This window comes from Diabrotica virgifera, chromosome 7, assembly GCF_917563875.1.
Source record: "Diabrotica virgifera virgifera chromosome 7, PGI_DIABVI_V3a".
In the NCBI taxonomy this organism is placed as follows: Eukaryota; Metazoa; Arthropoda; class Insecta; order Coleoptera; family Chrysomelidae; genus Diabrotica; species Diabrotica virgifera.
Window position 1 is genome coordinate 238,499,784 of NC_065449.1, and position 473,531 is coordinate 238,973,314.

Sequence of the window (473,531 nt, forward strand, 5' to 3'; positions counted from 1 at the left end):
AAGGCTACGGTGAGGTTTCCTTTCTCTGTCTTGCGTTAGATAAGCGGTTATATCTTTTTGCAAATCGAAGAATAAGCTACTTCGACGACAGGGAAAGAATGTTTTGTAAATTTGGTAAATAATATTTAACGCAGCAAACTCATTGGGATAAACGACACATAATTTATTTCCATTGATATAGTTTAAGACTTCTGAAGACTTATCGCAATGTTCTTGGGATAATTGCATTTTCAAGACATTTAATTCATGAAATAACTGAGCACCGTCAATATCTTTGGACTTTCCATTTCCTAAGATCTTCACAAGAATTTAGTATATATATTTAATTAGATCAATCAGACGAACAGCATTACGTGAAACGTGCCTGGAAAGTGAGACCTAACCTTGAATCTTGTTCCCACAACGTTCTCTCAAAAGCTCTGGTAGATGCTAAAAAAATTCTACTTCCGTCTCTCCATATAAAACTTGGCCTTATGAAAAATTTTGTTAATTTTGTTAATTTACAAAAAAAATCGAGCTTTTGAATTTCTGAGAGAAAAATTCCTATGTAGATTCGTAGATATATGTGAAGCCAAGCTAAAGACGGGCATTTTTGAAGTTACTCAGAGCTCATGCAAGACTTTAAATTCTAAATCTATTATTAAAAACTCTTTGTTCAACTATAGCAGGCAAGAACATGAGTCTACTGTAGAGGAATTCATTCTGAACTTAAATACTCTTGGAGTAAAACAGTGGAAGCAAGGATAGGCACTTGATGTAGGCACCCTGTAGATCTAATACATACCATGAACACTACCTGCACTTAATACAAATTTTATTGCTGTGTGGAATAACAGCCTATGTTCCTTATTTCAATAATACCTATACTTTTTTTAATGTAAGATAGCAAAAAGATTTGACCTAGTTGAAGAAAAATATGCATATAAAATCACCTATAAAACTCTTAACCTGACAAAAACAGTTTTGAAACGCAGGCCAGTGTTAAATATCAATTTTCGAAAACAATCCCTATCGGTGAAGTAGCTTATTCTTCGATTTGCAAAAAGATATAACCGCTTATCTAACGCAAGACAGAGGAAGGAAACCTCACCGTAGCCTTTCGGGTGGGAGATACCAGACCAGCCATCGTCAGCCACGTTCAATCGAGACCTGGATGGTCTGGAAGACGTGTCACAATATTGTTTCACCGCGAGTGTTGTTATACTGCACCCACCAACGTTTTTCGCAGCAATCGGTGAGTGATTTTTTTCTAAAACCTAATGATACATGATAATTCTTACGATTTATAGTTCTTTGGTTATTGGGGCATATACGGCATATTATACAATAGATTGACGTATGTCCTACGTAAATTATCGTCTTTTTTGGTACGTCTTTGTCGCTACTCGCTGCAGCTACTTCTTGAACGTAGCCTTGTGATAACGTTATCAGTTGGAGTGCGCGGCAAGTGGGGGGTATTGGGGGGCGTTTAACGTAGCATTTAAAAGTAGAACAGAAGCAGAAAATACTTGCATCCGATTCTTCAATCTATAAATAATTTACCTGTTGCAACTATATCCATATCTACATAAATATTATGAAATGGTTTGTTTATCAATAAAAAAATATTCAACGTTTTTAAGAAAGCTATTTCTATAAAAAGAAGTTTGTTTATATTAAATTTCATTGTTATTTTATTTAACATTTGGACCAATCTCTAAGTGGTATCACAAAATGATGATCAATATCGATATATGTCTTGCTTTCTTAAGTTATTTTTCCAACATTCTACTTGTACATTCAGTTGTTTACATTTCTCCTTTATTCTCCTATTCTATCTATTCAACTATGTTTTAAGTCTTAAGCAAAAACAGTGTTATCTTCAAGTTTCATACATTTATGTTCAACATTGACTTTTCACGACAGCACAGAGCACAGCAATTGTAATTATGATGTCCTTCACTGTTCTGAGAAATCTAATTTTCCCAGTTGTATTTTAGAGTTAAATACACCGGTTTTTTTAAGCTAGTGTTGCTTTCCTGCCTCTAGTTTTGGATGTTCGCTTAGTTTAATTGGTTTTCTTTCATAGCTTCACAGCTTCTCTCTTTTCTTTCATTCCTTTGGTATCCACTGTAATGTCTGTAGGTAATACATTTTTTGGTCATCTACCTTCTGTCGTTCTGCGTTCTGCTTACATGACCACCTTTTTCTCCTTTAGGTGCCGTTTCTACTGGATGTTGGCGATGACATCTTAAATTCATCTCTATGGTTTTTTTTATTAAGGTCTATTCCTGTTCAATCCTTGATCTTACGCAGTCAGGTTATTAGTCGTCTGCCAGGACCACGCTTTCCATCTATTTTTCCCTCCATTATTAGTTGAAAGAGAATAATTGAGCGCAAAATACTAAGGAAGATATTTGGACCAACCTAATGCAGCGATGGTTCGTGGAGAATTAAAATGAACTACGAGCTGGATGAGCTAATGCAGAGCGAAGATATTGTTAGATTTGTAAAGTCACAAAGACTAAACTGGCTTGATCACTTAGAGAGAATGCCAGAAAATCGAGCTGTAAAAGTAATTCAGAAATGGAAGTCCCCAGGAAATAAAACAAGAGGAAGGCCACGTAAAAGATGGATAGATGACGTAGAAAGGGATATTAAAACCATGAACATCAAGCAGTGGCGAAGGAAAGTACTCGACAGGGCAGAATGGAAGAACATTGTTAAGCAGGCCAAGACTCACAATGGGCTGTAGCACCTTTAGAAGAAGAAGAAGATTAGTTGAAGAAAGTTATATCTCTCATCTCTCGAGTTTGAATATATGTCCAAGATAAGATGTTTTCTCTACAAGCTCACGATCTCTATTCATATGTCTTAAAACTTTTTCATTTCTAACATGGTCAGTCCATGGAATTTTTGGATGCAGCGGAATACCTATCCAGATCTCAAAGTTTTCCAGACGTCATAACGGGCTAATTGTCAGCGTCCAGGCTTCCATGCCATTTGGTGGAATACTGTGTATATGTTACGGTAAGAGTAGATAATTGGTAATTGTATACAATTACCGGTAATTGTAAACAATTACCAGGGCCGACGGTAAATATAGGAAATTATTTTCAATTATCTACTTTTACCGGTAATTGTATACAATTACCAAGGACCAGCGGTAAAAGTAAGTAAAATGATTAAATAAAAACAAACAATAAATTCCAACAGCTATTGAAGAAGTAATAGACTTGGCGTAATAGACTTGGGAAGGTCGAGGCTCTTCTATAGGACTGTAGCACCATTCATGATGATGATTGAAGACTGAAGAAGTGTGATTTTTATTGAACTGAATTAAAAACAAGAGACATTTTGTTTAACCTGAATTGAGCTGTTTTACCTGAATTAATACTACTACTTTACTTATACTTACTATTTGTTGTGACATGGCAAACTCTCATGGAACTTGGAATTACACAACTTTCCATTTTTTACATTTTTGCACTTATCTGTATTACATTTACTTTTGTAAGCACATCGCCGATAGCCTTGCCCACCTGACGAAGACGTTTTTCTAGCATACCTATTCGCGTAATGAAATGTTTAGTTTTGGAACCATGTCTAGAGAAATGAATGATTCTTTTCAGATGGTAAATTTATTTCTGCTATACAACTGTGGAAGTCGCCCTTCTTTAGTACCAAATTTGTATAATTCATTTTCAATATTCATAAAAACAGCAAAAAATTTCTAAAATCACTTCGTGCCCTGTTAACCTCAGGCATTCTTAATCTTACCGTATCACCGACAGGAGGAAATTTCAAGTTTGACATTTTAAGCATTTTCTTCGCTTGCTTTTCAAGACCTTCTTTTGCACATGTTCGCGTAATTGCAACAGAATCTCGCCTATCTGAAATTTGATTAAAAAAATAGTTCTTCTAGAATCGCAACTGATGGTTGCTCAGGTTTTCCTGGTTCTTGTTCTATTAGAAGCTCATTTGGTTCGTCCACTTCCGCTACTTTACGTTCTTCAGAATCAGGACCTGATTGGGTTTCTTCTACTTGTCCTTCTCCTTCCAAATCTTCTTCAGTCGAAATATTTTCTAGAGCATCTTCTGGCAGTGATGAAGTTTTGAAACCAATTTTGGCAGGAACCTCAAACATAGCTTCACACGGAGCTGCACTGATAACAGAAGGATAAGCTGGGTTCTTGGCGAATTGTACAGATCGAAGACCTTCTGACAACTTGTTTGTTTGGTTGCTATTCAACCAGGAACTTGGTATATTTTCAATGTCTTTATTCGCACGTTCAACAGATTCTTGTGACTGACTGTGTATTGGCCTACCGTGCACTATTTTCAAATCTTTCCACATGGAGCACAGTTCTTCCAAAATTATGTTGGAGAATTCTCGTCCATTGTCGCTTTGAAGAATGCTAGGAGCTCCAAAGGCACAAAATATGTCAACAAAAACTAATGTAACTTCTTCTGGACGTTTAGATTCAACGGTCTTAATTGTACAAATTTTGTTAAGTGATCTTGGTAGACAAAAATGCACTTGAATTAATTATCTGCTTGGGATTGATTATCTATAAAATCTATTTGACATCTACTATTCATTTCTCTTTGACTGTATATGAATTTCTTACTTTTACCAAGATCCCTGGGAAATGTATACAATTACCGGTAAAAGTAGGAAATAAAGGGTTTTTAAATAATATTTCCTACATTTACAGCCGAATCTGGTAATTGTATACAATTACTGGTAATTGTGTACAATTACCAGATTATCTAATTTTACCGTAACATATGTATATACTATTTTATCATACGATATCGTAGAGTTAGATCAACATCTCGGTTGGTGAAAAATTGTTAAATTTTCAGGAATGCGTTTCTGTCCTGTTCTCTTTTACATTTAACTTCTTGTTCTGAGACAACATCCTAGATATTTAAACTTTTCAAAGTGTTCAATTAGTTTGTCATTTACTAATATGCTTGTTACTATTGTTTCTCGTGACCACTGTTTTTCTTATCTTAGCATTAATTTTAAAACCATATTTTTCACCCTCACTCGCTACCTTATTCGACAAATTTTGTAGCTCTTATTAGGGTCCGGCAAGTAATACCGTATCTTCGGCATATCTGATGGTATGTATTAACAATTCTTCCGTTGTCTTTAATACCTTTTTGTGATATTAACCTTCCGTGAATTACATTCGGTCTGTGAGACGGACCACTTAGAGTTTTTACGATTATATCCAAATTGTTTGTTATGTATCTTCGCCGCCATCAGTAGCTGTCTGATTCAGGTGCCTATTTTTAGTGTTGAAGTTTGAGTCTTTAGTTTGAGTCTAAAGTGATTATGCAATTATCGACAAATTTTGTCTCAGAGACCGATATTGGACGTGACATGCTCGATGAAAAAATATTTATATTAACGAAACAACGTGCGAACAAGTGCTGATAATTTAGTAACCCAATTGCCAGAAATAAAAGGTGAAGCTAGGTACAAAAAAAACGGCAGTAGAAAAATTGAGCTTGTTTTTCACAAATGAGATGTTGTATAATTGTTTTTATTTTCTTTGGTATTTTGCTAATGTTTAAGAGGCTTAATAAATTAAAAATAGGTATCATATCATTCTTGTTTAATTTCACTCCTTCAAGGAGTAAACACAACCCTGCGTTTGAAAGTGTTTCAATGGAAATGGACACATTTTTTTGTCGGTCTCTGAGACGGATGTTAGCTTTAATGTTCAGAAAACCTATGTTAGTTGCGGAAGGTTAAAATCAGCGGATGTTTATGGTCTAGTCTAGTGTCTCCCATCTCCTTTAACCATCTACAATAAGTTCATGTCTGGTTTTGGTTCTTTCTTTTTTGTTTTGATTCTTTTTAGTTTATTTTTAAATTTAACAACAAGCAAGGTGTGGTTGATGGAAACATCTGCACGGGGTAGGTTTTTGCTAAGGAATAATTATGTAGTCTATGTGATTTCTATAATGCAATTTGCTTTATTGTCTTGTGGCAATTTCCATTTGTAAAATATGCGAGATGTTAGTTTGAATCATGTATTCATAACAATAATGTTCTGTTCTTGATAGAACTGCAGTAGTCTACAACCTCTTTCATTCCGTAGTCCAGTCCATTCTTACCAATGATGTTTTCAACTTTACCTTTTCCCACTTTTGAATTGAGATCTCCCATTATTGTTCAATATCAGTATCTCAGTATCGGTTGTTGGAGCATAGACTTGTATAATATTATATTAATGCTGATTGGGTTTCCTTGCAGTTGTAGAAGTAGAAGTGATAGATCACATTTGAAACGCTTTTTTCTATAGGTTCGCTTATTATGATTCCGATACCATTCCAGTGCTGCTTTTGGTGATTACCTGTGCTAACTTACATGACCAATCCGTGTTAATTGTTTCATTTAAACTTCGTCTAGGATGTCTTTGTTTTGATCCATTTTTCGTTCTATGTGTATGCAATAACGAAAGGGTACCGAACAAATTAAATTTTGGTAAAATTCCATTTCAGTAGTTCCTAATGAGCTGCGTTAGATTTGTAGTAAATTGTAATATGCAACACCTTGGTTTATATGGAGTAATATCCGGGATAATATAGCGGGAGTGACTAATGTCTCCCTTCCCTTTATATCAATGCGCATCGGGAAATTTCTGATCGTATCCCATAAATTAGTTCATAGAGTGTGAGTAGTGACATCAGAAGCACCTGATTCCAACTTGATTCCCCATTAGCTACAATTAGTTTACCACTAAATATAAATCCCAATCTCAGCATAAATAAGGATTTATATAATATTAAATAATTGCTTTTTGTGGCGTTCTCTTTCCGTTCCTAATCGCCACTCCTTTCTATTGTGTCAGTGTTCCTCTCTTAAAGGGCCTAGCCGGGTAAGATGATGAAAACTGCCCCCAACTCGATTCGAATTCCATATAGGTCACCGTTAAGCATATACAGGGTGTCCCGAAAAGATTGGTCATAAATTATACCACAGATTCTGGGATCAAAAATAGGTTGATTGAACCTCACTTACCTATATACAATAGTGCACACAAAAAAGCTACAGCCCTTTGAAGTTACAAAATGAAAATCGATTTTTTTTTCATATATCGAAAACTCTCAGAGATTTTTTATTGAAAATTGACATGTGGCATTTTTACGCCAGCAATATCTTAAAAAAATTAAGTAAAATTTGTGCACCCCATACAAATTTTATGGGGGTTTTGTTCCCTTAAACCCCCCCAAACTTTTGTGTACGTTCCAATTAAATTATTATTGTGGCACTATTAGTTAAACACATTATTTTTAAAACTTTTTTGCCTCTTAGTACTTTTTCGATAAGCCAGTGTTTATCGAGATATTTTGAATATTTGTCGAATCCACCACATATTTGTATATGGTTAAGTACGGTTATAGAGACCTGTTAATAATCTGAAAATTTATTTATAATTTACATTTTTAGGTATATTTTGAAAAATCTCGATAAAAGGTGACTTATGAACAAAAGACTAAGAGACAAAAGTTTTAAAAACACTGTGTTTAACTAATGGTACCACAATAATAGTTTAATTGGAACGTACACAAACATTAGGGGGGTTTAAAGGAACAAAACCCCCATAAAATTTTTACGTAAATATATTGAAAAAGAAGCCGCATCTCAATAAAAACTGGCTTATCGAAAAAATACTAAGAGGCAAAAAAGTTTTAAAAACGTTGTGTTTAACTAATGGTACCACAATAATGAATTAATTGGAACGTACACATAAGTTTGGGGGGGTTTAAGGGAACAAAATCCCCATAAATTTTTTATGGGGTGGACAAATTTCACTATAATTTTGTTTTAAGATGTTCCTGACACAAGAATTATACATGTCCATTTTCAATAAAAAATCTCTAATAGTTTTCGATATATTGAAAAAAATCGATTTTCATTTTGTAACTTCAAAGGGCTGTAACTTTTTTTGTGAGCACATTTGTACTAAGGTAAGTTAGGTTCAATCGAACTATTTTTGACCCCAGAATGTGTGGTATAATTTATGACCATTCTTTTCGGGACACCCTGTATAGTGAAACCCACTTTCTGAAATTTTTAGCCCCCTAGGGTCATGTGACCCATCTAGAGCCTAATTAGGGTTTTTATGTTTTTATTTTTTATCTCAGCCGCATCGAGAACTAGCGAAAAACTTTAAATAAAAAAGTTGCAAGCTTTAAAAAGTTCTGTCCAAAAAATTTTTTTTTAATTTTTGGTGGGAAATTTACTTTTTAGAACGATTTTAAAATTTTAAATGAGTATAAAAAATAACTAAGACAATCGTTTTCACGAAAAAAATATATAACGTGCATTTTTGCATAATGTTTCACCCTGAATTTTTTCAAAATTTTAAAATTGGTGAAACGTACCTTTAAAAATAAAAAACCGCATTTTTCGTTTTTTTTTCGTTTTTTGATACAGTTTTATACATGTATATTTTTCAAAAAAGGTAAGTAACACCGTCACTAGAATAGGTAAAAAACTGAAAAATAATTGGGGTTTGCTTAATAAAAAATTTTTGTAACGCCATCCATTTTCAAGATACAAGGGCGTTGATGAAAACAAAATTTTACACATTTTTTACGATTTTGCCCAAACTACTGGCAACATTGTAATAAAACTTGGCGGATTTTAACTTAGACAAGGAAAAAAGAGAGGACGGATAACACTAATTTAACACACACGTTCCAAAAGTGAAGCCAGTTTTTGGTTTGTTTGTCACCAAAAACATGGCGGTCACGTCAAAAATAACAATGGGTTGCCAGTGGTGGGTGTTCGTTGAAGGTTAAAATTTCATAAAAAATAAAGTAAATCATCATCTAAAATTCGTAATAAAAACATAGTATGTATTGAAACATATGTACGTAATATGAGCAACTTAATAAAACATTTACCGTACACAAATTCTTCATTTTAAATACATTTCATGTTTTTATTTTAAATACTCAATGCATAACAATACCCCAAAGATAACGAGCGATCCACAATTATTGGGATCAAAGCTACCCGTGCAAAAAATTACGTATGTCTTGTTTTAATCTGAATTTATATCACTGGTTTATCAATTAATTTTGATTAACATTATAAAACATAAAAAATCAGTCAAAACCAGAACTTTAATCAAAAATAAAAAAGAATTAACAAAATTATAAGTAACAATAATAAATAAAATCAAACAAGATCTCTACATAACCTTACTTTTCTTGTTAAGTTGACGTACACTGCAAAGTTGACGTAAACTGGAAAGTATACCTGAATTAAGAATAGACATGCACTGTATAGCTATCTCTGTCGTTCAGAGCCACCTATGGTGACAATAATTTTGGATCACACGTTACGTCGATGATCAAAATCTCTGGTGTCGGTTTGGCTTCACTTTTGGTCATAGGATTACTCGTCCTCTCTCTTTCCTTGTCTAAGGATTTTAAGAGGTAGTTATTGTGCATGTTTTGACATACAATTAAGGATTTGATATTCATCATTGGCGCGCATAGGGGTAATGGTCTGAACTTTTCAAAGAAAACAAGATAGTACGCCACTGACATATTTCAAATTAACAATCATTTTTGAATTCCTCGTTCAATTTGCGATAAAAAACTTTCCTCTCATTTTTTCATACGACGCGCCGTTTTGCTGCAAAAAATAAAATATCTTACTTAACGCTTCCAAAGTATTCGAATTAGTTTTTATAATGGATATATGTACGAGTTTATGTACATAGATGTAGAAACTACTAGAAGTTCGAATACTTTGTAAGGTTTAAGATGTTTTATTTTTTGAATAAAAATGACGCGTCGTTTGAAAAAATAGGAAGATAGATTTTTTGTCACAAATTGAACGAGGAATTCAAAAAAGATTGTTAATTTGAAATATTTCAGTGGCGTACTATCTTTTTCTTTAAAAAGTTCAGACCATTACCCCTATGCGCGCCAATGATAAATATAAAATTCTTAATTGTATGTCAAAAATGCACAACAACTACCACTTAAAACTCGCCAAATTTTATTACAATGTTGCCAGTAGTTCCGGCAAAATCGTAAAAAATGTGTAATTTTTTTTTCAACGCCCTGTATCTTGAAAATGGATGGCATTACAAAAAATTTTTATTAAGCAAACCCCAATTATTTTTCAGTTTTTTACCTATTCTAGTGACGTTGTTACCTTTTTTGAAAACTATGTATAAAATTGTATCAAAAAACGAAAAAAAAAACCGAAAAAATGCGGTTTTTTATTTTTAAAGGTGTGTTTCACCAATTTTAAAAATTTGAAAAAATTCAGGGTGGAACACTATGCAAAAATACACGTTATATATTTTTTCCGTGAAAACCAATGTCTTAGTTATTTTTTTATACTCATTTAAAATTTTAAAATCGTTCTAAAATTTAAATTTCCCGTCAAAAATTTAAAAACAAAATTTTTTCGGACAGAATTTTTTAAAGCTTACAACTTTTTTATTTAAAGTTTCTCGCTAGTTCTCGATGCGGCTGAGATAAAAAAAAATAAAAACATAAAAACCTTAATTAGGCTCTAGGTGGGTCACATGACCACTTAAGGAGCTAAAAATTTCAGAAAGTGAGTTTCACTATATATGCTAAACGGTGACCTATATGGAATTAGAATCGAGTTGGGGGTAGTTTTCATCATCTTACCCGGCTAGGCCCTTTCTTTCCGACGTCGCCTTGGAGATGCCCTTTATCAATGTAGTTGCTGGTCTTCCTCGTTTTCGTTTTTCTATGGGGGTCCATTCTATCACTTTTTTGGGGATTTTTATTTCCACCATTCGTCTTACTTGTCCGTACCATACTAGCTGTTGTTTTTCCATGTCATCTATGATTGTTCTTTCTATTTTCATTTGTTGTCTAATGTCGTCGTTTCTTATGTGTTCTAGTCTAGAGTCTAGATCTTATTGCTGATCTTCTCCAAAAATCCATCTCAGTGGCTAGTCTCTTTGTAATTTTTGGTTAATTTCCAGACTTCAGCTCCATAGGTTAATACGGTTTTAATATTGTGTTGTAAATTTGTTTTTTATTTTCTGTTCTTATTTTTTTTGCCACAGTACCGAATTCTCTTCTCCTATCACCTGTTTTCCCTTTACTATCCTTTCTTTAATATTTTCTTTATTTCATCTTCTACTATTAGTTGTTTTTATTCCCAGATAAATAAGGATTTACCTTTTATATATTATTATATTTATAGTAATAAGCAATAAGTAGGTTACCATTTACTATGGAACGCTAGCACATTTGTCTAAGACTGTTCTCCTTGAACCAAATGATACCGAACTGTTTTGAGATAAGAATATGTTTAATCATCGTTCTTTTGTTTACAAGCAATGTTATCGAATTTCAACGGTACCTAAATGATTTAGAAAACCAATAAAATACCTACCTATTGGCATAGAAACAACAATAATAAACAGAAAAAAATATTGTAGGTAAATTAATTATAATTCTGCTGTGAACTTTTATTTCTAACAATGTTATTGTTATTGACCCTAAGTTATATGACTATAAGCATTTTTCTAACCAGAAACAATGAATTCAGGAAACAATTTCGTTATCAGGAATGATCCACGTGGCGGCTTCTATAAGAAAATGTAAAACAAGAAATACAATAACATCCTCTGTCTAATCTTGTGTCTTTGTGAGGATTTTGATAACAATTTTATACATATAGGAAGAAATTAGTTGCAAAATCCCAAAACAAAATTCAATTTTAATATGTAGGTACTCTTCAATTTTAATAACTGCCTTAAAATTAAAACAGATGAAAAATGGAAAAATTCCTGGAGACACCGGAATAACAAAGGAGATGGAGCTGGAGGTCAAACTATTTTGGAGGCGGTAAAAATTTTAATGAACAAGTGTCTCTTTGGGGTGTTATTCCAACCTCTTAGAAAAATGCGCAGGTACTTTTACTTACTTTTACTTCATTTGGCATTTGTGAATTACATTAAAGGCATTCTATTCAATAGAACTCTGGCCCGTATTAGAAGGATTGAATAACGCAAGTATTGATTCGAGATATAGAATACTCCTAAAATACATATATGACAATGCAACTATGCAAATAAATGTATCAGAAGGTCTAACAACAAGCAAAATAAGAACGGAGAGATGAGAGAGAGGGAGACACTATCTTTCCAAAATTATTTACTCTTGGTTCTTGGTTCAAGAAGTTAAATTGAGAACAACGTGGAATTAAAATTGATGGCAGATTTTTAAGTCATCTTTTGCCAATGGCCTCAAAAATATGGGCTTACAAGTAAACGAGGAGGAAATTAAGATGATGGCATCAACACCCAACAATAGAGCCAGAAACATCGGTCATCAATTCACGGTTGATAACTCTACCTTTGAAGTGGTGGACAAATTCACATACTTAGGCTCCCTGATCACCAAGGAGAACGTCATGACGAAAGAAATCAAGCGAAGGATAATCCTAGCAAACAAATGCTATTTTGGACTGAGTAGACATATGAGAAGCAGAAACTTAAGCCAAAAAAACAAAAATATCCACATACAAAACCCTTATACAACTAGAGATGCATCAAGTCAAACTAGTTTGATTTTACTCAACAAACTTGACTTGACTTGAAAATCAAACTTTTTTTATAAAAAAGTTTGACTTGACTTGATTTCGATATGTGTAGGTTTGACTTGAATTCAAACATCTTCAAACAGTTTGAAAAGTTTGAATATTACGCAACGTGTTTATTTTCAATTTTAAATGAGACCGCCTACGCCTTTGTCCAAAATTTTTTCTTGACAAATTTCAATAAACATAGAAATGTATTAGGGAGCGTTCAAGTATTACGTAACGCGATTTTTGAAGATTTTTAACCCCCCCCCCCGTAACGCACTCTTATGGAAGTGTAACTATTGCGTAACGCAATTTTTGAAGATTTTTGACCCCCCACCCCCAAACTGCGTTACGTAATACTTGAACGGTCCGTTAGCTGATATGATATTTAAACCGCAGACAGACAAATAAAACCCAATAAACGCGCTAGTTAGGATAATTAAGAAAGCTTAATGCATATTTCGAGGGGTTCGAGCGAAAACCCGATAAATACCAAAATTATGAAATCCGGTATTTTTATTTCTGCTGTAGTAAAAACACGTCTCCTACCACTAGTAAATGTTATTATTTGATATTAACATTTTTAAGCACAATATCTAATAAAAACCAAACATGGTAAAAACCGTTAACTCATATTTTCAAATAACACCAACCCGACATATACCTTTACTGATAAAAATACTTTGTTGTAAACATATTTATAATATGAGAATCCGGTAGAATCATTTATATTCTTTTTCCTGTGTAAAGTTACTAATTTTATTAGAAACATTTCTAAGTTAAAAACTGATAATTCATTTTATCGGAGACGAAGATTACAAACTTGTTCATTTTGACAAAATATATTCATGCGAAAATCCGATAAAGAATTTTAGAATATGATAGTTTATTAAATTTCAGCACACTTTTTTCCTGCGAAAACCCAGTAAAAGATGGCGTAAATTGACAATTGAATATTACGAAAACAAAAAAGCGGTTAGAATGGGGCTATAATTATAATGAAAAACAAACTCAGAGCTTCCCAACTACCACAGCAAATCAATTGTAGTAAATTTGAATTTAAGTGTACTGAAAAGTTGTCTGACAACTATTGAAACTCTGTAAAAATTACTGGAATCTAGTAGTAGTAGTTTAGTCTAGAAAAATTTTTATTTTGCACAATATAACTGTTAAACTAATTTGGACAAGACTTGTCCCTAAAACTTCCCAAAGAAAGGAACGAACATTTAGTAAGAAATGTTTCTTTCCACTAGCTTACACCATGAATGAATTCCAGTGTGTCAAAAGTTTTTTTAAAAAACGCTGTGAATATTCTCAAATGATATAATAAATGCTATAGCTAACAGTGATTCTACTGTATGATATTCTAAAGAGGACAATAGCGGAAAACGGTAACCAGTTAATAAAAATATCTCAGAAGATATTGGTTTGAATTAAAAAAAAAACCTCATACTCTACGCCCTAAAAGGCTAAAACAAATTTCATCCCAAAAACTAAAAAGCAACCACAGACTTACCAACTCCGGGCAATTTACGAAAGTTGTATAAAAGTGCCTTTCCAATAAGTGAAGCAAAGAAAACCGATTTGATAAACATGTGCCAAGAAAATATTTTCCAGAAGAGGTGCATGCTTGAATAAAAAATTTAAAAACCGGTAATTATATCGTAGATCGAATTCCAGATTCCAGACGTAATGATGTGAGAAGAATCGGAAGAAAACACATTTTACCTTTTAATTTTGTAAAAAGAATGCAGATTTATTTATTTTTGTTGGAATAATATACAATTAACTTTTATTTTATAATTGAAAAAATTCAAATGTTATACTCATTCAACGAGGTAAAACCCGATAAATATCACGTTTTATTTTTTTTTGTAAAGACGTTTTTATAAATTAAACTTATTAAAATTATTCTAACTAAATATTCAATTCTCTACCATTTGGCTATAACAAATATTTGATAAAACTTCCTATGACGATTTTAAATCTTCAAACTTCCAAAAATCTTTAATCGCGATTATCTCTAAACAATGGTTTTGTTAGTTATCGTGTTTCCGCTCGAACCCCTCGATTTATACATTAATTTTTTTAAAATGCAAACCCAACATTTGTAGCTTCTATCCGAAAAAAATTTAAATTGTAGATATAAAACCCAATGGTTAGTTTTGAATTTTAAGGAAATACCAAAGAATATAATACAGCAATACTTTTGTATTGTGGTGTTTTCGAGGGAACTTGGTACATCTTAATACCAGATGTTTTTGGAACTGGCCCTAAGATAAATAAATGCCTTTTTTAATAAAAGAAAGTCATAAAAATTCCAAATCATTTTATTTTGAGCTGTTTATTGAAAAGCCCGATAGTCTTTTTTTATTATAAATTTTAACCCTTAAGAACATTGGCGTAACATGTTGCCTGTCAAAATGTTCAATGTGTTTTAAATGTATTAATTTTTTTCGAATCCTGTAAAAACTAATAAGTATTTTTGAAAAATTTAAACGCAGAATGAAAGATTACATTATTTCTGAGGGACGAACATCCCCGAAAACTTCTATAATGTTTATTTTAATAAGTTACAGGGGTGAACATAACAGGGAAAATTTACTGTTATTTTTAATTGCAAATATTTCATTCAAAAGAAATTTTTATTTATTCTAAGGGACTTTCGGCCCTCGGCCTGGCTTCACGCTGTTCGATTCTGTCATCATAAAGAGTTTGAATGCAGAAAGTTTGAATCAGAAAGGTGTTTCAGAAAAGGTAACACCGTCTCTAGCATAGGTGAAAAACTGGAAAATAATAATTGAATTTGCTTAGTAAAAATTTTTGTATAACGAATAATATACGATGTTGCCAGTAGTTTCGGCAAAATCGTAAAAAATGTGTAAAATTTTTTGTTCTTCAACGCCCTGTACCGTGAAAACGCATGCCGTTACAAAAAATTTTTACTAAGCGAATACCAATTACTTTTCAGTTTGTCACCTATGCTAAAGATGGTGGGACCTTTACCTATCCTAAAGTTATATCGATAAAACGGAACTTGCCAGCAAGCAGTTCTAAGCATACAGGAATGATTTTCAAGAAATTTAAATTTACGACCCTATTTTGATTATAATCGCTTCCTGTATTAAGTTACTTTTATGTGGCACTCATTGTATTATTAATTTTCTTATCTTAATTGGCAACTAACATGGCAATCTCGACAAAAAAGTATATCTACTGTGTTCAAACTCTTTCAAACTAGTTTGACAAACAGTTTGAATTTTCAAACCTGTACGATTGACCAGTTTGACTTGACTTGAATTATTTGTCAGAAGGATTGACTTGAGTTTGACTTGAAATTAAGTCAAACTCAAGTCAAGTTCAAACATTCAAGTCAAACTTGTGCAACTCTATATACAACCAGTGTTGACATATGGATCAGAGGCATGGACCATCTCCAAGGCAGATGAAAACCTTCTGCTTATATTTGAACGAAGGATCCTGAGAGAAATATTCGGTGGCATCTGTGAAAATGGAGTTTGGAGGAGGAGGTACAACTACGAGGTATACCACAGATACAAACAAAAATTTGGTGGTAAAGACGTAGTATCTCTTATAAGAATATGAAGACTAAGATGGGCAGGACATCTAGCAAGATCATAGCAGAACAACTCTCCTAGAAGAATCCTTATGTCGCAACCTGTCAGAAGTAGAAATAGGGGTAGGCCAAAACTCAGATGGAAGGATGGTGTAGATGAGGATGGAAGAAAAATAGGAGCAGCAAACTGGCAACGGTTGGCAATGGATAGGACTGACTGGCGTAATAGACTTAAGAAGGTCGAGGCTCTAAGGCTGTAGCACCATTGATGGTGATGATAAAGATTTGCCAATGACATAGTACTCATAAGCAATCATACAGAAGAACTAATCTACATGCTAAAGGAGTTTAAACAAGAATCTGAAAAAATCGGTTTAAAAATGAATTTAAATAAAACAAAAGTGATGACAAATCAAGATATTTTTTTTCTTCTTTTATGGCCTTTGGGAACTGCGCCCATTTTGTCAGCAACACTTCTTGAAATCGACGCCTCACCATACACCAAGACCATTACGAATCCATCTCCGAATCCATTACAAAAACAATCCAGGGTAGGTAAGGGAAAAAAAACTTTTCGCACCCAGATCGTTCAGGGTGACTAACCACAGACTAAGTAGGGATAATACGGGGTATTATTAATTTACACGACTAATTTTATAATCTAAAGTTTCAATTTACACGACTTAACACAATCTAGAAGAATCCTAAAGATTGACGGTTTGTTCAAAGCTAGTAAGTTCATCAGATTTTATTATATGGGGGATAAACGTTTTCTTGCAATAGTTGCATATTCAGTACATTTCTTTTTGTCACATATTTGTCACATTCAAAAAATATATGATCCAAGTCACCTACTGTATTGCAATTTTCGCACAAATCTGACTGTATTACATTTATTTTATATAGATTTGCGGGATAACAGGCATGGCCAAATTTTAGTCGAGAGATAGTAACAATATCGTGTCTTGAAAAATCTAAATTTTTATGCCAATAATCTGTCGGGATTTTCGGATGTAAAAAATCAAGATATTACAATCGACTTAGATGGAAGTGAGATCGAAAGTGTCGAAGAGTATACAGGGTGTCCCAGACTAATTTAGCCACGTTATATCTCTTAAACGAATAGAGATTTTCGAATGGGACAAAAAGTCATATATTCTACTTGTAATGCACTTTAATATGGCGTACAAAAAATCATCCCCTAAATATTCATCCCTTAGTTACAACCCCTAAATTTAATTTTTTTAATAGCACCTGTATATTTTTTTATAGTTTTGGATGTGGTCTTTTATCGTCTATTCAACACATTTTTTGAAAATAAAACCGGTTCGTAAATAACCAAGAAACTATCAGTTTATTTTCGTTAATTGTGTGTCCCAGATTAATTTATCCAGGCTATATTTCTTAAACGAATAGAGATTTTCGAATGGGACAAAAACTGATCCATTTCATTTGTAATACACCTTCATATAGCGTACAAAAAAATTCATCCCCTAAATATTCATCCCTAACTTACAGGGTGCTATTTTAAAAAAATAAAGTTAGGGGTTGTAACTAAGGGATGAATATTTAGGGGATAATTTTTTTCTACGCCATATTAAAGTGTATTACAAATGTAATAGATCAGTTTTTGTCCCATTCGAAAATCTCTATTCGTTTAAGAAATATAGCCTGGATAAATTAGTCTGGGACACATAATTAACAAATCCAAACTGATATTTTCTTGGTTATTTACGAACCGATTTTATTTTCAAAAAATGTGTTAAATAGGCGATAGAAGACTACATCCAAAACTATAAAAAAATATACAGGGTGCTATTAAAAAAATTAAAGTTCGGGGTTGTAACTAAGGGATGAATATTTAGGGGATGATTTTTTTCTACGCCATATTAAAGTGCATTACAAGTAGAATAGACCACTTTTTGTCCCATTTTGTCCCATAGCGTGGCTAAATTAGTGTGGGACACCCTGTATATGTATACCTAGGTCACACGATCAAAGTAGGGAAACAGAATCAAACGGCAGAGATAACTAGAAGAATCCGAATGGCTTGAGCAGCGGTAGGAGTGTAGGAAGACTCAGTGATGTGTTTAAAAACAAAAAGATACCAATAAATGTAAAGAAAAGGGTATTCAACAGTTGTATTCTACCAGTTATGACCTATGGAATGGAGACCATGACACTTACAGAGATAGAGGTCCCGTCATTTGGGAAGGCACTAATTTGTATATTATTGTACTTGTATAGAGGTCAAAACTTGAAGTTTCTGCCGTAGCCACGCCTAATCATTAATATACATTATAAATCATGATTCGGCATGACACATCATGACACTACTAAACACAATTTGTGATTCTGGGGAACAGTTTGGTTTAACAATAAACATAAAGAAATCAAAAACAATGGTTATCCGTAAGAGGGGTACAGTCATAACAAGGACCCAGATAAATAATGACGATATTTGACAAGTGGACAAAATGAAATATTAGGAGTCTGGATTATGTCCGGATTACATCCGAAATTCGATCAAGAATGGAGCAATCAAGAGCAACCTTTTTAAAGATGAGGAAATTACTGAGTCACCAAAAACTCAATCTGCAAATCCGATATCTGATGGTAAAATGTTATATCCACTCTATTCTTCTTTATGGTGCCGAAACTTGAACTGTCAATGTTGAGTTAATGAGAAAGCTGGAAGCTTTTGAGATGTGGCTTTTTAGGAGAATTTTGAAAATACCATGGACCGATCATATTACGAATGAAGTGGTGTTGCACAGAATGGGAAGAGACAGAGAACATTTGATTTGACCACCAGTAGAGGAGAAAAGCAGAATATCTGGGGCACATACTTAGAAATGATAAGTACGAATAATTATTACAGCTGATTATGAGAGTAAAATCGAAGGAAGAAGGGGTCCTGGTAGACAACAAATATCCAGGCTGAAAAACATTCGCGACTGGGACTTTTAATTAAGAAAAGTAGAAGATAGAGACGAGTTTGCAATGATTATAGCCAACCTTCATCAGTGGAGTCGGCACTAGAAGAAGAACAAGAATGTATCTACATAATTCACGTGTTAGTGCAGTGATACTCAACCTGCGGCCCGCGGGGCTCATGCGGCCCTCTAGTGTTTTTTATGCGGCCCGAAGCCTAACTAAAGGGCCCTGTGATCAAATTATTTGTCAAATTTCACGTGTTTTCTGTAATTATTTGATAGTGTGCCGATGTGTTTGAGGTGTGTTTGGGAGTGAGGCAGAAAATTTAATCACCTTAATTTTAAATTATATTGAAATTTTTAAGAACTCTGATTAAAAAACAAGGTATTATTAACTTTTAATAATAATTTAATAAAGTTAATGAACAAAAAATACTCATTTTAAAAATAATCAATATTTATTTACTACATTGCAACGACCCATTTAGTAATTACAAGGAAAATTCAGGTCCGGATTAACAAAAAAAATTTTTTAAATAATTGTGACCCTGAAACAACACCCTGTATATTAAAATTTTCAAAATTCGTCTGCAAATTTAAAAAGAGCATAAAAACTAAATTTAATTGCTCGCTTCAATTTTTTGCGCAGACAATTTAATGACATTAATTTTGAAATAATTATATCGAAATTTTTGTTTTGAAAGTATGAGTTCTTAAAAATTTCGACATAATTTCAAAAGTAAAGTCATTGAATTGTCTGCTCAAAAATGGAAGCTCCATTAAAGCTCTTTTAAAATGTACAAACGGATTTTGAAAATTTCAATATACAGGATGTTGTTTCAAGATCACAATGGATTTAAAATTTTGTTTAATCCGGACCTGGATGTTTCTGGTGATTAGTAGTTGGGTGGTTTGGATTCTAAATGTGACATATGTGTACCAAATATCAAAAAAATATACAAGTTGGTTCTTAAGTTATGGGTCCAGAAAGAAATGGGCAACATCGATAAAACACCCTGTAACTCGGTTATAAAGTCGGTGGAGCAATAAATTTAGTTTGTGTAGAACCGCCTCATTTACCTCTATTAACCATTCAAGTATTTCCGTTTCCCAATGAAACACCCTGTATATTATTACTTCATCTTGATTGCGGCCCGCAAGCTGTGGCAATAGCTACTATGTGGCCCAGGAAAGAAAAAGGTTGAGTATCGCTTGTTAGTGAATAGATACAACAGATAAAAAAAGTTAATTGATTTTTTTAACATTTTGCAACATCTGCTAATATATCACACCTCGCCGCTACTGAACTCTTTTGTAATTAACTTCTTTAAGTACACCCATATGATATGTATACAAAACCGAGATGGATCATGTTGACGAGACTTCAATAGTTCGAGTGGGCGAGTGGGTCTCTTTCACACCAGCTGGGCTCTGATAGTGAATATGCATATTTTAAAATATATTATGGACTGTAGTCCAAATATTTAAACATTTAAATAAGTCTTTTGAATAAAACATTGTAGAATTTTTAATTTTTTTAAATAATTCATAACTCCTTTGTATTCTTCTTGTAGATACATCGGATTCGGTTTTAAAAGAAAGCAACTGATTAATTTAATGGTGAATAATAAGTGTAATTGAATAAATAGGAAGTTGGACAATGAGCTTTTTGAATAAAACACTATCGGAACGTAATATAAAAGCAATCATTTCATGTTTTACAAACTTGGTAAAAAGACGACAGGGTCAGTTGATTACTATAGGTAGACACACACTGATAGAATCAAATTTTTGGCAGAGTTTAATTAAATTTATAGCCAAAAAAATAAAAAATACCGCCGCTGGTCTTGATGAGTTCACAATATAAACAATAACAATATCTGTAAATGGTATGACATTAATCTTTTCTTCTTCTTTAAGTGCCGTCTCCTAATCAGAGGTTGGATATCATCATCACTATCTTTACTCTATCTACAGCTGCTCTGAAAATTTCTATAGAACTGCATTTAAACTAGCCACTTAAATTCTCCAACCATGACACTTTCCTTCTTTCTATACTCCTCCGTCCTCTTATCTTTCCCTGTATTATCAGTCTTAGTATTTCATGTCGCTGTCCCCTCATTACGTGTCCCAGATATTGTAACTTTCTTATTTTTATTGTGTTTATTATTTCGCATTCTTTGTCCATTTCCCATCAATACTTCCGTGTTCGTTTTCTTCTGTATCCATGGTATTCTAAGCATCATTCTGTAACACCACATTTCAAATCACTGTAGCTTATTTATGTGTTCTTGCTTCAACGTCCAGCTTTCAAGTCCACATTGCAGCATCGAGAACACGTAGCATCTCAAAGCTCTTACTCTCAGTTTGTCTATCCTGGTCCTTATTTCTGTTGTTTGATCATTTTTCTCTGAAATCCAGGTTCTTAGGTATTTGTATTTATCAACCCTTTCTATCGGTACATTTCCCAAATATATGCTTCTTTGTATGTTTGTTTTCTTAGTTATTATTATGTATTTGGTCTTTCTTATATTCATTTTTAGTCCATATTCTTCACAGAAATTGTTTGTTTTGTTTAGTAGTAATTGGAGTTGTTCAGAAGAGCTTGCCATAATCACGCTGTCATCTGCATATCGTATGTTGTTAATACATCTTCCGTTGATTATTATTTTTTCAATTTGAGATAGTAATGCTTCTTCAAAAAGGCTTCACTTTATGCATTAAAGAGTAATGGAGACATAATACATCCCTGCCTAACTCCTCTCATGATTTCAATTTCGATTTCAATGATTGGTGGTTGAGACAAATAGACCAGTAGTTCAGAGAAATAAGGAAAACAATATCCTGTTGGTGACACAACCCCCTCCAGGCCGAAACCAAATTTTTTGAGTAGTACGGACATCTATAATAATAACCTATATGTTTCCTGCAGCCGATTTTGATGATATACATAGTTATAAACAAATGAAGAGAAAGACGGTAAATTTTCGCTTTTTCGTCTATTACCAAATAGGTCTGGATCCCGCGTATGAAAAAAAAGTTGATTAATAGCAAGCTGAAAATTTGTTAATAGCTTAAGGGTGTCTAGTCGAATAAACTTTAATATATGGGAACACTGAAACAGGGGTAGTTTTAATTGTGGAACAGGTTAAAAATTTGGAACGGTCACAGCACGAAAACGGCACATTTATTTTGTCCGACAGAACAGACTTAAACTCTCCGAACAGAGATTAAACTCTCATGAAAAAATCAGACTGCTATTTATTACCTGTCATAATTCCTGTCATTTGACATATTCTACATGTTCCACTCATTAAAACGCCCATTTGGTGATAAATAGCAGTCTGATTTTTGCATGAGAGTTTAATCTCTGTTCGAAGAGTTTAAGTCTGTTCTGTCGGACAAAATAAATGTGCCGTTTTCGTGCTGTGACCGTTCCAAATTTTTAACCTGTTCCACAATTAAAACTACCCCTGTTCCAGTGTTCACACATATCAAAGTTTATTCGACTAGACACCCTTAAGCTATTAACAAATTTTCAGCTTGCTATTAATCAACTTTTTTTTCATACGCGGGATCCAGACCTAAAAAAGTTAGCATTTTAAACAAATTTGAGAGTAAGAAACTCATAAATCGTAAAAAACTTTAATATGGCGTTCGCTGAATATGTCTATCCTTATTGGTTGCTTAGAAAATTGCAAAATAAGTCATAAATTTTGAGTTTTTTAAATATTCATAGTTTATGTAAAAATTAACTTAGAACCTTCTTACTACACCAAATGATGAGACTTCTGATAGTTAAATCTAACCCTAAATTTCAAAGCAATTGGTCAAATAGTTTAAAAGTTGTTTAATTTGTTTATCCCAAATTAATTTTTTTTGCAACACTATAAGTCAGAAAATGATGAAGTTACAGTAATACTTTGGATAGTTTATGAAAGAAGAAGATTTACACTATTAATTTAATAAAAAAAATGACAAAAATAATTCTAAATGTTGCAAAAGCATTTTGCAAGAACATGTAAATTAAAAAAACGGGGGGGGGGGGCTAACTTCTTCTCTAATTGTCTTAGGACAATAATTGTTTTTCTTTCTAAATGTGTATAAAAATTTAGTCTTTCTAAATATGAAAAAATAACTTTTCTACGGGTAACGGTTAGAAAGTTATTCTAATTGTTTATAAGTAAGCAAAAAATCGACATGTTTTTGCAAAATAATTTTGCACTGTTTAAAATTACTTTTTGTCATTTTTTTAAATTAAGTTAATAGTATGAATGTTCTTCTTTCATAAACTGTCCGAAGTATTACTCTAACCTCATAATTTTCTGACTTATAGTGTTGCAAAAAAATGAATTTGGGATAAACCAATTAAATAACTTTTAAACTATTTGACCAATTGCTTTAAAATTTAAAAGTATTATAATTTAAGCACAAGAAGTCTCAGCATTCCGTGTAATAAGAAGGTTTTAACTTAATGTTTACATAAGTTATGAACATTTATAAAATCTCAAAATGTATGACTTATTTTGCAATTTCCTAAGCAACAAATAAGGATAGACATATTGAAGTTTTTTATATGATTTATGAGTTTATTATTCTCAAATTTTTTAGAATGCTTCAATTTTTAGTAATAGATGAAAAAAGCGAAAATTTACTGTTTTTTGATCTTCATTTGTTTATAACTATGTATATCATCAAAATCGGCTGCAGGAAACATATAGGTATAGGTCATAGGTTATTAACATAGATGTCCATACTACTCAAAAAATTTGGTTTCGGCCTGGAGGGGGATGTGTAATGGTGGTCAAATATTGCCTGTCTCTGTCTCTTCCCATTCTGTGTAACACCATTTCATTCGTAATATGATCGGTCCATGGTATATTCAAAATTCTCCTAAAAAACCATTTCTCAAAAGCTTCCAGCTTTCTCATTAAGTCAACATTAACAGTCTGTCAACAATAGTGTTTAGTAGCGTCTGCAGGTCTTTCTCACTTTCAGCGATAATGACTGTATCGTCGGCATAACAAATGTTATTTATATTTTCTCCATTTATCTTGATGCTCCTCGTAACATTCAACGTATCTTGGTAAGTTCAACGTAACATTCAACGTATCTTGGTTTGTTTATTTCTAGTGCATCTTTATTGTGATTTTAATATAGTATACTTGCTGCAATTTAAGGCCAAGCTATTTCCTATTTTTAAATAATTCATGATTTCTTGACGTGATAAAAACATAATTTTTATCACGTCAAGAAAACCCTTTAAAATTTTAATCCCCTCCAAGTATTATCAGAGCCTCAAAACTCTGACACCATTTTCGACACCCCTTTATATTTTAAGGATTCAGATGAATTTTACAAGGTCCTTGGATCATACCCTAAAAAACCTAAACCCATCACACCTTTATCATCCAATTTGAGTCCCAAAGATGTGCGTTCATTAATAAGGCAAATTCCCATCTCACCTGAATGTACAATAAAGATAAAATTTGTAATATGTTAAACTTGGATTCGGGCGAATTAGTTGATTTTTGCTTTAGTTGTAGAAAAGGGTTAAATATACCTACGTTATTTTCGTTAAAGTTCATTGCACGTCTTCAATGATATTTTTACAGCGCTACAGGACAACCAACTGTATACAGTATGGTGCAAATGAAAGGAATAAATTCGTTATTTTGTAAGTTGACGAATCTAAGGAAAAATCCCGAAACAAGTCGATTTTTATTTTTAAATTGTGATTTTTTGGCATATATATCATACTAGTGATGTCATCCATCCGGGCGTCATGACGTCATCGATGATTTTTTTTAACGATAATATGGGTAGTGTGCTAGCTCAGCTTGAAAGGTTATTTTTCCTCTGCAGTTTTTTTTCTTCTTTCTGGTTCATTTTTTAAGTTTCACATGTATTCAACACCATTGACCTCACTATTGTTTCCTAAGTTCGAATCTTGGCTGTCCTAGACATGTTTTGCCTTTACTTTAAAAGTGCGTTTATACTCCAGGGAAATAAGCTAGAATAGACCATGTTCGGGACACTCAAAGATCCAGGTAGCTGACTACTTTTTTAGTTATTGTAGACCTATAGGAAGAAAACCTACCTGTTTCCTGCCTAGAGTTCGCGTTCGTTTTTTAATTATTAACAATTTAGTGCAAAAATCGCAATTTTTTCGACTTTTTGCACCCCATTCAAAAGCTAAACAGTTGACATAAAACTAAAAAATTTAATTTTTTAGAACATTGAAAAACCTTCAAAATTCCGATTTTTGAAAGTTAAAAACTTAATTTGTTGCTACGCAAACTGCAAAATAAGTGAAATTCGTTATTTGTTAATATATTTTTTCTACGAGCGTGCAAAAATGTCTACTTTCGCGCACGCATTTTAGTTTAGAAAGTTTTACTTTTCCGCACGCGTGTTACTTTTCCGCACGCGTTTTACTTTTCCGCACGCGTTTTACTTTTCCGCACGCGTGTTAATTTAGATATGTTAATATGGCCTTAAAGTAATTATAATACATGCAATAAACTAATATTTAGATATTATTTACTAATTTATTTCAAATAAATCTTATTGTGTTCATGTTTTAATGAAATTAACGCGAGAATTCGATGAAATAAAATAATTTTGACATAATATTCGAAAGTCAAATCAGTAGACAATAACAGTGGTTTTGAATCGTCGTCATGGAAACCAAGATCGTCGTCATGCTAACCAATTATGCTGAAACTTTGGTTTTGACAACCTTATCAAAGAATTAATTTTTGTATGTATTTTCATAAATTAATTGATTAAGATTTGGTCATTTTTTAAAGACTCTTAGAAAAAATATTGTTCCTAACGCTTGTAGAAAGTCCCTTTTCCGCACTCGACTGCTTGCCGAACTCCCGCTTCGCGTCGTTCGGCAAACTGCAGTCGCGTGCGGAAAAGTATGACTTTCTGCACTTGTTAGGAAAATAACTATTTTCTACAACCGTGTTAAAAATGCAATTTTTAGCACTCCATACGAGCGTTAAAAATCCTACTTTGAGGCACTAGTGCTTTAAAAAAATTTTAAGGCACTGCAGTTCGTATTGACCGTATATGCAATTTTGATGTAATGTCAAAAAAATATAAAATTGGAATGTCAGTCAAGTTGAAGTAAAAGTTTTTGTAGATATTGTCCTGCAATTACGTTTGTAGAAAAAATATTGTATGATATGCGTGTTAAAAAGTACATTTTTAAGGCACTCATGTGAATTGCAGAACTCGCTATCGCTCATTCTGCAAACTTTCACATGCGTGCCTTAAACGTGTACTTTTAACACTTATATCATAAATAACTATGTATTACTAAAAGTACTTTAGAACTTTAGTGTTTTACCCAAAGTTCGGTATTGGGGTTCTTAACAAACCCTCAAACTTTGAGACCGATCCATGAATTAGTTTAAAAGTTATGTTTGTTTATCCCAGAGACCTTTATTTTGCAATAACATAAGACAGAAAATAAGACAGAAGATAGGGCAATTCTGCGTATGTCAAATGAAAGTAAAAAAGTGATACTATCAAAATGTACTAAAAAAAGATTATCTAATATAGTCAAAAATCCTAATGCCAAATTTTTGAAATTTTGTAGTTTATAAACAATTAGAATAACTTTAATAATATTGCCCGTAGAAAAAATCATTTTTTGCACGATTGATCATTTTTGACTGTTTACCGTGACAGATTTTACGTCAGTAGGTGACATTTACTAGCAACTCGACGGTAAGTAATCCAACTCGACGGTAAGTACTCCAACTCGACGGTAAGTAATTCACTTACCGTCGAGTTAAAAAATCTCTTAATTTTAATTTATTTTATATAATTCTTCTCTTCTACAGGCACCAGATATTCCCAATATCATTGCGACCTACAAATTATGAAAAAATCTTCATTAGAGTATTTCTTTTACCTAAACTAGCTTATATTACCTTGTGAACTAGAAATTCTTCATCCGGTGCTTCCATCAGAAATTTTTCAAATTGCTCCCGTGTAAAAATGCTCGCTTTCTTAGGCCTATAGCCAACATTTTTTCTCTTCAAATACGCGATCAAAGTTGAAAACTTGGAAATATCAATGCCATCATAAAGAAAAACCATAAAGAAAAACGGTGGATTTAATCATTGAATATTCTGCCCAGAGGCTTCCAGGAGCTTTCAACTGCATATGTCTCTGAACGAAATATGCCAATAGAGTCTTTTCTTCGATTCTTAAATTCTTGCCTTCGCACCATTTTTTAAAACTTTGGTAGGTATTTTGATAACGGATTTTGGATTTTTCGGGAATAATTGCGGAACACCCTTCTTCCCAAGCCCGTTCAATTTCTTCAAATTCACTTTCGCTCATATTTTAATTTATAATAATCAAAATTGTACTTAAAATTATTAACAACTAAATAAAAACTCAATTCTCCATTGTTGTTATGCACCCTAGTTACTACCTAACAACCAAAGTATCTATCTTGATAAAATGAATGAAACTAGTCAATATGACGAAAATGTTTAATTTTATAATTTATAATGGTATCAATCGTGCAAAAAACGTTATAAGCATGTCGACCGTTAAGGGTAACCGATCTCAGACAATAATCTCAGACAAACAATTGTCTTCGATCGGTATAAAACCCTTACCGTTCTCCATACTTAATATACTATTACACATTCGAAAAGTTGGTATTTTACACGAAATTTTAAAAATGTAGTTCGATTGGTGACTAGTCGTGGTAAGTGAAGGGGGAGCTGGGAGCCGACAAATGCACGAGTTTAAAAACTAAAAAAGGCAACTTAAAACTACTATCATTTTCTATATCTCGGGATCTACTGAATATATTTTTATCTTTCTTTTTTAATTTGTATGTAATTTTTCTGTACATTACTAAAAATATGAAATTTGTCTATTTTCAATTTGACATTTATTAATTAATAAACAGTCTAATTTGTTTAAACAATTTTTGAAAAAATAATTTTTTACCAAAAATCCATGTTTTTAATCATACTATCATTATTAATCATAGAAAAAGTTAAGGTATACTTTAATAAATAAATTATCTTCAATAAATAATTATCTAATAAAAGTAATTTATTTATTAAAGTGTACTTTAACTTTTTCTATGATCATTAATGTAACTATGACTAAAAAATAGATTTTGGTAAAAAATATTTTTTCAATAATTGTTTAAACAAATTAGACTGATTATTAATTCATAAATTTATAAAAAAAATGGCATATTTGTAATGTACGTAGAAATTACATACAAATTAAAAAAGAAAGATCAAAATCCATTGAATCTATCCGGAGATACAGAAAATTGTATTAATATGAAATTGCTTTTTCGGTATTTTAACTCTGTGGATTCGTAGGTTCTTCCCCCTAGTAACCGTTTGAACTACATTTTTAAAAAATTTTTGGGGGTGTTGTAAAGATACAATGTTTGTGCAAATTTTTAACAAAAAATACAAATCCCATTCTTTAAAATGGCATCAATGAAATTCCTTAATTATTATAAACAAATTAGCTGTGAATTAAAAAAAACACATGTCTAACTTTGTACCAAATGAACCCAAGCTAAATTTTTTTGGTTTCAGCCACTAAACAAATCAATAAAATATTAACAATAGGCGAAAGCCACAAAAAAAAATATTAGTAACAAAACCAAAAAAGGGCATGAGGGGCCCACATCCTCGAGCGCCTAGTCGCCGAACTGGACATAGCCCAGAGCGGGGACTCGGCGCCCGAGCAAGCAAAACAGATCGAAGATAAGTCACTAGAGATAGCGGGAATAGAGCGCCTCACGCTGGCCTGCATTGATCGGGGTAGGATTTCATATGGGAGTCCGTGTACCCAAGACTCCCATATGATAAGCACTTTGCTGATTGAGAGCCCCTATAGCGCATCAGAGTGCTATCGGGGGGTAAGTGGATGGTCTGGAGCATTGAAGCGGGGTGGAGTGATTCCTGCTTACGGGAGTTAATCCTCCTCGCCCCAATGAATTGTATCACCCGAATGTCATTCTCTAGGGGTGAGCAAGTCTCTCAGGCTGGGTTAAATCACTATGCTTGCTTGCTTGCTTGCTAAATTTTTTTATTTGAAAATTCGTGTTAAGATACTAGTTAGCTTTATATATAAAAATATTGTTCCTACGGACAATATTTTTAAAGTTATTCTAAATGTTTATAAACTACAAAATTTCAAAAATTTGTCATTAGCATTTTTGATTATATTAATTAATTTTTTATCTTTTTTTAATACATTTTGATACTATCAGTCTTCTACTTTCATTTGGCAAACTCAGAATTGCCCAATGTTCATTATTTTCTGTCTTATGTTATTGCAAAATAAAGGTCTCTGGGATAAACAAATAGAATAACTTTTAAACTAATTAATGGATCGGTCTCAAATTTTGAAGGTTTGTATTTTCATTTATTTTGCAATTTGCGAAGCAACAAATTAACTTTTTAACTTTCAAAAATCGGCATTCTAACGGTTTTTCAATGTTCTAAAAAGTTAAATGTTGTACTTTTATGTCAACGGTTTAGCTTTTGAATGGGCTGCAAAAAATCGAAAAAATCGCGATTTTTGCACTAAATTGTTAGTAATTAAAAAACGGACGCGAACTCTAGGCAGGAAACAGGTAGGTCTATCTATAGGTCTTCCTATAGGTCTACAATAACTAAAAAAAGTAATCAGCTACCTGGATCTTTGAGTGTTCTGAGAAAATCCTTATTTCTCTGGACTATAATACAGGGTGATTGATTAGTAGGGTAAAGCTCAATAGCTCCGCTATTTTAGCCACCTTTGAGCTTCACATTACAAAATTAGTTAGAATGTTACAGGGTGTTCGATAACACAATGGCAGACCAAACTTATGTTTTTTTAAATGGAACACCCTATATTTTATTTTAAATTCGAAATCCTGTTAACTTCTCCATGACAAAAATATAAAGGTTTGTTATGTTATACAGGGTATTTACAAAGTTATAACCAATTTTATATGAAAATCGTAACAAGTTCAACTCCCTGTATAAATAAAAATAAGCAAAACAACAATGGTTTATTAATGACATATTTTTTAACGTATTGTCAAAATTTTCAAGAATGGTCGATATTGCTAATTTTCTTTATATCAAATACAGGGTGAGTCAAAACGCAAGTACATTATTTTCTCAGTAATTTTAAATGGAACACCCTGTCTTTTATATCACTATTGAAAAGTACCATTACCGTACTTTAATTTTTAGATAACATTCCCTATGTCTAAATTTACTAGTTTTCGAGATATTTTCATTTTTCCATGGACCAGTAGCGTGGCCACCCAAATTACCAGAATTTAATAAACTGGACTGATTTTTTTGGGGTTACGTTAATAATGAAGTTTATAAAATACCTCCAACAACAAGGGATGAGATGAAAAATAGAATACAAAGTGTATTTCGATGTCGTGTTAATTTACAAATGCTCCGTAGAGTAAGTAGCTCATTCAATGATCGTTTTTAGGCGTACATAAATGTGTTAGGAGATAATTTTGAACACCTTATGTAATTAAATATTAAAAATATTTTATTAAAAGTAGCTTCTAATATTCTAATTTTTTCAATCATGTTTTTTTGCAAAATGTATTACTGATAAATTATGTTTCGTTCTTTATTTGTTACTTGTTACATTTACATACAAAAGTAGTGTTTAATTGTCTTAACAAAATATTGTATTTTGTGTTTGTGTGTTTTTTTTTGTAAAATTTATTACTAATTTTCTTTGTTTATTTGTTGCATTTACATAAAAAGATAGTTTTAAATTGTTTCAAAAATGTTGCATGTAGTGGTTGTGTTTTTGTTTGTAAAATGTATTACTAATAAATTATTTTTATTTATTTATTTGCTACAGTGTTACATTGATTACCGGATTGATAAATCGGTAATCTTCAATTGTCAATTCACTCATGGCTTACTTAAAATTTAGATAAATTTAAACACCTAAAATAATTTGCTCTGAAAAATGAAAATATCTCGAAAACTAATCAATTTGGGCATAGGGAATGTTATATAAAAATTAAAGTACGTTAATGTTACTTTTCAATAATGATATAAAATACAGGGTGTTCCGTTTTACATTCATCATCATCATCCAACCAATTCACGTCCACTGCTGGACATAGGTCTCCCTCAATTGTTTCCACACTTCACGGTTTTGTGCTGATTTTTGCCAGTTTTTACTAATCCGCCTGATATCATCTGCCCATCGTGTAGGCGGCCTTCCTCTACTTCGTTTATCTTCTCTTGGTCTCCACTCCATCAGCTTTCGTGCCCATCTTGAATCTTTCAGCCTGGCGACGTGTCCTGCCCAGTTCCATTTGAGCCTGGTGATACGTTCTACAACATCTGCGATACCGGTTGTTTGTCTGAGATCTTCATTTCTTATTTTATCCCGTAGAGTTACGCCCAGCATGGATCTTTCCATGCGCCTTTGAGCAACCCGCATTTTCGACGCTGTTGCCTTGGTTAGAGTCAGTGTCTCTGCTCCATATGTCATTACCGGTAGCACACATTGGTCAAACACTTGTCTTTTTAAACCGATCGGTATACTGCTCCTAAATATGTCTCTCAGAGCTCCGTAGGCTGCCCAAGCAAGAGTTAATCTTCTTTTTATTTCGCATGTTTGGTTATCTCTGCCAATTCTAATTTCATGACCCAAGTAAATGTACTTTTCCACTAGTTCTACTTCTTGTTCGCGTATAATCAGCTGCCCGCTAGGAATCAGATTAGTCATAAATTTAGTTTTAGAAAAGTTCATTTTCAGGCCTATTTTCAGGCCGTTTTACATTACTGAGAAAATAATGTACTTGCGTTTTGACTCACCCTGTATTTGATATAAAGAAAATTAGCAATATCAATAATTCTTAAAAATTTTGACAATAAATAAAAAAAATGGCATTAATAGACCATTGCTGTTGTGCTTATTTTTATTTATACAGGGAGTTGAACTTGTTACGATTTTCATACAAAATTGGTTATAACTTTGTAAATACCCTGTATAACATTACAAACCTTTATATTTTTGTGATGGAGAAGTTAACAGGATTTCGAATATAAAATAAAATATAGGGTGTTCTATTTAAAAAAACATAAGTTAGGTCTGCCACTGTGTTATCGAACACTCTGTAACATTATAACTAATTTTGTAATGTGAAGCTCAAAGGTGGCTAAAATTTTTGTTATTAACTTTTATTGCTATCTATTACTATAGCGGAGTTATTGAGCTTTACCCTACTAATCAATCACCCCGTATGTAAGTAAAGTATTGAAAATTTCTCATTTATATCAACGAAATATATTTATTAAGTAACGTTGACCGCTAAAACCATGCTCTTAGTGTTAATATTTCTTTGCCTTTGTATAAAAACACTTTGGTTAACGACTGATAGTATTTACTTCTCGCGTACCTAATCAGTAGAAACGAAAGAATTCTTATGGTATTTACCGGAAACAAGGCGAGGAAACCCTTGTCCCGACCGCACATCCGCTACAAGCAGACTCTTATCAAAATTGCACACTCAACAGAACAAATTAAAGCCGTTTGAATATTACGATTATTCAGATCTTAAAGAAAAGGCTTCCAATAGGTTGTTGAAGATGTTGTAACAGTGCTCAAGCCCTTGGTATACAATTGAAATACAAGTAAGATGCAAGAACAGTGTAAACAACATATATGTAAGAACAAAAGAATTATCCAAATCTAGTGAGAAAATCGAAGATTCTCCGCAAGCTTACAGGCTACAAAAAGCGCTCTCAAAAGAGATGCAGTAAAGAAGAAGGTGGAAGTAAAACTTCCAACCTTTGTGAAAGTGCTGAGATCTTGATGAAAACACACTTCCTCGGTTCTAGTGCCTCAAAAGCACCGAACTGGACAGAAGAAATACCTATATAATCATACCCACACCGAATGACTGGCATCTTGCCAGAATATTAATTAGTGAGGAAAAAGTAAGATGGGCCATATCGTGCTTCATCCCTTTCAAACTTTCAAGTCACCAGCGCCTGACGGCATATATCCAGCCCTACTAGGTTGGGGACTGGATATCCTTTTGCCACACCTTGTGGGAATGTTCAGAGCCTCCTTGGCTCTGAGATATATTCCTAGAAAGTGGAGAGGTACGTGTGGTCTTCATACCAAGACCAGGTACGATGGATTACAGCCTACCAAAGTCTTTTCGACCAATTAGCCTAACATATTTTCTCTTGAAAACGATGGAAAAGCTATGCGAGAAGTACATAAGGGATGAAGTTCTGGTTCACAACCCACTTCACCCTAATCAACATGCATATATGTACTTCGGGAAGATCTACCGATACTGCATTACATCAAGTAGTGGGAATAATGAAAGATCGCTGGATAATAAAGAATCCGCCCTTGGTATATTCATAGACATTGAGGGAGCGTTTGATAATATTCCCAACCATCACCCAACAGCTCAATGTTAGGAATGTCCCCATGGCTCCAATAGAGTAATAAGTATAACTGTAGAAGACGTTTCAGTTAGAGGCATGGATGCAAATAGAGGCATGGGGGGGGGGGCGAAGTTTCATGTCAGCTAATATACATATTTTTATGTTTCAACAATTTTTTTCTTTAATATTGGACCTTGTTAGGGGGGGATTTCCCAATTTTCCCTCCCCGTAGATCTACCACTGCTCTGAAGGAATCATTCATTACTTCAATTATATACAGGGTGTTCCATTTATTCCATTAAATAAAATCGATGACGTCTTAACATCGCCTCGTATAACTGCAAAAAAAATTAAATGTAAAGTTTGTTTGGCAGTAAATGGTTGACTTCAAATAGTACCGACTATAAACATCCTGGGTTAACCGATAATAGTATAAAAGGCCCGGTTTCAGGTAAAATTTAAATATGTTTGAATGTTTGTTTTTCTATAATCTTAGCAATTAAAGTAATTTAATTTATTTTAAAACTCATTTGAAAACATTAGTTTTGGGTATATAAGGCAAAACAATATATTTTACATCCGTTTTTTTTGTTTTTGTCGTCGTAATTATTGTAAATGTTGTAGATCCTTTGCTTTATTATAGGAGTACCGTCTAGTCAGTAGTCAGTGTTAATTGTCAAAAGACCAACTCTGTCTACCTCGTTTGCTTATCGCTCCGGACCGGTCTTAACAATGGGCCAAGTCAACGGCGTAACCAGGATGATCCTAAGGGGGGGGGGGGGTTACAACTTCAAACGGGCTTGATTTGTCAGCATCACATAATGGTGTTAAGCGTATAGAGCTCAAAGTACATACCAAAGGGGGTATAACCCCCAAAACCACCCCCTGGTTACGCCTATGGGCCAAGTCAGATAAATTTAATAATATTTACGACCGCACTAATTGAAGTTAACCATTTACTGCTAAACAAACTTTAAAACCTGCAGACCTGTTTTTTATCAGGAACAAAATTATGAATTGTATGCGTTACTGTTAGGATTTTGGGACACACTATATATAATTGAATTTTGGCAAAATGTGAGGGGTTTTGCCACTCGGTATTCAAATGACTTCTTTTCGTGTGAATGATTTAACTAGGAACAAGAAGTTAGACCTTTTTCATGAGTGTCAATTCAACTTACTTATCTCTAATTGCTGTTAGTCGTTAACAAGGCGTGTGTTACACTATTACATGCATAGAGTCTATCTAGTTCGCTTTATCAGGGCCACATGTTAATGTTCTGTTCAACATTATTGCCATTCCAAAAGTAGAACACTGAAGACGGGCGTCATAGGGATGTAGGTATTTAATTCAACTATTTAAAATATGACATGGCCTAATTAGTTTATAGACCAGGGCGCATCTGTAAAAATATTAGTACATTTGGACGTTGAGAGGTGACTCAAATTTTTTTGCAGAAATTGCTTGAAAATAATTCAAATAATAATATTTGAGTTATCCTCCCTCTCAAAAAGGTCCGGAACATTGTTTAAATAATCAAAATGTCAAAAAATTAAGGAAAAATTCGATTTTTTTCTTCGTTTTTTGATTATAACTTTAAGAATATTCATTTCCGAGAAAAGTTGTATTGACATAAAAGTTGTGTAATTAAATTTCCTACAATATAGAGTTAGTTGAAAATTTAAAAAATAGTCACCCTTGTTGCAAAATAGCAATAATTGGGAAAAAACTATACAAAAACAAGTATTCGCATTTTACGTTTTTCAACCATTTATGCTAAACTTAGGACCTTCAAATTTCACCCAGAAAAACTAGATGATACAGTTAAACAATACTGTAAATTTCATTAAGATCGGTTCAATAGATTTTGCAAAATAAATTTTGCAATCCAGCTTCCGCAAAAAAAATTCATTTTTTCAAACTGTTACAGGACTGAAAATAAAGCAGATAGCAAGTTGAATTTTTTTTTGCTTATAGAAATGTACTGTACCTTTCATTTGCAATTTGCAAAACTAAAATCGATGAACCACCACGGTGTCAGGAATTTTTTTAAATAAACATTAATTATTGGTGTTGCGCGCAGGACACCGGATAGTTTGCTCTGATTGGGCATTCCACTGACCTTTGATAATTATTGATACATTTTAATTTTTATTACATTTCGATATAAACAAATAAATTTGTTTATTGCAAAATAAAAACACATACTCTATCCTTTGAAATAACACTTTTTTTAGCAAAAACTTTGTTTGTTCATATATTTTAACTTGAAAATAAAAGTTTATTATTTTTAAACACATACAATTGTTTAAACAATATTTCAAAAACAATAATAAAGTTAGTTTGATTTTTGTGGAATTAAAATATTAAAATACAACAAAATATAGAGTAAGAAAATAATGTATTAGATGAAGATTGGAAGAAATTTTGGTGGAAATCAACTTCATGTGAATCGAACACCGCTGTCCTGCGCGTAGCACCAATAATTAATGTTTATTTAAAAAAATTCCTGACGCCGTGGTAGTTAATCGATTTTAATTTTGCAATTGCAAATGAAAGGTACAGTACACTTCTATGCGCAAAAAAAAATTCAACTTGCTATCTGCTTTATTTTCAGTCTTGTAACATTTTGAAAAAATGAATTGTTTTTGCGAAAGCTGGATTGCAAAATTTATTTTGCAAAATTTATTGAACCGATCTTAATGAAATTTACAGTATTGTTTTACTGTATCATAAAGTTTTTCTGGGTGAAATATGAAGGTCATAAGTTTAGCATAAATGGTTGAAAAACGTAAAATGCGAATACTTGTTTTTGTATGGTTTTTTTCGCAATTATTGCTATTTTGCAACAGTGGTGACTATTTGTTTAACTTTTAACTAATTCTATATTGTAGAAAATTTAATTGAGCAACTTTTATGTTAGTACATCTTTTCTGGGAAATGAATACTTTTAAAGTTATAATCAAAAAACGAAGAAAAAAATCGAATTTTTCCTTCATTTTTTGACATTTTAATTATTTAAACAATGTTCCGGACCTTTTTGAGAGGGAGGATAACTCAAATATTATTATTTGAGTTATTTTCAAGCAATTTCTGCAAAAAAATTTGAGTCGCCTCTCAACGTCCATCTCAAAACAGATGGGCCCTGGATTATTATGTGTTTGTGTTTAAACGCATCAAGCAAAAAGAATAATTAATACGATCAAATACGGTGTTGAACACTGTGTTTCAATACGTGGTTTTTGTTTTTGTGAATTATGAAGACTTGGATGAATGTCTTGATTAACATTTTTACATCGGTTCATGGATGATACATCCACAAGCCACAACAATTTTACCCGATGTTTATTTCCGTAAAATTTCAAACCATTTTATTAAAACACTTTGTCTTCGTCCTTGAAGAACACTCCATACCACAAAATTCATGGGATACCTATCGTTGATTCGATGACTATTGATGAAGGTATTGATGAAGATGAAGAAGGGTTAAAAGATGACCTTAGTTAATAGTTTTTCTTAAGATCTCGTAATCAAGCCCCACTTGTGTGAAATTATTAAATAATCTGAAGTTCTATAGGTTTATAGGTTGCTGGTTCATTGATTATAAAAGGTAATTGCGTACCCTCGAGATTGCTTCTTACAAGGTTTAAATCTGCCCAATAAATCGAAGCGAGGGAAGTAATTTTAATACATTTGTTTTAAATGAAAACTCAACAAAAAGAGATATGTAAATATAAATATATGAAAAGTATAATAATAATAATAAGAAATACTAATCATAGGTATATAGGTACCTACTAGATACTTTTGTTTTTGCGGATGGTAAAATAGTTGAGATTTTTCTGATAAAATATCGCTTCTATTTTATGTTTTCTTATATTAACACTCTTACTATTTTCTGTGTTGTACCCTTTACGTAATGGTAATGGTAGGATGGTTTTTGGTTTTTCGTCTTCTGTTGGGTGTTAAGTCCTTATTTCTTCTTTTAGAATTCGGTGCTGGATGTGAAGAAGCCGTTTGGAATTCAAAAGAAAGCAGTAGTTTCTTGTGGTGCGTATTGTATGTGTACCAGTGGCGTAACAAACTCCGTCGAGGCCCCCCGCAGAATTGAAAATGGGACCACCTTTAAAAAATTACTAAATGCGACATGTGTAACAAATACCTATATGTGTTACAGCCCAGTAAATCAACGTAAAATATGGCGATACTGTGTAATTTTCAGTGTCACCACCGAAGTGATCAACTCAAGACTTTTTGAGTAAAAATGTTTATTGTTCAACAAAAAAACCACGTTTTTGGCGATTTTTCGCAAATAGTTCAAAGAGTAAGTATTCGATCGAAAAGAATATTGTTAGCAAAAATGTATCTTGCTTATAACAAAAATGAAACAAAAATGAAGTCTATCGACCCAGTAAAAGAAAACTTGTAGCTCATGAAAAGTTTTTCTTATTCGTCAAATTTCAAATCGAATATTTTAACGTGAAGTAACCAAAAAATGAAATACTGTTCGGAGAAACTCATTAGAACTTTTTAAAGTGTTTAAAAGAAGCTTAATTTTTTACAAAGTTTCTAGCATCAAAACTAAGCCAGTTACGCTCAAAATACAGTTAATCCCATTTTTTGGTAAAATATTGTGAAAATCTTTCCCTATTTAGCACCCCAAATGAAACTAATCATTATCGCCTTACAAATTACCTAACTTTTTTATACGACCTGTAAGTTTCACCGGTTCAAAGTGCTTATTTTTAAAAGGATTCTAGTTGAAGGGCTTGAACGAGTCACTAGTCACGAGTATATGCAAATTTTAAACAGCCATGTCTTAACCAATTTTTATCTTACAGAAAAACAAAATAAAGCCAAAATATTTATAAAAGCATGACCTACCTACATTTCTTTACTCTTTGACATTTTTCGTATCACTAATACTTTTTAAGTTATTTTGAAAAAAAGACATTTTTCCAAAATAAAAAACCTTTTAAATTTTTTCAAAAATAAGAACATCGAACCGGTCAAACTTACAGATCATAATATAAACAATAAATACTTAAAGTAAATGGTAAAGCGCTAATGATAAATTTTATTTAAAAGGGGCCAACTTTATTTTGAGCGTAACTCGTATAGTTTTGGTGCTACAAACTTTTATAAAAAATAAAAAATAAAGCTTTTTTTTAAACATTTAAAAAAGTTTTAAGAGTTTTTCCCGAAAATTGCTTCATTTTCTGGTTATTTCAGGTTGAAATATTCGATTTTGAATTGGACAAAAGAGAATAATTTTTCATGAGCTTCAACTGTGCTTTTACTGTGTCGATAGACTTCATGAATAAGTACACCATTTTCTGTATCTTATAAGCTACATTTTTGCTACAAATATTTTTTCGATATCTAATATTTAATTCGATAAATACTTATTTTTGAGTTATTTGCGAAAAACCCGTCTGAAAACGTTGTTTTTTTTTGAAAAATAAACATTTTCACTCGCAAATGACTTGAAAAGTATTAGCATAGATAAAGAAACTCTCTAGAAGAACAAAAGTTGCTTATAATTAGTTAATTTATACATTTCCGGACTTATTTTAAACGTATGTTTTCACCCCAAGAAGAGGTGTCACCCCCCGAAGTAAAAGCAACCAACGGCATAAATCCAACTTTGAAGTGGAGTGTAACTAGAACCTATATCCAAGTTGTCAAGCAAATACGTCCGTCGTGACGCTGATAATTTCACTCCAAAACTGTCATTTACTGAGCTATTGGTGTATTCATGCATTGTTTATGACGACTTACATTTTTCATCTTTATTGGTATAGAATAAAATAGAACAAAAATTACTAAATGACTACATTAGTATTATTCTATGAGATGAATAACTTTCTTCGTGCACTATCTACTATCAGCGAATATATCTACAATTTTCTTAATTCGGATGGACCAATTCATTTTCAATACTGCACTGCTTAAAAAACGTATGTATGCAAATAATATAACAACACATTTTTACATATATTAGACAACAAGATGGGGCCCTTGACATATTGGGCTTCATTCTGCGGGGACCTCTGTTACGCCTCTGGATAATTGTATCGAAATACTAAACGTAGGTAAAGATTAAACAGAAAACCCATTTAAAGATTTAGAAATATTGTTCTAAAATTCGGCAAATTGCAATTCTCAAATCTTTCAATAGTCACGTACAAAGTCTTTCAATAGTCTTTTAGTTTATTGTCGTTACCATAAAATTTCGGTAGGCTGGAAGGGATTAAGTTTCTAGATATTATAAGATGGTTCACTTGGCAAATAGGTCTATTTAGAAATTTACGTTTTTAATTTTAAACACACAACGTAAAATAATATAACAATAACAGGTTTTTACATAATATCAGATGACAAGATGGGGCCCCTAAGCGATTGGCCCCCCCCCCCGCAAGCTTCACGCTGCGGGGGCCTCTGTTACGCCCCTGATGTGTACGTATAAATTCAACATAAACAAAAAAATTATTATTCCTTATTGTTCTTTTATTATTTTTCTCGAAGTTGGTAGAACTATAAACATTACTAAGTATACCAAGAACATCGTTTTTTAATTATTTTATTTTTCATGGAGTATCTATCCATCGGTGTTCCCTGGAAGTCTGTTTTCTTTTGCAATATTTATAAATTGATAATATAGAGCTTTGTCATATCCTTCGAAAGAAATGTAAAGAGTGAAACAGGATATAGGGTGAGGTTAATTTACTTAAACTAATTACTGACTATATATTGATTAGATAACGGTTCCTTGAGGCGGCAATGAAACCCGATAGGAAAAAGAAATATGGTTCTTGAAAAAGAGACTGGTATACGAGGTGGTGTCTAAATATGACACTGCCCATAAGCCCTGTGATCGGTTGAAAAATGAATATAGGAAGTATAAATAATAAATATGACCACAATATACAAATTTTGATAATTTTATATTAATTTTATACAAATTAATAAGACGGTAAATATTGATAATTTTGCAGATGTTCCTAATTAGTCCAGAGAAATAAGATTTTTCTCGTGACACATCCCCCTACAGGCTGAAACCAAATTTTTTGGGTAGTATGGACATCTATATTAATAACTTATATATTTCCTGCAGCCGATTTTAAACAAATGAAGATCAAAAAACGGTCAATTTTCTCTTTTTTCGTCTATTACTAAAAAGTGAAGCATTCTAAACAAATTTGAGAAAAAGAAACTTATAAACCATATAAAAAATTTCAATATGACGTTCACTGAATATGTCTATCCTTATTTGTTGCTTAGAAAATTGCAAAATAACTCATAAATTTTGAGATTTTATAAATGTTCATAACTTATGTAAAAATTAAGTTAGAACCTTCTTATTACACGGAATGCTGAGACTTCCTGTGCTTAAATTATATTTTAAATTTCAAAGCAATTGGTCAAATAGTTTAAAAGTTATTTAATTTGTTTATCCCAAATTCATTTTTTTTGCAACACTATAAGTCAGAAAAGTATGAGGTTACACTAATACTTCGGATAGTTTATGAAAGAAGAACATTTATACTATTAACTTAATTAAAAAAAAAATGACAAAAAGTAATTTTAAGCAGTGTAAAATTATTTTGCAAAAACATGTCGATGTTTTGCTTACTTATAAACAATATAATAAATTTTTAACCATTAACCGTAGAATAGTATATTGTGCAACAAGTGCAGAAAGGTACTAATTTCTCACGAGTTTGAAAAGTTGCGGTACGAGCGCAAGCGAGTGCCGCAATTCAAACGAGTGAGAAATTACCTTTCTGCACGTGTTTCACACTATACTTTTTCTACAAGCACAGTTTTTCCTAAAAATAAAAATCACAATTTCCAAACGACGATTAATTATAATAGGTACCTATGTGATAAATTTTAAACTGTATTTAATTAATACCTACTAATCAATTTAAATTCCTTATACCTAAATAAATTGCACAGAAATCAGTTAAAAAATTAATGCACTGCCTTAATTTGTTTAAATTTAAACAATTATTACACATTATTGACATTATATTTATGCAGTCACGGATTTACACAAAACCTACTTCATTCGACGTCTCTTGCACAGGTTGCTAAATCCTTATTGGTTATTTGATAATTATAAAATGTTTAATAAGAATAAAATTGTAAAATAAAACAGTTGTAACATCCATAATTTAGTTTCTATGCTATAGTTAAATATAATAATTGTCTTATAGGTTATATATTTGTCTAATAGTCCTGTCGCCAGGGGGGGTACAACGGCCTCCTGTATTCAGATGGACTTACCCAAGTTTTTATTATGTATTTTGCCCCGTAGAACACGAATTTTTTGGGTAACAGTTGATCCGGATGTCGATAAGATTGTTATAAACAAAAAAGTTGAGGAATTACATAACAGCGATTTCTCGCAAAACAAAACATGTTTTTGTATTTTTTGTGCCATTCTAACCAAAAAATGTTCCTACAAGTTTTTTCGTAGGATGCATAGTTTTCAAGATAAACGCGGTTGAACTTTCAAAAAATCGAAAAATTGCAATTTTTGAACCCGAATAACTTTTGATTAAAAAATAAAATAGCAATTCTGCTTACCGCATTTGAAAGTTCAAGTCAAATTCTATCGGTTTCGAATATATACATTTCTAAAAATTTATGTGTTTATTGCTAAAAAAAGCTATAAACACATAGTGTTTCCCGTGCCTAATACATGCGTTTACATGCATGCTACGTAGAAATAGCCTCGCTTGCACTTGTACCTACTCTACCTACTCATTCGATTTTAAATGAGAAATCATTGAAAACTTCAATCCAGCACTAGGTGTTTATACTTTTGTTTAACAATAAAATAATAAATTTTTAGCAATGCAAATAACTAAAACCGATATACTTTGACTTGAACTTTCAAATGCGGTAAGCAGAATTGCTATTTTATTTTTTAATCAAAAGTTATTCGGGTACAAAAATTGCAATTTTTCGATTTTTTGAAAGTTCCACCGCGTTTATCTCGAAAACTATGCATCCTACGGAAAAATTTGTAGGAACACTTTTTGGTTAGAATGGCCCAAAAAATACAAAAACATGTTTTGTTTTGCGAGAAATCGCTGTTATGTAATTCCTCAACTTCTTTGTTTATAACAATCTTATCGACATCCGGATCAACTGTTACCCAAAAAATTCGTGTTCTACGGGTCAAAATACATAACAAAAACTTGGGTAAGTCCATCTGAATACAGGAGGCCGTTGTACCCCCCCTGGCGACAGGACTATAAAGTTTAACCACGGATGTAAACAGAATATAACGTTACTCAGAATGCGGTAGACCACGGATGTAAACAGAATATAACGTTACTCAGAATGAGGTACGGTAGTCAACTGTGCAGAAAAGAACTTTGCGGCACAGAAACGTCACTTTGCGGCACAGAAACATCACTTTTCTGCACACTAATGTCAAATATCTTATACTGTGAGAAAATATCAAGTTTGCTAACATAAAACCGTGCAGAAAAGTGCACTTTGAATAGTGGTTGTAGAAAAAAATTATTGTTTTATATTTAGAAACACTGAATTTTTATACACATTTAAAAAGAAAAACAATTGTCCTAGGACAATTAGGGACGAAGTTAGCCCCCTTTTTTTAATTCACATGTTCTTGCAAAATAATTTTGCAATATTTAGAATTAATTTTTGTTATTTTTTTTAATTAACATAACAGTGTAAATCTTCTTCTTTCATAAACTATCCAAAGTATTACTGTAACTTCATCATTTTCTGACTTACAGTGTTGCAGAAAAATAATTTGAGATAAACAAATTAAATAACTTTAAACTATTTGACCAATTACTTTGAAATTTAGGGTAGATATGATTTAAGCACCAGAAGTCTCAGAATTCGGTGTAATAAGAAGGTTCTAAGTTAATTTTTACATAAGTTATAAAATTTATGATTTATTTTGCAATTTTCTAAGCAACCAATGATAATAGACATATTCAGCGAACGCCATATTGAAGTTTTTTATTCGATTTATGAGTTTCTTACTCTCAAATTTGTTTAAAATGCTTAACTCTTATGTAATAGACGAAAAAAGCGAAAATTTACCGTTTTTTGATGTTCATTTGTTTATAACTATGTATATCATCAAAACCGACTGCAGGAAACATATAGGTTATTATTATAGATGTTCATACTATTCAAAAAATTTGGTTTCAGCCTGGAGGGGGGTTGTGTCACCAACAAGACATTTTTTCCTTATTTCACTGAGCTAAATATCTTCTTTTTCTTCGTTTTCGGCGTTTTACATACCGATACATGCATCGTAACATTATTATTCACCATTGCTACAAACTAGCTAACAAGAAAATAATATATTATACCCCAGAAAAAGAAGCCGAAAAATCGAAAAATTACTAGCCGCTATTTTTTAACTGTAGTGGGAACACGCAAAATAGAATTTTATTTTAGTGACGTCACGTTGCCTAGCAACCGTCGATTCTTCCATTGTGAAATTCGATTTTGTGACGCCAGCCAAATAGAATTCTATTTGGCGTACTCTCACCCCTGGAATATCTGGGGGAATATCATGGTTTTTTATAGCAATTAAGCAAAAATGGTGAAAATCCACAAGGAAAAAGTTTTCCTGTAGTTGGCTGTATACCATATAATACAAAAAAAACCAATAAAATCCTTTATGAAAGGTAGGTATATATTTAAAATCCCTAAAAAGAGCTTCATCACAGAACTAGTTTTCGATTGGTTGAACAATCATCATTAATGCTTACGTGATCTAACATACTAACCACCAAAATACAATATTACAAAAATATGTGGGTAAAAACCCTTTAAAAGTAATCCGTCAAGGAAACATCGATGAAAATGCCAACTTAAGCATGGATGTTTAAAATATTCCATGTAATACGCTCTATACGCTCTGAGCTCTGATTCGACTAGTTCACATGATGACAGTATGGTAGCAAGTGGCATGCTTAAGTTCGCATTTTTCATCGATGTTTCCTTGACGGATATATTTTTGTAATATTGTATTTTGGTGGTCAGCATGTTAGATCACGTAAGCACTGATGATGATTGGTCAACCAATCGAAAACTAGTTCTGTGATGTAGCTCTTTTTAGGAATTTTAAAAATATACCTTTTATAATGGTAGGGGAGCCCAAGCGGGGATTTTTGCAGTTACTCGAGCGCGTCAGATTATCATATGGGGAGAAACCTGGTGCCCTTCAGATGTACCTCCACCATATATTTGCCCTTAACACAGGGGAGTTCGTTAAGGGGGGCCCGAAAAAAAAATCTATCCTCAAAAATACTCGAAATTGTCAGATTAAGATAAGGTAAGTTAAGTACATGCAAAAGAGTGTATGTTTAAAAAATCTGACGATTTGAGCGGGGCGTAAGGAAATGGGCGAGTTAAAAAGTTTCACAAAAAAAAAAGCGAATAAATCGCGAAATGAACGTTAGATCGAAAAACTAAAAAATACGTGTTCAATACTTTTCAAAAATCTATCGAATGATCCCAAACATGACACCTCACGGAGAGGGGTGGGCGTAAATTTAAAATTTTAAATACAAATCCCGCAATATTTCGCAAAATAAACATTAGATCGAAAAACTGCAAAACACACTTAATCAATATTTTTGAAAATCTATCGAATGGTACCAAACACGACCCCCCACGGAAGTGGGGTGGGGGGTTACTTTAAAATCTTAAATAGGAGCCCCAAATTTTTATTCCAGATTTGGATTCTTTACGTAAAAATAAGCAACTTTTATTCGAAACATTTTTTCGAACTATGGACAGATGGCGCTATAATCGGAAAAAACCATTGTTGGAAATGGAAAATTAAATTAAAAAATGGCAAGCGCCCACTAAAATGGAAAACTTTACTTAACTTTTTTTTGTTTTAGGACCTACTCTTCACAACCCAATAGGTCCCCAAAGCGCTCGAGTGACTGCACATTTAGCATACTTTGCTCCCCTACCATAAAGGATTTTATTGGTTTTTTTCAAAAAAGTGACTTTTTCATTCATTTAAATATTGTGAAAAAACTACGAACTGTGGATGAAAAAAATTTTTTTTATAACCTTTCAGATTTTTTGCAACACATTTTTATTTTATAGTTTTTTTATTTACTTGTTATGTTAGAAATATTATTTCTAACAATTATTAAGCTAATTGGTTCTCACCAAAGCCATAAATTCCACAAGAACAAGAAACAAAAACCCACGCATTACTACACCCTTCTTCGAGGCACTTACGAGTGGAAAGTTATGTTGCAAAATTTTTTATCGAGTTATCACGGAAAAGGATAAAATGTTAGATTTTTCTAACGGTGCGACTGCTGCCGGGTTAAAATAAACCTCTGAGAAATTTATAAGGGAAAATGAAAATGTAGTATGTCAGTCTTTCAACTATCTCTGAGAAATTGTTTATTTTTTATAATTAGTTAAGTTTCATTGTTAATGTCGTTATTTTATACGGTTTAGCAAAAAATAGACTCAATAGGACTTAAAAACAAGTTACATTGATAATAGAACTGAACGAGAGTTCAAAAATAAAAAAATCCCCCGATCAGTCGGTGGGATAAAAGAGTCGCATCGTAAAGGGTAGTTTGACCAAAAATATAAGGTAATAAAAAAAGGAGAAGGATATAGAGAATGGGTTTCGAATAGGGTTCGGATGTGGTCATTTGTCGGGAATTGTTTGCTAGTGAAAAACGACACAATACTGTTTTCTGGTTGAGAATTGTAATGTGTAGAATACAGAACGCTTACTGAGATATATCGCATAATTTACATCTGATATCAATCATATACGATTGATTTTATTCCTTTAACTCGTTTATTCATTAAAATCGACAAGGACCTGACAAGGAAGATAGTAAAAATAAATTAGTTTTTTCACACATATGTTATATCACATATCATAAAAATAGTTTTTAAAAAATATATAAAAAAGAAACTAATGCCAAAAGTGTAAGAAGCTTCAAAGCTTTGAAGCCATTGAACGCCGTAACCAGAATGATCCTAAAGGGTTACAACTACTGGAGGGTCTCTGGGAGGTATGGAATACCCCCAGATAAGAGCGTATAGAGCTCAAAGTACATCCCAATGGGGAGGGTTATAACCATTGACATATCAAGCGTAGACTAGGCATACTCACCAAAAAAGCGTAACGCGGAAACAGCATGCAAACAGTCGATCGCTGGTCTATCTATCTCTTTTAACCAAGCGATCCCGCGCATGTGACTGACAAAGATGGCTAGACCACTCAATCCTATGTTGACGTTACACCAGAGAACAACGACCACACGTTACACCTCGATGTATTGAGTGGCATATCCCTATCCAAGTCTATCCTTTTACTTGTCTCTGGTTATAACCCCCTACGCTAACACCATTGGCCGGGGCGCATATTTACAGATGCTAGCGTGTGTAGACACTAGGGTGTTGAAATCAGTTAGGGTTTGGAAAAACAGTACATTTACAGATGCTAGCGCGTGTTGACACCACGGTGTTGAAATCGGTTAGGGTTTGGAAAAACAGTACATTTACAGATGCTAGCGCGTGTTGACACCACGGTGTTGAAATCGGTTAGGGTTTGGAAAAACAGTACGTTTACTCGTTTACAGATGCTAGCGTGTGTTGACACTAGGGTGTTGAAATCAGTTAGGGTTTGGAAAAACAGTAGTGTTGAACTTTTTTGTTAGTTATACATGCATATGCTAACGGCTATTGACATTGATTTTATATACCTACTGCTGTGGAAAAATATTTAGGTGATTTAGGTATTAATAAATAATTAAACGTTGTTGGGATATAAACAATAATATATTAACACAAAAGAACATCATAAAAAATGTTGTTCTGAAGCTATCTCCTTGTGGCATTTTTATAATTAACTATTTAGATGGGAAATAAGCCACAATTAAATTGAAAAAAATAATTTTATTAACGTTTCGACGCCCAAATGGAGTGTCGTGTTCAAAATACAAAATACTACTAAATTAAACAAAAATGTTGTTGCTTAGTAAAAAATTCTTCTAATAATTAAAGACCTAAGTGAAAGAAGGAGGTATGTTACAAAGCCTACCTTTTTAGATATAGGCAGTTAAAGTTTTTATTCCTCTACTTTTATCATAGAAATCTTGTTTGTGTTATTTGGTTTTATTTATATTGCTATAAGCATTCCTTTACATATAATGTTGATGATTTGTTTTGATTTTTAGTATTTTTTCTAATAATAAATAAAAACTGTACATACCGCCTTCTTCCATTAATTTTAGTTTGTATAACTATCCTTTATCTGAATGGATGAAGGGGGTACGTAGCATGAAATAATGCTCTATATTCAGTTTTACACAAATTAATGTAATTGAACACAAAATAATTTTCTTCTTCATGTTGCTATGTTCATGTTGGCTATCAAACTGGCTATGGTAATTTTGTTAATGGCAGCTCGGTAAAGGAATGCAGAGGATCTGTTAAACCATTCTTACAGGTGTCTAAGCCATGACGGTCTTCTGCGACCTGGCCTTTCTTCTTCGACCTAGCGTTTCTTCTTCCGTCTACCTTGCCTTTTTTATTAATAGCTACCCTAGCCTTAGCTACATTAAAAAAATTAAACAAATTAATAAAATTAATTTTTTCAGCCTGTGTACATTATTTTAGGTTCTTTTGATCATTGGAAACAAAAAAGGTCTTTGGTAATTTTTCTCCAAAGTTAATAGTTTTCGAGTCATAAATTCTTCCATTCAAGAATTGTATTCTACATGTTACATACCTCCTTCATCCACTAGAATATCTCTTATTAAGCTTTTTAGAGGTACAGTAAAAGTGGCATAATATGATAGTTAAGTTACATAACACCTTCATTCACTAAGAAACTCAAAAGTCTAGAAAATGTTACATACCTCCTTCTTCCACTTAGGTCTTCAATTTATTTAATCTGACTGATTTATATTGGCAATTTAGACATATATTATATATTTTAAAGTATTTTTTACTAAGCAACAACATTTTGGTTTAATTTAGTAGTATTTTGTATTTTAACAACGATATCCAATTTGGGCGTCGAAACGTTAATAAAATTATTTTTTTCAGTTTAATTGTGGCTTATTTCCCATCTAAATAGTTAATTATAAAAATACCACAAGAAAATAGCTTCAGAACCAAATTATTTTGTATGTTGTTCTTTTGTGTTATTTGTAAATGTACTGTTTTTCCAAACCCTAATTAATTTCAACACCCTAGTGTGAACACACGCTAGCATCTGTAAACGTACTGTTTTTTCAAAACCGAGGCAACAAAAGGAAAAAAGGAAGCAGAAACCTGATGAGAAACATCACAGAGAAGCAACCTAACGCTAAAGGGCATGGATCTGCTCATTAATCTAATATGTATTATTTTTTATAATACACTTTTTAGATGGGAAATAAGCCACAATTATACAGTGAGCACGGTAAAGGTTGGAATAAATTAATTTTCTCAAGAATGGACGATTTTGGAAAAAAATCCAGAAACAGGTCAATTTTTATTTTTAGATTACGACTCTTTGACATATATATCATACTAGTGACGTCACCCATTTGGGGGTGATGACGTACGTCATCGATGATTTTTTAAATGAGAATAGGGGTCGTGTCATAGCTCATTTGAAAGGTAATTCAATTCTCTATTCAGTAATATAAACATTAACATAACTATTTATACAGGGTGTCCAAAAATTTTTTTTCGAATTAAATTTATTGACACAAAAAGAAGAATCTGTGTAATTTATTTAATTCAAAATACATTTTACTGCTATCAGGAAACAGGAAAAATGTTTATTTGACAAATAAATATTGTTTTTTACTTAAATTCAATATTAAAGCAGCCACCTACCTACCTCTTGATATTTTGAGCATTTAATTTCAACACCCTAGTGTGAACACACGCTAGCATCTGTAAACGTACTGTTTTTTCAAAACCGAGGCAACAAAAGGAAAAAGGGAAGCAGAAACCTGATGAGAAACATCACAGTGAAGCAACCTAACGCTAAAGGGCATGGATCTGCTCATTAATCTAATATGTATTATTTTTTATAATGAACTTTTTAGATGGGAAATAAGCCACAATTATACAGTGAGCACGTAAAGGTTGTAATAAATTAATTTTCTCAAGAATGGACGATTTTGGAAAAAAATCCAGAAACAGGTCAATTTTTATTTTTAGATTACGACTCTTTGACATATATATCATACTAGTGACGTCACCCATTTGGGGGTGATGACGTACGTCATCGATGATTTTTTAAATGAGAATAGGGGTCGTGTCATAGCTCATTTGAAAGGTAATTCAATTCTCTATTCAGTAATATAAACATTAACATAACTATTTATACAGGGTGTCCAAAAATTTTTTTTCGAATTAAATTTATTGACATAAAAAGAAGAATCTGTGTAATTTATTTAATTCAAAATACATTTTACTGCTATCAGGAAACAGGAAAAAATTTATTTGACAAATAAATATTGTTTTTTACTTAAATTCAATATTAAAGCAGCCACCTACCTACCTCTTGATATTTTGAGCATTTAATTTAAGCGAAAAGCAATGATTCTTTTTCAAATACATTTCAAAAACATTTTTTTCCGTTTTCTAAGTGTAGTAAAATGTATTTTGAATTAAATAAATTACACATATTATTCTTTTTGTCAATAAATTTAATTCAAACAATTTGTTTTTCTACACCCTGTATAAATAATTATGTTAATGTTTATATTACTGAATAGGGAATTGAATTACCTGTCAAATGAGCTATCACACAACCCCTATTCTCATATAAAAAAGTTATCGATGACGTCATCACGCCTAAATGGGTGACGTCACTAGTATGATATATATGCCAAAAAGTTGTAATTTAAAAATAAAAATTGACCTGTTTTGGGATTTTTTTCCAAAATCGTCCATTCTCGAGAAAATGAATTAATTCCAACCTTTACGTGCTCACGGTATAAATAATTTTATTAACGTTTCGACGTCCAAATCGGGTGTCGTTTTCAATATACAAAATACTACTAAATTAAACAAAAATATTGTTGCTTACTAAAAAATACTTTAAAATGTATAATATATGTCTGAATTGCCGATATAAATGAGTTAGATTAAATAAATTATTAGAAGAATTTTTTACAAAGCAACAACATTTTGTTTAATTTAGTATTATTTTGTATTTTGACGACACCCGATTTGGGGGTCGAAACAATAATAAAATTATTTTTTTCAATTTAATTGTGGCTCATTTCCCATCTAAATAGTTAATTATAAAAATGCCACAAGGAGATAGCTTCAAAACAACATTTTTTATGATGTTCTTTTGTGTTAATATATTATTGTTTATATCCCAACAACGTTTAATTATTTATTAATACCTAAATCACTTAAATATTTTTCCACAGCAGTAGGTATATAAAATCAATGTCAATAGCCGGTAGCATCTACGCATGTATAACCACTAAAAAAGATGCTTTCAACACTGTGGTGTCCAAATCTGTTAGTATTTGTAAATGTACTGTTTTTCCAAACCCTAACTGATTTTAACACCCTAGTGTCAACACACGCTAGCATCTGTAAACGTGCTGTTTTTCCAAACCCTAACCGATTTTAACACCCTAGTGTCAACACACGCTAGCATCTGTAAACGTGCTGTTTTTCCAAACCCTAACCGATTTCAACACCCTGGTGTCTACACACGCTAGCATCTGTAAATATGCGGCCGGGGCGCGAATATCCGCACCGCGTCCGAGCCAGGCTGGCCATGCTGTCTCTGCTCGGTGCGGATATGTGTGTCCTGGCCGTTATGTGTTGCTGACAAATCAAGCCAGTTTGAAGTTGTAACCCCCCCCCCTTAGGATCATTCCTGGTTTCGCCGTTACTCGAATAATGGTTATTGACTGATTTTGTAATGATTATAACATAAAACTCCAGGTGAGGAGTTCCACCCTGGGCACCAGGTGCCTCGGAGACCATCGACGTCATAATATTCGTGCTCAGAGACCCCCAAAACCCCCCAAGTAATGGTTATTGACTGATATTGAATGATTATAACATAAACCTCCAGGCGACAAGTACCGCTCTGGGCACCAGGTACCTTGGAGAATATTGCCGTTATGAAATTCGTGCTCTGCGACCCCCAAAACCCCGAGCAATGGTTATTGACTTATTTTGAATGATTATTATTATAACATAAAACTTCAGGTACATAGGAAACCATCGCCGTCACGACATTCGTGTTCAGCAGCCCCCAACATTGAAAAATTTAACTTATTTCGAATGCAAAATTTAACTTTTAAAACGAATGCAAAAAATTGCTTGACGATTCATCTTACCGAGCAAAATTTCTATTCTTTGGGCTTTTTAGTGCTTCTTCTTCTTCATGTACCATGTCCTTTCAGAACGTTGGTTACCATCATAGCTATCCTAATTTTATTCACTGCCACCCTAAATAGTACTTGTATCAACACCATACCAATCTCGCAAGTTCCTCAACCATAAGGTTCTTCTTCGTCCTGGACCGCGTTTGCCTGCTATTTTTCCTTGCATAATATTTTGTAGCAACCTATATTTGGGACCTCCCATTACATGTCCGAAGTACTCCAGCTTTCTCTGCTTGATGCTTTTTATGATCTCAGTAGTCTTGCTGAGACGTTCTAGTATTGTGGAGTTTCGAATCTTCTCCACCCAGGAAACTTTTAAAATTCTTCTATAGCACCACATTTCGAAAGCCTCAAGGCGATTTAGATCGATTTTATTCACAGCCCAGGACTCGACACCATAAAGTAAGACCGAGAACACGTAGCAGCGAAGTAGGCGGATCCTCAATGCCAATTTTAGTTCTCTGTTACATAACACCTTGGGCATCCTTCTAAAAGCGGCTCTAGCCTGCTCTATCCTAGATCTAATTTTGCCGTGACTTTCTGCGTTACAATTTAGTTGCTGTCCAAGGTAAACGATTTTATCAACTTGCTCAAGTTTGGTATTATTTACATATATAGACGGTTTTATATGCTGCTGTTTACTTATTACGAGTATTTTGGTTTTCCGTATGTTCAAATCCAGACCTGCCTCCCTACAACTCTCAACGACACTATCAAGTAGTGTTTGCAGATCTTTTTGACTATAAGCTAGGAGTACTATATCGTCCGCATATCGCAAATTATTTATGACTTCACCGTTCACAAGTATTCCTTCTTGTTTTTCAGAAAGAGCTTTTCTGAAAATTCTTTCGGAGTAAACGTTGAAAAGCAGTGGTGACAAGAGGCATCCCTGCCGTACTCCTCATTTAATATTAACAGCCTGTGATTCCACACCATCTACTAAAACTGATGTTGTTTGATTCCAATATAAATTTGCAATTATTCGAACATCTCTGCCGTCCAAGCCTATGTCTTTTAGAGCTTCGATCAATATAGAGTGCTTAACACGATCAAATGCTTTTGGAAGTCAATAAAACAACAGTATATGGCTACAGATATATCTCGACATCTTTGAGCAAGTACGTTCATTCCAAACAATGCTTCTCTCGTTCCAAACCCGTTACGGAAACCAAACTGTGTGTCATCCAGGTATTCCTTTAGTGCTTCGTTGATTCAAAAACAAATTCGACAAAAATGGCTTTTTATTATCTACTAAAAATGAATAATCGTAATAATGTAGAATGAATTTTGTCCACAAACTAAACTCGTGGTATGATAAGATCAAAAAACTATTTCATAAATGTTTTAATCCATGACACCATCAGGATACTTCTTGTATATTGAACTAATGATAAGATAAGATCCATATATCTGTATTTTTCTTTCTACAACTTTATTACCATAGCCACGTTTGGTGATGTTGATTTTTGGTGTGTTACACACACTTAATCCAAGATAAAGTGATTCTTTTAAGTAAAAAAAAAACATTAGTGAAGTAATTATTTTTTCCTTAGATCGATTTGTATCTAATCGATAAATCTTATAATAGCATATAAGTACAAAAATGGATGACTTTGTAATATTTATTGTGAAATTTTCACTAATACCTTTATGATAATTTGCAAAAGTGCAGGTGTTAAAATATTTGTTAATGTTGTTCTGAAGCTATTTTCTTGTGGCATTTTTGTAATTAACTATTTTTAATAGGAAATAAGCTACAATTTTACTAAAAAAATGATTTTATTAACGTTCCGACTTCCAAATTGGATGCCGTTGTCAAAATAAAAAAAATATTAATAAATTAAACAAAAATGTTGTTGCTTAGTAAAAAATTCTTCTAATAATTTATTAAATCTGACTCATTTATATCGGCAATTTAGACATAGTAGAAGACTTTAAAATGATATTGCCAATATTTATGAGTTGCGTTCTTGGGACGACTTTACTAAAAGATAGTTCATTCAATTACATGAAATCAACCCTAACTCAAGAATATCCGCCACAAAAAAACTCATAGTATGTGATCTCTAAATCTAAATCTTTAAAAAGACAACCACATGCAACAATGACAGTAAAATTCTCGCGTTATAGATTCCATAGTAAATCACGAGGGAAAACCAGGAAAAAACCTCGTGATACTATCCCGACATCGTAAGTATTAGGTCTTACTTTAGTTAACTCTCAAAACTAATACCAAATTCTGACCTTAATACGTACATATTATGTTATTTTAAATTATAAAGTTTTTTCTTACGCAGAAATACAATTTTTCTAGTAGTTTTATCTACTTTACTAAGTCTCAGGGCCAGGGAGCAGTCATATTTAAGATCTTTATCAACTTTACACTAACTTGAAATATTCTTACCACAACTCTCCCTTACTTCCTTGTTTGTAAAACAGACAGAAAGTGTTATCCAAAAATAATAAAGCCAACAAATGGAACCAGAGGGAAAAATGAAGAAAAGATGCAGAGCTCTGATAAGGCGATACAATAAAAGAAAATCCGAGATAACGAAGAGAAGTTTCAAAACAAAGGTAGGTATTAGGTCTTTTTACAAAGAAGCAACGAAGACACAAGGGGAGTATAAGAAAAATAATACGTATTGAAATTGAGATAAGGGATACTACTAAATGATGCTGATCATGTAATGTATGATGTATGAATTGAAAAATTTCTTCGATGTGTTGTTAAATGGAAATGACGAAGGGGAAGAGGCCGAACAAATAACTTTTGTTTAACAAAAACAAAGAATGCAAAATTATCCTTAATGGAAGGATAGAACAAGAAATATTGGACAAATTTCAAGACTTAGAGCAGAGGTTCCCAACCAGAGTGCCGCGGCACACATCATAAATAAATTTCTTTTTGATTAGAAATATTTGTAACAAGATTTATTGTGTATTATATGAAACATTGTACATGGTTTGTTGTAGTAGGTAATTTACTGACGTCATCTAGGTACTTTTCTTACCTATATGGGCGGCGAATAAAATAGGTTGATTCAATTTTTCGGAATACATTCTACAGATAAAGATATTTGATTTCTTAATCACATAAGTGCACTATTACAAAAGTCAATGTTTAGTTATCACATATTTTAATTTATAAAGTAGACAAATAGATGTCACAAATCATATTGTAATATCCAAATTTACTAATATTAAGGAACTGCTTTATACTAGTACACTTTAGAAGACCAAAAATATTTTTTTTTTCAAGAATTTTTTTCTCATCACATATTTTCATTTGTAAAGTAGACAAATAGATGTCGTAAATCATAATGTAATATCCAAATTTACTAATATTAAGGAATAGACCAGGGTAGAAAAATAAATATGAGCGATTTCAGGGTAAAAATCAATACAGGTATTTGAAGGTGCTAAATGGTAGGATGGATATAGTTAATTAAAAATACATACAGAGGTACTCGTAAATCGACCTCATTTTTTTATAAAGAAAGGCCAAAATCAGAAAATATGGTTTTTTGTATATAGCATTTTTAGTATCATATTTACAGCAAAAGTTGTTTTACGAAAGTTGTGTACCATGAAAAAAGGATTAATTTGAATTTTTATAAGTTAAAATCCATAAAGGATTAACCGAGATAATTGCAAAAAACCACGTTTTTTGCACTATTTTGTAACTGTTAATAACTTTTACCAAAAAGGCGGCAAGGAACTTACTGTACCTTGGTCACGAGGCAATTAAGTGCCTTTATTAGTGTATAAAATTTCAAGAAGATCTATTTGTTAGTTTACGAGTTATGTTAAATGTTTATCCCAGACATCGAATGTTTAAACAATCATTGTTGCCCTAAAAGTATTTTCAGAGCTTTTTGGCAAGGTGAAATGAGGTCTTAAAGAGTCAAAGTACTAAGAAAGTTAAAAAAAGAATATATTTGTTTTTTAAATGTTGTTAAACAAGTCGCTAAAAAATGATGAGTTTTTTCCTTATAAACAATTAAAATATCTTTGTTCTTTTTTCTGATAAATAATTATAATTGATTTTATCAAAAATGTGGTAAAAAAACACACATTAAAAAAGAAATCCAACTTTCTAGGACCAGTAATAATCAAGTTATATTTTTTTTTTGAAAAATCACATCTCTATTGTTTATTAATATTAAGAGTCGAAATTTTTATACAATGGTAATAAATATCGATATTTTATATTTCATTTGATAAGTACGGAATATCTTATATTTAAAAAACGAGTAATAACCCTTTAAAGTGAAGTTACACACGCTGACTGAGCTGGGACCGTGTGATGGTGAAGATTGTCGGAGTCCAATTTCGCGCGTCAAAATTTTGCTATAGAAATTTCAATTTGGAGCGCTTGAAAATTTTTAAAATATCTCAGCTTCCAGAGAACGTAGAGCCTTCATTTTTTTTAATTGGAGTAACTCGACGAAAGAATAGCAACTAGCTAATTTCCATTTACTGGAAAAATCGGAAAATTCTGGAAAATGCACTTTTTTATTCAACATGCATTTACAACGTTAACACATATAATTTCATAAATATTGTGATAAAATATTATAAATTTGTGAATAAATATTAAAATAAAATTATAGTATATATCTATTTATATACAGGGTGGTTCATTTTATTCGCCTCGGTGTCTGTACGGAAAACGACTTGATTAAAAAAAAATCTTCATAGAAATATACCCTATTAACACTGCAATGTAAAAATAATAGGTTTGTTCTAGCATCAGTTTCAAACGGTTTGAAACCATCAGCGAATAGTGTACCAGCGCAAGTAGAGGGGATAGCAGTGGTGACTGTATTATGTTCTCTCACTGACCAACTATTTGCCTACGGTTTCTGACTAATTTCACTGTTTGCTAGAACAAACCTAATGTGAATTATACAGGGTACTTCAAAAAAGAGTGGTATATCAAAGATATATTTTTTTATGGAACACCCTACACCTGATGAAATTTTTAAATTGCCCTTAAAAAAGAAGCTAGACTATACCTAAGTACAGGGTGTTTTGATTTATTTCAATTTTAGAAAAATGTAAAGATTTAGAAAAAAAATAAATATTTACAAATCTAAGAATCGGTGACAATTTTTTCTTGGTTCTTCATAATAGATTATTCAGCATATTTAAACAGATGTTTATTGTAACAAAATTTATAATTACTTAATCGTACATTTTTGATTTAAAAATTAATTGAAAACAAAAACGTTCTCAAATTAAAAAAAATTATGTATAGACTATAATTATTCATCTTCGTTAATTCTACACAGTTTTTGTACAGGTTCATTAATTTCTTCCACATTATCCATAATTTCTTGAAATAAATCAATTGTACAGATGACACTGGCGAAAAAAGATGCTACAACCTTTTGACAGTTATTATAGATGACGAAAGTGGAAGTTGAAGAAGATTTGTTACAAAAAATTAGGGATAATGTTGAAGAAATAAGAAATTAATGAACCTGTACATAAACTGTGTAGAATTAACGAAGATCAATAATTATAATCTATACACACATTTTTTTTTCAATTTGAGGAGGTTTTTGTTTTCAATTAGTTTTTGAATCTAAAAATGTACTATTAAGTAATTATAAATTTTGTTACAATAAACATCTCTTTAAAAATGCTGAACAGTCTATTATGAAGATCTAAGAAAAAATTTGTCACCGACTCTTAGATTTGTAAATATTTATTTTTTTCTAAAATTTTATATTTTTGTAAAAATTTAAATGAATCAAGATACCCTGTATTTAGGTATAGTCTAGCTTATTTTTTAAGGGCAATTTAAAAATTTCATCAGTTGTAGGACGTTCCATAAAAAATATATCTTTGATATACCACTCTTTTTTGTAGCACCCTGTATAATTCACATTATTTTTATATTGTTGTATTAATTGCCCTGTATGTCTATGAAGATTTTTTTTAAATCAAGTCGTTTTCCGTACAGACACCGAGGCGAATAAAATGAACAACCCTGTATATAAATAGATATGTACTATAATTATATTTTAATATTTATTTACAAATTTATAATTTTTTATGAAAATATTTATCAAAATATTGTAAATGCATGTTGAATAAAAAAGTCCATTTTACAGAATTTTCCGATTTTTCCGGTAAATGAAAATTAGCTAGTTGTTATTCTTTCATCGAGATACCCTACTTAAAAAAATGAAGACTTTACGTTCTCTGGAAGCTGAGATATTATAAAAATTTTCAAGCGCTCCAAATTGAACTTTCTATAGCAAAATCTCGACGCGCGAAACGACTCCGACAATCTTCCCCATCACATGGTCCCAGCTCAGTCAGCGTGAGTAACTTCACTTTAAAGGGTTATTACTCGTTTTAAATAGAAGATATTCCGTACTTATCAATTGCAATATAAAATATAGAAATTTATGATCATTCTGTAAAAATTTCAACTCTTAATATTTATAAACAATCGAGATCTGATTTTTCAAAAAAAAAGTATAACTTGGCTATTATTGATCCTAGAAAGTTGATTTTTCTTTTTTAATGTGTGTTTTTTCACTAGCTTTTTGATACAACCAATTATAAATATTTATCAGAAAAAATAACAAAGATATTCTAATTGATTTTAAGGAAAAAACTCACCATTTTTTTATCGACCTGTTCAACAACAATTAAGAAACAAATATATTATTTTTTTTAACTTTCTTAGTACTTTTAGTCTTTAATCACTCATTGCACTTTGCCAAAAAGCTCTGAAAGTACTCCTAGGGCAACAATGATTGTTTAAACATTCGATGTCTGGGATAAACATTTAACATAACTCGCAAACTGACAAACATATCTTCTTGAAATTTTGTACACTAATAAAGGCACTTAATTTCCTCATGATCAAGGTATAATAAGTACGTTACGACCTATTTGGTAAAAGTTACTAACATTTACACAATAGTGCAAAAAACGTGGTTTTTTGCAATTATCTCGGTTAATTCTTTATGGATTTTAACTTGTAAAAATTCAAAATAATCGGTTTTTCATGATATACAACTTTCATAGAACAACTTTTGCTGTAAATATGATACTAAAAATGCTATAGGCAAAAAACCATATTTTCTAACTTTGGCCTTTGTTTATAAAAAAATGAGGTCGATTTACGAGTACCTCTGTATGTATTTTTAATTAACTATATCCGCCCTATAATTTAGCACCTTCAAATACCTGTATTGATTTTTTTCCCGTTTTTATTTTTCGGCCCTGGACTAGAACTGCTTTACTAGTACACTTTAGAAGACCAAAAATAATTTTTTTTTCAAGAATTTTTTTTTAGAACCTTTATTAAAAATGAACATAAAACTTTTTACAGATTAATATCTAACTCTTATAGAGTATAAGAAATATATCTTTTTTCATTTATGCACGTGCGCTAATATTGTAGAGGGCGCAAAAGTCGAGGCCTCAAAAAACGATGGCGGACAGTTAATCTCAGGATTGGGATATCTGAAACAAAAAAATCGTACTGAATTTGAAAAAGGAAGGTTTCTTACGTGACAATTTATCACAATTTGACCAAAAAAAAAAAATAAATATTTTTTAATCATGAAAAATTGAAGAAAAACGGGCGATTTTTTCACAAATTTTTTTTAAAATTTCCGTAAAATCTTTTTTTTGGGGAATTTTTCACTAACGGTGGTAAATTATTACGTAAGAGACCTTCCTTTTTCAAATGCCATACGATTTTTTTGTTTCCCAGTTCCCAATCCTGAGATTAACTGTCCGCCATCGGAACTACTTTTTTTTCGAGGTCTCGACTTTGGCGCCCTCTACATTAACAGTGTGCGTGCATGAATGAAAAAAAGATACTTTTTTGTATTTTCTAAGAGTTAGTTATTCATATGTAAAAAGTTTTATATTCATTTTTAATAATGGTTCTGAGAAAAAAAATCTTGAAAAAATGCTTATTTTTGGTCTTCTAAAGTGTACTAGTACCTTAAGAAATCGATATTTTCTGACTATAATTTTTGCATCATTTTTTGTTATCAACTTTAACTTGAATACTATATTAATACTTCCACAAATAACAACAAAAGAAACTTTGGAACATTAAAAATCAGCGACTTATCTAACCGAAATGTTAAAATAACACTAAAGGGAAAATGGGAAAAAACGGGATGAGTAAAGCAGGACTTGTCAGAAATAGATTGTCTTGCTTGAATTGATATAGGTACTTAAGTGAGAGATTGGAAAGAAAAACCGAGGGAATGGAAAAAGTGGATGAAAATAACTAAAAGTAAAGATGATTCAGATTTGAGTACAGAATAGGGCCACTACTTTGTTTATACGTATTTCGATTTCAACTTAATCTCATCAGAGCACCTGTGTAGAAGCACTAAACTGGAATCAAATATTTTCATCTTTCGATGTAATTATTAAAATAATTACCAAAGATGCAACTAGCACCATCTATGAATCATAAGTCAAAAGAGGCAGGAACTAAACTTACAATTTTTTTGGGTATAAAAGGAACTAATTCGCTAAATATTATCATCACGGTGAACGGCAAGTCGTGAATAATTATAGATTCTCTTGTCCAGTATTTCACCACTCTGTTCTGCTTTATTTTTCCATCTTAAAAAGCGCAGAGGATAAATAATTCGAATTTTAGTTCCTGCCTCTTTTGACTTAGGAAATAACTTAAAGTTTTTTGAAGCCAGGGGCCTACATGGCCTGTAGCGCTTTTGTATATACAGAGTGGGCCAAAGAAAACAGTCCACCTCGATATTTGGCATCATTTATTAGATTTTAAGGAAGTGACGAAACAGGTCGATTTTTGATCTAATTGGGACACATTTTTACGGTACATACATTAATTTGTCATTTGTCAACCCCCTCCCTTCCACTTCCCCCATCCCTTATTTTTAAATAGGGAGTAGGGGTCGTGTGCTAGCTTATTTTAAAAAGGTATTCAATTCTCTATTCAGTAATATAAACGTTAACATAATTATTTATACAGGGTGTCCAAGAAAACACTATTTTAATTAAATTAATTTACACAAAAAGAAGAATGTATGTAATTCATTTAATTCAAAATACATTCTACTGCTGTCACAAAACAGAAAAAAATGTTTTTTGATAAATAAACATTGCTTTTCGCTTAATTTCAATGTTCAAGCTGCCACCCATCTGCCTCTTGGTAGGTTGAATATTGAATTTAAGCGAAAAACAATATTTATTTGTCAAATAAACATTTTTCTCTGTCTTCTGTCAGTGGTAAAATGTATTTTGAGTTAAATAAATTGCATACATTCTTCTTTTTATGTCAATTAATTTAATTCAAAATAATTTTTCTTGGACATCCCGTATAAATAATTATGTCAATGTTAATATTACCGAATAGAGAATTGAATAACCTTTCAAATGAGGTAGCACACGACCCCTATTTCTTATTTAAAAATAAGGGGTGGGGAAATGGAAGGGAGGATGTTGACTAATGACAGATGTATGTACCCTAAAAATGTGTCCCCCTTAGATCAAAAATCGACCTGTTTCTTCATTTCCTTAAAATCTAATAAATACTGCCAAATATCGAGGTGGACTGTTTTCTTTGGCCCACTCTGTATAATATAGAAAGAAAAAAGAATGTGTGTGTACTTTGTACGCACGGAACAAGTTATACTTCTATTATATGATTTCAACGAAATCAATATGTTTTAAACAGTTTATTTATATTTTATTTAAATATTAAAGTAATTTTAATACTTACCACTTTTAGTCCGTTCTTTAACGGTAAAATATTGCAAAACCTCTAAATTTTAAAGAACCGCTTGGATTGACATGAAATTTGGCATACACATAGCTAACAAGTCAAACAAAAAAAGTGATATTGTGCCGATAGGTGTTTTTGCCCTGGGGGTGGTTTTCACCCCCTCTTGGGGGTGAAAAATGTTCGTCCAAAAAAGTCAGGAAATTAATAAACTAGCTAATTTTAAGTGACTTTTGTTCTATAGAGTTTTTTCGCTAAGTCAATACTTTTCGAGTTATTTGGCAGTGAATATGTTCATTTTTTCAACAAAATAACCACGCTTTTAGACGGTTTTTCGCAAATAACTCAAATAGTAAGTATTTTGTCGAAAAAATATTCGTAGCAAAAATATAGCCTGTAAAAAATTTAAAAAAATGGTGTATAAATCACGTCTCTACACATAGTAGAAGCACAGTTATAGCTAGGGAGCGGATTTATATGCGATCAATTTTGATGAAATATGCGCATATATATGCAGTAAAAAATTACGAAATATGCGCAAAATATGCACAAAAATTACAAAAAATGCGCATTTGGAGAAACCACAAATTTTCTGTTCTATCTATTCTAGGGGGTTCTTTTATAGGGGGTGGGCGGCAATCTTATTTATTATCTTTCAAATAAAATCATTATCTTTTATATATGCAATTTATTCACATTTTTTACAAAAACTGATACCAATTTAAAATAAAACAACAATAACACTATCTTCGATTATAATTCAATACAATGTGTTTTTCCAAATTTTTTACGAGGAAACTTTTTCTTTGATCAGATAAAATATTTTTATAACTTGAAAAACTCTTTTCAACATTAACAGAAGTAATTGGGGCGTATTTAAAATAACTTGTTAAAACCGAGAATTCTGCACCAAAATCAATTTCAAAATTTCTTAATTAAGTATTTTTTATGGGAAATAAGCCACAATTTCACTAAAAAAATGAATTTATTAATGTTTCGAAGCCCAAATCGGGTTTCGTTGTCAAAATACAAAATACAAAATATATTTTGACAACGAAACCCGATTTGGGCTTCGAAACGTTAATAAATTCATTTTTTTAGTAAAATTGTGGCTTATTTCCCATAAAAAATACTTAATTATAAAAATGCCACAAGGAAATAGCTTCAGAACAACATTCAAAATTTCCATTAAAAATTTCGCATATGTTCTCCAAAGTTTTAAAGCCGTTTAAAGACGGGATCTGATCTAAAGCATGAATATTTCATTTTCCGTTAGAAAATCGTAAAACTATGGTTAAAGGTGTAAATTCTCTTAACAATAGGGGATTTAAAAGAATCACCAGAATTATAGGTACCTACTAAATTGGGATACAAATTGTACTAAATATAATAAAAGTAAATACAATTCGGATTTCCCGGTAAACCGTCACTTTAACATTTAACATCCTACAATCATTTCATAACGGTGTACTATAAGCACTATAAGTACTTTGTGTAAAGATTGGGTATTTTCTAAGAAAAAATGAAAAGGCAGTGAATCAGCCGTCTCTCTTCAGGTAGTTCTCATTAATAGATACGACAGCCTGTGCGGGGAAATATTACGTGTAGAATTAAAAAATTAAATTTTTTTTTTGACTTAAATGTTCTTAAATAGGCTCAAAATATGCATGGTTCTTTAAAAATATGCAAAATTTAGTAAAGTTCTCAAATATGCGAAATATGCATGCAATATGCATTTAGCATAAAATCCGCTCCCTAGTTATAGCTAATGCAAAATAGGTTCATATTCGTCAAATTCCAAATGGAATATTTTAACGTGAAATAACCAAAAATAAAGCACATTTCGAGGAAAACTCATTACAACTTATTTAAAGTGTTTAAAAAAGCTTCATTTTTGTTTTATAAAAAAAAATTTTAGCATCAAAATTAAACAAGTTACGCTCAAAATAAAGTTAGTCCCTTTGGGTTTTGATAAAAAAATCGAGAAAATCACCCCCTAATTAGTATCTTAAATGAACTTAATCGTTACGACTTCACAAGTTTCTTGACTCGTGTATATATTGTTTATATGATCTGTAAGTTTCATCGGTTCAAAGTCCTTATTATTGAAAGGACTGTAGTTAAAAGGGGTTGAACGAGTCACTGATCACGAATGTATGCAAATTTAGAAACACCAAATCTTAATCAATTTTTGTCTAACAGAAAAACAAAAAAATTCATCATATTCAGAAAAGTAAATCTGACTTTTTTTGTTTTTCGAGATTTTTAGTATCTCTAACAATTTTTAAGTTATTTTGAAAAAAAGCATATTTTTCAAAATTTAAATTTTTAAAAATTTTACTTTGAAACCAAATTTTTTCAAAAATAAGCACTTTGAATCGATGAAACTTACAGATCATATAAACACAACATAAGTAAAATAATTTGTGGAGCGGTAACGATTAATTTCATTTAAGTTGCTAATTAGGGGGTGGTCTTCCCGATTTTTTTTGCAAAAACAAAAGGGACCAACTTTATTTTGAGCGTAACTTGCTTAAATTTAATGCTAGAAACTTTTTGTAAAAACAGAAATAAAGCTTTTTTTAAACACTTTAAAAAAGTTATAACGGGTTTTCCCCAAAAAGTGCTTAATTTTTTGGATATTTCACGACGAAATATTCTATTTGAAATTTGGTGAATATGAATCTATTTTTCATTGGCTATAACTCTGGTTCTGCCGGATCCAGAGACCTAACACGTACACCGTTCTTTTTACTTTTTTATAGGCTATATTTTTGCTAAGAACCTTTTTTTCGACAAAATACTTACTTTTTGAGTTATTTGCGAAAAACCGTCTAAAAATGTGGTTATTTTGTTGAAAAATGAACATATTCACTCGCAAATAACTCGAAAAGTGTTGACTTAGCGAAAAAGCTCTATAGAACAAAAGTTACTTAAAATTAGTCAGTTTACCCATTTCCAAACTTATTTTGTACATATATTTTTTCACCCCCAAGAGGGGGTGAAAGTCACCCCCAGGGCAAAAGCACACATCGGCACCATATCACTTTTTTTCTTTGACATGTAAGCTATACGTATGCCAAATTTCATGTCAATCCAAGCGGTTCTTTAAAATTTAGAGCAAAAACCGTGAAAGAATGGACTATTTCCAAAAATTTTTTTTAAAACTATACCAAAAATTAAAATAATAAAAGAATAAAACACACGCAAACACATTGAAAAATGAAACAAAGAAATGATTTCTGAACAATAATTATTGTTGAGAAAATTTTTAACTAAATACGTATTTTCTGAAAAAAAAATATATATAATAAATAAATATACCTACAATCATAAAATGTATAAAAAAAAAATAAAAAAAAATAAAAATTTGCATTGGAAATTGAACCTGCGTCTATCAGGTTGTTAGATTATTTTGAACTCACCCCACGCAGAATTTAACTACCGAGACATGTGAATGAACTGGGAAGATATAGCAATTAAATGTTTTAAAAATTTTTTGATAGTTGCTTATTCTCTTAGTTTAATCAAATAAGTTTGATTCTTGTGGAATTAAAATACGACAAAATATCAAATTATGTAAATCAAAGCATTAATACCATTAATACCTACTAGCTAGGTAGGTACATTTTCCAAATAGGTACGTAATTTGTAATTTTTTTATTACAATACTGAAACATTTACAATAAGGTACGTACCTGTTGCTTTTAAAAACTATTTAAAAAGTCACTACAATTATAAACTAGCTTTTTGTCTCACAACACATTTGTTTATCCATAATTTCCATATTATTGAACAATTATGACAGATGATTTTAACACCCAATCAGATCCCGTATAACGTTTGAGCGACTAATACCCAGAGACATGTAAAGAAAATAGACTTGGCTAGGGATATGCCACTCAATTCATCGGGGTGTAACGTCGATATCAAGTACGGTGGCTTAGCTATCTTTGTTTGTCGTGCAGTGGCGGCTTGTCAGGGTCGGCAGGGTCGGCAGTGCCGACCCACACATTTATGGACACATTATAGATTTTTTTAAATATATAAGTTAATCAGAGTTGATGATATTCGTTTCTGTGAAATAAAGAAAAATATCTGTGAGATAATACAGACTAAATTTTATTCATTGTTTTTAAAAGAATTTGAACGATCTGATACGTTAAGTGATCCCTGTGCGCTGTGCGTAAGAGACTTTTCAAATTAAGGATCCTAGCCATCCATACACCCGACTGCGATTGTTAGACCAGTGCAGATAGCTCTAAAATGGACCAAAAAAATAAAAAATTAATAGCAGGATAAGACCAATTCCAAATGAAAGTACACATATTAGATAACATTTGGAACATTTTTCACCAAATCTGGATGAGGGGAACATGGGTTGGGGGAGCGTTTTTAAACTTGCGGCAAAACGGCACATCCTATCGAAAAAAGTTAAATCGCAAAGTTGTAGGCAATAAAAAGATCTACAACTTTTGTAAATAAACATTTTTCACATAACCTCAAAATATCCGAGAAAATCGGAGAATTCGATGTTTTTGATTTTATTTTTTTTCTCACTGAAAATTTTTTTTTACCAAATATGGTGGAAACTTACCTCTTTCTGTCCCAAACACGCTGTAATTTTTCTGTATAAAAATATTTTTTAAAACTCTTGTTTTTTATGTTTAAGGGAAAATGTAAGCATTTTTTCAATTGAAAAATCTCCCGAAATTATTTTAGCTTTTTTAAAGAAGTTGGCAATTTTTTGTTTATTGAAACCTCTATTTTCTGATGGTGTAAAAAAATGTATACGTTACTGTGGAAAATTTTGTCACAAAAGGCAAAAATCGGAAATTTATTTTCAACCTCTCACCATTTTCAGATTCTCAGACGTAATATAAGTTGCATAGCGAGCAGGAACCAACGAACCTCTGTTAAAAATTTACTACACTAATGCCGTTGTCTGCGATTTGTAATTTTGTGAATAAATTATAGTTAAAAAAAAATAAAAAACACGCTTTTAAAGCACTAAAAATTTAAAAATAAAATATTACTAGCTTTAATTTTAAAAGTTATTTTTAAATTTTTAGTGCTTTAAAAGCGTGTTTTTTATTTTTTTTAACTATATTTTTTTTAAAAGTCGGCCTACTTACCTATAAACTACATTTTTTTTAAACTTTTTTCTCATGAACCAAATTAAAAGTCGCAACAACTTTTTTAACGAAAAAGTTTATTTAATACAAAAAAAAGTAATTATTATAATTTTAATGGCCAATTTTTCATCAATTAATTAAGTTTTTGCTTCTTTGATGGCATTTCTTCATCACATTCGGTAATGCTTACAGATTCTGCAGTTTCCTCTAAATCTTCTAGACCATCATGCTCTTCGTCTACATTTTCTTCATTTGGCGTTGGTTTCTCATCCATAATGTCATCATATTCATTAATATCAAAAAAAAATGGTTTTTCGACATTGGAGCATTTATCAGAAGTTCAATTTGAACATAAATTGGTACATTTCAAACCATGCTTTCGGCACCCACATTTTTGACTATTGCATCCAGTCTCACAGCTGCAGCAAATACTTTTTAGTAATATTTCTGGAATTGGAATTAATTCTGCATTTGTGAATATGGGCACAATGCCACGTTCATGTTGCTTCCAGCCCCAATTTGTTGCCGTCAGTTTGTTACCCATCCAAGATTGAATCTGATGGTATGCTCTGTAACAGTGTTGTTCTGCTGCGCCTTCAGTTGGTGGGAGATTAGCTAGTTTAAAAGAAGTTTTTACTCTTGCTAATTGGTATTTGTTAAATCTTAATTGATTCAAACTTATATTTTCATTTCTACATTTATAAATTGATAGAATTAATTGTAAACCATTTTTGGCGATATTTTCTTTACTTGCATCTTTTTTGTAGAAAATATTGGCTAAATGTGACAAGTTTTTATTGTCTAATAATGCTTTCACTATGTTTTTCTTTCCTTTTCCTGCAAAACCCGATATTGTATCGCAACCCGAAAAACAATGCAGAAATGCAACGATATTTTTGAAGAATTCATATTTAAAACTGTACGAGGTAAAAAATTGATCTTTTATATTACCAGAACCTACCTTGAGGAAATAAGTGTCATACTTATGAGTATTGAATTTATTCAAAAGGACCAAAAGATCAGTATCTTGAGCCACAACTATGATAGTTTTATTACTATCTCTGGCAATTTCTATCGACGTCTTAATTATGTCAGCATCGGCATCTTCTTCTGATTGCTTACAATAAAAGCCTACTGACTCTAATCTTTCAAGTAATGTTTTTATTATTTTATCTTTGTTTTTTTTTGTTAGATAAATAGAATTTTCAAACGAGCTAAAATGTTTTTGTCAACGTCAATCACATTTTTTTGTGCTTTAATATGTTTTAATAAATTTTCTGTTGTGTCCTTATTTTGAACATATCTCACTTTTTCTTTTTGAACCTTACGGATAGGCACACCGCACAAAAAGCATTTAGATTTATAATCAAAAGTAAGAGCGTCTTTATTAACTTGTTTTCCTTTCATTGCTTTTATGTGCCATGAATCAAGGTATTTAGTTATTAGAGCATCATCATTATAATTTTTCTGACAACTTTTATGAATAAAAGCTGATGTCATATTTGCAAATTTTTTGTGTCTACTGTCAAATATTTTTTTACCAGACTCCACTAAACGTTTCAAAGCATTTTCTTTTATTTTATACAACTGCTTATTATCTGCCTCATTGCAGATTATACAAACAGATTCTTCCATATCCATAGTGATAATCTACAAATACAAAATCATGATTTTACAATTTTCTCTTTGATTAAAACTAAATTTGCTTGTGCAAAAGAAAGAAATTATTGTTTTTTAATATTGTACTGAAGTACCTATTTCTAATTTATTTTGAAATATATTGTATTAAATTATTATTAAAAATTTGTTAATTAAAAAAATAAAAAAATTTCAGGTTATTTTAGTCATACTATTTATGAAAGTAAATGATAATATTTCATTGATTAATTGAGAATAAGACACAGGTAGTATTTACCTTTTTATGTGGATTCCACAATTTCCTTTAAAATAAATAAATTTGTCACTAAATTCTTTTCACAAAATTATGTTTAACACGTACGTTTGATTCACTGTGGCCCGGTACTTTATGTCTCGATTAACAGCCCGTTAGTTAACGGAGGTTTAATCGGGACCTCTTTAGGGTCTCTTGCGTTGTAATAAATGCAATTATAATTATTATTATACTTATTTATAATTATAATAATACTTGTAATTGCATTTATACAACGCAAGAGACCCTAAAGAGGTCCCGATGAAACCTCCGTTAACTAACGGGCTGTTAATCGAGACATAAAGTACCGGGCCTGTATGTGTCATCATGGTACACATAATGGCCGCGGCGCGGCGTGGCGTCTGGCTGGGCTGCACCTACTCGCTATGCAACTTACATTACGTCTGAGAATCTGAAAATGGTGAGGGGTTGAAAATAAATTTCCGATTTTTGCCTTTTGTGTCAAAATTTTCCACAGTAATGTATATATTTTTTACACCATCAGAAAATAGAGGTTTCAGTAAACAAAAAAAATGCCAACTTCTTTAAAAAAGCTAAAAAAATTTCGGGAGATTTTTCAATTGAAAAAATGCTTACATTTTCCCTTAAACATAAAAAACAAGAGTTTTAAAAAATATTTTTATACAAAAAAATTACAGCGTGTTTGGGACATAAAGAGGTAAGTTTCCACTATATCTGGTAAAAAAAAATTTTTTTTTCAGTGAGAAAAAAAATAAAATCAAAAACATCGAATTTTCCAATTTTCTCGGATATTTTGAGGTTATGTGAAAAATGCTTATTTAGAAAAGTTGTAGATCTTCTTATAGCCTACAACTTTGCGATTTAACTTTTTTCGATAGGATGTGCCGTTTTGCCGCAAATCGTAATTAACCGTTTTCACCCCTAAAAGCGCTCTCCCAACCCATGTTCCCCTCATCCACATTTGGTGAAAAATGTTCCACATGTTATCTAATATGTGTACTTTCATTTGAAATTGGTCTCATCCTGCTATTAATTTTTTATTGTTTTTTTGCTATTTGCACTGGTCTATGTGTGAATTCATGGCCCGCTTCGGCTAGCCGTACCCAGTTGACCATTTGCTTGTAATAAGACGCTATGGAATATTAGCCGATAGGCAACCAATTATACATTCCCCGTATTTATTTGAATGACAAGTACGGCAGAAAAACAATCTGCCGAGCACAGCGGTGATCTGCAAACGGCAACAAAACACGTACTTGGACGTTGAGATTTAATTTGGACGTTGAGAGGTGACTCATATTTGTTTGCAGAAATTGCTTGAAAATAACTCATATAATAATATTTGAGTTATCCTCCCACCCAAAAAGGTCCGGAACATTGTTTAAATAATCAAAATGTCAAAAAATAAAGGAAAAATTCGATTTTTTTCTTCATTTTTTGATTATAACTTTAAAAGTATTCATTTTCGAGAAAAGTTGCACAAACATAAAAGTTGCGTAATTAAATTTTCTACAATAAAGAATTAGCTAAAAATTTTAAAAATTGTCACCCTTGTTGCAAAGTAGCAATAAATGCGAAAAAATCATAAAAACAAGTATTCGCATTTTACGTTTTTGAACCGTTTATGCTACACTTAAGACCTTCATAATTTTACCCAGAAAAACTATATCATGCAATAAAAAAATACTGTGAATTTCATTAAGATCGGTTCAATAGATTTTGCAAGATACATTTTGCAATCCAGCTTTCGCAAAAAAATTAATTTTTTCAAAATGTTGCAGAACTGAAAATAAAGCAGACAGCAAGTTGAATTTATTTTTACGTATAGAAGAATACTGTACCTTTCTTCTATATGTAAAAAAATTCAACTTGCTATCTGCTTTATTGTCAGTACTGCAACATTTTGAAAAAATTAATTTTTTTTTGCAAAAGCTAGATTGCAAAATTTATTTTGCAAAATGTTTTGAATCGATCTTAATGAAATTTACAGTATTGTTTTATTATATCATAAAGGTTTTCTGGTTAAAATATGAAAGTCGTAAGTGTTAGCATAAATGGTTGAAAAACGTAAAATGCGGATACTTATTTTTATGTTTTTTTCGCAATTATTGCTGTATTGCAACAAGGATGACACTTTTTAAAATTTTTAACCAATCCTATATTGTAGGAAATTTAGTTACCCAACTTTTATGTCAGTGTAACGTTTCTCGAATACTTTGAAAGAATACTTTCAAAGAGAAGTGAATACTTTGAAAGTTAAAATCAAAAAACGAAGAAAAAAATCGAAGTTTTTCTTAATTTTTTGACATTTTGATTATTTAAACAATGTTCCGGACCTTTTTGAGCGGAAGGATAACTCAATTATTATTTACAAGGAATTTTCAAAATATCTATTAGACAAGTTCATTAAAAATTATCCATCATTCTTTATTCAAATAAAATAAGAAAATGGATTAACAGTTTTATATGCTGATCTAAATATTTTCGGAAGGTGGGATAGTTACAAAATATGTTTAATTATATATACTGCAATACATTAGGTACAACAAACTGTTCCCGAATTTAATAAATTATTGTGCTCAAATGTGGGCAAATTCTGCCTCAAATGAACGGGATTTCTCTTGTCTCAAAAAAGTCAAAACGTATTGTCGAAACACCATGAAACAAGAGAGAATGTCAAACTTGTCTCAAATATCAATAGAAAAAAACTTTTAAAACCTCTCCAAAACAATAATAAATTTTACAATGACGTTATAACCCATTTTGCTACTTCGAAACAACATAGACTAGAGTTAATTTATAAACAGGTTTACAAAAAAAATACAAAAAAAAATAAAAAAAAATAAAAACAAAAAATCTTCTATGAAATTGAAGCCTTTTAATTAGATGGCATACCTATCTGAGGAGACAAAACCTTGCCGACCCTGTCCCTAAAGCCACGAGCCGCCACTGCTGTCGTGCGAGTGTGAGCGTATCTACCAAGAGGTGGGAGTAAAGGAACGACAGTGACACATAGGCGGCGGCCATCATATGCTAGAGAGAGAAAGCTAAGCGCCGGTAGAGGGAGATAGATAGACCACTGACCCGAACTGCTCCGCGTTACGCTATTTTTCCGAGTTGACCAAATCTATGTGTATAATATCTTTGCTAATACCATACGTGACCATACTATCGGTGTGCGCATGCGCCCGGCAAAATAAAAATTCACCCTCGTGCCTAAAGAAGTATAACTTCAAAAATAAATAAAGAATATACATATACCTTAAATAACACATAATGATTTCGAGAATAACCTTGAAAAGAAGATTGGGCGTCACAGATGAATGAAAAGTTAAAAAGAAAAAAAATGAAAACGAGACTTTACAAAATCACAGATCAGATAATTGGTAGTAGTCCAGAAAGCCACTGCGCATCCGCTAGGAAAAATATTCTAATTCGGATTTTTTGCACAATCTTACTCAAAAAGGACTCCTTTTAACAAATTTGCATGTTGCCAGGACCAAACGGTGGTCAAAAATTTTTTAAACGTTTTTTTTTGTTTTTTTCCTAAAATTATTTTTTTTTGCATGAATAAAAGTTTTTTAGGTTTTTTGGATCATTCCAAACAGAAAAGGTCTTTAGTGACTTTTCTCTAAAAATGATAGTTTTTGACATATAAGCGATTAAATATTGAAAAATTGCGAAATCGGCCATTTTTAACCCTCAAAAACTATGTGAAAAAATTAAAATTTGAATGTTGCCAAAGTTGGTAGATACTCTTTAAACATCGATTGATGAAATCCCGAAGAGTTTTTTGAAATACAATATTCAAAACTCCTTTGTTTTTTAATTTCTAATCACGCGTGCGCGACACCGTTGCATGTGTATACAGTATGGTGCAAATGAAAGGAATAAATTCGTTAGTTCGTAAACCGGCGACTTTAAGGAAAAAACCCGAAACAGGTCGATTTTTATTTTTAGGTTATGATATTGTGGCATATATGGTATACTAGTGACGTCATCCGTCTGGGCGTGATGATGTAATCGATGATTTTTTTTAAGTGAGAATAGGGGTCGTGTGGTAGCTCATTTGAAAGGTTCTTCAATTCTCTATTCAGTAATGTAAATATTTACATAATTATTTATACAGGGTGTCCAAAAAATTTTTATTAAATTAAATTATTTGACACAAAAAAAAAGTAGAAGGACACCCTGTATAAATATTTATATAAATGTTTATATTACTGAATAGAAAATTGAAGACCCTTTCAAATGAGCTAGCACACGACCCCTATTCTCATTTAAAAAAATCATCGATTGCGTCATCACGCCCAGATGGATGACGTCACTAGTATACCATATATGCCACAATATCATAACTTAAAAATAAAAATCGACCTGTTTCGGGATTTTTCCTTGAAGTCGCCGGTTTACGAAATAACGAATTTATTCCTTTCAGTTGCACCATACTGTCGGTGGAAAATAGTGTCGCGCACACTTGATTAGCAATTAAAAAACAAAGAAGTTTTGAATATTGTATTGCAAAAAACTCTTCGGGATTTCATCAATCGATGTTTAAAGCGTATTTACCAACTTTGGCAACATTTAAATTTTCAGTTTTTCACATAGTTTTTGAGGGTTAAAAATGGCCGATTTCGCAATTATTCAATTTTTAATCGCTTATATGTCAAAAACTATCATTTTTAGAGAAAAGTCACTAAAGATCTTTTCTGTTTGGAATTATCCAAAAAACCTAAAACAACTTTTTCCATGCAAAAAAAAATAATTTTAGGAAAAAAACAAAAAAAACGTTTAAAAAAATTTTGACCGCCTTTTGTTCCTGGCAACATGCAAATTTGTTAAAAGGAGTCCTTTTTGAGTAAGATTGTGCAAAAAATCCGAATTAGAATATTTTTCCTAGCGGATGCGCAGTGGCTTTCTGGACTATAGAGAATAGTACAAAAAATCATTAGTTTGAATAGGAATGTAAGCTAATAAGGCAACAAAGCAAATATTAAACTACAGATCAGAAGAACGAGAACATTGATTAATATACATGTACATTTTAAGACAGAATAGACTGTAATATTCTATCGTTTTATTATTTTTTTCTACACAAAATTTTTATTGGTTCAGGAAGGCACAAAAACTTATTATCAAATTAATCGTTGAATCGTTTCTAGATTTTCGTTTATTTATTGTTATTAATTTTGAATTACATTTTTTTTTCACAAAACCACTAAATACTTGTCTTTATAACGAGTCATTTTGTTTTGCGAATATCTGGGTCACACTGTACAATACAGCAAAGAATTATTACGAAGAGTGTGAGTGTGAACGGTTGATATAATTTGATGACACAGTCACTCGGCTTCTTCCATCAACTCGTTAACGTCTTTTAATTGAGTACAAAAGGTTATTGATATTTGATATGCCATGCCGTCAAAGACAAATTAGTTCTTTTGTATTGCGATCACTGCTAAAGTTGTATAGTTATCATTTTTGGTAATAGGATAAATTGAATAGAGTGGATGTTAAGTTTTCGTGTGATAATATTAAAAATGCAGAATATTGCAAATATTTTTCAACGCTTTTCTTTAGTTCAATCGTTTGGGTCAAATCTTTAGACGTTAATTTGACTGCTTTTTCTTAAATGCAAATGAATGAAAATTTACAGACATATGCATGTCGCGGGAATATGTTTAAATAACAAGAATGTGTGTGTACTTTGTACGCACGTAAGAAGTTATACTTCTACTACATATTATGTGATTTTTAAGACAATACCAAAAATTTAAAAAAATAAAAGAATAAAACGCACACAAACACATTGAAAAATGCCACAAAGAAAAAATGATTTCTGAACAATAATAATTGTTGGCAAAAATTTTAAATACGCATTTTCTGAAAAAAAAATTATATAACAAATATACTTACAATCATAACATGCATAAAAAAATAAAATTTGTATCGGGAATTGAACCCGTGAATTTCGTGGCGCTTTGATTCGTAATCGAAGCGTAGACTCACTCGTCCAATCCCACATTATTTATCATGTGAAAAAATACGGTAACTGAACGTTTTACTGTTTGACAGTTGTTTTGAAAATTAAATTATGTAGTTTAAATTTTGTGGAAGAAAATATAAAAATATAACAAAACAGTAAGAAAACAATATATTAGATGAAGATTGGTAGAACTTTTGTTGGTAATCAAATTAAGTATGTAAATCAAAGCATTACATACCTACTAGATAAATAAATCTACGCCAAAAAATCATAATTTAAAAATAAAAATCGAACCTAATTTGGGATTTCTCTCTAAAATCCGCATTCTTGAGAAAATAAATGTATGTATTTCAACCTAATCCAAATGTATAATTACAATATGATTATAATAAAAACTACTTACCAAATTAGAATGAGTTTTCTTTGTCCAAAATAGTCCAAAAGTACAAAAATATAGGTATATGAAAACTATTTAAAAAGGCAGTATAACTATTAACTAACTTTTGTTTGTTGTTTCTTTTCACACAAATTTTAAAAGGCAACAACCATAAATAATCTAACTACAGCTGTGCCACAGCCGCCATATTGAATAATTTTTGACATGTCATTTGAACATCCAATCAGAACAAAGTTATAATGCGCATGCGCCCGGTCGCTAGGTTTTACCATATAAAAATTCACCCTCTATCGCCGGTAAAGAAGTATAACTTCAAAAAAAGATTTTAATGGAAAATGCTTAAATTCTCTTGTTTTTTACAATGTAGAAACTTGAAACTTTTACAGATTGTAGCTAATTATATGAACTATACATACTTTCACTTTTTACGTTAATTGTTTAGGCCAGAAACAATTAACTTGGGCCCGAAAATGTTTGAGGAAGGACAGGTTTACAGGAAGAACTGCATTGCGAGAAATTAACAGGGTCTACACCGTGCAATAGTAAAGCAGTAGAAGAGATGGAAAGACTACGAAAACTGTAATAGGTGTAAATAATGATTTTGATTTAAGAAATGTATGAAGAAATTAAAGAAAATGTACAATGTATGTATCAAATGTTGAAATAAATGTGTCTATCGTATACATACATCCTTTTTTAAATGTGACGATATATTTTAATGTTTAAAAAGTGTAAGACTTAAAAGTAAAAAATAAAAAATATGAAAAAAAAATTTTAAGAAACGCTTTTCTTTAGTTAATAAATTGTGACTAAAATTAAAAATATTATAAAAAAATCAATTAAAAAGCAAAAATAACAAAAATTCAAACTCGAAGGATTATTAGAAAAAAAAACTGTTACAGATTAAATATACAAAAAGCTCACACATTCGTTAAAAAGTTGAAAAATCGAACACATTCGTTACACAAAAGCGTTAAATATTTAATCTATCTAACACTTTTTTTCGAATAATCCTTTGAGTTTGAATTTGTTTTATTTTTTGCTTTTTAGCTGATTTTTTTATAATATTTTTAATTTTAGTCAGTCGTAACTAAAGAAAAGCGTTTCTTAAGAACACACAGTAGCGATCAACAGGTAGCAACAAACGCGGTCCAAGATTGCGAAAGTTCTGCGAACTTTCAAAAGTGAGGCAACAGTGCGTCGGTAATTCGACACTAACAGTGACGTTTATACTATCAAAAACTAGTTATTTATGAAAAAGTTCGTGAAGTATGCTTTTTGCGAACGCACGCGATTTTTAGAGCACGAGCGACAACGAAGCGAGTGCTATACATCGCGTAAGTTCGCAAAAAGTACTTCACGCACAGTTTCATACAATATTTTATCTACGATAAACAAATAAAAAAACTGTAACTCTTCGTCACTGGAATTCATTTCTATTCTAGAATTTTTAGAACTTTGACATTTAAAAATCCTAACTACTTTCAAACCACAAAACTGTCAAAAATTTTGTCGTAAGTCATTGTTCATATTGTCATCACCATGACAACGCGAAAATTAAGGATATTTGATTATATGAAAGTGTGCCAAAAAACCCATTGAAAGTGTGCGAAAAAGTAAATCCCATTTAAAATACATTGTTACTTCACGCACACTTTAAACCCTTCATGCACTGCTATCTATAATGACAGTTTTCACAAACTAAAAACTTGTACATAATATGACATAGAGTAGGTAAAATAATTTTCCACCTACCTCTACCGAAAGTATACTTTTCCGGACCTGATTGTAGGGAGCAAAGTTGTACTTTTCCTCCCTAGGGAGGAAAATATTTTTCCTCCCTAGGGAGGAAAAGTAAAAGTGACGTCATAATATTTCATTCATGAAATATAACTTATTGACGCCCTGTATAATATCTATTTTCTATTACGGAGTATCTATACATTTTAACGTTTATTTATAAAACATCCTGTATTTTGCAGAATGGTAAAAAACAGTAAATTGTTATTTTTATTTAACAATGTTTACATTAATAATTTGACTTATATTTGACAGCTGACAGTTATATTGTACCTACTTGTTGTTTTAGTTCTAATAAATTTTGTTGGTTAGTTACATAAATAAATTAAGTAAAAATGACAAAATGACTTGTTATTTGAGGAAGGTGGAAAAACCATATGTATAACATGGGAGTAAAGTGCCTTTTCCTCCCTTGAATGATTACTGCCCTCCGCTACGCGTCGGGCAGTAAACTTCATTCTCGGGAGGAAAAGTTACACTTTCCTCCCTTGTTATACAAATAGCTATTTCCACCTACCTCTACTGAAAGTATACTTTTCCGGACCTGATTGTAGGGAGCAAAGTTGTACTTTTCCTCCCTTGGGAGGAAAATATTTTTCCTCCCTAGGATGGAAAAGTAAAAGTGACGTCATGGTATTTCATTCATGAAATGTAACTTATTGACGCCCTGTACAATATCCATTTTCTATTATTACGTAAGTTTCTATACATTTTAACGTTTATTTATAAAACACTCTGTATTTTGCAGAATGGTAAAAAACAGTAAATTATTATTTTGATTTAACAATGTTTACATTATTAATTTGACTTTTATTTGGCAGTTGACAGTTATATTGTACGTACTTGTTAGTTTTAGTTCTAATAAATTTTGTTGGTTAGTTACATAAATAAATTAAGTAAAAATGAAAACATGACTTGTTATTTGAGGAAGGTGGAAAAACCATATGTATAAGATGGGAGTAAAGTGCCTTTTCCTCCCTTGAATGATTACTGCCCTCCGCTACGTGTCGGGCAGTAAACTTCATTCTCGGGAGGAAAAGTAGCACTTTCCTCCCTTGTTATACAAATAGCTATTTTATACACAAAGGCGCGAAATGTTGCCAAGTCAGTGAGGTTCGATTTCTTGTTATACAAAAATCGATTTTTAGTAGTTCCAATGTGACACAAAATCTAGGCACGGGATAAAAAAATTTATCTGAAGAAAGTGTATTTTTTGTCTTTCTTAATGGCGGTACAGGCTCCTTTTTTCAATATTTTATTTAGTTATAGAGTTATTTCCACATACTAACATATTTCTGAAATTGGGCTCTGTACCGCCATTCTTTATTATATTACGAATATGTGTGCCAAATATCTCGACAAAATATTCAAAATTAGAGCCACAATCTTGGAATGCGTTTGTTGCTACCTGTTGATCGCTACTGTTTGCTCTTAGAATTTTTTTTTCATATTTTTTTATTTAATGGGTTTGAATAATCTTAGATAAAGCTCTTCTCTCGTTTCTCCTTTCCTTTCTACAATATTTTTAATTATGTGAGTATTGTCGTTAGTCTGTTCCCACCCCTCCCCCGAATACCGATTCGTATATAGAGAAACATAAGAGTACGGATCTTACATAGAAATAATGAAAAAGCATATTATGTAATCTTCAATTTGCTGTAGTTATAGCCAACCTTCAGTAATGGAGAAGGCTCCTTAAGAAGAAGAGTCTCCAACGAACTAATAAACCATACGATCTCAACGATAAAAACAGACCGGCAAGGCAGAAAAGACACAGAAACTAACTAGTAGAGTACTAATCCGAATAGTGATGAGAAAACATGAAAAAGTAGTCACCAAGTAGGAAACAGGACTCAATGGGTTGACATAGCACTAAGCTGGTAGCTTTAGGCTATCCAAAAGAGAACAGGAATTTTTTTCCTAGGCACTCCAGATGGAGCAACCGAGATTCCTGAGCGTCGAGGCCGTGTAAAGTTAGGCACGCGATGGGTGGTTAGACCCTCCGGTTGACTAAAGACAAATAAGCAGAATTATTTATAGTGAGGAAGAAAAAAGGAGACTATTTCATTGGGAGCATAAACTTCGTAGCGGATATAAAGACAAAATTCTTCAACAAGCGTCATATTCTTCCATCGAGGACGCTTCCTACCAGTGGTGTAACTATAGGGTGGCAGGCAGGCCACCAAGTGTTAGAAAAAGTATCAGTGGACCGCGCAAGAAATGGAGTGACAATCTTCCATAGAGGCAACAACCCATCAGGATATAAGCAAAATTGCTTATATAAAGGGGGAAGAAGAAGAAGATCTTGGGTTATAGACCTCGCAATGCTGCAAGTAAAAAGAATATATGTACGAGTAAGGCAAACTGATAGGCAACTCGAAGCGCAAATTGAAGTTGTACGGGATTGGTGGAATCAAAATCAACAACGTTGAAATGTCGATGTAATTTCATCTGGATTGTGTTACGCCAGTGGCTAAGTCAAAGGAAGGCACAAGGGGAGTATAACTGATCCCATAATATATTGGTTACCAAAATGGACCAGATTCTACTTACTCGTTTTTCGACTCTTACATATGTAAAGACAGGAAAACGTCTGTCGAGTCAGCTAGTTTAATTCAAAAATTCATCATCATCATCATCACGTAGCGCTACAACCCTGGGTGGGTCCTGGCTGACTGTACAACTTTCTTCCAATTTGTTCGGTCTTCCATCAACCTAGGGTCAAAAGGGATGTTAATTTTCCGGAGATCTGCTTGGATGTTATCTCTCCATCGCATTCTGGGACGTCCGAGTGGTCTTTTGCCTGTAGGAATCTCCTCCCATACCAGTTTTACAAGTCTCTCGTTATGAAGTCTGTGCACGTGGCCTGCTCATCTTAGTCGCTGTGATTTAATTTCTTGGACAATATCGGTGTCATTGTAGAGTTCTTTTAATTCTAAGTTGGTTCTGATCCTATACTGGTTTGTGTTAATGTCGTGGTGAGGTCCGAAAATTTTTCTAAGTATTTTTCGTTCAAAACGTCTGAACTTTTCTTCTTTTGATTTGGTCATGGTCCACGTTTCGCAACCATATGTTAGTACAGGTCTGACGACGGATTTATAGATTTTGATCTTGGAACTTCTTGTAAGATTTTTTGATTTTATAAGCTTATCCATTGCGAATAGACAGCGATTTGCTGATTGAATTCCGTTTTTTATTTCTTCAGTAACATCGTTGTCAGCTGTGATTATGGCCCCCAGATACTTAAAACGTTGTACTCTTTCGAAATTGAAGGTGTTGACAGTCACATTTTGTCCTATCCTGTCTCTTCGTGTCGTTCTCTTCATTAATCCTCAGCCCTACTTCGCTTGTTGCTCCTTCCACCTTGTTAAAAATGACTTTTGTGGATAGGATGGAGTCTCCAACGAGATCAATGTCATCTGCGTATGCTAGTAATAACTTGGGACCTTGAACCGAGAGCAGTTCTGTTTTTATTTCGGCCGACCTCATGGCTTTCTCTAATACAAGGTTAAAAAGTAGTGGAGATAACGCATCACCCTGTTTGAGTCCACTGTTGATTTCGAAGCTGTCAGACAGTTTATTATTTACACGTACTTTTGATATTCCACCCTCCATACAGACTTTAGTCATCCGAATGAGTTTCTTTGGTATTGAGAACTCCACCATGGCATTCCATACTTGGCTTCTTTCTACGCTGTCATATGCCTGTCGAAAGTCTATGAAGAGATTGTGTAAGGGTCTGTTATACTCCCATCCCTTTTATAGAAGCTGTCTCAGCGTGAATAGTTGATCTATTGTGGATCTGTTTGCCCTAAAACCGGCTTGATATTCTCCTAGGACATTTTCAGCATAAGGGGTTAGTCTACTAAGAATTATGTTTGAGAGGATTCTATATGCCGTGTTTAAGAGAGAAATTCCTCTGTAATTCGCGCATTTTGTTTTGTCCCCTTTTTTGTGGATGGGCACTATGATGTTTTCCTTCCATCTTGCTGATATCCTTTCTTCTAACCATATCTGTGTTATTAATTGGTGGACTTGGCGATGTAGTGTTTCTCCACCATATTTCAGAAATTCAGCTGGTATCTCGTCCGTACCCGGCGCTTTGTGATTTTTCAGCTTATTTAAGGCCTTTCAGGTTTCTTCAAAAGAGGGATTTTCGACGGGCATGTCTGCTGTTATATAGATCTCTTCTGTGTGCTGTTCTTCCTGTATGATGTTTAGAAGGTCCCTGAAATACCCTTTCGATTCTACTGTTAGTTCTTTATCGTCGATTATCATATGGCCTTGATTGTCTCTCAGTGTATGGATAGAATTGGTTCTATGTCCTCTTTTCTCTGTGGAGATTGCTTTATAGAATTCTCTGGAGCCTGGGTTGGGTCGGTCTCTCTCCATAGCTTCATATTTTTGTTGTTCATAGTTTATTTTCTTTGGGCGTATCATTTTTCTTGTTTCTTTTCGGCAGTCGTCGTATTCCTTTTTACTTTTGTCTGTTTGTAGTTGTATCCATGTCTTCCTTACTGTTTGTCTTTTTTCCAGCTGTTTCCGACATTCATCGTCATACCACTCCATATTGCCCTCTTCTGCCTACTCCTTCCAAAGATCTTGTCAACTGTCTTGGTTATTATTTCGGCAGTCGTTTCCCACAGCTCTTCTATATCATTGTAAACTGTTTCAGAGTTCAAGGTTTCTTCAAGTTGTTCTATATATTTTTTATGTTTCTCTGTGTCAATTCAAAAATTCTATTTTGATAATGATTTCCGACCTGAATATCGAAATAAACAAATTATTGTGTAACTACGGACTAGGGTTACTCCAAAATATATAATTATTAAAAACAAGAAAATAATTTCAGAATAACATTATTGGATTTTTTTCGCTTGGTGTCTCTTGCTGACGGACTCTTGTTTTCTAGCATTCGATATAAATAATTGTTGGAAAGGGTACAAAAAGGCACGGAACGGTAATGGCAGGCGAATGTGAAAAACACTTTTTAATATTTAACTATTTGTATCCGTTGTATTCCGGAAAACTAGGACAATTCAATATCGCTGCTAGAGTCGGTTTATTCATAAAGAAACCGCCAATGTAGCACGATAAACTCTTGAATTTATTTGCCGAAGCACGAAGCACGCACTTATCAGTACATAGTTTTGTTATAACAACTTTTGGTGTAGATTATAATAATATAACGGGCTGTGCGATGGAATATGAGTTAAAATATAATATGCTATACGAGGTGTGAAATGAAGACCCAAAAAGCAAATATTAGCAAACATATAATAAAATCTAGATCTAGATAATCATAGCTATATCAAAAGAAGAGAATGCGCTCAGCTTTGGCATCCCTAATTAGCACCGAATGGGTTTATTAAGTATTTTAAGGATGCTTTAAAACTATAGAATAAAACTAAAATTAAAACCGATTGATTTTTAAGTAAACTTTAAGGTTGCAATGAAACCGCTTTCAGCTTAAAAGGACCCACACTGAAAGAGGTCAACACAACCAAAAATAAAAACGTTTTAAAACTTTGTTTTCTTAAGGAACTGGTTTTAAATCTGCTATGAAAGTGCTTTTAAAACCATGTTAAAAGACACTTTAAGTGCAGGCAGTTTTATAGCAAACTTAAAAGGTTTCTTAAATGGAGACTTTTAAAGACAATGTACCATATTAAATGATTTTTTAAACCCATATACTCCATATAGGCCAACAAATTTTTACATGTGTTATGATACGTATTTGTAACCATAAAATAATAAAAGTAATTTGTACTTTTTTGTACAGTATTTGTATGTACAGTATTTCGGACTGACAAGGTAGAAAAACACTTGAGAACCCAACTTTATCGATAATGTTAACAAAAATAGGTCTAAATAACTCACGCCCCCTAAAATTTCTGACTTTTGGCGGTTACAAAATAATAATAATAAAACAATTTTAATCTGAAAAATATTAATTTGAAAGAAAAATAATTTTATCTACAATTTTAATGTTTTAATGTTAAAATAAATCGAATTTATGTCTTTAAGTCGCTTATTTATAATTTTTATGTAAGCTTCATATCGTAATCTATCATGGCTTTTAGCATCTCCAGAAAGCAATATGGCCGAAAACCAAATAAGACTATCTGTCTATCGACAGAGAATTGTTAAGATCAAATGGTTTTATTTTACACCTTTCCAAGAGCATATATCCTACATAAAAGCAAGGTTGCCTTGGAATTAAAACCGTTTAGTTTTAATGCTGCTGTCAATAATGCCACTCGGTTTTAATGTGAATCTAACTTTAAAATCGAGGCGTCGTAGTGCTGTGTGTGTTGTATTCTTTGAAAAATAAGCCGTAATGACCAGTTACTTTATATTTTAAGTACTTGCGACTTATTCCTTCCATACTAACTGTACTTCCACTTTTTACAACACACTACACCACTGTTTCGCTCTAACACAAATGATCGACCATTTCGGACATTAAAGAAGAGGGGATGAGTTTAGTTTTAACAAGAAGCATAGTTTAGTCTTTACGATATCCAAATTGATTCAGTTAAGAGCGTTTGGTTTTAATATAGCCTAATAAGTTCTTTTAAGAAAGCAACTTTAAAGATAACTAAAAAAATAGTTTTAAGACATATGATTTACTGACATAATAGTCTTGAGATCAAGTATGTAGTTTTAATAATAGGTTTTATTAGTCATATTAGGAGAATCTTTAAAACCGCAATAAAACTAAAAGGTCACAAACTAGAATTTAATAAAACCAAATAGTCCGGAAGTTCTTCATAAAACTGATTAGTATTAAAGTAAACTAATAATAAACCATTTTAAAACTACAATAAGACAAATTATCTATTATGATGAATTAGTCTTATTTGATACTCTTATTAGATACTTTAAAACTAGCGACAAATGCTTAACAGTTTTAACGTTCTTGCAGTATATCTACAAGGTAACTTTAAAACCATTATCTTCTTATTTACCACAATAAAACCTATATAAACCTTAAATAAAACTAAAATGTTTTTATTGTGCTACTTGGGTCGTAACGTAAAAATCTAAAAAAACAAAAAACGGCATCGGCCACCCAAAAAAATTAAGAAAACACTAACAAAAGGCGCAAGCCACAAAAAATACTAACAACCCAAAAAAAAATGGGAAAGAGAAATTCTGGACACTAGAGATAGCGGGAAGAGTGGCCCACACTGGCCTGCATTGTTCGGAGTAGGCTTTCGTATGGGAGTCCTCGTACCCAGGACTTCCACATGATAAGCAGTTTTCTGATAGAGAGCCCTATAGCGCATCAGAGTACTATCAGGGGGTGAGGGAGTGGATGGTCTGGAGCATTGGGGCGGGGTGGAGGATTCCCGCTTAAACGAGTTAATCTTCCTCTCCCAACGATTTGTACCACCCAAATGTCATTCCCAAAGGGTATGCAAGTGTCTCAGGCTGGGTTAATCAGTATTGCTTACTTGTATAAACAATTGGAAGCCAAAACCGGCCAGATATAATTTCGGTTTAGAAACGGACTGAGAATTAGATAGGAATTATTTGGTTTTAATCTCTTACTTAGATGTTTAAACGGCCAAAAAGTTCCAGAAGAGTTGAGACAGACACAAAAACACAATCAACACATTATAGAAGAATAGCAGTAATAGGTACAGACAATAGGCAGATTATACTCTAAAATAATATGAAACCTAGTAGAAGTAGGCATTAAAGACAAACAACCGGAAAAACACCCAGGGCTAGACGATTCCTTTTCTTCTTCTTCCTTGGCTCTGTAACTCTAAGTGAGTCTTGGTCGTGTTTAATATTCTTCTACACTCTTACCGGTCTTGTGCAGCAATCTCCCATTGTTGCACCTCCATCTTAAGTAGATCACTCATTACTGCATCCTTCCTTCTTTTTCTTGGGCGGCCAACTGATCTTCTACCATCGGGCCTTTCCCACAAGGTTGTATTTAGTAGTCTTTCAACTTTCGATCTCAGTATATGTCCTGCCTATCTTATACGATTTGCCTTGATTTATCGTACTGTTTTCATCTTCATAGAGTGCTTGGAGTTTCTGGTCATGTCTTCGTCTCCACTCTCCTGTTATCTCTTCTCTACAAGACCCAAAGGTAGACCGGAGGAGATTCCGTTCTAAAACTAATATATTGATGCTGCTGTTGATGTGCTATTAAAGTAAAGTCCGGATTATAAGTATGATAGAAAGGTCAAAATAAGCACTTACATAAGCAAAAAAAGTAGCAAAAATAAGCAAAATTTTTATGAAATAAGCAAGGTTCAAGAAAAAAAATTGTAAGTAAACATGGATATAATGATATAAATATGAATAAAGGATATTAACATTAAATTACAAAAGTGTTAAGCTATAATACCTATGTATAATAAAAAAAATCGAAAAATAATTAACATATTATAGTGATTTATGAAACAGTTCGTGAAGTATGCTTTTTGCGAACGCACGCGATGTTTAGAGCACGAGCGACAACGGAGTGAGTGCTATACATCGCGTAAGTTTATACTATACCGACCGCAGTATGTTTCTCTACACAATCACGGTAATCAACTGTGAAAAAACTAGCTTTAGTAAATTCAGAGAGACTTTTCGGCGCTGCCTCTCCGTCTATATTTTTGTATCTTCTTATTTTGTCTAAATGTGTGAAATAGAAAATCTTATAACAAATCAAAACCAAAATCTTATAAAGGCACACAGATCCTTCAAAAAAAAGTTAATATCTTAACAAATTCTTCGAATAGAGGCTGTAAATCGTAAATCCCCGTGTAGTCTGTAACCAAGCGGTGTTATAGAGCGAAAAGTGAAATTCACGTCCAGCAGGAGTAGCAGGACTGAATGGTGCGTGGGTGGCAGTGGCAGGAACTCATGAATAACTTCTGGAAAGGTAGCAATTTTTATAAAAGAGTAAATGGTAGAGATGTGACTAAAATGCATTTGTGTCGCGCTCTTTGGAAGAGTGACAGTCACACTGAACATTTTGAACCGGCAAAATAACGCAAAAGATGGAAAACATAATACATTGCGAAACAAAGAGAGATAAAACTAGTGGAGGTGGAAATTATCGTTATAAACGTATAAATAATTAACATTACATTACCTAGTTTCCTACCTTTAGACGTATGTGACAGTATTTTATAAAATTCTACTGTCACAGTAACAGTTGTAATACTTCTCTGGTACGTCTAAAGGTGGGAAACTAAGTAATGTAACTTTAATTTATACGTTTACAACGATAATTTCCAACTCCACTAGTTTCATCTCTTTTTGTTTCGCAACGTATTATGTTTTCCATCGTTTGTCAGTTATTAGCGCGCTCATCACTGTATATATTTTCTAATAACAGATTCTCTAAAATTTTGATTTTTTTTCTAAAATTTGAAATATCAAATATTTTATTTTTAAAATTTTTCTTTGTCGATCGCTTCTAATTCCGTATTTTGTTGTCTTCGAAATCTTCTACCTGCTTTTCACCACTTTGTTCTTGGTATAATACCCAATTTTCTTTTCCTTCTAGCGTTTTAATACTATTCTCTTAAGTAATATTGTTTCTTGCACTCGTTCTAGATGACTCAGCGTCTGAAGCCGCATTGTTTTAATTTTATTATTATACTCGTAGTTATTCTTAGCCTTTTGTATAAGCTATACACTTGTTCATTTGCTTGTCTTTTCCATACAGACTCTATTTTTAAAACCCTTCGAAGCAGTGGCGGCTCGTCAGAGGAGGCAAGGGAGGCTTAGCCTCCCCATAAATTTTTTACACACGCTACACTGTTTTGTTTATCTTGAATCGCGAAAAACAACAAGCACTCTCACTATTATACAACGTGTAAATTCCATATTATCACTAAATATCCATACGCACGGAGCATTAGCATTAGAACGCATGATTGCGTCTCAGTTTTTTTATTATTATTGTAGACAGGACCCTGGGTTATCCCGAGATGCATGAACGGAGCCGAGAAGCCGGCCAGCCTCCGTTGCTAATGCTCCGCGCAGCGCAGCAGGCGTTTAAGGAGACCCGGTCTCCAACAGTGGCATCTACGGTGCCATCACACGCTGCCCGGAGATTTACCAACGGGGGATAACTAGCTTCTTGGCTCCGTTGCCGTTGCGTGCATCTCGGGACAACGAATTTTAGTGTCCTGACTAAAAATAATGAAAAAAACTAAAAGTTCGAATTTTGTTATGAAATTTGGTATTTGGAGTTAGAATAATATTTGGAACAACTTGTTCAAATAACTTTTTCCGATATTTGTAACGCAAAGCAAAATATCGGTAATTTATCATGTTTTTGGATTCGCAGTAGGCCGCGTTTAGAATTAAAAAAATTCAGTTGAGTATCTTAAAAAATGTGAACCTTCAACCTGTATGGACTGCAAAACTTCAAATCTGTATTTATTTTGATATGCATATCTACTTACAAAGATGGAATTGTTAACAAATAAACGACACAAACTTTGGTATTAAACTTTTACAATTAGACTAATTATTTTTAAAATGATATGATATTATGAAATTATGAATTATGATGATACATATTATGAAGTGTAAATTAAAAATGGTCAACAAATGGGGCCTTACATTACATTTTTTTGGCGCATTTTTTTGCTAGTGCAAATTTGTCTAGATATTTTAGAGTAGATATAGCCTCCCCTATTGTAAAAATCACGAGCCGCCACTGCCTCGAAGTATTTTTCTTTTCTTTATTCGAATTATCTCTATTTTTTCGTCCTATTTTGTTCTAAATCCATGTTTTCCAACCATACATTAGTTATTTGGTCACTCTAATCAGCTCTTTATGACTTCATATCTGTGGCTCTTCTTGACTTCTGGCTTCACATTATCAACATAAGCCAGACACTAAGGACTTCGATTAAGTAAGGTTCCAGGTCATCCGTCTCTTATCCTTCTACTCTTAGTTACTATTACTATATGTATTTATTGTGTCCTATAGTGTCATTTTCACCAATCTCTTTAGTTTTTATGACACTTAGTGCGATGCCACATTATGCGTTTTGACCGGATGCGGTGGAAACGCATCCGATCCCAACGCAACCGCACCGACCTGTGACACTATGCATTGTCTGATGCAGTTTGTACGCGCGTGACGATGTCTCAAAACGCATACGTTTCCAACGCAACCGGACCGACCTGTCACACTATGCGTTTTGACTGGATGCGGTGGAAACGCATCCGGTCAAAACGCATAATGTGGCATCGCACTTACATGTTTCTTTAAGCTTCAGTAAGGTTCTTCTTCCATAGGCTGCTTTGGAATGACTCGGTATATGAAAAGGTCTATGAAAACCTTCTTATAGAACTCTGCAAATTTGCTTTCTGGTGTTGTTTCCGATTTTTTGTTATTCACACTTTTTTGTGGCTAGTACTTTATACGCTCACTACATCTTGTAGTGCTTTCATGATAATTACAGCAGTCGTAGATGTTTTCTTTCTTATATGTTGGTAGAACTGCGGATTTGCTCTAGATTATGAGCATCCTATTTCCCCCCAACTTTCTTTTTGAAGTTATACTTCTTTAGGCACGAGGGTGAATTTTTACATTCCCTGGCGCATGCGCACACCGACAGTATGGTATTAGTCGCTACATCTTTATGTAGCGCAAATAAGGTGTGCGTGAAAAGAATATATTATTAGTGTTTTTAGTAAATATATTTATTATAATTTTTGTGTCTTTGGATTTGTCTTCTTCGGGAATAAGATATTTTATAATAATAGTAAGTATATTTAAAGTATTTTTGTATACTTCACTTAGTCTATTAAATTTGTCAGTATGTATGAGAAATCTTGTAACCTGTCACAGCAAAGGGAATATAGCTCAGTGGTAGAGCGTGTGACCGGAGATCGAGAGGTCCCCAGTTAGAATCCGTGTGTTTTCTATTTTTTATTTTTGGTATTGTTTTAATAAAATTTTTTGGAAAGTAGTAAGTAAAAATTAATTTAATCTTTAAATAAAATTCAAATAACCTGTTGAAAGCATATTTATTTCGTTGAAATCATATAATAGAAGTATAACTTCTTACGTGCGTACAAAGTACACACACATTCTTTTTTTAGTTCCATCACATGGTTCCAGTTATTTGGCTTCCTAATAGATTTATGTACACTATTCTTTAGATAATAAATTAATTATTGAGAATTCGTTGCCTAAGTTACCCGTGTTGAGCTGAGGGCTGAGTCAGCCTCCCCATTTAAAAATTTAAACAGTGTCCATTTAAAAAATCACGGTCAGGAAATTCATACAAATTTTTAAAGGAATTCTTCCCAATAAGTTACCACGTCTCCCATCGCTATTTTTATGTAGAATAGGGCCGAGGATTTTGTCTGAAAAGGGATCACCTCGCCATCGGGAGCCACGCGGCTGTTACCGACCGAACCGTCATCAAGGGAGGCCCTGGCATGGCACGAAAGAGCAGAACAGACTCCTTTATTGATCGACTCGAGTGTGTCTCTTCGGCTGTTTCTGTTGCTGTTGGTGGCCCTGGGCACAGCCATCCTCGACGTTTACAAACGGGAATTCTTTAGTAGTTTGCAGGAAGAAAAAAAAAATACTGAATGCGTTATGTACATTTCTTTGGTATTTAACATCGGAAAAGTCTTGGGATATTTTGAGAAAGAGACGTGATTTCTTCTTTAATTGTTTTGGACAAATAATAATCGATTTGTAGTGATCAGTACCAATTAATATAGAACAACAAAATTTGTTGAAATGTCAAAAGTAACAAGAATACCTGTTACTACAATTAAAAAAATAGGTGATCAAAAAATATGGTCTAACTAAAAAAAAAACAAAATTAATAAAAAGTGTTAATTAATTTTCTCGAGAATGGGCAACTTTGGAGAGAAATCCCAAAACAGGTCGATTTTTATTTTTAAATTATTATTTTTTTGCATAGCCATCATACTAGTGACGTCATCCATCTGGACGTGATGACGTAATCGACGATTTTTTTAAATGAGAGTAGGTGTCGTGTGATAGCTCATTTGAAAGGTTATTTAATTATCTATTCAGTTATATAATCAATCACATAATTATTTATACAGGGTGGCCAAAAAAAAAACAATTTTTCAATTAAATAAATTGTTGCAAAAAGAAGAATATATTGTAATTTATTTAATTTAAAAAACCTTTTACTGTTGTGAAAAAAACAGAAAAAATGTTTATTTAACAAATAATAGTATATTATGCAACGAGCATTTAATGATGGTCATTGTGAAGCGAGTATGAGGAATACGAAACGAGCCGTATGCGGCGAGTTTCGTATAGAGTACGAGCTTCATAATGATAATTAAATGCAAGTTGTATACACTATTTTTTCTATGATCATTCACAACAAAAAATATATTCAAATTGATTAATTTTGTAACACAAACAAATTAAGTAGTTTGTCAGTTTGACAGTTTGTTTACATATTGAGAACTGCCAAAGGGTATGTATTTGACTCGCCATTGGTCACTGCGCCTGTACCACCTTTATCGCGGATGCCATATCGCGATTCTATTGGTTAAAAATCTGTATCTTAATGAAAATCTGAATCATAATGAAGTTCATTATGATGCAGGTAGTGACATCATAATTGATATATTATAGTATGAGAATAGAAAAATATTGTTTTCCGCAAATCGCCAGGAAATTTTGACATTCCTGTCAAAATTTCTTGAAGAAAAAGTCAGGACTTCCTTACTGTAAGGAAATGTCATTTCCTTACTGTAAGGAAATGATATTTCCGTACAGTTGTTAGTGTTCTACATAAATGATAGAAAATTATTAATAATCCATAAAACGTCTGTATGCATTTTCGTACTTTTCTCTTGATTTCTTTGGCAATAATTCTAATGAAGCAGTATTCACTGCCTCAACCAGCTCTGGAGGAGTCCCAGGAATGGAAATTTCATCATCACTTATCATTTTACTTTCGAGAACACCAGCAATTAAATTTATAAGCGTCAAGTTTGACAATTCAACCTCAATACGTTTCCATAGTAACCCAAGTAATTTTATTAGGAATTTCAAAGCACCATTTATTTGGGAATAAAATTATCGCGTTTTTTTTAAATCAATCAATATCTGTCGAATTTTAAACGATTTGCGGAAAAATAGTATGTTTACCTCGTAGGAAAAGCCACATTCCTGGACTCTGTGTTGCTAAGTCTCGGCTTGCGCCTCGACTTAGCAATCTTCACAGTCGTCCAGGAATGTTAAGCTTTTCCTACCCGGTAAACAATGTACTATTTTCGCCTAAATTCAATGTTAAAGCCGCCACCCACCTGTCTCTTACCAGTTTGATCATTTAATTTTAATTTAAGCGAAAAGCAATGTTTATTTGTGAAATAAACTTTTTTTCTGTTTTCTTACAGCAGTAAAATGTATTTTGAATTAAATAAATTGCAATATATTCTTCTTTTTGCATCAATTTATTTAATTCAAAAATTATTTTTTGGCCTTCCTGTATAAATAATTATGTTAATGATTACATTACTGAATAGAGAATTAAATAACCTTTCAAATGAGCTATCACACAACCCCTACTCTCATTTAAAAAAATCATCGATTACGTCATCACGCCCAGATGGATAACGTCACTAGTATCATAATGTGCTCGAATTAAAAATACGTAACGGTAATTTTTGTTTTTAGGTTACATTATGCAGAAAATAAGTTTTTTGCCTGTCCTGTGAAATTGTAATTTAATGAGATACGAGGTTTTCACACTAAGCCATCGTTACCACTTTTGTCGTTATGTTTTACTCACAAAAATCTACAGGATGAGCAACTCTACAAATGCAATTGAACTTAAACGACCACGTGAATTTACTTTTATTAATTTTAAAAGTCTAGGGAATAAAAATATATATTATAATGTGTGTTGTTAAAGGCCTAGTATTATTGATCTCGTTCTCAACAATGTCCTTCTGTTATCCCTGGATACTCCCACATGTGTATAGGAGGAGGGCCATCTGCTTTTCCTTCTTGCTTTTCTCTGTGACAGTCGAAAGACTGAAAAGCCGAGGGCTATTCTCTTCAACTTTAATATTTATACTGTATGTCAGGCCCAGATCAAGGTGGATTAAAGCAGGCTTTATATTGTGGCTCTTTCTTTATTTGATGCTAAATGTCGCGGAGGTTTCTGTAGTGATGGACAACTCAAAGATGGAGATACTGTTTGCTTTTGTTGTAGAATATTTATTTGACTATACGCAACTCTTATAGCAGATATATACAAGACAATGAAAATCTGTTATTTTTCGTCTTTTTTGTTAAAGGTATTATACGGGATGAAGTCTACTACAAGATTAATTGGACGCGGAAACATCTTTTGGAATTATTAGGCTCTTAGCTTTATTAACAGCTTTGTAAGGACTCGATGATTAAGGGGACATGGTTATCTCTTGACATAGGGGTAAATAATGGAATATTTTATAAATCATTTAATTATTGAAATAGAAAATGATCATCGATTCTGAAGCTAACAATATAAAATAAAAGACAGCAGCTTTATTTGTTTGTTTCAAATAGTTCTGCCATTTCTAGTAGTCTTTGTGCTGTGGCTTGTCTGTTGTGGTATCGGGTCTTGTTTCTGATGCATATATCATTATTGGTCTCGCACTGGCTTTATAAATTCTTGATTTCATCTCAGTGTTATATTTAGGTTTCGACATACAGTGTTATTAAGTCATCCTGCCAGTATATTTGCTGTTTGTACTTGATTTCTCACTTCTTTGTCCAGGTCTCCGTAGTGGACACAGTGACGGCTGGTCAGAGGAGGCAAGGGAGGCTTAGCCTCCCCAGAATTTTTTTACGCGTGCTACACTGTTTTGTTTACTTTGCTATTTTGCTTCGCGTTAGAGATATCGGAAAAAGCTATTTGAACAAGTTATTCCAAATATTATTCTAACCCCACATAACAAATTTCATCACAAAATTCGCACTTTTAGTTTTTTCATTATTTGTAGTCAGGATCCTAAAATCGCAGAGGATTCTGCTGCCCGGAAAATCTCACTTGCTAATGCTCCGCGCAGCCCAGCAGCGTTTAAGCATGGTAGTTTAAGGAGACCCGGTCTTAGAGCTGCATTATCGCTTAACGCACACGCTGCCCGGAGATTGGGCAAGGGCGGCTAATCGACCAGCAGCCTCCTCTGCGATTTTAGGATCCCAACTACAAATATAATGAAAAAACTAAAAGTGTGAATTTTGTGATGAAATTTGTAGTGGAGTCACTGAAGGTAGATACGAGCTATTACCTCCGATTTCGTTGAACCTCCATCGATTTGCATGAAAATTGGTGAGTGGTTAGAGGATATCTCAAGGAACAAAGGTGACATGGTGCCAACTTGCGCTTTTACCCTGGGGGTGGATGCCACCCCTTCTCGGGGGTGAAAATTATTTTATTAAAAATAACCGCATAATTCGATAGAGGGACAAACTCTAAGCATAATTTGTTATATGAAGTTATTAAAATAAATCAAAACTTTTTGAGTTATTAAAGATCAAAGATTTTAATTTTTCTTGAGAAAAATGCATGTTTTTAACCGATTTTTCATCAATAACTCAAAAACTGTAAGTTTTTACAAAAAAGTTATTGTTATCAAAATTGAAGCTAATAAAAAAGGAAATAAACCCCTTACTAGAAAAACCTTTTCTTGTTAACTAAAAGTGAGTTAGAGGTAATTGAATGTATATTTTTTTTTCGGCGAGTAAAGTATTCAAGCTGAAATAATGGGAAATTGATGCATTTTATAACATAAACTTATTAAACATTTGTCAAAGTACTTAAAAATATCTATCAAATGAGCCCCCGAACATGTTGATAGCGTTAAAATTTGTGCCCAAAATTTTTTCAAAATTTATCTTTTAAAAATTTTTCCAAAAAATGTTATTGTTTTTTTAATAACTCCGTTCATGTTAAAGACATCAAGTTCATCTAAACACTGTTTGAAAGCTAATTACAAGTGCTATTTAAGCACGTTGAACCTAATCTTTTAAACCCCTTATTTTTTTTAAAATAAAAGGTTAAATGGCCCCGTTTGCATGGTTCCCACAGCAAAATTTAAGATTTAAACGTTTCTATCTCGGTTATTTTTACCCTATAGAAATAGTAAAACAGGTAGAATATTTGGTACAGAAAAAACTAAAATTTAATTATATATAATTTTTTACGAATATTGAGTATTTTTGGAGTTATTATCAAAAGAACATGAGAATTAAAATAATTTTAAAAATTATGATTTTCTTAAATTATATCTTTTTTCAAAAAAAAAATGCATTCTAAACCGGTCAAAATTATCGAAAACATTACTTATGCTAATATCAAGAAGTTCTTATAAGGATTACTATAAATTTTAATTTTTGTGGAAATGGCGTATGTTTTATTTTTAACTTTTTCCTAAAAAATTCGAAACGGTTCTTTTATTTTCATCACAACTTGCTCAATTTTGACGCTATTACCTTGTTCTGAAGCTCATTTGATAGATATTCCGAAGTACTTTTACAAATGTTAAACAGGAATATTTTATACATTGCATCGTTTTCCCGTTATTTAAGCTTGAATACTTAGATTTGAGTACTCGTCGAAAAAAATACACATTCAATTGCCAATAACTCACTTTGAACTAACATTAGTTTAGTTCTTTATGTGAGGAATGTATTCAATTTTATATTATCTTCAATTTCAGTAATAATAACTTTTTTGTAAAAGCTTATAGTTTTTGATTTATACGTGAAAAAAAACCGATTTAAAACATGCATTTTTTTACGAAAAAATAAAATCTTTGGTCTTTAATAACTCAAAAAGTGTTGATTTATTTTAATAACTTTATATAACAAATTTTGCTTATAATTTGTCCCTCTATCGACTTGTGGTATTATTTTTAATAAAATAATTTTCACCCCCGAGAAGGGGTGGCATCCACCCCCAGGGTAAAAGCGCAAGTTGGCATCATGTCACCTTTGTTCCTTGAGGTATCCTCTTATTACTCACCAATTTTCATGAAAATCGATCAAGGTTCAACGAAATCGGAGGTGAAAACCTTCAGTGACTGCACTATTGGTATGTGGGATTAGAATAATATTTGGAACAACTTGTTCAAATAACTTTTTCCGATATCTGTAATGCAAAGCAAAATATCGGTAATTTACCGTGTTTTTGGATTCGCAGTAGGCCGCTTTTAGAATTAAAAAAATTCAGTTGAGTATCTTAAAAAATGTGAACCTTCAACCTGAATGGACTGCAAAACTTCAAATCTGTATTTATTTTGATATGCATATCTACTTACAGGGATAGAATTGTTAACAAATAAACGACACAAACTTTGGTAATACACTTTTACAATTAGACTAACTATTTTTAAAATGATATGATATTATGAAATTGTGAATTATGATGATATTATAAAAAATATAAATAAAAAATGTTCAAAAAAATGGGGCCTTAAATTAGATTTTTTTGGCGGATTTTTTTGCTAGTGCAAATTTGTCTAGATATTTTACAGTTAGGTATAGCCTTCCCTATTGTAAAAATCACGAGCCGCCACTGGTTGGACAGTGTAATTCCAAGGTATTTTATTTCCATTACTTGTTCAACACTGATGCCATCAATTTCTATTTTACATCTGACTGGTTCTTTACTAATTACTATTGTTTTAGTTTTCTGAGATGAAATTGTCGTATTGAATTATTTTGCTCTTATGTTAAAACTGTGGACTGATCTTTTCAGACTATGTTCATATTGGGCTATCAGTATTGCGTCCTCTGCGTAACAGAGTATTTTTATTTCTTTGTTTCCGATTCTGTATCATCTTCCCTTGTTAACGCTTTTGATAATTTCATCCATGAGTAAATTGAAGAGCACAGGACTAAATGAGTCTCCCTGTCTTATTCCACTGCCTGTGTCTATAGGTTCTGTAAGTTGTCCATCTACTCTGGGTTCCAGGTTGTTAGTTTTTTCGATGTTTTTAATAGTTTTTATGATACCTAGGGGGACTCCTCTATTATACAGAATATGGATTACATCTTTGAGTCTTACTCTGTCAAATGCCTTCGTCAAGTTAATCACACATAGAAATGCTGGTTTATTATACTTGTTGGTCTACTAAAGAACGGAGGTAAAGGAACTAATAGAACCAAAACACTTAGAAAAAGAGACATGGATCGACTATCTAAAAAAGCTCTATGCAGAGGAAGAACAAATGATGTTAGAACCTGAAACAGCAGAAATTACCACAAATAAAGATATTCTACTATTCAAAAAAGGAGATAAAAAGCAGAAAGAAAAGATTAGAGGATAAGTTTAGCAGATGAACAACAGGGTTTTCGTATTGGAAGATGTGTACAGATGCAATATTCGTCATAAAGAAAAATACTGAGAAATCACTAGAGTATTATAATTTAAGATTGTTAATTATATAATTCAGGATTGTTAATATGAGAACGTTGTTGTTTAACTTTTGTGTAATTGTTTTGAAACAAAATACAAAAACGTTGTTGTTTAATTTTACAACTTTACTTCTTATACAATGAAAATAATACTAATTCTTGGTTGTTTAGAAACCTGTCCGCTAGCGCTAGTCTATAATAAATTACCTACTTTGCCCACATAGAACTCAAATAAGTTTGATTTAATCCACCGACCCATGTATGAAGACGATAAAATCTTGAATTTGAATAAGGTTAGTTACTTCTTAGACAGCAAAGTGGAAGATCTTGGCATTCCTCGCGACGACCATTTAACCAATTCTGTGCTCAAGAATGGCCTTCGCTAAAAAGGAAAGAGGTTGTCATCGCAACAATTACCAGCACCTCCTTGACATTATGTTAATCTCGAAAAAGAAGATGATGCAGTTTAGTTTCTTTATCTGTGGTATGCCGCCCATGTGTACAAATCTTTTTCTCTAGTGTTTACTAAAATGTGAGAGGTTACGACAAATATTTTAGAAATAAAACATTAAAAACTACGGATTTTAAACACTCACATTTTTGCGACTTGGTCATAAAACATTTAAACCGTCTACACAATTAAACCGTCTGACAAAATTACTTGACTGTCGGGGCTGACGACGTTGGGTCTGACTGTTTGGAGGGTGTGTGTGTAGGCTTGCCGCACGACTTACTTTTTTACTTTTTCGTGTCTGGATCCGACTACAGTTTTTCTGCCCAATATCGAGCTACGTCTACACCCTTTGTACTTGCGAGCCATAAATCATCGAGGGTGCACTGTGATGGGCAAAGTCTGCATACTCTCAGATGCTCTACGCTCTGTATTTCCCCACATTCACAAAGTGCGTCGTTACCTGTCTTGATGCCCCATTTAATAAGGTTCTGTTTTACAGGGGCAACACCTGCGCGTATTCGGTTGAGTGTCCGCCAGGTTCTCCAGTCCAGGTTCATTCCATTTGATCGATCTGGATGTAGGGGGAACAGTTTGGGTGGTTTGACGCTGACATTACATTGGCGTTATTGCACATGGCTCTTTCACCTCTGCGGGATCGCACGACAAAAATGAGAGTTGCTAAGAGTTGCAAGATATTCCCTTGCCTTTGAGGCCACCATGTTTTTGACAATTTTTTTTTTGAGTTTTATGGACCTAAATAACCCAATTCTTTATTTTTCTTGCAGTGGTTTTGGTGAGCTTTTTAAATTAGTAACAATTCAAGGCCAAAAATGCCCAAAATCCAAATGAATTTGGAGGTAATTATTTGATAAAACACGTTTTAAGCGTTAAAAGGACTATTTATGAATGTAATCCTTTTAGAGTTTTATAAATGAAAATAGTTTATATCCTTGTGAGATCGGTACTCACAGGGCCGCCCCGTCTCCCATTTTAAGATCTGAGAACTCTAAAGATTGCCAACTGGAGAAACAAAGCAAAGAATAGATCAGAATATCGAAAAATTATAAAACAAACCAAAATTTATAAATGGTTGTCGAGCTGATGATGATGATTATGGGAAGATAAAATTATAATAGCAGGAAAGTAAAAAACGCTGGACGGAAGGGCCGCCCGAGAACTTTATCGTACCGATCTATTATCGTTTTGGTACTAGATACTGGCATTCTATAAAAATAACAAAGTTACTCGTTATTTTGATATTTTAGAAACACCTACTGTACTTAAAAGTATTTTTTCTACAACCGTGTTAAAAATGCAATTTTTAGCACTCCATACAAGCGTTAAACTGCGATTCGTATTGACCGTATAGACAATTTTGATGTAATGCCAAAAAAATATAAAAATGGAATGTCAGTCACGTTCAAGTAAAAGTTTTTGTAGATATTGTCCTGTAATTACGTTTGTAGAAAAAATATTGTATGATATGCGTGTTAAAAAGTACATTTTTAAGGCACTCATGTGAATTGCAGAACTCGCTACCGCTCATTCTGCAAACTTTCACATACGTGCCTTAACCGTGTACTTTTAACACTTATATCATAAATAACTATTATGGTTCTACGCATCATTAATTCCTGCATTTGAGAAAAGGTTCGATGCCATATTTCGGGGACACACTATAGATGTGTAGATTATTGCATAAATCAATAGAATATTATAGTCATACTTTCATTTCAAATTAGTTCATTTTTCTGAGAAATTAATAGTTTACAATATTTTTGCATTTCATTCTATTTCGATTACGCCAGTCAATGCGCGAGATTAAGAACAAGATATTATCTCCAAATTCTATCCTACTGCATGGATTTTAATGAAATTTTGGGAGTAGCCCAATCTCCTAATTCAAAGTCTATCCTATATACTATGGCGCTTTTATCATGGGGGAAGTTCCAACCACTTCTCAGGGGTGAAATATTTTTATTTTCGAATTACATGGAGAAAAAGGAAGATTTTTAAGAAAATTTAAAAATTCATTCTATAATTTGATTACATTTTTTACAAAAACCATTCATTTTAAACCCGTTCAACTTTTTGAAAGTAGAAATAACACTATATTAAAAGGTATTGTAGAAGGAAAACAATGCATTTAAATTATGGTGGATGGGGAGTTAAATGTATATACTTTTCATTTTTCCTTAAAGTACATTAGTCATATACTTTTTTGCACCATATCTCGCTTAGTTTGTAAGTAACCGACATTTAACGGTGCTCGTTTTAAAGGCCTTTTCAAACACTACAAAAGGTGTTGGTAGCATTATACACCTAAAACCTACCGTTCCTCTGTTATTTCAAGTTGAATACACCAATTTGAGCATGCACCAAAAAACAAACTATTTTCACCTACCATATCTCTTTTTGTATTATAAATAGAACATTTACGAAGGAACGAATCTCTTTATATTTATAATCTAAAAAATGTTTTATATAGTGTTTTTAGTTCGATGCATAGTTTTTAAGGTATTCACAAAAAATCCGTCCGAAAAGGTGTCATTTTTCAATGAAAATGGCCAATTTTCAACTACGCATAACTCAAAAAGTATTGAGTTCTCAAAAAAAAGTATAGACCAGTTTTTGCTTAGAAATAGGTTCTTTAGCCACTTCCGTGCTTACTTTGACCAACAAATTTTCCACCCCCTTGAAGAAGTGGGAACCGCCCCAAGATAAAAGCGCCATAGTATATAGGGTAGATTTTGTTTCTTGAGCTATTCCCTACTTACTGTGAAAATATCAAGTACATCAATGTAGTAGGATGGAATTCGGAGCCAAATACCCTCATTGACTGCCCTGCAATAATGCTCTGCTATGAACGCGTGAGAGAGGACACACACAAGATTATAGCAAAATTTCTATTTACCGTAACTTTTCGAGTTTTTGAGCTATAGCAGCAATGAATTTTATGTCATTGGAAAGGTAATTTTGCATTCTTCCAAAATATGTTAAAATATACAGGGCGTATCTAAAAAAATTAAGATTTTTTATTCATTTCCGGTTCAACCGGAAGCCATATTTTTGGTAAAATTTATTGTGAGAATAGATAATAAAGTACCATATATGTTTGCAAAATTTCAAATTTTAGTTTCTATTAAGAAGGAAGTTACGGGCACTCGAATATTTTTTTATAAAAAATTTATAACTCCCCTCCTATGGGGAGTTAAGATATATGACTAATGTCATTCAATTTACTGATAGGATATCAAAAATATATCAAAGAATAAAAAAATTCCTTAGAGCCATTTTTGAGAAAATCTAGTTCAAATTTATGTCAAAATTTGACCCCTTAAATATAGGCATCCCGTAACTTTTTCTGAAAAACGATAACAACCTTCTTATAGCACCATCTTTAGGCTATATAACGACTTTTTCAAATTAAACTTATCTTAAACAAGTTTTTAGATAGATAGGGAAATGTGTCGAGTGGGCGGTCGGCCATGTTGGCCGCCATTTTGAATTTGGAAATGTCAAATTCCGTATTTTTATTTACCTATCGATGAGCTTACTTTGAGTTGAATTTCATTGATTTCGGTCAAAATTTGCAAAAATGGGCCCTAAATAACCCCCCTATTTCGGCTCCCCTTTGAGAGGTTTTTTTTAAAAGCTTAGTTTCTCGACAAAATTCTGTTAAACTAACTCATACCGAATTTCATCAAAATCAGTCCAGTAGTTTTTGCTGGGCGGTGGCGACATACGTACGTACGTGCATACTTCCGACATGTTTTTTTTATTTGCTTTTTAGACTCAGGGGGACTCAAAACGTCGAAAAAAAGTGAAATCTGAAAAACATTTTTTTGCACGATCCTATAACTTTATTATACTATACTACGTATATAGTACGATAAAGTAAAAAACAGATTTTATCTACTCTATCTCATATTATATATTAGTTTTTAGTTTGTGAAAACTGTCATTATAGACAGCGGTGCGTGAAGGATTTAAAGTGTGCGTGAAGTAACAATGTATTTTAAATGGGATTTACTTTTTCGCACTGTTTTTGGCAAACTTTCATATAATCAAATATCCTTAATTTTCGCGTCGTCATGGTGATGCCATGTGAGCAATAAATTACAACAAAAGTTTTGACAGTTTTGTGGTTTGAAAGAAGTTAGAATTTTTAAATGTCAAAGTTCTAAAAATTGTAGAATAGAAATGAATTCCAGTGACGAAGAGTTACAGTTTTTTTATTTGTTTATCGTAGATAAAATATTGTATGAGACTGTGCGTGAAGGACTTTTTGCGAACTTAGGCGATGTATAGCACTCGCCCCGCTGTCACTCGTGCTCTAAACATCGGGTGCGTTCGCAAAAAGCATACTTCACGAATGTTACATAAATAACTATTTATTTTACTTAATATTAAGATGAAAGCTACAAAACAAGACATTCTAATCTACAATTATTTCACTTATTGAATAAGTAGATTTTATGACCATTACACAATAGGTATATGCCATATCATCATGTTTATTATTCCCTCAAAGATAAAAAGTGCTTACCTAGCGTTGAAAGCAATAACTTTCAAGTTTCCTCAAACTTTTATACTTTTATGGTTTTCAATAATTATTCATAGCCACGGATTTTCTTGTTTGTAATATGCTTTTTACTTTAGATTGCTCTCTGAACCATAATAATATACATCATTTTAGATTATTTTTCTTCATAAAGAACTCTTAAGCCGGATCCACATCAATAAAAATTTATGTTGTACGTTGTATTTGAAACAAATTTGCTCGTGTGCGTTGAAATTTTTTGGACTGTGCGCCGCAAGGATTTATGCAAAAATATGTTTGTGACGAACAACGCACGCTATCGGTCGTGCTGTCGGTTTTTCAGTCGACTTCAAAGAAATTTTCGCCGCACAGCAGTTTTAAATGTGAACTTGATTATTCACTTGTCGCTAAGTGAATTCGGCGGTACAACACACAAAATAAATATTTACGTCGTAAAAATACTTGACCTGGGCTCGGATTACGTACACTCGATACGCATCGTATCCGCCATGTTTACCGTAGGGAGTGATTACAAAACCTCTTTCCCTACGTTGTCGATGCGAGTCAACTCGAAGGCACTGCTCGATACCTACGACCCTGTCGAGTTGCCAACTCGAACTATTTATCTCTCTCTGATAGATCGCTGATCTCCTATAACGCTTTCTCTCTTGCCGGTCCAAGTATAAAAATTAAGAAAAGTGAATACATATGACATAACCTACTTACTTCATACTTTGATTTTTTCAATTTAAAAATAATGTAAATCGTTAATCAAACAATATTTAGATTATACGGTTTTGATAATAATTCTCATGTTTTGAACATTAAAAAAATATATTGTTTAAATCTCCCAGTGAGGTGTTATTACACTCATTACACGGACAGAAGTTCTCTAATACATACTTATTCCTATTTTAAAAATATGTGAAGGAAAGCTCAGACAGAATTCGATGAAGTGAATAGGTAGTTAGCAGTGACCATTACGACCTTTAGTAATATTTTTATATAACGTCTCCCATCTTTCCCTGGCCATTTAATCTTTAATAACGGTAAAAAATCATAATCTTAAATTCTACTCAAGTTCGAAAATCATATATTTATATATCTAGGTACAGGTTCACTGTATCATCCTTAGAATATAAAATAAACGTTTATAACAATTAAATATGTAATAAAAACTTTATTTTATATTCTATTGTAATAATTATTGAGGTTAATGAGAGAAATTCCTTGACATATAACGTGCACATTATTCCATTTGTTCGAAATATTATCCCGTAGGTTCAAAAATACGAGAATTGCCGATGATTTTCTGACAGTCTACTCGAACCCAGTTCGTAATCACCTTTTGTCTTCGATGTGTATTCGCATCGAGTTTGCCTACGGTTCGTTTTGCGATCTCGCATCGAGTGTTCGTAATCCCGCTGCAGATTTAAATTTGTGCAGCAAATATTTTTCTGTATTTAAAAATACAACACACACACAAATTTTTATTAATGTGGATCCGCCTTTATATTTCTAAATTTATTTAACTTGAGTCAAAAATGTTTGCTATAAAACCGTATAAGATCTATCAATTTTGTGTTTAGTAGAATAAGTAAAATTTTTAATAAAAAATCTTTTATAAAGGATATATTTATTAAAAACAACCCTTCGGGCTACATCATAGAACGCTTTCGGAATGAAAATTCCATCTTCAGTGTTGCTACAAGGTTTACCTACTTGGTTATAGACACTAAATACATGGGAAAAACCCTTTAAATGTTATCAAATTGGTATTATCTTTTTGTTTAGTTTAGTTGGGTTTAGTTTGGTTGTTTGGTTTGTTTGTTGTCAGTAACATTGTTCCTGATAAGATTATCTTCTTCTTCGTGTGCTTCATCCTTTAAGGATATTGGCAATCATCACGGCCTATGTTATTCTGTCTGTAGCGGTTCTGAAGAATTCTATTGTTGTTTTCACTCAACTGCTTTAAATCTCTTTAAATTTCGACCAAACCTCTTTCACCGGTCCTCTTTTTCCTTCCACTTTCACTTGTATAACCAATCAACGGCGGATCCAGCAACCTTGTAAGGTGCGGGCAATGAAATAAAATTTTTCTCGTGGCTGGCGTACACAGGATTGATCGGGTTGGGCTGTTATTTTCTTATTCTTCATGTACCATGTCCTTTCAGAACGTTGGTTACCATCATAGGTATCTTAATTTTATTTATTGCCACCCTAAATCAACCATGAAGTTCCTCTTCGTCCTGGACTGCGATTGCCTGCTATTTTCACTTGAATAATATTTTGTATCAACCTATATTTGGGATCTCTCATTAAATGTCAGAAGTAATCCAGCTATATCTTCTTGATGCTTTTTATAATCTCAGTAGTCTTGCTGAGACGTTATAGTATTGTTGCGTTTCCAATCTTCTCCACCCAAGAAACTCTTAAAATTCTTCTATAGCACCATATCTCGAAAGCCTCAAGGCGATTTAGATCGATTTTATTCACAGTCCAAGACTCGACACCATACCATACAGTACGACCGAGAACACGTAACAGAGAAGTAGTCAGATCCTTAATGCCAATTTTAGGTCTCTGTTACATAATACTTTAGACATCTTTCTAAAAGCGGCTTTTATTCGGGGGGTTTTATTAAATGATCAAATTACCATAACATAGCACCAGCAATGGCTATTTTCATCTGGTCTCTGGCATTGAATTGAATAGATGGCAATAAACAGATTTATTGTGGGACTTTTTCATTTATTATGTTCCAAAGACTTTTGGCGTTCGATAAAGTTCACAACGAACACCTGATGAGACTGTTGGTAGAGAAAAACTTGGATAAAAGGGACCTCAGAATTATCTTCAATATTTACTATAACCAGAAGGCGAATATTAGGGTCGAACGGGAAACAACCGAGGAACTCGAGATCAAAAAAGGCGTAAGGCAGGGATGCATACTTTCACCAACCTTGTTTAACTTATATTCAGAACATATTATAAACAGAGCCCTTGCTGACCAAGATATAGGAGTTAAAATAAATGGCACTTTAATAAACAATTTGAGATACGCTGATGACACAGTATTAATAGCAGAAACTCCGGAAGATCTCCAAACACTGATAAACAGAATAGTAGAGTGCAGCGAAAAGTTCGGTTTATCACTTAAAATCAAAAAAACAAAAATAATGATGGTGTCGAAATCTCCACAAAATTTTTCTGACATAACCGTACATGATCAAAGAATTGAGCGTGTTAGAAAATATAATTACCTGGGAACTGTTATTAATGAAAACAACGACAACTCTGAAGAAATCAAGATCCGAATAGAAAAAGCTAGAGCTACTTTTACCAAAATGAAAACAGTTTTATGCGGAAGAGAGCTAAGTTTAAATCTTAAAATTCGCCTCATGAGATGTTACGTGCTGTCAGTTCTTTTCTATGGAATGGAAGCTTGGACACTGAAAAAGATCGATACAAGGAAAATAGAAGCATTCGAGATGTGGATGTACCGCAGGATACTGAGAATATCGTGGACAGAGAGAGTGACAAACATGGAAGTGTTGCGAAGGATGCAGAAAGAAAAAGAACTTGCGCTTACTATTAAAAAGCGCAAACTGCAATACTTGGGACATATAATGAGGGGACAAAAGTAACAGCTACTACAATTAATTATTCAGGGAAAAATAATAGGTAAAAGATCCATTGGCAGAAGAAAACATTCATGGTTGAAGAATTTAAGAGATTGGTACAAGTGCAGCAGCTGCCAATTATTTAGATCTACGGTATCAAAAATACGCATAGCCTTGATGATAGCCAAACTTCTGAACGAGGACGGCACCTGAAGAAGAAGAAAGACTTTTAAAAGTTTTCGATTCCAAGGAATTCTGCCATATTTATGTTTCAGTTATCAACAGGACACAAAATTCACTATTTATGTTCAAACGTAATCTCTTTCTTAAAAACAGTGGCAGTAGACACCAGGCCAGGTCTCAAGGAGGGGGCAATTGACTCCATTGACACCCCCTTGGATCCGCGCCTGGTAACCAATCGTCTCAACTCATAATAATATGTTTAATTTCTTAGTATATGACAAAAGTAGCTCATTTTTTTTTCCTTCATGGTGTTGAGTACTTCTTTTTCCTTTTTCATCTTTAATGTTTCCGTGTTTGTTACATGTATTGTTCATGATATTATACACATTCTTCGAAAACACTAAATCTTAAAGCTGTCAAGTCTTTCTTAAGAAGCTGAGTCGTTAATTGTCCAGGCACAACTCCATATAAAAGGACAAAGAATAGGTAGCATCTCATAGAGTCTAGTTCTAATTTCTATTCCCAGTTTTCCATTGCATTATATCTACTGCTTTCATCTTATTGAAAGCGTTTCTGGCCATCTCAATGTGTCATTTGATTTTAAGGGTGACGTCCCATTATTCATTTAGCTCACATCCCAAGTATTTGGGTACTTTATGTAAAGCTTTCCTTTAACGTAGATTGTTTCGTTTTCAATCTTGTTTATCCTGGCAATCCTGATTTTTGTTTTTTTTTTGAGTTCAGAGTCATTCCATACCTCTCGCAGTACTGCGTAGTGCATGCGTAGTGCGGTCATTCAAAATTTGCATCGCTTTTCTGCTGTCAGCAAGGAGAATTGTATCGTCTGCATATCTGAGATTATTGATTATTCACTAATTTTCCGTTAATTGATATGCCTTCATTGATGTCTTCTAAGTTCCTCTTTAAGCATCTCTTCTAAGCATTTGTTTAAAAGTAGAGGGGATAGTACATATCCTTTTTGGACTCCTCTTCTTATAGGATGTTTCAATTTCAAGGTCATTTACTTCATAGCAACGTGAAATTCCCAACTAGGGGTTTGCTGGCACGGAGAGAACCTTTCTAAACTGACCTTATGTAGCAACAGCAGTTTTCTTAGTCCTGCCATTTTTTAGTTTTCTTGTGTAGATTAAATAGATTGTGTCTCTTTTGAAGGTCCCGACCTCTTTGCATTTCTATGCAAAGTATTTTTCTTTTATAGTATTTTTACTACAAAAGCGATATTACGTAGGTTAAAATTTTTGACGTAAGAGAACTGTCAAAACGTTAGAATGTGACTTTTCATTACAGTTCTCTTACGTCAAAAATTTTGACCTACGTAATATAGCTTTTGTAGTAAAAATACTATACCTGTATTTACACACAGCACGTAATTCTCTGTTTGCCAGCCTGTTGTTGAGATGAAAAGCGGATACTTCAGTTTTTGTAGTAGTTGGTTGTAATCTCCATTAAAGTATTCGCTAAGGATGGATAGGTTATTCGTGAAAGTCATTTCTGTAGATTCTAAAGATTGGTGGCTTGTTGCAAGGGTCCTGTCATCAGTATATCCAAACTTCCGTGATTCGGTTGCAGGCACGTCAGCAATATATGTAGAGGCTGAAAAGTAAAGGGGCAAGAACAGAACCGTACAGAAGGCCATTATTAAGTTTGATCTGTCTACTCGTCTCCTTTCCTATTATGACCTGGAAGGTTCTGTTTGTCAGCATGTTTCCAATGAGCTTAATTATTTTTCTAAAGTGGATAATACGAGCCAGAATCCCTGTCTCCAAACAGTATCATGCTGCTGTTAGATCTATGAATACTGTTGCTGTTTTTTGTTTCTTTTGAAAATTAGCTTCTATACAAGTTGCTAATGACAAGACTAGGATAGAGCAGGCTAGAGCCGCTTTTAGAAGGATGTCCAAGGTGTTATGTAACAGAGACCTAAAATTGGCATTAAGAATCCGCCTACTTCGCTGCTACGTGTTCTCGGTCTTACTTTACGGTGTCGAGTCCTGGACTGTGAATAAAATCGATCTAAATCGCCTGAGGCATTCGAAATGTGGTGTTATAGAAGAATTTTAAAAGTTTCCTGGGTGGAGAAGATTCGAAACTCCACAATACTAGAACGTCTCAGCAAGACTACTGAGATCATAAAAACCATCAAGTAGAGAAAGCTAGAGTATTTCGGACATGTAATGAGAGGTCCCAAATATAGGTTGCTACAAAATATCATGCAAGGAAAAATAGCAGGCAAACGCAGTCCAGGACGAAGAAGAACTTGCGAGATTGGTACGGTGTTGATACCAGCATGCTATTTAGGGTGGCAGTTAATAAAATTAGGATAGCTATGATGGTAACCAAAGTTCTGAAAGGACATGGTACATGAAGAAGAAGAATGACAAGACTTGGTCAGTACAGCTTCGATGAGGCCGAAAGCTTGCTTGTTCAGTGGGGACATTTTCAAGCAACCCGTGACTGTTGAGGAGAAGCTTTTCTAATAATTTATATGCCATGCTGAGTAGACGGTTCCAGCAGACAATGCTTTAGTCGAACTTCCACTTTAGCGAAGAGTAATGAACCAAACCACATCTTGCGAATATGTTTGTCACAACAAAATAGGCATGTCGGTCCGAGCAGCATGCCACTGTGATAATCGATAGTTAATTGTTTTATTTTCTTTGTTTGTCCGTGAGTCCATCGTCGTAATGAAACACCTTTTGTTTTCGTTTGTTGGTGTTTAAAATGTGTCGACATGCGTGGCACGTGATTGCAAAATTTATAGATTTGCTAGTTGGTTGGTCAGCTAGCTATTTTTGTAAAATTTTTTCAAAAACACAAGTAATTGTTCTACAAATTGTCTTGAGAACTATCTTAGGCCATGTTGAGGTCTTAGGACATATACGGATTTTCGGAACCGGTTGTACCGGGTGTCCACTTATATTTTCCCCCATTTTAACTACCTATAACTTCTAAACGGCTCAAGATAGAAATATGCGGTTTTCGCTGAAATGTATTATTTTAGTAAAAGTTTTGTCTGAATGGATTGAATTTTTTAGGTAAATGACCATTTTTTATATCGCTTTTAAATAAAAAAAGAATGTGTTTACTTTGTACGCACGTAAGAAGTTATACTTCTATTATATGATTTCAACAAAATCAATATACTTTAAACAGTTTCTCTACTACTTTCCAAAAATTTTTATTAAAACAATACCAAAAATTAAAAAAACAAAAGAATAAAACACACACAAACACATTGAAAAATGCCACAAATGATTTCTGAACAATAATTGTTGCCAAAAATTTTAATTAAATACGTATTTTCTGAAAAAAATTATATAATAATATACTTACAATCATAAAATCTAATATCAAAAAAATAAAAAAATAACAACTTGCAAAGCGATTTCCTAATGCACCACCTTCGCGTATACTTCATGTGGGAATATACACAAACTAAACGTTTACATCATAAACTTTTTGACATTTTGTTTATTTATATATTATGAATTTAATCAAATTATTAGTTTGATTTTTGTCGAAATAAAATACAACAAAATATAGAGTAAGAAAACGATATATTAGATGAAGATTTGTAGAAAGTTTGTTCGTAATCAGATTATGTAAATTAAAGTATTGCCTACTAATAGGTAACTTTATTTTTTTTACATTTTCCAAATAGATAGGTATGAAGATAATTTTTTATTGGAATACAACTGAAACATTTAGAATTACGTACATGCGGCTTTTCAAAACTATTTAAAAAGTCACTATAATTATAAATTTGATTTTATTTTTGTCCTCACAACACTAAAAACTAATATATACAATATTTTTGTTTACCGATAACCTCCATATTGAACAATTATTGACAGATCATTTCAACACCCAATCAGAGCCCGTATAACGACTAATACCATACTGAAGGTGTGCACATGCGCGCAGATTTATAAAATTTCACCCTCAATGAAATCGCGCCTAAAGAAGTATAACTTCAAAAATGGCGGATTTTTGAAAAAAAAAATACGTTGTTGACTTTTTTTTATTAAAACACCCAGTATATTTTTTTGTAACTTGAAAAAATGGTCATTTACCTATCCAGGGATATAAAATTTTTTAAAATCGGTTGTCAAATGAGTGAGCAATTAATTTTTAAAATGAGAGATGCAATGTGGAAATCACATAACATAATATCAATTTGCTTATTTATGTTATTTAGGTATGTGATATCCACGTTGCACCTCTCATTTTAAAAATTAATTACTCAGTGATTTGACAACTGATTTTGAAAAACTTTATATCGCTGGATAGGTGAATGACATTTCTTTCAATTTACAAAAAAAATATACTGGGTGTCCCATTTAAAAAAAGTCAACAACGTTTTTTTAAAGAATCCGCCATTTTTGTTTTCGTATTTGAAAGCAATATAAAAAATTCAATCCATTCAGACAAAGCTTTTACTAAAATAAAACATTTCAGCGAAAACCGCATATTTCTATCTTGAGCCGTTTAGAAGTTATAGGCAGTTAAAATGGGGGAAAATATGTATAAGTGGACACCCGGTATATTATATAATATACTAAGAATTTCCACAGTTTTCAATGTATTCCTTCACTCAACCCTCCTCTCCAGTTTTTTCTAGTTGGCCAATCCCGTTCCTGCAGATTTCTTCTTTCCATTGCTTCGTCCACTTCATCCCTGAAAGATCTTTGAGGTCTGCTTCCGTCCCTTCTTTCTAACGGGATCCACTCTGTTATTCTGTTTGTCGAACGTTTTTTGTCTGCTCTTTTGACATGTTCGTATCAGTTAGTCTCTTCTGTTCTATGTAGTCTATAATATCTGAGTTCATTCCCATTATTTTCTTAATCTCTGTGCTATCTATTTATTCTAACTCTTTTTGTTACTCTGCAGCTTCTCCTTAGGAATTCCATATCTGTTGCTCTTATTTTGTTTTTGGTTGTCTTATTTATTATCGAATTTTCACACTCATAAGTCAGGATATTTCTTGTCATGGTGTTATAGATTCTTCTTTTTCTTTTTATCGTGATGTTCTTATCCCACAGTACCAGCTTCAATTTTTGGATGCTGTCTATTTTTTAAATCTTCTTCAGTTGTTCCTTTATTTTGATATTATGAAACCTAAATTTATGAAATAGAATCAATTTTGACGTACGGATCTGAATGTTGGCAAATGACAATGAATGAAAAGAAAAAACTGGAAGTAGTAGAAATGGACTATCTGAGAAGAGCGTGTCGGATATCTAGACTTGATCACATCCCAAATAAAGAAATAAGAAGAAGGACAAGAAGAATCTACAATACCGTAGATACAATAGAATCCAAACAACTTTTATGGTACGGGCATGTAATGCGAATGGATGATGAACGATGGCCAAAACAGGCTTTAAACTATGTTCCATGGAATAGAAGAAGAAGGGGAAGACCAGCACTGGAATGGAGAGAAGGAATCAGAGAAATAATGAGAGATAGAGCCATAAATGAGGAAGAATGGACGGACCGAAAAAGGTGGAGATCGAAATGCGGGATGCGGCAGAGGCTGTAGGACCCCCGTAGATATGTATGTATGAAACCTAAATACTTGTACTTGTCTGTTCCTTTGATTTGTTTACCTTCTCTATTTCCAGCTGCTTTATTTCTGTATTCTCCGTTGTTAGGTATTCAGTTTCCTTTAGGTTTTTATTTCCATTTAGGCCAGGGTAATAAGACAAAAATATACCCTGTTCGTGACACTTCAGCAGCCAGGGCACTGAAGCGTTTTTTCGACAGGTAATACCTATAGGAATAAATTATAACTATTTCCTGCGTAGGACCTGGCGGCCATTTTTATTTATAAACAATTAACTGTCAAAAAATGGCATTTTCCCATTTTTTTAAATCAACGGAAAACAGTGAAACTTATGATTTTTTTAAAACAAATATCTTCGAGAATATGGAAAAAGCTTTAAAATGACGTATTACAATGTTTGATATACTCATTTTTTATTGTTAATATAATTGCGAAAAAGGTCGGAATTGCAATAACTGTTGTAAAAATTAGTGTACAGCTTTGAAATTTTTGTCAAATGAGGGTTTTTTGGTGCTTAATATGTGGTAAAAATTTCAAAGCGATTCATTCAATTGTTTAAATTTTTTTCAAATTTTTTATGCCAGAGAGCATTTTTTTGCAATAACATAAGTCAGAAAAAAATGATCTTAGAACCATTCTACAGTTGTTAAATGAAAGAGCATGAGCTACATTTTCAACATGGTTTAAAAAAGTGAATAAAAAATTCATTTATTAGTAATAAATAATTATGCAAAAGTCTCGTCAATTTTTCTTTATAAATTTTTTGAATACCTTTTTCCAAAAAAATTAACTTTTTTGCCCTGTTTTAAGTGCACAACTACCAAGTAATGTTATCTATATCATAATTGACAAAAAATTGTAATAAATATGTATAATTTCTTATATAACAAAATAAAAAGTTTATAAGGAAATATTTACGATACTTTTGCATAATTATTTACTACTAATAAATTCATTTTTTATTCACTTTTTTTAAATCCAGTTGAAAATATAGCTCATGCTCTTTCATTTGACATCTGTGTAATGGTTCTAACATCAGTTTCTTCTGACTTATGTTATTGCAAAAAAAATGCTCTCTGGGATAAACAATTTGAATAAAATTTAAACAGTTGAATGAATCGCTTTGAAATTTTTATTACATATTAAGCACCAAAGAACCCTTATTTGACAAAAATTTCAAAGCTGCACACTAATTTTTACAACAGTTATTGCGAAAATAAGCTTTTTTGCAATTCCGACCTTTTTTCGCAATTATATTAACAATAAATGAGTATATCAAACTTTGTAATATGTCATTTTAGAGATTTTTCTATAATCTCGAAGATATTTGTACTAAAAAAACCATAAGTTTCCCTGTTTTCCATTTATTTGAAAAAAATTGAAAAATGCCATTTTTGACACTTAATTGTTTATAAATAAAAATGGCCGCCAGATCCTACGCAGGAAATAGTTACAATTTGCTCTTATAGGTATTACCTATCGAAAAAACGCTTCAGTACCCTGGCTGTTCAAGTGTCATGGAAAAAACCTTATTACCCTGGACTAATTTCATTCTTTGTATATTCCTGTTACAGTTTTCTTATCATAAAGCTGAGGTCATCTTCGTTTTGTGGGATGGGATCACTATTTGGTCGTCAGCAAAACTTAAAGTATATGGGTATTTGTTTCTTACTGGTATGCGCATTCCTGCGCACTTTCTTTTCCATGGTTTCAGGGTATGTGGAGCAGCCCTGTAGTAGTTCCTTTGTTGTCTTAAATGGACTGCATATTCTATTGCCGTTTTGATAGCTACTTTGTATTCTTGTAGTGCTTTTATTATTTTTATTAATATTCGTATAACTTCGATGTCTTGCATTGCTTTCCATAGCTTGGTTCTAGGTATCGAGTTATAGGCCTTCTTAAGATCCTCAAAATCCAGATGGACGGATCTATTTTTGACCATTCTTGTTTCTATTAGTTGTTCGAGTTAGTTGTTGTCTATTGTAGAATCTGTTGTTTACAGCCATTATTTACAGGATACACGGTCTACACGGATACACGATACAAATTTTAGGGTCTAACGATTCAAATGTATTTTTGAATTATGTTATTGCATATACGTAATATCTTGTATATACCTACATAAAAAACATTATGAATACATCGTATCATTTAAAAATGTCAGTGAACAGTGAACAGCGTTGTTTAGATTTAAAAACTATTTAGAAATCTTGTTTAGAAATGACCTGGATAATCGAAACCCCAGCGTTCTTTCTTTAGATAAAAATAAGCCACTGGTTGTGGATGACCTTATATTCTATTTAGAAAGATCATCCTAAACACTAAACAGTTGCTTGGCTGGATGCCCGAAGTGCCGCGGACTTGTGCAAAATATTATCATAAATGCCAGATTCACTCCACTACCCAACATAGACGGAAGAAATGGGGGAATGTTGGGCTGATAAACATCAATAAAAAACGAACATTTTTAGGAAATTATTACTTTACAAACCAGATATTTTAGCACTTACATATGTAGATAGAAGCAAATTGTAAAATGAATACGAGGATTCCAGGGTAGCTTCTTAGTGGATGTATTTTTATTATTCAATAGAAATATTTCTTAACGTTGGCGGATTGTGAGTTTTCTTCGCTTTTTTGTACATACTAAGATGACTTCCTTTGTATTTTATACAATAGGTATCGTTGGAGTATAGAAAGAAGAAGAACATTCTGGTTGAACAACCTCACAACTTTGTTCAACGCAACATCTGTGCAACTTTTCCGCGCTGCTGCAGATAATATAAAGATTGCCAAGATGATCACCAACATTCGTCACGGATAGACACATCAAGAAAAAGATCATTTGAGTACTTTCCATTTTCCATCACCTCCTTATTTGTATCTCCAGATCTCTGTATTTAGCGATCTTCTCATTATACTTAAACACTTCTTCTTCTTTTTGTATAGACATGACTGTCTGTTTTTTCAATATGCCTCTAGTAAGTTGTCGTTCCATCGTTTTCGTGGTCTTTCCACTGGTCGTCTTCCTACTGGGGAACCGTCTCTCGCTGTCCTGACTATCCTATTTGTTGCCAATCGGCTTATGTGGTCATTCCATTCTATTCTTCTGTGTCTTACCCAGTTATTAATGTTATACACCTTGCATCTCTGTCGTATATCTGTACTTCTAGCTCTGACCCATAGAGTCTTACCATCGATTTTCGAAGGGTTTTCATCTCCGCTGTTTCTAGCAATCTTTTTGTCCTCTCTGTGTCGGGTCGTGTTTCTGCCGCGTATGTCATTATTGGTCTGATGACTGTTTTGTAAATTCTGCCTTTCATTTCTTCTCCGATATTTTTATTTGTCCATATTGTGTCATTCAGGCAACCTGCGGCTCTGTTTGCTCTATTCACTTGATCTTCCACTTCTGCTTCGAGCCTTGCGTAGCTAGATAGTGCAGTGGTTCCCAACCTTTTATGTCTGGCGACCCACTTTCTGATGTCTTTTCATATTCGTGACCCATCCCTCACCCATGATGATATATATGTACGTTATTCAGCTAGTGGGTGCCGAACTCTGCCCGCGACCCACTAGTGGGTCGCGACCCACCAGTTGGGAATCGCTGAGATAGTGTGATGCCTAGGTATTTAAACTCCATCACTTGTTCTATTATCTGACCTTCCAGCTCCAATTTACATCTTATTGGATCTGTTGTTATAACCATGCATTTTGTCTTTTGTGAGGAAATTAACATGTTAAATTTTCTGGCGATTATGTTGAATTGGTGCAGCATACGTTGTAAATCATCTTCACTTTGAGAGATTAGTATTGCATCGTCCGCATAGCAGATTATTTAGTTGTTTTTCTCCCATTTAATATCCTTTTTTAGTTCTTACTTTTTTTTATTATTTCGTCCATGATCAGGTTGAACAATAAAGGACTCAAGTAATCCCCCTGCCTTATCCCATTGCCGGCTTCAATTGGGTCAGTTAGATCATCTTCCACTTTTACTTTTATTGTGTTGTTCTGGTAGATGTTTTGGATCGTTTTAATTATTCCTAGAGGTACCTCTCTCGAGTATAACAAATGGATAACGTCCTTACTTAAACACGCAGATTATTATTATTATTAGCTTAGGCAACATCAATGGGTGTTGTTCTGAACAATTCAGTTTAGTTAGTTTCTGAAATAATATGGGATCTATCCTTTATATGTCACTGATTGGTCTGCTAGGCCCGGGAAATGGTTGGTTTGGAGAGTTCCCATTTGTTGTATAGCTGTTGGTGAAGTGTATTTTTTGCTGAGTCATGCCGTTCTTTATGGTCAGTTCCGACAAATCCTTGGCAGCCTCCCGTAGGATGTTGTTAGGTTCCCTAGGCATTGATTGCAAATCGACATTGGTCGTTTTGCAACTTGAGAGTCTTTGACGATATATTTTAAATCATGTTTGCTTGGAACTACCTAATCAGAATAACAAGTGGAAAACCCTCTGTTTCAGTAAGCATATTTTCTTATGACAACTAATAATCCAACGCAGGATTGCCTACATTGTAGCGGCTGACTTCATAGGGATGTCGCTAATGAAGTGGGTTTCCCCTCTATATGCCTTTTTTCTTTCTTAGATAGATATTGTTGCATGGGTTCGATGTTTTGACCATCAAAATAATTGAATTCTGTGAGTGAGGGCATTTTGCCATTCTTAAGAAAAAAATAACTAATAAAATATCTCGATATATTTTATAACCACTGTTAAACCAACCTAATCAGTCTTTAGTAAAAACCTTAAGTTTCAAATTAATCAGTAATTTACGGTAATCTAACAGGAAGTTATGATTAACTTATCTGAAGAATATAGTGGTTCTCATTAAAAAGAGTTTGGTATATGGAATGTGTTTATGTTGTAGCCAACCAATAATATGTTTCATTAATCAACCACATTCGGTGATATAAATGTGAAGAAGCGACCTTCACGCTTCTATATCCGCAAGAAATTATGCAAGGATGGTGTATTTGCTACTGATAAAACTTACTCAGTGTATTGTTAACACACTACCTAATAATTTATTTAACAATTATAAAAACACTTTCTAGGCCAATATTTTGTTTACAAAAGAAGAGTACTTTTTGTAATACTTGGTATATTAAAATGATTTACGACAACCTATGACAAACTTTAACCTCAGTATATATTAAATTTAAGAAAATTTCAACAATATCATCATCATTGGTGCTATAACTTTAAGGGGGAGCCTCGATTTTCCCAAGACTATTTCACCAGTCAGCCCTATCCATTGCCAATGGTTGCCAGTTTGCTGCACCTATTTTTCTAGCATGAATCATCATCCTGCCATATAAGTTTTGGCTCACCTCTTTATCTACTTTCCACTTGCTGTGCCGGTCCTTCCCTTCTGCCCTTCTTAGTCTTCCTATTTTTATGAGAGATATTACGTGTTTACCACCAGTTATCTGTTTGTTTTGTGGTATATCTCATAATTGTGCCTTCTTCTCCAAATACCGTTTTCACAGATGCTACCGAATAGTCCTCTCAGGATTCTTCGTTCAATATGAGCAAGAGGTTTTCCTCTATCTGGGAGATGATCCATGTTTTAGATCCAGATGGCAGCACTGGCAGTAGGTATAAGAGTTTTGTAAATTATTATTTTTGTTTTCTGGGTCAAGTTTCTACTATTTATGTGTTTATTTAGTTCACACTAGCACTTTTTTAATAGCAGTAGCAGTTTTCCCGTCTGGCGATCTCCATGTTCCTTGGTATATTCTTTTCCGTTGGAAGAACGTGGTCACAATGATTATATTTCTTTGCTTTGGGAAATTGCATGCACGCCAATCAGTGGCGTAGCTAGCCCCAGAGGGGCCCCGTAACAAAGTATGTCGCGGGGCCCTTTTCCTCGACTGATATGGGATAGTGCTAAAAAATGATCAACCAAAGAAGCAAAAACGCTTGGATAGGATAGAATAGAATAGAAACATGCTTTATTGTCATTGAAAAGTTTACAATTTTATGGACAAAGCTTACAAAGAGTCGAAAAAAAAACAAAAACAAGTAAGTAAGTACCTACAGTTTACTGAAATTACATAAATCGTCAATATTGCAAAATAAAAGATACCTAATGAAATAAAACAAAAACAATATATTGCAAACTTTAAATAAATTGCAAATTCCACAATACAACCTTAGGAACTGATAAGTTCTGCGTATCACACCCAAATATAGATAAAAATACTTTAATTACTTGTACATAAGGGTAACTGTAATTTCTTAGTTATTCATTAAGAAACTGTTCTATCGATAAAAATATGGTCTTTCAGATATTTCAGGCTTTTGTTATTTTACAGAACTTGGGGATATACTTAGATATGTTACAGATTTAAATTGTAAAGGGAGATAGTTGTATGGTTTTTTGCAGAATATAACATTCAACAATGGTTGAATTTCTGGTTGAGTAGTCATGATTAGGTCTTGTTACAAAGGCATTTAGTTGTTTACAAATTAAACAAAAAGTTTCTAAAATAGGTATAGAATATAGAAGGAATAAGTGTTAAACTTTCATGGTCTTTGGAGTAGCTTCTGCATTTTGTTGCTATTTTGAGGCCAAACAGATACCTTATTGCTATTTTTGTAATTTAAAAATAATATCGGATTGGGCAGCTATACTAGAACTCCAAAAAGAAAGACCATATCGAAGATGATGCTCGAAAAAGAATATCTTATTTTGAAAGTTGCTAAATTGATTTCCTTCGAAACAGATCTTGTTGCATAGCAAGCTGAGGCTAGTTTCTTACTTAACAAACCGATAAGAAAATACCAAGAAATTTTACAGACTCAACGTAGTAATCTGGCTGTTATTAAGAAGCAAGGGTTAAATAATGCTACTTACTGTCGTATTCACCTTAAAAGAGAATAAATTATTAGCGTCAGACCAGGATTTTATTGTTAGTAGATCAGAAATTATAGTTGCATGAAAAGTTGCAATATTTGAGTTGCTCCCAGTAGTACTGGTAAAATGTTTCCATCGATTTGTAAATTAGTGATCCCTGATAGTGAACCCTGTGGTACCCCACATACCATGTTTTTGAGAAAAAGTCCGTATCATTTTTGCTCTAACCAGGTGTTTCCTCGAAGAACAAATACCTCGAATTTCGCAGAAATTTATATAAATAAATACAATATATAGATAAACAATAGATTACAGGAAAATATACCCAAACAATACACACTGTTTCAAATATTCAAAGGTAAAGCGATTAGGTACTAAAATTGCAATTTGGCATTATACATTATGCAGTGTCTCACATACAGCCAAACGATGAATGGATAATGAAAAGTAGCTTGAAAACAAGAAAGCTATGTTGTTATGGAATATCGGCGAGCGGCGGCAATTAGATACAGTTGAGTCCGCGAGTCTTTACCCGTGCGTCATCATTTAAAGCATACGAAATAAGTCGGAAATTTACTAAACACAACGGCAAATGGATATTATTCCGATCACGGGTTATTATAAAATTTGACGTTATCAAATAAATAGAATGTCAAATTTAAGTTTTGCTTAAAAATTTTGGTGCATAATTACAGCTACATTTGAAGTAGCTTAATAAATTATTTTATTATAATTGATTAATAAATAAATAAACAATTAATAAAAAAATTCAATAACATATTTTCTTTTTGTTATTTTATTCACTTTGGCGGAACCTTAAACACAAGCATTCAACTGTGTCAACAATGAGGTTAGCTTTGTACGTTGTCAAAATTTATCGTTAAATAACATAAACTTATTACAAAATTTCTAACTCCAATATAAAATTAGTTGTGAAAACAACTGTTTGTATACTATAAAAAACTTCAAAATGCAAAAATTCGACAAAATAACAGCAAAAAATTCAACAAACTGACAGCCACAAAAGTAAACAAACCAAAACGCCAGAAATTGTACTTAAAATATGTGAAGACATCCCCAATCGTCTTTCTTTGTATCTATCTCTTTTCAATACACTGAGTCTAAATCGTTCATAAAAATAACATGTGTTTTTACTTAATAACAGGCGGCAGCTGGTTTGTCATTAATTTCATGCGTGCAAGAGAATGATGCTAAATAAAAAGTATGTGTTTTATCTCACCAGGTATTAATGACGCACGGGTAAAGACTCGCAGACTCAACTGTATGCATACATATAATTTATATAGATAAAGAATCCACTACACGAAAATGGGAAAAACCATACACACTGTTTCAATTCAAAGCGTTTTAATAGTGAAATTGTAGAATATTTTGTTCATTTTTTAATGGAACTTTTGTTTTGACATGCCGCGCCGCGCCGGGGCCCCTGAACGTCGGTGGCCCCGTATAATTGATACGGCTGATACGGCGGTAGCTACGCCTCTGACGCCAATGGTGAACATAAAATTCTTAATTGTATGTCAAAAATGCGCAATAACTACCTCATAAAACCTACCAAATTTCATTTGCATATCTCAACCGGTTTTAGAGCAATAAATAAATCGTCAGTTTGCAAGAAAAAATTCAACGTCCGGTATCTCGGAAACGGAGCATTTGCGGACATAATATGTTTAAAAAGCAAAACTATCATTATTTTTCCATGCAGAATTACCTCTTAAAGTTTATCGCACTTATTTAGAAACACCCTGTATTGATGAAGAACATGGCTATTTGTTAAAGTACCTAACTTTTTTATTATCCAACATAAGGAAATAAATTAATAAAAAATGTTAAGAAAGCTTTAGGCTACAACAGAGTCTTAATTTAAATATTTTATATAGGCTAGAATATTCCACAGGGTGTTCCAAACTTTAAGGAAAAAACACAGTATGATTGTTACACCCGATATAAAATGACATTTACCTGTCTAGCAACAATATTATTACACTGATATTCTTAAATAATAAGGCTACAACATACAAAAAAAATTACTCAAATCGGACAACTGGTTTAGGAGATTCGAGAGATCAAACATGTCTCATTTTTAAGTTGTTCTTTTAATTTTGCCGGTGTGTGTATTTAGAGCAGCGCGCGGTATAGTCATAGTCATAATCCAGAATCCATGATGATTTCCAACCTTCGATACCTAGACCTAGAGGATGGAACTTGAAGGAGAAGAAGCTATCCATTGAGGAGACATAAAGACTAAAAAAGGATTTGTTGATTCGTGAACAAATATTTTGATATTATCGACTGATTTATTAGCCTGTCCACCGTAATATTAATTCTTGAAGATATCCTTCAGTGATTTATTTAACTATCCAACCAGAAAATCAACTTTTTCGTTCCTTCTCTCGTGTGAACTGATCTTTTTTGTAACTCCACCCATCCATATAGATAGTCTCACTTCTAGGACATGCATTCATTATTTTTTTGACATTAGCATAATAAAAGAATAAAAAAATATGAAAATTTTTTTTAAGAAACGCTTTTCTTTTGTTACGAGTGACTAAAATTGAAAATATTAAAAAAAGAATGTGTGTGTACTTTGTACGCACGTAAGAAGTTACACTTCTATGATATGATTTAAACGAAATTAATATACTTTTTATTTATATTTTGTTTAAATATTAAACTAATTTATACTTACTACTTCTCAAACATTTTTATTAGAACAGTGCCAAAAATTAAAATAATAAAAGAATAAAACACACACAAACACATTAAACAAGCCACAAATGATGTCTGAACATTAATTGTCGAAATTTTTTTTAACTAAATACGTATTTTCTGAAATTACAATTATATAATAAATATACTTACAATCATAAAATGTATTAAAAAAAAACAAAAAAGAAAGTTTCTATTGGGACTCGAACCAGCGCTGATAAGCGCGGTTGGTATTGGAATTCATTCGCCTTCAACGCTTAGCCACGGACACTATGTGTCATTATTTACGAAGATCGACTAACTAAACGGATTAAACTTGTGGTATTTTGATATTTTGAAAATTGATCAAATTATTTTAATTTTGAATTGAAATGATTTAGAATTGAAAAAATACAACAAAACATAGAGTAAGAAAACAATATATTAGGTGAATATTGATAGAAATTTTGATGGTAATCAAATTATATAAATAAAAGTATTACATACTATGTATTTTGGCAGATCAAATAGGTAGGTTTATACTCATGATACATTAACAATTATTACGTACCTGTTGCTTTTAAAAACTATTTAAAAGTCACTACAATATTATAAACTTTTTTGTTTCTGTCCTCACAACAACAAAACTAATATATTATACATTTGTTTACCTTTACCTTTACCTCCAAACCACAGCTGTCCTACGGCTGCCATATCGGATAATTTTTGACATGTCATTTGAACATCCAATCAGAACAAAGTTATAATGCGCATGCGCCGGGCTGATAGGTTTTAACATATAAAAATTCACCCTCTATCGCCGGTAAAGAAGTATAACTTCAAAAATCCAAAAGGCAAAAAATAAAAAAAATTCAAACTCAAAGGATTATTCGAAAAAAAAACTGTAGACAGAGTAAATATATAAATATCACACATTCGTTAAAAAACTGAAAAAATCTTACACATTCGTTAAAGAAAAGCGAGGGGTGCGAAAAGTACAAAAGTATCTTATCCTCAAACCGTTTATTCGATGAAGACGAGCCCCACACTTTTCTTTAACGAATGTGTCAGATTTTTTAAATTTTTTAACGAATGTGTGAGATTTTTGAATATTTAATCTATCTAACAGTTTTTTTCGAATAATCCTTCGAGTTTGATTTTTTTTATTTTTTGCCTTTTAGTTGATTTTTTTATATTTTTAATTTTAGTCACTCGTAACTAAAGAAAAGCGTTTCTTAAAAAAATTTTTTTCATATTTCTTTATTTTTTACTTTTTAGTCTTACACTTTTCAAACATATCGCCATGTTTAAAAAAGGATGTATATGATAGACACATTTTTTGCATTTATTTCAATATTTAATACATACATTGTACATTTTCTGTAATTTCTTCATATATTTCTTAAATCAAAATCATTATTTACACCTATTACAGTTTTCGCAGTCTTTCCATATTTCCATCTCTTCTAATGCTTTACTATTTCACGGTGTAGACCCTGTTAATTTCTCGCAATGCAGTTCTTCGATGCGTAAGCCGTCTAATGATCGCACTCTGCTCAATGCAACGTAAGCCTGTCTTTCCGCGCAAACACTTTCGTACCCAAGTTAATTGTTTAGGGCCTAAACAATTAAAGTAAAAAGTGAAATTATGTGTAGTTCATACAATTAGCTACAATCTGTAAAAGTTTCAAGTTTCAACATTGTAAAAAATAAGAGAATTTAAGCATTTTCCATTAAAATCGTTTTTTTTTATTTAAACAATTAATAAACATAAAAAATATTTATTGACTATTCGTGTATTGTTCCCGGGAATGCATATGTCTGCAAATTTTCATTCATTTGTATTAAAGAAAAGGCAGTCAAATTAACGTCTAAAGATGCTTTGGTGGCCTGCATTGATGAAATAATTGATGAGGACCCTAAAGCTAAGAGAATCAACATTTACACAGATAGCCCATCGGCTATTCTGGCTGTAAAGAACCCTCTCACCAAATCAAAACTGGTGAGAAACTGCAAAGATCTCCTCAATAACCTGGCAAAAGACAACAAAGTGTCTTTAATATGGGTGCCGGGTCATGAAGGGGTGCATGGGAACGAACGAGCAGATATGTTAGCGAAACAAGGCTCGAGAAAAACTTTTGAAGGCCCAGAACCTTTCTGTGGCATCACTAAAAATGCTATGAAAAACGAGGTTCAGAAATGGCTGATAAAGAATCATCAAAATAAATGGAGAACCACTCAAGGGCAAATCCAGACTAAAAAAATAATCAAGAATATTGATAAAAAACTCTCGAACAGTTTGATGAACCTCAATAAACGAGAGATCAAAACGGTCACTGAAATGGTGACTGGATATTGTCGTTTAAGAAATCACCTATACAAACTAGGTAAGGTGAATGAACCATGGTGCAGAAAGTGCGAAATGGAAGAAGAAACTGCCATACACATACTATGCTATTGCAGTGTGCTAGGTGATGTAAGGCAGAACTTCACTGGTCAAATGAGGTTTGAACCAGAAGAGATCTTAAAACTACCAATAAGAAAACTGTTGGCCTTCGTTGAGGCCACAGGACTTATTAAAGTTTAAGGAGAAGAACAGGGTTTGGTACAAAGGTCTTATGACCAAGTGCCAGAGACTAACGAGTCTCGCCTGAGTTAAGAAGAAGAAGAAGAAGAAGAACGTCTAAAGATTTGACCCAAACGATTGAACTAAAGAAAAGCGTTTAATTATTAAAAATCTTCAGGAATACAAAAAATATTTGCAATACACATTCATTAATATATAAAAAAAAATGGTAATATTTGGTAATGAGAATGTCTAATTTTGAAATAAACCAAAGTTTCGTCGACCGTGAATGGCCGAATATTGGCAACTTGTTGATAGCGTAGGACGTCAAGTCAGTTTTCCGCGTTTCCGACCACGGCACGAGGCTACATTATATGATAATTTTAAACTATTTACCAGGGCACGACGGCTTTCTCTTTTATCCTTATGAATCCTAATGGGATGAAACTTTAAATGTCCGATCTCCAGGGACTTTTGTGCTCGTCTGGAGTTGGCACGTATCCTTTTCACAGGATTTCTGTCACATCCGATTGCGGAGTGGCCTCTTTGTTGCTTCAGCACGCATTGTAATCTACGGCAGGTTTACTGCTTATATATGTAAATATTCTAAACATTACGTTCTACTAAATTAATTGTTTTTTACGTTTGATTTTCAGAGGTGTAGCAGATAATTATTTTCTACGTTTCGAGGGGCTCATAGGGTTTGTAAATATTTTCTAATTGTCTACTTGAATTAACTATTTATAAAATTATATACAATAAAACCTCCGTTAACCGAAACATTTTTAACCGAAACATTTTTTAACCGAAACGGCTATATAATAAATATAGCTACAAAACATCGTTGTCGAAGGAAAACACAAAAGAAAATTGAAGATTAAAAAAACAACGTTTTAAAAACATGTTCATTTTTCTTAATTTTATTGATTTGTTCAGTATTTTCATATTAAGAAAACATTACGAAATCACCTCATAGAATTTTTTAAAACCAACATTGACCAAGAATACTATGTAATTTGATACAAGAAGAATACAAAAAACAATGTTATTTTTAACCGAAATTCTTTTTATCCGAAACGGCTTTCCCCAAAATTATTTCGGTTAACGGAGGTTTTACTCTACATAAATACACAGACAAATATAAAGAAACTGTGTTAAATATATAAAATGACTGGTATATATTTTATTTGTCGTATTTTGTTAATCTTTCTAAGGTTTTAATGATAGATTTATTAAAATCAATTAGAGACGAATCAAACGAAAAACAAACGATCGAACAGATTACAGAAATAATTCAAAATGTAAAGGTTAAAAATTTAAAAGCAGATCAATTAACCAAGAATAAATCATGGATGACAAAAATGAGATCCTGAAACTAATGGACGAAATAAGGCTAAAAAAGACAGACAATAAATATAATAAGAAGAAAAATCAGAGAAGCGAAAGAAAAAGAAGCAATGGAAGAGGCGAAAAAATTGAGACTCTAAGCCAAGTTAAGGAATTCACAGGTGGACTAAGACGACCACAGAAAGGAAATCTAACTAATTCTGGCGAAAACATCATCTTGGACAAACAGAGTAATTAGAACGAATGACTAGAGAAACTGTTTCAAGACCATTGAGATAACACCTTTGAGCCAGAAGAAGAGGTAAAACGTGGACCAATAGTATTACAGCAGGAAGTTTATTCTGACAAAGCAGCCGGCTTCGATAATATACAAGCAGAATTACTCAAACTAAGGGACAGCGAATCAATAGAAATAATCACAAAGATACTCCACAACATATACAACTCTGGAGAAAAAACAACAGAATGGCAGAAGTCTGAGTTTATGGCACTACCATAAAACCAAGAGCCAAAATATGCGGAGAATACCATACGATAAGCCTCTTGAGTCATCTAAAATAGTTTCTAAAGATAATTAATCTATAAGAGAATTTACCAGCTGTATAAAAGTCAAATTTCCCTCAAACAGTTCGGGTTCATATATCCTGTTGGTACGAGAGATGCTTTGTGCTCAGTATACGTCTTATTCCAGAGATGCAGAGACCTCGATTGCGACGTATACGCATGTCTAGTGGATTACGAAAAGGCGTTTGATCGAGTACACCACGCTAAGATGATGCAAATACTGCAAGAAGCAGAAATTAACAACCAAGATCTGAAAATAATTAGAAACATTTACTGCAAATCTCAGAGTTAAAGGTGAACACACCGAATATGTGAAAATCATGCGTGGAGTGAGGCAAGGCTGTATTTCGTCTCCTCTAATCTTCAATCTCTTCTCTGAAAGAATATTTATCAAAGCTTTGCACGAAATTGCAAAAGGCATGCTACTAAACGGGTGCTGGCTCAACAACATCAGATATTCAGATGACACGATAGTATTTGCGGAAAATCTAGAATACCTACCTAGAAGTCCTTATGAACAAAATCACGTATAGACCAGGGCGCATCTGTAAAAATATTAGTACATTTGGACGTTGAGAGGTGACTCAAATTTTTTTGCAGAAATTGCTTGAAAATAAATCAAATAATAATATTTGAGTTATCCTCCCTCTCAAAAAGGTCCGGAACATTGTTTAAATAATCAAAATATCAAAAAATTAAGGAAAAATTCAATTTTTTTCTTGGTTTTTTGATTATAACTTTAAAAGTATTCATTTCCGAGAAAAGTTGTACTGACATAAAAGTTGCGTAATTAAATTTACTACAATATAGAATTGGTTAAAAATTTAAAAAATGGTCACCCTTGTTGCAAAATAGCAATAATTTCGAAAAAAACCATACAAAAACAAGTATTCGCATTTTACGTTTTTCAACCATTTATGCTCTACTTTCGACCTTCATATTTGACCCAGAAAAACCTTATGACATAATAAAATAACACTGTAAATTTTATTAAGATCGGCTAAATAAATTTTGCAAAATAAAATTTGAAATCCAGCTTTCGTAAAAATTATTCATTTTTGCAAAATGTTACCGGACTGAAAATAAAGCAGATAGCAAGTTGAAATTTTTTTTTGCATATAGAAGTGTACTGTACCTTTCATTCGCAATTTTGCAACATTAAAATCGATTAACATCACGGCGTCAGGAATTTTTTTAAATAAATATTAATTATTGGTGCTACGCTCAGGACAGCGGATAGTTTGCTCTGATTGGGCATTCCAATGACCTTTGATAATGATTGATACATTTTAATTTTTATTACATTTCGATATAAATAAATAAATTTGTTTATTGCAAAATAAAAACACATACTCTATTTTTTGAAATAACAATTTTATTAGCAAAAACTTTCTTTGTTCATATATTTTAACTTAAATAATAAAAGTTTATTATTTTTAAACATATGCAATTGTTTAAACAATATTTCACAAACAATAAAAAAATTAGTTTGATTTTTGTGGAATTAAAATATTAAAATACAACAAAATATAGAGTAAGAAAATAATATATTAGATAAAGATTGGAAGAAATTTTGGTGGAAATCAACTTGTGTGAATCGAACACTGCTGTCCTGCGCGTAGCACCAAAAATTATTGTTTATTTCAAAAATTTTCTGACGCCGTGGTAATTAATCGATTTTAATTTTGAAAATTGCATATGAAAGGTACAGTATACTTCTATAAGCAAAAAAAATTTTAACTTGCTATCTGCTTTATTTTCAGTCCTGTAACATTTTGAAAAAATGAATTTTTTTTGCGAAAGCTGGATTGCAAAATTTATTTTGCAAAATCTATTAAACCGATCTTAAAGAAATTTACAGTATTATTTTACTGTATCATAAAGTTTTTCTGAGTGAAATATGAAGGTCCTAAGTATAGCATAAATGGTTGAAAAGCGTAAAATGCGAATACTTGTTTTTGTATGGTTTTTTCGCAATTATTGCTATTTTGCAACTAGGGTGACTATTTTTTAAATTTTTAACCAATTTTACATTGTAGGAAATTTAAATACGCAACTTTTATGTCAGCACAACTTTTCTCGGAAATGAATACTTTTAAAGTTATAATCCAAAAACGAAGGAAAAAATCGAATTTTTCCTTCAATTTTTGACATTTTGATTATTTAAACAATGTTCCGGACCTTTTTGAGAGGGAGGATAACTCAAATATTATTATTTGATTTATGTTCAAGCAATTTCTGCAAAAAATTTGAGTCACCTCTCAACGTCCATCTCAAAACAGATCCGCCCTGGACTAGTATTACAGTTAAAAATATGTACTCAACATAAACGTAAAGTAAAGAAACTCAGGATAATTAGAAAGAAAATTATATCAGAAGGTCCACTCTACGCCAACCAAACTCTAGGAGAAAGGGTGATGCGCTACAACTCCCCGGCACCATAGTAAATGAAGAATGAATAGATAAATTATAGAATGGAATCCTGCAACAAGCAGGAGATAAAAGCGCGCATGGGGGCCTTCTTCAAGAATCACAACCTCTCTCTTGGTATAAAAGTAAGAATGCTGCCATGCTACATCTTTTCTGTCCTTTTTTATGGTATTAAATCGTGGACCTTAAACGAAGATATGTGTAGAAGATGATTTGAGGTATTTGAGATGTGACTGACCGAGTCACAAATGACTGTGATCCTCAGAAAAATGAAGAAGAACCGAGAGGTACTGACCACCACCAAATCTCGAAAGTTGGGCTGCAGATTGGACGCTGTAGGAGCTCTAAACAATTGAGTAATTGAGTCGTAGAGGGTTTTACGGAAGAGGACTTGTCGGTTCTCTCTAGAAGAAGAGGAAACCACTTTGCGTGTCTGGTGTTAGTGTGACGGTCTAACAAGGTTGCAGTGTCTGGAATTCAAAAAGTAAAAACCTATATGAAAGGGCCCCTCTCAAGGCTGTGGAAACTCATTAAGAGAAGAGAATTAAAGTTCTATAGACGATACCCCTCGATGAAGTATTGTTTTAAATATAAATATTTTTGAATAAAGACGACTGCATTAGTTCCCAACAGTTGTTAGTTTATGAACAAGAAAAAAAAAACCCATTGAATAATAAAACACTGATTCATCATCCCACACTTCTTATTATTTAGTTGTCGCGTTCAATCAAAATTTTACGCAGCAATAATCTTTATTGTTTTCATAAATTGAATTTTCACCAACGATTGTTTTCATCAATCATTCATTTGGATTATTTCTCGTTCTTTTCAATACTTATATTGGTTGTTCACGCCCCTAATCATCCTTATTGATACCACTTGTATCTTCTAGTTTTTCTGCCACTTAGGTCTATTAGTTCACTAAGCGGTATTGATTTCCAACGCCATTTTTCTTGGGAAGACCTATAAGTAACTGTATAGCCCTGACCTAGAGTTCGACAGTCAGGTTTCATCATCAATTAAGTTTAGTACGATTTTATTTAGTTAATTGACATAATATGTCGTTTAGTATAAATAAAAACACGGTTTTTTCCGTTTTTGCTCATTAATTCTACAAGAGTATCTCTTTTATGTAAATACATAGAATCATTGTTTACATTACATAATCAAAGTAGAGTAGAAGGCTTATGTGACTACAATAATAATGAGGTCTATACACGTTTTGTATGAGCTACAAATTTCAGTATTTATTCCCATTTTCTGCTGTTATTTTTCACTTTTTGACCTTTGGTAGTTTTAGATTTGAGTACATACTGCAGTGATTAGCGAGTTTGTTTTTCCTTATCTTTACTTTTTCCCAATATTTAGTGCTTTTTCCTTTTTGTGTCCTTACCTTATTCGTAAAAAATATATTCACTTTTTTATTGATATCAGAAATGCTTCAACTTCTTTTCCTCAGATTTTTTTGTTTGAAATTAGCTGCATCAGCTAAACTGGTTATTAGCGGTTGGAGCTATATAGTTATATAGTTGTAGTAGTATAATACTACTTTAATTATATTTTATAATTATATGTTATTTTTTTCAATGGGGGTGGAGAGGCGTCATATATATAAGGCATTTCTTACCTTACTGACAACCTCCCCAGAAGGGAAAGCCGAAGCATTCAGAAATTCGCTTCAAAACAATTTTCAAACGCCAGATAACCCGAACTTTGATCGCATATTTAAATTCAACACAGAATACATTGTAAATGTTACTCTCAACCACTACATTCCAGTCTATGATCCTATCATGGACCCCCTCACAGACAGGGAAACGGAGAGCTTTTGCCAAATCGGCAAAAACAGCGCTCCCGGACCTGATGGCATCAACCGAAGGTGCCTCAAAAAACTTCCAGAGAGTATCATTCCTCTTCTAACTAAAATATTCAATGCATGTCTCAAAAACAGCCACTTTCCTACTCCTTGGTAAGTGGCCAACACCATCATGCTTTTGAAAAAAGGCAAACCCCCAACCGACGTGGAATCCTATAGACCAATCTCACTAATCAATACTCTGGGTAAAGTCCTTGAGCTAATCCTAAAAGAGAGGCTCAATGACTTTCTCGAAAATCACAATATCATTCCAAAATTCCAATATGGATTCCAGTCAGGTAAATCTACAAAACATGCATTAATAGATTTCACCACCAAAGTTACTCAGGCCATCAGCGATGGTTCATTCGCCATAGCCACATTTCTGGATGTGCAGAAGGCTTTCGACCAGGTCTGGCACGACGGGCTTGTTCGGAAACTTCTGAACATCGGGCTACCATTGCAATTTACCAGGATTGTACACTCCTACCTTCACAACCGTACTGTCAGAGTTAAAATAGGCGATCAAAAGTCCACCCCCTTCACTCCACAAGCTGGAGTTCCCCAGGGTTCAGTCCTAGCGCCGCTGTTGTACATCATCTACAACAGCGACATCACTAACCAAAATATCCCAGGTACTCGGCTGTTTCTCTATGCAGACGACACGACTCTGCTCTCAACTACCTCTCGATACAACCCAAGACTCCTCTTCAGAAGAGCCCAGGCTCTGTTGGACGGCGTCGGCGAATGGTGTTGTAAGTGGAGAGTCACGCTGAACGCGAACAAAACAACAACAATTGTGTTTCGCGCCCCTTCTGTGTCAAATAGAATCATTCGCAATGAAGACGACCAATATCCTCTGAGTCTGTTGGGAGAAAGGCTTGTCGTTAGCCCGACTGTGAACTATTTGGGAGTACTGTTTACCAGGACTCTCAACTGGGACGCAGATCTAAAGGCAACTTTAGATAGGGTAAGGAACAGGGCCAGACTTCTCAACGCTCTCTCTGGAAAAATTGGGAAGACACACAAGAAGACTCTCATTCACACTTACAAGACCTTTATTCGACCCGTCATGGAGTACAAGTCATGTATCTACTCTCTTTGCTCAAGACAAAAACAAGAGAGGTTGTTGAGGACAGAGCGTAGAGTCTTGCGTAGATGTAACTATGAGCACTGGCGATATCCCTCAAACGAAATCCATAACATCTCGAACACCCCCAAAATCACCGAGAGAATAAACTCTCTGAACAGGAACTTCACAATCAAAGTAATCAACGGCCCCCCTTCCGACACCCAAGAATCTCTCAAATGTTCCTGTTCATCTTCCGGCCACGTACTCCACCGAAAGCCCAAACGCAAAAAGATTCATGTACCGTCCGCTCTAATGCAAACATGCATTGACGAACTCCCGGTGGAGTACGAAAACATCCTTGAGGCTACCCCGTTAGCCTACCGTACCCACCTCTAACATTTCCTCTTCCCTACCCCGAACAGGGAGAAGTTGGTTTTTTGCGGTTTCCCAACTTCATTGCACAATTATACCTGTTCGTCCCAAGAAAATAGCCGCAACTATTTTCTCCACTCGAACGCTCACTGTCCACGCTGCGCTCAAAGCCACCTCCTGACCGCCGACGAGGGACGCAGGTTCGCCTGTCGTTGTACAATGGTTTCTAGGGAGACTGGTCGAGAGCAAAGCACGGACAGTACACGTAAATGTCTATGGAACCAACAACAATCCATCAAACTTTCTTCTCTGTTGACTTCTTAGCCTTCTGGACACCACCGTCCGGCATAACCAAGGATCCAAGAACACCAGGACACGGCGCTTGCCCCAGTGTGTTTTTCGGACTGTTTGCTTTTGCTGCCAACTCTAAACATTCACCACAAACCCTGAAGAGGACAAAATCCTAAACGGGGAAGCACATTGAACGCATTTCTTCTGATCATTATCCAGACAAGCAAATCAAACAATGTAGTAGTAGTAGTTACTGACAACCTCCTCTTCTCACGTGTTTCATTTCAGTTTAAGCTGGCATAAGCGGTCCTTATGAGAGGTGAATACTTCAAAACACATATAGACCAATGGTGGAGATTGAATTGAAAAGAAATGTAATCGGGTACTTTCGTTATATTCTGTTTGTGTTACGCCACATTTTCATTTCTAATATGGTCGATCCTGGATACTCGGCACGCTCTTTTAAGAAACTCCATTTACGTTGCCTCTATTTTCTGTATACATATCTCGATGTGAAAGCTGCCAACATTCTGACCCAGAAAATCAGCTCTACCAGTGTCTAGCTAGTCATGGATATTAAGTCTCCATTTTTCATACTCTCTTTTTAATTTTCTAAACATATAGTTCATATACTCTTCATCATCCGCTAGTACCTCCTGGTCGTCTGCAAAAAACAAGGTTGTCAATTATTGACAAATTTATTCATCTCTATTGCCATTCATATTTTAAATATGGTTGGAGACACACAGGACCCCTGTTTGAGCACTTTTGTTACTGAGAATGTTTCTGATATGTCACTTCCTTGTTTGGCAGCACTCTTCGAAATTTTATAAATATTAGCAACATATCGAACATATATTCCATTAAGGCCTATTTTCTTCAACATATGAAAGAGATTTTTCGAGAGAGCCGTGTTGTAAGCTTTCTTTAGATCAACAAATAACAAGTGTGTTGGTAGGAATACAAATAGAAATATCAAATCAATACTATAGTCTATAGACCATATGAAACAGATAAAAGAAAACTAAAAGAAAAAAGATATTGAAAGAAAGTCCTTATACAATTTGGACAAATATGTCTAGTATTATTAGAGATACCGCAATTAAAACACTTAGGAAAAACTCAGGAACGAAATCTGAGAGTAAAAAACTTGATGGTGGTCAAACAAAGTTCAAGAAAAGAGCTGCAAGAAAATGAGTCGAATACAGACCTCTAACGTAAAAAGAGCGAAAGTAGCAGTGATAAAAGCTAAAGCAAGCAGAAGCGTAAAAAACTCTATACGATCAACTTGGTACTAAAGAGAGTGATATTATAATAAAAGATAGCGAGACATAGAGAAAGGACAGCAAAAGATTTTAATCAGATTGGATGTATACGGCACCTAAATACTAAAATATATGTAAATTCATGAAAAGTATGTCAAAAAGCGTTGGAAAAATATTTTGACAATTTATTCAACGAAAAATTCCGCAGAAAACCAGTTGAACGGATAACTGATAACAAGTAACACATATACATATAAATCAAATCAAACATCAAATTATTAAATTGCGATTAAGTGATAATATTAACAAAAAAGCACCAAAATTAGACATTTACGTAGAATACAAACAAAAAAAACTACTTGGGGAGATTCTACGTATCTATTCAGTCAAGAATATCTGCCTTGGGACATTGCCTACCCTGTCTTTCCCCTTTCTTTCTTTATCACAGGCTTTTTGCATCCATTTCGGTCCATCATGTTGTTTTATGTTATCTGACCTCCTAAGTTGTGGTTGTCCTCTCGGTCGTTTATAATTCCATAATCTCCAATTATTTTGATCCATTTAGTATTTGTGCCTTAGGTCCAATAAATTTCCCTAATATACCTATTTGCGTTTTTATATTTCGTCTTTCGTCAGCTATTTCTTTTTCTATAATATGATAGTTTGATATTCTCTGTAATAGTTTGGCGACAAAGTATCTCCCTGCCCCACATTTCTGTCAATTTTTATCTTCTCAGTCATGCAATGAAGGTTTACAGTAGTTGCATTTTTTTGTTAATAGACTTTTCAACTATTTTTATAGAGTTTTAAGGCACTGTAGATGGCCATTTGTTCGTGGCCTAATAGAAACCACATGTATTGTTATTTCATAATAATAAACTATATAAATTTAATAAAAATAAATAAAATAATTTTAATAACAAATAAGGTAGCATCTAAATATAAGATAGAAAATGATATAAGTGTGTTACGTATGCAAAAAGAATTAAGTTTTGTGCAAAGCTCCATTCAGATTTAAACATTTATGAGGTATTGACCCCCCGGAGTAAAACCGAAAGTCCCCAACGAAAGAGAATCTCATTGATATACAACAAATAACAGTACAACTGTCGTAACAAGCAGTAGAGCCAGCGTGTGTGCGTACGATTATTCAGTAATCTTGATATATCACACAAAATGGCCTACCCCGAGGCACTGTGTCAGAGTGCCGTGTAGACCGGTTGTGTTTTGTTTTGCTATATCGAGCTCGAAGCAGATGGTCGCGACCGAATAAGGTTCCACGGAATCACTGTCTTAATTCTTAGAATGATCGATACTGAAGAAGAATTATTTATAAAAGGACGAAGGACATCTTCGGGTGAAAAGTGAGAAGGGATTGACGGTTGGGTTATACACAGCACGTTATATTTATGTTTATTTAAGGTTTCGTATTTTCCTCCTGCGGGTTTTAACTTTACAAAGTAATTCGAGAAACTGCTGAGAATTCAACGTAATTTTGATCTTTGGGAATAAATTTCTTTTCTACATATTTATGGGTTTATTTCTTAATAATATACAGCAATTACACAACTATTGCTCTTCCTCTATGCATTCAAAATCCTGCTACACACTACAATAACACAGGCCAACGATGAAAAAACTTTTTTGATAAGATTACCTCTATCTTATGTATTTTAGTGTGCTGAGTCCGAAAAGCGCATTAAAAATGCTGTATCACCCACCATTATTTCACAATTTAACATTTAAAATTGCATAATTACCTTTGAAACCAAGATGACTACTAAGGAAAAAGAAGCTTGTATTGCATTCAAATAAGTTGTAACCAAGTTTTTACAGTCGGAAAAATGAAAGAATACCCATAAACGAACATATAAAACACGCTGTATTTTCCTGTCATTATGTCACAAAGAAAATTGCCCAGCGCAAGTACATGTAATAATAATTATTACATGTACTTGCGCTGGCCAATTTTATGTGTGACACGGTGACAGGAAAATACAGCGTGTTTTATACGTTCGTTCATGGGTATTCTTTCATTTTTCCTACTGTAGGTAATGTGAAAGACTCTAACTACGACCTTATAGTAGCCAATTTATTAGATAAGTTTTTTAAAATATTAGATAAGATTTAAGATTTGGGATGTCAAATGAGCCTCAAATTCCACCTTTTGCACTACCATCTTGATTTTTTCCCTGAAAATCTGGGTGAGGTTAGTGAAGAACTAGGCGAACGATTCCACTAGGATATTAAGGTGATGGAGAAACGATACCAGGGACGTTGGAACAATAATGTGATGGGTAATTACTGTTGGTCACTTCATCGGGAACAACAGAGTGCCTCGCATAGAAGAAAATGCTACTTCAAAAGTTTTAAATAAAAAAGAGAAAGAAAATACAAAAGAAAATACTCCTGAAATTATTGCATATACCTATACTATTACAAAATAAGAATTAGATAAAAGGTTTTATTCTAATAATGTATAATTTAAATGTATTTAAATGTCCAATGTCATATTGTGAAAAAACTGTGGGTGATACGTAAAATCTAATTTCAGATTCTTTTTTAGCGCCAAAAAATACGTAGGATTCACATAAGCTTGTAAGAAAGTTTTATAAAAAATTTTTTTTGTTGGCCTGTGTAATCAATGAACGGCTAAAGAACCTTTTACTTCCAGAGATTGCCGAAGAACAATACGGATTCGTACCAGAAAAAAGAGTGCGTGAACAGATATTGAACATCAGATCTTCTTCTTCTTGAGCCGTCTTCTGACGAAGTTTGGCAATCACTTTTTTAAACGCTTCTCTGTCTTTTGCAAAGTGAAATATCTGTTCAACACTGAGGCTAGTCCAATCTCTGATATTCCTCAGCCAAGGTTTCTTCTTTCTTCGCAAGCCTTTTTTCCCATCTACTCTTCCTTGCATGATGACGTGTAGCAGAGAGTATTTATCGTTACGAAGTATGTGGCCCAGATACGATGTTTTTCTTATTTTAATTGCGTTCATAAGCTTCCTGCCAAGTCCAATTCGTCTTAACACTTCTTCGTTTGAGACTTTTGCAGTCCAAGAAATCTAGAACACCAGATAGGTAATAGAAAAAGCTATGAGACACAATATATATTATCAAAGCTGCTCTGTTTCTTAGATTACACAAAGGCTTTCGAATCAGTGAAATGGGATCCTTTTGGATAAGCCGCAGTCTTCTACTTCCAGAGATTGCCGAAGAACAATACGGATTCGTACCAGAAAAAGGAGCGCTTGAACAGATATTGAACACCAGAAAGGTAATAGAGAAAGCGAAGGAACACAATATATCAATGCTGCTCTGTTTCGTAGATTACACAAAGGCTTTCGATTCAGTGAAATGGGATCCCTTTGGAGAAGCCGTAGAAAAGCGTCGTAGTAAAGGAAACTCACGTCCACGAACAATCCATCGTGGTGCCCGTCTTGCAAAAACCACATGTTTTGTCTTAGGGTGGGAGTTTATATCCTCTAGTAATTCGTGTAAATGTTCTTAAAGAAAATCTAAGTACAGAGGTCCATTTAAATTGGTTAGCAGTTCCAAAGGACCTATTCAGTAGTCACATGTTCATGTTAGACCACACCAAATGAAGTCGTGCTGAAAATGGGTTTCTCTCTTAGCATGAGTATTTTCAGAATCTCAAAAATGATTATTTTTCCAATTGATTATTCCTTGTCTGATAAATGTTGTATCATCAGTAAAAAGAAATGTATCCAGAAAATCTAGGTTGATATTTTGTTTATGTGGCTAAAATTGAGCAAATTGTAGACACGCAGGTAAATCCTGATGTAGTAAATTCTGAATAGGAGTGTAATGATATGGATGCAGTTTTTTACTCTTCAATATTCTAAAAAAAATAATATCAGATTGGGAAGTTCTAGGTACTAGAGCCTAAAAAAGGAAGACCATATCGAAGATGAGACTCGAACAAAGAAAAATATGTATGGAAGATGCTATACTAAATTTATAATCAACATGCAGTAGAAATAAACAAACCAAGACACGTTAAATGCTACTAGGAGCACTCCCGAATCATAATTTACAATGTATATACGTTGTAAATCCCAAATCATCATTTCCAAAGTTTATACATTGTAAATTAAGGTTCGTAAGTGCTCCTAGTAGCATTTAACGTGTCTTGGTTTGTTTATTTCTACTGCATCTTGATTGTAAATTTAGTACAGATTGATTTCCTTCAAAATAGATCTTATTGCAAAGCAAGCTGAGGCAAGTTTCTTACTTAACAAATCGTCAAATCGAGAATCTACAACTAAGACACTGAACGTTCTTAATGAATCACCCTGTATAATTAGGCAAGTGCAAATGCTTTTCATAAAAAAACTGCAAACAATTTGGGAAATAACATAATGTAGATGTAAAAAATGCCCATAAAAGATATCTGAAGGAAAAGATTTGTGTGTTTTTAACAGAAATAAGATCTAGGAACGTATGGACAATGTCACTGTTTGTGTGATAAAAGAGAGAACCTTTTAAAAGACTATCGATCAAATCCAGAGCGAGTAAATCCGTAGAAAAGCGTCGTAGCAGTAGAACGAGGCCGCCAAGAAGCATTGTTATCCATCGAAGTCTACCCTCCTCGTCGTCCATCGATTACAGGATCAGCCGTCAGCTGCCTACTTTCTGGGCCTATTCCCGGTAGCAACGCGATGACCGACGATACCAGAGGTTGGGAGTGCTGACGCAGCCGAAGACGCTACAGGCGGTGGCCAACACTGGCGAGGCAGAGGAGGCAGAGATACAGCCACCAATTTCTGCAGTATACTCGAGGCCTTTGGGCCAGTAAAACGTGCGTGTTTCTGTTTCTCTAGTTTGATCTCATCGAGTTCCTCCTGGTCTGCGCCAAGACACAGACGCGCATCGACGATACACTTCTTGGTCGTCCCTACCGACGAGGTTTTTCCTCTTGCGACATCATCGAGACACACACCCACTCTGAACCACGAGGTATTTTAATTATCAGTAGTTCTGTAAGTTTGGGTTTCTTTTACGCCTACAGCTACATACTACACTATTTTAAACTCGCTGTATACCAGAGGTTGGGTTCACTTGCGATCAAATTAAAAAGTCCAAATGACTGAAATCAGGACTTTTTGGTGGCCATCCAAACTCACTTCCACGACCAATCCATCGATGTGAAAACTGTTGATTTAAGTATTGAAGAACTTCTAAAGAGTAACGTGGTGGTGCCCCGTCGTGCGAAAACTACATGTTTTGTCTTAAGGTAGGAGTTTTATCGTCTAGTAATTCGTGTAAATGTTCTCGAAGAAAATGTAAATATAAAGGTCCATTTAAGCAGTTGGCAGTTCCAAAGGACCTATTAAGTAGTCACATGTTACACCACACCACATGTTAACCTTAAAGTCGTGCTGAAATTGGGTTTCTCTCTTAGCATGAGGATTTTCAGAATCTCACAAATGATTATTTTTTCAATTAATTATTCCTTGTCTGGTAAATGTTGCATCATCAGTAAAAAGAAATTGTTTCCAGAAAATGTAGGTTAATATTTTGTTTATCTTGCAAACATTTAGCAAATTGTAGACGCGCAGGTAAACCCTGAGGTAATAAATTCTGGACAGGAATGTAATGATATGGATGCAGTTTTTCCCTCTTCAATATTCTAAAAACAGAGAATTTGATTATCAATATTATAATGTTATAACAATAACAATAAATTACTTTTTTGTAATTTAAAAATAATATCAGATTGGGCAGTTCTAGGTACTAAAGCCCCAAAAAGGAAGACCATATCCAAGATGAGACTCAAACAAAGAATAATATGTATGGAAGAGGCTAAATTGATTTCCTTCGAAACAGATTTTATTGCATAGCAAGCTGAGGCTAGTTTCTTACTTAACAAATAGAGAATCTACAACTCAGAGATTGAACGTTCTTAATGAATGACCCTGTATAATTAGGCAACTGGACAACTGGAAATGCTTCTCATAAAAATACTGCAAACAATTTGGGAAACATAATTTATGTGTTTTTTAATTGAAATTTAACGATGTCTAAGCGTAAAATTTTTATTTCGAAATATGTAGAATGTAGATGTATATCCCATAAAAGTTGTCTGAAGGAAAAGATTTGTATGTTTTGAACAGAAATATGATCTGAGGAACGTGTGGACAATGTCACTGTTTGTGTGATAAAAGAGAGAACCTTTTAAAAGACTATCGATCAAATCCAGAGCCAGAGCTAGTGACTCCGTAGAAAAGCGTCGTAGCAGTAGAACGAGGCCGCCAAGAAGCGTTGTTATCCATCGAAGTCTACCCTCCTCGTCGTCCATCGATTACCATTACAGGATCAGCCGTCAGCTGCCTACTTTCTGGGCCTATTCCCGGTAGCAACACGATGGCCGACGATGCCAGGGGTTGGGAGTGCTGACGCAGTCGAAGACGCTACAGGCGGCGGCCAACACTGGCGAGGCAGACGAGGCAGAGAGCCAGCCAGCGATTTCTGCACTCTGCAGGTCTGCAGTATACTCGAGGCCTTTGGGCCAGTAAAACGTGTGTGTTTCTGTTTCTCTAGTTTGATCTCATCGAGTTCCTCCTGGTCTGCGCCAAGACACAGACGGGCATCGACGATATACTTGGACGTCGCTGCCGACGAGGTTTTGCTTGTTGCGACATTAACGAGACATACATTCACTCTCAACCACGACGTAGGTATTATTATTATCAGTAGTTCTGCAAGTTTGGGTTTCTGCTACGCCTAAGGCTACATGCTATTATGCTCTTTTAAACTCGTTGTATACCAGAGGGTTGTATACCACTTGCGACCAAATTAAAAATATAATGGACCGAAATCAGGACTTTTTGGTGGCCAAGCAACTTCACTTCCACGACCAATCCATCGATGCGAAAACTGTTGATTTAAGTATTGACGAACTTTTAAAGAACAATGTGGTGGTGCCCCGTCATACAGAAAACCACATGTTTTGTCTTAAGACAATAGTAGTTATATCCTCTAGTAATTCGTGAAAATGTTCAAAAGGGCCTATTCAGCAGTCACATATTATACCATACTATAAATTAACCTTAAAGTGGTGCTGAAAATGGGTTACTCTCTTGAGTGAGGATGAGGATATTCAGAATCCCACAAATGATTATTTTTCCAATTAAATATTCCTCATCTGGGAAATGTTGCATCATCAATCAATTTAATATTTTGTTTATCTTGTAAAAATCGAGCAAATTGTAGACGCGCAAGTAAATCTCAGGAGTGTAATTATATGGAAGCAGTTTTTCCTCTTCTCTAAAAACTTTCTTGTAATTTAAAAATATTATCAAATTGGGTAGTTCTAGATATTTACTAGAGTCCCAAAAAAAGAAGACCATATCGAAGATGAGACTCGAACAAATGAAAATACGTATGGAAGATGCTAAATTGATTTCCTTCGAAACAGATCTTATTTCATAGCAAGCTGAGGCAAGGTTCTTACTTAATAAATCAAGAATCTACAACTCAGAGATTGAACGATCTTAATGAATTACCCTGTATAATTAGGCAAGTGGAAATGCTATTCATAAAAAATACTGCAAACAATTTGGGAAACATAATTTATGTGTTTTTTAATTGAAATTTAACGATGTCTAAGCGTAAAATTTATATTTCGAAATATGTAGTTGAATATCCCATAAAAGATGTCTAAAGGAAAAGATTTGTATGTTTTTAACAGAAATAAGATCTGAGGAACGTATGGACAATGTCACTGTTTGTGTGATAAAAGAGAGAACCTTTTAAAAGACTATCGATCAAATCCAGAGCGAGTGAATCCGTAGAAAAGCGTCGTAGCAGTAGAACGAGGCCGCCAAGAAGCGTTGTTATCCATCGAAGTCTACCCTCCTCGTCGTCCATCGATTACCATTACAGGATCAGCCGTCAGCTGCCTACTTTCTGGGCCTATTCCCGGTAGCAACGCGATGGCCGACGATGCCAGAGGTTGGGAGTGCTGACGCAGCCGAAGACGCTACAGGCGGCGGCCAACACTGGCGAGGCAGAGGAGGCAGAGAGCCAGCCAGCGATTTCTGCACTCTGCAGTATACTCGAGGCCTTTGGGCCAGTAAAACGTGTGTGTTTCTGTTTCTCTAGTTTAATCTCATCGAGTTCCTCCTGGTCTGCGCCAAGACACAGACGCGCATCGACGATACACTTGGACGTCCCTGCCGACGAGGTTTTGCTTGTTGCGACATCATCGAGACACACACACTCTCAACCACGAGGTATTATTATTATCAGTAGTTCTGTAAGTTTGGGTTTCTTCTACGCCTACGGCAGCATACTATACTATTTTAAACTCGTTCTATTAGCAAAGGTTAAACGAAGGTTACGCGGTACTTCTTGTGGATGGCCTATTTTGTGCGTATTTTGAATAACAAACCGTCGACGTCATGTCATGTGCTTTGCTCTTATGCGTCCGGTGCGATAACAATATTGTGTATTTTCCACCGTTTGATACGCTGTCGCCGAATGCTTGTTGCAACTTTACGAGGGTCAGTCGCTTTCTTCTTCACGCATTAACGTCAAATATCGAAGTGACAAGCATACGTAGTGTAAATCAACAAAATAAATTGTCAGCACATAGTTCATTTGCATCTACAGGGTGATTTGTATTTGAAGATCGGTTTGAATATGATAATAGGTGTAGTTCTCGTATTTTGACACCAGTTCCAGAGTGTTTATGTTTATAATATCGGTCTTTGTTATCTGTGTGATTTTCAATTTGTGTTTGACCAAATAAAATTACCAAATAAAAAATATAAAATTTCAACATTTTATATGTATATGTATAGGGTTTTTCAACGATACTCATTTGTTTCGAGCTTCTGTCATATGTCGTATATTGATATTATACACAGATTATACAACACGATAGAAGCTCGAAACCAATGAGAATCGTTGAAAAGCCCTATTGCTTGATACTGTATGATACAGTGGAAGTGTTTTCTCTACTTTGCTATTGATTTCTGCTTCTAGAGATCCTGTTCCTCTGACTACTTCTTTCCATATTTCCAAATTTTTCTGAAGTTTTTTTCAGTTTTTAAAATTAGCACCAAATCGTCAGCAAAATACTTCTTCGGAGATTTCTACTCTGCTGATTTACCCTACAATCAGCTTTATACTTCTTGTTGTCCATAGGCGTAACCAGGGGGGTTTTGGGGGTAATAACCCCCCCCCCGTTTGGATGTACTCTGAGCTCTATACGCTTAACACCATTACTATTCCATACCCCGCAGAGACCATCAAGTAGTTATGTAACCTTCACAAGGGCGTCATTTGATAGGATCGGGGGGGGGGGGGCATTTGCCCTTCCCTGACCCTGAAAATGACTGAAATTTACAAAAAATAGATCAATTTTGTATTATGTTTGCATATAAATTTATATATAATGCTTGCCCCCCTATCAAAATTCCAAATGACGCTCCTGAACCTTCCCCCTTATCATCCTGGTTACATCTCTGTTGTCATTTCTTAAGAATTTCGTCTATAAAGATTAGAAATAGTATTGGAAGTGCTCCTCCCTGTCTTAAACCTCCATTTACTGTAGGTAAACTTATTTAAGGTTGAATTATTACTAATTACGTCAGTGTTGTACTCATTGTATATTTTTTGTATCATTCCTAGTGACTTGTTGTCCATTACTTTTTCTCTTCAAAATCTATCGAAAGTAGTGTGAATCAACAAAATAAATTATCAGCAAATAGTTCATATACAGGGTGATACGTATTTGAAGCATTGTGTGAATATGCTAATAAGGTGTAGTTTTCTTCTTTTGACACGAGTTCTTAAGTGATTATGTTTATAGTATCGGTCTGCATCTTATTCCTGCTTTTGTCACTTTAAAATGTACATAAGAGTGTGCTTTTCAATTTATGTTTGACCATTTCATTTGTATTTAAAAAATATACAACTCTAATATTCTATTCTCTATAGCGTATTTTATAAATTACAAAAAGAGTTACACTAAAAAGAGATCTAATTTATTCTCAACGCTTCTTCTTCTTTACGTGATATCTCCGCGACGGAGGTTGGCAGTCATCACGGCTATTCTGATCTTAGATACTGCTGCTCTGAATAGTTCGGTTGATGTGCATACCATTCAAATACTCAAATGTTTAAACCACGCCAATCCAAACTTAAGATTTCTTATAAATTCTGTGTTAAGTATGTGTATGGTTTTAGGTACATTTGTCAAACATTATTTTGTGAAAAACATGGAGCAAATCTAAAAAAAACTTTAATTTATTTATGCAATAACTTGGTTTTCCTATTATACCGAGTGTTAAAATGTTAAAATCTAAATTAATAATAATTGACAAACCTCATTACACTGTCAGCTGTCAAGGAAGATAAATTATACACAACAAAAATATCTTCATAAAAATACGACATGAAGTAAATAATGATCTTGACTTCTTTGGAAAAAAATATCTCCCAAATTTAGCAATGACATTATTGTTAAGAACTACAAACAATAGTTGAAAAGTAGCTTTTTATTATTGAACATAAATATATAATAATTAAATATACCTGAGTGTTTCTCCTTAAAAAGTTTTAAGATACCTATTGTTAATTTTTGCTTTTGCAGTCTATATTTAAAAATCAGACATTTTAAAAGTATTCAATGCAATGCAAAGAATAATTTTATAGAACAATAAATTAATTTATTTAATGTAACACCTTTCCTGTTAGCCTGTTTCCATTTATAATGAATAACACACGACACAGGTTTACAAAAAAAAATAAATTTTGGACTATTTAACGAAACCATATAACTAGGGGGTTGTTGGGGTCGCTGATCACGAATCCGGGATCCTCTGACCTCTCTCACGTCTAGCTCAAGGTAAAATCAAGATAAATCGGCACAATCGCTCTGAAAAAGTATATTAGGGGGTTTTTGGGGTCGCTGATCATAATACTGGGGTACGGTGTGCTCTAGCACGTCAAATAAAGGTCATTTCAAGGTCAAATCAGGACAAGTCCACAAAACTGATATGACCTTGAAATGACCTTTGCCTGACGTGGTAGAGCTCAACGGACCCCAGTTTTGTGATCAGTGACCCCAAAAACCCCTAATATACTTTTTCAGAGCGATTGTGTCAATTTATATTGATTTGACCTTGAAATGACCTTGTGCTAGACGTGAGATAGGTCAGCGGACACCGAATTCGTGATCAGCGACCCCATAAAACCCCTAATATACTTTTTCAGAGCCATTGTCGATTTATCTTGATTTGACCTTTACCTAACGTGATAGAGGTCAGCGGACCCCGGATTCGTGATCAGCGACCCCAAAAATCCCCTAGTCATATCCCCTAGTTTTATCAAATAGTCCAAAAATTTTTTTTTGTAAACCTGTGTAATTAGCATTTCAAATCGATTGCTTCAAAACGTTTCTGATGATGATCCTTTCTCTGCATGCTATTATTTTACATTCTATTGAGCTATGTCCGGTTTCATTCATACATGCAAAACTAACCTTCTGGATATTAGCTCTTATCTTTGTACGAGGTTATTGACCTGCTTCCTTATCATATTTCTTAAATTTTGCCATCGAATATTTTTGTACCAGGCTTCTTTCCGTTGTACCAATGCTGACTTGAGATTTTTTAATGATTTCAAAGAAGGTGCATTTAATTTCTTGTCTGTGAATACTTATTATGTTGTAGTTTCAAATATTGTGTACCAGTTTGCGTTCCCAAATATAAAGGATGGTTCATATTCGGTAATTCGATAAGTCATATAGGGTGTCCCGAAAAGATTGGTCATAAATTATACCAGACATTCTTGGGTCAAAAATAGTTCGATTGAACCTAACTTACCCTAGTATAAATGTGCTCATAAAAAAAAGTTACAGCCCTTTGAAGTTACAAAATGAAAATAGATTTTTTTCAATATATCGAAAACTATTAGAGATTTTTTATTGAAAATGGACATGTATCATTCTTATGGCAGGAACATCTTAAAACAAAATTATAGTGAAATTTATCCACCCCATAAAAAAATTATGGGGATTTTGTTCCCTTAAACCCCCCCAAACTTTTGTATACGTTCCAATTAATTCATTATTGTGGTACCATTAGTTAAACACAACGTTTTTAAAACTTTTTTGCCTCCTAGTGTTTTTTCGATAAGCCAGTTTTTATCGAGATGCGGCTTCTTTTTCAATGTATTTACGTAAAAATTTGATGGGGGTTTAGTTTCTTTAAACCCCCCAAATGTTTGTGTACGTTCCAATTAAACTATTATTGTGGTACCATTAGTTAAACACAGTGTTTTTAAAACTTTTTTGCCTCCTAGTCTTTTTTTGATAAGTCACCTCTTATCGAGATATAGCTTCTTTTTCAAAATATACCTAAAAATGTAAATGATAAATAAATTTTCAGATTATTAACAGGTGTCTATAATCGTACTTAACCATATACAAATATGTGGTGGATTCGACAAATATTCAAAATATCTCGATAAACACTGACTTTTCGAGAAAATACTAAGAGGCAAAAAAGTTTTAAAAGCATTATGTTTAACTAATGGTAGCACAATAATAATTTAACCGGAACGTACACAAAAGTAATAATTTAACCGGAACGTACACAAAAGTTTGGGGGGTTTAAGGGAACAAAACCCCCATAAAATTTTTATGGGGTGGACAAATTTAACTATAATTTTTTTTAACATGTTCTTGCTATAATAATGCCACATGTCCATTTTCAATAAAAAAATCTCTAGTAGTTTTCGAAATATGGGAAAAAATTGATTTTCATTTTGTAACTTTAAAGGGCTGTAACTTTTTTTATGTGCACATTTCTACTAAGGTAAGTTAGATTAAATCAACCCATTTTTGACCCCAGAATCTGTGGTATGATTTATGACCAATCTTTTCGGGACACCCTGTATATCAAAGAGTTTTTTGGTGGTTTAGTTAGAAGATCCAGCTTATATACTGTTTTGGTCGCTACTTCCTGGCCTTTTCCAGTTCAATGAACTTTTTTCATATCGTAGTTCTTAGATATTGTCATCAGATATATTTTGTACCAGCTTCCGTTCCTAAATATGAAGGATGGTTTGAGTTGTTGTGGTGATTTAGAAGGTTCTTATTATTTTTGTGTAGACATGACTCCACTAAGTTGTTCCATCATTTTCGTGGTCTTCAGTCAGGCTCAGATTGAAAAATAGAGGTCTTAGGGAACACCCCTGTCTTATCTCATTGCCAGCATCAGCTCTCTCTAGGTCTTCCTCTTCCAAAGCTCTCTCATGACGCACCGAATGCCATTTTACCATGAAATTGCTGTTCTTCCTCCTCTTCTTCTTTGCTGTGGTACATAATTTAACGCATTTTTGGCCAGCGTTCTTCTCCCATTACCATACGTGCTGATACCACAATAGCTGCTTTGTTTTAATCCTGTTTCCATTAAAGTATTTCATTAACCAGCTTATCTAACATTCAGATATCAAATAAGTTTTTGGTGGTTGAGGAGCTCTAGTTGAAATAGTCTTGTGTTCGCTACTTTTTACCAGTTCATTGGACTTCTCCCCTATCCTTATTTTAGTGTCATTTCCTAAGTGCAGGTGAACCTCAGATGTTTTCTGCAAATTCTTTTTTCTTTTGGGATGTTCTTATTAGTTTTTCAAGTTATAATCCATCTTACTGTGTTTAGCCATTTATTTAGCCAGATATTTAGCAATTTGTTTACCAGATAGAAGAAGAAAAATACAACATAAACAGAGTTAAACATAAATAACAAGGCAAACAACAAGAAAGACGTAAACTAAGATACAACCGATAGGCCGAGGCGTGAACAACCCATGCTAATCCGGCAAAGAATGGGAAAAACCGTACTTTACCGTAATAATTTTGTAATAGATGTTGCATATAAAGATTACATCTTATCTTTTTCACGCAGGAATAAGCAGATAATAAACACAACTCGTTATTTTTACAACTCGATACAATTCACAGTTTGAAACGAATAAAATATTTTTTGATTCGACAACTTAAAAAGCCATCATCATCATCACAGCCACCAACCGTCACAGAGGTACAGCAATGCATATCGTCATACAACATTTATTGGTAGTTTATTATGGTGTGTTGTCTAAATTACGTTAAATTTAAATGTTACCAGAAGATTTTAATGAAATAAAAAATTATTTTTTTATAAGAGTATAGTAGAGCCCGCTAACAGAGCTTCTTTTTATCATCATCTTCTTCCTCTTTATAAGCAATTCTGCTTATTCATTGGCGGATTTTTTGCGCAGTCGTCCGATACCTACTTGTTCTATCGATTGCTGATTTATCTCTTGCTATTTTGAATACACGGATCCCCCCATTCTGGGTCGTTATTCCATTCTTTTTTTCTATTTAGTGTTCATTCGTTTATACACCGTACGTTACATATTCTTCTATTGTCTTCACTCATCTTTCGATCTCTTAGCGTACTTGTCGGCTTCGTTATTTAGTGTTATTAAGGCATCCTGCTAGTCTATTTGATTTTTGTACTTGATCTACCACTTCTTTCTCCAGGTCTCCACAGCTGGACGTTGAAATTCCAAAGTATTTTATTTTCATTGCTTGTTCAATACTGATACGACCAATTTCTACATCTGATTGGTTATTTGCTGATTACTATTGTAGGTTGCTATTTGAGGTTGGTGTCTTATTGCGCGGCCTACGTCTATTGGTTGTGTAAATTGTCCATCTATTTTGACTTCCATTTAATGTTTTGGTAGATGTTTTCAATAGTTTTTATGATATTTAGAGAAACTTTTCTATTATAGAGAAGGTGGATTACATCTTTGAGTCTTACCCTGTCAAATGTTTTCTTCGAGTCAATCTGACATAGAAATGCTGGTCTATTATACTCTAGTGATTTCTCAGTAATTTGCTTTATAACGAATATTGCATCTGTACACGATCTTCCAGTACGAAAACCCTTTTGTTAATCTGCTAAACTTATCCTCTGATTCGCTAGTTTTTCTAAAATTTTAGCTGTTAGTTTTAGGGTAGTATTTAATAAGCTTATACCTCTGTAGTTTTCTGGCTGTTTTTATCCCCTTTTTTGAATAGTAGAATTAGTTCGCCCATTCTTCATTCTCCCTGTGTTTTATTGTGTTTTATAATTTTGTTAATTAATGTTATTATTATTGTGGCTCCACAATATTTCAGTATTTGGTTTGGTATTCCGTCTTTCCAGTGTTTTACGAGAAAACAGCTGGAGGTAGCATAGAAGAGTTTAGTGAGCTATCTAAGAAACTCACTCGGGCTGACAAAAGTTCTCTCCTTCTGCCAGATCTCTTGCAAGTACTGATTGACAGAAGGCTGCTCATTAAGCAAGTTAAATATTCAAATCTTCAACAGTTACTCAACTATGTATCTCCAATTTACCATGAGTTTTTCACAAATCTGCGACATGATGATCAACAAGCTGGAGAACTAGCAAAGTCAGAAGAAGCAGAAGTCAAAAATGACGATATGGATCACCATTAAGACACTGATGTCAATGAACCAACCATAAGTCAATTATTATGTACTAGTGTTATGGTAAAGAATAAATTTCTATAAAAACCTTAAGATCTTTTTAGCTGTTTTACCTTTATGATGCATTTCTTAGAAGTAAAGGGGTACAAGTGCTAACCTAAAAATAGCTCCAAAATGAGTAAAGTTAATAAAAGTATGATTTTTGTTACAACTAAGAATAATAATGCCTACAGCTACTAAACCGGAGAAGAAAAACTAGCATTAAAAATCATGGCAATTACAGTAAAGGCTCAACTTTGAACGGCGTTTACTCAAAATTTACTTTTTGTCACTTATACCCCTTTACTTCTACGGTCCTCATATGACATCTGACTATGGAGCTCTCACTAAAAGATAGATTAATATAATACGACGGGTCCAGAACAAGCTACATACTAAGAATTATGGTTAATGAACCTTACTCTTTTTGAAAATATACTGATGACCAGATAATAGAAAACATTACAATAAATCATAAACAATGATTCTTGTGGTGCAAGAGCTTGGAGCTATTAAGCTCCAACAAGAAGATTCAATGGAAGAGACCTTTTTAGTTGCTAGCGTAGTGATAGTGAAAAGCATAATATTGTATAATACTATACAGGATAAAAGTTGTGTAATTTATTTTTTCTACGAGCGTGTAAAAATGTCTACTTTCGCGCACGCATTTTAGTTTAGAAAGTTTCACTTTTCCGCACGCGTGTTACTTTTCCGCACGCGTGTTACTTTTCCGCACGCGGTTTTTACTTTTCCGCACGCGTGTTAATTTAGATATGTTAATATGGCCTTAAAATGCAATAAACTAATATTTAGATATTATTTACTAATTTCTTTCAAATATATCTTATTGTGTTCCTGTTTTAATGAAATTAACGCGACAATTCGATGAAATAAAATTATTTTCACATAATATTCGAAAGTCAAATCGGTAGACAATAACAGTCGTTTTGAATCATCGTCATGGAAACCAAGATCGTCGTCATGCTAACTAATTATATTGAAAGTTTGGTTTTGACAACCTTGTCAAAGAATTAATTTGTGTATGTATTTTCATATTAATTAAATTAATTGATTAAGATTTGGTAATTTTTTAAAGACTCTTAGAAAAAATATTGTTCCTAACTCTTGCAGAAAGTCTCTTTTCCGCACTCGACTGCTTGCCGAACTCCCGCTTCGCGTCGTTCGGCAAACTGCAGTCGCGTGCGGAAAAGAATGACTTTCTGCACTTGTTAGGAAAATAACTATTTTCTACGAGCGTGTAAAAATGTCTACTTTCGCGCACGCATTTTAGTTTAGAAAGTTTCACTTTTCCGCACACGTGTTAATTTACATATGTTAATATGGCCTTAAAGTAATTATAATACATGCAATAAACTAATATTTAGATATTATTTACTAATTTATTTCAAATATATCTTATTGTGTTCCTGTTTTAATGAAATTAACGCGAAAATTCGATGAAATTAAATTATTTTGACACACTATTCGAAAATCAAATCGGTAGACAATAACAGTCGTTTTGAATCATCGTCATGGAAACCAAGATCGTCGTCATGCTAACTAATTATATTGAAAGTTTGGTTTTGACAACCTTGTCAAAGAATTAATTTGTGTATGTATTTTCATATTAATTAAATTAATTGATTAAGATTTGGTAATTTTTTAAAGACTCTTAGAAAAAATATTGTTCCTAACTCTTGCAGAAAGTCTTTTTTCCGCACTCGACTACTTGCCGAACTCCCGCTTCGCGTCGTTCGGCAAACTGCAGTCGCGTGCGGAAAAGAATGACTTTCTGCACTTGTTAGGAAAATAACTATAATAGACTTTAGGGAATACAACCGAGTTATTGAAAGATTTTTGTGATATTCTTCTCAAAGCATATCATCTAAAATTTGCTTACAATAAATTATTGATAAACCTTATTTCCAAATCGAACATGCTTGCTATCTGTCTTCAATGATAATGAGAGCTGGCACCATCGCTATATTAATATCAATAAGTCGAGCAAATTCACAAGAATAAAACGTGCGACGTATGTAGCTTGTTATTTCAAATATGCCAACTGCAAGAACCGTAACTCCTTCTTCTTCATGTACCATGTCCTTTCAGAACATTGGCTATCTTAATTTTATTCACTGCCACCTAAGATAACATGCTTGTATCAACACCATACCAATTCAACCATGAGGTTCTTCTTCGTCCTGGACTGCGTTTGCTTGCTATTTTTCCTTGCATAATATTTTGTAGCAAGCTATATTTGGGACCTCACATTGCATGTCCGAAATACTCCAGCTTTCTTTGCTTGATGCTTTTTATAATCTCAGTAGTCTTGCTGTGATGTTTTAGTATTGTGGAGTTTCGAATCTTCTCCACCCAAGAAACTTAAAATTCTTCCATAGCACCACATTTCGAAAGCCTCAAGGCGATTTAGATCGATTTTATTCATAGTCCAGGACTCGACACCGTAAAGTAAGACCGAGAACATGTAGCAGCCAAGTAGGTGGATTGTCAATGCCATTTTTATGTGTCTGTTACATAACACCTTGGAAATCCTTCTAAAAGCGGCTCTGGCCTGCTCTATCATAGATCTAATTTTGCCGTGACTTTCTGTTTTGCAATTTAATTGTGTCCAAGTTAAACGATTTTATTAACTTGCTCAAATTTGGTATTATTTAAATATACAGTGATGAGCACGCTAATAACCGACAAAATAGCTTAAAAGATGGAAAACATAATACATTGCGGAACAAAAAGAGATGAAACTAGTGGAGGTGGAAATTATCGTTATAAAAGTTTTAATTAACATTATGTTACATAGTTTCCCACCTTTAAACGTCTGTGACAGAAGTATTTTATAAAATTCTACTGTCACAGTGACAGTTTTCATACACTTCTGATACGTCTAAAAGTGGGAAACTATGTAATTAATGTTATTTTAGATAATGTTAATGTTATTATAACGATAATTTCCACCTCCACTAGCTTCATCTCTTTTTGTTTCGCAATGTATTATGTTTTCCATCTTTTGAGCTATTTTGCCGGTTATTAGCGCGCTCATCACTGTATAAACGGTTTTATATTCTTAGTCCAGAAAGCCACTGCGCATCCGCTAGGAAAAATATTCTAATCCAGATTTTTTGCACAATCTTACTCAAAAAGGACTCCTTTTAACAAATTTGCATGTTGCCAGGACCAAAAGGTGGTCAAAAATTTTTTAAACGTTTTTTTTTTGTTTTTTCCTTAAATCATTTTTTTTGCATGGAAAAAAGTTTTTTTTAGGTTTTTTGGATCATTCCAAACAGAAAAGGTCTTTAGTGACTTTTCTCTAAAAATTATAGTTTTTGACATATAAGCGATTAAAAATTGAAAAATTGCGAAATCGGCCATTTTTAACCCTCAAAAACTATGTGGAAAACTGAAAATTTGAATGTTACCAAGGTAGGTAGATATTCTTTAAACATCTATTGATGAAATCCCGAAGAGTTTTTTGCAATACAATATTCAAAACTCCTATTTTTTTAATTGCTAATCAAGCGTGCTCGACACTATTTTCCACCGACAGTATGGTGCAAATGAAAGGAATAAATTCGTTATTTCGTAAACCGGCGACTTTAAGGAAAAATCCCGAAACAGGTCGATTTTTATTTTTAAGTTATGATATTGTGGCATATATGGTATACTAGCGACGTCATCCGTCTGGGCGTGATGACGTAATCGATGATTTTTTTAAATGAGAATAGGGATCGTGTGGTAGCTCATTTGAAAGGTTCTTAAATTCTCTATTCAGTAATGTAAACATTTACATAATTATTTATACAGGGTGTCCTTCTACTTCTTTTTTTGTCAAATAATTTAATTTAATAAATTTTTTTTGGACACCCTGCATAAATAATTATGTAAATGTTTTTATTACTGAATAGAGAATTGAAGAACCTTTCAAATGAGCTAGCACACGACCCCTATTCTTATTTAAAAAAATCATCGATTACGTCATCACGTCCAGATGGATGACGTCACTAGTATATCATATATGCCACAATATCATAACTTAAAAATAAAAATCGACCTGTTTCGGGATTCTTCCTTAAAGTCGCCGGTTTACGAAATAACGAATTTATTCCTTTTATTTGCACCATACTGTCCGTGGAAAATAGTGTCGCGCACGCTTGATTAGCAATTAAAAAACAAAGAAGTTTTGAATATTGTATTGCAAAAAACTCTTAGGGATTTCATCAATCGATGTTTAAAGAATATCTACCTACCTTGGCAACATTCAAATTTTCAGTTTTTCACATAGTTTTTGAGGACTAAAAATGGCCGATTTCGCAATTTTTCAATTTTTATTCGCTTATATGTCAAAAACTATCATTTTTAGAGAAAAGTCACTAAAGACCTTTTCTGTTTGGAATGATCCAAAAAACGTAAAAAAACTTTTTTCCATGCAAAAAAAAATAATTTTAGAAAAAAAACAAAAAAAAACGTTTAAAAAATTGTTGACCACCTTTTGGTCCTGGCAACATGCAAATTTGTTAAAAGGAGTCCTTTTTGAGTAAGATTGTGCAAAAAATACGAATTAGAATATTTTCCCTAGCGGATGCGCAGTGGCTTTCTGGACTATCTGTTATTTAGTTATTACGAGTATTTTGGTTTTCTGTATGTTCAGATCCAGACCTGCATCCCTACAACTCTCAACGACACTATCAAGTAGTGTTTGCAGATCTTCTTAACTAGAAGCTAGGAGTACTGTATCGTCCGCATATCGCAAATTATTGATGTCTTCACCGTTCACACTTATACCTTCTTCTTTTTCAAAAGCGGAGTAAACGTTGAAAAGCAGGGGTGACAAGAGGCATCCCTGCCGTACTCCTGTTTTAATATTAATATCCTGTGGTTTCAAGCCGTCTACTAAAACTGATGTTTGGTTCCAATACAAATTTGCAATTATTTGTATTACCGTGTTGCTATGACCCTTACGACACGGTAATATTGGAGCTATTCAGCTTCTGCACGACGACTCAAGAGATGACACCTTTTTAGCTGCTAAAATAGAGATAGTGAAAGGCATATTGTATAATACAGGATAAAAGTTGTAAAATTTATTTATTAGACTTTAAGGAATACTATTGATTGTAAATTTAATGAAAAAATTCCTCTTAATAAAAGGTATATTTATTTAAAAACCCTTAAAAGGGTCACAAATGTGACAGAACGTTTTAGCTCTCTAAAACGAGCACCATCAGTGTTATAGGTATGAGATTCTGAACCACCCAGAAATACAGAGGTTAAAATCTTTTAAATGTTGACCAAATGTCTTACATTGTTAAATTAAATATGTAATCCAAAGGATGGGCCTCTATATGACTCGTGTCTATAGGTTGCTCAGGTTGCTAGGTGAAAATTAGGTCTTCACATTAAGAGCGGTGAATAGCAACTCACTTAGTTCTGTGATATTTGTGGCCCTTTTAAGGGTTTTTAAATAAGTATACCTATTACTCAGAAGAATTTTTTCATTAAATTTACTTGTAACTAAGGGTATACAGTTAGCTACAGGAAATTCTTCGTTGTGGATTTGAATACTATTGAGTTATTGAAAGATTTTGTGATTTTCTTCTCGAAGCATATCATCAAAAATTACTATCAATTAACCTTATTTCCAAATCGCACATGCTTGCTATCTGTCTTCAATGATAATGAGCGCTGGCACCATCGCTATATTAATATCAATAAGTCGAGCAAATTCACAAGAATAAAACGTGCGACGTATGTAGCTTGTTATTTCAAATATGCCAACTGCAAGAGCCGTAACCTCTGCACGACCTTTAATAATGTACATACTTTAAAATTATTTATACTTTATACCCGTAGGCAGAAAAGAAACCCAAACCTACATGACCACTACAAGTACGTATTTCTTGTGGAATTTTTCTTCGCAGTACAATAATATATCAAGTGATGGCATCACTATAGAATTTTACGAAGAATTATTAGAATATGGAATAATATGTAAAAAATATATCAATATTCCTTGTTACAATTGCATTTATAGAAACAAGTTTTTAATGGTACTTATTTTATTATTGTTTTCCATATTAAGAATATATAAATCTTAGGTATTCGAGATCGACTAGTAAAAGCTGTATTTTCCACTATTAAATCAGTATTGTATTACCTACCATTCTGAACGTAATAGTAAAAAGGAAAATTATTGACATTCTAAATATAAAACAAAGATAAATACAAAAAGAAAATGAAAACATTAAATTGGCCAGTAGGTTTGCTCTTCATCCAGAGCACTTCTTCTAAGGTGCCTATCTTCTAGATATGTTGGCTGATCTGATCTCAATGTATGATATGAGGGAGGGTAAAGGATTTCTTTATTTGGAAGGATTACATTGAGTTGTCCCCGTTTATTATTTTGTCCTCTTCAGGGTATGTATTGGATTTTGTTAGCAGGCAGCAAAAACAAACAGTCCGAAAACACGCTGGGGCAAGGTGTTGTGTGGCCTGTGTGTTGCTGGAAGGTCCAGCTAACTATCAGAGATCAGAGAAGAAAGTTTGATGGAATGTGCTGTTCTTTCCATTGACATGTGTGTGTACTGTCCGTGCTTTGCCTTCGACCAATCTTCCTAGAAACCATTGTACGCTGGACAGGCAAGCCTGCAGTCTTCGTCGGCGGTCAGGAGGTGGCTTTAACTTTAGGCATTGCGTGGACAGTGATTGTTCAAGATGTTGGCTATCACATTGACCCATCTTATTCTATTCTCAGCAGCTCGAAATAAATCAGTTGACGTGAGACCAGTCCACTTATTAAGATTGGCCATCCAGACGAAGTATGCCAATTTTCTGTTCTTTACGGTGTTAATAATTTCGTTACCTTTTCTTAGCCTTTGGAGAATAGTTATGTTAGTGGAGTGATGTATATATGAGGCCCTCAACATACGTCGGTAGTACCACATTTCAAACGCCTCTAATCTTTTTATGGTATTTTCTGTAAGACTCCAGCTTTTTACTCCGTAGAGGAGGACACGTAAAAAAGACGTAACATCTGAGAATTCTTAGGGCACTAAACGACCTAAATTTCTTTACAAAAACATTACTTGATTTTTTGGAAAAGCTGTTTGTTCTTACGCCACAGTTTGCATCAAATACATAATTGCATCACCATTATGTTTGCATTCAAACATCCAATGATGCATATCATCAGCATAGCCACTGCAATTGCAATGGCAAAGTTCTGACTCGAATAGCTTCATTCTATAGAATTTAGTCTTGGCAGTACCATAATTAAAGAGACATATTATAACAAACATGGAATAGATTTTTCTATAGGGGTAACTTCTGAGGGCAAAAGGCTGGCTAGGTAAAACAGGATGAATTTTGGTATAGAGTTTGCTCTAACACTCAACATCTCGATTTTGTTTTAGACTTTTCTTGTGTGTAGCTGTTGGATCGCTTCTATCTAGCCAAGTTATTTCTGATCCTTGTAAGATCGCTCTTTAGCAAAAGTCTGTTTTGGTGTTACCCGAAATACCAAAGTGTCCTTTTACCCAGTCGAAAGTTACAGAAGTATTATTCTTCCAGCACCTTTAGATGATTTTCTAAAATTTTGGTGACAAGACTATTTTTATATAAATGTTTACGTCAATTTTCTAAAGTTAATAACGCAGACCTTGAATCTGAAGGAATTACATCTTGGTAGTTACAAAATTTTTTTGTTGTCAGCCTATTCTAGAACTTGATAAATTGTAAACATTGCATTGGAGCTAGAGGGTCAGATAATAGAACAAGTCATGGAGTTTAAATATCTAGGCAGCACACTATCTAGTTAGGAAAGCTGGAAACAGAAGTGGAAGGTCACGTGAATAAAGCAAACAGAGAAGTGGGTTGTCTCAATCAAACAATATGGAGAAATAAACATATTGGAAAAGAAGTGAAAAGCAGAATCAAAACAATCATCAGACCAATAATGACATAAGCAGCAGAAACACGATCTGATACAGAAATGATAAAAAGAATGCTAGAAACAGCAGAGATGAAAACCCTTCGAAACATCGATGGTAAGACACTATGATATAGAGCTAGAAGTGCAGATATACTACGGAGATGCAAGGTGGACAACATTAATAACTGGATAAAAACAGAAGAGTAGAATGGAACGACCACATAAGCCAAATGACAACAAAAAATAGAGTAGTAAGGACGGCGAAAGACGGTTCCCCAATAGGAAGATGATCAGTGGGAAGACCACGAAAACGATGGAATGACAACTTACTGGAGGCACATTGAAAAACGAACAGAGTCATGTCTACACAAACAAAAGAAAAAGAAGAAGCATTTTATCTGAAGCATTCGATAACGTAAAATACGAGCTAAAGATAAAATATTTACAGAAGAATAAGAGCTAGTTTCTTCAAAATATCTAACTAGATTTATTGAGACTTTGGTTCTATTGTTTTGTTTGGTCTGTTGTTCTCTATGGACTCGAAACGTCCACTCTAGAGATAAAGGGCCTGAAATAAGAGGCATTTCAAATGTGGGTGTACTGAAGAATTTTTAAAATTCCTTGGACTGTACGAAAAACAAGTGATCAAAAAATTTTTTGAGAACAAATAAAACAAGAAAACGTATTATTTAAGTCATTTGCTACGTAACGAAAATTATTTCGTTCCTCAATTGATCATTAAGGGTAAAATAGAGGGGGAAACGAGGTATTGGAAGAAAAAAATTGTCCTAGCTGCGTAATATTAGAAACTGGTCAGGAATCGGCTTTGAATAATGCGTATAATTGAAGACAGAGAAATGTTTGCCACCATGACAGCTAACCTTCACATGAAGGCTCACGAAAAAGATGACTTTCTTTGCCAAAATTTGAATCATTTTTTCACCCTTCCGGACTAATCTTGAACTTAAACGGTCTTCTAACGTGTTGAACAGTAAGTTTAAAAATGCTTTTTTTGTTGAATCACTGCGATTGAATCATCCTCAAATCCTATTGTTTAGCCAATGTCCTTGACATTGCTTATTGAGATCGACAGTTCTAAAAATCAAGAAGAACGTGATGCTAATAAGATTTTTATCTTCAATTAACAATACTACATTCTGCATACATCGGACAACTATTAGCAATATATAAATTATACATAAACGTTTAATTTCTTCTTTAAGACGGTGTGATTTTCCTTGGCGAATGCCTTACATAATTGGTTTTTCCTTGCCATCTAATCATACTCCTTCAAAGAATAATTGATCTCGTGTATTCTTTCTATATCATCATCCTTCAAATCACATTCCAATTAATTCTCTATCACATTTGTCATCAAAATCTGCATCTAATGGCAGAACCATTTTCAAAATTATACCTCACCTGTCCGTTGCTATATATTTACTAAAAAATCTACCGAACATCTAAAAATTATCAATTTCCTTCCATGTGCGTTACAAAACCTTGACAATATCCTCAAGAATAATGAAATGTTTCATGAATATACATACTTTGGGAACTTGTTAACAATGGGTTAATGTAGAAAGTCGGCAACAACAATTCTTAAATAATAAGTTTGTATAGTATTTTTACAAAAAGTAATGTACTTGGATGAATATGTATATGATAAAAGCTCTTTTACATTTAAAGGGTGAATCAAACGCAATTGCATCAGAAACAATAGTTGAGTAATAACATTCTTATGCACTACTTTATATTGAAGGAAAACAATTATTTTCTACAACGAAAATTATACAGTATGCATTTCCTACGACTGTGGAAAAATACTGACTTTTACAAGACAAGATTGAGGACAAGAGAGGCTCTGAACGTAGACGTATATCCTGACTGGACTGGTTTAACGTGAACTAAGCTATTTCGAGCTGCTGTGAATAGAATAAGATGGTAAATGTGGTCGCCAACATCACTAGCTCTTTCACTGCGCATGACACGGATCAGTGTCAGTGTCACGAATCCGTGACGCATGCACTTTCTCACTTTCTTTGAGTGAGCTTATATGGGCATGTCTTCCAGCAAAATTTAGCAGTCAAAGGGCTACATCACTATCTCTTTCACTGCGCATGACACGAATCAGTGTCAGACTGAGTTTTAAGTGCGCGTGACACGAATTCGTGACACATGCACTTTCATTGCCAGTAGGAAGTGAGCTTCTCGGCATGTCTTCCAGCAAATTGTAGCAGTGAAAGGGCTAGAAGATAGGCACCTTCAAAATTAGAAGTGAAAAAAGTATAAATATGTGGCACTGTTTTCTTCTTTTGGCGTTATAACCCTAAGTGGGTCTGTGTCTACCTGAGTATGTCACATTACTATAGGAAAAAAATAGTGGGTAAGAGAGGTCTAGGAAGTAAAAAGATGTCATAGCTGCGTAATATTCGGCAATGGGCAGAAATCCACAGTAATGAACTGCTTCCCAATGCTGCTAAAAATAGAATAATGTAAACCTGACTAATCTAACATCTCACCTGACAAGACAATGTATGGTGGACGCCTGAAAATCTAACAACGATAAGGAATGGCGATTTTTTAAACCGCGAAGGTTGCTAAGAAGTACGACAGTTCTAGAAGTTCTACAGTCCTAGGAATTCCTAGATACATACCTACTTATTTCTGTCTTATTAAAATTCAAAATCTAAAGATTTTACCATATCTCAATCACAGACGAAATATCAACTTTTAGCAACTAAGACACGTGTTATAAAACGAGTGTGGTAATAAAAAGAGACAGAAGATCGAAATAGTTGTTGACAAATGTTTCGTTAATGCAAGTATGTATTTAAAACAAACTTCTTAATTTTCATATAATGGCCATTAACGTTATCATTAAAATTGAAAGACCGATAGTACGTCTGGTTCGGTTTATTTTAAAAACAGTTCGTTCTTCTACATTGCGTATAAAAGTTATTTATACCGGGTGTTGCACTGGTAGCTCAAAGATAATTGTATAAAAAAGAAATGTGCGAAACGAAGATGTACACATGGCGTTTGTAGACCTTAGGAACGCATACGACACCGTGCCAAGGAAAGAACTATACAAAACGATGACAAAAATATGGATACCAGCTAACTAACACAAACAATCAAGAACATATGCAGGGAAATGAAGTACATATATAAAAATCGAAAACAAGATAATTGCCAACTTCAAAACAACAAAAGGACTACTACAGAGATGCCCAACATAAAAAAAATCTCGACGAATTGGATTGAAACAGCACATAATCATCATCATCCAACCTTCTGCGTCCAAAGTTTAACACAGGCCTCACCTAATTTCCTGCAGTTCTGTCCGCCTTGAACTTCCTGCAGTTCTGTTGGCCTTGAACTTCCTGCAGCCAATTCCCAGCTATTCTTTTCATGTCGTCTGTCCATTATGTCCATCATCTCCCCACTACTGTTCAATCTATATTCAGAATGTATCTTCCAGGAAGCTCTTGAGGAATGCGAAAGCGGCATCAAAGTAAATGGTACCTGCGTCAATAATATACGATATGCGGATGATTCGGTCTTAATAGCAGACAATATACATAGAAGACCTCCAAAACCTTCTTAATAAAATTGGAGAACATAGCGAGAACATGGGACTTAGCATCAACATAAAAAAGACGAAGTTCCTTATAATCAGCCGTCAATTATGTCAACATCAAAATTCAAGACTAGCATAATATAACAACCAAGATGTAGAGCGCATAAGAAAATTTAAGTACCTGGGAACATGGCTATGTGAGGACTGGATGTCGGATATGGAAATTAAATGTTGGATAGAAAGGGCCAGAAGTGCATTCATGAAATTCAGAAACGTCTTTACGAACTCTGACTTTGACCTGAACCTAAGACTAAGATTCACGAAATGCTATATATGGTCGGTGCTCCTATATGGCATGGATCGCACAACAAATGGACCGCACAACAAATGAAGAAATCCTGAGAAGAATTGGTACAGAACGACAACTGCTATACACAATTAAACAGAGAAGAACGGCATACCTGGGGCACCTAATTAGAAACGAAAGATACCAGTTTCTGCAAACCTTAATTGATGGAAAAATCGAAGGAAGAAGGGGAGTGGGCAGGAAGAAAATGTCATGGCTCCGTAATGTCAAACAATGGACAGGACTAAGAAACATAGGAGACCTAATACATACTGCAAGGGATAGAGAAAAATGGTCAAACGTGATCGCGAACATCCATTAGTGGATTGCATAAGAAGAAGAAGAAGTCTATCATGTAGGTGGTCTACCTCTACTTCTTCTACCTGCTCGTGGTGTCCACACTGTAATTTTTTTGGATATACCGCTTCTCTTTCATTCTGTCCATATGATCCGGCCAGTTCCACTTCAGCCGTGCTATTTATGTTCTATGCTTATGTTATGGAAAGTGTTTCGGCGCCGTAAATCATGAGAGTAGAATTGGAACCGATTGGAAGTCGAAACGTCAAATCAAAGGTAAAATGTAATTCTCATTACAATCAATTGTGGTCTAAACCCATTTAAAATAATAATAAAATAATCTTAATGAAATTATCTCGTCATTAGCCAAAAATAAAAAACAGAAGAAAAAAAAATTAAAAAACAGTGTACAGAAGAATCAAGAATGGAATCGAATTATGTTCAGTGACGAGTTTTGTTGTTGATGAACGAAGAAGAGATCACAGTATAAGAACCATTTTGAAGCCGGATATAATTAAATATCGCTAATAGATGTCAAAATATGACACACAGTTAAAAAAAGATAAACTAAAAGTAAAAGATGATTCAGATTTGATTTCAGAAAGTGCTTCTTACTGCTTCTACGGAGGTGCTCTGAGGAGGTTTAAGAAATCGAAATGAACATAAGCAAGCATGTACTGGAAGCTCTATTATCTGAATCATCTTTTACTTTTAGTTTATTTTTATTCAATTTTGTGGGTATAAAGAAACTAGTTCGCCAAAGATTATTATCACGGTGAACGACAAGTCGGGAATGCAATTATTATAGATTCTCTTGTCGATTAATTCATCACTCTGTTCTGCTTTATATTTACATCTTAAAAAGCGCCGAGGATAATATAGGCTATTGATTATATTCAAAATAAGAGAGCTAAAGGAACTGCAACGTTAATGGGATTTTATTATCTCAAAGAGGCAATGGACCTCTATATTTGAAAAAACCGCGGAGTGCTACCATTTAAATAGGTGCGTTTTGAGAAAGGAATTAGTCCCTAGGCTCAGGGTGAATTAGGGTGAGTTCTACGCACTTTTGGTACAAACACGTCTACAGGAAGATTGTTCCAGGTTAAATTTACTATCGAAATATCACATTTTGTAGTCAAAAATATTTTTTTTACAAAAATATATTCAAAAGAAAATCAAGGAAAAAACCCCCAAGAAAGCAATTTTGTTTTTTGCCCCATAAATTTTTCCCTCAGGGATATAGGTATAGGTATTGCTTCAGCGAAAAATAACTTCAGTCCTTTCTCTTTAAAATGACGTTTAGTAGAAGTCACTAGGATTTATATTTTCCGAAATAGAATTTTTCAAAGTTCGCCGCTCACAGCATTTTTAGGGCCATTTTTCCCATTATTTCGCAAACATTGTTCTGTAACTTTTTTCTACGCATTTCTAGATATATGTAATGATACATTTAGTAGAAATAGAAGTCAATTATCTTTAAAATGATCTATTGTATAAGGCTGTGCGACTATTTTTAAGCAAGTTATGCTTTTTCAAGGTTTTATACTTTTAATGATTTTTGATATTTTTTATGATTATTGTTTAAATTTCTTATTATGACTTTTTTCTTGTACATTTAGATATATACATTGTGCAATAAAGAAAACTCATTTTCTTTACTTTAAAATGGTGTATTACAAAAAATTCTAGGACTATTTTTAAAAACAAGATATCCGTAGGATATCCAAAGGTAATTTGAGAAAAATTTTAAATTTTTTTATTTTTTTCAATTAGAAGAATATAGCTGCATATTAGGTATAACTTAATAATTAATTATTATTTTTAATTCCAAATAACTTTTCTTAATAACACTTTTCGATATTGTGAAATATAAAGGTACTTCACTCTTGAGCGAAATTCATATTTTTTAACACACCTCGTACACTATTGATAAAATTTTATATCTGATGATTGCATCTCAGGTTTTAGATTATGCAGAGCATTTTATAAAGATTTTTTTTTCATAAAGTTAATAATAAAAAAGTTTCCATATGGTTCCAGCTTAGTGGGACCTGTGGCATGTGTATATGTCACATTTTGAGAACGCATATCTTGTTTAAAAATAGTCCTAGAATTTTTTACAATACACCATTTTAAAGTAAAGAAAATAGGCTTTCTTTTTCATTGCACAATGTATATACCTAAATATACAATAAAAAAGTTATAATGAGAAATTTAAAAATAATCGAAAAATATATCAAAAATTATTAAAAGTATACAATTTTCAAAAACCATATCTTGGTTAAAAATAGTCATACATCCTTCTACACTAGACCGTTTTAAAGGTAATTGATTTTTCTTCCTGCTAAATGTACCATTGCATATAACTAAATCTGAGTAGAAAAAAGTTACAGAGCAATGTTGCGAAGTAACAAGGAAAATGGGTCAAAATCGCTGTGTGTAGAGAAGTTTGAAAAATCATATTTTGTAAACTATAAATTATAGAGACTTCTACCAAACACAATTTTAAAGAGGAAGGATGGAAGTTTTTTCTTTCTGTGAAGCAATGCCTATACCTATATCCCCATGGGAAAAAGTTATGGGGCAAAAAACAAAATTGCTATCTTTCGTGTTGTGTTCTTTTCTTTTGAATATATTTTTGCAAAAAAAAATATTTTTCACTTTGAAATGTGATATTTCAATAGTAAATTTAACCTGGAACAATTTTCATATAGACGTGTTTGTACCAAAAGTGCATAGAACTCACCCTAATTCGCCCTGTGCCTAGGGACTAATTCACCCCTCTCTCAAAAACGCATCCCTTTAAATGGTAGCACTCCGCGGTTTTTTCATATTTAGAGGTCCATTGACTATATTAAACAATAAAACCCCGTTAACGTTGTAGTTCCTTTCTATAATATATAATCGATAGCCTAATAATCCGAATTTTAGTTTCCGCCTTTTTTGACTGATGGTTATAAAAAATAAGAACTTAATATGAATTATGATATACCCCTTGCTGATATATTTATACAATTGTGTATATTCAAAATAGTTCAATATGTACTAGAATATCTTGGTTTATTTCAACATTCCGTTCCATAATTCATAAAGATATTATACATAGCATAAAAAGGCCACAAGTTCAAGTATATCCTTGTTTGATTACAACTAGGCCGTTCTTACATTATTTATGAATAAGCCTATGAATGCGTAGTTGAATTATCAAAAAAATCTTTAGTTTTCAATAAAATCAACCAAGGCCCCATTGCGTTTTGTAATGGTATCAAATCAAGTCACTATTTAACAATCGTACTATATCTAAATTTACAATTTTGACCTTAATCTGGTTGACACAGAAGCCAATTATTATACGCAAAGCTTATTCGTTTTGAAAATGGCGGTGAAATTACGAGTATAGCTACAAAATAAGCAGAGCTCAATTGAGGTTTTTTGTAAATGGACTGGATATGGTTTTGTAGTCTTTTTCCAAAATAGAAGATTGACATCCTGAAGTGAAATATACGTCAAATGTCATTCAGTACTCATACTGGTTGTTGGGAAGTAAAATTATAGTCCCAAGGAGCTGGGAGGGGGGAGGGGGAAGGGGCAAATCTTCTCATTTTAAAAGTAAAATTGTTTCAGCTTTGAAAAAAACTTACAAAATTATTTTATCTTTATTTAAAAAAAAGTGTCCATGCATATATGGGTAAGCATATTCAAGCCGAAGAAAGCATATCTTGTTGCCATACCATTTTTAAAGCCAAATTGAGTGTCACTAATTTCATATTCAAGAATCTTAAAAATTCTGCTGAGTATTATTTTCAAAAATGTTTAACGTGTGTATGATTCATTAAAGCTATTGTTCTGTCATTCAGTAGGTTGTTGCACTTGACTTTTTGGGACATTGCCACAAAGATCAGTTGCAACTGTTGCCTGGGGATTGCGGCTGTATGATTAATTAAAGAGTTCAACCATTACATCAACAGCATTTTCATCGATGAGTTTTAATAGTTCAATGGACACATCATCTGGTCCAGTAGCTTTGCAATCTTTTGTGTTTTTGGTGATCGAGACTTCTTCTCGTAATAATGGTGATCCCGTATAACATGTGGTTTCTAATGACAATTCTTATCTTTTATCATTAAATAGTTTTTGGATGTAATTCGTCTAATGACATAATCTCTGCTTTACATCAGCGATAATATCCTCTTTATCATTTTTAAGGATATTCGTTTTTGTGCTATTTCTAGAACCTGTCACTTCTGTGATTATTTTTTGTAGATTAAAGCTATTATACATTTTATCCAGATCTTCTATTTCCATGCATCTGTTAGAGAGCTTCTTCGCCTCTCGAATTTTCTTTTTGATGTTTCTCTGAATTTCTTAGTCTTACTCCAGGTCTTTAGGTTTATAGTTTCTTCGTTCTTCTACATATAAGTTCAAGGATTTCTACTGTCATCCAAGGTTTTTTTTCTCCGAGTGCTTTGAGAGTTTCTATTTCAACTGACATAAGAGCTTACATTTTTCGCCAGTTATCAGTTAACAGTTAGAGTTTCAGCATTATCTTCTATGACTTTTCTTAAGCTCTCGTTTATTTTAAATTTCGTTTCCATATGTGTTGTCTTGTTTGAGCCGCCTTGTATCTTGTAACTTTACTAGCAATAAAAATGAGTTTTGCATCGACTCAGCAGTAGATTATAAGGTAATTTATATTTAAAACCAATGAAACACTTGATAATTTTCTTGAAAATTTTCCTTTGACTAAGGTCAAAGAAAAACAGGTGATTAATCTCAGGCAGAACCCAAGTTGCTAGTTAAAACGTAGAATATATTTTTGGGTTATATCCAAAATTCTATGAAAAGAAAAGTATTGGCAATAAATTTGATGTAGTCTCAAATACGTCGGACGTACATACTTTCGTATATCTCTGTAATAACAATTGGTTAAAAATAGACAGATACTCTGCTTTTTCGATAAGTAAAATTCAAGATTTGTGTTTCAAGAGGAAAAGACTTCTGGAAGGAGAGCCAAATAACGTTTTTGATACCGGTCTTGCCATTGACGACATATAGTTTAATAGCAGAATTTTCAAAGATAAAGATAGTACAGTCATTGAAGCTTTTTAGCTCAGAAATTTTTTACTATAAACCTATTTACATGAAATTTTGGAATTAGTCTTATCCTACCCTTAACTTCAAAAGTGATATTGACCCGAACTCCGTTTTCACCCTTGGGGTGGTTGCCACCCCTTTTCGGTGGTGGAATTTTTTTTCAAAATAACCTCAGATATCTATACAATACCTAATTTTAAGTAAAAACTGTTGTATAAAGTTTTTTCAAAAACCCAACACTTTTCAAGTTATTGGCCATTGAAAGTTCGGAAATTTCTCACGATTTTCAACAGTTTTTTGCAAATATGTCCAAAAATATGCATTTTAGCGATAATATTATACAGAACAAAATTGTAGCAGGTAAAAAAATGAACAAATTTATTTTTTAAAGAGTGTTCTAAGTGCAATATTAAGAGAGATATTGAAGATCAAAGCCGTTTTTTGTTTTGTGTGAAATTTAATCGATGTATTCAATGCCATCTAGCGGAGAGCGAATAAATTTTATGCATGCTAATGAGAAAGGATTATATAGTGCTTAAAATAAGCTTTAAAATGAGCACTTTTAAAAGTCTTTTGTGGGTAAAATGAGTGAGCTGTAATGAAAAAAGGAGGAACCTCTAATGTTTTTTTTAATCAATGGATTTCAGAAGTGCCATTTTCACCAAAATTAAAATTAATTGTATTCCGTCTAGAATCAACTTTAATATAATCAGTTTGATGGATTCTAGCAGTTTCGCTACTTTGGAACACATACCTTTTAAAAAAATCACGATTTTAAGAAAAAAAAATTTTTCGAATTTAAAAAAAAACACCTTCTTTTCATAGTATCTCAAAAATAATGAAAGATACGTAAAAAAGTGTAATAATAAAAAAATAGGTTTTTTTTGACAAAAATTTTTATTTGTTTTTTTTTCCTATCAGACAAAAATTGACGAAGATATGATTGATTAAAGAGCGCGCGGTAGCGCAACCACAGTCTCTCTCGAGCCCTTTGACCCTTCACCGTTTCAAAATAAAAGGTTTTTCACTACATATTATAATGAAAAAAGTTGTAGGAATGATGTTGATTCTAGATGGAATACGATTGATTTTGATTTTGGTGGAAATGGCACTAATGAAATCCATTGATTTAAAAAAAAACCATTAGATGTTCCTCTTTTTTTCAATACAGCTCACTCATTTTACGTTCAAAAGACTTTTAACGGTGCTCACTTTACAGCTTATTTTAAGCACTATAAAATCCTTTCTCATTAGCATGCATAAAATTTATTCGCTCTCCGCTAGATGGTTTTGAATACATCGATTAAATTTCACACAAAATAAAAAACGGGTTTGATCTTCTGAATATTACACTTAGAACACTCATTAAAAAACCAATTTGTTCATTTTTTTATCTGCTACAATTTTGTTCATAATAATATTATCGTTAAAATGCATATTTTTGGAGATATTTGCAAAAAACTGTTGAAAATCGTGAGAAAATTCCGAATTTTCAATTGCCAATAACTTAAAAAGTATTGGGTTTTTGAAAAAACTTTATACAACATTTTTTGCTTAAAATTAGGTCTTCTATCGATATCTGACGTTATTTAAAAAAAATTCCACCACCGAAAAGGGGTGGCAACCACCCCCACGGTGAAAACGGAGTTCAGGTTAATATCACTTTTGAAGTTGAGGGTACGATAAGCCTAATTCCAAAATCGCATGTAAATCGGTTCATAGTAAAAAATTTCGGAGGTAAAAGCCTATTTTACGCTTCAATGACTGATACAATTTATTTTAATCATGAATCTGCACATATGACTGAATTTCAAATGGGTTGAAGAAATAAAATCCAGACTTACAATCCATTTTATTGAGTCAAAAGAACTACCGGGCCTGTTTCAGACATTACAATTTATTGTCCATCTTCAGGTCTTTGGTGTATGTCCCCTAAAAATTATGCTGGTTCAAGGAATATAGTGAAATAGACGCATACTAAGCACTCATTTATGCCATTTTACTATATTCCTTGACCGGCATCATTTTGAGTTGACCTCATCGAAGGTCTGAAGATGGTAGGGTCCGAAACTGGTCCGGTCGTTCTTTGGACTCAATAAAACACATTGAATGTAAGTTTCAATTTTATTTCTACAACCTGTATATTTATTTTATTTGTTTACATAAATTACTTCGATAACTATGGCCATTGGTACGTAAACACTGGTATTCTATAATACAGGGTGATTGATTAGTGGGTTAAAGCTCCGTAGGTCCGTTATAGTAATAGATAGCAATAAAAGTTAATAACAAAAATGTTAGCCACCTTTGAGCTTCACGTTACAAAATTAATACGAATGTTACGGGTGTTCGATAACATAGTGGCAGACCAAACTTATATTTTTTTAAATGGAACACCCTGTATTTTATTTTATATTTGAAATTTTCTTAACTTCTCCACTACAAAAATATAAGGGTTTGTTATGTTATACATGGTATTTACAAAGTTATAACCAATTTTATATGAAAATCGTAACAAGTTCAACTCACTGTATAAATAAAAATGAGCACAAAAGCAATGGATTATTGATGCCATATTTTTTTATTTTTTGTCAAAATTTTCATAAATGATTGATATTGCTAATTTTCTTTATATTGAATACAGGGTGAGTCAAAATGAAAGTACATTATTTTCTCAGTAATTTTAAATGGAACACCCTGTATTTTATATCACTATCGAAAAGTACCATTACCGTACTTTAATTTTTATATAACATTCCCTATATCTAAATTTATTAGTTTTCGAGATATTATGTTTATTTTTCAGAGCAAATTATTAATTACGGGTCTAAATCTTTCTAAATTTTAAGTAGATAAGCCATGACTCAATTGTCTAAAACTGACAATTTACGATTACTGATTATCAATCTGGTAATAAATGTAACAATGTAGCAAATAAAGAAAGAAATATAATTCATTAGTAATAAATTTTACAAAAAAAACCACAACCACAACATACAACATTTTTGAAAACGGTACTCACCGGAGGGACCGCAGACGTTCGGGGACAATTAGCGTCTCTTTGCAAAGACAATGACGTCGACTTTGCAAAGTAACAAGACACTTACTCAACACACACACTACACATGACACTAGGTACCTAACTGCAAAAATTCACCGTACCTACCATGCCAATGGCCATTAGTTGTCGAGGCATTAGCTAAATAAAAAAACATTTTTGAAACAATTAAAAATTACTTTATTAGTTATAAATTTTACAAAAAAAATCACAAACACAAAATACAACATTTTGTGAAAACGCTTAAAAACTACTTTTGTATGTAAATGTAACAAATTAATAAAAAACGAAAAATAATTTATCAGTAAAACATTTTACAAAAAAAACATGAACATACCTACAACATTTTTGAAAAAATTAAAAGCTACTTTTAATAAAATATTTTAAATATTTAATTAAAGTTGTTCAAAATGACCTCCTAACACATTTATGCATGCCTAAAAACGGTCATTGAATGAGTTAGGTACTTACACTAAGAAGCATTTGTAAATTAACACTTCAAAATACACTTTGTATTCTATTTTTCATCTCATCTCTTGTTGTTTTAGGCATTTTATAACTTTCATTCTTAAAGTAATCCCAAAAAATCGGTTCAGTTTATTAAATTCTGGTAATCTGGGTGGCCACGCTACTGGTCCATGGAAAAATGAAAATATCTCGAAAACTAATAAATTTAGACATAGGGAATGTTGTATACAAATTAAAGTACGGTAATGGTACTTTTCGATAGTGATATAAAATACAGGGTGTTCCATTTAAAATTATTGAGAAAATAATGTACTTGCGTTTTACCCTATATTCATTATAAAGAAAATTAGTAATATCAATCATTTATAAAAATTTTTACAATAAATAAAAAATATGGCACCAATAAACCATTGCCGTTGTGCTTATTTTTATTTATACAGGGAGTTGAACTTGTTACGATTTTCATATAAAATTGGTTATAACTTTGTAAATACTCTGTATAACATATGACATACCAAACCTTTATATTTTTCTTTGTAATGGAGAAGTTAAGAAGATTTCGAATATGAAATAAAATACAGGGTGATCCGTTTAAAAAAAACATAAGTTTGGTCTACCACTATGTTATCGAACACCCTGTAACATTCTAACTAATTTTGTAATGTGAAGCTCAAAGTTGGCTACAATTTTTGTTATTAACATTTATCGCTATCTATTACTATAACGGATCTACGGAGCTTTATCTCACTAATCAATCACCCTGTATATATTAAATCTCAGATATAATATAAATAAGTCTATGGCTGGTTTTGATCAATTCCATGGATAATGGTCGATATCAAACAAAATCCGTTCACACCACGAAAAGTGTGCCCAAGCGCTCTTCAGCTGGAGAAAGAAGTTATTCTTGCTGCGATATATCTCTGGATATTTAATAAACATCCGAACACATATGTGCACATATCGAAAACCAGAGTCATGAAGAGGTGAAGCAGAGAAGAACGAAACTTTTTTTACTGATTTTGGAGTGCTTGATTCATTAACCCACGATAAATTTTATTAAGAGTACCCTGTATATATGCTGTTTGCTACAGTTTTAAGTATAGAAATGTTAAAAAACACATTACAGGTGTAAAGATAAATACTATACTATTATACTATGTATACAAGTGTAAAGTAGGGACCAATTCAATGTATTTGTGCAAAAACGTTATAGAAATAATATTATAGCTTATGGCAAGAGATACAAATGAATGAAATGACATCATGTTTGTCCTAGTTCATTTTTCTGTTAAACTGTTTTACTACTCTAAATCTGAATGTAATTAGAACCCATACGCCCAATTTTTTTAAAACGATGCGATATTTGTCGTTTATTTTCCAACGCAAGCAGAACGTGGTACAGTTTATGCTCACAAAAGAAGTATCCTCAAGAGAGGCCCCCTAGCGAGCCAGATTACCAGAGATTCGAGACCAATGAGTCACAGATGACGTGTCCCGAGCTTCGGCGAGATCTGGGATGGCGTGGCGTGTCTTTGAAAGCGGAAATAGGAGAGTAGCGAGTTTAGGGCGTAGTAACGTAGGTACAATGTGTACATCGAGAAAAGGAGTTCCTTCTGCACAGGTATTTCGCGAAAAGCGTTCACATAATATAGTAATTTACCAATCTTATATCTGCAAATTTCGATATAGTGGAATTTTTCTTCAATTATTTTAACCCTTAACTACTGACATCAGAGCCGTGCCGTGCTATGATGCGATGAGGCAGTCGCATCAGCTGGCATCACAAGGGGAGCAACATAATCAGTAAAATCAAAATACAAATAATTAAGCCATTCAATAATAAAAAAATACTACATATAGAACCGTAAAGTGTCAGCCGAAAATATTCAACCGGTGAAGGTTTAACAGAACTTATTTTGACAAATTTGGAAAAGTTAGGTGTTGATTTAAAACGGCTCAGAGGACAAGGCTATAATAACGGGGTCAATATGAAAGGAATAAGAAAGAGTGTGCAAAACAGAATACTTGAAAAATATCCTAGGGCGCTTTACGTGCTCTGCGCATGCCACTCTTTGAACTTAGTCATAAATGACGCAGTGTCTGCTTCTACAGAAACAACAACCTTTTTTGTATTATACAAGAACTGTACACTTTTTTTTTGGTTCTACAAATCGTTGGGAAATTCTGAAAACATTTTTCACAACTAACTCTAAAACCGTTGAGTGCTACTAGAAGGTCAAGTCGAGTAGATGCATTGAAACCTTTCAGATTTCAATTTTCTGAAAATATATGATCATCATCATCATCAGTAGCTCGACAACCCTTTTTGGGTCCTGGCTTGTTCTAGGATTTTCCGCCATTCGGTTCTGTTCCTTGCTTTGTTCTTCCAGTGTTTTCAAATCTTGTTCCACTTGTTCCATGTATCTAAGTTTGGGTCTTCCCTTTGACCTTCTCCCTACTGGTCTTTGCCGCATTATATGTTTTGGTGTTTCGGTCTCCAACATCCGTTCAACATGGCCCATCCAGCGCAGACGTCCGATCTTTATGGATGTTATGACGTCGGGTTCGTTGTATGCTGCGTATAGTTCAAAATTATATCTTCTGCGCCATACGTCATTTTCTTTCACCCCCTTATATATGTGTCTGAGGATTTTTCGTTCAAACGTACCTAATAAGTTCTCATCGCTTTTCGACAGTGTCCATGTCTCTGATCATATATAAGGACCGGTTTTATTAGGGTTTTGTATATTTTGCATTTGGTTTTTCTCGTGATGTTGTTAGATCTTAGATGTTTAATTAGTCCATTATATGTTTTATTAGCAATATGTATTCTTCTCTTAACTTCTTCGCTGACATTGTTATCTGCGGTAACTAGTGAACCTAGATATGTAAAAAAATTTACGCTTTTGATGTTATAGTCTCCTATTGTCAGATTCTGTATTCAGATTATTCAGTATATATATTTGGTTTTTATTTCATTAATATTTAGGCCACTGTTTTGTGCCACTCTTTCTATCGCCTTAAATGCTTCTATCATTTCTCTTTTGCTTCTAGCTATGATATCAACATCATCTGCAAATGCCAATATTTGTACACTTTTTGTTATTATTGTTCCTCTGGTGTTGACTTTTGACTTTTTGACTCTCTAATTATTTTTTCTAATGTGATGTTTCTAATGTGAATAGAATACAGGATAGGTCATCTCCCTGTCGTAGGCCCGTTCTAACATGGATTGTATCTGTTAGTGCGTTTTGAATTCGAATTTTGCTTTGTACTTTAAGTGTTTCTTTTACTATATCAATGAGTTGAGTTGGAATATTAAACTCTTTCAGGGCGTGGATCAGAAATTCTCGATGGATACTATCATAGGCACTCTCAAAATCAATGAAGAGATGATGTGTGTCTATATTAAATTCACTAGTCTTTTCCAAGATTTGCCTCAAGACGAAAAATACGGTCAAATACTGTCAAATATTGTGTATGAGCGATTGAGACCATATGCGGAACAAATAGTTGGGGGATATCAATGTGGTTTCTGCAGGCAGAAAATATATGATGCCTTATTCGAAATAATAGAAGACATCAACAAAGATTCAGAAAATAAATTTCAATAATGAGGATTAGTGAAAAATATGAAAAATTATAAATTTATATGGGGTGTAGGTAGTTCTTTGGCATGCTATTTTATTTAATAAATTCAGTCTCGAAGATGTTGCAACATGTAATAACTGTCAGATTATGTAAAAATGTTGTCAGAAACTATAGAAAAAATGAAAAGTTACAGACATTCTAGCTATGACCAAATGAAAATTACTGCTAATGAAATTGCAGAAAATCTAGATATAAGTTCCGAATTTCCAGTTGAAAATGAAATTTGAACCAGGAAAAAAAAAGCGTCAATTTGATTACGAAAAATCTGTGGATCGGCTCTTAACAGAGGAAGATAAATTTAAAATAAATTTTTCCATCTATATGTAAGACATTGCCATTAATTCTTTGATTGATCGATTTTCGCTTCTAGAAACTCATAATATTTTAAATTTTTAAATGACACATATTTTTAAATTGAGGGAAATAGATGGTAGAATACTAGAAAAAAATATTGTATAAATCTTCATCCAATACTTTCAATAAAAAAAGAATGGGATATAGGGCAAATGATTTTCTAGAAGAATTGCATGACACCCATGTTCCAAAAAATGATACCATACTCCACATGAAAAGAGGTTTTGAAGTATTTGTGCCAAAATAACCTAATTTATTTATACCCAAATGTAGTTGTATCACTAATAATTTTATTAACACTCTCTGTCTCGGTAGCTAGTAAGGAAATAAGTTTTTTCAAAATTAAAAATGATTAAAAACTATTTACGAAGAAAACTAAAAAATTGGCACTCATTTCAATAGAGTCCTCACTATCTGCTACTTTAGATAACACCAATCTGATTGACGAGTTTGTCAAAATTAAAGTCAGAGGGGTAAAATTGTAATTTTTGTAAAAGTTATTTAATGTTAATACATATTTCATTTAAACATACCTACTTCATTACATAAAACAGGAAAATCAAACAAGAAAATTCTATAAAACTCTGAATAATGCAAGAAAGGAATTCAAACCAATGCTAAGACTATGTAAGGATAAGGAGGGGCACATACTCAATACAAAAGAAGAAATATTGAAAAGGTGGGTGGAACACTATAAAGAACTACTTACCATCGAAGTAGAAGATCCAAATCAACCAAACCCAAGAGCAACCAACAATACACCATTAGAGCCCCCATCAATTCAAGAAGTACGGGATGCAATAAAACACCTAAAAAATAATAAATCTCCAGGAAGGGATGGTATATCCGCGGAACTTATTAAATATGGAGGCGCTACTCCGACTAATCAAATATATAAAATAATACTGAGAGACTGGAATGAGAAACAAATCCCGGAAGAGTGGTGTATTGGAATCGTTTGCTCGCTACACAAAAAGGGTGATCAATTGGAATGTAGAAACTATAGGGGAATAACCCTCCTTAATACAGCTTACAAAATATTTTAGAGTATCTTATATGGTTGCCTAAGTGCACATTCAGAGGAGCTGCTTGGAGAATATCAAAGTGGTTTTAGGCCTGGTCGATCAACGACAGACAGATCTTTGTGCTAAGGCAAATACTGGAAAAAACCAGTGAATTCAATATCGACACATACCACCTTTTCGTAGATTTTAAATCGGCCTATGATAGTGTCATAAGAAATAAATTGTATGAAGCCATGGATGAATTCCACATCCCTGATAAACTGATAAGATTGGCTAAGGCTACAATGCGTAAAGTCGTTTGCAAAGTCGAAATACAGGGCGAACAATCACAGGCGTTTGAAACAAATGTTGAGCTGCGACAGGGAGATGCGCTGGCGTGTCTCCTCTTCAACATAGCTCTGGAAAAGGTCAGAGATGCACGAATAGACAACAGAGGCAATATTTTTAATAAATCATCCCAAATTTTGGCATACGCAGATGACGTGGACCTAGTTGCCCGCACAACACTCAAACTAGAAGAAATGTATGCCACCTTCTCAAATGCCTCAAAAAATATGAGCCTGAAAGTAAACGAGGAGAAAACTAAGATGTTGGCATCAACACCCAACAATAGAGCCAGAAACATCGGTCCCCAATTCACTGTTGATAACTCTACCTTTGAAGTGGTGGACAAATTCACATACTTAGGCTTCCTGATCACCAAGGAGAACGTCATGACGGAAGAAGTCAAGCGAAGGATAATCCTAGCGAACAAATGCTATTTTGGACTGAGTAGACATATGAGAAGCAAAAACTTAAGCCAAAAAACAAAAATAACCATAATATGGTTATATTACGGTTATTATATTATAAAAAACCCTTATCCAACCAGTGTTGACATATGGATCGGAGACATGGACCATCTCCAAGGCAGATGAATACATTCTGCTTATATTTGAACGAAGGATCTTGAGAGGAATATTCGGTGGCATCTGTGAAAATGGTATTTGGAGGAGTAGGTACAACTACGAGGTATACCACAGATATAAACATATAATTGGTGGTAAAGACGTAGTATCTCTTAGGGCCAATTTCTCATATCGAGTTCAACTCCAGTTTAACCTGAAATTCTAGTAAACGTCAGTTTAAAGTCAAAATCGTCTTTCTCAATTCACGTTCAACCGATTGCAGTTTAAACTTGAACGATGCTTGAACGGTGGAATTCGGCCGTTCAAAGATTTCAGAACTCAGTTCAGATGATTCAATGGACTACGCATGCGTTGTATTAACACGAAACGCTGTCATATAATAAATATATCCTATTTTATTATATTAAGCCCAACGATAAATGATAACATTATTTTTGTTTTTATAATATTTATTTATAATTATTAAAATGACTATTTGACTATAAATACTTAAATTTAACTTTATTCAAAAACAGCATAAAAATTGTAGTTCAAAATGGCGACAGTTTTTTACCTTTTACCATCTATTGGCATTTCTCGAAAGCTGTAGAACGAGCGCTGACATGAACCCACAATGAGAAATGCATTTCAAACAAAACCACAGATCACGGGTGAACCTGGTTCAACTGAACCATAGATTAACGCAGGTATGAGAAATCGACCCTTATAAGAAGACTAAGATGGGCAGGACATCTAGCAAGATCATAGCATAACAACCCTCCTAGAAGAATCCTTATGTCACAACCTGTGATGAAAACTTAGATGGAAGGATGGTGTAGATGAGGATGGGAGAAAAATAGGCGCAGCAAACTGGCAACGGTTGGTAATGGATAGGACTGACTGGCGTAATAGACTGGGGAAGGTCGAAGCTCTTTCATAGGGCTGTAGCACATTGATGATGATGACATTTTTCATTTAATTTAAAGTATGTTGTGTAGGTTCATTTAATAAAAATAAAATTTAAGTTTCAATAATATTTAGGGGGCGGCATTTCGAAGACTTGCATCATATTGAAAATATGTACCGCACGGCTCTGACTGATATGGATTTTTCAAGACGTAGACTCTGACATGCGGTACATTATACCGCTACCTATTCTCCTTTGTTTTCAATATGAATTTGTCTTATATCACTGTATTTGTTATTTACATCAACTACGGAATTATTCTTCACACTGCGGTAGAATAAAATACCTTCTGCTCCAAATAAAATGAACTTTATTTTTCAAGAAAATTATGAATGAGTCCGTAATATTTAAAAAATGGTGGAGGTTCTTACAAAATCCTCTATAAAGGAAGTGAAAAAAGTCGTATATTAAAGTGTGGTATTTTAATTTCCTTAGCTAAGCGCTTTCGACAAAATTGTCATCATCGGAGCTAATGGTCAATGTATATAAAAATAAGTACCACTACTTTGAGTCGTGTGTGTGAGCATCGTGTTGAACATTGGATATTATAAAATATGTGTTACAATATGTAGATTAAAAGCTTCAGTTGTCTAGTAAGTAGGTAGAGTAGAAGTGGTGGTACCTACTTATTTTTGAAGTAGAAAATTCAAATACTAGACGGAGAGGCAGCGCTGAAAAATCTCTTTGAATTTACTAAAGCTAAATTTTTCACAGTTGATTACTGTGAGTGTGTAGAGAAACATACTGCGGTCGGTCAAGCGAAACGTAGAACAGGGGTTACTGAGAGGGTATCAAAGTTGCTTTCCTACGAAGGTAATTAAATCCATTTACTGAAAATCAGTACACACATTCTAAATTGAATATAAATAAAAGTTATTATAGTCGGTCAGCTGTATGATGGGACAGAGCCAGTCGGTCGGCCCCAATGAATGTACAGGGTTATTCACTATATTTTGACCCCCTTGCAAATTGCTTTATTTACAGAATTAGAAAAAAATGTAAAATACAAAAGTTATTCGATTTTTTAATTATGATTTTTTGACATATTATATATCGTACTAGTGACGTCATCCATCTGGGCGTGATGACGTAATCGACTATTTTTTTAAATGAGAATAGGGGTCGTGTGCTAGCTCATTTGAAAGGTTATTTAATTCTCTATACAGTACTATAAACATTAAGATCATTATTTATACATGGTGTCCAAAAAAATTTTGAATTATTAATTAAACAATATTTAATTAAAAAAAATTTTTTGGACACTCTGCATAATTAATCATGTTAATGTTTATATTCTATCTAGGACAAATCACTAGATTAAATAAAGAAAATCAAACCGAAGAAATAAGGAGAAGAATAAGATTGGCCTGGGCATCATTCGGAAAACTGTCTTATATTCTAAAGAACAGAAAATACCCGCAATACCTAAAAACAAGAGTATTTAATCAATGTATACTCCCTGTTCTAATATATGGCTCTCAGACATGGACGTTTACAAAAGAAAATATGGAAAAAATAGCAAAGACAGAAAGATCCATGGAAAGACAAATGCTGAACATTAAACTATCAGACAGGAAAAGAAACGAATGGATCCGTAACAAAACAAAAGTGAAAGATGTCTCTACCCAAGTAGCAAAGCTTAAATGGAAGTTCGCCGGACACACCCTACGGCAGAAGGATGAAAGATGGACTAAGATGATTATACATGGGAGACCGTGGAACCACAAACGAAAAAGGGGAAGGCCACAGATGCGATGGTCGGATGACCTGAAGAAACACACTGGGTCAAATTGGATGCAAATTGCCCAAGATAGAGATGCATGGAAGAAGGAAGAGGAGGCCTATATCCAAGGATGGATGTTTAGGGCTGATTAGATAGATATAATGTTTATATTACTGGATAGGGAATAGAATAACCTTTCAAATGAGCTAGCACTCGATCCCTATTCCCATTTAAAAAGATAGTCGATTACGTCATCACGCCCAAATGGATGACGTCACTAGTACGATATATATGTCAAAAAATCATAATTTAAAAATCGAATAACTTTTGTATTTTACATTTTTTTTCTAATTCTGTAAATAAAGCAGTTTACAAGGGGGTAAAAATATATTGAATAACAATGTACATTCCCTGGGGCCGCCGGACCGGCTCTGTCCCGTCATACAGCTGACCGACTATAATAACTTTTATTTATATTTAATTTAGAATGTGTGTACTGATTTTCAGCCTTAGTAAATGGATTTAATTACCTTCGTAGGAAAGCAACTTTGATACCCTCTTAGTAACCCCTGTTCTACGTTTCGCTTGACCGACAGCAGTATGTTTCTCTACACAATCACAGTAATCAACTGTGAAAAATCTAGAGTAAATTCAAAGAGATTTTTAAGCGCTGCCTCTTGGACTATACCTTTACACACTGTAAAATACGATTTTTTACATTTCCTTTATTCATTCAAGTGTGTACAAAATTTATCAGTCTTTCAACTACAAAATTCTCTATAACCTGAATTACAAAAAATACTTAAGTAGTAACTCAAAATTGATTTATTGGTAACTCAAAAATAGTAAAATAGTGCTTTCCACTTGAAGGTAGAACAACTGGATGAACTTGCTGCTATACTAATAGCGAAAGAATACACTGGTCTGTCTTCAACTATAGAAACGTAAACATTAACATGCGGTACGTGATATCGCAAGAAAACTTTACGTCAACGTATCTCAAAGATTAAACCCTACTAATACTGCATCAGTTGAGAGCAGGTACAATTACACACCACTTGAAGGTACACAGATGGTGTTCTAGAAATCTTTTACAAAAAAGGTTTTATAAAAGTCAAAATAAAGACACTAAAAGTGTTTTCTTAAGGGATTAAAAGAGACTTCTTAAACGAGGCAATGAAGCAGTTAAACGCCCAAAACCTAACAAATTTTTGCAGTTGGACGAATCTCAATGAAACTTTTTTTCATTTGATTCGTAATTGACATAGGAAACTTTGTGAACAAAAATGATGATGATGAAATAAAAATTGCATCATTGAACAAGGAAAATGCATTTTCCAAAATGCATTTTGAAATGTTGAGAAATAATTAATTTGTAATTCGGAAATAATTGAACACAAGTATCATGACGGCGACGGTCTTCGATGCACCTGGTACTCATAATGAGTCTCTTCTAGAGTTTGATGGAAATTCCATATAAAATCAGTGCAATCTCTTAGGGGTTTTGGGGACGCTGATCACGGATACCATGACAGCGATAGTCTCTGATGCACCTGGTGATCAGGACGGGCTTCAACTCTGGAGTTTTGTTGGAAACTAGATACAAGAGAATAGAATTGTTCCGTGGTGTGGGGTTAGTTGCGTATAATAACCTTATTGTCCACGGAAACAAATAAAATAAAAGTAATAAATAAAACGTAAAACAACTGTCAATAATGTACTTATTTATTTCGGTAAAAAGGCGTGCTTTGTTTATATCTCGTAAGGGCTTGTTATTCTTTTGCCGAGCGAGGTGTTTTGACTGACCGGACTGCAAGTTGTGGCTGAACTAAACTACAAATATTAATTTGTCATTATGTGGTTTTACCATATGACCAGACATGCGATAATTTATTAGATCTGAAAAGCTGAGAAGGCATTTTACCTGAATAGGGATATATTTCGTTTCTTAAAACTGAACAGGCCCTTTTATGCATATGGTTTGGTATATTATCAGCGGAAAAAATGTGAATTTTAAATGGGACGTCTTATTTCGTTTTGAGAGAAAAGTTATTAAAAATTAAAATTAGCAAAATAGTAATTGAACCAGTCCCGGACTAAGAATCTTGAGGCCCCTAGGCAACCCAAGCTAGGAGACCCCTTAAGAAACTTTTGTCCTTTCCCTCCAAAAGCTTGGATAATCTCCTCCATCTCCGAGCGGTATTCCTTTGATCTTATATTAGTGGACTTTTTGTAGATTTATACTTAAATTTTTGTTTCATTTTGAAAAACTTCTTGCTTGAAGAAAAAAAACAAGAAATAGTCAAGAAACTGTTAATTTATATAATTTTGCTAAAATTTTGCAATAAAAAATTATTTTAGTTTTTTTTTGTTATAGTTATCAATAAACGAACGATTAATTTTAAGGTATAATAATTTTTCTAATAATGAAAAACAAAGAAGGTCGTAGAAAAAGTATAGTATTCTACTCACGTGTAATGGCTATTACTCAGTCTGATGAATAACGACACTCGCCTTCAGCTCGTTAAATTTATTTATTTATTTATTTATTTATTTATTTATTTACGGGCGAACCCATTTTACAAAATAAGTACAATTTTAAAACAAGTACAATAATTTAAAAAAGTACAATTAACATGTCAAAGGTTTAAAACAAAATAAAACACTTATAAGCTAAAAATTACAAGACAATTAAACATGAAAGTACACAGACAAATAATATAAATATTAAACATAAAAAGTAGGTACCTACATCTGATAATAACTGTCGTCAAGTGACATTTGACAATACGGCCTTGAATCTATTTAAGCTGTAGGAAAAGTCGAGTTCCTGAAATTGATTTGCAATTCTTTGGCTTCGAGATAAGAACGAATAATGAGCATAATTTGTTCTATGCATTGGTACAGAAAATGAAACCAATTGTCTTGTCTGGCGGTTGGGAACTGCGAAATTAATTTTGGCTAACATATCTGGGCAGTCGATTTGTGAGTTAACCAGCTTACCTAAATAATAGAATTAAGTCGTGATGTAATCGACGGCTTTTTAATGTAGTAATATTTAGCATCTGTAAAATATCGTCATAATGCATATACTGGCCAAGTTTAAACGCAACATGTCTAAGGAATTTATGTTGCACATTCTCAATTTTATCACTATACAACTGATAATAGGGAGACCACACCAAAGAGCAATATTCCAGATGAGATCTAACCAACGAACAATATAGAATCTTTAATGGTTGGATGGACGTAAAATCAGAAGTAACTCGTTTGATATATCCAAGAAGCCTCAAAGATTTGTTAATTATGGTTTTAAAGTGCTCATGAAAAGTTAGTGAGGTATCTAGCCATATTCCAAGATCTTTGATTACAGTTTGTGATGAAAGAAGAGATGTATTAATACTGTAATCATATAGTAAAGGGTTATTAGTTCGATAAAAACGCATGACATGACACTTACTTGTATTCAGTTCCATACCATTATTGATGCACCAACTTTGAAGTTTAGTCAAGTCGTCTTGTAATTTTACAGCATCTTCACTTGACCTTATTACAGAAAATACCTTTAAATCATCAGCAAATAGGAGTACCACACCATGGTGAAAACTTTTAACTATATTGAGGGTAATGCTAGTCTATTTTGTGCCGGTGACAGTTTTTAATAAATTTAATTTTTGAAAATGACCGTTCGCCTGTTGCATTTGTAATTATTAGCGTAAGATAAAAATTCTTATAAGCTACTGACAAATTTCGAAACTTCGATTCGAATTTGTTCTCATAAATAACCAAAAAAGAATATGAGGCAGGAATAAATTATTTTCGCTACAAGTCATGAAGATGGACTATAAAATATTTGAACTGCAGTAGTTCATCTTAAATTTCAGGTTCAATATCAGTATAGTTTTCATGTAGTTTTGAAGCATACACCTTTATTTGAGTATGACTCTGTTTTGGAACAACAAACAAAACACCAAATACTGATACTGAGTTACTGACTCGTACGCTATCAGCTGACGACTCAGCTCAATCATTAACTTATTCAAAATTGGTAGATTCGTTTCAACCTTTAACTTTTCTCCACCCTGTAGAAAAACTTCATTGTATTTTCAGAGTATTGTAGATCGCAGGCTCGTAGTAAGCAAAAATATCTCTTTGGGATTTTAAGAACTCCAAAAGTCATTTTAGAAGCTGAACTGCAGTTTCAAGTTCAACCTCTTCTCTCTGTATGGATTTACCGACAGCGTTGATGAGTTCTAAAATTGTTGCGCAGAACTCATTCATTATGAATGTTTCTGTTTTGACATTTCTTTCAACAAACACTTAGCCTCAGGAACTGTTTCAGCTTTCTGATTAGGGTCTTCAGCAAGAGTACGAAGAGCAGATTTGAAGTTGTAACTTTAGACAAAGCTCTTGTTGCATCAGCCCTTGCAGTCTATCTAGTGCTGCTTGTTCTTTTAAGGACAAGGTTTCGATCGTAGCTTCCCAACGGTGGGTAGAGGCTGAAAAAAAGTTGTACTCGGACTTAACAAATCCAAAATACGATAATGCTCCAACGGGTCCAACGTAACTTTTAGCAGCACTTACTCCAACTAAAGCGAGTGTGCAGCACAAAAAATGTAAATTGCAAGTTTGTTAATCAAAGCCCAGCCTGGAGACTATTGTATTTGCCTTGCATGTAGCGAAAGGCATGGGTAATGAAGGAGAGGGTAGCGAGGCGAGGGGGCGCTGACTCATTCGTTGTTCTTGCTCTTACTATTTTTTTAAGAAACCGTGCAGACTGATAGGCAGTACTGTTTCTTCAACCAAACGGCATTCAATAGCGACTTATTCTCACAACATAGGCTTTCTATGTGAACAAAAGTATGCATTGTAATGTAGTTTTATACGTCCACCATCACTTTTATGGTATTGCGCGATATTTGAATTTTTCAACATAATATGATTTATAGTTTTTATTTAATTCGAATTATAACTTTTTCGTTTTGGGCCCTGCGAGACCCCCTATGGGACCGAGGCCCCTAGGCAACTGCCTACTTTGCCTATTGGTTAATCCGGCACTGAATTGAACCGTGTTGCCACAGAATGAATAGGTATTATACAATCAAAATTCCTCGCGCTGGGCATAATCCGGTCAACTTAGACATCAAAATGCTTGGCAAATAACAAAAATTGCCGGAGAGCCAAATTTTGGTGGAGAGCTAGGGTATACCATAACAAATAAAGTTTAAAAAGTCCCCATCGATCCCATGTGTGCGTCAAAAGTTATTCGGGGTCAAAGGTCAAAATTTGAGATTTTTTGGATTTTTTTCGAAAACGGAAGTTTTATCAAAAAAAAACCTCAAACCAAAGTTGTAGATCTTAATATTCTCTATAAAAATTGTCCTTACAATTTTTTTCCTAAGAGTTACCATTCCTGAGATATCGTGATTTTAAAAGTTACTTTATACATTATATGCACATATAAGCCACGTATATATGTGGCCCTTAAGACAAGTATAAATGCCTATTTGTGTCTCTTTTATATAGTATATTATACTATTCTGAAAATATTTCTTCAAATAGTAATCAGTCCCAAACTGAATTTCCTCTATCCACGTGGCCTTAAAAAACATTTGGCTATACCATTGTATAAAAAAGAACAGATTGTCTATTATAGGCAATGGCTACAGTATTGTCCGTAGGTCTGGTTCATAATATTATCTGTTTCTTTTAGTGCTAAAGGTTCAGTTCAAGTGAATATAAGTATGTACTTATTACAAGCGTCTACCATTTAGTACCGTTACCGTTATTTGGCTACAAAGCTAAACAAGCTAAAAATGACGCAGATGTGCTTATAATTGAGACAGCAATTGAAAAATTTAAGGCAACAAACACAACAATTGTAGTTGGTGAAGATGTTGGTTTGTTGGTACTGATTACTGCAAGGACTCCAGTAGATAAAGTTATTTATTTTCTGAAACCTGGAAGGGCTGAACAGCGAACAGAGATATATCTTCGAATAGTTTATCGGCTTATCCCAAATGCCAAAAGTACATTTTATTTTTACATGCGATAACCGGCTGCGACACTACGTCCGCAATGTACAGAAGGGGCAAAACGTCAGTACTTAAATTATTCGAAAAAAAAAATATTTGACTGACTGCTGTAAAGTTTTTACAGAACTTGATACTACATCGCAAACAAATAATTACGGAAGGAATTCGCTTTCTTTTTGCGGTTTATGGAGCTCCAAAAAAATTATTTGTCTTGATAAATACCGATACTTAACTTTTGTAAACAATACGCAAAACAAGAAACAAGTACAACTATCATGTCTTCCTCCAACATCAGCATCTGCTTTTCAACATTTGTATCGAGTATATTATCAAGTTCAAACATGGCTAGGCAATGAACTGAATCCAGAAGACTGGGGTTGGAAATTAATAGATAATACTCTGGAACCGATTAAAACCTTACTCCCACCTGCTCGAGAAAAACTCCTTAACACTATTTTTTGCAATTGCAAAAAAGGTTGTAGTGCCAAATGTGGATGTAAAAAAGTCGGGTTGCTGTGTTCTCTAGTGTGTACCAACTGCCAAGGACAGTCTTGCTCAAATGTCCAGTTTAGTACAACAGAGGAAGACTCCTGTGATTTTAATGAAGAGACCAATGACTCAGTCACATTTGAACAATTTTTGAATATCCAGCAAGAGGAAGAGGAAGAAGATGAAATCGAAGAAGACTTGACTGTTGAAGTAGACTTTCAAGAATATGAATCTGATTAAAATATCTAAAAAGAAATCAAAACAATAGTTAACCTAATAATCAATAGCAATATCAATAATCAATATCAATAATAAGGTAATATCTAGAACTTGACCGGTATTGTTTCCTTAAATTATCCTAAAATTGTCAAGACAGTTAGTGGAGTAGGCCTACAGGGGGAACCACGGTAAAAAAACGCGCCGAGTACACTACCTCACAGGTGGTGTGGAAACGTGTGCATATCATGTATAATGTGACTCTTTGAATCGCGATATCTCAGGAATGGCAACTCTTAGGAAAAAAATAGTAAGGACTATTTTTGTAGAGAATTTTGAGATCTACAACTTTATTTTAAGGTTTTTTTTTGATAAAACGTTTTCGAAAAAATCCAAAAAATTTCAAATTTTGACCTTTGACCCCGAATAACTTTTGACGCACACATGGGATCGATGAGGACTTTTTAAACTTTATTTGTTATGGTATACCCTAGCTCTCCACCAAAATTTGGCTCTCCGGCAATTTTTGTTATTTGAAATGTCTATATAGACCGGGTTAGCAGTGAGAACTGCGGGTGATAAAGTACCAGGGAATATTGCAGACTGGATCATGCTGGAGAACACTGAAATATGCTTATTATTTTATTCCCGTAAAATAATTTCAAAATTAAGACGTCGAGATAAAAACTCGCAAACAAAGTCACGAATACTTTCTACCTTGCTATAATAATAAAACTGAAGTCATTTCAATTTTTTAAAATTAAGAAATAATATAAAGTAAAGGAAATAAGATAACACATTTGTACATAAGTCATTAAAATTATTACTGGACGGATAAGTTATGCAACAATCAACATCTTGAAGCCAAAGATAATAAAATAAAAATGTACTGCAGATAAAAAAACAAATAAACTCTTGTTTAATGTCTTATACGATATGAAGAATGTTTGAAATTTCACAATTAATTACTAAGTCTAAGCAAAAAATCGTTGATGATAAAATATATTTCAACTATGAAAAAACACAGTATAATTGATTTAACGTGCTTTAATATCTCTGTATGAGATTTAGAGTTTGCACACGATATACCGATTACACAAAATAACCAAATGCAGACGAAAAACAAACAAATTAATGGAAGTAGCTCAACAGTTTGGGATCAGAACAAATGACAGGCAGGGCCGGCGATAACGGGCCTGCACAGGATGCACTGCAGGCGGGCGCCCTTGTTTGGAGGGGCGCCAAAATGGGCTTTTTTCTGCTGGTGTGAACAAAATATTAATTTAAAAGAATCTGAAGGGCGCCTATGCTAGTGTTGCAGGCGGGCGCCTGATACTCTAGCGCCGGTACTGACAGAATGGATGGTACAAGTAAAGATGTCAATAGAAGAATAATATAAAAAAAAATTGGAAAAATCTAACACGTTCGTTAAAGAAAAGCGTGGCTCGTCTTCATCGAATAAACGGTTTTCGCACCACGCTTTTCTTTAACGAATGTGTTAGATTTTTCAATTTTTTTTTATTTTTTGCTTTTTGTTGATTTTTTTAATGTTTAATTTTAGTCACTCGTAACTAAAGAAAAGCGTTTCTTAAAAATATTTTTTTCATATTTTTTTATTTTTTACTTTTTAGTCTTACACTTTTTAAACATTAAAATATATCGACATGCTTATTAAAATACATAGGTATAGGTATGTATAAAACATATGATGTACAAACATGAAAAGTAGTCGGAATCGGCAAAAAATTTGAAACTTTATTGTTTATTTATGAAGCATAACATAACGTAAACAATTAACGTAAAAAGTGAAATTATGTATAGTTCATATAATTAGCTACAATCTGTAAAAGTTTCAACTTTCTTCATTATAAAAAATAAGAGAATTTAAGCATTTTCCGTTAAAATCGTTTTTATTTAAACAATTAATAAACAAAAAATTTTTTTATTGACTATTCGTGTATTGTTCCCGCGAATGCATATATCTGCACATTTTTAGTCATTTGCATTGAAAAAATGGCAGTCAAATTGACGTCCAAAGATTTGACCCAAACGATTGAACTAAAGAAAAAAGCGTTTAATTAATTAATACGACAAAACGAATTCTAATGTTAATTGTAGCACAAAACGTCTCTATCGGTGGTAAACTACGATAAAAACACGAATTTTTTTATTTCGAGTTTTGGTTGAAGTTTTGTTTCGTATCGTATTGAAATTTGACACGAATAAACACCGATTTATATATAAACAAATATATGAGCGAATGTTTAGACTGTCAAACTAACGTCAGAACGTGTATGTATCGATCTGTAAATTGGTGCCGAAACTTGTAATTATTACTGTAAATACTAGTTATTAAAATTAGTTTTCGCTCAAATAGTGACTAATAACAATTGTGTTACGTGTTAATCATCAAGAACAAGCTGTAACGTCAGTCAGTAAGAGATGTTTTCCTTAATAATCTTCCAACTTAAACCCATTCAGTGTCAAACTGTCAATAGTTTTTCACTGTTGCTATCCCGTCCCAACGGACGCCAACGGTTAGGCAACCAGTATTGCAGTGATGTATCCAAGGTTATCACTTATTTCCAGACATCTAAAGCGTAATATAAACAAATTCAAGTTACTTTTGACTACATGAGTAACAATTTAAATCAATGTTCCCACACTGTTAGCATCACCATGTCTGGACCCAATTCTTCCAGTAATCTTACTAGTTCATATGCAACTGCTACTATGACGAAACAACGTCCGAAGTATCCCAAGAAGACCGAAGCAATTTTATAATTAGTTGTACGTCTCTATAGTATCCAATGATTGTAGGTACCTATATCCAATTTTTTTTTCATAATTTTTACCTAATGTTACTTAAGATTTAGAAATTAACTGTTATAATAATTAGTTTTAAGTCCTTATTGTAATTAATTATTGTATAACCAATATTGTTTGTGTCAATGGCCATTGCTGCCGAGACACATAAATTTAAATAAAAAAAATATATGAGCGTTCAAAATTTGAAATGTTATTGTTTATTTATAAAGCATAACGTAAACAATTAACGTAAGAAGTGAAATTATGTATAGTTCGTATCATTAGCTACAATCCGTAAAAGTTTCAAGTTTCTACATTGTAAAAAACAAGAGAATTTAAGCATTTTCCATTAAAATCGTTTTTTTTTATTTAAACAATTAATAAACATAACATTTTTTTATTGACTATTCGTGTATTGTTCCCGCGAATGCATATGTCTTTAAATTTTCATTTATTTGCATTGAAGAAAAGTCAGTCAAATTAACGTCTAAAGATTTGATGCAAACTGTTGAAGTAAAGAAAAGCGTTTAATAAAAAGCGAATAAATACAATATTGTTGAATGCACAAATCCAGAAATATAACGAGTGAGAGAAAGCTGTGGTTATTCCCAATGAACGCTAAAACTGTGCTTCTTTACAGGGCTGAAAAACAAAGCTTCAAATCTTTATAATAAATCTTTATAAATCCTGGCATAAAATTTATCATATTTTTGGTATCAAATTACTTCAACATGTCTAAAAACACAATAGCTTCTTCTTCTTCTTCTTCTTCTTTTTCTGTATTTCATCGTTTTTGTGGTCTTCCCATTGATCGTCTGAACTGTGCGTGAAGTACTTTTTGCGAACTTACGCGATGTATAGCACTCGCTCCGCTGTCGCTCGTGCTCTAAACATCGCGTGCGTTCGCAAAAAAGCATACTTCACGAACTGTTTCATAAGTAACTACTATTATCAAATCTCCGATTATATAAAAATATGAATGTGTAACGAAAAATCTTGATTGCAGAAAATTTAGTTGCATCGCGTTTTCTTCGTGTATGTTGAGGATGTAGAAGCCCAAAGGCAAATCGGGGAAGCGTCAATAGTAGAGTAACAGACTAAACGGAGAAATTGAATCACATCGCAGTGCTGATGCTGACGCTGAAGTCCCGATGATGAATGTGATGAATATGTAAACATATAAGGCGTGTGCAAGAACAACTCATGCTGGTTTCAATGGCTGCTTTGTCCGACATTGAAGAGAAGAACGTTTTACCTCTTGGCTTAATATAGTTATGCATAATATGTCAGATTCATCGTATTTATAATTATTGCTCTAATGAAATTGCAAGGATTTTCCATTATTATAGTCCAGTCGCGTTAGACGAATAACAGGCCTAACCTTGCATTAGGAGTTGCCCCAAATTTTATTTTTCTAATCTTTAGGGAGGGTTAATATTAGTATAAATTTAAAATCTCGACTGAATTCCACCGTTGCGTTAGCCGCCATCTTGATTTTAAACGAGAACCGTTTTTGCTCAATATCTCCGCCATTTTAAATTTTTTGAAAAAAAGTGTAGAAAATGAAATTGTTGAAAATGCGATTTTCTATAATTTCATGCATTATAATTTTTTTCGTGCGGTCGAGATTTTCCGAGTTATGAGGGGAAAATAGTGACAGTTGGAGCATAATTATTGAATTATTGAATTATCTCGTTTACCTTTACAACAAATATGTACCTATACAAAAATGAAGAGAAGTAAATTCTACACAATTTTGATCTCTTTCATTTTTTTGCTAAAATTAATATTTAAGGTAGTACGTATGCGGTAATGGCGCGAGCGTAAGACCGGATTGATTTTATAGCAATTGTTTTTGTTCAATATCTACGCCATTTTCAACTAAAATTGTTCAAAATATAATTTCCTACAATTTCTTTTTAACAATTTTTTTCATGCGGTTGATATTTTCCGAGTTATATGGGAAAATAGTAAAAAGTTGTGGGGGAAGCATAATTATTGAATTGAATTTTGTTTCCGAGCTGCCCCAAATTTTATAATTCTATCCTTTAGCAGAGATCAATATTAGTGTAAATTTAAAATCTCGACTGAATTCCGCGGTTGCATTAGCCGCCATATTGATTTTAAATGAGAACTGTTGTTGCTTAATATCTCCGCCATTTTCAACTTTTCGACATAAATGGTGGGAAAGAAAATTGTTGGAAATACAATTTCCTACAATTTCTTTGGCACAATTTTTTTATACGATAAATATTCTCCGAGTTAAGGGTGAAAATAATGGAAGCGGAGGGGAAGCATAATTATTGAATTGTCTCATTTATTATTAACTTTACGACATAATTGTACATAAACAAAAATAAAGAGAATTATATTTTATACAATTTTTGAAACTTCCAATGAAACGTCAACCAAACTAAGTATATAAAAGACATAAAAAGACATTAAGTTCACTTAATTTTATTAACTAGCGGGTTTTATTGGTTGAATTTGTCGGTCGATATTTTAAGTTTTATGTCAGCTAATATATCGTGATGTTTCAACAATTTTTTTTAAATTTTGGACCCTGTTGGGGGGAATTTTTCCATTTCCCCCCTTGTAGACCCGCCACTGGTTCTCGAAAAATTGTAGTAAATCGTAATTGCAACAATTTCAGTTCTTACACTTTAGTCGAAAAGTTGAAAATGGCGGAGATATTGAACAAAAACAATTGCTACAAAATCAATCAGGTCTTACGCTCGCACCTTTACCACATACGCCCTACCTTAAATATTGATTTTATCAAAAAAATGAATGGCATCAAAATTGTACAAAATTTAATTCCCTTCATTTTTGTATAGGTATATATTTGTTGTAAAACTAATAATAAACGAGTGAATTCAATAATTAAATAATTATGCTACAACTGTCACTATTTTCCCCTCATAACTCGGAAAATATCGACCGCACAAAAAAATTATAATAAATGAAATTATAGAAAATCGTATTTTCAACAATTTCAGTTTGTACACTTTTTGTCAAAAAATTGAAAATGGCGGAGATATTGAGCAAAAACGGTTCTCGTTTAAAATCAAGATGGCGGCTAACGCAAAGGTGGAATTCAGTCGAGATTTTAAATTTATACTAATATTGACCCTCCCTAAAGATTAGAAATATAAAATTTGGGGCAGCTCCTAATGCAAGGTCAAATGCTATCCCGACTGGGCTATTACTTTAATTATTAGTACAAAGAATATACATATAGAAAATCACAGAATTTGGCGACGGGAAGACAAAAAAACCTGACACTTTATGTCATTTTCTGTAACCGCTTAATCATAAGTATAAAGAAAAGAGTATTAATTAAAATAGAGGAAAAAGAAAAGAGAATAAATGTTTTCTTGAATAATTTATTCAAATATTCGTTACCATATTTGCAATATACGAATATAGGTGAGGTGCATTGACCTGGGGATGGTCAATGCATATGGTCATCATCACCATCAACAGCTATTCCATCCGTCGTCGGATGTAAGTCTCCCTTAGGTGTGTCCATTCATTTCTGTTCGTTGTTTTTTGCATCCATTCGTGGCCAGCCATACGCTTGATGTCTTCAGTCCGTATTGTTTGAGGTCTGCCTCTATTTTGTTTGCCCTTGATCGCCATTAGAGAATTCGCTTTGTCCAACGGCTGTCTTTCATTTTTCCTATGTGTCCTGTCCTGCCAGCTCCATTTTAACTTGGCAATCTTCTGGATCACATCTGTTAATATTGATAGTCTTCTTATCTCTTCATTAGAATTACGATTACTGAGCATAATGTTGCGTTATTCATTCCTTCTTAATACGTGCCAGAGTTCTATGAAATCAAATATCGAATGCCTTATTGTAATCCACAAATGCCAAATGAAGAGATTCATTGTATTCATTACACTTTTCGATAAGTGTCCGTATTGTTTGTAGCCGGTCTATGGTGCTATAATCTTTGCGAACTCCTGCTTATTCAAGAGGTTGGTAACTATTGAACTTATTTGATAGTCTGTTCTGTTGGTAATTATTTTGGTAAGCAATATGTACGGATGTGGTAACAGGCTTATTGGTCTATATTTTCGAGTTTGTGTTTGTTTCCTTTCTTGTGTAGTAAAAGTACCTGCAGATTTTGCTAAGAGGTTGGAATGGCACCTTCAAAGAAGCACTTGTTCATTAAATTTTTAACTGCCTCCAAAGTAGTTTGCAGTAGTTTGACCTGCAGCTGTAATGATCTCTTTTGTTATTCCATCCTCTCCAGAAGCTTTTCCATTTTTCGTCTGTTTTAAGACATTTGTAACTTCCTAGTTAGTAATTTATGGTAATGTTTCAGATACTGCATTTAATATTCTTCGTTCTTTATCGTGGTTTTCGGGTTTTGCTTCGTTGGACGAGTATAATACTGTAGGTATATTATTCTTCAACAATATTTTTATTTAACAATAAAACACTGAAAACGTTTGTTTTCTATACTTCCACAAAATTTATTATGACTATGTGACTACAGCTGTTTCGGCAGAGTGCCTTTCTTACTTAAGCAAATATATTAAGACCAATAAGCGCCGAAAGAGAAAGCAACTACAGAGTGGTATTTACAAACTAACTTGTCGTGACTTTCCGAAAACTTACATCGGTCAAACTGGCAGAACCTTTGACAAACGGATAGGAGAACACAAAAGGGCTTTCAACAATAGAAAAACAGACACTTCTACATACGCACTTCACCTTCTAGATCATAATCATTCTTTTAATGAAGAGTTTCAAATTCTGCATATTCAAAATAAAGGCCTTAAGCTATCTTTATTAGAATGTATGGAAATTAATAAATTGAAAAATACAGATATAATTCTGAATGACCAACTCGAGACAAACAGCTCCCCACTCCTCAACCTCTTCAGTTAAAGACTTTAAAAAGGCACACACAGTAAACTAAATCACTTGAGAAAGGCACTCTGCCGAAACAGCTGTAGTCACATAGTTATAATAAATTTTGTGGAAGTATAGAAAACAAATGTTTTCACTGTTTTATTGTTAGATAAAATGAACTTCCATCAAGTAACGGTCGAATCCATCAAATAATATTTTTATTATCTGTTTTTTTTTCATGTATTATAGTGATTCTACTTTTGTATTTTATCTGATATCTTTGTTGTCGGCCTTTGCTTTTTAAAGTTTATAACACTTTCATGCTGTGGTTTTTCTCTATAATATTTTATTTATCTTTTTGGTTTTGTTGTCCCTGATGTCTTGTCTTATTCTTTTTCTTATTGGCTTTATATAGAAATATATTTGATTGTTAATGGAATATAACAAGAAGGCAATTAGCTACGACAGACGCCTTCTAAAGGAAAAATAGACAAAGAAGCTAAGAAATTAAAGAAGAATTGGGAGTATCGGCGAATAAGATGGGTAATATCACATAATCAGCATTAATTAGTTTATTTGGGAATACCATGTTGACATAATGCCAGATGAGAGATAGAAGAATTCAGCAGAAGACCAAACGGCTTCTATTGTCCTGGAAATAGACCTCTATAAACTCCTTCCACCGATCTCTCTTTCTGATCAACATACTGTGACGAATTACCGACAGCAAATAACAGGTTCCGTCTCAACAGCTCGTTACGTATGAAGACATCTGGAAGGATGACTCATCAGACGAGCGAGGAAAAGATTTCTCGAGAAAGATCGCCTACGCATTACTAAAGTTGGGCGGTTCCGTTTTTCTGGAACGTTCAAGAACATGGCTTGTATTTTTGTATTCAATAGAAATAAGGATGGAATTTTTAGGAGTAGTTAGTCTGTAAAATAAATTCGTCTGTAACTTGTATAAATAAATTCGTATCAACCAACCGAGAGTATTATTTTAACCGTAAGCATGCTACATTATTTTCAATTTGTTCCAGCTATTTTTTTTATGTCATGTAACTCGTATTATTAACGAATTCGTATTATTAAAATAAGAAGAAGAAGAATATGTTTTCTGTGCTATAATTATTTTTATTTTTGACTGATGTTACACACAATATATGTGTATAGACATAGATTCTATAACTTCTTCATAAACTAATCTCTGTCCTATGAGATAAATTGAGATAAATTTTATGAATTTTTTAAACAAATTATTCAATAATTATTGTTTGGTTCATTGAAAATCAACCTGTAGTTTTTGCCGTATAGCTCATTTCTTTGTTTTAGGATTTCACTAACCATTATCTACCAACAAATATCATCAGGTTGTACAAAATAACTCGTTATCTTATCTATTCTACACCAAATATAGGTATATGTTATCACATTTCGAAATAATTTCCTACTAACAATACCTACCTTATTAGACCAGTTTGTTCACAATGATGGAGTAAATAAAGAATTGGTATTTCTATAAATATTATTTTTAGAAATATATGTTGTTAAAAATTTAATTGACGAGTTATCGCAAATGATGTTATGTAGGTTTAAGTAAAAATTAATCAATATATAAATCAACTATTCAATTTGCTTTAATATAAACAATATAATTTTAGCAAAAATGGGAATGTTAAAGAAGATTTATTTATCTAAAAGAATAAAACGAAAAATGAAAACATTGCTTTCGATGATGGATGCCTCGTACATCTTCATCCACTTTTGGATATAGGCCACAGAAGTTGTTCTACCGATCTCTGTCATGTACTTATCCGTTATTTCCTGTTCTGTCTCTCATATGACGCTACAGCCCAAGTCGGGGCCTGGCCTACCCCAGCATCCACCTCTGACCCTGGCTACTGTCCTCCAGCAGCTGTCTTATTTGGTTATATAAGTCTTGCGTCTTCTCTTTTTCTTTCTTCCTCGCATTTTTCAGTTATTCTAGCTCCTAAATATAGAAATTCTTCTACTGCCTCTATTTGGCCTCTATTAGTACGTTCTTTAAAGGTAAAATATTGCAAAATCTTTAAATTTTAAACAACCCCTTGGAGTAACAGGAAATTTGGCATACGCATAGCTAACATGTCAAAGAAAAAAGTGATATGGTGCCGATGTGTGCTTTTGATATGCTGGTGGTGAGTTTGACCCCCCTTTGGGGGTGAAAATATATGTTCGAAATAAGTCCGGAAATGGATAAAATGACTAATTACAAGCAACGTTTGTTCTATAAAGTTTTTCACCAAGTTAATAGTTTTCGAGTTATTTGCGAGTGAATATGTTAATTTTTCTACAAAATAACCACGTTTTCAGACGGTTTTTCGCAAATAACTCAAAAAGTAAGTATTTGGTCGAAAAAAAAATACTTATCAAAAATATAGCACGTAAAAAAGTGAAAAACATGGTGTATATATTAGGTCACTATACCTAGTAGAAGTAGAGTTATAGCTAATGAAAAATAGGTTCATATTCGTCAAATTCCAAATCGAATATTTTAAGGTGCCATTTATTTTTGTTTAAAAAAAAATTTTAGCATCAAAAGTAAACAAGTTAGCTCAAAATAAAGTTGGTCCTTTTTTTTGGTAAGAAATCGGAAAAATCACCCCCTAATTAACATTTCAAATGAACTTGTAACCACTTCACAAGTTTTTTACTCGCGTATGTATTGATCATATGATCTGTATGTTTCATCGGTTTAAAGTCCTTATTTTTGGAAGAGCTGTAGTTAAAAGGGCTTGAACGAGTCACTTATCACGAGTGTATGCAAATTTAGAAACACCGAATCTTAACCAATTTTTGTCTTACAGAAAAACAAAAAAATACAAAATATTCAAAAAAGTAAAGCCGACTTTTTTATTGTTTAAGATTTTTGGTATCTCTAACAGTTTTTAAGTTATTTTGAAAAAAAGCATTTTTTTCAAAATTAAAATTTTTAAAAATTTCAATTTTTTTCAAAAATAATTGAATCGATGAAACTTACAGATCATATAAACACAACATAAGTAAAATAACTTGTGAAGCGGTAACGATTAATTTTATTTAAGTTGCTAATTGGGGGGATTGATCTTCCTGATTCTTTTTTGCCAAAACAAAAGGGACCAACTTTATTTTGAGCGTAACTTGCTTACATTTGATGCTAGAATTTTTTTTTTTATAAAAACAGAAACAAATCTTGTTTTAAACACTTTAAAAAAGTTGTATTGTGTTTTCCCCAAGAATGCTTTATTTGGATATTTCACATTGAATTATTATATTCGGAATTTTTCGAATATGAACCTATTTTTCATTAGCTATAACTCTGCTTTTGCTAGGTATAGAGACCTAACATATACACCGTTTTTCCACTTTTTTATAGGCTATAGTTTTGATAAGAATATTTTTTCGACAAAATGCTTAGGTTTTGAGTTATTTGCGAAGAACCGTCTAAAAACGTGGTTATTTTGATGAAATATGAACATATTCACTTTCAAATAACTCGAAAAGTATTGATTTGGTGAAAAAACCTCTATAAAACAAATGTTGTTTAAAATTAGTCAGTTTATCCATTTCGGGACTTGCCTTGGACATATATTTTTTCACCCCGAGATTTTTCACCCCAGGGCAAAAGCACACATCGGCACCATATCACTTTTTTTCTTTAATATGTTAGCTATGCGTGTGCCAAATTTCATGGCAATCCAAGCGGTTCTTTAAAATTTACAGCAAAAACCGTGAAATAATGTACATACTATATTTGCTTCATACTCTCACAACTTTGTATTTCTTTTGATTTAGCTGCAATTCTATTTTGAAGACATTTTCCACCATTCTACTCAGTATGTCTTGTAGTTCTTTTTCACTGGTTGCTATAATTGCTAGATCATCCGTATAGGCCATAATTTGATGTCCTTTATACTCGTATATTATATCACCTTTACGGTTCATATTACTATCTCTCACTATTTTCTCAAGCACTATATTGAACAGTAAAGTTGATAGGGGGTATCCTTGCCTTAATCCGGATTTGATGGTAAAGTCTTCAGATAACTGGTCTTGAACTCTCACATTACTCGTTGTTCCTGTCATTGTCATCTTTACTAGGTTAATTTTTTTTTGCCATAGTAAATTCTTCTAAAATATTTATCAGCTTATGTCTTTTTATGGAGTCGTATGCTTTGCTGAAATCAAAGAAGAGAATACATAGTTGTTCTTCTACCCTTTCTGAAACCTGCCCGGTATTCACCAAGTTATGGTTCAACTATTTTGTCTATCCTCTTTTTTTGTTAGGGAAGCTATAACTTTGTATGTTACGTCTAATAAAGAAATTCCTTGATAGTTATTAGTACATTCCGTACTATCGCCACTAATTGGAATTATCTTTCCATATTCCCATCTTTTTGGCATTTGTTCTTCTTGCCAAATTTTAAGTATTATACTGTATATTTTATTTATTAGTTCTTTCCGTCCGTATGTTAAGTTCTCAGCATTAATTCCATTGCTTCCTGGACTTTTATTATCCTTTAAATTTTTGATAATTTCTTCTACTTTTGATGTAACTGAACTACTGAAGCATTTAATTCCTTAGTGTTACTGAAAACAATGCAATTAGCGAATCTAAGATGGTATAAGTAGTAGCAGTCGTTATTTTCTTTATCATTCCAAAACGATATCTTTAATATGGATTTTTAATCATCTCAATATTTTTCATTAATTTTATACCCGTTCTATTCCCATCTCTTCTGTTTTTTCTTCTTCTTCTTCGTCCTCTTCTTCTTCCTGTTCCTCTTCCTCGTCATCTTTTTCTTTCTCTTCCTCTTCCTCTTTTTCGTCCTCTTCCCCTTCCTTTTCTTCTTTTTTTCTTTTTCCTCTTCTCCTGGTGCAGTATAGACTGGAGGTTTGCGATCACTATGTACATCAAAATCTTCCCTATTTTGCGCCGCCCTTAGTAATTAATTGTGTAACAATCATGACTGTCCAAGCCTGCGAATTCATGATAATGCTCTTGAGTCTAAGCCTCTTCGGCCTTCCATTTCATTATATTATTAGTCCTAGTAGTATATTTGTCATTTTTCATTATGTTGCCTATATAGGTACAAAGTAGTTTTTTCTTATTTTTTATTTTCTGATGGGTATTTTGAAGTTGAAAGTTAATTTGGCCGTCGATCGGACGGCCAAGTTGACTGAGGCGCAGTCGATCGACAAGTTTAGTGGATTTGCGATCGTGGTTCGAGCCCCAGCCTGTTCATTTGAAATTAATAAAGTGGCCAACGTCTTAGTATAAAATTCAATAGAATCTACGACTTGGTCTGGAATAAACTGGCGTCTGATCGGCCTATGAAGGAGCGGTACGGTAAGGGATAAGGACTTGCGGCTTGGTGATACTCCTCCATAGATTCCTACCGCAGGGCGTTGATGCCTAATAACGGTGTATATATTATATATACAGCGTGTCTACTTAAGTTGGAAACATATGGGAAACTTTTTTATTATTAATTTTACGAAAAAAAGATATTTTTCATAGAAAGTTCTTTATACCCTAGAGCCCCTAATTCAATCATCAGATATCAAACTTTATTAATATTATACGAGGTATGTTAAAAAATGTGAATTTCTTTCAAGAGTAAAGTACCTTTATTTCTTTCAATATCGAAAATTCTTATTATGAAAAGTTGTTTGGAATTAAAAACTAAGATCAAATATGCAATTACATGCTTCTAATTGAAAAAAAAAATATTTTACAAATTTTTCGCAAAGTGGATACTTAACTTCGTTTTTATTTATTACACATATGATAACTCTTTTATTATTAGTTTTACGAAAAAAAAAATTATTCTTTATAAAAAGCTCTGTATGTCCTCACACCTAAGATGCAACCATCAGATATAACATTTTATTAATTTTATACGAGGTATGTCAAAAAATAATATGAATTTCACTCAGAAGTAAAGTAACTTTATTTTTCACAATATTGAAAATTGTTATTAAAAAAGTTGTTTAGAATTAAAAACTATGTTTTAATATGCAATTACATCATTCTAATTGAAATATTGTGAAATATAAAGGCATGGGCGCCCATACCCATAAGCAGGGGGGGCGTGGCCCCCCCTAGCTTTTCAGTTGCTGTATACTATATATGGTTATCCAAAGTATACAAAATATAATGTGCAACATCTTCACGTCTGCCCCGCTCCTGAAAATTTTTATATGGGCGCCCGTGTATAAAGATACTATACTCAAGAGCGAAATTCATATTTTTTGACATATCTCGTATAAAATTAATAAAAATTGATATATCATGGTTGCATCTTAGAATTTAGACCTTGCTGAGCGTTTTATAAAGAATAACTTTTTTTTTTTTTTTCGAAAAATGAGTAATAAACGAGTTATCATATTATTTGTAATACAAAATGAAAACGATGTGTATTCATAACTTTGAGAAAAATTTGTAAAATATTTTTTTTTCAATTAGAAGCATGTAATTGCATATTTGATCTTAGTTTTTAATTCCAAACAACTTTTTATAATAAGAATTTTCGATATTCAGAGAAATAAAGGTACTTTACCCTTCAACGAAATTCATATTTTTTTACATACCTCGTATAATATTGATAAAATATGATATCTGATAATTGAATATTAGGTTTTAGAGCATGCAGAACTTTTTATGAAGAATAACTTTTTTTCGTAAAATTAATAATAAAAAAGAGTCCCATATGTTTCCAACTTAAGTAGACACGCTGTATAAAGTTAATTTCATATAATCGAATGAGCTATCCTCTAATAAAGTCGTCCCAGAAATGCACCTTAAAACCATTGACAATATCATGTAAATCGTGTACTTTAAAATGCAAGGTCCCCCAATGGAAAGTGAATAATAGACACATCATATAGTTTTTGATTCCATATAAAATATTTTTTAAAAATAAATAATGTATTGTCTCTTATTTTCAGATCAGAAAGAAGAAATTAAAACTTGGAGAATTGTAAGTTTTTATATTTTATTATAATACTTGCTGACACGGAATTAAATAACGTGTCAAAATTCAATAACTAAAAATTAAAAAAAAAAACAAGAAAATACTCATAAATTTTATGGCAGAAAAAAGTTGAATCAATTCAATGTTTTCGGATAAACAATATTTTTATTTATTTTTGCGGCGCGTAAGTCCTACAACGATGACGGTTTTCCGGCGCGCGAATAATAAAATTGTCCGTAGCGTAACATGGAAACTCCACGTTTATTCCGCAAACAATGTGGGACAATGTCCCACTATTCATATTCGTTATCTACATCATTGCATTTGTTGCAAATATAATATTTCTTTTTCATCCGGCAATATGTTATATTATATTTTTGATAATTCTTTAATTTTCTTGTATGCATGAAAAAACTGAGATGCAGAAAAGAAATAGTTTTAGAGCCAACGTACAGTTGAATACTAGTTCAAAAAATCGTAGAACAGACAGGGCCGTGCGGTCCTATGATGCGGTGAGGCAGCCGCATCAGGCGGCATCACAAAGGGGGCGGCATAATCAGTAAAATCTAACATAATAATGGATAATTCAACATTATTGGAGAGAAGTTTTGAAAAGAATTAGACTTTTGGCCCTACAATGTTTAGTTTTTCGTGGACCAACTGATCATTTGTTTCAACCTAATAACGAAAACTCTTTTAAGTTAGTACAATAATTGCTCTCTGAGTTTGATCCAGTAATGGAAGAACATATCAGGATAGTTCAAAATGAGTCTAATACATGGTTTGTGACTTATTTAAGCAACAGTAGGCAAGATGAATTGATCAGTTTGATGGGTAACATTATTTTAAACAAAATTGTCGAAATAGTAAAAATCGCCAAATATTTTTCGATAATCGCCGATTGTACCCCAGACGTAAGTCATATTGAACCATGGACGTATAAATAAAGATATAGCGGATAAGCTTTATTTATACGTCCATGTATTGAACAGCTCGCATTGACGATAAGAGTTGTCGCTTTTAATTCTTGTCAGAACAAATAATAATATCGAAGAATTTTTTATTGTTTTTTTTTAAGCTAGTGATTCAACCACTGAAGGTTTAACAGAACTTTTTTGACAAATTGGGAAAAGTTAGGTCTTGAGTTAAAATGGCTTAGAGGACAAGGTTATGATAACGGGACCGATATGAAAGGAACAAGAAAGGATGTGCAAAATAGAATACCTACTTGAAAAATAATATCCGAGAGCGCTTTAGCTGCCCTGCGCATGCCACTCTTTAAAATTAGCCATAAATGACGCAGCGTTTTCTTCTACAGAAACAACAACATTTTTTTTATAATATACAAGAACTGTACACTTTTTTTCTGGTTCTACAAAGCGTTGAGAAGTTCTGAAAATAACATGTTTCACAACTAACTCTAAAACCGTTGAGTGCTACTAGATGGTCAAGTCGAATAGATGCATTGAAATCTTTAGGATTTCAATTTTGTGAAATATGTATAATGATGCCTTATTCGAAACAATAGAAGACATCAACAAAGATCCAGAAACTAAAGTCAAAGCACGAGGATTTGCAAAAAATATTAAAAATTATAAATTTATATGCGACGCAGTTCTTTGACATGATATTGTATTTCAAACAAATTCAGTCTCGAAGACGTTGTAACATGTAACTATAAATTTGTCAGATTGCGTAAAAATGTTGTCAGAAACTATAGAAAAAATGAAAAGTTACAAACAATCTGGCTAAGACCAAATGAAAATTATTGTTAATGAAATTGCAGAAAATCTTGATATATGTTCCGAATTTCCAGCTGAAAATGAAATTGGAGCTAGGAGAAAAAATCGCCAATTTAATTATGAAAAATCTGTGAATGAGTTCTTAACAGAGGAAGATAAATTTAAAATAAATAATGTTTCATCTATATTTTAGACATTGCCATTCATTTTTTGATTGGCCGATTTTCGCTTCTAGAAACTCATTATAAAATTTTTAAATTTTTATATGATATTTTCAATGGAGGAAAACGGATGATAAAACACTAGAAAAATATTGTATGAATCTTCATTCAATACTTTCAACAGAAAAAGAATAAGAATCGGATATAGAGCCAAATGATCTAGAAAAATTGCGTATATATATCTCAAATGATACCATACTCCATGAAACCTTCTTTTTAAGGTTTTGAGATTTTGAACAGTTTGTGCCAAAATAACCTAATTTCTTTATACCCAAATATAGTTGTACCACAAAGAATTTTATTAACACTCTCTGTCTAGGTAGCTAGTGGGTAAAGAAGTTCTTCAAAATTAAAAATTATTAAATCGTCTTTATTCGTCGTTATTCGTCTTTCAATGCCAGATGGCGCTAGCCACCTACTATCATCACTTCAGTTGCAATGGGTGGGAAAACCTCTCGATACGAATCATTTAAAATATGGAGAACAGTGCCTACGTTCCTTCCGATGAAGGCTCCAATAAGAGCCGAAAATCGCGATTCAAGGGACTGGACTGCACTCCGTATTCTAATTGAAAAGTAAGATTGTTTTGCCTTCGCATTGCAACTGAATAAAAATGGTATACATTTTTATTTTATAGTCGTATTACTCCGTAGAGTAACTAGGTGCATTTTTCCGTTGGAACTTTACCAGCTGCAGACGGGGGATGTGAATTGCATAGTGTAGAATTCCTTCCCTCTCGTCTTCACTGCAGCATCCATTTGACTTGCAAATTGTAGAAGTCTTGGAGGTGTCACCAGGAAAGTGTACCAATAAGTTTTCAATTTAAAAATCTTTTAGTAATATTTTTAATATTTTCCATATTAATAATTTACTATTAGGATTGAAAACTACTTCGTCTATTAAAAACTATTTACTAAACTCCATAAGATAAACAAAACTAAAAAATATAGTACTCATTTCAATAGAGTCCTCACTAGCTGCTACTTTAACCAATCTGATTGACGAGTTTACCAAAATTAAAGTCAGTAAGAAGGAGAAAATTGTAATGTTAGTAAACATTATTATTTAATGTTAATACATATTTCATTTCATTTAAAGTATGTTTTATTTTTAAAATAAAAGTTTTCCTTTATTTTGTGTAGGTTCATTTAATAAAAATAAAAGTTAAGTTTCAATAATACTTAAGGGGCGGCATTTCGAAGACTTGCATCATATTGAAAAGATGTACAGCACGGCTCTGAGAACAGATAAAATAAAACGAGATAAATCTGTCATAAATTTAACTGAATGAGGTCGCAGAAACTAATTTGACAAATTTGACTGAATCTGTGAGTTAAGTGTTAAACTGGCTATATAAAAAAAATCTATTGTAATAAAATTAGCGATTGGAAACATCATACAATAAAATTATTTTAGAGTGAATAGATATAATTGGGCGATCGGTTTTATGGTAATCAAATCAAAACATTGATAATCAAATATTTTGCTGGAGTGTTTATATTTGTTTATTACCGCGTTTAACTCTTTGTTTGCTTGTATATTATAAAAGTATAGACGCTTTACTGATAATTTTTAAAATATACCTTGCGACGAAAAACAACAATAAAAAACAACAATCGGTTGAAAGACAAATATTTTTGATAGAGTTGATTAAAATCAAATTAATCAAATAAGGTATGGTAGGGGAGCAAAGTATGCTAAATGTGCAGTCACTCGAGCGCTTTGGTGGCCTATTGGGTTGTGAAGAGTAGGTCCTAAAACCAAAAAAAGTTAAGTAAAGTTTTCCATTTTAGTGGGCGCTTGCCATTTTTTAATTTTCCATGTCCAACAATCGTGTTTTCCGATTATAACGCCATCTATGCATAATTCGAAAAAATGTTTCGAATAAAAGTTACTTATTTTTACGTAAGGAATCCAAATCTGCAATAAAAAATGGGGGTTCCTATTTAGGATTTTAAAGTAACCCCCCACCCCACCTCCGTGGGATGTCGTGTGTGATGCCATTGTATAGATTTTTCAAAAATATTGAATAAGTGTATTTTACAGTTTTTCGATCTGATGTTCATTTCGCGAAATATCGCGGGATTCGTATTTAAAATATTAAATTTACCCCCCACCCCTCTCCGTGGGAAGTCATGTTTAGTATCATTCGATAGATTTTTAAAAAATATTGAGCACAAATTTTTTAGTTTTTCGATCTGTCATTTATTTCGCGAATATTCGCTTTTTTCTTGGGACTCGCCCATTTTCTTACGCCCGGCTCAAATCGTCAGATTTTTAAAATATACTCTCTTTTGCATGTATTTAACTTACCTTATCTTAATCTGACAATTTCGAGTTTTTTTAAGGATAGATTTTCTTTTTCGGGCCCCCTTAACGAACTCTCCTGTGTTAAGAGCCAATATATGGTAGACGTACATCTGCAGGGTACTAGGTTTCTCCCCATATGATAACCTGACGCGCTCGAGTAATTGCAAAAATCCCCGCGTGGGCTCTCCTACCAGTAGAAATAAGTGTCATTTATTTCATAATATTATGCTCCACAGTTTTCACCGTGTTCCTTCACTCAACCATTCTCTTCAGTTCTTTTTGTTTTGCCAGTCCCCTTCCTGCACATTTTTCTTGCCTTAGCTTCGTCCACTTCATCTCTGAAAGATCTTCGGGGTCCGTCAGTCTTCCTTCTTTCTATCGGGTTCCACTCTATTCTGTTTATCCATCGTTTTTTTGTCTGCTTTTGTGACATGACCGTACCAGGTTAATGTCTTCTGTTAGATGTAGTCTATTATATTTGAGTTCATTCCCTTTCTTTTCTTAATCTCTATGTTTTTATATTATCTATTCACTATTCCATAGTATTTTATACAAATATGTTACATCTATTATATACTATATTTTATACTATTCTTGTTACTCTGCAGCTTCCTTAGGAATTTCATGTCTGTTGCTCTTATTTTGTTTTTGGTTTTCTTATTTATTATCCAATTATCACATCCATAAGTCAGGATATTTCTTGTCATTGTGCTATATATTCTTCTTTTTATTTTTATACTAATGTACTTATCCCACAGTTCCGGGTTCAATTTTCGTATACATTCTCTTGTTTGTCCTAGTCTATTTCTTACATCTTCTTCAGTTTATCCAGTCTGTAACGTTTATACCGTTTGGATATAAAAACGTTCTCAATAGGCAAATAGTGCCACATTATTTTCGCCCATAAACATTAAAAAAATGGTGCAAACCTTGAATTATCCATCTCTGTCCGTCCGTCTGTCTGTCCGTCCGTCTGTCTGTCCGTGAACATATAGTATGGCAAATTAGGTGTCGAATTAGAGCTTATAATTCAAATATGGTATAAAGGGTAAGAAATTTGTGCATAGTTCCCTCCAGTTTCTCACTTCCAGAATTTTGATATCTCTCATGACCTGGTCCTCCCATCTCTCTCTGGGTCTTCCCCTTGGTCTTTCAGTTTCTGGTTTCCATTTGGTAATCTTCTTAATCAGTAGGTCGTTTTTTTCTTCTCTCTATGTGTAATAGCCATCTCAGTCTTTAATAAATCTAAATGCGCTTTAATAAATCTAACTGTGACGACAGACTTCAATTACTATTTTGCTAATGTTAATTTTTAATAACTTTTTCAAAATGAAATAATACGTCCCATTTTAAAATTCACAAACCATATGCATAAAGGGCTTGTTAAATTTTAAGAAACGAAATATATCAGTATTAAGATAAAATGCCTTCTCAGCTTTTAAAACACCAGATGTTGATAGCCTGTTCAGTTTATGTAAGGGAAACGCAAATTCCATAATAGATTACGGGACGATAAAGGGGCAGCCTCGTTATGTCAATAAATCAGTCTTCAATTTCTTTAAAAACCACAGAAATGTAAAATATAATGTTTTTAGTTCATCCACAGGCAGTCTGATACAAACCCTCGTCCCGCAAAGAATAGCAAACCCTCTTACGAGACATAAGCACGTCTTTTAACCAAAAATAAATAAATAAATTATTGTTCCGTAAACCACCCACGGAAAACTAACTATATCTTCTCCCTTCATTATGTCTCTTAGTTCATGGTTCATTCTTCTTTTCATTTCTCCCTTTTCCATTCCTATCGGGCCCATAATCCGTCTGAGGATTTTTACCCCCGTTCCATATCAAGTGCCTTTTTTAATAAAACGTTTGCAGGTTGTTTTTGACTGACATAAAAGTAATGAAAGAAATGCAAAAAGCTTTTTTCTACTCATACATAATGGTTATTTATGAAACAGTTCGCGAAGTATGCCAACACCAGATGTTGATAGCCTGTTCAGTTTATGTAAGGGAAACGCAAATTCCATAATAGATTACGGGACGATAAAGGGGCAGCCTCGTTATGTCAATAAATCAGTCTTCAATTTCTTTAATAACCACAGAAATGTAAAATATAATGTTTTTAGTTCATCCACAGGCAGTCTGACACAAACCCTCGTCCCGCAAAGAATAGCAAACCCTCTTACGAGATATAAGCACGTCTTTTTAACCAAAAATAAATAAATATATTATTGTTCCGTAAACCACCCACGGAATACTAACTATAGCTTCTCCCTTCATTATGTCTCTTAGTTCATGGTTCATTCTTCTTTTCGTTTCTCCCTTTTCCATTCTTATCGGGCCCATAATCCGTCTGAGGATTTTTACCCCCGTTCCATATCAAGTGTCTTTTTTAATAAAACGTTTGCAGGTTGTTTTTGACTGACATAAAAGTAATGAAAGAAATGCAAAAAGCTTTTTTCTACTCATACATAATGGTTATTTATGAAACAGTTCGCGAAGTGTGCTTTTTGAGAACGCACGCGATTTTTAGATCGCATAAAATTTTAAAAATCGCGTAAGTTCGCAAAAAGTACTTCACGCACAGTTTCATACGATACGATAAACAAATAAAAAAAGCTGTAACTCTTCGTCACTGGAATTCATTTCTATTCTACAATTTTTAGAACTTTGACATTTAAAAATTCTAACTACTTTCAAACCACAAAACTGTCAAAACTTTTGTTGTAATTCATTGCTCATATTGTCATCACCATGACAACGCGAAAGTTAAGGATTGTCACCATGACAACTCGAAAGTTACAAACAGTGCGAAAAAGTAAATCCCATTTAAAATACATTGTTACTTCACGCACACTTTAAACCCTTCAAACGCTGCTATCTATAATGACAGTTTTCACAAACTAAAAACTTATACATAATATGACATAGAGTAGATAAACATTATTTAATGTACATTATCCTCGAACCACGGACTTCCTTCAACATCAATAACTGGAGAAGCATCTTGCAAGTCAGTTCTTGGCACAGTGCTTTGTTGAAAATCAACAACAACGGTCGAGTGTAGCGCGTTTGAGGAAAACAATTTTTCTTCTTCTTGTAGTGCCTATCTGTTTCGGATGTTGGCGACCATCATAGCAATATGTACTTTCAACACTGCTGCTCTAAAAAGATTTGTGGTTGTGTTGAACCACGTACGTAGATTTTTCAGCCAGGAAATCCTTCACCTTCCTGGTCCTCGCTTTCCTTCTACTTTTGCTTGCAAGATTAGTTGCAGCAGTCCATATCTTTCACTGTTCCTCATGATGTGACCGAGGTATTCGATTTTGGCTGTTTTTATTGTGATTATTGATTAACAGCTCTTTTTCTTTTTGTATTCTCAGAAAAACACCCTGATTAGTAATGTGGTCGGTATAAGATATCTTCAGGATTCGGCGATAAAGCCACATTTCAAAAGGCTCGATTTTCTTCCAGGTGGCGTCTGTGAGAGTCCACGACTCAACTCCGTACAACAGTATGGACAGATATAATATTGCAATAACCTGATTTTTATGGGTATCGACAAATCATGAAATTTGAATAACTTAGCCATTTTTTGAAATGCAGATCTTGCTTTCTTTTGTGAGTAAAAAAAATTACACGTGATATATTACTACATACCTCCTCCCCTTGTGATATTTACTGATTTTTTATGGACCCCTCCCCCTCTTCCGAGCCTCATGTGATTAATGGATAGGCCCTTATAGTATGATAAACTTTTTTCCTTTATGAAATACACTCACAAATGTCATTATAAACTGATACACCACAATGTTTGATCAATTATGTTTCCCACGTCCGTTTCTGTAGTAGCCCAATAAAGAGATTACACATTTTGTCTAGTCTTAAACACCTGTCTATTTATTAAAAAAGAATGTAATAGGCTTGGCTCCCGCATACCAAAAAAAAGTATATTAATAGCAAACTGAAAATTTGTTAATAGCTTAACGGTGTCTAGTGTCTAGTCGGACACACTTTGATATATAGGAACACTGGAACTGGGGAAGTTTTAATTGTGTAAGAGGTTGGAGGTTTCAAATGTCAGACTACGAAAACGTCCCATGTATTTTGTCGGACAGAACTTCTAATTGATTTGTTACCCTTTCATTAAACATTAATTTCTCTCATTTGACATGTTCTACGTGTCGGACTTGTTAAAATGCCCAACATATTTGTCGGACAAACATTTTTTCATAATATATTATATAAAGTTTGCTATTGAATAAACTTAAAAACAACCTGCTAGTTTTCACAATCATAAACTTGTCATCAAAAGTTTGTCCGACTATACACCGTTAAGCTATTAACAAATTTTCAGCTTGCTATTAATCAACTTTTTTTGGTACACGGGAGCCATACCTATTATGTATATTATAGGCATAGGCTATACAGTCTAATGGGGAAAACGTGTGAATAACTCACCGCAAATATTACATAAAGTATTTATTGGTTTGTGTTTATACATAAATGGACAACATTTTCAACAAATTTCGTGGTTTATGTAAACTTTGATCATTATTCCGATAATAAAATGGATTAGTTGTTTTGTTTTTTGTTATATTTCCATATTAAAAAATTTATTTAAACACTGAAAGCGTGAAGTAGTAAATACCATTCTATGTAAATGGCTACATATACACTCGACAATATTTCACTCGAGAGTCTTTTGAATTAGAAGTTTTTCGTCTACCCTGGCATCTTCGTCTACTCCTCTTGCAATAGACAACTCTTGGCCTACCTCTTTGTCTACTTCTTACCACCTGAGACATAAACGTAAGGATTCGTCAATTCGTCTAGAAGGGTTGTACTGCTGCGATGTTGCTATATGTTCTACCCATCTTAGTCTCCCTATTTTTTATGCATCTCATCATTTTTTATCCACATGCATCTTCCGAAAAATGCTTAGGTATCCCACTTGATGCAAGACTTGAAGCACTTTGAAGCACTAGATCAACCCATAATCTGTAGCGACATTTCTTCTGTATTAAATGGTACTTGGATGGAAGGAATTTAAGATGCTGAATATAGAGATAACAGATTCCGGCTTTACGTCTCATATAGAGATTTTACTAGGTTCAGATATTGCAGAGAAGCTCTATATCGGAAGGAGGCGTATTTTAAGATGTGGACTGGTAGCTGTAGAAACCTTATTGAGCTGGACTCTGATGGGAAAAGTACCTTTAGATCAACCGGACAACCATGCCGCAACGACTATTTCACTTTTTATTAGCAACGCGTCGATTAGTCTACTGTGGGAGTTAGATGCTTTGGGCATCAATGATCCAGCAGAAAGGAAGACGAGGGAAGAAACAGCGCTAGCAGCAGTGCAACTTTTCTTTGAGACGCTTACAACAGATTCCAAAGGGCGATATGAAATCAGACTGCCATGGTTAGAAGGACATCCGGCATTACCACGTAACTACCAGATAGCTAAGAAGAGGCCGGATAGAACGTTGAAGAAGATAACCAAAGGTGGCATCTTGAAGTCTACGGCCAAACATTTAAGGAGTGGGTGGATGAAAATATAATCAAGGAAGTGTTTGAGGAGCAGCCAAATCAAGAAGGTCATTATTTACCCCACAGGCCAGTAATTAAGCCAATTAGCGCATCCACAAAAATCAGGCCAGTTTTTGACGCCTCGCCTAAAGAAAAAGACAAAACTTCTTTAAATCAGTGTCATCTCAAATCAGACATTTTCTTCGTTTTCTTTGGATAGATAATGCCGGGAAAGGAAAGGTTTACCGGCACTGTCGTGTGGTATTCGGGATCAGTAGTAGTCCATTTTTATTAGGAGCTTCACTGGAGCATCATTTTTCTTTGATGTTAAGAAGATGTACGTCAAAACGACTGTTTCAGAAGATATCATTATAAAATTGTCCGATAGTTTTTACGTTGATAATTGCGTTACTAGTGTTGCTAATGAAAAGGAACTAAGAACTTTTATAGAAGAGTCAAATATAATAATAATGTCTGAAGGCAAGTTAGATCTCAGAGGGTGAAAGTATACAGATCAACCCTCAATAAATAATTTCAGATGTCAATAAATTAAATTTTAAACTAAAATTATGGCTTTATTCCCAATAAAACAATAAATTAATTAGAATATCAACAAAATGCCTCAGATTAATTTAATCAACACGTTAAAAAATTAACAAAGCGGAAGATCGTCTGCTTCCGGTGGCTAATCGTCTTTGTAACACGCAAAGCAATATTAACAACAGTTATATAAGGAAATAATTGGTCAGGCCAATCTTAACTACATTTCTTCGCATAATTTACATCCTGACCTTGAAGACGTTGCCCACTGGCTTAAATCTACATTTTTGTGTGCTTTTGTTATGTAAGGTTAGTAAGTAATTTGAATAGATTTTGTTTTATTTACGAAAAGTTATATAAAAATATGGTAATTAAGTAAAGAAATGTTATTTACATAAAAAATTGTTTTAATATTATTATTATCATTAGTTCTTTTGTTAACATTGTTTTTTTTGTTGTTAAGTTTTTTTTACTTTTTGTAGAGGTCTTTCCAATGCTATTGCTCATTTTTTTAATTGGCGTTAGTTATCACTTAACCTTAACCCGCACATGACTCTGCTTTAAACCTAAAATATTGCACTGCCTCAACAGGGTTTACGCCAACTCAAAAGGTTTTGTTTTCCTGAGTCTTCCCACTATTCCATTCTGGTCCAGGAGCTCAGGAGCTAAGTATTTTCCACATTTACATGGTTACGAAGTCAGTTTTCCCTCTTTCTTTGCAAGTATAGGTACTTTAATCACATCTTTTTTCCATTTTCAACTCATGTCTCTGTAGGTCTCTATAATTCTTACGTACCAGGGACCATTTACAAAAGCAGCCCTTAGTACTTTATTCTGGAAAGCTTGAATCATTTTGATAGAGCCTGTCACTCACACATCCACAGACATGTATGCCATAATATGCCCATACCTTTTTGTAGAACTAGTTTATATATCAAGACCAAAAGCTTATATGTTCACTGATGGGTATATGGTATATCAGTTCCATTTAATACAAAAATTGTTGTTCTATTATTTTTTTTTGTTGGTAAAGTCTACGTATATTGATTTGGTCTCATTGAGTTTGAGACCATTTCTTAGTCCATGCATTAATCTAACATTGAGCATTTTTCTTTTACTTTAATTTCCTTATCATCAACAGCTAAAATGCTTATGTCATCAACAAACGTAGCAGTTATGGTGGTATTTATTACCGGTATATCGTAGGTCTATAGTAGATAAAGTAATGGACCCAAAACACTACTTTGGGGTCCAGCATCTATTATATCCAGACTATCAAAAACCTGGACAGCATCCAGAAAGACTGCTGAACAATTGAACATACTCTTTTTTTAGAGCTTTTTCTATTTGATCAGTGATTCCATGGACCTGATTTCTGTGGACCAATGCAGAGGCATTGAGACGAATTGGTAGAGATAGAATTTTTAACAATTGTTAAAAGGAAGAAAGCGTCATATCTGGGATATGTTCCATATGATAAGGACAACTACAGCTTATATTGGAAGGCAAGATTGAAAGTTTGGGCAGAAAGAAAAAAATCATGACTGAAAAATGTAAGGGAATGGCTCCAAATACAAGAAGCTGCAAACATAATACATGCTGCACAAAACAAAGAAATACATCGTTTGATGGTTGCCAACCTTTGGTAGAAGACGGCACATAAAGAAGAAGCCAAATGTCACATAAACAAGAAGCCAAATGTCAAATATCAGACCACATGTTTTTCTAGGAATCATTTAAAACCTTCTTCGAGGACAAACCTCTCTATATCTACCTCTCAAAATGCAAATAATTCTACTCATTTTAACGAGATGGCATTTTCAGGATCTTTAACAAGACCATGCTCTGGTATGTACCTGGATGATAGGCAAATTATTCTTTGATGTAAGTATCCACTATTTATATATGGTATTTTTTTCTATTGAGGACATTTACCTCTCTTAGGAATAAAGTTTACTTCTCTTCATTCTTTTCTGGAGCGATACCTATTTCTTCTGAAAATTTGTAGGACTTAAAGCTAATGGTAGTCCACTCAGTTCTGTTCTTTGTGCTATCAATCAGTCTTTTCTTTACAATAAATATTGCACCAAGAAACTGATCATTTAAAAGCTACCTCATGACTTCCCTTTTGTTTTCTGTAATCACCTGGTTTGGCTTATGCTTTTGCTAAATCCATCGCAATCAGATACTCGGTCGATAAGACTTTAAAATATTCACTCTTTAGAAGTGCGTTTCTGGGATGATTTCATTTTAGTACGAATTAATTATCCTGAACGACAAATGAAGTAATGCAGCATCCAAAAGGAAAATCTGGAATAAATCCAACATATACCTAATGAGAGGTTCCAAATATAGGTTGCTACAAAATATTATGCAAGGGAAAATAGCAGGCAAACGCAGTCCAGGACGAAGAAGGACTGTTTGAAGAACTTGCGACATTTGTATGGTAATTGATACAGTCACGCTATTTTTAGGATGGCAGTGAATAAAATTAAAATAGCTATGATAACGTTCTGAAAGGACATGGTAGATACATGAAGAAGTAGAAAGACACATCATGCCACAAAGAAACTTATAGTTTCCATTAACTCCATATTTATTGTATAGGTACCTATTTTATTTTATTTTTATGAAAATATGTTTCTTTGTAATTACATTGTTCAAAAACATGTTTCTTCCTTTCCACGCGTCATCTTAGTTTCTATTATTTACTTTCAAACCCTTTATATATCTTTTAGTAGTTTTCCTAAACTTTTAGTACACAAAGAAGATTGTTAGTTATGTAAGTATATTTGACATTAAAAAGAATTTAAGCGAATCAGTTAGTTGTTGATAACAGTTATCAGTTTTCATTTTTTTGTAAGTCGTTATCAACATTTTCTTGTGCGATATGTCGTGAGTACTTATATGGTATGGTAAATATTCTTCATTACATATACCTTTTATAAATTACGTTTTGGTATTCGAGCGTATTTGCTTAGTTGTTATTTAAATGTAAGTGGTTTGATTATCAGGTAACGACTAGATTAAAAACAAGAATTCCTTTTGTGGATCATTGCACGTTGCTAGGTAAGTACCACACCTCGCCGATAGATGGCTGTGAGTGTTTGATAAATGTTAACAGTACGGTAAAACCTCGATAGAACGGATCTCTATTTAACGGACTTCGGATATAACGGACAAAAAATCCGTTTTCTAAACAAAAAAAAATTTCCTAGAAGGAAAAACAACAAAGACAGCATCTCGGCACCGCTTTGTGCTAACGCCGATGGATCGCATGGATTGGCTACTATTAGTACTACAATAATTATAATAATTGTTGGTAAATCTCGTAAACCTAGTGTTGTCAAAGATATTATCATCAAAAGGCATCATCTGCCCGTTTCATATTATAGCTCTAATAGGGCATGGTTCACCAGAGATGTTTCCAAAAATTGGTTTTTTAAGGATTTGTACCTGCAGTGAGAAAATTTCAAGAGAAGAAACTGGAAATACTGCCCAAAGAGGTGAAATGTTTATAGATTTTAGGCAACGCTCCTGCTTATCCCCCAGAAAATATTCGACATTCAGAAGATGGCAACTTTAATTGTATGTTTTTGCCAACAAATACATCGCTTATTCAACCTATGGATCAGTGAATAATTTTGGCAACCAAACAAATATGTTGCAGAAAGTTTTTAGATGAAGTAGAAAAGTAAACAAGTAGCAAACAATAATTGTTTGCTACTTTCCTGTTGCCGATTCCTTTTTAACTTACAGATTTGTACACTGTATCTAAATACAGTACTTAAATATTTTCAACAAAACAATTTTTTATTGATTTTTAAGCTATTTTTATATAACGGACATCCCGTCCCCCCAATTACTCCGTTATATCGAGGTTTTACTGTACAAATGTTTCTGTGAATTTTGTATATTCAATGTAACATTTTCAACTTGATGGCCTGTCACAATATGAATACAGAATAAAATACCATAGAAAAACAGACTGACACACACACACACGAAAATAAATCCCAGCTCCAAGAAAAATGAGATTCCCTGAGTAAGATATTCTCTTGTACGAAGATCAAAGGAGTCACACCTCGTGAAGACAGTACCTTCCCGACCCACACCTCAACTACTGTCCAATTCCTTACGTTTTCTTTTTAACCCTTTGGATATGCCACTTATTCATTTTGTGTGCTCGACCGCCAAACGATTGACCAGGTTTTGTTCTTTCTAGTTTGCTGTTCTTGCACTAGGCCCCGTCCAGGGTTTTGTATCACACACAGTAAATCTGTAAACAGTGTTTAATTTCCTCGCTAGCTGATAATCCAAAGGGTCTAACTATCAAGCCCATGCCTGGGCTTATACGACCTCAATGATCAGGAATTCGCGGTTGAGATTCTTGTAGTTCTTGAAACATAATATTATTAGTGGAAATTTTACTGTCTTTTTTGAAATCACCTGAAGCTCTGGAACACAAAGAATGATTAGTAATGCAAAACATAAATCATAAAATAAGGTGTTTTTTGGATATTTTTCTTATTTTTTCATTTTTTCCCTAACCTAATCTTACATAACTTATCTTAATTATCTTCTGCTTCACTTCGCTAACCAGGTCAAATCTTTTAAATCTTTCCTATCTCTTGTTTCAATTAGTTGGATCAATGAGCATCTCTTGAAACTGTGCTATTTGCAAATTGTGAAATTGTCATTTGCAGGAATTTTCCTGGACATCTTTTGTTCATGTATCCATCTGGCTCAGGATTTGATGTTAATGACTACTTACTTAGCCGGGACCGACAGCTTTACGTGCCCTCCGAAACACGGTAGCGGCTCAGTTAAATTACAAATTAAAAAATTGCTTGAGTCTGTGCCGAGGTCGAACTCAGGCCACCCGGCTTGGTAAGCCAGTACCTAGCCAATGAGCTATAGACACCCCTCAAAAGGACAATTAGTACATGGCTAAAATAGAGTACAATCAAATAACTCGTTAACGCTTTCTTATAAATAGCATAAAAGTATCCTTCACAAAACAATTAGCAAAACATACTAAACCTCGCTTGAAAAAACATCTTTAACGATTCCATTCTTTAGTTAGTGGTGTTTTAAATTCCGTAAAAAATCAGCGTGAAATTGAGCCAATAAAAGAACGTCATCGTAGTTTCCATAAAATTAAAGATACGGTGCATATGGTTCGAAGGCACGGATTCTTTATCGGTTTCGCGAAATTTGATTTGTTCTTAGATTCATTCCAGTTTTCTAATAGTGCATTTTATCGAAACGCGGCCTTGAACATCATTACATTTTATAATAATTATAATACAACTTACGAGGTGCTGATAAATTGTTGGTTTAGTCAGAGACGATAGATATATTATAGTAGGGGAGATAAGTATGCTAAATTTGCAGTTACTGAGTTGTGAAGATTAGGTCCTGAAACCAAAAAAAGTTAATTACTCAAGAAATAAAAATCTTTCTTTGTGAATGGTATATAATTTATTTAAAAATTGTTTCTAAAAAAGATCCAAGTTGGACTCAAAGTAGGTACATCACAAACAAACGTTTTCGGACTAATCCTTCTAATGTAGCCTAGATGGCTAAAATGTTACATTTGAAAGGTCATTCGACCTAACTCAGTAGCTATTTTCAACTGCTTTGGATCTGGAGTAAGTAAACACATGTTTTAATTTTCTTTAAAAAAGTCAAAACAGTCAAAATGTCAACTTTTTCAATATTATACAGTGGTTTAGTTATTTCTAGGTCTAACCTGATGATGGACTGATTAGTCCGAAAACGTTTGTTTGTGATGCACTCTGTGATGTACCTACTTTGAGTCCAACTTGGATCTTTTTTATAAACAATTTTTAAACAAATTATATACCATTTACAAAGGAAGATTTTTACTTCTTAGATAATTTTTATTATGGTATACACCCAATGAGAGGGATTCATTCCTTTTTATATTAAAAAAAGTTACGTTAAGTCTTCCATTTTAGTGGGGACTTTTCATTTTTTAATTTAATTTTCGACATCCGATTTAAGCTAACTTACCTTAGTACAAAGTTTATAATAACCGAGATACAGGGTGTCAAAGTTAAACTTTTTTTTTATTTATTATTGAATATTTCCTGACAGGTATGAGATAACAACATGAAATTTGGTATGTGGGGGTTTTTTGGGTCGAGAAAACTAAATTCCCTACCAAAAATTATGTATTTCCTAGAGGGCGCCATATACGCCTTTCAGCACTCATTTATTACGTTCAATTTTTTTTTATCCCTCACTCTGTATAATTTTGATATTAAAATTTTTATTCTCCTATTAGTTTTACGTAAAAAGGTATACTTCTTTCATCTCCCTAAACTCAACCGTTTTCGAGATAAACGCATTTTAAATCTGCGATACACCATCATTTTTAGCATAATATCATTGTAGTTCCACCCGAAAAATAACGAAAAATAACCATAATAATAATTGTGCCGGTTCTCAAATTTATGTAATTGCATCGCAAATTCAATTTGAAGAAATTTGCGATACATTTTTGGATAATTTTATGGTTTGAAGTTATTTTTCGGGTGTAACTACAATGATATTATGCTAAAAATGATGGTGTATCGCAGATATAAAATGCGTTTATCTCGAAAACGGTTGAGTTTAGGGAGATGAAAGAAGTATACCTTTTTTTAAGTAGAACTAATAGGAGAATAAAAATTTTAATGTCAAAATTATACAGAGTGAGGGATAAAAAAAATTGAACGTAATAAATGAGTGCTGAAAGGCGTATGTGGCGCCCTCTGGGCAATACATAATTTTTGGTAGGGAATTTAGTTTTCTCGGCCCAAAAAACCCCCAAATACCAAATTTCATGTTGTTATCTCATACCTGTCAGGAAATATTCAATAATAAATAAAAAAAAAGTTTAACTTTGACACCCTGTGTCTCGGTTATTATAAACTTTGTACTAAGGTAAGTTAGCTTAAATCGGCCTATTTTAACCTCAGCAACCTGAGGTTAAGCTATGGCCCATTATTTACCAAACACCCTGTATAATAATAATATAACCACAGCAGATGTTGATGTTGTGTTTTTGGAATTTGCTTCTGGAATTTCGAGGCTTTTCGATACTAAATTGATGCATACGTACAGAGTACAGAGTCCGGGGGGTTCTCAGGGTTGATGAGTATGATTATGATGTAGGTGAAGGCGTGTGGAGTATGCGGTGCCAAAGGCGGATACAAATAAAAGACAATATAATAAAAAATATTGTGTGTGTATTTTGTATGCACTTAAGAAGTTATACTTCAATTATATGATTTCAACGAAATAAATAAAATATACTTTAAACAGTTTATTTTTATTTTATTTAAATATTAAACTAATTTTAATGCTTACTACTTTCCAAAAATAAAAAAAAAGAATAGGAATGGTCCGGATTTGAACCCAAGACCTCTCGATCTGTAGCCGAATGCCCTACCAATACCGCCACGAGATCTCTGTTTATATAGTTTCTCGGACATAATGACAATTCACGGTAACAAACAGACGATGTGAAGTATAATAAATATAAAAATCTTTTAATAATACTTATCTTACTCCTGAGGAAGACAAATCCAAAGACACAAAAATTGAATCGTTTATTTCAGAAAGGGGTCAAGTCACAAAAACATATATTAGATCTATAAAATCATATATTAGATCTATAATTGATTATGGTAGTATTCTATATGGCTCAGCTTCTAAACATATTTTAAACAAAGTAGACGTTGTACAAAACTTAGGACTCCGTATCTGTTTGGGAGCTATGAAATCAACCCCAAATAAAGCTTTACATGTAGAAGCTTTAGAAATTCCACTCAATTATAGAAGGAAATATCTCAGCCAGAAATTTTTAATGAAAATTCGTTACCTAAATATCGGTCTTTACCAAAATATTAACAAGCTGAATGTAGCGGATTTAACTAATAAATACTGGAAGCTAAAGAACTCTCCTCCCCTTTGCGAGGCTTTTCGAGATCTGTTAAATTTTGACTGTGATTATAACATGATTGATAGTTTTGGACTCGAAGATTTTCATTCTTTTTTACATACAGTTAAATTAGTAAAACCAAGTTACCATGAAAACAGTAATATTAGCTCTAACATCTTAAGAACATTCTTAGATAATTGGCCAGATTCTATAAATATATATACAGATGCATCTAAGACGTTAGTTGGCACTGGATGTGCCTTTTTCATACCTGCTACTAAAACAGAAAAAATATTTAAGTTAGGCCATGATTTTTCTATCTTCAGTGCTGAAGCCATAGCAATTTATGAGGCCCTGCAATATTTTAAAGAATCAGAAGATATATCTGCAACAATTATTTCCGATTCACTCTCTGTTCTTCTTGCTATTCAAACTATAGATTTTCCCAATAACAATTCAAATATTTATATCCTACTAATTAAGAAAATCCTTTTTGAAATTCATAAAAATAAAAGAAGAGTGAACTTTTTATGGGTTAAGGCTCATATAGGACTAACGCATAATGAATATGTTGATAGGTTGGCTAAAAAAGCCATTGAATATGGTACTTCACATAATCGTAAGTTTTGCATATCTGACTTAGTTAACACTATTAAGCATCGAGTTAAAAATCAGTGGAGTCAATCATGGCGAGATCTTTGTAAACAATCCAAATCTCAGTATTCACTGATTCAACCTTCTGTTCCAAATATATATTGGTTTAAAAATTACGTAGTACCTCGAAGATATATAACAACATTAATTAGAATGAAGTTTGAACATGCATGTTTCCCTCTACATCTAGCAAGAATTAAAGTTTTTGATTCAAATCTTTGTACAGAATGTCAGAAGGTTGGTGACTTAAATCATACTTTCTTTGAGTGCGCAAAATATATTCCATGCACATATAATTTAATCCAAGATTTAATAAAATGTAATGTTTTTCCACCTTTCAATGTATCCTATCTATTGTCTCTGAACAGCAAGAATATATATGATTGTTTAATGAAATTTATCTGTGAAACTAAAATTAATCTCTAAACTTGTTAATCCTGATAATTTGGTATATTATGTACATATGAAAAAAGAAGAAGAAGAAGAAGAAGATACATAATGGAAAATGTGGTGAGCAACTTGGACAGTCCATAGCGGCCAGCTTTTGAACTGAGTAGAGAGCTGTAGAAGAGTTTGCTATGGAACTCTAAGGACCTCATTGCCTTCCTTATGTATGAACAGAAAACAAAAAAAAAAAAAGTTGTGACTGGCTAAATGACACCCAAGTCAATGCCATAAAAAAACAAAAAAAAAAAAAAAGTCACAAAAACCTGCTTTTGAGAAAAACAAAAAAACGTGTTTACATTCAACAAAAATTTTATTTATATAAAATAAAAATTCTCACTAATAACCTGTAGTGTTTTCAAAAAGTATTGTATTTTTCAAAAATTTATCTTGTTAATTTGTTTAAGAAAAAAATAAATAATTTTTTGCACTTGGCCCCTTTCTGTAATAAAGTTGGTGTTTACATTCAACAAAAATTTTATTTATATAAAATAAAAATTCTTACTAATAACCTGTAGTGTTTTCAAAAAGTATTGTATTTTTCAAAAATTTATCTTGTTAATTTGTTTAAGAAAAAAAAAATAATTTTTTGCACTTGGTCCCTTTCTGAAATAAAGTTGGTGGTTACACAATTTTTAAGCAAGGAGTCATGCGTTGTTTGGCCTCTTTCTGCACTAAACGCTAATTTCTCTGCGCTGCCAAAGCAACACTATGGCAGCAATTGATTCCTTTCTGCAACAAAAGCTGTATTTACGTTTAAATTAAAAAATTTCACCAAAAACTCATTTTGTCAAAATTAGTCACTTGACCCCTTTCTGAAGTAAACGATTCAATTGTAATAAATATATTTACTAAAAACACTAATATATTCTTTTCACACCTTTTTTTGCACTGATATATACATAACTTGAAAGATTTAGCAACTAACGCCATACTGTCTGTGTGCGCATGCGCGCAGAATAATAAAAATTCACTCCCAATCGCGCCTAAAGAAGTATAACTTCAATACGCCTAAAGAAGTATAACTTCAATAATATCGTTTTTTCTTAAAAACCAGACGGTGGGGTTGAAGCAATTGCTGCCTAAACAATTTTTATGACAACCAGTAAAAGCATGTAAAAAGAGGATGTTTAACTGTATGAATTCGGATTGAGACGATAGACTTTTGAAAGAATATAGGTACAGCTTCCACTTTTTTTGGCGTAGGTGGTTTCAACATGTAACTTTCTAAATTTTTGACAGTCAAAGCTAGAAATCTACAACGAGAACGAACATCTCTGTATTCTCAGAGACAATTACAACTTTGTTGCAAGCTGCAGCAGTGTCGCCTGCATCCATTCCATTGATATGAAGAAGATGAAAAAATTCCATTGCTAGACCGAGTACTCTGCATCAATTTAGTGGCGGAAAACCTCGAAATTCCAGGAAATGAATCCGAAATTCCGAGGGTCGGTTCTGGTGTCATATTCATTGTCAGCAACCCCAAAAACCCCCGAGTAATTTGTTTGCATCAATTTAGTGCCGAAAACCATCGAATACCCAGAACATGACGTGCCTTAGCAGAAACACTGGGCACCAGGTGCTTCGGGGGCGGTTCTGATGTCATATTTGTGTTCAGGGACCCCAAAAATCCCCGAGTAACAAAATCTGGCCCTTAATATACTAATTTTGACATGTTTTCATAAAATTCGATATGGCCCCAAAAATTTCATGCACTTTTGGATGCATTTTATGCACTGTAAATGCAATTATCCATATCCACTCATTTTTCTGAGGAATTAACTTATTAAACACAACATTAAAATTAACAACCAAAGTGATAACAAACAAATTGAATGAAATTATAACATTAGCAGAAGAACAACAAGGTTGTAGGTCGGGAAGGTCATGCACGACGCTATATTTATAATGAGGCAAGTTCAAGAGAAATCGTTGGAATACAACAAACCGGCATATTTATGTTTCGTGGACATTAAGAAAGCATTTGACAGGGTCACATTAAAGGACGTTATCCATTTGTTATACTCGAGAGAGGTACCTTTAGAAGTAATTAAAACGATCGGAAACATCTACCAGAACAACACAATAAAAGTAAAAGTGGAAGATAAACTAACTGACAGAATTGAAGCCGGCAACGGGATAAGACCTAAGGGATTCCTTGAGTCCTTTATTGTTCAACCTGATCATGGACGAAATAATAAAAAAAGTAAGAACTAAAAAAGAATACCAAATGGGAGAAAAACAACTTAAAATAAATAATCTGCTATACCGACGATGCAATACTAATCTCTCAACGTGAAGATGATTTACAACGTATGCTGCACCAATTCAACATAATCGCCAGAAAATTTAACATGTTAATTTCCTCACAAAAGAAAAAAAACATGGTTATAACAGCCGATCCAATAAGATGTAAATTGGAGCTGGAAGGTCAGATAATAGAATAAGTGATGGAGTTTAAATACCTAGGCATCACACTATCTAGCTACGGAAGGCTCGAAACAGAAGTGGAAGATCAAGTGAATCGAGCAAACAGAGCCGCAGGTTGACTGAATGACACAATATGGAGAAAGGCAGAATTTACAAAACAGTTATCTGACCAATAATGACATACGCGGCAGAAACCCGACCCGACACAGAGAGGACAAAAAGATTGCTCGAAACAGCGGAGATGGAAACCCTTCGAAAAATCGGTGGTAAGACTCTATGGGACAGAGCTAGAAGTACAGATATACGACGGAGATGCAAGGTGTATAACATTAATAACTGGGTAAGAAACAGAAGCATAGAATGGAATGACCACATAAATGGCAACAAATAGGGTAGTCAGGACAGCGAGAGACGGTTCCCCAACAGGAAGACGATCAGTGGGAAGACCATGAAAACGATGGAACGACAACTTACTAGAGGCACATTGGAAAAACAGACAGAGTCATGTCTATACAAAAAGAAGAAGAAGATGACTCATTTTTCTATCGTAGACTTTTTTCCTGACGTCATACTGAACACAATGTAAAAGGTTGCAAGCTATATAGGTGCTGTATTTAAAAATCGATTTATTCCGGTGATTTTTGTTCTAAACCCCCTGGTCTATATATCATCTATTTATTAACACTCGAAAAGTCAGCAAACTTTAGAGTTTAATATCGACTCCCAGGTTCGAATTCAAACAGAACAATTTGATCTCCCTGCGTACACAATATAGATGACCGTCGCGGCGATGCAACTTCATCGGGTGACCTTTGCACGTTTCGAAACTAATGAGTTTGACATTGAAGAATTGATACAACAGTGAATACGACTACTAGTTTCTAATTATGTCTATAGTTAATGGCCCACCAATTGTGTCTTTCAGGTGCGATGTCCAATAATCATGTAAGGATACGGTAATGCAGAAGGGATGTAGATCGCAAACATAAAACACTACGTTACTGCTGACGTAACGTAAACCATATGTGTTGTTGAGGTCTTCAACGTCTAATGCAGTTCATCTTAAATGGTGTTTGAGAATTTATTAGTTGTATGTAGTTGTAACTTGATATTGCAATAAATCATTAAAGCTTTGTTTTGTTGTGAGTAAACTATCTCTAGAGATGTATTTTTAGCACAAGTAAAAAACGTGATGTAAGGTATGTACCTGCTCTCATTTAAACTACTATTCATAAACATTAAAATAAACATGTTAAGGCACGTATCCACTATGTTCGCGCTCCGCGCTCCTGCAACAACTGCTCATCATAGTGGATTAAGTTAAGTGGATACGTTCGCGCTGATACCGCGCAAAGGTGCGTGCTCCGCCTAAGCTCTCCAATCGGTGGCGGTTTGGTTTATAGGTAGAGGAGTGCATGCCGTATCCATTGGAGAAGTTGCAGGGAGCGCGGAGCGCTAGTGATTCGCGAACATGGTGGATACGTTCCTTTAGTTCATTGAATGGCTACATTAAGGCACGTATCCACTATGTTCGAGAACCTCTTGCGTAAGAAGAGCGCAAACATAGAGGATACGTGCGTTTAGAGTTGCATTTTTGAGAGGACGGTACTCTTATTAAACTTTTTTTCTGTTGATACGTTGATTGGTGCTTTTCTGTGCGATGCAAGCGCACGAGGAGGGGTAAAGATTGTGGTGGCGGAAAGGGTCTCTAATAAATGAATAATAACATTGGAATGTTCAGAAAACGATAAATTGATTTAAAATGATATGAATAAGTAAATATACAGTGTGTCCACGGATGGGGTGCCCAAGAGGAAAAACTTTTTTATTTTCAATTTTAGCGAAAAATGTCATTCTTGATAAAAAGTTTTGCTTGTTCTAAAACCCCATAAAATGAAATAAAATTCAAGTTTTTCAAATCTTGCTTAATTTTATAGCCAATTTTATGTAAATCCCTATAAATTTTTGAACTAAGTTCGAAATTGTAACAATAATAACTTGGGAGAACAACCCTTTCGCTTCTCTGGATTATGAAGCCAGACTTTGTCGTTCTCCTTGAATTATCAAATTATTTATTAATTAAATAATTATTAGTCCAATAATTTTAATAATGAAATTTAACACAAGATAAATTCTTTATTGAACGCTTAACAATGTCGAAAAAAATGACAATTCGCAGATTATTTATCGAAGTTGACAGTTACTAAGCTACATTGTGGCTTGGCAACACTAGATTATTGTTACGATTTCGAACTTAGTGCAAAAATTTATAGGGATTTACATAAAATTGGCTACAAAATTAAGCAGGATTTGAAAATCTTGAATTTTATTTCGTTTTATGGGGTTTTAGAACAAGCAAAACTTTTTATCACGAATGACATTTTTCGCTAAAATTGAAAATAAAAAAGTTTTTCCTCTTGGGCACCCCAACCGTGGACACACTGTATAATAGAAAACTATAAAAGTCTAATGGTTCGTTTTTATCGTATTTTTACGGGTAACCAAGAACCCCGTCAACATCAGGGCGCTGTAAAACCCAGAAGAATTAATAAAGTTGTACAAATTTGAAGTGAAAATTATTCTTCGAAGAACTCTCTATAATATTGGTCTAATGTCATTTTATTATAGAATGACTAGAAAAAAAGCTATAAGGAACAAAAAAATGTCTTCAAACATTGTTAATTTATCTTTGTAAATTTATTATTCTCCATGTCAGGATAAAAACTAATATGAATAAAGTTGTAAACAATTTTTTGCTACATATATTTTCAAAAAAATTAATTTCTGTAAGATTGCGGGAAATGGCGCGAAATTCCTTTGCACCCCTTTTTCCATGATGGCGGCCAGCAGACATAGGTGACAACCCCTTATGCCAAGATGGCGAGTATTCGAGAACCCGGTCAACTTGGGAGAAAAAAATTAATGAAATTATACAAATTTGTAGTGAAAATATTCTTGAAAAACCCTCTACAATATTGATCTGATAGAAGTTTATTGTAAAATTACGAGAAAAAAAATTAAATGCCCAAAAGAAAATTTCTTCAAAAATTTTTAGTTATTTTTGTTTATAACTTTTTCATTGTCCATTTAACGATACAAAGTAATAGAAAGAAAGTTATAAACAATTTAATTTGTTACAAATAATGTCTTAATTGCACATGGCAACCCCACAAGCCATTGATTAAAAACTGCACAGTGTGTAGTAGTTTTTAATCAATGCTTGAACGTAAGCTTATATTTACCCCCAACACATCAAAAAAATAAAATTGCTCCCTCTAAAAAAATGCACGTTAAAGCCAAAAAAATACATACATATATAAAAATAGGTATGTTTTTTGAAGAGTTTGAAATGAACTGCTATGGAGATATTCCTGCCATTCTGTAATTCCGTTTGTTTATAACCAGTATAACCACTAACTATGTCGTCTGAAGTCTCACCAATGCGATGTACTGTCACTTTCGATGGAATGTTGCATGTGTATGTCATAATAAGCCTACTTTTAATGTCTACCGTTGATGATCATAGACAACCTACTACTATTATAATATACTACTCGCTAAGGAAACTCATTTGCATATTTTGTGAATATGCCAGTGCGTGGTAATCATACCAAAGTCGATTTAGTTTATTGTTATGGGCATTTAAACATACAGTGTGGCACAAAATTATTTAAATCGCATGCTGCAGTACTTTAATAGAAGAATTACTCCGATGCTTTATAATACAATATAATTGATGCATTCAAGTTCAAGCTTAACAGACCTTGATGGCCTAGGGCTAAAATATAATTGAATACAATATATATGAATATTATAAAATATAATACCTATATATTACGGAATATCAAATTGGGTGGCTTAATGACCAATCATGCTCCTTGTCTGCTAAATTGACTTACGATTATTCTCCTCCATTCACCACTGTTTGTTGCTTTGTCTTCCCAACCATCGATTCCGTCTTTTCTGAGATCGTCCTGTACGCCATCAAACCATCTTTGTCTGGGTCGTCCTTTTCTTTCTTTCGTGATTGAGCCCCGTTTTAGGATCATCTTTGGCATCCTCTTCCTTTCCATTCTCATTACATGCCCCATCTATCTCACTCTCTGTGACTTTATGAAACGGCTGATGCTTTGTTCGTTATACAGTCCCTCTAGCTCCCTGTTATTCGTCGCACCTAACGTTTCACCGTGTTTTTGATTCCATATATAACTCTGAGCATTTTCCTTTCACATCTTTCCAATTTCTCCGTATTTACTTTTTTCTTTGTCTATACTTCGCTACCATACGTTACTGTGGGCCTTATTACCGTCTTAGATATCCTTTACTTTGTTTTTCTCGATACATATTTGGATTTCATCACGGTTCTTAGGCTTCCCATCTTTTTGTTTCCTTTTGCCAATCTGGCATTTAGTTCCCATACTTCCTACCCCCAGATACGTAAAATGGACCACTCTTTCAAAATTATATTCCCTTGATTCATTAAATATGAAAGTAAACTGTCCCTCTTTTATTATGTACTTTGACTTTTCCTGGTTCATTTCTAGGTCAAAACATTTTGCCTCCTTTTCTAACCTTTTTATAACATTTCTTAATTCTCTTTTTGTTTTCGTTAGAAAAGTAGGTAAGATCATCAGCAAAGGCCAGACATTGATGTTCATTGTTGAAGATGGTTCCGGTCGTTTTAACTCGGCTATTTGTGATAATGTTGTTATCCAATCATCATCATTATCATCATCATCAGTGGTGTTACAGCTCTTTACGAGCCAAAGCCTTCTTCAGAACAATCCTCCATTCGCCCCTGTCTCTGGCAACTCTTCTCCCTGATCTAATTCCAATGAATTGTTGTTATCCAATACCAAGCTAAAAAGCACCGTGGATAACAGATCTTCTTGTCTAAGAACTCCGTATACTTCAAATTCGTCCGATAAGAATCCTGTCCATACCACGGTACACAGAGAACCGGTATGTTCGCACGCATGGAAGGCGAACGCGTGACGTCATATGGGAACCTTAATTTTCATCCGGCAATGCTAAATGAAGGGGTAATATTGTTCGAATTTTAAAATTATGTAGCTATCATCGCTTTTTAAATAAGAAATTGTATTTTATATTCTTTTTACTGTCATTTTCCAATATGCATTTATAATTTAAACATGAATTTCCATTGAAAAATAAAGATTTTAGGTATCTGTTGTCCAATATACATTTACCATAGTATATTAAAAAGATAAAACAGAAATAATATAAACATTCACTTTACTTCTAGGTCTGTAAAAATATTCCACATAAAATTGTGTCTACTTACTGTTATTCTAAATTGTTGAAAAATATTTGACTAAAAATAAAAACTTAACCACAAATCAATTAAGAAATTTTAAGTTTTAGATGAAGTACTTAGAACCAATTACTTGATGACTTTCAAATTTTATTTACAAAATAGAAAAAGGTTGATTTTAAGTTAAACCATGTTAGTAATCAAAAAATTTCAACTGCGAACATTTTATTAGACGGTAATATACATACATATACAGAGTGGGCCAAAGAAAAGAGTCCACCTCGATATTTGGCAGTATTTATTAGATTTTAAGGAAATGACGAAACAGGTCGACTTTTGATCTAAGTGGGACACATTTTTACGGTACATACATTTATCATTTGTCAACCCCCTTCCTTCCACTTCCCCCACCCTTATTTTTAAATAGGGAATAGGGGTCCTCTTCTAGCTCATTTAAAAGGTTACGCGATTATCTACTCAGTAATATAAACATTAACATAATTATTTATACAGAAAAAAATATTTTAATTAAATTAATTGACAAAAAAAGAAGAATGTATGTAATTTATTTAATTCAAAATACATTCTACTGCTGTCATAAAACAGAAAAATATATTTTTTGATAAATAAACATTGCTATTCGCTTAATTTCAATATTCAAGCTGCCACCCATCTGCCTCTTGGTAGGTTGAATATTGAATTTAAGCGAAAAACAATATTTATTTGTCAAATAAACATTTTTCTCTGTTTTCTGTCAGTAGTAGAATGTATTTTGATTTAAATAAATTGCATTCATTCTTCCTTTTGTGTCAATTAATTTATTTCAAAATAATTTTTCTTGGACACCCTGTGTAAATGATTATGTCATTATTATGGACAAATGGCAGATGTATGTACCGTAAAAATGTGTCCCACTTAGATCAAAAATCGACCTGTTTCTTCATTTCCTTAAAATCTAATAAATACTGCCAAATATCGAGGTGGACTGCTTTCTTTGGCCCACTCTGTATTATGTATGTATAAAATGTTCGCACTTTAAATCAATTTTGTATATTAATAAAAAAAAACAAATTTGCGGGAAAGGTTTTATTAATAATATTAGAATTAGTATAATTAAAATCATTTTTTAAAATTAGAAAATTTATATATCTTTTTGTCAAGTGCTCTCTGGCAGTTTTTAAAACTTATTTTTCTGTTAACATCCCTCATTCTAATATATGTTCGTGTTCTGCACATGCATAATATCACCTCAAATGGCATTATAGTCTCCGTTTTAATAAATTACTATAAAACTAATAGCTATATTATAATAGTTTTAAAAATACACAGTTATGCTAATAAACAACAATTTGTAACTAAAATAATATAGAATTACTTCACTCGTTAACAGCTTAATATTTTAAAACCGCCTCAATCTATTCACTTTCAACGCCACCACATACGAAATAATGCATCCAAACAATAAGCAAATTATCTCTTAGGTTCCCACGTGACGTGCTGCGCGGCCGAACCAAATTTGGCGACGACAATCGGCATACCGGTTCTCTGTGTACCGTGGTCCATACTACCTACATGCTTCCGTGTGCTATTCAGAGTTATTCTTACTAGCCTAACCAGTTTTATACCCTCACCATAGATTAAGATGGTTAGGGCATGTTAAAAGTCGAGATGCTAATCGCCGAATACAAAGATTAGCAGTTTTTCAAGTTTTCCTGGAAGGAGTAGAAGAAGAAAACCTTAGAAGGCTTGGTGGGTCTTCAGCTTGGGTCTAATACACTTCACGACAAAATAAGAAATAATGAGATATGAAAAATAATGGGTATTAAAACAACAATAATTAACACCATTGAAGCCTAGAGTTTGAGATGGTATGGGCATGTAAGACGTACGAATGGAGACAAATGGCCAAAGAAAATGATGTAGTGGAGACCCTTGCAAAGAAGAAGAAGAAGAAGAACAGGACGCCGGAGAAAGATATGGCGGGAGATATATAATTAGAAATTCCATTTAAGATATTATATTTATTTTAGAATGAAATATACTTACAATAATATTAGTTATTCAAAATAAATACTTTCTGAATATCTATTTTTAACACGGATGTTGATGTTTTTAATTTTATATCAGCTTAATCAAGCTATAATTTATAAAATGTAATTCAAGCCATCAAGTAGTACACTAAATAGTATACCTAGTACCTAGTATAACAATAAAAATAGCGTTCCATGTATAGCGCAGAGTTATTTTTGTATTCGTTGCCAAAACGTATTTTTAATTATGCAGCCACCACATAAACATCATTATTTTTATTAGTTTACATACCCTTACAGGATAATCAACAAACCCGCCCGTGCATTTACTATCTCTGACAAGCATTTAACATTTTCTTTTAAATTTAAATCGTATGACGTTTCACCGCGGCCAGCTAGACGAAACTTCAGGCTTGATGACCTCTAAAATGAAGAATGTCACATTGATTGCATAACATCGTAGACATATGAGCCGCCAATCGTGAAGGACATTCTTCGGTAATAGTTTTTGGTGTAATTTATCTCAAATACAAGAGAATCATTAATAAACACCTCCGCCATCACAAGAAGCATCTTTGTGGTTCGAGATTTACTGGAAAAGAGGTTGTTGAAAATCCTGATTTTGACATTTCGCCGTACAAATAAAATGTCCCTTCAAGGTATTTATAAAAAACATTCCTTTTTTACGAAAATCTTAAAGAAAATTTCGCATTTTTCCAAATTTTATATTATTTTTATTAATATCAATTCGAAATTAGCCCGATAGCTACATTTATTTACAAATATAACATATTTTCTGTATGTAAGTCATAGACGATGATTACGTTGTCTAGGTACTCCTAGAAGACCACTTTGAAGAAGATGTTTCAGCAAAAGACTGGACAAGAGTTCCTCGCGGTATTAGGAGAACATATCTGTAAGTTGGTTTCATACGCGAGGAACAGTGTCGAGTTAAAATTAAACGGTTGTTGCCAGATTTACATTATGAAAATACGACTGTGTGAGAGATAACATAGTGAGTTCTATAATACCGGGTGTCCACTTATATTTTCCCCCATTTTAACTGCCTATAACTTCTAAACGGCTCTAGATAAAAATATGCGGTTTTCACTGAAATGTTTTATTTTAGTAAAAGTTTTGTCTGAATGAATTGAATTTTTTATATCTCTTTCAAATACGAAATAAAATATGGCGGATTTTTGAAAAAAACGTTGTTGACTTTTTTTTAATGGAACACCCAGTATATTCTTTTGTAAATTGAAAGAAAGGTCATTCACCTATCTAGCGATATAGTTTTTCAAAATCGGTTGTCAAATCACTGAGTAATTAATTTTTAAAATGAGAGGTGCAACGTGAATATCACATACCTAAATAAAACTAAGTTATGTGATTTCCACATTGCATCTCTCATTTTAAAAATTAATTGCTCAGTCATTTGACAACCGATTTTAAAAATTTTTATATCGCTGGATAGATAAATGACCGTTTTTACAAGTTTTTAGGTAAGTGACCATTTTTTATATCGCTTTTAAATAAAAAATGGCGGATTTTTGAAAAAAAAAAACGTTGACTTTTTTTATTAAAACACCCAGTATATTTTTTTGTATCTTGGAAAAACGGTCATTTACCTATCCAGCGATATAAATTTTTTTAAAATCGGTTGCCAAATGACTGAGCAATTAATTTTTAAAATGAGAGATGCAATGTGGAAATCACATAACATAATATCATTTTGCTCAGTTATGTTATTTAGGTATGTGATATCCACGTTGCACCCCTGATTTTAAAAATTAATTACTTAGTGATTTGACAACCGACTTTGAAAAACTTTATATCGCTGGATAGGTGAATGACCTTTCTTTCAATTTCCAAAAAAATATACTGGGTGTTCCATAAAAAAAAAATCAACGTTTTTTTCCAAAATCCGCCATTTTTTTCGTATTTGAAAGCGATATAAAAAATTCAATCCATTCAGACAAAACTTTTACTAAAATAAAACATTTCAGCGAAAACCGCATATTTATATCTTGAGCCGTTTAGAAGTTATAGGCAGTTAAAATGGGGGAAAATATAAGTGGACACCCGGTATATTCTAGAAATTTGGTTCTGAATATTATTCTGACACTTGTTTATGATGGCACCTTGTACTAGGCCTGGATCCCGCATACCAAAAAAAGTTGATTAATAGCAAGCTGAAAATTTGTTAATAGCTTAACGGTGTCTTTTTAGTCGGACAAACTTTGAAGTACGGGAACACTGGAACAGGGGAAGTTTTAATTGTGGAACAGTTTAAAAATTTGCAACGTCAGATTACGAAAACGCCCCATATATTTTGTCGGACAGAACTTCCAATTGCTTTGTTACCGTTTCATTAAACTCGCATGCAAAAATCAGACTACTATTTATCACCAGTATAATTCCTGTTATTTGACATGTTCTTCGTGTTGGACTCATGAAAATGCCCACTTGGTTATAAATAACAGTCTGATTTTTGCATGAGAGTTTAATGAAATGCTAACAAATCAATTGGAAGTTCTGTCCGACAAAATACATGGAACGTTTTCGTAGTCTGACGTTCCAAATTTTTAACCTGTTCCAGTGTTCCCATACATCAAAGTTTGTCCGACTAGACACCGTTAAGCTATTAACAAATTTTCAGCTTGCTAATAACCAACTTTTTTTTGGTACGCGGGATCCAGGTCTATACTTCATTAATATATTACTGGGAATTCACAGTTTAAAAATCACAAATATCTTATTTTGATCAAACTGCTTAGAAAGCTGAATCTGTAACACATGCTTCTTTTTCTTCTTCGTGTGCCTCATCCTTTAAGGACATTGACGATCATCACAGCTCATTTTACTTTGTCTACAGCTGTTCTGAAGATTTCTATTGTTGTTTTTCCACTCAAGTGCTTTAAATTTTTGAACCTGGATGTGCGTCATCTCCCCGGTCATATTAAAACGTTTTTATACACTTGGCTTGGTTGGTATCACGGACTCCGCAAATTTTGTAATCCATTTTAAAAATAGTTCTAGGCTAACTAGGCACTTGAAATTTTCAGAATAGCTCAGAGCTGACTAACAATGCAATATTTAACTGATGTTGTATGGATAAATGGATTTTTTTAATTTCAAACTATTTTAAAAATGTGACTAATGCTATGGCATTTGATTTCCATTTTAACGTAAGTTAAGACATCGAGAGATGGTAGTTCCGTGGTAGAGCGTTAGACCGGAGATCGAGAAGTCCTGAGTTCGAAACCTGCCTGTCGCTTACCTTTTTTTAATTTTTTTAATACATAATTAAAAGTTAATATACTTAAAATTCATATTTTATAAGTTAATTATTATATATGCCATTTTAAACAATCGTGTTATTATAAAAAGTACTTTTTTATACTAGTGTAATTTTTGGAATTATAATCTGGACCTCGGAGGTAAACTACACTATGTTATTTCGAGTAACTGTGTTTAGCGTGTGTTTGCAACAAATTTAAGAGCACTTAGGATGTTAATAAAAATCTGATATATCCCATAATTAATAATTTTATATTGGGTCTTATAAATAATAAAAACGTTTTATTATAAAAAGTTCTTTTTTATAAAAGTGTAATTATTTTTCCTTCCACTTTCCCTTATATAACCAAACGCATCAACTCATATTTTTTATTTCTTAGTATGTGACCAAAGTAGTTCATTTTTCTTTCCTTCATATTGTTGAGTATTTCTTTTTTCCTTTTTCATATTTCTTAATATTTCCGTATTCGTTACGAGTTGTGTCCATGATATTTTCCATATTCTTCTATAAAAACACGTCTCAAAGCTAGCAAGCCTTTTTTCAGTTGGGTTAGTAATTGTCCAGGCTTTTACTCCATATGATACGGTAGAGAATACGGTGCATTTCAATGCTCTAGTTCTAATTTCTATTTCCAGTTTTCCATTGCATATTACTGCTTTCATCTTATTGAGAGTACTTCTGACCCTCTCAATGCTTCCTTTTATTTCAAGGCTGAGGTCCCATTATTCATTAAGCTCAAATCCCAAGTAATTGTATCTGGGTACTTTCCCTAAAGCTTTTCCTTTAACGTAGATTGTGTCGTCTTCAATCCTGTTCCCATCATGATTTTTGTTTTTTTTTTATTGTGTTCAGAGCTGGTCCATACCTCTCGCAGTACTGCGTAGTGCGATCAACCAAAATTTGCAGCCCTTTTCTGCTGTCCGCAAGTATTTTATCGTCTGAACATCTGATATTATTCACTAGTGTTCCGTTAATTGATATGTCTGCATTGATCTTGCCAGTGCCTTTTTAAACATCTCTTCTGAGCATATACTAAAAAAGTGGAGAGGATTACTCCGTTTTTTATAAGTATCTCTTTAGATTTTTGTTGGTCTACTCATATTATGGCTTTCTGATATCGGTATAAAGTAATGATTCTCACATCCTCATCATCTATTTCTGTGTTCCGTAATATGTTTACAAGCCTTTTGTGTTGTATTTTATTGAAGACTTTCTCAAAGTCAACTTGACATATTATGAATATTCACAGTTGATATCTCAACACCGTTCTATGAGTAAGTTCTATACAGGGTGAGGCAAATAAAGGGCCTATTAGAAATATCTCGAGAACTAAAGGCAACAGAATCATGAAAATTGGAATAAAGGGGTTTTAAAGGATGATCTCTATTAAATGAAAATATTTTCATTTCTTTGCAACTTCCGGTTATACCGCAAGTTGCTTATAACTTCGTTTTTTTAAATGGGACACCCTGTATATTTTTACATTTTTGGATTCTCTTCGATGTCTTCTTTCTTAAAATATAAGGTTTTGTAATATTATACAGGGTATTTTAAAAGATAATTACGTTTATTTATTAATTTCGTAGCAATATTCACACCCTGTAGAATTGTAGTAGTTTGACATCTAAAACTCTACTTACGTTAAAATGATTTTTAATATACTCTACTATTGTTAAGAATCATTAGTATAGCTAAATTTTTAATTTTAGTATACAGGGTTGGTCGAAACTCGGAATGAGTATTTTCTGAGTTTTCTTAAATGAAACACCCTGTATTTTAGTATTGTAATGAAATGATATTTTATGGTACTTTTTTATTTCTTAAGCATTCCCTATACCTAACTGCTTTAATTTGTGCTTAATTGTTAATCGCACCAACAATCTTAACTACGTAGGTATTTCGATAGCTAAACCATTATTGGTAATTTTAAGGACCAATCTGGATTAATATGTATTTATTTCTGAAAAATTATTTGGGATTGAGTATTTTCACGGCCAACCTAATAAAATTTTACGTATTTTTTGTTGCAATTAATGTTTAGCTTGAATCACCAATTACTCACAAATTAAAGCAGTTAGGTATAGGGAATGCTTAAGAAATAAATAAGTACTATAAAATATCATTTCACTACAATACAAAAATACAGGGTGTTCCATTTAAGAAAACTCAGAAAATACTCATTCCGAGTTTCGACCAACCCTGTATACTAAAATTAAAAATTTAGCTATACTAATGATTCTTAACAATAGTAGAGTACATATATTAAAAATCATTTGAATGTAAGTAGAGTTTTAGATGTCAAACTATTACAATTCTACAGGGTGTGAATATTGCTACGAAATTAATAAAAAAACGTAATTATCTTTTAAAATACCCTGTATAATATTACAAAACCTCATATTTTAAGAAAGAAGACATCGAAGAGAATCAAAAATGTAAAAATATACAGGGTGTCCCATTTAAAAAAACGAAGTTATAAGCAACTTCCGGTATAACCGGAAGTTGCAAAGAAATGAAAATATTTAATAGATCATCCTTCAAAACCCCTTTATTCCAATTTTCATGATTCTGTTGCCTTTAGTTCTCGAGATATTTCTAATAGGCCAGTTATCTGCCTCACCCTATATACCTTTAACTTCAAAATGGTGCTAGTTAGGTTACTTAATTGTTATAAACAAAGTAGCTGTGAATTAAATAAAAAAGTGGATAACTTTGACCGTAATTAACCTAGGCAAAAAGTTTTTTTTTTGAATATTCGTGTAAAAATACCTGCTTTTCAAATCTCAAAGTAGTTTTAGTCTACAGTCAATATTAACAAAGTTATTCAAATTGTTTATAAGCCAAAAATGAATCTTCTTTAGTAAAATGTTTTCGGTATGATTAAAATGACTTTTTAATTATTTTTTTAAATACGTTGAAAATATAACCATTTTTCTTTCATGTGGTTTCCACAGAATTGCTATATCATTATAATTTTCTGAACAATAACATTGCAAAAAAGCTCTTTGGGATAAACAAATTGAATAAAATTTAAACTAACTGACAAATGGTCTTAAAAATTTTTGTGCATTATATGAACTGTTTGATTCAACTTTTCATGCAATATGAAAGTCTCAAGGTCATTTTCGCAAAAGTTATAGCAAATTTTTTATTTTCGAAATTTTAGTTTTATTTTGAAATTTCCGAAGCAACAAATGATCGGACCAAAATTCAAAAACTGCCATTTTAAACCTTTGCTTATCTACTAAAAGAAGGATACTATAAATAAGATAGTTAAGAGGAAACAGCAGCGATCAACAGGTAGCAAAAAGAATGGCGGTACAGAGCCCAATTTGAAAAATATATTAATATGTGGAAATTACTCTGTAATTAAATACAATATTAAAAAAACGAGCCTGTACCGCCATTAAGAAGAACAAAAAAATACACTTTCTTCAAATAAACTTTTTTATCCGATGCCTAGATTTTGTGTCATTTTGGAACTACTAAAATTTTTTATTTCATTAGTAGATCCAAAATGACACAAAATCTAGGCATCGGATAAGAAAGTTTATTTGAAGAAAGTGTATTTTTTTGTTCTTCTTAATGGCGGTACAGGCTCGTTTTTTTAATATTGTATTTAATTGCAGAGTAATTTCCACATATTAATATATTTTTCAAATTGGGCTCTGTACCGAAATTCTTTATTATATGACCAATACGTGTGCCAAATATCTCGAAAAAAATATTCAAAATTACAGCCGCAATCTTGGAACGCGTTTTCGCTACCTGTTGATCGCTACTGTTTCACCTTAATTGCCCTATTTTTACTTGTGGCGATTTAAACGAAAAAACTGTCATTTTTGACCCTTATTTGTTAATAACTAAAATTCTCGTCCGAACTGTGACGGGCATTTTTGTATTTATAATGTATTAGGTATATAGTACCCAAAAAAAAAACACTTGCAACCTGGTTGCTCAAGTGTCTCGAACATGGTATATTTTTGCCCTATTTCCCTGGTGTAATTGCAAGAAACAGAGAGTTAATGGAAAATGTGATCGCTAACATCCATTAGTGGATTTGCATCTGAAGAAGAAGAAGGGAGTTCGACCTCTAGGTTCTCCATATAGAACTCTAGTTGGACTGAATTCTGGTTGACCAGAACAAATTTCTGTGGTTGTCTCACCGGCTCGACCTAACCGGCAACGCTGTTGAGATCGCAGCCAACTTAATTATATTATTCAAAACAAGCGACGCAAATAGTTGCCAACCGCCTAGAATCACCAGCAAGACTTCCTTGAAATGGTCGGACTCGACTGCAAAGTACATTCTGCATACATATTTTCATTGTAGCTAATTGTTTTTTACGGAAATCACAGGCGTTTTTCAAATGCAGATTTCCCAGAAGTCTTATTGTTTGTTAATCATTTGTGGGTTAGTCGATTAGTGAATCACTACGATCTACGATGCATGTACTATTTTCCTTCCTCGAAATTTTTGTAAGCAGATCCAGAGAACAAAACCGCAATGCATTTCATGTGGTGGAATGTTATTATTCTGTATAATATAGCGTCTTCGTTTCAAAGGTTGGCATTCATTAATGTCAAGTGTGTCTTTTAAGATGGTTGATCCAAATGAGTGGTTATTGAAAGCGTTGAACCATTTCTGCTGATTTTTAAATCATTGATCTCTTCTCTGCCTTATTAAACTGATTTCTTCTTTTCCCTTCGTTTTTGCTTCTTTTCTCCTAGATTTATGCGATCCTTCGAGAGTTGGAGAGCTCGCCATTTGTTTTGATGATTCCTTATCAGCCATTTCTGAACCTCTTTTTTACAAGCATCTTTAGTGATGCCACAGAAAGGTTCTGGGCTTTCAAAACTTTCTCTCGAGCCTTGTTTTGCCAACATATCTGCTCGTTCGTTCCCATGCACCTCTTCATGACTCGGCAACCATATTAAAGACACTTTATTGTCTTTTGCCAAGCTATTGAGAAGGTCTTTGCAGTTTATCAGCATTTCTTGATTTCTTGAGTGGGTTCTTTACTACCAGAATAGCCGCTTGACTACCTGTGTAAATGTTGATTCTCTTAGTTAGCTTTAGGGTCTTCATAAATGATTTCATCAATGCAGGTCACCAAAGCAAAAACTTTAGCCTGGAACACAGTTGTATGTTTACCTAGGCTGTATAATTTATTATAGTTACAATGTAACATGCTTGCCCAAAGACTCCTGATCCAGTATCATGGGCTGGGCAGTTTTAGATCCATCAGTGAACCATATTAAGTCCCCACCAATATTTGGGACTTTTTGTTCTCTAGATGGTATAATTATTGTGTTCATTATAAAGATGGATTGCTCAAGTATATATATTTGCTTTGTTTTCAAACTATTGAATGGAATTATATCATGTCCAGAAATTCTTTCACAAATCAAATTTGCTGTTCCACAGAAAATGCTTCGACAAAATAACTTATTTTTTATTGGCTTTCATGCAACAAATTATGGTAGACACTCATTCATGGATCGATCCCTAGAGTTTATGTATAGAGAAGATAGATTGGATGTGTTTAATAACTCTTTGCAGTCATTTAAGAGAACTGTTTTGGAAATATGTTAATGTTATACTAGTTAATGTTATACAGTTTACTAGTGATAACTTACATACCTAATGGATTTATTATTTAAGTAACTTTTTGTTAATTTTGTATGTGTAAATATAATATGTACCTTTTAAGCTTTTCTTAATAGGATGCTATTTAGACTAGTTTTGATATAGCCTTTAATCAAAAATGTACTATTATTTTTTTGTAATGGGGGTTTCCCGCCTAATAATAAAATAAAATAAAATAAAAAATAAAAAGTATAGGCCCAATAGTGTTTAAGTCTCAGGATGGTCATGAGGGCTACCGCCGAAATATAATTCCAGCAGAGAGATATCTGTTATAGCCTCTAATGAAGCCGTTTCTGTAATTGCTATTTGTATGGTGGTGAGAGGTGTTACACAAGATTACAAAGCCTTCTTTCTCCACCAAAGCACTGAATCACTGATTTGTATAACCAACAGATTATCTTTGGTTTCAATCTCCAGGTTTTCCCTACAACTCATCTGCAGGTCCATAAGAGTCACTTAGCCCCATTGGTTATATTGATATAAGTATTCCGATTAAGTTTCGAATCCAGGGCTATCCCTAGATACTTAACCTCATTGGTTCTTTCCAGTACCTCTCCAAATAATTTCAGTTCACTCAGACCACTAAGCTTCCTCTTATTTGTAAAAGGCTATCAATTTAGTTTTGGAAGGGTTCACGGAGAGGTTCTCTATGTAATGAAGGGCATATCGCATCATATCGCATATACTTCTAACAATTAAGAGAAGAAAACTGAGATATATGGGACATGCGGTGAGAGGAGATAAATACCTAATAATCCAGGTCATTATGCAAGGAAAAATCCAGGGAAAAAGATCCACAGGAAGGCGACGTAACTCATGGCTGAATAACCTTAGAGAATGGTTTGGATGTAGTAACAACGAATTATTTAGAGCCGTAGTCTCAAAAGTAAAAATCGCTCTGATGATTGCCAACCTTCGAAGCGGAAATGGCACCTAGAGAAGTTAAAAAGATGTGATGTTTAAAATATTTCTGGATTTAATTTCAGGCATCACAAGACTCTCTCCACGCGGGTTGCAATGTCCAATAAATTTCGATGTTGCAATCTCAAGAATTTGTCTGTATTGTTTCAATCCTTAATGCGTCAAGTAGGTACCTACATTTTTTAATTCATAGAAACTTCAAAACTTATACTTAATTTTAATTAACCAACCATATCGTTTTTTCTTTGACGTTACCCATAAACTGTTCTATTTAACATAATAAGAATGTATTTCAAGTCGCTAATGAACTGATAACATTCCCCAAGTCAAATTGTGGTTCTTTTGAAATTCGTTTTTAAAAGGCGATAAAAAACGAGACCTTCTGCTCCGGTGTCGCGCTTGGTTTAAATTTTGACATTAAAAGACAAGGAAGAACTGATTAACATTGATTAGCAAGTCTAACAGAAACGTAATGTATATAAACATAAACACATGAGTTCTTTGAAGGTCAGAAGAGCATATCATTAAAATATGTGTCGTGTATAACTAGGTGTAAACCAGTAGCGGAACAAATAACTAGAAGACGTAATCTACTCGAACTATTCAAAGTGAGCATGTTTAATTGCTACTATTGTTATATAATAAATAAATTTTCTTCTCTAGGTGCCGTCTGCGCTTCGAAGGTTGGCAATCATCAGTGCGATTTTTAATTTTGAGACCGCGGATCTAAATAATTCATTGTTACTGCTCTACATTCACAATCAAGATGCATAGTCCAGGGTAATAAGGTTTTTTCCATGACACTTGAACAGCCACGGTACTGAAGCGTTTTTTCGACAGATAATACCTATAAGAGCAAATTGTAACTATTCCTGCGTAGGATCTGGCGGCCATTTTTATTTATAATCAATTAAGTGTCAAAAAATGGCATTTTTTACTTTTTTTTTCAAATCAATGCAAAACAGGGAAACTTATGGTTTTTTTAGTACAAATATCCTCGAGATTATGGAAAAAGCTTTAAAGTGACGTATTACAAAGTTTGATATACTCATTTATTGTTATTATAATTGCGAAAAAAGGTCGGAATTGCAAAAAAAATTATTTTCGCAATAACTTTTTGGCTTTTAGTACCTACTGCACATTTAGGAACGACTGCACATTTAGCATACTTTGCTTCCCTACCATTATGATCATGCCAACATGCCATTAATTGTAATGCCTATGTTTTGTTCATCCATTGCCTTACTTATTATGTCTTCCGAGTATATATTAAATAATATTGGTGAAAGTATACACCCTTGTCGAATACCTCTTTGTATTTCTATTTCTTCTGATGTTATGTTTGCGATTCTCACGTATAATTGGCGGTAAATTTAAATTCTTCGTCAATTTTGGGACACCTTTTAGTGTGCTGGTAGTGAATGAGTTTCAAACCCTCTTGAGCAGAAGCCACTGGAGATATAAACGCGATACACTCAGTAAATATTTGCCAATAAAATTTTAGTAATGTCGCCTTCGTACTTCGTAAACTATCTTTATATGCTTAAGGAAAAATTTGTTTAACGCAAGTACATTAATGTGCTTATAGAGATTGTAGCATCCGACCTAATTCGTTGCGTAATTTGGGAGTTTGCGTAATCTTTTACAACAAACACGATAGAAAATAGACCACAGACGAAGAATCCAAGGTCTTTATTTCAGTAGCTGCCATATGATTTTCTGTAGTTTGTATGTTTAGTCAATTGGTGTGGTGATAAAAAAGTAGAGCAACACTGATTCTTAAAACTGTGCATAGATAATATACTAACTTCTTCGCTATAATGGTTATTAATTTGACGAAGGATAAACAGAAAAATAGTACGTTTTTTAATGGGATTAAATAGGCAGGTAATAAAAAATGTATCAATCCATGATTTTACGTTGAAGACAATCACTATTTGCCGAGAAAACCCGACCTTTAATCGTTGTTTCCGAGAGAATAGAATCCAAATATCGGTTATCAGGCCATTGCTTTGCATTAACAGCATTTTTCTCATGATGAAAGGGTTGCCAATGCGAGTCCATTATACTACTGGATATAGGAAATGAGTCAATACTCGCAATCTTAGAGTTTGTACGTTTTTTAATAATTGTTATACAATCATGGGGCAACCGGTTTCGAACAATATATGCTTCATCTTCAGGCCCAGTACATAGAGTCTTCACATATACAAACTACTAGCTAAAATTAACAAAAAGACAAAAATGTACATACATATAAAAACATAAAAACAACTATGTCTTGGTATTGATTAAAATACATACAATAATGCAAAACAACTGTGGAATATTGAACTTAGTAGTCCATAGAGTGTATATTGAGACATTCTGCTATTGGGAGTGACCAGTCTGATCAATCCTTAAGTGGTTAAGGGTTGATGGAGTCTTGACAAGAGGGTATATGATCAAAATACACATAAAAGTTTTTTGTAATAGCTATGTAATTACATATATTATCAGTATTCGGAACTGTTCTACAGCCGTAGAACAGGCTGTAGAACAGTTCCGAATGAAGTAGGTACATACCTATTACAAAAAACTTTTATGTGTATTTTGATCATATACCCTCTTGTCAAGACTCCATCAACCCTTAACCCCTTAAGGATTGATGGTAGTATATATTAAATTATATACCAAGCAATTTCCATTAGACTTGGTCCCATTGCCCCAATATTGTTTTACCTGGCACTGGAGTAAGACACACAAGAAGACTCTCATTCACACTTACAAGACCTTTATTCGACCCGTCATGGAGTACAAGTCATGTATCTACTCTCTTTGCTCTAGACAAAAACAAGAGAGGTTGTTGAGGACAGAGCGCAGAGTCTTGCGTAGATGTAACTATGAGCACTGGCGATATCCCTCAAACGAAATCCATAACATCTCGAACATCCCCAAAATCACCGAGAGAATAAACTCTCTGAACAGGAACTTCACAATCAAAGTAATCAACGGCCCCCCTTCCGACACACAAGAATCTCTCAAATGTTCCTGTTCATCTTCCGGCCACGTACTCTGCCGAAAGCCCAAACGCAAAAAGATTCACGTACCGTCCGCTCTAATGCAGACATGCATTGACGAACTCCCGGTAGAGTACGAAAACATCCTTGAGGCTACCCCGTTAGCCTACCGTACCCACCTCTAACATTTCCTCTTCCCTACCCCGAACAGGGAGAAGTTGGTTTTTTGCGGTTTCCCAACTTCATTGCACAATTATACCTGTTCGTCCCAAGAAAATAGCCGCAACTATTTTCTCCACTCGAACGCTCACTGTCCACGCTGCGCTCAAAGCCACCTCCTGACCGCCGACGAGGGACGCAGGTTCGCCTGTCGTTGTACAATGGTTTCTAGGGAGACTGGTCGAGAGCAAAGCACGGACAGTACACGTAAATGTCTATGGAACCAACAACAATCCATCAAACCTTCCTCTCTGTTGTCTTCTTAGCCCTCTGGACACCACCGTCCGGCATAACCAAGGACCAAGAACACCAGGACACGGTGCTTGCCCCAGTGTGTTTTTCGGACTGTTTGCTTTTGCTGCCAACACTAAACATTCACCACAAACCCTTAAGAGGACAAAATCCTAAACGGGGAATCACATTGTATGCATTTCTTCTTAACATTATCAAGACAAGCAAATCAAAACAATGTAGTAGTAGTAGCACTGGAGTATGCGGTTAGGCAAATGCAAACTGGACGAGGAAACCTACTGACCAACCGAACGGTTCAACTGGCCGCTTATGCCGATGATATTAATATTATGAGTAGAACATGAACAGGAGCGCAGGAAACATACGCAGAGTTAAAAACACAAACAAAAATGCTAGGTCTGGAAATTAACACAGAAAAAACAAAAATAATGACAGACGAGAAGAAATATAGTCCCACAAAACATTATACATGAAGATGACATTGAAACGGTTGGAAAGTTTACATACCTGGGAGTAGAAATATATGCCGACGGATCAGAAGATGGAGAAATACGGAAGATAATAACGCAGGCAAACAGAGCTTATTTTGCCCTCTCCCATATATTTCGGTCTAAAAGTGTCCACCGAAATACAAAGATGAGAATATATAAAACCTTAATTCGACCAATAACATGCTGTGGGAGTGAATCCTGGATCCTGAAAGAAACATCCAAAAACAAACTCGACACATTCGAGAAGAAAGTGCTGAGGAGAATACTAGGACCTGTGAGGGAAAACGGAATCTTCAGAAGTCGATACAACAACGAGCTTTATCAACTTTATAAGGAAACACCCCTGTCAGACTTCATTAGAGTACAAAGATTGCAATGGGCCGAACATGTGATAAGAATGGGAGAGGATAGGCTACCAAAAAGAGCAGTGAATGGTAGAATGCAGGGAAAGAGACCGGTTGGAAAGCCAAGAAAGCGCTGGGCAGTACAGTGAACAGCGACGCACAAGCCCTTTTAGGAGTCCGTATATGGAGAAGAGCAGCCACAGACAAGCAAGGATGGAGGCAAAAAATAAAGGAGGCCAAGGCTCAATTTGGGCTGTAGTGCCGTAGAAGAAGAAGAAGTGTCCACTCGTTTATACCCTGTAAGAACCTTGTGATATAATACTTTTTTCATTGTGTTGCCAGGCGTTAGAATGAACAAAGTGGATGGTTTGACTACACATTAATCATCATAATACACACAACTGGCTATAAGAGAATAGTATATTATTCAACGAGCATGTAATGATGGCTATTACTCACGATGATGAAGTTTGCGACACGAGCCGTAGGCGAGTGGCGTAATTCATCAGAGTGAGTAATAGCCATTACATGCGAGTAGAATACTATACTTTTTCTACGACTTTTTTTTATTTTACTTAGTAAAAAATTTAATTATCAGCTACTCGAGATTTAAATTATTATAATTTACAAAAATACCTAAATGCTATTTACCCCTAGTACGTGGCTGAATAATTGGTTGCCTACTATTACTAAATTCATATCCTATTTATTGTAAAAATACAACTAGAAATAGTCACTATAAGTTCTATTCGTTTGCGAAAAATTATAAGCTTAAATTTGTACTTACTGTCAGTGAATCTAATAAATAGGAAATGGCTGTTGTCGGTGGACGTATTTCATAATATATAGTTATAATGTATATTTACATTTAACTATATATAATATAATAATATATAACTATACATAATATATGTTTATAACATATTTAACACAATATAACTTGAAAAACAAACACAATATTAGTTATAAATTCCAATTAACATAAACAAAATGCGCTAATGTCACTGTCACTAAATTAAATGATAAACGTCAAAATTTTTAGTAAACAAGATATAAACGGACAAAATATACTGACATTGTTACAGTTAAAATTCCTTTAAAAAATTTTCGAAGTTAAGTATTGGTATAAATTACAATAATTATAGTATTAAATAAACAAGTTTATGTAATTTTATTTGCAGTTTATATACGATTAATATTAAAAGAGGCATGCGCCACTTGAATCTAACTTCAGCCCGTGAGTAATGACCCGTGAGTAACTTCAGCCCGTGAGTAATGAATTATTACTCACGGGTACAGTAATAGGTGCTATTATCTATGAAAAAATGGCGAATAATGAGCTTGTTATTAAACGGTCGTAGAAAAACGTTTATTTTCTCCATTTAGTACAAAAATATTCAAGGATGGGCCTTGTCATGGATTTATTGTCATGGCGATTGTAAAACGAACCGGATATTATATTCGTTTAAATTTGAATGCCAGTTCGGTTGGTATCATTGGAATTCATGGAAGGAAAAATTATATTTTTTCTAATCCCCTCACTCCTTATTTGGTATCTCGGTGTGTTTCCTGTAATTCTTCTGAGTATTAATTTCTTTTAAAGCACTCTCTGTGTTTGGCTGTACCGGTTCTTATTTCTGATGAGTACGTCATTATTGGTCTTAAATTGGACTCATAGATTCTTGAAGTTTCAAGGGAGTATTCAGCAAATTGATACCTCTGTAATTTAAAAATTATTTTTGGCTGTTTCTTATCGCCCTTCTTGAATAATAAGATTAGCTCGCTTGTCCTACATTCTTCTGGTATTATTATTGTGTCTTATATTTTGTTAATTATTAATGTTTTCAGTTGATCCGTCATTGCCTCCCCACTCCCCACCATATTTCAACAATTCATTTGGTATCCCATCTTTACCTGCAGGCTGTAGCTTTTCTGTTCTTTAGTTTTTTAAGAATTTTCAGTGAAGAAGGATAAAAGAGTAAAAGTAGGGAAAGAAAGATAACAAAGAAATATACCTACATGAAAAAAAGGTTGAAAGAACAAGGATTGGAACTCAAACATCTCCATTTAGAAAGGAATACCCTATACTCTGCTATCGGGACATATCAATAATATAATTTCTACAAGTTTTTTCTAATTAACTGATTCACTCTGTAGTCGTAGGCCCTGAAACAGATAAGGTTTACGTTAAGCATACAGTTTGGACAGGAAACGCAGCTACAGGAAATGACTGACGTAGACAGGGCTTGTACCGTCTTAGTCTTAAGATATAGATGACCCCATGACAAGTTATCGATATATATTTCCGTAGCGCACAAAAATATTTCAATGTTTAAAGAATTTAAATACTTATGAAATTTCAGTGTTTCGTGGAAACGTGCTTTAACCGCATTGGTTAATAACGTTCAATAAGAAATCTACATCTTCAGATTTTTATCAACTCGCCATGAATAAGCCTCAATAATGATGGTTTATTTTCATTGTATGATATTTGGTAAATGCTGATACGCCACAAGAAAATAATCTTCAAATAATATTAATATTATGATGCTCATTCTCTGCTGGGTTTAATGTAATTATTTGTAAATAATGTCTGTTCTGCTTGTTTCACCTTTATTGTTTATGTGGTACAGGGTCCCAGGGTTCCAAGTTCTTTGTTCCATGTTCCATCTTTATATCTTTCGTTATGACTATTTTATACTTTTTGGTAGTAAAATTGAACCCGATATTGTGGGATAAGGAGTGGAGTCCGATAGCAAAAAGGAAGAGAGGCAGACCCCGAAGATCCTTCAGAGATGAAGTGGACGAAGCAATGGAGAGAAGAAATCTACAGGAAGGGGACTGGCAAGACAGAAAAAGCTGGAGAGAACGGTTGAGTGAAGGAATACAGTGAAAACTGTGGAAATCCTTAGTATATATTATATGGTAGTAAAATTACATGTTTTTTGTATTTGTTATCAGGTTATCTACATGAAGGACATTTGCGTTGTGTGATAACCGTTAAAAACTGAAAATAATAAGAACTCAAGATCAACGAAATAAGACAAACTGGAATCTTGACAAGCTAAAAACAGAAGAAGTAAACAATAAATACACGGAAGCAAAGAAACTACAAACGATAGAAACTAAAGATATAGAAACTGATTGGAAAAGAGTGGTTTGATGAAGAATGCAAAGCCGAGAATATAGAGAAGAAACAAGTATGGATGACATGGATAAAAATCGGAACAAATGATAAACTAAATGAATACAAAAGAAAAAATTAGAAAGTGGCAAAGCAATATAAAAAGAAAAAATCAGGATAGATTAAAGAGAAAATGGAAGCAACAGAAGAAAATAACAAAACAAAAAAAAGGTACTACTATGTTCAAAACAATGTAACAATAATAGAATAACAGTAAGACCTAAAATTAGTAAAGAAAACTGGGGAAAGCATTGTTCTAAATTGTACAAAATCAAACAATGCAGGAATATTGGGATGCAAAGATAATGGATGAGAGAGACGAAGAAAAAAACGCTGCTACATACAAGGAAATTATTGACAGTGAAAAGGTTGAAATCAGGAGAAACAAACGATAGAAACTAAAGATATAGAAACTGATTGGAAAAGAGTGGTTTGATGAAGAATGCAAGGCCGAGAATATAGGGAAGAAACAAGTATGGATGACATGGATAAAAATCGGAACAAATGATAAACTAGATGAATACAAAAGAAAAAATTAGAAAGTGGCAAAGCAATATAAAAAGAAAAAATCAGGATAGATTAAAGAGAAAATGGAAGCAACAGAAGAAAATAACAAAACAAAAAAAAGTACTACTATGTTAAAAACAATGTAACAATAATAGAATAACAGTAAGACCTAAAATTAGTAAAGAAAACTGGGGAAAGCATTGTTCTAACTTGTACAAAATCAAACAATGCAGGAATATTGGGATGCAAAGATAATGGATGAGAGAGACGAAGAAAAAAACGCTGCTACATACAAGGAAATTATTGACAGTGAAAAGGTTGAATTCAGGAAATGTCACACACAGGACAGGATGAAATCAACAATGAATTAATAAAAAATGGAGAACTGATGTACCGAACTTATAAACTAATAAAAAAATATATGGATATCAGAAAATATGCTGAAGTGGTAAAAGGGCATAGTCAACGGGTCAAGTACCATACTAGAAAACATTACAATCAAGTTTCTTCTTGTCAATTGACCTTTTTTGGATCTTCAGTCAATTTCAAATTATTTTTAGATTGTCTTTAATACATTTCTCATTTTATTGTAAATTTCAGTTTTTCAACATTTTTTTTAATTTAAATAATCTTAATTTCATATACAGGACAGATGTCAACTGTCAGCTATGGTTGAAAAAGTTTATTTTTTGGCTGTCAGTCAATGAATGCAGTAATGGTTTTTCGACCTTCACATTCAAACTAATAGATTCAATCTCCACATTCAAACCAATAGATTCGACCTCCATAATCAAACTTTCAGAATTTATCAAAGCCATATCAACAAACATGACAATATGAGAGTGCGCGGCAAAGTAGCGCACTGGACTCAACGCCAGTGCTTTTTTATTTACTTACTGTCTGACCAACAGCAAGAACTGCCATATATGCTATATTGACTACAACATGCTTAGTTTGAAATAAGAAACAGCTTCATACCAAAAATTTTCGGATATATCCGCTTTATCAATGTCCGTTAAAAAAGCTTTCAAATGAAACAACCGGATATATCCGTTTGAAAGCTTTTTTAACCGACACTGATAAAATTCTCGTGCGAACGAGGCCTTAAGCTCAAATCTGGAACAAAATCAGAAACAATCACTCATCGCTCATCCGGAAGAAAAGTGACATAACTCAAAAAGTGCATAATTCCAGTTATTTTCTTAAATTGGCTCCGAAAATCCCATACTTTTTTTGTCACACTTCCAACTTTGTAAGATAGCGGTAGTGTCATTATTCTTTTGGCGTAAAATGAATATTTTATTCCGGAACAATGACACTTTTCAGTTATGCTCTGACGTTCGACGTCAACGTATAGTTATTTATCACGAGAACCGTTGTATTTCGAGAAGTGTCCTAAGTATTATTCGTAAAAGTGACTAATATTTTAAAAGAAAAGTTTTTTCATTTTGCTTTTTACACAATTAGAAACATTCACTTTTCCATATTCTTTTTTAATTTATAAATTATTCTAGCAGTTACCTTTAAAAGTTGCATTTAAATTAAGATCTAAAAATCCATTTTTGTCTCCCCTGAAAAACGATGTTTTTGAGTTGTGACACTCTTCTTCCGGATGAGCGACATGTTTTAACAATATAATTATGCAGAAAACACATACACGTCGCAAGTTTATGCAATATAAAGCGAATCGGTTTCAAGCATCGTTACATTAATTTTGTTTGAACTAGGCAAATGGAAATGTTAATGTCATTCATCACCTTTCGTGATTTTATTGCTTTTGCAGAGCAACCATCGACACACATTGATAATGCTGATTTAAAAGCCAACCGGAAATTGTGAAAACGTGACAGCAATACAAATAACGAGATTCTTGATATTTTGTTAACAACAATTCAGACGACGTTCAAACTTAATTAGTGTCGTTATTTGAATGATCAGTCATTAGAATTTAAAATATTGATCGATGTTTAACTAGTGTGCAAAAAGAAACCATTTCTGCATAAGATTCATGAAAATGAGATTATATAAAAACAAGTCTCTGCCAAAGAATAAATAACTATTATTGCTAATTTTTATCTACAGATAACATGTGTTGTCTTAAACAAATTATAGAGAAAAGTTGTGACAAATAAATAGTTACATATGACTTTTGTAGACGTTGAGAAGGCATAATGACATAGACCCCCTAAATAAACTACGGGAAGTCCTGGGCACATCAAACATTGATTAGCGCTCTCAAAGATCTATATTATGGTTCAAACTCCCACATTAAATTCGGAAACCTGTTAATTGAAAAATTTGCAGTTACTAGGGTCTCGGACAGGGATGTTGTATCTCTTCGACCCTGTTCAAGATTTATATCTCTGCAGCTTTGAAATAATGGAAACAGTAAGTCAAAGGAATGGGTATACAATTAAACGATCAGGATTGCATACCTATATACTTTACAGTTTGCAGATGATCAGGTGGTGATCTCAAATGGCAAAGATGACATGGAATATATGTTTAGAAAACTAATTGAAGAATATCAGATTTGGTAATTAAATATCAATTTAGAGAAGACAAAATATCTCTCAATTGGCGCTGAAGCAGAACAACTCGATATCGACTACAATCATAAAATAAATGCATGTGATGAATGATGAATATAAATACCTGGGCGTCATCTTCGACCGTAGTGGAAAAGACGATCGAGAAATAGAACATCGAATCATACAAGCACGAAGAGCTATAGCATGCCTAAACGGTGTTCTATGGAGCAAAAAAATATCTAAGAAAAAAAATTGAACATTTATGAGACAATATGGTTAAAACTAGCCTACTGTGTGGAGCCGAGGCATGGAGAATAACCGAGATATATAAGAAAAAGATCAAAGCCACGGATATGTATGCCATCAGAAGATCGATGAGAATAAGGAATGAAGTAATAAAACAACAAATGGGTCTAGAGGACACTCGGCACTATAGTTGAGGATATTGAGTGAAAACAGCTGATATGATATGGACGTGTGAGCCGAATGGGTGACGAAAAATTGCCTAAAAAACTAGATGTGTCAACCCCCAAAGAAGAAAAAACGAGGAAGACCTCCACAAAGCTGGAACTCAGGGAGTTAAGACGCTTTTTCTGGCTAAACAATCTAAGCACTTGGTTCAGCTGCAGTTTTTCAGAACTTTTCAGAGCAGCGGCAACGAAGATTCGAGTCGCTATGATGGTTGCCAACCTTCTAAGAGGAGACAGTACGTAAAGAAGGAGATGGTGTACCTACTCACTTGCGGATTCTTTCTTAATAGGCGTTCTTGTGGTATGTACAGAATGTGTTATATTCAGGTATTCAGCTCACTTGGCACCACTGCAGATATATCAGGGTATAATTGTTGTAATTTGTTTTGAAATTGTAATTTCCGTCTTTCTATTCTACTTTTTGTTCATTTTCTAATTTACAATTTCAAGTTTGGGTATCGAATTTTTTGTTTCGTCTTTGTCATGTTATTTTCAAATTTTTATCTTGGGTTGGTTTTCACTGGTACCACGCCGGTCACCAGTGTTGCAGTGTTCTCCATACTGGTAACTTAAAGTTTGCACCACGGGGCATCTCTTCAACAAGTGGGTAGTCAGCTAGTGAACCAAGTGACATATGGTGTCCGGGGATTCCTAGAGATCCGAGTACATTAGTCATCGAATGGGCTCTTAGAACCATGAACAAATTTAGCATTCCAATATTTTATTGTTGTTAATAGATAATAATATTATGTACTTACGTTGAATAAGAGATGTCAAAGGCTGTAGCTTATTTCGAAAGAACCTCGTAAAGTGGCGTCTCTTTAACGAAATCACGTACTACAATAATAATTATAATAGTACAGTATTATTTTTTATTGCCGTATTTGCAAAATAATGACCTCCGTCTGCTAATAGGTAATAAGTTCATAGAAAAAAGTAATTTGAAGATCAATGGATGGTATATATAGCTGTCGGTAATTTTACATACACATTATTCTTTCGACTTTGAATTCTTAAAATTATTTTTATCGTTGCTACGCCAAAGTAGTTAAAAATTAAAATAAATAAACAATACACAATTAATATTATGAATTCGACCTTCAAGAATTATGTATCGCTCGTTGTATTGTCTGCATAACCAACCGCAGTCTTGTTGTTAAGGACTATTTTTTTCAGGATCAAAATGCAAGTCTTAAATCTTTTAAGGATATGTCTCATCACGTTTGGTTAGCAGTTTTATTGTGTTTTTATGAGTGTACTTACGTAAGAACCTAACAAAAAGAACCACTAATGTTGGAAATTAATATACATAAGCGATTCCAATTGTTCCACAACTATGCAACAAATGTTTGTTTAAAAAACTCTTAACACCGAAGTAAAACAACTTCCATGTATGTAATAGGTATATTATAAATATCCTAAAAAACCTCAATGGATTGTATAAAAAGTGTTCAGAACGAACGTTTTCGGACCTATCAGTCCATCATCAGTGAACTCATATACTTGCGAACTAGCCCCAGAACCAAACAATGGTTGTAATTATAATTCAATCTACATGCTAGTGTGTTGAAATTAAGAAGGCATAACGCAGATGTTAGAAGATACCTCTGGGAACATGATGAACCCCTAAACGAAAAGGTTGATAAAGTAAAGATACAACTTAAGACAACAGATCTCCCCTCCTCAACCTATTCTGTTGAGGACTATTAAGTATAGAAAAAATACGTCACTTGAAAAAGGCACTCTGCCGAAACAGCTTTACCTAGTGATAATAAATGAGTAATAAATTGTATGGAAGTGTAGAAAACAACAATTTTGAGAGTTTTATTCTCATATAAAATGAACTTCCATCAAGTAGCTGTCGATTCTATCACTTAAGAGATGAATATATCTATTGAGTACAACAAACAAAATAATAACGGCCCTCATCAGAAAAAAATTTCATTCAATTTATGGAAAAAAAGTTGGAGGCTACTATTAAGTTTAAAGATTCAGTACAGATCCATTACAGATTCGATCCACATTAAGTTAGCACAAAATATAGTTGCAATAGAAACAGGAGTGTGATAAGGCGATTCCATGTCAACCACACCATTTAACATAGCAGTAGAAGGAACAGTCAAGGCCACCGTAATTAAAGGAACTAGAGTCCACAAATAGTAGCATGTGCAGACCACACAGTTCTTATGGGAAGAGATAAGGAAGAAGCATTAACAATCCCGGCAAATAAAGCACGGAGAAAGAGAAGTGGTCTAGAAATTAACGAAGGAAAGACAAAATATCTAATCTGCTCTAGAAGAGAAGATAACAAGACAAAAGAAATCAAGAACTGAAAATATACAGAGCTACAATCAGACCAGTAGTGACATATGTAGCTGAGACAATCTGCCTCATAACGAGATAAAGAAATATTAAGAATATTCGAAAGGAAAATCCTCAGAAGAAATGGGCCGGATAAGAATGGAAAAAGAGAGAAATGAGAAGAAGACTGAACCATGAACTAAGAGACATATGAAGGGAGAAGTTATAGTTAGGTTTATTAAAGCGCAGAGACTGAGCTGGCTAGGACAAATACAGAGAAGGAAAAAATACCTATTCATTAAGCAGGTCACTAGATGGAAGCCAGAAACTGAAAGACCAAGAGGAAAACCTAGAGAGAGATGGGAGGACCAGGACATGAGAAATATCAAAATCCTGATTCCAAATTCCCCTAAAATAAGTGGAAGAAAATTGTAACGAAAGCCAAGTCATACAACAAACTGTGACAATACACAATAAGAATGTGGAGTGATTCACCGTAATAAGCGAATCAAAGAGCTCTAAATAAGAGCGGCAAACATTCCATCAGGAATGAAAGTCTTAGTGATGATTTACTTACTTACCCCGTGGCGTTACGACCCTTCGTGGGTTTTAGCCGACTCGACATGCCTCCATTCCTCTCTGTATTGATCAATCTCCATCCAATGCTCCACGCCCACAGCTTTAAGGTCTGCTCGATTATCTCGCTATCGAAGTCGAGGGCGTTCACGTGGTCGTTTTCCAGTTTGGATTCCTTCCAATACTAGCATTACTGCTCTTTTGTCAGAATGTCTTCTGATATGTCCTGCCCATTGGAATCTTCTGGACTTTATTTCTTTTATTGTGTTTATTTCTTTTATTTCTTGGTGGTGACGATTTTGTAAAAATTAGCATTTTACTGACTACATACTATCGACGAAGATTCTTTAATCACTTTGTCAGGAACCACGCCTTCGGTCGCTATTTCTTTCGATTTTTTGCTTTTATTATCAATTTTTACAGCTATTAAGATCAAGATGTGGACCAAATCCTCATCAAATATGCGATGTTTTTAAAGTAAGTAAAACTTCAAATATCTTTATAATGGAAACGACGAAACCTAAGCGACTCCATTTTCAAACAAATAAATATTTAGAAATAAAATCTTTGGATTTCTTAATTCGGAAACAGATTCTCTCTTATACCTATTCCCCATCCTTCTAAAACTTGCAAGGAATAAAGGGTGATGAATGCAGAGATATGGGGAGTCTATACAGGGTGAGGCCGATAAAGGGCCTATTAGAAATATCTCGAGAACTAAAGGCAACAGAATCATGAAAATTGGAATAAAGGGGTTTTGAAGGATGATCTATTAAATGAAAATATTTTCATCTCTTTGCTTATATAACTTCGTTTTTTTAAATGGGACACCCTGTATATTTTTACATTTTTGGATTCTCTTCGATGTCTTCTTTCTTAAAATATGAGGTTTTGTAATATTATACAGGGTATTTTAAAAGATAATTACGTTTTTTTATTAATTTCGTAGCAAAATTAACACCCTGTAGAATTGTAGTAGTTTGACATCTAAAACTCTACTTACGTTCAAATGATTTTTAATATACTCTACTATTGTTAAGAATCATTAGTATTGCTAAATTTTTAATTTTAGTATACAGGGTTGGTCGAAACTCGGAATGAGTATTTTCTGAGTTTTCTTAAATGGAACACCCTGTATTTTAGTATTGTAATGAAATGATATTTTATGGTACTTTTTTATTTCTTAAGCATTCCCTATACCTAACTGCTTTAATTTGTGCTTAATTGTTAATCGCACCAACAATCTTAACTAAGTAGGTATTTCGATAGCTAAACCATTATTGGTAATTTTAAGGACCAGTCTGGATGAAAACCTATTTCTGAAAAATTATTTGGGATTGAGTATTTTCACGGCCAACCTAATAAAATTTTACGTATTTTTTGTTGCAATTAATGTTTAGCTTGAATCACCAATAACTCACAAATTAAAGCAGTTAGGTATAGGGAAAGCTTAAGAAATAAAAAAGTACTATAAAATATAATTTCACTACAATACAGAAATGCAGGGTGTGTTCTATTTAAGAAAACTCAGAAAATACTCATTCCGAGTTTCGACCAACCCTGTATACTAAAATTAAAAATTTAGCTATACTAATGATTCTTAACAATAGTAGAGTATATTAAAAATCATTTGAACGTAAGTAGAGTTTTAAATGTCAAACTACTACAATTCTACAGGGTGTGAATGTTGCTACGAAATTAATAAAAAGTAATTATTTTTTAAAATACCCTGTATAATATTACAAAACCTTATATTTTAAGAAAGAAGAAATTGAGGAGAATCCAAAAATGTAAAAATATACAGGGTGTCCCATTTAAAAAAACGAAGTTATAAGCAACTTCCGGTATAACCGGAAGTTGCAAAGAAATGAAAATATTTTCATTTAATAGATCATCCTTCAAAACCCCGTTATTCCAATTTTCATGATTCTGTTGCCTTTAGTTCTCGAGATATTTCTAATAGGCCAGTTATCTGCCTCACCCTATATAGTTACACTCCACAACACATCAATTCAACGAAGCAAAAATCAACAAACATGTTTCCTAGTACTCAATATGTGAGTAAAAACGCAGGTAGATAAAGGCATTTAATATTTAATTTCGATTCAGTGATCACTACCATCTCTCTATGGACCATTTCGAACTTTTGTTCTTCTCAGGAGAGCTTTTAATGATGCTATGAATCGAAATTAGGCATATTTGCCAAGTATGCCAATTACAAAGAAATAATTAACATTTAGACGCACTCGCGACCTCTATTAAAGAAACGACGAAATCCAAGTGACTCCATTTTCAAACAAATAAAATATTTAAAAACAAAATCTTTGGATTTCTTAATTCAGAAACATATTCTCTCTTATACCTATTCCCCATCCTTCTAAAATTTGCAAGGAATAAAGGGTGATGAATGCAGAGACATGGGGAGTCTATATATGTCTCTGCATTCATCACCCTTTATTCCTTGCAAGTTTTAGAACAATAAGGCCGAATTAAGAAATCCAAAGATTTTATTTTTAAATATTTATTTGTTTGAAAATGGAGTCGCTTGGGTTTCTCCGTTTCTTTAAAGAGGTCGCGAGTGCACCTAAATGTTAATTATTCCCTTTTAATTGGCATACTTGGCAAAGATGTCTAATTTCGATTTAGAGCATCATTACATGCTCTCCTGAGGAGAACAAAAGTTCGAAATGGTCCATAGAGAGATGGTAATGATGTCTGAATCGAAATTAGATTTTAAATGCCTTTATCTATCTTTATACTGTTATGAGAAAGACATTGGGTACAGTAAATATGCCGCATCGTGTGCTAACAGTTTTAGAAAAAATATTAACGTTCTCCGCGTTGTTTATGGAGCCCACTCCACTTAATAAGGTCAAAGAGTTCTTAATATATTTTTTCCTTCGCTCCTAGTCGAAGTCTAAATTCTAATTCTAGTTTCTGTAACATATTGGCCAGAGAGGTCTATTAGCACAACTATTTCGTCTGTGGCCTATTTTCTTCGATTCGATAAACTGCCAGTGTGTATAATACTTCGTCGGTGTGTGTGACTTATGTAACTATACAACGCACTAAAATAGCAGTTATATGTGTATATACTCGGCTTATAAATTGTTGGAGCATCTGTTTATTGCTAAAGATAATTGCGAATGGAATTCGTCCCTGAAAATTGCATGTGTGTGTGTGTGTTCTTCTTCTACTGTTTCATTGCCATGTTATAGTCACTTATTTTTATCTATCTATAGGGCGACACACGCCACGCGCTACGTTTTTTTACTGTGTTTTGGCGAGATGAGCGGAAAACGTTGTTGGATTACCGCATTTCTGTAACATCTTATTCTCGGCTTTGAGATCCTACAATACAATATAAAGATAAAGGGAATTGCATTTCAGTAATTTTTGATTTAATTACAACTATCTGCCTTCTAGAAGAGTGAATTTTTAGAGTTTTTATATCGCTACTTGAAAGAAGACTGTCATATGTCAAAATGTGACAGTTTTTAGAAATGACCGCTTAAAAAATCGATGTTCTGCTATTTCCTTGTGGCATTTTTATGATTAACTATTTAGATGGGAAATAAGCCACAATTAAATTGAAAAAATAATTTTATTAACGTGCGACGCCAAATCGGGTGTCGTTGTCAAAATACAAAATACTACTAAAATAAACAAAAATGTTGTTGCTAAGTAAAAAAATTCTAATAATTTATTTAATCTGACTCATTTATATCGGCAATTCGGACATGTATTATACATTTTAAAGTAGAAGACGTTAAAATGATACTGCCAATATTCATGAGTTGCGTCCCTGGGACGACTTTACTAAAAGATAGTTCATTTGATTACACGAAATCAACCCAACTCAAGAATATCCGCCACAAAAAATCATAGCATGTGATCTGTCTTTAAAAAGACAACCAAATGCAACGGTGGCAGTAAAATTCTCGCGCTAGAGATTCCATAGTAAATCACGAGGGAAAACCAGGAAAAAACCTCGCGATACTATCCCGACATCGTAAGTATTTGGGCTTTAATTTTTGTTTAATTTTATATTATTTTGTATTTCGACAACGACACCCGACTTGGGCGTAGAAACGTTAATAAAATCATTTGTTTGGTAAAATTGTGGCTTATTTCCTACAATATAAAGAAAATTGTGCATTTCAGTAATTTTTGATTTAATTACAGAAGAGTACAGAAGACTGTCCTATGTCAAAATGAGACAATTTTTAGAAATTATCGCTTAAAAAAATCGATGACCTTTAAAAATGTCATAAAATTTTACCCATTAACTACAAGTGCAAACAGACTAATGTTTTGGCTTTGGTTTGTACTAGCCTGTAAAAGGTTATTAGTCCAGGAACCGAAGCTTTTCACCTCGCAATTTTTACAGAATGGATCGATTTGCTTGAAAATATAAGAATAAGTAGTGGACAGTCCAATGATTAAAATCTATATGATGCCGAAAGGCGCTTTTACCGTGAGGGTGGTTGCCACCCCCTTTTGGGGGTGGAAATTTTTTTAATATATTTTGGCCGCAAAACTTGATAAAAACGTTGATTCTAAGCAAAAAATGTTCTATACATTTTTTTGATAAAATTAATAGTTTTCGATTTATTCGCTATCGAAAGTGTTAGTTTTATATCGAAAAAATCAATGTTTTTAATAATTTTTCTGCTAATAACTCCCAAGTTCTCGTTTTATCAAAACAACTTTACTTAACAAAAATGTAGCTTTTGAAAAAATAAACAAAACCGTTTTTTAATTTTCTTATATTATATGGTAGCTCTTCTTCGTCAAATGCTAAATATTGTAGTTTCCAAGTCAAAAGACGGGAAAACTGCATTTTTCGAGGATAAATTGTTGAAACTAATTTAAAGTATTTAAAAACATCTATCTCCAGAAATAGAAAAAAGTCTCTAGCTCAAAAATTAAGTGACTTATAATGAAAAGAATGTCAGTCCCTATTTTTTTCAGCGAAAAAGTGATCGGAAGCAACCGCCCTAATCACCACCCTAATTAAAATTAGTCATTGACCTTATTTGGTCTTCTTTATTTATGTATTACTAATAGGTTCTAGAAGATTGACCGGCCTAGAATGAATGGTTTAAAAAAAATGGAGTTAAAAGGAGTGTGGAAATATCTAGCGACAGGCATCTGTGGCAAGAATCAAAACAGCAGGCAACGAAAGCAGCGAGAATATCTGGTTTCCTGAGGGATATAATCTGGCGGAATAAATATATGAGCACCGAAAGCAAAGTCCGCATTTATAAGACATGTGTTAGACCCGTACTGACATACGCAGCTGAGACAAGGGCCGAGACAACAAAGACCAAACAAATAATGAGTACAACAGAGATGAAAACCCTAAGATCCATAAGAGGTATCACACTCAGAGATAGAATACGAAACGAAGACACATTGAGAGAGCTAGGCGTTCAAGACGTAGTGAGATGGACAAGAGCGCGACGACGCATGTGGAGAGACCACGTAGATCGGATGGACCCTGAACGTATGGCGCATTGGGCGAAAACACAGAAGCCCAACACCAAGCGACCCATAGGAAGACCCAAAAAACGATGGTACGAGAGTTGGAGCTCCGGATCGCAGCAAAGACTGTAACAGAAGAAACAGGACATAGTCCTATTACAAGAAGAAGAAGAAGAAGAAGAAGAAGAAGAAGAGTTAAAAGCGAATAACGAATTTTTTAGTTTGGAAAAAATGGCTTTTTCTTCAGAATAGAAACATTAGCTTCAGAGATACGAAAAAATGTTTAATAATATCGAATAAATCAATGTTTTACCAATTGTACTCATTTACGATTCACTCAATTTTTGCCGTAGAAAAAATTTTTTTAAACCAAGTTCTTGGGAAATTAATAACCTACAATTTCATATTTAAACATTTTTTCGTATCTCTGATGCTAATCTTTCTATTCTGAAGAAAATTGCATTTTTTACCAAACTACAAAAATTCGTTATTCGCTTTTAACTCTAGTTTTTTAAAAACTAATCATTTTAAGCCACTCAAACTTCTAAAATCTATTAATAATACATAAATAATGAATAAGGCCTATGACTAAAAACACCCCTAACTTACATTATTATGCTTCCAATTGGATTTCTCCTTTTTTTTTCAAAAAAATATATTGATTTTTTAACCGTAACTTTTTTATTTTTTATCTTAGAAAGTTTGGTAAAAAGAATTTTGTAGGTTTTTACAAGATCTATAAGCATATTATTATTAAATCTTTTAAAAATCCTCAGTCGCAAAAAGAGGTGACTTTGAAAGGGTTGGTAAAGATGGTTTTTGCATGTTATTACAAGTTTTAATTGTCAATAGTTCACTGAATTTTTGCCGTAGAAAAAATTTTTGCAAACCAGGCTCTTGGGAATTAAATAAGCTACAATTTCATTATTAAACATTTTTTCGTATCTCTGATGCCAATCTTTCTATTCTGAAGAAACAGCCATTTTTTCCAAACTACAAAAATTCGTTATTCGCCTTTAACTCCATTTTTTTAAAAACCAATCATTCTAGGCCGGTCAAACTTCTAGAACCTATTAGTATAATACATAAATAAAGAAGACCAAATAAGGTCAATGACTAATTTTATTTAGGTTGGTGATTAGGGCGGTTGTTTCCGATAACTTTTTCGCTGAAAAAATAGGGACTGACATTCTTTTCATTATAAGTTACTTAATTTTTGAGCTAGAGTTTTAGTTTCAACAAGGTATCCTCGAAAAATGCATAGTTTTCCCGTCTTTTGACTTTGAAACTACAATATTTAGCATTTGACGAAGAAGAGCTAAAATATAATAAAGTATAGCTCGATTACTATTAGTCTTAAAGAAAATTAAAAAAAAACGGTTTTGTTTACTTTTTCTAAAGCTACATATTTGTTAAAGTTGTTTTGATAAAACCAAAACTTTTGGAGTTATTAGTAGAAAAATTATTAAAAACATTGATTTTTTCGATATAAATCTAACACTTTCGATAGCGAATAAATCGAAAACTATTAATTTTATCACAAAAATATATAGAACGTTTTTTGCTTAGAATGAACGTTTTTACCAATTTTTGTGGTTTTTACCAAAATATAATAAAAAATTTCCACCCCCGAGATGGGGTGGCAACCACCCTCATATTAAAAGCGCCTTTCAAAATCATATAGATTTTGATTCTTGGACTATCCATTACTTATTCTCAAATTTTCAAGCAAATCTATTCATTCTGTAAAAATTGCGAGGTTTTGTACTATTTTAAGCTTCATTACTTGGACTATATATTATAGTCAATCCCATACTTTATTAATCCTATCTTAGATCAGTCAACATTTTTTGGTTGTGACTTTCTTCTTAAAAATGTATTCTAGGATTAATAATTAGATGTTTTGGAGATAATTCACTTCTTTATTAAAATTGTATTACGTGTTTTTTTTACTATAATGTATATTTGTCACAAAAATAAGCACAAAGACGCCATTGTATAAAAACTAAAAAACACTGCCACCCTGCAGTAAATTATTGTTAAAAAGTACTTGTCTTCATTTGAAAATTGAGACATTTTTATAATTGGAAATAATTCCAACCGAATTTTTTTTAAGATAGTGATACGTCGAAATCTTTTGAAGATAATTTGGTTTAAAATTTCAAAAGTTCTAATAATGTTATAAAATACTGACATAACTCAAAATAAAACTCATTTTAAACATAACCTCATCTTCTTTACTCCTCCGCCTAAGTGTCTTCTCTATTGAGGTTGGCTATCAATATGACAAACTTCTTTACTAGACCGACACAACTCAAAATTATCAGTCAGATTATTCACAGAAAGTATTGTATTATCTTATTGCGCTTTTTAGAAAGGATGGCATACCTGTTTAAAAATAGTGCATTGTTCGTAAAATAAAATATTATAATACTTACTTGACTTGTTTTTTAATACTGACATAAATCAAAAAGATGCAGTGTTCCACAACATAAGTACATCCACTTAGCATGATATCTGGGAAGCAACTGAAATGCATAATAATATGACAATGACCCTTTCGAAATTCGCATTTTTCTGATGTTGCAACGATTGTTTTCTAGTTTACAAAGTCTGTAGATGAACTCTTCTTGTGATGGTATGTAGTTTGACTCACACCGTTTCTTTGGCCGCTCATCATGTTACCATGTCATGTCATACAGCTTATAGATTGTATTAATTAATTATTTCTGGCGTTATGCCGTCTTTACCGAATGATTTATTATTTTTTAATTGTCGCAAAGTCTGTTCCACTTCCGCTCTCATTGAAGGTTGCATTTCTGTCTGACTAAAATCTGGATTGTGATTCACGATTTCATCCAGCACTGTCTCCATACTTCAGCAATAAAATAGTGTTGACACCTGTTATTGTTTTCCCGTCATTAATTATTATACTGTGTATTTGTAGGTTGAATTCTCTAAGTAAGCATATACTTTAATTTACAAAGTTCTCTAGGTTTATTATTGTTTGCATGTTTGCATTGTTTGCATCAAAAATTTTGAGATTTCCTATAATAAAAAATCTGTTTTGAAAATCACACAAACAATACAGTTATACAGGGTGTCCCGAAAAGATTGGTCATAAATTATACCACACATTCTGGGGTCAAAAATAGTTCGATTGAACCTAACTTACCTTAGTACAAATGTGCTCATAAAAAAAGTTACAGCCATTTGAAGTTACAAATTGAAAATCGATTTTTTTTTTCAATATATCGAAAACTATTAGAGATTTTTTATTGAAAATGGACATGTATCATTCTTATGGCAGGAACATCTTAAAACTAAATTATAGTGAAGTTTGTCCACCCCATAAAAATTGTATGGGGGTTTTGTTCCCTTAAACCCTCCCATACTTTTGTATACGTTCCCATTAATTCATTATTGTGGTACCATTAGTTAAACACAACGTTTTTAAAACTTTTTTGCCTCTTAATATTTTTTCGATAAGCCGGTTTTTATCGAGATGCGGCTTCTTTTTTAATATATTTACATAAAAATTTTATGGGGGTTTTGTTCCTTTAAACCCCTCAAATGTTTGTGTACGTTCCAATTAAACTAATATTGTGGTACCATTAGTTAAACACAGTGTTTCTAAAACTTTTTTGCCTCTTAGTCTTTTTTTGACAAGTCACCTTTTATCGAGATGTGGCTTCTTGTTCAAAATATACCTAAAAATGTAAATTGTAAATAAATTTTCAGATTATTAACAGGTGTCTATAAATTGTACTTAACCATAATATACAAATATGTGGTGGATTCGACAAATATTCAAAATATGTCGATAAACACTGGCTTATCGAAAAAGTACTAAGGCAAAAAAGTTTTAAAAACATTGTGTTTAACTAATGGTGCCACAATAATAATTTAATTGGAACGTACACAAAAGTTTGGGGGGGTTTAAAGGAACAAAACCCCCATAAAATTTTTATGGGGTGCACAAATTTCACTTTAATTTTTGAAGTTATACTTCTTTTCGCGCGATATGAGGGTGAATTTTTATATGTTAAAACGTACTATCCGGGCGCATGCGCATTACAACTTTGTTCTGATTGGATGTTCAAATGACATGTCAAAAATTATCCAATATGGCAGCTGTAGCACAGCTGTGGTGTGGACGGTTGACGGTTTGGTTATGTATGGTTGTTGCGTTTTAGAATTTGTGGGAAGAGAAACAACAAAAAAAGGTTAGTTAATAGTTATACTGCCTTTTTGAAGTTATACTTCTTTAGGCGCGATTTCATTGAGGGTGAAATTTTAGTAATCTGCGCACACAGGCAGTATGGAGTTCTTTACTAAATGTTTTAATTTATGTATTTATCAGTCCAGAAAAGGCGTGAAAAGAATATATTAGTGTTTTTAAATATATTTTTCTACAAACGTGTTAAAAATGCAATTTATAGCACTCCATAGGAGTGTTAAAAATGCTAGTTTAAAGCACCGGTGCTTTAAAAATTTTAAGGCACTGCAGTTAAAAGTGAATTGTCAAATTGTGAAACGTCAAAATATTTATATTTCATTTAGTAACATTAATAGATATTAATAATACCTATTTACGAATGTTTCTTCTAAAATTTAGGAATATATTAATTTTATAATACATTTAAGTATGTAGTAATTTTCTTTACAATTTTTACTTACCAATTTGTTTGGTTTATACCTAATATCGCCTTTGTCTAGCAAGTGTCTGCGTAGATTAGCGGTATGTTTATTTAGCTACGGACCTGTTAGTACTTGGTTCGATTCTCACATAAGGATTTTTTTGTTTATTATTAATGGTTATTGACATCTTAGACTATTATTATATGGACTTGTAAATGATTAAAAATAATTAAAATAATTAATCGGGATGTTGCCAAACTATTTACCGGGTTGCAAATTTATAATAATTGCCAAATGAACTTTTGAAATGAATTTTTCTTATGCACAAATGCAATTTCAGATTTCTTATTCACTATAATATTTCACAAAATTTCCTGACATTCTCACGAATCCAACGCACCAAACTGCATTAAAATCCGTCTTACTGCGCCAAAAATCGAGAGTAAGGCCTTTTTTTGTGCTTCAATGCCTCGACTAATTCGGCCAGAGATCGAGAGGTCGTGAGTTCGAATCCAGTGCAATCCTATACTTTCTTTTATTTTTTTGAAAGCGGTAAGCACAAAATTAGTTTGGTGTTTAAAAAAAATTAAAACAAACTGTTTAAAGTATATTTATTTTTAAGAAATCATATAATAGAAGTATAACTTCTTACGTGCGTACAAAGTACACACACATTCTTTTATTTTTAAGATGTTGCTGCCATAAGAATTTCACATGTCCATTTTCAATAAAAAATCTATAAGAGTTTTCGATATATAAAAAAAATCGATTTTCATTTTGTAACTTCAAAGGGCTATAACTTTTTTTTGTGTGCACTATTGTATATAGGTAAGTGAGGTTCAATCAACATATTTTTGATCCCAGAATCTGTGGTATAATTTATGACCAATCTTTTCGGGACACCCTGTATAATTCAAATATTTATTTAAATACCATTCATATGCAATAGTCTTCTATTATTTTCTAATGTGTTTTGCTAACTTTTTACTCCCTTTTTTTATAAAGTAGGAAAGGACTTTCATTGGAAACGGGTACTTTCTTTTTAAAAGTTATATATTTTGCAAGTGCCATGCTGGTTTAATGGATCCATCATCAATGTTTGTCTTAACGGCCGCGATGGCTCTCATGATCAATTACGGTGAAATATCGATCTAGCCTCGGTGCATCGTATTAACCCAGCAGACCTCTACTTTTCATATGGAAATGCGATTTTAATTGTCTAGCTACTTTTTGTCATGCTTGGTCTATGTCTATTCTATGCGATAGCGGGGTAACACGATTGACTAAAAAAATAAGACTTCTTTACCTATATTATTTATTTTTTTTTGTAGTAAACTGTTAGTAATAACGAATAACACTAAATCAAATGCATTAATAATAAATATAAAATATTAGATATTTATAAAACAAAAATAGGGAGTATCACACTAATCTAGCTACGGAAATCTCGAAACAGAAGTAAAAGATCAAGTGAATAGAGCAAATAGAGGCGCAGAATGACTAAATACAATATTGAGAAATAAAAATATCGGGAAATAAATGAAAGGCAGAATTTACAAAATAATTATCACACCAATAATGACAAACGCGACAGAAACAGGTCCTGGCACAAAGAAAACAAAAATATTGCTAGATAGCATTTTTTGTATACCGATATGCTAGACAGCATAGATGAAAACGGAGATACAAGGTGGAGGGAGGGCATGATTGACAACAAATAGAGTAGTAAAGACAGCGAGAGACGGCTCACCAATAGGAAGACGTTCAGTGGTAAGACCACGAAAACGATGGAAAGACAACCTGCTAAAGGCACATTGAAAATTTACAAAATTGTCTACACAAAAAGGAGAAGAATGTTATAGAGACAATTTATAGGGACAACTCCGAGGTACGCTTTTATAAAGTAGATTTAGCTAAAACACAGTAAGAACAACAGGCCCGCTTAAACAATCGAAACAATACGAAAAATATATTTTTTAATTTTACAATTTATTACTATTACTATAAAAATCTTCCCAAAAATATACCAACTAGTTCATGTCCACGTAATGCTGTTGAACTTTCAACCAAGCAACGTGCGAATTAAAGAGGAATAATTTGTACAATAGTGACTAACTTCAATAAAAAAATGTTTCTTTCATTTAAAACTTCTCAAAAGAAACTTTTAAAAAGCTCGGATCAAATGAAAAAACTTCATTTATTACACTATACTAAATTTACAGTCAAGATGCAGTAGAAATAAACAAACCAAGACACACTAAATGCTACATTTACATGGATTTACAATTTATATGTTACCGTTAAAACCCGATTTCAGTTAAAACCCGAATTTACTAGGAAAAACTAGTTTTAACTAAGCGCTTTAGACAATTCTAGTTTTAACTAGTCAAAACTAGATTTGACTGCTAAATTCAGTTAAAACTAGAAATCCCGAACAAATTTCATTTAGTGTAGTTTATACTAGTTTAAACTAGTTTTTACTGAATTACTAGCGAATACCAGTTGCGAGAAGAGGCAAATACCATTTGGCGTTTTCGGGGTAGGGTTACAAACGGTAACAAACTAGTGTGTGCAACTGTCGATTTATCAGCATCGGTTTTATTGGTAATATTACCATTATTACACTACTGTGTATTATTCACCATGAGTGATAATGTCGAAGATCAGGTTGAGAGCAGAGATATAAGAACTTGGAAAGAACGTTTTTTGGAAAAGATCTTACAAAAGGAACAGACCGAGAAGAAAGAAAGTCACTACAATGTTGTGACCAAAGCATGTATAATAAATTAATGCCCGAAGTACAAGATGCGGAACTGTCTGCCCAGAAAACACTAAAACGATTTAGAATTGTTGAAGTTGGCGAAATAAAAAAGTTGGCTTCTAGAATTGAACCCATCAAATATTATGTACCTGCTGAAGACATTTTTGACATAATTGAAGCAGCCCACGTTGCTATTGGTCATGGAAGTTGGGATAGGTTGAAGACTGAAACCGCCAGAAAATACGCAAATATAACAATTGGTATGTAATAGTATATTAAGTATGGAGAACGGTAAGGGTTTTATACCGATCGAAGACAATTGTTTGGAGGAGGAGCGGAGTGACGACTCCAATTATTGTCTGAGATCGGTTACCCTTAACGTTCGACATGCTTATAACGTTTTTTGCACGATTGATGCCATTATAAATTATAAAATTAAACATTTTCGTCATATTGACTAGTTTCATTCATTTTATCAAGATAGATACTTTGGTTGTTAGGTAGTAACTAGGGTGCATAACAACAATGGAGAATTGAGTTTTTATTTAGTTGTCAATAATTTTAAGTACAATTTTGATTATTATAAATTAAAATATGAGCGAAAGTGAATTTGAAGAAATTGAACGGGCTTGGGAAGAAGGGTGTTCCGCAATTATTCCCGAAAAATCCAAAATCCGTTATCAAAATACCTACCAAAGTTTTAAAAAATGGTGCGAAGGCAAGAATTTAAGAATCGAAGAGAAGACTCTATTGGCATATTTCGTTCAAAGACATATGCAGTTGAAAGCTCCTGGAAGCCTCTGGGCAGAATATTCAATGATTAAATCCACCGTTTTTCTTTATGATGGCATTGATATTTCCAAGTTTTCAACTTTGATCGCGTATTTGAAGAGAAAAAATGTTGGCTATAGGCCTAAGAAAGCGAGCATTTTTACACGGGAGCAATTTGAAAAATTTCTGATGGAAGCACCGGATGAAGAATTTCTAGTTCACAAGGTAATATAAGCTAGTTTAGGTAAAAGAAATACTCTAATGAAGATTTTTTCATAATTTGTAGGTCGCAATGATATTGGGAATATCTGGTGCCTGTAGAAGAGAAGAATTATATAATATTACTATGAATGACATCCAACAAACCGATGGTTTAATGATTGTAAAAGTACCCAATACAAAAACGAACATCCAGCGTACTTTTACAGTCGTTAATAAACCAGACGATAAAATTCCATATTTAGAAATTCTGCAAATTAAAATTAAGAGATTTTTTAACTCGATGGTAAGTGAATTACTTACCGTCGAGTTGGAGTACTTACCGTCCAGTTGGATTACTTACCGTCGAGTTGCTAGTAAATGTCACCTACTGACGTAAAATCTATCACGGTAAACAGTCAAAAATGATCAATCGTGCAAAAAATAATTTTATATCAATTTGTGAGATCTGCCAACGGAAGAAGAGCAAAGCGAAGAGGGGTCTTGTGTCGAAACCTATATTGCATTCAGAAATGAATAGTCGCTGTTAGGTAGATTTGATCGATATGCAATCACAAAAGGATCACGGCTACAAGTTTATTATGGTTTATCAAGATCATTTAACAAAATTTGTTTTGTTGAGACGATTACAAAGTAAGAGGGCGGACGAAGTTGCTTATCAATAATTAACGGATATATTCTTGACTTTTTACATTCATGCATTTTACTTTCCGATAATGGCCGAGAGTTCGGTAATGCAGTTATAAATGCGGTAATGTCATACTGGCCTAAGGCGAAATTAGTTCATGGAAAACCAAGGCACAACCAGAGTCAAGGTTCAGTAGAGCGAGCTAACCAAGACATCGACAAAATGTTAGCAGTCTGGATTCAAGACAATAACAACAAGTGGTCAAAGGACTTGCGTTTTTTACGTTAACGATCTTGTCCAGTATTTTACGTTTCAGAGAAATTATTTACAAACAACCAGAGCAGCAAATTATTTACCAAGTTTCAGTTGAATCTAGAAATTACTAAAAAGTTTAGTAAAAACTAGTCTTGACTGAAATATGTTTAGTCTCAACTAGAATTAACTGAAAATATTTGCTAGTTCTAGTTTTCACTAGTTAAAACTAGAAGTGTCTAAAGCTCATAGTTAAAACTAGTTTTTCCTAGTAAATTCGGGTTTTAACTGAAATCGGGTTCTAACGGTAACATATTGTTATGATTTACTTTTTATTACTTTAATATCAATTAATCTTTATTTGATTACTCCAATTAATTATTTAATCAATTATCCAATTGTCGCAAATCATACAAAAAAATTAAGAAAGAATCTCAGGGTGCCTTTTTATAATACAAAAAAAATATCTAAATTATTTTATGTTATACTTATCTTCTCTCGTGGTTTCAGTATCTCTTAGTTGGTTCTAATCGGGAAAAAATGTTAGGAAAAGGAATTAAATAGAAATATAAAATAAGCATACAGAATTTTATTATCAAAATCAATACTCTAAAAATCGATCAAATTTAAAACCTGTGGACACAGCTGTCTGAATGAAATTTTTACCACTTAAATTTATTCTAGTTAAAAGAACAATTTATCGGTTTGTTCCCGATGACTTTGATAAAACAAGCTAAACAAACAAATTTAGGTATTCGCAAATTACCTATACTTCCTATTTACTTTTTGAAATATTGGAATCTTAATTCATATGCTTTTACTCAAAATTTTAGTTTCCGAACATAATAATATCTTTCACATAAATTGACTGACCTTTTGCTTCACTCACTCTGATGTCTTCTCTTGACCCAAAACAGCTCTCCCTCGTTGACTATGTTAGGCTACCCATCAAAGCCCTCTCCGTTCTCAAGCTTCAAATCTATCAGCATACCAGCACCAATTCTCCAACAAAACACAAACTCCAAAAATTCTCTCCTCTCCTTCTCACAATAATACAGAATCAAAGAGGTATTTCTTCTCAATTTGATCTGTCTCTCGTTCCACTTTTCAGCTCTATTCTCCACTATCAAAACACCCACTGGTACTTGCTATCTAACTATCCACGAAAACGTTGACTGCTGTTCAGCGATGCCAATCACATCATGAGTTCCTCTTTCCAAAACTATCTCAACATTCAAAACAAAACTTTCCCCATTCCAAAGTGCCTAGCCAATCAGAAACATTTATCTCCCCACCTTCTTTTTTTTATTTGAAAACAAACAGTCATTCTCTCAAAAATATTCCTACCCAAACTTATGACTTTCCGGAAATTATCTAAATATTCCTATCATTAAACAAACATATTTAAAATTCCAAACTTTCTTTACCTTAATTTCCTAAGAACTAATTACTATGGCTATTGGCTTCGTGCATAACAAAACACCGTTATAATCTCCAAATACCCTGAACAATTATGGTCTATTCATATCACTTTCTTTCCTAATGTGTTCTATTTTTCAGGGAAAAAGCTTACTAACGATAAATCACTTCTTAAAAACTACTTATAATAAATAGTTACAAATCAATGTACAGGGTGGATCAAATTTATGTGCCCGCGTTATATTATAAAAATTAAAATTTTTATTCTATCTTTGATTGATAGATTGATCCACAATAATATATACATACATTGTATTTACAATGTATATACTATACATACTACTACTACTTTTTAATTTTGACATAAAATTCGATATGTTTTTTGTTCGTAATGCCCTGGTCTATTCGGAAATAATTCACTTTTAACAATAAGCATCACCACTGTTTATAAAACCAGCAAACATAGACAAAGTTGGCCTATTTTATTTTTCTGTTGCGACCTCTTTATTGAAAAAAAAAACTTCCACAATAGCCGTAAAAATAAGGTTTTCCAATACGTTCCACGATATTCATTTTCATGGGTTGCTGGGCTCCGGCCTTGTTCTAATTAAGCATCAGCATGACACGGAATGTACAACAGTGATGTCTATTTGCTTCTCCATGACGCTTGTTTGTTTCTAATGCTGCAGAATCGTGTGTCATTGAAAGAAGTCTCATAAAATGAAAAGTTGGCCACACACGAATATCGCTGATATCGGCGTACAGTGCATATTTGAATTAATGCGTTGAGGTTTGTTCCAATAATGTCCTGTTACCTTCCTTGTATACCGTAGGCCCTAGATATAGCAGACTATCCTGCTATAATCCCAAAGCCGCGTCAGCGGTATAAAACGGGAGACTATTATTATTAGGTTTGTTCCAAAATTGTCATATCTGATGAAGCTTAGAATAGCGCCAAAATGTTTGTATAGGGATTATTAGCCGTGGCCCAGTATATAGTTAATAATTAGTAGGAAGGATGTGATTGAAAATATCACATATAGTGCGGCAGATTCGTGCAAATATAAGAATTGTGCATTTAATGATAGAAGCATATAATTTCGACCACATATACTACACATATAAAGGTTCCAAATTAGATACGAGGCCATCTCAGATTTTAACGTTTACAAAAATGGCGGGCATTCAAAATGGCGACGATACATATGTGACTAATGGCACGATAAATTTTGAACGAAAAGTCCGATTTCAACAAAATTTGGTATATAGGTTCCTTTTTTGATCGAGCTCCTGAACCGAAAGAATCAGTTTACCAGAAGTTGTGTTTTTCCTGATTTTTTATGCAAAAATTTGTTGTTTTTTTGTTAATTCTTTCACCCTGTATATATTAATTTTACAAAAAGGTAATACCGGCATTGAAAAGAGCGTAAAAATATTGTTTAGGAAATATTTTGAACCGTGGTTAATTATATATATAGACCGGTCACTCTAGTATAGAGTATAGGTCGCTCAGGTTCATGAGCTCTTTTAATCCATTTCATGCGGTGGATTGGTCCGCATAATTCCTCTTCATTATCCTTTATAGATTTTCGTGTTTTTTTGCTTTTTCTGTAATCTGTTTCCATTCTTTCCTATTCTGTATTTTTTCTCTCCAGCCTGTAATTTCCATATTGGATATATCCTCTCGCAGTTGGTCTTCCCATCTTATTTTCGGTCTTCCTCTAGGTCTGTTTATTACTGGCGTCCAATTTGTTATCTGCCTAATTAGTGCATCTGCTTCTCTTCGTTGGATGTGGCCAAACCATTTTAACCTTTGTGCTTTAATGAATCTCACTATATCTTCTCCTTCCATTAGATTTCTTATTTCGTGATTCATCAGAATTCGTATTTCTCCTTGATCTGTTTTGATTGGGTCATGTATTCTTCTAATAAATTTTCTTTCTATTATTCTCAGTTTTTCTTCATCTTTTTTTGTAAGGCACATTGCTTCTGCTCCATAAGTGATGACTGGTCTAATTGCCGCTCTATATATCTTTGTCTTTGTTTTCTTGCTTAGGTTTTTATCTTTAAGTAACTTGTGGTATTTCCAGAATGACCTATTCCCTGCTTTAACTCTTTCATTTATCTCTATGCTTCTTCTGTTTTGACCATCTACTATCACTCCTAAGTATTTAAAGCAGTCAACCCTTTGGAATACATTATCACTTATTCTTATCTCTTTTATTCTATTTACTTGGTCTTGATTTCTCGTACTTATTAAGTATTTTGTTTTTTTCTGATTAATTATTAACCCCCTGATTTTTGCCTCTCTTGTCAATGTTAGCAGTGCATCTTCTAGACTTCTCTTGTCACGGGATATCAACCCTAGGTCGTCTGCATACCCTATTATTTGTGTAGAACTTTGGATTATTGTCTTTTTGTTAGTCCTGTGTTTCTAATTACTCCCTCCAAGGCTATATTAAAGAGCGTTGTCGATAGGCTGTCACCTTGTCTTACCCCGTGTTCTATGTTGATATTCTTCGTTTCACCATCCACTGTTTTGACCTTTGCTGTTGTGTCCATCATTGTCATTCTGGTCAATCTTATTAATTTTGCAGGTATATTCATATTTTTCATTTCTTTTAATAGCTGTTTTCTGTAGATGCTGTCGAAAGCCTGCTGGAAATCGTGGTTAATTACCATGTAATAAATGCATAACTTGTCTTTACATGTACCTATGTGCAGCAGATCCGTGCAAACATTATAAGAATTATTGTGCATTTAATGGGAGAAGCATATAATTTGAACCACATATACTACACATACAAAGGTTCAAATTCAGATATGAGGCCATCTCAGATTTTGCCTTTTACAAAAAAGGCGTGTATTCAAAATGACGACTATACATATGTGACTAATGGCACGATAAATTTTGAACGAAAAGTCCGATTTCAACAAAATTTGGTATATAGGTTCTTTTTTTGATGTATAAGATCGAGCTCCTGAACCGGAAGAATCGGTTTACCAGAAGTTTTTTTTTCCTGATTTTTTTGTAAAAATATGTTGTTAATTTTTTCAATTCTTTTACCCTGTATATATTAATTTTTCAAAAAGGTAATAACGGCGTTGAAAAGAGCGTAAAAATATTTTTTAGGAAATATATTGAACTCTTTAGTTATATTAACTACCATTTAATAAATGCATAACCTATCTTCACATGTAGGTACCTATGTGCGGCAGATTCGTGCAAATAATAATATAAGAATTATTGTTTATTTAATGGTAGAAGCATATAATTTAGACCACACATACTACACATACAAAGATTCAAACTTAGATATGAGGTCATCTCAGATTTTGTCTTTTACAAAAATGGCGGGCATTCAAAATGAATCTGCTGCCCATAGGTACATGTGAACATACGTTATGCATTTATTTAATGGTAATTACCATAACTAAAAAGTTCAAAATATTTCCTAAAAATATTTTTACACTCTTTTCAATGGCGGTATTACCTTTTTGAAAAATTGATATATACAGGGTGAAAGAATTGAAAAAGAAAATATTTTTACATAAAAAAAAACAGTAAAAATACAACTTCTGGTAAACCGATTCTTCCAGTTCAAGGCCTCGATCTTATTCATCAAAATACGAACCTATATACCAAATTTGATTGAAATATGACGTCTCGTTCAAAAATTATTGTGCTATTAGTCACATATTTATAGTCGCCATTTTGAATGCCCGCCATTTTTGTAAAAGGAACAAAAACTGAGATAACCTCATATCTAAATTTGAACCTTTATATGTGTAGTATATGTGAACCAAATTATATGCTTTTAACATTAAATGTACAATAATTGTTTCACATATCGGCTGCACTAATACCTACATAGATTAAATAACACAAAAAGTGCAAAACTGAAAGTATATCAATTGGAGATAATTATTTTTTAACTAATTAGGATATGCAGTCCCTACAGTCGAAAAGAAATGTAAATATTTTTAAAAATCCAAAAGGATTACGTTCAGAACATTTTCGGACTTATCAGTCCATCATCAGTGAACTCCCTGTCCTTGCTAAATAGTAAATATTTTTCTTTAGGTACCGTGTTCGTACTCAGACGTTGTCCGTCATCATGTTTACAATTTCCTGAAATCTTTCTCTATCTAGTGCTGCGCCAAATAATTCTTCTACTATGGAACCATACCATTGCCTAATATTACGCAGCCATAAAAGTTTCTTTCGGCCAATCCATCTCTTTCCATCCATTTTCCTTCTATTAGAAGGTGAAGTAGATGGTATTTGGGTTCACTAATTATAGGACCGAAGTACTTCTTCTGTTTTTCTTCTCTTTATGATATTTATGAACAGACGTTCTGAATTCATCATTTAAAGAACATCTTCGTTGGAAGTGGAAGTGTGTGAAAACCACGATATTTTTATGATCCGTCGATAGAACCACAATTCGAAGGCTTCTAATTTCTTTAGCATTGTGGTTTTTAATGTCCATGTTTCACCTCCATATAATAGGATAGACCACACATAACATTTCAGGATCTTCTTGCGAATAAGCATCTACAGGTTTCTATTACATAAAACTGGTTTTCAAGTAATAAAAGCCTTACGTGATATTTCGACTCTGGTTATCACTTTATCAGAGTCACAATTTACATTTAATTACCTGCCAAGGTATTTAAAACGCCACAAGGAAGAATTTCCTGTAGCTGGCTGTACACCAATAATTACAAGTAAAATTTATTAAATCTTTTTTTTTAATATATATTAGTTTAAAGAGCCCCTATAGGACTACAAACATAGAAACAAAACGTTTTCGCTCTGTAACAAGAGCATCATCAGTGTTACAAGAACATGGTGAGCCACCCAAAAATACAAAGGTTAAAACCTTTTAAAAATAGACAAAAGTCTTATATAAATGTAAACATAGTAAAATCCAAAGGATGGATATAATTCCTATGGATGTGGCTTTAGGGAAACATATGACTCCCACACGTGGTAAGTGGGTTACTAGGTAATAATTAATTAGGTAATTATGTTATAAGAGGTGACAGGCAACTAATCAGAGGTGACAGGTGGAGGTCTCCACCAAAAATGGCACCTCCAAGGCTTCTATAATTTGCAAGCCAAATGGATGCTGCAGTGAAGACAAAAGGGAAGGAATTCTACACTATGAAATTCACAACCCCCGTCTGCAGCTTGGTAAAGTTCCAACGGAAAATGCACCTAGTTACTCCACGGAGTAATACTAATAGAAAATAAAAATGTAACCATTTTTATTCAGTTGCAATGCGAGGCCAAAAATGTCTTAATTTTTACTTAGATTAGAGAGCGTAACCAGCACTCTTATCGACGATTTCACCTCTTGTTAGAGGCTCTTCAGAGAATGCGTAGGTTGCTTTTCTCTAATCCAGTAAATTTTTCGACATATATTAGTCCCACACTGCAACTGAGGTGAATGGATTAGGTGACTAGCGTCATCTGGCAATTGAAAGATAAAGTTTAAAAAAAAAACTTTATCTTCGCATTGCAACTGAATAAAAATGGTATACATTTTTATTTTATAGTAGTATTACTCCGTGGAGTAACTAGGTGCATTTTCCGTTGGAACTTTACCAAGCTGCAGACGGGGGTTGTGAATTGCATAGTGTAGAATTCCTTCCCTTTTGTCTTCACTGCAGCATTCATTTGGCTTACAAATTGTAGAAGCCTTGAAGGTGTCACCAGGGACATGTACCGATAAGTTTTCAGTTTAAAAATCTTTTAGTAATATTTTTAATATTTTTCAATATTATTAATGTTGCTATTAGGATTGAAAAACTTTATCTTTCAATTGCCAGATGACGCTAGTCACCTAATCCATTCACCTCAGTTGCAGTGTGGGACTAATATATGTCGAAAAATTTACTGGATTAGAGAAAAGCAACCTATGCATTCTCTGAAGAGCCTCTAACAAGAGGTGAAATCGTCGATAAGAGTGCTGGTTACGCTCTCTAATCTAAGTAAAAATTAAGACATTTTTGGCCTCGCATTGCAACTGAATAAAAATAGTATACATTTTTATTTTATAGTAGTATTACTCCATGGAGTAACTAGGTGCATTTTCCGTTGGAACTTTACCAAGCTGCAGACGGGGGTTGTGAATTGCATAGTGTAGAATTCCTTCCCTTTTGTCTTCACTGCAGCATCCATTTGGCTTGCAAATTGTAGAAGCCTTGGAGGTGTCACCAGGGAAATGTACCAATAAGTTTTCAATTTAAAAATCTTTTAGTAATATTTTTAATAGTTTTCAATACATATTATTAATGTTGCTATTAGGATGGAAAACTTTATCTTTTATCTTATCTATTAATCATTATTTTATGGTCAGTTCGTTGGTCGATTAAGAAATTTCGTTCTGGTATTGGAATATTTCGGTTTCGAGGACAGTTGCAATCTCTGAACTCTAAACATTTGCAAGTTGCAATATTAAACAATTTCTTCGTCCTTCCTGCCTTCATAAGGTTTCAATAATACTTATCGTGGAAAACTATAATAATTCTAGCCAATATTGTTTTGTGTTCTACTAACTTATAATTGAAATTGAGTGGGAGAGTGAAGGTCGACTCCTGTGACAGGTTATAACTCTTTGGTTGCAGCGTTAGGTCGGGGGTTGGCGCGAAATTCAAAATAGATCAATTTAAGTAGCCTTGGGGCAGTTATTCTGATAAAAATAGAAATAAGCGTTATTGAAGTTTTCGATTCATATCCTAGAAGCGAATTTCAAAATTTGAATCACGTTGGGGCAGATGTTGAGTCAAAATATAAAAAAATGACAATTAACTTTTCCAATCCTTTCCCACAGTAGCGTCGATTCCGCACCCCGCGTTTGTAAAAATTGTTATTTTATTTTTCTCCATATAACAGCGCTTCACCCCACAGTGCTGATACAAAGGTCTTACGACCAAGTGCCTTACGAGTATCGCCTGAACTAAGAAAAAAAGGAGAAGACAACTTTTATATTTTGTGCAGTCATTTCATTCCTTTAAAGAAATTATTAATATGTAATATTTTTTATTTATAATGTAGCCCAGAATGATGAGAAATCTCTTTGGAACATTAGATAATTTTTTTGTTATTTTTGTTGTTCTTTTTGTTTATATATGTCTTCAAGTTTCTTTTGTAAAATTTGAGTAATCATTTACTTATCTAAAGCACAAAACAATTCGATTAGCCACAGAAAAATGGTAGGTCCGGAGCTGGCTATGTGTCTAATGACATGTTATATTTTTTGATTGCTTCTATTTAATTGTTTGCTGTAAGGTTTCTTAGTCAAACAACCAAAATTGCACTTTTATAGGTTCTCGTATGTATCTATCTTTTCCCCGTTTATTCTTAATTATCTGTATAAATAAATCACTAATTGATCATCATAATTGATCAAAATTGCACTTTTATAGGTTCTCGTATGTATCTATGTTTTCCCCTTTTATTCTTAATTATCTGTATAAATAAATCACTAATTGATCATCATCATTTTAAATTTCTTTCCATTTTATATTGTTGAAATACGAAACACTCCATTTATTATAATGTTCAATTTAAGTACATTATGTGTGATTCTAAACTCATAAACGTAGTAATCAGGGTCTTAGTGTATGGACCGCTATACAAAAGAAGTCCTATAAATTGTTCATCTTTATTTTAATTTGCACAGTGTGATATTAAATCTTCAAATTAAGTAACACATTAACTTATGAGTGTGTACTTGAAGCTTAACGACAGTGAAGATGGTAGCGGCTATTAAAAAAATCTAAGAAAAGGCCTGGGAGCAGACTATTATGTATAGTAAAATTACATTAAAAAGCAGAAAAAAGTTTACAATCTCTTATTGTGGTAATAAACAATCTGCGGTGGTTGTATTTTATTTTGACAGGTAAAACGAGGTTATCAAGACTTTACAAGGTTTCAATAATATCCCTGGTATTAGTACATTTTATTTTTTTGGTAAATTTTTAGCTTTTCGTACATTTCGAATAGAATTTCGAAAAATAGGAAGAAAAGTATTCCAAAGGGTATCTACTGTAAATTCTTCTATTTATTGTTTATAGGCTGTATCACAAATGTCCAATGTTAGCAATAATTGGCATGGCAATAATTGTTATAGTGGTTTACTGGTATATAGGAAAAATTTGCCAGCGTTTCGTATTTTGACCCAAAATCTCGGAATGTTTTTCAGCCAAGAAGCTTGTTTTCTTCCTACACTCCTTCAACTTTATATTTTCCCTGAGAATGATGAATTGATGGAAAATGTTCAGGTCCGTAACTACGATGTTAGGGGCCCCGGGCCAAAGGTGATCTGGGGGCCCCCTGCTGGGGGGTCTGGGGGCCTACGCCCCAGCGAAGGCGGGGTCCGGAAAAATGTTTGATATTTAACCGCTTGAAAACGCATTTTAACGGATTCTATGACTTAAGTTTCTTGAACCTACATTATTGCTATTTTAGTTGACCAACACAAAAAATTTTGAAATCATCTTATTTTTTATTCGCTTTAAAAAATTTAAAAGAAAAACAACAAAATGAACAGATAGTAAAACAAAATGAGATAATATAATGAAACAATAAAAAGAAAATTTCTTGAAACTTCAAAACCGAATGGAAAATATGAAGATATGAAGGTTTATTTAGAGAAAATGCAGGAAGAGGTAAATCAGATGGCTGAGGAGATACATATAATTGAAAAGGTGGAAGAAAAATTCAAGAATGTGGTAAAATTCGATATAAAAAAAGTGGGTGAAAAATTGATGGAGATAGGAAAATGTCAAAAAGGAGGAGACCGTCGGGAAGTAATTGTATACAGCTCTAATGAAAGCAGAATTCTATTTGACGAGGATATTAGAAAACGATATCCAGTACCTTCAGCTGTGACACTCTCGAAGGCGAATACCGTCACTGCTGTTAGATTTATTATGCTGTGATACTGGTAGGGCTGATTCCAATGTGCTCATTCCATCTTACCCTTCTTTTCAATATATGGTACCATGTGGTTCCGTTCACGTACCAAGATGTGGTCTGGGGTAAATTGGTTAAGACAAAGTAGCTGGGAGCGGGGCCGCTATTCCGGTTGCATTTTAGTTTTTATTTCACCAAAATAACTCATTTCCTCAGTAACAATTTATATCTTTACGAAAGGTCTCGGGGGCCCCAGCTTAGCCCGGGCCCCTCTTCCAATGGCATTTTAGATTTTATTACGCCGAAGTAACTAATTTCCTGAGTATTAATTTAAATTTTTATGTTAAGGTCTCGGGAGCCCCAGCTCAGCTCAGGCCTCAGGGGCCCCTTCTAAGGGTTCTGTTCCAATTGCATTTTAGTCGAAAATACTAACTTCTCCAGTGAAAAATTAAAACTGTATGTTCAGTTCTAGGGTGCCCCTGTAAGGTCTTTTTAAAATTGTGTCATTTGAAAATATTGATTTACTGATTTTTCTTTGCTTCATTTAATTTGGGTTTGTTTTGTTAACTTTGTAATTTTAAAATTTTTTAAGATTTTCTTGTCAATGTTCTTATAATTTATACATTATATTTTTAATACTAGTACCTACAATTTTTCTCAAAATTTCAATTATTCAAGTCATTCATATTTTGACGTTAACTATATTTCGAAGCACTCTGTAGACAGTTAATATTCCCTATTTAACAATATGAATTAATCTTCAAAATTCAGCTCGACATGGAGACGATCTAATGCTCGTTGGGATCAACAATTGTATGTTAATTCCAATGATTGACTCTTGGCCCCCGGCCATTTCCTTGACCTCTTTTTTCCTTTTCGAATTATTAATGTACAAGAACAAACCATGTCGATAATGTCGGAATATTAAGAACGATTGATAAGACTGTTTGTTTTGATCATTAATGGACATGTAAATATTTTATTGTATGTAGGTAAAAGCTACGTGAATGGGCAAAGGTTGGGCTTACTTACGGTGTTTTTCTAGTAAAAATATAAAATCACTTATCACAAAAATGTTTACTATTTAATTTCATTTTTTTTTTAGTTAAGTTAGTGTTTTCTAGTCACTGTCAATCATATAAAAAGTAGCATTGAGTGCTTTTAACTGTTTTTGTGTGCTTACAAATAGTACATTATTTGACGGTTTTTGCTGTAAATTTGAAAGAACCGTTTGGATTGACATAAAATTTGGCATACGCATAGCCAACATGTCAAAGAAAAAAAGTGATATTGTGCCGATGTGTGCTTTTGCCCTGGGGGTGAGTTTCACCCCTTCTCGGGGGTGAAAAACATACGTTCAAAATAAGTCCGAAACTCGATAAAATGCCTAATTCTAAGCAACTTTTATTCTATACAATTTGTTCACCAAGTTAATACTTTTCGAGTTATTTGCTAGTGAATATGTTCATTTTTTAACAAAACAAACAAGTTTTCGCAAATAATTCAAAAAGTAAGTATTTTATGGAAAAAAACCGTTGTTAGCAAAAGTATAGCCTGTAAAAAGTGAAAAAAATGGTGTATACATGAAGTCTCTAGACCTAGTAGAAGCAGAGTTATAGCAAAAAAATAGGTTCATATTCGCCAAACCTCAAATAAATATATTTCAACGTGAAATAACCAAAAAATGAAGAACTTTTTGGAAAAAACTCATTACAACTTTTTTGAGTTTGAAAAGGTTTATGTCCATTTTTATAAAAAATATTCTGGCGTCGAATGTGAGCAAGTTACGCTCAAAATACAGTTGGTCTGTTTTCATTTGGCATAAAAAAACTGGGAAAATCACCCACTAATTAACAACTTAAATATAATTAATCGTTATCGCCTCACATGTTGCTTTATTTATGTTGTATATATGATCTGTAAGTTTCATCGATTCAACTTACTTATTTTTGAAAAAAAAAATGGTTTTAAAATGAAATTTTTAAAATCTTTAATTTTGAAAAATATGCTTATTTAAATAATATATTTTAATATTTAAATATAGACCAGTAAGGATCTGTGAAAAAACGTCTATTTTTGGATGTGAGAGGTGGCATTCGGATTTTTGCAGATAAAGTTAGGTGACACCTTCAGTAATAATAATTGACTTATGCTCCTTCTCAAATATGCCCGGAACATTAATAAAAAAATTAAAATATTTAAAAATTTCGAAAAACGTCGATTTTTTTCTGCTTTCTTTGCTTATAACTTTAAAACGATTCGTTTTGGAACAAAGTCGTAAAGAAATAAAATAAAGATAATTGAATTTTGTATGATATACGACTGGTCAAAAATGTCTTAACGTATTACCTTTTCTGCAATATAGCAATAAATACAAAATAAGGGGGCAAAATACGCCTGTTGTTATTCAATGTTTTTAACCACTTTGGTGGCACTTAGAACCTTACTGATTCACTTAGGAAATTCTTTGGAACATACTTAAACCGTGTACCAAATTTCATTAAAATCGACTTAATAGATTTTGCATAATAAATTTGCAATCTAAATGTTTTTAAAAAAGTTCAAATTTTTTAAAATCTTTCTGAACAAAAAGTAGACCATTTAGAAGTTGTCTAATTTTTTTTACATATAAAGAGGTGCTCTAACTATCTAATACACTTTACAGAATTAAAATCGGATTATTTAAGGGGCCTCAGCAATGTTTTAAACTTATAAACAATTTTTTGGCTTATAAACAAATAGCTTTGTTTAATAATAAAAAAATTAATTTTTAGCAGTGCAAATAATTAAAACCGGTATAATTTGACTTAAACTTTCAAATGCTGTCAGCAGAATTGCTATTTTATTTTTTAAGCAAAAGTTATTCGCGTTCAAAAATTGCAATTTTTCGAATTTTTGAAAGTTCCACTGCGTTTATCTCGAAAACTATGCATCCTACGAAAAAACTTGTAAGAATATTTTTTGCTAAGAATTACCCAAGAAATACAAAAAAATGTTTTATTTTGCGAAAAATCGATGTTATGTAATTCCTCAAGTTCTTTGTTTATAACAATCTTATCGACATCCGGATCAACTGTTACCCAAAAAAATCGTGTTCCACGGGTCAAAAAATACATAAAAATCTTGGGTAAGTCCATCTAAATAAAGGAGCCCGTAGCACCCCCTCCTGGCCATAGGACTAATTTGTTTATAAGCCAAAAAATTGTTTATAATTTTAAAACATTGCTGAGGCTGCTTAAACAATCCGATTTCAATTCTGTAAAGTGCATTAGATAGGTGGAGTGCTTCTTTATATGTAAAAAAATTGACAAATCTTTGTATGTTCTAGTTTTTGTTGTGCAAGATTTTAAAAAATTTTAATTTTTTAAAAAAAGTTTAGATTGCAAAATTATTATTCAAAATCTAATAAGTCAATTTTAATGAAATTTGGTGTACGGTTTTAGCACATTACAAAAATTTTCTAAGCGAATTAGGAAAGTTCCAAGTGTAACTTAAGTGATGGAAAATCATTGAATAAAGACAGGCTTGTTTTGCCCCCTTATTTTATATTTATTGCTATTTTGCAGCAAGGGTGATAAATTAAGACATTTTTAACCAATCGCATCTGATAGAAAATTTAATTATCTTTGTTTTATTTCTAAACGACTTTGTTCCAAAATGAATCGTTTTAAAGTTATAAGCAAAAAAATAGAAAAAAATACGAAATTTTTTGAAATTTTTAAATATTTTATTTTTTTTATTAATGTTCCGGGCATATTTGAGAAGGAGCATAAATCAATTATTATTAACGAAGTTATCACCTAACTTTATCCGCAAAAATCTGAATGCCACCTCTCACATCCACCTAAAAACAGATCCTTACTGGTCTAATAATAATATTTTAAAAATATGCAAAATAACTTAAAAATTATTAGTATGTAATACCAAAAATCTCAAGAAGTAATTAAACGTACGTTTTGCTTTTCTGGATATTTTGGACTTTTTGTTTTCCTGTTAGACAAAAATCGGTTATGCTATGACTGTTCAAAGTTTGCAAACACTCGGGATTAGTGACTCGTTTAAGCCATTTTAACTACAGCCTTTTCAAGAATAAGCACTTTGAACCGCTGAGACTTACAGATCGTATAAAGAATAAATAAGTAAAGTAACTTGTGAAGCGGTAACGATTAATTTTATTTGATGTGCTAATTAGGGGGTACTTTTCGCGATTCTTTTTACCAAAAAATAAAAGGTACCAACAATATTTTGAGCATAACTCACTTACTTTTAAGGTTAGAAGTTAAAAAAAAATAAACCTTATTTTAGACACTTTAAAAAAGTTAAAATGAGTGTTCCCGAAAAGTGTTCCGTTTTTTGGTTATTTCTCGATGAAATATTCGATTTGGAATTTGACGAATAAGAACCTACTTTTCATTAGCTAGAACTTTGCTTGTACTGGGTCTAAGGACTTAATATATGCACCATTTTTCATTTTTTTATAAACAATATTTTTATTAAAAATATTTTTTTCGACAAAATACATACTTTTTTAGTTATTTGCGAAAAACCGTCTAAGAACGTGGTTATTTTGTTTAAAAATGAATAAATTCACTCGCAAATAACTCGAAAAGTATTGACTTGGTGAAAAAACTGTATAGAACAAAAGCTGCTTAGAATTAGTCAGTTTATCGAATTCCGAACTAATTTTTAATATATACTTTTTCACCCCCGAGAAGGGGTGAAACTCACCCCCAGGGCAAAAGCACACATCGGCACAACATCACTTTTTTTCTTTAACTAATATGTGTATGCCAAATTTCATGTCAATCCAAGCGGTTCTTTAAAATTTAGAGGTTTTGCAATATTTTACCGTTAAAGAACGTACTAAAAATCTATAGGTAGTTCCAAGGATTGCGTTACTTTTTATTTAAGTAAATACTTGTAAGTTGGATTTTTCCTTGCCAACAGTCTTAAGGTACGTTTCCATACGTGGGTGCTCCATGCTCGGTGTAGCAGCTCCACATATTGGATACGTTGCTGCCGCTCGGCGCTCACCCTCTTCAATTCAACCGGTTTGCGGTTTATAATATGTAGGGGAGCGCATGCCGTATCCATTTGAGCAGCTACACCGAGCACGGAGCACCCACGTATGGATACCTTAAGCTTCCGTGGAGGAGGGTCCTGAACCGTCTAGGGTCCTTTCATTTGAGAGATACAGAGCAAAAAGAACAGAGACAGTTTACTTTCATATCTAATGAATCAAGGTAATATAATTTCGAGAGAGTGGCCCATTTTACGAATCTGGAAGTTATTACTGAAGAGAAAGGCCAGAAAGGATGGGAACTGAATGCCATATTGGCAAAGGGAAATAAAAAGATGGGAACCTTAAGACCACTGATGAAATCCAAATAATAATGTATCGAGGAAAAAAGTTTCCAGTACCTTTAAAAAGGTAAGTAAAGGTCCAGTAAAGGTACTGGAAATGGATATAAGATGGCAGAAAAACAAATAAAAATCCTCTGTTGTGCTGAGAACGCAATCTTAATCTCCGCTAACGAGGATAACCTACAGCGAATGGCACAAACTTTCAATACAGTGGCGAAGAACTACAACATGAAAATATCAACAGCTAAGACAAAATCCCTGGTAGTGTCAAGGCAACCCATAAGATGCAAATTAGTAATTAACAACGAACTAATTGAACAAGTCTCGAGATTCCAATATCTGGGAGTCGAAATATGTAGTTATGGAGATGTTAAAGAGAGCGTCCGAAAGCAAGCAAATACAGCCAATTACGTGTCAGGATGTCTGAGGGATGTCATCTGAGAAACAAAGATATGAGGCTGGAAGGGAAAGTACGCATATACAAATCATGTGTAAGACCGATCATGACGTACGCGATAGAAACAAGATGTGACACAGCAGAAACCAAGAGGATACTGAGAACATCAGAAATGACGAAATGAAAACGTTGCGGTCAATAACTGGGAAAACACTGAGAGACAGAATACCGAACTACATAATAAGAGATCTCTGTAACATACAAGATATAGTACGGTGGGGAAGACAGAGACGACGAGAGTGGAATCAGCATGTGACGAGAATGGACAACGAGAGAATATCCCGTATAGCCAGGGATTCGAAGCCAACAGGCAAGAGACCAATAGGAAGGCCCTTTAAAAGGTGGCGAGATAGCTGGCAGTCAACATCACAGCTACGAATACAAGTACTCTGGGCTAATTAGCAAAATACAAGGAAAAGTTATTTACCAGCAATTTTATTGCTGGAATCGAATCTTATTATTGTATGTATTAATAATATAGGTATGCAAAGTCCGCAGATAGTGTGCTACTTTTTTTATAAACAAAATGGCGCCCAAAAATCGTGTTTTTTTCAATTTTTGCTCTATAACTCCAAAGATTTTTCTGTTTTTCCCGATTCACTTCGACGAAAACTTTCCCCGTAAAAAGCGGGTTTTTCCAACAAAATCTTTAATTTTCAACTAAAATTTTAGATAAGTAATTGTTAATCAATAATTAAATAACTTGGTAATGTAAAAGCCCTTTTTGTATAGATTATAATTCCAGAAGCCGATGGAAACTTAATGAACAGTTTAGCAACAATTGAATTGTTAATTAAAAATTTACGGTCGCTATAATAACGACAATAATTATGATGCATAAGAATAACTATGATTTTTTCATAAAAAGACACTATACCTATCTAATGTACTTTACAGAATTGAAATTGGACTATTTAAGCGGCCTCAGGAATATTTTAAAATTATAAACAATTGTTTGGCTTATAAACAAATAGAATATCTCGGAAAATATTAAACTAAATTAAATTGTAAAAACGGCATTCGAAAAACAGCGGCAGGGACCTTCTTTTAAAAGAAAAAATGTTTAATTATGATGAGTAGTTCCTGAGATACAACCGGTCAAAGTTGACCAGAATTTACGGCAAAGATATAAACAATAGGATCATAATTTTCAAACCATCACCTTTTTATTTTTGTCCTCTTTCTCCACACCAATTTTCATATCCTTAAAATGCTCATAACATATATTATTATAATAAAAACTATCGATAGTACGTGTGAAAATTGTCAAAATAGCAAAATTCCAATCAAAAATTAGCTTGGAGAAACTGTAACCCTCAAAGTTCAAAATCGGTATACGTTAAAAAAATGCATTTTATCGGCTTCCCATGGAGCAATTTCCTTCATTCTTTTTTTGTTCCCAAGTAACTCGAGTAGGGCCATCGAACTAACGCATTATTAAATGTCAGACTTGCTTTCGTTTTGTTATAATAGATTAATTTATTTATAAGAACCGAAAACTACATATTTTTTCCAGTTGTAGGCTTTTTTTTACATAAACTTACTACAAATGTACCTTTTAAAATTAAAAACATAAATATTCTCATTTGAAAGCTGTATAATTATTTAAACAATTTTTATTTAAACAAATTAAAATTTTGTGTTATAATAAATAAATTAATTAATTATAACAAAACAAAAGCAAGTCTGACATTTAATAATGCGTTAGTTCGATGGCTCTACTCGAGTTAGTTAGGAACAAAAAAATAATGAAGGAAATTGCTCCATGGGAAGCCGAGAAAATGCATTTTTTTAACGTATACCGATTTTGAACTTTGAGGGTTACATTTTCTCCAACCTAATTTTTGATTGGAATCTTGCTATTTTTGGCAATTTTCACACGTATTATCGATAGTTTTTATTATAATAATATATGTTATGAGTATTTTAAGGATATGAAAATTGGTGTGGAGAAAGAGGAAAAAAATAAAAAGGTGATGGTTTGAAAATTATGATCCTATTGTTTATATATTTGCCGTAAATTCCGGTCAACTTTGACCGGTTGTATCTCAGGAGCTACTCATCATAATTAAACATTTTTTCCTTTAAAAGAAGCTCACTGTCGCTGCTTTTCGAATGCCGTTTTTACAATTTAATTTAGTTTAATATTTCCCGAGATATTCTATTTGTTTATAGGCCAAAAAATTGTTTATAATTTTAAAATATTCCTGAGACCGCTTAAATAGTCCAATTTCAATTCTGTAAAGTACATTAGATAGGTATAGTGTCTTTTTATGAAAAAATCATAGTTATCCTTATGCATCTTAATTATTGTCGTTATTATAGCGACCGTAAATTTTTAATTAACAATTCAATTGTTGCTAAACTGTTCATTTAATTTCCATCGGATTCTGGAATTATAATCTATACACAAAGGGCTTTTACATTACCAAGCTACTTAATTATTGATTAACAATTACTTATCTAAAATTTTAGTTGAAAATTAAAGATTTTGTTGGAAAAACCCGCTTTTTACGGGGAAAGTTTTCGTCGAAGTGAATCGGGAAAAACACGTCTCTATGCAGAATTTAATTGCGGTGAATTTTTATTTGGGTGTTTTTGGTGTAAAGTTAAAATCTTTGGAGTTATAGAGCAAAAATTGAAAAAAACACGATTTTCGGGCGCCATTTTGTTTATGAAAAAAGTAGCACACTATCTGCGGACTTTGCATACCTATATTATTAATAAATACAATAATAAGATTCGATTCCAGCAATAAAATTGCTGGTAAATAACTTTTCCCAAAAATTGCCTATTCTCTGATAATCAGCCCAGACTAAAGCTCAAAATCGGTTAAGAACAGAGGCCTAATATAAGAAGAAGAAGAAAGGAAAAAAAGTTAAGTGACAATTTTTGACTGATTTTATATGATGAAGCGGAATGTTATAGGTAGGTAATCTTCATTTGGCTTTCAGAAGATACCATAATAACATAACTAATCTTTGGACCAAATTTGCACGTGGACAACGCGGAGGGGTTGAACCGTAGATGAAAAGTAAAGTTATTGACTCGCCAAGGTTGGAGACGGAAGTGAAGTTAAAAATGTCTTTCTCCTCGCGTAAGCAGCCCTTTTCGGAAGGAATTTTCCCGCAAAAAATGGTTTCTACTTGTGACTTAAGTACGTTGGGTTGTTATACGAGGGAACGTCCGAAATTATTTTTTTGGACGCGAGTTAAAATACGTATTTTAACAAAGATATCACAACCAAAATTGACAAACTCAACTGGAGCTTACCAGGCCACACTGCTAGACAAAAAGACCAACGTTGGAACGCCACAATATAAGATTGGAGACTTTAGAAAGGTACGCGATCAAGAGGAAGGCGAAGAGCACAGATGAAATGGCTTCTTCTTCTTGTGCCACTCCTATCGGAGACTGGAAATCATCAAGGCTCTCCTGACCTTGTTTACAGCTGACCTAAAAAGTTCATTAGTGGTGCAGCCAAACCACTCTCTCAAATGCCGCAACCATGACATTCTTCTGCGGCCTGGATTCCGTTTTCCTTCTATTTTTCCTTGCATTATATTTTGAAGTAATGCGTATTTATGTCCTCTCATCAGGTGACCCAGATATTCGAGTTTTCTTCGTTTTGTCGTTAACAAAATTTCTGGGTCTTTTTCTATCCTTCGTAATACTTCAAGGTTTGTGACTCTTTCAACCCAACTTGTCTTCAGCATTCGACGGTAGCACCACATCTCGAAACTTTCAATATTTTTTATGTTGTTCTATTTGAGAGTCCAGGCCTCTACACCGTTTAATAGCGTGTTAAATACGTAGCCTCTTAGCATTCTTAATCGTAGAGGTATGCTTATATCTCTGTTGCAGAAGAATTTTCTCATCTTTATGAAGGTGGCCCTGGAAATTTCGATACGTTTTTTTATTTCATTGTTTTGGTCTCCAGTTTCGTTGATTAAAGTTCCCAAGTATTTGTAACTTGATACTTTTTCAATTTGAATGCCGTTTGTATTGTGGTTTATACTAATATGTGCTGGTTGTGTCATGTTTTTACTGAAGACCATATACTTGGTTTTTTTTATATTGATGTTTATGCCATAATTGTTGCAAGCAATATTTATGTTTGTAAGTAATCGTTGTAATTCTTCTACTGTTCTTGCAACTAGTACAGTGTCGTCCGCGTATCGAATATTATTTACAACCTCTCCATTGATTACGATTTTACGATTTCTTCGTTTGCTTGCAAAAGGGCTTCCTGGCAGATGCTTTCACTATATACATTAAATAGCAGTGGTGACTAAATGCATCCCTGTCGTACTCCTCTAAGTATTTCTATTTATTGCCTGTGATATCTCATTTTCTATTTTGATGTTAGCTTTTTGATTCCAATATAAATTGAGAATTATTCGCAGATCTTTATTATCTACGTCTTTTCTTTCAAGAATGTCTCTTAGCTTATCGTGGCGTACTCTGTCAAACGCTTTTTCAAAATCGATAAACCATGCATGTACTTCTTGATTAACATCTCGGCATCTTTGTGTAAGAACATTCAAACCGAAGAGCGCTTCTCGAGTACCTAGTCCTTTTCTGAACCCCATCTGTGTATTACTAATATCTGAATCCACTTTTGATAGACTCGGTTGTGGATGATTTTTAGAATGGCTACATGAAATGGCTAGATGACATTAAAAAAATAGCCGGAATAAATTGGTATGTTGCTCAGGATAGAGACCGATGGAAAGAGTTGGGAGGGGCCTAGGTCAAAAAATCGATGACAGAAGGCTCAGAAGAAGAAGAAGAATATAATACGTTACTTGATAAATTAATTAAGATAGGTAGGATAGGGAATATTATGTATAGGAAAATATATTGTAAAATAAATGAGCAAAATTGGTGTATCGGCCCATGAGCCTTAAAGGGTCCGCACAGTCCGCAGTCATAGGAAAAAAAACTTGGAAAAAAAATCAAATTTAGGATGGTATATTTTTGCATGTTGATTAATTTGACAACTAGTGCACATAAGGTTAGAATATTTTATGTCTCTTTTTATATATTTTAACCTTAAATTAGTTTTTACCTACACGTGGATGGAATTAATCGCTTGTTTGTATAAGTAATTTTTTCTCTATTAGTTTTAGCTCATATAATTTTTTTATTGCAATTTACTATTACGGCTTCGTTCAATATTTTAATTATCTACTGATAGGAATATTGATCAACGTGTCATTTTATTACACGCAGTCATTTTTGGTTAAATAGATGAAGATATTGGTTCTAAATTGTCATCATCATCATTCTCTTTGCCTTATCCCTACGCGGGGTCGGCTTCCCTAATTGCATTTCTCCACACAATTCTATCTTGGGCCATATCAATGTTAATCCCCTTTACCAACATGTCCTGCCTTATCGTCTCCCCCCAGCTCTTCTTTGGTCTTCCTCTCCTACTCCTTCCAGGAATCTGCACTTCAGCTATTCTTCGTATTGGGTGGTTAACGTCTCGACGTTGAACATGACCAAACCATCTTAACCTATGCTCTCTCATTTTGGCATCAATTGGTGCCACACCTAGACTTCCCCTAATATACTCATTTCTAATTTTATCCTTCTTTGTCACTCCACTCATCCATCTAAGCATTCTCATTTCCGCCACATGCATTCGCTGTTCCTCTTTCTTTTTCACTGCCCAACATTCAGTTCCGTACATCATAGCTGGTCTTATGGCTGTTTTATAGAATTTTCCCTTCAGCTTCATTGGAAATTTTCTGTCACATAACACACCACTCGCTTCTTTCCACTTCATCCATCCAGCCCTAATTCTACTGCATGCATCTCCATCTATTTCTCCATTACTCTGTAATATCGATCCTAGGTACTTAAAACTATTGCTTTTTACAATCATTTCACCATCCAAAGATACCATTTTATTTGTAGTAGCTCCATCTTTAAATGAACATTCCAAATACTCTGTTTTTGTCCTACTAAGTTTTAAACCTTTTTCCTCCAGAGCTTGTCTCCACTGTTCCAGTTTTTGTTCTAAGTCTCTTTCACTATTTCCTACTAACACGACATCATCAGCATACATTAAGCACCATGGAATGTTACCCTGTATTTTCGCTGTTATCTGGTCCAAAACTAATGAGAATAAATACGGACTAAGCACAGAACCTTGATGCAATCCTACTTTCACATGAAATTTATCAGTCTCTCCCACACCTGTCCTAATACTAGTCGTTACTCCCTCATACATATCCCTCACAATCTTTACATATTCACCAGGGACTCCTTTCTTATTGAGTGCCCACCACAGAATCTCTCGAGGAACTCTATCATATGCTTTCTCAAGATCAATGAATACCATATGAGCGTTTGTTTCTTTACTCCTGTATTTTTCCATCAACTGCCTTATAATGAAAATTGCATCTGTTGTTGATCTACCCTGCATAAAGCCAAATTGATTCTCGGATATTTCGGTTTCTTCACGTATCCGTCTATCAATTACTCTTTCCCATATTTTCATGGTGTGGCTAAGCAGTTTTATAGCCCTGTAGTTTGTACATTGTTGTATATCTCCCTTGTTTTTGTAAACAGGTACCAGTATACTGCTTCTCCATTCGTCTGGCATTTGTCCAACTTCCATAATTCTATTAAATAGACCTGCTAGCCACCTTGTTCCTGTCTCTCCCAATGCTCTCCATACTTCCCCAGGAATATCATCTGGTCCTACCGCTTTTCCTTTCTTTATTTTTTGAAGCGCTTGAGCCACTTCCTCGTTGGTTATTTTGGTGACCATTGCTGCTACTGTCTCCGTTGACTCTACAGGCTGTCTGTCAAATTCTTCATTTAATAAGCTGTCAAAGTACTTTCTCCATCTCTTTTTGACATCCCTTTCGTGAACTGGTTTGTATTGGTTCTAAATTGTAATATCTGTATATGCTGGTTTGGAATTTTTTGTGTTCTTATGAAAGAATGAATAAAAACCTTATTTGTGTCCTTGTTAACTACCGTTTTTATACATCAAAAATTATTTAAATTAGGCAATGCGTTTTTTTATTCTTCATCCTTAATTTGAATACCATGGTGCTTACAACTATAATACTTAATTTAATTTAAAAGACAAACTTAGCAATTATTATTTAAATATAATACCGCTAGAAGTATGTAATTATATTTTTTATTCTCTTAATCAGCCTTGAAGAATAAATAAGAAAATAATGCTCCAATTTTTTTCTCAAACTTATGCCATTCGGCAATAAGTTTTCGAAAAATTGTGGCATTATTGTCAATTTATTCTCACTCTCTTGTGATATTAATGTTGGGAATTTTTTTCGATAATTTCCCGTCAAGTATTACGTCAGATGCCCTTTGTTGCTACGCAAAAATGAACATTCAGTGACATTAATGGCAATTAATGTTTTACAACTTGTCAAAGAGAACACCATGAACAGGTTTAGCAAATATTCAGGCCAAGATATCAATAAAATATTATATGTAGATAAGGACACACCCTTAAACTTGATAAAAATAATAAACTTAAAGATAAAACCCATAACTAAATTAAAATTCATGGTGACGTTTCAATTATTACTTTAATCATCTTCAGAATAATAAGCTTCTTGAGCGGATGCTTTGAAATAATTTTAAAGGAACAAACATAATTAATGAAAACGTAAAAAATGACATTGACAATCATTGGGTTAAGTTAATAATTTCAAACACGCCATGTCTTGTTGCGTGTTTAAGGGTGGCTTCAAAAGAAATATGGATAATGCCTCCTTGATGCTGAGTTCTGTTGGAGAACTTGCATGACCAATGATTGAGAAGTCCTTACGACTAATAGGCTGGTCAGAATCAGTCATATGTTGGAATACTGCTGAATTTGGAACTGTTCTTGATCGTCTTCCTAAGTGAGGAGTGATTCCTAAGTGTTCGCAACATCTGACATTAAAGTGACGTCGAGTCTTCCCGACGTACGTAGCTGCACAGCTACTACATTTGAATTGGTATATAATGTTAGATGCGAGATCACTAGGAATCATGTCTTTCACATGGAAACGAGATCCTATCCATTCCAAAGTCGTGAAAGCAAATCTTAATTCTATAGAGGGAAATGCTTTTTTAATTATTCTACGGATGTTGCGTCGGATTTGTAAGCTGTGGTAACCAGTATATGGAAGTTTGATATAGATCTTTTCTTTGATTTCTTCTACTTTGTTGTTTGGTTGGAATTTGTTATTGAAAAAACGTCTGATGTATCTTTCTAAGAAGTTCAACGAAAAACCATTTTTACTTAAGATCATCTTTATGTTTTCTAATTCTTCATGTAGGAATTGCCAGGTTGAACAGATAGTGAAAACGCGGTGAACAAGTATATTGATTAAACTTGTTTTGTATTTGTTGGGAATGAAGCTATCTGCGTTTATATACAGGCCGGTGAAGGTTGGTTTTCTGTATATTGAAGTGGAAACCAAAACCAACCTTCACCGGCCTGTATATAAACGCAGATAGCTTCATTCCCAACAAATACAAAACAAGTTTAATCAATATACTTGTTCACCGCGCTTTCACTATCTGTTCAACCTGGCAATTCCTACATGAAGAATTAGAAAACATAAAGATGATCTTAAGTAAAAATGGTTTTTCGTTGAACTTCTTAGAAAGATACATCAGACGTTTTTTCAATAACAAATTCCAACCAAACAACAAAGTAGAAGAAATCAAAGAAAAGATCTATATCAAATTTCCATATACTGGTTACCACAGCTTACAAATCCGACGCAACATCCGTAGAATAATTAAAAAAGCATTTCCCTCTATAGAATTAAGATTTGCTTTCACGACTTTGGAAAGGATAGGATCTCGTTTCCATGTGAAAGACATGATTCCTAGTGATCTCGCATCTAACATTATATACCAATTCAAATGTAGTAGCTGTGCAGCTACGTACGTCGGGAAGACTCGACGTCACTTTAATGTCAGATGTTGCGAACACTTAGGAATCACTCCTCACTTAGGAAGACGATCAAGAACAGTTCCAAATTCAGCAGTATTCCAACATATGACTGATTCTGACCACCCTATTAGTCGTAAGGACTTCTCAATCATTGTTCATGCAAGTTCTCCAACAGAACTCAGCATCAAGGAGGCATTATCCATATTTCTTTTGAAGCCACCCTTAAACACGCAACAAGACATGGCGTGTTTGAAATTATTAACTTAACCCAATGATTGTCAATGTCATTTTTTACGTTTTCATTAATTATGTTTGTTCCTTTAAAATTATTTCAAAGCATCCGCTCAAGAAGCTTATTATTCTGACGATGATTAAAGTAATAATTGAAACGTCACCATGAATTTTAATTTAGTTATGGGTTTTATCTTCAAGTTTATTATTTTTATCAAATAAAATATTAGTTAAATGATTTAAAAAACAATTTTATTCATGAAAAAATCTTACCCAATTACACTCGAGCTTTTAAAAATTACAGATTTGTTTTGCCCTCGTGACCGTGACACTTTGGTCGTGACACTTTGACATAATTGAAATTAAAACTATTAAAGTGTCATTCGATAATTTTGGAGCTCTTGTGTAATTACTACTGACAATGCAATTAATAGTACCTAAATTTGTCTTCTTCTCTAAATTTGTCATGTTGTATATCATAAAGGATCGCTATAATTAAGATTACTTCACTTTATTTTATTAAGTTCGCTCGTTCGCTGATATACAGAGTCGGTATTTTCTTATCGATGGTATGCGCTTTTAATAAGAGCAACAAAGAGATATGTATTTATTATACATTTAAAACGGGTTAAAAGATGTGGGGCGGCCGAACGTGGCGGAACTAGGAATGGTTACCAAAAAATTTCGGGTCGTAGGTAATGGCTTTGTCAGACAGTGTTGCCAAAGTTGGAAATTATCAAAAGAAAATATTAAAATAGAAAAAATAATATATTTAACTTTTTGTAAATAGATATAATAAACAAATTATTTAAAAGTAAAAGAATATTGTTTTCGCCAATTTAAAAAAATGTGAAAACGTTGAATTATATTTCAACGTTTATTTTTTTATTAGTTTTTTCTTTTAAATAATTTGGTTAGTACCTACACTATTTGTTAACAAAAATTAATATAATATGTTTTCTACTTTAATTATGCAAGTTTTTGTGTCCCAGAGACTTTGTAAACACAACTTTTCCGTCATAAGATCAGACAGAAGGACAAATGAGGTGTAAGAGTGAAAGCTCTTAACCCAAGGATGTTATTAAAGTGAGAAACTTGATCGCACTTCCGGTTTGAGCGTTAAAATTGGAAGTATTATTTTAAAGTCGCCGAAATAGTACAAGCGACATATTATTCGACGCGCCGTAGCAAGATGCTTCCGGTATTATTCAAGTCGGTCCGTCCGACAAAAAAATAGAATGACAAATGATGTGTCGAATGAGAGCTTATAACCCAAAGATGGCATTAGAAGTAAGAAATTTGACCTCGGACTTCCGTTTATAGAGTTACAACCGGGAGTACGGTTTTAATGACGCCGAATTAATACAAGCAATGTATTATTTAACACGCTTTAGCAAGACGAAAACAAATGTATTGTCGTATTTCGGCGATTTTAAAACAGTACTTCCGGTTGCAACTGATACCATCTTTGGGTTATAAGATCTAATTTGATACCTTGTCTTCGTATTGCTAAAGCGCATCTAATAATATGTCGCTTGTACTATTTCGGCGGCTTTAAAACACTACTTCCAGTTTCAACTCTGCAACCGGAAGTGTGAAGTCCAATTTCTCAGCTTTAAAACCATCCTTAATTCGACACCTCATACTTACTACGTGGCGTTACAACCCTTCGTGGGTTTTAGCCCACTCGACAGCATGCCTTCACTCTTCTCTGTCTTAGACAATCTCTGTCCAGTTCTCCAAGCCCGTAGCTTTCAGGTCTCCTGCTATATTATCTCGCTACCGGAGTTGAGTGTTTTAATAACGTAGGAGTTATATTCGATAGACAGACGGACAGACAGACTTGCACAAAGCCGGAAAAATATAATGGTTTTCGTCTTGCTAAAGCGCGTCCAATAATAAGTCGTTTATAATATTTATTGGGCGACTTTAAAATAGTACTTCAAGTTTCAACTCTAAAACTGGAAGTGCAAGGTCAAATTTCTCACCTTAATAAGATCGTTGGGTAATGAGCTTTCATTTGACAGCTCATTTGTCCTGTTTTATCTAATGACGGAAAAGTTGTGTTTACAAAGTCTCTGAGAGAGACAGACATGCGTAATTATCTAACAAAGTAAAAAAAAATAATACAGTGATGAGCGCGCTAATAACCGGCAAAATAACGCAAAAGATGGAAAACTTAATACGTTGTGAAATAAAAAGAGATGAAACTAGTAGATGTGTAAAATTATCGATAGGAACCTATAAGTTTACATTACATCAGGTACCTACATAGTTTCCCTCCTTTAGACGTCTGTGACAGAAAACATTTAGAATTTTATAAAATTCTCCTGACACGGTTAGATTTGTTATACTTCTCAGATATGTCTAAAGGTGCGAAACTATGTAATGTTATGTAAATTTATAGGTTCCTATCGATAATTTTACATCTCTATTAGTTTCATCTCTTTTTATTTCACAACGTATTATGCTTTCCATCTTTTGCGTTATTTTGCCGGTTCTTAATAGCGCACTCATTACTGTACCTATATTATTTTTTGGGAACAAATAAGTACATCTACTAAACAAATTATTTAAAAGAAAAATATAAGTAAAAAAATAAACGTTGAATTATAATTCAACGTTTTCACATTTTTTTAAAATGGGTGAAAACAATATTTTGTTATTTTTAAATAATTTGTTTATTATATCTGTTTACAAAAAGTTAACTATATTATTTTTTCTACTTTAATATTTTCTTTTGATAATTTCCAAATTCGGCAACGCTGTCTGACAAAGCCATACCTACAACGCGAAATTTTTTGGTTTAAATGTATAATAAATGCATGTCTCTTTGTTGCTCTTATTAAATGCGCATACCATCGATAAGAAAATACCGACTCTGTATACCACCCAGTATGTTATACTGAAAGTTTTCTTATTTTAACCATTCTCTCTTCAAGAGATTTTATAGACTTAATTGATTTAGTGTTAGCCGATTAGCTATGTAAGAATTTTCTCAAACAAACGCTCCAGAAAACGTCCGAGTTGTTTTACAACACTCTTCCCACCGAATCATCACACCGATTTGAAATCTTTCAAAGCACCTCTTCTGTCCTACTTAATACCCAAAGGAAATACTTTTTTAGTTATTGCACAAAATCGATGAGCTTTCAGTGGGTTGGTACACAAAGCACTAGTTAGAAAAAATGGATCGAACATTTCTTGTCTTTTATAACATCCACCGGCAAATTATACCTAACCTGAATTATTTATCACAGCGCAGTTAGTTCCAGAGTTGTATTCCAGGAGAGTTAGTTAAAACCGGGACAGTGAGCAAGGGGATGGATAGAAAATAGCCCGGGGAGTGCTAAAGTAAATTTATAGATAAAATATAGAGTTAAATACAGAATTTTGTAATACATAAATAAAAAGAGAGGAATTAACTTATTAAACACAACATTACAATTAACACCCAAAGTGATAACAAACAAATTTAATGAAATTATACCATTAGCAGAAGAATAACAAGGTTTTAGGTCGGGAAGGTCATGCACTGTTGCTGTATTTATAATGAGGCAAGTTCAAGAGAAATCGTTGGAATACAACAAACCGGCATATTTATGTGTCGTGGACCTTAAGAAAGCATTTGACAGGGTCACATTAAAGGACGTTATCCATTTGTTTGCTCTAGGAATAATTAAAACGATCGAAAACATCTATCAGAACAACACAATAAAAGTAAAAATGGAAGATGAACTAACTGACCCAATTGAAGCCGGCAATGGGATAAGACAGGGGGATTCCTTGAGTCCTTTATTGTTCAACCTGATCATGGACCAAATAATAAAAGAAGTAAGTACTAAAGAAGGATACCAAATGAGAGAAAAACAACTTAAAATATTCTGTTATCCAGACGATATGCAATACTAATCTCTCACAGTGAACACGGGCGCCCATATAAAAATTTTCAGAGGGGGGCCAGACGTGAAGATGTTGCACATTATACTTATTCATACTTATAATACTTAGTTAACAGAAACCGAAAAGCCAGGGGGGGCCACGGCCCTCCCTGCCCATGGGTATGGGCGCCCATGACAGTGAAGATGATTTACAACGTATGCTAGTATGCTGCACCAATTTAACATAACCGCCAGAAAATTTAACATGTTAATTTCCTCAAAAAAGACAAAATGCATGGTTATAACAGCAGATTCAATAAGATGTAAATTGGAGCTGGAAGTTCAGATAATAGAACAAGTGATGGAGTTTAAATACCTAGGCATCACACCATCTAGCTACGGGAGGCTCGAAACAGAAGTGGAAGATCAAGTGAATAGAACAAATAGAGTCGCAGGTTGCCTGAATGCCACAATATGGAGAAATAAAAAGATCGGAAAAGAAATGAAAGGCAGTATTTACAAAACAGTTATCAGACCAATAATGACATACGCGGCAGAAACACGACCCGACACAGAGAGGACAAAAAGATTGCTCGAAACAGCGGAGATGAAAACCCTTCGAAAAATCGATGGTAAGACTCTATGGGACAGAGCTAGAAGTACAGATATACGACAGAGATGCAAGGTGGACAACATGAATAACTGGGTAAGAAACAGAAGAATAGAATGGAATGACCACATATGCCGAATGACAACAAATAGGATAGTCAGGACAGCGAGAGACGGTTCCCCAATAGGAAGACGATCAGTGGGAAGACCACGAAAACGATGGAACGACAACTTACTAGAGGCACATTGAAAAAACAGACAGAGTCATGTCTATACACAAAGAAGAAAAAGAATATAAATAGAAAGAAACACCACTCTTCCTCTTCTTCTTCTTTTTCTTCTAGTTCCATGACCTTTACCGGTCACAATGATGTAGTCGATTTTTCGTACCATTGTCTTAGATTTTTCAGTCATGATGTTCTTCTATCAGGATCACGTTCACCTTGGATCTTTCCCTGAATGATCAGATGTAGAAGATCATATTTTTTTAGGGTGTCTCATCATAATGTGACCGAAGTATTCCAGCTTGCGTCTTGTGTTACTGTGCTGTAAATCCTGCGAAATTACAAAATCATGGAGAAAATCTCAAGTAATAGCCTTGTTAAAACCAGAAAAGGACTCACGAAATCCCAGTGGTTACAGACCTATTTTCATTTTGTGTCACTTTTTCAAACTATACGAGAGACTCTAACTCGTCAGAGTAGAAAAAAAATGTAAACAATTTTTGCACCGGTGAAGTCCTCGCATTAACAGAACACATTGAAGAGGACTTCAAAGAAATACTAAGTATTTCTAATTTCGGACTGAAACCTCTGAACAGGGGCTGATTTCGTATTTTTGACAGCAGGCTATGACACAGTGAGGCACAAGACGTTGCTCCAAAAATTGTATCATACTCTCAATGACTACTATCTAGGTAAGTTCGTATATTCCTTACTGAAAAACAGACCTTTTTTCGTCATGCTAGAGGGCAAAGTAAGTAGGTGGAGTATTCAAAAGAACGGCCCCCACAGGGAAGCGTTTTAGCACCAATGCTTATCAATATATTATAATATATACTGTTATGATTTACTTTTTATTACTTTAATATCAATTAATCTTTATTTGATTACTCCAATTAATTATTTAATCAATTATCCAATTGTCGCAAATCATACCAAAAAATTAAGAAAAAATCTCAGGGTGCCTTTTTATAATACAAAAAAAATATCTAAATTATCTTATGTTATACTTATCTTCTCTCGTGGTTTCAGTATCTCTTAGTTGGTTCTAATCCGGAAAAAATATTAGGAAAGGGAATTAAATAGAAATATAAAATAAACATACAGAATTGTCTTTTATTACCAAAATCAATACTCTAAAAATCGATCAAATTTAAAACCTGTGGACACAGCTGTCCGAATGAAATTTTTACCACTTAAATTTATTCTAGTTAAAAAAACCATTTATCGGTTTGTTCCCGATGGCTTTGATAAAACAAGCTAAACAAACAAATTTAGGTATTCGCAAAATTACCTATACTTCCTATTTACTTTTTGAAATATTGGAATCTTAATTCATATGCTTTTACTCAAAATTTTAGTTTCCGAACATAAAAATATCTTTCACATAAATTGACTGACCTTTTGCTTCACTCACTCTGATATCTTCTCTTGACCCAAAACAGCTCTCCCTCGTTGACTATGTTAGGCTACCTATCAGAGCCCTCTCCGTTCTCAAGCTTCAAATCTATCAGCATACCAGCACCAATTCTCCAACGAGCCAGGCCTTTTTTTAACCAGTACTCGATTCAAACAGACTCCAAAAATTCTCTCCTCTCCTTCTCACAATAATACAGAATCAAAGAGGTATTTCGTCTCAATTTGATCTGTCTCTCGTTCCACTTTTCAGCTCTATTCTCCACTATCAAACACCCACTGGTACTTGCTATCTAACTATCCACGAAAACGTTGACTGCTCTTCAGCGATGCCAATAACATAATAATCTTTTCTTTTTCAAACTGTCTCAACTTTCAAGCTTCTCTTTCCCCATTCCAAATTCCCTAGCCAATCAAAAACATTTATCTCTCCACCTTCCTCTCTTTTCATTCGAAAACAAACAGTCATTCTTTCAAAAATATTCCTACCATCATAATAATTACTTTCGGGGAATTCTACAACATTTACTCGGGGTTAAACAAAAAGAGATTAAAATTCCAAACTTTCTTTTAAACTATTTTTCTAGAAACTAATAATTACCTCTACCTGTAGATTCTACCTTTCCCGTAATAAACAATCTTTTTACATTATAATCCTAAACACATCTTCCTTTCACTTTAATTATTCACAAAAGTCTTTAATTCTTCATCGAAAAACTAATTAAAGGAGAAACCCACTTACATGCTCGCTAACTTCTAATAAATATTTACAAATCAATATACAGGGTGAATCAAATTTATGTGCCCGTGTTATATAAAAATAAATTTTTTATTCTATCTTTGATTGATAATTTGAAACACAATAATACAAACGACCAACCCATGCCGACTGAAACCAAGCACTTCCTCTATGCTTCTCGATCTCTGGAGGAAGAAGAGAAACTGGAAACTGCCTTAAAACAATGACGGCGTATTAACTGCAGAATTTCCTGAGACCCAATCCTTCTAAAACCCAAGTCTGCGCCTTTCAATTTCGCGCAAAGTGGAAGGAGAAGCCTTGGAGTAACTCTGGAGCGGTCCTTCACCTACAGCCAACACTGCATAAAAACGAAAGGGGAAGTAACAACTAGAAACAGCTTACTTAGAAAGCTAACGGACAGTAAATGGGGTGCATATCCTGGTGTTTTAAGAACAACGGCACATGCACTGTGTTTTTCAACTGCTAAATATGTTTGCCCCGTTTGGGTTAGATCTGTCCACACCAAACAAGTTGATATTGCGCTAAATGAGACATGCAGGATAGTAACGAGGTGCATGAAACCGACGCCACTCTCAAATCTATATAAAGCAGCGGGTTTTGCAGAACCCTCAACACGCAGAGGTGTTACAGAGCACTGAGCACATAGAGAAAATTAAACAGATCGCGGGCGAGCGGCATGCCCTATACAAAACTCGAACACCACGAAAGCGACTACAATCCAGGAAAAGCTTCCTTGAAACAGTGAAGGATAAACCGCCCGAGTATTTTCCTCTTCCACAGGTTCAATGGATCGGCTAATCCCTGGACTCTAAAACGTGGAAAACTATGAATAGGATAAGAATGGGGGTCACTCCAGTAAAATGAAACATGGTAAAATGGGGAAAATAGACCAAGATGATGTGAACTGTGACTGTGGAGAAATACAGAATGTGAAACATCTTCTTACATGCAGAAACTGTTATCATCGATGTACCCTCGAAGATTTGTGGCTCGGCAACAAAGATGGAACCGACGTAGCCCGATAGAATCTAAACATTCCGTATATGTGTTTTGCACCTAGGACACTTGTCTATTGGTTCTTTGCGGCACGCAGCCATATTTCAACCAATAGGCGGCGAGGTGCCAAACACGTATACGGAATGTTATTTGGTGAGAAATTCATATACGGAATGTTAAATATGCGTAGACCAAAAAAGACGACTTTTTATTAAAGTCGGGTAAACGGGGATTGATTTTAAAATATTTTTTAATGTATTATTAAAGAAAAATAAAACAAGAAGTAGCTAAATTAGCTTTTGGCGAAAAAGTTCAACCTTTTTCATTTTATAGCGCGCTTGCAGGATCCAGTAAATATATTACAGAATATGTATTAATACAGCATGAATAACATTGATGTAAATAATGTTAGAGAAGATATTCTTTTAAAGATGAACCTTCTAAAAAATAGTTAAAAAGGCGTAACAATTATTCTTCCAACAATGCAGCAAATCAAACAAATGAAACTAAACATGGCGAAGGACATTGAATTTCTCATAAATATTACATTTAAACCATTTAATTTTTTTTAATTATGTAAATATATTTTGTTTTATTTCCTATTGCACTGTTTTATTTTTCTTTAATTCTTTAATAATATATTAATAAATATTTTAAAATCAGTCTTCTCTTAACTGAGTTTAATAAAAACTCGTCTTTTTTGGTCTACGAATATTTAACATTCCGTATATGAATTTTGCACCAAATAACATTCCGTATACGTGTTTGGCACCTCGCCGCCTATTGGTTAAAATATGGCCGCGTGCCGCAAAGAACCAATAGAAAAGTCCTAGGTGTCAAATACATATACGATGAGTCCTTCGAATCTTTCTTTAATATTAATAAATATTTTAAAATCAGTCTTCTCTTAACTGAGTTTAATAGAAACTCGTCTTTTTTGGTCTACGAATATTTAACATTCCGTATATGAATTTTGCACCAAATAACATTCCGTATACGTATTTGGCACCTCGCCGCCTAATGGTTAAAATATGGCCGCGAGCCGCAAAGAACCAATAGAAAAGTCCTAGGTGCCAAATACATATTTATACGGAATGTTTAGATGCAGCCCGCAACTGGGCCGAATATGTACGAATGACATGTCCAGACACGATACAAGTAAAGTAAGTTGGAGTTTTTTTGTTATACATTAACCCCAAACTTTCTGTGGTAGTTCGCATGTTACACATTGGCGCCCACCGTTTCAGATGAGTCCTTCGAATCTCTTGTACACGTTTATATAGTAAACTGTCATTATTTTTTCATGCAGAATCACCACTTGAATTTTGGCGCACTTATTTACTATCACCCTGTATAAAAAACAATGTTATCGTTCGTTCTTGTAATATACAAAAATGGTATTTTATGCTTCAGTGTAATTATTGAGCTATTTTGAATTATTAATATTTTAAGATTTCTCCTCCCCTGTTCTCTTTCGAGTCCATTACTGTTATTGTCAGGGAGCTTCTTGCGTGACGGGTATATGCCGTTTTAACCTCAACCAAGGACTGTCAACAAATACGACTGTTAGGTTTGATTGTTCGATTCCAGGTCAACAATGGTCTCATTTATTTCGAATAAATGTCATTGGGGGAAAGAAAATCTGCAATTACATTAAGATAACATTGATACAAATATTGTTGTTTTGAATGGGGCAGATATTTAGTCACAGTTATTTGAAAAGTGTTGTCAAAATACAGTTTTGAAATAAATAAACTGCTCTATCGTTTATTCTTGGACCAAACAAACCTTTTATTGCAATTGAATCTGAAATGGAGCCGCGCAAAAGACGGAGTGACAACCTTCCATATAGGTATCAATCCGCCAATGAACAAGCAGAATTGCTAAAATAGCATGAAGATATTTTCATCTTTCATAACAAAAGACCCCGTAGAAACTTTAGGGGAAATGGCTCTCTGTCAAATGTTCTGAAACTTTGGATTCTGGTAGTCCTTGATGTGTAGACCAAAAGACTCAATGGGCCCCTAGTAGTCCGTTCTTTAACGGTAAAATATTTCAAAACCTCTAAATTTTAAAGAACCGCTTGGATTGACATGAAATTTGGCATACACATAGCTAACAAGTCAAAGAAAAAAAGTGATATTGTGCCGATATGTGCTTTTGCCCTGGGGGTGAAAAAATATTCGTCCAAAGAAAGTCAGGAAATCGATAAACTGGCTAATTTTAAGTAACTTTTGTTCTATAGAGTTTTTTCACTAAGTCAATACTTTTCAAGTTATTTGGCAGTGAATATGTTCATTTTTCAACAAAATAACCACGCTTTTAGACGGTTAATCGCAAATCACTCAAATAGTAAGTATTTTGTCGAAAAAACATTCTTAGCAAAATAAAGCCTGTGAAAAATTTTAAAAAATGGTGTATATATCACGTCTCTACACCTAGTAGAAGCAGAGTTATAGCTAATGAAAAATAGGTTCATATTCGTCAAATTCCAAATGGAATACTTTAACGTGAAATAACCAAAAATGAAGCACATTTCGGGGAAAACTTATTACAACTTATTTAAAGTGTTTAAAAAAAGCTTCATTTTTGTTTTAAAAAAAAATTCTAGCATCGAAATTAAACAAGTTACGCTCAAAATAAAGTTAGTCCCTTTTGGTTTTGGTAAAAAAATCGAGAAAATCACCCCCTAATTAGTATCTTAAATGAACTTAATCGTTACGACTTCACAAGTTTCTTGACTCGTGTATACAGTGTGTCCACGGTTGGGGTACCCAAGAGGAAAAACTTTTTTATTTTCAATTTTAGCGAAAAATGTCATTCTTGATAAAAAGTTTTGCTTGTTCTAAAATGCCATAAAATCAAATAAAATTCAAGTTTTTCAAAACCTGCTTAATTTTGTAGTCAATTTTATGTAAATCCTTATAAATTTTTGCACTAAGTCCGAAATCGTAACAATAATCTAGTGTTGCCAAGCCACAATGTAGCTTAGTAACTGTCAACTCCGATAAATAATTTGCGAATTGTAATTTTTTTCGACCATGTTAATAGGTCTGGATCCCGCGTATGAAAAAAAATTGATTAATAGCAAGTTGAAAATTTGTTAATAGCTTAAGGGTGTCTAGTCGGATAAACTTTGATATATGGGAACACTGGAACAGGGGAAGTTTTAATTGTGGAACAGGTTAAAAATTTGGAACGGTCAGACCACGAAAACGGCACATTTATTTTGTCCGACAGAATAGACTTAAGCTCTCCGAACAGAGAATAAACTCTCATGCAAAAATCAGACTGCTATTTATCACCTGTCATAATTCCTGTCATTTGACATTCTACATGTTCCACTCATTAGAACGCCCATTTGGTGATAAATAGCAGTCTGATTTTTGCATGACACTTTAGTCTCTGTTCGGAGAGTTTAAGTCTGTTCTGTCGGACAAAATACATGTGCCGTTTTCGTGTTCTGACCGTTCCAAATTTTTAACCTGTTCCACAATTAAAACTGCCCCTGTTCCAGTGTTCCCATATATCAAAGTTTATCCGACTAGACACCCTTAAGCTATTAACAAATTTTCAGCTTGCTATTAATCAACTTTTTTTCATACGCGGGATCCAGACCTATAAGCGTTTAATAAAGAATTTATCTTGTGATAAATTTCATTATTAAAATTATTGGAATAATAATTATTTAATTAATAAATAATTTGATGATTCAAGGAGAACCACAAAGTCTGGCTTTATAATCCAGAGAAGCGAAAGGGTTGTTCTCCCAAGTTATTATTGTTACAATTTCGAACTTAGTGCAAAAATTTATAGGGATTTACATAAAATTGACTATAAAATTAAGCAGGATTTGAAAAACTTGAATTTTATTTCATTTTATGGGGTTTTAGAACAAGCAAAACTCTTTATCAAGAATGACATTTTTCGCTAAAATTGAAAATAAAAAAGTTTTTCCTCTTGGGCACTCCATCCGTGGACACATTGTATATTGTTTATATGATCTGTAAGTTTCATCGGTTGAAAGTCCTTATTATTGAAAGGGCTGTAGTTAAAAGGGGTTGAACGAGTCACTGATCACGAATGTATGCAAATTTCGAAACACCAAATCTCAGTCAATTTTTGTCTAACAGAAAAACAAAAAAATACATGATATTCAGAAAAGCAATTTTTGGTATCTCTAACAATTTTTAAGTTATTCTGAAAAAAAGCATATTTTTCAAAATTTATATTTTTAAAAATTTTACTTTGAAACCAAATTTTTTCAAAAATAAGCACTTTAAATCGATGAAACTTACAGATCATATAAACAAAACATAAGTAAAATAATTTGTGGAGCGGTAACGATTAATTTCATTTAAGTTGCTAATTAGGGGGTGGTCTCCTCGAATTTTTTTTGCAAAAACAAAAGGGACCAACTTTATTTTGAGCGTAACTTGCTTAAATTTAAAGCTAGAAACTTTTTGTAAAAACAGAAATAAAGCTTTTTTAAAAACTGTAAAAAAGTTATAATGGGTTTTTCCCAAAAAGTGCTTAATTTTTTGGATATTTTACGTCGAAATATTCTATTTGAAATTTGGTGAATATGAATCTATTTTTCATTGGCTATAACTCTGGTTCTGCGACATCCAGAGACCTAACGCGTACACCATTTTTTTTTACTTTTTTATAGGCTATATTTTTGCTAAGAATGTTTTTTTCGACAAAATACTAACTTTTTGAGTTATTTGCGAAAAACCGTCTAAAAATGTGGTTATTTTGTTGAAAAATGAACATATTCACTCGCAAATAACTCAAAAAGTGTTGACTTGGTGAAAAAGCTCTATAGAACAAAAGTTACTTAAAATTAGTCAGTTTACCCATTTCCGGACTTATTTTGGACATATATTTTTTCACCCCCAAGAGGGGATGGAAGTCACCCCCAAGGCAAAAGCACACATCGGCACAATATCACTTTTTTCTTTGACATGTAAGCTCTACGTATGCCAAATTTCATGTCAATCCAAGCGGTTCTTTAAAATTTAGAGCAAAAACCGTGAAAGAATGGACTATAGCTCCAAAAAGTCATGGTTTTAAGATATAAGCCTCTGAGGTTATACCTACAGTGAGGACGTATGAGTTTGAATTAATTCATTTTCTCGAGAATTGGCGACTCTGGAGATAAATGCCGAATCGGGTCGATTTTTATTTTTAAGTTATAATTTTTTGGCATAGATCAAGGACTACCACAATCCAAAGTTTCAAAACATTTGATAGAGAGCCATTTCCCATAAGGGTTCTGCGGGGTCCTATAGCATTTAATACTTTCATTAAAATTTCAATCTTGATGATATAAGATATAGAATAAATACTTCTGACTATGTTTCTCTTAATAGGTAACTTGCATAAAATTTTAAATTCGAAAAAATGGTATACCACAACAGAACATAATTTAGAACCTGTATCAAAAATAAAAAAGTTTTGTTTGTCTTTCGTTTGGCCCCTAAAGACGACTAAAAATTCAACTTATACCAGCCACCCCAACGCGTCGTGACGTCACAGGGTTGTATATTTACATTCTACACCAATTGTATATACAAGGTGTCCCAAAACTAGTGGAACGGTCGAATATTTCGCGAACTAAACATTGGATCGAATAACTGAAAAATACGTGTTCAATAATTTTCAAAAATCTATCCAATGACACCAAACACCAACCCCCCACTACACTCCCTAAAGGTGGGGTGGGAGGTAACTTTAAAATCTCAAATGGAAACCCCCAGTTTTTCTTGCAGATTTTGATTCGCTACGTAAAAGTAAGTAACTTTTATTCAAGATATTTTTTTAAACTGTTGATAGATGGCGCTATAATTGGGAAAAACGATTTATCCTGATACCATAGGTAAATTATAGAAACGGTCTAATATCTCACGAAATACACCTCCAAATGACAAACTAAAAAACAGATTTTTAATCTTTTTCGAAAACATTTCGAATAACACCAAACGTGACCCTCCAACCCACCCCCTGGAGGTGGGGTGGGGGGTAACTGTAAAATCTTAAATAGCAACTCCCACTTTTTATTTTAGATTCCGATCCGTCATGAAAAATTAAGCAACATTTATTCGAAACCTTTTTTAGAATTGTTAATAGATGGCGCTTTAATTAGAAAAATACGATTTATTAGCGCCATCTATCAGAAATTTTAAAAAATGTTTCGAATAAATGTTGCTTTATTTTTTATGACGAATCCTAATCTGCAATAAAAAGTGGGGGTTGCTATTTAAGATTTTAAAGTTACCCCCCACCTTCAGGGGGTGGGTTGGAGGCTCATATTTGGTGTTATTCGATAGGTTTTCGAAAAAGATTGAAATCTGTTTTTTAGTTTCTCATTTGAAAGTGTATTTCGTGAGATATTAGACCGCTTCTATAATTTACCTATGGTATCAGGATAAATCGTTTTTCCCAATTATAGCGCCATCTATCCACAGTTCAAAAAAATTTCTTGAATAAAAGTTGCCTATTTTTACGTAAAGAATCCAAATTTGCAAGAAAAACTGGAGGTTTCCATTTGAGATTTTAAAGTTATCCCCCCACCCCACCTTCAGGGGGTGTAGTGGGGATTGGTGTTTGGTCTCATTGGATAGATTTTTGAAAATTATATAACACGTATTTTTCAGTTTTTCGATCCGATGTTTAGTTCGCGAAATATTCGACCGTTCCGCTACTTTTGGGACACCCTATATAATTTTAAATTAGACATTATAAACGTCAGTAGAAGATACAGTTATGTGACGTTACAACTGTTTTTGATCGTTTGAACTATTCATAGAAAATTTGTACTTTTACAAAATGGTTTTATTTTCAATAGTAAACCTTCTTTCCTTTCCTTCAAAAGTTGTTTTAAACTGCAATCTCAACAAACTGGTATATTTTATTACAATGACATACGATAAATGTCATTAGAATATAAATATTTTTTCTTTATTCCCCGACGACGATCTGGCTAAATACCCAAGTAGGTGGAGGCCAATAAACTAAAGAAGAAGAAGAAAAATATACGTAAATATAACCATAAACTGAACCACATAGTCAAACTCTGTGACGTCACGGGTCGCTTGAACTATTTTAAGATAAAGAAGACTAAATTTGTACTTCTAAATTATTATGAGTTTTTGAAGCGTGAAATTTTGGAAATCTCATTTTTATACAAAACCTAACATCATTATGTAATAAAAAAATGTGGAAGTTCCCTATTGATAGTACCTACATGACAGTTGTTAAGGAATAATTACTTCAATCTACAAACAGTATTACAATATCTAACAATAAAACACTGAAAACGTTTGTTTTCTATACTTCCACAAAATTTATTATAACTATGTGACTACAGCTGTTTCGGCAGAGTGCCTTTCTCAAGTGATTTAGTTTAAGTTTACTATGTGTTTGCCTTTTTAAAGTCTTTAACTGAAGAGGTTGAGGAGTGGGGAGCTGTTTGTCTCGAGTTGGTCATTCAGAATTATATCTGTATTTTTTAATTTATTCATTTCTATAGATTCTAATAAAGATAGTTTAAGGTCTTTATTTTAAATATGCAGAATTTGAAACTCTTCATTAAAAGAATGATTATGATCTAGAAGTTGAAGTGCGTATGTAGAAGTGTCTGTTTTTCTATTGTTGAAAGCCCTTTTGTGTTCTGCTATCCGTTTGTCAAAGGTTCTGCCAGTTTGACCGATGTAAGTTTTCGTACTGGCAGAACCTTTGACAAATGGATAGCAGAACACAAAAGGGCTTTCAACAATAGAAAAACAGACACTTCTACATACGCACTTCACCTTTTAGATCATAATCATTCTTTTAATGAAAAATTTTAAATTCTGCATATTTAAATTAAAGGCCTTAAGCTATCTTTATTAGAATCTATGGAAATTAATAAATTAAAAAATACAGATATAATTCTAAATGACCAACTCGAGGCAAACCTCTTCAGTTAAAGACTTTAAAAAGGCAAACACATAGTAAACTAAATCACTTGAGATAATCCCTCTGCCGAAAAAGCTGTAGTCACATAGTTATAATAAATTTTGTGGAAGTATAGAAAACAAACGTTTTCAGTGTTTTATTGTTAGATAAAGTGAACTTCCATCAAGTAACGGTCGAATCCATCAAGTATTACAATAAGTTTTAATTTATAAATAGAAACCTCTTAAGAACAATAACGTTTAACTAGCCGTCGGCTCTTTGACTATTTATAATATTTCACGATTGAATTGATTAGATTAGCGAGAAAATCATGAACGACGTTTCTAACAGAAATTCTTTTGGTTTGTTTCAGGCAGCCGCGTAAGTGCTGTTAGCATGTCAGTGCCTTCGATGGTACATCGAGCAGGGTCCTCGCTGGTAGTGCGCAGCATAGTAAGCGGCGACGCTCTCTACGATCGTGACGACATAGATAATATCCTCGACGACGCCGACGACGACGCTCCACCGGGAAACCACGACGACGCCGTTAGCGAGCATCTCAACAAAGAATTGCCCGACTGCAAAGTCAAAAGAAACTATACGTGCGTCGGCTGTGATTTTTTTACCCAGAATCCTCGCGTTTACTTGTACCACCTGCGCGATGTTCATAACGAGAAAGTGAAGATTTACGAGTGCCCGAACTGCATTTACGCCTCCAAGCATTTCCAGAAGCTGCTCAGACACACGAAGATGGTACACGATGACTCCCCCGCGTCGGTCGCGATCAAAAAACCGCACACCGACGATGGTTCAGCGGAGGAAGACTCCCATCCCGTCGTGTTTAAGTGTTCGGTGTGCACGTTCACCGGAAAGACGCCCGCGATGCTCGCGAAGCACGAGCGCGAAGAGCACATCAAAACGAAGTTCTTCCGGTGCTCGAAGTGCACTTATGTAACGCACATCAAAGCGCGTTACACGAAGCACGTCAAGTACCATTCGATGCCGATGATTAAGTGCGAGATGTGCGATTTCAGAACTCCGTACAAATGGAACCTGGACAGGCACTGCAAGAACCACAACGGGCACGGGGCCTTCAAGTGTTCGGCCTGCAATTTTACCGCCGATATCAAGCAGAGTTTGACGGTGCACGAGATGAACCACCACGTGCCTCCGGTGGGCCAGGCGGCGGGCCTGGGAGTTGGGAGACGGCGCAATAAGGTCGGCGCCAGCGATACAACCCTCGCCGAAGAGGTCGGACAGCAAGAGCGACAAGCGCAAGCTCAGGTGAGTCTCTTCTCTTATTTTTTTTGTTGTCTTTCGAACGATTTTTTCTCTTGACCGATGAGTTTCGTGAAAATTGAATTTTGTCCACATAGACAGTTATTTTTAGCTTTTCGTATCCTATAAGCAGCTTTCGGAAGAATATTTTTGCGTAGTTACAAGTTACCGCTATAATCGGTTTTATTTTCAAATGTTTGGTTTGTAGACAAAAATAACTTTATTATATACCTTTATTCGGTTTATTTTTATCTAGTTTGTATCTCTATTATGTTTATTTTTTAGGTGTTGTTTTTCTACAATAATATCTCCTGGCATTATTATTTTGTGAGATTTTACCAATAAAAATGAGAATTAAAAAACAGAAGAGTACAGTATATAGAGCTTTTCCTCAATTATTTGCTTTTTTCATATATGCCTAAGGAATTTTTAGTCCTTGATTGTGGCAATGATTCCTTGATTGAATTGTCAATTGAATAAATGTATGTCCTATTTTTTGGTTTCTCATACATAAATTCATAGGTTTTTTATTTATGTCTCTGCTATTGTTTTATATGAATTAACCACTTGTTGTACCTTCCTTTATGTGCTTGTGATATATTATTTAGGAATGAACCAAGTTATAAGTAATTAAAACTAATGCAGTTTCGAACTTTAAATTTCCAACTCGGAAGTTAGTTCCCTTCAGCTCTCTCTTCGATTTTTCCATATCCATGATCTTTTGTACTATGTAACGAGTAACGATATTTGCTGTCACTTTTTGTGTTTAGAGATAGTTTTTCACCGGAGTAATGAGTTCAGTGCGCTTTTCCTTTTTATAATTCGTTCTTCGATTTTTGTTTCAGTGCGTCCATTTCTTCCCAGCTTTGCCTCCAAATAGATCTATATTCGGAGCATGATGAAATGGCCCTTTACCGTCCAAGTTAAATTCATCTTTTTCAACTCTTCCTGTGCACATGTATTTTTGTATATCTTACTGGTAATGTGCGATCACTCCTTGATCGTCAGCTTAATGAAGCATAAAGCATAATATTATATACAGTCGGAAAAATGAAAGAATACCCATGAACGATCACATCAATCACTTATTTTGTATTTGCTGTCTTTTTCTATAAATAACAAATGTTTGTTATACCGGCTTATATTTTCCCCCATTTTAACTGCCTATAACTTCTAAACGGCTCAAGATAGAAATATGCGGTTTTCGCTGAAATGTTTTATTTTAGTAAAAGTTTTGTCTGAATGGATTGAATTTTTTATATCGCTTTCAAATACGAAAAAAAAAATGGCGAATTTTTGAAAAAAACATTGTTGACTTTTTTTTAATGTAGCACCCAGTATATTTTTTTGTAAATTGAAAGAAATGTCATTCACCTATCCACCGATATAAAGTTCTTCAAAATCGGTTGTCATATCACTGAGTAATTAATTTTTAAAGTGAGAGGTGCAACGTGGATTTCTCATACCTAAATAACATAACTAAGCAAATTGATATTATGTTATGTGATTTCCACATTGCATCTCTCATTTTAAAAATTAATTGCTCATTCATTTGACAACCGATTTTAAAAAATTTTATATCGCTGGATAGGTAAATGACCGTTTTTTCAAGTTACAAAAAATATACTGGGTGTTTTAATAAAAAAAGTCAACGTTTTTTTTTCAAAAATCCGCCATTTTTTATTTAAAAGCGATATAAAAAATGGTCATTTACCTAAAAACATGAAAAACGATCATTTACCTATCCAGCGATATACATTTTTTTAAAATCGGTTGTCAAATGAGTGAGCAATTAATTTTTAAAATGAGAGATGCAATGTGGAAATCACATATCACTCACATAACATAATATATCAATTTGCTCAGTTATGGTATTTAGGTATATGATATCCACGTTGCACCTCTCATTTTAAAAAATTAATTACTCAGTGATTTGACAACCGATTTTGAAAAACTTTATATCGCTGGAAAGGTGAATGACTTTTCTTTCAATTTACAAAAAAAATATACTGGTTGTTCCATTAAAAAAAAGTCAACAATGTTTTTTTCAAAAATCCGCCATTTTTTTTCGTATTTGAAAGCGATATAAAAATTCAATCCATTCAGACAAAACTTTTACTAAAATAAAACATTTCAGCGAAAACCGCATATTTCTATCTTGAGCTGTTTAGAAGTTATAGGCAGTTAAAATGGGGGAAAATATAAGTGGACACCCGGTAGAAAAAGACAGCAAATACAAAATAAGTGATTGATGTGATCGTTCATGGGTATTCTTTCATTTTTCCGACGGTAGTTAGGGTTGTGTCGTCGTTTAATGATATACCCATTCCATAGCATAATCTTCTCCATTTCTTCAGTGCCTCATTCAGGTAGATTTTAATTTTTAAAATCGGTGTATTGCTTTCACAAGTGTAATATTAGCGTTTCAGTACTTGAAAGTTGGAATATCTCGGACATATTACACGTGGAGAAAGATACAACTTGCTCCAATTGATTATGCAGGGAAAGATTCAAGGAAAAAGTAGCATAGGGAGACGCAGAATATCGTGGCTGCGCAACCTGAAAGAATGGTACGGATGTACATCTCATCAAATGATTTTTTCAGAGCAGACGCCTCTAAAATCCAAATAGCGATGATGATTGTCGACCTCCGATACGGAGATGGCACTTAAAGAAGAAGACTTGCAATAGTCTACAAAGAAAATTGTGTCATAAGCTTTCGTTAAGTCCAGAAACAATAAATGAGTTGGTTTATCCCTATAGCCATTCTTTTTTCATTTAGTTGGAATACAATGTGGATATGATCGATGTAAGATAGTCCAACTTGAAATCCTGCTGTATTCTAGCTTAAGTGGTTCATATTCGTTTTCGACTAGCGTTTTCATAACTTTTCTGTATAATCTACGAGAATGCTGGTAACTAAGATGCAGCTGTAGTTCTTACAGTCTGCCTTATTTCGTTATGAATCGGTGTTATTCATCCTTCTTTCCAGTTTTCAGTTTTCAGGTATATTATCTCCGTTTAAGTATATATTAAAAAGTTCTGTCAGCATAGTAACAAGTGTTGGTCCTGCATGTTTCAAAAGTTCAGCAAGAATTCATTCTGATCCATAAGCCCTTTTATTTTTCGTGGTTTTTATGAGTTTGACAGTTAGATCACTCCCACGTTTTTGGTTCATGGATTTAATATCTTCTGGGCGTTGATGTTGACGGTTTGTAGATTTGTCGTATTTATGTCTTCTCTCCTTAGATATCATACGAATCTCCAAACCTCGAAAGCTTGCTTTTACATAGACATGATTCTACTTCCTCGCATTTTCGTGCCCATGTTTGGTTTTTATGTCTTATAAACATTCTTTTATAAAATCTTTATTGATTGTGATATTGGTTTTTATTGTGTACTTCTTCGTCTTCTTCTTCGGCGCTAGCGATACAACCTTCGCCGAAGAGGTCGGACAGCAAGAGCGACAAGCGCAAGCTCAGGTGAGTCTCCTCTCTTATTTTTTTTTGTTTTTCGAACGATTTTTTCTCTTGACCGATGAGTTACGTGAAAATTTTTTCCACATAGACAGTTATTTTTAGCTTTTTCGTATCCTATAAGCAGCTTTCGGAAGAATATTTTTGCGTAGTTACCGCTGTAATCGGTTTTAATTTCAAATGTTTGGTTTGTAGGTGGATAGACAAAAATAATGTCATTATATACCTTTATTCGGTTTATTTTTATTCTAGTTAGTATCTATATTATGTTATTTATTTAGATATTGCATTTTGAAAATATCTCATGGCATTAAAACTTTTTTCTGGAGCTTCTGGTTTGTGGGATTTTTATAAATGGAGAGTATGGTACCTCTAACTTTTATTCAATCACTTTCGACTTTCATTTTTTCGTATACCTATCTAATGAACTTTTTATTCCTTCATTGTGCTAAATTGTCAACTGAATAAATGTTTGTCCTGTATTTGGTTTCTCTTAGTAATTTAATTTCATACCAAGTGTTTTATTTATATCTCTTATATTATAATTAACCACTTGTTGGACCTTCCTTTCAGCTACGAATTCTTCTCAGTAATTATTTCGAAATATGAAATAAATGTTTTTTAATATCTTCTAGTTCTAATACTCTTCTACTTCTTCTAGTTCCATAACCATTATCGTTCGTTCGATATGATGTTGGCTAGCTTAGTCGCTATCGTGACTTTATTGACAGCAGCTTTAAAAATAATGATGTAGTCGATTTTCCGCACCATTATCTTACATGTTTCAGCCATGATGTTTTTCTCTTAGCAGGATCATGTTTACCTCAACTCAGCTCAATTGAGTGCCGAAAACTCTCGAAACTCCAGATGACGTGCCTTAACAGTATTAATATTAATAACCCTGAGCACCAAGTGCTTCAGGGGTCGGTTCTTCGTGTTCAGTGACCTTAAAAACTTCCTGAACAAGGAAATCTGGCCCTTAACTTATTTTGACATGTTTATACACTTTTTAATGCATTTTATGCGCTTTAAAATGCATTTATGCATGTCCATCCATTTTTCTATAGCAGACTTTATCCCTGATGTCATCCTGAACATAATGAAAAAGTTGTAAGCCTCTGGGCGCTATATTTAAAAATCAATTTATTTTGTGCTAAATGCCCTGGTCTATGTCGGACCATTTCAAAAATTGATTGCACATATCGTCCCTGCCATTTCCAACTATCGAATATGAAAAGTGGTACTTTTCAGGAGAGCAAAATAACTCTTTTTTAGAGACTCCTAAATCAGCGCATTGACAAATGGGAAAATTTTTATATTTTTTGTATGTAATGTTTAATCTTTGTTAGATTGATAACAAATTTGAACTGCTTATCATTTTTTTCTTTCCAAAAAATCACTTCGTTACTTTGCTTTTTGTATTAATCAAAGATTTGTTTCGGTCCGATGATTCAAAGTAGCGAATGTATAATAGCGAATAACTGTATAATCAAATAATGAAAATCCGTTAAAATGAAATCATAAACTGCCTCACAAGAATTTCTGGGAAGCGATAGATACTGAAACAAAATTCGCACAAATTGTAAACACGTGCATTTTATTCTTCTCGGCAGTTTAGCATTTTCGACAGATTACAGATTATAATTGAATAACTGTTGAATAAATTACAACACAAACTAACGAATGTGACACATTCGACATTAAGCGTTGTACAAATAATATACCTTTAGTTATATTTATACAAAACAAAAGTATCGAATATAACCATTTTCGTCAGTTTGCAGTCAACCAAATAAAAAATGTTCATATTCGATGGTTTAAACAGCATATTTCCCGCGCTCCTAATCAAGCTACAATAACGAGAATTTGCCACAAGATGTATCACGTATAATGCGAAGGTAAGGTATCGAATCTGAAAAACCCTATTTTCACATTCGATAGTTAGAAATGGTAGGGACGATATGTATACATTTATTTCTCTGCATATCTGTGTCAGTACTTAAACAATGACTGAATGACTTGAACAAGACTTCTCTGTATCCAAGCCCCAAGTCACTACTAAATCCGAATTGAGTACATATTGCTATTTCTCTCGTCTAGTGTCCTGTATATTCTGCTATATGTCACTCGGAAAGATGTTGTTACTTGTTACTGCAGGAATATTTTCAAAACGTGTCTCACCACCTCACCAGACTTATTGTCCGGTAATCACTGCATGTCTTTGCACGATGTTTTCTTGGTATTGTGTGCTATTGTGATAAATAATGTAGACTTAAGCCAATCAGTTGGTATAATAGTTCATTGATATCTAATATTCTGTGTCCGTTTTTGTCTTCTAAATTTTGGGAGAGTACTTTCCATTTGTTTCCGGTGATCTCTTTTAATTTCTTGTGCAGGTGAAATATATCGTGTTTCTTTTCAATAAATGTATATAATATCGTGTTTCTATGAAATTGTGTTTTGGCATGTCTTATCTTTTGCTTGATTATTTCGGGGATCCTCGTTTACTAATTCTTTACCTTTATTTCTGACGTTACTTCTTGGGTCTAAAAATATTAAGACGTATTTTTCAGTTTTTGGATCTGATGTTCATTTCGCGAAATATCGCTGGATTCGTATTTAAAATTTTAAATTTACCCCACCCCTCTCCGTGGGAAGTTATGTTTGGTATCATTCGATAGATTTATGAAAAATATTAAACAAGTATGTTTCAAAAATGTATAAACATTCTCAATTTCTTTGCAATACGAAAATGCAGCAGCTGCATAATACTATGGTCAAATCTGAGAGTGCAGGAAGAGTCTATACCGGTTTCGGGGGTTGTTTCCCCCTCATCAGTAGTCCCATATCCTCCTCTCTCAGATTCTTCCACGTACCACACTTTGGGCCTTTCCGAATTGCAAAGAAAGAAATGTCACGGATGAACTAGGGCCATCTACCGAAAAACAAAGTAAGTTATCAATCGAAGTAGCACAGAAAACGACAAAAAAATATCGTCTTCATACTACCAGATTGACAACAGGTGGAATACTTTCTTTGGTTACACCTCCTGAGATTTTCAAAATTTATAAATCATACAGGATGCCGAGGAAATTAAGATGAGAGAATTTTAAATACTTCACAACTCATCTGCTCAGCGTGGTAAACGCTCCAACAAAAAAGATTCCTTAAGAGGATCGGTACGTTTTTTCGGCTGCAATGCTATTCAAATGGGGATTAATTTTTTTCGAATCCTGAGAAAACTAATAAGTATTTTTTAAAAAATTTAAACGCAGAATGAAAGATTGCGTTATTAGCGAGGGCCCAAAGTCCCTGAGAACTTCTATAATGTTTATTTTAATAAGTTACATACAGGGGTGAAAAACTAAGAGAAAATTTAGTGTTATTTTTAATTTCAAATATCTCATTCAAAATAAACTTTTTATTTATTCTAAGGGACTTTCGGCCCTCGGTAATAATTTAGTCTTTCATTCTGCGTTTAGATTTTTCAAAAATATTTATTGGTTTTTTCAGGATTCGAAAAAAACGAACACAATGTCCGTGGTAATTTTCCAAATCTATCTTTGTCATACAACACACTCAGTCGAATAGAATATTGTCAGTCAGACACTGACAATCAGTGACAATTTTAAATAATTGTTTGACATGAATCGGGAATATTTTTAATTGTTGATTAAATAATATTGATATATTAGACCTGGATCCCGCGTAAGAAAGAAAAGTTGATTAATAGCAAGCTGAAAATTTGTTAATAGCTTAACGGTGTCTAGTCGGACAAACTTTGATGCACGGGAACACTGCAACAGGGGAAGTTTTAATTGTGGAGCATGATAAACGTGTCGTCCTGACAAGTTTATGATGGTGAAAAATAGCAAGTTGTTTTTAAGTTTATTCGATAGCCAACGTTATGTAATATATGCGAAAATGTTTGTCCGACAAAAATGTTGGGCATTTTAACGAGTCCGACACGTAGAACATGTCACATCACAGGAATTATGTTGGTGATGAATAGCAGTCTGATTTTTGCATGAGAGTTTAATGAAAGGTTAAAAAAGCAATTGGAAGTTCTGTCCGACAAAATTAATGGGAAGTTTTCGTAGTCGGACATTCTAAACAGGTAAGATATAGACAAAAATGCTGGTGATAAATAGCTTTCCGACAAAGACGAAATTTAATAAAGTAAATTATTCCTTAGCAAGAATGACTGTTGTCGGAAAAAAATAAGGGGTAGATTTTGTAGTCGGACAATTTAAAAAAATAATTTTTGAAATTTTAATAAGGGGTGATTACTCTATGTCAAAAGCACCTGCAATCAATTACAATCGATATCTTTCGATTTATCTCAACATCATTTAGATACCTCACTGTAATACATTTATAGTAGATCAGGCAAATTATATTATGGATTGGGTGGTCTAGCTATCTTTGTCTGCCACATGCGCGGGATCGCTTGGTTAAAAGAGATAGATAGACCACCTATCGACTTTTTGCACTGTATTCCCTGTTTACCCTTATGTCTATGAATACATTTCCATTTAAAAAAAACTGTCACTTTTGACAATAATTCATAATAAATTGCAATCGTAACTTCAAATTTAAACTAATCGATTTATTTTGGCAGCAAATTATTTCTTGACCTGTGACATATTAATTACATTATTTCATTTGTAGAAAGTTGAGAAAAATTACGTTATACAATTTTAGTAATAATTTATTTAGGTACCCTTTTTCAATCAAGCAAAGCATTAAAGCACTAAGAATGATATTCAATAGAACTTTCACAATAATTATCTGGCAACTGAACCTCATGTAATTGATGACCAAGTATTTTACTAACTTTGTAAAATGTTCGAAAATTACTCAAAAATGTTCCGTTGAATGGTTTCACTTTTGATTTGGCGACTTAAAATTTAAACTGTTGACACTCAAAAATAGACACAAGAACACTCCATAGTTAATATAAATTTTAATTTCCAACACACGTGGCAAACAGAAACTCAGAGACCATGTACTTTCAAATACTACTTTGTATAGCACAAAGTGTCACACTGACAAATGCAGCCTTCTAATACATACTTCTAAGCATAATGTGTCATATTTACGTATATTCTTATAAGCACCGAAGTTTTAGACTCTTCACATTTTTCAATGTCGTTTACAGGGTTAAGATTCGAGTATGAAAAAAAATGTATACAACGTTTTTTATAGGAAATTTTCCGTACTTTCTGATGCACCTAATTAGAAAACCCTAAGAGATTTCTTTCACATGTTCTTTGACATTTTTTATTGTCGTTTTGAGAATATCTAGAACAAACTCCACCCAAAAAAATAATTGTTTTGCAATATATACATGCATTGATACTTACCTCACTGTTTTTGGAGTGTGCATGTATATATATATGCACATGCAAATATGTGAATATAAATAATAATATACAACTAAAATAGCTTTATCAATATGTGACTAAGTCATTCTGAAAAAATGTTTTTTATTTATTTCCTTCGATTTGCCCAAACTTTTTGTCCGACATATAACTTTTTGCCTTACAAAATATAATTTGTACATAAACAAATCAAAATTAGCTTGTTATTTATCACCAACATTTTTGTCTATATCTTACATGTTTAGAATGTCCGACTAGGAAAATTTCCCATTCATTTTGTCCGACAGAACTTCCAATTGCTTTTTTAACCTTTCATTAAACTCTCATGCAAAAATCAGACTGCTATTCATCACCAACATAGTTCCTGTGATGTGACATGTTCTACGTGTCGGACTCGTTAAAATGCCCAACCTTTTTGTCGGACAAACATTTTTTCATATATTATATAACGTTGGCTATTGAATAAACTTAAAAACAACTTGCTATTTTTCACCATCATAAACTTGTCAGGACGACACGTTTATCATGCTCCACCGTTAAAACTTCCCCTGTTCCAGTGTTCCCGTGCATCAAAGTTTGTCCGACTAGACACCGTTAAGCTATTAACAAATTTTCAGCTTGCTATTAATCAACTTTTTTTTCTTACGCGGGATCCAGGTCTATATAGTGTAGGTATTTGATAAATAATTGATTTTAAAGGTGAACTTTATAAAAAGTTATTTATTGTGTATTATTTATGGAAGATAGAAGCAGAGAATACATCAAGATATATTCTGTGATCCAAGTATTTTGTTGTTAAAGATGTTCAAAATTGTAAGCGTTCCATTTATTAAAAAAGTTTCCGTTAAAAGTTAAAAGTTATTCCGTTTATTAAAAAATCACTTTAACACTTTTCCTCTTTTCTCGATTGAGTATTAGTTTTTATTGTAGGTACATATAAATTATTACAATCACTGAATACACAGCTAGTGAAAAAATTATCACATTTATTAAATGAATTAATAATTTGCAATTATAAAAAAATAACAGTTATCCAAGAACATTCAAAAGCCATCTCTTTAAGCTAGTTATGACATTGTCAAGTAGAATGGCATTCTAGTAATATGTACATATCCATACCAGTTTGAATTTTACTACACGTAATTTGCCATGTAAAGACAGAAAAGGTAGGGATAGCCGTAAAATATTTGCGAATTATGTACCCATAGCCTTAATACTCAAACACAAGAGTAAATGAATTAAAAATGTATAAACATTCTCAATTTCTTTGCAATACGAAAATGCAGCAGCTGCATAATACTATGGTCAAATCTGAGAGTGCAGGAAGAGTCTATACCGGTTTCGGGGGTTGTTTCCTCCTCATCAGTAGTCCCATATCCATTTTCCTCGGCATCCTGTATGATTTATAAATTTTGAAAATCTCAGGAGGTGTAACCAAAGAAAGTATTCCACCTGTTGTCAATCTGGTGGTACGGAGGCGATATTTATTGTCGTTTTCTGTACTACTTCGATTGATAACTTACTTTGTTAAGTATGTTTCAGTTTTTCGATCTGATTTGAATTTTGCAAAATATTTGCTTTTTTGTGGAACTTTGTGACTCACCCATTTCTTTACTCCTTGCTCATATCGTCAGAGTTTTAAAATTAATATAAACTGTTCTTCATGTAGGTACTTAAATTAACCTTGTCTTAATCTGACGTTTTCAAGTTTTTCTAAGGATAGATTTTTTACAGACTGCCCCAAAGCACGCCCTCTATTTAGAGTCCATATATGGTAAGGGTACATTTACAGGGTACAAGGTGATTTGATACAATCTCCCCATGTGATTTTCTGACGCCCTCGAGTAACGCGCTAAATCTCCGCTTGTGCTCCCCGATCATTACCGATTTTTCTTGTGTAAAGTCATACCGCGTTGGCACATTCTATTAATTAAATCTTGGCTGTATACAGAGATAATTAGAGTTGTCGATTTGCATATGTATATATTTTATTAAGCATTGTGCTTCTATCTTTCAATTGTTAAATTAAAGTGTGACATATTGCCTACTGTCAATATGTCGTTTAAAATAGTTATTTATCAAAAGTATAAATTTTTATTCGACTTTTTAATTAACAACTTATTAAACATAAGATTCACCGTGAAATTTATGTGATAACGGCATATCGATATCTTATTAATTTATTTCATTTTATTATCCCACACGATTTTAAAATGAAAGAAATTTTTCAAGAAATTAAAGTTTTAATGTTTGTCTTTGTATATTACAATTAAATACAACGGCTAACTCTCAGACTGCTTTCAACAGCTTTGAGGCCTTTAGGACTGTATCTGGGCATATGGTAAGACGTAATCATTCTCTAATTTGTAATGTTGCTATGTCACGATCTCCTTCTTTTAGCATCATAACCCTGGATGGGTCTTTGCCTGCCTACCTATGTTCTTCCATTCGGACCTCTCTTGTGCCCTTCTCCATAGTCTTACATTCATAGTTTTCAGGTCGTCAACCACGTCATTCAACCATCTCGTTAGTCTTCCTTTTCTTCGTCTTCCTAACGGCTTCCATTGTAATATTTTCTTTGTTGTTTTTGTATCGTCTTGTCTATGGACATATCCCAGCCATGACATTTTTTGAGTTTTGGACACCTACAGTTCCACCCTCGTATTTAAAAATTTGAGTGAGAGGGAGTGGAGGATTTTGTAACTTAATGCTGGTTTGTAACACTTCGCTACCGCATTAGTTTGATAAAAACACTGGTGTCAAAAATCGTAATGTATTTATACTAAACAAAATAGCTACATGAAGATATGAGGGTAGGTGTCCTTCTTAAATGTCTGTGTAGTTAAAGTCTGTAACACAACCTAAATAAGAACTTTGAATGTTTTATAATGTAACGAGCAATGTATCAGCTCTTCGCTAACGCATTTGCTTATCGCGTGATGACTTATCGCACGTAGCCCCACGTTAACGCACTTTCTTCACCAAGGAACTGAAGCGACTTTTTAGAGATTTGTGAATATTATGCACTTATAGTCCGAAAAAGGTTATGTTGCCCCGTCATAAAAATGTATTAACGTTAATTAAAACATATGAGTATACAGAGTGGGCCAAAGAAAACAGTCCACCTAGATATTTGGCAGTATTTATTAGATTTTAAGGAAATGACGAAACAGGTCGATTTTTGATCTAAGGGGAGACATTTTTACGGTACATTTGATAAATAAACATTTGTTACTACCAAGAGGCAGATGGGTGGCAGCTTGAACGTTGAAATTAAGAAAAAGGAAATTTTTATTTAACAAAAAACATTTTTATCTGTTTTGGGACAGCAGTAGAATGTATTTTGAATTAAATAAATTACGTACATTCTTCTTGTTGTGTCAATTAATTTAATTAAAAAAAAATTTTGGACACCCTGTATAAATAATTAAGTATGTTAATGTTTATATTACTGAATAATAGAGAATTGAATAACTTTTCAAATGAGCTAGCACACAACCCCTATTCCCTATTTAAAAATAAGAGGTGGGAGAAGTGGAAGAGAGGGGTTGACAAATGACAGATGTATGTATTGTGTCCCCTTAGATCAAAAATCGACCTGTTTCGTCATTTCCTTAAAATCTAGTAAATACTGCCAAATATCGATGTGGACTGTTTTCTTTGGCCCACTCTGTATAGACCACTGTGACACTGATGAAAAGGAGGCTATCCAGGAACGTGAAGGGGATTCTGAGTCAAAACAAAGTGCGCTAGAATCTGGAGACAAACATGACATTGAAATACATAGAAGTTGGAATCATAGAATCATAGAAGCTCGCTTCAAGGGTAAAAGAATAAAGTAATTCATTCTTGAAAATGGCATGGAACTCAATTATCACAAAAAGAGAGCCAAACATTTTAGTCTGACTTCCAAAACTTAGGGGCTTACTTCTCTTAAATTTTAAGAAACGGGTTATTAACAAGTGGTTTTAGAGGCTTTCTTATAATCAAACCAATCCACTCGCCTGTCTTCGTAAAGTTTTCATGCCAAGAGATATGGATTTTAACACAAAAACATCAGATCTATATCTGGTTGTTTATTCCTTTAATCAAATTGCTATTTTCAAACAGTGTTGAAGTCCGCGGTTCCAAACGATTTCGTAATACATATTCCTTTGTCTCTATCAAAGCGTGTGTCCTGAGCGGCTGACTTTCAATACTTTTAGTGTTTGCAAGTCTATTTTTAAAAAGTTCAAAATGTAACCTACTTGTGTCGGTGGCATAACTTTCAAAATATTTAAGATTCATTCCCAACGAATTAAGAACTCTTTAATGGCCACTTGTAAATATCATTTAAGTGCTTTTTTAGTGTTGTATAGAGGTTGAGCCAGTTCAAATATGTCTTAGAAAAATAAACGGATCAATCAATATAGTTTTTACAAATAAAATAGTTGAATATGTTTTTTTTTTTATCTATTTAAGTAAACTTTTACTTATTTTTTTTCATTCTAATGGTATATAAAACAACATAATGCTATTCTACATACCACCAGAATGAAAACAATGGGAACCTTCTCTGGTTACACCACCGAGGCTTCTACAATTTGCAAGCCATACGGATGCTGAGACTAAGGAACATGAGGGAATTCTACAATTTACAATTCACGTCCCATCTGCTCAGCGCGGTAAAGTTCCAACGAGAATGGTTCCCTTCATACTCCACACAGAGTAAATGTAAATCAAAAATGAATAACCATTTCCAATTTCGTTGCAAAACACAGCCGAACCATATTCTAGTCTAATCAGAGAGTGCTGCAAGCACCCCTACCGGTTTCGAAACTTATTAGTCTCTCATCAGGAGGCACATTTGCTAGCAGTTGCCGCTAGAGCATCTATGCCATTTCGTTCGTTGCAATCCGGGACTGCACGCTGGGGTTTGTTTTGGTTGGATCAGGGAGAGCAGCATATGTGCCTCCTGATGAGAGACTAATAAGTTTCGAAACCGGTAGGGGTGCTTGCAGCACTCTCTGATTGGACTAGAATATGGTTCAGCTGTGTTTTTGTTTTGCAACGAAATTGAAAATGGTTATTCATTTTTGTTTTACTTATTTTTCTTATCTGCTAAAAAGTCCATGCCACACACCATACCTGGTCTTACAGTGGTCTTGTATACATACATGACTGCAACATTTTAGTCGACTTTTCTATTTATTTACATTTTTTATCCAGTACTGTGTAATCCATGTATTTTTCCAGTTTTTTCCATAATTCTCTTCCAAAAACTGATTAGAAAGTCCTTAAATTATTCTTTCCACCACCAGAAAAAAACCCAATATATTTTGCTGGATTACATATACAGTATATATCAACAGAATTAACCAAATGTAAAAAAGAAATGAATATAGCACTTACACAGTGATGTGGTGACTACCTAAAACTTACATCGGTCAAACTGGTAGAACCTTTAGCAAACGTATAGCATATGAAATGTAGCGTATAACACAAAATGTCTTTCAATAAGAATAAAAAACAGATTCTAGGTACATATTTCAGCTTCTAGATCATGATCATTTTTTTATTGACCAATTTCAAATTCTCTACATTTAAAATAAAGGTCTTGCTATCTCTTTAGAATTTATGAAATTAATTAATTTCAAGAATATAGATGTAATTGTGAGTCACCTACTTGAGACAAACAGCTCTCTCCTCCTCAGCTCATATTCAGTTAAAGACTATAACCCTAATAACACCAAACATTCCATGTATGTTCCTAGAATGTATACACGGGACATTGAAATCATTCCTGGAATGCCCTGAAAAGCACAAGAACGTCCCCTAAATGTCCCAGGAAAGTCCTGTGTCAGCATTTTAAACATTGAGTTGAATGTCTTGTTGGAGCATTCCAGGAATGTCTACGAATGTTCTTTGGACATCCACAGCATATTTTTTAGACAGCCCCTGGATATAGTCGCTGATGTCAAATAATACCTCCGATTTGTTTTTTCATGAGTTTTGTAAGAGAGACTAAAAACTTTTTTACAGTCACCTCCTGTTTTCATATGATATTTTTTGACATGTTTTGTAGTAAATTCAACTATCTATTTACTACAAAACATGTCAAAATTTACATGTGAAAACAGGAGATGACCCTAAAAATGGTTTTTCGTCTCCTACAAAATTCATGAAAAAGCAGATAGGAGGTATTGTCACATCACTGACGATATAACAAACGTATATGTGGCCATACCAAATAATACATCATAAATATAAACATTTTTATTGCACAAAATATTGTCATATATTTTGTTCCATAATCATCACTACGATGATGATTCATTGTATTGAATTGTACATTACAATTACAATCTGGTCATTACTGACCAATGAGCAATTTTAATTTAACCTAAATTACTACTGTCCCTTAAAATGAAGAGCTTACCCCTTAGCGTCTCCTATCTAACCTAACAAGATCGTGCACTATTTTAACATACACAGGCACACAAGCACTATGCTCTGCTTTTCACTATCACCTATCACTCAAACTAGTTCAAAAGGCTTTGTCCTCTTCAATCTTCTAGTTGACCCAGTAGTATCGAGGAGCTGGATTTCCTCAATATTCTCGTACTTATGAAGTTTTTGCTCGTGACTTCCTGCCATCTTCTTGATGATTATATCCAGGTTCCATTTCTAGGTCCTTATGGAGATCACTGTTATTCACATACCAAGGAGCATATACAATTCTCAGTATTTTGTTCTGGAATCTTTGTATAATTTTTATATTACTTAGTCTAGTAAGTACACCCCCACAGTGGGCATCCATAAGTCCATACATGTCTTAATATTTGTTTATAAAGTAATAACTTATTATGCATCGACAATGTGAAGTTTCTTCCAACTAGCCAATACACTTTTTCTTTTTACATATATCTTTCTTTTGCCTTTCATAGCCACAAGGCTCTACGTTTCCTTCCTGGTTTTTTGTAGACCACTTTTAGCTGATTCTAAAAAAAAATTAAAATGGATGGTAATTTTTCTATTCTTTACAATTAAACATCAAAAGAAATAGGTACTATTTACGGGTAATAATATGTATAAATAATTCGTTTCATAAAGAATAAAGAAAATTGAAAACGGATTTTATAATACTTACATCATTGTTTAAACAAAAGAGATCCAGCCAGAGCAAAACTAACATACAGAACAGCAAAAAAGCCACTATATAATTCTAATTTCCATTTTCCATCCAATCATAAATTTTTAGGTTATCATGAAATGTGAAAATGTGATGATCACGCGGCACACGACCCTACTTACATAGAACACGCGCGGCAAATTTAAAAATGAACGCATATTGAATAGTAAATGGCCTCACTTAAAATATAGGACATTGGTAGTATGTTCATAGAATGTCTTGTGGTAACATTCCACGAATAACTTAATCAGATGTTCACCGAATGTTCCTTGAATGTCCAGGACATTCAAACATTAATCGAACTTTAATAGTACATTCCTGGAATGTTTTGTGTTGTTAGGGAAAGTGTAGACGCATAGTAAAAATACATCACTTGATTAAGGCACTCTGTAGTGAAAATATAGATGGAAAGTAGAAAATGAAAAGTGTAGAAAACAAAAGCTGTCAGCGTTTTATTCTTAGATAAAACGAACTTCCATCAAGTAACGGTGGAATCCATCACTTATACATGGAAAAAGCAAAGTTGCAATCCACGGTGGAGTGTTTGAAATAAAGTACAATCCGACAAGCGAGTGCTGGAGGGTGACCTTAATCGCAGGTGTCACAAATGCGTGGTTGCCGTATCAAAAATTTAGTTGGGATCTGAAAATTACGTTAGTAGACGTAGTTTCAATTTGTTCTACGTGCAACCCGCCAGCACTCACTTGTCGGATTGTAGTAACATGGAAGTCGTTAAGCGACAAGAATTTGAAGAGAAAATTAGGGTCAAGCAGAAGCAGTTCTACATATCTAACAAGAAGTTCATGTTAAGAACACTGAAACGAAACGTTTACAGGAACAAATGGAAAACGTTTGGCATAAGGAAGACCAAGTGCCTCCAAAAATGATTTGAAAGAAAGTTACCGCAGGAACAGTCCTAAGATCTAGAAACTTGGTCAAAAGAAGAACCCAACTGAATTACCAATTACCGGATGTACCAATTAACAAACTTATTATAAAATAAAGAACCTCTCTAAATATTAATTTTCTAAAGGAAAAAAGATTTTCGCGACACACTTGACGTACTTATGCGAAAAAATTGTCATTAAAAATCGCGCAAAGAACATTATGAACGATTGTGAGTTCGTGACCATTAATTTTTAATCATTCTAATTATTTTCATGGACCGTATTTACACGTCCCTACACGAAAAACGTGCCAGATTTTAAGTAAAAAGCAATGGTAAATATAACTATGAAAACACCACACCGTACCTATCTGCGAAACGATTGTGAAAATATGTTGATTTCTGTTGACACTCTACACGCAATGACAAACGAATTTGAATTGTTACGCTTGACTGAAATGCATGTCCGACCATATATATTTTTCATTAGAGAATATTTTAAAAATAAAATGAATCTTTAATCGTTGGTGACAGGTGACAGTTTTAAGAATTACCCGGTTTTGGTTTTATTTTCATGGATTACTTACATAAATATACTGATCTTTTTACGTGCCGTCTCTAGAGTGATGGCCCTCTTAAAATCAGGGAAGGATCCGGCAGACCCAAAGAGTTTTAGACCTGCCTCTTTTGTGTCACCTTTCAAGGCGTTCGAAAGAATGATATTGAATCGGATAGCAGGATGCAGACCCGGAAAGTACTGCTGCAGTCAAATCCTTAATCTCACCCAACGTATTGAAGATGGTTTTAAACGGAAAGCAATAATAGGAGTAGCGTTCATAGACCTTGCTGCCGCCTATGACACAGTTAACAGTTAACCATCAATAGCTGCTAGCAAATCTCTACGAAACTACAAAAGATTTCCGGCTTACAAAGTTAGTGTAATGTCTCCTCCAGAATACATGCTTTTACGTAATGCTCAAATCCGAGAACAGTCGGTGGAGGGGACAAAAAAAAATGGGAACTATACCTGCGACTGTGGCGCACTTCAGAATAGTCACTATTTACTATCATGCACAGAGATGAGAGATCTGCACGGAAGAATACCTAATTTTATCCATGATGAACTCTTTTCGAAAACAAGCAGCCTCAGTGTAAATAGTCAGATCTATCAGCTCAGATGGCAGCGTCAAAATTGAGATAAACTTTATTGTAAAGCCCGCACTTCACTCTCGCCGAAGTCGATCGAGGTTCAACAAGAGAGTGTAGACGGCCACCTTGTGTAACTTTGCCTCACTTCGTTCTACTTCCATTCTCTGTCGGTCTGGTCAAAGGGATCTTTGTCGGTATCGCACTTCCTCGCGAAGTAGAACGAGTGTGTAGAGAGGGTACTTCGGACTTCGGCCAACTTTGGCGAAGTAACTTCGCCGAGAGTGTGGAGCCCGTTTAACGAACAGAAAAAAAAATATTCAAAGACATCGAAGTGCTCAACAAATTTTCGATAGGAAGCGACCACAGATTAATTCGAGCAAATATACAATTAAATGTCTAATTGGAAAGAACCAAGATGATCTTAAAAACAATAATAAACAAATGGATTCATCCAGAAAACAACGATCTGTATGAAGATACACTTACCAAACATATACAAAACTTTAAATAATAAACAAAGATGTAAACATTACTACAGATGACCAGCGAAAGACAAGTTCAGTCTCTGCCAACAATCATAAATCAGGGATCAGAAGAAATAACACCATACGAAGTAAAAACAGCACATTTAGAAATGACAATTTGATCGAGGCAACCAAACTAGATGGCTCGGAGTTCACCTGTCAGTTTGCGCTATCTCAAATATATAAATACCTATGATGATTTATAAATTTTTCAGAAAAATTTTCAAAAAAGACTGGAGGCTAAGTTAATCTATCAGCTCAGAGAACAAGCAGGATTTAGATCGGGGTACAGAGCACTAACGACCACTTACTAGTGATGAAGAACCTGATGGAGCAATCTGCACAATACAATAAACCATTTTCATTGATATTCGTGGACTAGGAGAAAGCATTCAATACTATAAGCCATCAGAAAATGTTAAAAGCACTGGTAGAATGCGTCGCTACACTAACATAATCTAACATATCTACCAAAAAGCATAAGACTGTCTGAACAAGAAACAAATAAATTCTGTATACAGCTAGGAGTACGACAAGGAGACACCGTCCCTCCAACGCTATTCACAACACTTGTAGGAAGGTAGATCTGAACGAGTATGGTATCAACATAAATGGAGAGAAGCTCAGTCATTTGAGATTCGCAGATGATGTTGTACTTATAGCCAACCGTGTGGATGTTGCAGTAATAATGTTGGAAAAATTATATCACGTTTGGTAATCAATCATCTTTCCTTTGATCATAACATCTTTGTCTCTTGTATTTATAAGCCATTTTTAAAACCAAATTGAATGTTTTTTGTTTGCTCCACTTCACTGAACAGCATTTTTGTGTATTTTGCTTCTGTTTTTGTAATTGTTCTGATTCATTATAAGTTTATTGCTATCTAGATCTCTTTTTAAAATCCTCAAGAGTCTATTCTCCCGTATAACTTTTTCTATCATTTTCCTGTTCTATTTAGTAATGTCTTCTTTGGGTTTATTCCAGATTAGTGCATTGACAATTTTTTAACCTTTTAATCGTTCTTACATGCCACAACATTGCATCGATTCTGTTTGGTAAAATGTTGTCCTGATATCTGGTCAAATTACTGAGTATTTATTTTTATCCATTCCTCAATAAATATATGCAAGCAACAAAAGTAATATTCTTTTAAAAATTCTTGTTGGCGAACGCGCAGCTTTTGATAATTCTTAAAATCACAGCAACGCAAAATGTAGATCGTACCAAGGTGATTCTATTTTCCAAATAAACTCATTCTTAACCAGAAATATCTTGAGTGTCCGCCCACGGTATGACGAAAGCCAAAGAAACTCGCGAAATAGGTAGCCTGTATATAAATATATCTCTTGGATAACTTCACTAAACTATTGAGAAATTATATTCTCACTCGTTTGTGTGGCGATCTTTTAAGAATCCAAAAAAGATTTGCATAAAATAAAATCTAGGTTTGGGGGACTGAGCCGCGGAAGTCTAGAGCCAATTTTATAGACTTTTTATTGTTCGTTCTTTAAATATATCATCATGACAACGAGAAGCTCTGCAATATTTATTATTTTGTTGTTCATTTTATTTGTGCATAAAGTTAGTTTTACTTTTTCAAGATTGAATTGTGAAACTACCAGGAGTATTATTTTGCAACATATTCTTAATATAAAGGCGGAAATACATATCCGCGCCGCGAACTCCGCGCCGTGTGTGCGCCGCGCGTTCGTGGCGCGGTTATTGTTTGTTAAAATTTTTCATTTTGACGATCCAGAGGAAACTTACGAACGTTTAGTAATTGTAGATAATCATGTCTCTGTCCTGTACTTCTACTACATCTTATTTTGGTATTGTTCTGAAACTATTTTCTTGTGTCATCTTATGCAATTTACTATTTTATGTGGAATAAGCCACAGTTTGGGAACATTTCGGGAACTACCTTTTTCGCTTCCTGGCAACACAAATATAATGGTAGGGGAGCCCAAGCGGGGATTTTTGCAGTTACTCGAGCGCGTCAGATTATCATATGGGGATAAACGTGGTACCCTGCAGATGTACCACCACCATATATTGGCTCTTAACACAGGGGAGTTCGTTCAGGGGGGCCCGAAAAAAAATCTATCGTTAAAATATTCGAAATTGTCAGATTAAGATAAGGTAAGTTAAGTACATGCAAAAGAGTCTATATTTCAAAAATATGACGATTTGAGCGGGGCGTACGGAAATGGTGAGTCAAAAAGTTTCACAAAAAAAAGCGAATATTTCGCGAAATGAACGTCAGATTGAAAAACTAAAAACTACGTGTTCAAAATTTTTCAAAAATCTATCGAAAAATACCAAATTTGACCCCCCACGGAGAGGGGGGGGGTCAAAATTTTAAATACAAATCCCGCGATCTTTCGCAAAATAAACATCATATCGAAAAACTGCAAAATACACTTTATCAATGTTTTTGAAAAATCTATCGAATGGTTCCAAACACGACCCCCCACGGAGGTGAGGTGGGGGGTTACTTTAAAATCTTAAATGGTAGACCCCGTTTCTTATTGCAGATTTGGATTGTTTGTATAAAAATAAACAACTTTTATTCGAAACATTTTTTGAATTATGGATAGATGGCGCTATAATCGGAAAAAAGATTGTTGGAAATGGAAAATTAAATTAAAAAATGAGAAGTCCCCACTAAAGTGGAAAATTTTACTTAACTTTTTTGGTTTTAGGACCTAATAATCACAACCCAATAGGTCCCCACAGCGCTCGAGTGACTGCACATTTAGCATACTTTGCTCCCCTACCATAATATATCTGCTTGTTCCTACAACCAGAAACAAAATTAGAGAACTATAGGTACTTCCAAGTCATGCGATACCTTTTTCGTTTTCCGGTGACACAATTGTAATGTATCTGCTTGTTTCAACTGCGTAGCTTCACTAGAAACGAAATTAGAGAACTATAGGTTCTTCCAAGCCCTGTGTTAACTTTTTCGCTTTCCGGTGACCCAATTATAACATATCTACTTGTTCCAACTCCGTTGCTTCACCAGAAGCGAAGTTAGGAAACTATAGGCTCTTCCAAGTTGTGCGTTACCTTTTTCGTTTTCCGGTGACCCAATTATAATATATATGCTTGTTCCAACTACGTTGCTTCACCAGAAGCGAAGTTAGAAAACTATTGGGTCTTCCAAGTTGTGCGTTACCTTTTTCGCTTTCCGACGACACCATTATAACATATCTACTTGTTCCAACTCCGTTGCTTCTCCAGAAGCGAAGTTAGGAAACTATAGGCTCTTCCAAGTTGTGCGTTACCTTTTTTGTTTTCCGGTGACATAATTATAATATATCTGCTTGTTCCAACTCCGTTGCTTCACCAGAAGCGAAGTTAGAAAACTATTGGGTCTTCCAAGTTGTGCGTTACCTTTTTGGCTTTCCGGTGACCCAATTATAATATATCTGCTTGTTCCAACTCCGTTGCTTCACCAGAAGCGAAGTTAGAAAACTACTGGGTCTTCCAAGTTGTGCGTTACCTTTTTGGCTTTCCGGTGACCCAATTATAATATATCTCCTTGTTCCAACTCCGTTGCTTCACCAGAAGCGAAGTTAGAAAACTATTGGGTCTTCCAAGTTGTGCGTTACCTCTTTCGTTTTCCGGTGACCCAATTATAATATATCTGCTTGTTCCAACTCCGTTGCTTCACCAGAAGCGAAGTTAGAAAACTATTGGGTCTTCCAAGTTGTGCGTTACCTTTTTGGCTTTCCGGTGACCCAATTATAATATATCTGCTTGTTCCAACTCTGTTGCTTCACCAGAAGCGAAGTTAGAAAACTATTGGGTCTTCCAAGTTGTGCCTTACCTTTTTCGCTTTCCGGTGACACAATTATAATATATCCGCTTGTTTCAACTGCGTTGCTTCACTAGACACGAAGTTAGAAAACTATAGGTTCTCCAAGTCGTGCGTTACCTATTTCGCTTTCCGGTGACACATAATATATATCTGCTTATGAATGTTTTTTTGATATTGATAACTATTTCCGAAGTGAAAGTAGAAAGGTAAACTTGATTTCAAACTCGAATTGTGGCTTATGCCCAAATAAAATAGTAAATCTTATTTTTAATACATGTTATTTTTAGTACAACAATGAACTAACATTTTTTAAAAAGGTCCGCATGTACATTTTTTTATTTCAGCTTCTATTTCCGTTCAGATCGGATTTAAGTTGTTTCTTTAAATTAAATGGTTCTTTATTGAGGATCCCACAATAATGATTTTCCACGGTAAACATCAATTTCCTTCCGACAGTTCCGACCATTCCATTACTAACAAATATTCAACTCATGCGGGCCAAAACCAACAAACCACTCGCAAACCTGTCCAGATACGTATTGCGAACCATCAAAGCGTTTGTTGAAAAACCGACAGAATTTAGATCGTGGTGCGCCGTGTGCGTGCCGTTTGTGGGTCACTTGAAAACACGTACTAATCTGACGAACACGCTGCGCGCGAGCGGCTCGCACACCGAGCAGAGCGCATATGTATCTCCGCCTTAAGGTGTACCTTGTTTTTCTGCCATTTTAATTCTATTAAAAGGGCTTTTTGCATACATAGTTGCAGACTGAACCGAGCCATAACCCATCTTGAACTGATTGACGACGCACAAGCTGGCTTCAGGAAACATAGGAACACCATGGACCATGTAGTCGAGTTTGCTCAAAAAGTCAAGGATGCTTTCCACCGTAAGATGTCAACAGTTGCAGTGCTAGTAGACCTCAAAGCTGCATATGACACAGTATGGAGAGGTTTGCTGTTACACAAGATAGCGAAGTCTGGAATTGACGGTAAACTGTTCAATTGGATAAAATCTTTTCTCGGGGAAAGGTATCAGAGAGTCAAATTTCACAACCACTGTTCCAAATTCAGACTACAAAGACAAGGGCTGCCACAAGGAGCTGTCATCAGCTGTCAATTGTTCAACCTAATGATAAACGATGTGCTCGCAATGATTAGAAAGACACCTGGTGTTGAAGCCCTCCTGTATGCCGATGACCTCCTAATATGGGCATCAAGTAGCAGTCTGAAAGCGCTCGAGGGAGTAATGAACCAGGCTCTCAAAAATCTAGAAAAATGGGCGGATAAAAACTGCCTAACTGTCAGTACAACCAAAACCGTATATCAAGTACTTACCCTTTCAACAAAGCAGACTGCTGTCAAGCTGACATACAAAGGAGTCGACCTGGAAAGAGAGGATGTAACAAAATACCTGGGGGTGTACATAGATAAGAAAATGACGTGGAAACCTCAAATCGACGACATTGCAGAGAAAGCCACAAAGAGATGTCGACTGCTCAAACGTCTCACAGCAACAAAATGGGGCGCCACGTAAGATGTCTTGGTAGCAACATACAAAACCTATGTCCGGCCGATACTAGAATATGGGAGTGAAGCTACAATAACTGCGAGTACAAACACCACCTCCAAGCTTGAAGTCGCCCAGAACACTGCCCTTCGCGTCATCACCGGTGCTCCAAAATCAACACCGATTACATCAATGGAAGCCCAGACCGGAATTGAACCAATACAATGCCGCAGAGAGCAACACGCGTTAACCTTCTGGGAAAGGCAAAGACGAATACTTCCACAAAAATGGGACGAATATAGACAAGCAGCCTCACGTCTTAAAACACAAACCACTCCGCTTACAGTAGCAAATCAAATCATGGAAAAATACCACATTGACCTGTCGAAAGCCGCCCCCTTCCCAGCGCAAACTACACTCGCCCGCTGTCTACCAAACACAGAATTGCGTCTTGAAAACCATAACGACCCGAAGCACTTATCGTCAGACATTGTCCTAAGGAAAGCCGCCCTAGAGACGATACACACCAATTACCCAGCGCATGAGTGGCTTCACATCTACTGCGATGGCTCCTCGATGCCGGACTCGGGAAGAACAGGAGCAGGATATGTCTCAACGTTCTCCAAAGGCTCCATAGCTGTGGGTGTCCCTCTCACCAACTATGATGGCGAAATTGCTGCTATACACGAAGCCGCTAAAAGTCTCGAGAATCTCCAACACCCCCAAAAAGTTGCCTTCTTCATCGACTGCCAAGCCGCAATCCTCGCACTGTCGACAAATCGATATACCGACTGTGCCCAAACAATATCTTGCCGCGTCCAACTATCGAACTTGCTGGAGATTTATTTAGCGTATGGCTCAATACATGGAATAAATACAATAATAATTGTAAAAAAAACGTACATAATTCAAAAATACAAACATAAGCTTATATAAAAACGAACATAGACAAAATACAGATAAAATATAAGATAATACAAACAGATAAGGTTATATCTTTAAGTCGAGTTGAGCTATCCATTCAAGGCCTGCAGGCGTAGTTTTGAAAAAGTCTTTTGGGTCTCCTCGGTACGCCCTCAATTCACATGTCTCCACTATGTGTTGGATGGTTTGATCTGGAGCACCACAGTCGCAGCTGGAGGTAGGCTGTTTTCCCCATTTATGTAGGTTGTGTGCGCATACTGCATGTCCCGTTCTAATTCGGTTTAGGCTCTTCCATATGTTTCGTGGCTGGTCGAAGCCATCAGTCTTTTGGACTGGGTCAATAAGGTTGGATACTTCAGGTGAGGCTTCCTCAGTCCACAGCGTGCGCCATCTGGAGGTAACATTGAAAGCATCTGCCGTTAGCTGTTGGGCTGTTCTTATGGGTGGTTTTCTGGATGGGAGTCGGTTTGCTGCTAAACTCGGGATGTCTTCATGGATTGGTAGTTGCAAGTTGCTATTTACTTTCGAATACTCCGTTATCAAGGCCTTTTGTCTTCGTAGGATAGGCGGAGGTATATGGCTAAGGATGGGAAGCCAATATAGTGGAGTAGTCTTGATGCAGCCACTAATCATTCTCATTGCTATATTAAGCTGCGTATCAACTATCTTCACATGACGACTATTTAGCCAGACCGGTGCACAGTACTCTGCCACAGAGTAGACCAAACTTAGCACAGATGTTCGTAGTGTGTCCGCAGATGCGCCCCAGTTGGTACCACAAAGATTCTGGATAAGGTTATTTCTACTACTTATTTTTTGTGCAGTTATTTGTAGATGTTTTTTAAACGAGAGAGTCCTGTCCAAGGTAACCCCCAGATATTTTGGGTAAGGTTGGTAGGGTAGTGCTACATTTCTCATTTTGACCTCTAATTTTTGGTTTGCCTGTTTGTTATTGAGGTGAAAACAGCTTACCTCAGTTTTATTTAAGTTGGGTATCAGGCGCCATTTTGTGAAGTATTCATATAGTTTGTTGAGGTCGTTTGTCAGCACGTTTTGAGTAATTTCAAACTGTTTGTGTTGTACTGCTATTGCTAGGTCGTCAGCGTAGCCAAACTTTCTTCCATCAGTGTCAGGTAGGTCCGATATATATAAGTTGAAAAGCATCGGAGCAAGGACTGATCCTTGGGGTAGTCCATTATTTAATTTCCTCTGTTTGCTTATGTCATTACCGTGGATTACCTGGAAGTATCGATCAGAGAGCATGTTGTTTATTAGTTGCAATATTCTTTGGCATGAGATTAGTTTGGTTAGTTTATAGAGGAGTCCCTCCTTCCAAACTGTGTCGTAGGCAGCTGTCAAATCCACAAAGACTACAGCCGTCTTTTGTTGCTTTTGGAAGCCTGCTTCTATATGCGTAGTTAGACTTAGAACCTGATCTGCGCAGCTTCGATTAGGTATGAAACCTGCTTGTTCGAGTGGGATATTTTCAAGAATTTGTGGGCCTATTCGGTTTAGGATAAGTCGTTCCAGCAGTTTATAGCAGCAACTGAGAAGTGCTATAGGACGATAGCTTTCAACTTTATCGTGGGGTTTATTGGGTTTTAATACAGCAATTATTTTGCTCTTTTTAAAAGCTTTTGGTATGTTTCCAGTTTTAAGGATCAGTGAATAGAACGCAGCCAACCATTTTCTTGTCCTTTGACCGCATTGTAGTAGGAACTCAGGATGTATCCCATCAAAACCAGGCGCCTTGCCAGTTTTCATGTCTCGGAGGGCTGATGTTATTTCTTCGTTGGTGAATTCGTGGGAGAACCTTGGGTTATGTCCGGATGTTTGACGTAAGTTGTTGAGTTCCTTTTTTATATATTTTGTATGTTCTTTGTCACGTGGAGCCCTAGATAGGGTCACTATTCTGCTAGCTATTTGGTCGGGGGACAAAAAGTGGGGTTTTCGAACGAGCGGGGCACTTCCCCCTAGCTTTCTAAGTAGGCTCCAAGATTGTCTGCTCGATCTTTTAAAGTCCATTTTCTCCGTTGTTTTTATCCATTTATCTCTCCGGGCTTCATTTAATGTTTGCAGTAGGTCATTAGCTACATCTGGGTTACCATTCTCTATATAGTCATTGTAGAGTTCTTCACATTCATTATTCCAGCCTGGGATATACTCTTTGCGGTAACCTCTTGGTATACACTTTTTTGCAGTTGATATCACTGCACCTACAAATCTATCGTAGCTTTCCGGTGTGGCTGGAACCCATCTTATAGTTTTATCAAGTTCAGTAGAGAATTTTTGCCAGTCTGCCTTCTGAAAATTCCATCTTGGTCTGGGAGTGGATCGGACTATCGGGACCTGGATGCCTACTTCATATATTATTGGACGATGTTGGCTGTGTGAGAAATTCTTCAGGACTTTTCTTGTTATATTGACAGGTTGATTTTGAGAGTTTTGGGTTGAGAAACAGAGGTCTGGGTTGTATTCCTTTCTCCACGCTGCGGATCTAAATGTTCCCCTGTCTTTTGCATTAAATATTAGACTAAGGTTGTTTTCTTCTGCCCACTCTACAAGTGCTTCGCCGTTCTGGTCATTGCTGTGATATTTCCACATCGTATGATGGCTATTAAAATCTCCCATATAAACTGCCGGATGGTAAAGATGAGGTAGTACTTCTGGAGGCCACTGGGTTTCTGGGGGCTTGTATATATTAGCAATTGTAAGTTCTTCGATTTTTACTGTAATGATTTGAATGTTTCCACTGGTACTGGTGTCCACTAGATGGGCATTTTCTATGTTGCTGCGGATGTATGTTATACAGCCGTATATATGGTGATATGTTACACCAAGGATTTCATATCCTGGTACTTTGCCCCTACGTTTTAGATCAGTTTCATCACCTACATGAGTTTCTTGAATGGTAGCCACGTCAATGTTATTTTCTAGCAGAATTTTAGATAGTACCTCACACTTTGATTTACTAAGTGCCTCTATATTTAGTTGGCATGTTCGGAGGATTGGTCCAATGCTTCTTGTCATATAGTTCTGAGAAGAACTAGTTTTTGTAGCTGTTTCCATGTATATCGATGACTAGGAGATCTTTAAGAGATAGACTAGTCGCCAACTATCGCACTAGCTCATTTAGCATTACCCAGGGTGCACGTGTAAAATTCTTTTACGGACGCGAGCTAGATTACACCCCGGATTACTTGCTGGAGAATGGGTGGCTGATTACTTTACAATGGATCCCTAGTCATGTCGGTGTTGAAGGGAATGAAGCGGCGGATGAACTTGCAAAAGAAGGCACTACTCTTCCACAGCCCCCTAGCTTCCAATCGTACACATCAGCAAAGTCCACCATTAAAAGAGGAATCAAAGCGAAGATAAAAGACCAGCAAATTCAAGCCGGTGCTGGAAAATCTTGGGCCCACCTAATAGAGTCACCAATCCCTCACAACTTGCCGAGACCCATCAGTGTAGCCGCGTTCAGAACAACTACGGGGCATGACTACCTGAAATGACAACTGTCCTCTATGTAATCAGCCCCAGATGGATGCTGCTCACCTCCCAGAGTGTCCAGCCCTGACAACAGACCCACCCGAGGAGGATGAAGATCACCTACGAGAAACGGCTCGTCTATACTGGTCAGCGCGCCGCCAAATGGCTAACATGCTAAGGGTGGGCGTTGGCTAGTAAGTAAGTAAGTAAGCATACATAGTTGCTTCTTCTTCTTCCTGCTTCCTTGATATTCTTGCACTTGTTCCATATTCTTGTCGAATATCCAGGATATCACTCCGTTCTTCATGTTCTCCGATTTTTAGTAATTACCTATGATTATTACTATAGGCCGAAGATCACGAGGAAGCTCCCCTACAAGATGGATCGATCAAATTACAGGAATATGCAAAAGACCTATCTATGCATGAGTTAGAAGAAATGACCAGAGACAGAGATCTTTGGAGACGGACAATACACGACATCACGTCGACCACTACACTCCCTCCAGGGGGTCAAGATTGAAGAGAGAAATGATCACTATGATGAAGCTTATAACAATTTGGAAAAACTCAACCATAACAGTGCGTCCTGGAATAAGAGAGATAAAGATTTTCATAAGTATTACAAGATAAATTAATAGATGTAAAATAATATCCAATATTGAACTGAGTCAAGATTGTGTAATATCGACTAACATTTACCTTCATTGTTTGTTTAAATATTTGGTGTTCTAAATATTGAGCCATGGGTGCTGAATAAGCAACCCGTGGATGATTGCAAGAACATAGTTTGATTGTCAAAAATAATACAATGAGAAATCAGAATAAACTTGGTGTTCGTCGAGTGAAGATGTTTTATTCTCCCTTAACTACTTAAAATTGAAAAGAGCCTGACGTACACATACCAGTATAAATACAATATATATTAGATGGCGATCCTGGCAGGATCGCCATATGATGGTTCCTGTTTATCTCAACCATCTCAGATAATTGAGGGTGGTTACCCCCTACCATAAGGGTTGATGAAGTAACAATACTCACTGTAGATTCATTTATTGGTACGTTGAAGTAACTACGGTAAAGAGCTGGTGGTATATTATTTAGTAACTGTGATGTTTACTCGTTGGGATCTCAAATACCAATGACTAATCTTTTCGCCATGAAAGTAGAACTCAAAGTCTAGTCTGGTGAGCATCGCAAATTCCATCTATCAGCTAATGCATAATATCTATGGGGGATAGATACTTTACCCCAATTTTCTGAGATGGTTCAGATAAACAGGAACCATCATAAGTGCACACAAAATTAAAACGGTAAGAGCACTGATTTTTCCCACAGCTGAAGAAAGCAGATAAGAACAAAATAGAGGCTTTTGAGATGTGGGTATACCTACGCATGTTAAGAATATCCCGGGTTGAACATCGAATAAATATGTCCATAATAGAACAACTCGATATAAAAGATAGGTTGCTTCCACAAATACAACAGAGATACTTACAGTATTTTGGACACATTGCCAGAAGAACAAACAATGGAAAAACTTATCATCAAGGGCAAAGTTGAAGGAAAAAGACCGAAGGAAAGATCTCCAAGCCGTTGGGTGGATCAAACAAAAACACTGATCAACCGAGAAATTCCAGAGTCCGAACATCTAGTCCAGAACAGAGAACGATGGAAAGAAATTATAAAAATTTGATGGTGTCACAGTCACCACATCCCTCTAACGTTACTGGTCTGTGCTCTCCCATTCTACATAAGTAAGTGCCTGTTCCACTTCTTTGTTTGACTAGTATCATCGTTTATATTCTTCTTGTTACACCTTTGCCTAAGATCTCGATACGTTGTATGCTCCACCGTGATTTTCCTGTGATATCTGATCCTGTTACTCCCAACCACATATACTCAGTGTTAGACCTGCTAACCTTAATAGCCTAGCCTTCCCTCTTCAATAGCCCTTCTCCAACCGTCTAACTTCTTCTCCAATATTTATTTGCTCTCCTTCACCAATACGATATCATCCGCAAAGAGCGTTGACCCAGGAGCCCCCTCCCTTACCTTCTCTGTCCTTACTTTGGTGTAAGCTCCTTCATACATATCCTTTACGAGCCTTACGTACTTCTCAGGAACCCATTTCCCTCTCATACATCTCCATAACTCTAGTCTGAGAAATGTAGCTCTTTTTCTACTAGTAGTATTTTTCTATTAACTGTCTCAAAGCAAACTAGGTATTCGTTGCCCTCCTTCCTAGCACAAACCCAAACTGTTCTTCTCCTACTGATCCCTCCATCTTTAACCTTCTGTCTACAGTTCGTTTCCAAATTTTCATTGTGTGTGACATTAACTTTATCCCTCTATAGTTCTTATTGTCCTAAATGTCACCTTTATCTTTAATACCATCACGGTCTCTCCCACTCTCCCTCCATGAATTGGACATCCTTTCTTCCTCATATATTCCTACCAAACTACAAAAATATTCCAAAAACCTACCAAACTTCCACACTTGGTTACCCTCATCTCTCGTTATCCCCATTTAAGGTCCTGCCTCCTCTGTCTCTCTTCTGGTATTCTTCATTTAAAATTTAAAAGGAAAATCCCTGTTAACTCTTTTCTTAATATAAAATAGATACCTACTTTGTCTATTATAAACGGTAAAAAAGAAGAAAAATAATTAAAATTGTGCTGCTTATGATTATATTAATTATATGCGTATTTACGTTTAAATGTTTGTACCTACATCTCTATTTTTTCGTTTCTAAACAGTTTAGCTAATGGTGTAAAGATTTGAAAATTCGCCGAGTCTCTGTTTTTCTTTAGTTTTAGGCTGCGCTATTTTTAGCGTTTTGGCGGATTTGTAAACACTGACCATCCTACAGACTGGGAGAAGTCAATTTATTTTTGTAAATCGCTTCCTTTAAACAGTAGAGAGGAAATTTTTTCTTTAAAAAATGATCACTACTATTAAGTGTTATCTCTTCTATAAAAAAATTAGAGGACCCTGCAATCGAGATTAACAACTTTTAATAATAATCATGGAAGAAGCTTACAGTCACCTGAGTCACCTGACAAAAAAGTTTTTCTACTTTCTCTTTATAAGTAATTTTGCTTTTTAGTTGGCAAGTTGATACCTCTATGGAAGATTATCCATCCCCATTTTTTGCGCGGTCGTGCGATACTTGTTCTACCATTTAGTGATTTATCTCTTATTATTTTGGCAAATCTTGTCTCTTTCACTCGGGTTATATGATTATGACAATCTCTTATACTGTTCAGTTTTCACTCGTTTATACACAGTACGTTACATTTATTGTAATGTATTTACTCCACTTTCAATATCTCAACCTATTTCCTGTAATTCTTCTTAATATTCACATCTCCGCCGTTTCCAGTAGCTTTTGTGTGGCTGTGTCAGGTCTTTCTTTGGCGAATACTTAATTATTGGTCTTACTACTGTTGGGCTTTATAAACTCTTATCTTCATCTCAGTTCTAATATGTCGGTTTCGCTATATTGAGCCATCCTGCCAGTCTGTTTGCTTTTTGTGCTTGATCTCTCACTTTTCTCACCCGGTGTCCATAACTGGACGAGGTAACTCCCAAAGTATTTTATTTCCAATATTTGTTTAATACTGATGTCATCGATTTCTTTATTACAGCTGGTTCCAAAAAAAACTGATACGACCCTTATAGCGTATTTTGTAGAAAATTGAGCAGTGTACTTTCTTCTTCTTTTTGTTTTTGGTCTCGCTGCAAGGCAATTACCAGCACGATTTATAGGCGATCTTGATGTAGTCTGGCTCTAAGCCATATCAAAATCGCTGACTATGTTCTTGTAAAAAGCTTTTGATGAGGTGTGATATAATGAATATGAGTTTAATTATATTTAATTGATTATATTTTGAAGGATAAATACTTATTATTTACATACTGTCACTGTCACTGCCAAATCTTAAAATTTGTCAGATAACTTCAACCTCAAAAAATTGCTGTTTGTTTGTTTATTTTATTATTTGTCTGTCATAATAAATATAATATAATGTCAGACCAATCATACACTGCTCAAAATGATCAAATCTTACTAAGAGTCGTATCAGTTTTTTTAGGAATTGGGTGGTTCTCTGCTGATTACTATTGTTTTGGTTTTCTGAGTTGAGATAGACATATTAATTTTTTTTACTCTTATGTTAATTTCTGGATTAGTCTTTATTGATTACCTTCTGCGTAATAGACTATTTTTTCCTTCTTTGTTTCCATTGAAGAGCATAGGACTTAATGAGTCTTATTCAGTTGCCTATCATCAAAATATCCCCCTTTTTGTTATTGATTAGCTTTAACAACTTGCTTCGTATTTGATTTGGAAAAGATTTACTGGTCTCAACTTAGATTGTGTAGAAGAATATCCCTGTCTCCAGCTTTGAAATAATTGCTCTCTAAATTCCTTTTATCGGTGCAATTTTTGTTCTTTTTCTATAATCATGTTTACCTTCCTCTGTATGTTTGAGCTATTCTTGTTTTTTACTCCAGCTTGTACTTTTTTGCAAATTGACGTTGTCATAAACTTAATCCAGGTAAAGTAAAAATATATCTCTTGATCAAAGATACTAAAACAAAACGATGTTTTTGTGTTGTTGGTTTAATTTAATTGAAAATCCCTCGCCACTTATTTCGTTTCAAAATATATGATTCTTTGTTCTAAGAAAGAAGTATGTACTATTATTTGACTATTGCAATAAAAATTTGTTGTTGCAAATTCCAGACTTACATTTTCTTCGTCTATCAACATCTGGTCTTCGTTAATTTGCTGTGTTTGTTCAGAGGCGCGATAGTCGTCTTATGCAAATGCTAAAAATAAGGATTATGCCATTACTCTATCATATGGTAAACACATTTTGAAAGTCATTCGAATTGTTATAGCTTACGAAGAAATAATGTACCTACTAATAGCAACAAATCCATAGAAGGACAGGAAATATGTTTTTCGAAAAGATTAACTACGAAAACGTGGGAAATCCTCCCAAGGTCGCAATATGTTGGTAACTATAACTATTACTATTATTATACGGGATCTGTTTCTTAATTATAGTTCTTAAACCAACAGGTTGAGCATATACTTTTTACTATGGTTTTATGCACGAGGATATTGTTTACACTTTATGGCCACTTAATTATAAATTACTATCATTTTATCTATATGGTTAATTTGCTTTAAAAATATTTTTTTTAAATATTTTGCTTTAAGCTCAAAAATAAAGCAAGGGAAAGTCGGCAAAAAGTAATAACGGCTCGCCGTTTAATTGTCCAGTTAGCTGGAAGACACCTAACCATTTCTCACCTGCAGCTCCAAAGGCAGCTTTTGGAAGCTACAGGTATAACTGTTTCAGTTAAAAAGATAAGAAGAAGAGTTTGTGCCAGGAAGTATACAGCAGGAGACAGTTATGGGTTCCCGAGTTATCCAGGTAGCACAAGGTTGATCGCCTAAATTGCTGTCTTCACCACCAAAACTGGAACATTGGGAATTGACAAAATGTGATATTTTCAGAAAAAGTCAGGATTTGTGTAAAATCAGATGACCCACGAAATCATGTACTTAGTGGTCGAGGAAGACAAGCAAGAACGAAAACTGTCAGATCTGTTCACAAATATACAAGGGGAAGTATAATGTTCTGGAGAGGAATTATGATCCGTAAAAAAACTCCTTTAATTTTCATCCAATCAACTTTAACTGCTCAAAGGTATGTTGATAACCTGTAGTTAGGCTCTGGAGAGGTGCAACAGGAGAAAATTTAATTTTCATGCATGATAATGGAACTCCACGTCCCATTAGAGTGACTAGAGACATCATTGAAGCAGAAGGTATCCCTTGTTTGGAGTGGCCTGCTTGGTCACCCGAGCTTAACCCTATAGAGTATTTGTGGGATATGCTTAAAAGAAAAATTAGAGCTGCCCGGGATAATCCACAAAACACCGCACGGCTAGTACAAGCTGCTCTTGAAGAATGGAGCAACCTGCCACAACAAACTGTTGATACAGTGGAACCTCGATTAACCGTCACCTCTGTTAACTGTCAGGGTCCGTACATAAGTTGTATTGAGTACATAAGAAAAAATTTGAGTCATCAATTCATTTTTTTAGCATTGCGATAAGCCAAACGAAATTCACTGAAATGTACAATGCGGTAACAAATGAAGTTATGGCTGAATCAACTGTTTTGTTTTCGTTGCCTAAAAATGACTTAAAGGAATGGTTAATTTGTGATGAGGACGCAAATGGCTATCGATACTGACAGATGATGGAATAGTTGAAATGGCAAAACAGAGGCTGACGAAACAGCTTCAGAAGCTGACAAAAACTTGGAATTTGACAGTGGCGATGTCGATGATGCTTTGCAACTGACAAAGATTTGTCTAAAAAGCTAGAGAAGCTGCATCACACATGCAACCATTCATCAAGTGGTATTCTCGACAAGAAGAATCCAATAAAGTAGATTGCATGATTTTACGTCGATTAAAAAATTCAGCCCTTGCAAAATGTGAAGCATCAGTAAAACAAACAAAGATTTCAGAATAGTTTAAACCAAATTCGACAATATTAACACGAACACAAATTCCTCTTATTGTATTATCAAACATAACGAACAAATAAAATTTGAGAGTTGTATTATCAATTTTAACTTTTTTTAATGTTCTGTTAACCGTCTTTTCGATTATCCGTCATACCCTTGGTCCGGTGCCCTGACGGATAATCGAGGTTCTACTGTATGTAATTTGGTTAGAAGCGTGCCCACGCAAACCGAAACTTGCGTAAGGACTAGAGGTGACAACACTGACTACAAAAAAAAAACAAAAAATAAATAAATAACAATTTAAACATTATTCGTTTTATATTGAAATTTATGGTGTTGACTTTAAAACAACTAGTTTCAATTTGTTTTTTAAATACTTTATTGTTTTATTTAATTGTTATGTATTTGTTATTAAATTGCTTTAAAATAAATATTGTTTGACTTCGTCTGTTCGTTTCTTTAAATTCGCACGAAATAATAAGATATATCAGATGATTCCATATAAAAATAAAATAAAATTTTTTTATTTTTAATTTTTTTTTGGGGTTTCCTTATAAGTTTGGATTCCATATAAGTTTGGTTGTGTGTATACAGGGTGTCCCGAAAAGATTGGTCATAAATTATACCACACATTCTGCGGTCAAAAATAGTTCGATTGAACCCAACTTACCTTAGTACAAATGTGTTCATAAAAAAAGTTACAGCCCTTTGAAGTTACAAAATAAAAATCGATTTTTTCCAATATATCGAAAACTATTTTTTATTGAAAATGGACACGTATTATTCTTATGACAGGAACATCTTAAAACAAAATTATAGTTAAATTTGTCCACCCCATAACAATTTTATGGGGGTTTTGTTCCCTTAAACCCCCCCAAACTTTTGTGTACGTTCCAAGTAATTTATTATTGTAGTACCTTCAGTTAATCACAACATTTTTAAAACTTTTTTGCCTTTCAATATTTTTTCGATAAGCCAGTTTTTATCGAGATGCGGCTAATTTTTTAATATATTTACATAAAAATTGTATGGGGGTTTTGTTCCTTTAAACCCCCCAAATGTTTGTGTACGTTCCAATTAAACTATTATTGTGGTACCATTAGTTAAACACAGTGTTTTTAAAACTTTTTTGCCTCCTAGTATTTTTTTGATAAGTCACCTTTTATCGAGATGTGGCTTCTTTTTTAAAATATACCTGAAAATGTAAATTACAAATAAATTTTCAGATTATTAACAGGTCTCTATAATCGTACTTAACCATATACAAATATGTGGTGGATTCGACAAATATTCAAAATATCTCGATAAACACTGGCTTATCGAAAAAGTACAAAGAAGCCAAAAGTTTTAAAAACAGTGTATTTAATTAGTGGTGCCACAATAATAATTCAATTAGAACGTACACAAAAGTTTGGGGGGGTTTAAGGGAACAAAACCCCCATAAAATTTTTATGAGGTGGACAAATTTTACTATAATTTTGTTTTAAGATGTTCCTATCATAAGAATGGTACGTGTCCATTTTCAATCAAAAATCTCTAATAGTTTTCGATATATTGGAAAAAATCGATTTTTATTTTGTAACTTCAAAGGGCTGTAACTTTTTTTATGAACACATTTTTACTAAGGTAAGTGAGGTTCGATCAACCTATTTTTGACCATAGAATCTGTGGTATAATTTATGACTATTCTTTTTGGGACACCCTGTATATTCGGTGGTCTCCTTGTTTTGGGATTGTCACTATAATCCCTTCTTCCATTCTTCGAGCATTGTTTCCTTACTCTATTATTCAATAACTCTATTAGCTAATAAACTAATATTATTATTTGTCATTGCCTACTAATTAAATCTAATAAGTTATAGCAAAAAAAAATTAAAATCACTGGAAAATTGTCTATCAATTTTATATACAAAATAATGATAGCTTATTAGTAGCTCTAAGATGCTAAGACAAATTAAGGGGTTATTCCTTTAATAAGCATGTTTTATAATCTACACACAAGTTGATGTATGCTCTCGAATAACACGTGCTGACATTATGTGAGATACGAACCGTGAATTCGCCATTAGCTAACAATTACAATGGATGCGAATGCAATTTCTACGTTTTCTAAAACCAACTATAAGTTTTAAAATGATTCTCTACTGATAAGGTGCAATGTGTGTTACATAAAAGACACATTTTCAATGTAGACACGTGTGTTAAGACTTCTGCTTTGATTTTATTTATTTATTAAGGTTACGTTGGCTGTGGATCTGTATTTAGTAAGGGTGAGTGGTGGGTGTATCTAAAGCTTGTTGGAATTACATACATACATAATTTTACTAAATTACTATTTTACTAAATTACTACAGCTGTTTCGCTGCAATATGCAACTAACATCGAAAATCTCTGCCAGTTTAAAATACATATACACCTATGTTTTAACATACTTTAGACCTAGAAAATAATATTACAGAACGATATACTTAACTAGGTGCTGCGCAGAATGAAATTTCTCACCGTTGGGCCAAGTGTTTTCCATATTTTTTAGTAAAAAAAAACGAACATTTCTCATATCCGGACGCCAATCCGGACATGTCTTTCAAATCCGGACTGTCCAGACGAAATCCGGACGTATGGTAACCCTAGGTATAGGAAATGCTTAAGAAATAAAAAAGTACTATAAAATATCATTTCATTACAATACAAAAATACAGTGTGTTTCATTTAAGAAAACTCAAAAAATACTCATTCCTAGTTTCGACCAACCCTGTATACTAAAATTAAACATTTCGCTATATTAATAATTTTTAATAATAATAGACTATATTAAAAATCACTTGAACATAAATGAAGTTTTTTATATCAAATCAGTACAATTCTACAGGGTGTGAAGTTTGCTACAAAATTTATAAAAAGCCGTAATTATCTTTTAAACTACCCTGCACAATATTACAAAACCTCATATTTTAAGAAAGAAGACATCGAGCAGAATCCAAAAATATAAAAATGTAGAGGGTATCCCATTTGAAAAAACGAAGTTACAATCAACTTCCGGTATAACCGGAAGTAGCAAAGAGACCAAAATATTTTCATTAAATAGTTCATACCTCAAAACCCCTGTATTCCTATTTTCATGATTCTCTTACCTTTAGTTCTCGAGATATTTCTAATCTAATTCTTTATCTGTCTCACCCTGTATACAGCATATCTACTTGAATGTACATAATGAATCTCTACATCTACACAATAGGACAATCATGAAGAATGTCATAAAACGAGAGAGAGTGTAAAACATATAATAGGATGCTGGATACAAATTATATTATCTAAGAATGTAAGAACTGATACCTGTAATTTAGGAATGTCTTAAACACTAACGATTCAAAAAGCTATCCAAAGGTACTAAGAATTTATTAAAGAGGGAAAATATAAATAGAATAAACAAACTAGATCAAAAGAGAAAAAAAATGTAATCGTAAACAAAATTCTCAAGCTACAATATTACTTACTAGTAAGTATTAATTACTTACTAGTATAGTTACTATAAGTCTTTTGAGTGTCTTTGTGCAATATTGTCCACTTACGTCACTATCACGAAGATCCTGAATGTAGAGATGTGGGGATGTGGCAACCCTGAGATCTAGGGTTACCATGAGAATTATGCGAAGACTTCTGGCGCTTGTTTACACAAAGGTGGCACAAAACTTATAATTAATTGCTCTTATACAAAACAGGGCAATCTTTGACAGATTAAACAGCACTGAATCCTTGACGGGTTTTTAAAGGTGTTCTGCCAACTTTCAACCAGGTCTTAATTTGTTCTGATCTGTGGACAAGTGCCCTGGTACTTGGGGAGTCTTTGCTGAAGACTACATATTTCTTTTATGCACGAAACACTAAAGGCGAGATTACATGGTTCACTTTTGCCTTTCAATTTGAATGAAGCAACCAAATTGATCCATGTAAACATAAAAGTAAATCATTTCATGTCATCGAATGTTGTCGTTCAATGGCGTTGAAAGAATTGAACATGCTCAATATTTTCACTTTTAGCGTTCAATCTTCAACGCGTTGAACGAGAAATGAATGTGTAAACACAAGAATTGAACGATTCACTTTTACAGCGGATTATTATGGAAGGAAGAGTACACGCCTCAGTTCTTTGGAACATTTGAAAAAGTATTGGTATCTATGGAATTATAAAACGAAGGGTTATAAAAGCCGATATTGTCGTGGAAATGCTATTAAATCGCTAATTGAATATTTATTTGAAAATTAGTGGTATAACCGAAGAAGACATAAAATTTAAAATTAAAAGTATGCGTACTCGTTATATTTGTGTGTTAACAAAGATACAACGATCAAACAAAAGCGGTAAGGCTTGACTTCTTAATATCCAGGATCGCACCAACCAACGATGGCATTTCCTTAGCTACTTTTTCGATAATTCTTTTATGCAACTCCTAAACATGACTTTCAACGACATCTTTCGAAGAATATGTATTGAACAGTTCACTTTCCAGATAACGTGTAAATAGCATTGCTTTTATTTTTGCTACATTCAACCAGATTCAATTTGATTGAACCGTGTAATTTCGCCTTATTGCTTTCATTTCTAATACATTCGAGGAAAAGATGGAAGGACAATGTGTACGAAGACCTGAAGAGAAGTAACATTGAGAGATGGAAAGAATTAGCATTGAGGAAAGTAACATTGAGAGATGGAAAAACTGAAGTGTAATTAAATTAACTTTATAAGACTAAAGTAAAGTGTAATCAGAAATGTAAACATTTTAGCCCTAGGCCTACAAGGTCTGTTGAGCTTAATAAATAAAATCTGATCCATTCAACCAAAGTGATTCAATTCGGTTGAACCAAGTAATTTCACATTTCACATTAAACACTGTTGTCATTTATATATAATGTTGGCAATGGCAATGTTGGCAAATTATTGTCAAAAGTGTAGTTAAACATCTGCTGGTAAATTAAAAATACAGTGCGTCCATAAAGTAACGCATAAATTCATTATTAGCTATAAACAATATTATAAAAAATCCCGAAACAGGTCGATTTTTGTTTTTAAATTGCGATTTTTTTTTACATATATCATACTAGTGACGTCATCCATCTGGGCGTGATGACGTAATCGATGATTTTTTTAAATAAGAATAGGGGTCATGTGATAGCTCATTTGAAAGGGTATTCAATTCTCTATTCAATAATATAAACATTAACATAATTATTTATACAGTGTTCAAAAAATAATTTTTTTAAATTAAATTAATTGACACAAAAAGAAGACTGTATATAATTTATTTCTTTCTTTCTTTCTTTCTTTCTCCCCTTCCTTATACCCTATCAGGGTGTCGGATTTGGGATCGCTATTTTAATTTACATTCACCCATCTCTTCCATTCTTTTCTGTTTTCCGCCATTATTTTTAATTCCTCGAGTGATTTTCCTTTAACTTTTCCCGCCTCTACTATTTGCTGTATCCATTTTTTCCTTGGTCTGCCTCTTTTCTTTTTGCAATGTTCCTTGCTTCGTGGATTCTTCTCGTAATTATATTGGATTGCATCCTCATCAAATGCCCATACCAATTCATTTGTCTCTTTTTTAGTTTATTCATTATTGGTTCTTGGTTGGCCATTCTCCTAATAGTCTCGTTGCTTAATCTATCCCATTTTGTATTTCCAACTATCCTTCTTAAATGTCTCATCTCCATTGCATTTATTCGCTCTATTTATTTAATTCTAAATACATTTTACTACTGTCATAAAACAGAAAAACAAATTTTATTTGAAAAATAAAACATTGATTTTCGCTTAAATGAAATGTTCAAACAGGGGAGTGGCAATTTTAACTTTGAATTTAAGCAAAAAACAATATTGATTTGCCAAATAAACATGTTTCCTGTTTTTTGACAAAAGTAAAATTAATCATTAATTAAAGTTTCAATTAATTTAATTTAAAAAACGTTTTTTTGGACACTCTGTGTAAATAATTATGTTAATGTTTATATCACTGAATAGAGAATTGAATACTCTTTTAAATGAGCTATCACATGACCCCTATTCTTATTTAAAAAAATCATAGATTACGTCATCACGCCCAGATGGATGACGTCACTAGTATGATATATATGTCAAAAAATCGTAATTTAAAAATAAAAATCGACCTGTTTCGAGGATTTCTTATAATGTTGTTTATTTAGCTAATAATGAATTTATGCGTTACTTTATGGACGCACTGTATTTTTAAATATGTAGTTTTATTATCTAAAATTGTTTTTTAATATACAGTAATCGTTGGGGCAATATCGGCCTGTCTTAATAATCATTTAATATTCTTTAACATTTTCTATTCTACAAGATACTCCCATGAAATTAAAGATCCCTTATAGCGAGATAAAACAACCTGTTGAATGTGTTACAGAAACTCAAGGAATTTTATAAACAATCCAAAGATTTCAGAGTTTTATTTAAATTATATATTTATTGTCTTTACCGGAAGTTTTCTGTATTTTTTAGCACTTCCGTCCATTTTTTAACTCTATGACGTACCTAATGATAGCTTCAAGGATGCCCATCATCAAAATATTTGTACTAAAATTACATAATAAACAATTAAGGTTGTATTTTAACTCTTTATTTTAATATTCTTTGCGTCTTGTAGGATATTTGCTTAATAAAGAATTAGTCCATTCACTCACGGTAAAATATTGCAAAACCACCTAAGTTTGAACAACCGCTTGGATTGGCATGAAAGTTGGCATACACATAGCTTTGGCATACACATGTCAAAGAAAAAAAGTGATATTGTGCCGATGTCTACTTTTGCCCTGTGGGTGAGTTTCACCTCTTCTCGCGGGTGAAAAAACGTACGTTCAAAATAAGTGCGGAAGTGCATAAACTTACTAATGATTTTTTAATTATGGTATACAGCCGGCTACTGGGTATTTTGCCATTGATTTTGTTTTAATTCTAATTAACTTTTGTTCTATAGATTTTTTTTGTGAGTTATTTGAGAGTGATGTTCATTTTTCTACGAAAAACCACGTTTTTATACGGTTTTTCGCAAATAACTCAAAAAGTGAGTATTTCATCGAAGAAAATATTCCTAGCAAAAGTATTGCTTATAAAAAAGTGAAAAAAACGGTGTATACTTAAAGTTTGTAGACCAGAAGCAGAGTTTGAACTAATGAAAAGTAGGTTCTTATTTGTCAAATTTCAAATCGAATATTTCAACGTGAAATAACGAAAAAATTAAGCACTTTTAAAGTGTTTAAAAAACCTTTATTTTTGTTTTTCAAAAAAGTTTCTAGCATCAAAAGTAAGTTACGCTCAAAATAAAGTTAGTCCTTTTTCTGGTAAAAGAAATATCGTAAAAATCACCCCCTCATTAGCAGCTCAAATAAATTTAATCATTACCGCTTCACAAGTTACTTTAGTTTTATAAGTTTCATCGGTTCAAAGTGCTCATTTTTGCAAAAATTTGGTTTTAAGTTAATTTTTTTTAATTTTGAAAAAAAAATGCTTTTAATGCTTTTTAATTTGTAATTTATTAGTGATACCAAAAATCACAAAAAGTAAAAAAATGTAGGTTTTGATTTTCTGAATATTTTGGATTTTTTGTTTTATATGGCTGTTCAAAATTTGCATACACTCGTGATTAGTGACTCGTTCAATCTCTTTTAACTACAGCCTTTTCAAAAATAAGCACTTTGAACTGATTAAAGTTACAGATCATATAAACAATACATAAGTAAAGTGCTAATTAAGGCGTTATTTTTACGATTTTTTTTACGAAAAAATAAAAGGGACCAACATTATTTTGAGCGTAACTTACTTTTTTTGAAACACGTTAAAAAAGTTGTAATGAGTTTTCCCCAAAGTGCTTTATTTTTTGGTTATTTCACGTTTAACACGTTGACGGACAGTGCGTCAAATTTATAAGCAAGTGACACTATATGTATTTTTTGCAAAGTAGAATAGGAAAATGCAACGTCTATAGACGTTGTGTCACATTACATCAATCGAAATTAGACGTCTATAGACGTTCTGTCCGTCAACGTGTTTATTCGATTTGGAATTTGACGAATGAAAACCTACTTTTCATTGGCTACAATTCTGTTTTTACTGGGTGTACAGACTTCACGTTTACACCTTTTTCACTTATTTATAAGCTATTAAGCTATGTTGTTGCTTACAATATTTTTTTCGATAAAATACTTACTTTTTGAGTTATTTGCGAAAAACCGTCTAAAAACGTGTTTTTTTTTTGTTGAAAAATTCAGATATTCACTCGCAAATATCTGAAGACATATTGACTTACTGAAAAAAACTCTATAAAACAAAAGTTGCTTAGAATTAGTCAGTTTATCCAATGCCGGACTTATTTTAAACGCATGTTTTTTCATCCCCGAGAAGGGGTGAAGCACCCCGAGGGCAAAATCACACATCGGCACAATATCACTTTTTTTCTTTAACATGTTCGCTACGTGTAAGCCAAATTTCATGTCAATCCAAGCGATTTATAATTTGGAGGTTTTGCAATATTTTACCGTGAGTGAATGGACTAAACAATTACGGTTGTATTTTAACTCTTTATTTTAATATTCTTGGCGTCTTGTGGGATATTTGCCTAATAAAGAATGCTTTATTATGAATTTGTAAATATCTGAAAATATAAAAATCTTATGCAATGAAAGATTGAAGTATGTTCTTGTCGTTAAAATGTATGACGATATTGTCTTTATCTAGTAATTAAAATATGCAATTAAATTAATCTTACTCTGGACGTCTTCTTTAAATCTGCTAGTCATTGTACGAGGATTGATCAAATCTAAAGAATTTTATAAACTTGATATTTTTAATTCCATTGATATTTATACGTTTTTCAAGTAGTTTTCTATTATTTATGCAAGGATACAGTTACAGACATTTTTGGAAACTTCTTCTCTGAAAGTCTGTAAAAGAAATAAGAATACAGTAGAAAACATTAGATTTAAACCATCAACGCAAAAATTGGGGATAGCTACACTGACGAAATGTTCATACAATGAGGAGTCAGACAAGGTTGCATTTTGTCCCCAACATTGTTCAATGTTTACTCTCTCCATACTCTCCAAATAACAAAGGAATAGTTAAAAAGGGTACAAAAAAGACAAATGATGATGAATACAAGGGCGCAACAAAAAGATGTATAAACACGTCTTGTACAAAGAAGCATTCGAAGATTTGTTACAGAATTACTCAGGTAAATATAATTCTTAGTACATATAAAGACCAAGTTGGAGGTTACCAACAAGTTAAACAGTAATAAAATATCTTTTTTCTTTTTTTTTTTTTTTCAACCCGACCTGTGGGAAATGTCCACCCTTTCGAAAAGAACATTCGGGTGTAACAAATTCATTGGGGCGAGGTGTTTTGACCCGAGTTGAAAACAGGGATCACCCCACCTCGCTCCAATGCCCCAGGCCATCCCTTTCCCCCCATAGCACGCTGATGCGCGATGGAGGCACAACTATCGTAGCCAAATGCTCTTCACAATGGAACCCTGGGTAATAAGATTCCAATGTGGTGCCCTAATCGAATGCAAAAACTAGGCCAGCGTGATGCGCTCTATGCCTTTATCTTCTTACTTACTTATCCGCGGGAACTAAAAATTGCTTGCTTGGACCCCAAGTCACTGTACCAAGCCCGACTGAGCTCAGTGTGATTTTTTTGTTGGCTTACGCCTTTTTTATGATTTTTTTTATTTGTATATTGGTTTTACCTGATCGTCTGTCTGGTATCTTGGATGACTTCTTGGACTACCTTGGTCACTATGTTGGTGACTAGTCTGACCAGGTAGTCTTCGTCTGGGAGGATCGCTGTGGTGGCTTGCTGGTTTTTGCCTTGTGTGGCTTTGGCATAGGAGACTCCGGTTGCCTGTTGTCGTCTATTGGTCTGTTGTTGTGGCCTCTGTTGTGGTGGTCTGCTCCAGGTTGGACTTCTTGGGCATCCTCTGTAGCTTGCGGGGTGACTTCCTTTGCAGTTAGCGCAGGTTGCCTTTGTTTCTCTGGGTCTTTGACACAGCTTCGTGGGGTGATCTTCTCCGCATTTCACGCATTTGGGGTGTTTGTGGCACGCGTTCTGTGCATGGTGGAAGCCCTGGCAGTTGAAGCACTGCGTTGGCCCTGTCGCTTTTCTTAGGTCTTCTACCTCTACCTTCATGTGGCACAGATTGGTGATCAGCTTAGCCTTTTCTACGTCCTCACGATTCAGAGTCAGTACGAACATCGGTAGTTTCCTTTTGGGGCCGGCTCTTGTGGTCATATTCTTAGCTGCTTGGCAGACTATTTGGTGTCGCGCTTCCATCTCTTCTTGGATTTCCTCCTTTAATAAAATATCTTCTTCTTCTCCCTCCTCTTTATATTATTTATCCTGCTTGTTCATTGGCGGATTGGCACCTCTATGGAAGGTTGTCACTCCATCTTTTGCGCGGTCGGCCGATACTTCTTCTTCTACTAATTGGTGATTTATCTCGTGCTATTTTGACCACACGTGTCTCCCCCATTCTGGTTATGTGGTTGTTCCATTCTTTTTTTCTATTTAGTGTCCATTCGTTTATAGATTGTACGTTACATTGTCTTCTAATGTCTGTACTCTTCTTTCGATCTCTCAGCGTATTCCCTGTAATTCTTCTCATTTCTGCCGTTTCTAGTAGTCTTTTTGTTGTGGCTGTATCGGGTCTTGTTCCTGATGCATATGTCATTATTGGTCGTACACTGGCTTAATAAATTCTTGACTTCATCTCAGTATTAATATGTCGGTTTCGCCATAAAGTGTTATTAAGACATCCTGCAAGTCTATTTGCTTTTTTACTTGATTTCTTACTTCTTTGTCCAGGTCTCCGTAACTTGACAATGTAATTCTAAGATATTTACATTATTGTTTAGGTACTTCCATAGGTACTATTGTTTTAGTTTTCTGGGATGAATGTCGTATTGAATTCTTTTGCTTTTATGTTAAATCTGTTGACTAATCTTTGCAGACTATGTTCATCTTGGGCTATAAATATTGCGTCGACTGCATAACAGAGTATTTTTACTTCTTTGTTCCCTTTCCTGTATCCTCTTCCTTTGTTGACACTTCCTTGAGTGACACTTTGACAGTTTTAATTATGTGAAAGTGTCACGAGGGCAACAAGTCGATAATAATTTTAGAGATCGAGTGTAATTCGCTGAGATTATTTCATGAATAAAACTGTATTTTTAAAATCATTTTAGCTAATATTTTATTGATATCTTTACCTGAATATTTGCTAAACCTGTTTCTTGTTGTTCCCTGGGACAAGTTGTAAAGCATTAAGGGCCGGTTGTTCAAACGCTAATCAAGAAGTTGATTATAATCAAGTCCCATCACCTTAACAACCTTAACAAGTTCAGACCTTAACCAGACCTTAACAACCATCAAATAACAAAATTATGATAATTAACATAATTGATCGATTAATTAATTATTAGTTATTAATTAACATAACAATTATTAACATAATTGATTAACTAACCAATTAATCTCATAATTGTAATCAATTATGTTTTCAGCAACCCAATCAAAGTTGACATTGACAGTTGGTGACAGTAATTAAATATTTGATAATGATCAGTTGATTCCATTTTTGATTAGCGTTCGAACAACCGGCCCTAGTTGTCATTAATGTCACTGAATGTTCATTTTTTCGTACTAACGAAGGGCATCTCACGTAATGCTTGACGACGGGATATTATCAAAAATTATCGCTGTAATTTTTATTTCTATAGCTTTCTATTGGTCAGAATCTCCTATAAATGAAATAATCACAACAATCAATCTAACAACTATTATTATAATATAAAATATTTGCACAAGAAACTGCGTTTACATAATATATGGTAACTAAATTCTTGTGAATAATAAAAACGTTTATAATTAAATGTGCATACAAGTTTGAAATTATAATCATATAAATTTATTGAGAGGTAATTAGAAGATATAAAAATATAGTTTCAAAGTCTGTACAATGTACAACTTTCTTCGTATGCCACGTCACAGGTGATAATGGTTACGGTTAAAGTCAGACTGTTTTGAACTGTAGAATTATTCTACGACGAATTATTTTTTTCATCAACCTTGGTTTTGAGTTTTGATCTATATTTCAAATTCCCTTTATATTTTAGGGGAGTGCATATAGATTTTCACTTCGGAAAATATCAAACAAGATAGAACTTTTTGTAATTTCATTAAGAAATGTTTAATAAACAACATATCAAAAAGTTCTGCTCGAGAAGTGGCTGCTTCATTTTTTATTAAACAAATGAACTACGAAATTAGATGTTTTTTTAAATAACTCCGAAAATATAAATTTTAGAAAAAAACTTACTTGACCATTGAAAAATTCAGAAAATTTGACAAAAAAAACCTTATATAAAGAATTTTATAAAATTAAATCTGTATCTTCTATAATTTTTTATTTATAACGCTAAACATTGGCGCACTGTAAACTAGCGTACGGCGAAGTGCATGGTTGAGTTAATTTGATGTAATTCTTTAACTAATGGATCAAATGAAATTTTACAAATTAACATGAAAGAAGAATAATTAAGCTATCTTATGGTTATAATAGAAAGAAATTAAAAATATGGTCATAAGTACGGTGTGGGCGGAAAGTGAGCCTTACATGAATTTTGTGTAAAATGTGTAACTAATACAATTTTTCGTATAAAACACTCAATTTTGCACAACTTACCTTTCAAGCATCTTACTAAATGATGTTTCATTGAAAAAAAAATCTCAAAAATTTAATTCAAATGATATGACGTCTCAAAAAATGTAATTTTTGAAATCTTCGTAGTTGTATAGAATTACCACCACTTTAAGACGGTGTTACTCAAGTTTAAACGGATCTATTACAGTTTTTATAAGTACTTTTTTAAAGCTTAGGATGTAATCTTTAAAATGCACTAAATTATTTTGCTTTAGAAATGAAATAAACTATTTATTTTTGAGAAAATTAAGAAAGATAACAAAAATGTAATACAAAAACCGAAAATTACCAGCTAAAAAAATGTTTATACAAAGTGATCAAAACTTTTTTCTGTAAAACTTACCTAAAATACATTTAATAATAAGCGTCAACAATAATAAGTGTTCAGAAAAAAAAATTTTTTAGCTCTTATACAGTATGTCTGCGTAACTTGGAACCTATTGATAACTTTTTTATTATCAGTTTTACGAAAAAAAGTTATTCTTTATAAGATACTCTGCATCGTATATAACCTAAGATGCAATCATCAAATATTAAATTTAATTAATTTTATACGAGGTATGTCAAAAAATATGAATTTCACTCAAGAGTAAAGTACCTTTACATTTCACAATATCGAAAAGTGTTATTAAGAAAAGTTGTTTGCAATTAAAAAATTTGTTTTAGTGTTCAATTACATCCTTCTAATTAAAATATTGTGAATAATAAAGGCACTTAACTCTTAAGAAAAATTCATATTTTTTACATACCTCGTATAAAATTTAAAACATTTGATATCTGCTGGTTGTATCTTAGATTTTAGACCAGGAAGAGCATTTTATGAAGAATAACTTTTTTTCGTAAAAGTGATAATAAAATAGTTATCATAAATGTAATAAAATGATGATGAGTATCCGTAATTTGAGAAAAAATTGAATTTTTTTTTCAATTAGAATGATGTAATTGTATATTTAAACATAGTTTTTAATTTCAAACAACTTTTCATAATATAATTTTTTGATATTCTGGAATATAAAGGTACTTTACTCTTTAACGTAATTCATATTTTTGACATAACTCGTGTAAAATTGATAAAATTTGATAATATGATGGTTAAGTTTTAGATTTTTGACTATCCAGAGCATATTATGAAGAATAACTTTTTTTCGTAAAATTGATAATAAAAAAGTTTTCCATGTGGTTCCTAGCTACGCATACATACTGTATAAGAGCTTCTTTATAATAATTTTCAAATTGCAATATCATATTCGGATTCAGCATAATCAAAAACAAAATAGAAACATATTTGATCAAAGTAAAATGATGAATTTAACGATATTTTTAAAATTATTTATACAAAACAATTGTTATTCTTTAAACAATTAATAAACAATTAGCGGCCAAATCTGCGAGTAGAACTTTTTACTTTAACATGTATATAGACTAACAAAAAAAGTTTTAGAAAAATATAAGCTTGTTTGAATTTTTCCGAAACAATGCATGTTTTCGTTCTAATTGCACTCCCCTATTTGTGCTGTTTGTTGAGTCATATGCTTGCATATACGTCGACGAAAATACATGTCATGTTCCCAGGCTTGGCTCAAAACTTGCTTAACCGTGAACTTGCTTGGTCGATGGTTGATCTTCCTTGAGGTTGTAGTCTATGGTTAAGTGTACTGGTAAATATTTTATATCTACAATATAGCAAGGCGATTCCTCTAAAGTTTTGACAGACCAGTTTCTTTTTTATAGATTGCCGAGGTGATCCTCTCTTTCAATTCTTTTGACACTTATTCTTCTCTATCTTGTCTTCATGTTCCATGTATGATCTCATATATATCCTTTTAATTATATCCCCTCCTCCTGATTGACCAATTCTGCGCGAATTCTATCACATTCAGACCCCTTTATATTTTTCTACATTTTGATTGCCCTTTCAACCAACGATGATCCTAGGGGGGGGGTTACAACTACTGGAGAGTCTCTAGGGGTATGGAATAGTAATGGTGTTAAGAGTATAGAGCTCAAAGTACATCCCAATGAGGGGGCGTTACAACCCCCAAACCCCCCTGGTTACGCCACTACTTTCAACCTCTTCTATCGTTGGCGGTTTTGTTGTCTCATTCTCTTCATTTTCTGTTTCTTTCAGTAGGTCATGTTCTGTATCTTCTACATCATCATTGTAAGAGTTTTCGGTCAGCAGTTTTTCCAAATAAGTATGTTTTCCCGGTTTTTTTTTTTAATTTCTTCAGTGTTGCTGGTTATTTCGCTGTTTTTATTACTGGCCAGACTAGTTTTTGTGATTAAATGTTTGTTTAGGTGTTTTCTTTTTGTGTCTACAATTTGTGTCACCAAGGTCTGCATGTTCGACCATTGAGGCAAATATTTGTAATGTAAACTCTCTTCACTCTTCACGATCTAGTCATGACCACGGTCGTGAAGTTCTTAAGATTTGTTTCACCACGAGTGTGCATCTTGCTCGTGATTCGCTACCCATATCAACGTTATATGTGTGTATTGACAAAGAGGGGACGGCATTAGATAAAATATCAACGTTATGGCAGTTGAAGAAAGAAATGAAGCACATAATATATTTGACTAGAACTGATATATTACTAAAGAGAAAAAGGTATAATGGCAGGACGCTTTTGACATTATAACCTATGAATTTTAACACGGACACATTTTAAGTGCCAACGACGGCATTATGCCTTTGCATCACATTTCTACCGCGATTATCGTGATATACAACCAATATTGTATGTATTGTATACCTAAGTATTATATATTTTGAGTGTACCTAACTAATACCCCCTCTACTGTCATCGCACGAGACACCTCTGCCACAAATAAATAATAATGTTATTCATTATCCAACGTTAGTATTTCCTATATGATATTTATTCACCGCATCAAGTGAATTATTAATATGAATCATTTCGCTCCTCGGTCAAGGTCTCGAACTGCATTACGACATACGTAACATAACATTTAACGCATTATACGCCGGGCTTTAGTGCTTTACTATTTAGACGATTTTCGAGCGCGGCGAAAATTCGAAAGCCGCAGAACGCAGAACGAAAAACTCATCGTCAGTCAGTCCGACGAAGTTGGCGTTCTGTGCTTCAATTCAAAATATCGCGCGGTCGCGGTCGTATTTTTAGCACGCTGTTTATTTTCAGAAGACACGGGAATATTAAAAACGCGAGGAAATAAACATTATGCAATAGGTACTTGTTGTAATGCATGTAAAGTGAAGAAGTGCTACAGTGGCAGGTTTTATTAGTACAATAATGTTTTTGTGTGAAAAACTTAGAAATACAAATAAATGTAAGTACATACTACTAAGTCCTGTAGAAAATAATTATATTATTATTGGATACTACTGCTAGTGAATTTTATCTTCTCGATGTATAATAGGTTTTTCTCAAATATTTTATGCACATAGGAAGAGGAAGATATAATTATATTTATAGGCTGTTGTATTCAGGTCATACATGTCTATAATATTATCTCTGTCAATAACTTGTCTTTTCCTATACCTTCTTTTCTGTCTCCGAAATTTTGGATAGCTCCTTTTCCACCTTTTACCCGTTACCCCTTTTCACCCTTTACCCCTTTTTTTCGTTGTAATATGTTTAATGATATCCGTTGAATTATTCTCTCCTATTTATTCTAGATGTCTGTAAACTTGTTCATGTGTGCCCTCTGCCTGCTTTTATTTTCTTTTCCATAGCTCTCCTTTTTTATGTGTTTTTTGTTCTCGATTCAAGCAAATAGTAGAGTTGCATGTCAGTACATTTTAGAAGAATCCTACACCCTACACATCATTCGTTGGCTATAGTTAATCTTAAATCAATTTCTGTGGAATTTTAATTTTGTTGTTAATATTCTAACCCTTAAAGGATTTGTCCAAATATCCTTATTTGACAAGTTTATTCACATAATATATCTTCAATATTATTTAAGGACGATTTATCTTCTTCGTATGTATTACCCCTTTGATGGACGTTGCGTTGGCGATGACCTTTGCAAATTTTTCCTAATTTTGCGATGTCCTTATTAGTTTCTGAAACCTTCTTCTCCATTACGATCGCCTATTAATATGAGCTCTTCTGGTCCGTTTTTCGCGGGGTATCATTCCGCCTTTTCTTCGTTTTCCTGTTATCTTCCGTCTTCCTTCACAGGTGGTTTTTCCTATTTTCTATTTTTGTTCTCCAGTTACGTAGCTTCATTCTCTTGGTATCTTTTCTGACCTGATCTTCCCATCCGCACTTTGGTCTCCCTCTATGTCTTGTATTTGAAGGTTTCCACTTTAATATTTTCTTTATTAAAAAATATAATATATCGAATTTCTACCATCAACTTTTATTCAAAAAAATTAATTTCGCGCGTCTATCTAACATTCAAAGTCGCCGGTCACTTCAAGCGTTGTTTTTAAGAGAACAGTTCATTGCAACGAAAGTGTTATCAAACATGTTTGTTCAAAATTCTCTTAGCTATATTTCTTGTTTAATTTTCATTTACATTTTGTTGTTTAATGATGTTTAATCTACATTTTTTCTACGGCGTACGTACAGATTCTTAGGAAATCGATGATTTCCGTTTTCCCCCTACTGGGGGTTTAGGGGTAAGACCTAGGGTAGGAGTGGCTAGATTTACATCTACAAAACAATTACCCAAGTCCTTTGAACGTGTTCTCAACGATAACATAGTCCTACAAGATAAACATATTTGTTGCCCGTATTTTAAAAAAGACTTTAGCTGAAGTTTGAACTCTGGATGTAACTATGAAATAATTTTTTCCTACCACCCCTGTTTTTCACAAAGTATTTCCTTCTTTATGTACCATGTCCTTCCAGAACGTTGGTTACCATCATAGCTATCTTAATTTTGTTGTTGAGACCTGCTTCCTTGCATCTCTCAACGACACTGTCAAGTAATGTTTGCAGATCTTCTTGAATAGAAGCTAGAAGAAATATCTTCGAGGATAGGAAGTACCATGCATATAAATGCATGGGTGCATGTAGACTGTATAATATAGTAAATTTTCTTTTTAGACAGGCATAATATGTATATCAACGGTTTTTTGTGTGGAATAAAAATAGTAAATTTCCTTCTTTTATACCAAAGTAAAGTAAAGGAAAAATGCTTTATTGAGTTAGAACTAAGTGACCTAAAAAGAAATCATGTATGTTGTGGCAAAATAGGATCCCTAATGATTACTTTAGCAAGGAAAAGTAATTTTTTAATGATCAATGAATAAAAAAAATGCTTTGCATATGTAAAGAAAAATGCCTCAGATAAGTATGCGAAATATTTAGGCAGCAATATCAGAAAATTACAGGTTAGTGATTCAACATTGAGGCATTCATAAAAAATGTGATTAATAAAATGTGACGGTTTAAGGCATCATGGAGCCCTAGGCGTCTATAAGAAGTACGCCCCTTTATAGCGGCCCTTTACATTAAAACAAATTTGCAAATATTTATGTTGTTTTGGGAAGTAACTACTACAAAAATAAATTACAATGTAAAAAAATCATTTTTATTGTAAATATTTTGTATTGTCCTTTTCATGATCATTTTTCAGTGCGTAACAAATGATAGGAAAAAGGGTAAGTCCGTGATAATACACATTTATGACATTTATTCTAACATGACATTTTAGTTAAATCTGACAGTTGTCACATTTTATTTTCAATTTGGAATAAAAACCAATCAAATGTGTTTCTTGCATTTATAAAATGGTATATTCTTTGATTTGTATAGTCTTATAAATTATACAGATTATATTGGTAATATTATTATCTAATTTAAAAAAAATTATTTTTTTATTATGGCGCCATCTATCGACAACTAGAATAACTAGAATAAATGTTATAAAAATGTCACCGACGAAATGTAATCACCGACGTGCCTTTTTTTCTGTCACGTACAATTTAATGCGTTAGAAAGAAATCGAAAAACTGTGACGCACTGAAAGATGATCATGAGAAATACTGTATTAGTCATATTATCAGGTGATACAGAGCTCTCAGTTTACTGGGTCAAATACTTTGCTATAATCAATGAAATACACAGACTTAATGATAAATTCCCTGGATTTTTCTATCTTTCATAGATTTGTGTCCTGTTATGAATTTATAAATGACATATATTGTCAACTACTGTAGAAACAAACGATGCATAAGATTTTCGATAGTTTTCAAAAGTCATTCAAACGATTTTCCGTAGCTATTGATAAGCTCGATTGAAAGCATTTATGTAGGTCGACAATAAAAAGTGTTATGGCGGCTTTAAAACAACTATAAACTCGATAACACTAACACTATCGTTAAAATTATAGAAAATATAGGTTTGCAGCTATGAATACGTTGACGTTTTGCTTTTAGTACCTATCATTGCATACTTCAAGGGCAATCTTAAACACTTGTGGTTTTGATATTCACACTATCTGAGATAACTGTAAAGATAATTCGAAAAGGGTGGTTCACTAATAAAATATGTCACATGATACAGTTGTAAATGATAAATATAAAAAACTTATTTGGAAGTATCAACACGAAACTGATTAATATATTTTATTCTTTAAAATACTTAAAATAGTTATTCTGCTCCTCCTCATCTTAAATTCTTAAAAAATCTTTCCATCATTCTCTGTTCTGGGCTAGTTGTTCGTCCTCTTGATCAGTGTTTTTATATGACCCACTTAACGGCTTTAATATCTTTCCCTCGGTCTTTTTCCTTTAACTTTGACCTCGACGATAAGTTTTACCATCGTGGCTGTTCTTCTGGCAATGTGTCCGGAATACTGTATTTCTGTTGCATTTGTTTAAGCAATCTATCCTTATTAAGTTGTTCTATTAGGGAGACATTTGTTCAATGTTCAACCCAGGATATTCTCAACATGCGGCGGTATACCAACATCTCAAAAGCCTCTATTTTGTTTGTATCTGCTTTCTTCAAAGTCCATGTTTCAGATGCATCCGTAGCTATGGGAAAAACAGTTATAGTTGTGGTGTATTTTCAAAAAATATAGGTAGTAACTAAAAGTAAACAAAAAGAAAAAAAAATAAAAGAATCTGATAAGACAAAACAAATTATTTTACAGTTTTTATTGTTTTTAAAAATATTTGAAGTATCTTAAATCTTTTACTTATCCAGACTGTTTTAGAACTGTAAACAATCTCGTAAAAAACCAGCAGTAAACAGAAATATAACCTTGATGTGGATATGAAGCAGACTTCTTGGAAAGATTTGGAATGGTTTTTAAATGTTTAGAGTTAAATACTGTAAAAATCGTACTACACGAAAAAATCCCTTCCTCTTACACCCTCAAAGATTGAAATACTCTCAAGTACTCAAGTATTGGAAAATGGCGGAAATCTCGGCTTTGTTGGAAAAAATATTCCCATGAAATTATTTTCATAATCACATCCATGAGACATCCCTAAAATAAGAATCAAGATGTTACCTTAGACGTTTTTTTAGGTTTAGTGACTCATTCTTGACAAAAACTGTTTGAATTAAAAAAAGCGCAAAAATGATCATTTTCGAAGTTCAAGTACTTCGGTTAAACTAAAATTTTTGAGATTATTAAGTACCTAAATTTAAGTTCAAACGTTTCTCAACAAGGTTCCGATACATCAATTCGGCATATTAAATTTGAAAGTACTTTTTTTAAATCTTAATAAGTATGAATTTCTAATAAGGCGTGGACAAACTCTAATAATAAACCTGCTGCCAATGGACGAAGTAGCTTCTTAATTCTTAACACTTCTCCTTTCTCTAGCGCTGTTATAATCCTCTGTGGTTTTTGACCTATCAACAAATCAATTCCATTCCCTTCTGTTATTAGCAACTTTTCTTCAATTCCGAACTCCCATAATCTTTAACAGACTGTATACTTTAATTTGGCACTCATCTCACACCGTAGGCTCAAAAACCGAGTCAAAAAACGTATAAATTTTCTCAATAAAGCGTCGGTTTCGCGTTTTTCTTTTTTGTTGCGGCCTTTGAGGCGAGATCGAGAACTTTACAAGCTTTTTAAGTGAGTGGTTCAAAAACGATCGAAACAACAGCGTTTTGATTGATTTTATTATCTATTAAAAGAAATATAATGCATCAGAAACAAGACCCAATACAGCCACGCAAAGACTACTGGGAACGGTAGAGATGAGAGTACCTACTGACAATTACAGGAAATACGCTGAGAGTTCGAAAGAGGAGTGAAGACATTAGAAGAACGTACAGTGTATAAATAAATGGACACTAAATAGAAAAAAAAATGGAATAACCACACAAGAATAAAAAACCGCTAAACGCCGTAAAAATGAGTGGCGCATACAATATTCCAGCTACACAAGATCTGATATGAATATTACGTGGCGCGAAAATGTATTTTCATTTTGATGCAAAACAAAATTTTAGTTTTATTTTAAAATATTTTTTCATAACATTTGCTAAATTTGAAGTAAACGCGCCACAAAAGAGTTTCAAAATTCAAACTGTATCAAAGTTTACTCTTCAATCGTTAATTGGATTATACTTTTGTAGCTTAATAACTTCTAAACGGCTTAACCGATTTTGTTCACCAAACATGAGTTTGAAACGTATTGACAAGTAGTATCTTATGCATCTAAGGTCAAGTATGATAACTGAAGCTATTACAGGAATTATTGAGCTTGAAAAACCGTTTTTCCCATAAGAAATAGATTTGATCATACTTAATGAAGCTTATAACTTAAAAATTCGAATTTTCCCGGATATAAGGTGTACACTGTTAGATTCGTCTAGACTCCTTCTACAAACGCTCAGTTAATTCGTAGGTTAAAATTTTGAGTAATTGTCGAAAAACCAAAATTTTTAAAGTTTAGTTTTTCAGTTTTTCGGCTGTACTGAGCCGTGTGTATGTCTGATCCTGACAGCTTAGACACCATTTGAAAGCTTAACTCAACGCTATTGACTTGGTATATTTACTGTTCTCCTGTCTCTTCTTGAACCGAAGATATATACCGCCAAAAAATATGCCGTTTTGTACCTACCAAGTCCTATAGCTGGCTTATGGGTAGTCAAAACTCACAAACTACACCGGTTCTAAATCGGCCCTCACCCCCTCTTCAAACACAGAAAAAAAATTCAGATCGGTTTAACTTTTCCACACACATACATACATACATATCCACAAACATTTTCCCTTTTTTAAATAAAAATTGACTCATATTTCTGAGCTCGGTAACTTTTGAACGGTATAACCGATTTTCAAAATTAGACATGCGTTGTAAAGGTAATGATCGCTTCTATTAGAAGCCGCAAAGGTCGGAGTTAAATTCTCGAAGGTTTTGGGAGTTTTGGGGACGAGAACGAAAAACAGACCCTAAATAGGAAGGGCCGTAAAATCCACACCCTTGGACCAAAATGGATGGTTGACATATTAATGGGTGAGTCTTTTCCTGAACTTTAATATGGGAGTTGGCCCAATTTTCAATTCAGTCAGATTTAGAAAATCGAAAATTTCGTGTATATATAGTGTCGCGTGTAGGGGGTGTAGGTGTGCGCCACTGGCGAGAACTGCCATTCTCTGGTAATAAAATTATTAAAATTAAAATTATTATAAAATAATATCTCTCCTCTTTTACTAATCGGTATGTATTTTATATTCTAAAATATATACCGATTATTTCTTAAAACATCATTCGAGAACACCATGTCGCCTTCAATCTATCGAAGGGTTTAGAGACTGTCGATTTCTTTAACAGATACAGTAAAATTATAACCTAGATCTGCTTATCATTCTGAAAGTTAGAAGATTTATCATCTCTTCAGACGCAGATAAACACGCAAACGAAAAAGAATTATGATAGATTAGGATACGTTTGTCCATTGTCCATACGTTAGGTCCATTTTCCGTTGGAATTTACCAGCTGAACAGACGGGGTCGTGAATTGCAAGTTTTTGAATTCCCTCTTGTCTTCTTCGCTTCAGCATACATCTGGCTTGCAATTTTTAAAAGCCATGGAGGTGTCACCAGGGAAATGGACCAATAAGTTTTCAATTTAAAAATCTTTTAGTAATATTTTTCAATATTATAAATGTTGCTATTAGGATTGAAAACTTTACCTTTATGATACGTTTGTCTTTCTCGTATTAAAAAGTAGAGAACACTGATTATCTTTGTTATTGCTATCTTCTTTTTCGAGTAGTTAATAAAACAGCTGCCTGGTTGATCCTGCCAGTAGACATATATGTTATGCTTTAAGATTGAGCCATCCATGTCTCTAATAACCAATGCAATAATTGAAGAAAGAAAGGCAGACCGAGATTAAGATCGAGCGAAGTGGTCGACAAGGATGTAGTAGCAGGTAATAGCGAGAGAAACAGACGAGTTAAAGCATTCTTCTAAACTACTACATTTCGCAAATATTAATGTGAAAAAATATTTTTTAGATGGTGAGTTGGCTGATTTATGACAATGTCACGCAAAAAGCACTTTTTTCAACAACTAAAATTGATGAAATACTACAAATAAATAAAACAAAGTAGCTTTTATTGATAATTAAGATTTTTTATAGGTCGTAACACACAGTATTTAATTAATGAGCTTTTGTTAATTGTATTTTTTTAAATTAGAGGTTAATATTGGAATTAATCTTGGATAGTCAAGTCGTCAGATATTTGATCTCTAAAACGACACAAACAAGCTGAATTTTGCTGTGGTTGTCAATTTTGGCGCCCCAAAAAAGATGTAAATCTAGCCACTCCTATCTTCTGACCCCTAAACCCCCAGTAGGGGGGAAAACGTAAATCATCGATTTCCTAAGAATCTGTACGCCGTAGAAAAAATGCAGATTAAACATCATTAAACAACAAAATGTAAATGAAAATTAAACAAGAACTGTAGCTAAGAGAATTTTGAACAAACATGTTTGATCACACAAAAAACCGTTGATATACATATTATGCCTGTCTAAAAAGAAAATTTACTATATTACGACACCCCTATCGAACAAGGTGGTAACTCAAGTTACATCTTTTTTCAGATTTCAACACAGGCGAATTCAGCAAAAAATTGCGCACACGTCAATATAAACGACATAGTTTAATTCTCAATAGTTTGGCTAAGAAGTTGTATTTTAAGTTACGTATGCCATTTTACTCCATTTTAGCTTGAAGAAGGCAGTAACACTGGATACTCCCTATGTAAAATATTTACTTTCTTTATACTTGACGATTAACAAGGTTTTTAAATGAGTTACAACTTTGTTGCACGTATGTTTAATTTATAACGTATTCAAACATATGGTGCATCTCATAAGTCAAATTATCGAAATAAAAGTAAAAACGGATTTACGGAGTTTTTTTCCTTTTTGGTAGATGCGGTGGACAAAATAAGTATCGAATAGTGTTTGCTACGTACTTCTATGTAGTGAAAAAGTTTAATATTAACATTACACATGTATTTTTAGAAATAGCACATTCACAAAACGAGGGTGATTCAATGCATGCCCTTACAGAAAAACAGAAAAAATATTGAGTCGTATATGCTCCACACCAATGGATAACCATGATACGATATGCCAAAGCATCAGGCAAGCCTAAATCCGTAAATGAAATAAATCAGAAGCAAATTCTAAATTTTAACCCATTTAAGGGCACACATGTTAATTTTGAAGTAGATATTAATAGTAAAAGAGTGAAGTAATAAAGTAAAATGGTTTAAAATTAAATATTTACAGATACGCAATAAAAATGCGAGAAATTTGAGATATTTTATACCATGATTTTTTAATATTGATAGAAGCTGTGTTGAATATTATTGTTATTGTAAAATTTAGAATTTCCAATTAAAATTGTGTAAACTGCGAGTTGATATTTTGTTTAAATATACCATAAAAACTAATTTTCTCCTAGCTATATTGCAAATAACTCAAAACATACAACCTTTTAATAGTTAAACGGGAAAAATAATTAACACGGAGAGTGTAAAATGGTTGTTAGGCGAGTTACAACCTTTTTCTACGAATACTCATGTTTAATCTCAAGGTTGTATCTCAATCAAACTGAAGATTCTCAATAGCTAATAAAATTACAAAGCATACATCTCACAGTAATCCCTTATTATGTTATAAATATCATATCACGTTAGTGTAAAAGGGTCTAATCATTTCACTACAAATTTTTAAAAATTCTTGTTTTCGTTTTTTGCCTCTCCTGTAAAATCGCTAAAAATGAGTTACAACCTTGTTCGATGGGGGTGTCGATTATACAGTCTACATGCACCCATGTATGGTACTTCCTATCCTCGAAGATATTTCTTCTAGCTTCTATTCAAGAAGATCTGCAAACATTACTTGACAGTGTCGTTGAGAGCTGCAAGGAAGCAGGTCTCAACAACAAAATTAAGATAGCTATGATGGTAACCAACGTTCTGGAAGGACATGGTATATAAAGAAGGAGATAATTTGTGAAAAACAGGGGTGGTAGGAAAAAATTATTTCAAAGTTACATCCAGAGTTCAAACTTTAGCTAAAATCTTTTTTAAAATACGGGCAACAAATATGTTTATCTTGTAGGACCCTGTTATCGTTGAGAACACGTTCAGAGGACTTGGGTAATTGTTGCTTAGAGTCCCTATCACGTATAAGTGTTTAGTGTTTATTAGTAAACTTGGTGTTTATGGTCAAATTATCATTATACATTTTCACATATTGGTTTCTGTTACTTTACTATTTTACGATTAGCTGTTAATATTACGTAAAACAGTACTGAATTATACAATCATTCAAATGAGCAGTCATATTTTAAAAAATGCTACTTAAAAATTAGCCAAATTACCTAACAGATACTGCTATACAATTGATATATTAACAATTTACTTAGAAAATGAGTTTGAATCTTTTGTGCACGTGTAGTGTTAATTGAAAAATATGCTTGCATTTTTTTTGGTTTATTATCGTAACATAAATAAAATATTTATGGCAGGCAAGATAACATACCAGTATACTTTAGATAGTTTTTTGAAAATATTATTCTTTGTCCCCATTGGAAGCACAAAATGGAACATGAGTTTCTGTCGAACAAAAATTAGGTTAGGTTCTTTATGATCAGATAATAATGGTGAGTAATTTCACAGTTTCTTTCTTCTTTCAGCAAGCACTCTGTGTAAGGTATATCGGTTGGACTGTAGACCGACTGTAGACCTTATTCCGTCTTAATCGCCGCCTTTCTTCTTTCAGCCAACGTCTTCAGTCCTTTTTATCCTGCCATTCTCCATCTCGAAGATCTCGTCTTTCCTTAACCTCGTCCACTTCATCCCTCCGTGATCTTCGGGGTCGACCTGTTTTTCTATTTTCTTATCGGGCTCAAATCTGAAATGTTTGATATTCCCCTTCATATTCACCTAGATTAGTGTGTTTTGTACTACTGCCATTTATGAAGGAAAGTTTTCACAACTTTTATTTTCAATTTATTTTTTGCCTGTCAAAACGTAAAGTGATGCACAGCGGAGTAGGTTTTTGAATCGCGGAGTAATTTACAAAAGAGAATGGGAACATCTGTTGAACGTTTCTCACTACGCACAAGCACGCTGACGTGAAGCTGTTGCAAAGTGAGTCGAAGGTAGGGATATTCAACATGTAGTACGTTCTTTAAAGGTAAAATTGACATGAAATTTGACATACACATAGCTAACAAGTCAAAGAAAAACAGTGATATTGCGCCGATGTGTGCTTTTGCCCTAGGGGTGTTTCACCCCCTTTTGGGGGTGAAAAATATATGTTCGAAATAAGTCCGGAAATGGATAAAATGACTAATTCTAAGCAACTTTTGTTCTATAAAGTTTTTTCACTAAGTTAATACTTTTCGAGTTATTTGCGACTAAATATGTTAATTTTTCTACAAAATAACCACGTTTTCAGACGGTTTTGCGTAAACAACTCAAAAAGTAAGTATTTGGTCGAAAATAAAATTCTTATCAAAAATATAGCACGTAAAAAAGTGAAAAACATGGTTTATATATTAGGTCACTATACCTAGTAGAAGCCGAGTTATAGCTAATGAAAAATAGGTTCATATTCGTCAAATTCCAAATCGAATATTTTAACGTGCATTACCAAAAAACGAAGCACTTTTTTGGGGAAAACTCAGTTTAACTTTTTTCAAGTGTTTAAAAAATGCTTATTTTTGTTTTTTTTAAATTTTAGCATAAAAAATAAACGAGTTAAGCTCAAAATAAAGTTGGTCCCTTTTTTTGGTAAGAAATCGGGAAAATCACCTCCAATTAGCATTTCAAATGAAGTTAATTGTTACCACTTCACAAGTTTTTTACTCGCGTATGTATTGATCATATGATCTGTAAGTTTCATCGGTTCAAAGTCCTTATTTTTGAAAGAGCTGTAGTTAAAAGAAACACCGAATCTTAACCAATTTCGTGTCTTACAGAAAAACAAAACAATACAAAATATTTAGAAAAGTAAAGCCGACTTTTTTTATTGTTTAAAATTTGTGGTATCTCTAACAATTTTTAAGTTATTTTGAAAGAAAAGCATTTTTTTCAAAATTAAAATTTTTAAAAATTTTATTTTAAAACCAATTTTTTTCAAAAATAAGCACTTTGAATCGATGGAACTTACAGATCATATAAACACAACATAAGTAAAGTCACTTGTGAAGCGGTAACGATTAATTTCATTTAAGTTGCAAATTAAGGGGTGATCTTCCTGATTTTTGTTTTGCCAAAACAAAAGGGACCAACTTTATTTTGAGCGTAACTTGCTTATAGGTCTGGATCCCGCGTATGAAAAAAAAGTTGATTAATAGCAAGCTGAAAATTTGTTGATAGCTTAAGGGTGTCTAGTCGGACAAACTTTGATATATGGGAACACTGGAACAGGGGCAGTTTTAATTGTGGAACAGGTTACAAATTTGGAACGGTCAGACCACGAAAACGGCACATTTATTTTGTCCGACAGAATAGACTTAAACTCTCCGAACAGAGATTAAACTCTCATGCAAAAATCAGACTGGTATTTATCACCAAATGGGCGTTTTAATGAGTGGAACATGTAGAATATGTCAAATGACAGGAATTATGACACTTGATAAATAACAGTCTGATTTTTGCATGAGAGTTTAATCTCTGTTCGGACAGTTTAAGTCTATTCTGTCGGACAAAATAAATGTGCCGTTTTCGTGGTCTGACCGTTCCAAATTTTTAACCTGTTCCACAATTAAAACTGCCCCTGTTCCAGTGTTCCCATACATCAAAGTTTTTCCGACTAGACACCCTTAAGCTATTAACAAATTTTCAGCTTGCTATTAATCAACTTTTTTTTCATACGCGGGATCCAGACCTATTACATTTGATGCTAGAAATTTTTTTTATAAAAACAGAAATAAAGCTTTTTTAAACAGTTTAAAAACGTTGTAATGTGTTTTCCCCAAGAATGCTTCAGTATTTGGATATTTCACATTGAATTATTCTATTTGGAATTTTTCAAATATGGACCTATTTTTCATTAGCTATAACTCTGATTTTGCTAGGTATAGAGATTATATAAAGACCGTTTTTTTTCACTTTTTTATAGGCTATAGTTTTGCTAAGAATATTTTTTTCGGCAAAATGCTTACGTTTTGAGTAATTTGCGAAAAACCGTCTAAAAACGTGGTTATTTTGTTGAAAAATGAACATTTCACGTGCAAATAACTCGAAAAATATTGATTTGGTGAAAAAACTCTATAAAACAAAAGTTGCTTAAAATTAGTCAGTTTATCTATTTCGGGACTTAGCTTGGACATATATTTTTTCACCCCCGAGATGGGGTGAAACTCACCCCCAGGGCAAAAGCACACATCGGCACTATATCTCTTTTTTTCTTTGACATGTTGCTATGCGTATGCCAAATTTCATGTCAATTCAAGCGGTTCTTTAAAATTTACAGCAAAAACCGTGAAAGAATGTACTAATGCTGTATTTCCGATAATTTTGCGCTTATCAATCTGAAAACATTTACAATCATAAAAAAATCAAAAGTTTCAACATTTTCAAACCATACCTTCCCCCTCCTTAAATACAACAAAAAGTTATGCAATTATAATAGTCTCGGTATATAAATTTCAATTCCTACATATATATTTCTTTTGTGTATTTGCTTAATATAAATTCAAATATCATACGATAAAATAGTACAACTGAATAAAGAAGCGGCAGCTACTTCAGCGCACCGGTAAAAAGAAAAATAGCAACTTGTGCTTGAAAATATATCGCGATCGGCGGTTTATTTTTAGAGCTGTATTTATTTTGAGAGACGACTTCGAGAAAAATTTTATCCGCGAGGAAGTAAACATTATGCAATAACAAAACGATTGATTTACATATTACATATCAATTTAAAATTTGTATACTTTTTTTATTATCATTGTGTTGCGATTGCTGGAGATCTCTTTAAAAAACTATATTTTTTTATTTACAAACTCGCATCAGGCTATATAGCTATATAACATATATAAAATAAATGTTATGTTATTCGTTTAGTAGGATGAGGGCTGCTTATTTGATTTTTGTCTTTTTCATATCTGTTTCCAGCCATGTTTGCATATTTATCTGTGATTTGTCAAAATCCCTAATGTTTCATGTTCGTTAATCCTGACGTTTAGTGGTCTTGCAGTTTCTCCCACGTAGAAATATGTCTTGTGGTTTGAGTAATGTTTGCAGTAGGTCATTAGATGAAATACAGAGTGAATTGCTAGTCATAATTGTACAAAATTTGAGGTACACCTATTTTGGGATACAGAGATTCCATATTTGATATTTGCAATGTTGCCAGATTTGCCGTTTCTCTTATATTACTAGTAACTTTGGTTTTTCAAATTCATCACCCTGTATATTCATATAAAGTCATTATTGGAATCTCATATTCAATACGAGTTCAACCATATGTAACACTTATGATTTTATGTAGTCTGTAAGGTCTTAAATAATACAATACATAAAACAGAAGTCTGGCAACGCCTAATTGTCTCAATAATTTTTTTAATATTAACTATTTTCAACTAAATTAAAACGTAACAATTGATAGATTACAATACTTTTTAACATAATGGTTACTTTATCAAGTATTCAAAATGTGCTCCATTTTTGAGTTGACCACATTTCCCCATGATTGTCTAGAAATTATTTGAGATTCATCGATAATTCGTTGCCTTAGCTCTGCAAGACTTGCTGGTTTAGTTTTGTAAACTGAATTTTTCAAGTATCACCAATAATCTTTAGGATTGAAATCAGGGGAACGTGGAGGCCATTCACTTCTACCTCGTCTACCAATCCATCGTCTGGGAAATATCTCATCTAAATAACGCCGAACATTTACACCAAAATGAGCTGGAGCTCCATCTTGCTGATACCATATCTGATTAAAATTGGCCCCAAACAAGTTTCTCAGTGTAGGTACAATTTCATGTCTAAGTAACATTTCGTAACTATCTGACGTTAAATTTCCTTCGATAAAAATGGCACAATTAACTACCTACTATACCTGATCATACATTTAATTTTTGTGGTCTTTGAGTATGGTTTTCACGCATCCAGTGTGGATTTACGTCACTCCAGTACCTTAAATTGTGTCGATTTACACTTCCACACAGTGTAAAGGTTGCTTCATCGGAAAAAACATATTCTGTTAACGAAATTTTCATCATTTTCAATTTTATCCATCATTACTCAGTAAACTGTAATCTACGATCGAAGTCATATTCACTTAATTCTTGCAATAAGTTAATTTTGTATGGTTTAAATTTATTCTTACGTAATACACGTAACAACGACATACATCATGTACTTGTGCAACCCGGCGTGAGTATGTATGTGGATCTTCAACAAAACTTTGCATTACATATATATCTACAGTTTTGTTGTCATTCATAACTCTTTTCGATCTACCTGATCGGTATCTATCTTTTACTTTTCCATATTCCTCAAATCGCTTTACAGTTTTTTGTACCGTCGCCGTATGAATAGGAGAACGGTTTGGGAAAGTATCATTGAACAAGTTGGCTACTTCACAATGAGATCTTTTTCTGTCACCCTCTCATCATTAGAATAGTAATTCCATCTTTTTCGTTAAGAGCCATTTTAGAGAAGCAATTTATATTGCAGAACTTTTCAAAACACAACTACTGTCAGTTTTGGTTAATATTAGGTTTGTTCTAGCAAACAGTCAAACTAGTCAGAAACAGTCAGCAAACAGTTGGTCAGTGAGAAAACATAATACAGTCACCAGTGCTATGCACTCTACTCGCGCTGGTCCACTATTCGCTGATGGTTTCAAACCGTTTCAAACTGATGCTAGAACAGACCTAATGTAAATGGTGAACAAATGTCAAAATCACAGCATTCTACATTTAAATTTATTAAAATCTACATACTGCACTGCTACTACTTTGCACTGTTTCATGTATTTAAGACCTTCCAGACTACATAAAATCATAAGTGTTACATATGGTTGAACTCGTATTGAATAGGAAATTCCAATAATGACTGAATATACAGGTTGATGAATTTGAAAAACCAAAGTTACTAATAATATAAGAGAAGCGGTAAATCTGGCAACATTGCAAATATCAAATATGGAATCTCCATATCCCAAAATTGTTGTACCTCAAATTTTGTACAATTATGACTAGCAATTTACAAGATAATTGGCCGTTTCCAGACTTTTGGGCCACTCTGTATATGGTTTGATAGGTATGATACTATCCCCATAGTATAATAATGTCCCCATAGACATGTAATAACTAACTGCGCACGGCAATCTAAAACTGTGCGACCAGTGCGACAGAGAAAAATGTTTGTATTTAGGGTAGGTATCTCTTTCTAATCGGCGGCAGTGGGAAAGTCACGTGGTCGATACACCCAACCTCATTGGATAAACCCCGTCAATTAGAAAGAGATGCCTACCCTAAATACAAACAGTTTTCTCTGTCGCACTGGTCGCACAGTTTTAGATTGCAGCGCGCAGTCTACCTTTGTATTATATGTCTATGGATGTCCCTAACTTAGGTAATTTTCAAGTTTTCTTCTAATGGTTAACTGGTTACGTATCATGGAGTTCAGAACTGACGAAGTCATTATTTTTTTGAGTTTTCTTTTTACATAACTGAATTTATTTATTTCCTCTTCAGGTTTTTGTAATCCTATTTGTGATATATTATCAAAATCTATTATTAAATATTTTTGAAAAATTAAGCAAAAGACAGACGTACCTACTCGCAATCATTTATTGTTAACTCCGGACGACCGTTACTTAGTTAGTTAGTTAGTTAGTTAATTAATTAGTTACATAATTTAGTTACTTGTAACCGTTGACCTGAAGATGCCCTGCATATTATAGAGAGCGAAACCGGTCGTCAGGAGTTAACAATAAATGATTCCGAGTACGTCTGTTTTACTTCATTCAAAATGAACTCGCATATGCAACCCATTCAACTTTATTTTTGAAAAATAAGTTTAGTAAAAAAAGAAAGTTTTTCAAAACTAAATAAACATATTTCGAAGAAAAATTAAATATCGACGTAGCGCCACTTTGTGCCCATTCTGTATTGTGTAGCGCGATATATCATGGAATCATGAGTCACGCCACACTCATTAAGGATCGAGAATAAACACTTTACTAAAAAAATAACAGGTTATTAAATCCCGCCCACCTCTAGTACGACTATGTGATCTCGTGACAAAATACAAATAATACAAACAAAACAAATAAAATAAATCTGCGGAATTTTCTGCATCCTTCTTCTGTTACGTAAATTGCTAATTGCTGGTAAAACAGGTTATTAAAATCCATTGTTTTCGATGGGGAAATTAAATATAGACATTATTTGGTGCAGTCATTCGATTATTTCTAATTTTCAAGATCCTTAACGTTAAGAGGTGGCAATTAGAGGTAAAACAGCGTAATTTTCCGATTTTCAGAAAAATGTTTATAAAAAGATTGTTAATTCGCTATATTTATTGCAATGCATTAATAATTAATATAATTAAAAAAGCGTAAACACAATAAATGATTGGTAAAAACATTTTTAAATGGATTAAAAAGTATGTTGTGCAGTTTCACTCAATAAGACCGAGGAATAACTAACAAAATAGTTAGTAGAATAGTAATAATATAATTTTTAGGCAAAATTCGAAGTCAGTTATTATAATAGTCTCATTTTTATAGAACGTTTTCCTTTGCCTCAAAGTACGCCTTAGATTGCCCAATAATCTCATTTGGTCAAATTTTTTTCCTGGAGCACTATTTAGAGGCAACTCGTACTTGCACTTCATATACAGAGAGAGTCTGTAATTTGGAATAAATTCAATATCTCAAATAATAATTGTTTTTTTTTGAAAAATGCTGAGACCCGCCGATTAGTATTTCAAATTGTCCTTCTTGACATACAATAATAATGTATACAGGGTGTCCCAATATAGAGATATGACGTCATCGTTGATTTTCTTAAATGGCAACACTGTCATTTTGATAGCTATTTTGATAGGGTGTGTAAAGTTATACACCACTGCATAATATCAAGTTTTTATTCTCTGCCATTTACAAGATAATAGAAAATAACAAAGTTATGTCTGTAATTTGGAATAAATTCAATAATTAAAATACTAATTGTTTTTTTCAAAAATGCTCAGACCCGTCGATTAGTATTTCAAATTGTCATTTTTGACATACAATAATAATGTATACAGGGTGTCCGAAGTTAGAGATATGATGTCATCGTTGGTTTTCTTAAATGTCAACACTGTCATTTTAATAGCTATTTTGATAGGGTGTGTAAAATTATACACAACTGCAAAATTTCAAATTTTTATTCCCTATCATTTACAAGATAATAAAAAATAACAAAGTTATGAAAAACAAGTAATCAAATAATAATTAATTGAATTTAATTATTTCAATAATTAAGCAAATACTCATAATGTTGCCCTCAATTATTGTCAAATTGTCAATGGGCAACGTTATGAGCATTTGCTTATTTGAAATAATTAAATTCAATTATTATTTTGATTACCTACTTGTTTTTCATAACTTTGTTATCTTTTATTATCTTGTAAATGGTAGGGAATAAAAATTTGAAATTTTGTAGTTGTGTATAACTTTACACACCCTATCAAAATGGCTATCAAAATGACAGTGTTGCCATTTAAGAAAATCAACGATGACGTCATATCTCTAAATTGGTACACCTTGTATACATTATTATTATATGTCAAAAATGACAATTTGAAATACTAATCGGCGGGTCTGAGAATTTATCAGAAAGACAATTAGTATTATAATTATTGAATTTATTCCAAATTACAGACATAACTTTGTTATTTTCTATTATCTTGTAAATGGTAGAGAATAAAAATTTGATATTTTGCAGTTGTGTATAACTTTACACACCCTATCAAAATAGCTATCAAAATGACAGTGTTACCATTTAAGAAAATCAACGATGACGTCATATCTCTAAATTGGGACAACCTGTATACATTATTATTGTATGTCAAAAAGGACAATTTGAAATACTAATCGACGGGTCTGGACATTTTTCAAAAAAACAATTAGTATTTGACATATTGAATTTATTCCAAATTACAGACTCTCTCTGTATTTTTTCACTGTTACGACACAGAGCATTACCTTAGTCAAAAAGTTTATTTTCCATTTGGTGGTCGTTTTTGGCATTTTCTTCCTTTAGACAGATCAGTAAGCTTCTTTTTCTTTTCCCAATGTAATCCTTACGCAAAATACCCTGCCAAAATACGAAAGCCAAAACCTTTTACCTGATGTTTTTGATCGCTTTGGTCCAAAAGGGCCTTTGGTCGTTTTTTGACGGCTTTAACTACGGAAAGGTAGTCCATTGATAGAATTTTACAAAATTTCCAAAACAGCCAGATCATTTCTTCAAAATCATTTGAATTGAGTAGTCTGGATGGGTTATACATGTGGAAAATGGGAAACAATCGTAAATACGTATGTCCAAATAAGTTTTACATTTAAAAGAAAACTTCTTCTTCTTCTTCTTGACTGGCTTTACAGCTCGGGGTGAGTCTTTCTAGCCCTCCATCTGCTACGATCTTGCGCTTTCATTTCCCATTTTTGTAGTCCAATCCTAGATAAATCGGATTCAACATCATCTTTCTATCTTTTTCTAGGTCGTCCTACTGATCTTCTACCGTCTGGTCTCTCAAAAATACTGTCTTTAACACTATCTATGTCTTCCTCTGATCTTACCACATAACTTGCCCAAGTTCTTAACAATATGTATTTACATTTTCTTTCTAATAAAACTTTAACATAAAATTTAGACTCACCATAACTCATTCATCATTCTCTTTGCCTTATCCCTATGCGGGGTCGGCTTCCCTAATTGCATTTCTCCACACAATTCTATCTTAAGTCATATCAATGTCAATCCCCTTTACCAACATGTCCTGCCTTATCGTCTCCCCCAGGTCTTCTTTGGTCTTCCTCTCCTACCAGGAATCTGCACTTCAGCTATTCTTCGTATTGGGTGATTAACGTCTCGACGTTGAACATGACCAAACCATCTTAACCTATGCTCTCTCATTTTGGCATCAATTGGTGCCACACCTAGACTTCCCCTAATATACTCATTTCTAATTTTATCCTTCTTTGTCAGTCCACTCATCCATCTAAGCATTCTCATTTCCGCCACATGCATTCGTTGTTCCTCTTTCTTCTTCACTGCCCAACATTCAGTTCCGTACATCGTAGCCGGTCTTATGGCTGTTTTATAGAATTTTCCCTTCAGCCATTTAGACTCACTATAACTATCAAGCAAAATATACTGAGATATTTTGGACATAAAAAGAGAAGGCATGGAACAAATGATAGTTGAAGGCAACGTAGCGGATAAAAGATCCAGAGGAAGATCTCCAGTACACTGGTCGGACCAAATAAAGGACATAACTGTGACTGGTTACTCATTATCCGAAGCAAAACTATACGCACAGGGAGAGATAATTCGACAGAAATAGTAAAACAAATTAGATGACACCACTAGAGTCCTTAAGAAAGAGAAAAGATAGAAGAGAGAGAGAGAGAGAAATAACGGTAATATTTTTACAGCAATTTTTTATAAATAGTTTGATTATCTTGAATCCTGACCTGTGCTATATTCACTAAAAATAGAAAAAAAAACATCGTATCGTATCACCTTAATTCCAATTTTCTTATCTCGTACACCCAACGGATATGTTAACATGATCTGATGTTTGATTATGATTATAGTCAGTGGCGGAGCTAGGGTGGGGCGGAGGGGGCGGTCCGCCCCGGGTGTCACCCGTTCGGGGGTGACACCCGAGAGACCCGCTCACAAAAGAATGAATCGTGAATTTGTAACTTTACCGACTTTATAATCAAAATACAATTCGATATTATTTTGTAAACACACGAAACCGAGAAAAGTCGAGGTCAAAGAGGCATTTCTTTGATTTTTCTGTTAAAAGGAAAAAAGCAGTTGTTTATCTAAATAACGAAATTCTCAAGAAGCTTGAAATTGATGATTGAAGCTTGATTGAAGCTTGATCTGAAGTGCCGTTCACAGGAATACAATAATGCAGCTGTGAAGAGCGGCGTACATGGAGGAATACAAGCTATTATTAAGGGCGTAGGCGCAAAATTCCGCGCAAATTTGTTTTAAATGCATTCATTTTGTTTCGAGTCCCGAGAACACTATATTTGGAAAAACTACACGCAGAATGAAAGATTGCATTATTACCCGGGGCTGAAAGTCCCTGAAAACTTCTATAATGTTTATTTTAATAAGTTACAGGGGTAAAAAAAAGAAAATTTAGTGTGATTTTTAATTTTAAATATCTCATTCAAAAGAAACTTTTTGGTTATTTCGGGGGACTTTTGGCCCTAGGTACCTAATAATGTAATCTTCGATTATGCGTTTAAATTTTTCAAAAATACTTATTAGTTTTTTCAGGATTCGAAAAATATGAATTCATTTAAAACACATTGGCGCGAAATTTTGCGCCTACGTTAAAAAGCAAATCCGCGCCTTAAAGCAAAAAACAAAATGCCCATTTTCGTTGGATGTATTGATCATTATACCAATGATTTTTGTGGCTATCACTCCGAACAACACATCCTGAGTAACTTTTTTCGGAACTGTAGAGGAAATTTTCAATTTTTTTTCTGATTCCACTAGCTGCTGAGATGGGAAGTGCTTATTGAACACAGCAAATCATCTGTTAAACGACTTTCCACAACGCGTTTGAGTGCTCACTATGCTGCAGTTAAGCAGCTGCTCTGTTGGCAGAACATTTTGATAGTTTTATGGCTGCAATTGAGGAACTATGTCATACAAAAGAAAATTTAGACACCAGAAGTGCATATAGACATACCCTATTGATGCCCGACGTGTGTAATTTCACATTTCTTTGTCATCTTTTCTTTTGGAATGAATGTTCCAAGAGAAACCAATTTTTGTCAGATTTAATTGCAAAGTAAAGGCATAACCGTTGATCAATCAGCGACCAAAATAGGTGCACTTTACATTGAAGAAAAACGTGGTCATATTATAGATGACGCAATAGATGTTGCCACGAAACAATATGAGGACGACGACATTCCCACCGAAAAACGAATTCGACGTCAAAAACGAATGGATGGTGACCTAGCTACCGATACAGGACTGACACTTCGAGTCAAACTTCAACAGGATATGTTGGACTGTTTTGACCTATTCAATTTTGAACTCGAAACCAGATCAAAGTTTATTTATAATGTGACTTCATTGTTCGATGTTGTGCAGACACACACTTTGCTTTTCACGAACAGTGAACAATTGAAGTTAGCTGTTTCATCATTTTTTGACTCTACCATGAAGAGGTATCAGAAGCAGACCTTGTGCTAGAAATACCAAGGCTGAGAAGACATTTACAAGCGGCCATTATCACAGCATCTAAATGGTTAGTTGTAGACTTTTAAGATTCATTGTGGAGTGGGATTTCATGGAATCTCTCCCAAATTTAATGGTCGCATTAAAATTATATATAACCATTTGTGTATCGGCTACTTCATGTGAGAGATGTTTTAATAAGCTAAAATTAATCCAGAAATACTTGCGAGCAAAACTGGCGCAAACAAGGCTAAATAACCTCGGTTTATTAACTATAATTCTTAATTATTTCATTATTCAAAACATACGTTTATCGAATTTTCGTTGATTTTAAAAATATTTATTTTTAAGATTTGGGGTGACATCATGGATTACCGCCCCGGGTGTCACCCATGCTAGCTACGCCACTGATTATAGTGCACCTATATAGATAGAATACTTAGACCCATAAACGAAATGTATACTTTACCTTGATATTTGGATGTGTGACGTAGGTAGAATTCGACAATGAATCATGAGAAAATACTGCATTTTCGACATTGTTTAATATGTATAGCTAATTATCTTCAAATTGTTTCTTTCTAAAATATGTAGGTATATAAACCTCAAGGTTCCAGATGAGACTTGAATAAAAAAGTATTTAAAAGAATTTTTTAAGGAGAAACTGACAATTAGAGGATAACGGGAAACACGAAACACTTGCAAAATACTGAGTAGGAAATGACTCTTCTATAGGAAATGGCATAGTCTGCAAAATACAGTTAGGACTTTGAAATTTCTACATCAAAATTTAAAAGCGTAGCTCAAATGCTATATTTCATTTAACAATTTGTATTCTAAGAATAGGAACATGAAACCACCATGATTGCAGGTCATAATGGCAAATATCTTTTGGAAAAGATGATTAAAAAACATTCTGCAAAAATGCAGATACCTTTGCACCAGAAGTACCAATAGTATCCATACCAGAATATACTCCTTCTCAGTCATGGAGGTGCTAAGATAATAATGAGGCGCCTGGACATCCAACCCTTACAGATGGTCCAACTTCATGTCGCTTTGGCCGCCATAGGTGTAGCACCAAAAAAAGTAATGATGTACCTAAGAATTGTAAGTTAAATTGAACATATTCTTCTTCTTCCTTCTTGTATGTAGGCTTTAAAGCCTGTTTCTTTCTTCAATATTAGCCTCCTAAATTGTTTAGATTATCGCATCATCTTTTTCTGAGTCTGCCAAAACTTCTTCGTCCATTTGGTGACTTATCTTGTGCTATTCGTACTATCCTATCCTCTGCCATTCTACTGATGTGTTCGTTTCACTCCTGTTTCCGTGTTGTCACCCATCCATTTATGTCTTCTACATTGCATGCTCTTCTTATGTTTTCGTTTCTCTTCCTATCCAAGAGACTTTTCCCTGATGTTCGTCGAAGTATTTTCATCTCTGTTGTTTCTATTAGTCGTCTCGTTTTAGATGTGTCAGGACTTGTCTCCGTTGTTTATGTCAATATAGGTCTAATTGCTGCTTTATAGATTCTTGCTTTTGTGTCTTGTCTTAGGTGTTTGTTCTTCCAGATTGTGCCATCAAGAGACCCCGCCGCTTTACTTGCTTTTATGCTTTGTTGTCGTACTTCTTCTTCAACATCTCCGTAACTAATTATATCTATTTCCAGATACCTAAACCTTGCTTCCTGCTTTATTATTTTTATATTTCGTATTTAGATGTTGTCATACATTTGGTTTTTTCTGCTGATATTATCAAACCGTATTTCTTGGCTGTTGTATTGAAGGTGTGTGTTAATCTTTGGAGATCGTCTTCTGTCTCGGCGATTATTGCGGCGTCGTCTGCATAACATATTATTTGGATTTCTTTGTTCCCCATTCTAAAACCATGATCTTTACGTACTGCTTCTATTATTTCGTCCATTATTATATTAAAGAGCAGTGGGCTTAACGAGTCACCTTGTCTGACTCCGCTTTGCACTAGTATAAACTGTGTTAGTTTTCCATTTATCTTTGCCTGTCTTCGATTATGGAAGTAGATGTTTTCGATGGTTTGTATAATATTGATTAGTATTTGTCTTCTATGCAGTAGGTGTAAGACGTCTTCGACTTGTATGCGTTCGAAAGCCTTTGCCAGGTCTATAAAACATAGATATGCTGGTTTATTGTACTCGATGGCCTTTTCTGTGATTTGTCTTAGTACAAACTGAACATGCTTTAATGTAACTAGGCTCACCGGTTATGCAGCCCTTCCGATCCGACTACGATTATGCAGCCAGACAGTGTCTTGTCAATGTCGCTGGTCATACCTGCCCGTTACATGTCCAATCCTCCTCCCACCTGTCTCCGTTTCCATCAATGATTATACTGCGACATTGCAGACTATTCACACTCTTGCTGCGGAACGCTTGTCGTTTGGTGTTCAAAATTTGCGCGGTGTTGTTTTCTTAAAACTGAGATTACGCACTGAGTATCTTCTTCGATCGGTAGGCACAGAAAAAAATCTTACAATAGTGAATACTAAATTATTATTGATTTTTGATACTTTTTTGGTTATTTTTCAAGCTTTAAGAGTTTATTATGGTTAAAGTTTTCTCTTAAGATAATTTCCGGCATAATTTCTGTGTTATTATGTACTGATAAATGAACATATTTTAATAACTGGCAAGAAGATTAGTTGATAGAAAAGTCAACTGTTTGTTGCTGTAGAATTCCAGACGATTATGAGACATATGGATATGTAATCAATGTTTTGACACATTAATAGATTAACAAAATACTACGAAAATACCATTTGCAATATGTCTAATGAATAGTATTTACATGAGTAGTCTATAAATAAAAAAAAATTGAAAGTATTGAAAATTGATATTTTGTACGAAAAAAATGTAGTTTTGTAAAAAAATTTTATTTATGATCGATAAGAGTTATGTAATCGAGAATAGTGTTCTATGGTCTGTTTTTAAACCATTAGTAGTAATTCAAATTTGCCGCGCCGTAATGTTTGTTTTTAATTGGTCCAACTTAAGGCAAGTTTACTCGACTTTTGTGAAATTTTGACACTATTGAGATTTAGATCTTTAGTGTTCTTTTATATAAAAAACAGTTGTTTTAGAACTCTTTAGCGACGTATTATATAATATGTATGGATTACCGTCGAAGGCCGATATGATCAACCAAAAAAACGAGATGTATTTGGTGATTATTCTAGTGACTTTCCTGGGTGTGAATCTGTCTTTTTAGTTTACTCCCGGTTTGAAAACAAACCATAGTTACATAATAAATTTGAGGAAGTTCTTTACTGAAGAAAGTATTTAACTAACTACATATTTAAAATTTTTATTTTTAATTTGAAATTATTAACAGGACCAACATGACAGATACTAATTCTTTTAAAAATACCGAAAGACGGCCAAGATCAAAAGAGTACATATCAAAAACTTATCTGAAGTTTTTTGATAGCAGTTAGCTCACCATGAAAAAATTTAGCCCTAGTTTGAATTTCAAGCTTCCTAATGATAAAAAACAACTGTTTTGATAAACCTACCGTTTTATCTTACTGTTTTTTAGTTTTATTTATGTTTATGTTGTAATTAAGTATTAACAGATGATTAAAAAATTATTTTATTATTTTATGCCATTAATCATCCTCATTCATACAGCGAGGTCTCAGTGAAGAGCAAAAGGAGTATTTACTACTTCTTTTTCGTCCCTCCTGGATACTACTATTATTCTTTTCACATATATTTGTGTTTAGGGTTTAGAGTTTGGAGTGACCGGTCATTTTCATTTGCAGAACCGAACGTCCATTACAGGATTTTTTAATTCCTTCAATTCTAAATCTAAGGCTTCTAATCTCACGTATCACCTGTTGAGTCCCGTTGGATCTCGTTTATCAGCTTTCTCCATTCTGTTCTGTTTTTCGTATTTCTCCACCATCTTTGCTTTATGCTTTATCCAATGGAGATGTATTGTTCTCTAATATTTTTTAGTTCATTTTCTATTTGTTTGTGTTGTTTTTTCTGTATGTGTTGGTCTTTTCCTACTTTCGTCCTGGATTTTTTGGATGGATGAGTCTTTTTTCTTTGTAATGCAGAGTCCGTCTGGCAATAGTTATTGTTGTTTTTCTTATTATATGACCAATCCATTGCTATTTACGTTGTCTAATTTAAGTTCTATTTTATCTTTATCATTTCACCTGTTTTACCAGACCAGAATAATTTTTGTATCTCCCTGTGCAGCCAATGTTCAACACTCTACAGTGCTTTGGCAGTCTTGTGTAGTTATTTCTTCTTCACATTTTTGCCATTTTGATATAGATTACAGCATTGGTTTTATCATTTTTCTCAATTTAGCGATGATTTGCGAATTAGGTATCGATGTCTGGTATGGTATAACACATGCCAAGGGCTGCTACGTCAGTTTTGAGATCTTACCAACTGCTCGTCAGATAGTAAAATCTGAGATTATCTCTATACCTGTGTCTAGAAATCTACGTTGAAGTCTTAATTTAAATGGCAAATCTCATGAAATGATTTTTTATATATTATTCAAGTGTTGTTTTCATCAGTGGGAATCTCCAACCATTTCGGAGAACTGTTTGTGGTTTTGTGCCCTTCTTAAAAATGTAGGTACGTAAATTGAATAATATTCTATCCTGGATGTTCTTCAGCCAGGAATACTGCCTATGGCCAGGTTCTCTGCAAGTCCTCTATTTTCAGCTTTATGATTAGTTTTGCTAATGATAACAGTTCTCAGTTCTCTGGTTTTCCTACTTTCTCAAAACTTCGTCATATGTGACGTGATCCACAGAGAAAATTTTAAGCAAATCTGAGCCTGCAGTATTACTCCGTTGCTTTATCCATTGATTTCGCTGGTCATCCATTCTTTAATATTAGATTTGTCTTGGGTTCAGAATGTTTGACCTGTGTAAGTATCTTTGGATTTACTACACAGGTTATCGACTCTTCTGATTGTTTGTTACTGGTTGTTAATTTTTCTAATTTTATTAGTTTATTGTTGAACTATTGGAAGTATGTACCTACTTTGGGAGACTTGGAGGAAATATGATTTTGATCTCTGTCTATTGATCTTATGGTACTAATTATATTTTTTTCGCTAAGATAGCTTTCAATACTAATGTCTGCAATAATCTAAAGATCAGAGATGAAGTAAAAGGAAACAAGACAAAAAAGAGAAAACAGCAAGAAGGAAAAGATATATTTTAAAAATGTGAAGAATTTAACTTTGGAAACATTATTTTTACTACGGCAAGATCTGTACATAAATGAACTAAATAATTTGTAACGAAGTCTGAATCACAGCATTATTTTAAATAAAAAATATGTCATCGTCGTAATAAATCGAAACCTATGCGAACTTTACGATTGAATTTTACCGTAAACAGGTCAAAATCAATCAGCAACGAGCAATTTTATGTAGTAGTTAAAGAAACACCATAAATTATTTATTTATGGGAACACGTCATCGGAACTAGCCCGTTGCATCCACCATAATCTGCAAATGAGTAAGAATAAGACAGTTGAACAGCGGCGCATTTATAACAGAAAACACTGGAATAAATCGATTTTTAAATACAGCACCAGAAAACACTGGAATAAATCGATTTCACCCAGTGACTTATAAGTATTTGCATTGTGTTCAGGATAACGTTAGGAAAAAGTCTACGATAGAAAATCGTAACAGCTTTTGTTATTCGGAAGGTTTTTGAGGTCACTGAACACGAATACATCATTAGAACTGACGGTCCCAGGTCACTGATGAGGCACGTCATCTGGAGTTTCAAGGGTTTTCGGCAGTAAATTGATACAAACAGATTACTCGGGTGGTTTTTGGGGTTGCTGAACACGAATATGACATCGTCTTGACAACAACTTCTTGTCTTGTCTTGAGAAAAAATCAAAAAATTTAAAAAAATCTTGTCTTGACGTTTTCTTGAGATCTTATATCTTGTCTTGGCTCAAGAAATTTCAGGATCTTGAAATTTCTTGATTACGCGGTCGGATGATTCCACGGCGACCTTTTTATTGCGTTGCGTGCTAACACGGCCTCCACTGCCACTGGGGGGAGTCCCTGATCTGCATTTGTTTCCTGACGAACCCAAAATTCATGTGTAGTTGCATGCTTAAAATGAGAATTTTGTATGTTTCGCATATATTCTAAGCTTAGCTGTCCAGGATTTCATAAAAATTGCTGAGCCAAATCGAAACAGTTTAGACATCGAAAAGGATTTTGATTATTTGGAGGATAAGATCGAAGTAGAAAATGCTATTAATGCTACTACTTTAGATTTTAACTTTTCTGTAAGTAAAATTAAATACCTTGTAAAAAGAATCAAGAACTCAGGGCAAACGCAACTTAAGCTTAACAGTGCTTGCGAGGCCATAAATTGTAAGATGACTTTGCCAGAACTAGATGTGCCTACAAGATGGCATTCAACTTTCGAGATGCTAACATGGGACTTAAGTGTAAAAAATGCTTAAAACTATATTTTGTGACAACAACCAAAATCTAAATAATTGGAAAATGTTAGATAAAGAATGGTTCTGATCAGTAAATTTTGTCAGTATCTGAGAATGTTTAAAACACTTTCTTCAATTCTCGAGGAGGAAAAATATTGCACACTCCCATTGGTGGTAGTTGGAGTAAATTTACTTTTAGACAAACTGGAAATATGGGCTCAAGAACTTAATAATAAAATTGATAGAGACGCTACCGATGAGCAATTAATTTACTGCATTCAAGCTGCGAGAGATAAAATACTGAAACACTATGACAAAATTAATTGGATATACTATATACTGTATTATTGTTATTTTGAAACCTCGCTATAAAGTAGACGCATTTTCCTCTTCATATTGGGAAAAGCTTCTATAATCAGAGGCAGTACAAAAATTTGAACAAATATTTAAAGCTAACTACTTTAATAAATCCCAGAATGATCTATAGAATCCAATATCCAATACCAGAGTCAGTACTTAATCTGAAAAAAGAAGATAACGAATTTGATTTAGATATTACTTACCTATTTAAGAAAGCTGATAAAGATAACTTACAATCTTGGAAGTATGAAATTGAAAAATACTTAAACGAGCCTAGGTCAGAAGATTCTGAGAATATACATACTTGATTGGTGGAGAAGACACGAAAATATCTACCCGTCATTATCGAAAATGGCCAAGGATTTTCTCAGAATGCCAGCAACATCTGTACCTGCGGAAAGGCTATTTTTCTACGAGCGTGCAAAAATGTCTACTTTCGCGCACGCGTTTTAGTTGAGAAAGTTTTACTTTTCCGCACGCGTTTTACTTTTCCGCACGCGTTTAGATGTTTTAATATGGCCTTAAAATAATTATAATACATACATGCAATAAACTAATATTTAGATATTATTTACTATTTTATTTCAAATGTATCTTATTGTGTTCCTGTTTTAATGAAATTAACGCGACAATTCGATGAAATAAAATTATTTTGACATAATATTCGAAAGTCCAATCGGTAGACAATAACAGTCGTTTTGAATCATCGTCATGGAAACCAAGATCGTCGTCATGCTAACTAATTATATTGAAAGTTTGGTTTTGACAACCTTGTCAAAGAATTAATTTGTGTATGTATTTTCATATTAATTAAATTAATTGATTAAGATTTGGTCATTTTTTAAAGACATAGAAAAAATATTGTTCCCAACTCTTGCAGAAAGTCTCTTTTCCGCACTCGACTGCTTGCCGAACTCCCGCTTCGCGTCGTTCGGCAAACTGCAGTCGCGTGCGGAAAAGTATGACTTTCTGCACTTGTTAGGAAAATAACTGTTTCAACAGCAACTTTAACAATAAAAAGCCAAGAAATCAGCTAGGCGTTGACTCCATAAGAAGTGTTATCTGCCTTAATTCATGGCTTATCAATTCCGATTTAAAAATGTGCTCAATTTGTTATTTAAAATAAAATCTAGTTTTTATTATTAGGTAGTCAAGATATTTCAAGATTTCTTGATTTCTAGACCAGAAATCTTGGTATTGACATAAAATTTCTTGTCTTGTCTTGAAATCTAAAATTACTTCTTGTCTTGATCTTGCCTTGAAATCAAGACAAGATCTTATAGTTTTCAAGAAGTTGGCCACTCCTAGTTCTGATGGCGTATTCTTGTTCAGCAATTCCAGAAACCCTCGAGGAATCTGTTTGCGTCAATGTAATATCGAAAATCCTCGAAATTCCTGAATATTACGTGCCTCAGCAGTGACCCTGGGCACCAGATGCTTCGGAGGTGGGTTCTGATTGCGTAACTGTGTTTAGTGACCCCAAAAACTCACGAATAACAAAATCTGGTCCTTAATACACTTATTTTGACATGTTTATGAACTTTTGGATGCATTTTATGCACTTCAAAATGGAATTAAGCATTTCCACCCATTTTTCTATAGTAGACTTTTTGCTGTCACAGTTGATGGAGCACAATAAGACAGTTGATGGAAAAATACAGGAGTAAAGAAACAAACGCTCATATGATATTCATTGATCTTGAGAAAGCATATGATAGAGTTCCTCGAGAGATTCTTTGGTGGGCACTCAATAAGAAAGGAGTCCCTGGTGAATATGTAAAGATTGTGAGGGATATGTATGAGGGAGTAACGACTAGTGTTAGAACAGGTGTGGGAGAGACTGATAAATTTCATGTGAAAGTAGGATTGCATCAAGGTTCTGTGCTTAGTCCGTATTTATTCTCATTAGTTTTGGACCAAATAACAGCGAAAATACAGGGTAACATTCCATGGTGCTTAATGTATGCTGATGATGTCGTGTTAGTAGGAAATAGTGAAAGAGACTTAGAACAAAAACTGGAACAGTGGAGACAAGCTCTGGAGGAAAAAGGTTTAAAACTTAGTAGGACAAAAACAGAGTATTTGGAATGTTCATTTAAAGATGGAGCTACTACAAATAAAATGGTATCTTTGGATGGTGAAATGATTGTAAAAAGCAATAGTTTTAAGTACCTAGGATCGGTATTACAGAGTAATGGAGAAATAGATGGAGATGCATGCAGTAGAATTAGGGCTGGATGGATGAAGTGGAAAGAAGCGAGTGGTGTGTTGTGTGACAGAAAAATTCCAATGAAGCTGAAGGGAAAATTCTATAAAACAGCCATAAGACCAGCTATGATGTACGGAACTGAATGTTGGGCAGTGAAAAAGAAAGAGGAACAGCGAATGCATGTGGCGGAAATGAGAATGCTTAGATGGATGAGTGGAGTGACAAAGAAGGATAAAATTAGAAATGAGTATATTAGGGGAAGTCTAGGTGTGGCACCAATTGACGCCAAAATGAGAGAGCATAGGTTAAGATGGTTTGGTCATGTTCAACGTCGAGACGTTAACCACCCAATACGAAGAATAGCTGAAGTGCAGATTCCTGGAAGGAGTAGGAGAGGAAGACCAAAGAAGACCTGGGGGGAGACGATAAGGCAGGACATGCTGGTAAAGGGGATTAACATTGATATGGCCCAAGATAGAATTGTGTGGAGAAATGCAATTAGGGAAGCCGACCCCGCATAGGGATAAGGCAAAGAGAATGATGATGAGACTTTTTGCTGTCACAGAACACAATGCAAAAAGTTGCAAGTCTCTAGGTGCTGTATATAAAAATCGATTTATTTTTTCCTCGATGCCCTGTTCTAAAGAAACACCATAAATTATTTATTTGTGGGGAACACGTCATCGGAACTAGCCCGTTGCATTCACCATAATCTGCAAATCAGTGACAGAATAAGGCGAAGACGTGGATGTTTGCTTATTTCGTGTATTCCTACACCTAATCATCGTTTATCGTAATCTCTAATGTTAGTCTAGGAAGTTTAGTTATGTTCTAATTTAACGAAGGACACTTAGAAATTGTACATTGTACTATTACCTTGCAGGGCTGTACTGAGACATACGTGTACTATAAGAAAAAGAAATTGTAATCGTCTGATTGCAAATTATTGTCACGATCACAAAATAAATGGACCGTAATTTGCCAAAGCTGTAAAATATGAAAAGGTTATTTTTGTTGAATATCCTTTAGCGAAAGTAACAGGAATTGAGGTTTACAGGTAAATACAGAATAAACGTTAAAGAGGTATTAAAGAAAATAAATAGATGCCTTAATAGATCAATTAAATAGATATAAATAATAGATCAATTAAATGCCTTAGTCTCAGCATCCGTTATGGCTTGCAAATTGTAGCCATTGTTTTCAATCTGGTAGGATGTAAAGTAGCATCTTTTGATGTTGTTTTATGTGCTATTAGATTGAAAACTTAGTTTTTTTAAATAAATAGAATTAACACTATATCAAGTTTTATGGAATACGAAGTTAACAAAAAAAACTGAAAGAATATATACAGGGTGTCCAGAATCTCTACCGACAAACGAAGACAGGCGATTCCTCAGAGAATTTTAAGATATTTTAAACCAATTCACCTAGTCCGAAAATACTTCCTAAGGGAGCTAGAGCTCTTTGAAGATGGCGTCTTGTAATTAGTTTTTCTTAAATAACTCCAGAACGCTTCTATTGAGAAAAACAAAAATTGGTACACATATTTATCTTTCAGAGATAAATCGACTCAATGTATTGCGAATTTCTAGTACCGGTCATAGGCGTCCGTTTTGGGTAGGGCAATAGTTATTTTATCGCATAACTTTTTTATGTTTAATTTTTAAGCATTTTTGACTCTGGATTATTACATTGTGAGATATTCTACAACTAAAAGATACTCTTGTTTTAAGTCGACAGGATCCACCGTTTTCTAGAAAAATCGATTTGAAAATTTTTCTTTACTTGAATTTCCAAAAAAAAATTCAAAAACAAACTATTTAGAAATCCGAAAACTGGTACGTTTATTTATATTTCAGAGGTGAATCGATTTTATTAATTGCGAATTTCTAGTATGGGTCATATGCGTCCGTTTTGGGTAGGTCAACAATTATTTTATCGCATAACATTTTTGTCTTTAATTTTTAAGCATTTTTGACTCTAGATTATTAAGTTATGACGTATTCTAGTACTAAAAGTTACTCTCGCTTTAAGTTGGTAAAATACACCGTTTTTTTTTTGAAAAATTTTTTTAATTTTTATTCAAATTCAAAAAACGAAAAATTTTTAAATCCATTTTTCTAGAAAACCGTGTGTAATACCGATTTAAACTAAGAGTACCTTTTAGTACTAGAATACCTCACAATTTAATAATCCAGTGTCAAAAATGCTTAAAAGTTAAAGACAAAAAAGTTATGTGATAAAATAACATATACCAAATAAATAAAACGGGCGCCTATGATCGGTATTAGAAACTGGCAATGGATGGAATCGATTTATCTCTGGAAGATAAATATACGTACTGATTTTCGTTTTTCTAAATAGAAGCATTGTGGAGGTATTTAAGAAAAACTAATTACCAGACGCCATCTTCAAATAGCTCTAGCTCCTTTAGGAAGCATTTTCGTACTAGATGAATTGGGTTAAATTGTCTTAAAATTATCTGAGGAATCTCCTGTCTTCATTTGTCGGTAGAGTTTCTGGACACCCTGTATATATCAGACTAGCATCATTCACTCCTATTCATATAGGGTAGGTAGGGGTAAAAGTACGCACGGGGCAAAGGTACGCACTTACATTTTTCAATAACTTCTTATATGTTGGCGACAACATCTTGTGGCATATGTTTGTACTACTCAGTAGCATTGGATGAGAAACTTTGGCGCAATCAGGGCGAACACAACAACAAAAATGAGGTAAAAATCATTTTTGTACCTTTTGATCTAATTTTTCTTAAAAATTGATTGATTCTAATTCTTAATCTTTCAAACTCAGATTATTATTGGTTAGGCATGTTGAAAGTTGATTGTTAGAAGTCTTCTTCTACATAACAGTTTGAAGTTCATATGTGCATAGTTTCATATTAAGGTTAGATATATTATTGGTTTCCGGATGGGGCAAAAGTACTCACACAAATGGGGTAAAAGTACGCACTGCGAACGTTGAAATGGGGCAAACGTTCGCAGTGCGTACCTTTGCCCCCAGTGAGGTAGACTTGGCAAATGCATGTTTCAAGTCAATCTTCAAAGTCAATATCAAGTTGAGCTTGATATTCCATCAGCTAATTTTGTCTCAATTGCAAAATGTCTCAAATCCGCAAAAGTATGCACGTGCGTACTTTTGCCCCATTGGGTGGGGCAAAGGTACGCATTTACAATTTTTTTTCAAAAAGTTATCAACACTATAAAAATAATATTGAAGAATTTCCATTTGCCTAATATGATTACAAAATGTATCAATTTCACTTTCATCTATACTCTGTGCCAATTCAAGCATTAGGAGATTCACTAGAGATGAAAATTTAGAAAATGCGTACCTTTACCCCCACCTACCCTATGTCTCTTTGCCTTTATACCTAGGCGGTGTTGACATCCTCTGCTTCTTATGATACCATTAGGTCGCCCTAACTTTGACAGTTATATTGGCAAGTTGTTCATGGTCTTCAGCTAATCGGAATAGTTCTTCAGCCATGCTTTCTTCCAATTCCTCTGCGGACCTCGATTTTACCTTTCATGATAAGCCGACGGATTTTGTACCGGTCTCCTCTAAAAGTTCCCTAAGTATGAAATGTTTCTTATTTTAATTGTTTTCATTAGATAACTTCAGAATTAAAGAAAGAAGTGAAACTATCAAAAACTTACCCCCCCCCCCGTTAAGATAAGCAAAATGTCCTCACTCCCAGAATTCAATTTTATTCATTTTTTTATGTTCTATGTAGTTAAAAAATAAAACTACGTGCAATTTTAACCCCCCACTCCCCTTCCTCCTCCCCTCACCATAAAAAACGTAATTTTTTCGTTTTTATTTTTTTGGTGGGATGCAATCAATTTAAAAATTTCAAAAAATTCGCACGCGTAGTTGAGACTTTTACAAAACATGTATATTTTTATAGACCTGTAGGTTAAGTATAAATAACCTAAAATCAATTTTTTTTCGCAAAAAGCGTACTTATAACTGTTTTAAGATGGTGGCTGGTTTATTTTTTTTAATTTATGAATTTTATTAAAAACACGAAATATTGGTTTTTAGGGGTTTTTGAAGGATTTTCCCATTTTACAGACTTCAAAATAGATCAAATCAAGGTTTTTTTATAGGCTATAAAATATATTTTTAAGTAATATTTCTTATATTTTCAAGTATAAAATTATTTCAATAATTTCAAGTAACTGATTCCTTTCATACTTTAATGCATTCAAAATGGTAGAACCACGTTCAAACCCCCCAAAAACGTGGGGGATGATTTTTGGGGAGTTTGAACGTGTTTTGTCCAATTTTTGAATGTTCTAAAATACTCAGTTACTTCAAATTATTGATAAAATGTCGATGTCGATAAAATAAGAAAAATCCTCTAAAATCTCTTAAAACAGTTGTTTGGGTTTTTTAAAGTGGCGCTCCATACGAAAAAATCTGGAAAAAATTAGAAATAGAGTTTTTCATGTAGTACACGAAATTAAAAAAAATAGACTTGCAGCCATCTCCAAAAAAAAGTAATACGCTTTTTTCGAAAAATAAAAGGAGAGAATTTTCAATTTCGATATAAAATAGAAGCTATAAACTGCATATACATACTGCTATAATCAATTATTGTATATGATTTCATTACATAATTAAAAAAATATAATTATATAAACATTGTATCTATTGCCAATTTTTATATTGACGAAATATTTCAATACGGTCCTGTTCCAAACTATAATACCTAGAACGGTGATACTTTCGCATAGGTGCGCCTTACGTGCTGATATCGCTTATCATGACGCGTTTCTAATATGTGCAGTACCTCTGGCACGGTGTGATAGTAACCCACCACACCGATCTTTGCTTTGGGTGGAACACGGTTTCGGTTCTTGTTATTTGCTAATCGGTCTAGTTAAAAATGTATGTGCCGCACTAACACCGCGCTCTTTTGTGTTGCAGGTCAAAAGTGAACCGCTCTCGCCAGTGCCAGACATCGAGGAGAAAAAGCCGAAGGTGAAGACACCATCGAAGAAATTCAACATCGATGGCAAAGATTCCGATTTCATCAATCCCGAAGATATAATCCACCACGCCAATGGCAAGATATACTTCAAAAACAAGTGTAAACATTGCAATTTCAAGACAGCTTGGGACAGTGAGATGGCCAAGCACGAGAAGAAAGTCCACAACATCGAGCGAGAAGACCTCAGACCGATGATTAAGAAGCCACGACCGGTGCCTAACCTCATCCCGATTCTCTCGCAAAACTCTCTACTTAAGAAACCCAAATTGGAAGTGCCAGAATATACAGAACCGGTCATGAGCCAAAAAGACATTAACGATATTTGCGCCAAAAGTTCGAACAGTGTTCTAAAAGACTTCGCCTCTCTTTTCGGGTCCGAAGACGTCTTCAAATCGTCGACTCCCAAAGTACCTGATCTCATACCTGCTGCTTTGTACAATAACAATAATACCTCAACTAAGAATAATAAGATAACTGACGTTTTTAAACAGAAAAATGCTTCGTTTTTCGACAACCTTAGGGAAAAATTAGAATTGGGCACACTAGGAAACAGTAATTTAGTTTGTAATATTTGCAATCACGAAAGCAAGTGCCTTACCGAACACGTCAAACATCAAAAAACTTGTGGAAAGGAACCAAATAGGAACCATTTTATTATTCCTTATAGTAAGAGTTCTTCTAGATGTCAATTCTGTAGACAACGGTGTAAGTCCAGCACGGATCTATACAATCACCTTCAAACATGCCCAGAAGCTAGGAAAGCCCAAGATCTGTTGGAGCCGAAAGAAGAGGAAGAGTCGGATAATGAAGGCGAACTAAGGATAGATGAAGGAAAAGACGAAATGGAAATGAAGCCTCATCCAATGGAGAATAAGGTCTTCGTGTGGAACGATATCGTAGTACCAATGGATATTGAAGTAGACGATTCAAATTACGAGTACACCGAAGATAAAGTAGACGACAACGTTTCCTTAGACCTTTCCATTCGGACTCAGTCTCCTCTGGACAGTGAAAATAGCTGCTTGGGTCAAGAATCTGTAACTCCAAATAGTATTCATCATTCACCACTGGCTAGTACGGAAAAGATCCCTACCCATGGTAATGACATTTCAGTGGCTCAACACAAACGTGTCTTTAAGTGTCCTCATTGTACTTTTTGGGCCTCCACGGCTTCTCGTTTCCACGTCCACATCGTGGGCCACTTAAACAAAAAGCCCTTCGAGTGTTCCTTATGCGCGTACCGGTCCAATTGGCGATGGGACATCACCAAACACATTAAACTTAAATCAGTTCGGGACCAAGCTCACGAGCAAGCTAAAGTTTTGATGACTGATGAAACGGGCAGAAGAAACTATACCAAATACAACAAGTACCTGACAGAAATTCCTGTGACGAGCGAGCAGTGCATGGATACAAGTGGTGGTTGTGGCACAAGACCAAAACACCACGACAGAAATTCCTCACCTTCGACCAGCAAAACTGATCTACCTAAGTTAAATAAGATTCCAAACAACAATGACTTTAGTCCGTTGATGAAGAACACTTCACCTTTGAGGGGACCTCCGGCCTTGAAGATCGCTGATGGGACGTTTGTTACTGAAGTATTAGACAAGAAGAGAAACAATAGTGAGAGCAAGAGAACATTATTCAAATGCAAGAAGTGCAATTTCAAGTAAGTTTTTTTAATTGTTTCTAACCTTTATCTAACGATTTTTATACAGATAAAAAAATTTAATTGATAATCGTTTGTTTTTATAAAAATGTCATAAAAAAGATAAGCAGTTGCTACTGCAAATAATGATAGAGAATGCTATTAATATCAAAATATTAATAAGAATATCAACAATATTGCATTTTTAGACCAGGCGGATCTGTAAAAAAACGTCTATTTTTGGATGTGAGAGGTGGCATTCGGATTTTTGCAGATAAAGTTAGGTGACAACTTCAACAATAATAATTGATTTATGCTCCTTCTAAATATGCCCGGAACATTAAAAAAAAATTAAAATATTTAAAAATTTCGAAACACATCGATTTTTTTTCTACTTTCTTTGCTTATAACTTTAAAACGATTTATTTTGGAACAAAGTTGTCGGAAAATAAAATAAATATAATTTGTATGATAAACGACTGGTTAAAAATGTCTTAAATTATTACCCTTTTGCAAAATAGCAATAAATACAAAATAAGGGGGCAAAATAAGCCTGTTGTTATTCAATGTTTTTCAACCACTTTGGTTACACTTAGAACTTTCGTAATTCGCCTAAAAAATTCTTACAGCATACTTAAGTCGTTCACCAAATTTCATTAAAATCGACCTGATAGATTTTGCAGAATAATTTTGCAATCTAAATTTTTTTAAAAAAACCTCAAATTTTTTAAAAACTTTCTGAAGAAAAGTAGACCATTTAGAAGTTTGCTAATTCTTTTTTACATATAAAGAGGTTCTCTACCTGTCCAATACACTTTACAGAATTAAAATCGGATTATTTAAGCGGCCTCAGCACTGTTTTAAAGTTATCAACAATTTTTTGGCTTATAAACAAATACAGTGAGGACGTTTGAGTTGGCATAAATTCATTTTCTCGAGAATAGGCGTCTCTGGAGATAAATCCCGAAACAGGTCGATTTTTATTTTTAAATTCTAATTTTTTGGTATATATATCATACTAGTGACGTCATCCATCTGGGCGTGATAACGTAATCGATGATTTTTTTAAAATGAGAATAGGTGCCGTGTGATAGCTCAATTAACTAATAGCTAAAGTAAATAGCTAAAAATAACATAATTATTTATACAGGGTTTGAATTAAAAAAAAAATGAATTAAATTAATTCCAATATTTATATTACGTCATCACACCCAGATGGATGACGTCACTAGTATGATATTTATGCCAAAAAATTATAATTTAAAAATAAAAATCGATCTGTTTCGGGATTTATCTCCAGAGTCGTCCATTCTCAAGAAAATGAATTTATTCCAACTCAAACGTCCTCACTGTATTTGTTTATATGCCAAAACATTGTTTATAACTTTAAAACAGTGCTGAGGCCAGTTAAATAATCCGATTTTAATTCTGTAAAGTGTATTAGACAGGTAGAGAACCTCTTTATATGTAAAATGATTAGCAAACTTCTAAATGGTCTACTTTTTGTTAAGAAAGTTTTTAAAAAATTTGAACTTTTTAAAAAAAAATTAGGTCGATTTTAATGAAATTTGGTGGACGGTTTAAGTATGTTGTAAGAATTTTCTAAGCGAATTATGAAGGTTCTAAGTCCAACCAAAGTGGTTTAAAAATATTGAATAAAAACAGTCTTTTTTGCCCCCTTATTTTCTATTTATTGCTATTTTGCAGAAATGGTAATATTTAAGACGTTTTAAACCAGTCGTATATTTTACAAAATTCAATTATCTTTTAATATAAACTTTTTACTTCTTTAGTAACCAATCATCTTTATTTTCTTTCCCTATAACTTTGTTCCAAAATGAATCGTTTTAAAGTTATAAGCAATGAAAATAGAACAAAATCGATATTTTTCGAAATTTTTAAATATTTCAATTTTTTTATTAATGTTCCGGGCATATTTGAGAAGGAGCATAAGTCAATTATGATTATTGAAGTTGTCACCTAACTTTATATGCAAAAATCTGAATGCCACCTCTCACATCCACCTAAAAACATATCCTTACTGGTCTATTTAGGTTTACGAGTACTTACAGCATTCGTTTCATGTGTGTCAGAAATTATTTCTGACTGATTGTTTGATGTTTCATGAAAATAATCATGATTGATAACGTAGTTATGCTTATAGAATGTATGGTTTATCATTAAATTCTTTTTTTCGACATATATGTCGAGTTTCCCTTCAGTTTCACTAGAATTTTTCAGTCACATTCCAATCTTTGGATTGATTATTTCTATCCACAAAATCCTTAACATTTCTCTCATTAGTCAATCTTTTTTTACTTCTTTTTATAAAAATGTAGTCCTCTTTTTATACTTGTTGTAGATCTGTCGATCTGTTAATTCCGACGTTGAAGTATTTCTTGAGAGCTCTAGTCTGTGCTCCCCCGTTCTTTTTACATGACTCAACCATTCTCTTCGTCTTTGCCTGCCCCATCTTGCTACGTCTTGCACGTCTGTTGTTCCCTGATTATGTTGTTTCGTATTCTATCCCTTCTTGTCTTTCCTGCAATTGCTCTTAGTGTCTTCATTTCGGTTGTTCGTAGCATGCATTTGGTTTTATTGGTGTCTTATCTGGATTCAATACCATAGGTCATAACAGGTCTGATGCAAGTTTTATAAATTCTAACTTTGCTGTCTATTCTCATATGGGTTATTTCAGAACACATCTCTCAAACATCTGGACATACTGCGGTCTTGTTTATTTGACCTCTTAGGTCTCCGGCTGGGTCATGATAATTTGTTAAATCTACACCTAGATATTTGAACTGGTTTAGCTGTTCTATGGGTTTCCCCTCTACTACGAGCTTGCATCTGTAGTCAAAAATGGAGTCACGTTTTTTAATTCTTAATATGTAATAACAAATATATCTGAATGATCATATTGAAGATCATATTATACACCTGTAACCAAATTGATATCATTAAGGTGTTTAATTATGTTATCTATGCAAAAACTTATAGTAAGTGACTCTTATGGGCATTTTTATGAAATGGTTTAAGCCGTACATCGTAACTAAATGACGTATTTCACACACATGCCATGTATTTACTTTCTTATTTATGTTATCATCTCCAACTGTCATTATATGTTCAGTGTCCTACTATTGTCCTAATTGCTAAACCAGAACAAAATATATGTATGCACAACAACTTATGAATTCTAATATGTATATCTTAATTGTTTCAATCACTATGTGATACCTTACTGTTATCATCATTATTGGTGCTATAGCCCTATGTAGAGCATCGACCTTCCCAAGTCTATTACGCCATTCAGTCCTATCCATTGGAAACCATTTCCAGTTTGTTGCACCTATTTTTCTAGGATCTTCATCTACAATCTACACCATACACTGTCCTTTCATATAAGTTTCGGCCTACCTCTTCGTCTGCTTCCCTCTGTCTGTGACAAGGATTTGTCGAAAGTTGTTCTGCTGTAATCTTAGTATATTATGTCTTGTCCTTCTTAGTCTCCCTGTTTATGAGAGATTATGTCTTTACCACTAGATATCTGTTTGTGTTATATCTCATAGTTGTTGTACCTCCTCTTCCAAATACTGTTTTCACAGAAGCCGCCGAATATTCCTCTCAAGATTCGTTATTGAAATGTGACCCACAGTTTTTCATCTCTCTTGGAGATTGGCCATGTTTATAATCTATATATCAGTACTGACAGTATAGGGTTTCGTATGTTGTTATTTTTGTTTTCTGGCTTAAGTTTCTACTTTTTATGTGTTTACGCAGCCCAAAATAGCACTTGTTTGCCAGAATTATTTTCCAGAGTTTGATTTTTTCCGCTATGCAGTTGTCATTAGTTATCAGAGAGTAATTATGTGAATTTATCTACCACTTCAAAGGTATCATAAGAAGTATGATTCAGAAAGTTAACAGTGAATTGGGGACCGATGTTTCTAGCTCTGTTGTTGGGTGTTGATGCCTCTTTTTGATTTTTTCTTTAATATTTTTTGTAGGGTCATATGTTTTGAGGTATTTAAGAAAGTGCTGTACACTTTTTCTAGCTTGCCTGTTGTACGAGCATTTAGGTTTAAATCATCTGCAAAGGAGTCACGCCAGAGCTTGTAGTATAATTAATATTTGTACAAAATTTTTACTGCCTTCATAATCAAGTCTCAAACATTTCTAAAGGATTTTGTGCAATAATGTTCGTATAAACTTAGGCAAAGGTGATTCATCTATTTAGATTAGTCCACGCCCTTGATCTGTTTGAGAGGACAACAGTTATCAGTATATCAGTATCTTCTGTAGGCTTATAAATATTGAATTTTAGTGAGACAGGTTTATTAGACAGATCTCCCAACATACTGTAATAAGATTTGTTGGCAATTATTCTGTGAATTTCAATCAATTATTACTAAAGATCGTTGTACTTAGATAAATTCCAGATAAGTTCTAGCCGTTGATAATGAAATTTTAAGCATCATTTCCTGCTTTGGTCTTGGTGCATGAAATAGCTACAGTTTTATAGTTAGTTATCTGTAATTCAATTATTTCTGGTTGTTATGCGCGAAGATTTCTGTTTTTATCTCTATGCCATTGAGTTGTTAATAATGCTCGAAACTGATTTACTGGATAAAATTTACCTGGTGTTTGGATTACAAGATAACAATATCCTGTGCTATCAATATATTTTGACATTTAGGGAACGTGTTTTGGTTTGTTATTTGTTATTTTTTGAATCAACATCAGTATCCTGATTGATAAATGTCTTGATGTGGCACCATGTTGTCATCGAATGACGGCGAGAAGAAGAACCACATTTTTATTTTTGTTGTTGCAACATCGCAAGTTTTTTTGATGTGTGGTATACTCAGTATGTAATCACAGACTCAAGTTCAATATGTGGGAAAGTTAGTTAAGATTTTTTGGTTATTTCAGGTTTACAGTTAACACGTCCCCTGCCGATATATTTCGGATTTAGTTTTTTGCCGAAAGCCGTTTATTTTTCTTAATATATAAATATTTAGAATAGAATTAGTGTTGGATGGATGAAATGCAAGGAAGCGAGTGGTGTGTTGTGTGACAGAAAAAAGCTGAAGAGGAAATTCTATAAAACAGCAATAAGAACGGCTATGGTGTCCGGAACTGAATGTTGGGCAGTGAAAAGGAGAGACGAACAACGAATGCATGTGGCGGAAATGAGAATGCTTAGATGGATGAGTGGAGTGACAAAAAGGATAAAATTTAAAATAAGTATATTAGGGGAAGTCCATGTCTGGCACCAATTGATTATAAAATGAGTGAGCATTGGTTAAGATGGTTTGGTCATGTTCAGTTCAACGCCGATATGGTAATCACCCAATACGAAGAATTGCTGAAGTGCAGATTCCTGGAAAGAGTAGGAGAGGAAGACCAAAGAAGACCATGTCGGTAAAGGGCATTGATGTTGATATGATCCAAGATAGGAAGTTATGGAGAAATACAATTAAGGAAGCCGACCCCGCATAGGGATAATGGCAAAGAAAATGATGATATAAGTATTTAAATTAGTGCATGACTCAAGGCTGGTGGTAGGGATCTATTTGCACATTTTCGTAGATAACGTGTGATCCAAAATTTTTGTCACCATAGGTGGCTGTAGAACGACAGAGATAGCTATTCAGTGCAAGTCTATTATTAAATTCATATATACTTTCCAGTTTACGTCAACTTTGACAGATACTTGTCAGTGTACGTACGTCAACTTAAAAAACACTATAATTAAACATAAAAAGTAGCAGAGAAAGCAAAATTTTAACTTTATACGAATTAAAAGGTCTTGAGATTGGGTATCTTTCAAACGTGTTTTCAATATTTATTCTTTGTTTGGAAAAGTGATCATAACACTGAATATAGCCGCAGTTGGCCGTGACGTTACACTCCGGCGGTCTTTTAAATTAAAACAAGGCATACGTAATTTTTTGCACGGATAGTTTTGATCCCAATAATTGTGGATCGCTCGTTAGTTTCTTTGGCAGTGCTACAAATTTTAACTATAGCCACTCCTCTGAATTCCTACCGAAATCGTACTTTATTCAACTCCTTTGTGCTCACTTCACCCATCATCTTCATAAGTTCGGCTGGTATTTCTTCATTTTAGCTCGATAACAGTTTATTACTATTTTAACCAAATATAGGCAGATTTTAAAAGCTTTTAAAAAAATTTTGCTCCCGTCAGTGCCGCAAAAAATATGTAGGATGTAGGAATGTTGCCATTAATCCTGATAGCGCTTGAGATTAGTCAGTTTCAAAGTATTTTTTTAACCCCCTGTATGTATATCAGGAGCTACGTCAAATATATTAGACTATAATACATCCAACTCCCACAGAAAACTGGAAGCACGTTGCCACTAGCGCCTCTGCCGGCTTGAGTTGAACTACGTTTTCACAACGTAAACATACAAATTTAATTTTGTTAATTTTTGGATAATTAATTAGCTAATCTTGGTAAATTGTGTTTTGTATTTTTACACAAAATGTCTTATAAAATAGGTTCGGTAAAAAGGATTCTCAGCAAATACCTAGGATGACAACAAAATTAACTAAAAAGTGTACCTATTACTTTGCCTCCATTCACCCCGATGAGAGGGTGTTTAGCTGCAATTTCTTTTTACAAGAAGGCTAACCCCAGACTATATAGAAAATTTACAAGAGAGTGTTGAAAATGTTAAATATAATTTAAAATTAAAATGTTACTTACAAGAAACTTTCCAAAATGTATTGTACAAATTGTCACAAAACTTTTATAGATAAATATTTTGATCTTTTAATAAAATTAACGATAGTAAAAAGGAAAAATTATGTAAATTAAAAAGTAAGAATATAACATTAAAGAAAATAGCTCACAACTAAATTTGTATTTTGATTTAATCGTATAAAATACCTTTCTTTTAAATGCATAGTTTGTGGTTATAACTCATACTACTAGATGGCGTTATTTTATTTGCTTCCACAAAATTAATGGGAAATGTCAAGAGTTGTATGTATTACAATCTAATGTATTTGATTACGTGTAGTAAAATTCTCACTGATATGAAAGTTTTAAAACTGTCACTGTCAGTATCTACTACACACACACTACTGCTAATAGTGTCAAACATTTAGTGGCCTTGTCACCACATTCTGTTCGACTGAGTGCGTTGTATGACAAAGATAGCGAATGTTCGATTCGGAAAATATCACCACGGACATGGCGTTAATTTTTTTCGAATCCTGGAAAAACTAATAAATATTTTTGAAAAATTTAAACGCAGAATGAAAGATTGCATCATTATCGAGGGTAAAAAGTCCCTTAGAATAAACAAAAGGTTTCTTTTGAATGAGATGTTTGAAATTAAAAACCACTTAATTTTGTCTTCTTTTTCACCCTTGTAACTTATTAGAATAAACATTAAAAAAAATTTTCAAGGACTTTCTACTCTCGGTAGTGATGTAATATTTTATTATGCGTTTAAATTTTTCAAAAATACGAATTAGTTTTTTCAGGATTCGAAAAAAATGAATGCATTTAAACAGCATTAGAGCCGAAAGTTTGCGCCTATCCCCTTAAAATAAATTACGCTTCAAACAAATTTCACAGTATTGTGAACACCCTGTACTCTGTAATGTTTGTCAATTATTTGAACAGGATACATCACCGTACCATATTTTTGTTAGCCAGACGTATTTCACGACAAATATTTTTGCAGGTCTTTATCTGCCCCATATAAATATTGCTGTCGTCAAGACAAATTTTCTTGAGTGTTTAAAATCATAAAATTAAATACATACCCTATCTTTATTGTTGAATTAACGTAAGAACATTTCCAGTAAACATTCTTAGAGATCTTATGATCTGATAGATACAGTCACTTGTTAAATATTTTTTATTAATATTATCAAAGATCACAAATGTTTTTCGAGAGCGCTTTTATTATCTGTTTGTTGTATTTTGTTTATTTCTTAAAGGTATTAGGTAGATATCTGAAAGGTGTATTAACTGGAAAGGTGTTAAGAAAGAGTTTATGAATCTACCTATTTGACTTATATATTGATAATACTGAAAATTAAGTCATGTATTTAAGGAGTACACTAGTTAAATTAGGGTTAGTGGCAGTAGGAGGAATCTTCCTTCCTTGCAGTAGTGCATAAAGAGGGAGGCACCAACTATCGCCTTAAAACTGCGACACAAACAATGAACCTTGGTGATCTAGTGGGCCATCTAAAAACCTTGGAAGAAATTCCATTGAATTCTAAAGACAGGTCGACAGATGTCATGCCAGTCAAATTCGACTTCGAAACACCCTTTGAACTGGTCATAAAAAACCATGAAATGGGAGAAGAAGTTGAACCGAAACTCTATCTCAGATAGATGAAAGACAGGAGTGGGAGTTGCTGGGTCCAATTTCAGGCTATCCAAATCTCTTGGAAACGTCCCAAGTATCTTTCAAGCAGAAATATTGATCAAATCAGTTGATGTGGGTGTCCGGTCACTAGAGAATTGTAGGAAATGAGGAAGCTGACAGCCTAGCATTGATGTGGGTGTCAGGTCACAAGGGAATTGCAGGAAATGAGGAAGCTGATAGCCTAGCAAAAGGGTTATCACCCCATTCCAAGGTCCAGAACGTTTCTGCGGACTATCAAAAACCACATCAGAGGAGAACTCCGGACCTGGGAACTCAATCAACAATAAATATACTGGTTGTAACGAAAAAGGAAGGCGATAGGCTACCCCAGCTAATTGAAATAATATTCGAAAATATTATTCCAATCATCCAAGATAGTTATCGTTCACCCCAGCCTAGCTCAGTCTCTCAGGGTGTGTTCGTCTTGTTCTAATCTTAGAAACTCTGAAAATTTAGAATGGAAGCAAACAAAACAGTATTTTTAACTAATCATGTTTATTGTTCAATAAAGATAGAATAAAAATATGACTTATTATGTGCATTAACAAATATATTCAAATTCTTGCCAAAATCTAACAATTTCTGGCTTATACTTATGGCTTTTGGTATCTGGTTCGATGGTAACTTCTTGATGTCGAATGGTACTGCTGTTGGTTCTGCAACTGGCTCTGGTGTTCAGAGCCACCAGGCCTACAGGTGTTGGTCGTTGCAGTGTAGGTGGTGTGGTTGCAGTCTGGATAACATGTTCCTCGTTCTTGTATCGCCGGCGATTTGAGGATGCTTGAAGCTTCCGGAGGGAGGACGGTGATCTTTATCCCAAAAAACTAGAAGAATAATGCGTATAAGTGACAATCAAGAAGTTAATAACCAAATTGTATCTTTGCCAAATAGTATTCAAAAACTAGTAGATGGCAAGGGTAAATTAAATGGAATTGAGATGAGGGGAATAGTTTAATTATTTGATTACTCACATGCATATATGTAAGTTAAAAAGATATACATATTTAAAATTAAAATATCAGAACACATGCTTTGACATTGGAGGTTAGGTATAAGAAAAAAATGACTATAAAAAGCTAGGTATGCATGTAGGAATATAATGAGGAATATAATGATTGTAATAATTAGAATTTTTAGCATTCTTACCCCAAGAGAAAGGTCGTCTATTGAATAAAAATGATTTATTTCCAAGCTCCCTTGTCTTTTATAAGAGTTTACCACCACCATTTTGAGAATTGAGAGACGAAGTGTCACTATCATGACAGTAGGACGTAGGAGGTGGCAGGCATGTTTCGTATTAAAAGACAGATATCTACAGTGTAAGAATATATGAAATATGTTCCGTATGAGGATTTAGATTTTAGATGAAAATAGTGATAGGAAATAGAGAATAATAAAAGAGGGCACCAAACAAGGTTTTAACGAAGAAGCAAGTTAAAACGAATAGAAGATAATTATTAATGAAATATTAAAGAAAATAAAGTAAAATAATTATTTTAAAATAAAATAGCAAAGATGTGACGTTTGTAACGTTACATGGTCTAACACAGCGGTTCTCAACCACCGTGTCGCGACACACTGGTGTGCCGGAAGAACCTATCAGGTGTGTCGCGAGATTTACGAATACGATATTTTTATTTATATTTTTTTACTTGTTAGAATATATCAATCATGCATTCAACCATTTTTTTAACTATTAGTGATATACCACGTTATACCAATCAATAAAGTACCAATCCGTAATTGTTTCCTAATATATTCATCTGTACTTACCTACCACTAGCAAAATTTTGTACATATAAGGGTGTCGCGAATCTGTAAGGAGTACGTTAGTGCGTCGCTGAGTAAAAAAGGTTGAGAACCGCTGGTCTAACACACCAAGACAAAGGCAAGCAAAAAGGTTCATAAAAGTGTCGCCCACTGCAACAAACCGATATTTATATTTTTCAACTTTTTTAATGTGTTCTCCATGTATTGTTATGCCTTCTTAGCGTTGTTGGGCTTTTGTAATTACCATAAATTGTGTCTTTTTTGCTAAGGGACAGTCCGTTTTCTTCGCTGACTTCTACCACCCTGTCAGCCATTTGTAAATCCTCAAGACATTCCGCTAATAAAATAGTGTCGTCGGCAAATCCGTATACAGTTGAGTTCGCGAGTCTTTACCCGTGCGTCATTAATACCTGTCGAGATAAAACACATATTTTTTATCTAGCATCATTCTCTTCCACGCATGAAACTAGTGACAAACCAGCTGCCGCCTGTTATTAAGTAAAAACACATGTTATTTTTATGAACGATCTAGACTCAGTGCATTGAAAAGAGATAGGTACAAAGAAAGATGATTGGGGATGTTTTCACATATTTTAAGAACAATTTCTGACGTTTTGGGTTGTTTACTTTTGTGGCTGACAGTTTGTTAAATTTTTTGCTGTTATTTTGTCGAATTTTTGCATTTTGAAGTTTTTTATAGTATACAAACAGTTGTTGTTTTCACAACTAATTTTATATTGGAGTTAGAAATTTTATGATAAGTTTATGTTATTTTACGATAAATTTTGACAACGTACAAATAACCTCATCGTTGACAGAGTTAAGGAATGTTTGTTTTTAATGTTCCGCCAAAGTGAATAAAATAACAAAAAGAAAATATGTTATCAAATTTTTTTATAAATTGTTTATTTATTTATTAATCAATGATAATAAAAGAATTTATTAAGCTACTTCAAATGTAGCTGTAATTATGCACCAAAAATTTTAAAGCAAAACTTAAATTTGACATTCTATTTATTTGATAACGTCAAATTTTATACTATAACCCGTGATCGGAATAATACCCACTTTCTGTCAATAACTGTTGCATTTAGTAAATTTCCGACTTATTTCGTATGCTTTAAATTAAATGATGACGCACGGGTAAAGACTCGGGGACTCAACTGTATTATTGATTGGTCGACCATTTACTTTTATTCCTGTAGTTAGTTCTTCTATTGCTTTTTGAATTATTTCCTCTGAATACGAATTGAACAAAGTAAGAGGCAGGACACAGCCCTGCCTGACGCCCGTCTCAATCTGTATTTCATTTAAAAATACGTTATCGTTATTCTCTTTTACCACAGCGATCTGATTATAATAGATGGCGGTTGTTGGTGTAATGATCCTGGTTTCTGGTGTCTCTCATGTCTAAGTTTTTCTTTTCAAGTAATTCGATAAGGCGGTTCTGTCTGACCTTATCGAAGGCTTTGTTGTAATCCAAGAAACTCATATATACTGGCTAACATCCATGCACCTTTGCAGTTATATTTTATATGAGACAAATAGATAAGTTAATAACTCTTAGGTATCCCGTGTTAAAAAGAAGATGATACTATAAGAAGACGTGACTCAATTTACAAGCAAAACTTCAATACCTTAACGAGAGTAACAAATATTTACACCAAAGATTAGATTTCATGACAGTATGACTGATTTCATTTCGTTATTTCACCAATTCCTAGTATCGATAAAGTAAACAATCTTTCACAAGTAATGAAGACTTTATCTACCTTGTCGCTGGGGCGTGATCATAACTCGTTATTATTGCGAACCTTGGGTAAATTTCAGACATATATTACCTATACGCTGATAAGAAAGTCTTTGTCTAAGTAAAAAACATACATAAAAACATTCTTTACCGTGCAATAAAACATATCTACACTCACACATATATGCAATTCTAGAATCGACGTTTTGCAATAATTCGTGGCAAAAACAAAAGTTCGGTCGTTACAAAAGAGCGATAAGATTGGAAAAAATTAACCTTGAGCATGCATGTTAAATTGAAAAATCGTAGCAAAAAATACCTGCTACCAACACAACTATTCTTCACATTTTAAAATTACTAACACAAGTTTACAGGACATTACAGGAAAAAATACTTCTTCTTAACCCGCCATTACACGCGCTATGAGGGAATCCCTCACCATATTTGTTTATAACCAATGAAATTGTGTAAACTAATACGATAACCTTAAGCACCCAGGAATGCCTTTAGCATGGTTCATGAGAGGGTATGAAAAAGTTATAGAATATTTCAGGCGGTCAGTGTGCTGTGTGATAGTTGAAAGAAGAGACATCCCTCTTCAAGTGAGGGAATTCCTCACTGCGCGTGCAATCACAGTGAAATCACGTTTCTATTATCTCAAAGAAACTTTTAGGTTTTTATTTAATATTTAGGTAGGTTTAATGAAAATATTATTGTTTGGATTAGGTTAGGAACAGTGGCACACCGAGGGGGGGCTTGGGGGTTAAAATCCCACCCAGAGCATATAGAAATATATATAAAAGAAAGTAGGAAAATGTAACTTTTCTTTCACAAATAATACAAAAAACTTTCGGTGCCCAAGCAAACCCCCTCCCCCCCCCCCCAGAGGAAAATTCTAGGTGCTCCACTGGTTAAGAACCCATTTTTAAATTTACCTATTCTAATTGGGAAATAAGCCACAATTTAACTTGAAAAATTTATTTTATTGACGTTTCGAATTCCACCTCGGACGTCGTTATCAAAATACAAAATATTAATAGTTAATTACATAAATGCCACAAAGAAATAGCTTCAGAACAGTTGTTAATTTTAATTTGTATTTTTAGTAAAATTAATTCGTGTAAAAAACGTTAATTTCTTCAGTGGCTTGCTGAAATTGAAAATTAAGAAAACTTGCTTTTGATCTATATTATTTTTACTTTTGTTTTGTTAAATTAATAAAAAAAATGGTTTACGAGACTTTCTATAATATGTGAGTACAGCCCATTTTATATTTATACATGTTGACATTCATTCTTCCTCGAAATAAGTCGAATTTATGTAGGTGAGGGCGACGCTCATACGCGTGCAACCACGTCACAATACAAGACGCGTGTAACGGCGGGTTAAAGTGCCCTCTCTTCAATAGAGGTTGGCTACTACAATAATTGCAAACTTTTGTTGCTGCTCTTCAGCAGCTGTTCTTATTAGCGCGATAGACGCGATAGTCTTTTCCTTCCTAGTCTTCTCTTTCCCTCGATATTTGCTTTCGCTATTATCTAGTTGAGCATCTTCTTCTTAAAGTGCCGTCTCCTCAATGGAGGTTGGCTACTACAATTGCAAACTCTTCTCTGTCTTTAGCTGTTCAAAATTTAGCCCTGTCCATTGTCGGATGTTTTTGAGCTACCATATAGTCTTTTCCTTTTTAGTCCTCTCTTTCCCTCGATCTTTCCTTTCACTATAAGTTGAGCATATTCATCATCATTCTCTTTGCCTTATCCCTATGCGGGGTCGGCTTCCCTAATTGCATTTCTCCACACAATTCTATCTTGGGTCATATCAAATGTTAATCCCCTTTACCAACATGTCCTGCCTTATCGTCTCCCACCAGGTCTTCTTTGGTCTTCCTCTCCTACTCCTTTCAGGAATCTGCACTTCAGCTATTCTTCGTATTGGGTGATTAACGTCTCGACGTTGAACATGACCAAACCATCTTAACCTATGCTCTCTCATTTTGGCATTAATTGGTGCCACACCTAGACTTCCCCTAATATACTCATTTCTAATTTTATCCTTCTTTGTCACTCCACTCATCCATCTAAGCATTCTCATTTCCGCCACATGCATTCGTTGTTCCTCTTTCTTTATCACTGCCCAACATTCAGTTCCGTACATCACAGCCGATCTTATGACTGTTTTATAGAATTTTCCCTTCAGCTTCATTGGAATTTTTCTGTCACAACACACAACTCGCTTCGTTCCACTTCATCCATATTCTACTGCATGCATCTCAATTTATTTCTCCATTACTCTGTAATACCGATCCTAGGTACTTAAAACTATTGCTTTTTACAATCATTTCACTATCCAAAGATACCATTTTATTTGTAGTAACTCCATCTTTAAATGAACATTCCAAATACTCTGTTTTTGTCCTACTAAGTTTTAAACCTTTTTCCTCCAGAACTTGTCTCCACTGTTCCAGTTTTTGTTCCAAGTCTCTTTCACTATTTTCTGTTAACACTACATCATCAACATACATTAGGCACCATGGAATGCTACCCTGTAGTTTCGCTGTTATCTGGTCCAAAACTAATGAGAATAAATACGTAATTCACCTGTCCCAACACTAGTAGTTACTCTCTCATACATATCTCTCACAATCTTTACATATTCGCCAGGGACTCCTTTCTTATTGAGTGCCCACCACAGAATCTCTCAAGGAACTCTATCGTATGCTTTCTCAAGATCAATGAATACCATATGATCGTTGGTCTCTTTATTCAATGAAAATTGCATCTATTGTTGATCTGCCCTGCATAAAGCCAAATTGATTATCGGATATTTCGGTTGCTTCACGTATCCGTCGATCAATTACTCTCTCCTATATTTTCATGGTGTGGCTAAGTAGTTTTATAGCCCTGTAGTTTGTACATTGTTGTATGTCTCTCTTGTTTTTGTAGACAGGTACTAATATACTGCTACTACTAATATACTGAATAGAACATTCGTTCTATTCTCGATCTTATTTCTAGATCAAGATTTAGGCTGCCATCGATCCAACACCTCAGGTACTTATACCGCATTTACACTCAGTCCTGTTGGACAGAGAATTGGGCAGGGAAGTGGGCAGCGTGAATGTGTCAATAGTTCACTCGCGCTGCTGCTGCTCATGCTACTGCCATTGCACAGCGCTCCCTCAAAAGTCGGTTTTCGAGATGGAAGTCAAAGGACTGGCAGAGCGAGCGCGAGTAGATATTCACATTCAACTACTCTATCTCTCACTTGCCGCCGGCAAAGCGGCAAGTGAGTAAGGGAGCAAGACGATGCTGTCGTCACATCCCATTCTTGAGAGTCGTTCGGTAAATGAGTTGTGAGGACATTGGCGAGGAACTGATGTGAACACCTCACTCGGGTCGATATCGTATTTCGGGCAATATTTCCGGCAGCGGCATTAGCACTAATTAGCAGTGACAAAGGCTGAGTATAAATCCGGCATTAATTTATTGACCTGTCCTAAAATGTGCCCGTTTATTGTGCAATTGAGAGTTGTGGTACATTCTGGTTTTTTCTTCATCATGGACATCACTTTGGTTTTCTTTTTTTTTTTTTTTGTTTTGTTCAATTGCTCACAGATCGAGTTGGTCCTGTAGACTGTAGATTCAAGTCCGAATCTGCAATCAACACTGTATCATCGGCGTATCTGCTACTGTTGATGTTTACACCATTTACCTTGCCTCCATTATTGGAATCCTTCAGTGCCTCTTTAAATAGAAACTCTGGCTTGCTGGAATTTCTAAAAAATTTCAAATACTTCAACTCTGAGACGTGTACATTAGAATAGGTTATTCTACTGATTGAAAACTTTTAAAACGACAATTCAATTAATCAACCCACATACCCACAGGCTCTATAGAACACCTACGTTATTTATGGAATTTTCAAATCGGTATGTACAAAAGTGTTTTGAAAACAGAAATTTTTCTAATTACATACAGGTTAAACTTGAAACAGAAAACGTTTTATTCCTCATAAAAAGTTACGTTTGAAATGAAGAAATTAAGTGCATTGTTTGTGAACGCCGGTATCAACATAAATCTTCAGTAAATGTGTGGGTGGTGTAATTGAAAATTATTTATAACTGAATTAAGTTGATTGATCTTGTTTCATTAATTGTTATACAACACCTATGGTTTGAAACCGATAAGATATCTGTTCATTTTGTTTCATATGCTAAAGATTTTATTTTCCATGTATTGGGAAAAATGAATGGGTCCAGTCGGACTTAAACTTTGGCCTCCAAGGTCACCGGACTTAGATACTATCGAATTTTTAGATCGCGGACTACACTAAATCTTTAGTATAAAAAACCATCACCGAAACTGGTGGAAATTTACAAGATGCTATACACAAGACACATTCTGTTAGTATACTATTTTCTATACTATATAATATAAAGACCCTTTTTAAAGGATCGTCTACATTCTCCCCTACCAGGACTGTATCGTCCGCATAAACGTCCGCTATATCCTTGCTTTGTACACTCAATTATTATCCGATTAATAATGACATTAAACAGTAGTGGGATTAGGGAATGACCTTGTCCCATACCACAATATATTTTAATGGATTTTGTAGATTCCCAAGAGAAGAAACACAAAATTGTACCTATAGTCTATTTTTTATACATATTTTTTGTATTTATTAGTCTTTGTATATTTTTTTGTCCACTCATTTGGGTGGATGTTGATCTTGTATTTTATTGAAAAACCATCATCATCATCAGGACTTTTCATTCCAGATGGAATGTTTGCCGCTCTTACCGCGAATCAGAGAGCTGTCTGATTCGCTTACTGCGGTGAATCACTCTGCATTCCACTCGTGTGTTGTCAAAGTTTGTTGTATGACTTGGCTTTCGTTACAATTTTCTTCCACTCGTTCAGATATGTGCATAGTTTCTTCCAGTCTCTCACTTCCAGAGTTTTAATATCTCTCATGACCTGGTCCTCCCATCTCTCTCTGCGTCTCCCCCTTGGTCTCTCCCTTGGTCTTTCAGTTTCTGGTTTCCATCTGGTGATCTTAATCAGTAGGTCGTTTTTCCTTCTCTCTATGTGCCCCAGCCATCTCAGTCTCTGCACTTTAATAAATCTAATTACATATATCTTCTCCCTTCATTATGTCTCTTAGTTCATGGTTCATTCTTCTTCTCATTTCTCCGTTGTCCATTCTTATCGGACCCATAATCCGTCTGAGGATTTTCCTTTCGAATATTCTCAATATTTCTTCATCTTTTTCCGTGAGGCACATTGTCTCAGCTGCGTACTGGTCTGATTGCAACTCTGTATATTTTCAGTTTTGTATTTCTGGATAAGTTCTTGTCCTTCATTAGCCTATGATATCTCCAGTATGTTTTGTAGCCTGCTAGTATTCGCTCCGTTACTTCTTCAGTTCTCTTATTTTGGCCATTCACTATTACTCCCAAATATTTAAATTGTTGGACTTTTTTAAAAGTGTAGTTTTCTATTTTGACTTCTCTCGTCCTGTTATCTTCTCTTCTAGAGCAGAGTAGATATTTTGTTCTTCCTTCGTTAATTTCTAGACCTCTTTTCCGTGCTTCTTTTACCAGGACGGTTACTGCTTCTTTTAATTTTTTCCTTGTCTCTTCCCATAAGAACTAAATTATCTGCATATGCAACTATTTGTGTTGAGGCGTGGGCTATAGTTCCTTTAATTTTGCTGGCCTTGACTGTTCCTTCTACTGCTGTGTTGAGTAATGTGGTTGACAGGGAATCGCCTTGTTGCACTCCTGTTTCTATTGCAATTGATTTTGTGCTACCTTCCTCTGTTATTATTTTAGCTCGAGATCCATTCATAGTCATTTTTGTTAAGCTGATTAACTTTGCTGGTATATCTTGATTTTTCATTTCAATACTGTCGCTGGATTCTAAATGGATACTGACTGCATTCAAATTATTTATTTATTAATAACAGATACAAACAGGTTTCCCTACTTACATGTATCCGTATCTACAATGACAACAGTTTAGTACAACATGCACATAATGTAATAATTCGAGGTAATAGAGACAAAAACGACAGATGTTTACCAGCAAAAACGTTAAAAATAATAATAAAAAAAAATCTCTCTTTATATTATTCATGCAATAGACGTTTAAATAATTGCAAGTTTATTCCAAATAATTCCAGACAAGTGGTTGTTGTTAAATCGTAAATTTGGCACATTTTATTAAGTGGGCTAGAAGTATTTACAAAAAATAATATGTTTCTTGGACGGGTTCTGTGATCCGGGATATAAAATCGTATTTGCCCCAAAAGATCAGGCGAGTCTATTAAGTGATTACATAGTTTATAGAGAAAAATTAAACAACGTTGAAGTCTTCTTTGCTCTAATTTTTTTATATTAAATTCTTTTCTTAATGGTTGATACGAATCATATTCTGGCGATATTTTATGCTTTTTGTAAAATAAATATTTAATAAACTTGTTTTGAATTGATTCAATTTGGCGCATGTGACCACTATTTATTAAGGTACTCCAGACAATACTCCCAAATTCTAATTTGCTTCTAACAAATGAATTAAAGAGCCGTTTAATTGAGTCGATATTATGGAATTTATATGTTACACGTTTAATAAGTCCCATCATTTTGTATGACTGAGACATAATATTTTGCACATGTAAGTTGAAACTTAAATTATTTACAAACGTAATACCAAGATCCGTCACTTCATTGACCCTATGTAAGTTATTATTTCCCATATTGTACATAAAATAACTAGGGTTTGCCTGACGACTATATGTCATGATCGTACATTTGTTCAAATTAAAATACAGTTTATTACGTATTGACCAATCATAAATCTCGTTTAAATCGTACTGTAATTGAAAATAATCATTCAAATCTTTAATTTCTCTAAATATTTTTAAATCATCCGCATATAAAAGGCACCGATATGTAATTAAAGAAGGTAATTCATTCACAAACAGTAAAAATAATAGCGGTCCTAAATTTGAACCTTGTTGTATACCTGATTCCACCAGGAAAACCTCCGATTTATCTCCTTTATATGATACAAATTGCCATCTATCTGTCAAGTATGTTACAAAAAGCTTTAGCAATGAATTGCTTAGCCCAAAGTACAATAATTTTTCTAATAGAATATCGTGGTTGACCTTATCGAAGGCTTTGGCGAAATCAGTGTATACCACGTCTACCTGGTTCTTGTTGACTATGACATCATTAATATAATTAGTAAATAATAATAAATTAGCTTCAATAGATTTATTTTTACAAAATCCATATTGTTGTGGGCATATCATTTTCTGTACATGTGCTTACATTTTTTCATGTAAGATGTGTTCAAAAATTTTTGCTATACAATTCAAAATTGCGATAGGTCTGTAATTTTTGCAATCATTTCGTGAACCTTTTTTATGGATAGGAGTTACGTTAGTCATTTTAAACAATTTCGGAAAATAATTATTATCTACTATTTTTTGGAAGATAATTATTAGAGGATATGTAAGGTAGTCGCGACATGCTTTAAATATATACCCCGGAATACCATCAGGTCCTGAAGAAAACGTTTTAATTTTGAAAATGCGTTATGTATATCACGCACTGTAACTTTAGTAAAACTGAGCAAAGGAGAATTATTGTGACTAGAATTAATAAAATTTAAATCGTATGTAGAAGATTTATGGTCATATATAGACTTAAAATAATCAGCAAACTCTTGGGAAATTGTTTTACTGTCAGAAATTATTTCATTGTTTCCATTAATTATATATTCAGTGTCAATATTCGCTTTCTTGTTTCTATTTACCAAATTCCAAAATAAGTTAGGGCTAGTATTGATACTGTTTTCGGCATTATGTATGTATGACTCATGCGCTTCCCTGATCCTATTTTTTAAAAGTGCTCGCAGTCTTTTATATTCAGTAACATGATAAACCGCTACATTTTGCATGCCCCTATGAAACTCTTTCTCCCTTTGCAAACGAATAATGTCTGGAGTAAACCACACAGGAAATTTGTTTATTCTACTCTTAGTTCGAAATCTAGGTACACACACCTCAAATATTTCATAAATTTTATGATACAAATAGTCAACTGCAATGTCAATATCTTGTATACATGCTAAATTATCCCAGCTACATTTCCTCAATAAATCACACAACATAGGAAAATTGGCTTTTTTAAAATTAAATTGGTTAGTTAGATTATTCATCTCATGATGATTGATTGTTCCTGTCTTTATCATGTTAAATTCTATACTCAAAACTGGATGTTTCTTATCCTATTATAACTTCAATACCTACCCCGCTACCAGGGATTGGCGGGGAACCAGTTTGAAATTTCTATTAGTTAGGTAAAACCACCTTTTGAATGCATTTTACCAGGGATTTGTTGGGAACAAATTACTCAGTAGGTTTTATGAAGGTAGAAATTATTTTGCTACCAGTGGCGTAGTGACACTTGGATAAATTTCTTACAGAAGAATAGTAATTTCATTTATAGAAAGGTCATTTACGGGAACGGTCTAGAACCTTTTGAACCCGTGAAAGACCGATATAAAATCCATGTTAATAGACTACAAAAATTAATACAATGTACATTTCCGAAATCATCCCTTTGATCAACAACATTACTTTTTCAGGGACGCTTCGAGGGACATCCTGTTGCAGCACGTGAAGGGCCACTACCAACAACACCCTTTGTCGTCGTCGCACCCACCTGGAGCAATGGCAGCATCGATACCGACTTCGCCGTTGGCGTCGCAGGAGCGAGCGTCGACCAGCATCATCGGTGACATCAGTGGCGTAGCGCAGGATTTGAGTTTAAGGGGTACGAGTCCTGATAGAGATGAGGCAAGTGTAAATAACATAACTGGTGGGAAGGGAAGCGGCGGTACTGCCCCCTTCCGATGCGGTCATTGCAACCAGGTATCTAACTGGAAGCATGTCATCCAGGTATACTAACACTTTTACTAACCGATTAACTCCTTTTAACATTTTTTATGTGTTTCATTATTGGCGTAGCGGGTCAGGTCATTCTCTCACTTAAAACGCTGTGTCTAGGTACACGCTAACGTGTACGCAAATAAAAAAGTTAGGTACACGCGAATTAAACTTCATCAAGCCAGTGACGTCATTATGTAGCGTGCGCAGTGACTTTATATTTTGGTACACGCTATTTTGATATGTTTAGGCCCGGTACTTTCTGTCTCGATTAACAGCCGGTTAGCTAACTGGGGTTTAATCGGGACCTCTTTAGGGTCTCTTGCGTTGTAATAAAGGCAATTACAAGTATTATTAAATATAATTATAAATAAGGATAATACTAATTATAATTGCATTTACAGCTACAGGAATTTTATTTTCCTCGTGGATTTTATAATTGCATTTATTACAACGCAAGAGACCCTAAAGAGGTCCCGGTTAACTAACCGGCTGTTAATCGAGACATAAAGTACCGGGCCTTAGTGTTTGTTGTTTGTTTGATAGAAAATATTTTTATTAAGGGAAGGGGAAGGGAAACAAAACTATTCAGATGTTTCAAACTTAATTGTAATAAAACAACTGTATATAAAAGTAATATTCAGGTTAGCAAAATAAATATTAGTTAACATGATATTATATACAAAATACGGCTAAAATAATTTTTATACGTAAGTTAATTATACCAGTTTATATTGGTGTTTATTTTTGCTGTGGTGTTTATTTTTATTTATACAGGGAGTTGAACTTGTTACGATTTTCATAGAAAATTGGTTATAAACTTTGTAAATACCCTGTATAACATAATAAACCTTTATATTTTTGTGATATGGAAGTTAAGAAGATTTCGAACATAAAATAAAATATAGGATGTTCCATTTCCATTTAAAAAACATAAGTTTGGTCTGCCACTATATTATCGAACGCGCTAACTAATTTTAGTAATTTTGTAATATGAAGCTCAAAGTTTGCTAAAATTTTTGTTACTAACTTTTATTGCTATCTATATTTTATTGACTATTGCTGTCTTATTACTTCTGCTACCCTTAATCACGAATTTTTGTCTCTTATCTTTTTCATACTGTTTTAGAATGCTGTTAAACTCATTAAAAGAACTAAATAATTGTCCACACTCCATACTTAATTAAAAAAAAACTCTAAACAAGTAAAAATAAGGAAACTCTTTACAAATCAATATTAAACTGTAAACATAACGCGATTAGACAAATTCTAACCAAACTCTGACACTCGCGATACTTACATATTACAGATACTTAATACCACAGCATACACGCGGCTGAAATTAGCGTGTACCAAAAAACACAGTCATAGTACACGCTAAATAATGACGTCACTGACTTGATGACGTTTAAGCGTGTACCTAACTTTTTTATTTGCGTACACGTTAGCGTGTACCTAGACACAGCGCACTTAAAAACGTACGGACTTTAATCAGTAGATATCTACACATCCAGTGGCTGGCATATGGGGGGGGGGGGGAATTTACCCCCTCCAAGAAAGATCCAAAATTAAAGAAAAAATTGTTAAAAAGTGCATCTTAATGCATATAATTTATTATTTATGTCTTTTATAACATATTTTTTATGTTTTTTAGTTGGTGTTTCATTGGAAGTTCCCTTCCTCCCCCCAAGGCCAATATCTAGGTCCGCCACTGTATAGATCACTAGCATTAGAGATACCTATACAATGCAAAGAAGAAATTGAAATTTAATGTTACATAAAATTTGAATTTTTCTGCATTACTCCTTTCAAATAAAAATACAAATAATCACCTTGCGAGTTATTACAGTATAGCAATAGATTTTTACTTCTTCTTCAAGTGCCATCTCCTCGACGGTGGTCGGCAATTATCATAGCTATTCGAACTTTAGAGATGGCTGCTCTGAACAGTTCATTTGATGTACATCCATATCATTCTCTCAGGTTTGCTCAGATGATAGTCTATGTTTTCCTATCTCTTTCCATGGAGCTTTCCCTGCGTAATCAATCGGAGCAAGTTATATCTCTCTCCACGTATAATACCGGGTGTCCACTTATATTTTCCCCCATTTTAACTACCTATAACTTCTAAACGGTTCAAGATAGAAATATGCGGCTTTCGCTGAAATTTTTTATTTTAGTAAAAGTTTTGTCTGAATTGATTGAATTTTTTATATCGCTTTCAAATACGAAAAAAATGGCGGATTTTTGAAAAAAACGTTGTTGACTTTTTTTTAATGGAACACACAGTATATTTTTATGTAAATTGAAAGAAAGGTCATTCGCCTATCCAGCGATATAAAGTTTTTCAAAATCGGTTGTCAAATCACTGAGTAATTAATTTTTAAAATGAGAGGTGCAACGTGGATATCATATACCTAAATAACATTATAAGCAAATTGATATTATGTTATGTGATTTCCACATTGCATCTCTTATTTTAAAAATTAATTGCTCAGCCATTTGATAACCGATTTTAAAAATTTTTATATCGCTGGATAGGTAAATGACCATTTTTTCAAGTTACGAAAGAATATACTGGGTGTTTTAATAAAAAAAAGTCAACAACGTTTTTTTTCAAAATTCCGCCATTTTGTATTTAAAAGCGATATAAAAAATGGTCATTTAACTAAAAACTTGAAAAAACGTTTATTGACCTATCCAGCGATATAAATTTTTTTAAAATTGGTTGTCAAATGACTGAGCAATTCATTTTTAAAATAAGAGATGCAATGTGGAAATCACATAACATAATATCAATTTGCTTAGTTATGTTATTTAGGATTTAGGTATGTGATATCCATGTTGCACCTCTCATTTTAAAAATTAATTAGTCAGTGATTTGACAACCGATTTTGAAAAACTTTCTATCGCTGGATAGGTGAATGACCTTTCTTTCAATTTACAAAAAAAAAACTGGGTGTTCCATTAAAAAAAATCAACAACGTTTTTTTTCAAAAATCCGCATTTTTTTTATTTGAAAGTTATATAAAAAATTCAATCAATTCAGACAAAACTTTTGCTAAAATAAAACATTTCAGCGAAAACTGTATATTTCTATCTTGAGCCGTTTAGAAGTTATATGCAGTTAAAATGGGGGAAAATATAAGTGGACACCCGGTATATCCGAGATATTTCAATTTTCTTTTTTTTAAGTCAGAGTTTTTCAACCTAATAAAAACATTTAAAAATATTTTTAAAAGATATTTAATTGAAAAACCTATTGGACCATTTTCCTGGTGACACCTCCATTGCTTCTAAAAATTGCAAGCCGGATAGATGCTGCAGTGGAGATAAGAGGGATTTCTAAAAGTTGCAATTCACAACCCCGCCTACAGCTTGGTAAATTCCATTATATTAGTATTACTTCTATAGAGTAACTAGGTCCATTTTCCGTTGGAATTTACCAAGCTGTAGACGGGGTTGTGAATTGCAACTTTTAGAATTCCGTCTTGTCTTCACTGCAGCATCCATCTGGCTTGAAATTTTTAGAAGCAATGGAGGTGTCACCAGGAAAATGGTCCAATAAGTTTTTCAATTAAATATATTTTAAAAATATTTTTATATATCTTTATTTTTATTAACACTACAGCTATAGGCACCTACTCCATAACGTCAGTTACAGTGCGAGAACAAACTCTCGGAGTTTTGTCACTTGGGGCAAAAAACAGCAAACGTACGCCTCTCTGATCAGCCGTGTGATGGATGACCGAAGTTATCTTTAACGTAAAGTTATCCTGTAGTTAAGTTATAATTATCCTCGAATTGGTGTGATGTATCATATTTAACTTAACTACTTGCGTTATTTCTTGACAGTTCTTGAGTTATCTGATATATCAACTGTCACTTTATAACGCGACGTTAAACCTCAAGTTATGAGATAACTTTGTAGTTATGTAAGGATATGTAAGGTTAGGTTCATCTTTTGATTTTTTTTAGACAGAAATTAAGTGAATTTAGAAGCTAATAATTTAATAATTAAGAATAGAAGGGTAATACAATTTTAAAAATTATACAATAATCAAATCGAGAGATATAAGTTAAAATTTTATTTTAAGTAGCTACTGAGCTTTCTATCCAGAGTTGCCAGATGATATTTTATAAATCCCCCACTTAGAAACTGAAATTCCCTCAAATTGAAGCTCAAATACCCCAAATTTAAATTCTTGCCGCATTTTAATAAATTAGTAGTCAAATGAAGAGAACAGTAAACCAGAATTATACTAAAAAACTCTAACAAGAAGTAAAACCACTTCTATGTAAATTGGTATATTTATTAAAACTTAAAAAATCCCAATGGATTGAATAAAATATGTCCAATTCAGAACGTTTTCAGACCTATCGGTCAATCATCAGTGAATGTGCATACTTGCTAAATAGCCCCAGAACCAAACAATGGTTGAATTTAAAATTCAATTTACATTATTTAAAAATAATATTAATCAGGCTAAACGCCGATGTTAAAGGATATCGCCTATGGGAACATGGTGAAACCCTACCAAAACCTCAATCAACTCTTGTTAGAGTTTTTTAACTATATGGTATACAGCCAAACTAGGGAACCCCCCCTTTTAGTTAGAATTATACTACTTATCAACGAGGGCCCTGGAAATAATTAATAGTTCCTATCGTCTTCGATTATATGGGAGTATAATATACAATTCTATGTACATTCGCAAATTTAATTTATCGTGACCCCTTAAAATCCTCCATAATTTTCCGCCCCCAAAAAAATTCCCCTACAACTTCTGCTTAAAAAAATTTCCCTAGACGCTTTCAAATTACCACAAAATTGTGGGAAAATACACCAATCTGGCAACCCTGTTTCTATCTATCGTTTGAAACACCACTGAACCCGAACAGCTGTTTGCTGGTACATACAGTAGGAAAAATGAAAGAATACCCATGAACGAACATATAAAACACGCTGTATTTTCCTGTCACCGTGTCACACAAAAAATTGGCCAGCGCAAGTACATGTAATAATTTATTGTTACATGTACTTGCACTGGACAATTTTCTTTGTGACACGGTGACAGGAAAATACAGCGTGTTTTATATGTTCGTTCATGGGTATTATTTTTCCGACTGTATTTACTTTTACGGTCATCTACCCATCCTGTAGCATGTTTCGAACGATCTCTCGCGCTCACTCCAACTTGTACTATTTCTACATAAAGTTCTCTTTGTTACGTCAAAATTTGTTCCTTAAATGTTATTTTTAATATAATGTTGAAAAAAATAACTATCTCATAACTGTGAAGAATACATCACACCGAATTTTACCTAAACAGTTATGGGCATCGTTATACCTGAGAGTAATCTTAACTTTAACTCAAACGTTAAAGGTAACTTCGGTCATCCATCACACGGCTGAATGACTCCAATTAGAGTCGAAAATCTTCGATTCAGAGGGCTGGACTGCGCTCCTTATTCTAATTGAAAAATAAGATTGTTTTGCCTTCGCATTGCAACTGAATAAAAATGGTATACATTTTTTTTTTCTTGTTTTTATTGTATTTAACATTTCCATTTCTTCATTCAACCTTCCCAGAACCGATTTGTTTGTGGCGTGTTCTGTCCACGAGATTATCAGAATTCTTCTATATATCCATAACTCGAATAAATCTGGTTTTTTAGTTAATTTCACATTCAAGCTCCACTCTTTCATTCTATAAAAATAAAGTCGAGAAAACATAGCACCTCGCTAACCTAACTTTTATCTCCATCTTTAAATCTTTTATTCAAAGTACCCTTCTCATTTTGTTGAAATCTGCTCTAGAATCTGGAAACAGCAGAAATGAAAGTATTAAGAAAAATAATAAACAAAACTCTAAAAGACAGAGTAAGAAGTGAGAAAATACGAGCGAGATGTGGTATAGAATAAATAAACATGTGGACTAAAAGAAGAAAAATAGAACGGAATCAACACATAGAAAATATGGCAGAAAATAGAATAGTACGAATAGCAAGAGATACATCGCCAAATGGAAGAACGTTATTGGGATGACCAAGGAAAGGATGGTCAGACAACGTAAATTGAGGCTAAAAACCGAAGTAAAACAGGCACTGAGCCTATTTATAAAGTAGGAAAAAGAAGAAGAAGAAGAAGAAGAAGAAGCTGTTCGTTAAAAGGAATAATGACGAGCGACCACCCAAAAAAATATGTATGTTTTCTGAGATAGTATGCCTATTAAAAAGAAGATTAAAAAGAATTATTAGTATTATCATTATTACTCGTGTACCTACCTATTGTTTTTGATCTGAAGTATATCAAGAATTTATTTAAAATCTGTATCCTACGCTAAATCTTAAAAGATATTTTCCATCGTATGACAAATGAACTACATGTTTGTTACATTTCTTTATGAGTAAATGCGTAATAATTTCTTTTCATGCCGATTTGTAAAATTATGAATAATGTCAGATCACTCAATTTCTGTTGAAAATTTTTCTTGATTATATCATACAACGAATTCATATTTTAGAAATGCTGTAGTTTTCTGTAAATGTTTGCATAGCTATGGTATATTCGATTTTGACATATTTATGCATTCGTTCATGATAAGATACACAGCTGATAAAAATAGTCGAAGCGATATATTTTCTTTAAAAATACACTAGTATTTTCCATTCTTCATCTTTTGTCATTACCTTTTTTTGTTTTTTCGAGATCGGCATCGCATTCTGTTTCTTTTATTTCTTAGTTTATTTGTGTTAGGGTTCAGGAATATCTATCGTCAGTTCTAACGGCTCTTTCAGCATCTTTTGTCTTTATTTTTAAAATTTCTCTTGGATCTTCCTATTCTTTTATTCATTGACATTACTAAATGTAGTATTTGCTTGTGGTTTTTATTATTACGTACAGGGTAGCGAGAAAGTATGAAAATACGGTGATTTCTCGGAAACCGCTCGAACGATTTTTATAAATTTTGGTGGGTAGGTGTGTCCTAATGCGGCCGATATTATAGTGGTAATTGCATTCTTGTCAAATCTTTCGTTTTTCTGGAAATCTAATGAACTTTCTTATTTTAAATGGAACACCTTGTATATTTTTTGCGTTTGGAAGTCCTTAAGAAATACTGATTATTTTTTATGCTATGTTCCCTATACCTAAATGCCATAATTTCGGAGTTATTGCTACATTTATTAAAAAAAATAACAATTTATAAAAATCAATTTTTTCGGCCCAGGTAGAGATTATTTTAGGTTCTTTGGATCATTGGGAGCAAAAAAGGTCTTTTGTAATTTTCCTCAAAAGTTAATCGTTTCCGAGTTATAAACAATTTAAAACTGAAAAAAATCGAAAAATGACGATTTTCAAGGTTTAAAAACACAAGTAAAAAAATCATTTTTAAAATTACGAAGTACCTTAATTTAAGCTCAAACCTTTTTCTATCAGATCTCGATAAGAATTTTTGGCATATTTTATTCTAAAATATTGTTTTTTTTTTAATTGTTAACAAAGCTCATATGAGAGGACGGGCTATCGGGCTACATTAACAACTAAAAAATAATGTTTTATAATAAAATAAGACCAAATCACTTAAAGACATCTGATAAAATAAGGTTTGAACTTGAATTTAGGCACTTCATAGTTTCAAAAATAATATCTTTTACTTATGTTTTTAAACCCAGAAAATCGTCATTTTTCGATTTTTTTCAGTTTTAAATTATTTATAACTCGGAAACAATTAACTTTTTAGGAAAATTACAAAAGACCTTTTTTGTTCCCAATGACCCAAAGAAAATAATATCTAGTCGGTCCAAAAAAAATAAATTTGTATAATTTGTTAAAAATTGTTTTTAATAAATGTGGCAATAACTCCGAAATTATGGCATCTAGGTATAGGGAACATAACATGAAAAATAATCAGTATTTTCTAAGGACTTCAAAACGCAAAAAATATACAGGGTGTTCCATTTAAAATAAGAAAGTTCATTAGATTTCCAGAAAAACGGAAGATTTGACAACAACGTTATTACCACTATAATATCGGTCGTATTAGAATACCCTTACTCACCAAAATTTATAACAATCGTTTAAGCGGTTTCCGTGAAATTACCGTGTTTCCATACTTTCTCGCTACCCTGTATATACCTATGTATATTTTATTATACAGATTTTAAATAGACCAAAAATGTATTTTAGATTAAGAATTTCTGACATATTGACATAGGGGTTAAAATTTAGCATTTTTTTTTAAATTGTTTGGAATTTTTTCTTTTAATTCAATCCATATGTTTTATTCCTGCTATTAAATCAAGTTCAAAGGTTTAATTACTTAAAATTAAAGTCCAGTCCTGCTAGGCCTTCCTATCTTTCTTTTGCCTTTTATCATGATATGGTGTTCTTTGTTTTTCTGTTTTATATAACTGAGTATGACATAATTTTCTCTAATATCAACAAATTTCATCATTAAAAGTTTCTAATACCTATCATTATAATTTTTCTTCTATTCCTCTGGAAGTACATCAACAAAGTACTCATATAGAGCCGCAATTGTATTGAACCAAAAGCGCTGACTAGCAAGGAAGATCTGTAGTTTTCAAAATAGATAGATCTCTAAGGGAGACAAGGAGTTTGTGGTGGAGAAAGTACACAGCTCTGACGAACTCCTTTTTTTATTGACATGTCTGCTGTTAGACGATTGATTGTCTATTTTGACTGTTTGTGTCTACAACTAAATAAAGTAAACCTGACAGCTCAGTAATCTTTGTTAAGATTTGCATAAGTTTCTTGCTAATTATTTGGAGAAGAACAACAAAGCTTTAAAATAACTAGCAACCTTTTCTTACAAATGTCTGACCTCAAAATCTATGAATGCCAACGATATATTAGACGTATAAAAATAAATCGAAACAGAGCAAAAGTTGTTTGTAGTGAGATTGCCAACCTGTCTACGCCAATGCTTATCATCCTAGAACTTCATTAGTCTTTTTAAAGTTCAGATTGCAAGGACATTTTGCAAATTATAAAATGTGTATTGGATAGCATTTACCAATCATTATCTATACTAATGGCATGACGTAAAAAATTTTGCATTTTCTGCATTTCTTGTTAAAAAAAAAGGAGTCGTCCTTAGGTAGGAGATATCAAATAACGCTAATGGCAAACACTAATTTATTATAATTACTCTACAATTAATAGAAAAATAAGAAGAAAGTCCACGGTATTTTTTTCTGAATAATTAAACTTTACTAAAAATACGGTTGTTGTTGATAATTAACTTGTAGGGTAATATTTTTCCATTATTAAAGAAGTTCAAAGATCCTATGTTTTAAATACTCATTCTCCTTATAATATTAACCATAGTTAACTTGTTTTTATTGTAAGTTTAAGACTTCTTACCACCATTAGAAACATAAATGTTTCGATTTTTATTCTTTACAACGAATCAGACATCAAAATAGTCAATAAATAGTAGTGACTCTTTAATGGTGTAAAGAAAATTTATTGCGAGACAGCCCTGCTCGACGCCTCTGAACAAGGGTGTCCCATGTTGGGCGCCAATGTAACAAAATATGAATGAGGCATTGGGCGCCAATGTAACAAAATATAGTAGTCTGGGCAGATTATCGGAGAATAGGCCATTTTTGGGAAAAGTTATTTACCAGCAATTTTATTGCTGATATCGAATCTTATGATTCTGTATATTAATAATATAGGTATGCAAAGTCCGCAGATAGTGTGCTACTTTTTTTATAAACAAAATGGCGCCCGAAAATCTTGTTTTTTTTTTCAATTTTTGCTCTATAACTCCAAAGATTTTAAGTTCACTCCAAAAGCACCCAAATAAAAATTCACCGTAATTAAATTCTGCATAGAGACATGTTTTTCCCGATTTACTTTGACGAAAATTTTCCCCGGAAAATGCGTATTTTTCCAACAAAATCTTTAATTTTCAACTAAAATTTTAGATAAGTAATTGTTTATCAATAATTAAATAACTTGGTAATATAAAAACCCTTTTTGTATAGATTATAATTACAGAAGTCAATGGTAATTGAATGAACAGTTTGGCAACAATGGAATTGTTAATTAAAAATTTACGGTCGCTATAATAACCACAATAATTATGATACATAAGAATAACTATGATTTTTGTATAAAAAGACACTGTACCTATCTAATGTACTTTACAGAATTGAAATTGGACTATTTAAGCGGCCTCAGGAATATTTTAAATTTATAAACAATTTTTTGGCTTATAAACAAATAGAATATCTCGGGAAATATTAAATTAAATTAAATCATGAAAACGGTATTGGAAAAAAAGCGGCAGGACGCTTCTTTTAAAAGAAAAAACGTTTAATTGTGATGAGTGGTTCCTGAGATACAATCGGTCAAAGTTGACCGGCATTAACGGCAAAGATATAAACAATAGGATCATAATTTTCAAACCATCACCTTTTTATTTTTGTCCTCTTTCTCCACACCAATTTTCATATCTTTAAAGTACTCATAACATATATTATTATAATAAAAACTATCGATATTACTAGTGAAAATTGACAAAAATAGCAAAATTCCAATCAAAAATTAGGTTGGAGAAAATACAATCTCAAAGTTCCAAATTGGTATACGTAAAAAAATGCATTTTCTCGGCTTCGCGTGGTGCAATTTTCTTCATTCTTTTTTTGTTCCCAAGTAACTCGAGTAGAGCCATCTAACGCATTATTAAATGTCAAAGTTGCTTTTGTTTTGTTATAATAAATTAATTTATTTATTATAACAAAAATTTTTAATTTGTTTAAATAAAGATTGTTTAAATAATTATACAACATTCAAATGAGAATATTTGTATTTTTAACGTAAAAAGGTACACTTGTAGTAAGTTTATCTAAAAAAAGTCTACAACTGGAAAAAATATGTGGTTTTCTTTTCTTATAAATAAATTAATCTATTATAACAAAATAAAAGCAAGTTTGACATTTAATAATGCGTTAGTTAGATGGCTCTACTCGAGTTACTTGGGAACAAAAAAAGAATGAAGACAATTGCTCCATTTGAAGCCGAGAAAATGCATTTTTTTTACGTATACCAATTTGGAACTTTAAGATTACATTTTCTCCAACCTAATTTTTGATTGGAATTTTGCTATTTTTGGTAATTTTCACTTGTAATATCGATAGTTTTTATTATAATAATATATGTTATGAGTACTTTTATGAATAAGATATGAAAATTAGTGTGGAGAAAGAGGACACAAATAAAAAGGTGATGGTCCGAAAATTGTGATCCTATTGTTTATAGTTTATATCTTTTCCGTAAATACCGGTCAACTTTGAGCGGTTGTATCTCAGGAACCACTCATCACAATTAAACGTTTTTTCTTTTAAAAGAAGCGTCCTGCCGCTTTTTTTCCAACACCGTTTTTATGATTTAATTTAATGTAATATTTCCCGAGATATTCTATTTGTTTATAAGCCAAAAAATTGTTTATAATTTTAAAATATTCCTGAGAACGCTTAAATAGTTCAATTTCAATTCTGTAAAATACTTTAGATAAGCACGGTGTCTTTTTATACAAAAATCATAGTTATTCTTATGTATCATAATTATTGTGGTTATTATAGCTACCGTAAATTTTTAATTAACAATTCAATTGTTGCTAAACTGTTCATTTAATTTCTATCGGCTTCTGGAATTATAATCTATACGAAAAGGGCTTTTATATTACCAAGTTATTTAATTATCGATAAACAATTACTGGTCTAAAATTTTAGTTGAAAATTAAATATTTTGTCGGAAAACCCCGCATTTTCCGGGGAAAATTTTCGTCAAAGCAAATCGGGAAAAACACGTCTCTATGCAGAATTTAGTTATGGTGAATTTTTATTTGGGTGTTTTTTGTGTAAAGTTAAAATCTTTAAAGTTATAGAGCAAAAACTGAAAAAAACACGATTTTCGGGCGCCATTTTGTTTATAAAAAAAGTAGCAGACTATCTGCGGACTTTGCATACCTATATTATTAATATATACAACCATAAGATTTGATTCCAGCAATAAAATTGCTGGTAAATAACTTTTCCTTGTATTTTGCTAATTAGCCCAGAGTATAGGAAAATGTACTCACAACTGAAAATGGGATCTCCTGAAGATTTCCAACTTGGGAGATTGGCGTATTACTCGTCAAGACTAGGAATGACTGTAGAAATTTTGTCCATTTGGCGCAGAGAACAGACAGAAAAAGTATTCGTAGAGAAAGAGATGGATGAACGCAGGGACTTGACTGTGTGATTTTTAAAATAAGTTAGCAGGTCAAGTTTAGTTATTCTACTAAGAAAATTTCCGGTAATTTTGCTAACACGTGAAGATTCTGAGAAACTTAGCCTGAATTGGATCAATAGAAGAACAGAACAACAGAAGTCGTCAAAATCTACAATTATTCAACCGACTTAGCGATTATTAATCTATCATTCGCGTATCTGACATTACCGGTAGGTTCTCCGTTAACTTTAAGTCCAGTTGATGTTTCTTTTAGTGCTTCCTAAATTATCTCTTCTGAGTCCTGGTTAAAGAGTGGTGGAAAAAGTATTCTCAGCCTCACTTAGGCATTAAGGGCATAATCCCAAATTTTGACTGTCAAAATATTCATTGTGTTTAAAAATGTATTTATTTTTTCGAATCCTAAGAAAACTGCTAAATATTTTTGAAAAATTTAAACGCAGAAAGAAAGATTAGATTATTACTGAGGGCCGAAAGTCCCTAAAAACTTCTATTATGTTTATTTTAGTAAGTTACAGGGGTGAAAATAAAAGAGAAAATTTGGTGTGATTTTTAATTGCAAATATTTCATTCAAAAGAAACTTTTTATTTATTCTAAGGGACTTTCGGCCCTCGGTAATAACGTAATCTTTCATTCTACGTTTAAATTTTTCAAAAATAGTTATTAGTTTTCTTAGGATTCGAAAAAAATGAACACATTGGAAACACATTGAAAATTTTGACATGCGACATTTTGCGCCTTTCCCCTTAACATTTGGATTAGAAATTTCCTTATCAACAATTTTGCAACTGTTGTGATAATGTTTCTATTAGAGATTTAAATCATATTTTCCTGGAATGCAAAATTAAGGAGAGATATATAGATCAATTATATTACAATCTACAACAAGAACAAGTATATTTTTCAGTTAGTATAAAGTATTGCTAAATTTGTACTAGAGCATTTACTACTGTATGTACTGAACCTCTTTCATGGACACAGGCCTCCTCAAACCTATTCCACTGTTTTCTATTCTGTGCTTTCTGCATCCAATTTCCTGCTGTTTTTCGAAAGTCGTTCATCCATCTTGTTGGTGGTCTACCTCGCTGTCTCTTGTTTTCTCTAGCTCTCTCTCTCTCCTATGAGTCTTTTGGTCCACCTATTATCATTTACACTTGCTATGGGGCCAGCCCATCTCCATTTGGCTGGCGCAATACTTTCTATGACATATATTGTTTTAGTCATCTCTCTTACTATCCTGTCTATAATATGTTCTTGTTATCCCTAGAATTGCTCTTTCTATTGCTGTTTGGGTCACTACTTTAGTGGCAGATGTTTTAGTCAACGTTCATGTTTCAGAACCACATATGTTATTACCGGCAGTATACATTGGTTGTAAACTTTTTTTGAGCAAATCGGTGGCGTTCCTTTTAGAATATGTCGCATTCTACCAAATGCTGCCTATCCCAAACCTATATGGCGTTGAATCTCACAGGTTTGATTGTCTTTTCCTATTCTAATTGCATATACCAAGTAAACATAGGTAAAACCTAATGTACTTAATTGCCACCTATTCTCATAACATTACTTAAAACTAAAGTGGTTATTTACTTTATTTTTTGAAAGTTTATTAGTGTAGGAAACAAAGGTTGAACCTTGCAAAATGGACACAAGTCCGGTTTTATTTTTTTTCTGGTATATCAAGGGGTGCTTATTATAAGACTAACTTTTTCTGAAAAAATTTCGCCCCGGAACCTCCCTTTTCACCCCTTTAAAGGGGGTAATTTGTGGTTTTTGCGGAACGTAGCCCTTCCTGTAACTTTTACAAAAAATTTCTTTTATAGAAATATGAAGAGGACTATATTTTCTACGATTTATTTCCAACACCATCTCTCTATCATCCACCGTTTAGCGGGGGTGGCGCCCTAAAGTTAACAAGTTTTTAAAAAAGATGTTTTTAAAAAATATATATTTTTCCCTAACTGTAACGGAAATTAAGAAGAAATCATGAGGCAATTATTCACAAATAATTGACTGATTTTTTGGTATAGGTTTCACTTAAGGGTAATTGCCCTTTTTTTAATTACAGGGTGTTACATTTTAAAAAACCTCTTTTTATACCATCTGAACCGTTTATGCTAGAGTAAAAAGACTTTCAGCGATTACCCATGTACTGGTGCTATTTACAAATTTGTATAATGCACCCCCATTTTTTCCCCGGAACCACCCAAAAAAAAAGAAGAATTAATAAATACATTGATTTTCTTGGAATCCTTCACACACAATGCCCTTTATTAATATGCTTCATATATCATTTTGTGGACGTTATTGTTACCCATACATGGACACCAAAAGCAATTTCCTAGTGCAACCCCTGTAGCAAAAAAAAATAAATAAAATGGGGGGTTGAAATTTTTTTTTGTTTTTTGCTTTTTGATCCATATGAGCATATGCTTCATCAATAGTGCTTTTCAAAAATATATATGGTTATTGCAACATCTCTGCGAAAACCACCCCTATCCTTGAAAATATACTGCAGAAACTACCCCTATCCCTTGGCGAGCATGTTTTTACGATTTTCTCATTACCTATGTATTCTTTTCAAACAAAACTTATACAAGGTTAAAGACCACTATTTACTCTAAAAATTATGTCCTATTCATGTTTTCGTATAAGCAACCGTTACGGCATAGTGGCGCCGTAAACGTCATATATGCTTTGGCGGGCTCCAGTTTTTGTTTTTTTTTTTTCGTCATCTGTTCGTTTTATTGATAAAGTACTTATGCAAAATAAAACAACACAGTGTAACCTACAAATTATGACTTATGCACATTTTACATTCTTTGCTCCCCAAAGCCACAGTGGTGGCCCAAAATAAATGTTTGCATATTTTCGCCACCTACATGCATTTTATTGCATTAATGCTACCTTAACAGCACAATATTTACCCTTAGGTGGTCGCTACGCAGTGGCGGATCCAGGGAGGGGTAATGGGGGTGATCACCTCCCCCCCTCTCAAACCAAGTGATATTATATTCAAAGATTATAAAAATATTCATTTATTTTTATAGAAATTTAACCAATTGGCACCCCCCTCTTAACGATGGTGGATCCGCCACTGTCGCTAAAGCATAAAAAGTCATTCTTATAAAATTAATATTAATATAATATAAGTATTTCTATAAAAATAAATGAATATTTTTATAATCTTCAAATATAATATCACTTGGTTTGAGAGGGGTGGGGGTGATCGCCCCCATCGCCCCTCCCTGGATCCGCCACTGCTTAACGACCACTTAGGGGTGAATATTGTGCTATTAAGGTAGCATTAACGCAATAAAATGCGTGTAGGTGGCGAAAATATGAAAAAATTTATTTTGGGCCAACACTGTAGCTTTGGGGAGCAAAGAATGTAAAATGTGCATAGGTCATGATTTGTAGGTTACACTGTGTTGTTTTATTTTACATAAGTACTTTATCAATAAAACAAACAGATGACGAAAAAATAAACAAAAACTGGAGCCCGTCAAAGCATATATGAGGTTTACGGCGCCACTGTGCCGGAACGGTTGCTTAAACGAAAAAAATGAATAGGACCTAATATTTAGAGTAAATAGTGGTCTTTAACCTTTTATAAGTTTTGTTTAAAAAAAATGAATAGGTAATGAGAAAATCGTAAAAACATGCTGGATAAGGTATAGGGGTAGTTTCTGCAGTATATTTTCAAGGATAGGGGTGGTTTGCGCAGGGATGTTGCAATAACCATATATATTTTTGAAAAGCACTATTGATGAAGCATATGCCAATATGGATCAAAAAGCAAAAAACAAAAAAGAATTTTCAACCCCCCATTTTATTTATTGTTTTTGGCTACAGGGGTTGCACTAGGAAATCGCTTTTAGTGTCCATGCATGGGTAATAATAACTTGCACAAAATGATATATGAAGCATATTAATGAAGGGCATTGTGTGTGAAGGATTCCAAGAAAATCACTTTATTTATTAATTCTTCTTTTTTTTTGGATGGTTGCGGGGAAAAAATGGGGGTGCATTATACAAATTTGTAAATAACACCAGTATATGGGTAATCGCTGAAAGTCTTTTTACTCTAGCATAAACGGTTCAGATGGTATAAAAAGGGGTTTTTTAAAATGTAACACCCTGTAATTAAAAAAAGGGCAATTACCCTTAAGTGAAACCTATACCAAAAAATCAATCATCTATTTATGAATAATCTCCGCAGCATTTCTTTTTAATTTCCGTTACAGTTAGGGAAAAATATATATTTTTTAAAAACATCTTTTTTAAAAACTTGTCAACTTTGGGGCGCCACCCTTGCTAAACGGTGGATAATAGAGAGATGCTGTCGGAAATAAATCGTAGAAAATATAGTCCTCTTCATATTTCTATAAAAGAAATTTTTTGTAAAAGGTACAGGAAGGGCTACGTTCTGCAAAAACCATAAATTACCCCCTTTAAAGGGGTGAAAAGGGGGGTTCCGGGGCGAAATTTTTTCAGAAAAAGTTAGTCTTATAATAAGCACCCCTTGATATGCCAGAAAAAAAAATAAAACCGGACTTGTGTCCATTTTGCAAGGTTCCAACCTCTGTTTCCTACACTATATGTTCATCCCTACTTGTGCTATTACCTGTTTTAGTTCCTCCATCATATTGTAAGCTTCATTTAAACTCTCGGCTATAATAACAATATCGTATGCAAAACGCAGGTGACTTAAGTATTCACCATCAATATTTATTCCCTTTGTAGTCTAATCTAGTTGCTTAAATGCATATTCCAGAGCTGTCATGAATAGATGGAGGGAAATGGTGTCGCTATGTTTAATTAGTCCCTCAATCCTAAATTTATCGAAAGTCATGGAGTTTAACAGATGCTCAAAAGTTTTCAAAAACTTTCTTGAAGTCGAAGATTCTCGACTTGAGTGGTTTATTATACTCAGCACACTTTTCAATCGGCATTTTTAATACTTCTAGGTGATCATTTGTTCGATAGCCTCTCCTAAACCTAGCTTACTCTTTAGGCTAATAATTGTACACCATTTGTAAATAATGGACAACGAACTTATTGGTCTATAATTATCCAGATCTTTTATATCTCCTTTTTTGAGTATTAGGATAGTGATTGCATTATTCCATTTTGTAGGGACTTTAATTTGGTTTAGACATAGGTTAAGTAGTTCAATTACTTCTTCTTCTTCTTCTACGGCACTACAGCCCAAATTGAGCCTTGGCCTCCTTTATTTTTTGCCTCCACCCTTGCTTGTCTGTGACTGCTCTTCTCCATACACGGACTCCTAAAAGGGCTTGTGCGTCGCTGTTTACTGTAGTTCAATTACTACTTCCAGCAATTTCTCGCCTCCTACTTTAACAGCTTTTATTACTATTTTGTAATCTCTAGGAGCCTTGGTTGTTTTTCATTTCCTTTAGTGTTCGTTACGTATCGTTAGACAGAAGTTCGGATCTTTGGTTTATTACTTTGCACTCTCTAATATGTCATTTGTCCTCTTCTTTTAAATGGCTTTGATATAGTTCTACATATAATCTCTTATCACTATGATTGTATTCTCTCTCTGTTTGTTATATTACCTTCCTTGTCTTTCAATTTAGTAATTTCCTTTTTACCATCACAAAGCTTTTTTCTGAGTATCTTCATATTTCTATTTTTCTCGATCACCTGGTTGATTTAGTATTGACACCTAAATCGAATTAATGACGAGATGCTACTACAGTAGAACCCCGCAAATCCGAACCCAGCTAATCCGAACTTTCGGCAAATCCGAACCAACGGAATGTGAAAAAAATTAAAAAATTCAAGACAAAACGTTAAAAACATGTTTATTATACAGAGTAAGACCAGAAAATTGGACAATGTAGGATTAATAGGACTTTGACATTTAAAATTTCTTAAAAATAAATATTATACTTAAATATTATTAGTGTTTATAAAGGTTAAAAATAAACTTTTGGTTCTTGAGTCAACTTGACTCCAAAAATATTGACCACACTCTTGCGAGAACGTTTGGCTACTCAAAATCAACGACAAGGAAGCTTTGAACTACTAGTTAGGCTAACTTTCGGATAATCCGAACTTTTCGGAATCCGAACAGGCTGTCCCCCAATTAGTTCGGATTTGCGGGTTTCTACTGTATAACAATATCTGGAATGAAAACCTCTTAAATATAGGAAAACCCAAAGCTAGTTGGACGTCCGGCATCTTAAAAGCGATAAGTGCAAGAGATCTCAGGTATGAGCCATGGAAAAGATAAGAAGAAATAGAGTTTGGGAATCGTACAATGCCGAAAAACATTCCAAACTGATCACATATATACATATGGGTACCACTGGAACAGATCCAGTCATAAAATATCTGTTACCATTTTGTTGTTTATTACTTCGTTTTTCCTTATAGTCAATAGCCTACAGGCGGTCTTCGGTAATAAGATAAATAAGAAAGTACTCTCTGTTTTCGAAATAAAAAAGTATCCCCACAGACAGGTGTACTAAACTTTAATTAATATATAATGATACATATCCACAAATAAACATGTTTGTCAAAATAATAATACTAATTAAACAATTTAAATATCAGTTTAACAAATAGTGTCTTTGCTATCCTCCATAAACTTAACAAAAAAATATCGGTTCTAAAATAATTAATCAAGACCGATCTATTAGCGAAGTATTGTAAATTGTCGTATACGACAATAAGACCTTGGTACCACTAATAACAGTTTGTCCTTTTAAATAACTGACAGTTAAATATAGACTAATGAAGTGTTTGTGTGCTTGTGCATGTCTTTACAGAACAATTATTACTAATATCTATAAATATATGTTCTTTAAACCATGGGATGGGTATCGACGAATTATATTTTCTTTAGCCGTTTTTTTTTGGTGCTTTATAGACCAGGGTATTTAGGAAGAAATAAATCGATTTTTAAATATAGTACCTAAAAAAGTTCACAATAGAAAAATGGGTGGAAACTTTACTGTGCATAAAATGCATAGAAAAGTGCATAAATTTGTCTAAATCAGTATACTAAGGGCCATATTTTATGCGGAGGGTTTTGGGGTCGCTGAGCATGAATACGCCATCAGAACCGACTCCCGGATCACCTGGTGCCCAATGTTACTACTAAGGCACGCCATATTCTGGAGTTTGGGGTTGCTGAACACGAATATGACATCAGAACTCACCCTCGAATCCCAAAACCCTCGAGTACTCTGTTTGCATCAATTTACTGTCGAAAATTCCAGAAGACGGCGTACGTAGCAGTCACAGTGGGCACCAGATGCTCTGAGGGCCGGTTCTTATGTCATATTCATGTCCAGCAACCCCAAAAACCCGCGAGTACTCTGTTTGCATCAATTTAGTACCGAAAACTCGCGGAACTCTAAAAGAGACGTGCCTTAGCTGTAACCCTGGGCACCAGGTACCCCGGGGGTCAGTTCTGATGGCGTATTCATCATCAAATTCGTATTCAGCGACACCAAAAACCCCCGACTAATCTATTTGCACCAATTTAGTGCCGCAAACACTGGATACTCCAGATGACGTTCCTTAGGGTAACCCTGGGCACCAGGTGCTCCTTGAGGTCGGTTCTGATGGCGTATTCATGTTCAGCAACTCCAAAAAAATCTGAGTAACAAAATCTGGCCCTTAATATACTGATTTTGACATGTTTATGCACTTTTCTATGCTTTTAAGCACTGTAAATGCAATTAGTATGCATTTTCACCAATTTTTCTATTGGAAAGATTTTTCTTGCGTCATTTCGAACACAATGCAAAAAGTTGCAAGTCGATGGTGGTGCTGTATTTAAAAATCAGTTTATTCCGGTGTTTTTTGTCCTAAATAAACCGGTCTATTATTGTAATGGTTGGAATAAATAGGAATGACAAAACTTTAACAATTTTTGTCTATGTATTCTGTAGTCTATTAAAAGTTGTAACATTTGACTAAAACAAAGAAGGAGAAAGAAGGAAATCCAGTGGGACAATCCAACACAAGACGTTTCGGTTTATACTGTTTTACAGCATCATCAGTTCCACTACAAAAAATAAATTGGTGTAAGTTTATAAGCAAAAACGAACAATGGCGGTGATATGCTTATAAACAATTTGTAGGTTTTTTAGTTGTTATATAAGCTGCAAGGCTACTTAACTTTAAAATAAAAGACTGGACGAAAAATAAAATTTTTGCAAAAGTACATAATACATTTGCAGGGACAGTTAAAATATTGGTAATATCTAACTTCATTGTGATCATGTGACGATTCACCACCTGGTATAGTATAGTATTATCTAAAGGTTGTAAGGTTTTGTATAGCGTCAAAATCGAACTGTAGATCAAGAAAACAGTAAAAACTTTTTTTTGTTTAACGTCGTCGTCCCAACAGAAATTTGTAAAACCGGGGTACATCTAAGTACATATACTAAAACACATGAATAATATTACAATTCAAACTAATTTTATACAGTTATTACAAGTTCAAAGATTGTTTTATAAAAAAATTGTCAATACCACGTGCTAAATAATCCGTACAAATGAAGGTTGTCTCAAGGTAGATGATAATCAACAGCACATTACTGAAACTATTATACTTTTTGTACTGGATATTTAACTATACCTACTAAAGTAGAGAAAATATAGTAAAGGATTCTTGAAACACCAGCAATTGAAGAAAGATAAAAAATAGAACTTTTTGTCCAAGTAACTACGGTGTATAGAATCTTGCTTCACGTTCACATTTCAGATTCCAGCCATTCACTGACCGTGGTCTGTAATGCTGAGCAACCATCACCAGCTCAGGTCCAACTTTTTTTAGATCTTTAAAGAGAAGAAGGAAAATCTGCATACATACACCCAGGTAGTGGTGAGCTCCTAATACTCTAACGAAGTTGTGTCAGGACTAGATGACCGAGAGGGTTAGACCTTTGATACTTCGTCCCTCCTCCCTTCACTGTCACTTCAGACATCAGGTTGGAACCCACCGTGACGACATACCTTCTTTCCTGATACCCTGCTATTGAGTGCAACACATTCATAAAGACCCACACCCACACAAACCACCAAAGGTTTTCAATCCCCTGCCTTAACGAGGCTGCCATCTCACTCACCTCATCACTCTCTCTTATGCCCTCCTATTTCGTCCTGAGTCAGTTTGATCTCCATCATAGAGCTCCTCGCTCATTTTAGATCTTAGTTGTGAGTTCCCTATTCTCGTTATTTTGAAGAGAGCGTTATTTTTGAAAAATGTGTGGATCCGTATTTACCATCACTCATCTCTCATCATTTTCTCGACCATTTCTCTCACGAATCACGAAATCAAACATTCTACAGTTACACTCTCTTTCATACGCCCAACACTCGTACTATAACATCGTATACGCACCAGGATGAAACACAATTTGGCTTCAGAAATGGACTGGGAACCCGGGACGCACTCTTTACACCAAATGTATTATTGCAGAAATGCCGAGATCAAAGGAAAGACGTCGTTGACGTATTTATTGAATATGAGAAGTCCTTTGATCGAGTACATCACAAATTAATTAAAATATTAAAGGATAAAATAGTTGATAGTCAAACAGCGACAGCCTGCATAAATGGAAAATCAACAGAAATATGCAAAATACAAAGAGGTGTCAGACAGGGTTGTATTATACTGTCCCCACTATTATTCAATTTATATTCAGATATAATCTTTAACGAAGCGCTGCATAATTTGGAATGGGGTGAGAAAGTTATTGGAATTCTGATAAATACAATCAGATATGCAGACGATACAGATATTTTAAGTGATAATATGAATGGATTACAACACCTTTTAAATGCTTGACACAGTGCAGTGGGAAGAGAGTTTGGAATAAACATAAACTGTTCAGAAACAAAATACATGGTATTTAGCCGTTTGATCCATCAAGATTCACGGTTATATGTTGATGGTCATATAATTCAAAGAGTACCCAGTTTTAAATATCTTGGTTGCCATATTACTGAACAACTAGATCCAGATAAAGAGATAAAATGAAGAATCGAGATAGCCCGCACGACATTTTTAAAAATGAGGTCATTCTTCTGTAATGATAACTTGCAACTTCAACTTCGAAAGCGCATGATTGTTACATTTGGTCAGTCCTCTTGTATGATGTCGAAGCATGGACATTAAAAATATGCACCATTAATCGTTTGGAGGTCTTTGAAATGTGGCTGCACAGACGTAGGTACACTGAAAATACCATGGACGGCTATGCTGACAAATGTGGCAGTCCTTAAGAGAGCAAATTCTGCCCGCGAGCTGCTTGATAACATCAAATATAGAAAAATGGCCTGTTTTGGACACGTACTAAGGGGAGAAAGGTATAATATTCTTCAACTTATTATGATGGGTAAAATCGAAGGACGCAGAGAAATTGGTAGAAAGCAGGCCTCTTGGTTGAAGAATATCAGGGAGTGGACAGGAATAAAGAAAGCAGAACAACTATTTAGAATAGCTCGAGACAGAGACAGTTTCGCCATGTTAATCGCCAACGTCAGGGGGACTTGATAGGGCACGTTAAGAAGAAGAAGGCACAGTATTCGAAAACCGCATTAAAAGCAATTGTCGGACTGTGCCTCCTGAACCTGGAAAGGTAGCTACGAAATTAGCTATAACCTGTGAGCATCTACGTCAGGTAATATTACCGGCTGTCCTCTACTCATCTACCATATGTCTGATATCATTCTCTAACAGTTATCCCAGGGGTGCTTGCTATTTCTAGAATAATAATTGAACCTGTATTTCACGAAGAATACGTAGTAAGACTGATAATGGTGTGTATTGGGACCGTGCAAGTTCGGCAAAGCGACCTCTATTTCTACGCTCTGTACTTTTATTCGCACTTTTAATTATATTGGCCAATTATATTAGTCCTGGTTGCTGGATAATTTTCAAGGCTATAGTCCAAAAAAATAATAAGAAGAAAAAATGAGATGCAGGTTATGTTATGCAAACGTAAACAATTGTATGTAGTAAATAAAATTAGTTATTAAAATGCAGTACTGCAAGCAAAATACAATTAATTAAATTTACCTTTATATAATAATTGCATATCATATCAATATTGTGGAGCAATATACAGGGTGTTTCATTAATAATTGTCCATATAGTAACTGGAGAAACCTTAGCACAAAATACGAAGATTTAACCTAAAACACTTAAATAAAATGTTGTTCCTTACTGAGTTACAGGGTGTTTTATCTAAAAATTTAAAACATATTTTTGCTCGGAATTTTAAAACTATTCGACATATCGTTTTCATACTTGGCAGAAAGTGCAACTACTAGACTTCCTACTAAATTGTGATAAACAAACGTTTATAGCTACTACCAGAGGCGTACGACAGGGGATGTTGAATGGTTGGCCCTTCTCAAATTCTACGCCACTGGAAGAATTACTATTTTAGTGCCATTTTTAGATTCTACAATACTTTCTACGTAAATAATATACTCTTCATTGGTAACGATAAAGTCATTAGTTTTCGAGATATTTGAAGTTAAATATGAAACGGCACAGTTATTTTGATTAATTTATGATACGATTCATATGATTATAATTTAAAAATTATTTGTACCCAGTACTTTAAAGCTATTTGGCGTATCCTTATAATACTTTGCAGACAGTGTAGGTACTTTACACCATACTAAATTAAAATAAATAAACGTTTCTAGCTACTACCAGTGGCGTACGACAGGGGATAGTGACTGGTTGATCCTTCCCAAATTCTACGCCACTGACGAAATTGCTATTTTAGTGTAATTTTTTGATTTTTCAATACTTTTTATGTAAATAATATACTCTTCATTCGTAACGATAAAATGATTTCGAGATATTTGAAATTAAATATGAAGCGACACATTACACTGATCAAAATAACCGTGTCGTTTCATTTTTAACTTCAAATATCTCGAAAACTAATAACTTTATCGTTACGAATGAAGAGTATATTATTTTCATAGAAAGTATTGGAGAATCCAAAAATTGAACTAAAATAGCAATTTCGCCAGTGGCGTAGAATTTGGAAAGGGTCAACCATTCACTTTCCCCGTCGTACACCTCTGGTAATAGCCATAAACGTTTGTTTAACATAATTTAGTAGGTTGTATAGTACCTATACTTCCTGCCAAGTATGAAAAGGATACGTCGAATAATTTAAAAATGCTGAGCAAAAATAATTTTTAAATTTTTAGATAAAACACCCTGTAACTCAGTAAGGAACCACATTTTATTTAAGTGTTTTAGGTTAAATCTTCGTATTTTGTGCTAAGGTTTATCCAGTTACTATATGGACAATTATTAATGAAACACCCTGTATAATTTTTCTGCTTCAATGACAGAAGGTATGAAATATACGTCAATTTGACAATTTCAATTGACAATATGAATTATTTAAGATAGTTGCAATATTTCTCCGAGACTCGCGCACGGTCGTTTGTCGTTTCCCTTCCAAGTACTTGCACACCGCTAATAACAGATAAGGGACACCATATCACCAAAACTGTGCACTACGCTTTTGGAATATATATGTAAAAAGGACAACGACAAGGGCGTACATCTAAACGGAGAAAAGTTTAGTCGCTGAGGTTTGCAGGTGATAGAATTAGGGCTGGATGAAGTGGAAAGAAGCGAGTGGTGTGTTGTGTAACAGAAAAATTTCAATGGAGCTGAAGGGAAAATTCTATAAAACAGCCATAAGACCGGCTATGATGTACGGAACTGAATGTTGGGCAGTGAAAAAGAAAGAGGAACAACGAATGCATGTGGCGGAAATGAGAATGCTTAGATGGATGAGTGGAGTGACAAAGAAGGATAAAATTAGAAATAAGTATATTAGGGGAAGTCTAGGTGTGGCACCAATTGATGTCAAAATGAGAGAGCATAGGTTAAGATGGTTTGGTCATGTTCGACGTCGAGACGTTAATCACCCAATACGAAGAATAGCTGAAGTGCAGATTCCTGGAAGGAGTAGGAGAGGAAGACCAAAGAAGACCTGGGGGGAGACGATAAGGCAGGACATGTTGGTAAAGGGGATTAACATTGATATGACCCAAGATAGGATTGTGTGGAGAAATGCAATTAGGGAAGCCGACCCCGCATAGCGATAAGGCAAAAAGAATGATGAATTGTGCTAACAGCTGATAGGATAGATGAACTTTTAAATCAGCTCTACCTTTCCTCGCTAGAAGGGTGATTGAAAATAAATATATCTAAAATCCAGATAATCATAAATCTTGTAGTCAGCAAAGATATATGCTTAGAAACAAGATCTATAGACCAGGTAATGGTCTGTAAATACCTAGATCACGAGATTCACATAGTAAAAGATAACCAAACCGTTGAGTTTCTCCGTCATATAAGACTGCCTTGGGCAGCCTTCTCCAAGTTGAACCACCTTTTTAAATCGTCCGACGTACCAATATGTCGTAAAATAAAAACCTTTAATCAGTATGTTTTGCTAGTGTTGACTTATGGAGCGGAAACGTTGACCATGACAAGGAGAACAGTGCAAAGGGCGATGGAACGTGCTATGTTTAACGTTTCACTGCGAAACAAGATCTCAAACCGCCAGCTATGATGAAGATCAGGAGTGGTTGAGGATGTAGCAACACTGAAGTGGAACTGAGCAGGTCACGGGGCTCTAAAATAACAGATAGACAAAGCGGTTACTGGAATGGAGACCAAGAGATGATGCCTACCGAAGCAAAGGTTGTCTACCAACACGTTGGACTGACGATCTAAAGACTGTTTTAGACTATACCTTTTTTTGTTAACAGAAAATGGTATAACAAAAACTTACATGAAATGATTGTGTACAATATTAATACAAGAAGTTTTGTGTATTACACTGTCACATTTTCGTATTAGAATATGTTATGTGATTCTGCGCATACATGCTAAAAAAGTATTATTTTTACTTTTTTTATAATTTTATGCTGGTAGGTACATGTTCTATTAACCTCAATGTTCTTCTTCTTCTTCTTCTTCTTCTTCTTCTTCTTCTTCTTCTTCTTCTTTTTCTTTTAACAATGTTGTAACCTCATTTTCCCAACATTTAACCTAGTTAGTTTTATCTTTGATATATTATATTTCAAAGATATACCTATTATATGATGGATAACAAAAAACTCCATATTATCAGCTGCTTTCATTGCAACATTTCTTAAAAGAAAAGTTAACCTTAAAAAAACCAACGTGTATAACGAAAATAACCTAACTGCGCATGCCATTATACTAAAAATTGGTATCGAATAGGACATGTTCTAATTTGTATAACATTTTTTGTTGACAGATTTTGTTTTACACTGTACCAAAACTTAGTATACCATTTTCTTATATCATTTTATAGTATAGTCTAAAACAGACTTAAAACTTTGCTATATAAATTGGATGCAAGAGGCACAAGATCGAAACAGATGGAAAATAATTATGTAGGAGATCTATGTCCATGAGTGGACAAGCAAGGATTAAATGATGAATAAATAAGTCTTAGACGAAAACTAAGACACATAAATTATATCATGATATGGCAATTTCTTGTGTCGGTATATTGTAAAGTACCGAACAAAGACCAAATAATATACTCCACTATCTGACGTTTTTAAAAGGTTTACTGCTATCTTAACTTATAGTTCTTACAAAATTGGATTACCTGGAACGACGCGATAAAAGACTCGATAAGAATTTAAAAAATCCAATTGAATTGTCAAGTGCACTATTTTACACATACCATAAAACTCTTAATGCTTGGAGGTTGACAAATAAAAATATCGATCCTATCTTAATTTGTTATTGCAGATAGACTCAAAAACACCTTGTCTATCTGCAGTTTTATTATCTAAAGTGGCAAGAAGAAAAAATGGTAGATCGGTAATACGTTTAATTCTTTTAAGTACCCACATGTGTACTTTTAGTGATAACTATATCTTTAGACTACCAGGGTTTAATTTTTAAGATTCCTATAAGTAGTCACAATTTAAAAAACACGAATTTAGACATAGCAACAATAATCATCATACTTTATGAGTTTCGGTTTACAGTTTATGTACTTTCTTTCAACAAAGCAAAGGTAATACACAAAATTGAAACAAGAAGAGAAGCATAAATAAGCACAGCATAGGCTAGTCATAGCAGAATGCATAGTAAGACCAGGAAGAAAAGAAGATGTAGGTACAGAAACTGAGTAGGGACAGAAAAATAGCAATATAGAAACTAAACAAGAAAGAAATACAAGAAAAATACCAACACGAAACAAACGCAGAGTTTAAAAAATTAGAAAGCGAAGAAATCCAAAGAAATCTTTAAGAAAATAGATAATATTCAAAATAACAATAACTCCGAACACTCCTAGAAAGCGACAAGAAGGAATAATTACAAAGAGAAACATAGCAAAGATAGCAGTCAACTTAGCAAAAAGCGAAAGCTGGGAAAAATTGGGAGGTAGCTTGAATGAATGGTATAAAACAAATAACAGACAATTCTGGACGCTCATAGAGAGATTAAAAAGCAATAAAAGAATAGAAATAAGAGCAATAAAAAACAAAAACGTTGAACTCAAAACGGAGGAAATAGAAATATTAGAAACTTGGAAAAACATTAGGTATACAGAAATATTGGGGGGTAAAGTAGTGGAAAGTTACCGAAGATAACAAGAGAGGAAATGGATGAACACATAAATAGAACCAAAACTGGAAAAGCATGTGGGAAGGACTAAATTGCGCCAGAAATGATCAAGTATATAGTGAGAAAGGATAAGAAATAGCTGTGGATAATCTGCATAGAAGCCTGGCAGAATCAAAAGATGCCTGAGGAATGGGAAGTTAAAACTAGATCAAGGATGTCCGAGGGATTTAAGATCACGAAAAGATTGAAGCAGGGTTGCTGTATTTCGGTGACCCTTTTCAAAATTTATCTGGAACGGCATGATGAACGGCATTCTCTGGGACCAAACAATAACTAAAACGACCAAACAGCTCATATACAATAATATACTTAAAAGTGTAATCACGCAAGGCAGTGAAGTTTGGCCACTGAAACAGAGAACAAAGAAAATGTTACTAGTAACAGAAATGGACTTCTGGAAAAGAGCTGCGGGCAAATCAAAAAGAGATCGGGTACCAAATGATACCATTGATGACATAAAAACAAAACAGCTAATATGGTACGGCCATGCACAGAGAATTCTAGATGACAGGATCTCTAAACAGATTTTGGCGTGGACACCACAAGGGAGAAACAAAAGAGGAAGGGCGAGAAGAAGCTGGAGGGAGGAAATTGAAAAAGAACTGGAGGAAAGCGAAATCCTTCCAGGTATATGGTTAAATAGAGAAAAAACCAATGTTACACTATTTTTGAATTAATTTTGAATTCTTTGTTACAGCTGCTTCCGGATAATAATGGATACCAAAATAAATAAAACTTTTGTTTTAAGCTCAACAATATTGTTTTCCACTTAGAGTAGACACGTAACATAGAGCAAAAACTAACATTATTAAATTATAATTTAGTGCTTATGTAGTTCGAACCTATGTGTGCTTCAACGTTTGTCGTGCATGCAGATTATAGCTGTTTAACATAATAATAACGTTATTTTTTTCTTTTACAGAGACACTGCAGATTAAAACACAGTGGAGATATCCGAGTTATCAGCAGCAAGCACGGCCACGAAAAAATTGAAGTAGAAGAAGTTTCCGACGAACCAGACCACATCGATGTCAGCCAAGATGGATCCTTGAAGTGTACTGTTTGCCCCTTTTCCAGTGACGACAATATGGAATTCGAACAACACCTTTCAGGACACGTCCCTGCAGAAGACAGCATATTTAAATGTTATTATTGTAAATTCTATGTTAGCCAGAAAGAAGATATCAACGATCATTTGAAGTTGCATGGTATATCCGATCCTGAGGAATTTCTAAGCAAAATGGCTGAAAAATCAGTGATTGATGGTGACAGCAAAAAATTCAAATGTATGACTTGTCCTTACGTTACAAACTCTAAATCTCAATACACTTATCACAAGCAATTCCATAAACCAAGAGGCGGCCAGTACACTTGCAGTCATTGCTCTTATAATGTCAGTAAACGACATCTTCTTCACCAACATCTCAAAGTTCATGGTATCAATATAGCTACTCATAAACAAAACGGCGAAACTATGTACTTAGACGAAATGACAGATGACATCGAAGAAATAACTCAGTCGTCTTTCAACATCAACCTCCAAAGCTTACCAGATATACCATTAGTGTGGGTTTCCAAAAATGGAAAGTTTTGTAAAATGTTCAAATGTAGATATTGCCCACACGTCAACTTAAGAAAAGTAAACATACAAGAACACGAAAAAATGCATAGTATACGGGACAAATCCTCCAACGCTTCCAAAACTAACGAAGTCGAACATAGATGCACAGAATGTAACTACATATGTGCCAACGCAGGTGTACTATCATCACATTCTAAAGTCCATCAAGGATCAAACGGTATAGTCCATCGACTGGTAGATCCGTCTAAAACCGACGAAGAGCAAATCAAAGAATTGAGTAGGTCAATTGGACTTCATCTTGTTCCTGAGGCTACCACTCAGGACGACTTCGAAGAACTGATGGACGTTGAAGAAATTGATAGCTCTTCGGGTACGGGAACGGTTCTTTACTTCTGTAAAGAATGCCCTGCTAGGTTCCTTAAGGAAAACGAGTTTGGAATCCATAAGAGATTCCACGGATCTAAGTTATTTTTCAAATGCCATCATTGCACCTACACTTCCCGAGAAAGACCTCATATTGCATCTCATTTTAAAGTACACACTAGCGAATACCAAGATAGAACCAAAGTTTTGCAAGGCATGTATATAGTCAGTTCGAATTACCCCAGACCAAACATTCAAAAAATAAGAGACGATCATGGGGAACCTATTTGGACCGTAGTGGAGAGTACCTTATGTAGTCTTTTAAACAAACCCGTGAAATCCTCACAAAATGTGCCATTGTCAGGAACAGACCTGTTTCTGCAAAAATCTGAAGCTGAGCAAAAACACGCGGCCGAAATGGACAGAGAACCGTCGCCTCCTAGAATATTAGATTATAATATAGCTGAGTTAATGAGGGGGAATCCCGATTTTATTTACCAGCCTATAATGAAAAACGGCCGGTTGAAAGAGAAGCGATACAAGTGCCATATGTGCCCTACCGCTTTTGAAAAAAGAGAACAGTATAAAGTACATTTGGGTCTCCACGGGGCCAAACAACGTTACAAATGCGAAGACTGTGATTATTCCGTCAAATACTATGCGAATTATGTACAACACTTGAAGAAACACAAGATGAACGCTGATGCACACGCAGCCAGACGCTCCAGTGAAGATTCTGAAGAAATCGATGAATCACTTGAAGTTACCAATGCAATTAGTCAAGAAGAATCCGTGGGAAGTACCGCCGATCAACAGATCGACACGTTACTTCAGTTACAAGACAGAAGCATGCAAATAAAGGAAGAAGACAAGAAATACTTTTGGTGTTCGTTTTGTCCGTACTCTAGCAGTAGAAAGGACGCTGTGGACAATCACCAAAAGCGTCATGCTTGTATTTCCGGTTTAACGAATGCTTACACCTGTGACTATTGTGATTATACTGTACCACAAAGTCACTACCTCCGTGAACATAAGAAGTTACATTTCTTACAAAGTAAGAATCACCAAGTGGAAGGCTTCATGAGTTGTGATAATATGAAGCTCGTGGAGGAAAACGGTGCTGAAGAGAAGGTTTTGTTCGAAGAACATGATTTGGAAGGATCGAAGTTTTCTCCTCCGGTGAAAACCGAAGTTTCGAATCGGTTCAACAACAACGAAGGAGAAAAACAATATATTAATGTACAAACTGGTGAATTAGTCGAAGGAAAAGAAGTCAGTGATACGCAGTCTGTAGCAGATTGCAAAATGGAAGTAATTTAGTCAGACTTCTAGTGATAATTGTAATACCTACTTTAATTTATCGGAAAATTACTTAATACTTAATAAATTTCTATCGTGTTAACAATGCCTTAGTCATAGAGTATTTTTACAAGAGTATTTTCACACGATGTTAGAGAAAAATTAATAATTGTAGTATTATCACCCATTTTCATACTTATAATATTTCTATGTATATATCTTGTTCTGTTAGAAAGTATTAAATTTATTTTCATGGGGTTTAATGCCAAAGCATTCAATGCCAAAATTTGCCATAACTTTATTGTTGTTTTTGTTTTACAGAAGAGAAATATATGAATAAAAACGTATAAATCGACTTTTACTCCTTAACGATACCTTAGTGTAGCATTTTGAGTTTGAAATTTCGTTTTTACCTATAAAAATCAAATAAGGTGCATAGTAGAGTTCAGTTCACGACTGGCACCCCTTTTATTAGAGGCTACTCCAAGTTTGTATGGCTTTGTCGTTTCCCCTATCGCCGCCTTCATATAACAGGATAGTTTGAGCGATAAAAGTAAACAATTGAACTACATTACAATTCCTTCATTATAGTCCAGGGTAATAAGGTTTTTTCCATGACACTTCAACAGCCAAGGTACTGAAGCGTTTTTTCGACAGGTACATAATGCCTATAAGACCAAATTTTTCCTTTTTTCCTTTTTTTGCCAATTAATGGAACACAGGTTTCAAAATTGGAAAAAATCCTTTGTAAAAGGTATACATTTTTTTTTATTAAAAGTCCCTTTAAAGGGCTACATCACAACAAAACGTTTTCGATTTTTTTTTATAAAATCATCATCAGTGTTAAGATAAACTTGAAAATTTTTTTGCCATTAAGTCATCGGTATGTAAACAAGTAAATTTTGGATCCCACATGTTGGGATATACATTACCTTAGGGCATTATCCCAGTTGCCATGTAACCATCACAAGGCAATTTTTCAAAGTATGCACTTATAACGCATCAATGTGATATTTAAAGGGTGTTTACCCTAATATTTTTCTTTTGTGGCTCAGCTAGCATCAAGTTTATCTTAACACTGATGATGATTTTATAAAAAAAAATCGAAAACGTTTTGTTGTGGTGTAGCCCTTTAAAGGGATTTTTAATAAAAAAAAATGTTATACCTTTTACAAAGGATTTTTTCCAATTTTGTGATTGATGGTATACAGCCATCTACAGAAAAAACATTTCTTTTTCTTTGTGGATTTTACCTATGGTTTTCTTAGTACAAACATCTTCTAGAGAATGGAAAAAGCTTTAAAATGGCGTATTACAAAGTTTAATACACTCATTTATTGTTAATATAATTGCGAAAAAAGGTCGAAATTTGAAAAAAAATTAATTTCGCATTAACTATTGTAAAAATAAGTATAGAGCTTTGAAATTTTTATCAAATGAGGGTTCTTTGGTGCTTAATATGTGACAAAAATTTCAAAGCGATTCATTCAACTGTTTAAATTTTATTCAAATTGTTTATCTCAGAGAGCTTTTTTGCAATAACATAAGTCAGAAAAAAAATAATGTTAAAACCATTCAGCAGGTGTCAAATGAGAGAGCATGAGCTGAACTTTCAAATTGGTTTAAAAAAGTGAATAAAAAATGCATTTTTCTACAACCGTGTTAAAAATGCAATTTTTAGCACTCCATACGAGCATTAAAAATGCTACTTTAAGGCACTAGTGCTTTAAAATTTTTATGGCACTGCAGTTCGTATTGACCGTATAGGCAATTTTGATGTAATGGCAAAAAAAATATAAAAATGAACGTTCAAGTAAAAGTTTTTGTAGATATTGTCCTGTAATTACGTTTGTAGAAAAAATACTGTATGATACGCGTGTTAAAAAGTACATTTTTAAGGCACTCATGTGAATTGCAAAACTCGCTTCGCTCATTCTGCAAACTTTCACATGCGTACCTTAAACGTGTACCTACTTTTAACACTTATATCATAAATAACTATTATTAGTAACAAATAATTATGCAAAAGTATGTTCAATTTTTCCTTATAAACTTTTTATTTTTAATAAATTACAGTGGAACCTCGATTATCCGTCAGGGCACCGGACCAAGGGTATGACGGATAATCGAAAAGACGGTTAACAGAACATTAAAAAAAATAAATAAAAATTCATAGTGTAACTTTTATAACATTTTTCAAAACTTAATTGATCAAACGACTAAGTGACGCAATCAATGTTCGATTTGAATCAAACTGAATTATAATACTCAGATATTGACTGTAATAATTATTGTGCTGTGCATTTTTATTTTCGGCTTGCGATAGAACTCTAAAAGCACGGCATCATTTATCATTACCTATTTAAATTGAAATTTAATCCAGAGCCCTGAATAAGAACAAAAATTATTTAAGTACATAAAAAAATGCGGTGTGGCATAACTTCACGTGTACATTTCAACGAATTTCGTTTGGCTTATCGCAATGCTCAAACAAAATGAATTGATGACTAAATTTTTACTTATGTAGTCAATATAACTTATGTATGGACCCTGATGGTTAACAGAGGTGACGGTTAATAGAGAGACGGATAATCGAGGTTCCACTGTATATTTATATTTATTACAATGTTTCATCAATTATCATATATATAACATTACTTCGTAGTTATGCACCTAGAAAACGGTAAAAAATAGATTTTTTTAAAAAAAGTTATTCAAAAAAAGAAAAATTGACGATACTTTTGCATAATTATTTATTACTAATAAATGCATTTTGATTCAATTTTTTTAAACCAATTTGAGAAAGTTTAGTTCATGCTCTTTCATTTGACACCTGGGTGATTCGCCAATTTCGAGGTAAAGAAATTTAATTTAAAACATGGTTTTAGAATTAGTTCATTTTTAAATATTTTTTATAAAATGAGCTATTGAACTTACCCATGATACCAGCAGAGATCATTTTTAAATATTTTCCGAAAAACGGAAATGTTGTGACTTCGGAGTTGACTAAGTGTCAATATGTTGACGTAATTCTCTGTTAATTGAAATTTATGACCGTAACAATTAAATAAAAATTGGTATGTAATAAAACTATACCAAACACTTCCATTTTGATATAAACTACTACAGAAAAACATGAAAAATAGGTAAAATATCAATTGCGTCGGGGTTGATTTAAGGCAAGCGTCCACAGACCCGCATCGTACGCAACGGATTTTAGTTTGCCTTGTACAGAAACTTATGTAACCGCGTCCACTGATCCGCATCGTACGGATCGCATTATCGATTGTCAAACTAAAATCCGTTGCGTACGATGCGGGTCTGTGGACGCTTGACTTTAGACCGGCCTTCGTGTTGACAAAACTTTCCATATGTAGCCGTGTCTTCTCCGTTAAACTTCAAAAATCTAATCTGCTTTTGAACACAATCTTGGCATTTCCTTTCTATACATTCTTCTGTCTTTTCTCCATGTCAACATAATGATTTGTTATCCGCTTCCACACATGAGCTCCATGTTTTCACATAATGTGCCTACATAGACAGATGTCTCTTTTATCAACATTAGAGAAGACTACCCAAAATGGTATATTCTTCCAGAAATAAGCATAGCTGCATAAAATATTAGTTTCTTTCATAAAATCTTTATTCAATGATTTTGGGGGCTTTTGCCTTCATTTTCCGTCGTACTCCAGTGTATACGAGCCATTTTCTGTAAAAAGAAGATAATTACCAAATCGACAGAAACATCTTGAGAGCTTACCCAGTAACCCTTTTCCTGTATCAGACTAAATTTAAATTGTATTTTTTTATTTTAAGAATGACCACTCACACACTTTCAACAACTCCGAGGCACGATTGGGTTTCGGAGTTGATTGCTTCGGTGTTGATGATTTCATACATTTTTAATTCTACTTTCTACAAATATTAAAAATAACTCTGCTTTATTCATCGTGTGTCAAAGAAACTTTATAGCGCATACTTAGAACAAATAGTATATTAAGTATGGAGAACGGTAAGGGTTTTATACCGATCGAAGACAATTGTTTGGAGGAGGAGCAGAGCGACGACTCCAATTATTGTCTGAGATCGGTTACCCTTAACGTTCGACATGCTTATAACGTTTTTTGCACGATTGATACCATTATAAATTATAAAATTAAACATTTTCGTCATATTGACTAGTTTCATTCATTTTATCAAGATAGATACTTTGGTTGTTAGGTAGTAACTAGGGTGCATAACAACAATGGAGAATTGAGTTTTTATTTAGTTGTCAATAATTTTAAGTACAATTTTGATTATTATAAATTAAAATATGAGCCAAAGTGAATTTGAAGAAATTGAACGGGCTTGGGAAGAAGGGTGTTCCGCAATTATTCTAATACTAGTAATACTACTAATGTATGCGATTCTGCAGGAGTTTCTGTTAGAAGTGAAACCACAGCCCAAACAAGTGGGATTTCATTAAATAATTTAACAAATTGTACCATAAGTTTCAATATTAATAAATAATTCGTTAGTTTCCTTTATCCTTTCAAAAAATAAATTAAAATTAAGAGATTTTTTAACTCGACGGTAAGTGAATTACTTACCGTCGAGTTGGAGTACTTACCGTACCGTCGAGTTGCTAGTAAATGTCACCTACTGACGTAAAATCTGTCACGGTAAACAGTCAAAAATGATCAATCGTGCAAAAAACATATTAAAAAATTAGCAAAATTAAGCTTTTACGAAGGCTTCGGTGTTGACTGTATAAAAACATACTTAACGATATTATGTTCGTCCACTTTCTTCCACAATTTGGGTTAGACTGAAGCGTTCCTCACTTGTCAGGCTGCCTGCCATACAGTATAGTGCCAGTTTTTAGTAGTAGGTAGATTTTTATGGTTTAATTTTAAAAATGAAAGTTATTAATTTGACAGTGTTAAATTACATTGGGTTTTTATTTAATTATTGATAAAGTAATCTGCAGTTTTGTAACTTTTCAGTGTGTATACTATAAAACAGATTAAAAAACAAGGTGGGTTACAGCCTCGGAGTTGATATTTTAACATTAAAATTGCATAAAATGCTTGTAAACATACTTTTTTTAAATTAATGTTAAGTGGCGTACATTCATCTATTGTATAACTTAACTTTGGCAACACAATTTGAAACACAGTATGTAAAGGACTTAAGAAAAAAGCGAGTTACACAATATGCCGCTTATTTTGGCGAACCACCCACCTGTAAAATGGTTCTAACATTATTTTTTTCTGACTTATGTTATTGCAAAAAAGCTCTCTTAGATAAACAATTTGAATAAAATTTAAACAATTAAATGAATCGCTTTGAAATTTTTGTCACATATTTAGCACCAAAGAACCCTCATTTGACAAAAATTTCAAAGCTCTATATTTATTTTTACAATAGTTATTGCGAAATTAATTTTTTTGAAATTTCGACCTTTTTTCGCAATTATATTAACAACAAATGAGTGTATTAAACCTTGTAATACTCCGTTTTAAAGCTTTTCCATTCTCTCGAAGATGTCTGTACTAATAAAACCATAAGTCTTACTGTTTTCTATTAATTTGAAAAAAAAATGGAAAAAGGCCGTTTTGGACATTAAATTGTTTATAAAATAAGTATAAAAATGGCCCACAGCCGGCTCTGAGCCAAAGTATTTTGTGGCTGATGTTCTGGCAATTGAATTAGCTCTTTCATTTCCGTATATTTCTCGGTGGCCTGGAACCCATAATAGTGTGACATTGTTATATTCCGCCAGTCGGTCGAGTCCTCTCGGCATTTCTCCATTAAGTACTATTCATTGTTCTGACGATACTTTCATATTATGCGATACTATCCAGAGCCTTCAAGAATAATTGTTGGATTGAGTAAACGCAACAGAAAAGAAATGGGTCTAAAATGAATGTTTCAAAGACAAAATATATGATATTCAGCAGCTAAACACATTAAAATGATTGGAGAAAAATCATTGAAGAGTTGCCCAATTTAATTATCTGTGATGCTACATTGCAAAATAACTAGGCCAAAGTACAGGGGACAATACATAATTGGAGCACCTAGTACAAAGTTCCTCAGCATCTGAACAGAAAATCATTGTTCTGTAACCACTACTTAAACCTAAAATTTCGTCAAAGAATGGTCAAATATCATTTTTTTTATGTTGGGTATATGACACCGCGAGATCTAAACAGCTATATGTAAACCAGTTAACCGTATTAAATAGAGCAAATAGGTACCTTTCGTGGATTATTTTTATTAGGTACTACCTATTAAGATACGAAAGATATATCTAGAGCATGTTCTTAAGAAGAAAACTTTTTTCAACAATACCTACCATTTAAATAAGTGATGAATGTCTAAAATTCATATCTGTGGTTTACATTAGATTATTTTTATATACATCAGCATTATTTTATGTATTTTTAATTTGTTTGTTTATTTAAAAAGAATTTACTAAATAATCATCATCATCAATGGCACTACAACTCTTCGTGAGTCTTTGCCGCGTTTACTATTGCCTTCCATGTTTGTCAGTCCTGTGCCACTAATTCCCATTGTCGCACTCCCATTTTCTCTAGATCTTCTTTGACTGCATCTTTCCACCTTTTTCTAGGCCGCCCTACAGACCTTCTTCCATCTGGCCTATCCCAGAACACATTGTTTATAAGGCGATTGTCGTTACTGCGTATCACATGCCCTGCCCATCTGAGTTTATTGGCCTTTATATATCTGATTAGATTTTCTTTTCCGAATAGAGACTCTAACTCGTTATATTGTATCTGCTCCTCCATTCGTTTGTCACGCTGTCTGCAAGGGCCAATATATCATTCGAAAGATTTTACGTTCCCACACCAGCAATTTATTTACTTCTCTTTTTGTTAGCGTCCATGTTTCGCTTCCATACGCGACTGCTGGTCGTATTATTGTCTTATATATCTGGATTTTTTCACCTCGTGAAAAAAGTTTTGACTTCATTAGATGTTGCAGTGCAAAGAAAGATCTGTTTCCTGCCATTATTCTCGTTTCAACTTCTCGCTCTAATATGTTGTCATTTATGATTATTGCTCCTAGATATTTAAATTCTTTAACCACTTCGAAGTTGTGATCGTTTATATAGTAATGTTTTGCTTTATTCGCCGTCGTTATTGTTTTGAGACGACCATGTATTTTGTTTTGTCTTCATTTATTTTGAGACCGATGTTTAATGCAGCTTCTTCAAAGCTCGAGAAAATATCCTTAATTTCTAATGTTGATTGTGCTACTGCGTCTACGTCATCGGCAAAGGCGAGTATGATTTTTGCTCCCCGGGCAATTATGTCTGGTTTGATTTTGTGATATATTTTCCGCATGACATATTCTAAGGCCAGGTTAAACAACAATAATGGGGACAACGGATCTCCCTGTCTCGGTCCAGAATTTACGCAGAAAGCGTTTGATATTTTTCCCCCTATTCTTACTTGTGCAAAGGGGTTACTTACACACATTTGTGTTACCGCAGCTAGTTTCTTGGGTACTAAGTTACTAAATTTATTTACCTAATATTTTATTGCTCTTAAAATTATTTAAACAATGATTTGATCCTACTTGAGTGATCTTACTAAGATCTTGTATATTTTGCATTTTGTTTTACTTGCGACGTTATTTGATGTTATTTTTCTTTTATATAAGCATAAGCAATGTTGTTTGTTCATTGACGGATTGTTGCTTCTATGAAAGATTGTCACTCCATCTGTCATCAGCTTCTATGGAAGATTTTGTAGCTGCTTTATTTCTGCGTTTCTACTTCAATATATTTTGTTTTGGCCTGATTGATTTGAAGACCACTATTTTGTGTAGTTCGTTTTATTTGAATGCCCCATCATTTCTCTTCTTGTCCTTGCAATTATGTCGTCATCTGCAAATGCTAGTGTTTCACATTTTTATTACCTACCTAATTATTGTTCCTCGAGATAATGACTGTTGCATCTCGTTATTATTTTTTCGAGCATGATGTTTAAGAATATGCATGATAGTAGACATAGTTCCTTTTCACACGTATTCTTCTTCTTCTTCTTCTTTTTGTATAGACATGACTTTGTCTGTTTTTTCAATGTGCCTCTAGTAAGTTGTTCCATCGTTTTCGTGGTCTTCCCACTGATCGTCTTCCTATTGGGGAACTGTCTCTCGCTGTCCTGACTACCCTATTTGTTGTCATTCGGCTTATGTGGTCATTCCATTCTATTCTTCTGTTTCTTACCCAGTTGTTAATGTTATCCACCTTGCATCTCCGTCGTACTTCTGTACTTCTAGCTCTGTCCCATAGAGTCTTACCATGGATTTTTCGAAGTCTTTTGTCCTCTCTGTGTCGGGTCGTGTTTCTGCCGCTTATGTCATTATTGGTCTGATGACTGTTTTGTAAATTCTGCCTTTCATTTCTTTTCCGATATTTTTATTTCTCCATATTGTGTCATTCAGGCAACCTGCGGCTCGTTTGTTCTATTCACTTGATCTTCCACTTCTGTTTTGAGTCTTCCGTAGCTAGATAGTGTGATGCCTAGGTATTTAAACTCCATCACTTGTTCTATTATCTGACCTTCCAGCTCCAATTTACATATTATTGGATCTGCTGTTATAACCATGCATTTTGTCTTTTTTGAGGAAATTAACATGTTAAATTTTCTGGCGATTATGTTGAATTGGTGCAGCGAGCATACGTTGTAAATCATCTTCACTTTGAGAGATTAGTATTGAATCGTCCACATAGCAGATTATTTTAAGTTGTTTTCCTCCCATTTGGTATCCTTTTTTAGTTCTTACTTTTTTTATTATTTAGTACATGATCAGGTTAAACAATAAAGGACTCAAGGAATCCACCTGTCTTATCCCATTGCCGGCTTCAATTGGGTCAGTTAGTTCATCTTCCACTTTTACTTTTATTGTGTTGTTCTGGTAGATGTTTTCTATCGTTTTAATTATTCCCAGAGGTACCTCTCTTGAGTATAACAAGTGGATAACGTCCTTTAATGTGACCCTGTCAAATGCTTTCTTAAGGTCCACGAAACATAAATATGCAGGTTTGTTGTATTCCAACGATTTCTCTTGAACTTGCCTCATTATAAATATAGCGTCAGTGCATGACCCCAACCTAAAACCTTGTTGTTCTTCTGCTAATGTTATAATTTCATTCAATTTGTTTGTTATCACTTTTGTTGTTAATTTTAATGTTGTGTTTAATAAGTTAATCCCTCTGTAATTCTCCGGGTCTGATTTGTCTCCTTTTTTGAAGAGAGGTATTATAGTCCAGGAACCGAAGCATTTCGCCTCGCAATTTTTACAGAATGGATCGATTTGCTTGAAAATTTGAGAATAAGTAGTGGATAGTTCAAGGATCAAAATCTATATGATGCCGAAATGCGCTTTTACCATGGGGTCAGTTGCCACCCCATCTTAAGGGTGGAAATTTTTTATTATATTTTGACTGCAAACGTTGATAAAAACATTCATTCTAAGCAAAAAATGTTTTATACATTTTTTTGATAAAATTAATACTTTTCGATTTATTCGCTATCGAAAGTGTTAGTTTTATATAGAAAAAATCAATGTTTTTCGATATACAGTGAGCACGTAAAGGTTGGAATAAATTCATTTTCTCGAGAATGGACGATTTTGGAAAAAAATCCCGAAACAGGTCAATTTTTATTTTTAAATTGCGACTTTTTGGCACATGTATCATACTAGTGACGTCACACATCTGGGCGTGATGACGTCATCTTAAAAATTTTTAAATGAGAATAGGGGTGGTGTGATAGCTCATTTGAAAGGTAATTTAATTCTCTATCCAGTAATATAAACATTAACATATTTATTTATACAGTGTCCAAAAAAAAATTTTTTTAATTAAATTTATTGACATAAAAAGAAGAATGTGTGTAATTTATTTAACTCACAATACATTTTACTGCTATCAGAAAACAGGAAATAATGTTTAATTGACAAATAAATATTGTTTTTTGCTTACCTAAATTCAATATCAAAGCCGCCACCCACCTTCCTCTGGACAGTTTGAACATTTAGTTTAAGCGAAAAGCATTGAATATTTTTCAAATAAACATTTTTTTCTGTTTTCTGAGAGCAGTAAAATGTATTTTGGATTAAATAAATTACATGCATTCTTCTTTTTATGTCAATAAATTAAATTAAAAAAATGTTTTCTTGGACACCCTGTATAAATAATTATGTAAATGTTTATATTACTGAATATAGAATTAAATTACCTTTCAAATGAGCTATCACACGACCCCTACTCCCATTTAAAAAAATCATCGATGACGTCATCACGCCCAGATGGATGACGTCACAAGTATGATATGTATGCCAAAAAGTCGTAATTTTAAAATAAAAATTGACCTGTTTCGGGATTTTTTTCCAAAATTGTTCATTCTCGAGAAAATGAATTTATTCCAACCTTTACGTGCTCACTGTATACTCATTTACCATTCACTCAATTTTTGCCGTAGAAAAAATTTTTTCAAACCAAGTTCTTGGGAATTAAATAACCTACAATTTCATATTAAAACATTTTTTCGTATATCTGATGCTAATCTTTCTATTTTGAAGAAAATGGCATTTTTTACCAAACTACATAAAGTCGTTATTCGCTTTTAACTCTAGTTTTTTAAAAACTAATTATTCTAAGCCCAGTCAAAACTTTTAAAATCTATTAACAATACATAAATAAAGAAGAATTATTAAGGCCAATGACTAAAAGCAAAGCTAACTTACATTATTATGCTTCCAATTGGATTTCTTTTTTTTTTTTTTGAAAAAAATATATTGATTTTTTAACCGTAACCTTTTTAGATTTTATCTTAGAAAGTTTGTTAAAAAATAATTTGGTAGGTTTTTACAAGATCTATAAGACTGTTAATACCAAATCCTTTTAAAATCCTCAGTCGCAAGAAGCGGTGACTTTGAAAGGGTTGGTAAAGGTGATTTTTGCATGTTATTACAAGTTTTAATTGTCAATAGCTCACTAAATTTTTACCGTAGAGAAAATTTTTGCAAACCAAGTTCTTGTGAATTAAATAAGCTACAATTTTATATTTAAATATTTTTTTGTATCTCTGATGATAATATTTCTATTCTGAAGAAAAAGGAATTTTTTACCAAACTTCAAAAATTCGATATTTGCTTTTGACTCCATTTTTTTTAAAACTAATCATTCTAAACCAGTTAAACTTCTAGAACCTATTAATAATACATAAGTAAAGAAGAAGAAATAAGGCCAATGACTAATTTTAATGAAGGTGGTGATTAGGGGTTTGCTTTCGATCACTTTTTTGCTGAAAAATATAGGGTCTCACATTCTTTTCATTATAAGCCACCTAATTTTTGAGCTAAAGACTTTTTTTTTATTTCTGAAGATAGATAAGATTTTTAAATACTTCAAATCAGTTTAAACAAGTGATCCTCGAAAAATGCATAGTTTTCCCGTCTTTTGACTTTGAAACTACAATATTTAGCATTTGCCGAAGAAGACCTAACATATATTAAAGTATAGCTCGATTACTATTGGTCTTAAAGAAAATTTAAAAACACGGTTTTGTTGATTTTTCAAAAGGTACATTTTTTTAAGCAAAGTTGTTTTGATAAAACAAAAACTTTTTGAGTTATTTGCAGAAAACTGATTAAAAACATTAATTTTTTTAATATAAAACTAACACTTTCGATAGCGAATAAATAGAAAACTATTAATTTTATCAAAAAAAAATATAGAACATTTTTTGCTTAGAATGAATGTTTTTACCAACTTTTGCGGTCAAAATATAATAAAAAATTTTCACCCCCGACATGGGGTGGCAACCACCCCCATGGTAAAAGCGCCTTTTGGCATCATATAGATTTTGATGCTTGGACTATCCACTACTTATCCTCAAATTTTCAAGCAAATCGATCTATTCTGTAAAAATTGCGAGGTTTTGTCCTATTTTAAGCTTCATTACTTGGACTATTAAGATGCTTGATCTCCATTCTTGTGGTATTCTGTTTTGTTCTAATATTTTTTGTATTAAATAATAGTTGTTTAGTTAGATCTTGTCCTCCGTACTTTAGGAGTTCGTTCGATATTCACACGTATTGTTTCCATTAATTCATTTTGTATCCAGACTTTACTTTCTACTTTTAGAGTTTCTTTGATCAATAGTATTAGTTATTGTGCTGGTATATTAAATTCTTTCATTGTTATTTTCATTATTTCATGGTTGACTTGATTCATGTCAATGTTTAACATACATCTTATATTAATTTATGAACTTTTTAAGCTATGCTTTCCATTTCAACAATTTCCACCATTAATATATTTTGATTTAATTTTTATACATTAATTCACATGTATTTTGCAAAAACATTTCTTCATTCAGATCTGAAGTCGTATTGATAGTGTGCTCATGATTTGTGATTTTATGTTTAATTATACTGGAGTACTGGAGAACAGATTTGACTTATGACAGGACAAATAGCACTATTCTTATTGCTTCTCTGCTTTTGTTATTTGTAGGGATGATAAGGAAAACTTTCATCATCAAAGTTTGAATTATATCGTAAGTGATGTGTAGGTATGATTGATGTGTATATCATAAGTGATGTGTAGGTATGATTTTTTTTATAATTATTAAATAGTGGGTAAACTTAAATAGATTTGCTTTTATTTTTATGTTACACAACCATGGAAACATTAAATACTGAGGGAGGAACATGATAATCGTTTGGATAATCAGTTATGACAAGACAACTGCAAGAAAATAGATGGGTAAAATATATAAAATAAAAATGAATATTATATAAAGCTAGAAGAAAAAGGAATAGATAGCCCAAGAATGCAATGAGAGAACAAATGCAAACAATCAATAGCAAGAAACAGAGGTAAAAAAGAGTTCAGAAATAACAAACTAGGCTTTTTAAAAAGTAGAATTACAGAAAAACTTGATATAAAACATAACAGTCTCACTCAGTGGGATTCTTACCAAGATCTACTAAACTATATTTGGAAAACAAGTAATCCAAAAACAGATTTACTTATTATGATATAAAATACCTGAAAATTCAATGTTTTCTAGATTAAAAACACAAAATACGCAAATAATCTAAATTATAAATATTTATTTAAAAAAACTTATAAAAACTATTACAACTTTGATAAGAAGTAGGTATATAAAAAATAGATATAAAATCCCATATCCTAGTAGTTTATAATGTGGTAATGTGTATAAAAATATTTAACAAAATTCTACTTTTAACTTTCCATTACTTCTTTGTCTTCTACTTGCTTCTTTCCTTCATTTGATATGCTTTCTTGGAGATTAACTGGTTCTCCTGTTCTTATAATTGGGATCGTTCTATGTCCTACTGCATTCTCATTGATTATGGGGGCAATGATCGTCAACACTCCGTCGCTGGACAACCTAGATTCTACCCTGTCAACATCACAATTATCTGGCAATACATACTTTCTGATGAAATGTCTGAAAATTGCACCATGCTCATCTGGTTTCTCTTCATGTTTGGCTTCTATAGTAATAGATTTGTCATCATTTACCTTGACAGTGATTTCTTCGGGTTTAAAATGCTGTACATCGAAGTTGGCTTGGAATTTATTCTTGTCAACAGTAACAGAGGATCTATGTTGAGAATTTGTATTCACTTCTTGATTATTTCTGCCATATTCTGGACCAAACATGGCTTGTGCTATTGCGATGGAGTTTAAGATATCTTCTGAAATGTTTCCTGCTACATTTCCAGAACATGGTCTACGTCTGGGACAGTTAGGTCCCCAAAAGTTGTCGTGAAACATACGTGGAATAAAAGCCATTTTTAATACTTGCTGTTTTCGAAACTTCTTCCAAAGTGCACAAACGAGAAAGAAACTTCAAACTTTTTAATAATAATTCACTTACTCGCACTGGAATACTATTGTTGAACTGATAATTGTAAACAGCTGCCATTGTATTTATATTAAACTGGTTTCAAACGAGAATTGTGAAGAATTTACTAGAATAAAAATATACAAACAAAAAGATGATTCAATATTTTGGCTAATTGAATGACAATTAGGATGACTTTGAAATTTAAATCTTTCGAGAACCGCGAATAATCGAATACAACTATCGATTCAATACCTTTATTATCAAAAATAGTGATGCTGAAAATTCTTATTTATTGTAGTTTATTGAAGAACAATAATTTATTTGTCTGTTATTACTAAGAAATGGTTTAAGATCACCTTAAAATTTTTTTTCCCGATATTAATTTTTGGTTTTAGGCGTTGCGCAATATTAATCAACAGATCAATTTTTATTCATCCCTTATTTTTTGGTCTAAATATTAATAGAGTGTATGGTAGAAACATCCCGTTTTTAGCTAATAACGTAGAGGTAACGAAATTATCATTATTATTTTCTATACTTTTTTCTGTGCGTTTATTCCCTTTTATTTTTTGTTTATTTCACATTACATTGTAGGTGCGTATTTATCAGCAAATTTTCTTTTATTTTTAATATGATTTAATGTCTGGATTTATTTTGTTATTTTCCGTAACATTTTAATTTATTATTATTTTTATAATATGGAAAGAAATAAATCATGGCTTTTAATTTTGAAAATCAAGTAATCTTCGATGGCCGCAGCGAATCGATTAATGATATCGATAGCGTACCAAGATCGAACTCGTTTAATGACCTTATTTTAGTTTGAATATTTAGCAGTTTTTTGTTTTGCAGCGAGGCAATGGTTATTAAAATTCTAATTCTAAATCTAAATACTCGTAAAATATCTTTTTTTATAAAATGATTGCCTTATAAATGTTGCCTAACATTAGCTAATCTAATCTTAATATAATTAAACTGCGTATTAACTGTTAAAAACACAAGAACTATGATGGAAATGACACGCGTATTTATGATTAAAAATGTGTACCTACATGAAGTTCTTTTATTAGACCGGCATCTCATTATTTAAACAAATATTTCGATATTTGCTGGAGGAAGGACTGTCTATTTTCGTTTCTGTTACATTTGTTCACGTCATTTGTATGTATTTCTCTTAATTTTTCCATGAGTATTATTTATTGTGTCATTATTTTTTTTTATTCAAATTCTTTTTAATGTTGGCTCGGAGCTTATTTTGCTGTTTCATTTAATATTCTTACTCTAATTTCTCTGTTTTGTTTATTTCGTGGCTCATTTAAACCTTTAAATCTGCATCAAACGCAAAAACTTGCGGTGTTTATTTTCATCTTTAATAGTTTTTTGCGTCAGTATTAAGAGTTTAGATGAAACTAAGTTTAATGTTTAAAACTTTTAATATCTTAATTAATTATATTATTTAATAAAACAGGATACTTTTTTTATTTACTCAATAAGAAAAAGATGAGCAATGATGGAGCAATGTACAATGACTTTTAAATTTAAATTTGAATCTTACGAGAACTGTAACAAATCGAATATTGTTATCGATATTGCGAGAAGGTAAAACAAGTTGCCTAGTTTTCGATTACTCTTTGGACGAATTCGGATATTGCAAGATTAAGAAATTACCTAGATTTAGGTTTCTCTTTTCTAGTTTTTATCAATATATTATTATTTTTCTGATCATTATCCAAATATGGTCTGACATTGGCTAAGTGATCTAGATACTAGATATTATGGGATATTGTGTTAACAGAAAATAACACATTTTTCTCGTTACCTACAATCAGCAAGAAATCTGTAGTGATCAAGAGAACCATTGTAACTAACTGCTTATTACTTCAATAGTCGTCTAATATTATGCCATAAATGTTGTATGTAAAGTTATCGAAGAATATCAGGGAGGGTTTAGACCAGGCCAGGAAGAACACTACTTGATCAAATAAATATATTATTTTTAATTTTGAACCATGACGAATCAAATACGGCTTTCAACAATAGTCATTATGTTTTAACTATTTAGAATGGGAAATAAGCCACAATATTATTAAAAAATGATTTTTATTAACGTTTCGACGCCCAAATCGGGTGCCGTTGTATAATATCTGTATATTAATATTAGATACAGACAACATGACGGAAGCTAGAAGCTCGAAATATTGCGCGATAACGTAAGAAAAGTTGCCTAGTTTTAAGTCTCCTGTTTTTCTCTGGTTTTCTAATCGATTCAGTGCTCTTCATCAATTCGTTTCTAGTTACCGTAATATGTTTATCCTAAGCAGGTCTAAATTAAAAACAACATGAAAAATTACTAACAAAATAGCGAGAAAAGTAAAAATTAAAAGAATATAATCTGTCAATAAAAGATGCAGTGAAACCGAAAAATAAAACATCGATTCTAAAATTCGATTTTTAACGATTCTTAAAAGATCCAAATTTAAAAGTCATCCTAGTTGTCATCTGTCATTGTCATCCACATAATAACAAATAACAAAAATATTGAATCATTGAATGATTTGTTTAAATTTTTATTCTAGACACTTCTGGATTCTGGTTGTAAAAGAATTTCATATAAATACAATGCCGGAGTTTTATAATTATCAGTTCGACTATAGTATTCAAGTGCGACCAAGTGAATTATTAGTAAAAAGTTTCATTGAATTTTCAATCTTGGACTTTGAAAGAAATTTTAAATCAACAAGTAAAAAATATGGATATTTTTCCAAACCTATTTCAAGACAACTTTTGGGCACCTAACTGTCCTGGCCGTGGTGCAGATTCTGGAAATCTTGTGCAAAATATTACAGATGTCTTAAATTCCATCGCAATAGCTAAAGCCATGTTCTGTCCAGAATATGACATCAACAACCAAGATGTGAATGGTAATTCTGAAGTGCCACAACCTAGTACCTCTGCTACGACTGACAAAACCAATTTTGAAGCCAATCCAGGCGACAATTTTAAAGAAGATATCTTAAATTCCATTGCAATCGCTAAAGCAATGTTCTGTCCAGAGTATGACAACAATCAAGATGTGAATGATAATTCTGAAGTGCCACAACCTAGTTCCTCTGCTAGGACTGACAAGACCAATTTTGAAGCCAATCCAGGTGACGATTTTAAAGAAGATATCTTAAATTCCATTGCAATCGCTAAAGCAATGTTCTGTCCAGAGTATGACAACAATCAAGATGTGAATGGTAATTCTGAAGTGCTACAACCTAGTTCCTCTGCTACGACTGACAAGACCAGTTTTGAAGCCAATCCAGGTGACGATTTTAAAGAAGATATCTTGAATTCCATCGCAATCGCTAAAGCAATGTTCTGCCCAGAATATGACAACAGCCATGATGTGAGTAGTAATTCTGAAGTGCCACAACCTAGTACTTCTGCTATGACTGACAAAACCAATTTTGAAGCCAATTCAGGTGAGAGTATTAAAGAAGTTATCTTAAATTCCATCGAAATAGCTAAAGCAATGTTTTGTCCAGAGAATGACAACAACAACCAAGATGTGAGTGGTAATTCTGACATGCCACAACCTAGTACCTCTGCTATGACTGACAAACCTAATTTCGAAGCCAATGCAGTGGACAATATTAAAGAAGATATTTTAAATTCCATTGCAATCGCTAAAGCCATGTTCTGTCCAGAATATGACAACAGCAATCAATGTGTGAGTGGTAATTCTGAAGTGCCACAACATAGTTCCTCTTCCACGACTGAAAAAACTAATTTCGAAGCCAATCTAGAGGACAATGTTAAAGAAGGTATCTTAAATTCCATCGCAATAGCTAAAGCAATGTTCTGTCCAGAATATGACGGCAACAATCAATATGTGAATGGTAATTCTGAAGTGCCACAACCCAGTTCCTCTGCTACTACTGACAAAACTAACTTCAAAGGCAATCCAGTGGACAGTATTAAAGAAGATATCTTAAATTCCATCGCAATAGCCAAAGCAATGTTCTGTCCAGAATATGACAACAACAACCAAGATGTGAATACAAACTCTGAAGTGCAACAACATAGATCCTCTGTTACGAGTGACAAAAATAAATTCCAAGCCAACTGCGATGTACAGCATTTTAAGCCTGAAGAAATCACTATTAAGGTAAATAATGATAAATCTATTACTATAGAAGCCAAACATGAAGAGAAACCAGATGAGCATGGTACAATTTACAGACATTTCGTAAGAAAGTATGTGTTACCCGAAAATTGTGACATTGACAGGGTAGAATCCAGGTTGTCCATCGATGGAGTATTGACCATCACAGCTCCCATAGTCACTGAGAATGCAGTAGAACATAGAACCATCCCAATTATAAGGACAGGAGAACTGGTTAGACCCCAACAAAACTTGGCACATGAAAGGAAGGAGCAAGTGGAAGATAAAGATGTTATAGAAAGTTAAATTAACACATTAGAATATTTTTTATACATATATCTATTTTTAACATTATAAAATATATAATTAGATTTTATAAATAAATAGTGTTTAAATTACTTATTTATTTTATTATTATTGAAAATTCTGAACTATTGTTTATTATTGTCCATTGTTGAGCCATTCCTTTGCTATTTTCTTGCACTATTTTCTTCAGTCTTTTTACAGTTACTTCGTCTGTTGCTTATTTTTCTCCATATTCTTATTTTTCATCACAAGACATTATTTTTTAACATTGCTACAGGTCTTGTTTTCCCTGCTTCCAAAAACTTGGTGATTTCCTTCCATTTTTTCTGCTCCCTTGGTCTTTTTTTTTCTATCTCTGGCAAGCCTTGCTTTACTGCTTCCAACCATTTCTTGTTTGGATGTCCCCTTCTTTTTCCCCATTTCTCCCTCTTTCAGTATTTTTTTAATATTTCAGTTCTCTGGCATTCATATAATGTTACCAAACCATCTCTTTGGTCCTATATTTTTTCCATAGTTTTTGGTTTGAATACATTCTCATTATTTTTTTATTTGTTCGTCTTCTCCAAATATTTTGTCTTCTTCCTGCTGGTTTCCGCTGTTTAGTAGACTTGCAGCATAGCTTGATGTTCTTGACATTTTATATTTTATTCAGTGTTGAATTTAGTGGCCATACAACTCTGCTCTCTTTCGTTAATTTTTTGTATATTTCTTTTCTCATGTAAAATTTATTTGTGAGGGGGATATTTTGTACATCAAGATCTTGAACGGAAAGAAGTGTTGAGTGATACCTCATTTTAAAGGTCGTTTAATTAACCTTTTCAAAAAAAACCCATACATGTGGTGAAACCGTAAAGGTATTAAGAATTGGGTACAGAACTCCAATGGTTCCATTAGGTTTACATGTTTGTTCCAGTTTTTCATTATGGATAAATCGATTTTTTTAATTTCAAACCATTTTAAAAATGTGACTAATGCAATAACATTTTTAGAGTACGTCAATAAATCGATAATTACAAATTGATGGTGACTCAGTGGTGGAGCATTAGACTGCAGATCGAGAGGTCCCGAGTTCAAAACCAGGCTGTTGCGTACCTTTTTTTAATTTTTTAAATAAATAATTAAAAGTATGTACATATTTTATGGGTTAATTATTATATACAGTTGGAAAAATGAAAGAATACCCATGAACGAACATATAAAACACGCTGTATTTTCCTGTCACCGTGTCACAAAGAAAATTGCCCAGCGCCAGTACGTGTAATAATAAATATTACATGTACTTGCGCTGGACAATTTTTACAGCGTGTTTTATATGTTCGTTTATGGGTATTCTTTCATTTTTCCTACTGTATAAATTACCAGAGAACGGCAGTTCTCGCCAGTGGCGCACACCTACACCCCCTATACAGGGTGTAACAAAAATACAGGTCATAAATTAAATCACATATTCTGGGACCAAAAATAGTTCGAATGAACCTAACTTACCTTAGTACAAATATGCACATAAAAAAAGTTACAGCCCTTTGAAGTTACAAAATGAAAATCGATTTTTTCGAATATATCGAAAACTATTGGAGATTTTTTATTGAAAATGGACATGTGGCATTCTTAGGGCAGGAACATCTTAAAGAAAAATTATAGTGAAATTTGTGCACCCTATAAAAATTTTATGGGGATTCTGTTCCCTTAAACCCCCCCAAACTTTTGTGTACGTCTCAATTAAATTATTATTGTGGTACCATTAGTTAAATTCAATGTTACTAAAACTTTTTTGCTTCTTAGCATTTTTTCGATAAGGCAGTTTTTATCGAGTTGAGGCTTATTTTTCAATATGTTTACATAAAAATTTTATGGGGGTTTTGTTCTTTTAAACCCCCCAAATGTTTGTGCACGTTCCAATTAAAATATTACTGCGGTACCATTAGTTAAACACAGTGTTTTTAAAACTTTTTTGCCTCTTTGTATTTTTTCGAAAAGGCACCTTTTATCGAGATGTGACTTCTTTTTTAATATATATATATAGTTCAAAATATCCCTAAAAATGTAAATCATAAATAAATGTTCATATTATTACTAAGTCTCCATAATCGTACTTAACCATATACAAATATGTGGTGGATTTGACAAATATTCGAAATATCTCGATAAAAACTGACTTCGAAAAAGTACTAAGAGCCACAAAAGTTTTAAAAACATTGTGTTTAACTAATGGTACTACAATAATAATTTAATTGGAACGTACACAAAAGTTTGGGGGGTTTAAAGGAACAAAACCCCCATACAATTTTTATGGGGTTGTCCAAATTTCACTATAATTTTTTCTTAATATGCTACTGCCATAAGAATGCCACATGCCCATTTTCAATAAAAAATCTCCAATAGTTTTCGATACATTCGGAAAAATCGATTTTCATTTTGTAACTTAAAAGGGCTGTAACTTTTTTTATGTGCACATTTGTACTAAGGTAGGTAAGTTATGTTCAATCGAATTATTTTTGGTCCCAGAATATGTGATTAAATTTATGACCTGTATTTTTGTTACACCCTGTATATACACGAAATTTTCGATTTTCTAAATCTGACTGAATTGGAAATTGGGCCAACTCCCATCTTAAAGTTCAGAAAAAGACTAATCCATTCATATGTCAACCATCCATTTTGGTCAAAGGGTGTGTATTTTACGGCCCTTGCTATTTAAGGTCTGTTTTTCGTTCTCGTCCCCAAAACTCCCAAAAACTTCGAAAATTTAACTCCATCCTTTGCGGCTTCTAAGAGAAGCGATCATTACCTTTCCAACGCATTTCTAATTTTGAAAATCGGTTATACCGTTCAAAAGTTACCGAGCTCAGAAATATGAGTTAATTTTTATTTCAAAAAGGGAAAATGTTTGTGGATAATGTGGATATGTATGTATGTGGAAAAGTTAAACCGATCTGAATTTTTTTTCTGTTTGAAGAGGGGGTGGCGGCCGATTCAGAGCCGGTGTAGTTTGTGAGTTTTGACTACCCATAAGCCAGCTATAGGACTTGGTAGGTACAAAACGGCATATTTTTTGGCGGTATATATCTTCGGTTCAAGAAGAGACAGGAGAATAGTAAATACACCAAATCAATAGCGTTGAGTTAAGCTTTCAAATGGTGTCTAAGCTGTCAGGATCAGACATACACACGGCTCAGTATAGCCGAAAAACTGAAAAACTAAACTTTGAAAATTTTGGTTTTTCGACAATTACTCAAAATTTCAAACTACGAATTACGCCAATAACTGAGCGTTTGTAGAAGGACTCTAGACGAATCTAACGGTGTATACCTTATATCCGGAAAAATTCGAATTTTGAAGTTATAGGCTTCATAAGTATGATCAAATCTATTTCTTATGGGAAAAACGGTTTTTCAAGCTCAATAATTCCTGTAATAGCTTCAGTTATCATACTTGACCTTAGATGCATAAGATACTACTTGTCAATATGTTTCAAACTCATGTTTAGTGAACAAAATCGGTTAAGCCGTTTAGAAGTTATTAAGCTACAAAAGTATAATCCAATTAACGATTATTCCCTAAATGGTTTATGTAGTTGTAGTGGTTACGACGCTAATGTGATCTGGCAACGGGCAATCCAAGTTCATTTACCGGCCATCCCAATATTTTTTTCAATCTATTTCGGAAAGGAAAGAAATCTAGTGTACATTCGATGGACACTAGATCATTTGGGAGATAATGCGACAAAGGCGACCATTTATAAAGCTTAACGTGTAATCGAGAAACATTGCATTCAACTTTATACATTTAATTTATAAATAACTTTGAAAAACTCCTGATACAAGATTAAAAAACCGCTAAACGCCGTAAAAATGAGTAACGCATACAATATTCCAGCTACAAAAGATCTGATATGAATATTACGTGGCGCGAAAATGTATTTTCATTTTGATGCAAAACAAAATTCTAGTTTTATTTTAAAAGATTTTTTCATAATATTTGCTAAATTTGAAGTAAACGCGCCACAAAAGAGTAACTTTGATACAGTTTGAATTTTGAAACTCTTTTGTGGCGCGTTTACTTCAAATTTAGCAAATATTATGGAAAAATCTTTTAAAATAAAACTAGAATTTTGCTTTGCATCAAAATGAAAATACATTTTCGCGCCACGTAATATTCATATCAGATCTTTTGTAGCTGGAATATTGTATGCGTTACTAATTTTTACGGCGTTTAGCGGTTTTTTATTCTTGTATTATATATACCATTTTAAATATTTTCTTTGGTTTATATGAGTTTAAATCCGCTAGAGATAATATGCCTCTAAAATAGTCGATTACAAAATTCTTTTATGGCAGAAAATAATAAAATAGTTTATAATTTTATATTGGGTCCTATAAATAATGAAAACTTTTTTTTATAAAAGTGTAATTATTAGATTTTCTATAGGGACTGAATTATAGATAGAGGGTTCGAGGGTTGGTACCTTTTCAAATTGACACACTGTAATATATCTTAATTTCTACTATTTTGAATCAAGCTCCTCTACTTAAACCTTAACTACTGATGTGGATGTTTCAGGATGTGGACACTTACATGCGGTATGTCATACCGTTGCCTATATTCTCCTTTGTTTTTAATATGAGTTTGTCTTATTATAACTGTATTTGTTTTTTTACATCAACTACGGAATGATTCTTCATATTGCTGTAAAATAAAATACTGCTCAACATAAAATAAACTTTATTTTTTCAAAAAAATTATAAAGGCATGTATGATATTAAAAAAATGGTGGAGGTTCTTAAAAAACCTTTATAAACCAAATTGCAAAAAACGAGTATTGTTAACTAAAAAAAGAATGTGTGTGTACTTTGTACGCACAGAAGAAGTTACACTTCTGTTATTATATTATTTCAACGAAATAAAATACTTTAAACAGTTTATTTTTATTTTATTTAAATATTAAACTGATTTTAATACTTACCACTTTCCAAAAATTAATAAAACACACACACAGCAATTGTCCGCATTTGAACCCGGGACATTTCGATCCGTAGCCGAATGTTCAACAATTACACTAAGACGGTATTGATTTTACGGTTTCTCGGACATTATGACAATTCACGGTAACAAATAGACGAAGTGAAATATAAAAATGTGATAATAATACGTATTATCTTACTCCCGAGGAAGACAAATCCAAAGACACAAAATTATAATAAATATATTTACTAAACACACTAATATATTCTTTCCACACCTTTTTTGGACTGATATACATACATAACTTAAAACGAAGTCCATACCACCGAACACCGTGGTGTTCGGTGTTCATACTGTCTGTGTGCGCAGAATAATAAAAATTCACTCCCAATCGCGCCTAAAGAAGTATGACTTCAAAAATACTAAAACAATATTGAAAGTAGAACAACTGGATGAACTGCCATTCTAATATTGAAAAAATACTGAATGGACTGCTTTTAACTATAGAAGCGTAAACATAAACATTGGCATGCGGTACGTGATACCTCCAGAAAACTTTACATGAACCTCAACCCATCAACGTAGCTGAAAAGACCACAATACATATCCCCCAATGGGATATATTATTGTGTTTTCAATTTTATCAATCAAAGGCAAAATAAAAATTAAATTAAATTTTTTTTAAATAACGCGGGCACATAAATTTGATATACGCTGTATATTGATCTGTAAATATTTATTAGAATTTAGTTTGGATGTAAGTGGATTTCTTTTTTTTATGAGCTTTCCGATGAACCATTAAAGACTTTTGTGAATAATTAAAGTGAAAAGAACGATGTATTTAGGTTTAAAATGGAAAAAGATTGTTTATTACGGGAACTATAGAATCCACAGGTAGAGGTAATTATCATTTTCTAGAAGAATGGTTTAAAAGAAAGTTTGGAATTTTAATATCTTTGTTTCACCCCAAGTAAATGTTGTAGAGTTTCCCCGAAAGTAATTAGGATGGTCGGAATAATTTTGAAAATGACTGTTTGTTTGTCGAATGGAAAAGAGAAATGTTTCTGAGTCTTGGCAATTTGGAAGGGGAAAAGTGGTTTGAATGATTGAGGGAGTTTGAAAAAGAAGTCATTATGATATTGGCATCGCTGAGGAGCAGTTCGACGTTTTCGTGGATAGATAGTTAGCAAGTACCAGTGGTTGTTTGA

General features: G+C 33.4%; 3 protein-coding genes across 13 annotated transcripts; 2 read left to right on the forward strand and 1 right to left on the reverse strand.

Annotated features, from left to right (window-relative positions):
- Window positions 1–1,146: 1,146 nt before the first annotated feature.
- Window positions 1,147–449,346, forward strand: LOC114328000 (zinc finger protein 91). Of its 6 annotated transcripts, XM_050656367.1 has the most exons (7): window positions 1,147–1,234; window positions 123,588–123,632; window positions 198,469–198,500; window positions 307,679–308,589; window positions 395,146–396,881; window positions 417,461–417,773; window positions 446,674–449,346. In XM_050656367.1, exons 4-7 carry the CDS (start codon window positions 307,702–307,704, stop codon window positions 449,014–449,016), a joined length of 5,280 nt encoding a protein of 1,759 aa, XP_050512324.1. In that variant the 5' UTR covers window positions 1,147–1,234; window positions 123,588–123,632; window positions 198,469–198,500; window positions 307,679–307,701; the 3' UTR covers window positions 449,017–449,346. The 6 variants fall into 6 exon arrangements, with proteins under 6 accessions (XP_050512324.1, XP_050512325.1, XP_050512323.1 ...); XM_050656368.1 differs by lacking the exon at window positions 123,588–123,632 and having other exon boundaries at window positions 1,163–1,234; XM_050656366.1 differs by lacking the exons at window positions 1,147–1,234; window positions 123,588–123,632 and adding an exon at window positions 140,192–140,388.
- Window positions 449,347–462,121: 12,775 nt separating this feature from the next.
- Window positions 462,122–463,066, reverse strand: LOC114328036 (alpha-crystallin A chain-like). Its single transcript, XM_028276777.2, has one exon. The coding sequence runs from the start codon at window positions 462,848–462,850 to the stop codon at window positions 462,275–462,277; it is 576 nt and encodes a 191-aa protein (XP_028132578.1). The 5' UTR covers window positions 462,851–463,066; the 3' UTR covers window positions 462,122–462,274.
- Window positions 463,067–465,436: 2,370 nt separating this feature from the next.
- On the forward strand, window positions 465,437–467,453 carry LOC114328026 (GRIP and coiled-coil domain-containing protein-like). 6 transcript variants are annotated; one of them, XM_050655527.1, is made up of 2 exons: window positions 465,437–466,324; window positions 466,487–467,453. In XM_050655527.1, exons 1-2 carry the CDS (start codon window positions 465,655–465,657, stop codon window positions 467,359–467,361), a joined length of 1,545 nt encoding a protein of 514 aa, XP_050511484.1. In that variant the 5' UTR covers window positions 465,437–465,654; the 3' UTR covers window positions 467,362–467,453. The 6 variants fall into 6 exon arrangements, with proteins under 6 accessions (XP_050511484.1, XP_050511481.1, XP_050511482.1 ...); XM_050655524.1 differs by having other exon boundaries at window positions 465,437–466,054; window positions 466,214–467,453; XM_050655525.1 differs by having other exon boundaries at window positions 465,437–466,006; window positions 466,166–467,453.
- Window positions 467,454–473,531: the final 6,078 nt, after the last annotated feature.

Bases quoted from the DNA above. Each gene is read 5' to 3' on its own strand.
- LOC114328000 (XM_050656367.1), top strand. From the start codon at position 307,702: ATGTCAGTGCCTTCGATGGTACATCGAGCAGGGTCCTCGCTGGTAGTG. The intron at 308,590-395,145 runs GTGAGTCTCTTC...TTTGTGTTGCAG, and splicing joins AGCGACAAGCGCAAGCTCAG to GTCAAAAGTGAACCGCTCTC. The intron at 417,774-446,673 runs GTATACTAACAC...TTTCTTTTACAG, and splicing joins ACTGGAAGCATGTCATCCAG to AGACACTGCAGATTAAAACA.
- LOC114328036 (XM_028276777.2), bottom strand. From the start codon at position 462,850: ATGGCTTTTATTCCACGTATGTTTCACGACAACTTTTGGGGACCTAAC.
- LOC114328026 (XM_028276768.2), top strand. From the start codon at position 465,655: ATGGATATTTTTCCAAACCTATTTCAAGACAACTTTTGGGCACCTAAC.